This window comes from Rhinolophus hipposideros (genome assembly GCF_964194185.1).
Source record: "Rhinolophus hipposideros genome assembly, chromosome: 2".
NCBI lineage: Eukaryota > Metazoa > Chordata > Mammalia > Chiroptera > Rhinolophidae > Rhinolophus > Rhinolophus hipposideros.
In genome coordinates this window covers 1,610,902-2,063,297 of record NC_138048.1, presented here as the reverse complement: position 1 = coordinate 2,063,297, position 452,396 = coordinate 1,610,902, and the positions used below count along the sequence as shown (strand labels likewise).

Sequence of the window (452,396 nt, the reverse complement as noted above, 5' to 3'; positions counted from 1 at the left end):
CCAGGAGAGCTTGTTAAAACACAGATCCCACACGCAGAGTTTCAGATTCAGTAGGTCTAGAGCCAGGCCCAACAATTCACATTTCTAACATTTTCTCAGGGGAAACTACTGCTAACTAGTCCCAGGACAACCCTTTGCGAACCGCTGATCAAGAGAAAAGAGGCAAGTTTTCTCGCCCCTTCCTCCTTTGGGGATTTCACAAAATATTTCCTCTTCGTTTCACAGCCACACCTACTTTAAAAATAAGTAACTACAGCTCACACTCAAAGGTGGGATATTTCCTCCAGCATGTGAGTTAAATAAATGGAATGAAGCCCCAAGAGTTCTCACAGTTTGCAGTACCAAAATCTGTCATTGTGGTCATTCCAGCTCTGTCCAGGCAATAAGGAGGGGTCCCTATTTTGCTGTCCCTTTAACTCAAAGTTCTGTGTGTCCCCTCAGTCCCTAGCACAGTACTTGGTACAAAATAGATACCCAAGAAATACTGAGATGATATCAATATGGTAGGAGAGATGGAGAAGAAAGATGTCAAAATTATTTTAGGAACCCAAAGGAGTTTAATAAGCAATTAAATATGCAACTTAATAAGCAATTAAATATGGAAGTAGGTGGTGGAAAGTTGGGGAGGATAAGGCTTTCTCTCTCCCTTCCACCTAGAGAAATCAATGGATTTAGTATCCTTATCTGAGACCAGATACACAGAAGGGGGTGAATATATAAGTTCTCGCAAAATGTTTCTTAAAAAGTTAAACACACATCTGCAATACAAGCCAGCCATTCCATTTATGGATTAAAAAAGGGTTCTGTAAAAAAGACTAACAAGTCCAGGGACAGAAACTAACCTCACAGGGTGATCTGATCATAAATTCCTAACTGGGCAGGTCATGGTGGGTAGTCACGCCCCAGGCCTATCACTTCTTTAGTAAAAGGTTTATCTTCACCTTAGGCCAGCTCTGTTTTCTTAGGCATCTAGTTTAACACACTTTTGAAATGCCCGCAAAATCCTCTTTTTGAGACTCCTCAAGGGAGTAACCACCTTCATGGGAGCACAATCTTGTTAACCATTCTGTACCTTAATTTCTCCCACCTTCATGTCATCTTCCTTACATTCCCTCCTTAACTCTAAATGCATAAAAGAAATGGCAAAACTGTCACTCTGAAACATTTGAGATTTTGCTTATGGCAATTGTCCTCAGTTTGGCTCAAATAAACTCTTATAAAAAAAATTCTCTACAGGTTTGGATGTTTCTTACGTAAATATTACCCAAAAGACATTAAAACATGTAGTCAAAAACTTGAACACAAATGTTTATAGCAGCTTTTTTTCAGAATAGCCTCAAACCAGAAGGAACCCAATGTCCACTAACAGATTAATGGATAAACAAATTGTGGTACATCTATGCAATGGAATACTACTCAGCAAAAAAAAGAAAGAAAGAAAGAAAATAATTACTCATACAGGCTTCAACATGGATAAATCTCAAAATCATTATGCTGACTGGAAGATGGCAGAGACAAATGTATGATTCTATTTATATAAAGTCCAAAGTAACAGATAGTGACAAAAAGGAGATCAGTAATATTCTGGACAGAGGGATGGGCTGTAAAGTGGCAGTAAAAATATTTTGGGGATGATGGAAATCTTCTGTTGATTGTTGTAGAGATTTTATAGGAGTATACACTGTCAAAACTAAATTGTACACTTTAAATTTACTAAATTTATTTTACATAAATTATTCACCAATAAAATTGATTTTAAAAATTAATCAAATACTCCTATTAGCTATTGGGGAATACTGAACAAGATAAGTTCATGGGAAAGTGTAGACTCTAAATATGGTTTAACCTGATTTGGAGGGAAGGCAAAAAAACTTAAAAAACACCCTCTGTAGAGGAAGCTGAAAATAAACAGTACAAAAAGTCTGGAACAACCCACCTCTAAAAGTAACCATCTCCAAGATGTGATTTATAAATTGCTGATAAAACTAACATATTTCTCAAAAGTACCTCTCAAATATAAAACAGTAAGAGTATATCGTTAGAAATGCACAACCACTGCTTAATAATTATAAATAAAATTATCTGCTGTACTGAATATATCACTAACAACAAGAAATAAGACTTTCAAACTGTGTTTCCAGGAGCCTGGGGTGTCACGGAGATGATAAATGAGCAGGGCTCTGGGTCAAGGACCCCAATCCAGCCAGCATACTACTACTTCCATACTGCACATCCTCTGAGATTTTATCTGGTAAAAGGGTTCCACTGATAACTAAAAGAGCAATAGTTTAAAAGCAATGGCATCAGGTGGGAAGAATTCACAGAGAAAATTGCTGTATTTGGTGGGGCACCAGCATTTTTGTCATCAAAAGCATAGACTCTACTTATAAGGACCATATGTTCCAGTTTTTCCAGAATAGTCCCAATTTTAAATCTTTCTTTATCATATGAATTTATGTCCTATCATGCTCCAACTGTTGGTTGAAAAAAATAAAATCAACTTAAATTGAAATAGGGATAATTTTCTGGCTCTTCTATAGCTTATATAAAACATTAATATAATATTAATAATAATAAATAATAACAACTAAGAATTATTAAGCTCTTACTATGTACGAATAACTGTTTTAAGCACTTTAGAATGTTTTCTCATTAAGTATCCATGGCAACCCTATTAAGTTATCCTCATTATATAAGTAAAGTGAGGCACAAAATATTAATTATTTTTGTCATAATACAACTAAATGAAGACTAAAAACTAAATAGAAAACTGTAGTTTATATAAATACAATCTTTGCTGATTTCATACTTCCCAAGGAATAATCCTTCTGGATTACGAATGTATCTTCCCAGGCTCATTGAGAGTGGGAAGGGGACCATAAAGAGCAGAACTCCAGTGGTCACTACCATCACCATCTACACCATCATCTCTAATGTCTATTCCATATTCCCTGGGTGCTAGCTGCTGCGCCAAGGGCTTCATGTTCTTTATCTTATTGAATGCTTACAAGGACAAAAGTGGAGATTCAGAAATATTAAATAACAGAGAAAGTGAGTGAATGGTGGAGCCAGGATTCCAACTGAAGTCCAACTCCCAATTTGTGTCATTTATCACACGTAGCCCCTACAAAGTTATGTGCATCCCATACGCCTAACAAACAAATGAAAAAGCATTCTGGGTTATAAAGAACATCTCTATGAATGGTTCCCCAGAGGCTTAGTTTCTAAAATGCTTATACCACAACTCCCAACTGCCACCCAGCCCTCATCCTAATCCTAATTAGCTGCTACTCATGGGCAACAAATTTACCTCCCATTTCAGGAAAAGTGGGTAAATTTTGAATGACACTGGGTAACACCAGGAAGTTATGATGGGAATATATTTACTTTAGCCATTTTTCCAGAATATAGGGAATAGAGAAGGAAAATATAGGTGAAAAAGGCTAAGATTTAGTTCAACTCTGACTTTATTTTATTTACATCATTTGTAAGAGAAAATAATCTGAGAAATAAGAAAACAAAATAAGGCAAAATCTCCCTCTCTCTCTCTCTCTCTCGTTCTCTCTCTCTCTCTCTCTCTCTCTCACACACACACACACACACACACACACACACACACAGAATTTAATAGATATTGGATCAAAATAGCTAACCAAGCACATAAACCTATACCCTCTCTACCACATAAAATCACACGAAATGATAGAGAAGATAACTTTTAAAAGTAAAAAAATATCCTAGGAAAATAAGCATAAAAACCAACAACAAACCAGAAATATTGAGAAAAGACAGAATACAGGTAGGATCACATCTCAGAAAAACAAAATGGAAGGAAAGTTTAGCTCAGAAATCACAGTGGATTGTGACTAAGGCAAAGGAAGGAACATTTGGGGAAGGGTGTGCAAGCTCACAGTTAACAGACCGAGAAGTGGGCAGCGGGCACTGAGGTGCTGGTTAGAGTAATTGGGGAAAGAGCTTTAGCGTGGCTGGGCTAGCGGACAACTCTCTCCTCCCCAGCTGGTTCTAAACTGTGGCCCTTTCAAGAAGGGCACCTTGAGGATGAGCCTCTAACACACCCTAGACTGTTGGGTGCTGTTACTTACCCCAAAGTGGTAGAGGATGGCTACAGTTAAAAGGCAAAAGTGAATAGAGATTCTAAAATACAAAATTGAACAGGAAACTAAACATTATCACACATTTGGGGGGGAAAATCACCACAAGAGAGGCACCGTTTCTACAAGTAATGTTAGTAGAGAAAACAGCTAGAGAACAATTAAAAGAAGACATTTAAAAAGTATATGTAATTAATACCTTCAGAGAAACATGAGAAGACATATGTACAGAAAATTTAACTAGATATTTGGGAATTTAAAATTTTGATGACTGAGTGTCGTGCGGGGTCTCCTGCGGGGTCTCTGCTCCCGCTCCCCACATAAGAACGCAGGATACGGCTAGGCCAAAAAGGAACACCCACGGAGCCGTAGGTAGGGGAGTAATACCATGATGGTCTCACTGGAGGCTGGTTTACACGACCTGTGACCTGCTGTCCGCTTTGCTGCCAACCGACGAACTCTCCTCAACTCTCCACTCTCCTTTACTCTCCTCAGCTTGCCTCCGTAGCCGCGGCTGTTATATCAGTGGCCAATGGCTCAACGGTTTCAGCTGATGGCCAACTAGCCACAGCTAACGGCCATCTACTACCTGAGCCAGCACCCCTCCACATGAGGCCGAGAGCCTGGAAACTGCTCTCTGAGGCTCTGTCCCCACACTGAGATAAAAAACTAAATGTATGGTCTAGATTTATGTCTGTTCTTAGACAAAGATGGTGAGCAATTAGGAATTTGCTCACTATTAGGAACTTCATTCCCAGAATGAAGTCAGCCTAACAGGCATTGGGAAGAAAGTGGTCTATAGGGCATTGGAAGGATGATGTGGGGCAACTTACTACATCCTCCCCCCAACACACACACACCCTACCTATCCTTATTTTTAAAAAGTAAAATGTGCAACATTAACTGAAACCGATGGGAAGTGGGAAAAGAACTGTAGAGTGAGGCAGAAACTATTCATTGTCCCTGAATATCTTTTTGTCTATAGTATTACAGGTATCCCCCCTTTTGAAAAGCTCACATAATCCCACTTCGCGTTTATGGAAGACCTACATTAGTACCTGTTTTCACTAACTAAAAGAAACCCGAAGAAGATTTTTGCTTTTAGAAAAAAAGATGAAAAGCAAAAGTAGTGTCCAGCGTTTGTTTTGCAGCGAGCTGTTGTACAGGCAATGTACACGCTGAGCAATGAGTGGCCCTGCCACACTCCTTCCCCTGGAACCACACTCAGCATATCAGTATCAAGCCACTACAGCTCTGAACAATGTTGTCGTGCGGGGTGGCCTGCGGGGTCTCTGCTCCCGCTCCCCACATAAGAATGCAGGATATGGTGAGGCCAAAAAGGAACACCCACGGAGCCATAGATGGGGGAGTCATACTACTATATTCTCGCTGGCGGCACTATAGTCTCACTGGAGGCTGGATCCACACTGTCCACAACTCTCACTGCTCTGCTTGCAGGCTCAGCTATCATCATCTTGCTAGCCCCCATTTTCTGCTAGCATAGCCACAGCAGTTATAGCAGGGGGTGAGGGATGACCTTGACCTCACCCTCATCTCCCAAGGAGGACTCAGCAAGCCTTTCCTCCTGGGACTACAAGTCCTGCATCCGGGCTGCCTCAGCAAGCACTTCCCAGCCCACAGGGCTGCAAAGACCTTTGCTTTCTCCACCCTGTGCTGGTTGGGGAATCGTCCATGTCTTCCCACCCCTCCACAAGGGTCCAGCTTTCCGGCAGCTGCTCCTCCTGGTCTTCCTGAGACTGAGCTTTCATACGCACAAACTGCTCCACCATCCTTCGGATAGCTGTGACCGACACCGTACACTGCTCGCTGCACCATGTGTCATGCGGGGTCTCCTGTGGGGTCTCAGCTCCCGCTCCCCACATAACGCAGGATATGGTGAGGCCAGAAAGGAACACCCACGGAGCCATAGGTAGGGGAGTCATACCACTATAGTCTTTCTGGCAGTTGGGTTGGAAACACAGGAAGCAGGAGCCACACTGTCTGCAACCTGCTGTCCACTTCTCTGCAATCTGCAACCCGCACTCCGCTGTGCTAACTGCAATCCACGCTTACCAGCCCCCATTTTCTTGCTAGCCCCCATCTGCTGCTAGCGTAGCCACAGCAGTTATATTAGTGGCCAATGGCTCACTCGTTACAGCTGACGGCCAACTAGCCACAGCTGATGGCCATCCAATCACAGTTGATAGCCATTTACTACCTGAGCCAGCACCTTTCCACATGAGGCCGAGAGCCTGGAAACTGCACTCCTGGCTCTGTCCCCACAAATGTCCATGAGCATCTGTGCTTTATCTCAGTTTATTTTGTGCATGATTAGCAAAATTGTTCTAAGGTATCAGAAAAGCCTGAGAGTGTGTAAAGGTGTTACAGTTAGAGTAAAACTGGATGTAATTCAGCATATTTGGTATGATTTGTAAGGTTATTTTTGGTATCTGAGAATGCTCAAACATTTTTCCTTATAAACTAATGGTCTTTGCTTTATGCCATTTTGATTTATGAAAGGTTTCATGGGAAGCCTCTACTTTTGAATAGCAAGGGAAACCTGTATTTATGAAAAATGATGGCATATCCAAATAATGGGAAAATTATGGCCTAGTCAGTAGCAGATACTACCATGGATGGCCCCATCTCTCTCCTTGGATGCCTTCCTGGAAAGCCAAAAGCTGTATTCCTAGATTCACTTGCAGCCACGTTTCCAGATGTGATCTAGGTCCACCAAGTTAGTAAAACTTGGGTGAAAATTGAATTGCATGAGGAAAGAGGAAAGGCATGATCCTCTCTTGGCAGTTTTCTGATTCTTTCAGAGTTAACAATTGCCTTGAGAGGTAATTTGGGGAATTCTTGGATGATCATGATAAAGTCCATGTCTCCCAATGAGTCTGCATATTATCTGTACCTCTTAAACCTCTTTATTTTTAAACCAGCAAAAGGAACTTTAATCCTGACAAATGCACTATCCATCTGGGAAAGTAATCTCCTTACTCAAAACTAATCAGTAAATAAATAAGAAAATGAATAGTAGCAAACTGCAGTACAAAATTCTTAGTAAAAAGTACGGAAGAACACTTTATTTATTTCTGTTTGTTTTTAGTATGCAAGCAGGGTTTATTAGTGATACCCACAGGGAAGAGAATGGGCCTAACCAAGGTGAGGGAGAGAGAGTGAGAGAGAGACAGAAAGCAAGAGACAGAGAGGGAGACAGAGAAAGTGAGAGAGGGAGAGGGAGAGAGAGAGAGAGAGAGAGAAAGAGAGAGAGAAGATGGGGGGGCCCTTGCCCTGAAGACTTACAGTTTGCTGACTGGGGTGAGGAAGTTACACATTGATTTGGCAGGAAAAGTGGTGCATGCTCTTCCATGGGATGGTGTGACCTCCTAAAATGGGTGGGAGTCTCTTGACTCAGATCCTTATCTTGCTCCAGACAACCTCTGTCATTGGTTGTAAAAACAGATGCGTGGCTGGAGGCAGTTAATCAAAGCTAGTCATGAGATTTTTCTGTAGGCACTATGGGCCCCTTCCTGTCCCCCTCCCTCCTATATTTTCTAACTTTTACCTAACATTTTCCCCTCAAGCATTAGTGAAACCGGGGGCCAAACATGTCTGGGGCCTGTGCTTCCTGCGCAGCTCAGTAAATAGACTGACACAGGAGCTGGGTGGTAGATTAAGTGTTAATTATCAGAGCACCAGTGGTTTGAGAAGGCAGCAGGTTAACACCTCCTAAAACTGCCTTAACATTCTCAGACCAGCTTTTTGTTTTTGTTTTATTTTTTGAGGTTTCTTTCTTTCATTAGTTTCAGGTGTACAAAACAATGTAATAGTTAGTTAGACATTTCACCCCTCACAAAGTGATAATCCCTCTCCCCCAACCTATTGCCCCTCTGACATCGTATATATCTATTACAATTCCATTGACTCTATTCTCTATGCTATACTCCATATCCCACGACTACATATGTTAAATTATAGTTGACATACAATATTATTCAGCTTCAGGTGTACAGTGCAGAGGTCAGGCATCTACATCTTCCTTGAAGTGGTCTCCCTAATAAGGTAAGTGCCCATCTGACACCCTACAAAATCTTTACATTATTGATTGTATTCCCCAAACTGTCTTTCATATCCCCGTGACAATCTTGTGATTACCAATTTGTGCTTTCTAATCCCTTCCCCTTCTCCCTCATCCCCACTCACCTCCCATCTAGCAACATGAGTTTTTCCTCCATCTCCCGGAGACTATTTCTATTTACTTTGCTCATTTATTCAGTTTTTTATGTTCCACATATAAGTGAGATCACATGGTATTTGTCTTTCTCCAACTGAATTATTTCACTTAGCATAACGTTCTCTAGGTCCACCCATATCGTTGCAAATGGTAAGATTTCCTTCTTCTTTATGGCCGAGTAATACTCCATTGTATAAATGTACCACAGTTTCTTAATCCAGTCGTATACCCATGGGCATTTCAGTTGTTTCCAAGTCTTGGCTATTGTAAATAGTGCTGCAATAAACATAGGGGTGCATATATTTTTTGAAATTAGCGTCTTGGATTTCTCCGGATAGATACCTAAGAGTGGAATTGCTGGGTCATAATTTCCAGTTTTTTGAGATACCTCCACACTGCCTTCCATAACCGCTGCACCAATCTGCAATCCCACCAACAGTGCCCCAGGGATCCCTTTTCCCCACATCCTTGCCAGCACTTGTTGTTTGTTGATTTATTGATGATAGTGTTGTGCAGGGCTCAGCTCCCACTCCCCGCCCAAGAACGCAGGACACGGTAAGGCCAAACAGGAACACCCACGGAGCCATAGATAGGGGAGTCAAACCAATATATTCTCGCTGGTGGCTGGGCTGGAGACACAGGAAGCAGGATCTACATAATCTGCCTAACAGCAGTCCACGCTTGCCAGCCACCATCTTCTTGCTAGCCCCCATTTCTTCCTGCTAGCGTAGCCACAGCAGTTATATTAGTGGCCAATGGCCTATGGGTTACAGCTGACGGCCAACTAGCCACAGCTGCTGGCCATCTGATCACAGTTGATGGCCATTTACTACCCGAGCCAGCACCTTTCTATGTGAGGCCGAGAGCCTGGAAACTGTTTTTTGGGTGCTTTGTCCCCACAATAGCTATTCTGATTGGGGTGAGGTGGTATCTCCTTTTGGGTTTTATTTGCATTTCTCTCATGATTAGTGACAGCTTGGGGTTTTTAAGGGAAAATCTGGGTGTTCCTCCAGAGGCTACGTGAGGGTTGAAGGGGTCTTCATGGAGCCTTCTCTGATTGTATGGTAGATTCTATGCCACGTGATTCTATGGAGTCAGCCACCCGGAACAATGATGGGATTAGCCTGGTAGACCATTGAGAATATGTTCAATAAGCCTAAGGGCATTAGTCATAAATTTCAGGGTAATTTTATAAAACAGGGAACTGGATGGGACAGGGAACATTTCAAGCTCAAGCTGCAGGGGGATGTTCTATTGTTAAGCTGTAGGTAGGTAAAGAAAAGGTGAGGCCAGGGATGTGGAGAGGCCTCCACTATGGAAGTACAAACCAGGCCCTGTTTCATTAGGAACCCAAATCTTTAGGGATTTTGGGGTGATGACCGCTCTGGCTACTTCCTGCTGTAAAGGGACGTTGAGACATCTTTGGATTCCATCTGCTTGCTAACTATTGATTGGAGAAGGCAGAGGGAAGTGTCCATCCATTAGCCCATGATAAGTGTCTGGAGCTCAGGGTCCCAGGGGTCGATAGTCGTTCTTGACAATCTATTTGTAGCTTGGTAGCCTTGTGTTACAAATGGCTGGAGACAAAAAGGGTACAACCCGAGTCATGGCACCAAAATGTTATGGGAGTCTCCATTCTTCTTGCCTACATAGTGAAGAATCAAAGGTCAGCAAGCTCATAAATATGCAAGCAGGGTTTATTAGTGATACATTCTCAGGGAAGAGGTTGGGGAGAGAGAAAGAGAGAAAGAGAGAGAAGCCTAGGTCCCCAGTATTAGTGATACGTTCTCAGGGAAGAGAATGGGGACAGCTGAGGTGAGAGAGAGAGCCAGAAGAACACTTTATTTGATTTATTTATTATTAGTAAGCTGGATATTTTTCTTTTGTTTTCTGGGTGTTTTTTTTTTTTTTTTCTTAATTGGGGAACAGTGGTGTGTTTTTTCCCAGGACTCTCATCAGCTCCATCCAAGTCAAGTTGTTGTCCTTTCAATCTTAGCTGTGGAGAGTGCAGCTCAGCTCCAGGTCTAGTTGCCGTTGTTAGTTTCAGGAGGCACAGCCCACCATCCCTTGTGGGAGTCGAACCAGCAACCTTGTGGTTGAGAGTCCGTGCTCCAACCAACTGACCTGTCTGGCCACTTGGGAGCTCAACGGCAGCTCATTGACTTCATTCTAGTTGCGAAGGGCGCAGCTCACTGGCGCATGCGGGAATCATACCAGCAGCCCTGTTGCCCAGAGTCTGCGCTCTAACCAACTGAGCCACCAGTCAGCCCCAAAAGAACACTTTAGATCTTGGGGTTAACTTCCTAAGCAAGACTCAAAACCCAGAAGCCATAAGGAATAGATGGAGTTGATATAATAAAAATTAATATTTCAGTGGGACAAGAGCCAAGTGATAGACTAAGAGAAAATATTCTGAGTATAAATATTCAGAATATAAATTAGAAAATGGTTTCTATCCATAACATATTAAAATGTCCCTATATTTCAGTAAAAAGATACAACCAAATTAAAACTGATAAAGTGCTGAATAGGTAGTTTACAGAAAAAGAAATCCAAATGATTAATACACATATAAGTAGACACTTGAGCTTGTGGGTTAATAGAGAAATGCATATAGATATATATGTGCCTTACCCCCAAACCAATCAAATCAAAATCTGTGGGATTTAAAAGCTTCCCACCCACCTAATTTCAATGTGTAGCTAAGGTTAAGAACCGCTGTTCTAAAACATATTAACTCAAAGTGTGGTCCATGGACAAGTAACATCAGCATTACTTAGGAACTGGTAAAAATGCAAATTACTGAGTTCCCTTTCAGACCCATTAAGTCAAAATCTCTGGGACAAGAAGCTCAGGAATCTATTTTACTAAGCCCTCCAGGTGATTCTGACACGCGCTCAAATTTAAGAACTCAGAATTTCTCTTCCTGACCTTAATTTATATTACAGAGCTACTGGGAGGATAACAATAGATGAGACAGATAAAAATATTTTCAGGAAAGGAAAAATAATGATTGCTAATGCAAGTAATCATTACTATTCGAACAAATTTGATGTACTCCTTGGGCCATACTCAGACCTTAGCGACATAATTCATTACTGAGATAGATGACATTTCCTGAACATATGGGAAAGTAGTACATGTCCTTATTTCTGATTCCTCTCCAAATACAGTGCAGTCCTAGTTCTGTAACAGCCTCAGTAAATGTGAAACTGCCCCAAGGATAAGAGGACAAATAGCTTTACTTTTCATTTCCTTAAATATTATGAGAACTAGATGTTTTGCAATGGTGTCTTTTTTCAGTATTTCTACTAAATGGGACAAGTGCATTTGTGCAGTCTGGCTACACAGGACCACTGATTCTGCTTTAAGTTTCAGAATGCTGCCCTGTGGTTACATTTGTCTCTCATGAGGCTTTATTCAATTGAAACGAACAAAAGATGTGTGCTTTTTTTTACCCATTAATCTGTCTGACAATATTCAATACATAGTCAAGTTACTAAAGCAGGGGAATGGCATAATAATCATATTTGGGTTTTGAAAAGGTCCTGTCTGCTGTATAGAACAATTCCAAAGAACACCAGCATTGCCTAGGAGCAAACTTTTTAAAATTATTAAAAACGCAAAAAATATTAAATAATAATACTTTTAAAAGTTGTTAAAAATTAAAATTATTAAAAATCATTTAAAATGCAAATCATTGAGTGTACCAAGGAGGTGTATATTGAAGTCCATTCAAGTCTGGAAATGAACTTGTATGTAATATTGTATTTTTTATCTCATTTTTAAAATATATTTTAGTGTATACTTTATGATATGAATTATATAGTAAAATTTTGAAAGAATACCACAAATGGAGTAAGAAAAATCCAACGCATTATGAAGGAAGTTACACAATTAGACAGCCAAGAGTTTGGGCATCTGAGAACCAGGTGATCTTGGTCTCGTTTGAGTTGTAGTGCCACCTCGTGGTCATTCCAACCCTAGTTTAATCATCAGTGGGGACAATTCTATATACAGGCTATATGAAACTTCTAGGAGGACATAGGTTTATGCCCATTTGTCGACTTGCTATGGGACACTGGGCATAGGAAATACCAAGCACACTGGGACCCACTTCAGTCTCTCTGCTTCCTGCCTCACTCTCCCCCCACACTTCAATCCCTGCCCCCCAAAAGATGACAGGGGAGGTGAGAGGAAAACAGGAACAAATCAACAGTTGTGTTATGTCCAAATTTACATTATCATGACTTTTATGTTATTAGAATATAGTACTAAATATCTGTGGTTAATAAATAAATATGCACATATTAGGGTACATATTTTTAAGATTTCAATATTGTTGAACAATCAAAAAAGTTAGGGGGCTACCAGATGGCTCAGTTGGTCAGAGCACGAGCTCTGAACAACAGGGTTGCTGGTTCTATTCCCACATGGGCCACTGAGCTGTGCCCTCCACGACTAGATTGAAGACCAGCTACCGCTGAGCTTCCGGAGGGGCGGCCGGATGGCTCAGTTGGTTAGAGCGCGAGCTCTCAACAACAGGGTTGCCTGTTCAATTCCCGCATGGGATGGTGGCTGCGCCCCCTGCAACTAAAGATTGAAAAAGGTGACTGGACTTGGAGCTGAGCTGCGCCCTCTGCAACTAGATTGAAGGACAACGACTTGGAGCTGATGGGTCCTGGAGAAACACACTGTTCCCCAATATTCTCCAATAAAAGTTAAAAAAAAAAAAAAGTTGAGACTCCCAGTGTAGAGAATAAATTGGAGGGAAAACAAGCCTAAAGGAAGAAAGGCAAGTTAAAACACTACTGAAGTAATTTAGTCAAGAGACAGTGACGGTCTGAAACCAGAGTGATAGTAATGAGATTTGGAGGGAAGTGGATAGGTTTGATATTTAGAAGATAAAATTGAGTCCTTATCTTTAAGAGATACAAACTGAAATAAGTACAGATAAATTGATATGTCTGGGATTTTCTTTAAAACAATCCAATTAGGGAGAGGGGAAATGGGAGGGGGGGTTATAGATGAAACAAACACTGGCCATGTGCTGATAACTGCTGAAGCTGGGTGATGGGCATAAGGGGATTCTTTATTCTATTTTCTCTCACTTTTGCGTATATTTGAAACTTTCCATAAAAGTTAAACAAAATTAAAGTGCCTGGGAATAATTAAAGTGCCTGGCAAAAATTCAATAGTAAGGTAGACGTATGAAATATAAAGCTCATAGAGAAACCTCAGCAAAGAATTTGGGAGTGGTCAGCAGGCAGAGAGTTAACTGAAGCCTTAACGGTGAATGTGGTCACCTAGGAATAAAAAGAGAAAGAAAGCTAAATTACACGCTGAGGAATACCAACAGTTAATGGGATGGCAAAGGAAGTGTTGCTAATAAGAGAGTAAGTCATGGAAGCCAAAAGAAGAAAGTGTTACAAGAAGCAGGCATTAATCTATGTTGTCAAATGCTGCTGGGAGGTCAGGAAAAGAAGAGCTGACCAACAATTTTTTTTGGATTCAGCCATATGAAAACCATTGGTGTCATTGGTGAAATTGGTGAGAAGCATTTAAGAGGCGGCGGGCAGGACAAAGAACATTGTATGTAGAATTGAGACTGACTGGGAGATGAAGAAATAGAATCAGCTGTATGAAAAACTCAAAAAGTTTGGTGGAGTTGAGAAATATATAGGTACCTGGAGAAAGGATGTCTGCCTGGAATGACATCAACTGCTCATTTATTGATATATTGCTAACAAGTTTTCTTTCTTTAAATGACCTACTACCCCCCTTTGATTCTGTCCTGGACCCTCCTGCTAGATTTGAGTGTAGCTTTGACTGGGTCACTCTTTGTATGAGATCTCCCAGTACCTCTCCATTGCTTACTGAGCTCTGCACCAGTGTCTCAGGCTACTTTTCCCTGACATCAGCCAAAATGAACCACTCTTCTCTCCTTCAGTATGCGTTTTGTTCAGATATTTGCCTCTAGCTAGAATATATGCCTCTTCTCCAATCTTTGTCTCTTAAAATCTTGCTCATCTTTCCCATCTCGTCTAGCATATGGTGCCACATTCTCCTTGAGCCCTTTCCCGATAGACCTCCTCTCCACCGGAGTAGGTACGGTCTCTCCCTCCTCTATTTTTCCAATGCATGCTATTTATATCTCCTTATGGCATCCATCGGATTTTGCTTTGCATTTATTTTTCTGGGTTATTACATCCTTTTTATATCCACAGAGTGTACATACTTGAAACTGACTTTATCTTCCTCATCTTTATGTCACGGAGGTACCTAACACAGTATCTTGCACAAAATAACTTTTTGAATTAAATTGGATTCCCAAAGCTCTATTGTTTCTAATGCTTGGGGATTTACACTGCCTTTTAGAATTACAATGCTATTCAGTTACTGCCTTCCATGTAACGTTGTAATTTTTATAATCTTTCTTCATATGATCCAAAAATAATACCCAACATTTGTTACTTTTTACTTATAAACTGTTTTTCATATGGGTTATCTAATTTCTTCATACATTTTGAGATACAAATAGTTATATAACCTCCATCTAAATATAACAAATGTTTAATTTGTCATGATTAATCAGATCCTATTAAAAGAAAACCCTCACAGATATGCTGAAGCCTTATAATTTCATTTCCTTTTTACATTCTCCAGAGGTACAACTCTCCTGGAGTTGATGTACATCCTTCCCAACCATGTGTTTAATCTTTCATCATCTATGTATTTATACTTAACTCACACAAAGTCTTATTTTGTGGTTTAAAAATGGTATGTAAGTGATATATTATTATGTATTCCTTTGCGACTTGCTTTTATCTCTTGACATCATTTTCAGGGTTTATCTTTGTTAGCATGTGTTGCATACTTCATTTTGACTAAGAAATGGTATTCCAGTGTATGACTCTACCACCCCTTACTTAATCCTTACCTTAATTTTGTGAGGTAGCTATTATTAATCTCATTTTATAGATGAAAAAGTGAAGTACAGACAGGTTAAGTAACTTTAGGTAATACAGGTTCTAAAAGATGTAATGAGAACTTGTGCAGGGCCTCTAACTCCTAACCCCATCTTCTTTCCACTTTATCATTCAACTATTTAACAAATATTCACAGAATGCCTAGTGTGTGCCAGGCACTGTGTTAGGTCCTGGGCCTCTAAGCAGTGAATAAAACAGACAGGATTCTGCTCTCAAGGAGCCCATGTTCTAATTGGAGGAGATAGTCAATAAAATAGTATGCAATGTATCATTTGGTTTTAAGTGTTATGAAGAAAACTAAAGCAGGATGGAGGGAGAAAGAGTGTGAATTTAAGTGTGTGGTCTACATGATGCTCTCTGGTGACGTTTCAGCAAATACTTGCAGAGCGGTGATGAGAGAGGCGTGGTCAAGGTCACGGCTAAGGGTACAGCAAGTGCAAAATCCCCGAAGCAGGAGCATATGTGGCTGTCATTCCATCCCTTTGATTTTTTAAAAAATACTGTATCAGCCATCATCCTTAAGTGCTAAAGAACAAATGTAAGCACACCGCATGGCTTTGCCCGAATAAACACCTAATTTTGACACGTTAAGTCTCTTGCGATGGCCACCTTTCAAATAAACAAAGTAGGTCGAGCCAGAAAATGTCTACAACCAGAATCCATTGATTTAAACAGTAAATCGTATGTAGTAAATGCCCATAATAGCGACACACACAGGACTGCTGCTGCTTTGATGAGACACATATAAATACAATTCAGCCCCCTTTTTAAATACGAACGGTTGGGAGATTCCTCAAGGAACCCTAAGAAGACGTGAAGTTTAAAAACACTGCTGAAACAGAAAGGAGAGAGAGAAGCCCACCGCTTGCACCGTATTTCTCAGAAAGGATGTCAAGAGTGGTAGGAAAAAGAGGACGTGAGGTCGTTAGGCCGTGGGGAGCCTCGGGGAGGTCTAGCCTTTACTCGCCGAAGTGCCTCAGTTTTCACACGTGCGATACGAGGCAGCCTGGCCGGTGCCCTTCAGGCCCCTCCGCTCCGTGGATGCGGACGTTGTACTTTGCTGAGCCTCCCAGGCTGGGAGGAGCAACACGGCCGCCACGCCCCCAAAGTCGCCGCGAATCTCCCACGGGGTATTCCGGGCCAGCGAGACCCGCCTTGGCCCCGCCCACTCGGACCTCCCCCCTCCCCGCCTTGGCCCCGCCCACTCGGACCTCCCCCCTCCCCGCCTTGGCCCCGCCCACCCGGACCTCCCCCCTCCCCGCCTTGGCCCCGCCCACCCGGACCTCCCCCGCCTTGGCCCCGCCCACTCGGACCTCCCCCCGCCCCCGGCCCCTGCGCAGAACAGGAAGAGCCTAGCGCGCGGCGCCACCGCGGCTTCCGGGAGGAGTTTTGGGCGCCGTGAGGACCCGTCGGGCGCCGCGCGTTTCCAAAGCTGTGCAGACGCCGGGAGCCCGCCTCTGCGACGCCGACGAGCGCAGCGCATCCTCAGCATGGGCGAGCATGGTTTGGAGCTGGCGTCTATGATCCCCGCCCTGCGAGAGCTGGGCAGGTAGGGCCCGGCCCGGCCGTCAGGGGCCCGCGGCCTCCGCTGGGTCCGGCGGGCGTCTCACGTGCTCTCCCCGACCGCGCGCGCCCCGGCTCGTAGCCCCCGAATCCCGGCCGCGGCGCTTTTGTGGTGGTGCTCCGGGCTGACCCGCGCTTCTCCCTCGGAGGCGGCCAGGGCGTCGCTGCAGACCTGCGGGCACTGTCCGGGGGGGAAGTGGCTGCCGGCGCCGCTTTCCCTGCGCGGCCCCGGGAGCCCGGCCCCGCTCGGGTGCTCCCTGCAGCTGGAGGGAAGCGCCACTGGTCGTCACTTCCGTGCACTTTGCTTCCCGAAAACCTCTTGCCGTACGTGAGAGGCTTGACCCGGGGACTCCCCCAGGTCCAATGTATGATCGGTCGTGGACGAATTGGGTTTTTAGCTCCACCTTTTGATCCAGACCTGCACACGGCAGAAAAATCGCTGGTTCTGGTTTGGTGCAAGGAAGGCCAGTTACTACACAAGGCAGTTTCTGTCTTCGAAGGGAAACCATAGGCCTCTCTGAAGACAGGACCTCTTGCAATCTTCAATCCGTTATGTTAGTCAGAAATCCCAGGGATAGGCCACGACGTTCACAAAAGAATAAATGTGCACAGAATGTGGCCAAAACATGAAGATACTTCAATATTGTTTTATTTGCAAAAGCCTGTCTTCTGAAAACTCAGGAGTAAAACCTTGCAAACCAGTACCCTACCCTGTGAGAAGGGACAGATGTGGATGAGTGCCGCCTCCCTTCAGCACACACGCAGCCTTCCCGCCACCCGGCCTAAAGGCCAGCAGGCAGGGTTTACGTGTGTTTGCTTCCTTGGTTAAGAATTGTAGCCCTCTGCAAAGAAGTAAGTGGGCTTGTACCACTACTGCGGTTGGACTGCCAGTTGGAATAATTACCTCCCAATTTCTTACTGTTTGACAACTCAGCACACAAAGTTAAAACTAACATTAAGCCCACCAGATATTTAATTTCTTTTTCTTTTTTGCTGTGCAGTTGTGTTCATCTCCACTTGTTGGCCATACAAGGATGTTAGTCTTCCTTCATTACATAAAGAAGAGGATAAATGAAGGGACCATACTTGTCTTAATCCTACTTTTGTGTGCATTAATTGTTTTCACTTTGCATTAGGTGCAAACATTTTGTATTAATATTTTGTAAAGTAACATCTACATTTCTAAAAAGCTGAATACAGGTGCTCATTTCAGGAAGTTGATGCACAGATTTCATCTTTCAGGCTCAGTATGTTTCCCCCATCTTGCTTTAATGGAGAATTAGCTTATTAATACTTTTCTTCCCTCTGCTCTTCCTCTATGAGACTTGTTAATAAAAACAGTATCTTAGATTTATTTATAGTCTCTTTCATCAACAGAGCTTACCCCTGTGTTATCTTTCATTCGTTTGTAATTCTGACAATGAATTGAAAAACTGACCCACAGAGAATTGTATGATAGTTTTTAATTGTCATGACTTTTTCATTGCACCTGTTTCATTCAAGCTTATTCAGTCTTACAGTATCTCCATGATATAGAACATGACAAATATTATCACTATTAAGAAACTGAGTCACAGAAGTTGAAGCAAAGGCAAAGAGACAGCAGTTATCAGAGCTGTGTTTCAGATTGAAGACATCAAGGCATTTTCTCCCATATTTGTTTTTCTTTAATTGTGGCAATTAGATTTCTGAGAAAAAAATGAGATGTCACAGTTCTAATGTGTGGGCTCCTCTACCTCTGTCTCTCAGGGATAAATTTTGTTCTACTTTTTTGTTGTTGTTAGCATTCTTTACTTAGCATAGTCTTTCTGGATGATCTCATTTGCTCTCCTCCTTCAGTTACTGTCTGCTATTTGATGACTCCAGATGTGTTTCACCAAATCGTATCTGTCTCCAATAGAACTATATGTACTGCTGGATAACGGCAGTTTTACCTGGGTGTCCCATATGCAGTTAAGACTTAACATGTCCAATACAAATTCTCTGCATATTCCAACCTGCTCAAGATTTTTTTTTTAATTCCTCTCATTCACTGAGGTAGGGATATTTCAGTAAATGATGCCACGTTCACTCATTTTTCCAAACCAGAAATCTGGGAATCATTCCTAGCTCCCTATGTGTTTTTGGCTGTCCTTGGTTCTCTTGTCATCTTCACTCTCTTCCTAAGTTGCTTTATCTAGTCCCATGACTTTACATATTATCTATATGCTGATAACTCCCAAACTTATATCTCTAGTCCAGAGATATAAATTATGTTGCTTACTCAACATCTACACCCAGAAATGAAAATTAACATATCCAAAGCAAACCTTGTAATTTACTGTCCTTTAACCTGTTCCTTTTCCAGGTTATTATAAATGTACCAACCAAAAGCCAGGGAGTTATCCTTGATTTTTTCCCTTATCCCTTAATAATCCACCAGCAAATCCTGTCAATACTGCCTTTGAAATACACTTCTCACCATCTCCATGGCTACCATCATAATTTCTTATCTAGACTATTACAGTAAACTCTCAGTTTATCTCCATTTCCGTTTTTACTCATTTACAATGGATTTCCCACTCAGCAATCAAAGTGACTTTTATAACTACAAATCATGTTGTAGATTATATAGCATTATTTCCCTGCTTAAAATCTTCCTTTGGCTTTCTGGCACACTTAGAATAAAATCCAAACTTCTTGCCAAGGCCTCTAAATTCCTGCATAATCTGCTCACTGTATTCCAATAATATTGGTTTATTTTTCATATACACCAAGGTTTTTTCTGCCTTCAGTCCTTTGCGCTCTTCTCTCTGAACACTGGTTGGTTCCATTAAGATGTCATTTCAGAGGACCCTTCTCTGACCTTCCTGTTTAAAATTACTTTGTAATCACAAGATATTTTCAGATAGTGACAGTTATTAATTAAAATATTAAACGGGGAGGGAGATAAAGGGTTTGGGGAGCAGCAATAGTCGCCACTAGAGGAGATTTGGATGGTAAGAAGAAGCCAGTCATGTGAAAGTGGGAGAAGTGTCTTAGATGGAATAGGATGTACAAAGGCCCCTACGTAGGAGTGATTCTTGTTGTTCAAGAATAGGAAGAAGGCTGGAACATAAAGAGTAGAGGGGAGTGGTGTTAGTTAAGGATGGAAGAGCAGAAGGGCCAGATCCTTTAGAAACTGATAGGCCAGGATGAGGAGTTGGATTTTATTTTAATATCAGTGGGAAGCCATTGGAATGTTTTAAACAGAGAAATAACACAATTCATGTTTTAAAAACTTCAATGTCTCACTGCCTTCAATATAAAATCCAAACTCCTTATTTCGTCCTTTGACCTCATCTTCCCTCTTCAGCTTCACCTCCAATTACTGTCTCTCTCTTCTTTAGCCATATAGAACCTCTTAGAGTTTTTTGAGCAGCCTGTGTTCTTGTTCCTGAGCCTTTGTTTCCGCCACTTGGAATGCCCTCCTTCTTTCCCTTATTTTATCTGGCAAGCTCCTTAGGGCTCAGCTTTTTGTCTCACCTCCTCCAGGGACCCTTGACTCATAGGCCATTCTCAGGGCTGAGTTCTCTTGTTTTCGATCTTGGCTCTATTAATACTTAACCATGTGGTGTTAAAATGATTTGTCCTTTAATTTACAACTACTTTTCTGGCAGGTGCAGGGTATCTTGTTTGCTAAATGTATCAAAGTTTCATGTAATACTTAAATATCCACTCAGATATTACAGTATACTTTTCAAAAAGTACATCCTTTCAGTTCAGTTCCAAAACTCAGAGGTTGCAAAATAAGAAATGCTCATTATCCCATGAGTTTATTTTGATAGTACATTTAATGAATGATAATCAATTCACCTTTTTTAAAAACTGATTTTTAAAAATTACACAAATAACACATGAATGCATTATCTTTATACAAAAGTAAACTTTATGGGAAACTGACTACCACCCATAATCCTGGTTCCTCTCCCCACACACCTTCATTCACATTCTTACTGACACTTGCGAAATTACATTTGGCTTATGAAAAAAATCTCTTGACTTCGTGTAAAACAATTCATGTTACCTTGTAATTTTAGACTTAAAAAACTTGTTTCAAGTTTCAAGTGTGTAATATGTCATCTGTATATTGCATTGTGTGCTCATCAGCCAAAAGTTTAGTCAAATGAAATATGTGAAATTAATTTTTAATATTTTATTTAACTAAATAATATACCCAGGTAACATTTCAACATGTAATTAACATAAAGTAATGAGATACTTTTTGTACTGAATATTCAAAATCCAGTGTGTATTTTATATTTATAGTACTTTTCAATGTGGACTAACCACAGTTCAGGTGCTCAATACTTACTACATGTGGCTACTAGCTACCATATTGGTCGGGGCAGGTCTAGGTTTTGCAGATTGGATGACTAGTATCATGTAGCATGTTCTTTCTTTCCCTTGTAAATTGGTAACACTGGTATTTAGATTTTCTGTTCATTTTTATTTATTTATCTATTTCTTTACATTTATTTATTTATTTATTTATGGAGGGCGCAGCTCACGGTGGCCCATGCCCAGATCGAACCGGCGACCTTGGTGCCATCAACACCAAGTTCCAATCAATTTGAGCTAACCGGCCACCCCCTCTTTTCATGTTTAAGTAGAAAAATACTGTGAATGTTAAAACTAAAAACGTTTGATCATTCAACTTTAGCGAGTCTTTTTACAAATGAAATTGTGACTCCTTTTAAGGGTTAAAAATTTTTTATTTATATTTTAGTGCCAGTCCAGAGGAATATAATATAGTTGTACAGAAGCCAAGACAAATTCTATGTCAGTTTATTGACCGAATACTTACAGATGTAAATGTTGGTAAGAAATAATTACTTCTTATATAAGCTTTATTAATTAAATTGTTTTCTTTTTTGTATATATGACATTATGCAAGCATTTTTCTCCATGTAGTTTTTATAGAGTTAGTTTTTATGAAAGTTACGTTTTCAAGAAAGTTACTGAAAGTATTATTTGTTACACAATGTGCATTTGGGCTTTTAAAGTAATTCTGTTTTCGTGTTTGTTATGTAGATTTCTGCTGCTTACTATGAGTTCTTTGATATAAGGTATTATTATAGATAAAAAATATTTGGCTATTTCCAATGATGTAGACTCCATTTTAGCTAGGTCTTGTGTCAGTGGTTGAAAACAGGCAAATGCCATAAAAAACTCTTTAAATAAGAGTTGGTGACTTTGTGAGTTGTTGAATCAACTCCTGTTTGTGTTTCCTGTATGTAGCAATCTAAAAGAAATGACAAACTTGGCAAGATGGTGTCCCATCTGTCTGGCTACCATGTTGTTACCATACCTGTTAAAATTACATTGAAGGAGTAATACAGAGTGCCATGTGGCTCATGGTTTATAAATTTGATTCCAAATTTGGTACAGATTTTATGACTTATGATATTTATTTACCCTCTTTTATCAGCCAATAAAATTATAAGTTGCTGAAAAATAACAACTACTGAATACTTGAAGATGTGTTTTCATATGGTGCTCCTCCTGTTTAGACCGCTCGCCCTTTTTCTCACTGCTTTACCAACTCTTCATCATCTAGGAATCAACTCCTTCACATCTTCCCACACACTTGTTTCCTCTATTCTGGATTAGTGTAATTAACATATTACATTATAATTATTACTTTATTTGTCTGACTTTCTCACCTGTTTGTGAGTTTTTGTTGTTGTTTTTAATCCTCAGATTTAGCACAGTGCCAGGCATACTATAGGCCTATAGTACATGTTTGGTGAATGTATGCGTAATAGATGAATGAGCATGATTATTAAACATTTAAAATTAGAAAGGTAGGATTGTAGTGTTTAGTCCCATCAATTTAGCATAAGCTAGACATAATTATGGTCACCAAAGTCTAGTTTCTTAACAAAAGAACAGTCTAATTTGTCACAGCTCTTTAAAATGAATCTTTTATTTTTAAGTTGCTCTAGAACTTGTAAAGAAAACTGACTCGCAGCCAACCTCTGTGATGCTGCTTGATTTCATCCAGCATATCATGAAGTCCTCCCCACTTATGTTTGTAAATGTGAATGGAAGCCATGGGCAAAATGAGGCCAAAGGCAGCTGTATTGGTAAGTCGTGCTGTTTGTACATTCATTTGCAATCTGTCTAATGAAATCTACCTCTTCTGAAATATAACACGTACATTAATAGACATTTTGGTCAAATTTGTTATAAATTGAGGGAGCAAAATGGTAGTCGTAGTTTTATTTCATGTATCCTTATTGTTTTCTTGTGTCATGAGCTAGATACCCAGAATGGAACAGAAGTTAATCAGATTTGTTTATTTTCCATTGAATACTTGAGCAACTTTCTTTTTTCTGGTTTTGGTAATCTTTTCCTTCTAGATCAGACATCAGCAAATTATGGCCCACAGGATGGCTGCCTGTTTTTGTAAACAAAGTTTTATTGTAATATAGCCATGGTCATTCATTTACTTATTATTTGTAACCACTGCATAGGCAACATTGAGTAGTTGACGTGGAGACCGGATGGCCCTCAAACCTAAAATATATTACCTATCTGGTCTTTTAAGAATGAGTTCGCTGACTCCTGTTCTAGAGATTGACTTTTTTCTAGGCTTTATGCTTATTGTTCCCACTACTTTTGTCCCTTTTTTGGCCTCCTCCTAAAGAGATGTAAAGCAAATATCTTTTCCTTCTTTTTATGTACAATTCACAGAGTATTTTGAACTTTTTTGCTTGACTTTCAAGACTCATTTTTGATAGCATGTCCCCCAAAGTCTTATCACTACTCCTGACTACATGCCTTAGGACTGGCTTGATTGCTTCTTAATGTTCTGTTAGTACAGAGTGTTCTGCATTTCTTCTATCATAGTTTTTTTAAACTCTTATAAATACCTGTTTGTCTATATTCTTTAACACACTGTTTTTTAAACAATAAAATAGTCTAGAAAGTATCATAATACACTGCACATAAGAATAAATACTGTTTCATGAAACTTTTGTTTCATATATTTGAATAAATATGTATATGTATACTGGGTCATGTTATAAAATATATCCTTAGTTTCTGTCAACAAGTTTAAGAAACTTTAATATAAGATTTATGAGGACAGGACTATGATTTGTTCTTGTGCACTTGGGACAAAGTTGCCACTCAATAAAATACTTGTTGAATGGGTGGTGATAATAATAACTACTATTTATTGAGCGTTTATTTAACTTCAGGCAGTATGCTGACAATTTCACATATATTATCTTACTTGATCATCATGGTAACTAGTAAAGTAGATATCGTTATTCCCCTTTCATAGTTGAAGTTACAGAGGTTCAGAGAAACAAAAATTCACACAGCTAGTAAGCAGAAAGCTCGGACCTTGTCTGTTTAACTCCAAAATTGGTATTCTAAATTACTATATTTCCATTGTTGTAAGGAATGTTTTTAGACTATTTTGTTAGTGAAGTTTATACTTTAAAAATAGATCATCAAGCATTTAGCAAATTAATGAGTACTTTTTTGTTTGTTTATTTCAAAGATTTCAGTAATTGGATCATAAGAAGACTTCTGCGGATTGCAGCAACTCCATCCTGTCATGTGTTGCACAAGAAAATTTGTGAAGTCATCTGCTCATTATTATTTCTCTTTAAAAGCAAAAGTCCTGCTATTTTTGGAGTACTGACAAAGGAATTATTACATCTTTTTGAAGACTTGATTTCTTTCCACAGAAGAAATGCAGTGGGACATCTTGTGGAATGGCCCGTGGTAGTTAGCCGATTTTTAAGTCAATTAGATGAACATGTGGGGTATTTACAACCAGCTCCTTTGCAGTTCATGAACATGCAAAATTTAGAATATATTGAAGTCACTTTATTAACAGTTCTTATTCGTATTATTGCAGTTGTGTTTTTTAGAAGGCAAGAACTCGTACTTTGGCGAATAGGTTGTGTTTTGTTGGAATATGGTAGTCCAAAAATTAAATCCTTAGCAATTAGCCTTTTAACTGAACTCTTTGAACTCGGAGGACTACCAGCACAACCAGCCAGCACTTTCTTTAGGTCATTTTTGGAATTAATAGAACACCTTGTAGAAATGGATGCCGACGAACTGAAACTCTATGAAGAGCCATTGTCAAAGCTGATAAAGACACTCTTCCCCTTTGAGGCAGAAGCTTATAGAAATATTGAACCTGTCTATTTAAATATGCTGCTAGAAAAACTCTGTGTCATGTTTGAAGACAGTTTGCTCATGCGGCTTAAATCTGATTTGCTAAAAGCAGCTTTGTGCCACTTACTGCAGTATTTCCTTAAATACGTGCCAGCTGGGTATGAATCTGCTTTACAAGTCAGGAAGGTTTATGTGAGAAATATTTGTAGAGCTCTTGTGGATGTGCTTGGAGTTCAGGTAAATGCAGAGGTAAGTCATTTTTAAGGTTACTTGTTAAGTATGTAGATTTCCCCCTAATTTAATTGTATACAAGATGTAACAATGAGAAAGTAGAATATCTTTAATAATACTGTACATTTAGAACAGGATGATTTTCATCATCTACTTTGGCTCCCTATAATGGATTTTTACTTTGATTTCAGAAGGATTTGTTCACCAAGGTAATGAACTGCCAGTGGAGTAGAATGATTTACAGTAGAATTTGTGAAGTGTAAGCATGTTTGTTGCATTATTAAAAGGGGGCCAGTTATCAACTTAATTGCAAAAACTTTGAACACTCACGTAGATTTTATCTTTGACAGGTTATAATCAATGACTTTTAGAAAACTTATTGGTACATTGTACGAGTCATGCCAGTTATGCTTCTTTTCCTATTTGGACTGTGGGAGATGGGCAGTACAATGAAATAGTCAAATATGCAGTAACTTGATTAAATATTTCATTTTATCTATAAGACTTGCTAGATATGTAGTATGAAAGAAGTTAGTAATTCCCTTACAGAATTATTTTGTGGCATTTTGACAGAGGGAAAAACAGGTTGTAGGGAGAAGGATTTGTTATATCTTCTAAGACTATAGAACCATAGTTCTAGATATAGAACTACATATATGTCTATAGATAGACTGAAATAATATAACTTAACTTAGGTTTTTGTTTTGACTGATGAGACTCTGAAAATAGTTTACTTTATTAGAAAACTTATAACTAATACCTAATATATTTTTTCTGTCTATGAATAATAAACATTTTCTAGAGATAGTTTTTGAAATTATTTTTGCTTTCTCAGTATTTGTTGGGCCCACTTTATGCAGCCTTAAAAATGGAAAGTGTGGAAATTATTGAGGAGATTCAGTGCCAAATGAAACAGGAAAACCTCAGCAGTAATAGTGATGGAGTATCACCTAAAAGGCCTCGACTCACCTCATCACTAAACTCCTCCGGAAGAGCACCAAAACAGGCTGATGGGTATGACCTTCATTCAGTTTTTGTTTAGTCATTTAGGAAAAGTTTATTTACTTAAAAAAAACCCTCACCTTTAGTTTAGTGCTTTGACTTAAATACGCAAAGAACATTTGTTCTTTCTAAAAGTGGACAAATGAATGCTTAAAATATTTTAATAGTTCTTATGTGAAAGATTTCATGAGTAAATATGGTTACTTAAAAAACTTTTTAAGGTCTTTACTTGGCTGTCTAATTTAACTTTTTAATATATGAAACATCTCAGGCTGTATGTATCTATCAGCAATTTAAAAACGTGAGCAGGGTGGCAGGGTAGCTCAGTTGGTTAGAGTGTGATGGTAGTAACACCAACGCTGCCGGTTTGATCCCCGCACTGGCCACTGTGAGCTGCATCCTCCTTAAAAAAAAAAAAAAAGTGAACAAATAAATATTTTTTTGGCATGTGGCCAAAGAATTCCCGTATTTCAGTCATCCCTGAAAGTTGTTTTAAATCTTAAGATAAATTTCAGTAGTTGACATTACATGTTGTCTTTTGTTTTAAATACTTTAACATTTGAACCAAACTTATATTAAATATGAATATATTTATACTGTGATCATAATTAATTACAGAATTAAGCATGTGGATATGAACAAAAAGAGCATATTATGGAGTGCACTGAAACAGAAGGCTGAATCCCTTCAGATTTTCCTTGAATACAGTCCTCTGAAGAATACTGTTACTGAGACTTTAGAGGGAGTTGCTGCTGTCCTGCAACTGACTGCTCTGTGTACTGTTCATTGTTCTCACCAAAACATGGACTGGTAAAGCAACTTGTATTTTCTGGGTGGGTTTCTTGCAATAAATTTGGATTTGTTGTTTAGGAGACCTCATTTAATTCATTTGTGTGACCTTAGAACGCAAACTTTTTGGTGAAATAGAAATGTTTTTATTGAGCACCTGCTATGAAGGCTAGGAACTGTGATAAGTACTATCCATGACTTATTTTTTACAATAATTCTGTGAGATAAGTGTTATTATGTCCAGTTTACAAATTAGAAATCGAGGATCAGAGAAATTGAGGTTCTTTTTTGTCTGAAACCTAAACTAACTTTCCTGGGCATACGTTTTTAGAAATACCAGAACACAGCTTTATGCAACTCAAAAGCCAATGTTCTTTTAGTTAAACATTTAATTAAAAGAACATTTCCCTTTCATTACAAGAGTAGGAATTTATAGTTCTTACCAGAGGGAACCAGGAGTGGATAAGGGGGGATGGAGGTAGAAAAGGGTAAAGGGGGTCAAATATATTGTGATGGACGGAGAACGACTGTGGGTGGTGAACACATGTGATGTATAGATGGTGTATTACAGAATTGTACAGTTGAAACCTATGTAATCTTATTAACCAATGTCACCCCAATAAATTTAATAAAAAAGTAAAATAAAAAGCATTCTCTGATAAAAAAGATGGAGGAATTTAGTACTTGTTAGAGGTATATTTTTGGTTCAGCATTCTTAGTATAGGTTAAGTATTCTATCAGAAGACCCAAGTATTGTGAGAACTTTCTAAAGATTTTGTCTTATTTTTAGTGCCACATTATAGACCAACACTCCTTATTAATTTTTTATGTGATCATTTGGTCTGTATTTGCTGATTGACTCTTTAATTAGCTAAAACAAAGTTATGGAGGCGATTTTAAAGAAACTGTTAATTCACATTGCATTAAATTTGGAATTTGAGAAATTTGAAGGAATAACTAATTAGGCTGAGGTCTACCCATGTCCTATTAGTAAGAAAGCGTTTTCTAAGCCAGTTAATAATTATACAGGCATATCTTCTGACATTTTAAAGCCTGATAATGCCACACTTAAATATTCTAGCTGGAGCATGTGGCCAAATCCAACCTTTGATGCCTGGCTGCAGCCCCAATAAACCTGTTTGCCCTTTGGGGTGACACAAACAAACAAACAAAATGAGATTAATTTGAATTATCATATCCTAAGGGTGATTTAGATGACATAAAGAGATTTAAAATAATACTGACATAATGATTTGCATATTTACGTTGAATTGGTTTAAAGTTATACGTTAGTTTTGTACTCACAATTTCTTTTGCCTTACAATATTAAGTTTGACTAACAAAATTAATTTTAATTCTGTCTTTAAAAATATGTATTGACTGCAGCCATAACTTCAAGGACTGTCAACAGCCATGTAAGAAGAATCCTTCAATAATCATAACTTGGATGTCTTTGGATTTTTACACAAAAGTGCTCACGAGCTGTAGGAGTTTGTTAGAATCTGTTCAGAAACCTTACCTAGAGGCAATTATTGATAAAGTGATGAAAATATATGATGCTTTGATTTATACTCAAGGTGAGTATAAATAAGCAGTAGATCAAAATAACCTGTAAAGATAATCAGTATAGAAATAGGCTTTCTCTTTTTTGCCTAAGGCCTCAATGAACAAGTGTTTGGAATACACAGAAATTTTCTTGCTTTCAGTTCTCTTAAACGCTTGTCAGTAATTTCCAAGTTCCAAATTCATTTGTGTAATATTTTGATTTATTTTTTTTCAGTCAATATAAATTATTTATAACTTTAAAATTTTGTGAGTTGAGAATCTAAAGAATGCTATGATCCTTTTCCTTAAAAATGCATAGATGCATATTTTTATGAAGTAACATTTAAGTTTGGGGGGTTCACAGACCTCAGAACTTCATCTCTATGTTAAGAACACCTGTTTATTGAATCTTAGTTCTTTTCTTTTTTAAACTTCTTTTTTTTTTTTTTTTAAGATTTTATTGGGGAAGGGGAACAGGACTTTATTGGGGAACACTGTGTACTTCCAGGCCTTTTTTCCAAGTCCAGTTGTTGTCTTTTCAATCTTAGTTGTGGAGGGCTCAGCTCAGCTCCAAGTCCAGTTGCCATTACTAGCTGCAGGGGGTGCTGCCCACCATCCCTTGCAGGAGTCGAACCAGCAACCCTGTGGTTGAGAGGACGCCCTCCAACCAACTGAGCCATCCGGGAGCTCAGTGGCAGCTCAGCTCAAGGTGCCGTGTTCAATCTTAGTTGCGGGGAATGTTGTCCATCATCCCTTGCGGGACTCGAGGAATCGAACCAGCAACCTTGTGGTTGAGAGCCCACTGGCCCATGTGGGAATCGAACCGGTAACCTTTGGTGTTAGGAGCACGGAGGTCTAACCACCTGAGCCACCGAGTTGGCTCCTGAATCTTAGTTCTAATTCCAGTTGATGTTTAGAACATCTGTTTTTATTGAAGAAAAAAAAACAACAGGTAAATATGATTAAGGAAAAGAGAATTAATTACCTATTGCATGTTTCGGTAGTAAAAACATCATTTGAAGATCACATTCTGGAAGATTTATGTGGAATGCTTTCACTTCCATGGATTTATTCCCATTCTGATGATGACTCTTTAAAGTTGACGACATTTGCCACTAATCTTCTAACATTAAGCCAGAGGATTTCGGATAGCTTCTGTAAGTGGTCACAAAATTCTGTGTGTGTGGTTTGTTTTGTTTTAACTCATCTCTAGATGGGACTTTAACACTTATCATTTCTGTTTTTTCAATAATTAGAAGAGGAGGTACATTTCTAATAATTCAAAAAAGAGTTAGACATGTAAAAAAGTTAAAAATTGTAGGATTTGCACATCCTGAACTCTGTTCAGTCACATTATTCTCCAAAAATGTCATTCCAGTTTACATTCCTGTTAGCAGAATATGGGAGTTCCCATTGATTCACATCTTCACCAACACTTGGCATTGTCATAGTTTAAAAGTTTTGCTATCTAAAAAAAAAAAGAAATATCGAGGTAATTATCTAAAAACATTTTTTCTTGTTATCTGATGGATGTGATTTTCAATTTGCATTTTCCTGATTATGTAATAATGTGCACCGACCTTTTTAAGTGCATATGCTTTATTTTTGAAAAGAGAACTTAAATGAAATATATATACAGCCAAAAAAATTATGCAACCAAAAAAATGTATTATAAGAAAGGAAAACTGTATTAAAATTATAATATTCAATATATACCGATAACAAAAGATGAATACAAGTCACGTTTGACTTCTGCAATTACAGGAGGGGCTCAAAGTGGTTACCATCAGTGTCCAGACACTTCTGATTACTGCAAACTATTGCTTGAACAATGTTGACCAAAGTGTCCACTTGCAGGGTTTACAGGCAGGAAATCCCACTTGTTCTCAGGGAAATTTTTTCACTTTCCCCTTCCCGAATCCCAAGATATAAACTGTTTTCTGTCCTCCATGATGAATCGTTTTCACAAAGTGATGGCCGATACTACCAACCACCTGGGTTCAAGGAGCCCATTTTCCCGATTTCCCGACCAACTTTTCTTGGGATTCGGGAACAGGAAAACGAAAACAACTCCTGAGAATGGGCGGGAATTCCCGCCTGGAAACCCTATCCACTTGTATACATTTTTTTTGTCACCGTTGGTATATTTAGATGTTATTTGACTTTATAGCAAAGAATGAATGTGTACATAAAATTAACACTTAGAAACTTTATTTAATAGACTTACTTTTTCAGCACCACAGGCACAGTCACGATGTGTGTTTCTTCTGACTCTGTTGCCAAGAAGAATATTTCTTGAGTGGAGAACTGCAGTTTACAGCTGGGCCCTGCAGAGTTCCCATGAAGTAATCCGAGCTAGTTGTGTTAATGGATTTTTCATCTTATTGCAGAAGCAGAATTCTTGTCACAGAGTTCCCAAGATTCTTATGTATGTATGAATATTTTAATTTGAATATATAACCTGATTGGGAAGATCATATTTGTAAATTTATGTTAAATGCTGGGTATATAGAACAAATATTGCTTTTAGTTTTACAATTTAAATATTTTCCTCCTGGGTTTTGTCTTACCACTACTTTTGCCCCCAAAAACTGATACTATTAATATTTAGACCACAAAATTAAGCAAGTTTTATTACCTCTTTTCCCCCAGAGATAAAGTCAAAGATGATTCTGATATTGTCAAGAAAGAATTTGCCTCTATAATTGGTCAACTTGTCTGTACACTTCATGGCATGTTTTATTTGACAAGTTCTTTAACAGAACCTTTTTCTGAACATGGACATATGGACCTTTTCTGTAAGAGCCTAAAAGTCACTTCTCAATATGAATGTTCATCTTCTCGATTAAAAGCTTCTGTTTGCAAGCCGTTTCTTTTCCTACTGAAAAAAAAAATACCTAGTCCAGTGAAACTTGGTGAGTGATTTATCATTTAATATTTTAAAACCTTAAGCTCTGTTTTAAAAATCAGTGACAGAATTAGCCTGAAGCCTTAAAAAATTAGACTTGCTTGATAGATTCAGTGTTCATGTAATTATTGATAAAAGGGAAGTCTGGTATTAGACTGTATCCCAGAACTAATACGTGAAGTAATTTTTGGATTTTTAAAAGGCTCTTGTGGTTTGACAGCATAATGGGACACACCTGATTTTTGATTCAATATTCTGAGGTTCAGTCTCCTATCTGGTGAAACCAGGGCCTTCCTAATGTGTCCCCTGTCACTGCCTCAGACCTTCACAACGTCAAACGGTTAGATACTTGGCCCAGCTGAGGACTATGGATTGTATCTTCTTGACCACTTTCCAGTGGTTTGTTGGGACCATGACATTTTTACACATTTACAAGGTCGTTTGGGTTCTAAGTTGTAACTTGTTCTCAAGTTTTCAAAACAGTATGTGATAGGTAGTTTCTAGATCTTCCTAAGTCTTTTAATGTGAGATTAACAGTAAGGCTAAAATTGCCCTTAGTTCACAGTTCTTCAGATTAGTGAAATGTGCTTTTTAAGTCTATCTAGGTAACGTACAAAATCTAAATGACTAGTCATTTTATGACTTAAAAAATATCTATAATTTATTTTAGATTTAAATTACTTATTAAGTATAAAGTAAATTTAGAATTATAAGTGTTCATTTTAATCCTCCACAATTCTGTGTTCTCTACAAATACTAAATTTTGGAATTAAATACTAAATACTGCATTATAAGGAATCTTAGGATTCTATGTAGTACATTATTTATTTTTACAGTAAAACTTTGACATTATATGCTCTCTCCCTTTAGCTTTCATAGATAATCTATGTCATCTTTGTAAGCATCTTGATTTTAGAGAAGATGAAACAGATGTAAAAACGGTTCTTGGAACTTTATTGAATTTAATGGAAGATCCAGACAAGGATGTTAGAGTGGCTTTTAGTGGAAATATCAAGCATATATTGGAATCCTTGGACTCTGAAGATGGATTTATAAAAGAGGTTGAGTTTTCATTTTTAAATATTTGTGTTTTTATAAACCTGGCTCGAAAAATTGAACTAATTAATTAATTTTATTGTTGTAGCTTTTTGTCTTAAGAATGAAGGAGGCGTATACACATGCTCAAATCTCAAGAAATAATGAGTTGAAGGATACTTTGATTCTTACAACAGGGGATATTGGAAGGTATGTTTTGTAGCATTTATATACTTCCTTATTCGTTTTGGCCATTGTCCTTTTTATTTGCCTCGTGTTAGAAATAGTTATATGAGAGATGTGATATTATAGAAAGAAATGTGATATCAGCATGGATTTATTTGTGGATTTCCATTTATTTCTGAGACACTGATGATAACTTTTCTGTTTTAATTTTAGGGCCGCAAAAGGAGATTTAGTACCTTTTGCACTCTTGCACTTACTGCATTGTTTACTATCCAAGTCAGCATCTGTCTCTGGAGCAGCATACACAGAAATTAGGGCTCTGGTTGCAGCTAAAAGTGTTAAACTGCAAAACTTCTTCAGCCAGTATAAGAAGCCCATCTGTCAGGTGAGAGTCAGTATTACCCTCGACTGTGGAAAATAGCAGTACGTTGTAAGAGTTAAAAAAAGAACATATATGTGTTTTATTTTTCTTGCCTTAAAAGATAAGTTTTTAGAAATGATGTATTCAGTTTATTTAAGAGAACCTAAATCTTGCCAGTTTTATATTTTAGCATCTGGGACTAAAGATGTAGATTGTAAATGGGAGATGGGAAAATTATCTTATAATAATATATTGGATAGTCATGCTTTATTGTTAATCTAAAAAGAGATACTTTTCCTTTTTAGCCATTCTTTTAGTGATGATAAACTCCTTTACGCCTTGATATTATGGCTAAGGCACTTTGTTTTAAAATAGGTTGATTCAATTCATGGCTGAAAAGTTAGGATATACTAAAATACTGGCTTTGCCCTGTGTTGACATAATCCTAAACAAGATATTCAAGTTTCTTAAGTAAGCCTGGTTAGTTTATCTGTAAAAGGGAGATTATGCATAACCCATTTCATAAAGGTTGTTGTAAAAATTAAATGAATTGTAATTCAGGTAATGTGTTTATAATACTGTCTGATACTGTCGTTTATATTACCTTACAAAGTATTAGTTAAATTTTCTTCCTTGTGCGAAAAGTAACAAATCATTTTGCTCCAGTTTTTGGTGGAATCCCTCCACTCCAGTCAGATGACAGCACTTCCTAGTACTCCAAGCCACAGTGCGGAGATGCGAAAACAAGATGTGGCTCACCAGAGAGAAATGGCTTTAAATACCTTGTCTGAAATTGCCAATGTTTTTGACTTTCCTGATCTCAATCGTTTCCTTACTGTAAGTGGCATAGCATAGTCAACTTAATTGAGGTTTTTCAATTTAATATTCTGTGTGTGTTCTAGATTTTTTAAAAGAAAATGTGGCAGGTACATTGAGGAGTGTATAGACCCTAGATTTTCAAATTCATGTTTTCTTTTGACTGATATGATAATGTTACCTATGTTATAATATTTAATTCCTTGGTGATTTGAGTCATTGTTCTGTATGGTTAGCTATTTTGAAAGGTTAAGGCTAATTGATTAACTGATTTATTCAGTTGACTGGGCCCTTAAGTCTTTTTTTTTCACAGCTGACATTCAATATTATTTTATATTAGTTTCAGTTGCACAGCATAGTAGTTTGACATTTATGTAATTTGTGAAGTGATCCCCCCAATAAGTCTACCTACCTAGTACTATACATAGTTATTACAATATTATTGACTATATTCCCTATGCTGTAGTTTACATCCCATGACTGTTTCATAACTACCAATCTGTACTTCTTAATTCCTTCAACTTTTTCACCCAGCTCTCCCACTGGCAACCATCAAAATGTTCTCTGTATCTATGAGTTTGTTTGTTCAGTTATTTTTTTCTTTAGATGCCACATATAAATGTAATCATATGGTATTTGTCTTTGTGTGACTTTTTTGTTTAGTATGATACCTTCTTTGTCCATCCATGTTGCAAATGGTTAAGAGTTCATCATTTTTTATGGCCAAGTAATATTCCACCATAGGTATATGTACCACCCAGTCTTGTATTGATGGACGCTTGGGTTGCTTCCATGTCGTGGCTATTACACATAGTGCTGCAATGAACATAGGGCTGCATATATCTTTTCAAATTAGTATTTTGGATTTCTTAGCATAAATACCCAAAAGTGGAATAAGGTTGTTCTATTTTTAATTTTTTGAGGGCCCTCCATACTGTTTTCCATAGTGGTTGCACTAATTTGCAATCCCACCAATGGAGCACGAGGGATCCCTTTTCTCTACATACTTGCCAACACTTGTTTGTTGGTTTATTGATGACAGCCATTCTGACAGGAGTGAGGTGGTATCTCGTTGTGGTTTTTATTTGCATTTCTCTGATGATTAGTGATGTTGAGCATCTATTCATATGTCTATTTTCCATTTGTATGTCCTCTTTGGAGAAATGTCTATTCAGGCCCTTTGCCCATTTGTTAATTGGATTTTTTGGGGGGTGTTAAGTTGTATGAGTTCTTCATAAATTTTTCATATTAACCCCTTATCAGATGTATTATTGGTAAATATCTTCTCCCATTAAGTAGGTTATCTTTTTGTTTTGCTGATGGTTTCTTTCATTAGTTTGATGTAGTTCCATTTGTTTATTTATTTTTTTTTGTTTCCTTTGGGTGAGGAGAGATATCAGTAAAAATATTACTAAGAATGATGTCACAGAGTTTACTGCCTGTGTTTTCTTCTAGGAGTTTTTTGGTTTCAGGTCTTACACTTAAGTCTTTAATTCATTTTGAGTTTATTATTGTATGTGATATAAAAGGTAGTCTAGTTTCACATTTTTGCAAGTATCTGTCCAGGTTTCCCAACACCATTATTGAATAGACTGTCTTTACCCCATTGTAAATTCTTGCCTCCTTTGTCACAGATTAATTGACCATGTAGGGTTTATTTCTGGCCTCTCGATTCTATTCCATTGATCTAAGCATCTGTTTTCAGGCCAGTACTGTGCTATTTTGATTCCTATAGCCTTGTAGTATAGTTTGACATTAGGTACCTTGATACCTCCAACTTTGTTCTTCTTTTCTCAGGATTGTTGTAGCTATTTGGGATCTTCTGTGGTTCCATACAGATTTTAGGATTATTTATTCTAGTTCTGTGAAAAATGCCATTGGTATTAATATTTTCATAGGGATTGTATTGAATCTATAGATTGGGTAGTATGAATATTTTAACGGTGTTATTTCTTTCAAATAATGACAGTTTTACTTGCCCTTTCCAGTTCAGATTCCTTTTATTTCTTTTTCTTCCCTGATTGCTGTGGCATGGACTTCCAATACTATGTTGAATAAAAGTGAAAGTAAAAATCCTTGTCTTGTTCCTGATCTTAAAGAAAAAGCTTTCAAGTTTTTACTGTTGAGTGTGATGTTAGCTGTGGATTTGTCAGATATGGCCTTTATCATGTTGAAGTATGTTACCTCTATTTCCACTTTGCTGAGTTGGTTTTTTATTTTTATTTCACTTTTTTAAAATCATAGATGCTGGATTTTTTTGTCAGACTTGTTTTCTGCATCTATTAATATGATCAGATGGTTTTTATAATTCATTTTGTTTATGTGGTGTATCACATTAATTGACTTGCAGGTATGGAACCAGCCTTGCATCCCAGGAATAAATCCCACTGTATCATGGTGTATGACGTTTTTAATGTGTTTAATGTGAATTACTGTGTTTCCCCGAAAATAAAACCTAGCTGGACGATCAGCTCTAATGTGTCTTTTGGAGCAAAAATTGATATAAGACCCGGTCTTGTTTTACTATAAGACGAGGTTTTATATAATATAATATGAGACCTGGTCTTATAGTAATTTTTTCTCCAAAAGACGCATTAGAGCTGATTGTCCGGCTAGGTCTTGTTTTCGGGGAAACAGGGTAGGTTTGCTAAATATTTTATTTTATTTAATCCCCCCCTTCTTTCACCTCCTATCTTTCCCCGCCCTCCGGTTCAAGCTGTTGTTTCTCAGTCTAGTGTAGGACACAGCTCCCGGGCCCATGCTGGTGTTTTTGAGCCTTGCGCTCCCCTAGCTGAGGCAGTCGGTCACCAGTTATTGGGCCAATCACAGCAGCTCAGGGCAACTCTCCAGGATTGCTGGCCGCTCACGACAGCTGCCAGCCACTCACGCTGGGTGCCAGCCACTCAATGCTGGCTGCCTGCCACTCATACTGACCGTCGGCAGCTCATGACAGCGCACAGTAGCCCACAGAAGCCCACAGCAGCACACTGCAGCCCACGGCAGCTCACGCTGGCTGCTGGCCAGTCACGCTGGCTGCTCATGGCAGCACACAGCAGCACACAGTAGCCTGTGGCAGCACTCAGCAGCCCACGGCAGCTCACGCCAACCTCCGGCAGCTCACGCCAACCTCCGGCTGCTCACGCCAACCTCCGGTTGCTCACAGCAGCCCAGCTCCAGGGAGAGCTGTTGTTCACAATCTTAGCTGTAGAGGGCGCAGCTCACTGGCCCATGTGGGAATTGAACTGGTGACCTCCACATTAGCATGGCTCTCCAACCACCTGAGCTACCGTGCCGGCCCTTGTTGAGGATTTTAGCATCTTTGTTCACCTGGTTTTGGAATTGGTAATAGTGACCTCATAAAATGAGCTTGGGAGACTTCCCTCCTCTGGAATTTTTTGGAGTAGTTTGAGCAGTATGGGTGTAATTCTTCTTTGAATGTTTGGTAAAATTCATCTGTGAAGCCGTCCAGTCCAGGACTTTGGTTTTTGGGAGCTTGTTGATTACTGATTTGATTTTGTTAGTAGTAATCCATCTGTTCAGATTTTCTGTTTCTTCTTTTTTCTAATTTAGTCTTGGAAGATTGCATGTTTTTAGGATTTATCCATTCTTCCAGATTGTCCACTTTTTTGGCATATAATTGTTTGTAGTATTTTATTATAATATTTTGTATTTCTGTGGTGTCATTTGTTACTTCTCTTTCATTTCTGATTTTATTTATTTGGGTCCTCTTTCTTTTTTTCTTGATGAGTCTGATTAAAGGATTACCAATTTTGTTTATCTTTTCAAAGAACCAGCTCTTGTTTTCATTGATTGTTTGTATTGTTATTTTAGACTGTTTCATTTATTTCTGTTCCGATCTTTATTCTTTCCTTCCTTCTACTCACATTGGGCTTTGTTGTTCTTTTTCTAGTTCCTTTAGATGTAACATTAAAGTGTTTATTTGAGATTTTTCTTGTTTTTTGAGGTAGGCCTGTATTGCTATGAATTTCCCTCTTAGGACTGCTTTTGCTGTGTCCCATAGATTTTGGGCATTGTGTTTTCATTTTCATTTGTCTCAGGGTATCTTTTGATTTTTTCCTCGATCTTATTGTTAACTCATTCACTGTTTACTAACTTGTTATTTAGCCTTCATGTGTTTATGTGTTTTTCAGTTTTTTTCTTGTAATTGATTTCTAATTTTTTGCCATTGTGGTTAAAGAAGAATTGATATGATTTCAGTTTTCTTAAATTTATTGAGACTTAACATATGGTCTTGTGACCTAACATATGGTCTGTCTTGGAAAATGTTCCATGTGTACTTTAAAAGAGTGTATATTCTGCTGCTTTGGGATGAAATGCTCTAAAAATATCAATTAAATCAATCTGGTCTTAATGTGTAATTTAAGGCTGCTTTTTCTGTGTTGATTTTCTGTCTGGAAGATCTATCCATTAATGTCAATGAGGTGTAAAATTCCCCTATGACTGTTTCACTGTTGATCTCCCTTTATGTTTGTCAAAATCTGTTTTATATATTTAGGTGCTCCTATGTTGGGTGCATAAATGTTTATAAGGATTATACCCTCTTGTTGGATTGATCTCTTTATCATTATGAAATATCCTAATTGTCTCTTATTATAGCCTTTGTTTTAAAGTCTCCTTTGTCTGATATAAGTATTGCTACCACAACTTTGTTTCCATTTGCATGAAATATCTTTTTCCATCCCTTTACTTGTAGTCTGTGTAGACTTATAGTCTTTTGATCTGAAGTGGGTCTCTTGTAGGAGCACATGTATGGGTCTTGTTTTCTTATCCATTCAGCCACCCTAAGTCTTTAGATTGGGGCGTTTAATCTACGTACATTTAAAGTAGTTATTGGTAGGTGTGTAGTTATTATCATTTTATTGTTCATATTTTTTACCTTTGTTTTTTTTTTCTTTTTTTTCTTTTTAAACAAGTCCCTTTAACATTTCTTGTAATACTGGTTTGGTGGTGATTAACTCCTATAGCATGTTTTTTTCTTTTTGTCTGGGAAGCTCTTCATCTCTCCTTCATTTTTAAATGACAGCCTTGTTGGGTAGAGTACCCTCGGTTGTAGGTCCTAACTTTTCATCATGTTGAATATTTTGTGCCAATCCCTTCTGGTCTGCAAAGTTTCTGTTGAGAAATTAACTGACAATCTTATGGGAGCTCCCTTGTTGGTGACAAACTCCCTTTCTCTTGCTGCTTTTAAGATTCTTTGTATTTAACCTTTGCCATTATAATTATGATATGTCTTGATGTGGGCCCCTTTGTTTGTGATTCTCTGTGCTACTTGGGCTTGTATGTTTGTTTCCTTCGCTAGTTTAGGGAAGCTTTCAGTCCTTATTTCGTCAAATAGGTTTTCAATTCCTTGCTCTCTCCTCCTCCTAGTAACTCTGTGATGTGAATGTTGTTATGCTTGATGTTGTCTCAGAGGTCCTTTAAAGTATCCTTTTGTTTCTTTTTTTTATTCTTTTTTGTTTTTTGTTCTGATTGGGTGTTTTCTGCTACCTTGATTACTTCTAGTGTATTCCTCATTTCAGTTATTGTATTCTTTATTTCTGACTGTTTCTTTTTCATGGTTTCTTTGCCCCTTTTTATGCTTACTGTCTCTTTGTTGAAGTTCTCACTAAGTTTGTTGAGCATCCTTATAATCAGCGTTTTGAACTCTGTATCTGGTAGATTGCTTGCCTCCATTTTGTTTAGTGCTTTTCCCAGAATTTTCTCCTGTTCTTTTCACGTGGGACATGTTTCTTTGTCTCCTCATTTTGGCTGCCTCTCTGTGTTTATTTCTATGTATTAGGTAGATCTGATACATCTCCCTGCCTTGGTTGGGTGGCCTTATGTAGTGTGTGTCCTGTGTGGCCCAGTGGTGCAGTCTTCCTGATCACCTGAGCTGGGAGCTCCAGGAGTGTCTTTTGTGTGGACTGTATGTGCCCTCCTGTTGCAGATGGGCCTTGATTGCTTTGGTATGTCAGTGGGTGGGATTGACTATAGGCTGACTGGCTGTGAGGATTGGCCATGACACTGCATATGAGCTGCTGTGTGGGGGCTGACCCCACAGGGTAAGAAAAGCCCCAGAAGGCTCTGGTGCTTGCTGAGACCATCCTTTGGGTGTGCTGCTTGAAGGGCTAGTCGGGTCGTGCTCTTCTGTGTTCTGAAGCTGGCCAGTGGGTGTGTTGGTTCTGGGGATTCTTGTAGGGGGTGGTTCTGGTGCAGGCCAGCCGCTGCCTATATCCAGCCTGGGACTACCTGGTAGGAACTGAAAAGTGGTCTGTGTTTGGTAACTGCCTGTGCTGGAGCTGGAAGCATATGGGAAAGGCTACGCCATGAACCAAATCGGGATGCTACCAGTACCAGGCCTGTGGCAGTTCAGCAAAGGGCATAGGTCACCATGAGGCCTGCCAATGCTAGCTGCCCATAAGGCTCAACTGCTGAAAGAACCTTGGGTTGGGTGAGGCTTGGTCTGTCTCCAGGAATCACCAGGGTGGGGCGAGTGGTATTCATGAAGTTAATGCAGATTCAGATATGGCGCCAGTGCTGAGCTTGGTGCCACTCAGCAAAAGGCCCACGGCACACTGAGGACTGCCACCACCTGCCTGGGGCCTGAAGACCTCTGAGAGTTTTTTAAGAAAGACTACAGCACATGCTAAGGCCTGCTGCCTACTGCTGAAAGAGCCTGTGGCAGTGTTCAAGTTGGGTGGGGTGGGGTTCCAGGGAGCCACGAGGGTGGAGTGAGCGGATTTCACCAGGCCAGTGCAGATTCAGATTTAGTAATCTCGGGGGGAGAGCTCAACATAGTAAAGATGGCCCCTGCTTGCTGGCTGCGTGGGAGGAGGGCTCAACACAGAGACAATGGCTGCTGTCCCTTTAGCCCTTGTCTTGAAACCACACAACTCAGCCTTTTCCTTTCTGAACTGCTGTCCCTCTGCTGAAGCCCAGTGTGAGTGCCTGGGGGTGAGCGAGTCTGCTCGGGCAAGAGGATGCCTGGGCTTCTAGCAGCCTTCTATCTCACCCAGTCGGATGGTCTCCCTGCTCTTTTTGGCACTGATGGTCTGGGCTGGGGTGTCCCTTGTGGGACTCCTCTTGCTCCTCAGGGGGTCCTCTGCAGCTGAGATATCACTCCTAATTCTCAAACACTACATGCGCGTGTGGGGCCAGCCTGTTTCATATCTCCACTTCTCTTAACAGCCTCAACGTGGCTGCTTCTCTGTATCCCTAGTTATAAGACTTCTGTTCAGATAGTCTTCTGATGGTTCTCCAGGTTGATTGTTACACAGTTTAGTTGTAATTTTGATGTGGTCATAGGAGGAGGCGAGCACAGTGTTTACCTTACTTTGCCATCTTGACTCTGACAGTGCTCTTGTGTCTTCAGTGCTATGTGCACTGGTAATGCCAATTCTAATATAATTTCAATCCCTAAGGAGATGGGTTAATATAATACAAAAGTCGTCGTATAGATAATCTGTGAATTCAAAGGAAAAGTGGAAATATGGAGTTGTTGGGGAAGCCTGTGAAAAGTCATGAGGGCTGAGATTTGAAAGATGATGGAGTAAATTATCTTCTTGTTACTTCTTCCTAAAGCCAAAGTTTATCATTACTCTTAGCTAATAAATAACAATAATGATTCATACAGAATTTTTCTCTCCACTGTTACTATATTTTAACAAACTTAAACTGCCTGTATAGTAAATTGGTCAAACTCTGGAAGGAAATATGACAGTGTATAGTAAGGACAAAAAAGATATACTTAACCTTTACATTCAGTAATTCCACTCTGGGAACCAAAAAGCACAGTTGTTTACTGTAGTATTTTGCAAGTAGCGAAACTAAACAAAACTGCGGTGGCCGTTTAGCTCAGTTGGTTAGAACGTGGTGCTGATAACACCAAGGTTGCCGGTTCGATCCCCGCATGGGCCACTGTGAGCTGCACCCTCCTTAAAAAAAAAACCCCAAAACTAAACAAAACGTTGAGAAGAAACTAAATGTTTAGGTCATAGAATGTTATGTAAACATTCACATAGTAATTATGAATACTTTGTAGAAACTACTTTATGGTGTTGTAACAGTGTTACAGGATTAATATTAAGCTGAAAGGCATAACACAAGAAGTGTGTAAGTGTCTCTGAGGGCAGGGCCTGAGTATTGCTCACTGTTACATCTCACTGCCTAAGATAGCGACTGACATGTAGGAGGTGTTTATTAGATACATGTTGAATGAATACATGAAAGGCAAACCATTTTATGTTGGGAAGTTTGTATACATTATGTGAATATGATCTTAAGGGAAATAGACCAAAATCAAAATAGATTTATTAATAAGTCAAAATAGATTTATTGCCATGGTGGGTGTGTTGAAAAGATTTACTTTAATGCTCCAGCGTCAACTTTTTAATTTAAAATCTTAAACTATTGTATTTATGATTACTCTTTCTTATTGTCTAAATCCAAGTTGGCTCAAATAATAAATCAGGCTTGGAACTACTGCCTTAGAGAATGAATATATTTTAACAAATACTCATGAAAAATTATTTTCTTTACTTATACATTAGCTTATTTCTTGTCTGTCTCTTTCTCTACAATGTAAACTCGGTCACTAAGGACCTTGCCTTTTTTTCTGTACTGTATCTGTAGTGCCTGAATCATAGTAGATGCTCATTAAAAATCTGTTGAATGAATAAATGGTAAATCTGAATTCAAGTATGTCATATGTGGGCTTCAGATTTGTGTGGTATTTGAAAATATTTTTGTGCACAGTTTATTTTATCACTTGGACAAATGTACTTTTTGGTAATTGTAGTGTTTCTTTTTCAGAGGACGTTACAAGTTCTGCTACCTGACCTTGCTGCCAAAGCAAGCCCTGCAGCTTCTGCTCTCATACGGACTTTAGGAAAACAATTAAATGTCAATCGTAGAGAGATCTTAATAAATAACTTCAAATATATTTTTTCTCATTTGGTCTGTTCCTGTTCCAAGGATGAATTACAACGTGCCCTTCATTATCTGAAGGTAATTGAATATTTATATATATTTTTACTCTTGCTTAAATTAGCATTATTGGAAAGCTGTGGTAACATTCTTTAGGAAGGAGAATGGGTAATTTATAGCCTATTCTAGAGTAATATAAGTTCCAGTGGTACTATGTAAATAAGCTTTGCCCTGGGCCTAGAGGGATTTATTAAGTAGAATTGTTATTTTGTTATTTTCTTGGATCAGTTCACCGTAATGTCATGTGATAATCATCCATTCATGGATCAGGTTCTCAGCTAATTTCATTTTAGAATTTTTTAATTGATTGGAACTATAAGTTGACTAACGACATGTAAGTAATTATATCTATAGGGAGAGGCAATGTCCTTCAACTGTAGTACAATGTCAGTATTTAGTTTGGTTAATTAGTGCTCTGATTACAATTTGGCCTAGTTTCTCCCTATATATATATATATTTTCTTTCTTTTAAGGAGGGCGCAGCTCAACAGTGGCCCATGAGGGGATCAAACTGGCAACTTAGGTGTTAGCACCACGCTCTAACCAACTGAACTGTCCGGGCACCCCTCTCGCTAGTTTTTTAATTTTAAATTATAGCCTGCTTCTTCTTTGGTGTCATACTAGCAATATCTTTGAAGACTATGAGACTCTATGGAAAAAGGAGAACCTGAAAGATATGCATATGTGACTTTACTGTTAGTATTTTCTCTGACGTTAATTTATTTCATGTGTTTCATGATATGACAGCAATAGATCTCTTTCCATATGAGAGTTACTGAATATTGAACATATTTATTCATTTTGAGAAAGAAAATCTGTATTATAGAGGTGGACTGGTAATAATACCGTGTTTCCCCCAAAATAAGACCTAGCCGGACAGTCAGCTCTAATGCATCTTTTGGAGCAAAAATTAATATAAGACCCGGTCTTACTTTACTATAAGACCAGGTTTTATATAATAATAATAATAGTAATATAATAAGACTGGGTCTTATATAATACAATATAAAACCGGGTCTTACATAAGACCACGTATAATATAATACCGGGTAATGTAATATAAGACTGGGTCTTATATTAATTTTTGCTCCAAATGATGCATTAGAGCTGCTTGTCCGGCTGGATCTTACTTTCAGGGAAATACAGTAAGTATTTATAGAGTGCTTACTACATGTCAGAAACTTTATATGGATCATTTCACTCATACTATTATTTTTCCATTTTAGGATGAGAAAATTAAGGCAGCGAGAGGTCAGATTAGATAACTTGTCCACGTCACAACACAACTAATAAGTGACAAAGCTGGAATTGAAATCTCAGCAGTTTGACTAGGAAGACTGTGCTCTAAGCCACTGTACTATCTTTCTTCTCGGGTTATGGATATTTGAATAATGAGCTGTTGACATTTTAAGACCTTATAGAAAACTAGGACTTCCTTTTTAAATTTTTATTTCACAATAAAATCTAATCATTTCTCTTCATTAGCTGTAGCCCATGGGAGGCCTATCAGGAGAGAACAAGATTAGAATCATTTTCCAATGCCTTTAAAAAAATGTCATTAATAAATCTTGTCACCTGATCCAGAGCTTCTGATTTACTATTAGTGTGTGAAAGTAAATATACTTATTTCCAGGATGTTAGTATGGAGAAAAAACTAATTTTTAAAAAATGTGTCTTTGGTTAGAATGAAACAGAAATTGAACTGGGGAGCCTGTTGAGACAAGATTTCCAAGGACTGCATAATGAGTTATTGCTGCGGCTTGGAGAACACTATCAACAGGTTTTCAACGGCCTGTCGATCCTTGCCTCGTTTGCATCTAGTGATGATCCATATCAGGGCCCGAGGGATAGCATATCACCTGAACTAATGGTAACGAATATGTTATGTGAGGTTTTCTCCCTTCTTTTTGTAGCTTAATTATGAAATTGGGGAAACAAATGTTTCGTGTATTTTTCAAATGCTAGACATTAGTTTAAATTTTAAATTGAGATTTTTTTTGAAAGGTTGATTTAAATTGTGTGGTCACAGCAAGGCATTAACAACGTATTAGCACTGAAAAATAATGTTTTCAAATGATTTTAGATTTTATCTTCTCACTGGGTAAAAATGTTTATTTACTTTCCTTCACTACTTTTGAACTATAGATTGGAATACATTTGTAGGTTTTCGCTACTACCCCCCAACTACCCCTTTCTTGGCATAATATACTAACCGTATCAGTTCTAACTATATTTAAATCCATTGTTGGATTTAAGGGAAATTAGAAGATATATTATCCCTTTTGATATTTTCCTATCTTAAATTTGTAATTGAAATCACTTTACTATTTTATTTTTTATCTGAAAAAAATTATATAAATCCTCAGGCTTATTACTATTTTTCACTTTTGGTTGCCGTCATTCCTTCAAGAAACTCAAAGGACTATCAGTAAAATATCGCTAGATGTTTCTGTCTTTGCATTCCCATTTCCCATTCGTTCTTTAGCTCTTTGTACCCTGATTCTTTTCTCATTATTCTACTGAAATTCTTTTTGTCAAGGTCAAAAATAGTCTTCCTGCTGTAAATGCAGTGGTCACTCCTCTTTCCTGTATTATTCAACATTTCAGTAGCATTCAGTACCACTGACTATCCTGTCCTCTTGTGGCACCTGTGAGATACCACATTTTTCTCGATTTCCATTTTTGCTTAACTTTGCACTCATTTTAGTCTTTATTGACTCTTTCCCTCTACTTTATCCTCTAAATGTTAGATTGATTTAGGACTATGTAATTGGGTATTTTCCTCTATCATCATTGTCTCCCTAAATGAGAACAAATCTAGTCCTTTGCTTTAACATGATTTTATAATTTGACAATACACAGTTGAAATTCCAATCCAGACCTCTCCTGAGCTTTGGACTTGTGGCTTTATACAGGTAAGATCCTGGCAGGACCTAACACACAAATGCAGATGGCACACACACACAAATGTTTAACTAAAAATAATTTAATAAAGGGGCTATTTTCATTGTCATGAGCAAGGTTAAGAGAATGAGCATAGAATGTTAAGGAACCCAGTGACTAGGAACAGCAAAAAACGTATGCTCCTGTTAGTCCTGGGCAAGGAGGAAAAATGGTGTTACCAGAACCTGGCTGAGAGCTACAACCATGGTGAGGGGGAAGGACTCTCATTGTAAAGGAAAGTGGCCACTGTCAGAACCACCTCAAAACCCAGAGGGAGCAGGAAATGTTAATACCATGCTCTTTCCTACTGCCCTCTGTTCCCCATCAGTGCTCCATATGGGCTCAATTCAGTGGGAAGTAAGAGGGTAAGGGCTTTTGAGTGATCTCATCTGGTAAGTCCAGGCACAGAGCGGGTCAGAAAAGGGGAGAATGGATCTCAGAGTGAGAGTGTGGCAGACACAGATCATCCAACTTTCTCTTTGTCGTCTCTACTTGCCTGTATTACAAGCATCTCAAACAAGTCCAAATATAACATGTTCTTTAGAAATGTTGATTTTCCCTCCCCAACCTATTTACCTCCAACTCTTCCCTATCTCAGGAAATAGTACCACTACCTACCTAGTTGCACAAATCAAAACCTGGGAGGTATTCATTAGCCCTCCATTTCCTTCATTCTTTATAATTAAGTATCTGTAAATCCTATCAAATCTGTCTCCCAAATATATCTTTCCATCTCTGCTGCCGCTACCATCATACAAATGACCGTCATCTTTCTCCGAGACAACTGCAGAAACCTCCTAACTGTTCTTTCTGTTCACTTTTCCCTCCCTACATCTTTACTCAGTTATTTACACAGCATTCGAAGTGCTCTTACAACTTAAACTCAGGGCATCACTCTGCTGCAGTTCCTTCCATGGTTTTCATTGCTCTCATAATAAAACTTACAAGGCTACGTATAACCTGCACACCTTTCCACCCTCATATTGCACAACTCTTTTCTTCGTTTCTCCCTATGTTTTAGCATTGTATTATTTGTGTTTCTTAAACTTGTCAAGCTTTTTCCTGTTTCAAAGCCTTTGTACTAGATAGTCTAGTTGCAGGGGTGTCCAAACTTTTTTCAATGGTTTTCACCAAGGACCATATGTGGTAAAATACACAAACAGCCGGCCACTCACTCGAGGTGAAGTACGTATTGCCTCACGTGGTTTATTTAAGTAAACTAAATATAGTTTTGGAATTTGCTGCTGGCCAATTAACAATGGATCACAGGCTGCAGTTTGGACACCCCTGGTCTAGTAGAATAATAATGCTGGGAATGATCTCCTTGATCTTTCTTATTCTTTAGATCTCAAGAGTTTCTTGATTACTCTATGTAAACTCCCTCATTTGTTTTCCTCTATCATGTGATCATGTTTATTTCCTTATAACACTTATCGCAACCTTATTTGTATATTTATTAAATGTCTTCCACTCATATTAGTCTCCCATGGAAGCTCGTAGGGAGAAAGTGACTTTGCTCATCTTGTACACCTGTACCTGGCACAGTATTCTAGGCATAGATAATAAATACTTGGTCAGTGGCAGATGAATGAAATCTTTGTCTAAATGCAAGAGCTTTAAAATTAGGACGTTGACGTAAACTCTGTGAATTGCAGCTATATCTGCTTTTCATGTAAGAAGCATGGGCTTGAATCATGCAATTAATAAGTTCCAGATTATTAAGCCTAATGTGAAGTTCACAAATTAAATGTAATTTTGGGCTAAAAAAACACACGATTTTCTATGCTTGGCTAGGAAAAGTTTATATCAACATCTAATCTGGAGAGACGTGTGTATATATAATAACTTCCTCTGTACGGTGTATAGTACACACCTTCCTGCCCCACTCGGCCCCTGGCTGTGTGTGTAACCTGGAGATACCAGCATCAGGTGCCTCAGCATCAGCAATGCAACTTTCTTCCAGAGTTAGAAAATACTTTAAATTGTTACTCCCCCCAGCTCTTTTTCTTTCGCCTTTCCATGCCTGTACATAAAGATTTTGACAGGAATATTCTTCGTTGCAGATTACTCGTATTCCCAGTATGTAATGATATTAACATAAATTTATTTAACACTTTATTATATTCTAAGTGCTTGGTGCATCTTATTTAACCTGTACAACAACTCTAGGTAATAGGTGCTTTTGTTGTTCCCATTTTACAGATTTAGAGGAGTTAAGTAATTTATCCAGTATCACACACTAGGAAGTGTCGAAACTGGGGTTCAAACCCAGGTCTGGCTGACTTAAAGCCCATACCTTCTCCTCTAGGACCCTCTTTCAAGAAAGAATTAACCCAAAGTGCCAGTGGTACCTAGTCTGTGACTGTTGGTGTCTGGAGCCTTCCATCCCTCTATCACTGTTAACAAAGGATGTTGATCCCATGTCAGACCTTTGTTCTGAGGATGCCTTTTCTTTAATCAAGCCTGTTTTCCCAAGCTTAGCTCTGAATGCTCTAGAATGGCGGTCACTTGTCTTTTTCTATTCTTCTCCTTAAGATAAATCGCCTTTCCATGCTGGATCCTGACAAGAGTCAGATCCTGAGGACCCCATTGCTGCTCCTTCCATAATCCAAAGCTCATGTTTTCTTATTATCCAGGACTGTTTAATCGTAATTGTCATAGTGATTAGAAATCAGCTTCACTAGTTTTTTAAAATACTAGATGTGAAAATATATGCATTTGGAGAAATTTTAATTCGCCACCTGTTTATTTCTGTTATTCTGATAGAGTTAGGTAAAAATAAAAACATTGTTAGTTAAATAATTAAATTGTTGGTTTATGAAATTTGATCTGTGTAAAATTTACATAACATCTGTTTTAATGTGGTTTTGTTTTTCCTTAGGCTGATTATTTGCAACCTAAGTTGTTGGGCATTTTAGCCTTTTTTAATATGCAGTTACTGAGCTCCAGTGTTGGCATTGAAGATAAGAAAATGGTAGGTAGTGGTAGTTGAGTTGCAAAGCGCCGGAATAGAATTCGTATAGAATATGCAGATATGATTTCTGCTCCTACCTACAAACATTCAAAGATAAGAAATAATCAAACAGGATATTCTGCATTACTGAACAACTTGTATAAGCTTTTGGGGAGTCAAAAAAGAGGCATTATATCATTTTCAGTTCTTTTTTTAGTAAGAAACAGAAAAGCCAACCCAAACTGGTTGAAAGGAATTTGTTGGCTCTGTAACTAAAAGTATAACGATAACATAGTTTCGGGCGTTGCTTGATTTTGGACACAGTACTCTCCAAATCAATTTCTTAGCTCAGAGTCCCAGGTGATGGTGCTAACAGTTTCAGGCTCACGTCTACCTCAGTGGGGAAAAAAAGAGACCAGTAATGCCTGATCGCTCAAAAAAAAGTTGCATAGTGGAATTCATTGGTCTGATTTGGGTCATGGTCCATGGTGTTTTTGAATACAAGTTATACATAGTGAGTAAAGTAACTTCCGTTATTTGTCACTTTATGTTTAAATATATTTGGCACAATGAAGTTTCATTATGACTACTGTAGCAGTTGGTCACCCTGGAAATTTTTGTCCATAGATTGGGATAGAAGTTTAAATACTGATTTGCTTTCCACCTCTACAGTCAGTAAAATTATACTGAAAATGCATGAATGGAATTTTATTTCAGTCTGTACTACCCTTCTCTTAATAACCTTAAGGAGTTAAGAAAGACATGATACAATATTAAACTCTACAAACTCATCAACCAATGATGACTTTTGGTGTTGACTGTAAATTTAATCCCCCAAACAACTTTTGGTCCATCTACAGGGAATCTTTCTTATTGTTATCCCAAGTGAGAGAATGACTTCAGATCCAAGAAAACTGTAGAGTTTGTCTTAAGTCATAAAGAGCTTGCATGTTTTGGCCCATAGTTAAGGTTGACTAGAGAGTTTCTTTACCCCTTCATTAGATCTGGAGCTGTTGGTACAAGTCTGGTTGGGTGTTCCACACACAATAAAACGTGTGTATTATTTTCTGGATATGTCATCAGTTACTTGTTTGTTTTACTAAATTCAGAGTACCTTCAGTTTAGTACCATTGGGATGAAAATGCATAAACTGCATAGCAGTTTGGGTGGATATGAAGAAAAGTAAACAATAGATATTATATTCTTAATAAATTTGAAATTCACTGCCCAGAGAACCACCAGGACCAAAATAACAAATCACCTTCAAGGGGGGAAAAATACAGAACAGAACTTGTATTTTTCAAACTCATAATTCTTATGTAAGGTTGGACAAAATGAACTTGCCAGAGCATAGATACTGCTCTGAGGGTCGGGTGGAATGCACTTGTCTTTAGGGCTCACCTCTTGTCAGCTTGCTTATAGGCTTTATTTTAAATCCTGAATTACTTTTTAGGCCTTGAACAGTTTGATGTCCTTGATGAAACTGATGGGACCCAAACACGTCAGTTCTGTGAGGGTGAAGATGATGACCACACTGAGAACAGGCCTTCGATTCAAGGATGATTTTCCCGAATTGTGTTGCAGGTAAAAGACTGCCTGAGTTATTAGGTGTTGTGCATTTCCCAGGAGGACTAACTTGTGTTCTTATCTCTTTGAGGGAAATTGGGTTCTAATGGTAAATAAAATACAAAGGCTATTTGTATTGAAAAGGGATGTTTACTTCTTTCAAAATATTTTACTGTGAAATCTTTTAACAGAATCTTTAAACAGAAATCTTTTAATGGAATAATGTAGTGAACCCCTACATACCCATTTCCTAACCTCAGCAGTTGTCAACATTGCTAATCTTATTTAAATTGTTTGTCTCCACTTTATTTTTTTCCCCTTTTCTCCCCCACCGGTACAAGTACAAGCCATTGTTTCTCAGTCTAGTCCCCCCGGTTGGCCGCTCACAGCAGCTCATGGGAGCTCTCGGCTGCCGGCCACTCACACTGGCTGCTGGCCACCAACCACAGGCCACTCATGGCAGCGCACAGTAGCCCACAGCAGCACATAGCAGCCTGCAGCAGCTCACGCCAACCTCCGGCTGCTCTTAGCAGCCCAGCTTCAGGGAGAGCTGTTGTTCACAATCTTAGCTGTAGAGGGCGCAGCTCACTGGCCCATGTAGGAATCGAACCCGCGACCTCGGTGTTAGGAGCACGGCGCTCCAACCACCTGAGCCACTGGCCAATGGGCCGGCCCCACTGACCTTGCCTTTTTGACTTAATGTATTAAGTCTTTGAGTATACAGTACTGATCTTTATTCCATTTTTACAACTACCTTGTAATTTTATTGTTTGTATTATTGTTTGTTTAGCTAATAACTCATTGATGGGGCTTTACGAATAATAAAAATAATACGACTTTTAACTTTTATTTGTTTTTTTACATAGAGCTTGGGACTGCTTTGTTCGTTGCCTGGATCATGCTTATCTAGGCTCCCTTCTCAGTCACGTAATAGTAGCTTTGCTACCTCTCATACACATCCAACCTAAAGAAACTGCAGCTATATTTCACTACCTCATAATTGAAAACAGGTATTGTAACTGAAATTGAGAATAAAGATAGCAAGTTTTTATGACTGTACTTTTATGTCTCAAGATATTAGGCTTATATGGTATTAGTCTTATATTAGGCATATAGGTAACATGGAACTGTTCATGTTCTGTTTAATTTTGAGTCCATCAATAAACAAAAGTAATTGACATGCTTAAATCAATACATATTGAACTGATGCTGTTTTACTTATGACATGGTTTCCATTATAATTATATTTTAAATTAATTAGTAGGTCAGCAACTCAAAATTATTTTTCATCAGTTTTGAAAGGTTGAGGCTAAATTTGCCTTTCTTCTCAGTTAAAAGATGGATAGTTGGATAACATGAGAAGGGTTAGGAAGGATATTCACCTACTTTCTATAGCTTACCTTAGTTGAAACATTTATTACTTCATTAGATTAACCTTTAAACCAGTTTCCCTTTTTTAAAGATTTTATAACGTTTCTTCATACTGTTCATATTTAAAAGCATTTCTTTAATTTGTATCATTCCAGGATACAGATATTCTGTGGTTGCCTATTTCCTAACTGACCAATTCCAAATTTCTTATCTTGGCAAGCAGGGCTTTCGAAAATCTGGCCATATCTTAGTTCTTAAAATCCTTTCCTAAGATTTTCCAAAACAGACACCAGGCTGTAACCAATCCAGATTGCTATTGCAAGAACATATATTATTCTTTGCCATTTTTGGTTTTCACTCAGGCTGCTTTTTAGCCTGGACTATCTTGCTAGGCATTTTAAATTTTTTTCCATTTTTGCACTTACTGTTGTATTATCATAGTTCAACTTCTCAAAAGTTAGGATTTAAGTATTAATTTATTTCTTGCTCATAATGCTATTGCTGTTCCCATTAATTATTTTCAGTAACTTTCTAATCAGGGAGAAAGTATAGAAAAAAGGCTAATGTAGTTTTTTTTTCAATTAAAAAACTTTTACTTTTGATAATTTATACATGAGAGGACAACATAATCACTGATCTAGATCAATTCAAATACTTTTGGATTATCATACAAGTAGATATCTTTGCTGTTTATTATAGAGCAATCATTTCTCTACCTTTTTCATATCATTAAAAAATTCTTTTTCACTCTGCTTGAAAAAAGACCTTAAGCTCCCTCAGTGAAGGAATTATTTCAGGTTTCTTTATTGTTACATACTTATTGTCTAGCACGTAGTAGTTACTTAATGCATATTTTTTACATGAGTTAATGAAGACTAGAATTTAGAAGCACTTTATTTAGATCCAGAAATATTACAATATTATATTTGAAGCAAATTAAAAATGGTTGCCTCACTAGCAATTACTTGAGTATTTTTCTCGAAAATGCTTTTGAGAATTTGTGTTTTGAGGTTGGGTTGGCTATCTATTGTTGCATTACTTAACACTCCAAAACATAGTGTCTTGAAACAACAAGTATTTTTATTTACTCATAATTTTGCAATCTGGGCTGGGTTCACCTGGTTTATTCTTTGGCTGGTCTTGCTAATGGTCACTGGTATTTTTCTGTGTAGTCTCAGAGCCTCTCTTTCCATGTAGTCTGTCCTTGTTGGTGGCCAGACTTCTTATGTGGTGACTCAGGACTCTCATGAGCACAAATCCAGAAGCGGCCAGACCTTTTTAACACTTAGGCCCCAAACCAGCACAGCATCTCTTCTGCCATATTCTGTCTGTTAAAGCAGATCACACAAACTAGCCCAAATTGAAGTGGAAATGACTGTACGTGGGTGTGTATACCAAGAAGTATGTTTTATAAATGACCACCAGTATAACAGAGTGCCTCAGTGTGAGTTTCTTAGTTTTGACTATTTGCCATGTTAATTAGCTGAGCATCGTAGACAGGGGTAGGAAGAATACTTTGCATGGCAGTAATTACCTGGAACTTTCAGATGTGGATTTTAAGTCGGCTGTACTTTCAACCTCTGTTTTATATATTTTAAGTATTCGTACTCTTTGCAAATAATTGTTTTTTTCCATCTGACTATTAGGGATGCTGTACAAGATTTTCTTCATGAAATATATTTTTTACCTGATCATCTAGAATTAAAAAAGATAAAAGCAGTTCTACAGGAATACAGAAAGGTATTTAATTTTTTGTTTATGGTTTAGGAGATCACTGATACAAAATTGTTTCCAAGTTCCAATACATTCAAAGAGATTCTTATCTAGGGATAATATAGTCATATTCTCATGGCTAATTCCTGGTGACTAGATAATCTTCTCATGAATCCATGATTTTCAGAGGGAAGTTTTAGCATTTAGGCAAACTATACAATAACATTTAATAGAACAGAGCAAAAAATACATTTCTTGTCCCTTTACTACCCAGGTCAGTATGCCCTTCAGTATAGTCCCCCCAAAGAAGCTACTATCATAGCTGCATGCCCAGAGTAAAGAAAGAAAAGCTTTGGGAGGATCCTAGTTGTTTTGTGCTACAAACTATGGTATGAATATTCAGGTCTGACTGAGTCCTGAGCTTTAGAAGGGGAATACTCTGTAGTTCCATCATCTTGAAATCTAATGAACTCTCTGAAATTGTGAAAATATTAGTGGTGATTTCATAGAATTTTAGGGCAGAAGGTGGGGTACCCGACATTGGGTCAGAATAACAGAGATATTTATTACAGACCCCAAAATTGGTTCTGAAGACTTTATTTCTCCTTTATTGGGTAAATCATTCTAGTCATAAAAAGTAAGTAGTCAAAGTAAGGTGTGAATTATCTGCATAATCTATAGACCTGGTTCAGAGCTGTTATGTAACCCTTTGTAAGTGAAGGGAATCTTGTATTTCTTACCAAGAAGGATTCATTTTAGATAAACAAATTCTTATTTAGTTGGAAAAAAGTTTTCTCCAGGGGCTAAAGATTTTAGAATGAAGTCCCTTTCCCTGAGAATTACTAAAAATAACATGTGCTATGTAACAGAAGAAATGGAAATTATTTTTTTAAACTGCTTTTAATAGGGATCTAGTTTAATAACTCTACAAGGACTCCCAGACTTCCAAAGTGGGTCCTGAAATGGTTAACTGATAAGTGTCTCTCTGTGCTCTTCACATAGGAAACCTCTGAGAGTACTGACCTTCAGACAACTCTTCAGCTATCCATGAAAGCAGTTCAACATGAAAATGTAGATGTTCGCATTCATGCTCTTACGAGCTTGAAGGAAACCTTGTATAAAAATCAGGTATGCTAAGATATAATTAAAAAGCTATAGAAAAGAACGTTTGGTAGTTTAAAGAAAAGATGACAGATGACGTTGACATATTTGCTTGAGATTCAGTAGATTCAATGAAAGAAGGGATTTTTGTTTTATCTAGATTATCAGATCTGCCTCAGAGTTATTAATCCATGACATCCCGTTGAGGCTGAGTATCAGTGATGTGCAGTTTTTTGTTGTTGTCTTTGAAGTTATGATTTGACAGTGATATTTTAGTTTACTGCATCTTCCTGAGTAAGGGTGTATGTGTTTGTACAGTAGCAGTTTATGTGAGTCTTCTCATGTAATTTCTTATATATCCTTGTCATACAAAATTTTGGTAATTTTGTCATTTTACATTTTGACTGAATTTGTTAGTTATGATGAAGCTAAATTTTTAAGTTTACTTTTTCGTGGGGCCAGTGAACACTATTCTTTACTTTGTTAATATAATGTAGATTATCCCTAACCTTGATGACAATGCGAACTGATATTTAAAATACCAGATCAGGGGGCTGGTCCGGTGGCTCAGGTGGTTTGAGCGCCATGCTCCTAATGCTGAGGTCACTGGTTTGATTTCCACATGGGCCAATGAGCTGCACCCTCTACAGCTAAGATTGTGAACAACAGCTTTCCCTGGAGCTGGGTTGCCGTGTGCAGCTGGAGTTTGGCGCGTGCTGCCACGGGCTGCCATAGGCTATCGTGTGCTGCTGTGAGCGGCCAGTGGCCAGCGAGAGCTGCTGTGAGTGGCCGGCCAACTGGAGACCGACTGCCTCACGGGGAGGTGGAAGGGTGTGGAGGTGTTCCAGGGAGCTGCGTCCTACACAACTAGACTGAGAAACAATGGCTTGAACCGTAGTTGGTGGGGGAGGCGGAAGAAAGGGGGAAAAAAGTTTTAAGCCAAATAAAACAGACTAGAGGGGGAAAAACACAGTAATTATAATACATACATTGTTATAATTAAAAATCAGACAGAATTGAGGCCAGAGAAATCAGTCATATTAATAAATGTGAAAGACGTTAAAAGAAAAGATTTTACAAACTGGGGCTACAAAGCAAGAAACAACTCTATGCTGTATGTAATGCACACATCTAAAAAAAGTGGTATAGAAAGGTTAAAAATAAAGGGATGAGGGGCTGGCCCGGTGGCTCAGGCGGTTAGAGCTCCATGCTCCTAACTCCGAAGGCTGCCGGTTGGATTCCCACATGGGCCAGTGGGCTCTCAACCACAAGGTTTCCTGTTCAATTCCTGGAGTCCCGCAAGGGATTGGTGGGCTTGCCCCCTGCAACTAGCAACGGCAACTGGACCTGGAGCTGAGCTGCGCCCTCCACAACTAAGATTGAAAGGACAACAACTTGAAGTTGAACGGCACCCTCCACAACTAAGATTGAAAGGACAACTTGACTTGGAAAAAAAAAAAGTCCTGGAAGTACACACTGTTCCCCAATAAAGTCCTGTTCTCCTTCCCCAATAAAAAGAAACTTTAAAAATAAAGGGATGAGCAAATTTATAACAGATAAATTGAAATAATAAGAAAGCAGGAATTCTCATTCTGCCACTAGACAAAATAGAGTAGAAACCAAAAGCATTAATTATGACCAAAGGGGGCACTTTATAATTAATTCCAAAAGCTATAATTCACAAAGAAGATACATTATGAATATATGTGCTCCTGAATGAGCAAATCCATAGAGACAGAAGGTAGATTAGTGGTTGTATAGAGCTGGGAGGTTGGAGAAAAAGAGGGGTGACTGCTAATGTGGTATAGTTTCTTTTTTGCGGGGGGTGATAAAAGTGTTCTGGAGTTAAATAGTAGTGGTTGCACTTGTAAATGTAGTAAACCTTGCAAATATTCTAAAGATCATTGATTTGCATACTTCAAAAGAGTGAATTTCCAATATGTGAATTATAATTCAATAAAGCTGTTTAAGAAAAATGGCACAGGAAGAAAGTAATAAAAAAATAAAAGCAGAAAGTGATGTCGAAAACAGAAAAAGAGAACAGATTAATAAATAAAAATTCTGATTATCTGAAGAAAACTACCAAACTAGTAAATCTCAAGCCTGAAAAAGAACAAACAGCAGAGAGCACAAATATGCAAATAGAAAATGACAAGCCAGAAATAACCTTTGAAACAAAAGAAATATTTTTTTTGAAATAAGAAACTACTTTGTATTCTTTTGTGCAAACAAATATGTAAGACTGGAGGTTTTCTCTAGAAAATCAAAATTGACTCCAGTAGAAACAGAAAACTTAAAAGACTAATTTCTGTAAAGAAATAGAGAGTATTACAAAAGAACTGCCAGTAGAGAAAAGCACCAGGCCCAGTGGCTTGATAAAGATTTTTACCAAATCTTCAAAAACCAGATAGTCCCAATGTTGTGTAAATTGTTCTGGAGCATAGAAAATGAAGGAAATCTGCCAGTTTTTTAAAGGAGCAATATGTAACAGTGTTCACTAAACTCCATGAAGATAGTATAAAACGATAAAATTAAGATCATTATTACTTACAGACATCATAGCAAAATATTTAAGTGAAATATCATCAAACAATTCAGTCTCATTAAGAAATTAATACCCTACGAACTGTTGTGATTTATTCCAGAATTGCATGAATGGTTTATATTTGGCAATCAATTAATGTAATTCACTTATTAATAGATCTAAACATAAATATCATACTATTATTTCCATAAATGCTGGAACAACCTTTGACAAACTATAATATCTATTTCAGATAAAAACACTCAAGAAAGTAGGAATTGATGGACACTGCCTTAATATATTATAAATGTATGTACATACACACGTATATACACATGGACGTGTATATGTACATACATACACATACTTAATGGGGAAATACGTGTTTCCACTAAAAGCAAGCTTGCTCATTAACTCCACTACAATTTAACGTTCATTTGGAAGTATTGGCCAATAAATTTAGACGATGGGAAAAAGCAGTCATAAGCATAAGAATTGGAAAACATTTTAAACTATTTGCAGGTGATATATTAATACATTAAAACTGTAGACAATTATCAATAAAACTCACACAACAAACTAAATAACTAAGATAGGAGGATATAAAAATCAATAATCATAACAAGCAATTACCTGGTAGACTTGTTGGAAAAATCTAACGTACAATAATAACTGAGAAAGATAATATACTTAGGTTAATTTATAAATTTAATCCATCACAAAGAAATGCCAAAGAAATGCTTCTTTTTTAAACCTTTTTGAAAAGTTCATACTAATGTTCATATGGAAAAATAAATGTGAAAATAGCCAGGAAATCTCTGGGAAAAAAAAAGCAACTATGAGAGCTTAGTAACCCTTTCAAACATTAACATACTCTATAGCCCCGGTAATTATAACATTGTGATACTAATGTGTGAATAAACAAACAAGTGGGAAAGAATAAAAAGTCCAGAAATAAACCCAAGTGTATATGAACATTTAGGTATGATAAAAATAACATTTCCAATAATTGGATTTGTTTTAACAACTTGTTTGGCATTTGGAAAGTGATACAATGGGATCCATAAAAAACCAGTTTAAAAAGCCTATTTAAGTAGATGCATTGAACATATACTCACTTTAAAAAGTCTGTTGGAATTCAACATTGTTTGCTGAAAAATAAAACCCAGTTAACTAACACAGTAATGAAGTAAAATGAAAACTTTTTTTATTAGTTTCAGGTGCACAAAACAAAGTAATACTTAGACATTTATCATTTATATCCCTCACACTGTGTGGACACCCCTCCCCCATCCACTATCCCTCTGACATTGCACAGAGCCATTACATTTCCACTGTCTCTATTCCTAATGCTGTACTCCACTTCTTGTAAGTATATACATATACATATATGTGTGTGTGTGTATATATATATATATATATATATACACACACATATATATGTATACATATGTAAAAATTTGTAGTTGACATTCATTATTGTTCAGCTTCAGGAGTACAGTGCAGTGATCAGGCATCTACATCATCCCTGAGGTGGTCTCCCTAATGAGACAAGTGTCCATCAGATACCCTACAAAATCTCTAGAACGTTATTGATTACATTCCCCAAATTAACTTTCGTAACCCCGTGGCCATCTTGTGGTTACTGACAGTGCTTTCTAATCCCCTCACCCCCCTCCCATCTAGCAACCCTCAGTTTTTCTTCTTTGTCTCTGAAACTTTCTGATTAGTTCATTCACTTATTCTTTTCTTTAGATTCCACATATAAGTGAGATCGTATGGTATTTGTCTTTCTCTGTCTGACTTATTTCACTTAACATAATGTTCTATAGGTCCATCCATGTTGCAAATGGTAAGATTTCTTTCTTCTTTATGGCTGTGTAATACTCCATTGTATAAATGTACCACAGCTTCTTAATCCAGTCATCTACCGATGGGCATTTTGGTTGTTTCCATGTCTTGGCTATTGTGTCTAGTGCTGCAGTAAGCATAGGGGTGCATAAATTTTGAAAACATTTTTAAGCACTCAGGAGGTAAGTATATGTGTATATATATTTTCCTCCCCCTTTCTTCCACCTCCCCTCTCCCCCTGGGTTCAAGCCGTTGTTTCTGCCTAGTTGTGTAGGACACAGCTCCCTGGCCCATGCCGGTATTATGAGCCTTGCTTTCCCCCCGGCTTAGCCAATTGGTTGCCAGTCATGAGTTGGCCGGTCCTAGCAGCTTACGGCAGCTTTCGCTGGCTGCCTGCCACTCACACCAGCTGCCAGCCACTCATGCTGGCTGCCGACTGCTCATGATGGCACATGGTAGCCTGAGGCAGCACTCAGTGGCCGATGACAGCTCACGCCAACCTCCGGCTGCTCATAGCAGCCCAGCTCCAGGGAGAGCTATTGTTCACAATCTTAGCTGTAGAGGTCGCAGCTCACTGGCCCATGTGGGAATCGAACCTGTGACCTCGTTGTTGGGAGCATGGCCCTCCAACCACCTGAGCCACCAGTCCAGCCTGATAGTATATTTTTAACTTACCTTTCATTTAGTGTTTTATTATTTGTATTGCCTTGATTATGACCTACATTTATCTTTGCCAATTAAAGTGTCCTTTTCCTTACTGTTTTATAATTTTAGCAAGTGAATAAGTATGTAATATTTTATATTAGTTTTGCTATTTATTGGTTATTAGTTTATCCTTTTAGATACTTACGTCTGAATTAACCTGTAATTTTATTAAGTGATCGAATATCAAAGATTCTGAATGAGATAAAATGTCTTTATTTTTCTTTTGAAATGTATTACACTACATTTATGTAGTGTATGTACATGTAGTACATACACTACATAAATGAATTACTACATACAAAAAAAGAATCACAGTTTCTTTTTTTCGATAGAATTTTTCCTTTTTTATTATATTTTTATTTTTCAATTATAGTTGACATGCAGTTTTTTCTTATATTAGTTTCAGTGTACAGTGTGGTGGTTAGACATTCTTATACCTTACAATGTGATCACCCCAATAATTCTAGTAGTTATCTGTCACTGTAAACTTATCACAATATTATTGACTATATTCCCCTTCCCTTTTTTTAACCCGTCTTCCTACCTCCTCTTTTCAGGTAACCATTTCTTTGGTCTCTGTTTTCATAAGTCTGTTTTTGCTTTGTTTTGTTTTGTTTTTAGATTCCACATATACATGAAACCATTTGGTATTTGTCTTTCTCTGACTTATTTCACTTAACATAATACTCTATAAATCCATCCATGTTGTCGCAAATGGCAAGATTTCATTCTTTTTTATTGCTGCATAATATTCCATTGAATATACACCAGCCTTGATCCTTTCATCTATTGGTGGTCACCTCAGTAAGTTGCTTCCATATCTTGGCTATTGTAACTAATCCTGCAATGAATACGAGTGCGTATGTCTTTTCAAACTAGTGTTTTCATTTCTTTGCATAAATACCCAGAAGTGGACTTGTTGGCTCATATTGTATATCCATTTTGAGTTTTTTGAGGAACCTCCACGCTGTTTTACATAGTGGCTGCACCAATTTGCAATCCCAACAGGGTACAAGAGTTCCCTTTTCTCCAACTCCTCACCAAATTTGTTGTTTGTTGATTTATCGATGATAGCCATTCTGACAGGTGTGAAGTGGTATTTCATTGTGGTTTCAATTTGCAATTCTCTGATAACTAGTGATGTTGAGCATCTTTTCATATGTGTTTTGGCCATCTGTATGTCTTCTTTGGGTAAATGTCTTTTCATGTCCTCTGCCTGGTTTTCAATTGGATTGTTTATTTTTTTGTTACTGAGTTGTAGGAGTTTCTTAGTATTTTGGATATTAATCTCTGATTGCACATGTCATTTGCAGATATATTTTCCCATTCAGTAGGTTGTCTTTTTGTTTTGTTGAAGGTTTTCTTTGTTGTGCAGAAGCTTTTTCGTTTGATGAAGTCCCATTTGTTTATTTTTGCTTTTGTTTCCCTTGCTCGAGGGAATGGATCCAAAAAGATACTACTCAGACTGATGTCAAATAGTTTACTTCCTGGTTTCTTCTGCGAGTTTTATGGTTTATGGTCTAACATTTAAGTTTTTAAAAACCATTTTGAGTTTATTTTTGTATTTAGTGTAAGATGGTGGTCCAGTTTAATTTCTTGCATATATCTGTCCGGTTTTCCCAACACCACTTGTTGAAGAGACTGTTGTTGCCCCAGTGTATATTTTTACCTCCTTTATCATAGATTTGTTGACCATATAACTGAGGGTTTATTTCTGGGCTCTCTCTTCTGTTCCATTGATCTATGTGTCTGTTTTTGTGGGAGTACCATACTGATTTGATTATTATAACCTTGTAGTATAGTTCACGGAGCATGATACCTCCAAGTATGTTGTTCTTTGTCAAGATTGCTTTCGTTGTTCAGGGCCTTTGGTGTTCCATATAAATTTTAGTAATATTTGTCTGGTTCTGAGAAGAGTGACATTGGTATTTTGATAGGAATTGAATTGAATCTATAAATTGCTTTGGGCAGTATGGTCATTTTAACAATATTAATCCTTCCAATCCATGAGCATGGTATATCCTTCCATTTATTTCTGTCATCTTCAATTTCTTTATTCAATGTCTTAAGGTTTTCAGAGTACCTTCTTGGTTAAGTATATTCCTAGGTATTTTATTCTTTTTGATGCAGTTATAAATGTGATTGTTTTCATTTTTCCTCCCAGTTATTGGTGTAATGGAATGTGACAGATATTTGTATATTAATATTGTATCCTGCTACATTACTGAATTCTTTCATTAATTCTGTTAATTTTGGGGTGGATTCTTTAGGAGTTTCTATATATAATGTCATCTGCGAATAGTGATGGTTTTACTTCATTTCCAGTTTGGATGCCTTTTATTTCTTTTTCTTGTCTGTTTTCTGTGGCTAGGACTTCCAGTACTGTATTGAATACTTGATTGTTCCTTATCTTAGAGGAAAAGCTTTCAGCTTTTTACCATTGTGTAGCATGTAAGCTGTGGCCTTGTCATATATAGCCTCTATCAAGTTGAGGTAGGTTCCTTCTATACCCACTTTATTAGGAGTTTTTATCATATATTGATGTTGAATTTTCTCAAATGTTTTTTCTGCATCTGTTGAGATAATACGATTTTTACCCTTGGTTTCGTTGATGTGAATCACATTGTTTTGCAGATTTTGAACCATCCTTGGCTTGTATTCTTGGTATAAATTCCACTTGATCATGGTATGTAATCCTTTTAATGTACTGTTGAATTTGGTTTGTTAGTATTTCATTGAGAATTTTGGCATCTATTTTCATCAAGGATATTGGCCTGTAATTCTCTTTTTTTGGAGTGTCTGGTTTTGATATCAGGGTAATGCTAGCCTCATAGAATGAGTTTGGAAGTGTTTCTTATTCTTTTAATTATTTGGAAGAGTTAGAGAAGGATAGTTACTACCTGTGAAGCTGTCTGGTCCTAGGCTTTTGTTTGTTGGAGTCTTTGATTTCTGCTTCGATTTCATTGCTAGTAATGGTCTGTTCAGATTCTCTGTTTCTATCTGGTTTAGTTTTAGAAGGTTGTATGTTTCTAAAAATTTATCCATTTCTTCTTAGTTGTTGAATTTATTGGCATATAAATGTTGATAGTATTCTTTAATGATCTTTTGTATTCCTATGGTATGGGTTGTAATCTCTCATTTCTGATTTTATTTGTGTTCTCTTTTCTGCTTGTTAGAGGCTTGTCAATTTTATTTATCCTTTGAAAGAACCAGCTCTTAGTTTCATTAATCTTTTTTAACTTTTAAAAATTTATTTTCATTTACCATACAATATGGTAGTAGTTTCAGGTGGAAGCTTTACTAATCTTTTCTATTATTTTTCTATTTTCTATTTCACTTATTTCCTCTCTTTATTATTTCCTTTTTTCTACTTTGGGGTTTGTTTCTTTGTCTTTTTCTAGTTTGTTAGGTGTAAGTTTAGATTGTTTATTTGAGATTTTTCCTACTTCTTGAGATAGGCCTATATAGCTATAAACTTCACACTTAACAATTGTTTTTGCTACATCCCATAAATTTTGTAATTTTGGGTGTTTCAATTTTCATTTGTCTGAAGGTAGTTTTTAATTTCCTGTTTCATTTCCTCTATGATCCATTGGTTGTTTAGAAGCATGTTTTTTAATCTCCACAAATTTGTATTTTTTTCTAGTTGTTTTCCTATAGTTGATTTCTAATTTCATGTCGTTGTGGTCAGAAAATACGCTTGATATAATTTTAATCTTCTTGAATTTATTGAGGCTTTTTTTGTATGGTTTATCCAGGAAAATGTTCATGTGCGCTTGAGAAAAATGTGTAGCCTGCAGTTTTTGGATGCAATGCTCTTTGTCAAGTCAAACTGGTCAAATAATAGCATTTCAGGCCATTGATTTCCTTACTAAATTTCTGTGTGGGTGATCTATTCATTGAAGTAAGTGGCATATTAAAGTCCCCAATTATTGTAGTATTATTGTGAATTTCTGCCTTTATGTCCATTAATATTCATTGAAGTAAGTGGCATTAAAATCCCCAATTATTGTAGTATTATTGTGAATTTCTGCCTTTATGTCCATTAATATTTGCTTTATACACGTGAGAGCTCTTAATGTTTGGTACATAGATATTTACAATAGTTATATCCTCTTCTTGGATTGATCCCTTTAAAATTATATAATTTCCTTCTTTGTCTCTTTTTACATTCTTTGTTTTGAAGACTGTTTTGTCTGATGTGAGTATGCTATCTCAGCTTTCTTTTCATTTCTGTTTGCATGTAATATCTTTATCTAATCATTTTCAGTCTGGGTGTGTCTTTCAATCTGAAGTGGTCTCTTGTAAGCGGTTTATAGATGGCTTATGTTTTTCTTAATCGATTCTGCCACCGTGTGTCTTTTGATTGGAGCATTTAATGCATTTACATTTTGAGTAATTATTGGTAGGTATGTGCTCACTGGCATTTTGTTAATTGTTTTTGGTTGTTTTTGTTCTTCTCTGTTCCTTCTCTTGATCTCTTTCCTTTTGGTTGTTTGGTTTCCTTTACTGTTTTGACTGGATTCATTTCTTCATTTTTTTGTATATGTTTTGGTTTGTGGTTACTATGAGGTTCATATATCCATCTATATCTTTAGTACTATTTTAAGCTGATAGGCATTTAAGTTCAATTGCACTCTAAAAGCCCTACATTTTTACTCCTCTGTTTATGTGTTTTATGTCATGTTGTATACCTTTTTGTTTTGTGTATCTCCTGTTTTTTTCTCCCTGTCCCCCTACCTTTCCCTCCCTCCCACGCCCCCAGCTGAGGCAGCTGGTCACCAGTCTTTGGTTGGCCGCTCACAGCAGCTCAGGGCAGCTCTCAACTACAGGCTGCTCAATGGCTGCCAACGACTCATGGCTGCCAGCCAGCGTGGCCAATGGCTGCTAACGGCAGCATACATCAGCACACCGTGGCCCACCGCAGCACATAGCAGCCCATGGCAGCTCACTCCGAACTCCGGCTGCTCACTGCTCAGGGCAGCCCAGCTCCAGGGAGAGCCATTGTTCACAGTCTTCCCTGTAGAGGGCGCAGCTGGCTGGCCCATGTGGGAATTGAACCGGGGCTTTCGGCTGTGGGAGCATAGCGTTCCAACCGCCTGAGCCACCGGGCTGGCCCATCTCCTGATTATTTATTGTAGTTATGGATCATTTTGCTAATACTGTCTTTTAACCTTACTGTTGACCTTTTAATTAGTTGATTTACTGTGATTGTTGCATGTATGCTTTTATTAATGATCTTTTTTTTCCCCTTTGCTATTTCTGGTTATGGCCTTTACTGCATAAAGAAGACCCATTAATATTTCTTATTAGGCTGGTTTAGTGGTGGTTAAGTCCTTGAGTTTTGTTTTAATTTTTATTGGGGAATGTTGGGGAACAGTGTGTTTTTCCCAGGGCCCATCAACTCAAGTCAAGTCGTTGTCCTTCAATCTAGTTGTGGAGGGTGACGCTCAGCTCCAAGTCCAGTTGCTGGTTTCCAATCTTTAGTTGCAGGGGGCACAGCCCACCATCCCATGTGGGAGTCGAACTGGCAACCTTGTGAAGAGCTCACACTCTAACCAACCGAGCCACCCGGCAGCCCTCTTTCTAAAATTTAAAAAAATTTTTTTTTTATTTTTCCAAGGAGGGCGCAGCTCACAGTGGCCCATACGGGGATAGAACCAACAACCTTGTTGTTATCAACACCAGGTTCTAACCAACTGAGCTAACTGGCCACCCCTCTTATTGGTTCTTTATTCCATCTTCTGTCTCTTTGTTGAAGTGTTCTCTGAGTTCCTCTAAAGTTTGTTGAGCTTCCTTATGACTGTTTCTTTGAATTCTTTATCAGGCAAATTACTTATCTCAGTTTCATTAGGGTTTTTCTCTGGAGTTTTTTCTTATTTCATTTCAGGTATAGTCTCTGTCTCCCCACGTTGTTTGACTTTCTGTGTTTATTCCTACTGGTAGGACAGGATAGCTCTCTCCCCCAGTCTTGAAAGAGTGATTTCTGAGTAGGCTGTGTGTTGAATAGTTTTGGCAGGCTTCTTGTAGTGGGAGCTGTGCCTGGTGTGTCACCTGGCCAGAAGGCGTGGGTTCCATGGAGGGTGGCCTAGTGTGTGCGTGCTTCCTTGCACTTCTAGTTTAGGCTACTCTGTATGCTTTGGGCTTGCTCTGTTGCTTTAACGCCCTGTGGCCAGAGCTGGGGCTGGGTAGGGTTGCTTTGCATTCTCAGCACCCCACCTGCTCCTCTCCTTCTCAGTTTGGGGCGGGCCTGTGTGTGGCACCTCAGCACTTTGCTAGTTATGCTTGGCTTCCAGGCAGTACAGGTCCTTGGGCGCTCAGCCTGCCCCTCCCCACACGCTAGTGCCCTGCTGTGGAAATTATCCTGTCAGAGCAGGTTGGGGGCGGGGTCCTCCTCCTGCCTGGTCTCAACGTTCTATTCGCTGGGCTCTTTCTCTGGTTAGGGCAGCTTTGCGTGCACATGCACCTCTGTGCTCTGCTGTTTCTGCTCCTCTCTCAGTGGAATCGCCCCGCCCTCCCTCCTGCTCCGGTGCCCAATGGAACACCTCACCACTCCCCGGCAGCCCTTCCGGTGTGTCCTGCTTTGTCTGCAGTCTGGGTAGGCTCTGAGCGGAGCTTCTCTGTGTGTCTGTCCGTCTCCACCCTTTGTGAGGGTGGGCAGCCTCTTGTGCATGCACAGCTGTACTTGGGTAATTCTCAACTCTCCAGGTGGGGCACAGCAGCACCCCACTCACTCCGTACAGGGCAGCCTGGCATGTGGGTGCTGCAGTTTTTCTGACTCCGCATTGGCCTTGGGCTGGGCAGCCCCACCTGCGCATGCAGCAGTGCCCCACTATCTCCGCACTTCCTCTGGACCCGCCAGCCCTGTGTGTGGGTACCGCAGTGTTTTGTTAGCTCCCCACTCTTTCTAAGAGAGTCCCACATGAGCACACAGTAGCACCCCACTGTCTGCACTTCTCTGGACAGGATAGCCCTGCAGGCAGATACTGCAGTGTTTTGTTGGCTCCGCACTCTCTTCAGGTGGCGGAGCCCCATGTGTGCGCAGCCCAGTGGGAGCGGGAAGCAGCACCCTGCTGCACCTATGGGATCACTCTCCGGGTGGAGGGGCCCTGTGTGCACGCTCTCCTCTTTCTGCTGGGTCTGGCTCCAGTAGGGGCAGGTGGGGCAGGCTTCACGCCCTACAGGTGGACCAGAGAACCTGGATGGGGCTCCTGCTCCGTCCAGGGGCGGGCCAAGTGTAAACAATGGTGCTTACTCATTCCTTTCATCCTGGGTTGTTGCCTCTGCTCCCGGAGAGCTCTCCTGGTTCCCCCGCCTTCTCTATGTGGCCGTTGTCTTGCTTGCTGTGCAGAGGCTGACCAGTTGGCTCAGTTGTCTCTCAGAAGGATTTGCTTTAAGTATAGATGTAGAGTGGATGTATTCTGAGGTGCTAGCTCAACATCACCTGTGCTCCTACATGCTTTACTTTTACTAGGAAGGAAATTATGTAAATGAAGTAGTTCTAAAGTGGTCACACAAGTAACATCTGAATCTTAACTGATTTGAGAGTAGTCTCTCTCTCTCTTTTTTAAAGATTGTATTGGGGAAGGGGAACAGGACTTTATTGGGGAACATGTGTATTTCCAGGACTTTTCTCCAAGTCAAGTTGTTGTCCTTTCAATCTTAGTTGTGCAGGGTGCTGTTCAGCTTCAAGTTGTCGTCCTTTCAGTCTTAGTTGTGGAGGGCGCAGCTCAGCTCCAGGTCCAGTTGCCTAGTTGCAGGGGGCGCAGCCCACCATCCCTTGCGGGACTCGAGGAATTGAACAGGTAACCTTGTAGTTGAGAGCCCACTGGCTCATGTGGGAATTCAACCGGCAGCCTTCGGAGTTAGGAGCATGGAGCTCTAACCGCCTGAGCCACCGGTCCAGACCCAGTAGTCTCTTTCTTAACAGTTTTTCATTACAGCATCCTCAGGAGACAGATAAAAAAAGATTTGAACCATTGTATTTTTCATTAAGGCTACCTCTTTCTTCTTACCTCTTTTATTTTTAACTCATTTCCCTTTCTCCATATCTTTTTCTCCTTCTCTAGTAGTTTTTCATATACTTTTCAGTCTTGTTTTAAATAATAGCTGTTCCTCTTTGATATATTTACTAAAATATCTGTTGACTATCCTGAGTTCTTTTTCATCTTCATTGCTTCTTTACCTTGTAAATGTTTTTGTTATTGTACATATTATAATTATTTGTTTACATGTCTATTTTCCCATTAGAATGTGAACCTGTTGGGGCAAGAACTATGTCTTACTTATTTTTGTATGCTGAAGTAATAATACTCAGTACCTGTAGCTGATTGTTTAAAGAATTAATGATTAAAACTTTCAGACACACTTAAGGATTCTAAGACTATGGAACATATTGTGAACTCATCAAAAACTAGGTGAACAGACTGCAGATATGGGAATTTAATTTTGTCATTATTTATGTCAGATATTTCTTAACATTTCTGAGCTTTCTTATGTATAAACTTTTTCTCTTTTTATTTTAGGAAAAACTGATAAAATATGCAACAGATAGTGAAACAGTGGAACCCATTATCTCACAGTTGGTGACAGTGCTTTTGAAAGGTTGCCAAGATGCAAATTCTCAAGCTCGGCTGCTCTGTGGGGAATGCTTAGGGGAGCTGGGGGCAATAGATCCAGGTCGACTAGATTTCTCAACAACTGAAACCCAAGGAAAAGATTTTACATTTGTGGTAAGTAATGGCAATTTGGAATGACGAGGAGAGTTCTCTGCCCTGTTGGGGTTTCTGTTCCATTTATAAAGAGCTATTCAGCTTATCCTTAGTGGAACTTGATCTAAACTAGACAATAGACAATATAGGTAATTTCTGAGTTTATTTTTTAATCCTGTTGTAGATATCTTTAGCCAAAAACAGTGAAGTTTGAGCCCAGTCTAGTTTGCTGTGTTCTTTTAAATAAGCTTCCTAACCTAATTTTGACAAATATTTAAAACTTAATTGTTTAATATTACTATTTAAACACTATTGCTAAGTGTTTTCATGGGAAATTAATTTCCCAAGGTGTTTTAATAGTGTGTGTATAAAGTTTCTGTGATCAAATGAGTTTGGAAATCCTGTAAAACAAAATTAAACAGAACCTTTAATATACCGGAGGTGTATACAAAAAAATGTATACACATTTTAAGGGATGTTATTGTATTCATGCTCAAGTAGTAATCAGAAGTGTCTGGATGCTGATAGTAATCACTTTGAGCACCTCTTGTAACTGCAGAAGTCAAATGTGACTTATTCATCTTTTGTTACCGGTAAACATTGAGTATTACAATTAATACAGTTTTTTCCTTTCTTAAAATGTGTATACATTTTTTTTTGCATACTCTGTACTGGTGCACATTATGAATCTCCAAGAGAAGGTTATGTTAAAATTATTTCTCAGAGCTTCTCAAGTGACCAGTGTTCCACAGAATGCTATTTAGAAAATGAAAATTATTGGAGCTATACAAAAGTTGAATGATTCTAATATACTTTATAAATAGCCTTAAAAACCTTGGATTTGGCTTCTTAGCTACAGATTATATTTTAGCCTTGGTACCCAACTTAATTTGAACCTTACTGTCCTTTACTATTCTAAGTTAACTTCACTTAGGCAATTAAGTTAAATTCACAATGGAAGGCAGAGTTTGGTTTAGAAAAATGTATACATAGTATCCTTGAATTTTTTTCTTGTTTTTATCGAGACTGGAGTAGAAGATTCAAGCTTTGCCTATGGATTATTGATGGAACTAACAAGAGCTTACCTTGCATATGCAGATAATAGCCGAGCTCAAGACTCAGCTGCTTATGCCATTCAGGTAAGAGGTCACAGTCATTACTGGCTTTATGTTACCGGGTTCTAGTAAGAAAGCTGTAAATTCTATATTTTGGAAACTCTTAGTGTTTTAACTCCCACTTGCATTATCAGTGTAATACAAGTTCATGATAAAAATTTCAGAATTCTTACAGGTACAGGAAAATTATTTATGTATATTTAAATATGTATGTTTTCTCCACCAAACAAGGAGATTATATTACTTATGATGTTCTGTAGCTTGATTTTCTTTTGTGTTTCATAGTCTATCTCGGGGAATTTTCCATGTCAGTACAATTCATTTTTTTAAATAACTTCAATATAAATATACCTTTTATTTTAAGAAATTTATTTAACACTTTTAGGTTGTGTTTAATTTTTTTTGCTTTTATTAAAAATGATTTAGAGAACATATATCTATGAGCACTTGAGTAAATATCAATAATATAAATACTCAGAAATTAAAATATGTCTCAGAGCACATACAGAGCATACTTCTTTTTTTTTAATTAAAGTTTATTGGAGTGACGATTGTTAGCAAACTTACATAGATTTCAAGTGTATAATTCTGTATTACATCATCTATAAATCACATTGTGTGTTCACCACCCAGAGTCAGTTCTACTTCTCTCACCATATATTTGATCCCCTTTACCCTCATCTACCACCCCACACCCCTCTTACCCTCTGGTAACCACTAAACTATTGTCTGTATCTATGAGTTTTTGTTTCTCATTTGTGTGTCTTGTTCTTTTGTTGTTTTCGGTTTATATACCACATATCAGTGAAATCATATGATTCTCTACTTTTTCTGTCTGGCTTATTTTGCTAAGCATTATAATCTCAAGATCCATCCATGTTGTCACAACTGGTCCTATTTCATCTTTTCTTAAGGCCGAATAGTGTTTCATTGTGTATATATATACCACAACTTCTTTATCCATTCATCTGTCGAAAGACATTTTGGTTGTTTCCATGTCTTGGCCTCCGTAAACAAAGCTGCAATGAACATTGGAGCACACGTGTCTTTATGTATAAATGGTTCCAGATTTTTTTGGGTAGATACCCAGGAGAGGGATTGCTGGGTCATATGGTATTTATGTTCGTAATTTTTTGAGGAACCTCCACACTGCCTTCCATAATGGCTGCACCAGTCTGCATTCCCACCAACAGTATATGAGGGTTCCTTTTTTTCCACAGCCTCTCCAACACTTGTTACTATTTGTCTTGTTGATGATAGCCATTCTGACTGGGGTGAGGTGATATCTCATTGTGGTTTTCATTTGCATTTCTCTGATGATTAGTGATGTTGAGCATTTTTTCATATGTCTGTTTGCCATTTGTATGTCCTCTTTGGAGAAATGTCTCTGCAGGTCCTCTGCCCATTTTTCAATTGGGTTGTTTGTTTTTTTGTTGTTGAGTTTCATGAGTTCCTTATATATTTTGGATATTAGCCCCTTGGCGGAGGCACATTTTGCAACAATCTTCTCCCATTCAGTTGGTTGCCTCTTTATTTTGTCGATGGTTTCTTTTGCTGTGCAGAAGCTTTTAAGTTTCATATAGTCCCATTTGTTTATTTTAGCTTTTACTTCCATTGCCTTTGGAGTCAAATTCATAAAATGCTCTTTGAACCCAAGGTCCATAAGTTTAGTACCTATGTTTTCTTCTATGCAGATTATTGTGTCAGGTCTTATGCTTAAGTCTTTGATCCATTTTGAATTAATTTTGGTACATGGTGGCAGATAGCAGTCCAGTTTCATTCTTTTGCACGTGGCTATCCAATTCTCCCAGCAGCATTTATTGAAGAGGCTGTCTTTCCTCCATTGCATGTTTTTAGCTTCTATGTCAAAAATTATCTGTCCATCTTTATGTGGTTTTGTTTCTGGGTTCTCAATTCTATTCCTTTGGTCTATGTGTCTGTTTTTCTGCCAATATCATGCTGTTTTGATTATTGTAGCCCTGTAGTACAAGCTAAAGTAAGGCAGTGTGATACCTCCAGTATTGTTCTTTTTCCTTAAGATTACTTTGGCTATTTGGGGTCTTTTGTGGTTGCAAACAAATCTGATGATTTTTTGTTCTATTTCTTTAAAAAATGCCATTGGAATTTTGATGGGGATTGCATTAAATCTGTTTATTGCTTTGGGTAATATGACCATTTTAACTATGTTGATTCTTCCAATCCATTTTAACTATGTTGATTCTTCCAGTCCATTTCTTTGTGTCTTCTTCAGTTTCTTTCAAAAATGTCTTATGGTTTTCAGCATATAGGTCTTTTCACATTCTTGGTTAAGTTTATTCCTAGGAATTTTATTCTTTTTGTTGCAATTGCCAAAGGAATTAGTTTTTAAATTTTTTTTTCTGAGATTTCTTTGTTAGTAAATAGGAATGCCATGGACTTTTGTAAGTTGATTTTGTAGCCCGTAACTTCACTGTATTTGTTGATTGTTTCTAATAGCTTTTTGATGGAGTTTTTAGAGTTTTCTATATATAGCATCATGTCATCTGCAAAGAGTGACAGTTTAACTTCTTCATTCCCAATTGGGATGCCTTTTATTTCTTTCTCTTGCCTGATGGCTCTGGCAAGGACTTCCAACACTATGTTGAAAAGCAGAAGTGATAGGGGACAGACAACCATGTCGTGTTCCTGAACGTAGAGCAAAGGGCTTCAGTTTTTCACCATTAATTATGAGATTAGCTGAGGGTTTGTCATATGTGGCCTTTATTATGTTAAGGTATTTTCCTTCTATACCTATTTTGTTAAGTGTTTTAATCATAAATGGGTGTTGTATCTTGTCAAATGCTTTTTCTGCATCAATTGATATAATCCTATGATGTTTGTCCTTTATTTTGTTTATGTGATGTATCGCATTCATGGATTTGCGGATGTTGAACCATCCTTGTGCCCCGGGGATGAACCCCACTTGGTCGTGATAAATACTCTTTTTAATGCATTGTTGTATTTGATTTGCTAGAATTTTGTTTAGGATTTTTGCATCTGTATTATTAGAGATATTGGTCTGTAGTTTTTTTGTGTGTGTGTTGTCCTTACCAGGTTTTGGTATAAGGGTAATGTTGGCCTCATAAAATGAGTTAGAGAATATTGTCCCTTCTTCAATTTTTTGGAAGAGTTTGAGCAGGATTGGTATTAGATCCTCCTTGAAGGTTTGGTAGAATTCACCAGTGAAGCCATCTGGTCCCGGACTTTGGTTTTGGGAAGGTTTTGGATGACTGATTCAATTTCTTTACTGGTGATGGGTCTATTTAGATTTTCCAGTTCTTCATGATTCAGTCTAGGAAGGCTATTTGTTTCTAAGAACTTGTTCATTTCTTCTAGGTTATTGAATTCGGTGGCATGTAGTCCTTCATAGTATTCTTGAATGATCCTTTGTATTTCTGTGGTGTCTGTGATAACTTCCCCTCTTTCATTTCTGATTTTGTTTATTTGTGTCTTTTCTCTTCTTATCTTAGTGAATCCAGTCACGGTTGCCGATTTCATTAAACTTTTCAAAGAACCAGCTCTCTCTAGTATTAATGTTTTCTATTGTCTTTTTGTTTTCTATTTCATTTAGTGCTTCTCTCATTTTTATTATTTCCTTCTTTCTGCTCACTTTGGGTTTTATTTCTTATTTTTCTTGTTCTTTAAGGTATAGTGTGAGGTTATTTATCGGGGATTTTTCTGCTTTCTTGAGATAGGCTTGTCATGATTTAACCTTCCCTCTTTAAACTGCTTTCGCTGCATCCCCAAAATTTCGGTAGGATGTATTTTCATTGTCATTTCTTTCTATGTATTTTTTGATCTCTCCTTTTATTTTTTCTGTGACCGAGTCGTTCTTTCAAATTATGTTGTTTAATCTCAACGTATTTGTGGTTTTTCCTGCTTTCTTTTTTCAGTTGATATCCAATTTCAAAGCCTTGTGATAAGAGAATATGCTTAGTATGATTTCAATCTTCTTAAATTTGCTGAGGCTAGTTTTATTTCCCAATACATTGTCTCTCCTTGAGAATGTTCCATGTCCACCAGAAAAAAATGTATAGTCTGATGTTTTAGGATGAGGTGCTCTGTAAATGTCAGTTATGTCCATTTCATCTAATGTGTCATTTAGGGCTGCTCTTTCATTATTTATTTTCTATTTGGATGATCTGTCCATAGCTGTCAATGCTGTATTGAGGTCCCCTACTATAATTGCGTTTTGGTCAATTTCTCCCTTTAGTTCTGTTAGTAATTGCTTGGTGTTTTCTGGTGCTCCCTGATTGGGGGCATAAATATTGATGAGTGCTATTATTTTCTTATTGTATAGTCCCCTTTACCATTATGAAATGTCCATCTTTGTCACATTTTTTTTCTCCTTAAGTCTGTTTCATCTGATATCAGTATAGGTACACCTGATTTTCTCTGGATACCATTCGCTTGGAATGTCAATGTCCACTCATTCACTTTGAGTCTGTGCTTGTCCTTGTAGCTGTGATGTGTCTCTTGGGCACAGCATATGGTTGGGTTTAGTTTTTTTATCCAATCTGCTACTCTGTATCTTTTTATTGGTGAGTTCAATCCATTTACATGTAGGGTGATTATTAATATGTGAAGATTTCCTATCATTCTATCTTTAGTTTTATGGTAAGCCTGTTTCTCCATTGTTTCTTTGCCTTTCTGTTGTCTATTATTTTTGTGTGGTGGTACTTTATGATTTTCCCCTCTGTTTCTTTTATTACATTATGTATGTCAGTTCTGGATTTTTATTGAGTGGTTACCATTAAGTTTATGTAGAAGAAGGCGGGCCCTGTGGCTCAGTTGGTTGGAGCACGTCCTCTCAACCACAAGGTTGCTGGTTCAACTCCCGGAAGGGATTGTGGGCTGCACCCCCTGCAGCTAACAATGGCAATTGGACCTGGAGTTGAGCTGCGCCCTCCACAGCTAAGACTGAAAGGACAAGTTGACTTGGAAAAAGTTCTGGAAGTACACACTTTTCCTCAACAAAGCTTTATTCCCCTTCCCCAATAAAAAATAAAATAAAATAAATCTTTAAAAAACAGTTTATGTAAAAGAATGTTTGATGTTTAGAGTATTTTATTTTCTTCAGCATGCTTACTTTCTCCATTCCCATATTCCGGTTCAGGCCCTTTTTATGTTTTGATTGCCACAAACATTGCCTGTTGATGGTGGTTGAATTGCCTCCTTTAGTATTTCCTTTAGTGCAGGTCATGTATTAGAAAATTCCCTCAGCTTCTGTATGCCTGGAAAGGTCTTTATTCCTCCTTCATATCTAAAGGATACCTTTGCTGGATATGTTGTTCTTGGCTCATGATTTCTCTCTTTCAATAGTTTGAATATTTGGTTCCACTCCCTCCATGCTTGTAGAGTTTCTGCTGAAAAATCTGATGATATTCTAGTGGGCTTTCCTTTGTAAGTTACCGTCTTTTTTTTCCTGGCTGCCTTGAGGATTCTTTCTTTGTCGTTGATTTTAGACAGCTTCAATACAATGTGCCTTGGCGAAGGCCTGTTGGGGTTGAGATAATTAGGTGTTCTATTTGCTTCTGGATTCGAGGATCCAGTTCTTTCCACATGTTTGGGAGGTTTTTATCGACTATTTGAATATACTCTCTGTTCTCTTCTCTCTCTTCTTCAGGTTTCCCCATTATTATATTGCTCTTTCTGATGGAATCAGAATGTTCTTGTAGAGTCCTTTCATTTCTTTTAAGTCTCACGTCTCTTCTTCCATCCGTGTCATTTCCAGATTTCTATGTTGAATGTCACTGATTCTTTGCTCCATCTGGTCAGCTCTACTAACTAAACTGGCTATCATTCTTCATTTCTTTCATTGAGTTTGTAATCTCCAGAAATTCTATTAGGTTTCTTTTTAATTTCAGTGTCTTTGGTAAAATGTTCATTTTGTTCTTTGATTGTGTTTCTGAATTTATTGAAGTGCGTTTATTTGTTTTCTTGCATCTTGTTGAGTTTTTTCAGAACTGCAATCTTGAATTCTCTGTCATTTAAGTCACATATTTCCATATCTTTACGTTCATTTTGGAGACATTTCATTTTCTTTCTGAGCTGTCTTGTTGCCTTGGTTATTCATGGCAATTACTGATTTATTATTTCTCTTCCTAGACATCCACAGGAGTGGGTTCTGCAACAGGTTGATAGAAAGAGGTGTTTTCCAGTAAGTTTTTGTAGAAGTTTTATTTTCTCTCCGACTGCAGCCTGGTATTCTCTCTCATACTGCAGTGTTATGTTTTCTGTATACTATTCTGGCTTCTCACACAATGGGGGGATTTCCTGGAAGGCGGGTTTCTCTTCTGTGAACAGTTTGCCTGGGTCTTACAGTGCCGCCTCCATGTGGGGATGCGTAGAGCTTCTGAAGTTCTGAAGCGCTTCCTGCACCAGATTCAGAGCCCTTGTGTTTCAACAGTTCTGTTTAGTGTTGCAGGGATCTGCCCAAATAAGTGGCGACAGGGGCGGGGTGAGTTGTGAGTGGTGGCCCAGACCAGTGGCGGGGACCACCACCACAGCCAGTCCCACTTCCACAGTTCCCTCCCCTTTCCCAGAACTAGTTGGGTTGCGAATCTGTGTCTGTGGTCCACAGTTCTCAGAACAGCAAATATTCTGTTCTTTTGATCTGACACTGCTACTGTTCCTCTTCTAGCACCAGGCATGTGGGGGCGTGGCGAGCTCTGGGAGGGTAGGGAGGGGGCGGCTAGTCTCAGTGCCTAAGGCTTCCCTTTTCTGCTCCGCGGTGAGGGCTTAAACTACTGTTTTCAGCCTCTTCCCTCAATCTTTGCTCCGAGAGTGTTGGGTTTAGCCGAGTGTTGGGTTTAGCCGGGTTATATGCTGTCCCCTCAGTCCTGTGGGACATAGACGGAGCCCTAGCAGTCCGAGTCCTTCCCTCTCCCACAGCTGCAGTAGTTCTGGGATGCAGCGAGCTCGGGGCACTGAGCTAGGTTTGTGTCCTGTGCCTGCGCTGCCCTGTCTCTGCACTTCTCCCTTCCCTCCTCCCCTGCTTGCGGAATTTGTCCTCCTTTAGGTCATTTCAGTAGTGATCCTCTTTGTCTTGCTCGTCTCCTGCGCAGGGAGTCCTTGTAGAGTTATAGCTGTTTAATTTGTTGTAAATTCTAGGGTAGATTTCAAGAGGCTCACCTCACATCGCCATTGGTGACATCCCAGAGTATACATTTAATACAAACTAGTTCCACCAGTTTATATGCCCTTAGCAAATCTTTCTTTAATAAAAAATTTAAATCTTTGCCAATGTTACAGATAAAAATGGTATTTTATTTTAATTTGCATTTAATTATGAGAGGTGTAACATCTTTTACATGTTTATTGCTTTTTTGTGTGAATTTTCTCTAGATCTTTTCCCATTTTTATTTTGGTAATGGTCCGTTTTTTATTGCTATTTAAGGTATAATGGTATTATATATAGTGTTATACATAGCATTATAAGGTATAATGCTATTTAGGTATAATGGAAATTAACTCTGTCTATCATGCATGTAATAAATATTTTTCCAGTTTCGCTTTCATTGCCTTCCTTCATGTTGTGGTTTTTTTCTTTTTTTTTTCAATTAAAAGTTTCTTTGTTTTGTTAGTCATTCAGGTCTGGCATTCATGGTGATAGGTCTAGGTTACAGATAAATATTTGCAGATTTTTGTTTTTGAGATGGTGTTTAAAACTGAGTCTGGATGAGACAATCAAGAGAGTGAATATTGGTAAACAGGTTCTAGTAGTTAAGACCTGGACAATGAGAGGTCAATGGGAAGAGGGAACAAGTAGTAAGTATAATAAGTTAAGGGTTGAGAATTGACCATTGGCTGTGGTAACATAAAGGTCCTTGGTGACTTGGACAAGAGCGGTTACAATGGCGTATAGGAAGCCTATTAGAGTATTTGTAAGAACACATGGGAAGAGAGGAGTTAGAGAGATTACAAAAACTCTTGAGGCGTGTTGCTGAAGAATAGAAATAGTAACTATGGAATAAGGAATAAAGATGGGAAATAACATATTGCTTTGGAACAATTCAGCAGAAAGGAGTAAAGTGATGATGTAGGAGAGAAATGATGTAATACTATTTTAAGTTGTAAAGAGATGTGAAATATAGTGTAGAAGTGGAAGGGGTAACCTTAATTAATGGCAAAAAGAATTCATCTGTAGTAACAAGTGAGAAAGCAGAGCATGTGGCCCTGATACCGATATTGCTGAGCTGGGTAGATAGGAGAATGGAAGCAGTAGAGGTCTCTTCTGATTGCTTCTGTTTTCTCAATGAAATATGAGAAGCAAGGTCCACATTTGTGAATGTATTAGTGTTTTTAAGAGTTTAAATGGTCCCGAAACAAAAGTTAGGGAATTGCTTATCAACTGAGTCTGTCTGGAGGTTGATGAAGAGGGCTCCTGTCAGCGAGAGCAACTTTGCCAAACACCAGGCAAGGCTGGCTTCAAGTAACATTTTAATAACACTTCAAAGTTAATGAGGATGAGTTTGGGATACTTCTGTATTTGAACTTATTTTATGCTACCTTACTTTTATTTAAAAATACGAAATGCAAGTATGAAGTACGTCTTTTGCTAGACAGTGCTTGAATTTGTAAGTAGGTATCTATTGCATATGGTCATTTTCAGTGGAATTGGAAAGAACGATAAGTGATGGAATGTGTAACACCCTAACAGGTTATCTTGTTTTGAAGATTAATGTTAGAAACAAACATTTTTTTCTTCATTTATAAAATCCAATTTTTCTTATTTTCAGAAAAGTAAAATAATCATTTAATTCTTGGGCTTTAGTAGTAAATTGGTCTTTTAACATTTGTGTCTTATTTTCAAAATTTTAAGCTCAGTATTTTATATCTAGAATTGGAGATATCTTGAATTTTTGAGCTATTTTGGATTTGTAGTTGCTTTCATTAAAATTCAAAAAAGGTCACCTTTTAAGAATTGTGCTTCTGCAAATACAGAAAATTTCAATTTTTCTTCCAAATAGCTCTTAATCTTATATTTCGATACATATATACAGATCACAAACTGCGTGTTCAAGTACTAGTACAGCTTTGTGACCTTGTCACCTAAATGATTCTAAGCATTGAAATAAATGTCCTAAGCAAGTTCACAACCCCCAAAATTTAGAATTCTGTGTATTTTTCTATGTATTTTTATGACTATAATGTGTAGAATGTTGATGAATGTAAAGGTTTACCCGCTTCATTGTGGATTTACAAATGTGAAATAATGTGTTTGTAGGAATTACTTTCTATTTATGACTGTAGAGAGATGCAGACCGGCAGCCCAGGTCACCAGTTGTGGAGGAGATTCCCTGAGCATGTTCGGGAAATATTGGAACCTCATCTAAATACCAGGTTGGTAGACTTATTAAAACTATTTTCATAAAATTGTTTTAACTTTACAAAATTTATTTGATTAAACTTTTTAGCATTCAAAGTATTTTTAGTATGTTCTAATATGTATTTTCCCTGTGATTTATGCTTACAATTTTGTCAAAATTAGAAGTATAGTTTACTCATTGGTTAAATTCTGTAAGTATTTAGACAAATTTATTGATGCTAAAAGGATTGACTTTTTTAATTGAACTGTCAGTACTTTGAAAGAATCTCCTTTAAGTTGAGTATGAATTTAAGCTTTTGATAAATGTAATTAACATAGAAATTTAACAGTTTAAGGCTAGTTTCAAAGCCTTTAGTAACCCCAGTTGGAGATAAGAGATTTTCCACCTTAGCCAATTGCTCCTCCTGAAGAGATATTCTTCCTCTACTTCTAAAAACATATTTTGTAATATTTTTTCCATTTTGATAACTTAGAACTGATTGAAACACACTAATTATGAAGGATTTTTATTGAGAAACTGTAATTTTAGGTACTCTAGGTCACATGCTGATTAGATATGTGACCTTGGATAAATATACTTCTTTGAGCCTTAGTACCATGCCTAGACTTGTAGTAACATTCTTTATAAAAGCCCTTAAGTATGCATACTTATTTGTTATCTACCTTTTCATATTTAGAAACCTTTTAAACATCATTTTATTTCTTATGAACAGCATTATTTAAAGATATAATTTATTAATATAAAGTAAAACTAATTAAAATTTGGTTTTTCTTTTTTGAGGATCCCACTCTTCTTCATTTATTTATGTTTTATAGCACCTATGTTTTGATGATTAAGAGTTTCTGTGACCTCGTGGAAAGTTCATAGCCTTTGGAGTCACATAGACTTAAATTTGAATGTTGGCTCTGCATTTGCTTGCTCTAAAGACTTGGGCAAGTTACTTAACATTTCCAAGTCTCAAGTTTTTCATCTGGAAAATGTGGATAGCCTTACTTCCCTTGAATGATCATTGTTAAGAATAAAGAAGATAACATTAAAATGTACCTAGTAGAGTGCTCACCATTTAATTGATACTCAATAGTAAATAATTATTCTGTTTCAGCTGGTTGAATACATTCCTTGCTTTTTTTTTTTTCCTGAGGGGTAGAGTGGCTATTGCCTACTTCATATGAAGTAGAAGCACACATTTGGCCTACTTGCTATTCAGTTTAACTTTTCATAAGAAGCCAGCATTGTTTGCCTACTTGTTATTCTTTCATAAGAAGCAATATTTAAGTGGTGATTTATTAGAGTAATTTTAGCAAAGCAATGAGAATTCTTTTTTTGTGTGATTAAAGTTTATTGGGGTGACATTGGTTAGTAAAGTTACATGGGTTTCAGGTGTACAGTTCTGTAATACATAATCTATATGTCACATTGTGTGTTCACCACCCAAAGTCAGTTCTCTTTCCATCACCATATATTGAATCCCCTTTACCCTCATCTACCACCCTCCTCCCCCCTTACCCTCTGGTAATCACTGAATTGTTGTATATGTCTATATGAGTTTTTGTTTCTTCATTTTTAAATCTTCTTCTCTTGTTTTCAGTTTTATATACCACATATCAGTTAAATCATATGATTTCATAATGTCTACTTTTTCTATCTGACTTATTTCACTTAGCATTATAATCTCAAGATTCATCCATGTTGTCACAAATGGTACTATTTCATCTTTTCTTATGGCAGAATAGTGTTCCATTGTGTATATATCCCACAACTTCTTTATCCAGTCATCTATCGAAGGACACTTTGGTGGTTTCCATGTCTTGGCCACCGTAAATAAAGCTGCAGTGAACATTGGAGCACATACATCTTTATGGATAAATGTTTTCAGATTTTTTGGGTAGATACCCATAAGAGGGATTGCTGGGTCATAGGGTAATTCTATTCGTAATTTCTTGAGGAACCTCCACACTGCCTTCCATAGCGGCTGCACCAGTCTGCATTCCCACCAACAGTGTATGAGGGTTCCTTTTTCTCCAAAGCCTCTCCAACACTTGTTACTATTTGTCTTGTTGATGACAGCCATTCTGACTGGGGTGAGGTGATATCTCACAATGAGAATTCTTATGATTCTTCCGCTTTTATATTTGAGAACTTAAAGGAACCTCTCAGATGGTCCCTCAGTGGTGGAAGTTAGGAGTTTTATGTGGCTGGGATCTGCTCAGTGAAATTGTCACCTCTTAAAAATAAGAGGTTAGGGCCGGCCTGGTGGCTCAGGCGATTAGAGGTCCGTGCTCCTAACTCCGAAGGCCGCCGGTTCGATCCCCACATGGGCCAGTGGGCTCTCAACCACAAGGTTTCCTGTTCAATTCCTGGAGTCCCGCAAGGGATGGTGGGCAGCATCCCCTGCAACTAAGATTGAACACGGCACCTTGAGCTGAACTGCCGCTGAGCTCCCAGATGGCTCAGTTGGTTGGAGTGCGTCCTCTCAACCACAAGGTTGCCGGTTTGACTCCCGCAAGGGATGGTGGGCTGTGCTCCCTGCAACTGGCAAGGGCAACTGGACTAGGAGCTGAGCTGCATCCTCCACAACTAGGATTGAAAGGACAACAACTTGACTTAGAAAAAAAAACGTCCTGGAAGTACACACTGTCCCCCAATAAAGTCCTGTTCCCCTCTCCCAATAAAAAATAAAAAAAAATCTCAAAAAAAAAAAAAGTCAGTAGATGACAATATTAATGGAGTTGATGCACTTTTGTTTGAAAGCTTCTGTATGAAACACCAGGACAGCAGATTAGCCAATAGGTCAGTTTTATAGCTTGGACTGCTTGATAGTTGCTTCAGAGGTCCTGGGGGAAATAAAGAATTTTCTAAAAGTATATCTCTGTTTTTGCTGCCTTAAAAGTATGTTCCTATACTGACCTTTATTTATTTTTTTTCAAGTGGGCAGTTTATATACAATCACAAACTTAGATTAAAGGATGGCTATGTTTGGGAGATTTGATTTTTAGAACTAGATAAGTCAACTACAGTTCAAAGTTGCCATACAAATAATTTTAGGAAAAACATTAGGTTGCAGCTAGAACCTGGCTTGTACCCCAATATCAACAGTTTTTTAGGTAAGTTCACCATAACACTTGGTAAAATCATCTAGAGAATTATGTTTATAATGATTCAAAAGAGTGATGGTTAGTTGATAGATTATTGGGCTTTTCAATTTTTAGAAATTTAGAATGTGGTAAATACATAATGTTTGCTGAGGTCTCTACTCAGGGCATTTATTATATTTGTCATTTTCTAACCTTAATTGGTGATTGACAGGGGACCCACTACCCTCAAAAAAAACCACAAAAAACCGCTACAGACATGCAGTTGTAAAATGAGAGTGATTTGAACGTGTTTAAATGTTAGTGCTGAGGAGCAAATGGAAAGGATCATGTTGAAGTTAAGGAAGAGAGAAGTGGTAGGTGATGCAGTAGGACCCTGAGGAGCATCCCAAATGGTAGCCGTACCCCTGATGGGAGACACAGAGGGAGTACAGTTCTTTTCTTTGTAGTTGGGGAAGATAAAAGGATGGACGTAACTCAGCTAAGTTTACAGATGTGATTATGGCAATCAGTGCTTTTTGTTTTTTCCCAGAAAATGTGAGATATAGAAAATGAGATTATTGGTGGAAGTGGCAATGAAGTTGGGATAGGTGATAGGAGGAAAGTGATATTTTGAAATAGCTGCTGTGGAAACCTGAAGGGAGAACTAATAAGGAAAGGTCCATTGGGGTTAAAGACTAAGAATATGTAGTACTTATCTCATAAGCAATTAAGTGATTTTCTGTTGTCAGTACAGTGGCCTGGATATCATTTCAGTGAAGGCAAACTTTTTTATTTTTATTTTTACTTAAAATTTATTGGGGTGACAATTGTTAGTAAAGTTACATAGATTTCAGGTGTACAATTCTGTAATACATCATCTACATATCACACCGTGTGTTCACCAGCCAGAGTCAGTTCTCTTTCCATCACCATATATTTAGAAGGCAGACTTTTAAGATGAATCCAAAGTTGGGAGGTTGGCAGATTGGTACAGCTGGTAAAGACAGTGGCAGTGGAATGGGTAGAGGATATCACCAAGAGAGTGCTTGAAGTGAAGGACCATGGAGACCAAGCTGGTTAGGGAAAGAGGTAATGAAAGGAAGGTATTATAAATGGGGAGAGTTTAGCAGGGTCAAAAGATGAGAAAGAACAGATGCGTTAGAGTAACTGGGTGAAAGAGCTGTAAATTTGGGAAACTATGGATGGCCCTATACAGAGTAAGTTTTCTAAATAGTTCATTTTGGAAGTGACGAAGTTTCTTTGTATTGTCAAGGGAGTCCTGGTGAAGAAGTAGAAGAGAAAGTCATTGAGAAGTTTTGAATTAGATTAGATGGTCCAGCCAGACATTGAAGTCACTCAAGATGATAAGACTCAGGGAAGAAAGAAAACACTGGGTCATATACTAAAGTTATAAATGAGTTTGGTAATCAATGAGTTTGGTAGATGCCCATAATGAGGAGTAGAGAACACTATACGTGGGTGGCTTGAAGCACAAAGGAAAGTTCGAAGAAGGGAGTTTGAAGGATCTGAAAGGAGCATTGAGGAGGCAGATGCAGATCCTTGGAAGTACTTGGCACATGTAAGAATGACCTCTCACCCGCCATTATGAGGGATATAGGAAAAGTATCTTTAACCAGATTTTAGTAAAGGCAAACCAGTAGTGGGGTAGTCAGTGAAAGAGTTGATACTGTTTCTTAAATTTTCTTTGCTAAAGTTCTTAACAGATAGACATATTTTTATATACTTTTTAATACACAAATTTTCAAAATTACAGGTACAAGAGTTCTCAGAAGTCAACAGATTGGTCTGGAGTAAAGAAGCCAATTTATTTAAGTAAATTAGGTAATAACTTTGCAGAATGGTCAGCATCTTGGGCTGGTTATCTTATAACAAAGGTGAGAGAATTCTGTTGAGAATTTGCTAACTGAAAAGAAATTCTAAAGGAAATAAGAACATTTATCTGAATGCATAGCACGTTCAGCAGGCATTGAAATATTTGTGCTGATAATGATAGAAATTTTTGTAGAAAATGTTTACTAATAGAGAGTAACAATTTCTATTGATACTAGTATGTTTCTTAGTAAGAAGGTAATTGTTTTGTCAAGCAAATTACTATGGTCTTAATGTGTTTGTAAAATGTCTATTACGTTATTTCCGTTCGTTTTACATTTTTAAATAATACTATTGAAAAGGAAGTAAATGCTTTATCAGAGTTTATTACATAATAAAAAGATTTATTAAGTAATTAAAAGATACATTATGCTTTAGAAACTACTTGTAAAAAAGGATACATTATCTGAGCTTACTCTAGAATACAAACGTTTTTTTAAAATAAAATTTCATGGTAAAGTAGCAGTGTATTTCTGATATTTTTCTAATATGAAATTTTTATATGCCTGGCAGACAAAAAGATACTTTGTGTTCCAAGAAAATGTTTAAGGCATATTTAAAATTCACAACCTTTGCTTTTAACTCATATTTCTGTTAATTAGTATTTTAAAATAAAATAATTTATATCTGATAATTTTAAGAAAGTTTATCTCAATTTTTATAAATATATTAAAAATATATTATGTGAAATGTAGACTATGTTAATTACTTCCAGCTCTGGAATTTTTTGTTGTTTGTTTTCTTATTTTTTCAGTTAGTGTGATATAATTGACATATAACATTGTGCAAGTTTCAGTTGTCCAACATAGTGGTTTGACATATATATATATTGCAAAATGATTACCACAGTAAGTTTGGATAACATCGGTCACCTCACATAGATTTTTTCCCTTGTGATGAGAACTTTAAGAAGTAATCTTAGCCAGTTTCTTTTTGTATTTTGAATTTAAGTACACAGGTATAGGTGGTATACAGTCTTATACTGGTTATATTAGTGTCAGGTGTACACTACAGTGATTCAACATTCTCACTAATTCTAGGAATCATCTGTCACTGTAAACTTATCACAATATTATTGACTGTATTCGTCTTCCCCTTTTCTCCCATCCCTACCACCCCTCCCTTCTGGTAACTATCTCTTTGGTCTCTGTTTCTGAGTCTATTTTTGTTTTTTTTACTTTTAGATTCACATATAAGTGAAACCATTCTCTATTTCTCTTTCTCTGTCTGACTTATTTTACTTAGCATAGTACCATGTTGTCATAAATGGCAAAATTTCATTCTTTTTTATTGTTGTGTAATATTCCATTGTATGTACAAAGGTGAATGGATAGATCTTTATCCATTCATCTATTGATGGACACCTAGGTTGCTTCCATATCTTGGCTATTGTAACTAATCCTGCAATGAACAAGGGGATGCATATATCTTTTCGAACTAGTGTTTTCATTTTCTTGGATAAATACCCAGAAGTGGAATTGCTGGGTCATAATGTAGTTCCATTTTTAGTTTTTTGAGGGACCTCCATACTGTTTTCCATAGCGGCTGCACCAGTTTGCAGGCCCACCAACAGTGCACGAGGGTTACCTTTTCTCCACATTCTCACCAACACGTTTGTTGACTTTTTGATAATAACCATTCTGACTGGAGTGAGGTGGTATCTCATTGTGGTATTTATTTGCATTTCTCTGATGATTAGTGACACTGACCGTCTTTTCATATGTCTATTGGCCATCTTTATGTCCTCTTTGGAGAAATGTCTATTCATGTCCTCTGCCCATTTTTCAATTGGATTGTTTATTTTTTTTGGTATTGAGTTGTTAAAACACTAAATTTAATGTTAGCTAAGTAAAATATACTGTAATTAGGGAAATGAATCTGTAACAAAGCGTGACGCATTTAAAAATGAACGGCAAGAGAGGAAGAGAATTTATGCTGAGGTAGTTAGCAGCCCAGGTAACTTTTGCCTGTAGAGGTCTCAGCAGTTGAGGAAGCTTGGTGATACTGAGTTACCAAAGAGGCAGCGATCTGAAACCTTCCTGCTGTGTGCACATGCCTCTGTAACAGAGTGCCCACTGCAGCGGTAAATTAGCTCATGTGTTATTGTTTGGTATTAATCAGTAGAATAAAATGTATAAAACTGCTTACTCTCCCTAAACCACTTGAGTTTCCAGGTTCGGCATGATCTTGCCAGTAAAATCTTCACCTGCTGTAGCATTATGATGAAGCATGACTTCAAGGTGACCATCTATCTTCTTCCGCATATTCTAGTGTATGTCCTATTGGGTTGTAATCAGGAAGATCAGCAGGAGGTGAGAGATAGCATTTTACTTGATATTAGTGGGAAATGTGGACCAGTGTATGCTATGTATGTGCATGTCTAAGTGCTTACAATATCCTCTTTTACTTTTTATTTACCAAAAAATGATAGAATGCTTAGTGTAGAAAGTTAGAAAATATATATTATATATGCCCAAATATACACAGAACTTTTGAGAAAGACATATAAGTGTTGATAGGGGTTTTTCCTGGAGAATGGTACTGTGGATTAAGGTAGGAGAATATTTTATTATTCATTTTATAATATTTCGTAGGTTTAATTTTGTAACCACATACATATAACACTTTAAAATGATTATTTTAATAGCATAAGTAGCATATTGCTGTGTTCTTAATGTAAAAATGCAAATTATACAAGTAAATCAAAGTGTACCCTTTGACTTCCACTTGTAATCTCATATCTTCAGAAGTCATCACTGTTATTAATTTGATGTATATTTTTCCAGACCTCTTTTTAAAAGGTCTGGTTCTGTTTTATTCTTTGTGATGATACCTGTTGTAGGTATTGTTCTGCAACTTGCTTTCTTTAATTAATTAATTAATTAATTGAGAGAGGGAGAAAGAGAGAGAGAGACAGTGTACCACTGTTTTGTTAATGCAGCATAATATAATCCTTGCATTTTATAGTTGTACGATAATTTGTGTAACTATTGCCATAATAATGATTATTTCCAATGTTTTGCTTTTACAAAACCATGGTAAGCATCATGGCAGTTTTTACTTATGATATTGTGTATGTGTGTCTAGAGTAAATTCCAAAAAGCAAAACTGTTGGGTTATGTGGTATGTAATTTAAAATCAATGACTGCAAAATTGGCCATACTGATTTATAGTCCTACCAGCGGTTCACAAGTGTATCCATTTCCCATTTCCTTGCCAGCACTTGATATTTAAAAACATGTAAATTTTAGGCAACTTGGTGTATTAAGAAAAAAAAGGACATTTAATTTTTAATTTTTATCTTCATTATTACCAGTAGTTATGTTCATTGGCCATTTTGATTAGTTTTCTGTAAATCGTCTATTCACATCCTCTATTTATTTTGTGTGTGTGTGTGTGTGTGTGTGTGTGTGTGTGTTGTGTGTCCCTTTTAATTAATTGGTAGCATTTCTGCATGTATTCTGGATACCAATTTGTGCCAGTTATATCTTGCAAAAATCTTTTCCTAGTTAGTAGTTTTCTTTTTAACTTTTGTTTATGCCTTTTACCATGGAGAGATTCTAAATGTAAATTCTAAATTTATAAATCTTTTATAACTTGTGAATTTTAAGCATTTTTGTTTTGCCTTCTTTTAATCCTATGTCATGAACATACTTCCTACATTTTCTTTTAATCCTTTTGATTTTACATTTAACCCTTCAATTATTCTGAAATTGATTTCTTTGGATAGTATGAGATATTGTTTTAAGTTGTTTTACTAGTAGTTAATAACAGTTTCATTTTCATTTATTGAATAATCGAGAAGAATTTTAAAATATTTTTGTACTTTTATGCCTTTTTCTTTTTAGGGTAACCTTATATTGGCTTAATAAGAAAGATAATTTATTCTTAATCCATTGTGGGTTTTTTCTTTTTAAAGTTGTTGCCTAAGAATGATTCATCTTATATGTTAGATAGTAGTAAAATGACATTAGATAGACATATTACTAACCATAAAATGAATTCTTAGGTTTATGCAGAAATTATGGCAGTTTTAAAGCATGATGATCAACATACCATAAGTACCCAAGACAGTGCATCTGATCTCTGTCAACTCAGCACACAGACTGTGTTCTCCATGCTTGACCATCTCACACAGTGGGCGAGGCACAAATTTCAGGCACTGAATGCTGAGAAATTTCCACAGAGCAAATCAAACAGAGATAAGGTAGACTCAATGGGTGAGTCATAACTTCTCTTTGTTTTCTTAGTTATTAACCAATTAGCTCCTTTCTGTATCAGTTCTATAATTTGAGGTTTAGCTTTTAAAAGACCTGTTTTCTTGCATACCATTCTTTTTCTTAAGGTGGCCGTTTCACTGAGAAAAAGCAGTGATTTATAGTTAGAAAACCTCTCGAAATTCTCAGTCTTATTCATTGCTTTAGGCAAGACACAACCTAATTTTTCTTCTCTCTTAGAAGATTGAGTATTAAAGAAGATGATGAACATATGAATTGTAAAGTGTGAAATAAATGCCTTGTTACTATTGTTACTAACCTACCCCTAACTGTTAACATTTACTGCGTGTCACCTCAGTGTATTGTGTGCATTTACTCTATGTCCCCTCAGTATGTGTGTATACTTTTACATGCGCATACATATACATGTAGTGAACTGTTCCTTATCCTTTTTCACTTGTGAAATACTCTGCAATCTTTTTCACATTTAAGTGTTAAATTTCAAAGATTTTAATTTCATGGCCTCCTCCCCCTCCCGACTCCCCACATACATTTTTTATTCATTTCCTGACCTGTTTCAGATAGCTTTTTGTATCCAGCAGCTCTCCAGAAAATGCCTAATACATGTTACTACACTATGCCCTGCTGCACCTACTGTTGTGCTCTTTTTCCCTGTGATATCACAACTCCCACTAAGGTGATTAAAAGGGAAATCTTATTAGCGTTAAAAATGACATCTGCCCCTATGGTATAAGCATTTGGTGAGAAGAATAAAGATAGTAATGGATTCTCTTAACATTTTTGAACCTTTTTTTTCCCTTCATTCTTGCAGCAAGTAGATGAAGTATATTATCTGTCTGCTTCTGTATACCTCAGCCATTTTAATGGACATTGTATGTTTCCCCCCCAAGGCTTTGAGGTTAATTGAAAAAATTGACTAACAATTCTTAAAGAGGCCTCCACTTACACAGTTCTCAGTTTCATCTCTCTCTTGTTCTTATACCTGTGAAAGCACACACATTCCTCTTGTTAAGCACAATAGTTTATTTTTCTAAAAAATTTTGAGCTTGCACAAATTATTTGTTTGGGGGAATGTTTTTTTTCCCCTGGAATATGGCTAATATATTTTTCCATTAATTTAACATTTAAATGTTTGTTCCTGTTTCTGCAAGTGAAAATGTTACTATAAAACCAAGTATGAACTCTGTTATTACCATTTCTACTAACATTGCGATGAAAATTCTAGCATTTAAGAATGTTTGCTATGGTTCAAAAGTATGATACCTTTAACATTCCTCATAATTTGAAATGGTCTACAAATTTTGATGGAAGTAAGGGACTTATTTTAAATATAATTTATTTTAAATTTACTATCTTGATTGTTTAAATTTTGGAGAAATGTATATTTCTTGTTTTCTACATACTGTTATAAATCATTATTAAAATTAATATGCTTTAAATAAGAATTCACAAATTGGACTGTCCTCATTTAGAAGTTTCCAAATTACGTCTTTTCTTAAACTCTTGAAAAAAATTACCCTTTAAAAATATTTGTGATTTTACTTCAAAGATGCTTTTACTTTCAGTTTCCATTGTAATAGTTGATATTGTATATGTGGCAACCGCAGGAAAAACATAGGTTGTTAAAGAATTCTAAACTTTAAAATGAAAAAGAAGTCTATTTCCGTAATTCTGCTTTTTTCCTACCAATAGCTGTACTCTATAGATGTTTTTTATGGTTATCAATAAAATTAACTAATCTTTATTCTATCATGTTTCTATCTTTTCAACATTTGCTAAAATTTACATTTAATCCTCACTACAACATTGTAGGCAGGCCAGGCAGATACGAATACTTCCCTTTTATTTATGAGGAAACAGAAACTCAAATGAATGTTCGAGATAAGTAATAATGGTGAAGTTGGAGCAAGAATCCTCTGATCAAGCAGCTTGTTGATAGCTACATTCTAAATATGATACCCTAAAACGTTTAGATTAATTTAGCTAGTGAAATCAATTGCATTGAAAATAAATATGTTGAAATTAAAACTGACACTTCAAATTTCATCCTCTAAGTCTTTAATTACTGAATTATCTTTTTATAACTAGTGTCCAGTGTGGATTATGAAGACTATCAGAGTGTAAGCCGTTTTCTAGACCTCATACCTCAAGATACTCTGGCAGTGGCTTCCTTTCGCTCCAAAGCATACACACGAGCTGTCATGCACTTTGAATCATTTATTACAGAAAAGAGACAAGATATTCAAGAGCATCTCGGATTTTTACAGGTTTGAAATTAATACAGTGAACTTAATAATGGTATTTATCGCCAGTCTAGTACGTTTTTATTGTTCATTTTACCAAGTGTTTTAGATGCTGTGCTAGGCACTAGATATTTTTGTAATAGAAGCGTATAGATTGGTGGAGAGATAAGCATCAGTTGGGTGTAATGTCTTAAGTACAGGGACGTAGATATGCCTTGAGGAAGGACAGTTCACTCGTCTTCTGTGTGGGGTGTGGTGAGAGATGGGAGTGGGGAGCAGGGGTCAGTAAGGGCTTCTGGAAGATGCTGTCTGAGCTGGATCTTCAAAAAGGAATGAATGATAGACAGGTAAAAGGAGGACAAAAGGTATTCCAAGCAGAGGCATCCCTGTGGATTTGAGAGAGTGTGGAAATGTGCTAAGGAGGAAAGTGTTAGTTTTGGAGTGGCAGAGGAAAGACAGAGCTTTGGGCAGATGATAGGTAAATCACAGAGGACTTTTAAGTTGCCCAAGATTCTTAGAGGATTTGAACCAGGGAAGTGCTTTGGTCAGATGACACTTTAGCTGACTGCCTGTGGCAGTCATGGGGGAAGGGTTTGAAAGGGCTGTGCTTTAAGGCACGTAGGCCATTACTAGTGTCATGAGAAATGGGGGCCTGAATTTGGGGGTAGGTGGATAGAGGGATGGACTGGTTATAACAGGAGTCAACCATGACAACGCTGGTGAAGTCACGGTTTAGGTGATAATATTATGACTGTGGGTAAGACAGGAAACTAGGGTTAGGTGGGGCTAATACAGCGGGATTAAATAAGAGGTCAAAATTGGTGGGCTTTTTTCAGGTCAAAAAGCAAAGTGTAGTGGGAGAATGGAAAATGAGTACTTGTATTCTGCATAAATATTAGCCCTTTCCCATCTTTGCTTTCCTCCTTATCCAGCTGTGTCTGTTTGTTCATTGTTCAATCATTCCCTTTACAAGGACGTTCAAGTCCCTTGTCTTTCTCCCTCTGTTTTACTCACTTTGTAAAACTCGAGCCGTGGATACACTCACCCTCTTTCTTCCTAGTGTCTGCATGTAAGTAGCTGAACATTCTAGAGAAAAATCACACAGTCACAGATGGGGTTTTTAACTGCTTTTCAGTTCATAATCTCAGACATCAGCAGGACTCTAACATGCTTTCAGTCCTTGTAGGTTTCTCTAGTAAGCCCCTCGCCCACTCTTCAAGATGGCTCTTACCTTATCTTAGAACATTTCTCACCTCCACCTCACTGACTCTCAACTGATGGTCTTCCTCCATTGGTCATTAGGAAAATGGAAGCCAAATGTCTGCCAAATCTGAAAACACACTGGCTTCTGTGCCGTATTCTTTTTCTTCTCTTCTGTTGTTCCTAAGGAAGTATCCCTTCCTGTCAAAAAGTCCTACTTGTATTCTCAATTTCAAGGATTTAACTCCTTGAAATATTCCTGCTTTTTCCTGGCCATTAATTTCTCTTTCTTAAGCAGAGTATACAGAGTACACAGACATGCTCTGGTATCTCTTTTTTAAATTTTGTAAATTTCATCGATCTTAGGTTTTCCTTCAGATACTTCCTACCTCTCTGTTTCCCTTCACAGCAGTTTTTAAAAGAATTGTCTGTCTTCCCTATTTTCACTTCCCATTTACTCTTCCCATTCCAACAAGCCTTCTTTCTCCATTCCACTGACACTGCTCTTGCCAAAAAAGTCAGCTGCCTCATGTTGTCAGATCCACACAGTGTTTCCCAGTCCTCATTTTCTTAACCTCACAGCACCATCTGATCACTCCTTTCTTAGTAAGACATTTGCTTTTCTCCCACGGCTCCTGTGATACCACGTTCTCCAGGTTTCTTCAGACTAGTCTGGTTTCTCCTCTCACTCCTTTGTTAGTTCTTCCTTATCTATAATTACAGAATAGAAACACTCTGCTTTCCCTCCCTCTCTGGCATCTCTCTCTCTCTCTCTCTCTCTCTCTCTCTCTCTCTCTGTCTCTCCCTCCTTCCCTCCCCCTCCCCTCCGGTCCCTCTTCTCATTTCCTAAATCATGCCAGCCTTTTCCCTGTCATCTTTGAAGTTTTTGTCTTAAGCCTGAATATTTCCTTCAAACCCACATTTGATGTCTTGGGTTTCTTGAAGGCATGTAAATATCAATATATTAAAATGATTGTTTAATTTTTTTTTGTTTTAAAATTTAGTGAAACACTTATAAATTACACTCAACAGAGTTTATAATAAATTGGGTTTGAAGAAAGTTCAGAACCTTGAGGTTCTTTATAGCTCTTATTATCAATAACAGTTACTAATGTAGGTTTGTATTTAAGTGGAATAAGTGTTGTGGTAATAGAATGTCTGGGAATAAAGTTGTAATTTTATTGTGAGTCTGCCTTGAAAGAAAAACTTATTATTGCTTTGAGAAAAAAATTATCATGTGCCCTTTTCACATAAATTGGTGGTTTTATAGTTTTATTTTCAGTTGTATTTTTCCCTTCATGTGATTGTTTTTTAATGGTGAACAAAGAAATTATATGCTGCTATGCATGAACCCGATGGAGTGGCTGGAGTGAGTGCAATTCGAAAGTCAGAACCATCTCTGAAAGAACAGATCCTGGAACATGAAAGCATTGGCTTACTGAGGGATGCCACTGCTTGTTACGACAGGGCGATTCAGCTAGAACCAGACCAGGTAAGATAATAAATAAAGGCAATGTTATGACGAGCCCTAAACTAGGAACTCGGGAAAACTTCATTTCAATACCGTCTGTCCCAGTGTCCCAGTGTGTCTGGAAAAGATCTAACCATCTCTGAGCTGGAGTTTCCTGATTGATAAAATAAAAGACTTGTGCTAGATGACTTCAGAGATCCTTTCCACTGCCAAATTTCTGTGACCTTAGATCCCCCAAGTGAATGAGATTTATTGTGGAGTATGTTTGTATTAAACTGTGTGTCCAATTACTCTAAACTTCTTATAATTTTAGTTTGCTAGTAGAAGTATAAGACGTACATCAATTTTTAATAATAATAATGATTCTCTATAGTCTAAGAAACTTCTTCAGATTTCACATGCCTCCTACCAACATATGTGAATATCTGAAATAATCCCATAGAATCAGTGAGTTGTATGTTTATTGGGACAGGAAAGGGGCTTAGAATCGTTGATTTATAATTGTTGGTTTAGATTCTCTCTAATTTTGGGGTAGTGCTTTTTGTCATATTTGACATGTTCATTTCTCAAAAGCTCAGTGTCCAGGGCCTTTATTTTTCACAATCTTGTTTTCGATTTTAAAGGATATTGCTAAATAATCCTATTGAACTTTTTAGTTTCTAAGGCTCCAAATCCACACTAACATTGTAACCTTGAGTATTCCCTTTTAATGTGACAAATAATCTTTAAATAAAATATATTTGATCTGAACCAAAACTTAGACCAAATCTAGAAAAAAATACAATCAATCTGTGATTTTTAAGGTTGTCTGTATTTAAAAAAAAAAAAAGAAAATTCAGATGTGTGGTAGGGGTCTCTGTTATATAGCGAAGGAAATTGATTGGCCAAACTAAGAAGGTAGGCTCAATGAGGTAAATCGTTTTTGTTTTTTTTTTAAATAAATATTGGTTAAGCTGTTACTGGTTCCCAAGATATATTTGAAGTGACAATTGTTATTTTAAATATTTTTAAAATTTTAGATCATTCATTATCATGGTGTAGTGAAGTCCATGTTGGGTCTTGGTCAGCTGTCTACTGTAATCACCCAGGTTAATGGAGTTCATGCTAACAGGTAATATTTTTTAAAAGAACGATTTTCTTTTGTTATTGTATCTTAATGGGGAGTTTGTAAATTAATGAATTGAGTTGACATAATGTTTACTGAAATAAAGAAATTTTTTTATGTTTTCATGCATTGGAGATAAGCACCAAAAAATAGTTTTTCCTATTTTCTTGTAAGTTGATCTGACACTTAAAAGCTTAGATCATCTGTCCAAAGAGTCATGCTTGAATTAGATCAGCTTTATGACAGGAACCTTCCAAAGCTCACTTACTCCTGATGAGGCTCATAGAGGCACTTCCAAAGGGGATCTAAGCTCTAATGATGCCTAGGTTATCAGCATTAGTTATTTTCTGTGTTGGGGCGGGAGAAACTTTGTGACTCCCTATGGAATACCATCAGATTCTGTGTTTTAGATTTTCCCCTAGTGAAAGTAGCCTTCCTTTCATAAAGAAAATGGGTTTGTTATAGCAAACCAAATGATACCCCCACCTCTGCCCCCAAATAGCACTTACATGTGGCAAACATTAGGGCCACACAGTTCTAATTTGGAGACTGATTGTGGAGGTTGGTTCTGCTCTTGAACTGCCTTGCTCTGAGAACTGAAAGCCGTATTGCTTAATGTATTTACCAGACCCCAACTGACTTTTCTGGCCAGTGATCTGATCGAAAGGGATGGGATGTTAGTTAACCACAGAGCACACAGGCCACTGTTTTCAGTTAGATGATTCTGAGAAAGCTCTTTGAAGTATAGCTAGTTTCTATCAATTCCAAACTGTGATTTCTAAAGACCACCATTCTGGAATGTCTCAGAGCACAAGAGCTCACTGTTGGCTAGATGGTTTCGTAGTGGTGGAATTTACGAAACGATGGAGGAAACTTTGTAGAAGCAGGGAAAGAATGGTTATATGATTTAACTATGTTTCTCCAGAACATATTAGTTGAGAGGCCTTATGAATAAAGGGATTGCAGGGATTGGGACTGTTTCTCTTGGCTGAAGCCAAGGTGTCAAATTTCCTGATGATGCTCACTGGACAGTCAGACACCTCTTGTCTTCTTTGGATTTGGGATGCCTACAACCTCCTGATCTGTGTGAAAAGGCAAGTGTCAGTATTCAGGGAATGCTGCTGTACCATATGGGAGCAAATGGTCATTGAGGGTGCATGTTTTCCTTGGGTGGATGTTTGCATTTAAACAAATATTTTTCCAAAATTATTGACTGTGCTTGACCTAGACAGTCATTCTTTTTAATGCACCCATTTAGGGGGCCAAGTCCTCACAGCCTGGTCCCCTTTGCCATTTCGTACTTTTTGGTATAATGCTTGGTATGACACATTCCTCTGGATAGCAAATCCTGCTAATGCTACTCAGATTTTTATCCTAAAACCTTGATATTCTGGCATCTGGTGATAAACTTGTAAAGTTATTAAAAATTGTTCTTTTGAAAATTATATTTTTATTGAATTTCTTTTAGCCTTGTTCTAAATTGTTTTTGGTGGTATTTTATGTTTAGGAATTAAGTCATATTAAATATTTATGATATTTTAGATTTTTTAAAATAAAAATTGACTCATTTATTTTTTTTTGAGAGTTTGTCATGTATGGCCTTTATTATATTTAGATACTTACATTAAAAATTGACTCATTTATTACATTTTCTTCATGTGTTTTTACTACAGAAGAGCAAGGAGGGCATTTATCCCAGCCTGTCTGAGTCTGTTATTTATAATATGGGCATATTGTTATTAGTTAATTATATGGCAAAATGTGCCTAGCCCAGGGTCTAGCATATATAGCAGGTACTCACTGAAATGGTATGATTAATAAAGAGGAAATATGGGGAAAATGTAGCTGCTTTTATGCAGTCATGATCCAAAATGTCACTAGCCATCTTAGTGTCATAGAAGTAGAATACTTAGGAAAAATAATTACTTATATCATACTGGTTTTACAAACCCAAATTTTAAAGTAACTGAAGATGCTTTCAGACTCTATATTTTAGGTAGTTAATTTTGGTATATGTTTTAGGTAGCTAATTTTGTATCCTTTGTTATTCCATTGACACATCATTTGTTTTTCTTATGCCCTTATTATTGAGTGTTCTATGCACCCCCCAACTGTCTCTGACCACCCAAACAGCTCTTATATTTTTATCTTACATTTAATTCAAAATCGAAAGTTGCTGGAATTGCTTACTTCTGAATGCTTGTATGGTCAGTTCGCTATTTTCCTCCTTTCCCTTTGTTCAAGTTAAGCATAGCACTAATCTTACAACTACACTTCGTATTTATCCAGGTATTAGTTCTGCTCTAATATGTGGCACAATTTAATTTATCAAGGAATGGCATTTTTAAATGGCTCTATCAGAAGTAGTTATTGAAGAAATGCTTTCGGGGAATGCAAAGATTAAAATTTGAGAGGTTCTTTTGGATAGAGATAATTATTTTGTATCTGTGTACAAAATACAATACAATACAAATATAATAAATAGAGCAATAAATAAATGTATTAAATAGAGTATTTAAACCAATGAAAAAATCTTTAAATGCCACTTTAAATTAAAAGAAGATTGCTTGATGTGGGTTTCTTTTAATAGGTCTGAATGGACAGATGAATTAAACACGTACAGAGTGGAAGCAGCTTGGAAATTGTCACAGTGGGATTTGGTGGAAAACTATTTGGCAGCAGGTAAAATTACTAATTGAAATATAAGCAGTTTTGATATGCCATATATATTCAGACTTAAGTATCTAAGGAACAGTCATAAACTTAGCCTGTTTTATGATAGCCTTGTTTAGTTGTTCCAAGTAGAATGAAACCATCTGTTCACTATTTCTCCTGACCATTTAACCAAATGTAATAAAGCTTGTTCTTGGACCCAGCTACCATGGTCCTTGACTCTTCATTTGTTTTTCAGATGGGAAATCTACAACATGGAGTGTCAGACTGGGACAGCTATTGCTCTCAGCCAAAAAGAGAGATGTCATAGCTTTTTATGACACACTGAAACTAGTGAGAGCAGAACAAATTGTACCTCTTTCAGCTGCAAGCTTTGAAAGAGGCTCTTACCAACGAGGATATGAGTATATTGTGAGGTATTTTGAAGTTTCTATTTTTATATTTCTGGTCTATAAGTGTCATTTGACAGGCTTAGAATTTTTTGATTTGTGAATAACTGACAGCATGTTTGGTATCATGTATAGCTAGACAAAATGGCTCTCATTCTTTAACTCACAATCACCCTATAGTTTTTTAAAAAATGTTCTAACATATGTTCTGTTAATTAGAAAGGCAATTATGAGACTTCTAAAAAAAATAACAAAAAAAGATTTGTCCTGGTGTAATCCATAGTTTATTTTCTATACAACTAATCTAAATAATCTAGATATCTGTTGTACTCAGCACACTGGTTCTTGGTGGTGTTGGTTCCTTTTCCCTCTTCTCATTTAGAAATACATTACATTACTAGAAAGGAATATTAAATTTTAGAGGTAAGAAAGAACATGATGGAGAACATTTTAGATCTGTTAATTAAATGTTTTAATGAACTATAATAAATTAAAAAGATAAGTATCTAATATTTTTAGAAGAATTTACTGTATTTTGTATCAGCTCATTTGGAAACAGCTTAATGTAACCAGAGATTGAACGACAGAGATTAATTCTGTTCTGCATCTACTCAGCTGCATTCTTGAGCATTGAGTGATGTTGGTGACTATACATGGAAAAAGCTAGTATGAATGTATCACGAGTGTTTCCATTACTCTTAGGAAAAAAGCAATTAAAACTGCATTCATTTCACAATTTTTTACTGGCATCTACTATGCCAGGTCTTCTTACAGTAGCACCAGCAATATATGCAAATATTTATGTTGATTTATAATGGATCCATATTTTTTTATCTTCATATAGGTGGTAAAGTTTGATTTTCATACAATTGAATTTAGTTTTATATACCCTTCTCTAGTTTAATTAATACAATTTGGAGACCATAGCAAAGCACTAAATATTTAAATCAACATAAATTGGTATATATACCCAATTTGAAAAGATATAAATGTTACTGTTTATATATACCATGAATATATACTGGTTAAAGGTCTTCCAAAGAAAACTGCACATTTCAGATTGTTCATGGCTAATTTAAAGTGCATGCTGTATATGTGAGATTAACAAGGCTGAATATTATAATATTTTAACATAGTCTCTATCTATCTTCAGACTGCACATGTTATGTGAATTGGAGCATAGCATCAAACCACTTTTTCACCAGTCTCCAGATGACAGTTTTCAAGAAGATTCTCTAAACTGGGTGGCTCGACTAGAAATGACCCAGAATTCCTACAGAGCCAAGGAGCCCATTCTGGCTCTCAGGAGAGCTTTATTAAGCCTCAACAAAAGGTTATTCCACAAATTTTTAAAATGTCAATTTTCATGAATGTAGTATTATATTTACATATTATTTGGGAGCATTTATTTTTCCTGATTTTCTTTCTGAATCTGTATTTTCCTTTTTTTTTTTTTTTTTTTACACTGTATTACCATTTTCAGGATCCCACTGAGGGCTACCACAGTAACAGTAATCACAGTAATTATAGATGTGGACAGTAGCCTATTTTTAATTGTCAAGGCTACTTTATATAGTTGAAATGAACTTAGAACTTAAGAATCACGTGTATATGCAGTATATCTTTTCTAAATGTTAAAAAACTATCTGGGGGAGGTACAAATACAAGCAGTAATAAGGTCTTCATAGACTCATAATAAAAATGGAGCACTCGAAGAAAATTAAAATTAGTTTTGAACAAATTAATCTTTGATTCCTTTGAACTGGTATATTGAGAATGTTCCATGTTGGGAAGAGATATTTTAATTAATTAATTTTTTTGGAGATATTTTAATTGTTATTACATACACTTAAAATGCTTAGGGCAGCCGGTTAACCCAATTGGTTAGAGCGCTGTGCTCTTAACAAGGTTGCCGGTTCGATTCCCACATGGGTCAGTGTGAGCTGCACCCTCCACAACTAGAGTGAAATAATTGCTTGACTTGCAGCTGATAGGTCCTGGAAAAACACACTTAAAATAAATAAAAGTTTTTTAAAAAATGCTCTTTCCCCCCGTTTTGTCACATTTCTTCAGACCAGATTACAATGAAATGGTTGGAGAATGCTGGCTACAGAGTGCCAGAGTAGCTAGAAAGGCTGGTCACCACCAGACAGCCTACAATGCTCTTCTTAATGCTGGAGACTCACGTCTTGCTGAGCTGTGTGTGGAAAGGGCGAAGTGGCTGTGGTCCAAGGTAAGGGCCAAGGGGAGGTCTCACAGGTATGTACTGTGTTACGGGTGGTGTACTTCCTACAGAGGCCTGAGTGAGAGACCACTGCTAATCTAAATTCAGAATCTCCCTTTTTCTGTCACCTTTCTCCTTCATTTATCTACCATAACTGGGAAGAAACTGTTCCTTCTATCCTGAAGTTCCCACATATTTTTCCATTTCAAGGTTGAAAGTGTAGTTCATTCAATTTTCGTCTGTTTTTCATTTTTTTCCTTGAGGGAAGTGACCAATTTTGCTTTGTTTTTATCTTCTATACATATAAAGGGTTCATGTAGTAAGCAATCAAAAAATATCTGTTATTTTATGAACACAAAACTATCCTTACTTACATCCTTGGCAATAATTAGTTTTGTGTGAACTTGCCAGTAGTGCTATCAAGATTCACTTCCAATTAATCTAATCTGCTAGGAAGGGCTTAGTTTTGGAACACAAGTGCCCAGCAATCCTCAGATTAAAGCTACAGTGATGATAAAAGGGCTTTTAAAATATCTAAACTATTTGCAAACCGTATGCCTCAGATTTAAATGGCTGTTACTGTAATATCTCATGCTTGGCATCAGTCTAGAATTGGTAGGCATAGCGTGTTCTGAAATTGACCTTTACCAACTTTATAGGTGGCTGGAAAAGGCGATGTTTCCTGGAAGTGAAAGTAATAATTCAGCCTACCTGAGTCAGTACCTGCTCCTTTTTTGAGCTCGTACTAATCTATATATTGTAATACATACCTTAAACTCAATATGTTAAAAATGCAATTCATCATCTAATATTCAATACCTATTTTTCCTCCCATATTCTTCATTTTTCTAATTGCCTTCTCTCATCCAAAACAGAAATCTGGGCATCATCCTTAACTTCTTCCTCTCCCTAACTTTCTACATCCGGTTGGAGACTAACTATACCTTAGAAAAGTCTTTTGACTCTTCACCCTTTATTTATCTCTGCTGCTTTCATTCATGGCCTTAGAATTTACAGCCTATAATAATACTGACAGCCTTTTTGGGGGTCTCACCATTTTTCTGTATACATTACTGCAGTCTGTGGTCTTTCTGGAATGTACGTTAAATCATGTTGTTCCCCTTATTAAAATCCTTCAAAGTATTCTTTATGTGTTTCGGATTAAGTCTGAACTCTTGGAAGTACACAAGGCCCTTTGTGATTGAGTCCCAGTCTGCCTCTTTAGTTTCTTTTGTCACTATCTCACAAAACCTTAGGCTTCAACTAAAACTAGATTACTTTCTCCCAATTAAAATAACTTCTTCTACCAAGAATGTCTTTCACTGAATTCTCTGCCACTAAAATTTATACTCATTCTTTAAGACTTAAGTCAGATTTTTTTCATTTTGTGACTTTCCTGACTGCTGCTCTTCCATTTTCCCATTTTTTTCAGGTAGACATAGAGGACTCTCTTTTCTTTCCCCTTTATACCAATGTGTATTCCTCTATTACCAAGCTCTTAGCGCTTTGTGTTGTTAATTTATATAGTCTATTTTCTCAGTTGACTATGAGCTTTTTTAAGCCAGAGATTTTGATTTATTCATGTTTGTGTATCCCCAGTCATAACACATATCTTCAGTTCCCTGCACTTTCATTAACTATAAAATGAATAAGTGAATGAATAAATATAAGAGTTCTACAGGAAATGCAGCAATGCTTTCTTTTTAGGATTTTCCTTTCATAGGATTGAAATAAGAGTTGAACATGAAATTACTATTGGATTTATACATAAAATATCTAATGAACCTTAAATCCTAGCAATTTTATTTGTCTTTCAGAAAATGGTAATGCATTCTTAAATTAAAAGACTTGTTGTTCCTTTTTTTTTTTTTAGGGTGATGTTCACCAGGCACTAATTGTTCTTCAAAAGGGTGTTGAGTTATGTTTTCCTGAAAATAAAACCCCAGCTGAGAATAAGAACAAGTTAATCCATGGTCGAGCTATGCTACTAGTTGGCCGATTTATGGAAGAAACAGCTAACTTTGAAAGCAATGCCGTTATGAAAAAATATAAGGTGAGTGTATATGTGTAATGCAAATTTCAGTTAGAAAGTCCTTTGTTTTTTAAATGGATAAAGTGATTTTAAAGTCCATATGGAAGAATATATGTATAAAAATAGCCAGGAAACTTTTTTGACTTTTTAGTGAGTATATAGCATAAGTATATAGCTGAAGGAATTTTTTTTTTTAATTAATTTATTTATTTATTAGTTTCAGGTGTACAAAACAAGGTAATACTTAGACGTTCATCATTTAGCTGAAGGAATTTTTATAAAGTAAATACATTTCATGAAACCACCGCCCAGGTCAAGAAGTAGAATATTATTAGTACTTCACAACCCCCCCTTCACCCTCACTCCCCAAAGTTAACTGCACTCTAGCCTGAAATTTTTTATTAGCTTGAAAATTTTTGAACAAACACAATATGTATCTTCCTTACTAGTTATTAAGCTTTATGTAGATGGTATTATAAGACAGATACTTCTCAGTAACCTTGGGTCAAATTAAAAATTGCAGTGGGAATTTAAAAATACTTGGAACAGAATGATAATAAAAATATGACAAATCAAAACGTGGAATGCAGCTAAAGCCATTCTTTAAATGAATTTTATTTTATCTGCATATATTAGAAGAAAATAAAGGCTCCAAAGTTAATGAGCTAAGTATCCACCTCAAAAAGTTAGAAAAGGAACTGAAAAAAAAAAGAATGTAAAATATAAGAAATAATAAAGTAAGAGCTGGGGCTAGAATTTGTGAGGCAGATTGATTTAGAGAAATTAAACAGGCAAAAAGCTCTAGATCTGTGTAGGAACCCCCTGAGACTTTGACATGCTAACTCAGAACAGAGGCCCCACTGCAAACAATTGCTGAGGAAAGAACAGTATTCAGAGGGCAGAGAGGTCCATGGATGTGTCCATCAGTGTCAATCTTTTGGGAAAGAGCAGGATAGAAAAAAGTAAAATGTGACAAGTATAGCTGGAGTGGCAAACTGAAAATAACAAGCATACATATCAAGATTTATTGTAAAGGTACAGTAATTAAGATGATTTTGTATTCATGTAAGGTTAGACAAATACGCTAATCGAACAGAACAGAGAAACTGGAAACAGATTCCCGATAATACTGTAGAATAGCGAGGAACAGTCTTTTCAATAAATGGTGTTGTGTCATTTGGATATCTTATAGGGGGAAAAGATCAAACTTGATCCGTTCTTCACTTCATAAACAAAAATAAACTTAAGGTAGATTGTAGCTCTAATTGTGAAAAACAAAACTATTAAAGCTTCCAAAATATAAAAGAGTATCTTCAAACCTAGAGGTAAATAAGGACTTCTTCAACAGACCAAAAAGCAGTAACTGTAAAGGAAACAATTAGTAGATTTGACTAAATTAAAATTACAAATTTCTGCTTGTCACAAGATACTATTAAGAATGTAGAGGCAAGCCATCGATTACAAGATGTTTATAATACGTAAGTTATAGGGGGCTCATGTCCAGAATATAATAAGAACTCTTAAAAGTCAATAAGAAAAATAAAGATAACTCAGTTTTAAAGTAGGATAGAAGACTTCACAGAAGTAAATATATAAATGACCCCCCAAAAGAAATAAACATGTTGAATGTAGTAGACAGGAATAGATGCAAATGAACAGTTTTATGAGATAACACTACCTACCAAAATAGCTAAAATTTAAAAGATTGACAATTCCAAATGTTAGAAAGGCTATAGAGCATTTACAGTCTCATAAAATGCTGCTGGAAGTATAGATCGGTACAGTTATTTTGGAAAACAGTTTGGCATTTTATACTAAAGGTAATAATACTGTGATCCAGCCACTGTACCAGTACTCAACACGTCTCCATTGGACATGTACAAAAATGTTTTTACTAACATTATTTGTAGTTTTAAACTGGAAGTTACTCAAATGTCAACTGGTTATAGAAAGGCTAAATTAATTGTAGTACATTCTTACAATGTAGTAATATACATATATGGCAATGAAAATCGAGAAAACAAAGTTACATGTAACAACGTGGATTGATCTCACATACATAATGTCGAATGAAAAAAGCCAGATACAAAATACTACATATAGTATGATTCCATTTTTAAAGTTGGGCAAAACAAAATTATAGTATTAGAAATAGACACAGTGGTTGTCTTAGTCCATTTGGGCTGTTATAACAAACATACTGGGTGGCTTAAACAACAATTTATTTTTCACAGTTCTGGAGACCGGTAAGTCCAAGATCAAGGCGCTGGTCAGTTTGGTGCCTGGTGAGGGCCTGCTTCCTGAGTCATAGACTACCATCTTCTCATTGTAACCTAACATAGCGGAAGGGGCAAGGGAGCTCTCTGGGGCCTCTTTTCTAAGAGCACAGTGGGCCATCACCAGGCTCCAACCTCATGACCTAATTACCTCCCAAATGCCCCACCTCCTAAGACCATCACATTAGAGATTAAGCGTCAGCATATGAATTGGAACACAACATTGAAATAGTAGTGGTTATTTTTTTTGGGGGGGGGGCAGAAAGAGGAAGGGAATGGGGAGACTCATGTTTCTGGAGTTCTTGTATGGGTGTCATCAATTTGTAATGATTGATCAAGTTTACATATAAGATTTATGTGTTTTTCTGTATGTAAATTTTATTTTCCAAAATATAATAAATTTTGAAAACTTAAACCGAAAGAAAGGAGGGAAAGAAGAAGAGAGGAAGGAAAATGGAAAGATGATGAAACTAGATTGAAAAATACCTTTTTTGAAGAAATCTTTAGTATTTTCCTTCATTCCCTTTGCTACTCTGTGGCGAAATGGGAGAGACCCAGTGGCTGCCTTGTCTCTGTGGCTGGATGGGCACCTGAATCCAGCCTCTGTTCCATACATCTAGTCGTGCATTCCTCTCCACAGGCAGCTTTGCAAGTGTATGTTTTCATGATTAGAGTCAGGAAACTCAAGATCTCATTTAAGGTTCCTGGTCTAAACTATGTTCCCAAACTTGCTTGGATTAAGAGTGGAAATTGATTTTTAAAAAATTGTTTTTAGTCAGCCGTTCTATGTATTTTCCATCATATTTCACATATTATTAAAAAATTAATAAACCCCACAAACATTTAAAGGGCAAGGAAACAGACAGGAAATGACAAAGGAGACTGAGTAGGAGTGGCCAGTAAAGTAGGGGAAAATTTGGAAGGTTATGACCTCACGGAAGCCCAGGTAATAAAGTATTTCAACGACAAAATTGGGGGTGGGTGGGGGTGGGGGAGACAACAGAAACAGATGCCAAAGAGACTTCAAATGAGACCAGAATGGGAAAATATCTCTTGGAATTAAGGATCTGCTTTAGTGCAGTGGGAAAACTAAAGCCCAAAAGAAATAGTTTGAGGAATGAATGTAAGGTGGAGAATTCTTTTTAGAAGCCTGATTACAAAGGAGTTAAGAGAGGGCAATAGGTGAGAGATCTTGAAGAAAAGATATGTGATATTTTTAAAATGACATTTTAATGCTTTTAAAGTCCTATCCTTTTCAGAGATTTGATGTTACCTCTCCTTCCTTTGAGGATTTTTTTTTCTTAACTATAAATATATACATATACACACACATAAAATAGTCCACCTGGAAATTATTTTGATGTATCATATAAAGTGGCAATGTAAATAGAGTTTTCTTCTCCTATGTAGCAAATTATCACGAGATACTGCACAGTGAGCCATCACCAGAACCAACCAGCTATCCCGAGAAAACTTTGTAAGAAATTAGCTGTTCCTTCTCCACATCAGAGAGTCAGCCGGCTTTGACTTTGCTCTGCCGAGATGTGACCCCTAGTCATCTGTTCATATTTTCCTTCCCAGCATAGTGTGAGGTTTTCTTAAGTGAGCACCCTGTATTCTGTCTTACAGGACGTGACCTTGTTCTTGCCGGAGTGGGAAGATGGGCATTTCTACCTCGCCAAGTATTATGACAAATTGATGCCCATGGTCACAGACAACAAGATGGAAAAGCAAGGTGACCTCATTCGGTACATAGTCCTTCATTTCGGAAGGTGAGTGTGAATACTGCAGGTTTGCTGACTGAATGTGTCAGGTGACTTGATACGGCACTGTTATCACAGACCGTAGCATATTCAGTGTTCTCTGCTTTACCACTGATCCAACCTATCATCTTAGATGAGACGATTTTTTCTTTATACAGTTTTTTTCCCTTTTAAAAATAACTTCTAATGGAATAAGAAAGGTGTACATATTTTTTAAAAATTCAATAGTGTCCAGAATAGAAAATGAAAATTAAGTGTCCTTCCCATTTCAGACCCTCATTCCCTAGAATTCCAGAAGACTCTGAATTTAATATAATTAATGGTTGTACTTAATTTCTGGTGGAATCTTTCCTTCCAGCCCATTCTGCTAAGTAGTATATATGAAAATGACTTTAACATTAGACTTGTAGAAGGAACTTCTCTCTTAAACTAGATAACAGTTGAAATATAACTTAATTTCATTTGTAGGTGTATCATCATCAAATAATATATTGTCTATGCCCACTGTTAATATTGTCACAAATTAATTACTAAGAAATAGTAGTGACATTCCACTCATTCTTATCATACTCACATACTATTGCTTTACATTGAAAAGGAACTTACTTCAGAGCAATAAATCTATTTAAAGTTGCCTATTATCAGGTATTTTGACTTCTCATTTCAGCATTATCAGGAATCTAAGCAATGTTTTTTCATCAGTGATGGTAGGATTGCAAGATTTGGCCAAGCCTCTCTTCCTGCAATGGAATTCAAGTTTTATAAAATCCAAACGTAATTTTATTAATTAATGATTGTTAGTTGTTTATCGTTGAGGCAAAATTCCTAGCATATTGATGTTCTGAAATGGCAGCAGAAGCAGAGACCAGTTATTAAATGCATTTTCTTTTCTAAAAAAAGTGATAGCTTTCATTTGCTTTTCAGTATTAGCATATATCATGTGAGTTAGTATACAGGATTGATTTAATACATTTCTTCTAAAATGCAGTTACTTAAAGTCTTTAATGTACATAACACTGTTAGGTATAGTGTGAGATTTTTAAAAGTACAGCTTGAAGTAAGACTGTTTTAGATCATTTTATCCATAGTAGTTAATGAACAGCATTTGCATACTTAAAGGAGTAAACTCACCTGGCTAGTAAACTCACGAGACTTATCTCCTGCGTGATTGAATGACTGTGTTATTACTAATAAAGCATCAGTATTAGGCGTCAAAGACCTACAATCCAATTATTAGGTTGGTGCAAAAGTAACTTTGGTTTTTGCAATTATAGTTAACCTTTTAAACCACAATTACTTTTGCACCAACCTAATAGATAGAGAAGCGTTAAGCTCATAAAACATTTAAATAATGGTACATAACAGAATGTGTGATCAGATAGCGAAATAAATGGTATTACTATCAGAAGTATCTTTTTTATATTAGCAAGATACTAAAAGTGAGCTAAACAAGTCCAGAAGTCAGCGATTTTGGGCAAATCTGAACTCAAAACGCAAGCCACTGGCTTTATGATTTCCAAAGCATACCTCTTTGCACTGCATTGCTGCAGAAGTCCAGTAGGCCACATGAAGAAGGTAGGATTTAAAAGATAATTCAAGAAGGAGAGGATATTACACTAAGTTTTCACAGGTTTGGCAGAGAAACAGGGTTTGACTGGTTTGTTCAGAGGATGGTGAGGAAATTAGCCTTGATGGAGGATGTATACTGGTGAGTAGTGAGTGACTAAAATTGGAAAGTTATAAAGAAACAAGATTGTAAATATTTGAATCCCAGGCAGAGCCATTCATGTAGTCTTAATATATAGGTAGTTGATTCTTATTTTTGAACAGAGGGAGAGCATGATAAAACTAGAATTGAAGGAATGTTAGTCTGGAATTTATTGAAGGGAAGTAATGTAGAATTAGGGAGACTAAGTTATTGTAATTTCCCTGATATTGAGTGATTGGGCCTGACCTAGGCTTATAGTTATAGAACGTAAATGAAGGCACAGATCCTAAGGGTTATTTGAAAGAAGTATCGACAGGACTTTGACTAGGTCATAACTTGTATTAATTTTGGAGCAGGCAATATAGGGCTTAGTGAGGAATATATGTAGTAAGAAAAAAAGAAGAGAGGAGTCAAAGTTAACCTCTGCTAAGAAGAAATACTGATACCATAATTTTTGTCAGAGGGCTATATATTACTCAAGTAGCAGTTTAAATCTTAAAATTTTAATTTATATAACAAACAGAACACTATTAATAATATCTTTGTATAATTGCAGATCTCTACAGTATGGAAATCAATTCATATATCAGTCAATGCCACGGATGTTATCACTATGGCTTGATTTTGGTGCTAAGGCCTATGAATGGGAAAAAGGTATATTAATTTTGTATGTAAGAATTTAAGGAACTGAGAAGAATTATAATTTTGGTATGAAGTCAGATTTGGCTTGACAGTCTAACTTATTAAAAGCTAGGAATGAATTTGATAATTAAGATTTTATAAATTAAAAAAATCAGCTGTAATTGAAAAATAAATTTAAAAGATTTTATATAAGTGTGAGCAAGAAACTAAATATTAAAAAGGAGAAAGACTAAACAGACTTTTTAATTAAAACACAGTTAACGTATAGTAGTTTCAGGTGCACAGCATAGTTTTTCAACATTTACATACCTAACAAAGTGATCAACAGTAAGTCTAGTAACTGTCACGGTACAAAGTTATTACTATGTTATTGACTATATTCCCAATGCTGTACAGTACATCACCATGACTTATTTATTTTATAATTGGAAATTTGGACCTCTTATTATTCCCCTTCCCCCTTTTCACCCTTCTCCCACTTCCTTCCCTTCCTGTGGCCATCAGCTTGTTGTTTGTATCTGAGTCGGTTTCTGTGTGGTTTGTTGGTTTGTTTTGTTTTTTAGATACCAAACATAGACTTTTTAAGTAGTTGTAGTTCAGGGCCTGCAAATGAAAATCTGCTCATTCCTTGATGAACCTAACACATACTGACAAATATTAGTTTAAGCCAAATAATTTATTATAGAATTACAAGGGATTGTGGCTTGTTCTGTTTGTTTCTAGGGAAAATTAATGGCCCTTGAATTTTTCAATGGCCCTACATATTTTGTCTTAACTCGGACAGAAAAAACTATCTTTTCACAAATTGGCAAGTGATCTGGCTTTGTACACAGGAATACATACAGTAGTCCCCCCTTGTCCACAGGGGACACGTTCCAAGACCCCTAGTGGATGCCTGAATCCGTAGATAGTACCAGACCCTAATATGCTTCTTCAACTTTGATGGAAATGTGGCAGCAGGTTCTTCATCAGCAGGCGTAGCCTCTCCAGTAACATTTATATTTTTTAGTCCAAACCTATTCCTGAATCTGTGTAACTATTCCCTTACTTGAGTCAATGGCTTGGCGTCACTTGTTTCAAGGGACCCCTTGCTGAAGTCTTCCTATAAGCTCAATGCTTGCTGGCACGTTGCTGTCAGTCGGAACACGTTTTCTGTTTATGTCTGCCACCCACTAATGTAATGCCTTTTCCATCTTAACTAAGCATACTGTAGCCGTAACTTTTGCAGCTTGAGGTGCAACAGCAAAATTACCACAAATTTCTTTTTCCTTCTTCACAATTTCACGGATAGAAGAGTTGTTCTTTCTGTAGATCTTAGCAACCTCAGCATATGATTTGTTTTCTTTCCATATTGTTGAGAACTTGCACCTTTTCACTGAAAGGAAGCCCTTTATGGCTTCTCTTTGGCATATCTGAATTTCCAGCATCACTATTCTTGCATTTTGGGACCATTACTGAATAAAATAAAGGTTTCTTGAACACAAGCACTGTGATACCTCCAACAGTGGATCTAATAGACAAGGTGGCTACTAAATGACTAACAGGTGGGGAGCATGTACAGCGTGGAGACACTGGACAAAGGGATGATTCATGTCGCGAGCAGGACAGAGCAGGGCGAGGTTTCATCATGCTACTCAGAATGGCGCATAGTTGAAAACTTATGAATTGTTTATTTCTGGAATTTTTCATGTAATATTTTCAGACAACAGTTGACTGCAGGTAAGTGAAACTGGAAAGCAAAACTGGGGATGGGGAGGCTATCTATATGTTAAAGCTATTTTTAAAACAAAATTTTTCTCTGTGAAATGAACTGATACACTGTTTTATTCTTTACTATTTTTTTAACTTCGATTTTTCTTCCAGCTGCCCGCTGTGATCGTGTACAAATGAGAAATGATTTAGCTAAAATAAACAAAGTTATCACAGAGCACAAAAATCACTTAGCTCCATATCAGTTTTTGACTGCTTTTTCACAATTGATCTCCCGAATTTGTCATTCTCATGATGAAGTTTTTGTTGTCTTGATGGAAATTATAGCCAAAGTGTTTCTGGCTTATCCTCAGCAAGCAATGTGGATGATGACAGCTGTGTCAAAGGTAATATATTAGTCACAACTGTTTTTATCCATTTTATATGGCATTGATTATTTAATGCTAATATGATGATGAAAGTTTTAGGGTTTCTCTCTACAAATATCAAGTTTTAGGGTTTCTCTACAAATCACATTAGATTTGTAGCAAAACATAAATTTTAAATACTTTAAAAAGAGATATTATAGCATTATGTCTCATTTTAATATTTAGAAAATTTACCATATCAAATAAAGTGACTAGCATGCTTAAGATAAAAAAATTCAATATGCCTTTTCTTTATGAAGTCTATAAACTGTTAGTGTTTGCTATAAAATGGCAACCTATATTTTTTTCAAGTGTTTTAATCCAAAGTACTTGAACTATTAATACTAGAAAAGTTTTGTTGCATTATTAATGGGACTTTACAAGTTTGTAATACATATTTAATTAATAAATAGTTTTGAGAATTTCAAAAATACACAGATATAATAAAGAAAAAATTCACTCCTCTACTATTCATTAGTATTTTGGTGTATTTTTGTATGTTTATTTTCTATGTGTATTTTAGCCCTAATTGGATCACATAGATACATAATTTCATATTTTTTACTTTAGCTTGTTACTATAAGCATGTTCCCACGTTATTAAATATTCTTTGAAGATACAATTTTAATAACTATATAAAATTCTATAGTAGTTAGCCTTCTATAATTTATATAACTGTTGCTAATCATTAAGGATGTTTACAGTTTTTTGCTGTTGTAATACATGTAGACGCATCTATATTTATTCTCATTTCTAATTATTTCTTCCAGGTAGATCCTAAGAAGGGAATTCATCAGGTCATAAGATAGCAGCATTTTTATGGCTATTGATAGTATTGCCAAATTGATTTCTAGAAAATTTGTATCAGTATAAACTCTCATCATAAATACTTTATAAGTTGATTTTTGTTAAAAGTCCTGTTGTTACCTTTTTAAAATCTTGTATAAAGTTATGTTTAACTTTTTTTATGACAGTCTTCTTATCCCATGCGTGTGAACAGATGCAAGGAAATCCTAAATAAAGCTATTCATATGAAAAACTCATTAGAAAAGTTTGTTGGAGATGCGACTCGCCTAACAGATAAGCTTCTAGAATTGTGCAATAAACCGGTATTGTCATAAATCTTACTACTTATAAATCAATGTTGGATAATCTTGTACAAAACTTCTATATGATTTTAGCTGGTTTTCTTTTATTTAATTAAAATTCTAACATACATGGGTATATACATATATCAAAAGTTATCACATTGTATACTTTAAACATGTGCAGTTTAATTAAGCTCTTTTTAAAATTTCTAACATGCCCTCTCTCAGCTGTCCTCCAAATTTCTAAAAGTTCCTCTTAATGTAAATTTTTCAGAGAGTAAATTATATTTATTAAAAATAATTTTAAGTAGAGGATATGAACTAAGACATAAAAATATAAGTATGTAAAATACTCAGTTCAACTTGTCTCTGTGATTGTTTTCTGTCATATCTTTAAACTTTCAAAACTTATACACATTAACCTACATACATGAGAGGAAAGATGATTGGAGTTTTGGTTTTCATTCATTCAGTACACATTTCAGTATCTACCAGGAGACCAGCACTGTGCTAAGGGAAACACAGATGAATATGTTCTCCTGCCCTCAGTGCTCATAGTGTCGTAGGAAACTAAGCAGATGGTTATTATCTAGTATAATAACTACTTTTTTTCAGTAGACTTGTGACTAGAATATGGACATGCTTATAGGAGTGACCCCTATTCTACCTAAGGAATTAGAAGAGGAAAAAAAGCCCCCTGAAGAATGTCTAGGAAAGGTAAAGGTGGGGCTAGGGTATGTATAAGGAGGGAGAGACTCTTTATGAGATAAATAGCTAGATTTCACTTTGCAAATATTCATTCTATTAACTGTAGGTGAGAAAATACAGACCATCCTATTTCTCACTTTCCCTTCATCAATAAACATCTTGAAAGCGTGATCTGTTTTTGCTGTCTGCGTTACCGTATTTGCTGTGTATAATGCACACTTTTTTGCCCAAATTTGTGAGGGAAAAATAAAGATGCCTATTATACATGGGTAGTACTAATTTTGTATCTATATGCATGTTTTTAATTCTTTTATTTATGCTTATGAGTTAAAAGTGTAACTCTAGAAATCAATAACGGTATCCATATGCAAAGTAATATCCTGGAATGTGATGTGGTTTTGTTGAACTTACCACGAACTTGAAACAAGAGTTCTCGGCCTTCTGTGATGTGTAAATATGGTAAATTTGTTACCGGTACATAAACTTTCTTATACCTTATATCTGTTCTTGTGTTTTGTAATTACTTGTTACATAAAATTTCCTGTACCATAATATGTTAAAAATTAAAGCTAAAATTCCTTTATAATACAAAAAATAAGTACCTAAATGTAAACAAATAAAGATTTGAATTAAAAAAATAAAACGAAAGAGTTTTTTCCCCTGAAAGTTTGGGCCAAAAAACGTGGGTGTGCATTATACACGGGAGTACATTATACACAGCAAAATACGGTAATTCTATTTGACTTCTAATGCACTTAACATTGTCAGAAACAGTGTTATGATAATGGGCAACATTTATTAAACACTGGCACTTTTTAAAGTGCTTTAAATGACAAGTTTCCAATTCTTTATCTGCTTCCAAAGTTTCCAAAACTTTGTGGTCAGCTACATTTAGGAATTCAGAATTTTGCAGATTTTTAAAGGTAGTATAGTACATATACTTTATATTGAGTATTGTAATCAGATATCTAATTATTTCTGTAGTGAAACGTATTAATCTTTGCACTGAGACATTTAGATATCATTTTGCTGCCAAATGAGATGGGGTACCAAACAAAGTTTGATTTACAGAGCTCTTTGGGTTTTGTAATGTCTGATGGATTATAGGTTCTGTTATCTCCCTAGTCATTTAACAATACTATGGGATAGGTATTATTATTGATAAGGTGAAAGACTACCGAGAGGTTAAAATGAGATGGTGTGTAAAAATTACTTAAAAACCTAAGGGTTCTGTAATTCAACGTTTCGATGAAACTAAGGGTTCTATAACAGAAATTAAAATGTACTTTCCTCCCCCTCCTCCCCCAGGTGAATGGAAGTAGTTCTACATTAAGCATGAGCACTCATTTTAAAATGCTTAAAAAGCTGGTAGAAGAAGCAACATTTAGTGAAATCCTCATTCCGTTACAATCAGTCATGATACCTACTCTTCCATCAATTCCAGGTGCCCATGCTAACCATGATCCATTTCCTGGGCATTGGGCCTATATTTCAAGCTTTGATGATACGGTAAACTTCAGTTTTATGTAATCGTTGCTTTTTTAAAATTATTATTAAGTTAAAATTTTCAGCTTAAGTTTAAAAGTGTTTTTCTCAGAGACTAAATGAATTTTATTGCAAAGGAAAGAACGATTGTAAGTTCAGAAAAGTAAAACTGGTACTGGTGAAGCAAAATTAAGTGATTAAAAAATCCCATGTTGATTTTCATATGCTCATATTTGCTTTAGTCTTAAAAACTATTTTTTTCACAATTTTTTCATACTCTTCCTTTGTCTTAAATAGGGAGAACAGAAAGAGAACAAAATACAGTCTTTTGTTTGTATTTTGGAAGGAGGTGAAATTCATCTAGAAAAGAGCTTGATTCTGTTTTTGAAGTATGATATGTAACTATTTTAAAGAAATGGTACTAGAGCACTTCTAAGTAAACACTTTTAAAAACTGCATTCTAATACTTCTGTGACGCAAAGCATTTGTTTAACTGCTTCAGAGCCAGCTACTAAACCACATAATGAAATCAGTCTTACCACTTAGAGTCATGCTTTGTTTTTAATGTTATATTATTCAGCTTATTTACTCATCTCATTAGGTAGACTTGATTTTAGAGGAATTTCTTTTTTCAAAAATCAAGTTACTTTCAATTGATAAACATTTCTTACTATTAAAGACATTTAAAAATAGTGTCTCCGGCTCTGAAGAAAGGTCCTAAAAATACTTCAAAAATCTTTTTAACATTGTGACTGCTTTAAGAGGCTGCCTGAATTTGGATGTGTACGTACTTACAGTGCTGCTAAAATAATCCTTTTACTTCATAGCCATTCTTTGTGGGTGAAAATGTGTCTCTACTCATGGACAACTATTGTTTTCCTAGATCATAGATAATTAAAAGAAATTGTTAAAATAGTAAATTTACTGTATAACATAAGTTGTTATATTCTCCTTTTTATTATATTAGGTAACACAATATTTATAATACATACAGAAATTTAAACAAAGAATGTTGACCTTAATTTATGTATAACTCATCTTTTAGGTGGAAATTCTTGCTTCTCTTCAGAAACCAAAGAAGATCTCTTTAAAAGGATCAGATGGGAAGTTCTACATCATGATGTGTAAGCCAAAAGATGACCTGAGAAAGGATTGTAGACTAATGGAATTCAATTCCTTGATTAATAAGGTTTGAGATAGTTTGCTTTTTAGAATTACCATAATTACTACCAATGTGATACGGGCTTTTCAGTATGCAAATAGATCAATCTTAGAATGAAATGTACTGCCTTTCATTTTCGATTAATTTTTTTAATTGGGATAAAGTCCACATAACAAAATTTAACAACTTAACCATTTTTAACTGTCCAGTTCAGTTTAGTGGCATTAAGGACCTTCACATTGTTGTACAACAATCACCACCATCTCTCTCTAGAACTTTTTTCATCTTCTCAAACTGCAACTCTGTATCCATTAAACACTAACTCCCTATTCCTCTTCCCCCTAGGGTCTGGTAATCACCTTTCTACTTTCTGTCTCTATGAAGTTTATTACTCTAGATACCTCAGATTGGTGGAATCATACAGTATTTGTCCTTTTTTACTGGCTTATTTCACTTAGCATTATGTCTTCGAGGTTCATCCATGGTATAGTATCTGTCGGAATATCTTTCCTTTATAAAACTGAATAGTATACCATGGTATGTATAGACCACATTTTGTTTATCTGTTCACCCCAGTGGACACTTGGGTTGTTGGTTTGAGTCCCTGCTTTCAATCTTTTGAGTATGTACCCAGGAGTAGAATTGCTGGTTTTACTTAATTTTTTAAGAATAAGATACTATTATTATATTGAGAAAAACGTATAAGATACATTAATGAGGGAAAATATTTTCTATTTAATGTTTAAATGATCTATAATACATTTTTTCTATCAGATTTATTTATATTTTATGTTTCAGTGCTAGAAAGATAGTGCTAGGTTCTATTTTAATCAACACATTGTTTTAAGGTGATTATTAGTATTTTTGGGGGTTCTGTTGGTAAGTACTTGATTTCTATCTCGGAAATGATATAAGAAATCTCATTAAAGGATTATTATAAATGTGTGGTCTTAGATATTTTGAGTTATTCTGTAGCCAGGTATTTATAAATGCATAGCACCTGTTTTTCTATTTGTAAAAATAAATCATACTGTAAATCATACTGTAAAAAAACATTGTTTTTCTATTAGTTTTTTGTCCCTCCTTTCCATCCCTTCCCTCATTTTACCAGTACCTCATTTGTTAGCAGGAAAAGCTTTGGACCTTTAACAAAGAAAAGATATAGCAGCAAATGAGTTCATTTTTAAAAACAGACAATTGTGGTTTGTGCTTAGTTTAACCAAAAGTAATTAAAAATTAATAGCACATTAAAATCCATTTCAAAGGCATTATGAAGGGAAGGAATATTTTTTATTTAAGATGTTGTCTGGTAAGTTGGTAATTTACTTTACTGACTATTAAACTATTAGTATGTTGATCCCAAGCTCCCTGAGTGTTTTTCTGGTTGGAAGTATCAAGGGGCCTCATTTTAGTTTATAAATATATCTTAATTAGCTTTGTTACTGATTAAATTATTGTATTACTATTCCCCCACATTAGCATGGTCAAATTAAGTAGCCTGATTATGGAAAACCAGAGTCTCACTAGGAGGCCACATACTGATCTTTCCATGTGATTCTCATGCCATACTGTTTTGCTGACATTTATGTAGTCTACTTATTCCTAAAGTTTAAAGTGTGTTTTTGGATTGGACAGGATACAATTATAGATGTGTGCTTAGTATATTTCACGCAGTTAAAGAATTAAACAAAATACTGTTTATCCTTACCTAATGTGTTTCAGGATTAATCAGAAGAGATGTGAAAAGTTTTCTTATGCGAATTTTTCAAATGAAGCTGTAATATTAAACTGCATGAGTAAGAAATATATTTTGGGTATATCACAAAACTCATACTTTTTTGTTCATGCATTTTTGAGATAATCAAAATTAATCAGCAGTCTCTGTACTAAGTACCTAATGTTTCAGTAATATTTTCGAAGGAATAAAATATAAGAGTATTTTGTCATTGTTTAATGTACAGCTGTCATATTTTTAAACACAATATTGTTGTCACATTAATAGTTTATAATTAAAAAGGACTTACCCAAGGCATTTTTAATGATTTGGAAATAGATTAGGGATACTGTTCTTGGCCTTTCATTCTGAAGAATTATTCATCTACATTGCATAGTAAGCTTTCATTGACCTTTTTTTGTTATGAAATGAACAATCGTTAGATATATTTGGCATAACATTTAGAAAATTATAATTTTTAATTTTTTGTGTTTTTTTTCTTAATAGTGCTTAAGAAAAGATGCAGAATCTCGTAGAAGAGAACTTCATATCCGAACATATGCAGTTATTCCACTGAATGATGAATGTGGGATTATTGAATGGGTTAACAATACTGCTGGCTTGAGACCAATTCTGACCAAACTATATAAGGAAAAGGGTACCAAAATTAATTCTTACAATATAAATATAATATGGCAATAATAGCTGCTAACATATAATATGTATGTAATTCTTATTAAGATATGTCATTATACATTTTTTTGGTATAAGCCATGATGAAATATCCAGTCAAATGAGAACCAATACACAGAAGTACTGAAGTATTTTCTTTCCTTGTATCTTAATTCCTTCTCTATCTTCATCTCAAAAGGATTGAGGTAGTTTCCAAAAATGTATATGAAAATTTGTTTTTCACACACTTACTGGTTAGCCATCCTGAAACTACTTCATGTGCTTACCAGACTTTAGAAAGTAAGTAAACATATCATGGCTAAATGAGAGCTGGGTTTTCACTGTCCAAGGAAGAAACGGAAAGGAAAGACTAGAATGAAGGTGAAAGTATTAGATTAGAAGCGGAGCTGCCCACTGGCCAAACCTGGGATGATTTGAGCACCAGAATAAATAATGATAGTGTTGAATTATAACCCACGGAATAAAATAATAATAAATACACGAGTCCACACTGATGTAAACAAATATGTGAATAAATAAGTAAATAAGTAGGAGCAGTTCTTCCTTACAGTAAATTGAAATAAATAAATGTAGAAGAAATGATGGAAATAGAACATCAACAATTAACAAATACCATAGTAATAATTGTTGCAGGCAATGAATATCAGTGGATGCTTAAATTAGTAGGAAAAGTATGATGGGAAACAGGTTATTTACAGTCTCAAAGTATATCCTTACAGAATAACTTATTAATTACACAGAAAAAATAGTAACTTTACAATGGAGAAACAAAAACATAACTGCTCAGAACTCTTAAAAAATGTCAACATAATGAAAGACAAAGACAGAAATTTCCCAGATTTGAGGACATTATGGAGACATGACAGCTGCATGCAATATGGGATCCTGGATTGGATCCTCACCTAGAAAAAGGACAATAGTGTGGGACTTTTGGTGAAATTTGGATAAGATCTGAATGTTAGTTAATAATATAACAAAATTTCCTAGTTTAGATATATATGAAGTTATCTGAGTGAAGTAGAAAATAGTGTATTAATTTCCTAGGGCTGCTGTAACAAAATACCACGAACTGGTTACAAACAATGGAAATTTAATCTCTCACAGTTCTGGAGGCTAGGAGTCCAAAATCATGGTGTCAGTAAGGGCCACGGTATCTCTGAAGGCCCCAGGGGAGAATCAGTTCCAGTCTTTTCTTTTTTAAACTTTTTTTTAAAATTTATTTTATTTTAAATGTGTTTTTCCAGGACCCATCAGCGCCAAGTCAAGTAGTTGTTTCAATCTAGTTGTGGAGGGCGCAGCTCACAGTGACCCATGCGGGGATCCAACCGGCAACCTTGTTGTTAAGAGCATCGTGCTCTAACCAACTGAGCTAACCGCCGGCCGTCCCAGTTCCAGTCTTTTCTCTTAGCTCTGGGGTTGCCAGCCATCCTTGACATTTCTGGGCTTATAGATGCATCACTCCATTGTCTGTCTCAGTCGTCACACAGTATTCTCCCTAAGGCTGTGTCTCTGTTTTCTTAAAAGGACACCAGTCATATTATATGAAGGGCCCACCCTAATGACTTCATCTTAACCTGATTCCTATTTCCAAATAAGGTCACATTCATAGGTACCAGGGGATAGGACTTCAGCAAATTTTTTGCAGGATATAATTCAACCTATAAAACATTAAGTAATATTGATGAATTACTGTATTATGGGTATTTGTAGTATTTACATACTTTTTTTAATTTATTGTTAACAAGCCTATTTATCCCTATTTTATGAACAGTGCCAAGAGGTTCAGTAACTTATCCAAGTTCACATAGCTAATGTATTGCAGAGCTGAAACTCAGACCCGTTAGAATCTGACTGCAAGGAACTTGCTGTTGACTATTTTATTTAGAAAGATGAAATATTATATAAGTTTTAGTTACTGCTATTGGATTTTTAAAAATATATATTTTCTACCTTGTCATGAACACAGTTGAACTATACAACATTTGAGTCTAAAAATCTCAAATTGCAAACTCGTCCATAAAACTTGCAGCTTGCTTTTGGTCCAAAAAGCACCAAGGTGGGCCTAAAAGCCACTCTATAGACCAGTCATACCAACCATCTAATATGGGATCAGAAATATATCAGAAGGGAAAGTTCTGCTTCTCCAGATACTTGTGTTGTACAGGATTAGTTACAAATCAGATATACTATGAATCTTCCTGGCTGGCCTTCACACAGAGTAGATTATTTCAGAGTTCTATAGTAGGTTTCTTAGTAATGAATGGTTCAGTGTGGACCATTACTACATGTTGATTACGGAGAGATCACGGTAATTTCAGTGAGGGCTGCAGCAGTTTTACAATTTCAGCGGCACTATTCGTGTTCTGAGTGGTATCTTCTGGTATTATTTGATTCCACAACATTGGTTTTAGTTGACATTAATTATCATCAACAAGAAAATAAATTTACTTATGCATAGTTGAAAATTTTCCATTCATGCTTTTGAACAACAATTTGAATAAGGGTTGATGTTCCCTGTCCTATTTTAACAACAACAAAAATGCCCCTTTCCTCGTTTTGCTTACGTGTTAATGGAGATCACTCGACCTTGCAGGAGTTTATATGACGGGGAAGGAACTTCGCCAGTGTATGCTACCGAAGGCAGCAGCTCTGTCTGAGAAACTCAAAGTATTCCGAGAATTTCTCCTTCCCAGGCACCCTCCTGTTTTTCATGAGTGGTTTCTGAGAACATTCCCTGATCCTACATCATGGTAAGTTACCAAGAATATATATTATTATGGCTGGATTTTTAAAACTGTTTTAGATTTATGCTGCCTCACATTCCTGAGGAGATTTGGTAGGCATCTTTGTGTTTTCTGTAGGTACAGCAGCAGGTCGGCATATTGCCGCTCCACAGCAGTCATGTCAATGGTTGGGTATATCCTGGGCCTTGGAGACCGTCATGGTGAAAACATTCTCTTTGATTCTTTAACTGGTGAATGTGTCCATGTGGATTTCAACTGTCTCTTTAATAAGGTATGTGATGTGATTTACTCTAGTTAATTGTATGTTTTCTCGTAATTTTCTTTCCTCAACAACTGTTCTTCCTAGACATACCCTTTGGTAGCAATTATAATCACAGTTGAATCACATTGAGAGTTTGTTGACTCGTTTTGATCAGTGAGTCCTGTAGCCCTTAGTAAAGCAACTCAGAATGCAGAGAACTCAAAGCAGTGATGTAATAAAGCTAGCACTGAATCTGAAATCCAAAAGCATAGTTTCAAGTTCTGACTCAGTTCTTAGATATATGGACAAGTTCATTTTACTGAGACTCACTTTTTGGAGAAACAGAGTGATTTAATGTTTGGATGTTTCCAAACTTGTCAGCATATCAGAATCATCTAAGAATTTGGTTTGTTTGTTTTAATGTAGACACCTAGGAAATATCCCAGGAGGTTCAGATTCTGTAGGCCCAGAGTGGGGCCTGGGAGTAAATTAAGGTGTTAGACTCCCCCTGAGGCCTCCTCCAGTTTTCCAGTGTTATGATCCTGGAAGGCAGACTTATAGGTAGACCCACTTTTTCTTCATCCCCATTCTCTGTGGGTTGTCTTCTGCTGTCACAGGAAACCAAGAAAGATCACAGACCAAACTGAGAACAAATCAGAGATAAATTACTTGTATAAGTTCAATCATACCAGAGAGGAATTGAGGGAAGCTGATTGGAGGGATTAAAAAGCCCTAAGAAAGGCAGGTTAGAGAATGGCAAAAAACAAATGAATTTATTAGTAAGTAATTTATTAGTAAGTTTATTAAATGAATATATTAGTAGTTGGTGCAAAAGTAATTGCGGTTTGAAAGGTTAAAAACCGCAATTACTTTTGCACCAACCTAATACGTTACATTTCCTGTCTGAGGGATATGAGCATTTAACACTTGGCTATATCTTTTCCCCTCCTGTTTTAAAGTAAAAGCCTTAAAGAAAAGAAGAAAGATATAAAACTATTTGTACGTACTTTATATTATTCAAGAAGGACATTCAGGAAGTTAATATAAGACTAAATATTGAATGCATAAAAATTTCTGTATGCTATTTATCATAGTAATTCAGCAAAAGGTGAGTACATCATCCATCCTCTAGATTTTATCCATGGGGTAAAAGGCGTTCAAGTCCCAGAAGGTGAAGGTAGAGCCATATGGATGTTTTATGATATAGCTTCTAGTGGTTTTTACTTGTAGTTACAGATATAAGTATTTTGAGGGTATGTTTGCTCTTTGCCAAGAGAGCGTAGATATGAAGTTCTAAATTTTTTTGCATTAAGATTTTAAAATTCTAACATGTTTTTTGATAAAATGCATTGTTTTAAGGGAGAAACCTTTGAAGTTCCAGAAATTGTTCCATTTCGCCTGACTCATAATATGGTTAATGGAATGGGTCCTATGGGAACAGAAGGTCTTTTTCGAAGAGCTTGTGAAGTTACAATGAGGCTGATGCGAGATCAGAGAGAGCCTTTAATGAGGTAATCATCTATATTTTGTAAATAATTTAACAGTAACTTTGAATACAATTATTGGTTTCTGAGTATGTTTTCTTTATTATATAGAATCTACTTTGCATTGGTGGAAGTAGGTTTTTAAAAATAATAGCTTTATTAAGATATAATTTACATACCATAAAATTCACTCTTAAAGTGTACCCTATAGTGGTTTTTAGTATATTCACAAGATTGTGCAACCATCACTGTTGTCTAATTATAAAACATTTTCATCACCCCCAAAAGAATTAACAGCTACTCCCCATCCCTACTCCCCATCCTTACTCCCACACCATCCCTTAGCAACCGCTAATCTACTTGATGTCTATGGATTTGCCTATCCTGGACATTTCATGTATAGATGGGATCATACAACATGTGGCTGTTTGTGTCTGTCTTCTTTCACTTATTATAATGTTTTTGAGGTTTACCCAGGCTGTAGCATGTATCAATACTTTATTCTTTTTTATTGCCAAATAATATTCCATTGTATGGATACCAAATTTTATCAATTAATGGACATTTGGATTTTTTCCACCTTTTGGTTATTGTGACTAGTGTGGCTGTGAACTTTGCATATAAGTTTTATGTAGATACGTTTTCAGTTCTTTGGGGGTATACCTAGGAGGAGACTTGCTGGCTCATATCTTAACTCTAAGCTTAACATTTTGAGGAATTTTCAAGCTGTTTTCCAAAGCGGTTGTGATACTGTACAATCCCATTAGTAATGTGTAAGGGCTCCAATTCCTCCACATCTTTATCAACGTTTGTGATTGTATATCTTTGTAATTTTACCCATCCTAGTGAGTCTCAAGTGGTATCTCGTGGTTTTAATTTGCATTTCCTTAATGACCAACGATGTGAACATCTTTTCATGTGTTTATTGGTCAGTTGTATATCTTCTTTGAACAAATGTCTATTCAAATCCCATTTTTAAATTGGATTGTCTTTTTTTGTTGACTTGTAAGAATTCTTTACATAATCTGGATACTAGACCCTTATGAGATATGATTTTTTTCTCATATATGTAGGTTGTCTTTTCCCTTTCTTTTTTTTGTTGTTGTTGATGTTAGTTGTTTTTTTTTTTTTTTTGGTCAAACTTTTTTAAAAAATTTTTTAATTTTTTTAATTTTTATTTATTTTTTATTTTTTTAAAAATTTATTTATTTACTTTTTATTGGGGAAGGGGAATAGGACTTTATTAGGGCACCGTGTGTACTTCCAGGCCGTTTTTCCAAGTCAAGTTGTTGTCCTTTCAGTCTCAGTTGTGGAGGGCGCAGCTCAGCTCCAGGTCCAGTTGCTGTTTTCTAGTTGCAGGGGGCACAGCCCACCATCCCTTGCGGGAGTCAAACTGGCAACCTTGTGGTTGAGAGGACACGCTCCAACCAACTGAGCCCATCAGGGAGCTCAGTGGCAGCTCAGCTCAAGGTGCCACGTTCAATCTTAGTTGCGGGGGGCGCTGCCCACCATCCATCCCTTGCGGGACTCGAGGAATTAAACCGGCAACCTTGTGGTTGAGAGCCCACTGGCTCATGTGAGAATCGAACCAGCAGCCTTCGGCGTTAGGAGCATGGAGCTCTAACCGCCTGAGCCACTGAGCCGGCCGTATCTTCCCTTTCTTGATGATGCTCTTCGAAGCACAAAAGTTTTTACTTTTGATAAATTCCAGTTTATCTATTTTTGTTGTTATTTGTGCTTTTGGTGTCATTATTTAAAAACTATTGCATAATCCTAAGTCATGAATAGTTACACCTGTATTGTCTTCTTAGTGTTTTATAGTTTTAGCTCCCATATTTAGATCTTTGATCATTTTCAGTTATTTTTTGTATCTAGTGTGAGGTGTAGGGATCCATATTTATTCTTTTGAATATGCATATCCAAATGTCCCAGCACCATTTTTAAAAGGATTATTTTTCTCTATTTAATTGTCTTGGCACTTTTTTTTTAAACATTTTTTTTATTAGTTTCAGGTGCACCAAACAATGTAATAGTTAGACATTTATCATTTATATCCCTTACACAGTGACAACCCCCTTCTCCCATCCACTGCCCTTCTGACATTGCACACAGCCATTACATTTCCACTGTCGCTATTCCTAATGCTGTACTCCGCTTCTTTTAACTATGTATATATACATAAAATTATAGTTGACATTCATTATTGTTCAGCTTCAGGTGTACAGTGCAGTGATCAGGCATCTACATCATCCCTGAGGTGGTCTCCCTAATGAGACAAGTGTCCATTGGATACCCTACAAAATCTTTACAACATTATTGATTACATTCCCCAAATTGACTTTCATAACCCCATGGCAATCTTATGGTTACCGACTGTTCTTTCTAATCCCCTCATCTTCCCCCTTATCCCCACCCCCTCCCATCTAGCAACCCTCAGTTTTTCCTCTATATGTCTGATTAGTTTATTTGTCTTGGCACTTTTGTTGAAATCAATTAGACATATACATAAGGGTTTATTTCTGTGCTCTCTCAGTTTTATTCCATTGATCTTTATTTCAAACTTATGCCAAGAACACACACTGTCTGGATCACTGTAGCTTTGTAGTAAGTTTTGAAATCAGGAAGTGTGAGTGCTCAATGTTTTCATCTTTTTCAAGATTGTTTGGCTGTTATGGGTCCCTTGCATTTCCATCTGAATTTTAAGATCAACTTGTCAATTTCTGCAAAAAGACAGCCTGGATTTGATAGGAATGACATTGAATCTGTAAATCAATTTGAAAAGTATTGCCATCTTATCAGTATTTAGTCTTGTGATCTGTGCATGTGGGATTGCTTTCTATGTAAGTCTTCTTTAATTTCTTTCAACATTTTGTAGTTTTTGGTTTGCAAGTTTTTAAGTATTTTATTCCTTTTAATGCTATTCTAAGTGGAATTTTCTTAGTTTCATTTTTGAATTGTTGATAGCTAGTATATAGAAATATAACTGATATTTGTAGATTGATCTTGTATCCTGCAACCTCACTGAACTTGCTTATTACTTCTAATAGTTATTTTTGTAGATACCTTAAATTTTTCTCTCTACAACAGCACATCATCTGCAGATATAGTTTTACTTCTTCCTTTCCAATCTCAATGCCTTTTCTTTTTCTTGCCCAATTGCCCTAGCTAGATCAATGTTAAGTAGACATGGAGAGAGTCTACATTCTTGTCCTGATTTCAGTGGTAAAGAAGTCCATCTTTCACTATTAAATATGTTAGCTGTGGGAGGTACAGTTGACCCTTGAACAATATGGGGATTAGGGGCACCGACCCCCTGCACAGTTGAAAATCTGCATGTAACTCCCCAAAAACTTAACTACTAATAGCCTACAGTTGTCTGGAAGTCTTACTCGTAAACAGTTGATTAACACATATTTTGTATGTTATGTGTTTTTTATGTACTGTATTTTTACAATAAAAAAAAGTAAGCCAGAAGAAAGCTAATGTTATTAAGAAAATTGTAAGGAAGAGAAAAAACTAATTATAGTACGGTACATATTTATTGAAAAAATCTGCATGTAAGTGGACCTGCACAGTTCAAACCTGTATTGTTCAAGGCTCAACTGTAGTTTTTTTAAAGGACAGATGAGCAGAGCTAGATTCTGAAAAGTCCACATGAGGCCAGTTTACACATTTAAACTTTGCCTTGAGAACAACCAGAAGTCATTGGAGGATACTAAGAAGAAAATAAAAAAAGAAGAAGATAAAATGAAATCATCAGATTTGTACTGTAGAAAAATTATAGTTCCAGTTTGCGCTAGAGGCCAGAAACCTAGTTAAAGGACTGTTGCATTAACCCAAGAAAAAAATGATGGTGCACTGAATGAAGTAGTGACAGTAAAGACGGAGATAAGTAGAGAGACTCTAAAGAGATTTAGGAGGTAGAATTGAGGAAGACAGGATGATTCCTAGATTTTTGTTCAGGGCCAATGGGTGAATGATGTTGTTCTTTACTGAGTTGAGGAATACAGGAGATACAGTTTGGGAAAGAGTCATGAGTTTTGTTTTGAAAACATTGACTTTGCCGTGCCTACAAGATACCTAAGTGGTTTTCCCATAGGGAATTGGATTTGACTTTTAGAGCACAGTAGAAGAATCTGGGTTGGTCTATATCAAGGGTGTCCAAACTGTGGCCTGTGGGCCAACGGCGGCCCGCAATCCATTTTTAATTGGCCCGCAGCAAATTCCAAAAATATATTTAGTTTACTTAAATAAACCAGGTGAGGCAATACGTACTTCACCTCGAGTGAGTGGCTGGCTGTTTGTGTATTTTACTGCATATGGCCCTTGGTGAAAAACGTTGAAAAAAGTTTGGACACCCCTGGTCTATATGGAAAGCTATCGATGTTTTATGGTCATTGTGACATGGCAGGGGATAAAATTCACTCATTTAATAAATATTCATTAAATAGTTTACATGATGCGTTTAGAGACAACACACAGAACTCATCTTACTTTACTCTCTGAGAATACCTCTGACCCTCTGTCTTTTGTCTTTCCCTTCCCTCCTCACCCCAAAATAATTTCACCTATTTTACTGAAACAGTAATAATTGTGTGTTGTAAGAGCATTACCATTAGCTTTTCATCCATCACTTATTCTTCACCTAAGTATTGACTTTATCAAGATGTCTTTTTACAAAGATAACACTGTATTATTACCATAATAATCTTGTTTCCATTTTAGTGTCTTAAAGACTTTTCTACATGATCCTCTTGTGGAATGGAGTAAACCGGTGAAAGGCCATTCCAAAGCACCACCGAATGAAACTGGGGAAGTCGTCAATGAAAAGGTTAGTAGAAGGTGTAGCTTGATTTGATATAGTGTGTCTCTACAAACGTGAGCTGATTCTAAATACTGCCAGTGACTGACCATTGAGTATCTGAAATCCAGTTCTGTAGTATGTCAATACCCTAAGTTTTCTTTATTGTCATTACTAATGTTAACATTATCTTTGTATAATAAAAGCAGAGTTCAGGTCACACTTGTTGAGCTATAGACAATTCACAATTATGAGATAGAGTGGGAAGAACTTGAAGACAAATTGTGTAGACTTACACAGTAACAGGTCTCAGCTTTAATCTGTAGAATTCACTCCTTACTAATGTTAGTTCAAGCATCCAAGTTTGCAGATAGTTATTTTTAATAAGTTAGAATAGATTGAATATTGTTTTTCTATTATCATTCTCACTTTTGCATTCTGATATGCTTTTTCAATTGAGAGAAATGTGTAGAATTCCAACTAGCTCACTTATCACTTCTATTTGCATATACTAACATAATCTAAATATTAGGCATTAAAGTATTGTTGTTATTATTAGAATATTCATCCAAATGTTTAAGTCCTAAACAGATTCAGGGTAGATTTTTTAATGTTACTATTTTTCTAGAATTAGAATGTGGAAGAGAGATGCCTGGTTTTCACATACTACAGAAAAATGTCTAAGCAGTTGATGTTGGATCAACATTGCAAGCCTTAAAGTCAGTTATCGCAGGTTATCGTTCTTGTTTCATTTCTTCTCTCTTTTGTATTTGCTCTTAAAAAAGGGATAAAATGGCATTAACATTTGTTAAATAACAGAAAGGTAGTAATTCCAAAATCAACATGCACATGTCATTGAGTTTTTAGCCTTTATGATTTTTAATTTCTTCCTTTTAGGCCAAGACCCATGTTCTTGACATTGAGCAGAGACTGCAAGGTGTAATCAAGACCCGAAATAGAGTGACGGGGCTGCCATTATCTATTGAAGGACATGTGCATTACCTTATACAAGAAGCTACTGATGAAAACTTACTATGCCAAATGTACCTTGGTTGGACCCCATATATGTGAAATGAAATTACTTCAAAGAATATGTTAATATCCTAAAATTAACGCAGTTGGTATTAATTTGTGGTTGTATCTGTTCAATTCCAAAGTTCAACATAAGCTGCTTTGTTCTCAGAGCACCTGGTATTATTTCTCCTTGATTGATAATAATATTTAAAATAATATATGTTATTCAGAAATAAATTGCTTTCTTAATATATACTGTGTATAACCAGAGAAATGGAACATCCTATGTTCTTATGCTCTAAAAATACGTATTTGCAAGAAAAAATCCAGCCTAATTTCATTTTACAACTTTTAAGTACTCAATAGCATAAGTATTCATTTGAACACAAAAATATTATGTTGAATAAATTCTGTGGACAGAACACAGTGCCAGATTTGTGCTCAGAGCTTATGTACCTGCCCTCTAGAAACTGACAGTCTAGAAACTGCCCTCTAGAAACTGACAGAGGTAGAAACATAAATAGCATATCATATAAGTTCACTTAATAAACTCTTTTTTGTGTATGGCTGAAAATGTGATAGAGAAAAAAACAAGCCACGAAGCACGAATATGAAAACTATATAAACATTCTGTAATTTTGAAGATGCTGCCATACTGAAAGTGTACCCGAATGCAGAGGAAGGCAGCAATACTTGAAATTTCATGAGATTTTAAAACTACCAAAAAAATTTTAAATTTTTTCATGTTTTCCTGCAGAAGACTTAAAATAATTCATAATAATTACAAAGCAGTGAGGTTATTACATTAAAATGAATGGAAAACTTTATAACATGATTTCACTTGAGAGAATTCTGCATTTTTTTGCATGGTTGAAAGTGTGATGGGGAAGGCGCTATAAGCCAGGAGGTAGGAATGTGAAAACTAAACACGGAATTTCGTGTCTAAGGCCTAATATTAATAGGTAAGGAGGAAGCTGGGCGGGGGTAGGAGGTGGAGGGAGTTAGGACATTTCTTTCCAACAAATAACTTGTTAAAGAATGTTTTTAAAAGAAACTTTGCCGAAAAAACTCCCCCTCACCAAACAAAACTAAACCAAATAAATCAGCAGAGCTTTCCAAATCTGTGCTGAAAACAGCGAGATGAGCATCGCGGGCGACTCAGGTAGCAGGACAAAAGTCGGTGTCCGGTGCTCTCTCGGCGGCAATCACGTGAGTGTTTCGCAGCACTCGCAGGTCCCCGCGTGGCCCCAAGCAGGCGTTTTCAGCACCGAGCGGCGCCCACGCCGCCCACGCCGGGGCTCCCGGACGTGCGGGCGGCGAGCACGCGGGGCGCTGGGCCGGCCGGGAGCCCCGCCCGGGGAGGGCGCCTGGCAGCGGCCGCTCTAGGCCCGGCGGCGCTCTCTATGATCCGGCGGGCGGCGTGTTGTCATCGGCGGAGCGACGGCCGGCGGCGGCGGTGCAGGCCCGGCGGGGCGTTCGGTTTCGGTTTGTCCCTGGCCAGTCCGTGCTGACAGTCGACATGGGAGTCCCCAAGTTCTACCGATGGATCTCGGAGCGGTACCCCTGCCTCAGCGAGGTGGTGAAAGAGCATCAGGTGGGTGGGCGAGGGGCCGCGGCTCCGCAGGCCGCGCACCCGGGCCCCGCGGCCCGCTCCCGGGACGGCGCTCTGCGGCCCCTGCTGCCCGGCGCTGCGGCCGCCGGAGGACCCGGCCGGGGCGACGACGGGGCGCCGGCGCGCTGACAGCTCGGCCTCCGCGAGGCGAGCGGGCGCCGGGGCTGCGCACCCACGGACGGCGCTGCCGGCCGCCGCCGCGACGCGGGCCCTGCGCGCCCTGCTCCCGAGGCGGCCGCGGCCCGACCCCGGCCCCGGCCCCGGCCCCGGCGCCCGGCCGCCCCAAAACAGAACCCTCGCGCGGGGCGGGGCGTCCTGCGGGGCGCGTGTCCGGGAGGCGCGCGTGTCCGGGAGGCGCCGCTGACAGCGCGGTGGGCGTGCGACGGCCCGGCCCGAGCGAGGGGTCGCATGGCCCCGCGGCGAGGAGCGGCGGCCGCCGTCGGACTGCGAGGCGCGCGTCCCGTGCCGTGGCGTGCGGACCTCCCGTGGGCTTGACGGAAGGAGGCGGCGCGGCGACGTGTGCAGGCGGTTGGATGGACTGCGCCGGGCAGCGCCGGGTCGCTTGTGGGGGCGTCCGTCCGTGCAGCCCCAGCCGTCGTGCCGGCCCCTGCGTTACGCTGCAAGCTCCTTGCACACACGCCGTCGCGTGGAGGTGGGCCAGATCTCCAGGAAGGGTTGTTGTTGTTGGGTCAGCGTCAGCTGTGGTCAAGGAGGAAGAGCTTACAAAAAATCCCCAAATGGTCGTCTGCCTTTCATGTACTTGAAACGGGTTGAGTTAGATTAGGCAGACACTTCGTCCCAGAGAAGAGGGTAAGAAAGGTTACTAGTGCATTGCAGAAAGAGAGACGACGAACTGACTTTTCCTGGTCCTGCATCCAAAAAGCGTTTGAGTATCCGTAACACATCATTCATTTTCTCTCTCAAGTGGAAAAACATGTGATTGTCATTGAGCTGACCTGATGATACATAATTTGTTCAGTGATATTTTCACTCTGTACTCTTTGGCACAGAGTTTGGTTTGGAGGGAATAAGGGATACTTATTCTGAGGAGTTTGTTTCTGAAGAACAGAAACAGTCTCTACAGTGCAGTTTTATGACGTGAACACTAAGGGTACATTTAAACTGGGTTCATCAAAGTGATGTGGTTCAAAAATTTTTGATTCTGGTTGTTAACAACAACAACAAAAGCAAATGTTAGAAAGGGTTACCATGCTACTCACTCAAGCAGTGCATAAAAGATGTGAATGCCTGAATCACGATGGTTCAAAAGCTAGTTCTAGGGGGAGGAGGTTGCACAGCGGTTGGGAGGAGAGGTGGGTTCTGCAAAGAGGATGGCTGGTGGTGGTGATACCAGCATAGTTTTTGGTCTCTGAATCGTTACATAAAAACAGAAAGAGCAGTTAGATAGCAAAACTTAAAATCCATAGAACAGCTACAACAAAACCACGTAACGGTATCCCCACGAATATAAGGAGTTCAGGACAAATTACCAATAGCTTCTAGACCCAATCAGTATTGGCATTTCTGCAAGAGAAAGAAGGAAGCAATGGGGAAATAGCTATGGACCTGAGAACAAGAGAACTCCAGAATATTCCCTAAAAGACTCTGAGGGCCAGGTAGATAACCAGCTGTAAATGAGGCGTTTTAAAGGGCAGGAGCAGTCTACCTCCTGTGGACTCTCCAAACTGACTTACCAAGGCCCCATTCTAAGGCAGAGCCCACACTAAGGAGAAACTGCTGGGAGTAAAATGAAATTTTATCAGAAACGGGACAATAGAGAAAAGAGAAGAGGAAGGTCCAGATAAATGTGGGGGGAGGTTACAAAGTCAAGAAATCTTAGAAAACAACCACCAATCAAACCACCAATTTTTTTAACACTACCCCAAAACAGCAGAAGAGGGATCTTGTGAAGTTAAAGCTCTCCTGAACCCTTTCTCATTCTAAAAGTTCAGGAAAATTAAAGTTACATAAAAATGAGCAACAGAAAAGTATCAAGGTCAAATAACATGCAAAGTTATTACAGGGAAAAAAAGGGACAAAATAGTACTCCCCCAGACAATAAAAGCTTGCAATAAAAATATGCACACAAAACAGACCAAAACTATAACTTACAGAATGAGCTAAAAGACACTAAGAAAATGATATAAGACATGAAAGAACATTCATCAATTATGGAAATTCAGAAGTAAGGGACAGAACCTAGGGAAAATTAAACAAATGAAAAAATCATTTCAGAAATGGAGGCTCAAGTAGTAGCAAGGCAAAAGCAAATGATGCCACGAGAAACAAAAAAGGTGAGGGGGGGGAAAAAGGTAGAAAGAAGAGGAAATTTGAAAAGATAAAGGTTTAAGAGAAAGTAACTAATAAGAAAGATAGGCAAAGAAAACAAATAATGGGTTTCTGAAAAATGAAATCAAAGCAACTTATTAGAACAAATACTATAATTAAAGAAAATTTTTCTTAAAAAAAGATATATTTGAAATTGCACGTTGAAAGAATATACCGTGTACCTAAAAATATTGATTCAGATGACCAACACCAAGACCTAGTCTAGTAAACTTACCGGACTTCAAAGAAAAAGAAAAAGACAAAAAGCTTTGGTTATTTAGAAGAAAAGAACACATTACTTATAAGGAAAAGAAAATTAGGTTCCCATCACAGTTTTTGATACCAGTGCTTTATGTCAGAAAAAAATGGAGTAACATAAGATACTCAGCAAACTGACTTTTGAGTATAAAGGGTAAGCTGATAAACTACTATTAGTGTACAGGAATTCAGGAAATACTGTTCCTTTCAGCACTTCCTCGAGGAATCACTAGAGAATGAACTTCAGGCAATCGAAATGACTAGGGAGAGAACATTATATATAGTTACCTGTAGAATGAAAACAAAACAAGAGTTAAGAGAAAGATTAGTGTACAATGGCTAATCTGGCAATATATAGATAGCACAACTATAAAATAAATGGGGAGAATGGGGAAAGCTTATGCAAAAACCTTTTTATGTTACCAGTACTCTCAATATTGGTGATAATACTATTTTTCTGAAATCCATGGGTATGCTATGACAAATGCCTAATATAGGGTATTTTAATTCTATCATCTCTTGTATCCTTTAGTACCCAGATTCTTGGTGTGTAAGAAAGGAGTTACAGATGTAATAGAGAAAATGTTCAGTAAAAGCTCTATACTCTTGAAGTTGAATTGGAAGTATCAATACAAGCTTATGAGACACACACGTCCATAAATTTCCTAGTTACGAAAAAAAAAAGTTTCCTAGCTCTGTCCTTTTCTCCACGAAACAGGCCTAGAAACAATGATCAGTCCAGGAGCAAGATGTATCCTTATGGCCCAGGTTATGGTCTTACTCACCAAAAGAAGTCAGGATTTCTTGGAGAAATGACAAATACCAGGTTGGTCAGGCAGTATGTAGCCTGGAAACTTCAGTCGTAACACCATAAACCTTGTTTCCCTGAAAATAAGACCTAGCCAGACAATCAGCTCTGATGCATCTTTTGGAGCAAAAATTAATATAAGATCCAGTATTATATTATATTAAATAAGACCGGGTCTTATATTATTTTTTCCTCCAAAAAAATGCATTAGAGCTGATGGTCTGGCTAGGTCTTATTTTTGGGGAAACGTGGTAGCAAGGAAACTACTGAAGACTACTAGGGACATGTCAAAGGATTTGAAGAGACATCTGGAAAAGGCTTGCAGTAGCCCCAAATTGGACAGTTTGAGCCTCAGGAATAATATACAGTGGATTCAAACCCATCAAATATGCATAAGTCCTTGAGTTCATCATGGCACTTAAATAAAGGGTCCCCTTCCAAAGATGGTAGGGACGCTTCCTAATCTTGAAAACTGGTAAATAAAGGGAAAAAAAATTAAGCGTTTTGTTTTACTTTCTTGTTCCACTGGATAACTAAATGATAAAGTGGTCTCTTTATAAAAGCATTCCAACTGACAGAAAAGATAAAATATCACCATTTTGCAACCTTACATGAATTCCTAGAAATAGTCTTTGCTGTATGCAAAAGGTGATTGTATTGCTGCTGTGGACTTCCCCATCTGCCTTCCTCACTTTATTGTGCCTAAGAACAGGAACTGTCCATTTCTTATGTGTTTATTTCTTGCACAGTGTCTGGCACATAGCAATTGTTCAGTAAATGTTTGCTAACTTAATGAATAAGTAATATAAATAAATAAAAAGTAGAGATTAAATTTTAATGAGGACCATATATCTCTGATGTAAACTTAACCTTTACAAAACAAAGGTCGTATAAGTACGATTATAAACACTTAGAGTATATACTCAGTTCTTTTTGTGATTATAATCCAGGACAGTGCCATTGTAATAGCTAAGGTTTGTTAAGCACTTGCCATGTACTAAACACTGTTTTAAGTGTTTTATATGTATTCACTTATTTAATCATAGCAGCCCTAGAATTATTTATTATCTCTCTTTTGTGGCTGAGAAAACTGAGTCACGGAAAGACTGAGTTACTCACCCTAAGTAAAGTAAGTGTTGGAGCTGAATTTGAAACGAAACAGAATTGCTCTAAGTAGTGTTTCTTAACCTTTCTTTCTTCATTGCCCCTCCTCCAGGTGGCTCTTTAGACTTGCTTTTTGCCAGCACGCTGCTCATGGAAGTTTAATACCACAGCTATAGCTAGCTGTCTGTGTACCAGGCACTTCATTATGTACCCCACCCCGCAACAATTTCGGGCCATCAGGAGCCCTGTTGTCCCTGTTGATAAGGTATATTCTAGAGCCTGCACTTAAAAAATATTGTGGTAAAATATACATAACATTTGCCATTCCAGCCTTTTTAAGTGTACAGTTCAGTAGTGACCGGTGCATTCACATTCTGTGCTAGAGCCTGTACTTTTAAAACCAATCTTCTATGCTTTATGCTAAGAATTGCTCATTGAGTCTGCAAACCTAAATTTTCAAGTTATCGGGAACACAAGCTGCAATTTCTATTTTGAAGTGTTTGCTCTTGTGTAGGGAGTTATCTGTCTTACCCTTTACTGTATTCACTGTACTGCTGTATTGACTGTATTTTCCAGCTCCTAGCATAATGTGTGGCACATAGTAGGTCTTCAGTAAATATGTATTGAGTGAATTAATTTGTAAACCATAACATGTTACATAGTCTATAAAACATGCATAGTATATAAAAATGTATATCAAAATAGTTTATTAATATATGTATAGTATAGTGGTATGTTTGAAAACAGAATATTCAAAACTGAATTGGAACAATAAAACTGGGATTAAGATCTAGAAAAAATAATTGACAGCTCTCTTAAACAGTCAAATAGATACTGTCTTTATGTAAAAGGCATTTTGCAACAACACTGAGTCGGATACAAAGTCATACTAACAAAAAGAAACAAATGTTTTGAGAAAAATTAGATACTAGCGTGTCAATACTTAACCACATTTTAGAGCCGTATGAATGTGTATTCCACGTGAGTGGCATAGGCTACAGATGCCATTCAACAAAGGGCAAGCTTTATTTGTTTATTAATTTATTTATTAAATGTTTTTGATTTGCTCCTTCGTGTCAGGCAGTGTGCCAAGAGTTCTAAACGTGACCAAAGCAGAGACCTTGCTTTGAAGAGTTTGCAGTTCAGCAAGAAGGAACAGACATTACACTTAAGCATTCACCAAAAATTTATGGGGCACCTAATGTGTGCCTGGCATTCTTGTATTTATTGAGGATATAAAACCAAATAAGATATGCCATAAAAAAGGAGCTTCATTTCCTCTTGGTTGAGGAAGGGAAAGCTTCCAGACAAGATACCTGAGCTGGATTTTGAAAGCTTAGTCAGAATTTACAAGATCAGTGACGGGAGGAACAAGAAGGGAAAAAAAGCATTTCTGAAAGTAGGAACAAGATCTGTAAAGTACAGAGGTTTGAAATAGTCAAACACATGTAGGGCTCTGTGTGTAATTTACTGTAGTTAGCTTGTAGACATATGTGGCAACGAGAAGAAAATGGGATTGGTGGGAAAGATAGCAGCCAAATCATACAGTACCTTTTATGGTACTAAGGGCTTGTAATACCCTATGGGTTTAAATAAGGAAGCAACATGGTCACATTGTGTTTTAGAAAATTGCCTGATCTGTGGTGAGAAAGAAACCTGGAAGCAAGCAGTGTAGTCAGAAAACTAAGGTGGGCAAAAAGGATGGAGAAAAAAGATGAGATTGCCTAAAACAATGGGAATGGATGAGAGATTCTATAAACATGTTGGATGTTAAATTATAAAAAAAACAACAACACCTCAGTGACTAATTAGATAGAGAGAGGAGAAAATGTAAGCTAACCTTGAAATTTCTATTCTATTATAATTTGTAGTTGTTGCAGATGAAATAACTCAGTATTATTATACTTTTTTTTGAAAGAACATAATTCTACTGCATATTCTCATTCTCTCCTGCATTGGCTGTTGATTACTTAATCATTCTGTATCTTTCTTACTAATCTGAAATCTAAGAATTTAAAAACCTTCTAAAAGGAAAATTGTAGTTTTTCTTCAGGTTATAAAGGTTACACGTGCTCATGTATATGAAAATTCATATACAGAAAGATGTAAAAGCTGCTATATATATATAGTCTAGAGGAAAGTAAAAAGCAGCTGAAATTCTTTATTTAATTAAATTTATTGGGGTGACAATGGTTAGTAAAATTACATAGATTTCAGGTGTACAATTCTGTATTACATCATCTATAAATCCCATTGTGTGCTCACCACCCAGAATCAGTTCTCCTTCCATCACTGTATATTTGATCCCCCTTATCCTCATCCACCCCCCCCCCTTACCTTCTGGTAACCACTGAACTATTGTCCGTGTCTATGAGTTTTTGCTTGTTCCTTTATTGCTTTCAGTTTTATATCCCACATATGAGTGAAATCACATGGTTCTTGACTCTTTCTGTCTGACTTATTTCACTTAGCATAATAACCTTAGGATCCTTCCATGTTGTCGCAAATGGCAGTATTTCATCTTTTCTTATGGCCGAGTAGTATTCCATTGTATGTTATACAACTTCTTTATCCATTCATCTATCAAAGGACATTTGGTTGTTTCCATGTCTTGGCCACTGTAAATAATGCTGCAATGAACATCGAGGTACATACATCTTTACGGATAAACGTTTTCAGATTTTTTGGGTAGATACCCAGGAGAGGGATTGCTGGGTCATATGGTAATTCTGTTCTTAATTTTTTGAGGACCCTCCACACTGCCTTCCATAACGGCTGCACCAGTCTGCGTTCCCACCAACAATGTATGAGGGTTCCTTTTTCTCCACAGCCTCTCCAACATTTGTTATTAATTGTCTTGTTGATGACAGCCATTCTAACTGGGGTGAGGTGATATCTCATTGTGGTTTTGATTTGCATTTCCCTAATAGCTAGTGAAGCTTAGCATTTTTTCATATATCTGTTGGCCGTTTGTATGTCTTCTTAGGAGAAGTGTCTGTGTGTTCTTAGGAGAAGTGTCTGTGTTCTTTAGAGAAGTGTCCTCTGCCCATTTTTAATTGGATTATTTGTCTTTTTCTTGTTGAGTTATACAAGTTAAAAGCCACTGAAATTATATCATCCAGGTTTAACTACTTGTAACGTCTTGTTTCTGTATACTCCTGACTTCTCTGTGCAAATACTATGTAGATAAATATTTTCTATAAATGGGATAATACAGCTGCCATTTTATAACCTACTTTTGTCACTTTACCATATGTATTATACACATTATCCCATGCCACATATGAATGTATATTACAATTTGTAATTCTGGAGTATTCCATTGTATGGATGTACCATCATCAATTTTCTATTAGGCATTTCGATAGTTTTTTCATCTTTTCTGAATAATACTGCCATGAACATTCTTGTACTTATATCTTTGTGCACATTTATGGTTATTTCCCAGGATAAGTTTCCAACAGTAGAAATCCTGGGTCAAACATGTACACACTTCAAAATTTTATGTATAGTTTCATATTAGTTATACCAATTTATGATTCCCATTCTAGACTACTGGGTATAAATAAATCCCATCTCTTCTATTTCTGTGATTGTCCTCTTCTATAAAATGGGGACTCTAAATATTTCTCTTTTAATGTTGTTATAATTAAGTGAGAAAATGAATATAAATGTTTAGCCCAATGTTTGGCACCAATAAGTACTTAATAAGTGGCAGCTATTGCTTTTAATAGCATATGAAATATACATTTCCCTACATTTTGTCATATTCAATTGAACTTGTTTATAGTACTTTTTTTAACCCTATAGATTTAAAAAATACATTTCTGGTAGCCAACTCCACTATTTGTTTCATTTATGATTTATGGTTTTCCTCACCCTGATATTACCAAAATATTTGTATATAATTTTAAACTCTAATTTCTCACATTAAAATTTCTAATCCTTCTGGAATTTATTTTGTTATAACATAAGACAGCTTTGTTTTGTTTCCTAATAGTTAGCTAGGTGCCCTATTCCTTTCTTTCACTGATTTGAAATGCCCCTTATATACTAAATTTCTATATACACTTAGAGTACTTTTCGACTATTTGGATCAATCAGAGTATTTTCTAATTTTTAATATGATATAGGGCAGATTCTTCTTCTTTACTCTTTTTAATATTCTTTGTATGTTTATTCTCCTAGGGAAACTTTGTAATCATTTTGTAAAGTATCTCCACCTCCTCAAAAAATCACGTTTAGATTTTGATTGAAGTTTTCAGAATTCTTGAAACAGTAAATCTTGAATGTACTTTTAAAACCTCATGATCACGATTGTCATTTTAGTTGAGTTTATTATTCGATAACAGCATTTAAATGTGATACTTAGTACTTATGGGTATTTTATAAAAATGTTTTTATAGTGTTCATTGATTCAGAGGCCAAAACTTTTCACTCCCCAAACTCAAAGACATTCCATTTTCTTAATAATAGGAAAGTGTATTATTACCTGTACATTAGGAAGAACTTCAATAATTGTTTCAGAGATGGTTTTCATTAAGTTTATACAAGTATGTTTTTATGCTTAAAAATTCAGAATAATTAGTATATAAGGAAGACTACTCTAAAATTCTTTAATTCACTAGATATTACAGCTATTAAGTTGTGTCCATTTTAGTTCCTTGTTAATGTATATTTGTTTCAATATTGTTTTCCTTACTTGCTCACAGACATTTAAACAGAAGAAAAATAAATGAGACCCAGAGCCATGAAGGTCTTTTTATAAAAGTACACACCTATTATCCAAGTTTAGAAATTATTTAATTCACATGTCAAAAATAAGAAATCAGTTTTCAAAGTTTCCTATATTAGTTGGCATAATCTAAGCTTTTAAAATTAACATAACGAAATTAATGACTCTGTTCAGTGAAACCAAATATACAATAGGGCTTTAAATCATTTGTAAAACCTTTTAATGACTATGTAAAAACATCCTTTTAATATCAATGGACATTATGTTACCCATTATAGAGAAAATAGAAGCTTTGAGAGTTATTGTCAAATGGTGGGAAGAAAGGAAACTAATACTTTGAGTACCAAATGAACCAAGCACTTTATTTGATGTTTTCCTGGTTATTTTTGTTTTGTTTTGTTTTTAAATTTATTGGGGTGACAATTGTTAATGAAATTACGTAATTTCAGGTGTACAATTCTGTATCACATCATCTATAAATTCCATTGTGTCTTCACCACCCAGAGTCAGTTCTCCTTCCATCACCATATATTTGACCCCCTTACCCTCCTCTCCCTCCCCTCACCCCCCTAACCCTCTGGTAACCACTAAACTATTGTCTGTGTCTATGAGTTTTTGTTTCTCATTTGTTTGTCTTGTTCTTTTGTTGTTTTTGGTTTATGTACCATATATCAGTGAAATCATAGGGTTCTCTGCTTTTTCTGTCTGACTTATTTTGCTTAGCATTATACTCTCAAGATCCATCCATGTTGTCACAAATGTTCCTATATCATCTTACTGCCGAATAGTATTCCATTGTGTATATATACCACAATTTCTTTATCCATTCATCTATCAAAGGACATTTTGGTTGTTTCCATGTCTTGGCCACCGTAAACAAAGCTGCAATGAACATTGGAGCACACGTGTCTTTTTGTATAAATGATTTCAAATTCTTTGGGTAGATACCCAAGAGAGGGATTGCTGGGTCATATGGTAATTCTATTCGTAATTTCATGAGGAACCTCCACACTGCCTTCCATAACAGCTGCACCAGTCTGCATTCCCACCAACAGTGTATGAGGGTTCCTTTTTCTCCACAGCCTCTCCAACACTTGTTACTATTTGTCTTGTTGATGATAGCCATTCTGACTGGGGTGAGGTGATATCTCATTGTGGTTTTTATTTGCATTTCTCTGATGATTAGTGATGTTGAGCATTTTTTCATATGTCTGTTTGCCATTTGTATGTCCTCTTTGGAGAAATGTCTCTTCAGGTCCTCTGTCCATTTTTCAAGTGAGTTGTTTGCTTTTTTTGTTCGTGAGTTTCATGAGTTCCTTGTATATTTTGGATATTAGACCCTTATCGGAGGAACTGTTTGCAAAAATCTTCTCCCTTTCAGTCGGTTGCCTCTTTATTTTGTCGATGGTTTCTTTTGCTTTGCAGAAACTTTTAAGTTTCATATAGTCTTATTTGTTTATTTTAGCTTTTACTTCCATTGCCTTTGGAGTCAAATTCATAAAATGCTCTTTGAACCCAAGATCTATAAGTTTAGTGCCTATGTTTTCTTCTATGCAGTTTATTGTGTCAGGTCTTACGCTTAAGTCTTTGATCCATTTTGAATTAATTTTGATACATGGTGACAGCTAATAGTCCAGTTTCATTCTCTTGCACGTGGCTATCCAATTCTCCCAGCACCATTTATTGAAGAGGCTGTCTTTCCTCCATTACATGTTTTTAGCTTCTTTGTCAAAAATTATCTGTCCATATTTATGTGGTTTTATTTCTGGGTTCTCAATTCTATTCCATTGGTCTATGTGTCTGTTTTTCTGCCAAACCATGCTGTTTTGATTATTGTAGCCCTGTAGTACAAGCTAAAGTCAGGCAGTGTGATACCTCCAGCACTGTTCATTTTTCTTAAGATTGCTTTGGCTATTTGGGGTCTTTTGTGGTTGCAAACAAATATGATGTTTTTTTGTTCTATTTCTTTAAAAAATGCCATTGGGATTTTGATGGGGATCACATTAAACCTGAATATTGCTTTGGGTAATATGGCCATTTTAACTATGTTGATTCTTCGAATCCATGAGCATGGAATGTCTTTTTATTTCTTGTGTCATCTTCAGTTTCTTTCAAAAATGTCTTATAGTTTTCAGCATATAAATCCTTCACATCCTAGGTTAAGTTTATTCCTAGGTATTTTATTCTTTTTGCTGCTATTGCAAAGGGAATTGTTTTTTGTATTTCTTTTTCTGAGATTTCATTGTTAGTATACAGGAATGCAATGGACTTTTGTACGTTGATTTTGTAGCCAGCAACTTTACTATATTCATTGATTGTTTCTAACAGCTTTTTGGTGGAGTCTTTAGGGTTTTCTATATATAGCATCATGTCATCTGCAAAGAGTGATATATATTTTTTTTTAATTAATTTTATTGGGGTGACAATTGTTAGTAAATTTACATAGATTTCAGGTGTACAATTCTGTATTACATCGTCTATAAATCCCATTGGGTGTTCACCACCCAGAGTCAGTTCTCCTTCCATCACCATATATTTGATCCCCTTTACCCTCATCACCCACCCCCCACCCCCTTACCCTCTGGTAACCACTAAATTATTGTCTGTGTCTATGAGTTTTTGTTTCTCATTTGTTTGTCTTGTTCTTTTTGGTTTATATACCACATATCAGTGAAATCATAGGGTTCTCTGCTTTTTCTGTCTGACTTATTTCACTTAGCATTATTCTCCCGAGATCCATCCATGTTGTCACAAATGCTCCTATATCATCTTTCCTTAACGCCGAATAGTATTCCATTGTGTATATGTACCACAACTTCTTTATCCATTCATCTATCGAAGGACATTTTGGTTGTTTCCATGTCTTGGCCACCGTAAACAAAGCTGCAATGAACATTGGAGTACACGTGTCTCTATAGAGAAATGCTTTTATATTTTTGGGGTAGATACCCAGGAGAGCGATTGCTGGGTCATATGGTAATTCTATTCGTAATTTCTTGAGGAACCTCCACACTGCCTTCCATAGCGGCTGCACCAGTCTGCATTCCCACCAACAGTGTATGAGGGTTCCTTTTTCTCCACAGCCTCTCCAACACTTGTTACTATTTGTTTTGTTGATGAAAGCCATTCTGACTGGGGTGAGGTGATATCTCATTGTGGTTTGCATTTGCATTTCTCTGATGATTAGCGATGTTGATCATTTTTTCATATGTCTATTTGCCATTTGTATATCCTCTTTGGAGAAATGTCTCTGCAGGTCCTCTGTCCATTTTTCAATTGGGTTGTTTGTTTTTTTGTTGTTGAGTTTCATGAGTTCCTTGTATATTTTGGATATTAGCCCCTTATCAGAGGAACTGTTTGCGAAAATCTTCTCCCATTCAGTTGGTTGCCTCATTATTTTGTCAATAGTTTCTTTTGCTGTGCAGAAGCTTTTCAGTTTCATATAATCCCATTTGTTTATTTTAGTTTTTACTTCCATTGCCTTTGGAGTCAAATTCATAAAATGCTCTTTGAACCCAAGGTCCATAAGTTTAGTACCTATGTTTTCTTCAATGCAGTTTATTGTGTCAGGTCTTACGCTTAAGTCTTTGATCCATTTTGAATTAATTTTGGTACATGGTGACAGATAGCAGTCCAGTTTCATTCTTTTGCACGTAGCTATCCAATTCTGCCAGCACCATTTATTGAAGAGGCTGTCTTTCCTCCATTGTATGTTTTTAGCTTCTTTGTCAAAAATTATCTGTCCATATTTATGTGGTTTTATTTCTGGGTTCTCAATTCTATTCCATTGGTCTATGTGTCTGTTTTTCTGCCAATACCAAGCTGTTGTGATTATTGTAACCCTGTAGTACAAGCAAAAATCAGGGAGTGTGATACCTCCAGTATTGTTCTTTTTTTTAAATATTGCTTTGGCTATTCGGGGTCTTTTGTGGTTCCAAACAAATCTGATGATTTTTTGTTCTATTTCTTTAAAAAATGCCATTGGGATTTTAATGGGGATTGCATTAAATCTGTATATGGCTTTGGGTAATATGGCCATTTTAACTATGTTGATTCTTCCAATCCATGAGCACGGAATGTCTTTCCATTTCTTTGTGTCTTCTTCAATTTCTTTCAAAAATGTCTTATAGTTTTCAGCATATAAATCCTTCACATCCTTGGTTAAGTTTATTCCTAGGTATTTTATTCTTTTTGCTGCAATTGCAAAAGGAATTGTTTTTTCTATCTCTTTTTCTGAGATTTCATTATTGGTATATAAGAAAGCAATGGACTTTTGTACATTGATTTTGTAGCCAGCAACTTTATTGTATTCATTGATTGTTTCTAATAGCTTTTTGGTGGAGTCTTTAGGGTTTTCTATATATAGCATCATGTCATCTGCAAAGAGTGACAATTTAACTTCTTCATTCCCAATTTGGATGCCTTTTATTTCTTTCTCTTGCCTGATAGCTCTGGCGAGGACTTCCAACACTATGTTGAAAAGCAGAGGTGATAGGGGACAACCTTGTCGTGTTCCTGAACGTAGAGCAAAGGGCTTCAGCTTTTCACCATTAATTATGAGATTAGCTGAGGGCTTGTCATATATGGCCTTCATTATGTTGAGGTATTTTCCTTCTATACCAATTTTAGTAACTGTTTTAATCATAAATGGATGTTGTATCTTATCAAATGCTTTTTCTGCATCAATTGATAGAATCATATGATTTTTGTCCTTTATTTTGTTTATGTGATGTATCACATTGATGGATTTGCGAATGTTGAACCATCCTTGTGCCCCGGGGATGAACCCCACTTGGTCGTGATGAATAATCTTTTTAATGCATTGTTGTATTCGATTTGCTAGAATTTTGTTTAGGATTTTAGCATCTGTATTCATCAGAGATATAGGTCTGTAGTTTTCTTTTTTTGTGTTGTCCTTACCAGGTTTTGGTATCAGGGTAATGTTGGCCTCATAAAATGAGTTAGGGAGTACTGACTCTTCTTCAATTTTTTTGGAAGAGTTTGAGCAGGATTGGTATTAGATCCTCTTTGAAGGTTTGGTAGAATTCACTGGTGAAGTTATCTGGTCCAGGACTTTTGATTTTGGGAAGGTTTTTGATGACTGATTCAATTTCGTTACTGGTGATCGGCCTGTTAAGATTTTCCAGTTCTTCATGATTCAGCCTTGGAAGGCTATATGTTTCTAAGAACTTGTCCATTTCTTCTAAGTTATTAAATTTGGTGGCATATAGTCCTTCATAGTATTCTTGGATAATCCTTTGTATTTCTGTGGTGTCCGTGATAACTTCCCCTTTTTCATTTCTGATTTTGTTAATTAGTGTCTTCTCTCTTTTTATCTTAGTGAGTGTAGCCAAGGGTTTGTCGATTTTGTTAATCTTTTCAAAAAACCAGCTTTTTGTCACATTAATTTTTTCTATTGTCTTTTTGTTCTCTATTTCATTTAGTTCTGCTCTGATTTTTGTTATTTCCTTTCTTCTGCTGACCTTGGGTTTCGCTTGTTCTTCTTTTTCTAGTTTTTTAAGGTGTAACATGAGGTTATTTATTTGGGATTTTTCTTGTTTCTTGAGATAGGCCTGTAATGATATAAATTTCCCTCTTAAAACTGCTTTCGCGGCATCCCAAAAATTTTGGTAGGATGTATTTTCATTGTCATTTGTTTCTATGTATCTTTTGAGCTCTCCTCTAATTTCTTCTTTGACCCAGTCGTTCTTTAAAAGTATGTTGTTTAATCTTCATGTATTTGTGTTTTTTCCTGCTTTCTTTTTGCAGTTCATATCCAATTTCAAAGCTTTGTGATCAGAGAATATGCTTGGTATGATTTCAATCTTCTTAAATTTGCTGAGGCTGATTTTGTGTCCCAATATATGGTCTATCCTTCAGAATGTTCCATGTACACTTGAAAAGAATGTATAGTGTTTTGTTTTAGGATGAAGGTCTCTATATATGTCAATTATGTCCATTTCATCTAATGTGTCATTTAGGGCTGCTGTTTTGTTATTTATTTTCTCTTTGGATGATCTATCCATAGCTGTCAATGATGTATTTAAGTCCCCTAGTATGACTGTGTTTTGGTCAATTTCTCCCTTTAGTTCTGTTAGTAGTTGCTTGGTATATTTTGGTGCTCCCTGATTGGGGCATAAATATTGATGACTGTTATGTCTTCTGGTTATAGTCCCCTTTACCATTATGAAATGTCCATGTTTATCTCTTGTTATCTTTTCACCCTGAAGTCTGTTTCATCTGATATCATTATGGCTATACCTGATTTTCTCTGGGTACCATTTGCTTGGAGTGTCAATTTCCACCCTTTCACTTTGAGTCTATGCTTGTCCTTGTAGCTGAGATGTGTCTCTTGGAGACAACATATGGTTGGGTTTAGTTTTTTGATCCAATCTGCTACTCTGTGCCTTTTTATTGGTGAGTTCTGTCCATTTACATTTAGGGTGATTATTGATATGTGAGGGTTTCCTGTCATTCTATCTTTAGTTTTCTGGTAAGGCTGTGTCTCCATTGTTTCTTTGCCTTTTTGTTGTTGTCTTTCATTTCTGTGTGGTGGTATTCTATGATGTTTCCCTCTGTTTCTTCTTTTATTACAGTATATATTTCAGTTCTGGGTTTTTTTTGAGTGGTTACCCTTAAGATTATGTAAAAGAAAGTTTGATATTTAGAGTATTCTATTTTTTTCAGCACGCTTACTTTCTCCATTCCCATATTCTGGTTCAGGCCTTTACTCTCTTCCTTTTTATGTTTTGGTTGCCACATATTGTCCCTGTTGATGGCGGTCGATAGCTCCCTTTAGTATTTTTTGTAGTACAGGTCGTGTATTAGAAAATTCCCTCAGCTTCTGTATGACTGGAAAGGTCTTTATTCCTCCTTCATATCTGAAGGATATCTTTGCTGGATATATTATTCTTGGCTCATGATTTCTCTCTTTCAATAGTTTGAATATTTGGTTCCACTCCCTCCTGGTTTGTAGAGTTTCTGCTGAAAAATCTGATGATAATCTAATGGGCTTTCCTTTGTAGGTTACCGTCTTCTTTTCCCTGGCTGCCTTGAGGATTCTTTCTTTGGTGTTAATTTTAGACAGCTTCAATACAATGTGCCTTGGAGAAGGCCTGTTGGGATTGAGGTAATTAGGTGTTCTATTTGCTTCTTGGATTCGAGGATCCAGTTCTGTCCACAAGTTTGGGAAGTTCTCGTCAACAATTTGTTTGAATATATTCTCTGTTCCCTTCTCTCTTACTTCTCCTTGTGGTATGCCCATTATTCTTATATTGCTCTTTCTGATAGAGTCAGAAAGTTCTTGTAGAGTTCTTTCATTTCTTTTAAGTCTCAAGTCTCTTTCTTTTTCTATCTGTGTAATTTCCGGGTTTCTATCTTCGATATCACTGATTCTTTCCTCTATCTGGTCAACTCTAGTACCTAAGCTGGTTATTTCATTCTTAATTTCTTCTATTGAGTTCTTAATGTCCAGAAATTCCATTTGGTTCTTTTTTAAAATTTCAATCTCTTTCGTAAATTACTCATGTTGTTCTATGATTGCGTTTCTGAGTTCATCAAATTGCCTTTCTGTGTTTTCTTGCATCTCGTTGAGTATTTTCAGAACTGCAGTCTTGAATTCTCTGTCATTTAAGTCACGTATTTCCATATGTCTTTCTGAGCTGTCTTGTTGCCTTGGTTATTCATGGCAATTACTGATTTATTATTTCTCTTCCTAGACATCTACAGCAGTGGCTTCTGCAACAGGTTGATAGGAAGAGTTTTTTCTTTTGTTTTCCAATACTTGTTGGTAGAATGTTGTATTTTCTCTCCGACTGCAGCCTTTTTTTCTCTCTCTCACAGAGTAGTGCTATGTTTTCTCTGCACTATTCCAGCTTCTCACCCAATGGGTGGATTCCCTGGGAGTCCGGCCTCTCCTCTGTGAACAGTTCACCTGGGTCATAGGGCGCCCCGTCCCTGTCGGTGTGCAGAGAACTTTTGAAGTTCCAAAGCTCTTTCTGCACCAGATTCAGAGCCCGTTTGTTTCAGCAGTTCTGTTTACTCCTGCAGGGATCCGCCCAGATAGGTGTGGCCAGGCGTGGCGTGTGTTGTGAGAGGTGGCCCAGAGCAATGGCGGCGACCACCACCACAGCTGGTCCTGCTTCCACAGCTCCCTCCACTTTGCCGAAACTAGTTGGGCTGCGAATCTGTGTCTGCGGTCCACAGTTCTCAGGACAGCAAATATTCTGTTCTTTTGATCTGACACCGCTACTGTTCCGTTTCCAGCACCAGGCAGGTGGGGGCGGGGCGAGCTCTGGGAGGGTAGGGAGGGGGCAGCTAGTCTCCGTGCCTAAGGCTTCCGTTCTCTGCTCGGCAGTGAGGGCTTAAACCACCGTTTTCAGCCTTCTTCCCTCAATCTTTGCTCTGAGGTCTCTGCAGTGAGTGTTGGGTTCAGCCATGTTATATGCTGCCCCCTCAGCCCTGTGGGCCGCAAGCGGAGCCCTAGCAGTCCGAGTTCTTCCCTCTCCCGCAGCTGTGGCAGTTCCGGGATGCAGCGAGCTCGGAGCACTGAGCTAGGTCTGCGTCCTGTGCCAGTGGAGCTCTGTCTTTGTAATTCTCCCTTCCCTCCTCCCCCGCTTGCGCGATTCGCCCACCTGGAGGTGAATTCAGTAGTGGACCTTTTCGTCTTGCCTGTCTGCTGTGCAGGGAGTGCTTTGTGGAGTTGTTGTCCGATTAGTTTTAAATTCCAGGGGAGCTTTACAGAGGCTCATCTCACGTCGCTATTTTGATCCCTGGTTATTTTAAATAAGTAAATAATTTCCTGATTGTAAGTTTGATTAAGCTATTGATTGGTACCTCATGTAACCATGTAATACTCGTATGGTCCCATCTTACCAATTTTTCCTGGTTTTTTCCTTTAATTTCTTTATTCAACTGTGACTGTTCACTCAGTTTTTTATAAGAATGCCCTGATAACCTGCTTTTTATCAGCTGCTTTGCCCAGCTGCTTAGGTATCCATGGTTGATTATAATAATGACCTTGATCATTTCTGTTTGTTTCTTAGATTCCTGAATTTGACAACTTGTACCTGGATATGAATGGGATTATACATCAGTGTTCCCATCCTAATGATGATGATGTTCACTTCAGAATTTCAGATGATAAAATCTTTACTGATATTTTTCACTACTTGGAGGTGTTGTTTCGCATTATTAAACCTAGGAAAGTGTTCTTTATGGCTGTGGATGGTGTGGCTCCTCGAGCAAAGATGAACCAGCAGCGTGGAAGGCGGTTTAGGTAATAAAACATTTATGGTTTATTTTAGAATATTATTTAGATTAATAAAATACATTATTTTAACAATAGTTGACTTAATGCAATGCATCTTCTTTCTGTTCATGTTTCTTTTCTGCTTAAATACCCCCAGAATTAGAACTGTCTCATACTTAGAAAGTCACATTTTATCAATCAAGTAAACAAGTTAGTAATTCAAGTGACATTTCATTTCTCAAAGTATATGTTGGGCTGTGTAAACTTACTCTGTTGTTCTCCGTGACAAATTTTTCAGTCATCTCGTTGGTAATTCGGAAATGGCTCCCACAGTAGTCTGCGCTGGCTAAGAAACTGCAGAGTGAACTGAGAGATTGTTCTGATGAGAACATCATTGACTTAATTTAGTTCAACAAACATTTGTTGAGTGCTCAGACTCTGAGCTAGATACTGACTCTGGTTGAACATGGACACAGGACCAGTGAGACTAGGAGGCATCGGATTGAGGGAGTAGGAGAAGAGAGCTGAGTTAGGATCCTCGATGTGGTTATCAGCTGTATGAATTGGGTACTAGAAGTAAGAGGATGATAAAAGGTTGTACACGGAGAGAGGATTTTAAATCCAAATCCTGGGCATGTGGGGGTATTTCTGAGTAACTGAGTGTGCTGTGTCCTTGTTTATGGGTAGCAGAAATAAAGTTAGGAGGGTTGTTGAAGTTGAAGGAAAGAAACCCTGAGTCCAGCATGTTTGAAGGGTCTTTAACATAATAAATCCTTTCACCACAATGGCAGGAAAAGTAATGGAAAGTACACCAGTGAATCAAACGTGGAATCATCAAGGAAAGTGGGAGAGTGCCTTGGAGAAGGCTAGCAGTGAGACTGGGAAGAGGGCGGTCTAAAGTACTGATTTAAATATCAAAAGAGAAGAGAGTCTGAAGGTATTGGAACCTCTGTGAAATCCTTGAAGACACAGACCAATCGCTTCCTAAAATTTAGATTCTCAAGTACCACCCAAGACTTACTTAACTTGAATCACTAAAAATTGGGCCCTATTTTTACCAGACTCCCTTAGTATTTTATAAACTGGTTTTGGGGAGCTACTTAGCTAGAAAATCTAGTGTTGATTTTCTAGCAAAAGGATTATATAAGCCCACTGTGTCAGTATTCAGTTGTAGGTCATATAAGCCTAGCTATTTTAAGCAGAAAAGAATATAACAGAGAGAATAGGTGCATATAAAAATTGTTGTAAGAGCTGAAACAGTGGGAATCTAGGTGGGCCTTCAAAAATGACTTCCAGAACGTACCATTCAACCGATCCACCGGTAGACGGCGCTGTTACTACCACATTTAAGAAGTTGAGGGGTTCAGATGCCCCACCAGGACAGGTGGTTCCAGGAATTTACTCCTTTAGCTGTGGTGCAGGGATTAACAAACCACTTCCTGCACTATTGGCTCCCAGAATACATCCCTTTAGATAAAATTCAGTCATCAGGAAGCTACTACTGTGTCTGTCAGCTCTAGAGCTCCTGTGTGCCTGCTCCATCTGTACCGGCAAAAACGATGCCTTGCACCTCACTTCTCAGCATCTACAAAGCTGCTGAATATTGAGGTCTCCTCTGCACAAACCCCACAGCCCCAGTGCCTCTACTGTCATGAAGATTTTGCCACACTTCTACCTTCCAAACCTTTTATGGAGGCATCTAACTGACAAAATCTAAGTCATATCCAGAAACCTAGTTGCAGGAAATCTTGAGAGTTGAAGTGTTTTAGCTTTCCAACCTCTCCAGTATCAGAAGACAAACTAGGAATGGATATCAGGGCCAGTTCACCATAACCATCCCAAGGATTTACTGAGTATCGTGCTTGATCAAGTGCCAGTCAGCTCATTCTCCACAGCGACTGTTTTCTCCATTCAAATCTTTAATCACGATCTTTCCACATCTCTCACTCATCTTAAAATCTGCCATCTGGCTTTTATCTGCACCATTACACAGAAACTTCCTTACAAGATTACAAATAGACTCCTTAGGGCGAAATTTAAAGAATAATTCTGTCTTTATATTACTTAATTTTTCTGCGGTATTTTAACCATGTTGACCATTCTTTGTTTCTTGAACATACTTTCCTTGACCTTCATGCAACCACACTCTTACTGCACCTTCTTAGTCTCTTTGTTACCCTGTTTCCCCGAAAATAAGACCTAGCTGGACCATCAGCTCTATGCGTCTTTTGGAGCAAAAATTAATATAAGACCCAGTATTATATTACATTATATTATTATATTATATTATACCCGGTCTTATAGAAAAGTAAGACCAGGTCTTATATTAATTTTTGCTCCAAAAGACACATTAGAGCTGCTTGTTGGGTAGGTCTTATTTTCAGGGAAACACGATCTCTGCTTTTTCTTAAATATATTGATATTAAGTTTCTGTCCAGGGTCCTGAGTGATCTTATCCAATGACTTCAATTACTGTATCTTATCTTTCCGGTAGCTCTGTCTCTCTCTCCAGAGCTCCTGTATATTTAAATGCCTGCTAAACACCTCTGCTAAACACATTTCAGATTTAGCATGTTCAGAACTGAACTCATCTTTGCCTCAAAACTGCTTTCCTTCTGTTTCCTGTTTCAGTGAATTACAACACCGTGCAAATAGCTGCTCAACCAAAAGTCCAAGAATAATTTGAACTTCTTCCTCTTCCTCATTCCTCATATCTGTGTCCTAGTTGTCCAGTCTCTTAAATTTGTCCTATCTACTTCTTTTCATCTTTACTTCTAGTATCTCAGCCTAGGCCACCAGAATCTTTGACCTAGATTACTTTAATAGTCTTACCTTGTCCCTGTCCCAAATTTTTCAGCATTGTAGCCACAGTAAACACTATGGCTGTTTAATTTTCTGTCTCCCCATTAGAGTTTCTCTTTTGTTATATCCAAGAACTTGTCACATAGTAACATTAATCTTTTGTTCAACCAAAGAAATAGAGGAGAAAAGGAAAGAATGGCTTTCATTGGAGAGATTACAAATGAATTGATATCTTCAGAGTTTTTGTTATACTAAAGAGGTTGGTAAGAGAGAGGGGTTAAATTTGAAGAAAAGTTTGTTTATCACAGAAATAGAATTCCACAGGAAGCAGTGGATCGAGCTAGTGACAAGGCTGCAGAAAATGTTCCGAAAGCAGAGCTTCCTAACTTGTATGCCGTGTGGCATGCAGGTGTGCCAAAGTGATTTACAGGAGAAATCGGACAGTACTTAGGGTGCATGTTTTCCAACTTACGCCCATCTGACTCTGAAACTTGGGTTCTTCCTAGTAAATCCTATTGCTGCAAAAAAGATGGTTTTACCAGTTGATGCCATTAATGTCAATAAGCTTTCATTTTGCATTTTTCTGAGGAAACCCAGATATATGTTACAATTTTATAATTTAATATTCTTAGAAATCACTTTAATATACTTGTTTGACGTTATTAAGTGTATATATAATGAATGCTTAATGCTATACTTTTAGCTTGTTTCTAGAATCAATTTGCTGTATTCTTGTGATAAAGGAATTACTTTATAGTATATATTTGTAATGTTCTGTCAATTTTATGCTGTGATAATGTTCTATTTCTATAGTCCTTTTCTGAAAAAAAAAACTCAATTCTTTAAATAAATAAAAACAAACAATTCTGAGGCTCATTTTTACCAATGATAATTATTTGAAAACTTATATTATGTTTTGAACCTTTGCAACTTTTCTGGAAATTTAAAACTATCCTCAACAAAAATGTATTCAACTACCATTTACAGAATATCTCAAAATGTAAAAAAAAGAAAAAAATTGATGAATTAGTATTTTAGTTATAAAAACACGTAAATAACAGTTTACTTTATGTAAAGATCACTATTTTTTCCAGAAAGTTTAAGATATTCTTTCCCTTAACATTTAAGGTCAGCAAAAGAGGCAGAAGACAAAATAAAAAAGGCAATAGAAAAAGGAGAAATTCTTCCTTCAGAGGCCAGATTTGATTCCAACTGTATTACACCAGGTAAATTCTGAGAATTTTAAACTGTAAATATTTTTCTTTTTTAGCCGCTATTTATTTTGTCCCTAGGATTCCATTTGCTTTATTTTTCCAGTTGTGTCTCCTCATGAGATGGTTTGGTCATCTTGGTCATAAGTGCTCCTATGAAGACCTGCTCTAGGGATTTACAGATGTTGATAAGAGGAGCCATAGACAGAACTCTCCTACATGCACAGAATTCCAAACCTGAAATGAGCTTACAAGATCTGTTCTGCTCCTGTCACTATTTGTATGAAATCTGACTCAGGGAGCTTGTGGCTCACCCAAATGCATGTAGCTATTAGAACTTACTGTATTCTCCTAGTCCACAGTGCTTACTGCTCTGCGTCTCAAAGGCAGTTAAGATTCCTGTGACTTTATGGATAAATAGACTTATCAATATTATAAGTTTAATTTTTTTATGCAGCAACATACTTTGTATGTCCTAGAGCTTTAACATTATTATAACATTTGGAAAAAAAAAATGTTAAAATCTGACTTTTTGTTGTATTCCTTACTAACTTGGATAATTTTCTTTTAAAGTGCCCTGATCACACAATGCTTGGTTTAATAAGTAAGCATTGTTGTCACAATCAGTTTTAGCCTGATTGTGTTTTAAGACTGCATTGCCTTGACTGTTGACCATCTGGGCTTTTCATAAACATAATCAGTTTCTAGATTAATAATAATTTTTCCAGGTTAACAGTAATAATAATGATAGTTGCCTTTGTTGTTGTTGTTATGGGCAATCTGATTGAAATTACATGCCTGAAAAAAAACTTCAGACTCCAGCATAGAAAATAGAAAATTGAGGTTTATTAGATAGTTGTAACTCTGCCTTGTAGGAAAATATTTGAAGCAGGCGACTGGTTGGCTCAATTGGTTAGAGCGCAGTGCTCATAAAACCAAGGTTGCCGGTTCAATTCTCACATGGCGATGAATGCTGCGCCTTCCACAACTAGATTGAAAACAATGACGTGACTTGGAGCTAATGGGTCCTGGAAAAACACACTGTTCCCCAATAAAAAAAATTAAAAAAAAAAAAGAAAGGAAGAAAAAAGAAAATATTTGAAGCATAGTCCTGTGGCAATAGTAGTTTTCCCTGAATTTCCCTATGTGACATAAATTTCATTTTAGGGTAACCAGTGAAATTAGAAACAGTTGTGATGTGTGCTAGGGAAAGGCACAACATTTACATGCCTTTCTAGAGAAGCACGAGAGCTTTTGACTTGTGATCTCACACCCAGCTAACCCTGGGCACCCAGATCCAACTGCATGTTATCACTGGGAACTCACTACTTTTATATCGCTCACAGATTAACTGTGTCAAACTTTTTATTTATAGGGACTGAATTCATGGCCAGATTACATGAACATCTGAAGTATTTTGTAAATATGAAAATTTCTACAGACAAGTCGTGGCAAGGAGTTACCATCTACTTCTCAGGCCATGAGGTTATTATCTTTTTTTATTTAAAGAGGTTTTTTTAAATTTGGTATTCTGATACATATCATATTAACATATATATATGTATATGTATATGTACACACATATACATATATATATAATTTTTTATTGTTTTTAAATTGTATTTAGACTCCTGGAGAAGGAGAGCATAAAATCATGGAATTTATCAGATCTGAGAAAGCAAAACCAGATCATGATCCCAACACCAGACACTGTCTTTATGGTTTAGATGCTGATTTGGTAAGTGTAATATTTGTTGTTATTATAACCTTATGCTGTTGTAGTTAAATATTTAAGATAGTTAATTTTGTATAAGACGCTTTCTGGCTGTGGAAACAAATGTTGGAGACGTAATAATGATTGCACTTCTGCCATTTCGAAAACAATTGGAAAATGAGCTATTTTGCCATATGTTATGGTCACTAGGTTTCTGTGATTACTGTTCACACCTGACTGGCCCTAATACTATAAATAATCTGCCGAGGGTAAGGTAGAGGGCCCTTTTTACCCTCAAGTTTAATACATGACTTTGAATACCACCTGATTTGATAACTCCATGACCGAAATAACTTCACTAGATTTGGTTTAATTTTTTATTATGAAAAATTTCAAACATAAACAAAAGTAATGAACCAACTCATGTCCTTCATACACCTTAAATAATTTTCACCTCTATCCCTAACCATCTGTCTCCTTTCTCTTACTGCTCTGGATTCTTGAAACATATCCCAGACATTGTGTCATTTAAACTATAAATATTTTATGTTTCTCTAAAGGAGAGTGTTATTAAAAAGACAAACACACAACTCAGTTATTCCACATAAAACGAAAATTAACAGTCACTGTTTAATATATAACCATTTAGTATTCTCATTTCCCTGAATGCTTCATAAGTGTTTCAATTTGTTTTATTTGAATCGGTACTGAAATAAAATAAACAATATACATTGCAATTGGTTGATATATCTTACTAGATTAATTTACTTTGGGTATTAGAATACCAAGTGAGAAGATTAACTGAAAATGCTCTTTTCCAGCTTTTTCTGAGTTTTTACATATGAGAGATATCCTGGCCTCCAGAAGAGTCCTACTTTCTTCTACCGTGTTTCCCTGAAAATATGACCTAGCCGAACAATCAGCTCTAATGCATCTTTTGGAGCAAAAATTAATATAAGACCCAGTATTATATATTATGCATTATATTATATATTATATTATATTATATTATATTATATTATATTATATTATATTAATATTATATTATATTATACCTGATCTTATAGTAAAATAAGACCGGGTTTTGTATCCAAAAGACGCATTAGAGCCGCATGGTTGTCCGGCTAGGTCTTATTTTCGGGGAAACACGGTATTGGATAAGCTGCTGCTTCTAATTTCTTACCCATTCACCCATCGCAGGTAAAAAGAGACGGTTTTCTAGAATTTTTTGTTGTGGGGCAGAGTGATAGTTGTAAAAGTCATGTGAGTGTCTAAGGTAAACATTTTTTTTCTTAGCAAAGTGCATCCACTTAACCCCATTCATACTATAAATGGATCTTATTTTGATATCTGTATATTTACTGTGCCAATAAATTGCTGCCTTTCCTTTAAATAATCATATTCTTAATATAGAAATGATTTTTATTTGATTGCTTTTGAGAACCTGATACTATAAAATGAGAATAGAAACATTTCTTAATCATTTTTCAACAGATTATGCTTGGATTAACAAGTCACGAGGCACATTTCTCTCTTTTAAGAGAAGAGGTTCGGTTTGGTGGCAAAAAGACACAAAGGTAAATCATACTGCATATATGTTGAAGAAAAAAAGAAATTAAATTAAAAATAGTAATCCCTAAACAAATATATGATCTGTAAATATTCTCTTCCATTCTGTGGGTTGCTCTTTCACTGTTGATAATATTTCATGCACAAAATTTTTAATTGTGGTGAAGTCTGATCTATTTTTTCTTGTTTCCTGTAATTTAAGTGTAATGTTCATGAAATCATTGCCAAATCTAATGTCATAAAGCTTTTTCCCATTTTATTCTAACATTTATAGTTTTAGCTCTTGCATTTAGGTGTTTGATCCATGTTGAGTTAATTTTTGTATATAGTGTAAGGTAAGGGTCCAACTTCATTCTTTTGCACGTGGATATCCAGTATTCTCACCATTTGTTGAAAAGATTATCTTTTCTCTGTTGAGTGGTCTTGGCACTCTAGTTGAAAATTACTTGACCATATGTGCAAGGGTTTATTTCTGGGCTCTGTAGTCTATTCTGTTGGTCTGTATGTCTGTCATTATGTAAGTTCCACAGTATTTTCATTATTGTAGCTTTATAGTACAATGTGTGATCAAGCAATATGGTGAGTGTTTAAATTAAAAAAAATCATTGCAGTAAAAGACACATTGCCATTAACCCCCCTCAAAATATTCCCCCTTGCTTCAAATGCACTTATCCCATTGTTCTTCCTACTTTCTGAAGCAGTTCTGGAAATCCTCTTTCCTGAGTGTCTTTAGTTGCTCTGTCGTGTTTTCCTCGATTTCCTAAACCATTTTGACTTTGGGTAAAAGCCAGAAGTCGCACAGTGCCAGGTCCGGTGAATAAGGTGGATGAGGACACACCATAATGTTTTTATTTGACACAAATTGTTGTACCAGAAGCGATGTGTGACATGGAGCATTGTCATGATGGAGAATGATTTACAGCACACTTTAAAACACATCTTCTTGCTGCCATAGCTCACACCTGACTGACAGCACCAAACAAGTTGAAACTTGTCACATATTATTACTAAGTTTCGTCGTGCCACTTACTGTATTAAAGATCCCTGCCTTTCCATTGGATAGCACCTGGCAGCAGCATTCATCATATTTTTTGTGATCACAACAGAAAAGCTCCGTGTCACACATCGCTTCTGGTATGGCAATTTCTGTCAAATAAAAACATTATGGTGTGTCTTTATCTGTCTTACTCACTGCATCTGGCACTGTGCGACTTTTGGCTCTTCTCCAAAGTCAAAATGATTCAGAACATCAAGCAACCACAACAGCGCAACTAAAGATACTCATGAAAGAGGACTTCCAGAACTGCTTCAGAAAGTGGCAAGAACTTTCTGCCACTGGATAAGTGTACTCAAAGTGAGGAGGAGTATTTTGAAGGGGATTAATGGCAATGTGTCCTTTACTGTAATAATTTTTTTTGTGTGATTTTTGCAATTATTTTATTTTTAATTTACTGGGGTGACATTTGTTAGTAAAATTACATAGATTTCAGGTGTACAATAATTTTTTTAAATTTAAACATTCACCAGGTTATTTGATCGTATCTCGTAAGTTTTGAAATCAGGAAGGGCGGGACCTCCAACTTTGTTCTTCTTTTTCAGGATTATTTGGCTGTTAAGGGTCTCCTGAGATTAACTGTTTTTAGGATAGATTTTTTTTTTTTTGTAAAAAAAAATATCCTTGGGATTTTGATAGAGATAACAGATCCCTTTGTATAGTATTTACATTTTGAAATTAAGTCTTCCAATCCATTAACACAGGATGTCTTCTTTAATTCTTTCTGCAGTGTTTTATAATTTTAATGTACAAGTCTTTTGCCACCTTTTTTCCCCCCTTTCATTTAAAAACTAAAAAAGTTGTATAGTCACCATGATGTTCATTACATCCCCAGGACTTATGTAACTTACAACTGGAATTTGTACCTTTTGACCACCTTCACCCATTTTACCGACCCTCTTTCCCCACCCCTGGGAACCATCAATCTGTTCTATCTATATGTGAGTTTGGTTTCTTGCCTCTTTTTTATTTTCTTTTGCCTCTTTGGTCAAGTTTATTACTAAGTGTTTTATTCTTTTGGGTAGCATTATAAATATAATTGTTTCTTAATTTTATCTTTAGGTTCTTTGTTGCTAGTGTATAAAACACAATTGATTTTTGTGTGTTGATCTGTGGCTATGCTGAATTCATTTTTTTAGCTTTAGTAGCTTTCTTATAGATTCTGTGGAATTTTATATATACACATATGGAATCATGTCATCTGTAAATAGAGATACTTTTACTTCTTTTCCAATTTGGGTGCTTTTTCTTTAAAATAATTTTTTTTTATTTTTCAATGACAGTTGACATGCAATATTATATCAGTTTTAGGTATACAATATAATGATTAGACATTTATGTAACTAATGAAGTGATCCTCCCCATAAGTCTAGTACCCACCTGACACCATACGTATTACAATATTATTGACTGTATTCCTTATGCTATACTTTACATCCCTATGACTATTTTGTAACTACCAATTTGTACTTTTTAATCCCTTTCCCTTATTCAACCATCCCACCAACCCTCCTCCCATCTGGCAATATCAGTGTGTTCTCTGTATCTATGAGCTTGTTTCTGTTTATTTTGTTCTTTGGATTCCACAGATAAGTGAAATCACACGGCATTTGTCTTGCTCTGTCTGACTTACTCCAGTCAACACAGTACCTTATAGATCCATCCATGTTGTTGCAGAGGGCAAGACTTCATTCTTTTAATGACTGAGTAATGTTCCATTGTATACATATATATATATACCACCTCTTCCTGATCCATTCTTCCATTGATGGGCACCCAGGCTGCCTCCATACCTTGGTTTTTGTAAACAATGCTACCACGAACATATAGATGCACATGTCCCTCTAAAGTAGTGTATTGGGTTTCTTTGGATAAATACCCAGAAGTGGGATTATGGGGTCCTTCTTTGTTTCTTGTTATAGCCTTTGTTTTAAAGTCTGTTTTATCTCGTATAAGTATTGCTACCCCATGTGTTCTGTTGTTGTTTCCATTTTCCTGAAATATCTTTTTCCAGCCCTTTACTTTCAGTCTCTGTGTCTTTCGATCTGAAGTGAGTCTCTTGTAGGCAGCATGAATAAGGATTTTTGTTTTCTTATCTTTTATCCACCCTGTGTCTTTTGATTGGAGCATCGAATCCATTTACATTTAAAATAATTGTTGATAGATATGTAGTTATTGCCGTTTAGTTATTCATATTTTTTATTTTTTTTCTTCTTCTTCTTCTTAAAGAATTCCCTTTAACATTTCTTGTAATACTGGTTTGGTTCTTATCTGAGAAGCTCTTTATCTGTCTTTTAATTCTAAATGATAGCTTTGCTGGGTAGAGTAGTCTTGGTTGTAGGTCATCACTTATCCATCACTGAGTATCTCATGCCAATCTCTTCTGGCCTGCAAAGTTGCTGTTGAGAAATCAGCTGATAGTCTTATGGGAGCTCCCTTGTAGGTAATTAACTGCTTTTCTCTTGCTTTTTGTCTTTAAGCTTTGGTATTTTAAATATAATGTATCTTGGTGTGGGCCTCTTTGAGTTCATCTTGTTTGGACTCTCTTGCTTCCTGGACTTGTATGTCTATTTCCTTCACCAGGGTAGGGAAGTTTTCAGTCATTATTTCTTCAAATAGTTTCTCAATCTCTTGCTCTCTCTCTCTTCTCCTATTGGTACGCCTATTGTGTGAATGTTGGTAAACTTGATGTTGTCCCAGATGCCCCTTAAACTACCCTAATTTTTTTGGATTCTCTTTTCTTTTTGTTGTTCTGTTTGGGTGTTTACTACTTATCTCCTAAATCACTGATTCAATCCTCTGCATCTTCTGAACTACTGTTGATTCCCTCTAATGTATTCTTCATTTCAGTTATTCTAGTCTTTATTTCCGACTGATTCTTTTTTATGTTTTCTATCTCCATTTTTATGTTTTCTATCTCTTTGATGAAGTTCTCCCTGAGGTCATTGAGCATCCTTATAACCAGTATTTGGAACTCTGCCTCTAGGAGATTGCTTGTCTCCATTTTGTTTTTAGTTCATTTTCTGGAGCTTTGTTCTGTTCTTTCATTTGAGACATGTTTCTTTGTCTCCCCATTTTGACTGCCTCCCTGTATTTATTTCTATGTATTAAGTAGGGCTGCTAAGTCTTCCAGTCTTAGTAGAGTGACTTTATGTTGTTAGTGTCCTGGGGCCCAGTGGCACGGTCTCCCTCATCACCTGAGCCAGGTGCTCCAGGTTTGTCTGTTGTGTGGGTTATGTATGTCTTCCTGTTGTAATTGAGCCTTGGTTGCTGTTTGCACGTTAATGGGAGGGATTGACCCTCAGGCTGATTGGCTGTGAGGACTGACTTTGACTACAGTGGAGGAGCTGTTGTGCAGGGACTGACCCTAAAGATCTGGATTCACTTTAGCAGGGCTCTGGTGCCTGTTTTGTCTGCTTGTGGGTGTATTGTTTATAGAGGTGGTTAGGTGGTGCTCTGGTGTGGTCTGAAATTGGCCACTGGATGTGTTGGTTCTGGGGCCTTTTGGGAGGTACTCTGGTGTAGGCCAAGGTCAGCTACTGCCTGTGCCCTGCCCCAGGCCACTTGGTATGAGCTACAAAGTGATCTGCAGATGGTTGCCACTTGTGTTGGGCTTAGAGGTGCTTGGGAGAGGCTAAGCAGTGAAATTAGGGCAGTTGCTGCTAGTTCTAGGCTTGGAGCTGCTGAGCAAGAGGTAAGGGGCACACCAAAGGCCAGATGCTGCTTGTTTGGGTTTTGTGAATCTTCGAGAGATTTTAGGAAAGATCGCAGCATGACCCAAGACAGGCCGTTTGTATGGAACAGCCACGGGAAGTGGCTTGCAGGTGAGCCAGCAAGTTGGGTGGGTGGGGTGGGGTTTTGGAATCATTAGGGCAGGGTGAAGTGGGGGTAGTTAAGAAAATGGAGATTTAGACACAGTGCCCACCTGCACGTGCAGGCTGGGTGCTGGGAGGGCTCAAAGGAACAATGGCCTGTGCCAACATTTCTCTCTGGGAGAAAGCTGTCCCTCCAGCCCTCACTCTGAAGCCAGACTATTCATTTTCTCCCTGTATGACCCGGGTGCCTTTTGAGCTCTTTTTCCACTGCTGCAGCACAGAGTGAGTAAGTCCACCAGCAAGTAATTCCGTACATAGGTCCTTTAAGAGGACCACCTGAGGTTCCTGTAGCCCTCCGTCTCACTCAGCCACAATCTTCACTGGTTTTCACAGTCAGAAGTTCTAGGGACTTCTCTTCCTGGCACTGGCACCCTGGGCTGGGGAACCTGGTCTGGGGCTAGGACCCTTCACTTCTTAGACAGGACCTCTGCAGCCAAATTATCCCTCCCTATTCTCACTTGCCACATATTGGTGTGGGAGCAACCTATTCCGGTCTCGGCCCCTCTAACCAACCAGTCTCGAGGTGGCTTCTCCTTTATATCCTTAGGTGTAGGACTTCTGTTTAGCTGCACTTTAGGAGATTCTCGACAATGGTTGTTCTGTAGTTTAGTTGTAATTTTAATGCAGTTATTAGAGGAGGGAAGTACAGTGTTTACCTACTCCACCATCCTGGAAGCGCAATTTGGATGCTTTTTATTTGTTTTCTTGTTTAAGTGCCCTGGTTAGGACTTCCGGTATAATGTTGAATAGCTGAAGTGACAGTGGGCATCCTTGTCTTGTTCGCAATCTTAGAAAGCTTTCATTCTTTCACCATTGAGTATGATGTTTGCTCAGGGTGCTTGATAAATTTCCTTTCTCATATTAAGGAAGATCCTCTCTATTCCTACTTTGCTCAGTGTTTTTATCATGAAACGGTGTTGAATTTTGACATGCTTTTTCTGCTAAATAATTGTGTGACATTTTTTCCTTTGTTTACTAATTTGGTGCATTACACCAATTTTTTTTTCTTATGTTGAAACATCCTTGCATTCCTGGGATAAATCCCACTTGCTCGTGTTGTATAATCCTTTGAATATGCTATTGTTAGCTTACATTCTTACTTGTAGTTAAACTTAGAGTACAGGCTAACAGCCAGAAATATAGACCCCTCTAACATGCCAGGGAAAGATAAGAGGAATTAGTGATAGTACCTCACCACTGAAATCTTGGACTATACTGCAGTAGATATAAAAGTGTCGACTCAGTTATCTCTATGCTTTCTGCTGGTGGACAGCCTTAAATTGGGCCAGATCCCACCAGTTTCTTATATCTGTCATGTATTACTCAGACTTTTTTACTTCTGAGAATCCTTCCACAGAAAGCATGATGTAAACCAATTATTTTTAAATTTATGTTATATGAATTATAATTAGTTATATTTTTATTTTTACATTACCCTGCAGCTTTCACATAAATTACATGCCTTGATTACAAGAATTAATTATCTCCTAATGATAAGTTTTATTTTAAGCTTTGCTACAGTTTTAAACTTAAACCATAAAAGTATAATTAACTCTCTGTTGATCATCTGACTAATTACAGGGTATGTGCACCAGAAGAAACCACATTTCACCTTCTACACTTATCTTTAATGAGAGAATATATTGACTATGAGTTTTCAGTATTAAAAGTGAGTATTAATACGGCTGTGGACCAAAGATGTGTATGAAGAAATTTCCACAGGACTTGACTTTCTCCTCCATTTTACTGCAGGACAAGATAACATTTAAATATGACATTGAAAGAATAATAGATGATTGGATTTTGATGGGATTTCTTGTTGGCAATGATTTTATCCCTCATCTACCTCATTTACACATTAACCATGATGCACTGCCTCTTCTTTATGGAACATATATTACCATCCTGCCAGAACTTGGGGGTAAGAAGAGTTTAATATTCATTTGAGGCTACTTTAACTTAGCAGTCAACTAACTCTGAAAATGGCACTCAGTTTATTAGATTATTGCATGCACAACTAAAGTAGGAAAAAACTGGTGGTTTCTTTTGGACTAAGGCAGAAGCTCTGAGGTTATAGTTTTCAATAATTCACAAGCAAAGAAAATGACCAGAGTTATACAGTCACATTTACTGATAGCTAAATAATCTTTGCCTTTAATTGTTTAAAAAAGTCAGTAGAAGTTGTTAGTTTCATTTAGCTCCTTTCATATTTAAGCATAGAAATTTAATTTTTCTGAATGGGTAGTTATAGTATTTAATATGAAGGAAATTTTTTTCAATTAAAATAGGAAATTGACAAACAGTGGTGATTCTGAGTAACACAACAGAATAGGAGGATATTAGTCCTTTTCTTTTCAAGGTAACATATCGAAGGAATGATCCTAATAGATTCTAGAACATATTTAATTTAATTAATAGTTACCAGATATTGGAAATGTGGGAGGATTATTATTATGTGAACCTGGAGTTTCTTATATTTAGCTTCAGTTTTTACTTATTGTATGTTATAGTAACATCAAGTTCATAGAAACTAGGGCCAGTTATATAGTCCAACACTGAGTGTTTTCATTGATTAGTAGAATGTCAACATTCAACTTTTTTCCCCCCTTCTTCCGCCTCCCACCCCCCAAACCCCCAACTCCCGGTTCAAGCCGTTGTTTCTCAGTCTAGTTATGTAGGACACAGCTCCCTGGCCCATGCTGGTATTATGAGCCTTGCACTCCTGCCGGTTGTGGCAGTTGGTCACCGGTCGTCGGTCAGCTGCTCACTGCAGCTCACGGCAGCTCTTGCAGACTGCCGGCCACGCACTCTGGCCACCGGCTGCTCAGGCGTCACACGGTAGCCCATGGCAGCACACAGCAGCCCACAGCCGCTCATGCTGGCTGCCAGCCACTCACGCAGACCACCAGCTGCTCCTGGCAGCACATGGCAGCATAGCAGCTCACGCCGACCTCTGGCTGCTCTCAGCAGCCCAGCTCTAGGGAGAGCCGTTGTTCACAATCTTAGCTGTAGAGGACGCAGCTCACTGGCCCATGTGGGAATCGAACCAGCGACCTCGACGTTAGGAGCTCAGCGCTCCAACCATCTGAGCCACCGATCCGGCCTTCAACATTTTATAAAAAGAATTTTGTAGAATTGTTTAGAAAAGACAATGTCAGCTTTTAGTACAAATGGAGATTTTGTTCCTTTTAGGTTATATTAATGAAAGTGGGCATCTCAACTTACCTCGATTTGAGAAATACCTTGTGAAGTTATCAAATGTAAGTAACCAAAAGTTTGTGTTTTCCTGTCTCAGTAGCTATAAATGGTCAGTAACCAATTACATAATACCAGAAGAAAATTTTTTTGTAATTATAATCCTATTGGTCAATCTGTATAAATAATTTCACCTAAATTTTTATTTTTATTTGCTTTTTATTTTTAATTTTCAGAGTAGTAGATGAGGTCCCCATATGCCTAAAAAGAGTTACGTTCTCTGACTGACTTCCTGTGCCCCAGAATTAGTCCCTGTTAAAACTTTGGTTTGTATTCTTCTAGACATACTTAAATTATTTTTAAATGAATTTAAACTTTTCTGTACAGTTTGATCGGGAGCATTTCAGTGAAGTTTTTGTGGACCTAAAGTGGTTTGAAAGCAAAGTTGGTAACAAGTACCTCAATGAAGCAGCAGGTGTTGCAGCAGAAGAGGCCAAGAACTACAGGGAAAAGAAAAAATCAAAGGTGTCCATTTTTTTTGGCGTCCTTTCATTTTTTTAGCTGTAAAGACAAAACTGATATTCCTGTTTCTCATTTTCTTTCTTATGATTTTGGGGCTGCCTCATTTCATTTTCATTTCTTCTTCTTCTCTATGAACATTTAAAAAATTGTTTTGGTTTCTTTTTCTCTATTAGAGCCTATCATTTAAATCTAATCTTTAACAATCAATTTCTTATTTTTACCCTGAAGAAGAACATTGTGGTGTTTTTGCTCTTCCATTCTATTAATAACCATAGAAAACATTTCTAAATATGAGTCCAGGAAATTAGTTATCTTTTAAGAATATGGATATTTATAGCATTTAATGTTATGAGACATTAACTAGAAAAAGATCAGTGATTTTTCTCTAGAAATAATTTGTCTATAAAACCATATATATGTATGTTTATATATTTGTATGTAAAACCACATATGTATATATATATGGCAATGATAAACCAGGTTAAGAGTTGATTAATAGCATCATATCTAGTAAATGTTAAGAGCTCAATAAGTGAATGATGGAATCAGTTAGAATATGCTAGTACCCTGTAGAAACATCTCTAATAAACTATAAAGAATGTGTTATGTGTGTTACCTTGGAAAGTTAACCTCTTCTGTAATTTTCTTCAGCTTATCTGTAATTATTGGATTCTGATGAAATCCATGAGTTTCCTGTACTGATTCTATTTAGGACTCCTACTCCAGGAAGGGCGACTATCTTGATTTTCTCTAGTAAGCTCATTTTAATAGCTTATCTTTTTCTCAGTGGAACTTAGCCGCAGTCAGTGTGCATTCCACTCTTAAGAAAACAGCCTCTGCAACATTTTGGGAACCCATACTCACAAAACTTACATTTCAGTAATTCCTGGCACTGCCCACCTCAGCTCAGTATTTAAGCTTCACCAGCCTTCCAGGGATATGTGGTTACCATTAGAGACATTGGTAAATCAGAGGAGCTGGATGAATAGCCCAGACACAGGAAGTTGGCAGAGGACCTAGTTTGGATGATGAAAAGGAAGTGATGGGGATAAAGGAGTAGGAAGAACTAATGAGAGTCACTAGTCTGAAAACAGAGGAGAGAAAAGATGAAATCACAAGGGAGAAAATCATGGGCAGTAGGAAGGATGGATAAAATCGAAGACCTATAGAAGAGGAAATGAGTTACAAGGAAGAAAAATTTAGACACGGAGGGTAGATAGCAGAGTCGTAAGAATGATGGGGTCCAGAGTTACAGAAAATACGTAATATTTGTAATCATTGGATTCCATCATAAACAAATATGCTAACAGCATCCCAGAATTCAATACAGGTCATTACAAAAGGAATTCATATCGATTGTGTCCTTTTCTCTAAGTAAATGAAATATTCTTGAAGTGTTGTTTCTTGGAACATGTATATAATTAAATATAATTTAGTTTTATATTGATGACAATTACTTATTACCTGTTTTTGAGAGGCCTGAATATTAAGTTCTATATATAAAGATTTATAGCTTTAGAAAAACAAGTGATATAAAACCAAAGACGTTTACGCATATTTGAGGATTATTTTTAAAGTAAACTTTTACAGTGTGTCATTTAAGGATCATTCACTTATTTTTAATATTTTTAACATCTCCATTAAATGTCTTACTTTGAAATGTATCTTCCCATTAATTTTATATTGATTTGTAATTTTTATAGGGCCAGGAAAACTCCATATATTGGGCTGCATTAGATAAAAATGTACAAGTCGTAACTTCTAAGGGTGAGTACACACTATGTATTTTTTTTTTAATTACATTTTTTAAAATTTATTGGGGTGACATTTGTTAGTAAAATTACATAGATTTCAGGTGTACAATTCTGTATTACATCATCTATAAATCTCATTGTGTGTTCACCACCCAGAGTCAGTTCTCCTTCCATCACCATATATTTGATCCCGCTTACCCTCATCTCCCACCCACCACCCCCTTTACCCTCTGGTAACCACTAAACTATTGTCTGTGTCTATGAGTTTTTCTTTCTCATTTGTTTGTCTTGTTCTTTTGTTGTTTTGGTTTATAAACCACATCTCAGTGAAATCGTGAAATCTCTGCTTTTTCTGTATGACTTATTTCACTCAGCATTATACTCTCAAGATCCATCCATGTTGTCATCAATGCTCCTGTATCATTTTTTCTTACTGCCGAATAGTATTCCATTGTGTATATATACCACACTTCTTTATCCATTCATCTATTGAAGGACATTTTAGTTGTTTTCATGTCTTGGCCACCGTAAACAAAGCTGCAGTGAACATTGGAGCACACGTATCTTTATGTATAAACGTTTTTAGATTTTTTGGTTAGATACCCAAGAGAGGGATTGCTGGGTCATATGGTAATTCTATTCGTAATTTTTTGAGGAACCTCCACACTGCCTTCCATAACGGCTGCACCAGTCTGCATTTCCACCAACAGTGTATGAGGGTTCCTTTTTCTCCACAGCCTCTCCAACACTTGTTATTAATTGTCTTGTTGATGATAGCCATTCTGACTAGGGTGAGGTGATATCTCATTGTGGTTTTCATTTGCATTTCTCTGATGATTAGCGATGTTGAGCATTTTTTCATATGTCTATTTGCCATTTGTATGTCCTCTTTGGAGAAATGTCTCTTCAGGTTCTCTGCCCATTTTTCAATTGGGTTGTTTGTTTTTTTGTTGTTGAGTTTCATGAGTTCCTTATATATTTTGGATATTAGCCCCTTGGCGGAGGCACATTTTGGAACAATCTTCTCCCATTCAGTTGGTTGCCTCTTTATTTTGTCGATGGTTTCTTTTGCTGTGCAGAAGCTTTTAAGTTTCATATAGTCCCATTTGTTTATTTTAGCTTTTACTTCCATTGCCTTTGGAGTCAAATTCATAAAATGCTCTTTGAACCCAAGGTCCATAAGTTTAGTACCTATGTTTTCTTCTATGCAGATTATTGTGTCAGGTCTTATGCTTAAGTCTTTGATCCATTTTGAATTAATTTTGGTACATGGTGGCAGATAGCAGTCCAGTTTCATTCTCTTGCACGTGGCTATCCAATTCTCCCAGCACCATTTATTGAAGAGGCTGTCTTTCCTCCATTGCATGTTTTTAGCTTCTATGTCAAAAATTATCTGTCCATCTTTATGTGGTTTTGTTTCTGGGTTCTCAATTCTATTCCTTTGGTCTATGTGTCTGTTTTTCTGCCAATACCATGCTGTTTTGATTATTGTAGCCCTGTAGTACAAGCTAAAGTCAGGGAGTGTGATACCTCCAGTATTGTTCTTTTTCCTTAAGATTACTTTGGCTATTTGGGGTCTTTTGTGGTTGCAAACAAATCTGATGATTTTTTTGTTCTATTTCTTTAAAAAATGCCATTGGGATTTTGATGGGGATTGCATTAAATCTGTATATTGCTTTGGGTAATATGGCCATTTTAACTAGGTTGATTCTTCCAATCCATGAGCACGAAAAATCTTTTCATTTCTTTGTGTCATCTTCAGTTTCTTTCAAAAATGTCTTATAGTTTCAGCATATAGGTCCTTCACATCCTTGGTTAAGTTTATTTCTAGGTATTTTATTCTTTTTGCTGCAATGGCAAAACGAATTGTTTTTTGTATATCTTTTTCTAAGATTTCATTGTTAGTATATAGGAATGCAATGGACTTTTGTACGTTGATTTTTTAGCCAGCAACTTTACTATATTCCTTGATTGTTTCTAACAGCTTTTTGGTGGAGTCTTTAGGGTTTTCTACATATAGCATCATGTCATCTGCAAAAAGTGATAATTTAACTTCTTCATTCCGAATTTGGATGCCTTTTATTTCTTTCTCTTGCCTAACTGCTCTTGCAAGGACTTCCAATACTGTGATGAAAAGCAGAGGCGATAGGGCACAGCCCTGTCGTGTTCCTGAACGTAGAGCAAAGGGCTTCAGTTTTTCACCATTAATTATGAGATTAGCTGAGGGCTTGTCATATATGGCCTTTATTATGTTAAGGTACTTTTTTTCTATACCTATTTTATTAAGTGTTTTAATCATAAATGGATGTTGTATCTTGTCAAATGCTTTTTCTGCATCAATTGATATAATTTTTTTTTTTAAATTAAATTTATTGGGGTGACAATTGTTAGTAAATTTACGTAGATTTCAGGTGTACAATTCTGTATTACATCGTCTATAAATCCCATTGTGTGTTCACCACCCAGAGTCAGTTCTCCTTCCATCACCAATTTGATATAATTTTTGTCCTGTTTTTTGTTTATGTGATATATCACATTGATGGATTTGCAGATATTGAACCATCCGCAAATGTGCCCCTGGGATGAACCCCACTTGGTCATGGTGAATAATCTTTTTAATGCATTGTTGTATTCGATTTGCTAGAATTTTGTTTAGGATTTTGCATCTGTATTCATCAGAGGTATGGGTCTGTAGTTTTCTTTTTTTGTGTTGTCCTCACCAGGTTTAGGTATCAGGGCAATGTTTGCCTCATAAAATGAGTTAGGGAGTACTGTCTCTTCTTCAATTTTTTGGAAGAATTTGAGCAGGATTGGTATTAGATCCTGTTTGAAGGTTTGATAGAATTCACTAGTGAAGCCATCTGGTCCCGGACTTTTGCTTTTGGGAAGGTTTTGGATGACTGATTCAACTTCGTTACTGGTGATCGGTCTGTTTAGATTTTCCAGTTCTTCATGGTTCAGCCTTGGAAGGCTATATGTTGCTAAGAACTTGTCCATTTCTTCTAGGTTATTGAATTTGGTGGCATATAGTCCTTCATAGTATTCTTGCATGATCCTTTGTATTTTTGTCGTGTCTGTGATAACGTCCCCTTTTTCATTTCTGATTTTGTGAATTAGTGTCTTCTCTCTTCTTATCTTAGTGAGTCTAGCCAAGGGTTTGTCAATTTTGTTAATCTTTTCAAAGAACCAGCCTTTTTATTTATTTATTTATTTATTTATTTATTTATTTATTTATTTATTTTATTACCAGTTTCAGGTGCACAAGACAAAGTAATACTTAGATGTTCATCATTTGTATCCCTCACACTGTGAATCCCCCTCCCCCATCCCCCCTTCCACTATCCCTCCGACATCGGACCGAGCCATCACATTATATATATAAAATTGTAGTTGGCATTCATTATTGTTCAGCTTCAGGTGTACAGTACATTGATCAAGCATCTACATCTTCCCTGAGGTGGTCTCCCAAATGGGACACGTGTCCATCAGATACCCTACAAAACCTTTACAACGTTATTATATTCCCGAAATTATTTTTCAAAAACCCTGAGGCCATTTTGTGGTTACCGACTGTTTTCTAATCCCCTCACCTGTCCCCTTGTCCCCACATCCCCACCCGTCTAACAACCCTCAGTTTTTCCTCTTTGCAAAGAACCAGTTCTTTGTCACATTAATTTTTTCTATTGTCTTTTTGTTCTCTATTTCATTTAGTTCTGCTCTGATTTTTGTTATTTCCTTTCTTCTGCTGACGTTGCGTTTCACTTGTTCTTCTTTTCCTAGTTCTTTAAGGTGTAACATGAGGTTATTTATTTGGGATTTTTCTTGTTTTTTGAGATAGGCCTGTAATGATATAAATTTCCCTCTCAAAACTGCTTTCGCTGCATCCCAAAAATTTTGGTAGGATGTATTTTCATTGTCATTTGTTTCTCTGTATCTTTTGATCTCTCCTCTGATTTCTTCTTTGACCCAGTCGTTCTTTAAAAGTATGTTGTTTAATCTCCAGGTATTTGTGTTTTTTCCTGCTTTCTTTTTGCAGTTGATACCAATTTCAAAGCCTGGTGATCAGAGAAGATGCTTGGAATGATTTCAATCTTCTTAAATATGCTGAGGCTGATTTTATTTCCCAATATATGGTCTACCATTTAGAATGTTCCATGTATACTCAAAAAGAATATATAGTCTGATGTTTTAGGATGAAGTGCTCTATATATATATCAATTCTGTCCATTTCATGTAATGTGTCATTTAGGGCTGCTATTTCGTTATTTATTTTCTGTTTGGATGATCTTTCCATAGCTGTCAATGATGTATTTAAGTCCCCTAGTATAACTGTGTTTTGGTCAATTTCTCCCTTTAGTTCTGTTAGTAGTTGCTTGGTATATTTTGGTGCTCCCTGATTGGGGGCATAAATATTGATGACTGTTATGTCCTCTTGTTGTATAGTCCCTTTACCATTATGAAATGTCCATCTTTGTCTCTTGTTACCTTTTTCACCCTGAAGTTTGTTTCGTCTGATATCATTATGGCTACACCTGATTTTCTCTGGGTACCATTTGCTTGGAGTGTCAATTTCCACCCTTTCACTTTGAGTCTATGCTTGTCCTTGTAGCTGAGATGTGTCTCTTGGAGACAGCGTATGGTTGGGTTTAGTTTTTTGATCCAATCTGCTACTCTGTGCCTTTTTATTGGTGAGTTCAGTCCTTTTACATTTGGGGTGATTATTGATACGTGAGGGTTTCCTGTCATTCTATTTAGTTTTCTGGTAAGGCTGTGTCTCCATTGTTTCTTTGTCTTTTTGTTTTATGTTTGTTATTTCTGTGTAGTGATATTCTATGATGTATTCTCCGTTTATTCTTTTATTACAGTATATATCTCAGTTCTGGAATTTTTTTTGAGTGGTTACCCTTAGGTTTATGTAAAAGAAAATTAGATTTTCTTCATTTCTCCATTTTTTTCGGCATGCTTACTTTCTCCATTCCCATATTCCGGTTCAGGCCTTTACTCTCCCCCTTTTTATGTTGCCATAAATTGTCCCTGTTGATGGTGGTCGAATAGCCTCCTTTAGTATTTCTTGTAGTGTTAGAAAATTCCCTCAGCTTCTGTATGACTGGGAAAGTCTTTATTCCTCCTTCATATCTAAAGGGTATCTTTGCTGGATATATTATTCTTGGCTCATAATTTCTCTCTTTCAGTAGTTTGAATATTTGGTTCCACTCCCTCCTGGCTTGTAGAGTTTCTGCTGAAAAATCTGATGATAATCTAATGGGCTTTCCTTTGTAGGTTACCGTCTTCTTTTCCCTGGTTGCCATGGGGATTCTTTCTTTGTCATTGATTTTAGACAGCATCAATACAATGTGCTTTGGAGAAGGCCTTTTGGGATTGAGGTAATTAGGTGTTCTATTTGCTTCTTGGATTCGAGGATTCAGTTTTGTCCACAAGTTGGAGAAGTTCTTATCAACAATTTGTTTGAGTATATTCTCTGTTCCCTTCTCTCTTTCTTCTCCTTCTGGTATGTCCATTATTCTTAAATTTCTTTTTTTGATAGGGTCAGGAAGTTCCTACGGAGTTCTTTCATTTCTTTTAAGTCTCAAGTCTCTTTCTTCTTCCATCTCTGTAATTTCCAGGTTTCTATCTTCGATGTCACTGATTCTTGCCTCCATCTGGTCAACCCTACTACCTAAGCTGGTTATTTCATTTTTAATTTCTTCTGTTGAGTTCTTAGTCTCCAGAAATTCCATTTGGTTTTTTTTTTAAATTTCAATCTCTTTCGTAAAATGCTCATGTTGTTCTCTGATTGTGTTTCTGAGTTTATTAAATTGCCTTTCTGTGTTTTCTTGCATCTTGTTGAGCTTTTTCAGAAATGCAATCTTGAATTCTCTGTCATTTAAGTCACATATTTCCATATGTTTAAGTTTCTTTTTGAGCTGTCTTTTTGCCTTGGTTATTCATGGCAATTACTGATTTATTATTTTCTTCCTAGATATCTACAGGAGTGGCTTCTGCAAGAGGTTGATAGGAAGAGGTCTTTGGTTTTCCAGTACTTGTTGGGAGAATGTTTTATTTTCTCTCCCACTGCAGCCTTTTTTGTCCGTCTCTCACACAGTAGTGCTATGTTTCCTCTGCACTATTCCAGCATCTCACACAATGGGGCGATTCCCTGGGTAACAGGCTTATCCTCTGTTAACAGTTCTCCTGAGTCATGGGGCGCCATGTCCCTGTGAGGATGCGGAGAGCTTTTGAAGTGCCAAAGCTCTTCCTGCACCAGTTTCAGAGCCCGTATGTTTCAGCAGTTCTGTTTGCTCCTGCAGGGATCCTCCCAGATAGGTGGGGACAGGAGCAGGGTGAGTTGTGAGAGGTGGCCCAGAGCAATGGTGGCGACCACCACCATAGCCAGTCCCGCTTCCACAGCTCCCTCCCCTTTGTCGGAACTAGTTGGGCTGCGAATCTGTGTCTGCAGTCCACAGTTCTCAGAACAGCAAATATTCTGTCCTTTTGATCTGACACTGCTACTGTTCCGCTTCTAGCACCAGGCAGGTGGGGGCGGGGCAAGCCTTGGGAGGGTAGGGAGGGGGCGGCTAGTCTCAGTGCCTAAGGCTTCCGTTCTCTGCTTGGCAGTGAGGGCTTAAACCACTGTTTTCAGCCTTCTTCCCTCAGTCTTTTCTCCGAGGTCTCTGCTATGAGCGTTGGGTTCATCCGTGTTATGTCCTGTTCCTTCAGCCCTGTGGGCCATAAGCGGAACCCTAGCAGTCCGAGTTTTTCCCTCTCCTGCAGCTGCGGTATTTCCGGATGCAGCGAGATCGGAGCACTGATCTAGGTCTGCGTCCTGTGCCCGCCCGGCTCTGTCTCTGCACTGCACCCCCCTTCCCCGTGCGATTCTCCCACCTTTAGGTGATTTCAGTGGTGAGACTCTTCGTTTTGCCTGTCTGCTGTGTAGGAAGTCTTTTGTGGAGTTATTGTTCGATTAGTTGTAAATTCTAGGGGAGCTTTACAGAGGCTCACTCCACGCCGCCATTTTTGATGACGTCTCTCCTCCAAACTATGTATTTTAATATGGTGTTTTTGGATAGAATAGTTCTAATTTAATAACATTGAATGGAACATAGTTCTATGATAGCTTATAAGCATCTACTTTGATATGTATTTATTAAAGCTTTAGATGGAAAAACAGAATATTCATAATTGTCAGCCACTGTCTTTCTGATTTTTTTCCAGACAATTTAGAAGATGAAACTGAAGATGATGATCTATTTGAAACCGAGTTTAGACAATATAAAAGAACATATTACATGACGAAGATGGGAGTTGACGTAGTGTCTGAGTATGTTTTTGTCAGTGCTTATACTTTAAAGTAGAAAAAAATTCGATCTTGTAGTTTTCATAAAATAGCATAATTTTGATAGTTACGGTGGTGGGATAGAAGGATTTTTTTTTTTGGTTTCATAAATTATTTTAGATCTTTGAACTATCCTGATTTTAGACAAGGCAATATTACCTGACATATTTTCAATTCCTGTGATAAAAATTGCCAAATAAAACATAGTTCGCTTTTTTCAAATTAAGTTTATTGGAGTGCCATTGGTTAGTAACATTATTTAGGTTTCAAGTGTACATTCTACAATATATCAACTATATATCACATTGTCTGCTTACCACCCAGAGTCAGTTCTCCTTCCATTACCATGTATTTGATCCCCTTCCCTTCTTCTACTCTCCCCCATCCCCTTACTCTCTGATAGTCTCTGAACCGTTTAAACTGTTGTCTATGTCTATGCATTTTTGTTTCTTTGTTTGTCTTGTTCTTTTGTTGTTTTCGGTTTATATACCACATATCAGTGAAATCATATGGTTCTGTACTTTTTCTGTCTGACTTACTTTGCTTATCATGATAATCTCAAGATCTATCCATGTTGTTGCAAATGGCAATATTTCATCTTTTCTTGTGGCAGAATAGCATTTCATTGTGTATATATACCACATCTTCTTTATCCAGTTATCTATTGAAGGACACTTTGGTTGTTTCCATGTCTTGGTCACTGTGAATAATCCTGCAGTGAACACAGGGGTACACATATCTTTATAGATAAATGTTTTCAGATTTTTTGGGTAGATACTCAGAAGAGGGATTGCTGGGTCATATGGTAATTTTATTCGTAATTTTTTGTTGAGAAACCTTCATACTGTTTCTCCATAGCGGCTGTACCAGTTTACATTCCCTCCAGTAGTGTATAAAGGTTCCCTTTTCTCCACAACCTGTCCTATACTTGTGTTTACGTTTTTACTTGTCTTGTTGATGATAACCATTCTAACAGGTACGAGGTGGTATCTCATTGTGGTTTTGATTTGCATATCCCTACTAGCTAGTGAAGTTTAACATTTTTTCATATATCTGTTGGTCTTCTGTATGTTTTTTTGGGGGAAGTTTCTGTTCATGTTCTCTGCCTATTTTTTAATTGGATTTTTTGTTGTTGTTGAGTTGTATGAGTTCCTTATATATTTTGGATATTATTGGCCCCTTATCAGTGGCATTGTTTTCAAAAATCTCTCATTTGGTAGGTTGCTTCTTTGTTTTGATGATGGTTTCTTTTGCTGAGCCTTTTAGTTTGATATAGTTCCATTCATTTATTTTAGCTCTTACTTTCCTTGCCTTTGATGTCAAATTCATAAAATCCTCTTTGAACCCAAGGTCCATAAGTTTAGAACTTATATTTTCTTCTACTTCTATGCTGTTTATTGTTTCAGGTCTTATGTTTAGATCTTTAACACATTTTTAGTCAATTTTGGTACACATTGATAGCAGTCTAGTTTCATTCTTTTGCATGTGGCTTTTCAATTTTTCCAACATCCTTATTGAAGAGGCTCTTTTCTCTGTTGTATATTTTTGGCTCCGTTGTCAAAAATTTGATATATATATATATATATATATATTTTTTTTTTATGGAGGGCACAGCTCACAGTGGCCCATGCAGAGATCGAACTGACAACCTTGGTGTTACTAGCACCACCCTCTAAGCAACTGAGCTAACCGGCCACTCCCATCTGTCTGTATTTATATGGGTTTATGTCTGGGTTTTCAGTTCTACTCCTTTGGTCTGTATGTCTGTTTTTCTGCCCATACCATGCTGTTTTGATTATTGTCACTTTGTAGTATAAATTGAAGTCAGGGAGTGTGATACTTCCAGCCTTGTTCTTTTTTTCTTAGGATTGTTTTGGCTCTTCGGGATCTTTTGTGATTCCATATAAATCTGATGATTTTTTATTATTTTTCTTTAAAAAATGCTGTTGGTATTTTGATGTGAATTGCATTGAATCTGTATATTGGTTTGGGTAATATTGCCAAAAATGGTTAGTTTTTTGCTTCTTCTAAAGCTCATATCATACTTACCTCAAAAGCCACCTAGCTCAACCCCAGGCTAATAGCTAATCCAAAAATTTCTTAAGAACTGGATCTCTATAATGGTGGCTTTCACACTTTTAAATTGCATCCTACAGTATGAATTATATATGTTTGTATTCTATTTATTTTAATTAACAAACACAAAGTGCTTACCAAGTGCCAAGCACTATTCTAAGCACTTAAAACATATTTACTCATTTAATTCTCACAACAATTCTTTATGATAAGTACATTTGTTATTATTGTACAACAGAGGAAATGGAAGAATAGAGAGATTTGAGTGATTGGCTCATGGTGACATAGTGAGTGGCAGAGCCAGAGTTTGAACACAGGTATTCTGGCTCTAGATCTTATGCTCTTCACCAGTACATGAGGCTGCTGCTCTGTAAGTAAAATAAGCATTTCATGAAATTCTATGTACCCTGATTGTATGCAGCCTACTTAGCATTTTCTATGCTATTATTTTTACTTCTTTTTTAAAAATGTGATAAAACATGAAGTATTAGATCTTGTCTAGAGTCTGCCTAGGGATAGACCCAGGCTTTCAGATGTTGCTCTATATACTCTCAGAGTGTCTTTTAGTTTACATATAGTCTTTCTGAAGGATCTATATTGATATTGACCTCCAGTAACTAGAGGTATAGGCATTCTAGTACAGTTCACTAGCTCTTTTTAAGCTTTTTTCTGGTGGCATTAGCATGTAGGACTTTTGAGACTTGAGAAATAAAATATTTAAAACAGTTATGCTTTTGCTCCTTTATTCTTATATTTCATTGATTACGGTTATATAGAACTATAGTACCAGCAGTTGGCTCTAAATTCTTAATTTGACAGGCAACTGTCTTCTATTTCCCTTCCTTTCATATATTAAAATATAGCCGTATGAAAATAAGATACCATTTGTTTGCCTAAAAAATAAGCAAATCTTTTTCAATTGTTATTATATTCAGTGTTGGTCCGGGGTAGTGGTGAGTTCCTTCCTTAATTGCTGGTGGGAATGTAAATTGGTAAAATTATTTTGGAAAGCATATATGCAAAAGCCTTTAAAACATTTATCCCTTTGTCCCAATAATTCTAATTATTAATCTGTCTTAAAAATATAAACTCAAACACAGACGGTCCTTATACACAAGGATGTTTATTACAAAGTTTTTTATAATAGTAAAAACTGACAAATCAAATCGTCTCTGCTTCCTCCTCACGAAGTCACCATGTCTGCCGTGTGCACCAGAACCTGCAGAACTGCTGAATCTGTACTGACAGAAAGTCTATTACAACTTAGAAAGATACTTATATTATTAAGTACGAGTTTTAAAAGCATGAAACAAAATCATATTTATATATTTTGTGCTCTCATTTAAAAAAACCAACCTGGGCAAGTAAAAAAGACTGAAAAGAAACATACCAATATGTAACAGTGATTGCTATAAGGTAACAGAAATGCTTTTCTTCATTATCTAGATTTTCAATAATGAAGAGCTATTTCTTTTAAAATGAAAAAGTAAAACATTTAATTTTCAAAAGTGTGCCTTCCAGAAAGATGATGGTTTGGTCTGGAATATATAAGTGCATCTCTACCTGAATTTTGCTAATAGACACTAGGTTTATAGCCACGTTTGGCTTTAGCCTAGGGCTCTTTCCCTCCCCCTCCCCGTCAAGATGTAACAGTTTTTAACAGTTTTTGAGAAAGATTTTGTCAAGATTTAACAGTTTTTTAACAGTTTTTGAGAAAGAGGCAATTAGAAGGAAAATTGTTGGTGGATGTAGCACTTTTCAAAGTGTGTTCAAGCTGCTATAACCAGATTTTAAGATCATCCTGATTTCCTCCTGTGATTCTCTCAGTCATCCTCCCAGATAAAGAACATCCGGATGTCATCCCTCCCTGTCTCTCCAAGCACCCCGACTGTTTAGGCGAGTGGTAGTGCCATTTTACAGAAAGCTTCATTGGCCTGAACCTCAAGCCGAGTAGACTTACTGAATGAATATTCATAGCACATTGAAATATTCTGGTAGTTGGTTTAGGAAAACTATAAGGCAAGTCTTTAATCTGACAGGATAGAATTTTTTAAAATAATATTTGGGAGTTTTTCTGATTATAATTATTTAGCTTATTCATTGATTAAATAAAACAAATTGAGGCAGAGTGTGGCATCAGCAGATATCATGCTCTAAAGACAGTGGCTTTTCTTCAAAAAATAATCTTATAATGAAAGTATTCTTTTTTGTTTTCAGTGACTTTCTGGCTGATCAAGCTGCATGTTATGTTCAGGCGATACAGTGGATTTTGCACTATTACTATCATGGAGTTCAGTCCTGGAGCTGGTGAGGGAATAAACACAAAAATAAATGTTTTGTTTTTTATAATGGTTCATTCTACTGTAATCTCATTTGAGGATATCTTTTCCTTTTATTTCTACTTTTGGTGGTATTTTTAAAAAAGATACATACAGCCAAGTTTAAATGAAATAGAGGCCATCAGTTCTTATATGAAAAAAGAACTTTGCATAACAAAGACACTTCCAGCCCTAGAAAATGGCCCGTAATAAAAGCTGTTTGGTAATATACGGATTTAACATTTTCTATCATGATGAATCGAGTGGGGCAAAGTCTTTATAATAATTGGGTCAGAGTGATTGTTATATGGCGTTGTTCATTATATTCTTTTCTACATTTTGTGTGTTTGAAAAAATTTTTCTGTTAGGAGTAATTATTGAAGAATCGGTTATTTGAATGTTAGACTGGGAAGGGTAAAGAAGAAAATAGAAAAAACTTATTTGCTTTTCGTGGAAATAGTAATAACTTTCAGTTTCTCTCAGGTTTCCTATTCCAGCAAGTTTCATCTGCATTTCTAAACCATCCACCAAACTAGAAAAATAACAAACCAAAATACCTCTGCTAGTCTTTATTTTAAAGCATCACACAGCAAAACAAGCCAGTGCGAGATTATATGGCAGAATTGTGATTTCACTTACTAATAGCCTTTAAAAAAAATCTTTGCAATAACTAACCTGATTCTCAGGTCCTCTCTGAAGAGTGTTCTAATAATAAAAATCTTTGATTTGCCATTTTTTAAGAGGATGAGTATAAGTTATTCTTATTATACTATCAGACAGTAAGTCCAGGCACTTAAAAAATATGTTTTCATGTAACCCTCACAACTATTTAAAGTAGGTTTTCTCTGCCTTTTACATCTGCCTCTGAGCATTACTAATGCTCAGAGAGGTGAAGTAATCTTTCCAAGGTCATATATACCCAAGAGTCAAGTCCGAGTCTATCTGATTGCAGCGTCTCTACATTTTCCATTGTTCCACATGTCTTCTACCTCCTAAACTTTTCTATTTTTTTGAAATATGCCATAATTGTGAAATATGAAAATATTTCTTCATTTTTTTTGTCATCCTTAGTCAAACATTAAGAACATTGAAATTTTTAAAAAATTGTATGTATGAACCTTCATAAAAATAAGTAAAAATATTTATACCTGTAGTTAAAGATGGGAAGGTATTAAAAACAAAAATAGTGTGTATGATTGAAAAAATGGTTTAATCCTTATCACAAATATAATTTTATATATATATATTCAAATTCAAATATAAAAGTTATTAGAGCTGGCTAGTAAGAGCCATTTGAGTTCAGATTCTCTGTTCTCTCTGTCCTCATGGGAGAGGCCCAGGCCCACGTGAGCTTGTGAGAGTCTTCTGACTACCTCATTACTTCATCCTAAGAATCTATTGATTGGAAGATTCACACTCAACGTTTTGAGAACTTAAGAACCGTTATGTTATATACATCCTTAATTACATTACCTGTCCCAATTTTGTAAATGTGAAACTACTTTAAAAATTAAGGAAATATAACATTCGTTGCCATCACATGACTAAATTTTCCAACACTGCTGATTTCTTATATTCAAGTGATAGAAGTATGGGTGATTATTGTTATGTGTTATTAAAACAAAATATGGAAACATAAATACTAAATGTTGACCTGTTTCATGACATTGCCAATTGTTTAAAACTCAGTTTTGTTTTATAGGTATTATCCCTACCATTATGCACCTTTCCTATCTGATATCCGCAACATCAGTACACTCAGAATCCATTTTGAACTAGGAAAACCTTTTAAGCCATTTGAACAACTTCTTGCTGTACTTCCAGCAGCTAGCAAAAATTTACTGCCTACATGCTACCAGGTGGGTTTTAGAATTAAATATTTTTATGTTCTTTTTGATATTTGAGCGCTCCTCCTCCAAACCTAGAAACGTAGTACCTAAATTTCTTTAATAGCTGAATATATTTTTTATTTCAAATACAGTAGTTCTTAAACAAGTCCCTTGAAAAGTAATTCCTTGATTTAAATTACCTTTAAAAATACAAACACACTGGAAACATTCACAGCATGCTTCATTTTCAACACCTTTATGTACTTCTTCAGTTTGTCTCTATACTGATGAAAGTAAACAGAGACAGGCAAAATCTGAGGGCATCTACTCTGTCCAGACATTTACTGTTCTATTACCCCTACCTGTTAGAATAGGGATGGTTCTAATATGTCATTTATCTCAATAGAAGCACTACCTCGTTTATATTGGGATATTCAGCATTTCATTTATCAAATTGTAGAATGAAAGCCTTTTCTCTGGTTGACATATTTCACATAACAGGAGGAAAATATTTCAGGGGTAGTTGGGTCACTGAAATCACACTAAGCCTGCTAAGCTGATTCTGAGGGTAAAATTCATTTAGTTCTTCTAGAGTATCAATCTGTTCTTCTAATTCCATGATCTGGTGTGAGGAATAGGAGCACGCACGCATGCACGCACTCACCCCATCCCGCAAACCCCCTTTGCTGTTTGAACAGTGTCAGGCTCCCTTTGGCATCTTTCTGAAATTTAACCTGACTTCTGTGCTGGTCCCCCTGGATTCCCTTTCTTCTTAAGTTTCTTTGATGCCTTTTTTCCTACCTTCAGATATATTAAGGACTGATAATCACTCTGAAGTGGTACAACCATGCAGGTGTTTTACAGCCACATCTGTTTTGATTGTTCTGTGCCATACTGGTTATTAAATATTTTGAGTATTACCATGAGACACATGCTGTATTATTTCTTTAAAAATTTTTTATATTATAATCTTTCATATATATTCATTTCTTAGACAACATCCTTATACTTTCATTGTCTACCTCTGTTATAAAATTTCAAATAAAAGCATGTCTTATTGGACTTTTATCTTTGCTATTACTGGTGAAGAGATTCTTGGATGTTAGGTTTTATTTTTAAATATTCTTATATGACAGTTTTTATTATATCTCAATAAACTCAATTGATTGGGGTATGAAAGTAAATTGTTAAGGTTAAAAATGGAGGACTGTTAGAAGACTGTGAAATGATCTGAAGCCTGAATGGGAAAACTCAAAATTTAGGTGGGCCTTGTAGGCTGAAAAAAACAATAAAAGATAGAAAAGATGAAATTAAAGTTCAGAGTACAGGTGGTGTTGCTACATAACTAGGTCGGTGGAATGGGAAAGTGATGAGTAGCAGTGAAATTATAAGTATCATAGTTGAAAATCAACATATAGCATGTATGCTACAAGATACTTAAGATGTAAACATTTAGTTTTGCTTTGCTTAGAAATTTTAAACTGTAACATTTGAGGAAATATTATAAATATATTAGCAAAAAGCTATGTTAACATTACTCCTTATATTTTTATTATACTATTTTGTATTTTCATAGCATTTGATGACCAGTGAGGACTCACCAATTATAGAATATTATCCACCTGATTTTAAAACTGACCTAAATGGGAAACAACAGGAATGGGAAGCTGTGGTACTAATACCTTTTATTGATGAGGTGAGTGCATGAAATAGTCATATATACATACATATTCTTCATCATTGGTTATTTCACATAGGTTAATGAGCAATGGGTTTAAATCACCATTTATGTCTTGTTAATGAGATTTGACTACTCTCTTCATTGTATGCATTAAAACTTCTAAGTATGCTAGTTATAAGACAGCTGGAATGGCTTTACTAGTATTAGACAAAGCAGACTTCAGAACAGTTTTACCAGCGACCAAGAGGGATATTTCATACTGATCGAAAGTTAAGTTAGTTCATCACGAAGACATTAAACTCCTAAATGTATATACACCTAATAACAGAGCTTCAAATATACAAAGCAAAAACTGTCAGAAATGAAAGGACAGCTAGGCAAATCAACAATTATAGTTGAAATTTCAACACTTCTCTCTAAAGAATTGATAGGTCCAGAAGACAGAAATCAGGGAGGATAAGACATTAACACAGTAAATCAACTTAATCTTATTAATATTTATAGAACACTACACCCAATAACTGCAGAATACTTGTACACATTCTTTTTAAGTGAATAAGGAACATTCACCAAGATTATTTGCTGAGGTGTAAAACATGTCTCAATAATTTAAAAGGATGGAAATCATTGAGATAATGTTCTCTGACTACATGGAATTAAATTTAATGAATGAAAAAATGGGCAAAGGACCTGAACAGACACTTCTCCCAAGAAGACAAATGGACAACAGATATATGAAAAAATTCTCAACTTCATTAGCTATTAGGGAAATACAAATGAAAACCACAATGAGATACCACCTCACACCTGTTAGAATGGCTATCATCAACCAGACAAGTAAAAATGTAAAGACAAATGTTGGAGAGTCTGGAGAACAAGGAACCCTCATACACTGCTGGAGGGAATGTAAATTGGTACAGGTGCTATGGAAAACAGTGTGAAGATTCCTCAAAAAGTTAAAGAATAGAATTTCTATATGACCCAGCAATTCCTTTCCTGGGTATCTACCCCCCAAATCTGAAAACATTTATCCATAAAGATATATGTACCCCTGTGTTCATTGCAGCATTATTCACAGTGGCCAAGACATGGAAACAACCAAAGTGTCCTTCAATAGGTAATTGGATAAAAAAGATGTGGTATATATACACAATGGAATACTCTTCTGCCATAAGAAAAGATGAAATATTGTCATTTGCGACAACATGGATGGATCTTGAGATTATCATGCTAAGCAAAATAAGTCAGACACAAAAAGTTGAGAACCATATGACTACACTCATATATGGGATATAAAACTGAAAGCAACAAAGAAAGAAAGAAAAACTCATAGACACAGACAATAGTTTAGTGGTTGCCGGAGGGTGAGGGAAAAGGGGATCAAATATATGGTGATGGAAGGAGAACTGACTCTAGCTGGTGAACACACGATGCAATATATAGATGATGTATTATAGAATTGTACACTTGAAACCTATATAATTTTACTAATCAGTGTCACCCGTATAAAGTTAATAAATTTTTTTTAAATGAAATTTAAAAAATAACCCATGGTTGAAAGAAGAAATTGAAAGGGAAATTCGAAAATATTTTGATCTGAATGATAATGAAAACACACCATATCATAAACTATGTGATAAAACTAAAGGAAGACTTAAAGGGAAATTTAAGTTCCAAGTGCTTATCTAAACAATAAAAATGTTTAAAATAAATTATGTAAACTTCCTACCATAAGAAGCTAGAAGAACAAGAGTAAATTAATATCACACTAATCACAATGAAGGAAATAATAAAGATCAGAGCAGAAATCCATGGAAAATGAATGAACAATAGAGAAAAATTGAGACCGAAAGTTGGTTCTTTGAAAAGATTGATAAAATTGATAAATCCTAGCTATAGTGATCAAGAAAGGGGGCAGGGAGGAAAGAGAGGGAGAGAGAAAACACATAAATTGCCAATATTAGGAATGAAAGAGGAAACGTCCTATATATTCTTCTGATATTAAAAAGATAATTAAGGAATATTGTAAACAATTTTATGCCAACAAATTCAACAATGTAGATGAAATGAACACTTTTTGTAAAGACACAATTAAGCAAAACCAACAGGAAAATGTGTAAAAATGTTAATAGTCCTTTACTGTTTAAAGACATTTAATTCATACTTAAAAACCTTTGCACAGAGAAAATTCTAGGCTCAAGTGTCTTCACTTGTGAATTCTAGCAAACATTTAAGGAAGAAATAATATCAATTTTATACAGAAGAGGGAGAATAACTTCTCAACATATTTTATTAAACCAGCATAATCCAGATACTCAAATTAGAAAAGGAAGGCATTTCAGGAAGATTACCAATATCCCGCCTAAAAAAATAGATGCAAAATTTTTAACAAAATAAAACCAGATGGGATACAGTAACATATTAGAAGGATAATGCTCATGACCAAATGAGATTTATCTTAGAAATACAAAGTTGTTAACAATGTGATTTACCACATTATCAATATTTAACATCCAATTTTAATAGAACCGTTCAACAAACGGGGAATAAGAAAAAACTTCCCCAGCCAGATAAAGGGCATCTGAAAAAAAACCTGGTAACAACATACTTAATAAAAAACTTGAATGTTTTCTCTGTAAAGCTAAGGCTAGGACAAGGATGCGCTTTCTAAATATCTTTCCTGTTGTACTGGAAGTCCAGTGTATCAAGTCCAGGAAAAGAAAGAAAGGCATGCGGGTTGGAGAGGAAGAAGTAAAATTGTCTTTATTTGCATATAGCATTATCACATATGTAGAAAATCTTAAGGAGTCTTCAAAAAAGATACTGTAACCCACAAGTCAATTTAGCAAGGTCACAGGATATAAAACCTGTACAAAATTCTGTTGTATTTCTATATACTAGCAACAAACAATGGGAAAATACAAAATTTTTAAAATAAAAAAGTTTTAAATTCTTAACAGCATTAAAAAATATAAATACACAGCTGTAAATTTAACATGCAAGCCCTCTACACTGAAAATAGTGTTGACATGTAGAAACCTAAATAAATGGAAGGAGATATATATGTATATATCATGTTCAAGGAATAGGAGACTTAATATTGTTTAGATGTATCTGCTTCCCAGTTGATCTTTGGATTCAGCGTATCTCTGTGAATATTCCAGCAGATTTTTGTGTAGAAATTGGAAGCCTGATTCTAAATTTTTAATGAAATTGCAAAGGATCTGGAATAACCAAAGCAATCTGTAGGAAGAACAGTGTTAGAGGACTTTAATTATCTGATTTCATGACTTGCCATGAAGTAGTAATCAAGGTAGTATGTTACGTGGCATGGCAATAGACAAACAGATCAGTGGAACAGAACAGTGTCTAAACATACTTGCCCAGTTAATTCATTTTTAATTAAGTCACCAAAGGTATTCAATGGATTAAAAAAGAAAAAAAAGCTTTTCAACAGTTGGTGCTGGAATGCTCTCTATATATGTGAAAAAAAATAAATCTTGACCCATACCTCATACCATACACAAAACTTAATTCAAAATGTATCATAGCTCTAAATGTAGAAGCCACAACTGTAAAATTTCTTGAAGTGTATGTAGGAGAAAATTTTAGTCAAGACCCAGAACACACTAACCATAAAGAAGAGAAAATACATTTCATCAAAATATGAAATTTGCTTTTCAAAAGATACTATTAAAAAAATAAATACGTAAGCCACTCATTGGGAGAAAGTATTTACAAAACATGTTTGTGCATGGGACTGGTATCCAAAGTATATGAACAACTCTTCCAATTTGATAGTAAGAAGACAAGCCAATTTTTAAAGTGGGCAAAATATTTGAAGGGCCATTTCACAAGTCAAGATATACAAGTAGCCAATAAACACATGAAAAAGTGTTCAGCATCATTAGTAATCAGGGAAATATAAATTAAGGCCACAATGAGATAATACCACACTACACTTTCAATAGAATGGAGAAAAATTAAAAGATTGAAACACAATACCAAATACTGGCAAGAATAGGGAGCAACTGGAATTTTTATACATTGGTGATGGGAGTATAAAATAGTACAAGTAATTTGTATAACTGTCTGGCAGTTTCTCATAAAGTTAGGCATAAAGCTACCCTAGAACTCAGCATTTCCATTCTTAGGTTTTTAACAAGAGGGGAAATGAAAAAAAAAATGTTCACAAAGTCTTGTATAGAATATTCATAGTAACTGAAAACTGGAAAAAACCCAATACCCATTAACAGAACAATGGACAAATTATGGTGAATCCAAACAATAAAATGCTACTCAGCAGTAAAATAAGAATGGACTGCTGATACATATAAGACCCTGGAAGAACTCAGAAACATGCTGAGCGAAAGAAGTGGAGCTATAGGGAGGATGTCACCAGCCAGCCAAGGAACACCTGAGGGCACCAGAACCTGGGAGAGAAGCACGGAACTGATTCTCCCTCACAATCCTCAAAAGGAACCAACCCTGAGGGCACCTGGATTTCAAGACTCTAGGCTCTAGAACTGAGATAATACATTTCTGTTAAGCAAAAAAAAGAGGGGGGCAGAAGAAGAAGAATCCACCTCCAGACACAAAAGAGTACAAACTATCAAAGAAAGCACAATAATGGTTGCAGTGAGTTGGGGAGGGGGAAAGGATTAACGGGGAAGGGGCATGCTGGGTCTTTCTGAGATGACAAAAGTGTTCTATATCTTGACTCACTTGGGAGTATGCAGTTGTCAAAATTCACCAAACTGGGGGCTTTGGGTCTGTGTATTTCATTGAATGTAAATTATGCCTCAAAATAAGTGCTCTCAAAAAAAAATAAACATCAACAACAAAAAAGCCTTACATTGTTATGGAGTGGCGGATAAAAATATTTATTCACATCTTATTAATTGTAATCAAGGATGTTTGTTATATGTGAAAAGACACTTCCCAGCCACCAGACAGAGGATTAGGTTGTGAGATTGTCATTATATCCTACAAGGACGCAAATTTAGTGTCAGGTAGAAAGTTGCTACTGTTCATCCAGTTATCACTTTAGTTCATCGTGATTGAATTTTAACTTACCTTTGGTCATCTCAGTGAAATTTTAAATGTTTTCAACAAGGTTGCATAATGATGTACCACTGAAACAAGCCTTTGTAACCAGCAGAATTACCCCATTCATTCATATATATATACATATAGATATGGATGGATTGGATGGATTTTTTTTTTTTTTTTGGAAGCAAAAGCTCAAAACTTAACACAAGAAGATACCAAAAGTAAGCATGTAAAATGTGAAAAGAAAAATTCTTGTTACAGGATAATCAATGAAAATAATGGTGGTGGCAATTACCAAACTGGAAGGCATGATAGAATTTTCAGAACTGACTGAGAGGACCAATTTGTGCCTCAGGGAGGATTATTCCAGACTCTGGTGCTAGGAACAGGAAGTTTACCTGCAGGCTGGAGCTGCTTGTCTCACGTGTGAGCGTGTGTGCGTGTGCACGCACTCTGTCGCTGTCTGTCTCTCTCTCCCCTCACCCCTTTCACTTCTGTCCCTTTTTTCAGAATGTTCTAGCCGATTTGTGTATGTGTGCAGGGCTGGGGGGATTGGAAGGAGTGGGAGGTGGGTGTGGTTCAAAGCCATTTTATTTGCTCACAATTCTGAGTCAACACTCTGAGTTGGACTCAGCCAGGTATATCTCTTGCTGAGATCAGTTCAGCGTTTTCGTCCCCTTGTGGCTGAAGTGGAGCTTCTTGTCTGAGATAGCCTCTCTCCTAGCATTGGTGGTTGGTGTTAGTTGTGAGCTGAGGCCCTGTGTGATCCACCCTCAAGGATCACACAGGGCCTCAGCTCACAACCCAGGTTGATTCTCACAGTGGTCTTGGGCTCCAGAAAGGCAAGAACAGAAGATACAAGGCCTCTTGAGCTTTGGAATTTGTATGGTATCACTACATTGTTTTGAATAAAGCAAGTTATAAAACCACCTCAGATTTAAGGAGTGAGGAAATAGACTCCACCTTCTCACATTTAAAGGAGCTTACATATGGGGATACGAGGAATTACTGTGGCCATCTTTGCAAACCATCTCCTACACCTGCCCTTTGTCCGAAATAATTCATATCCCATTCAAAGACAAAACACACCGAACTCCCACAAAAATCTCGTGTCGTTACACATGAGGCTCAAAGTCCAGAATCTCATTTCTAAATCAGGTCCATAGGAAGCTCTTCAAATGCATCTCCTCAGGGACAGCTCCCTTGATTCAGAGACCTGTGTATTTAAACACGTGTTATTTACCCTCTCCAACATTCCTAGTTTTGTAATGGCGAGGTAAGGACAGGAAAACCACAATAAGGCATCACAAAGGGCAGGAAAAGGAGGCACATGACAGTCACTGGGGCCTAACAATTCTGAAATCCAGCTAAGGAGCAAACAGCCAACTTCCTGTTCTCTGGGACAGAGATTGCTCCTTGATGAAGGCCTAAATCTGGTCTCTGGGAGTGGCTCTGCTGTCTGTTCTAAGGGCTTCCCACTCGGGGTTCTTGTGGCTACCCTCTACAGTGCTGGGAAGAGAGAAACAGGATTAGTTAGAAGGACATGCTGGGCTACAGTCGTGTCTCAACAAAGCCTTCGTCTGACCCCACCTGTCCCTCTGAAGCTGGAACGGCCCCTAAGAGTTCTTCTAAGTTGCTGTAGGGCCTGAGACTTTACATTCTCATCTCTCAGTCTTGGATGCAGGCTTCATTTTGGACAGAATGTGTGACTTTGTGTGAGATGACTTTTCACATAAGGGTACTTTCCAGAGAAAGCTGACAGCTGAGGTTGCCAGCACCTGGGCACATGAGGCCTTCAGCACTCATGGGAGACCACAGCTGCCCATCACCACATCGTTACATCGCTCTACCTCAGTCTGATGCTGTCTGTTCTAACGATGCTCAAGTGTTCAAGGTTATAAGGCTGAGATGCTGTGCACACATTTACGGGCCAAACGTCCTAGAGACTCAAACTTTGAATGTGATATTGGAGAAGAAAATAGGATGTAAGTAAAAACTACTGTCATTAAAAACTCAATTTAGTGTTTATTTCCTGAAAGATTGTTACTAATTTTATGTATAACTTACAATTAATGGTATCTTAGAATCAAGAAATTATGATACACTATTATCTGTTTTACTCCATGATCTTTTCCAGATTTTGCTACGTTCTGCCTCTTTCTACAACTTTTTCTGTAAATGCTTTGAAAGTGGCATAGATGATTATTATAGTAAAAGTCTAGGACACCACTCTGAAAAACAGTTCAACAGTTCCTTATAAAGTTATAGATTTACTATCCAACCCAGTAATCACGCTCCTGCAGTGTAATTTTTAAAATTTATCCTAGAAAAATGAAAAAATGTGTCCACACAAAATCTGCATATGAATGTTCAGAGCCAGTTTGTAATAGCCCCAGACTGGAAAAAATTCAAGTGTCCTTCAGTGAGTAGGAGGACAAGCAAACTAGTACATCCATGTGAGGGAATGCTGCTCAGCAGTAACTATTGATATAAACAACTTGCATGAAAAAAGTTTACTCAGAAGGTATGTATTATGTGATTCCATTATGTAACATTCAAGAAATGACACAACTATTATAATATAAAACACATTAGTTGTTGTTAGGAGTTCGGGCTGGGGATAGGATGTGATTATAAAGGAATAACACAAGAGATTATAAAGGGATAACATGATGGTATAATACTTCTGTATTTTAATTTTAGTGGCGGTTCCGTGACTAAATATACGAGGCCTGACAATTAAGTTCACAAACTTGTTGCAGTGATGTTGCTAACCTTTTTTTGATATCAGAGGGATTATTCATTGTGAATTTGTACCAACTGGATAAACAGTTAACCAAGTTTACTATTTAGAAGTGTTGAAAAGTCTGCATTAAAAAGATGACCTGAACTTTTCGCCAACAATTCATGGCTCTCGCATCACGACAATGCACCAGCTCTCACAGCACTGTCTGTGAGGGAGTTTTTAGCCAGTAAACAAATAACTGTATTGGAACACCCTCCCTACTCACCTGATCTGGCCCCCAATGACTTCTTTCTTTACCAGAAGATAAAAGTAATATTGAAAGGGAGACATTTTGATGACATTCAGGACATCAAGGACATCAATAAATACTACAACAGCTCTGATGGCCATTCCAGAAAAAGAGTTCCAAAATTGCTTTGAAGGGTAAACTAGATGCTGGCATCAGTGCTTAGCTTCCCAAGGGGAGTACTTGAAAGGTGACCATAGTGATATTCAGCAGTGAGGTATTGTGAGGTATGTAGCACTTTGTCTAGGATGAGTTCACGAACTGAATTGACCTCGTATGATAATTCCACAGTACACACACAAAAAAAATCACATGTGAAAACTAGTGAAATATGAATGTAGCTTAGTTAATAGTGTCGTACCAGTGTTGAATCCCTGGTTTTGCTAATGTACTGTGGCCATGTGTAAGATTGAGTAGGCTTGTGTAAGATGTGTAAGCCCATATAAGACTGTGTAAGATGTATGAGATGTGTAAGATGTATAAGACTGTGTAAGATGTGTAAGTACATAAGACTGTGTAAGATGAGTAAGATGTTGTCATTGGGGAAAGCTGGGTGAGAGATTCATGGGAATGCGCTGTATGAATTTTGTAACTTGTGACTCTGTTTTTTACACTGTACACAATGCTGTGATAAAAGTACTGGTGTATTTAGGTATTCTGTTTGTTTATGCATTCTTACATGGTAAAATTTTTATTTTTATAATTAGGTTTCCAAAAGTGGATTGCCTGGTCAATGGGAATATTACAGATTCTTTCTCAAGAAGACTGGTCTAGTTCACACCAGCAATATTTAGCACCCACTTTGGCTTCTCTAGTCCTGGGATTATTGTTCCATTTAATTCTGGCCAATCTGTTGATGATGAGAATGCCATTTCATTATGATTATTCAAAATTTTTTCCCTGATCCCCAATTTGAGTATATTTTTATGTATGTGTGCCCTTTGCATGTTCTATGTTGCATTTTGTATGTTGCCTGTTTATTTCCTTTCCCTCATTTTCTGTTTTTGATTTTTAGCAACTCTTTGTATATTAGGAAAATTCTTTTCCAATGTGGCATTCGTCTCTTGTTTGTGACATCTCTGTCACATAAATTTTCTTTTACTTAAAAATGTCTTTTCCCTTAAGGCTGTTAGGTTTTTTCCTGTCTGTCTTAAATAAGAGTTTATCACTCCAAATTATGGACACTTTCCTAGATTTTCTTCTAATACTTTTATTGTTTTACCACCATGATATTTCTTTTTTTATATAGTATGAAGTTGGGAAGTATATATACCTTCCCCCCACCCAGCTGGATAGCTAGCTATGACAACACCATTATTTAAATACCTGAATATTATGTTTTTGACCCAGATTTGGATTTCTTTTTGAACTCTTTATTTTATCCAGTTCTTCTGGACTGTTGGTGTCTTGTGGTACCAATACTAAAATGTTGTGGTTACAGTAGCTTTATAAAAAAATGATAGGCTCTGCTAAGACAAGTCTCCATTTACTTTTGCAATTTATACCTTCTACCATATGAACACTCACATCATTTGGTCCTTTAAGAATATTTTAAACAATTGCAGTTGTGAATGGAATAATGTTGAAAGTAAGATAATTTGGAAAGATGAATATTTCTATACCATTGTAGAATTTGTAAAGAGATTAATGCTTGGTGAATTATGATACACTATAATAATTATGATAAATTCACATTTAAAATTCATAATTGCTGTTCTTATCCACACTTTAGTGACTACTGCTGGTATAATAGGTTCAGAGGAATTTGCAGTGGCAAGCAGTATTCTAGCAATATTCAAATCCTTTGAAACAATGAATAATAGTATATCAGTTTTTTATGTAATAAAGTGGAAAAGAGTTCCATTAGTTAAGATTTTTGTTTTTCAAGAACACAAATAGTTCTGTATACTAAGGGAAAAGATGTATTCTATATGTTGAAATTACAGAATTTTTATAATTTTAACCCCTCTCTTCAATCTTTACATTTAGAGGCGATTGTTGGAAGCTATGGAGGCATGTAACCATGCCCTTAGAAAAGAAGAAAGGAAAAGAAACCAACACAGTGAGTGCTTAATGTGCTGGTATGATAGAGACACAGAGTTCACCTACCCCTCTCCATGGCCAGAAAAGTTCCCTGCCATAGGACGGTGTTGCACAAGGTAATGTTATTTTGTCATTTTTCAATAACCACAAAGAGTACCCCCCCAATCAATCAATCAATCAATCAATCAATCAATAAATAAATCTTTTGAATATTTATTTGGAGAATTCACAAATAATTTATGACAGTTATAGTCAACTTATAATGAATTACACCCCACTTGCCAAAGACCACAACATCTCTCTTACAATTGTTTCTATAGTTTTCTGCTTTGGTCAGATTCTACCTCTCTCTTTCCATCTTCTGTTAATGTTTTCCTCTTTGATGCACGTCTATACCATCCCTTAAAAAGTTGTGTGCCTTTATTTCCATTGCCAGTGTCTGCTCCCAGCATTATTTGACATGCTATAACTTTGCCTATTATACTCCCCAGCCACCCAACTAGAAAGAAGAAAAAAATGAAAGAGTTCCTCTATTGTCTTGCCTTAAAACCATTTCTTCTTTATCTACCTCATTAAGATGTCTTCCATGTTTTTTCTCTTCTCTCGTCTTCCCTGCAAATAATATATTCAGATGGCAACATCAGATAATGACGTTTCAGATAAAGTGAACATTTCTCGGTTATTATTTTACCTTTTGTAAAGCAAAGTTAAAGATAAAATAAGACATTATATAATGTTTATTTTCCATTCTGGGTTTTGGAACATGGAAGATATGGTGATTTGTAATATACTTTATGCATTCCTTTATTTTTAAAATTAATTACGTATATGTTTGTCTGTTTTAAATAAATGAGGAAAACTTCCATTCATTAACCTACAAGCATGGTTGTGTCTGGAACAATAAAAACAGAGAATCTGGTTGTTTTGTTCTATATTTTCTTTGTCTTTAAGGATGAATTGTCACTGTCTTGTTTAGAAGCAAAGATGACTCTTGCAAATTATTCAAGAGAATGCTGAAAAATTGTGATTGCTTGTAATGTGTGAATTTAAAGTTAAATGTCTTGATTTATTTTTTAGGTATAAAATAATATCATTAGATGCTTGGCGTGTAGACATAAGCAAGAACAAGATAACCAGGGTTGATCAGAAGGCATTATATTTCTGTGGATTTCCTACTCTGAAACACATCAAGCACAAAGTCAGTGGCTATTTAGTTCAGAATTTTTTTACTTTATTGATTGTGAAGTGATTATGAAGAAAAAATTAACGCTAAATTCTCTGAATTCTTTTAAAGTTTTTTTTGAAGAAAAGTGGGGTTCAAGTATTCCAGCAAAGCAGTCGTGGAGAAAACATGATGTTGGAAATCTTAGTGAATACAGAATCAGATGAACTTGTAAGTATTTTCTTTATTATATATTTATTTGGTGCTTCTTATGCATAAAACTGTCCTAGTGCAACTGTCTACCAAAGAGGTATAACATAAGTCTAAAAGTTCACAGTATATAAGGATGAAGTAAAGAAACATTTACACAAATTAAAGGACATATATAATTACGACATAATGAGCAAAAAATTCTCCAGGAATTTTGAAAAGGAAATGAGCTATGTGAGCTAAGTACAGACCTATAGAAGAGAATAAGCTTGAGCTGGATGCCAAAAAAATAGATTGTCACAAAGAGGAGGAAAGGAGGGAAAGATATTCTAGTTGAAAGGAATAACATGAGCTGGCAATTGTGGTCAAAAATAAATGTTACTATCTTATTCTTTTTAACCTTTTTGTATGTCTGAGTTTTTTTTAATACCTTGTTGTTTTTTATTTTTTTAAATAATGTGTTGTATTTCAAAAGGAATAGACAAACCTGATTCAAGCAGAGGACTGGTGTTGGGAAATAGTGGGAGATAAGGTTGAAAAAAACAGAGGCCAGGTTATGGAGGATCTTCCGTACCAGGCTAAGGAATTTGGACTTTTCTTTTCCATGACTTATTCTGAAGCCTGTATTTTCATAAAGACTAATTTGGTAGCTGTAATAGATTAATAAAAGAAAAATGGAAGAAAATAGAAAAACCTGCAAGTCCAGAGGTTGTGGTTATAGAAGCCTTAGATAATAAGGACCTAAACGGGAAGTGGTAATAGAGCTAGATAAACAGATTAAATATAACTGACATTTCCTCAGTTGTTCAAATCTAGGCAATGAAAAGAAGAAGAAAGTATTAAATATGACTTTCAGGTGTCCAGGCTAATTAGCTAGAACATAATTGCTGTTTCCTGAAATAAAGAAATTAAAATGGGAGAGTCCCTGGCTTGAGGGGATTCATGATAAATAATGATGGAATTTTAAGTGTTGCTAGGACTTTCAACTGGTGCTGCCCTGCCAGCCTTTCTCAACAAAAGTTCCACAGAGAGTTGGGTCCTAGTGCCCTATGTCATCTATTTGTATATAATGGATTAACTTACCTTCTGTGCGTTTAAATGGTACTTCTTATGTATCAGCCTTGGGAGGATTGAGAAAGTAGTCAAATTGTTTTTAGTGTTCTGTGCTTTAGATGAAAAATCTCAATTGAGATACACTGCTTATATATAATTTAATATCTGGAGCTAGAGCTGAGAGGGAAATAGGTATATACAAGTCATCAGCAAGGAGGTGATAGCTGAGGTCTTGGGGGCTCATTTCCCTGAAGAAAAAGAACTCTGAGATTCAAGATCTTAGCATTAAGAAGTACCCACAGTTAGAAAGGGTGGGAAAGGAATAGTAAAGTAACATAGTGTTCAGAGAGGTGTGAGAGAATGATTCTCCCAAGTTCACTAGTATCACAGAAGCATGGAGTAGATGCTGCCTACAGTTCAAGAACAAAAACTGAAAGTCTGAGGATTTGTCCTTTAGGCTGCCATCAGTATTGGCCTTTGCCAGTGGGTTGGTGGAGTCTGAAGTCCAATTCCTAAGGATTAGTCTGGGACTATGTGGATGGAAAGTGGAGGTAGCAGGTATTAAGTCACTGGGTAAGAAGCTGATCATTTTAAAGAAGCCTGGTAACAAAACTGTAAGTAGAGAAGAAGCAGCTCATCAAACAAAATCCCTAACGAGGAAGAGAGGTAGGGCTACTGGAGAAAGGAGGTCTTAAAGGCACTACCAAGGAAAGGCAGGTTCATGATAACAAGACCCCATGTGACGTAATGAGGGATTCATCTAGGGCTTAAATTAAAGTATTAATCTGGAAAAAAGGACAACTTTTCCTTTAAAAACTAAAGAAAATATTGGGAGAATGAAATTAGAAATAGATGTATAGATAGAAGGGAAAAGGATAATTATTGAGGCTAGTTCTAATGTTGAAACTTGTTTTATCAGAATAGTCATTGTTTGGTTTTGTATGTTTGCATTAATAAATGTATAAATATAATAAATAAAATAAAAAATTATGCCCCCAAAGTCTAAAAACAATCATCTCTAATTGTTAAAAAAATATTTGCTAATAATAATTAAATATAATAAACAGAAAAAATGTGAGCGAAAATTTGTATTTAAACTTCAATTTCCCCCACAAAGTTGTCTAACTGATAGTAATAAGAATAATGTTTCCTTTTAAAAGTAGGGTTTTACTTAAATATTATTTCGTATGAATATTTCTACAGCATTTTATAGTTTACAAAAGCTTTTGTGTATGTTATTTTATTTTATTCTCAAACATTGTGACATGGATGTTATTCCTTCTTCTCATAAAAGAAAACTGACACTCAGTGGGATTAAAGGATTTGCCTAAGATTCTGTAGCTGGAAAGGTAGAACCCAAACTTGGACCCATGATTCTTGACTTAAAGGCTAGTGTTCCTACATGATTGTAGCAACCACAAAGTGAAAAGAAATCAGATTTCTTAGATTCTGTTTTATACTATCTGACTATTTGATATGAAAAGATGAATAATAGCCCTTTTCTAGTCATTTCTGCTGTTCTTTTTGCTCAATTTACGTAAGAAAAATAAGCAAGATAATCATGAGAATAATGAAATCATAGAATTTTACAACTGGACAGAATTCTGTAAAACAACGAATCCAACTCATTAATTTTACAAATTAAAAAACTAAATGGAGATTGAAAAAGGGACGTTTACTCAGCTAGTTAGCAGTAGAACTAAGAACTTAGGTTTCTTGCTAAACATTATTTCTGCTAATGTTGTCTATTGTGGATGGTAACACATTATAGGTCAGTGCTCTCTCTTCTGTTTGATTTTATGAAACTTATTTTCTTACCAAGTAATTTCATTCAGAATTAAAATCAATTATTAGTAAATCCTTTACTAATAACTGCCAGTGCTGTTGGAAAACAGGATGAGACAAGCCTCCTAGTGTCATGATGTTTATACCGCAAAAAAGCACTGTAAGTTGGTCATATTGCCTCTCTACTAAGAAGAGACCGGCAGAGAGGGAGGTAAACTTGGTTAACTTTCACAGATTTGTACTAAATTAAAGGGTGAAGAAAGGGTAAAGCAACTGAAAAATATTTTTTTTAAAAAAAGGAAAGGAAAATATTAAAACTCAAAAAGAAAAAAAGAAAGAAAATTCTAGAAAATGTACTAGAAAGAAAAAGAGTAGTTAGCAATTAGTGTACAAGTTAGAGAAGAGAAATTAAGACAACACACTAAACTTGGGTGGGTGGAATGATTAAATTGGAGTAAAGTTGAGAAGAACAGCAGAACTAAAAACTGTAGGGAATAAAGTATTATAGAGAATAATTGGCTCTAGTGAGCAAATGATATACCTGTTTTAATTACTAATGTGTCTTTTTTATACATTTTAAACACATAGTTATAAACACAAGCCAGTTTTTAATTATTTAATTTTGCCTCTAAAATTTTCTCTTGGGCCTACTTAAAACATGAATGAACTTGTCTGCTTTTACTTTAAGAGTATAGAACATGTAGCTTCATCAGTGCTTGGAAAGTCTGTCTTTGTTAATTGGCCTCATCTTGAAGAAGCTAGAGTTATTGGTGTATCGGATGGAGAAACCAAGTAAGGTTTGATTTATAATTTTTTAAAATTTATGTTGCTACTTGATGGCTTTTATTGATACCTTTTTAACTTATATAATTATTGTAAAAATATTTACACACGATAGTGAAAATGAAAGTCCTCCAATCATACCAGTTGAAGTTCAATCACTATTGACAGTTTACTGTATATATCCTTTGAGATATTGTAGATGCATATATCATTTTTTTCCCTTTTGCCTTCTTTTCATTTAAATAGCTTGGAAACTCTATATCCTAATTCTTTTGTACCAGTTATCATTATGTTATTTAGCAAGCATATTTCTCTTAATAATCAGAATAAATAGCATATATATATAACCTTACCTTTAGCATGCCTTTCCGAGACTTCGTTTGAATAATAAATTAATTTTTAAAACATCCATTTTAAAAATAATTTTTTAACATTTTATTCAAGTTCATAATCAGTGATTTATCAGTGATTATTTAGATAAGTTATTTGTCATAGTTTGTCTTTATTTCATGTAAACTTGGTCAGATTTCTTGTATTTTTATTTTCATGTGTCTAGAATTTTCTAAAGTAATTTTTTTCAGAGAAAATGAGGGGATGTTATATTTTCTGAGTTATTATACGTCCAAAAGATTTTTGTTTTGTTTTCCTCACACATGTATTTAGAATTTTAGAGGCCCAGTTATTTTTCCTCAGATCTCTGCAAACATATCTTTTAAAAAAATTATATAATATTTTGAAATATTTACTAAGTGACCAACAAATTGATGTTATTTTACTGGAGAATTTGTAAATTATTCTATTAAAAATTATTTTAAAAAGTAAAATTCTTTTTTTATTATGTTGACCAGCAATTTATTATATTGACCAGCACTTAAAGTAACATTCTTTTGCTCACTATTCATATTTCCAGTTTCCAAATGCACATAAGAAAGTCTTTAAGCATTTTTTTTTTCAGGTTACTTTAGATTTTATTTTTTTATTAACTGTATTGGGGTGACATTGGTTAGTAACATTACATAGGTTTCAAGTGTACAATTCTGTAATACGTCATCTATATATCACATTGTGTGCTCACTACCCAGAGTCAGTCCTCCTTCCGTCACCATATATTTTCAAGGGGTCAAATATCAGCAAATGTATCTTACTTGTGTTCTGTCATGTAATTCTCTTGATAAGAAGTCGATGCCAGCATGAAATTTTTTCCTTTTCACGTGGGTATCTGCTTTTCTGTATGAAATCGTGAGGATTCTTTTTTAATCATCAGAATTCAGTCCCTCTATTTTTTTGATGAATTCCATTTTATCAGTTTTTTCTTTCATGAATCATACTTTTGGTCTATGACCTCTTCACCTAGCCCAAGATTTTCTCCTATGTTCTCTTCAAAAAGTTTTATAGTTTTACCTCCTCCTTTTACATTTAAGGCCATGATCTATTGTGAATTAAATTTTGGATGAGTATGAAGTTTAGATGAAGGTTCATATATTTGCCTATGACTATTCAGTTGCTCCAGCACCATTTGTTGAAAAGGTGATCCTTTTTTCCTTAGCTTGCTTTTGCATCTTTGTCAGAAATCGGTTGAGCACATGTGTGTGGGTTTACTTCTGAGCTCTCCACTGTGTTCCTTTGATCTGTGTGTCTCTCTTTATGCCAGCACCACACTGTCTTGTTACTGTAGCGATGTGATAAGTCTGAAGGTTAGGCAGTGATTCCTTCCACCTTACTTTTATTTTTCAAAATTACTTTAGGTATTTTTGGTTCTTTGCCATTGTATATAAATGTTAGGATAAATAGTTCTGTATCTTCAAAAATCATGGACAGATTTTGATAGGAATTGTATTAAACCTGTAGAGTAATTTGCGGAGATTTGACATCTGTACTGTGCTGAATCTTATGTTTCAAACGGGTCTATTCATCATTGTTTTGTGTTTTTAGCATAGAGATCCTGTACATGTTTTGTTAGGTTTATACTTAAATATTTAAATTATTTTGGAGCAACTACAGATGGTATAATGTTTTAAATTTCAGTTTCCCCAGCTAGTATATAGAAATACAGTAAATTTCTGTGTGTAGATTTTATATCCTAGGTCCTGGTTGAACTTATTTCCCTGCCTTTTTTCTTGAAGAGTCCAAACCAGTTATTTTGTAGAATTCTGGATTTACCTGGTGTCATTTAAGCTCCTGTCAGTTTCCTCTTAGTATCATTTAAGTTGGTCCTCCATCCCACATATTTCCTGTAAACTGGGGTTAGGTATAGTGACTTGTAGAATCAAGTTAAACTTTTTTAGCAAAATACTTTATTGAATTTGAGAGTATTTTTTAATCTTTATAGTTATTGTTATGTATTTTGTTATGTGTTTAATTTCTTACGAGAAATTTGTTTTTTAAATTTTGATTGAAATATTTTATAAGATTTCGTTTTTAAATTTATATTAGTTTTTAAAAAGGAGGCTTTTTTTTTTTTTTTGCTATTATACCATGTAGAAACCTTTTCACTCTGAAGACTTACACTGCTAGAACTCTATATTAAACCACAAATTTGGGGGTAATATAATTTTTAAGGTTTTACTTGGAAGAACCTCCAGGAACACAGAAGCTTTATCTGGGAAGAACGGTTCCGCCAACTAAAGTGGTTCGTCTTGGAGACAAAGAACAATCTAACTGGACAAAAGAAGTACAAGGAATTTCAGAATAGTGAGTGTCATACAAAGTATTTAATATTATAGAACTGAAATGTGATTTAATGTACTTGTCCTCTCTTTTAACTTATTTTCCTCTTAATATAGTAATTTCTCTGAATACTGACTATATCTTCATTTTATGTTCTAAAGAAAGAAATGAGTTCTAGTTTAAAATAATATTCTGGTTAGCAGCAGTTACAGCCTTTCCCAATTCATCGCTAAACTATTAATACTTAATGATATACCAAAAAAAAAAGAAAGAGAAGAAACAACACGATCACTTAATACTGGGAGTAACAGTTAATAAGTTGTATCCTGAATTTGAGAGTTATTTTTACTAACCATAAAGCCATTGAATTTCTTGGCCACATGTAAGTAATGAAAATAGGAAGGAAGACTGTCCTCTGTTCTTCCCCCTTCTCTTTCCCTCTGTATATCCAAGCCCAAATGCCCCTGAATTAAGAAATGCAAGGTCTATCAACCAAATATAGAAGCTGACCCTCCTTGGAATACTGATTTTCAGGGTCACCAGAGTGCTTTGAGTCCCATGATCCCACCCTAACAGCACCTCTCTTTCTTCATCCAAACACTAGATTTCCTAAACTAAAACAGAATAATAGAGGTTGGCAGTGGCACATGATATGGTGTTATAAATGTATATCCATCAAACTTCCTGTTTAAACTGTAATAGCATCCATTGAGAAATGGGGAATTCAAGGAGACACCTCTTCTACAATTTTGAAGCTAATACCAGGCTATAATATCCTTACTCAAACATGAGTAAACAAGGAAAATCTAAAAAGACCATAAAAAACCATCTGCCATCACAGAAGGAGATGAATATACCTCTCAGTAGGTAAAGGCTACCATATTTTCCTCCCAACAGTGTACATCAGATGCCCCGTTATAGCTCAGATCATTCTGAACTTTCTTCTAAGCACGTTATTAAAACCATCATAATAAATTTATGTGTTTGATTACGTTAATAACTCTTTTCTTAGATAGTGAGCACATCCTTGAGGATAGGGAGCACATCTGTTTTTGTTACCACTCTCTTGTCATTTTTGTCTGGTGCCTCGGCACTGAGCAAATATTTGTTTGAATGAAATAGAAATTGTTTTAGTTAAGACTCTTAATTGAAAAAAAAACACGTTTGAAATACTATGAGTTTAGTCATTTGTACATATATTAAACAATTACTGATACCTGTTAGGTACAGTAGTTGGCACTTAGATACCATAATGAATAAAAACCCACAGTCCCTCCACTCATGAAACTTACAGCTGGTCGATGGGAGATGGACATTGATGTCTTGTGTGATCTTTTTTGGTCAAACTGCAACTACGATAATTGTTCTAAAGGAGTAGTGCTCTGAGATCATATAATAGAGAAGTTTAACCTAGCTGCAGAGGAATTTGCTTTAGTCAGAGAAAACTTGCCTGAGGAAATTTGACTAAGCTGGTACCTGAATGTGGAATAAAAGTTAGGCAAAGAGTAAAAAAGAGGCATGTTTCAGGATGAGGGGAAAGGAAGGTAGTTACGTGCAAAGTCCCTGGGGCACGAGTAAAATCAGTATATATGGTATTGATGCGTGGCCACTGTGGGTGGAGTGTTGGAATCAAGAAGAAACCCTATCGAGGAAGATGAGGCAACCAAGGAAAAAGAAAGAGGCAAGCTGAGAGGTAAAAGGAAAGCCCGGAGACTTACAGGTTACGTCATGTAAATAAAAAAAAAAGTATTTTGGGAATAAGGGAGTTAGTCATATAAAGTGTTATGAACCGGTTAAGTAAGAGCCATTTGAATTGAGCAAAGGGCCTGAAAGCCACCACAGTGTGGGCAGAACAGAAATGGAAACACAGTAGGAACAGACTTCTTGAGAAGCTTAGCTGTGAAGGAGGCTGAAAGCTCTTGATCCCATGTCCTGCATGTTCTTTCCCATCTGAATGCGCTTGGTCTGTGATGGCAGCAAAGTGCAGAGAGGATGGTCAAGGCAGCACCCTGCTGGAGCTGATAGCAATGTTTGCTTTTCTTACAGAAAATGGTTTCTGGCTCCTGCTGTTCAGGGTCCCTTGTTTAATCTTGTCAACCAAGAAGAGTAGACTCATGAGCACTCAGGTTTATTTATTCTATTCACCATTCTCTTTACCACCATATTCCTCCCTCATGCCATCTCACATTTTGTTCCCTCCTTCTCCTCCTCCCAAGCTCTTCTGAAATCTGTCTTCCAAGGTGAAATTCACAGGACCTCTGCTGCTCTGCCCCCGAAGGTTTACTCACCTGTCTGAGATTTTGCGCATTGTCAGTAGGATGAGGTGACAACCCCATGGCTCTAATGAGTAGGAGTAATGCTTGTGCAGACCATTCTCAGGGCTAAGACTTCTACAGCAAGAATATGGAATCGATTACTTACTTCATATCCCTGTATCTTATTAACCGGACATGTTCTAAATTCAGTATATGGTTTTGCTGTGAACATAACACATGAAATACGAGTATATGAGTACCAAAATCTCTTACCGTGCACATATGATATGCCTGATACATTTCTGTATCCCTGTGTAACACATTTCCTTTATGATGAAAACTCCCATTAAGAGATAGATGAATAAGGACGTAGAATTGAGTGGAGTTGATTTTTGGTGTATTCAGGGAGATTTAATCGTGTGTAAAAACAAATAAGAAAAGGTGCAATATTCAACAGAGAGAGAACAATACATTTTTAGATGGAACGAGATGGATTCTTAAAGAAGATTAAAGATGGCTCCCCTATTTTAACAGGATGGGTTGCAGCCCATGTTTGGCATGGGGAAGATGAGGAGTTCTCATCCAATGCCTTCTGTTTTCTTTCTAAAGTAGTTGTTGAGTTCAGCTATTGAGGATGGTGTGGGGGAAAGAGAAGTTGGTCTTAAATTTGAGTAGAGTGGAGGAGCTTTGAAAATAGTCCTTGGGGAAAATGGAAGAGTATTAATTTATCAGAAAAACATGATAGAATTATAGGCCGTATTGAAGACCCTTTTTCAAGTTGGGGGTCATGAATTTATAATGTAACAAGTGCTCTTTTTTTGACAGAGCTTAGCTGATCACTCACAGGCCTAGAAAAAAGCAAATAGTTAGACTTAACCAGCACTGGATTTTGCCAGATGGGTACAATGAAAAAAACAAAGAGGCAAAGAAGTTTAGGAATGTTATTGAAATGATGAACAATGGAATCTAAGTGAGATGGAAAGAGAAGTAATGAATGTAGAGGGTTAAGAGTTTGGGAGAATGTAGAAAGATCAGTGGACTGGAAATCCCAAATTAAGTTGAGTAAGTGTCATAAACAAAGTGATTGGACAAGCAAGTTGGATGGAGAAGTTTTTAGACAATAAGATGTTTGAGTTAGTGATGTTAGAAGTGAAACCATTATGGGTGGTGTTCTAGCTGAGGGAATAGGTGACTGAAGTGGAATGGAGAAAAAGGGTATTAGAGATTGGGAGGTTGTGCCTCTGACGTCATCGAAGAGCGTAGTTTACTATTAGTGGTTTGGATATCACACTGGGAGGTAAGGAGAACACCAACACCATCTCAGCCCCAAAGTACACAGTATGAAAACCAAAATGCTAGGTCTCCACAGGTAAGTGGTGGGACCTTCATTAAAGAAGGTGGACTTCGAGGGCACAGTAGGGTGAAAAGATTAGCAATTGAAGAACAGAAAACAGGAAGAAGGGAGCAAGGAAATACTTTATCAGATGTTATAGAAAAGATGACACACTTAAAGGATAATTTGGAGGAGAGTGCCAAACCTTGTATCTCAAACAAGAAAATGAAAAATAGGCTTATCAAAGGATTGGTGATAAACACTGAAACTATTAAAATATAGAATTAATTTTCAAATACTAATTCTCATTTTAGATATGATAAAGTTACAAGATTGTTTATAATTTAGAAATTCAGAGAAGTATGAGATGTTTTTAAAAATTTAATTCAAAAGTAATCATTGATAGAAATTGTAAAGGAATATTTCTAACTTACAAGTGAGTGGCAAGAAAAAATGAAATGAAAGAAAGAGGATAGAAGATAGAAAAGCTAAATAAAACATAGGAAGGAAGCCTTAAAAGATAAATAAGATGACAGAAACATGACCAAACTAAGAATTGTGTCATTAAATCTAAGTGGCTATAGCTCCTTAATTAAAATTATAGATTACTTAGTTTATATCACTAGCATCATTATCCAGCTGTAGACCAGCTACAAGAAGTACACCAAAAACCAAGGTTAGTGAGGTCTAAAGTACAGTAATCTCTCATCCTTTGTAGTTTTCAGAAAGTACAGTTTTATGTTTACATTCCAACCATTAAAAAAATACATGTTTGGTTCTGCTCATTCATTTTCACTAGTGATAGTATTACACTGTATGAATACAGCACAATGTATTCTATTGTAGATGGACATTTGCGTTGTCCCTCATTTGGGGTTTTTGGTGAATATATCCATTTCTGTTAGGTACACATCTAAGAATGGAATTACTGCTTCATAGTATATGCTTAAACTCAGCTTGAGTAGATACCACCAAAAAGATTTTAAAGTGATCACATCAGTTAACATTCTAACAGCAGTTTATAAGAATTATTGTTCTCCCTACTCTTACCAATACATATTATTATTGTCTCTTCCGTTTTAGCCATTCTGATATAGTGGTATCTCATTTTGGTTTAATTTGCATTTTCCTCCTGACTAATGAAGTTGAACATCCTTTCGTGTTTGTTGGACATTTGAATATGCTCTTTTGTGAAATGCCTGTTCAGTTGTTTTGCCCTTTTTGGTTGAGTTGATTGTCTTTTTCTTATCTGTAACTTTTCTTAGTGATTTGTGGTGTCATTCTCAATTTCAGGAAAAATCCTTGAATGATTCACCATTGAATATCATGATTGATGTTTTGTTTTGTTTTTGTTTTTGTTTTCTGGTGTTCTTTATTAGATTAAGGAATTTTCCTTCCATTCCTAGTTGGTTAAAAATTTTAAATCATTAATTGGTGCTAGTTTTATAAATTTGTTTTTCTGCATCTGTGAAAATGGTCGTATGATTTTCTTCCATTTTTTTCTGTTAATCTAGTGAATTACATTGATTGAATTTCAAATATTGATCAACCCCTGAATTCCTGGAATAAATCCCATTTGACTGTGATGTATTATCCGTTTTAGATATAGTTGGATTCAATTTATTAAATTTTATTTAGGATTTTTGCATTTATTTTCATGAGAGATATTAGCCTGTAATTTCCCTTTTTTGGAATGTCCTTGTCAGCTATTGATATCAAGATTACTGACTTAATAACTTTTGAGTGAAAGTAGTAGAATCAAATCCCATTGAATTTTTAGAAAATGTTACCAGAATGCTGCATTTCAAAAATTTGTGGGAAAACCTGTTTCTGGCTCAGATAACATGGCTTATTTCAGACCAACCCTATTATCAAGAACAATATCATATAAGTATAAGCTGTATGAAAAAAAATATATATGATATTATTTGATACATACAATATATAACTATAACACACACATATAAACACATATACACAAATTAAAATTACGATTGTTACTATGTGCTCAGTATATAGTCTGAATAATAATATGGGCGTACTATAAATTGAATCAGTGAGCTAAAAGATCAAGCTGAAGGATTCCTTCAGCACATAAAAGCACAGTGAGATGAAAAGAATACAGCCAGAATTTCTAATATCTATCTGATAAGAGTTCTAGGAAGAAAAAATGGAAAGGAGATAAGAAACTAGCCCTCAGATGAATAATGATTGTATCTTTATCTCAGGGATCAACAAACTTTTTCTGTAAAGGCCAGACAGTAAACATGTTAGGCATTGCAGACCTTACAGTGTTTGTCACAACTACTCAACTCAACTCCTTTGTTGTTACACAGAAGTACCCGTAGATAGTAAATAAATGAATGACTGTGTCCCAGTAAAATTTTATCTAAAAGAACAGGAGGCTGTCTGGATTTGGCCTAGGGACACAGTTTGCTGACCCCAACTTTAGATTGAAAGGACCCACTGATTGCCCTTTCAGTCTTTTTCTGTCTCTGTGGATTTACCTATCCTGGATGTTTCATGTAATATGTGACCTTTAGTGTCTGGCTTCTTTCACTTAGCATGTTTCTGAAGTTCATATACACTGTAGTGTGTATCAGTACTTATTTCTTTTTCTGTTGTTGTTTCATGTGCACAGAACAAAGTAATACTTAGACGTTTATCATTTATATCCCTCACACTGTGTCAACCCCGCTCCCCTCATCCACTATCCCTCTGACATCGCACAGAGCCATTACATTTCCATTGTCTCTATTCCTAATGCTGTACTCCGCTTCCTGTAAGTGTATACATATATATATATATATATATGTAAAATTATAGTTGGCATTCATTATTGTTCAGCTTCAGGTGTACAGTGCAGTGATCAGGCATCTACAGCATCCCTGAGGTGGTCTCCCTAATGAGACAAGTGTCCATCGGATACCTTGCAAAATCTTTACAACATTATTGATTACATTCCCCAAATTAACTTTCATAACCCTGTGGCCATCTTGTGGTTACTGACTGTTTTCTAATCCCCTCACCTTCCCCCCCCCCCCCCCCGCCCATCTAGCAACCCTCAGTTTTTCCTCTATGTCTCTGAGACTGTTTCTGATTAGTTCATTCACGTATTCTCTTCTTATTTCTTTTTATGGCTGAATATTCCATTGTATGGATAGACCATCTTTTGTTTATCCATTCGTCTGTTGGTGGACATTTGGATTGTTTCCACTTTTTTGCTATCTGAGTAGTGCTTCTATGACTGTTCATCTATAAATATTTGAGTACCTATTTCTAGTTCTTTGGGTACGTACCTAAAAAGGGAATTTCCGGACTATGTGGCAATTCTGTGTTTAACTTTTTGAGGAACTGTCAAACTGTTGCCACAATGACCGTACCATTATATGTTACCACCAGCAACGTACAAACTTTCCAGTTTCTCCACATCCTTTCCGACATTGTTATTTTTCCTTTTTTGTTATAGCCTTCCTGCTGAGTAAGAAACGAGTTTCTTACAGCTCTATGAGTTCTTGTTTAATCTCACGGACATTGGGAGAGGTATCCACAGAGTAAGAAAACCAATGCAAAAAGTCTTAAGTTAGATACTCAGAACTGTTAGCATGTTTACTTAAGGGTTATTTAAGCATTTGATTATGAGTTGGTAGTTTAGAGGGTGATAGTCATCCTAGAATATATCCACACTCATACGTATCTACATTTTTTTAAATTCTTTTAGCTACCTGAGAAGAAAAGGAATAATACTAAATGAAACATCTGTTATTGTATATGCTCAGTTACTCACAGGTCGTAAATATCAAATAAATCAAAACGGTGAAGTTCGTCTAGAGAAACAGTGGTCAAAACAAGTTCTTCCTTTTGTTTATCAAACTATTGTCAAGGTAAGTATCAGGTCTCCATTCTATCTTAATGAACACTTTTTAAAACTGTAAAGAAAAGACTATATATCATGTTAATATTTATTTATAAAGAGAAGACTAATTCAGCAATGTATAATGGAGATTATTATGTAATATATTTTGCAACACACTGTAGTCTTTAAAAGTAATATTACATGCTTAGACACTTATTCTGTGGTTACGAACTTGTCATTTTAATTTATTTTTTTCACCTAGTCTCTAAAAGAAAAATCCCACTATTAACTTACACCCTTGCGTTTTTAGATTTTATTGTCGAAAAATCTTTGCGTTAAATAAATTAGTGAATACAAAATGCTGTTGTGTTTTTAATCTTAGATGTGGTATGAGGACAAAATTTTTAAAGCATGCAGTGATCCTGTAACTTGGGGAAAACATTATAGTGCAGTGATTAAGAGCACAGATGCCTAAGTTGACTTCTTAGCTCTCTGACGTTGGGCAAGATTCTCCCCAATTCTGTGCCTTAGTTTCCTCATCTGGAAAGTGGGGCTAATAATGGTTTCTGCCACAGAGATTTGTCTTCAGGATTAAATGAACTCATAAATGTGTGAAGTACCTAGAAGAGTATCTGCCATATAAAAAGTCAATAAATTTTAGCTTGTAGTACTGTTATGTAGAAAATCTTTACATGTGACATTTGCAGACAGCATTCATAATTCCATAGGAAAAAACCTGATTGCAGTCTATAGAAGTTTTGACTATGATGATTGACTTTTATATTTCATTCTATATAGGACATTCGAGCTTTTGACTCCCGTTTCTCCAATATCAAAACATTGGATGACTTGTTTCCTCCTAGAAGTCTGGTCTTTATGCTGGGAACCCCCTATTATGGCTGTACTGGAGAAGTTAGTTCCTGTTACTGTTTCTAATTAAATTTCTATTTGGTTTGAAGTTATAATAATATAATTCTTTAACTCCTCTTCATATAGATGCAAAATAAAATGTAATACTAAAAGGGAAAAATAAGAAAGAATCCACTCATCTAACTAATGAATGTAGTATTTGGCTATATATCTTTAGTCTTGAGCAGGTTGGGGTCAGGAGGTGAGGGAAAAATAATTGAAATCCTGATTTGTTTTTTAGTAGTTTGTTTATTGTGGTGTGTGGATGAAGCAATTTTATAATTATTTTAAATGTATTATTGGGTTGATTAATTTGTAAATGTGTTGATGTTTTGGGGAACTCCAGTTCTTACATAGAAAAAGGTACATTGAAATATGGAATGGGAGAATGCAAGAAAGAACCTGTGGGTTCACATTAGAATTTGCAGGTATTAATGTGAACTCGTGATTTCTAAAATACCCATGTATGTGTATATATGTATGTATGGGGTGTGTATGTGTATATATATACGCACACACACATACATATATGCACAAACACATACACACCTGCACACACACACACACGAATGCATATATGTCGATACATACACGTATTTTTTAGCTGTATTTGTGAAAAGGATAAGAAGCAAAGATGCCCTGCTGGCAATGAACACATGTAGTGCTCAGATCTTGACCTCTAGTAGCATACCCCACTAAAGAGAACAGGGCTTCTCAGAGAAATGGCTTATTACAGGGCTGGGGCAGGGTAGGTACCAGATGAGCATGCAACCTCTTGTTATGCCAGAAAGTAAGGAAGTACTCAAAAGAATGATGGGAGCATTTTCCACAAACATAGGGACTGGGATGAAGGGGCTCCCACTGGTCAAATCTGGGACAATTTGAGTATGAAAATAAGTACAGTAATGAATTATAAACCATTGGGGGGGTGAGATAGGAATTTATGATTCTATAGTGATAATAAATAGACAAATAGGACAGGGGTGGGCTCTTACGGTATTTATGCCAAGGGTAAATGTGCAGAGCGCTGCAGGTGGAAAACCATCATTGTACAACTGTTATGATCAAGGATTGAATCAGGCTACAATCATCAGTGGAAACAAATCGAGGGGGAATTTTGGATTAGGAGCAGGATATTTTCATGGTCTTAGAAAATGTTTCCCACAAACTGTTTATTAGTTATAAGGGAAACAAATAACGGTAATTGTACAGTGAAGAAATTGAGCAGCATTTTGATGGTATGATCAAAATTAGTATTACAGTGAAGGACAAATGAACACCACACACCTACAGATGTGATGCCCTAAGAAGCACACATCACCTACGCGCTATTCTGGCTCAGAATATATAACCTTAACCTAATCACAAGCAAGCATCAGATAAATCCAAAATGAATAACTCTGTTTTTTAAGGCAGGGTGGAGAGGGAAGAATGAACTGTATTCTTAAAAATGTCAATGTTATGAAAGACAAAGAAAAGCTCTGGATAGACTCTAGGTGAAAGGAGGCTAAGGAGACATGACAACTAAATGCAGTGTCTGATCACAGCCTAGATCCCTTAGTAAAGGGACAGAAGAGTTGGCTATAATGGCACTTTTTAGGTCAACTGACAATATGGATAGTAGTTTAGATGTAAGTATTTTATCAATGTAAATTTCGTACTTTACTGTGGTTATATACTAAAATATCCTTCTTCTTAGGAAATACGCATTGAAATATTTAGGGGTAAGGGACATGATATATGTAATATACCCTCACAGAAAAATTATGTATATGTAAATACACATACAGAGCCCAAATGTTAAAGCAATGGAGTGAAATGTTAACAACATTTTTACGTGCAATTCTGGGTAAATGTTTTTCAAGTGTTCCTTGGCTTGTTTTTAGTTTTAAAACTTTTTTGGTAATTTAAAATTATTTGCAAATAATGGAAAGTTATTATTTTTTTTTAAAAGGCTGGTTAATAGCTATTAAAGCAAGGTACATTATCTCCAATTTATAATATAATCACATTAACTCACAAATTCCCAGAGAATTTCCACAATCCAACATTGTCTTACTGTATTTCAGAAATAATAAACACTATTCAAATAATTACAAAAATAAGTAAATAAATGTAGTGAAAGAGACTAACACATACTGTGATTTCTTTTTTCCCTCTAAGGTTCAGGATTCAGGGGACGTGATTGCAGAAGGTAGGATCCGTGTGGTTTTCAGCATTCCGTGTGAGCCTAATCTCGACGTTTTAATACAGAACCAACATGTGAGTACTACAGCCCGTAGTGTTTAACTTAGAATTGATGAATTAAGAATATTGGAAGGATATTTTTGCCACCTCCTTTGAATTTATTGCAAATACTTTATTTAATACTGATTACATTCACTCACAGTTGCATCAAATATTATTTAAAAATAAGTGGGGAATCTGCTCAAAACTTCATGCATATCTTTGGAGGGGAGAAATCACTGAAATCCCTTTATCAATAATGGCATTATGGGTTATTATGTACAAGCTTACAAGTGGCAGTTGATTAGCATACCCTCTGGGAATAGACTTAGATTTTTTTAACCTTTCATAATTAATCAAAGCCTGAATTTTTAGTTACAAGTGACAGATGACCTTCCTGCACAGGTTATATGTCTCTACCCAGCTAAAGATGAACAATCTCTAGGGAAAATAGGGAAACTGCATTTAAGGTCACAGCATTCTTTTTCGGGATGTTTTTCTCCAAGGATGTTCACTGGCCACCTTTTATTTTTCCCTGTTAAAATAGGGAGACGATCCTGATATCTGTTATTTGTTCTTATTGATGGATTGGATAATTAACTTGACTAAAATTAATTCACAAGCACCCAGCAATTGCTACTTAACACTTTTATTTTCTCTAATGATAAAATCAAAAGGTTTATATCCTGTGAAATGAATTTAAGGCGTCAGGCGTCAGCATACTCATGAGGAAACTTTCTGGAAGGCAGACCAGTCCCTAGAATCTAACCATCAGGTTTCTTTTGGAGGAAGAATTCAGAAAGCAGTTGGGAAACCAGGAGAGGGGCCCATTTGATAAAGAGGTTGGAGCTCTGTTCTGGGAGTCAGTGGAGGTAGAAGCACTTGGATTTTTTCTAAATCCCTGGCTTTTTCTAGATCTGAAAGAGCCTGTGTTCTAGTGGACAGTGTTGCTGGGAGTGCCTTCTCTGGGGTACTTATTTTCTCTTTACATACCTTCTTTAACTTTTTCTCAAGCCTTCTTTCTTTATCTCAACATTCTCAGCTGTTTATTTTACATTTTCTAGGGTATTTGTGTGATTTTAATTAACTTTTAATTATACGACAACCCAAGATTTCTCAAAAGGAGTACTCTATAATTTACATAAATATAGTATATTTATATATTCATTCATATGAAATAGTATATGAAATCCATATAAAATAAGTATGTGTTATTATTAGGTACATTATGTTAGAAGTATCTTGTAGCTTACCCTGGTTGGTACTGAATTTGTGAGTAATTTGCTTCCTGGTTAAAAATTGTATTTTTAAATTAAAAAAAAAATTGACAGTCTTCATAGTTTCTTCCCTTAAGTATGCAAATTAAGGTTACATTTCATTGACTGTATTAATTACAAGATTATATGTAGTTGTTACTTTCATGTGATAGTAAATATTAGGGGAAATGAGTATTACTTATATCATATATGAAGGATACTTTTAATTTTCCTCAATAGCAACTATTTTGATGATATACTCATGTTTTAATTCAATGTAATAATTATCAAGGCCTCCTTCTGTCCCAGGTACTTTACCCTACTTAAGAGTATGAAAATTAATTTAAAAAAATATAGTTGTTGCCTGCAGAGTTTGCCATTTAGTACTTACAATACAGTTTGTTTCTTAAGACAGTTTCACAAACTGTGTATTTCCTCCTCCCTTCACTCTTCCTTGGGAATTCTGTCTTTTAAGGAGGGAGAGGAACAGAAAAATTCTGCCTACAGAGCCTTTAAAAAAAAAGTAAGAATGGATTACTTACTTTTGAGAATTCTTATATTGCCACAATCCAATGGTTAATCATGTTGGTTATCTCCAGATTTTACAGGTAAAGAAATAACATTTAATGCTTCATATTTCCATAATTGACCTTTTTGTTTTTATATTTAAAGAAATATTCTATAAAGTACAACCCAGGATATGTGTTGGCCAGTCGCCTTGGAGTGAGTGGATACCTTGTTTCAAGGTTTACAGGAAGTATTTTTATTGGAAGAGGATCTAGGAGAAAGTAAGTTTATGTTAAAGAAATTTACTTAAAGTGTCAGAAAAAATTAAGTGATAAAGATAAAATGGTCAATATTTCAGTATTTATTTGCTCTTATTAATTGCTCTGACTTTTCCTTAAGTATTATGCATAAATTCCTCTCATGGTGATCTGTCATCTAAGTGGTATACGTTTCAGGTGGTTGAAAAGACAGTTCTTATTTTTAGCAGCTAACAAATTGAACCTTGAAAAAAGGTATCAAGGTGTGTGTGAATCTCAATAATATATTTCTCTGCATTTTCTTATTTCATTCTTCTGTCTCATTACATAACATTAACTCCGTTAAGCTTCATTATCTTGGGTTTTGACGCCTTTCCTCTAGTTTTTCAATTACGACTACTTTGGAAATAACCATGATAACTAAAATAGAACAATCAAAACTAAGCTTTCCTAAGAATTGAAAGCAAACCTTCTTATTCTTTGAACAAAATTTTAAAACTTTTGTGTGTGGTTTGAATTCAGCCCTCATGGAGACCATAAAGCAAATGTGGGTTTGAATCTCAAATTCAACAAAAAAAACGAGGAAGTACCTGGATACACTAAGAAGGTTGGAAGTGAGTGGATGTACTCATCTGCTGCGGAACAGCTTCTTGCAGAGTACCTAGAGAGGTGAGTGCCAAATAAGATCTTGCTGGGCGTCCCAAAACTTAGGAATATAACATTAATTCTGCCTTGCTGATCTCTGTGTTAGAGAAAAACAATGTTTCCTTTAGTAAAACGTGACCTGTGTTACATACAAACTTAATTTTATGTCATGGAGCCTCATAGCCATTAGCTCAAATAGAGTGGAAAAATACTGTCCTTATATTATTTAAAATGAAAAAGGATGATGAGAATAGGCCTCGTTTCAGTTAAAATTCTCCTAGGCTTGCTATCATAAATTATTCACTACTCTACATGTCTGTGTCAGCAGTAAGAGGATTGGTTTAGGTAAACAAAACAACTGTTGGCACGATGGGTTTTCCTGAGTCTTAAAATTCCAGCCAGATGGTAGATTACTATCCTAGAATTGAATTTTATTGCTGAAATGGTCTAAGTAATCACAAATCTCAACTCCTCATTATGAAAATAAGAAAACTGAGTCTTATTTACTCGGTTACCAAGATTTACTCGGTGTAACTGATTTACTCGGTGACCAAGATTTACAGGAAAGATCTTTACTTCTGATTCAGTTGTATGTTCTTTCCATTGTTCCACTGATTTCTAACCTTCTCATATTTGAGTATCCCTGTATTAGTTTATTAGGGCTGCCGTAACAGAGTACCACAAACTGCGGGCTTAAAAGACAGAAATTTGTTATCTCACAGTTCTGGAAACCAGAAGTCCAAAATCAAGGTGTTGGCAGGGCCCCGCTGCCAGTAAAGTTGCTAGGGAAGGAACTGTTACAGCTCTCGTTTGGTCCCCGCTTCATAGAGCCTCCTGCATTCATTCCTTTACTTGTAGATACACCACCCCAGTCCTCCATCTTCCCCTGGTGTGTGTCTTCACAGCATCTTTCCTCTGTGTGTCTGCCTCCAGGTCCAAGTTTCCCCTTTTTACAAGGACTCCAGTCATACTGGATTAGGGCTCACCCTGATGACCTCATTTTAATTTGATTACTTCTATAAAAACCCCTGTTTCTAAATAAAGTCACCTTCTGAGGTATTAGGAGTTAAGACTTCAATGTGTTTTTGGGAGAGGAACACAATTCAGTCCCATACTACTGTCTGAAAACTTAGATTATTTTTTCCATTCACTTCCGTATTTCTTTAAAATGCCATATTTAGACTCCTTTTCAACTTGACGTGTGTATTGATTTCCTACCATGAAAGATGAAGTTTTAGCTCCCTTCTATTACCCCCACTCCCTATTCCTTCACCTCCCTATACACATGTTTCCCCCTCACTGTAGTTTTATCACAATATGTAATTTTTAATTAAATATGTGTTTAAGGTTTACTTGATTAAGATAATGTAAATGGTCACAGGTGGACCTTGTAGGGTATTGTAATTCCATTTCCTTTCTTGTACACATTTTTGTTTTCCCTCTCTTGTTTATTCATTTTTCCACATAACTAACTCAGCTGTAAACTCTGCCATAGGTGGAAAACTTAATGTGGTCAAACAGATCAGGTGATCTCAGTTCCGTTTTCTTCTTGTAGACGTCCCGTGAAACTTCCTGTTTTCCTGCTTCAGTGTGAACTAATTGCTCTTTAGGGCTGTTGAACAACTCTCATTCTAGAGTTTTCCTTTATTACCATCCCAGGAATTCCCTTCACTATTCTCCTATGTGGGATCCCTTTACTTCCTGGCTTACATATGCCTTACTCTCTCTGTTTATGTCCCTATCTTGATGGAGTATTTAAACTCCAGTAGCTTCCTGAGAAAGTTTGCACGTCTGAAATATTCTTCCCTAATATTTGATTGATAGCTTGTATGGGTGTAGATTGGAGATTATTTTCCTTGCTCTAGTGTCTTGTTTCCTTTCCTGGTGAGAAGTTCTGTGCCATTCTGATTCTGAATTTTGAATGTGATTTACTTTCATTTTTTGAAGTGTTTCCAGAATTTTCCCTTTACCGTTGCTGTTTAATAATGTGTGCCTTTGTATGGGTCTTTTTCCTTCTGCTGTTCAGCCCTTTCAGACTTGAAACTGATACCCTTTCATTCTGAGAAACTTTCTTGTGTTCTTTCTTTGATAACTTCCTCCTCACCATTGTTTCTGTTTTCTTTTTCTGGGATTCTAGATGTTCGATGTTAGACCTTCTGGTTTTATCCTCTTAATTGTCTTACCTCTTCTCATCCACTTTCTATATTGTTATTCTTCTGTTCTCTGTGGGAGATTTCTTCAACTTCATCTTACCGTGTTTCGCCCAAAATAAGACATAGCCGGACCATCACCTCGAATGCTTCTTTCGGAGCAAAAATTAATATACGACCCGGTCTTATTTTACTGTAAGACCTGGTTTTAACTGGGTCTCATATCAATTTTTGCCCCAAAAGACACATGATAACTGATTGTCCAGCTAGGTCTTATTTTCAGGGAAACACGGTACATGACTTTTAAATTTCTATTTAATTTAATCATTATAATTTAAAAGTGTGTCTTTATTTTCTGGAATTCCTTATTTATAGCATCGTATTCTTTTAATGAGTGGAGTATCTTTTTATTTTTCTGAAGATAGTAATTCTAGATTTTTTTCTTTCTCTATATTTTCTGTTTTCTCCAAATTGCTCTTTTTTTATCTGTTTGATTTGCTCTCCCTTTTCATGTTAAATATTTTGTTTTTACCTATTTGGTGGTTCTTTTGTGTCCAATCATATTTAAGAGAGAGGCACTAAAAAGCTGATTAGAAATTTAGTGGGGTTTATCAAGTGGGACGTGGCTATTTCTGCAGAGAGCCTCCATATAGCACTACCTGTATGTATATCTTTCCCTTGAGGCTGGCTAATTTTCCAAGAGAGGTATCCTCCAGCTTTTTCTGTGGAGGACAGATGTGAAGAACAAAACTGACTTCCAATGTTCTGTAAATTAACCAGGAAAAAGGGGTCTCATTACGTGGTGGACACTGTGATGCCACCCCCAGATCTTCCTTCGGGCCTGAAGGGCCGTGTTCCCTTGGCAGCAGGAATGTTGTCAGGAGTTCAGCTGTGAACTCTCTTCAGGATTTATCTAGCAGAAGAGAACTGCCTCACTAAAGTTATAGCCCTTCCCACAACAGCCACAGGTCCAATACCTGATCAACAAAGAAGTGCAAAGGCCACCAGCCAACACTGCTCCAGTTCAGGACAAGCCTGAAGGGCCATCCCTGTTTGAGATCTCTATGGGACAGGCCAAGCCGTTCATTAAGAATAAATCACAGCTCAACTTCTCCCTGTGCCCATTTCTGCTTCCTTCCTTTTTCCCTTTCCTTCCACAGGTGTTGATTGCAAAGAACTCACTAACAGACTTCCTGTATGCTTATCTCCATCTCAGAGTCTGCTTCCTATACCTCCTAGCCTGCTTTCTAGTGGCACATTGTATAGTAGTTACAATAGTTACAATTTCCTTAATCCCCTTTTTTCAGTATGGCTCTCTCCTCCTCACATTCTACCCACAAACCCAACCAGCTGTGCCTGCTATACCCAAAGCTAGAGCATCCCTATTAACCTACCCAAAAAATGTAAACTAAAGCTCTTATGCTGGGGTGGAAGATGAGTATTCACATGACTGTCTAACTGCTTATGACACAGAATTTTCAACTGAAAAACCTATTAAACCTCGCCCCACGCTATAGCATTAAAATGACCTGGAGCCCGTAATTCCTGAGCTTTTGCAGACTTCCACAGTTCAAATCAACTTGCTTCTTGTTAACTTCCCACACTAGTGGCTTAGGGTGCAGCTTAGTTCTATCTGTCAAATAGTTAATACTTACCCATCCAGTTTCCAGTTTCTAAAATTTTGTTAACAACTCATATATGGTATCAGATTTTCTTTCCTCATCTGTCTTTCTAGGTCTATGCCCTGCTTTACTGTTCTTTTCGTGGGTTGAAAAGGGAACAAAAATAACAAATATATTCAATTTGCTATGTGTATGTGAAAGTCCTGCTCTATAAAGGAAGTAATGGAGTTTTGAAGAATATCAGAAGAAACTGTAATTTGCTTTATTGTGGAGTGCTCCAGCTTTGTTGTGAAAATTAGAAAATTAACCTGTAGATACTATTTTTGTCCATTTATCACCTGTCATTATGATCTAAGTAAGAGGGATAGAGTCAGTAATTGAAGTTTATAAGTAATTAAAGTTTATTATAGTTTATAAATGGAATCATTTCTCCCTCAGCTACTGAGAGTTTTTTGAGGGCCTTTGAATACTTCCAAATATTTTAGTCTCTATCCCTTATGAATATTCTGTGTATAATAATTAGTCCTCAATGTATTTTATGTTCCCTTAGGATACAAAATTATTTGATAGGAAGTTTATATGAAGTTAGCCATTTACAGTTTTTAAAGAAATATTTTTGTTTGTTTGTTTGTTTGGCTAGAGCTCCAGAACTATTTTGTTATATAGCCAAAAATAGCCAAGAGGATGTGTTCTATGAAGATGACATTTGGCCTGGAGAAAATGAGAATGGGTAAGCACAATCTGTGGTGTTGGTAGCCTCGTGGTAGCTCATCTAGTGGTTCCAGTGAAAGGTATAGTAGTTTGTCAAGAGCTTATTTTACTTTTGGGGGGAGGGTTTTATATTGTTTTGTTTTTGCTTTAAGACCTTAATACAATTTTTAAATTTCATTTATATTAGTAAAGCTCTTTTAAACTAATTTTTGTGATTTAAAAAAAATACTGAGAAGAAACATGTACATGTTTATATTAAATTTAGTATTAGCCCCAATGAAGTATAGTGATTGATTGTTAATTATATACTTAATGTCTTTTATGCTGTGCAGCCCTCAGAAAGTGTATATCAGGCCTTTTATATAAGCCCTCAGAAAGTTTTAATCGATGTTAAAAAATTATTGTTTTTAATGTAGTGCTGAGAAAGTTCAAGAAATTATTACTTGGCTAAAGGGACATCCTGTCAGTACTTTGTCTCGTTCTTCTTGTGATTTACAAATTCTGGATGCAGCTATTGTTGAGAAAATAGAGGAAGAAGTCGAAAAGTGCAAGGTACTAATTTTTAATAATCAAGATTATAGATGAGATTTAAGTTAAATGAACTGTATATTATTTTACAAATAATTTGTTTCAACCAAATAAAACATATACTCAATGATTTCTAATTTATGTAAAATTATTCTATAATTTAAAAAAATTTCAGCCATTTTCAGTGGCCATTAGTAAGTTTTTCTGAATAAATATAAATGCACTTCAGTGTACAAAAGCCATAGCATATAAGTTTTATGTCTTGTAGTGTATCTACTCTTAAGTCTCTTCTTCCATCTGCATCATTTCTGGATTTCTGTTTTCTATTCATTCATTTATTTATTTATTTATTTATTTATTTATTTATGTATTTTAAATTTATTGGGGTGACAATTGTTAGTAAAATTACATAGATTTCAGGTGTACAATTCTGTATTACATCATCTATAAATCCCATTGTGTCTTCACCACCCAGAGTCAGTTCTCCTTCCATCACCATATATTTGATCCCCCTTACCCTCATCTCCCTCCCCCCACCCCCTTACCCTCTGGTAACCACTAAACTATCGTCTGTGTCTATGAGTTTTTGTTTCTCATTTGTTTGTCTTGTTCTTTTGTTTTTTTTGGTTTATATACCACATGTCAGTGAAATCATATGGTTCTCTGCTTTTTCTGTCTGACTTATTTCACTTAGCATTATACTCAAGATTGGATTGGATTTCTATTTTCGATACCACTAATTCTTTTCTCCATCTGGTCAGCTCTATTTCCTAAGCTTGCTCATTCATTCATTTTTTTATTGAGTTCTTCAGCTCCAGAATTTCTCTTTGATTTTTATTTAAGTTTCAGTCTTTTTGGTAAAGTACTCCTTTGTTTGTTGCTTTTATTTTTGAGTTCATTAAACTGCCTGTCAGTCTTCTTGTTGAGCTTTTTGAGAACTGCAATCTTGAATTCTCTGTCATTTAAATCACATATTTCCATGTCTTTAAGTTTATTTTCTGGAGAGTTTTCATTTTTCTTCTGAGCTGCCTTGTTACCTTGGTTATTCATGATATTTGGTGGATTATTCCTTTGCCTAGGCATTTATGAGAATGAACTACACTTTTTTTTAGAATGATACTTCTCTTTTTAGTGATTTTAAAAAAGTCTTTCTTTTGTTTTCCAGTAGGTGTCACTAAAGCACAAGTTTTTTATTTTCTGTTGCACTGCTTTGGCTTCTCAGGTCCCTGCCTGGCAGTGAAAAACGCCCTGTATTCCTTGAAGAGATGGGCATCTCCTCTGTGACCAGGTCGCCTTGGTCTCAGGGCACGATCCCTGTGGGGGAATGTGGTAGATGATGGGGTTCTGAGCCTGTGAAATCCCAGAGATGCTGCCAGCAGCGCTACACTGCCACACTGAGATCAGCTGGGATGGGTGAGCTGGGTGGGATGCGAGCTGGCTTGTGTGTTTGTGGCTTTGTTCTCCTCCCAGTAATGGTGACTCCCAGACCTCAGCCGCCTCACCTCTGTATCTTCACCCCTCTCACTGGGATTAGTCACAGGGGAGAAATGCTACTGCCTCTACAGTTCGCAGAGCTGCAGATAGTGTGCTCTATAAACCCTGCACCCACTGCTGCAGCTTCTTCGGGGCCGCTGCTAGCTCTGGGAGAGTGAGGGAGGCAGCCAGGTGCTGTGGCTTTGTTCTTCTGCTGGCAGTGGTGGCCACCAGAACACAGCTGTCACACCTCTGTGCTCTGTCTCTGCCCAGGTCGCTGGGCTCAGCCGCAGTCTGCTGACCACTAAGGCAGAAACGCTCCTTCTCCATCTCTGCTCCTGGGGCTACAGAGAGCGCTCGTTGCAATGAGACCCTCCTCTCCCAAGTCCTCACTGAGCTCCAGGCTGTGTCTGCAGCCCCATCTCAGCACTCCCCGCTTCCCTACTCTCCCACCTTCACATGTTTCATTGTGCGGATCTCTCAGACGTGTTTGTGTGTTGAGCAGGGAGTCCTTCATTGAATTCTAGCCGTTCAACTTATTGTAACTTAAAGGGGAGAAAGCAAGGGACCTCTCACGCTTCCATGCTTCTGACTTCATTCCTTGTAGTGTTTCTAATTTTAGGAATTAATTTTTTTAATTCTACTCAAAATAGAAAGTTTTTGATTGAGAAGTACTGTTAATCCCTATTCTTTGCTATTTTAAGTTCTTCAGAGACACAGTTCATGTTTTTATAGAACATAAAAATTTTATTAACTTTTACAGAATTACTTCTAAAATGTACTTTCCCACTCAAAAACTCATTTAGCTACTAAATATTTTTGAAACCCCACTTAATCTTTCCTATTTTTTTATGTCTTGATTTTTAAAAGCACTAATTTTCTGTGTAGGCATAACTATTTTATCTATTTTTGATCTCCACCTTGATCTAATAGAAAATGGATTGACTGTAATTCTTTAACTCTTGATTTCATTTTCCACACATTTGCCTTCTTATCAAAATAATGTTGCTTTTTTAACACAGTGCTCTAATAGAGTAAGTTACGACTGGGCTCTAAAGCTGTCTTCCCCCCATCCCTCTATCACTACTTGTAACTTTAGGCAAGATAACTTAACCTCCATGACTTTGTTTCCTCATTGGTAAAACGATAATAAAATAGTACCTCCCTCAGAGTCATGAAAAGTATTAACTGAGCTGATAAATGTAAATTCCTTCTAATAATGCCTAGCTTTTATTAATGCCTAATGATACATGGCTATTATTATTATTATTTGAATTATCTTCTTATATACTCAAGAGCTGTGAATACAGTCTGGGAAATCACCAATAGCTCTTTAGGAAATAACATAAGGCTCACAGCCAAGAGTTTCATCTTTTGAAAGGTCACTGATACTCGGCTGAGGATAGAAAGCCTGCATTTATTTTTAATTGTCTTTCGGTCTAGAATAAAATCTTACGTTCAGCATTTGTTTTCGAACTGAGTTTTCTACTTACCAAAAGTTTATAACTTTAAGCCCCCCCACTTTTATTTTAATCCATTTGGATGCAGAGCTTTCTAAATTTTTTTTTTCCATTTTTTTTACTTTATATTTTCCCCTTTACAAACAGAAGATACATGTACAAAGTTGTAGTCTAATGATTTGATTACAGCATTTTAAAAATCTGTGTGCATATAAATAAGACAAATTTTTTAAAAACTTGTTAATGTGTCAAGGAGGTAGTTGTGACTAATTGTCTTACCTTTTAGTATTATAATGTTGTTAGGGTAATAAAGAAAAGGAGAAAAAAACTGAAAGCAAACAGCATTCTGAACATAATTTAAACTTTTCTTTATGATGCAGGGTCATCATTAAAAGTATCAGTAGTTTTATTAGAAAGTGATTCCCAAACTAAGCTACTAGAGGAGCTATGTAAAAAACAAACACAACATTCTGGATTTCATTCCTACACCATTACTTCTCAGACTTTAATGTGCAAACATATCACTGGAGGATCTTATTAAAATACAGATTCTGATGCAGTAGCTCTACGAGTAGGCTTGAGATTTTACATTTCTAACAAGCTTGCCGGTGATCATATTTCAAATAGCCGACCCCAGGATTTCTCATTTACTAATTGTGGGTTGGGTCTATTGTGAAAATTCCATGATGTGTTAACTTGCCTTATGAATCACGTTTAGGTGCCATGTCTTATGACCCATTCTATAATGCCTAGAAATATATTAGATCATATGAGTTTTTTTGTTTTTTAATTTTTTATTGGGGAACAGTGTGTTTTTCCAGGACCCGTCAGCTCCATGACAAGTCGTTGTCTTCAATCTACTTGTGGAGGGCACAACTCACCGGCCCATGTGGGAATTGAACCGACAACCTTGGTGTTAATGAGCACCATGCTCTAACCACTGAGCAAACCAGCCACCCACCAGCAGCTCAGCTCCAAACTTAAGCGATTGTTTCTCCCTGGTCCATGTGGGAATCGAACTGGTGACCTTGGTGTTATGTGCACCATGCTCTAACCACTGAGCAAACTGGCCGCCCCTGAGTAACTTTTTTTTTTTTTATATGGAATTCTTCAGGCAGTTCTTGGTTCTTGGGTCAGTTTTTTAAAAATTTTTAAAAATTTTCAACTGCACTTGACATTCAATATTACATTAGTTTCAGTTGTACAATACAGTGGTTAGACATTCATATAACTTACGAAGTGATTCCCCCCAAAAAGTCTAGTACCTACCTGGCACCATATATGATAATTATATTATTGGCTATATTCCCTATGCTCTACTTAGCATCCCCATGACTATTTTGTAATTGCCAATTTGTACTTCTAAATCCCTCTGCCCTTTCACACACACACCCCAACACCCCTCCCATCTGACAATTATCAGTTTGTTCTCTGTATCTACATGTTTTAATGTTTTCATTGTGCATTTATTTTGTTTTTTAGGTTCTCTTATAAATGACATCATATGGTATTTGTATTTCTGAGTCTGACTTATTTCACTAAACATAATGCCCTCTGGGTCCATACATGTTGTCACAACTGGCAAGATTTTATTCTATTTTATGGCAGAGTAATATTCCATTGCATATATATACCACATTTTCTTTATTCATTCGTCTATTGATGGGCACTGGAGTAGCTTCCATATCTTGGCTATTCTAGATGAAATGTCCTTCTTTGTCTCTTGTTATAACCTTTGTTTTAAAGTATATTTTGTCTGGTACAAGAGTCTCTACTCCAGTTTTGTAAAAATTTCTATTTGCAGAAAATTTCTTTTTACATCCCTTTGCTTTCAGTCTGCGTGTGTCTTTCAATCTGGATCCTTTGTATTTCCTGGCATCCATGAAAACTTCCCCTTTCATTTCTGATTTTATTTATTTGTGTCTTTTCTCTTTTTATCTTAGTGAGTCTAGCCAAAGGTTTGTCAATTTATTAATCTTTTTTTTTAATTTATTGGGGTGACAATTGTTAGTAAAATCACATAGATTTCAGGTGTGCAATTCTGTATTACATCATCTATAAATCCCATTGTGTGTTCACCACCCAGAGTCAGTTCTCCTTCCATCACCATATATTTGATCCCCCTTACCCTCATCTCCCACCTCCCACACCCCTTACCCTCTGGTAACCACTAAACTATTGTCTGTGTCTATGAGTTTTTGTTTCTGATTTGTTTGTCTTTTTCTTTTGTTGTTTTTGGTTTATATACCACATATCAGTGAAATCATAGGGTTCTCTGCTTTTTCTGTCTGACTTTTTTTGCTTAGAATTATACCCTCAAGATCCATCCATGTTGTCACAAATGTTCCTATATCATCTTTTATTACAACCGAATAGTATTCCATTGTGTATATATACCGCAACTTCTTTTCCATTCATCTATTGAAGGACATTTTGGTTGTTTCCATGTCTTGGCCACCGTAAACAAAGCTGCAATGAACATTGGAGCACACGTGTCTTTATGTATAAATGTTTTCAAATTTTTGGGTAGATAACCAGGAGAGGGACTGCTGAGTCATATGATAATTCTATTCGTAAATTTTTGAGGAACCTCCACACTGCCTTCCATAACGGCTGCACCAGTCTGCATTCCCACCAACAGTGTATGAGGGTTCCTTTTTCTCCACAGCCTCTCCAACACTTGTTGCTATTTGTCTTGTTGATGACAGCCATTCTGACTGGGGTGAGGTGATATCTCATTGTGGTTTTTATATGCATTTCTCTGATGATTAGTGATGTTGAGCATTTTTTCATATGTCTATTTGCCATTTGTATGTCCTCTTTGGAGAAATATCTCTTCAGGTCGTCTGCCCATTTTTCAGTTGGGTTGTTTGTTGTTTTGTTGTTGAGTTTCATGAGTTCCTTGTATATTTTGTATATTAGCCCCTTATCGGAGGCACTGTTTGCAAAAATCTTCTCCCATTCAGTTGGTTGCCTCTTTATTTTGTCGATGGTTTCTTTTACTGTGCAAAAGCTTTTAAGTTTCATATAGTCCCATTTGTTTATTTTAGCTTTTACTTCCATTGCCTTTGGAGTCAAATTCATAAAATGCTCTCTGAACCCAAGGTCCATAAGTTTAGTGCCTATGTTTTCTTCTATGCAGATTATTGTGTCAGGTCTTATGCTTAAGTCTTTGATCCATCTTGAATTAATTTTGGTACATGGTGACAGATAGCAGTCCAGTTTCATTCTTTTGCACATGGCTATCCAATTCTCCCAGCACCATTTATTGAAGAGGCTTTCTTTCCTCCATTGTATGTTTTTTAACTTCTTTGTCAAAAATATCTGTCCATATTTATATGGTTTTATTTCTAGTTCTCAATTCTATTTCATTGGTCTACGTGTCTGTTTTTCTGCCAATACCATGCTGTTTTGATTATTGTAGCCCTGTAGTACAAGCTAAAGTCAGGGAGTGCGATACCTCCAGTATTGTTCTTTTTCCTTAAGATTGCTTTGGCTATTCGGGGTCTTTTGTGGTTCCAAACAAATCTGATGATTTTTTTCCTTTCTTTAAAAAAATGCCATTGGGATTTTGATGGGGATTGCATTAAATCTGTATATTGCTTTGGATAATATGGCCATTTGAACTATGTTGATTGTTCCAATCCATGAGCACGGAATGTCTTTCCATTTCCTTGTGTCTTCTTCAATTTCTTTCAAAAACGTCTTATAGTTTTCAGTATATAGGTCCTTGGTTAAGTTTATTCCTAGGTGTTTTATACTTTTTGCTGCAATTCCAAAGGGAATTGTTTTCTGTATTTCTTTTTCTGAGATTTCTTTGTTAGTATATAGGAATGCAATGGACTTTTGTACGTTGATTTTTGTAGCCAGCAACTTTACTGTATTCGTTGATTGTTTCTAATAGCTTTTTGGTGGAGTCTTTAGGGTTTTCTATATATAGCATCATGTCATCTGCAAAGAGTGATAATTTAACTTCTTCATTCCAAATTTGAATGCCTTTTATTTCTTTCTCTTGCCTGATGGCTGTGACAAGGACTCCAATACTATGTTGAAAAGCAGAAGTGATAGGGGACAGCCCTGTCGTGTTCCTGAACGAGAAGCAAAGGGCTTCAGTTTTTCCCCATTAATTGTGAGATTAGCTGAGGGCTTGTCATAGATGGCCTTTATTATGTTAAGGTATTTTCCTTCTACACCTATTTTATTAAGTGTTTTAGTCATAAATGGATATTGTATCTTGTCAAATGCTTTTTCTGCATCAATTGATATAATCATGTGCTTTTTGTCCTTTATTTTGTTTATGTGATATATCACATTGATGGATTTGCGGATGTTGAACCATCCTTGTGCCCCGCGGATGAACCCGTCTTGTTCGAATGAATAATCTTTTTAATGCATTGTTTTATTCGATTTGCTAGAATTTTGTTTATGATTTTTGCATCAGTATTCATCAGAGACATTGGTCTGTAGTTTTCTTTTTTTGTGTTGTCCTTGCCAGGTTTTGGTATCAGGGTAATGTTGGCCTCACAAAATGAGTTAGGGAGTACTGTCTCTTCTTCAATTTTTTGGAAGAGTATGAGCAGGATTGGTATTAGATCCTCTTTGAAGGTTTGGTACAATTCACTAGTGAAGCCACCTCGTCACGGACTTATGGTTTTGGGAAGGTTTTGGATGGCTGATTCAATTTCGTTACTGGTGATCGGTCTGTTTAGATTTTCCAGTTCTTCATGGTTCAGCCTTGGAAGGCTATATGTTGCTAAGAACTTGTCCATTTCTTCTAGGTTATTGAATTTGGTGGCATATAGTTCTTCATGGTATTCTTGCATGATCCTTTGTATTTCTGTCGTGTCCGTGATATCTTCCCCTTTTTCATTCCTGATTTTGTTAATTAGTGTCTTCTCTCTTTCTGTCTTAGTGAGTCTAGCCAAGGTTTTGTCGATTTTGTTAATCTTTTCAAAGAACCAGCTCTTTGTGACATTAATTTTTTTCTATTGTCTTTTTGTTCTCTATTTCATTTAGTTCTGCTCTGATTTTTGTTATTTCCTTTCTTCTGCTGACGATGGGTTTCACTTGTTCTTCTTTTTCTAGTTCTTTAAGATGTAACATGAGGTTATTTATTTGGGATTTTTCTTGTTTATTGAGATAGGCTTGTAATGATATAAATTTCCCTCTTAAAACTGCTTTCGCTGCATCCCAAAAATTTTGGTAGGATGTATTTTCATTGTCATTTGTTTCTCTGTATCTTTTGATCTCTCCGCTGATTTCTTCTTTGACCCAGTCGTTCTTTAAAAGTAGGTTGTTTAATCTCCATGTATTTGTGTTTCTACCTGCTTTCTTTTCGCAGTTGATATCCAATTTCAAAGACTTGTGATCAGAGAATATGCTTGGTATGATTTCAATCTCCTTAAATTTGCTGAGGCTGATTTTACGTCCCAATATATGGTCTATCCTTGAGAATGTTCCATGTACACTCGAAAAGAATGTATAGTCTAATGTTTTAGGATGAAGTGCTCTATATATGTCAATTATGTCCATTTCAACTAATGTGTCATTTAGGACTGCTATTTCATTATTTATTTTCTGTTTGGATGATCTATCCATAGCTGTCAATGATGTATTTAAGTCCTCTAGTATAATTGTGTTTTGGTCAATTTCTTCCTTTAGCTCTGTTATAAGTTGCTTGGTATATTTCTTTGCTCCCTGATTGGGGGCATAAATCTTGATGACTGTTATCTCTTCTTGTTGTATAGTCCCCTTTACTATTATGAAATGTCCATCTTTGTCTCTTGTTATTTTTTTCACCCTGAAGTCTGTTTCATTGGAAATCATTATGGCTACACCTGATTTTCTCTGGGTAGCATTTGCTTGGAGTGTCAATTTCCACCCTTTCACTTTGAGTCTATCCTTGTCCTTGTAGCTGAGATGTGTCTCTTGGAGACAGCATATGGTTGGTTTTGTTTTCTGATCCAATCTGCTACTCTGCGTTTTTATTGGTCAGTTCAGTCCATTTCCATTTAGGGTGATTATTGATACGTGAGGATTTCCTCTTATTCTGTCTTTAGTTTTCTGCTAAGGCCGTGTCTCCGTTGTTTCTTTGCCTTTTGTTCTTGTCTATTATTTCTGTGTGGTGGTATATTATGAGGTTTCCTTCTGTTTCATTTCAGTATATATTTCAGTTCTGGAGTTTTTTTTTGAGTGTTTACCCTTAAATTATGTGAAAGAAAGTTTGATATTTAGAGTATTCCATTTTATTCAGCACGCTTACTTTCTCCATTCCCATATTCCAGTTCAGGCCTTTACTCTCCCCCTTTTTACGTTGCCACAAATTGTCCCTGTTGATGGTGGTTGAATAGCCTCCTGTAGTATTTCTTGTAGTCCAGGTCGTGTATTAGAAAATTCCCTCAGCTTCTGTATGTCTGCAAAGGTCTTTTTTCCTCCTTCATATCTAAAGGATATCTTTGCTGGATATATTATTCTTGGCTCATAATTTCTCTCTTTCAATAGTTTGAATATTCGGTTCCACGCCCTCCTGGCTTTTAGAGTTTCTGCAGAAAAATCTGATGGTAATCTAATGGGCTTTCCTTTGTAGGTTACCGTCCTCTTTTCCCTGGCTGCTTTTTTTTGTTTTTTTTGTTTTTTTTGTTTTGAGGATTCTTTCTTTGTCGTTGATTTTAGACAGCTTCAATACAATGTGACTTGGAGAAGGCCTGTTGGGATTGAGGTAATTAGGTGTTCTATTTGCTTCTTGGATTCGAGGATTCAGTTCTGTCCACAAGTTTGGGAAGTTCTCATCAACAATTAGTTTGAATATATTCTCTGTTCACTTCTCTCTTTCTTCTTCTTCTGGTATGCCCATTATTCTTATATTGCTTTTTCTGATAGAGTCAGAAAGTTCTTGCAGAGTTCTTTCATGTCTTTTAATTCTCAAGTTTTTTTTTCCTGCCATGTGTGTAATTTCCAGGTTTCTATCTTCGATGTCACCGATTCTTTCCTCTATCTGGTCAACTCTACTACCTAAGCTGTTTATTTCATTCTGAATTTCTTCTATTGAGTACTTAATCTCCAGAAATTCCATTTAGTTCTTTTTTAAAATTTCAGTCTCTTTCATAAAATGCTCATGTTTTTCTTTGATTGCGTTTCTGAGTTCATTAAATTGCCTTTCTGTGTTTTCTTGCGTCTCGTTGAATTTTCTCAGAACTGCAATCTTGAATTCTCTGTCATTTAAGTCACATATTTCCATATGTTTAAGTTCCTTTTCTGGAGACTTTTTACTTTCTTTCTGAGCTGTCTTGGTGCCTTGGTTATTCATGGCAATTACTGATTTATTATATCTCTTCCTAGACATCTACAGGAGTGGCTTGTGCAACAGGTTGATAGGAAGAGTTCTTTCTTTTGTTTTCCAATACTTGTTGGTGGAATGTTTTATTTTCTCTCCGACTGCAGCCTTTTTTTTTCTTCTCTAACACAGTAATGCTATGTTTTCTCTGTACTATTCCATCTTCACACACAATGGGGGGATTCCCTGGAAAACAGGCTTCTCCTCTGTTAACAGTTCGCCTGGGTCATAGGGTGCCATGTCCGTGTGGGGATGCAGAGAGCTTTTGAAGTTCCAAATCTCTTTCTGCATCAGATTCATAGCCTGGTATGTTTCAGCAGTTTTGTTTACTTTTGCAGGGAACTGCCCAAATAGGTTGGGTCAGGAGCAGGGTGAGTTGTGAGAGGTGGCCCAGAGCAATGGCGGCTACCACCACCACAGCCGGTCCCACTTTCACAGCTCCCTCCCTTTTGCCGGAGCTAGTTTGGCTGCAAATCTGTGTCTGCGGTCCACAGTTCTCAGAACAGCAAATATTCTGTTCTTTTGATCTGACACTGCTACTGTTCCACTTCTTGCACCAGGCAGGTGGGGGCGGGGCAAGCTCTGGGAGGGTAGGGAGGGGGTGGCTTGTCTTAGTACCTAAGGCTTCCGTTCTTTGCTGCGCAGTGAGGGCTTAAACCACCGTTTTCAGCCTTCTTCCCTCAGTCTTTTCTCCGAGGTCTCTGCCGTGAGCGTTGGGTTCAGCCCTGTTATATGCTGCCCCCTCAGCCCTGTGCGCCACAAGCGAGCGCTAGCCATCCGAGTTCTTCCCTCTCCCGCAGCTGCGGTAGTTCCGGGATGCAGCGAGCTCGGAGCACTGAGCTAGGTCTGCGTCCTGCGCCCGCATATCTCCGTCCCCATACTTCTCCCTTTCGTCCTCACCCACTTGCGCGATTCTCCCACCTTTAGGTGAATTCAGTAGTGGGCCTCTTAGTCTTGCCTGTCTGCTGTGCAGGGAGTCCTTTGTGGAGTTATTGTTGTTCGATTAGTTGTAAATTCCAGGGGAGCTGTACAGAGGCTCACCTCATGCTGCCATTTTGATGACGTCTCTATTAATGTTTTCAAAGACCAGCTCTCCGTCGCTTTAATTTTTTTCTGTTGTCTTTTGTTCTCTATTTCATTTAGTTGTGCTCTGATTTTATTATTTCCTTTCTTCTGCTGACTTTGGGTTTTATTTGTCCTTTTTCTAGTTCTTTAAGGTGTAACGTGAGGTTATTTATCTGGGATCTTTCTTGTTTCTTGACATAGGCCTGTAATGATATAAATTTCTCTCTTAAAACTGCTTTCACAGTATCCCCAAAATTTTGGTAGAATGTATTTTCATTCTCATTTGTTTCTATGTATCTTTTGATCTCTCCTCTTGATTTATTTTTTGTCCCAGTTCTTTAAAAATATGTTATTTAATCTCCACCTTTTTTGGGATTTTTGTGTTTTGTGTTGTTTTTTTTTTGCCATTGATATGCAATTTGAAAGCCTTGTGATCAGAGAATATCCTTGATATGATTTTAATCTTTCTAAATTTGCTGAGACTAGTGTTATGTCCCTATATATGGTCTGTCTTTGAGAATGTTTAATGTACACTAGAAAAAAACGTGTAGTCTCATATTTTAGGATGAAGTGCTCTATAAATGTCAATTATGTCCATATCATCTAATGTGTCATTTAGGGCTGCTATTTCATTATTTATTTTCTTCTTGGATGATCTATCGATATCTGTCAGTGATGTATTTTGGTTCCCTAGTATAATTGTGTTTTGGTCGATTTCTTCCTTTAGTTCTGTTAGTAGTTGCTTGGTATGTTTCGGTCCTCCCTGATTGGGGGCATAAATATTGATGACTGCTATGTCTTGTTGTATAGTCCCCGCACCATTATGAAATGTCCATCTTTGTCTCTTGTTACCTTTTTTATTCTGAAGTCTGTTTCATCTGATGTCAGTATGAATACACCTGATTTTCTCTGGGTACCATTTGCTTGGAGTGTCAATTTCCACCCTTCCACTTTGAGTCTATGCTTGTCCTTGTAGCTGAGATGTATCTCTTGGAGACAGTATGTGGTTGGGTTTAGTTTTTTGATGCAATCTGCTGCTCTGTTACTTTTTATTGGTGAGTTCAGTCCATTTACATTTAGGGTGATTATTGATACGTGAGGATTTCCTGTCATTCTGTCTTTAGTTTTCTGGTAAGGCTGTGTCTCCATTGTTTCTTTGCCTTTTTGTTGCTGTCCTTTATTTCAGTGGGGTGGTATTCTACGATTTTTCCCTCTGTTTCTTCTTTTATTATGTTACATATTTCAGATCTAGATTTTTTGTCTGGTTACCGTTAAGTTTTTGTACAAGAAAGTTTCATATTTAGACTATTTCATTTTCTTCAGCATGCTTCCTTTCTCCATTCCCTTATGCTGGTTCAGACCTTTACTCTCTCCCCTTTTGTTTTTGTTGTTACAAGTTTTCCCTACGTGTGCTGTGAATTGATTCCTGCGCTGCCGCCGTAGCAGACTGTCTTTTTCCTCTTTTTCTTTAAGTGTTTTTTTTCTTCTTTACCCTGTATGTTATGTTTAACTGTATAGTGTCTTATTTGGTGTAGGGGTTGCCATTTCCTACTTTTATATGTCTGTTCGTAATACTACTCTTGGTTTTATATTTTTTTCCTTTTTTGTTTCGTGTCGAATAGCCTCCTTCACTATTTCTTGTAGTGCAGGTCGTGTGTTAGAAAATTCCTTCAGGTTCTGTATGTCTGGAAAGGTCTTTATTCCTCCTTCATATCTAAAGGATGTCTTTGCTGGATATATTATTCTTGGCTCATAATTTCTCTCTTTCAATAGTTTTAACATTTGAGTCACTCCTCCTGGCATGTAGATTTTCCGCTGAAAAATTTGAGTATAACCTAATGGGTTTTCCTTTGTAGGTTACTATCTTCTTTTCCCTGGCTGCCTTGAGGATTCTTTGTCGTTGATTTTAGACAGCTTCGATACAGTGTTGTTTGGAGAAGGCCTGTTGGGGTTGAGGTAATTAGGTGTTCTATTTGCTTCTTGGATTTGAGGATCCAGTTCTCTCCACAAGTTTGGGAAGTTCTTATCAACTATTTGTTTGAACATATTCTCTGTTCCCTTCTCTCTTTCTTTTTCTTCTGTTATGCCCATTGTTCTTATATTGGTCTTTCTGATGGAGTCAGAAAGTTCTTTCATTTCTTTTAACTCTCAAGTCTCTCTCTTCTTCCATCTGTGTCATTTCTAGATTTCTATCTTCAATGTCACTGATTAGTTCTTCCATCTGGTCAGCTTTGTAATCGAAGTTGCCTATTTCATTCTTTATTTCTTTTTTTGAGTTCTTAATCTCCAGAAATTCTATTTGGTTCTTTTTTAAAGTTTCAGTCTCTTTGATGAAATACTCAGTTTGTTCGTTGATTGTGTTTCTGAGTTCATTAAAATGCCACCTGTGTTTTCTTGCATCTCGTTGAGTTTTTTCAGAACTGCAGTCTTGAATTCTCTGTCATTTAACTCTCATTTTTCCATGTCTTTAAGTTTATTTTTTGCAGACTTTTCGTTTTCTTTCTGAGCTGCCTTGTCATTTTGGTTATTCATGGCAATTAGTGAATTATTATTTTTCTTCCTAGGAATCTACAGGAGTGGGTTCTGCAACAGGTTGGTAAGAAGAGGTCTTTCCTTTGCTTTCCACTAGGTATTGGTAGAATGCTTCGTTTTCTTTTCACTTGCAGTGTTTAATTCTCTCTCACACTGTAATGTTATATTTTCTCTGCACTATTCCAGGTTCACACACAATGGGGGGATTTTCTGGAAAGTAGGCTTCTCCTCTGTGAACAGTTTGCCTGGGTCATAGGGCACTGCCTCTGTGGGGAGATGTGGAGCGCTTCCGATGTTCTGAAGCTCTTCCTACACCAGATTCAGGGTCTGCGTGTTTTAGCAGGTCTGTTTACCCCTGCAGGGATCTGCCGAGTTAGGTGAGGGTGAAGGCGGGGTGGGTTGTAAGTGGTGGCTGTGAGCTATGGCGGCGACTACCAGCACAGCCAGTGTTGCACCCAGGGCTCCCTCCTCTTCTCCAGAACTAGTTAGGCTGTGAGTCCATGGCTGTGAGCCACAGTTCTCAGAACTGCAAATATTCTGGTACTGCTACTGTTCCGCTTCTAGCACTCGGAAGATGGGAGTGTGGCGAGCTTTGGGAAGGTAGAAGGGGGTTGGGTAGGCTCAGTTCCTAATTCTTCCATCCGCTGCTTGGCAGTGAGGGCTTAAATTGCCATTTCACCCTTCTTCACTCAGTCTTTGCTTCGAGGTCTCTGTCCTGAGCGTTGGATTCAGCCGTATAATATGCTGATCCCTCAGGCGGGACCTTGGGCCACAAGGGGAGAGCTAGCAGTCCGAATTCTTTTCTCTTCCTCGGCTAAGGTAGGTCCAAAATTTAGGGAGCTCAGAGCTCTGAGCTCAGTCTGCTCCTGCACCTGTGCTGCTTGCGTCTCTGCACCCCTGCTTTCCTCCTCCCCCGCTCGCCCAATTTGCCCACCTTCAGATGACTTCAGTTGCACGTCTCTTAATCTTGCCTGTCTGCTGTGCAGGGATTCCTTTGTGGAGTTATAGTTGTTCAATTTGTTGTAAATTCCAGGGGAGATTTCAAGGCTCACTTCACGCCACCATTTCTATGACGTTGACAGTGTTTAAGTCCTTGCTTTCCATCATTTTGAATATTTCTTGCCAATCCCTTCTGGCTTGCAAAGGTTTTTGTTGAGAAATCAGGTGACAGTCTTATGAGTGTTCCCTTGTACATAACTGTTTTTGTCTTGCTGCTTTTAAGGTTCTCTCTTTGTCTTTAACCTTTGGCATTTTAATATGATGTGTTTTGGTGTGAGACTCTTTGTGTTCATCTTTTTTGGGACTCTGCACTATCTGGGCTTGTATGTCTATTTCCTACTCCAGTTGAAGGAATTTTCAGTCATGATTTCTTCAAATAAATTTTAAATCCTTTGCTCTCTGTTTTCTCCTTTTCATACCCCTACAATGTGAATGTTGTTTGGCTTGAAGTTGTCCCAGCTGTCCCTTAAACTTTTAAACTATTCTCTCTCTCTCTCTCTTTTTTTTTTCTGTTCTGTTTGGCTGTTTTCTGATACCATGTCTTCCAAATTTCTGATTGGATTCTCTGCTTTGTCTAGTCTGCTGTTCTTGATTTCAGATATTTTTTATTTCTGACTGATTCTTCTTTTGTGTGGTTTCTTTCTTTTTGTGTAAGTTCTCATTGATTTCATCTATTCCTCCTTTAAGTTCATTGAACATTTTTGTAACCAGTATTTTGAACTTTCTATCTTGTAGATTACTTGTCTTCATTTCATTTAATTCTTTTTCTGGAGTTTTGTCCTGTTGTTTTATTTGGGATATTTTTCTTTGTGTCCTCATTTTGACTGCCTCACTGTGTGTGTTTCTATATATGAGGTAGATATGCTACATCTTTCAGTCTGGGAAGCGTGACCTTAATTTGTAGGTGTCCTATGGGGTCTAGTGACACAGTCTCCCTGGTCACCTGAGCCAGGTGCTCCAAGTGTGTGTCCCTTGTGTGGGTTGTGTGTGCCCTCCTGCTGTAGTTGAGCCTTGATATCTGTTGGCATATCAGTGAGTGTGATTGACCTTCAAGCCAATTGCTGCGAACACTAACTGTAACGACACCAGACAAGCTGTAGTGTGGGGACTTACTCTACAGAGCAGGATTCACTGTAGCCCAGCTCTGGTGCCTGCTGAGTCAGCCTTTGGCTGTGTCAGTTGTGGAGCTAATTGGGTGGTGCTCTCTTGTGGTCTGGAGCCAGTCACCAGGTGTGCTGGGTCTGGGGCCTGTTGGGAGGGGCCCCAGTGCAGGCCCCTGCATGTGCAGCCCTGGGCTGCCTGATATGAGCTACAGAGTAATCTGTGGTTGGTAGCTGCCTATGCTGGAATTGAAGGCGCCTGGGAAAGGCTGTATTGTGAACCGAGGCCACCTGCTGCTAGTGCCAGGAGCTGCTGAGCAAGAGGTATGCTGTGGCCAGCCTTTGCTTATTTGGCGTTTGTGGACCTTTGAGAGATTTTAGGAAAGTCTGCAGTGTGGACTGAGGCCAGCAGCTTATGATGAACAGCCCCTGAAAGACATTAGTACTGGTGCTCAAGTTGGGTAGGGAAGGTTCTCAGGGAATCACCAGGGTGGGGTGAGTTTGGTGGCGACTCAGATTTGGTATCCACCTGCATTTGCAGGCTGGGTGGAAGAAGGGCTCAGGAAAAGAACAGTGGTGCCTGCCAGCAGTGTGTTCCCGGAGAGAGCTGCCCCTCTAGCCCTCACCCTGAAGCCAGATAATTTGGTTCCTCCTCGTATCTCCTTGGCACTGTTGGAGTTTCTGCCTCGCAGGTAGAGCTCAGAACAAGTGAGTCCTTGCTCAGGCCCTTAACGAGGAGTGCCTAGGACTCCAGCAGCCCTTCATCTCCCCATCGCAGAATCCCCACTGATTTTCACAGACAGATCCTGTGGGGCCTTCCCTTCCCAGTACTGGTATTCTGGGCTGGCAGTCACAGTATTGGGCTGGGACCCCTCACTCCTCCAGGGGTCCTCTAGCCAAAGTGTCCCTCCCAGTTTTTAACTGCCAAACGTGGGTGTGGGCCCAGCGCATTTCATATCTCCAGCTCTTCTACCAGTCTCGATGTGGCATCTTTTTTATATCCTTAGTTATAGGAGTTCTGTTCAGTTAGTCTTCATATGGCTCTCCAGGGTGGCTGTTCTGTAATTTAGCTGTAATTTTGATATGGTTGAGGGAGGAGGTGAGCACAGCATTTACCTACTCTGCCATCTTGACCAGAAGTCTTGGGTCTGCTTTTTAATATAGTTTAAATTTCTTTATTCTTTCTACTTTCTGCTGTTGTCAGTAGGGACCAATTGTACTCTGTTAGTTTTTGTAGTCTGGAAACATAAACAACTTGTCAGAAAGGCCTTCACTTTTCACCTTATTTATAATTGCAATCTCTCCCCACATTGTTGGTGTCCCTTACCTGCTTTATTTTTCACTATGCTTTTTACCTTCACACATGCTATATGTTTTTCTTATTTTGTTTCTATTATGTTTCCCTCAACTAGAATAAAAGAACAGGTCACTATTTTATCCCCAACAGAAAAATAGAATTCAGTAAATATTGTTGAAAGAATAAATGAAACATTTCTATAATGAAATAAAATAGACTCTATTTAGAGGCTTGAACATTTTACAGTGCATAAATGCATGAACTCTGTAGTAGTGGTCGCTTTAGTTTAGGGCTGTTTTATGTCCTTTGGTACTTATTTCCGTAAGCTATGTTCTAAAAATAGGTGGCTGCTATATAAATAAACTGTTTCCACTTTTGTCATTAAGAATTCAGTATTTTAGAAAATTTTATATCAATGGTAGTTATGGATTGCAATGGATAAAATTTTTCTCTCATTTTCATTAGATAGAACAGGTAATAATGCTTCCATCTTAAGATAGAAGGAAGTTGATGCTGAAGTTAAGTGTGAGTTCACAGAACTAACAAGTAGCAAAGATAGGACAAAGCTCTTCTTCCAGCATTTTTTAGATTATCAAAAAGTTCAAACATCAAGGCCAGTTTCACAGTAGATTACAAAAGCAAGGACTATTAAATGAATGCCACCTTAGTATTTATAAGTAGGCACAAAACCCCAGTATTGTCATACTTTATACCTTTTCTTAAAAAATGTAAGTCTTTCTTGACCATTGTATACAATTCTTTATAGAGGGAAAAGAGCATTTGAATCGCATAGCATTTACATAAAGTTTAAAACACATTAATCTTTTGTGTTAGAAGTAAGGTTACTTTTGGGAAGGGTAGTAACTAGGAGGAATACAGGGGTTTTTTTTGTTGTTGTTGTTGTTGTTGGAGAGCCCACTGGCCCATGTGGGAATCAAACCGGCAGCCTTCGGAGTTAAGAGCATGGAGCTCTAACCGCCTGAGCCACCAGGCCGGCCCAGGGGTTTTTTATGTTGTGCTTAGTAGTGTTCTGTCTCTCTTGAACTAGGTGTGGTGATGCTCATACTGTAAAAATTCATCAGTCTGTATTCTTATAATTTTGCACTTTTCTATGTCTTATACTTTAAATTTTTACTTTAAAGTACTTTAAGTAAGAATTTATTATTCCTCCGTGCTGCAACTGAAGAATTTCAGATATTTTTAAAATTGCTCATTTCATTTGCCTTTTTGATAATTAGACAAGTCCAAGTACTGAATTATAATTTTATAATTTAATTTTTTTAAATATTTAAATTTTTTTCTATTCTCAGCAAAGAAAGAGTAATAAGAAGGTGCGAGTGACAGTGAAGCCCCATTTACTGTACAGAGTAAGTTTCCTGTTAAAGAATTCAAAGTTGTTTTTACTTCAAAAATATAGAAGAGACAAAATGTTTTCAATTTATTATTTAAAAATTTTTAAAAATTAGAGTTCATGATAATAATTAAAGCTTTCTTCTGTTCAGCCTTTAGAACAGCAACATGGAGTCATTCCTGATCGGGATGCAGAATTTCGTCTCTTTGACCGTGTTGTAAATGTGAGAGAGAACTTTTCGGTTCCAGTTGGCCTTCGGGGCACCATCATAGGAATTAAAGGGGGTAATATCTCAGTACTTGACGTGTCTTCAGCTGCTTTTATATTGTAAAGAAAAACACAAATTTCTTTGTCCCATCTAAACAGAGAATGACTATAAGTCAGTACAAAACCTAAGTCCTCATGTTTTATTTAATTTTGGGGGGGAGAGTTTCCGTTTTCAGAGAAAATTCTCCTTTTCTATCTTGTGTAATCATCTAGGCAATGACTGAAAGAACAGGAAGCTAAGTAAGGGCTGCCCAGAATTTGGTAGCTTATATATATAGCACATTAAAATTACATAAGACTGTGGTGGGTAGACATGTATTTTCATGAAACCAAGAGAAAAGTTTCATACTTCTCCTTAGACTTTCATCTAATCTTGCTCAGAGCTTTACCTTAATTGTCATTGTAATCTCTCTATTTCTGTGGAGAAGTAAACATGAAGTATGAGCTTATTTACAGCCAAAAGATTTGAATTAAATGTGCATATAAATTTGAATTTTATGAATACAGCTAGATTATGTATACAAAACCGACCTATCAACCTGTTGCACAACAATGTGCATAGTTAACACTACTGTACTATAGACTTAAAAATGGTTAAGATAGTACATTTTTATGTCATGTTTTTTACAAAAAAAGAAAAATGAAAGAGTGGAGAGAAAAGGGAAGAAGCACTGAGGATCTGAATGTGCCTCAAAGGGAAGCCTAGAGTGGGCAGCTTTGCAGCATAGATTCCAAAGAAAGTCAGCCTGGTAATAAATGGGTGCCCAGGGCTCTGGTTGCTGGCAGCACTTCCCTACCCACCCCCTACCCCCTCGTCCTAGCTCAGCCTTGTTCTCACTGTCCGGGAAGGATGACGGTGTGAGGCCCTGAGCCTAAGAGAACTGCTTATTGAGTGCCAGCAGTGAGCTGGGCACCTTTTTGTTCTGTATTTAACCCGCACTACCCCCTGAGAAGCAGTTGTTATTTCCTCACCTGAAGGGCTAAGTAACTCACCCACCTTTACAGAGATAAGTGGCAGAGCTGGGTTTGAACTCTCACCTGATTCTTACCTAACGTTGAGCAATGGTTCTCCTCATTTTCCATCTGCACATCCTCTTGGGGTCTTCCCTGCTGACTTGACTCTAAAAGAGAATTGTCTTCTCTAATTTTTATTTTTAATTTTTTGGATATATTTCTGGCTGCTGGAAAGGGAGAAAAGAGGGTTTGGACCAGGTGTGATAAGGGTCCAACGTTGTATGAAGCATCTCACTTGCTGTTATAGCTCGACCCCCACATCCTCTGTTCAGATATTGAGTGTATTGCATTGTACAGGTTACGTTGGCCTGTAAGGCCTTAGGACTCTGGTAACAGAAGTTTCCTTTCTTCTGACAGCTCCTATCGTAATAGTGACCACTTGGCATTTTGTCATAAGGGTTTTAAAGCTACACCTATCCTGAGTGGAAAAGAGCTCTGTCCTTGATTAGCCCTGTCTGCCATGGCCATGGACTAGAAAAGGGAATATTTGTCAGTACCGCACCCAGCTAAGTCCTCATGTGCGCAGTGATCTCCACTAAAGGGTGAACAGATGTCCATGATCTTCTTAGGAAGTGGCCCCTCCCTCAGGCAGGAAATGGGAACTGAGGAGGTGAGCCTTATCGGTCTGTCAGAGGAGACACTCCTGTCTCTTTTGAGCCTCACTTTTTTGGGTTTAGGTTTTAGGTAAAAGTGTCAGATTGAAAGGTACAGCTGGATAGTGGAGAATGGGTGATTTCTACAGGCCTGGTTTCAGCGGGGCAATGAAACATCCGCCACCCATACTAGGAGCTAGCATAGTACCAGAAATTCTATTACGGTTCTCTTGAGAAACAGAACCAGTATAATGCAAAGGTGGCAGTGTGGGGAGTGGGGAGAGAAAGAGAGAAGTCAATTCTGAGGTTATGTGATAGACTGTATCATCAATTTGGGCTTAGAATTCAAAACGTTATAGCTAATTACCTCACTTTGTTGTAGCTAATTACAACAAAATGTTATAGCTAATTACTACACTTGGTGTTATGGGTAAATTTAATCTTTCCAGGTATATGAATGACATCATGCTCTCTGCCAAACTGATTCTTCTCTGCTCCTAAGTCTTGCACCACAGAGTTTCTCATGAGTTTTACATCAGTTACTACCGTCCGTAATCTACCATGTCGTCTCAGTGAGACTCTTGTAGTCATCCTTGGCGTGTCCACGTTTTTATCTGCACAGGTCATCAGCTCCTGCCATTTCTACCTAATAGTATATCCGTCTTTCCCTTCTGGTTCCCTCATTGCTGCCATGTTTTCAAATCTTCATTGTCTTCTGTCTTATTGGAAGACCTTCTAAACTGCAAACTCTAAAGTTATCTCTTATTAACGCTCTTATTATGAATAATTTCAAACATATACGAAACAGAAAAGTGTAATTAATCCCCCAGAGCATCCAATTTAAAATGTTATTTTACCTTAAATTAATACCAGTAAGACATTCTGTGAGCTTATTTACTTTTCATTTACTGTCTGTGTTCCCCCATACCATTTTTTTTCCTCCATACCATTTTTTGATAGTTGTAATGCTTCTTACATTCCCAAAACTCATGCTGATTTTTCATTATATGATTTTTTTAAATCTCTCTGTCTCTTAACAGCTAATAGAGAAGCTGATGTACTCTTTGAAGTATTATTTGATGAGGAATTTCCTGGAGGCTTAACAATCAGGTATGTACTTCCAGATGATAATTATACTTTGTATGTCCATGTGGCCAGTGCCTTTTCATTACTTGTTGATTTGTCCATGATTTGACTTCCAATTATACGCAAGATGTCATACTTCCTACTAGGGATGTAACAGTAAGGCAAACTGTTAAAACAAACATGTTTGTCTTAAGAGTAAGACAAACATGTTTTCTACTTTCATGGACTTTTCCTTTTAGTGTGGTAAATAATCAACTGATTACAGTATTAATTATTTCATTACATTGGGGCAAGTGCTGGGAAGGAGAAGTTCAGTTTTCTCTAGTAACCGGACCTTTCCTGACAGTTCCAGAAAGGCTTTCTTTTTAAATTTTATTTTTTTAATTTATTGGGGTGACAATTGTTAGTGAAATTACATAGGTTTCAGGTGTACAGTTCTGTATTACATCATCTATAAATCCCATTGTGTGCAGAAAGGCTTTCTTTAGGAAGTGATATTTAAGATGGTTCTTGAAAAATGAATATTACTTAAATGGAGAAAGAGGGAGGACGAGTGGCGAGTAGTCAAGAAGAAGGAAAAGCATATCATATGGAACAAAGAACATTTTTACTCAAAAAACTAAAAGAATGCAAGTGTTTCTGAACTTCAGTAAGAGAACTTCAGTAAGAGTAAGAGAAAAGCGAGTGCCATACTGTGCAGAATCTTGTAAGCCATCTTTCAGGACATGTTAAGATCTTGGTAGCTTGGTGTTCATCCTTGAAGCAATACGAAGCCATCAAAATCAGAGATGTGGCATTATTGCATCTTTAATGGTTAAATAACTTGAGGAATAGAAACATTCGTTGAATTTAGTGATATGTTAAGTCATCATCATCTGTTTTACTGGAGTGCTGGGTACTCAAACTAGGTTGTGGTGGTTTGTGTATGAATGACAGGTGTAACGATGGAGGCAAGAGATTGAGCCGAACCTTGAGAAGTTTGACTGTGAGGTTAGGAGATAGAGAGGAAGAGGATTGGAATGTTTTTTGTTTTTTATTTTACTTCTAAATTTTTCAAATTTTTATTTTTATTAAACTCATTGAGTAGCAGTGGGTAATACCATTGTTTCAGGTGCACAACTTTATAATACAATGTATATTCCACTCACTGTGTGCTAAGTCTAGTCTGCTTCTCTCACCATATATTTGACCCCCTTTAACCAATTTGTCTTCCGCCTACTCCCTTTCCCCTCTGTTAACCACCATTCTGTTGTCTGTATCTATGAATTTGTTTAGTTTGTTTTTTTGTTGCTTTTTCTTTTATATTCCACATGTGAGTGAAAAGAAATCATGTGGTTCTTCTGCTTTTCCGTCAAAATTATTTCACTTAGCATGCTACTCTCAAGATCCATCCATATTGTCACAAATGGCGGTATTTTATCTTTTCTTATGGCCTAATAGTATTACACTATATATATGTCCACATCTTCTTTATCCAATCATCCATTGAAGGACACTTGGGTTTTTTCCATGTCTTGGCTACTGTGTATTATGCTGCAATGAACATATGGGTACCTCATATATCTCTATGAATAAGTATTTTTAAATTTTCCAAGTATATATCCAGAAGAGGAACTGCTACCATGTTTCCCCGAAACTAAGACCTAACCAGACCATCAGCTCTAATGCGTCTTTTGGAGCAAAAATTAACATAAGACTTGGTCTTGTTTTAATATAAGACCAGGTCTATAATGTAATGTAATGTAATGTAATATAATATAATATAATATAGTATAATACTGGGTATATAATATAATATAAAATAATATAATACCGGGTCTTATATTAATTTTTGCTCCAAAAGACACATTAGAGCTGATGGTTCGGCTAGGTCTTATTTTCGGGGAAACACTAGGTCATATGATAGCTCTATTCTTAATTTTTTTGATGAACCTCCATACTGTTTTCCATAATGGCTGCACGAATTTACATCCCACCGGCAGTGCACAAGGGTTCCCTTTTCTCCACATCCACTTGTTATGTCTTATTGATAACAGCTATTGAGCAGGTGTGAGGTGTTATCTCATTGTGGTTTTGATGTCCATTTCCCTAATAACTAGTGATATTGAGTATCTTTTCCATGTCTGTTGGCTGTCTATTTGTCTTCCTTGGAAAAGTGACTATTCAGGGTCTCTGCCCATCTTTTAATAGAATTGTTTATTTTTTTGTTATTGTTGAGTTGTGTGAGTTCTTTATATATTTTGCATGTTAACCTCTTATCAGAAGCATCGTTTGCAGATATCCTCTCCCGTGCAGTTGGTTGCCTCTTTGTTTTGTTGATGGTTTCTTTTGCTATGCAGAAGCTTTTCTTTTTTCCTTTTATTCTTTTTCTTTTAATTAAAGTTTATTGCGGTGACAATGGTTACTAAAGTCACATAGGTTTCAACTGTACAGTGCTGTATTACATCATCTATATAGCACATGTGTGTTCATCACCCAGAATCAGTTCTCCTTCCATCACCATGTATATGATCCCCTTTACCCTCATCTACCACCCCCCTCCCAGTCCCATTTGTTTATTTTTGCTTTTACTTCCCTTGCCGTTGGGGTCAAGTTCACAAAAACCCCTCTAAGACCAACGTCCACAACTTTAATACCTATCTTTTCTTCTATGTATTTTATTGTTCCAGGTCTTATAATCACATCTTGCATCCATTTTGAGTTAATTTTTGTGTATGGTGTCATATAGCAGCCTAGTTACATTCTTTTGTATGTGGCTTTCCAGTTTTCCCAACAAAATTTATTGAAGAGGTCATCCTTTCAACATTGTATGATTTTGGCTCATTGTCAAAAATTAGTTGCCCATATATGTATATATATGTGGGTTTATTTCTGGGCTCTCAGTTCTGTTCCATTGACCTGTGTGTCTGTTTTTTCTGCCAGCAGCATACTGTTCTAATTATTGTAACTTTGCAGTATACTTTGAAGTCAGAGAGTGTGATGCCTCCAGCTTTATTGTTTTTTCTCAGAATTGCTTTGGTTATTTGGGGTCTTTTGTGGTTCCATTAAAATGTAAGGGTTTTTTCTTCTACTTTTGGGAAAAAGGCCGCTGGGATTTTGATGGGGATTACGTTAAATCTGTATGTTGCTTTAGGTAATACGACCATTTTAACAATGTTAATTCTTCCAACCTATGAACATCGAATACATTTCCATTTCTTTATGTCTTCAGTTTCTTTCAACCACGTCTTGAAGTTTTCAATGTACAGGTCCTTCACTTCCTTTGTTAAGTTTATTCCTAAGTGTTTTATCCTTTTTTGTTGCAGTTGTAACTGGGATGGTATTTTTCATTACTTTTTCTATTTCATTGCAACACATTTTTCTGTGTGGATTTTGTGTCCTGCAACTTTACTGTATTTGTTTATGGTTTCTAATAGTCTTTTGGTGGTCTTTAGAGTTTTCTGTACATAGAATCATGTTATCTGAAATAGTAACAGTTTTGCTTCTTCATTCCCAGTTTGGATGCCTTTTATTTCTTTCACTTGCCTGATTGCTTGGGCTAGGACTTCCAATACTGTGTTGAATAACAGGGGTGAGAATGGGCACTCTTGTCTTGTTTCTGCTTGTCATATATAGCCTTTATTATATTGAGGTATTTTTCTTCCACATCCAGTTTATTGAAAGTTTTTATCATAAATGGATGTTGGATTTTGTCAAATGCTTTTTCTGCACCTATTGATATGATCACGTGATTCTTATCTTTTGTTAATGTGGTATCTATTGGTTGGCATATGTTCAATCATCTTTGTATCACTGGAATGAACCCCACTGAATTGTAATATATAATCACTTTAATATATTGTATTCAATTTGCTAGCATTTTGTTTAGGAGTTTTGAATCTATGTTCATCAGAGATATTGACCTGTAATTTTCCTTTTTGTGTTTTGCTTGCCAGGTTTTGGTATCAGGGTAATGTTGGCCTTGTAAAATGAGTTAGGAAGTATTTCCTCTTCTTCAACATTTTGGAAGACTTTGAAAAGGATAGGTATTAAACCTTTGAATGTTTTGTAGAATCCACTAGTGAAGCCATCTATTCCTGGACTTTTATTTTTTGGAAGGTTTTTGATTACTGTTTCAATTTCCTTACTAGTTACTGGTCTGTTTTGTTTTTCCAGTTCTTAATGGTTCTGCCTAGGAAGGTTATATACTTCTAAGAATTTGTCCATTTCTTCTAGGTTATCAAATTTGGAGTTATATAGCCTTTCATATTATTCTTGTATAATTCTTTGTATTTCTTTGATGTGCATTATACCCTCTCCTCTTTTATTTCTGATTTTTAAATTTCCGTTCTTTCTCTTTTTTCTTTTTTTTCCCCTTCCATCACCATATATTTGACCCCTTTTCCCTCTTCTACCATCCCCCCTTCCCCACCGCTTACCCTCTGGTAACCACTAAACTATGGTCTGTGTCTATGAATTCTTGTTAGTCTTGTTCATTTATTGCTTTCAGTTTTGTATTCCACATATGAGTAAAGTTATATGATTCTCGATTTTTTCTGTCTGACTTATTTGACTTAGCATGATAATTTCATGATCCATCCATGTTGTCACGAATAGTAGTATTTCATCTTATGGCAGGATAGTATTCCATTGTATATATAAACCACATCTTTATCCAACCATCTGTCGAAGGACATTGGTTGTTTCTGTGTCTTGGCCACCATGTATAATGCTACAATAAACATAAAGGTGCATGTTTTTACAGATAAATATTTTCATATTTTTCAGGTAGATATGCAGAAGAGAGATTGCTGGGTCATATGGTAATTCTATTCTTAATTTTTTGAGGACCTCCGTACTGTTTCCATTGTGGCTATACCAATTTATATTCCCACCAACAGTGTATGAGGATTCCTTTTTCTCCATAGACTCTCCAACATTTGTTATTACTTGTCTAGTTGATAATAATCACTCTAACAGGTGAGAGGTGGTATCTCATTGTAGTTTTATTTTTGTTTTTGTTTTTTTGAAGGGGAATAGGACTTTATTGGGGAATAGTGTGTACTTCCGGGACTTTTTTCCAAGTCAAGTTGTAGTTCTTAGTTGTGGAGGGTGCAGTTCAGCTCCAGGTCCAGTTACTGTTAGTTGCAGGGGGCGCAGCCCACCTTCCCTTGCGGGAGTCGAACCAGCAACCTTGTGGTTGAGAGCCTGCACTCCAACCAACTAAGCCATCTGGCCAACCGGGAGCTGAGCGGCAGCTCATTGACCTCATTCTAGCTGCAGAGGGCACAGCTTGCTGGCCCATGTGGGAATTGAACCGGCAGCCCCGTTGCCCAGGCTCACGCTCTAACCAACTGAGCCACCTGTCCGCCCCTCTCATTGTGTTTTTGATTTGCATTTCTCTAATAGCCAGTGAAGTTGAGCATTTTTTCATATATCTGTTGTCTGTTTGTATGTCCTCTTGGGAGAAATGTCCGTTCAGGTCCTCTGCCCATTTTTCAATTGGATTGTTTGGTTTTTTGTTGTTGAGTTGTATGAGTTCCTTATACATGTGTGTTTTGGATATTAGCCCCTTATTGGAGGCGTTGTTTGCAAACATCTTCTCCCATTCAGTTGGTTATCTGTTTGTTTTGTGGATGGTTTTTTTTTGCTGTGCAGAGCTTTTTAGTTTGATATAGTCTCATTCATTTAGTTTAGCTTTTACTTCCCTTGCCTTTGAGGTCAAATTGATAAAATTCTCTTTGAACCCAAGGTGCATAAGTTTAGTACCTATGCTTTCTCCTATGCAGTTTATTGTTTCAGGTCTTATGTCTAGGTCTTTGATCTATTTTGAGTTAGTTTTAGTATATGGTGATAAACAGTAATAGATCTAGTAATAGTAATCGCGTTTCTTTTTTTCTTTTTCTTTTTTTTTGCACGTGGCTTTCCAAATTTCCCAACAACTGTTTATTGAAGAGGCTTTCTTTTTTCCATTGTACGTTTTGGGCTCCTTTGTGGAAAATTCTCTGTCCATATATGTGTGGGTTTATTTCTGGGATCTCAATTTTATTACGTTGGTCTCCATCTGTTTTTCTGTCAATAGCATGCTGTTTTGATTATCGTCATTTAGTAGTATAAACGGAGGTGAGGGAGTGTGGTACCTCTGACTTTAATCTTTTTTCTCAGGATTGATTTAGCTATTTGGGGTCTTTTGTGATTCCATACAAATCTGATGATTTTTTGTTCTATTTCTTTAAAGAATGCCATTGTGATTTTGAGGGGGATTACATTAAATCTGTATATTGCTTTGGTAATTTGGCCATTTTAACTATGTTAATTCTTCCAATCCATGAACACGGAACATCTTTCCATTTCTTGTGTCTTCTTCAATTTCTTTTAATGTCTTATAGTTTTCAGTGTATTTTTCACATCCTGTGTTGAGTTTATTCCTAAGATTTTATTCTTTTTGTTGCAATTGCAAAAGTAATTGTTTTTTTCATTTCTCTGAAATTTCATTGTTAGTCTATAGGAACATAATGGATTTTTGTACATTGATTTTGTGTCCTGCAACTTTACTATATTTGTTTATTGTGTCTAATAGTTTTTTGTTGGAGTCTTTAAGGTTTTCTATATAAAGAATCATGACATTTCCAAAAAGTGACAATTAGATATCTTGATTTCCAGTTTGGATGCCTTTTGTTTCGTTCTCTTGCTTGATTGTTCTGGCGAGCACTTCCAGTGCTCCTGTCTTGTTCCTGATCATAGAGGGAAAGCTTTCAGTTTTTTTACCATAGAGTATGATATTAGCTGAGGGTTGGTCGTATATGGCCTTTATTATATTGAGATACTTTCCTTCAGTACCCATTTTAAGTGTTTTAATCATAAATGGATGTTGTATCTTGTCAAAGATACATCCCTGTCTTGTTCCTGATCATAGAGGGAAAGCTTTCAGTTTTTTTACCATAGAGTATGATATTAGCTGAGGGTTGGTCGTATATGGCCTTTATTATATTGAGATACTTTCCTTCAGTACCCATTTTAAGTGTTTTAATCATAAATGGATGTTGTATCTTGTCAAATGCTTTTTCTGCATCTATTGTTATGATCATATGATTTTTATCTTTTATTTTGTTTGTATGGTATATCACATTGATTTACATGTGTTGAACCATCCTTATGCCCCTGGAATGAACCCCATTCAATTGTGTTGTATAATCTTTTTAATGTATTGTTGTATTGGATTTACTAGTATTTTGTTTAGGATTTTTGCATCTGTATTCATCAGAGATATTGTTCTGTAGTTTTCTTTGTTATCTTTATCAGGTTTGGTATCAGGGTGCTGTCTTCATACAATGAGTTAGGAAGTATTGCCTTGTCTTCAATTTTTTGGAGGAGTTTGAGGAGAACCGGTGTTAAATCATCTTTGAATGTTTAGTAAAATTCACTAGTGAAGCCGTCTATCTGATCCTGGACTTTTGCTTTTCAGGAGATTTTGGGTGACTGTTTCAATTTCCTTACTTGTTGATCAGTCTATTTAGATTTTACAGTTTTTTTGTGATTCACTCTAGGAAGGTTATATATTTCTAAGAACTTGTCAGTTTCTTCTAGGTTATTGACTTTGGTGACATATATCCTTTATAGTATTCTCATATGATCCTCTCTATTCTGTGGTATCCTTCGTAACTTCTCCTCTTTCATTTCTGATTTTATTTCTGTCATTTCTCTTTTTTCCTTAATGAGTCTAGCCCAGAGTTTGCCAATCTTATTAATCTTTTTAAGGAACCAGCTGTTTCTTGCATTTATTTTTCCTATTGTCTTTTTATTCTCTATTTCATTTAATTCTGCTCTAGTTTCTATTATTTCCTTTTTTCCGCTGACTGGGTTTCATTTGACCTTTTTTCGGTTATTTAAGATACAATGTTAAGTTTTTTATTTGGGATTTTTCTTATTTCTTGATATAGGCCTGTAATTATATAAATTTCTCCTTTATTACTGCTTTTGCAGTATTCCAATAATTTTGATATGTTGTATTTTCCCTCATTTGTTTCTATGTATCTTTTGATCTCTCCTTTTATTTCTTTGAGCCAATCTTTTTGTAGTAGCATGTTGTTTAATATCCACATATTTGTGGTTTTTCCAACTTTTATTTTGTAGTTCATCTCCAATTTCAAAGCATTGCAGTCAGAGAATATGGTTGGAATGATTTCAGTCTTCTTAAATTTGCTGAGGCTAGTTTTGTGTCCCAGCATGTGGTCTATCCTCGAGAATGTTCCATGTGCACTAAAGAAGAATGTATAATCTGGTCTTCTGGGATAAAAGATTCTGTAAATGTCAATGATGTCCATTTGGTCTAATGTGTCATTGAAGGCTGATATTTCCTTATTGATTATCTGTTTGGATGATCTGTCCATAGCTGTCAGTGTCATATATAGGATAGCCTACTATAATCATGTCTTGGTCAGTTTCTCCCTTTAGTTCCGTTAATAGTTGCTTTATATAGTTTGGTGCTCCCCAGTTGGAAGCATATATTTTGATAAGTGCTATGTCTTCTTGTTGTATTGTCCCCTTTACCATTATGAAATGTCTATCTTTGTTACCTTTGTATCTTGAAGTCACATATATTTTGTCAGATATAAGTATGGCCACTCCTGATTTTCTCTGGATGCAATTTGCTTAGAGTATCTATTTCCACCCTTTTACTTTGAGTCTATATTTGTTCTTGCTGCTGACATATGTCTCGAAGGCAGCATATGGTTGGGTTTTGTTTTTTGATTCAATGTGCCTTTTTATTGGTGAGTTCTGTGTATTTATTATTGATTTATGAGGATTTCCTATCATTCTATTGTGTTGGTGGCTCCATTGTTTCTTTGCCTTTGTGTTTCTGTCTGTTATTTGAGTTTAGTGGTATTCTATTTGTTTTTCTCTGTTTCCTTTTTTCTATGTTAGGTGTCTCAGTTCTGGATTTTTTTGAGTGGTTACCATTAAGTTTATATAAAACAAAATTAATATATACAGTAGTCTTTTTTCTCTTGCAACTTATCGCAGTTCCTCTTTGCAGTTTCAGACCTTTACTCCCGCCCCTTTTTTGTTTTCCCACAAATTATCCCTATTTATGTTGTGAGTTCATGTCTTAGTTGCCGTATCTCTTAATTGTGTACTTTCCTGTTTCTTTTTTGGTTATTTCCTTTACCTTTTATGTTATATTTAAGTTATAGTGCCCTATTCTAAGTAGGGGGGGGTTGCCATTTCCTGCTTCTTTCTGTCTGCTAGTCATCTTACTCATAGTTTTGTATCCTTCTGTCTTTTTGTTTCAGGTAGAATAACCCCCTTCAGTATTTCCCTTAATACAGGCCTACTGGTGAAAAATTCCCTCAGGTTTTGTATGTCTAAAAAAGTCTTTATAATTCCTTTATATCTAAAGGATAACTTTGCTGGATATATTATTCTTGGCTGGTAATTTCTCTCTTTCAATAGTTTGAATACTCTCTCCTAGCTTGTAGAGTTTCTACGGAGAAATCTAATGATAATCTAATGGGCTTTCCTTTGTAGGTTACCATCCCTGGCTGCCTTGAGAATTCTTTTTTGTCATTAATTTCTGACAGTTTTAATATAACGTGCCTTGGAGAAGGCCTTTTAGGATTGAGATAATTAGGTGTTCTGTTTGCTTCTTAGATTCGAGGATCCAGTTATTTCCATAGATTTGGGAAGTTTTCATTGACTTTGTTTGAATAGGCTTTCAATACCCTTCTCCCTCCCCTCTCTTTCTGGTATACCCATTATTCTTATATTGTTCTCTCTGATGGAGTCAGATAGTTCTTGTAGAGTTCTTTCATTTCTTTTGACTCTTAAGTCTCTCTTCTTACATCTGCTTCATTTCCAGGTTTCTATCTTCAATATCACTAATTCTTTCCTCCATCTGGTCAGCTCTATTAACTAAGCTGCTTATTTCATTCTTCATCTCTTATTGAGTTCTTCAGCTTTAGAATTTCTATTTGGTTCTTTTTTAAACTTTCAGTCTCTTTGATAAAGTATCCATTTTGTTCATTGATTTTATTTCTGAGATCATTAAACTGCCTATCTGAGTTTTCTTGCATCGCATTGATTTTTTTTTTCCAGAACTGCAACGTTGAATTCTCTGTCATTTAAGTCACATGTTTCCATGTCTTTATGTTTAGTTTTTGGAGATTTTTCATTTTCTTTCTGAGCTGCCTACCTTGTTACCTTGGTTATTCATGGTAATTAATGGATTATTCCCTTGCTAGGTGTCTATGGGAATAAATTCTGCAGCAGGTTGATTATGCAGTGGTTTTACTTTTGCTTTCCAGTAGGTGGTGTGGGAGCTTTTTATTTTCTCTTGCTCCATTCCAGCTTCTTGTGGTGGAAGATTCCCTGGGATTGTGGGCTTCTCCTCTGTGACCAGGTTGTGTCAATCTCAGGGCACCTCCCCTGTAGGAGAATGTTGTTGCGATGGGGTTCTGAGTCCCTGAAATCCCCATGCTGCCCCTGCAGCCAGTTGCAGAGCTGCAGTGCGCAGCCCTGGTTGCTCCAGCTGCAATTAGCCGCAAAAGGTGGGGACTGTGTGGGCTGGGAGAGGCACCTGGTATGTTTGTGGCTTTGGTCTCCTTCGAGTAATGACAACTGCAAGACCACAGCTGCCTCACCACTGTATCTCCGTGCTTGTCACAGGGATCGGCAGCAGTGTTTATTCTGCTGCTCAGGGACTGTCTCTCAAGTTCTGAGGGCAGTAGATGCTTTGCTCTTTAACCCATCACTGCTATAGTTTTTTCTGGGCCCTGCTGCTAGCTCTGGGAGGGTACAGGAGGGCAAGCTATGGGAGGCTGGAGGAGGCAGCCAGGCTCCATGGCTTTGTTTTCTGCCTGGCGGTGAGGGCTGCTAGACGATGGCTGTCACACTTACTTATACAGGCTCTGCCCCGAGGTCTCTGCGCAGATCCCTGGGATCAGCAGTTTTATATGCTGATTCCCTCAGGCAGGAATGCTCGGGCCCACAGAGAGTACTCCTGCACCTTGGGTGCTCCTCTCTCCCAGGACTGCAGTGAGCTCAGAGCTGCATCTGCAACAGTGAGTTCTGCCATTCAGGAAGTGTTTCTACAGTTATCAAGGCTGTAGATATTCTGCTCTTTAATCTGACACTACTACAGTGTTTTATGGGACCTGCTGCTAGCTCTGAGAGGATAGAGGAAGGTAGCCAGGCTCTGTGGCTTTGTTTTCTGCCTGGCGATGGTGGCTGTTAGACCACAGCTGTCGTACTTCTGTATTTGGTCTCTTCCCCAATCACTGGGTTCTGCTGTATTATATGCTGATCACTCAGGCAGGAATGCTCAGGGCCACAGAGAGTTCTCTTGCCACCAGGATCTTCGTCTCTTGTGAACTGCAGGCTGTGTCTGTGCTCCCAATCTCTGCTCTTCTCCCTTCCCTCTCTTGTTCACTCTGATTCACCCACCTTCAGATGTTTTGATTTGCAGATCTCAGACGTATTTGTTTGTTTCACAGGGAATCCTTTGTTGAATTATAGCCATTCAACTTGTTGTAACTTCAAGGGGAGAGATCAAGGGGGACCCCTCATGTTGCCGTGTTTCTGGTGTCACTCTTTTCTCCTTTTTTTTGTGAATCTAACCAGAGGTTTATCAATTTTATTTATCTTTCCGTGGAACCAGCTCTTTGTTTCATTAATTTTTTTCTATTCTCTTTTTGTTCTCTATTTAGTTTATTTCTACTCTCATTTTTTTTTCTTCTACTGAGTTTGGGCTTCATTTCTCCTTCTTCTCTAGTTCTTTGATGTGTAATGTTAGATTGTTTACTTAAGATTTTTCTTGTTTTTCTGAGGTAGGCTTGTAATGCTATAAACTTCTCGCTTAGTACTGCTTTTGCTTCATCCCCAAATTTTTGGTATGTCGTATTGTCATTTTCATTTGTCTCTGTGTGTCTTTTGATCTAGCCTTTTATTTCTTCTTTACCCAATAGTTGTTCAGTAGCATGTTGTTTTAAAATCTCCACTATTTGTGGTTTTTCTAGCTTGCTCCTTACGGTTGGGTTGTTTGTTTTTAACTTAAATGGGTGAGACTCATTCATATCCATTTTGGGGTGCACTAATACAAAGAAAGGTTAACATTTCAGGAAAAGAATCATGACAGAATGAGAAGCACAAGGGAATATTTGAAAGTGTAGGCTCTCTCACTTAACCTTTGTGTTACCTTGAGTATGTTAGTCAAAAGCAATAATTCTCAGTTTCCTCAACTATAAGGAAGATATATATTTCACTAGGTTTTTATGAAGACTAAGTGAAATCTTTTCCAGTTCTCCTTTCTTCCTTCTAAATACTGGCTAGACCTTCTGGTTAAGATAGCAGAGTAGGAAAACGCTGTGCTTGCTTCCTCCTATGACCACCTCAAAATTACAACTAAACTACAGAATAACCATCATAGAGAATAATCTAAAGTCTAGATGAACATAAGTCCTATAACTAAGAATATACAGAGGGGTTAATCGTGAGATAGGTGGAGGGGTGATGACTCAGAATGGGCTGGTACCACACCCATGTGTGGCAGTTAAAAATCAGGAGGAATATTTCATCTGTGAAAGTACCCACTGAGGAGTGAGGGGTACCAGCCTCACATCTGGCTCCCCAACCCAGGATGCCAGAGCCAGGAAGAGAAGTCCCACACTTCTGTGGCTATGAAAACCAGCGGAGATTGTGGCTGAATGAGATGGAGGGCTGCTGGTGTCCCAGGAGCTCCTATGAATGGACTCATGCATAGACTTACTCAGTGAAGGACTTAGTCACTCTGAACTCCACTCTGAGCTCCAGCAGCTTAAAAGGTGTCAGGGACATATGGGGAGAAAGAATTGTCTGGCTTCACAGAAAGGGCTGGAGAGGCAGCTTTCTTCCAGAAAGAAGTGCTGGCAGAAACCATTGTTCCTTTGTTGAGCCCCACCACCACCCAGCTTGCATGTGCAGACAGGCACCATAGTGCGGTCTCCACCAACCTGGCTAACACCATTTTCCCCATCCTGGTGGTTCCCTAATACCGTACCACACCCAACTTGCAGGCCGATCCAAGCAGCTTCCAGTGACTTTTCCATACAAATGGCCCATCTTGCTTGGCTCATGCTTCAGACTTTCCTAAAATCTCCCAAAGGTTCACAAACTCCAAACAAGCAGTATCTGGCCTCAGCATGCCCTGTATCTCTTGCAAAACAGCCCCAAACTCAGCACTAGCAGCAGCTGACCTCTCCCAAGCACCTCCAAGCCCAGCACAAGTGGCAACACACTGCAGATCACTTTGTAGCTCATACCATGTGGCACTTGGTTGGGTAGACAAAGGGACCTACACCAGAGCCCCTCCCAAGAAGCCCCAGTATGAACACACCCAGTGGCCAGCTTCAGACCACACCAGAGCACCACCCAACCAGCTCCACAAATAGCACACCCAAAGGGCAGACTTGCCAAGCACCAGAGCTGCGCTAAGGTGATTCTTGCTCCAGAGCGTCACCCCCTACAGCTCCACTATAATCATGGCCAGTCCTCATAACCAATCAGCCTGAGGACCAGTCCCTCCCATTGATGTGCCAACAGCAATCATGGCTCAACTACAACAGGAGGGCATATACAACTCACACAAGGGACACACATGGAGCACCTGGCTCAGGTGACCAAGGGACTGTGTCATTGATCTCCACATGACATCTACACAAGACCCCACTGCCAAAACTAAGAGACACAGCAGCTCTACTTGTTACATAGAAACAAAAACAGGGAGGCAGCCAAAATAAGGAGACAAAGAAACATGTACCAAATAAAGTTCAAAACAAAGCTCCAGAAAAAGAATTAAACAAAATGGAGACAAGTAATCCATGAGAGGCAGAGTTTAAAACACTAGTTATAAGGATGCTTAACGATCTCAGTGAGAACTTCAGCAAAGAGATAGGAAGTATAAAAATGGAAATAGGAAATAAAAAAAGATCCAGTCAGAAATAAAGAATACAGTAACTCAAATGAAGAATATATTAGAGGGAATCAGTAGATTAGATGAAGCAGAGGTTTGAATCAGTGATTTGGAAGATAACAGAGAACACACAATTAGAACAGCAAAAAGAAAAGAAAAACCAAAAGAATTGAAATAGTTTAAGGGGCGTCAGGGACAACATCAAGCACACCAACATTCGCATCATTGGGGTAGCAGAAGGAAAAGAGAGTAAGGAATTGAAAACCTATTTGAAGAAATAATGATGGAAAACTTCCCTAACCTGGTGAAGGAAATAGAACTACAAACCCAGGAAGCACAGAATCCCAAGCTAGATGAACCCGAATAGGCCCACACCAAGACACATCATAATTAAAATGCCAAAGGCTAAAGACAGAGAATCTTAAAAGCAGCAGGAAAAAAGCAGTTAGTTACCTACAAGGGAGCTCCCATAAGACTGTCAGTTGATTTCTCAACAAGCTTTGCAGGCCAGAAGGGATTTGCATGAACTGTTCAACGTGATAAAAAACAAGGACTACAACCAAGATTACACTACCCTACAAAGCTATCATTCAGAATCAAAGGATAGATAAAGAGCTTCCCAGACAAAAAGCTAAAGGAGTTCGTTATCACCAAAGCAGCATAACAAAAATGTGAAAGGGACTACTTTAAGAAAGGAAGAAATAAATAATAAAGATTAAAAAAAGTAAATAATAAAATGGCAATAACTACATTATCTATCAACCTAATCAAAAGACATAGTGTGATTGAATGGATAACAAAACAAACCCTTAAGTGTGCTGCCTGCAAGAGATTCACCTCAGATCGAAAGACACAGACTGAAACTAAATGGATGAGAAAAAGATATTTCATGGAAATGGAAATGAATAAAATAACGTTGGCGTAGTAATACTTGTATCAGACAAAATAAACTTTAAAACAAAGGTTATAACAAGAGACAAAGACCCAATATTTGCACTTCTGGGTATTTATCTGAAGAAACCTAAAACACCAATTTTAAAAGATAAATGCATCTATGTTTGTTGCAGCATTATTTATAATAGCCAAGATATAGAAGTGTCCATCAGTAGATGAATAGATAAAAAGATGATGTGGGGGCCGGCCCAGTGGCTCAGGCAGATGGAGCTCCATGCTTCTAACACCAAAGGCTGCCAGTTCGATTCCCACATGGGCCAGTGGGCTCTCAACCACAAGGTGGCCAGTTTGACTCCTCAACTCCTGCAAGGGATGGTGGGCTCCACCCCCTGCAACTAAGATTGACTGCAGCATCTTGAGCTGAGCTGCTGTCGAGCTCTGGTATGGCTCGGTTGGAGCGCGGACTCTCAACCACGAGGTTGCTGGTTCGACTCCTCGACTCCCGCAAGGGATGGTGGGCTGCATCCCCTGCAACTAACAACAGCAACTGGACCTGGAGCTGAGTTGCATCCTCCACAACTAAGATTGAAAGGACAACAACTTGACTTGGAAAAAGTCCTGGAAGTACACACTGTTCCCCAATAAAGTCCTATTTCCCTTCCCCAATAAAAAAACTCTAAAAAAAAAAAAAAAAAAAGATGATGTGGTACATATATACAGTGGTATATTACTAAACCATAAAATAGAGTGAGATCTTGTCATTTGCAACAACTTGAATGGTCCTAGAGGATATTATGCTGAGTGAAATAAGTCAGACAAGAAAAACAAATACCATATGATTTTACTTATTGTGGAATCTAAAAAATGAACAAATAAAACACAAACTAACTCATACAGAAAACATTTTGAGATTGCCAGATGGGAGGGGTTTGAGGGCATAGGTGAAAAAGGGGAAGGGATTAAGAAATACAATTTGGTAGCTACACAATAGTCCTGGGAATACGAAGTATATCACAGGGAATATAATCAATAATATTGTAATAACTTTATATAGTGTCAGATGGGTACTAGATTTATTGGGTCGATTGCTTCATAAGTTATATAAATATCTAATCACTATGCTGTACATCTGAAACTAATATAATATTGTAAGTCAACTGTAATTGAAAAATAAAAAATTAGCACAGCAGAAGTTTTTAAAAAAAATTTTAAATAGAAACTGGCTGGAAAACTTAACTAAATTTAGCCAAGTTTTTCTTTTGCTTCTCTGTTGTGATTAGTAGGTAATTAAAATAAACAATTGATTAGTCTCTTCTTTGCATAAAATCACAATTTTTAGTTCTTAATAGCAAGTGATCACCCTCAGAATGCTGTTATTGTGGTTTTGCAATTTGAATGTGCCTCTTACCCAAAGACTTTACTGTTTGTACTCTTCAAATGCAGCAGCAGAGTCCGGATCCCATATGTGTTTTTTTTTATTGCAGAAATGTTTGGTTACCAATAACCTTAACCCAATAACTGAAAATTTATTTTTGTGGTTGTTAGCTTTTTTCTCAGTGTCTTTTTTTCCCTTCTAGGTAGAAGCAGTGGATTTCTTGACTGATAGAGAGCTGTAAAACATTACTTGTCTATAGTACGTTCATTTCTATAATGCAGAATCTATAGTTATTGTTCTCACAAAAATATTTTCTGGAAATTTTACAAATATTTCTCATTAAATAATGCTACTTCTTCATGATCTTGCAACATAAGAAAATTATATTCTCAGAGAGAAAAAATGTAGCTGATAGCGTTCAAAACTTTTGACAAGAGAAGGCTTATTTTAATATCTAACACTTCTATCTGGGCCAGGAAGGAAGGAAATCACAAATATTTATATCTTAAGCCTTTCCACGTCCAGAACTTTAAGATGGGAAGATGAGGATTAAAAATAGGCTGAACTCAACAACGTACCTGGAGACAAATGTGATCAAAGCTAACATTTGCCCTGTCACAGAGATAGAGCCATAGTTAAAGCCATACTGAGAATGGCTCCACACTTGGATAGCTCCTGGGCTTTCATAACACAGACTACAAGCCATAGTCTTTTAATGAATTTGACATTTAATTCATAAACTTTCAGTCATTCTCAGCTATTAAGTTGCAGGCCGCCTGATGGCAAACTAACCCATATGCATACGAACACCTACACGTAGAACTACACCTCTAGAACAGTTTTTTCCCCATGTGGTAGCACTGACTAGTCTATTTAGAAACTCTTCTGAAATGCATCATCTTACGACCTGAGATTTTTTTATGATTTCAAGTTCCTCTACAGAATTTAAAAGTAATATTTATTAATGTGGATTATGGACTGTCCACCCCAAAATTATCTCATTCTTCTCCATAGCACATTTAATATTATTTCCCTCTGACCCTGATTTTGTTTTTAGATGCTCGCCTGGTAGGGGTTATCGGCTGCCAACGAGTGCCTTGGTGAACCTTTCTCATGGGAGTCGTGCTGAAACTGGAAACCAGAAGTTGACAGCCATTGTGAAACCACAGCCAGCTGTGAATCACTGCAGCTCAAATCCATCAGTTTCGTGTGGGCATTTGGGAGGCCTGAACCATTCCCCTCAATCACTTTTTGTTCCTACGCAAGTAAGACTCTTAGTCTTTAATTTCTCTCTACCCCCTTTAGAAATCACAGGCTGACTATAAATGGAAACCTGATTTGACTTAGTTTTTAGAAAAGTTTTGATTCGAATCAATTCCAAATTTGTGTTAAACTGATAGGCTAGTGAAGACTGCTGTTGATAAAATTCTGCGAGTACCTAGTTATAAAATTACAGTTATATTCAAGAAGAAAGATATTTATTTATATAATAATTAGCTTAAGAATGTCGTTTTTCTCTTTATACATTTGCTTTGAAATTAACATTTAAACTTTTTTTATATATAAGCCAAATGTCCTATGCTATCTGCTATAAAATAACATTAATTTGAAAGATAAAAGAGGACTATATCATGTTTATCAGAAGTAATTTTTAAGTTCCCACCATGCAACTCGTGGGTGATTTCCTTTATTTCATCTTCCCGGTGACAAAAATCAAATTGTTTTGTGTGAGACACTTAACTTTATTTAATTCCATGACCACAAATCTTAACCACACTTTTTAATCCAAATAATGTTTGGATTGTGACTAATTAGAAAACACAGATTAGTAGATAATAACAAACAAAACAGAAGCAAAAATCCTCTCAAGTCTCATAGGTAGCCACTGTTAAATTTTGGTGCATATTTTTTCTAGAGTTTTAAACTGCATGAAAACAATTCCCCATAAGTAATAGCTCATTTTTAATCTATTATATTGCTTTTGCGTAAGATGGAGATTTTTAAAATAAAATCATTAGATGTTAGTGTAAGTGGGATAATATATCAGCACATTGGAAGACAAAAAGAGTCTGTTGGTGGGGATATTGATTCAGTATAATCTTTTACAGCATTTGTTATGCTTTAAATGCTTTTCAATAAAACCAGTCAAAACCAATTACAGTTGGAGTGAAGGAAGCTATTTTCACTCCCATAGGGTATCTTTATTGTGACTATACTGAGCTCCAGAAAAAAAGAAATGAGATTTCATATAATGAAAATTAAACATCCTCTTTACTGCTAAATAATTTTGATGAATAAATTATTTGATTTTTCATAAAGAAGCTTTATTTTTTAATGCTTCTGTTCCTTAAGAAATTTATTTTGCTTTGCCAGCTACTTACTAAAGATGATGATGAATTTTGCAACATTTGGCAGTCCTTACAGGGATCTGGAAAGGTTCCACACTTTCAGCCAGCTCTACAAGAAAAGGTTAGTATGTCTTGTTTGATGGACATTTAATTTTATATTTCTTTTTCAGGTATAGAATGATTTTTTTTTTCTCCTGAAATCTCGCAGAGAAATAACAGTTTTGATCATGAATTTGCATAATTCTGTACAGCCATATATAAGTTTTTTGACCAGTGAGTGAAAATATAGACAATTTTTCTTTGAAGTCAGTTTTGGATTTTTTTAGTTGTTTACACAATCATAATTATATTTTATACTCAACAAAGGCCTAAATGGAGCTCATTAACTAATTCATTTCCACTTGAATGTATAGCTTTATGCTGGCAGTTGGTATTCTTAGAGATGAATGAGCAAATTTACATTCCCTGGTAGCGATCAAGAAGAGGAAAGAAATGCTGCGAAAAAGGTAGACTCAGACAAAGAAAACAAAAGAGAACAGGAATGAATTTCTACTACATTTTTTGCAGGTTACTGACCTTTCTTCTTAGTTTAGGTCAAGAGGGAATATTCTGTCAAGTTTATAAACAAGTAGCCTGCACCCTGAGGGACACCAGTGATGATGGTGTTGTCAGAGCTAGAAAGGGGAAAATAACAAAGAGAATGACTAAAATAAATATAAAAAGTGAGAGTGACAAAGTGCACAGGTCTCTCTGCCAATGTGCTATTATAAAGTTTCCTTATATCATCCATAAATCGTTTCTACCTAAATATAGTCCGTGTCCAGATTTTCAAACCCTCTTTTCCTCTTTAATTTATTTGGTACTGCTAACCACTCATTCTTCAGGTGGGCTTTATTATCATTCATCCAACACATATTTATTGAATGCACCAGGCATTGTTCTATGCAGTGAGAATATAGCTGTAAACAGAAATCTTGGCCTCATACAATTAATGTTCTTGGAGGAGAGGACATAAGTAAGATAAGTAAATTACATGCTATCTTAGACCAAAATATACACGTTTGAGAAAAATTGCAGGGAAGAAGACAGGCAATGTTGTGGGGATGAAGGGGAGGTTTTGCAGTTTTAAATGGAATTGTCAGGTGAAATTTGAGCAAAGATTTGAATGAAATGAAGAGAAAGGTATATAGATATCTGAGAGGAGAATGTTCCAGACAAATTCAATGGCCCTGTTAGAGGGACGATCCTGGCATACTCAAAGAAGAGAAAGACCATTATGGATGAATTAGTAGGGTGGGTTGTACGAAATGTAATAGAGAAGTGATATGTTGATATCAAGGCAGGACCTTCTGGGCCATTATAAAGACGTTGACTTTTACGCAGTGAGATGGGAAATGAGTGGAGGGTTTTGAGCAGCAGTATAAAATGATCTGACTTATATTTTAGTAGGATCACTCTGCCTGCTATTTTGAGAACAGAATGTAGAGGACCCAGGTAGGAAACAGATTAGTTAAGAGACTACTGAAATCAACCAGGTAGAGTCGATATGGACTTAGACCAGGGTAGTAGGAGCCTGTGAGAAGTAGTCAAATTCTAGACATATTTGGAAGGGATTGTCAATTGATGATGAATTCAATATGGGGGTAAAAGAGAAAGAATTAAAGGATGTGACTCTTAAGGTCTGAGTAGCTAATAGGATAGAATGGCTGTTAACTGAGATGGGGAGGATTGCAGGTCAAGCAGGTTTGTGGAGGAAGATCAAAAGTTCAGTTTTGAACATGGTAAGTTTGAGATGTATATTAAACGTTTAAGGGAAGATGTGGAGTTGGCCATTGAGTATGGAGCTCATGGAAGATGTCCAAACTGGACGTAGAATTTGAGAATATGTATATGTACGTGTATATATGGCCAAAAAAAGTATACTCGTGACTTGTATTCATCTTTTATTGTCAGTATATATTGAGTATTGCAATTTTAATACAGTTTTTTCCTTTCAAATGTGTATACATTTTTTTGGCACCCTCTGAGTTTTGTGTGTGTGTGTGTGTGTGTGTGTATTTTTACTCTTTCTCTGTAATATTTTTTTACAATGAGACCCCAAACCATTTACTCAGTTCCCACAAATGGACCTTAGATTGTCATCCCAGACCTAGATTAACCTCCTGTCTCTGTCTCCTGTTTCTTCTCTTTCTTTTCTAGTTCTTCTTACATAATATTGTCTGATAAATCTTTCCTAAAGACCCTTTAATTTGTCTTGGCCCTGTGGAATAATCAGATAAAGAATAATTAGTTAGAGCTCCTGAGTTTGAACTCAGTTTATGCCTTGAGGTAGTGTGGTTTGATAAATCTGCTATTGGACTCAGAATCAGGAAATCAGGTTTTGTGACTCAAATAGAGCAAATCTGATTTCCCTGGTCCTCTTTGGCTTATGTATAAAAGTAAGTCATTGGACTTAGACCATCTCAGAGGTCTTTTCTAGCCCTAAAATAGTATTATTCAAATGGGGCTCCCTGTTTAGTACTGCTGGAATTCAGCTTCAACTCAAACTAATATTTAGACCTTTTATAATTTAACCTTACCTAATTCTTATATAAAGTATGTCCAATTATTTGGTAAAATGGTCTATTCCAGTCAGATTGGTCTCTTTACTTTCCCTTTTCCACAGATAATTTTCATTTCACATTATCTGTTCTTGTTCCTTCCACTTAGGATGCCTTTCCTCTCTCGCTACCAAAATTTCCCCAAGGGTCAGTTAAAATCTACTAGTCATGTTACCACCTGTTTCCTTGAGATGGAACTCAACTTTTGATACTATATTTCCTAAGAATCTTCTGCATGCATCTCTTGTTATTGGTTGCTATGTCCTTATTTATATCAGTTGAATACTCCAGTGTTTCGTTTCCTATGTGTTGCAAGAATTACGAGCCATCACACATAACACTTATATCCATGAGACATTAAAAAGAAGCCTGATACTCATCTGATGAACAAATTCTAGAAAACTCAACATGATAAATAAAAAGAATTCAAACTTCTGGAAAAGGCAAAACTATGGAACCAGTAAAAAGGTCAGTGGTTCCCAGAGGTTAGGGAGAGAAGGAGGGATGAACTGGCAGAGCACAGAATACTTTTAGGATACTGAAAAATACTCTACATGATACTATTCTCAACATAAGAAATGTCCAAACCTGTGAAGAATTTTTATAAGAGTTTATTTGAGCCAAACTGACAAGATGCCAGGAAGCAAGATCCGAGATGCTCCCCTGAATGACAGTTTGAAATTTCTTTTATGCATTTGAAAGTAAGGAGGGAGTGTAAGGAAACTTACATGAAAGCGGGAGAAAGCAAGACTGGGAAATATTTATGGTTCATTACAGGATAAGATTATATGCTTTCTTGAGGGTGATTACTCTCCTGAGGGATCTGAAAAAGAGGCATTTCAAAAGTGTGTTAACCTAGATGCACAGAAACAATGGACAGGGCTTAGCTTAAGGCAAAAATAACCTTTTATTAGGAAAGTTCTAGGCCTGAAGCATATTACCCACCATAAGCTGCCCAGTTGGGAATTTATAATCAGATCACCCTGTGAGGTTACTTTCAGTTAGATTTATTACAAAGCCTCTTTTTCATCCTCGTTATAATGGTGGATGTACCTCATTTTACGTTTGTCCAAACCCATAGATAGTACAGCACCAAGAATGAACCCAGTGTAAACTGTGGACTTTGGGTGATAGTCGTGTGTCAGTGTAGGTTCATCAATTGTAAAACACATACCACTCTTGTGAGGGAGGCTGCGTGTGTGGGCACTGGGGGTACATGGGACATCTCTGGACTATCCTCTCAGTTTTGTTATGAACCTAAAATGGCTCTAAAAAAATCTTCAAAAAAAATTTAAGCCTTTATTGGCAAAATATGACACTGTGTCTGACACAATAGCTTTATTTAGATATCAAATAAAACAACCCAAAAAACTATACTCAAAACTAGAATATTTTCTTTCTAATTGAACTTACGGCACATGTTTTCTCTGGAATGATACTATAAACATGAGTTTTAGAATTAGAACTGAAATGCCAGCTCTCCTATTATTTAATGCTATAACCAAATTATCACTTTGAACCTTAGTTTACTCATCTACATAATGGAATAAAACTCTACCATAGCACTTTCATGATTGTAGCATTGCTATAATGAGATTAAGATGCTGGATGCAAAGTGCATATTACCATCCTGGCACATAATAGACACTTACACACAGTATTTGTTCATGCCAGTCTATTACTCCTCATGTTCTAATTCCCTTCCTTAGAGTCACAGTCCCCATAATGTACCTCTGTGGCCCAAACTCCACCAGCTATTGTGCTATGCAGACAGAAAGGTCTTCTTGACCCTTCAGGGTGGAAGAACCCTTGGTGTTCTGTGCATCTGTGCATCTGTGCATTCTGTGCATCTGTGCCACTTTGACGCGCCTTCCCACTGGGGTGTGTCACAGCTGTTTTCAAGCGTGCCCACTGTCAACAAGGACACGATGTGCCTTTGTACCCAGTGTTCATTTGTCTGTGCTCAGAAGAAAATAAATAGGGCCCACCAAAAGCAAGATCATGAAATAATACATTTGTATTGAACATCTACAGCCTCTGCTTTTGTTTCTTCTGCCTTAACTGTGGAAAGTTAGCTATATCTTTTTAACTTCAGGCCTCTGCTCTCTATCGGAAAACAATGGGATATGGTATGATCTTAGATGAAACTTACTCATATCGTTTTGCTAATTCTGTTCATTTCTGCACTGTCTCAATTACTGGAACTTTATAATCAGTCTTGCTCTCCACTAGCAGTCTTCCATCATCTGAAAACCTTGACAATCTAAATACTAGTTAATAAAAATCATGTATTGAGAGAAGGGATGAAGAAGGACTAATATCCTTAACTTTGATATCAGAGGCAGAAATGATGAATTTTCAGAAACTGTTTAGTGAAAATTTAAAAAATAATGATGTCAAGAAAATAGTATGAGTGAAATTTTAGTGAAATTTTAGTGAAATTTAGTGAAATTTTAGTAAATTTTAGTGAAAATTTAAAAAATAATGATGTCAAGAAAATGAGCCCATAGGCTCTCCTCCCTTACCTTGCACATATCTTCTGTAACACCTACTTGTTTCCCAGCCACATACACCAGCAGTAGGATTATTTTTAAGCAAATCTAGAGGAATCTTTAGAAGCTGGTATTTCTGTTATGAAGAAACATGTACCTAAAGTTTAATCTGTTCTTTAGTTTCTGTATTGACTTCAAGCAAAATTAGATTTAACTTTTTCTATTGAAAGTAACATTTTGTAAAATGATTAATTTTCTATGTATCTTGCTATCTAAGTGATGCAGAGAGAAATATCTAATAGATCATTTGGTTAATGATGGTTATTTCTGGGTGGTAGAATTTGAGTGTTTTTTTAAAATTCTCTACTTTTTTTCATTCCTTTTTTTTCTAATGAGTTACCTCCTTTTTAAAAAAATAATAAAATATTTATTAAACATTGAAGAAAAGGTCTAGTTACAATATTAAGAGTTTGTTTAAACCATTTGTAAAAATTTTAACTTTCAGGTTGCAGTTCTACCTCAAGAAATAAGTCAAGTAGCTCTACATCATAAATCTGACTTACATGATAATGATGTTAGATGTCAGCAAAGAAAACATGAGCCTCACAGAAAATGTAAGTTTTAGGTTAGAAAATTTTATTTATGGTTTTAACTGCTTTTTATTTGTATGAATTAACAACTTTACTGAGTTATAATTCACATAGCATAAAATTCATCCTTTTAAAGTATACATCCTTTTAAAGTGACGTTTTTCGTATTTTCACAAAGTTGTACAACTAATACCACTATGTAAATTGAGAACATTTTCATCACCCCAAAAAGAAAAATCATACCTATTAACGGTCATTCCTCCAGCCCCTGGCAACCACTAATTTACTTTCTGCCTCTATGGATTGGCTTGTTCTGGACATTTCATATAAATGGAATCATAAAATATTTGACCTTTTATGACTGAATTCTTTCACTAGGCATAATGTTTTCAAGGTTCATTCATGTGGCAGCATGTATCAATACTTCATTACTTTTTATAGCTGAATAACATTCCATTGAATGAATACTACATTATGTTCATCCATTCATCTATTGATGGACATTTGGGTTGTTCCACTTGGGGGCTGTAATGAATAATGTTGCTGTGAATATCTGTGTACAAGTTTTCGTGAACATATGTTTATAGGTAACCCCCGTATAACATGGTTGTTAGGTTACTTAAAAATGCCGTGTTATGCGAATCCGTGTTATACAAAACAAAGAACTAGTGCAAAAAAGGGTGTTAGGTTCTAAAAATTAAAAAAACATACTATTATATTTTTATAATTAAGAGAAATATCTTTATTAAAGCAGTTTTCACCAAAAGTATAGCATATTAATATGTATTAAATAATGTTTTCTTTTTCATCACTACTAAGCTTTTATTGCATTCTGTGTTGTTTGGGGATTTCCCTAATTTCGAATGCGATATCTTTTGCTCTTAAAAGCTCTTAGTAACCTCCGTGTTGTTTGGGGATTTCTCTAATTCTCAAACGTGTTAGAGTGAAACCGTGTTATAGAAGTGCCGTGTTATAAGGGGGGTTCCTGTATTGTTCTCTTGGATATATATGAATTAGTAGAATTACTGAGTCATATGTTAACTCTATGTTTAACTTTTTGTGGAATTATCAGACTGTTTTCCAAAATAGTTACACCATTTTATATTTCTACCAACAATGTATAAGCTTCTAATTTCTTCACATCCTCCATAACACTTGTTATTGTCTGTCTTTTAAGCTTTTTAATTTATTTAAAAAAAGATTTTTTTCAGTTACAGTTGACATTCAATATTATTTAATATTAGTTTCAGGTGTATAGCATAGTTGTTAGACATTTATAATTTATATAGTGATCCCCCTGATTAGTCCAGTACTCATGTGGTACTATACATAGTTGTTGGAACATTATTGACTATATTCTCTATGCTGTACTTTACATCCCCATGATGATTTTGTAACTGCCAATTTGTACTTCTTAATCCCTTTACCGTTGTTACCCAGATCCCCAAACCCCTCCCTTCTAGGAACCATCAGTTTGTTCCCTATATCTGTGAGTCTGTTTCTGTTTTGTTTATTTTATTCTTTAGATTCCACATATAAGTGAGATTCTGTGGTATTTGTTTTTCTCAGTCTGTCTTATTTCACTGACAGCAATACACTCTCAGCCCATCCATGTTGTCGCAAAACATAAAATTTCATTCTTTTTTATGGCTGAGTAATAGTCCATTGTATATACTATGTATCACTTCTTTATCTAATCGTCTGTTGATGGACACCCAGATTGCCTCCATATTTTGGGTATTGTAAATAGTTCTGCAGTGAACATAGGGGTGTGTATAACTTTCCGAATTAGTGTTTTGAATTTCTTCTAATAAATACCCAGAAGCAAAATTACTTGGTTAGTACAATTTTTTGTACTGCCTTTTATTTTTTGAGGAACCTCCAAACGTTTTCCATAGTGGCTGCACCAGTTTGCAGTCTCACTAACAGTGCACAAGGGCTCCCTTTTCTCCACATTTGCTTTCTGATATTAATGTTAATTTTGTTATCCTGCTACTTTACTGAATTCACTTACCAGGTCTAATAGTTTTTGTGTAGAATCTTTAGGGTTCTGTGTGTATAGTATCATGTCATCTGCAACTAATAGCAGTTTTATGTCTTCCATTTCCATTTGGATGCCTTTTATTTCTTTTTCTTGTCTGATTGCTGTGACTAGAGCTTTCAGTACTATACTGAATAAAAGTAGTAAAAGTGGGCAACCTTGTCTTGTTCCTGATCTTAAGGGGAATGCTTTTCTCTTTTCCCCATTGAATATGATGTTAGCAGTGATTTTGTCATATTTGGGCTTTATTATGTTGAGGTATGTTCCCTCTATTCTCACTTTACTGAGAGTATTTATTATAAATGGACGCTGGATTTTTTCAAACACTTTTGATGCATCTATTGATATGATCATATGATTTTTACCTTTCATTTTGTTTATGTGGTGTATCACATTAGTTCATTTGTGGATATTGAACTAAACTTGCGTCTTAAGACTAAATCCCACTTGATCATGGTGTATGATCTTTTAAATGTATTGCTGAATTCAGTTTGCTAATATTTTGTTCATGATTTTTACATCTACCTTCATGATGGATATCAACCTATAATTTTCTTTTTTTGTATTGTCTTTGGTTTTGGAATCAGGGTAATGGTAGCCTCATAAAGAGACCTTGGGAACTTTGCCTCCTCTTGCATTTTTTGGAATAATTCGAGAAAGGTAGATGCTAATTCTTCTTTGAATATTTGATAAAATTCAGCTGTGAAGACATCCAGTTCAGGACTTGTTTGTTAGGAGTTTTTTGATTACTGATTAGATTTCATTAGTAGTAATCAGTCTGTTCAGATTTTTGTTTCTTCTCTTTTTTTGTTTGAATAGTACTACTTTATTTAATCTTTATAAAACCTCCATGTAGGGCACGTTATGAGTATTGCCATTTTAGAAATGAATTTTCTGTGTATAGGAGTATGTAATAAATAACCTGACTGGCATTTTTTTCTTTTCTTTTCTTTTTTTAGTCTCCTGAGTTATTTTTTTGGTTTTTTTTTTATTTTTATTTATTTATTTATTATTAGTTTCAAGTGTACAAAGCAATGAAATAGACATTTCACCCCTCACAAAGTATGCACCCCTATGTTTATTGCAGCACTATTTACAATAACCAAAACTTGGAAGCAACCGAAATGCCCATTGGTAGACGACTGGATTAAGACTGTGGTACACTTATACAATGAAATATTAAGCAGCCATAAAGAAGAATGAAATCTTGCCATTTGTAATGATAAGGATGGGCCTAGAGGACATTATGTTAATGAAATCAGTCAGATAAAGACAAATACTACATGATCTCACTTATATGTGGAATCTAAACATCTGATAAATGAGCAAAGTAAACAGAAATAGTCTCAGAGATATAGAAGAAAAATTGATGGTTGCTAGAAGGGAGGGTGGTGGGGATGAGGAAGAAGGGGAAGGGATTAGACAGCATAAACTGGTATTACAATATTCTGTTTCTTCTTGATTCAGTCTATTTTATCTAATTTTTTATTAGTTTAAGGTGTACAAAACAATGTAATAGTTAGACATTTGTCATTTATATCCCTCACACAGTGATAACCTGCCTCCCCCGGTCTACTACCCTTTTGACATCACCTACAGCTGTTACATTTTCACTATCTCCATTCCCTAATGCTGTACTCCACTTCTTGTGACTGTGTATATATATATATGTGTATATATATACATATAATATATATGTATATAAAAATTATAGTTGACATTCATTATTGTTCAGCTTCAGCTTCGGGTGTACAGTGCAGTGATCAGGCATCTACACCATCCATGAAGTGGTCTCCCTAATAAGTGTCCATCTGACACTTACAAAATCTTTACAACATTATTGATTATATTCCCCAACTGTATTTCATATCCCTGTAGCAATATTGTACTTTCTATTCCCCTCACCATCTCACCCATCCTCACCCTCTTCCCATCTAGCAACCATCAGTTTCTTATCTATATCTCTGAGTCTATTTCTGTTTAGTTTGCTCATTTATTTTATTCTTTAGATTCCATATATAAGGGAGATCATATAGTACTTGTCTTTCTCTGCCTGCCTAATTTCAGTTAGCATAATGTTCTCTAGGTCCATCCACATCATTGCAAATGGTAAGGTTTCATTCTTCTTTATGGCTGCGTAATACTCCATTGTATAAATGTACCACAGTTTCTTAATCCAGTCATCTACTGATGGGCATTTCAGTTGTTTCCATGTCATGGCTATTGAGTATAGTGCTGCAATAAACATAGGAGTGCATAAATTTTTTCGAATTAAAGTTTTGGATTTCTCTGAATAGGTACCCAGGAGTGGAACTGCTGGGTGTAAGGTAGTTCTATTTTTAATTTTTTGAGGAGCCTCCATACTATTTTCCATAGGGGCTGCACCAATTTGCAATCCCACCAACAGTGCACAAGGGCTCCCTTTTCTCCATAGCCTTGCCAAATCTTGTTGTTGGTTGATTTATTGATGATAGCCATTTTGACTGGGGTGAGGTGGTATCTCATTGTGGTTTTTATTTGCATTTCTCTAATGATTAGTGAGGTTGAGCATTTTTTCATGTGTCTGTTTGCCATATGTATGTCCTCTTTAGAAAAGTGTCTCTTCATGTCCTCTGCCCATTTTTTAAAAGGGTCGTTTGTTATTTTGGAGTTGGGTTGAGTAAGTTTTTTATAAATTTTGGATATTAATGCCTTATCAGATAATATCATTGACAATATCTCCTTCCAATCAGTACGATCCTTTTTTCTTCTACTGATGGTTGCCTTTGCTGTGAAAAAACTTTTTAGTTTGACGTAATCCCACATGCTTATTTTTTCTCTTAGTTCCCTGCCCGAGGAGATATAGCAGTAAAAATCTTACTCTGGATAATTTCTGTAAACTTTCTTCCTATGTTTTCTTCTAGGAGTTTTATGGTTTCAGGTCTTACATTTAAGTCTTTAATCCATTTGAATTTGTTCTTGTATATGGTGTAAGGAGGTGTTCCAGTTTCATTTTTTATATGTATCTGTCCAGGTTTCCCAGCACCATTTATTGAATAGACTACCTTTACCCCACCATAAATTATTGCTTCCATTGTCGTAGATTAAATGACCATATAGGCTTTTTTTTTCATGGGCTCTCTATTCTGTTCCAATGATCTATGTGTCTTGTTTTTATGCTAGTACCATGCTGTTTTGATTACTGTAGCCTTGTTGTATAATTTGATGTCAGGTACCGTGATGCTCCCCACTTTGTTCTTATTTTTCAAGATTGCCCAGGCTATCCGGGGTCTAAGACTCCATTTAAATTTTAGAATTGTATGTTCTATTTCTGTGAAAAATGTCCTTGGTAGTTTGATAGGAATTGCTTTGAATCTGTATATTGCTTTAGACAGTATGGACATTTTAACAATATTAATTCTATGCATGAGCATGGTATGTATTTCCCTCTATTTTTATCTTCTTTAATTTCTCTCTTCAGTGTCTGATAGTTTTCTGAGTACAGATTTTTTACTTCTTTGGTTAAATTACTCCCAGGTATTTTATAGTTTTTGAAGCAATTGTAAATGGGACTGTTTTCTTAAATTTCTCCTGATATTTTATTATTGGTATATATAAATGCAACTGATTTCTGAATATTTATTTTGTATCCTGCTACTTTACTAAATTCATTTATCAGTTCTTATAATTTTTGGTGGAGTCTTTAGGGTTCTCTATATGTGATATCATGTTATCTGCATATGACAATTTTACTTCCTCTTTACCAATTTAGATGCCCTTTATTTCTTTTTCTTGTCTGATTGCTGTGGCTAGAACTTCCAGCACTATGTTGGATAGAAGTGGAGAAAGTGGGCAACCTTGCCTTGTTCCTAATCTTAAGGGGAATGGTTTTAGCTTTTCCCCATTGAGTATGATGTTAGATGTGGGTTTATCATATATGGCCTTTTTTTATGTTGAGATATGGTCCCTCTATTTCCACTTTCTTTTTTTTCTTTTTTTTCTTTTTTTTAGTTTTATTTTATTTTTACATCCCTCACACCGTGAACCCCCCTCCCCCCATCCACCACCACCCCGACCTCACACTGAGCCATCACATTATACACATAAAATTATAGTTGGCATTCATTAATGTCCAGCCTCTGGTGTACAATGCCATGACCAGGCATCCACAGCATCCCTGAGGTGGTCTCCCAAACAGGACACATGTCCATCAGACACCCAACAAAATCCCCAAACACTATTGAATAAGTTCCCCAAAGTAAGTCTCAAAAAACCCTGAGGCCATCCTGTGGTCACCAGCCGCCCCCCAATCCCTTCACCTTTCCCCCTATCCCCAACCCCCTCCCCCCGCCCATCTAACAACTCTCGGTTTTTTGTGTCCCCAAAACTGTTTCTGATTAGTTCATACACATATTCTTTTCTTTAGATTCCGCGTATAAGTGAGATCATATGGTACTTGTCTTCCTCTTTCTGACTTATTTCACTTAACATAATGTTTTCTAGATCCATCCATGTTGTTGCAAATGATAAGATTTCTTTTTTCTTTATGGCTGTGTAATACTCCATTGTATAAATGTACCACAGCTTCTTAATCCAGTCATCGACCGATGGGCATGTCGGTTGTTTCCATATCTTGGCTATTGTGTAAAGTGCTGCAATAAACATAGGAGTGCATACAGATTTTTGAATTGGAGTTTTGGATTTCTCCGGGTAGATGCCTAGGAGTGGAATTACTGGATCATAGGGTAGTTCTATCTTCAGATTCCTGAGATACCTCCATACTGTTTTCCATAGTGACTGCACTAATCTGCAATCCCACCAACAGTGCACTAGCATTCCCTTTTCTCCACATCCGCGCCAGCATTTGTTGTTTGTTGATTTATTGATGATAGCCATTTTGACTGGGGTGAGGTGGTATCTCATTGTGGTTTTTATTTGCATTTATCTGATGGTTAGTGAGGTTGAGCATTTCTTCATATGTCTTCTTGCCTTCTGTATGTCCTTTTTAGAAAAATGTCTCCTCAAGTCCTCTGCCCATTTTTTAATTGGGTTGTTTGTTTTTTTGGAGTTGAGTTGAGTAAGTTTTTTATAGATTTGTGATATTAATCCCTTATCAGATATATCATTGGCAAATATCTTTTCCCATTCAGTAGGATCCCTTTTTGTTCTATTGATGGTTTCCTTTGCTGTGAAAAAACTTTTTAGTTTGATGTAATCCCACATATTTATTTTTTCTCTTACTTCCCTCGCGCGAGGGGATATATCAGTGAAAATCTTACTCCGGGTAATGTCCATGAAGTTTCTTTCTATATTTTCTTCAAGATATTTTATGGTTTCAGATCTTACATTTAAGTCTTTAAGCCATTTTGAATTTATTTTTGTATATGGTGTGAGGAGGTGGTCCAGCTTCATTTTCTTGCATATGTCTCTCCAGGTTTCCCAACAGCACTTATTGAACAGACTGTCTTTACCCCATCGTACATTCTTGCTTCCATTGTCGTAGATTAGATGGGCATATAGGCATGGATTTACTTCTGGACTCTCTATTCTGTTCCATTGATCTATGTGTCTATTTTTATGCCAGTACCATGCTGTTTTGATTACTGTAGCCTTGTAGTATAGTTTGAAATCAGGTATCGTTATACCTCCCACTTTGTTCTTATTTCTCAAGATTGCTGAGGCTATCCGGGGTCTTTTATGGTCCCATATAACTTTCAGGATTATATGTTCTATTTCTGTGAAAAACGTCGTTGGTAGTTTGATAGGAATTGCATTGAATATGTATATTGCCTTAGGCAGTATGGACATTTTAACTATATTAATTCTTCCTATCCATGAACATGTAATGTGTTTCCATCTATTTATGTCTTCTTTCATTTCTTTCTTCAGTGTCGTATAATTTTCTGAGTACAGATCTTTTACATCTTTGGTTAGATTTATTCCCAGATATTTTATAGTCTTTGGAGCAATTGTCAATGGAATTGTTTTTTTAATTTCTCCTTCTGATATTTTATCATTGGTATATACAAATGCAACTGATTTCCGAATATTAATTTTATATCTTGCTACTTTACTAATTCATCTATCAGTTCTAATAGTTTCTTGGTGGAGTCTTTAGGGTTCTCTCTATATAGTATCATATCATCTGCATATAATGATAATTTTACTTCCTCCTTACCAATTTGGATGCCTTTTATTTCTTTCTCTTGTCTGATTGCTGTGGCTAGAACTTCCAGCACTATGTTGAATAGAAGTGGAGAAAGTGGGCAACCTTGTCTTGTTCCTGATCTTAGGTGGAATGGTTTTAGCTTTACCCCATTGAGTATGATGTTAGATGTGGGTTTATCATATATGGCCTTTATTATGTTAAGATATGATCTCTCTATTCCCACTTTCTTAAGAGTGTTTATTATAAATGGCCTCTGGATTTTGTCAAATGCTTTTTCTGCATCTATTGATGTGATCATATGATTTTTACTTTTCATTTTTTTAATGTGGTGTATCACATTAATTGATTTGTGGATGTTGAACCAACCTTGCATATCAGGAATGAATCCCACTTGATCATGGTGTATGATCTTTTTAATGTATTACTGAATTCTGTTCTCTAATATTTTGTTGAAGATTTTTGCATCTATGCTCGTTAGAAATATCGACCTGTAGTTTTCTTTTTTTGTAATGTCTTTGTCTGATTTTTGGATCAGGGTGATAGTGGCCTTGTAAAAAGTGTTTGGGAGCCTTCCCTCCTTCTGGATTTTTTTGGAATAGTCTGACGAGAATAGGTGATTTTTTTTTTTTTTAATGTTTTGTAAAATTCACTTGTAAAGCCATCTGGTAGTAATTCCCTGGTAGTAATCAGTCTATTCAGGTTTTCCATTTCTTCTTGAATTAGCTTTGGAAGGTTGTATGCTTCTGGAAAATTCACCATTTCTCCCAGATTGTCTAATTTGTTAGCATATAGTTGCTCATAGTAAGTTCTTAATTTTTTTTTTATTTCTGTGGTATCTGTTGTCATTTCTCTTTCATTTCTGATTTTATTAATTTGGGTCCTCTCCTTTTTTTTGATGAGTCTGGCTAAAGGTTTGTCAATTTTATCTTTTCTAAAAACCAGCTCTTGGATTTGGATTCTTTAACCTTTTGTATTATGTTTTTGGTCTCTATTTCATTTATTTCCACTCATCTTTATTATCTCCTTCCTTGTACTTTCTTTGGACTTATTTTGCTGTCTTTTTCCAGATCCCTTAAGTGTAAGGATAAACTGCTGATTTGTGATTTTTCTTATTTCTTTAGGTAGTCCTGCAGTGCTATGAATTTCCCTCTTAGGACTGCTTAGGACTTTTTACTGAGTCGTGTTTTCATTTGTCTCAAGATAATCTTTTTATGTTTTCCTGTATCTCGTTGAGCCATTCATTATTTAGTAGTGTGTTTTAGCCTCCGTGTGTTTCTGTGTTTTTCAGTTTTTTTTCTTATGAATGATTTCTAGTTTCATATCATTGTGGTCAGACAAGACACTTGATATGATTTCAGTCTTCTTAAATTTATTGAGACTTATTTTGTGGCCTAACATGGGGTCTATTTTGGTGTTCCATAGGCTCTTGAAAAGAATGTATATTCTGTTGCTTTGGGGTGAAATGCTCTCAAAATATCAATTAAATCCATCGGATATACTGTGTCATTTAAGGCCTATGTTTCCTTCGTGATTTTTCTGTGTGAAAGATCTACTCATTGGTGTCAGTGCGGTGTAAATGTCCCCTACTTTGATTATATTACTGTCAATCTCTTCCTTTATGTCTATAAATATTTCCTTTCTATATTTAGGTGCTCATGGTGAATACATAATTGTTTATAAATTCTCTTGTTCGATTGATCCCTTTATCATTATATAATGTTCCTCTTTCTCTCTTATTATAGCCTTTGTTTTGAACTCTATTTTGTTTGATAGAAATATTGCTGCCCCAACTTTTTCTCTAATAATTAGTGACATTGTTCATCTGCATATGTCTATTTGCCATCTGTATGTCTTCTTTGGAGAAATATCTATTTAGATCCTCTGCCCATTTTTTAATTGGATTGGTTGGATTTTTTTTGGTGTTGAGTTGTATGAGATTTTTATACATTTTGGATATTAACCCCTGATCACATGTACCATTGTTAAATATCTTTCCCATTCATTAGGATGTCTTTTTGTTTTGTTGATGGTTTCCTTTGCTGTGAAAAAACTTCTTAGTTTGATGTAATCCCTTTGTTTATTTTTTCTTTTGTTTCACTTGCCTGAGGAGATATATCAGTAAAAGTATCACTAAGAATAATGTCTGATAGTTTATTTCCCATATTTTCTTCTAGGACTTTTATCTTTTGGGGTCTTACATTTAGGTCTTTAATGTTGAGTTATTCTTCTATATTCTTCTATAAGGCAGAAGAAGGTGGTCCAATTTTATTTTATTTTTGCATGGATCTGTCCAGTTTTCCCCGCACCATTTATTTAAAAAGTGTCTTTACACCAGTGTAAATCTTTACTTCCTTTGTCATAGATTAAAAGACTATATAGGCACGGATGTATTTGTGGTCTCTATTATGTTCCTTTGATTTATGTGTCAGTTTCCATGCCAGTACCATGCTGTTTTTATTACTACAGCTTTGTAGAAAAATTTGTTATCAGCTAGTGTGATACCTCCAGCTTTCTTCTTTCCATTTCTTTGTGTCTTCAATTTTTTTCAAAAATGTCTTATAGTTTTCAGCATATAGGTCCTTCACATCCTTGGTTAAGTTTATTCCTAGGTATTTCATTCTTTTTGCTGCACTTTCAAAAGGAATTGTTTTGTGTATTTCTTTTTCTGAGATTTCATTGTTAGTATATAGGAATGCAATGGACTTTGTACATTGATGTTGTAGCCAGCAACTTTACTATTCATTGATGGTTTCTAATAGCGTTTTGGTGGAGTCTTTAGGGTTTTCTATATATAGCACCATGTCATCTGCAAAGAGTGATAATTTAACTTCTTCATTCCCAATTTGGATGCCTTTTATTTCTTTCTCGTGCCTGATGGCTCTGGCAAGGACTTCCAACACTATTTTTAAAAGCAGAGGTGATAGGGGACAGCCCTGTCCTGTTCCTGAACGTAGAGCAAAGGGCTTCAGCTTTTCACCGTTCATTATGAGATTAGCTGAGGGCTTGTCATATATGGCCTTTATTATGTTAAGGTATTTTCCTCCTATACCTGTTTTATTAAGTATTTTAATCATAAATGGATGTTGTATCTTGTCAAACGCTTTTTCTGCATCAATTGATAGAATCATATGATTTTTGTCCTTTATTTTGTTTATGTGATGTATCACATTGATGGATTTGTGAATGTTGAACCATCCTTGTGCCCCGGGAATGAACCCCACTTGGTCATGGTGAATAATCTTTTTAATGCATTGTTGTATTCGATTTGGTAGAATTTTGTTTAGGATTCTTGCATCAGTATTCATCAGAGATATTAGTCTGTAGTTTTCTTTTTTTGTGTTGTCCTTACCAGGTTTTGGTATCAGGGTAATGTTGGCCTCATAAAATGAGTTAGGGAGTACTGTCTCTTCTTCAGTTTTTTGGAAGAGTTTGAGCAGGATTGGTATTAGATCCTGTTTGAAGGCTTGGTACAATTCACTAGTGAAGCCATCTGATGCCGGACTTTTGCTTTTGGGAAGATTTTGGATGACTGATTCAATTTCATTACTGGTGAGCGGTCTGTTTAGATTTTCCAGTTCTTCATGGTTCAGCCTTGGAAGGCTATATGTTGCTAAGAACTTGTCCATTTCTTCTAGGTTATTGAATTTGGTGGCATATAGTCCTTCATAGTATTCTTGGATGATCCTTTGTATTTCTGTGGTGTGCGTGATAACTTCCCCTTTTTCATTCCTGATTTTGTTAATTAGTGTCTTCTCTCCTTTTATGTTAGTGAGTCTAGCCAAGGGTTTGTCAATTTTGTTAATCTTTTCAAAGAACCAGCTCTTTGTGACATTTAATTTTTTCTATTGTCTTTTTGTTCACTATTTCAGTTAGTTCTGCTTTGATTTTGTTATTTCCTTTCTTCTGATGACCTTGGGTTTCACTGGTTCTTCTTTTTGTAGTTCTTTAAGGTGTAACATGAGGTTATTTATTTGGGATTTTTCTTGTTTCTTGAGATAGGCCTGTAATGATATAAATTTCCCTCTTAAAACTGCTTTCACTGCATCCCAAAAATTTTGGTAGGATGTATTTTCATTGTCATTTGTTTCTATGTATCTTTTGATCTAATTTCTTCTTTGACCCAGTCATTCTTTAAAAGTATGTTATTTAATCTTCATGTATTTGTGTTTTTTCCTGCTTTCTTTTTGCAGTTGATATCCAATTTCAAAGCCTTGTGATCAGAGAATATGCTTGGTATGATTTCAATCTTCTTAAATTTGCTGAGGCTGATTTTACGTCCCAATATATGGTCTGTCCTTGAGAATGTTCCATGTACATTAGAAAAGCATGTATAGTCTGATGTTTTAGGATGAAGTGCTCTATATGTCAATTATGTGCATTTCGTCTAATGTGTCATTTAGGGCTGCTATTTTGTTATTTATATTCTGTTTGGATGATCTATCCATACCTGTCAATGATGTTTTAAGTACCCTAGTATAAGTGTGCTTTGGTCAATTTCTCCCTTTAGTTCAGTAGTAGTTGCTTGGTATACTTCGGTGCCACCTGATTGAGGGCCTAAATATTGATGACTGTTATGTCTTCTTGTTGTATAGTCCCCTTTACCATTATGAAATGTCCATCTTTGTCTCTTGTTATTTATTTCACCGTGAAGTCTGTTTCATCCGATATCATTATGGCTACACCTGATTTTCTCTGCGTAACATTTGCTTGGAGTGTCAATTTCCACCCTTTCACTTTGAGTCTATGTTTGTCCTTGTAACTGAGATGTGTCTTTTGGAGACAGCATATGGTTGGGTTTAGTTTTTTGATCCAATGTGCTACTCTGTGCGTTTTTATTAGTGAGTTCAGTCCATTTACGTTTAGGGTGATTATTGATATGTGAGGATTTCCTGTCATTCTATCTTTAGTTTTCTGGTAAGGCTGTGTCTCCATTGTTTCTTTGCCTTTTTGTTGTTGTCCATTATTTCTGTGTGTTGGTATTCTATGACGTTTCCCTCTATTTCTTCTTTCATTACAGTATATATTTCAGTTTTGGATTTTTTTTTTTTGAGTGGTTACCCTTAAATTATGTGAAAGAAAGTTTGATATTTAGAGTATTCCGTTTTCTTCAGTACGCTTACTTTCTCCATTTCCATATTCCAGTTCAGGCCTTTACTCTCCCCTTTTTTATGTTGCCACAAATTGTCCCTGTTGATGGTGGTCAAATAGCCTCCTTAGTATTTCTTTAGTGCAGGTCGTGTATTAGAAAATTCCCTCAGCTTCTGTATGTCTGGAAAGGTCTTCATTCCTCCTTCATATCTAAAGGATATCTTTGCTGGATATATTATTCTTGGCTTATAATTTCTCTCTTTCAATAGTTTGAATATTTGGTTCCACTCCCTCCTGGCTTGTAGAGTGTCTGCTGAAAAATCTGATGATAATCTAATGGCTTTCCTTTGTAGGTTACGGTCTTTTTTTCCCTGGTTGTCTTGAGGATTCTTTCTTTGTCGTTGATTTTAGACAGCTTCAATACAATGTGCCTTGGTGAAGGCCTGTTGGGTTGAGGTAATTAGGTGTTCTATTTGCTTCTTGGATTCGAGAATCCAGTTCTGTCCACAAGTTTGGGAAGTTCTCATCGACAATTTGTTTGAACATATTCTCTGTTCCCTTCTCTCTTTCTTCTCCTTCTGGTATGCCCATTATTCTTATATTGCTCTTTCTGATGGAGTCAGAAAGTTATTGCTGAGTTCTTTCAATTCTTTTAAGTCAAGTCTCTTTCTTCTTCCATCTCTGTCATTTCCAGGTTTCTATCTTCGATGTCACCGATTCTTTCCTCCCATCTGGTCAACTCTACTATCTAAGCTGGTTATTTCATTCTTAATTTCTTCTATTGAGTTCTTAATCTCCAGAAATTGGGATTCTCCTCTGTTAATAGTTCGCCTGGGTCACAGGGCGCAGTGTCCTTGTGGGTATGCAGAGAGCTTTTGAAATTCCAAAGCTCTTCCTGCACCAGATTCAGAGCCTGTATGTTTCAGCAGTTCTACTTTCTTCTGCAAGGATCCGCCCAGATAGGTGGGATCAGGGGCATGGTTGGTTGTGAGAGGTGGCCCAGAGCAATTGCTGCGACCACCACCACAGCCGGTCCTTCTTCCACAGCGCCCTCCCTCTTGCCAGAACTAGTTGGACTGCGAATCTGTGTCTGCAGTGCACAGTTCTCAGAACAGCAAATATTCTGTTCTTTTGATCTGACACTGCTACTATTCTGCTTCTAGCACCGGGCAGGTTGGGTCGGGGCGAGCTCTGGGATGGTAAGAAGGGGGCGGCTAGTCTCAGTGCCTAAGGCATCCTTGTCAAAAATCAATTGACAATACATGTATGGGTTTATTTCTGGCCTCTCAATTGTATTCCATTGCTCTGTATGCCATCTTCTTGGGAACAACACACCATCATAATTACTGTTCCTTTGTTGTAACTTTTGAAATTGGGAAGTTTGATTCCCTCGACTTTGTTTTCTTTTTCCAGATTGTTTTGTCTGTTCTGATCCCTTACATTTTCATATGAATTTATGATCAGTTTATCTATTTCTGCAAAAGTGGCAACTGGAATTTTTATAGGGATTGTTTTGAATCTGTAGATCACTTTGGGTGGTATTATCATTGTATCAATACTCAGTGTTTTTATCCATGAGTACATCTTTCCATTTATTTAGATCTTCTTTGATTTATTTCAGTGATGTCTTATACTTTTCAGTGTACAAGTCTTACACTTTTTTGTTAAGTTTATTTCTAAGTATTGTATTCTTTTTTATTTCTATTGTCAGTGGAACTGTTTTCTTAAAAAATATTTTTGATTATTCATGGCTATATATAGAAATAAAACTGAATTTTGTGTACTAATCTTATATCCTTCCATCTTGCCAAACTTGTTTATTAGCCCTACTTTTTGTGGCCACTGCAAATAGAGATAGTTTTACTTTTTATTGTAAAATCCAGATTTCTTTTATTTCTTTTTCTTGCCCAATTGCTGTGGCTGGAACAACTAATATGATGTTGAATATAAGTGGTGAAAGTGGACATCGTTATCTTGTCTTGATCTTAGGAATAAGCTTTCTTCATTTTTTTAAATTAAAGTTTATTGGGGTGACAATGGTTAGTAAAGTTACATAGGTTTCAAGTGTACAATTCTGTAATACATCATATCACATTGTGTGTTCACCACCCAGAGTCAGTTCTATTTCCATCACCATATATTTGATCCTCTTTACCCTCATCTACCACCCTCTCCCCCCTTAACCTCTGGTAACCACTAAACTATTATCTATGTCTATGAGTTTTTGTTTATTTGTTTTGCTGCTTTCAGTTTTATATCCCACATATCAGTGAAATCAGATGGTTCTCGACTTTTTCTGTCTGATTTAGCATAATAGTCTCAAGATCTATCCAGGTTGTCACAAATGGCACTGTTGCATTTTTTCTTATCACAGAGTAGTATTTCATTGTGTATACATACCACATCTTTTTTATCCAATCATCTATCGAAGGACACTTTGGTTGTTTTCATGTCTTAACCACCATAAAAAAAGCTGCAGTGAGCATCGGAGCACATATGTTTTTATGGATAAATGTCTTCAGATTGTATTGAGTAGATACCCAGGAGAGGGATTGCTGAGTCATATGGTAATTCTATTCGTAACTTTTTGAGGAACCTCCACACTGCCTTCCATAACGGCTGCACCAGTCTGCATTCCCACCAACAGTGTATAAGGGTTCCTTTTTCTCCACAGCCTCCACAACACTTGTTACTATTTGTCTTATTGATGATAGCCATTCTGACTGGTGTGAGGTGATATCTCATTGTGGTTTTCATTTGCATTTCTCTGATGATTAGTGATGTTGAGCATTTTTTCATATGTCTATTAGCCATTTGTATGTCCTCTTTGGAGAAATGTCTATTCAGGTCCTCTGCCCATATTTTAATTAGATTGTTTGTTTTGTTGTTGTTGAGTTGTATAAATCCCTTATATATTTTGGATATTCGCCCCTTATTGGAGGCATTCTTTGCAAATATCTTCTCCCATTCAGTTGGTTGCCTCTTTGTCGATGGTTTCTTTTGCTGTGCAGAAGCTTTTTAGTTTCACATAATCCCATTAACTTATTTTAGCTTTTACTTCCCTTGCCTTTGATATCAAATTCATAAAATGCTCTTTGAACCCAAGATCCATAAGTTTAGTACCTATGTTTTCTTCTAGAACAATAATAATCAAAACAGTATGGTGGGCTGGCCTGGTGGCTCCGGCGGTTGGAGCTCTGTGCTCCTAACACCAAAGGCTGCTGGTTCGATTCTCACATGGGCCAGTGGGCTCTCAACCACAAGGTTGCCGTCAATTCCCGCAAGGGATGGTAGGTTGATGCCCTGCAACTGACAACGGCTACTGGACCTGGAGCTGAGCTGCGCCCTCCACAACTAAGATTGAAAGGACGGCTTGACTTGGAAAAAGTCCTGGAAGTACACATTGTTCCTAATAAAGTCCTGTTCCCCTTCCCCAATAAAATCTTTAAAAAAAAACAAAAACAGTATGGTATTGGCAGAAAAATAGACACACAAACCAGTGGAATAGAATTGAAAACCCAGAAATTAACCCACATAAATATAGACAGATATTTTCAACAAAGGAGCCAAAAACATACAATGGAGAAAAGACAGCCTCTTCAATAAATGGTGCTGGGAGAATTGGAAAACCACATGCAAAAGAATTAAACTAGACTGTTATCTGTCACCATGTACCAAAATTAATTGAAAACGGATCAAAGACCTAAACAGATGACCTGAAATAATAAGCTGTCAATCTTTCAACGTTAAGTGTAATATTAGCTGTGGGGTTTGGGTGGATGCTCTGTATTAAGTGAGAACATTCCCTTCTACTCCTAGGTATTTTGTTTTGTTATTTTATAAGGATGTTAGATTTTGTCAAATTCTATTTCTGTGTCTATTGAGATGATCATTGGTTCATGTCCTTTATTCATTATTATGGTACATTCCATTGATTGGTTTTCATATGTTGAAATAATTTGTCATTCCTGGGATTAACTCCACTAGATCAATGGAGTATAATCTTTTCCATATGCTACAAGATTTACTAATATTTTTTTGAGGATTTTTGCAGCTATATTCATAAGGGATATTTTTAAGTTTCTTGTCTCATGATGTCTTTGATTTTGATATCATGGTAATACTGACCTCATAGAATGTTGGAAATAACACTTTGAAAGAGTTACCACCTTATTCTTATCTCTCTGGTTATTGGTTTTCACCAAAAATTCTTGCTGTTATTTTTCAAGGCTACTGGTGCTGGAGACTGAAAATGAGACTAGGGCAAGTTAAAATGCCAGAAAACTCGCTGTTCTTACTGAGATTTATTCTTTTTTTCTTGAATAAACATTTCCCAGATTGTGGCAAGCCTTTGATTAACTTCCATAGTTCTGAAAATTTGGATTCTAGTAATTTATGTCTATTTTCTTTTTGCTTTTATGGAGGAGAGAATTTTTAGATATCCTTACTCTGACATTTGTGCTGTCTCCTCACTGACTACTTTTTGAGATAAATTTTATTTACAGTAATCTAATTACTTTTTGTGCATAAACACTTACTAATTAAATTACTCCAAACTGTATTACAGATTTTTGTTAAAAATAGGTACAAATATTTTGTTGTTAATATTTTCTTACTTAGCTTGTATATTTGTACTCTTTTCCTTCCTGTAGTAGTACCATGTTTCCCCCCAAATAAGACCAGGTCTTACGCCATTTTTCCCTGAAAATAAGACTGGGTGTTATATATAATTTTTGCTCCAAAAGACACAGTAGGGCATATTTTCAGAGGATGTCTTATTTTTTTCATGTACAACAATCTGCATTTATTCAAATAGTCATGTCATCTTCTTTTGGAACATTGTCATAATGTACTAAATGTGTCCGTCTGGCTGACAATCTTAACGGGCTTATTTTTGGGGTAGATCTTATTTTCGGGAAACATGGTATCTACTATGTTCCAAGCACAGTAAGGACTGAGAATCTTCACCTTGTACTTACTTTTTCTCTTTTCTTAATTGAAGTATCCCCAAATTGCAGTAAATTACTCTTTATGTTCAAAATATGACTCATTTGTTATTCATTCATTTATTCAACTGCTATTTATTGAGTTATTATGTGCCTGGTACTATTCTAGATGCTGGAAATACATGAGTGAATAAGACAGACAAGTTTTTCTGCCTAATGAACTTCACATTCTAAAGTGGAATCTGATAATAGGCAAATAAACAGTAAATTTCATAATCTGTAGTAATGTAAGTGCTCTGATTAAAAATAAAGCAGATTATGAGAACAGAGTGGTAGGGGTCCTATTTTAAATAGGATGCTCAAGGAATACCTGTTTGAGGACATAACATTTGAATAGAGACCCAAATAAAAGGAGAGTGGAACGGGATAAGCTATGCAGAAAGCTTGCTAAAGAGCTTTCCAGCAGAAGAAACATCAAGTGCATAGTCCTAATTCTATTTCATTATATATTATATATGCATTGGTATTTTATGTATTTATCTAGTACATGTAGTATTGAAATCGTTTTTTAAAATGTTTTTATAAAAAGCTATTTTTTAAAACATTTTGGTGGTTTTATAACTTCAGTTTGGTTGGTAAGTGCTAAACTGTTTTTTTGCACCAATATCTACTGTATTTTGCTTTGTATAATGTGCTTCTATGTACAATGCGCACCCACATTTTTGGCCCAAACTTTCAGGGGAAAAAATCTTTTGTTTTTATTTTTTAATTGAAATTTTTATTTCTTTACTTTTAGGTACTTGCTTTTTGTATTATAAAGGAATTTTAGCACTTTTTTTTAACATATTGTACAAGATATTTTATTTAACACATAATTACAAAACACAGACATAAAGTACAAGAAATTTTATGTACCAGTAACAAATTTAGGATATTTACACATCACAAAAGGTTAAGAGCTCTCTGTAGTTACAAGTTCATTGTAAGTTCAACAAAACCAATTATTGTATTCCAGGGTATTATTTTGCATATGGATATCATTATTGATTTCTAGAGTTACACTTTTAACTCATAAGCAAAAATTAAAGAATTAAAAACATTTATGTAGATATGGAATTAGCACTACACATGTATAATGAACATCATTATTTTTCCTCATAAATTTGGGCAAAAAAGTGTCCATTGTACATGGCAAAATGTTATATTTTCTTTTATATTTTAAGTTAAATATAGACTAATATCCCTATACATCTGATATAGCTTAAAGATTTTATATTTAATTTCTGTAAATGGTGATTTCTCTTCAAATTCTTGTTTACATAAATATATGTAAACTATTTGCATTATATGGAATTCCAATTAGTTTTCTTGTGTGTATGTCTCCATGCAGGTTTAAGGTCAATATCCATCAACTCACTTTTTCTTCGTTCCCTTTTTGTAAGATTACTCCTTCCCTTCCTCTCTTCCTCCCCTCCCACTTTCTTTCCCCTCTGTTCCTACTCTTCCCTTTCTTTTCCAGCTTTGTCCCTTTCTTCCCTCCTTTTTCATCCCACCCCTTACCTCCCTCCTATTCTCTTCTCTCAGTTCTTCCTTACCTTCTCCTTTTTCCTTTGTCCCTTCCTTCCTTCCTTCCTTTTTTCCTTCTTTCCTTCCTTTTTTCCTTCCTTCCTGCCTTCCCTCCTTCCTTCCTTCTCTTTTCTTCTCTCTTCCATCCTCTTCTAAGTTATCCTTTTCATTTCCTCTACCGTTCTCCTAATTTCTCCTTAACATTCATACTAAAATAGCTTCCTAATTGGTCTCTTAATCTCCTATTTATTCAATAAGCCACTGTGGTATTTCAGTCTTCCTAAGGCATGGTTGTGATCAGATCACCACGTTCTCAAAACCTTTCTGTGATTGATGGCCACTGCCTACCCCTTTCATTCCATAGTCTTCAGTACTTCATAGATTACGGCTCCCACCTGCTTGTGCAGTTCAGTTAAGCTCCATTGTACTCCTTAACCTCCAGTGGGACGGGTCTGTTTAGAGTTTTATAAACACATTCCTTGCTCTCTGTTTCCATGTCTTTTCTCCTATTATTTCCTTTGCCTGGAATACATAGCCTCCTACTCTGCCCTTTGGAAACCTGTTATCCTTCAAGGCTCAATTAGATGCCACCTTTACTTTCCCGTATTGTTATCTGTGGGTACCTCTTCTCCCCCTCGTCCAGATTATAAGCTCCTCAAGATCAGGGCCTTTGTCTTCTTGGAATTCTGAGAATTTTTAACACAGTCCCTTGCAGTAGTAAATACTTAGTAAATTTAATTGGTGTGCAAAATTTACCAAAATTTCTATTTTCTTGCCCCTAGTTAAAGAAGAGTATAAGAGTAAAACTGAGAGTGGGACACAAAAAATGTCAAATAAGCAGGTAAGCTTTTGTTTTTTAAAATCTTTTTTTAAATATTATGGTAAGCTTTCTTAAAAATTAAATTTTTACTAGCCAACTTTTTATTGTAATTCATGGCTCTGACTGAATATTGCAGCCTTTTAATCAGATCCTTAGGTGTGTGGCAAGAGGGCGCTAAAGTGTAGCCTAACAGTCACGTGGCTGGGAAGGTGCATAGCTAGAGTCTAGGATCTGGAACTGGAAGTAGCTGAATCCCTGGTTCTGCTGTTTAATAGTTGGGTGGCCTTGAGCAGTTCATTCATCTGTCAGCCTCAATTTCTTCATCTTTAAAATGGAGATAAAAATAGATCACTTGTTTCTCTCAATATACAGTCTATACATACAAACATACAAACATACCTATGTACATAAATGTATATATGTATACATATATGAAATATATGGAAATATGTTTATATATACAATCAAAGTATACGGATTGACATAGCAAAGTTAACAGTTAATTCTGTGGAGTTAGGTTGGTAGGGGAAGCTGAGATTTATGTTTTATATAGTCTCTGCTATTTGATATGAAATATGTATACATTTTATAATCAAAATATAGCAAATTTTAATCTAAAATATTCAACGTGTACGCTTATGATGTGTGCATTTTCTGTATGTATATTATATTTTAATATAGAATTTGAAAAAATTACTTCTTATAAGCTAGTAATATGTTAAATTTATAAAAAGAGATCTTGGCTGAATATTTGGCACATAGCAGGCTCTCAGTAAATGGAACCCATTAATATTTAGATATCAGTAAAATGGTTGAATTGCATGACTTTTAACGCTCTCTCCCTCTGAAACTTTTATGCTGTAATGTCCTTTCTTCTAGAAAAAGGGTTTATACACTTTTCATGCCATGGATCTCTTTGGTGAAGCCTATGCACTCTTTCCCAGAATAATGTTTTGATGCTAAAATAAAATACATAAGATTTGAGAGAAAATAAATTGGGTTGAAATAGAATTAGAATCATCCCTATTATAGTTTATTGCCTACATTCATAATTAAAGGAAATGCTAAATCTTATTTAAATGTTAATGAAGGTAAAGATGTAATTTTTTTTGTCATCCAAGCTTACAGGCTCCCCCCCTACATTTTTTTTCTTATGATACAAATAGGAGACTATCACATTAAAAAGTTTACAGCAATTTATTTAGAACACTATTAAGTAGTAACTATAAGTTTTATTTGCACTAAAAGCTCATTCCTACTCTTTTATAGACATTTGGAGGGGCTGCCAAATGTAATATTAAGCTATTGAAGAGACATGAAAGTGCAGAAGTTTCAGAAAACCAAAAGGTTGTGACTAGTTATCCAAATGCTATTAATAAGGTAAAAGCCCATTTATTCAATTTATCTTCCCAAACTTTAACACCTGGGAAGATAATTGGGTGAAAGTTTAATAGTCATTTTGTACATAAAACTTAGTTTTTTCTGTGTTCTTGTACTTTTGTCTTCATGCACAAATGTTCATTTTTTTTAGCCTAACACTGGAATTGAGAACTTTTTAGCGTCCTTGAATATCTCCAAAGAAAATGAAGTACAGTCATCTCGTAATGAAGAGGCCCCAAGTGAAGCACATTTGTCTCCACAGTCATTTGCTATGGTTTGTATTCTGTGGGAGCTTTTGTGCTGCTGCAATTTCACACTCGTTGGCCCTGCATCCGTACCCCATGCAACCTTAAAACACTTTGTCTCATGTAGACCGGTGTGTCGCATCGCTGCTGTCGTCCTGTGAGCAAAACCAGGCTGCCCTGGGCAACTAAGCCATTGTTTTCTTTTATTCCCTTTAAATTAAACATAGCTCCCTGGCTTTTCAAACATTGCTAATAGGCAATTTGATCAAAAGTTAAGCAGAAGGATAAGTATTATTTCTATGCCAGGAAATGAGAGTTGTTTTTGTTTTAACTCGAAGCTATTGATTTTCCTTATTCTCAGTCTAAATGTAGTTATTGTTTTAATTTTTAACAAAGTAACTCCATTTAAAGAAGGAACATTAAGCTCTGTAACTGTTGCTTTTTCTCCCCTTACTCCCACCATCTACATACCAATCTTTTTCAAAACAGAAGGGCACGAGGATGCTTAAAGAAATTTTAAAAATCGATGGCTCTGACACTGGGGATCATACGAACGAAAAGACACAGTTTGGTAATGAAAGTGCTGTTTCCTCTAACAGAAGAGATGAGTGTGGACCTTCCTCACAGCCTAAACAGAATAAGAAATTAAGTAAGTGAGCTAAATTTAATTACTAATAACCAATATCATTTCAAAAATTCAGTTTATTTTTTATCATATACTTTTAAAGATAAAAGTACTTTTTTTAAAAAGCAATATAATGAAAAGTAACAAATAAGTGTAATTGTGCTTGTATCATTTATACAATAATATAACTTATGTAACCCATTGCTATATAGTTCCTAAATGTCATCTTGTACTATACAGGTACTCATTCTGCAGATCTCAAACCTGGAAAGGTTTTCACATTCTAGCTCTTTTTCCTCAGTAATTTAAAAATTATTATGTAACTTAAATACATCACTTTTCTAAAATTCTCTTTTCCTATTTATAAAATGAGAATAACGTTGTGATAATTATATGACCTGTATAAGGCAGTTAGCACTGTGTCTGGTACATCATCGGTGCCAATAATTGATAATAGCATTATGTTAAAATAATTTGACCAACATATAAATGGAAGAAGCTATAAAATAAATGTAAAATAATTAATGGAGAGACATTGGAGACTGGGCACTGGCCCTAAATCTGTGAAGCCTATAGCATAACAGCTGGCACAGAGCTGGATTTCGTCGAACGTCCATCGTTGCCCCGACCCTCAATGCCCCCTATACTTTAGAATTTTGTCTATGTAATATCTGCAAAAGGCTACCAAGAAGAATCACTAATGCAAAAGTAGGTGGGGACAGAAGTTTCTCAGAGAGGTAAAAAACATTTTGAAATAAGCAGATCTGAGTTTATTAAATATCAAAATCTGGAACAAAATCAGGGCCTAGCTCCATTTATACTCCAGTGAATATTGGGATAAATACTTAATTAAAAATTCCAATAACTATTAGGAAACTAGTTATTTATCGTAGTAACAGTTCTTGAAATAGAGCAAAATAAAATTTTAAAACTCAGAATTGGATAACAATGGTCTCATGATCAGAAACAAGTAACTTTTACTTTATTTCAGTATAGTGAAAAAAGCATACACTTGAGAGTCAAGAGCTCAGAATCCAGCCCATGTTACAGAACTGAGATCTGTGACTTTGGGCAACCCACTTAACCTTTTTAAAATCTATGCTAGTAAGAGGTTTAGATTTATCCTTCACAGGAGTATGCTCTTGTTCTATTAGTGAGTTTGTTGATCATAAAAAATTTGAACTTTCAGAATTTTTAAATCATTTTCTGTATAAAAGCACTTAAAACACTTAATTTCAGGAAAAATTTTAGAAGCATCATTTGGAGCACAGAAGCACTCACCTATGTGTCTCAGAATATAAAATGGATTATGAGAAGTAAGACTAAAGCCAAGGCCTCAAAACTTACCAGTTAATTATAAATCAGTTCAAGAAAGCCATTTGCTTGTTTAAATTTTACCTGTAAAATAACTGTGTAGTCATTAATCTCTCAAGATGTTCATTTTTGGCAGTCAGCAACTTATCATATCTTAAAATCTTTTCTAAATCATGTATCATTAATCAATCACAACACCTAAAAATCTGTGTTGAATTCTTAGTAATTTTAGGCAGTGCCAAATAGATCTTATATTTGCTTCCTGGGAGAATCCTCTTTTTACCTTTTAACAATTTCCTTCGTGTATTCTATGAAACCCTGCGGTACTGCATAGTTTCAGATATCATTTAATATAGCTGTGTCCTTTTCCCCTTTTTGGTAGCATCTTATGTGAACCGGCCTCACAGCGCTGGTGAGTACCACAGTGCCCAGCCTCTGGACAGCGTGTGCTGGCCTGCTCCCAGCCACGCCCCTCCCATGTCCACACCAGTGACCGAACTTTCTCGAATTTGTTCCCTTGTTGGAATGCCACAGCCAGATTTCTCCTTTCTTAGAACCCCACAGGTATAGTATACTACTATTCCATTTATAGAAGTTGTTTAATACTGAGCTTCAATAATTGACTGAAAATCTTTGGCTAAAAAAAAAAAATCTAATAGTGCTGACTTTTTTGAGCATCATCAACTCATACTTTTCACTCTGGCTGTTCCATTTATGTGGAGCCAGAGCCCTCAAAGAGGCTGACAGAGGAACCTCGGCAGCAGGGAGCCTAACTGCATTCTTTAGACGGATAGCATCTCAGTTTAAAGGAGCAGTTTTCAAATGTTTTGGTCTCAGTAGCTCCCACTTTTTTTTGAGGACCCCAAAGAATTTTGTTTACTTGTGTTATATCCATAGTTCCCGTATTACAGATTAAAATGGAAAATTATTTTAAATATTTATTGTTTATTTTAAATAAGTTTTCCAAAATATTTGGTGAGAAGAGTGGCATTGCTTTACAGTTTTGCAAATCTTTTCCATGTCTAGCTTAATAGAAGAAGCTAGATTCTCGTATTTGCTTCTTACTCTCAGTCTCTTGTGATATGTTGTTTTGGTTGAAATATATGAAGAAAATTCAGCCACAGATAAATAGTTGGAAAAAGGGAGAGAATTTTAATAGTGGATATAATTGTGGATATTTTTTGATACTACATTAAAATGTGGTATTTTCTTAAAAGTTAGTTGCAATGTAGAATCTGAAACTACTCCAATGAACTTTTTGTCCTCTGTATATTTATGGGAAAATGAGCAAAAAGGCAAATAGCATCTTAATACTGTTATTGAAATAGTTTGATCTCAGGGACCCCTGGAAAGGGTCACAGGGACCCCCGGGTACCTAGACTGCACCTTGAGAACCACTGGCTACAAGGAAGGTTGATTTTTTCTTTTTGCATTCGAGTTCTTGATACAGTCTCACCCAAAACAGAAAGCAGAATTAAATTCTGGCTACCTTTTGGAAAAGTAGATTTTTTTTTTAAAATATCACTTCTGCAAAAGAAAGAAATATATAATGTAAAGAGTTATAATTTAAATGTGAATATAGAATCAGTCAACACCTCTGAGTCGTTTAGATTTTGGCAGTTAATTCATATAATAAAATAGCTGCTGTTTGGAGGATGGTATAATGTAAGGGTCAGCAAATTGTTTCTGTAAATGTCCAGATAATAAATGTTTTAGACTTTGCAGGCTGTGTTGTCTCTGTCACAACTACTCAGCTCTGCAAACAGCCACAGACAATACATAAAAGAATGAACTCAGGCTGTGTTCCAATAAAACCTTATTTACAAAAACAAGTGGAAGGTCTCATTTCCCAACCCTTGATGTAAAGAAAAGTTTTGCTGGCCCTCATGTGCATTAGGGTGCTTGACCCTACAGCTAAATTTAAAAGCATTTTATTTTGTAAACACTGAACATTGAGGCAACAATTCTAAACTTTTTGCATGGCAACCCTAAGCTTAAACTTTATTGAACTCTTGATTTCTTTCTCTCTCTCTCTCTCTCTCTCTCTCTCTCTCTCTCTCTCTCTCTCTCTCTCTCTCTTTTTTTTACAAAATGTCAGATGAAATTATTCTACTTGTTTAAAAACTAAGTTCTAAGTTTTGGGGGAGGAGGTCGATCTCCTAGACAGATCACTCCACAGACATTCACATACTCTTTTTCAGACAATGACTGTTTGCCAGGTAAAATTATCTAACTGCTTGCTGGTCCACGGGCCACACTGCCATTCCGAAAATGAAGCCAAGGAAAAAGCCTCACTTTTTGCTCTACAACAATTAGTGAGAACTGCTCATGACTCCTCTACTACGTCTTAATCAATCTCTATAGATGTGTTTGTTACACTGTCTTATAACTTTTGAATTCTTCCATAGGGCTCCTTAGGAGTGAATTTCCCTTTGCCTCCACCAATATTTCCAAATTATCCTCCTACTATACCACCTGGAACCATTCCTCCGGTTTTTCCCCAACCTACTGGTAAGATATTTTGGTCTTCTAAATACTTTATTGAGTTATTATTTTTAGAAAGTTCTTTTAAGATGCATCATTTTGAAGAAACCAAGAAACTTGTCCAACTTGTCCAAGTGTCTAGGGACTATAGGAAAGAACTGTGAGAAGTAAGCCTGAAACCAGAGCCTGCAGAATCATCTACAAATGCCACTCCCCTCCTACAGCCTCTAGTGTGCCAGAGTAGGATGGTTTTTTGTTCTTGGCAGCACCTCTGCCCCAGGAGCTGCCAACAGATGAATCTGGGTGTGAGGTAGACATTAAAACTTAGTGAGGGGGCTGGCCCGGTCGCTCAGGTGGTTGGAGCTCCGTGCTCCTAACTCCGAAGGCTGCCGGTTCAATTCCCACATGGGCCAGTGGGCTCTCAGCCACAAGGTTGCTGGTTCAACTCCTTGAGTCCCGCAAGGGATGGTGGGCAGCGCCCCCTGCAACTAAGATTGAACAGGGCACCTTGAGCTGAGCTGCCACTGAGCTCACGGATGGCTCAGTTGGTTGGAGCACAGGCTCTCAACCACAAGGTTGCCGGTTCGACCCCCGCAAGGGATGGTGGGCTGTGCCCCCTGCAACTAGCAATGGCAACTGGACCTAGGGCTGAGCTGCGCCCTCCACAGCTAAGACTGAAAGGACGCTTGAAGCTGAATGACACTCTCCACAACTAAGATTGAAGGGACAACAACTTGACTTGGAAAAACATCCTGGAAGTACACACTGTTCCCCAATAAAAGTCCTGTTCCCCCTCCCCAATAAAATCTTAAAAAAAAAAAAAAAACAGGAAAAAATAGAAATAAAGGGAATAAAAAACAGGTAAGGTTTTGGAGCTGTGGATGTGAAAGAAACTGTCCATGATGATGAGGGAAATGAAGAGGGAAGAGGTTGTTTAAGCTTACTGTGTGTTTCCTAATATTCTCTCATAATTGCCTTCCTCCATCAAACATAGTGCCTGAGTTAGTCAGCAGGTTGCTCGTGCTTCCTGCAGCCAGTTGGTGACATCCCAAAGTGCTGGGAGGTTGGACAGGTCACTGTTGAGTCAGGGCTCCTTTTGTGTGGTTGGCTGGCGTTGAAAAAATCATCAACCTCTTTAAGACTCCATTTTCTTATTTATGTTAGATGTGTCCAGGATCTCTTTGAGACTAACATTTTGTAATTTTCTGATCCTAAATCTTAAGTTCATTAAACATTTCCTTTATTACCCCCTTTTCCTGATGATAGTTGGCTTCTTCATATCCTAATCATTATCATTTTAAAACCAATAAATTTTTTATTTCAAATTTAATAAATTACCTTTCTGAGTCTACTATATGCCAGGTATTTTTCTAAGAGCTCTACATATCTAATCCTCTCTATAAACATTAGAGACATTAATAATGCTGATTACATAAGTTATCCTTTCTCTTTGCCTAAACTCCATTAAACTGAGAATAAGTTATTTTAAAAGCATAAATTTATAAAGACAAAGAGATGAGAAGAAATATCAGCAAATTAAGGATTTGAAAAAATTTTGTGATGAGAAAAGCAGTTGAAAAAATGATAACCAATTTAGCAGAGCAGTGTTAGGCTACAAACTAAAGTGTCTATAGAAGACACTGATGAGCAGATTGTCCCTCACAGTTCCCAAGAGACTCAGAACTGGAAAGTGTCAGAAGCTACCAGACCTTCAGAGGAGGCATGGGTGGAGGAGACGGGGATTGGTTCAAGTGCATGTGGAATGGTGGGACCTCTCCCCATATTCTTCCCTACACAGCCAGGCAGCTGCCTCTTCACCTCTTCAGGCAAAAGACTGAAGGTGTGCTCTCCAGAGGGCTGCCTGATCCGAGGACACCAGGCTCAGAGTGGGGAATGAGGTATCATGCTGGAAACTGACATGAAGATGAATTTTGTTTTCCCCGTCCTATTCCCCGATTATTAGCAGCCAAAGCCCAGAAAGGAAGTTGGTGGATGATTCTTTTGAGAAATTCACTGAACTCCACAGAAGACCTACTGACTTTTGGAGGGTGTCTCAACCAAAACGCTGTCTCACTACCCAGTCATCCTTGACAGAAGCCCTCAGCCATCCAGCCCTGCCCCCTCCACACACACACGCACTTCTTCTAATCACTGTTTCAGTGTCTTGCTCTTTAATATGAATAGGTACTAGACTGTGAGAGATCCTGAACATTTAAGGAAAAGAAGATCTCTAAAATTAAAAGAGTCCAAAGCAGAGAGAAATGAAAGGGACCTGGAAACGATAATATAGGAAATAAGACTTCAAAAATAGCCATCGTTAATATTATTAGTGAAATAAAACAGTATGGCACCAAAAAATAAGAACAAGAATGTATGGAAAAAAAAGAATAATTGGAGAACAAGAATTAAATGTTGAGTCCAATTTTTAAAACTCCATAGATAAAGCCCTAGCCAAGCCATGGAAATCTCAGAAAGAAGAACAAGACAAAAGGTGGAAAATAAGAAAGAAGGGAGATTTAGAGGAACAGTGCACAGATCCAACACCCATCTCATTGGAGTTCCAGAAAAAAGAGACCAGAGATAGTGGAAAGGAGGAAAAGTATCAAAGAAATAGATAAGAAAGTTTCTTGGACTAAAGGATATGCATCTCTAAATGGAAAGGACCACTAACTGCTTACCACAGTGAAGAAAAAGAGACACAATTGTCTTGAAATTCAGAAGACGAGTCATGGTCTGAAGAGGTCAGAGAGGAGGCGAAAATACATTTGAAAGATAAGAGTCAGAATGGTATTTTACTATTTAACGGTAGAAGCTAGAAAGCAGCTGAGCATTGAACACCACAGAATCCTAAGGCAGAATTAGTTTCATCTTAGGTTTCTCTGTATAGCCAAACTGAGAATCTAGTTCAAGGGTAGAATACAGATATTTTCAGACATGTAAATCGACTTCTTATACACCCTTTCAAGATGCTACTGGATTATAAACTCCAGCAAAATAAAGTATTTTTTAAAAAAAAGGGAAAAGGAAGAAATCCATGAGACTGAACCACAAGAGATCCAGTATACTTACGCAATAAATGGAAATCCCAAGATGCCAGCTGCTCTGCAGGTCTAGAAAGTAACTCATCCTAATTGGAAAAGCAGGGGGAGGTCTTGCCAGGTAGATAGTTATCTGATAGATGGGAAGAATTTGGGAAAGCATTAAGGATAAGTACACAGAAGACTAAGGAGTTTTTAAAAGACAATTACTTTTAAAAGGGTTAAAAAAAAGTTTTATAAGAAAAAAACAATCAGAGTACCCTACTTGGCTCTGCAGTGACAGTTTTACATAATCACATATCATAAACACTGCTTATATACTTAAACAAATACTGTGATACACTTACATTGGGAGGACAGGACAAGTAGTAATGGGTGTAAAATATCTGAATTTTGATCGATCTTAATAAGAAGTCAATAGATCTAAAAATGCCTAAAATTGAAAAATCACTAGTAGTATAAGCAAATTATTGAAGAGTGTGGAAATAAACAGCTAAAACAGTTAAATCTGGGATGAAACAGGTGACTACTGTATTATGTTGAAAATCTTTTTTTATTACAATGTGTATGTAGTACCTTTATTTTTTTGAAAAACGTAATTTGTCTAAGTAGCAGAACTGGCATTCAAACCTGTGTCTGACTAGACTGGCATTCCTTTGCCTGGATAAGCAATGTTTTAGTCATAAAATTTTTATGACATAAGGGATCTGATATTTTCATATAACTCAGGGTAGTACGTTCACTCTAAATTGCAAAATCTAATTTGATTGCTTCTTCACTTTCAAAAATGAATCCAGTAACTATATATAAATTAATTTTAAGTAATAAGTATGTGTAGGCTACCTAAAGGTGTACCTACAGGCTTCTCTACAAAAAGAATTAGTGTTATGAGACTGTATGAGTGTTATGAGACTGAAAGGAATGTTTTCCCCATTGATATTTTACAGCTTGATATTTTACCTTTCTCATCCTGATTATTATATTTATGCTCATTACTCTATCGTGTTTATGTCGTGTGCTCATACCTAGCAAGACCTGTGAGGTTGGAATTGGGATTCCTTCAGTCTTGTAACAGGTGCTCTTCAATGTTCCAGTTGAAATCTGTGATATACATAAAAGCAAAGAGGTGTGAATGTTAATCAGGAGAAAAACTTAATCATCAGATTAACATTTTAAAGTTATTTTGTAGACGTCTGTGGTGTGAAACAGTCCCAAAGGAAAAAGTGGAGGAAAACGTATTTTATGTTGAGAACAGTGATTTATCGGGGAAATTGTGGGGCTGACCTATGTGTATATAAGGTTAACATAGCATCTTTTAAATAGATCTGCTTAACATTATGACTGCCACCAAAGTTGCTTATAGGTATTATCAAGAATAGTTTTCTAAGTCCTAGTAGTGTTTTTCTACTAGTTTTCTTCATCCTGGAATTTGTGCATGTATAAGTCATAACACTAAGCTATATTATGATCCTTTCTCCTAAAGTTTCTTAAGTGTCTGGATTTTAGTTAAGCTATACTATATGACAGTTCAGGCTGCCTTTATATCTCTCTGAAAAGAAAGTTTGAACACAGCATGTATTCTTTAGTCGAAATGTGCGGGTGTCTCAGTTGTCACTGGTTAATGCACTTGCCCCAGATGCCACACTGATATGACAGCATACAAGTCACCGACGAGCTTGTTCACAACACAGATGCCCGCGCCCCTCCGCCACAGATTTATTGAGTCTGAGGCATTGCCCATGAATCTGTATTTCACAAGCTCTCCAGGTGATTCAGGTACACAAATCAGGTTTGGGAACTGCTGGTTCAGTGTACTTTTAATAAGGAAGAGAATGTAAATTTTAAAAAGTCCTGGAATTACAAATATTAGACTAGGGAAAAGAAAGATTATGCACGTCATGAATGTGATCAGATTTGAAGACTTGAGCTTTTGGGGTTTTTTGTAGGCTGGGATCACTGTGGGAGCAACTTAGCATTGCGGGCTGATGAGATCCTTAAGATTTCTCTCTTTGTGCTCTGGATATTCTCCCCCCAAAGGATGGTTTCATGACCCTTTTGTTACTTTTTAAAACAGTATCACAAATATTCCTACAGCTCCTTTCAGTGTGTGTTACTCTTGGCCTCCGTAGGCCAGACAGCATAATGATAAGCTGACGTCTGTGGATTGTTCGCAGTCCTAGGCTTCTGAGGATGAATGTTGTAAGCAAGGTTAATCCTAAGTTACGTGTATGACTCTCTGCCAAAGCAAACAAAGCCAAGAAGGGCAATACAAGGGGGTCTTAAATTTCAGGGCTTCGATGGTACCATTTTACTAAAAAGTGTTCCGTGATTTTTAACAGCTAATATAATGCCTCCATCATCTCATCTCTTTGGCTCAATGCCATGGGGACCATCAGTGCCAGTTTCTGGAAAGCCCTTCCATCACAATTCGTATTCCGGGACTGTGCCTGTGGCTGGAGGGATGGCAGCTGGTGTGCACAACCAGTTCATACCTCTACAGGTGAGATCTGGAAATAGAATTCTTAGTTTTGTAAGAGAATTAATTGTTTAATGTTCAAAGACTGTTGATAAAACTGTGTTTATTCAATAATTACTTATTCAGTGCCAACCAGAAGCCCAGTATTGGTCTGGGTGCTGAGATTATATATTATGACCAGTGGTGACCAGTGTGACCTGGTCCCTGCTGTCTGAGTTTGTGTTCTAATAGATAATAATAATTGGAGCAAGCAATAATACCCTTTACTAGCACAAAGCGATTTAAAAACAGGAATGTACATTTTCTTTATATTTAAGTTGTGGGGAATTTTTAAATATTTTATTTTTAACTAAATTCCTTTCATTTCTAAAGTCTGGTTTGGAGATTATAAGTGGAAGTCATAAGTCAGTAGTTATTGGCAAATATATACAATGTGGTTTATGATATTTAATGGCACTAGTTGTGTTTTTTTTTTGTCTACACTGTTAATTAATGATTCTCTTATTCCGTAAAGGTTACTAAAAAAAGGGTTGCAAACAAAAAGAACTTGGAGAATAAGGAGGCCCTGAGTTCTCGAGCCACCCCTCTTCAGACTAGCCAGCCAGGGTCTTCTGATGTCACCAAAGGGACTCCGCAGGAGTGTTCATCAGCTTCCTTGAAGTCCTCTCAGATGACGCAGCCTGTGTCTTCTTCTCAAGTTGAAGCTGCCTCCCAGGCTCATAGTACACCTCATCAGAAGTCAACACCAAGCTCTTCTTCAAGAAGAAAATCAAGAAAACTGGCTGTCAATTTTGGCATTTCTAAACCTTCTGAATAAATTTGGTACTTGGAATTAATTTCTTTCCACCCACCTTTTTATCAATCCATATCTGTGCCATTAATTAGAATGTGCTGTTTTAAAATAATGTGTTCCAATTGAAAATTTTTAATTTTTAAGTTGTCAGGCACTTTTCATGCTGTTAAATAACTATCTATCAAATTGTGCATCTCAAATATGTACAGTTTGTTTCATGTCAATTATCCCTCAATAAAGCTGTTTTAAAAAGACCAAATTAAACCTTCTGTTAAAATAATGCCAGTAAACCGAGCATTGAAATGTAGCACTCTCACCACTGGCCTCACCTTTAGAAGCGTCCTGAACTATGAATTAGACATCAGATTATAATAATAAACATTTTTTACACTGTCATTGGGGGATAATTAAATGGAGCATGAAAATTGGGCCTCAAGTATAATTGACTGAATATGGATTTTATTTTTCTCTTTAATTATGTCACAGAATTGTCAGGATAATGCCTCTTATTTATAGCAGTTCTCTTCGGTTCCATTGTTGGCGAGGGTCCTTTAGACCTGCTCTGAAATGACCACACCTGTCGTGGTGCTGCCGGTTTTGCTTTATTCTAAATTTTGTACCAAAGCAACTTTAGAAAACTCATCAGAATATTTCATTTAACCACTTAGAATTATAAATAGCATTCTAGTTTTGAGTAATTAATTACAATTTTTTAGATTATTCAAGAACCAGCATTGGTAATTTCTAATGAAATTAAGTTTCAAAATCTACAGGGTACAATGATTACAAATTAATCTCTTAAGAGAGTAAAGTACAAAATAGTAATCATGCTGTTAATTAAAATAAATTGCGTTATTTTTCTGTACAGCTTTTTACCTGCTTACTTAAACATATATGAGAGCTCCGTTGTTGGTCCATGTGTAGTGCTTCCTGGAATTGATGAAATTCTGATTTTTATAAAATTCCAAAGTGTGCTATATTATGGGCACAATCACTTTCTGATATACATTATTTACATGACAAAGCCTCTCATTCTATTTCCATATTTTGAGCTTTATACTGAACTCTTCAGTGACTGGCATTCTGTGTTTTCATGTCATGTGTGGGTGTGTATTGTACAAGCTGTGGCTGTTGAAATTATTTTAGAATTTATGAAAATTTATCAGTGATACCAGGTGTGAGTATATATATATATATATATATATATATACACACACATGTATATATATATATATAGTATATACACTTTATATAGTGTATATATATACATATATATATACACTAAAGTTTATACACTTTAGTTTTTGTGATATGCTTATATTTTTAAGGAAATAAGTTATACTTTTTAAAACCACAATTTTTATATGGAGCTGCTTATATCTAATTTCATTTAGTTCATTGAAAACTCTGCCATGAGTCTTAGTCTCTGTGTTTTTTTAAATGCTGGTATTGAACTGAATGGATTCCTTTAACTGCTAATGTGAGAATGTTGATGGGATATTTGTATATTAGTGGTTCCTTTAGTGTCAGAGATAAATGTTCATTATCTGTCATTTATTATAGTCATGTGAATTTCTGTGATTTTATTTTTTGTTGATTTCCTAGATTCAGATGTTCATTGGTTTCCAGCATTTCCTTATTTATCTGTAGTGGGATCTTGAGTAATGAGGCTCAGGTAATTCTCAGTGTTTGTCCTTACAGCCTCACAAACTACTTGTTTTAAAAGGAAATATCTATTATGGGAAGACAATACAAAAAAGTTAAATTGTGACAGTAATACGCTGTTAACCTCTAACTCCTTTAAAGCATGTAATCTTTTTCACCTTACATAACTGTCCAAACTCGGGCATTCAAGAATTGCCTCACTCATCACTCCTGTGTGACTCCTCGGTAAAGAGTGTACAGCCCACATCTCTTTTAGGTCGCAGAGGAAGGAACACATGCAATCTTCTGAAAACTCCAAGAGAAATGTCAGTAAGCTGAGTGCCACTGAACCCATAGGGTATGTCACCAGTATTTGAGCAAAGCAAGGTGACAGTTTGACATGGATAGGCAGTAAAAGTGTTTTCTTTTCATTCCTTCTTCTCTTTTCTTAAAACCTATTATTCTAAAGGTCAAGCTTGAAGAGAGATGAAAGCAGGAGACAGCTCTATAATGACTAGCTAGTGGTCAGGCGTCCCTGTAGACTCTTCTTGTGGACCTAGGCCACACGTGAGTGTGTGGTCAGTAGGAGGCAGAGGCTATTTCCATCTCGTGGCACCGTGATCTCCAGGAGGCTAGACAGCGATATTGGGGGAACTCACTATAGTTCCTTTCCGGATGGGGCAGACTCAACCACCCCAAAGTTTAGAAACATGTCTATCCAACTGTGGAGTCTGCTGTGGGCTGTTTGTGAAAACGGTGCATGTGTAGGCACGGAAAAGCAGTTCCCCAAACTGCTGCTTGTTTCCACCTGACCAGCTGTTCAGTCCTTGTTCTGTCAATTTTTTTCTTTTTTTTTGAGCACATTAATGAGTTTTAAAGATTGATCCTTCTAGTTTCATTGTTTCATTTCACAATTTCCTACATTATCTGAGTTTTATAATGTGATAGATAGAACATAGTAATTGATTTAAACATCGGGCAGACCAAAGTCTTAAACATCTGAGACTCAATGACATGAAAAATTAATTTCACCTCTCTGTGTACCTTGGTTTCAATTTAAGGCTTTTCTTGTTTTTCAGAGGGAAAAGTAGTTCTTTGAGAACTAACAAAATAAAGAGGTTTTTTTTTCCTCTATTGGTGGAAGGGATGAAAAATTCATGATGGAGGTTTTTTGTTGTTTATTTCCTTTTCTCTGATCAGGTATTTGGTTTTAGACTGATGTTTTCAAACTAATCTAGATTCTTGGTTTTAAGGGGAGGGGGCAGAAGAAGGTAGTTGGAAGAAAGAAACCAGTTAAATACCAATCACTGCATTTCAGACTACAACATATTTTTCTAGCTTAAGGAAATAGATTAAGCTTCAGGGTCTAATTTATTCACTCACTTTTTAATCATCTTTTCTATTGTATTAATAAACCATCCATTTTCATAGTGATTGTCTAATTTTTACCTTAAGATAGCTAGAACTGTCCAGCTCTTCATTGAAGGTTGTGCTAACATGGTTCATCTCATTGTTCAGAGCAATTTTTTGAAACAACTGTGTACAATATCGTAGCTTTTTGAGCTTGCTGTATTAGTACCATCTTGCTTCCAAATTTTGTTTTTATTGTGGAAGAGAATTTATTTGAGAGAAAGGACTGTGACACGTATTCTCTGCCTTTAAAATAAATGAATCAGTGAAGTTCCCTTATCATTTTTCTAGATATAGTAATAGTACTGAAATGGGCAATGTTCTTTATGTACATTTTGTAAGCTTTGCCAATGAAACAGTCTTTTTTGCAAGAACTTCTTTTCTAAGTCAGTATAAAGCTTAAAATTCTGGAAATGAATGTCTTTCAGACTCATTTGGTTCATATTTCTGTCAGACCTCATGTTGTTGAAACAGACAACCCACAGGATGAAGCGACGGGCAGGTGGAAATTTCACTGTTCATACTGAGTTAACAGCTCGGACATCATAGACCCTCCTTTTGGAGAGAGAGAGAAAAAATATATGAAATAGTTTTAGTAGTTAAGAACATCAGCAATCCAGAGCTGCGTGTGTGTGTGTGTGTGTGTGTGTGTGTGTGTGTGTGTGTGTGTGTGTGTGTGAGAGAGAGAGAGAGAGAGAGAGAGAGAGAGAGAGAGAGACCCAGTACTAACTGCCTTGCTCAGTCAGTGCGTTCGGCCATCTCAAGTGCAATTCGTGATGGAGACTCTGTTTCCAGCAGATAAAGTTTTACACAGTTCAGACTGTAAAAATTAATTTTTTCCACAGTACATTCATTGCTATTGATTATTTCAGCAATTGGTGTACTATTAAATTGCCCCGGCCAAATGATTAAGTTTGTAGATATTTTAGTAATTCAAAGCCAAATTCTTCTGCCGTTTCTAATGAAATCACAGGAGTAGGAATTTGGTCCACAGTTTGCTTTAAGTTCTTTTAATCCTTTTTTAAGGGGCTTCTTTTGTTTGGTTTGGGCCTTTCTTTTTTCTTTTTTTGCTTCAAGTCTCTTACTTTTTTTTTTTTTTTGCTTCTTTGAGTGTTTTCCTATTATTTTGATGCATGAGTAATAGATAGTGTGCTGTATCATTAAAATGTTCAACATTTTGTTCATTTAGACAATACAATTAAGTATAATTCATACATATATATCTTAATTCATTTCTTTTCTCACATAACTATTTTATAAGTAACTAGAATTTTTCATTAGATCTTATACAGAACAGTATTTTATTAAAAATTCAAAAGGGAAGACTTTTTGTGCTCATTTTGTAGTTTTTGTTTTTTAAATATCTTTACATTAACTGCAATTAAAGTGTTTTAAACTTGCATTGGAATGGAATTCGAATGTATTTTTGTGTTGTTAAGTTGTTCATTTGTAGATTTCTAGCATGAAGTTAGCCACAAAATGTTGTGCAAAAGGGTTTTAAAATATAAGTCACTGAAAGAGTTTAAACATTGTACATGTTAAATGCTATATGGATTTTAATTAAACACTTGAGAATGATTTCATAAGCTGTTTGTTCTTGTATGTTTGCATTAATATCAAAAGTGGAAACATTACGATATTCACTTAAATTGCATATTGTTTTATGTCTGTATTTTCAATCATTGTCATTTAGCATAAACTAGACAGCATGGTTGGTAGAAACAGTGTGAATTGTAGATTCAGATGGCTGCTGTTCTGATCTTAGCCCTACTGCTTGCTGGTTGTAAATAGGTCATTGTCATATTAACATTGGCAGGTTATGTAAGAATCTAAGTCCCAGTTTCTTCATCTCCTAAAGAACAAAACAACACCCCTTGTCTTGATAGTATGTATAAAACACTAGGTGCGTAGGTGTATTGCAAATGTTAGTAAATGAGCGTTTGTCACGTGTATATGCACATCTGTTACGTGGGTCCCAAACACGGACGACTCTGGATGGTGGCAAATACCTCCTCCATGCTTTTCCACTGAGTCGCTCTCCAGCAACCAGTTTGTAGGGGTCCCATGTTTCCCTTGTGCATGTGGGAGTCTCTTCTGTTTCTGTTCTTCCTTTTCCATGCCATGATCCCCTCTATCTTTTCTGCTATGCAGGGAAAGGTTCTTACAGAGCCACATAAGAAGACGCTTTAATGCCTACTTATAAGACTGGGGAATCTACAAGACTGACGTCTGGCTAATATTGGCCATGTCTCACAATATAACTGTGATGCATAATTTTACCAAAATCTCTATGGTAGGAGTGGGAAGGAGTTGGAAAGGAGGGATTAAGGTGGTAAGAAAATCTGCTTCCAGCTCTGCCCCATAAACCTGAGACTGTCTCTACTATTGTATTGTATTGACTCAAAACCCCAAGGAGTCACAGTCCCTGTGCTATTTGGCCTCCTTGATCCAGCACGAGGCGTGCGGTCCAGGTACCAGTGGAGTCTTAGCTGCTTTCCTGCTTTATTCCCCAGACGGCATGCTCCCCACACGGAGATCCTCCGTAACTACTCTCCACCCTAACTCTGGCATCAGTGGGCTCCCCCAATCTTGGTGCCAGTATTTTTTTCACTTGAGAATCAAAATTAAAACCTAAACCCACTCAAGTTAACTTAAGAAAAGGAAATTTGTTGTAAGAATATGGGGCAATCTCAGAGAATCCAATCTAGGAAGTACAATCAGTCTTCTAAGAAACAGAACTGTAGGGTGTTACCTTCCAGTTCCCTCTCTGTCTCCCCCAATGGGGCCCTGGGGTCTATGGTGTCTGTGAGTCTCTAGATCAGATCTCTGCTCACTTATGTGTAGTATGGGCAGGCGGGCAAGTCCGCTTGAGGCGCTGCCCCTACTGGGCTATGGGTGGATAAGGAAATGCTGACCTGTTAAAGGCAGACTCTTAAGCAGCTACCACATCCTGGGCCAGCAGCCGGTCCTTACAGTTTTACGTAAATGAAGGCCTGAGAAACAGTTTTGCCCTAACGGTAACCAGAGCTCACTGTCTGTGATGAGCCTGCAAACAGCTCTCATAAAAGAATAACCCCGGTTATTCCACCTTGGAAAATGGTTGTCTTCAGAATTTTCTAGTGCTGTACGGAGTCACTGACTCCCACAGTGGTAGGAGTCTTACCCATGTCTCACCGAGTTTCTAAATACAAGACCAATAGATAAGTCCACCTACGATTATGAAGTGCTTATTGTTGAGTATCCCAGGCCAATGTTCTAGATGGTTGGCAGAGATTATCTCCTTCAGTCCTCATAACCCTATCGTGTACTCAGGTTTCAGCTATGCACTCATCTGACTCTAAATCCTACACTCTTAACTACTGTGCTATACTATACGGTTTAGGTTTTATAATCTAGTTTTTACATTAGCCCTGTGCAGTTAGTTTTATTATGAATATATTCTTTCATTCAATTTGCTATTTATTCCTTCCTTTTAAGGCCATAACACAAGCATAGAGGTTACAAATATGAGTAAGACCTAGTTTTGACATGCATAAAGTCTAGTAGAGGAGGGATGAGTGAACCACGAGGCACAGCGCCAGTAAAACATGCCCACAGGAAAGGGGTACCTCACATGCTGGGAAGGTATCAGGGTCTCTTTTCTGGAGGAGCTGAAACTTCAAAGGACCCAAGTGAGGGAACTTATGGTGCAGATTAAGAGAGGTCAGAGGTATAATGGAGGTGACGGTAGGCTCCAGGTCATAAAGAACATTTATCTACCTAAAAAATTTGAAAACACGTATTCATAAAGATATATGTACCACTGTGTTCATTGCAGCATTATTTATGGTGGCCAAGATATGGAAACAACTGAACTGTCCTTTGATGAATGATTAGATAAAGAAGATGTGGTCCATATATACAATGGAATACTATTCTGCCATAAGAAAAGATGAAATAGTGTCATTCGCGACAACCTGGATGGATCCTGAAATTATCATGCTAAGCAAAATAAGTGAGACAGAAAAGGGCAAGAACCATATGAATTCACTCATGTGGGATATAAAAACAACAAACCAACCAACCAAAAAGAACTCACACACAGACTACAGTTTAGTGGTTACCAGAGGAAAGGAGGATGAGGGGGGAGATTGAAGAGGGTAAAGGAGGTCAAATATCTGGTGGCAAAAGGAGACGACATTGGCTGGTGAGCACACAATGCAGTATACAGGACTGTACACTGGAAACCTATATAATCTTATTAACAAATGATGCCAATAAATTTAACAGAATAAAAGAACATTACGAACCATTCAAAAGTTTGAATTTCATGATTTCATCTTAAAGGCTGTCTTCCTCAAAGCTTTTATTTTTTTTTGATGTCACAAAATCCAACTTAAATTAGCTCAAGAAAAAATAAAATGAGAGTGGGGGAGGGTAGAAGATGTATCGTATAGATACAGGAAAATTGCCTAGAATCCAAGAGCAGGAACACAGCTAGCCCTCAAAGGGGCCTGGACCAAGAACAAGAAAGCTATTGGAAACACAGATATCTCCTTCTCGGGTCTCACCTCTGCCTTTCTACTTAACACGCATGATTTCCATATTCCAGTTGTACATTGCTTCAGTTCTGCAGCCAGCCTAGCACTGGCATTTGTCCGTCTCAACTCCAAATGGGTTAAGTTTGTGTCAGATGTCCAGCTCTGCTAAGCAAGTAAGGTCAGCTGATACAAATATGACTGCTGTGGCCCGTTCATGTGGAGTGGTGTTTAGAGCAAGGAGGCCAGGATGTGAAGACATCCTCAAAATGCTCCTCTACTAGGAACTAGTGCATGATTTTAAGAAGGGAGTTATTTGCTTTCACAATGAAAACTGGTGGCATTGCTGAGAAGAGATTAGAGAAAGTGGAAATCAGAGACAAACAGAAAGCTGTCTTAGTAATCCAAGTCAGAATCATGCAGCTGCACTAAGTCTCAGAAGCTCGAATATTGTTCACTATGCTGGATATCAAAGTGAAACAGAAAACGCAATCAGGGTTTCCAGGATCACCTCCTCAGGCTGACCCATTAACATTTTATCAGAGATCCTCTCTGCTTATTGTGCTTCATGGTGTGTTTGATCTGGAAACAGCACAAGAATTCCAATCCTTCCTGAGAAGAATCATTTTCCCCACATTCTCCCATATATGACAATTAAGTTCGCGAACTCGCCACTGCACGCTTACATGGGCAGCACTGTGCAAACAGCTCAGTAAGGTCTCATAACCTTGGTACATCAGTGTCTCACAGCTGTGTTCGTGTCGCCATATGGTGGTGTCTTGTTTAGTGGAGGTCATTATTGTTGCATGGTTTTGCATGCAGTCGACTGTCAGCTTAAATTAGATCAATGAACAAACATTAAATTTCTTGTTAAACTTGGCAAGAATGGGAATGAAATCAGTGACATCTTAGTCCAAGTTTATGGGGATAATGCCATGAAGAAAACAGCAGTGTACAGATGGATTAAAATTTTTTCTGAGGGGAGAGAGCACCCACTGATGAAGAGAGGTCAGGGCAGCCAGTAATGAGTAGAACTGACAATAGCATTATAAAAATTCATGGAATTGTGTGTCAAAATCATCGGCTGACTGTGAGAAGCATAGCGGACCAAGTAGACATCCATAGAGAAACAGGAAAATCTGAACTGAAAATATTGGCACGAGAAAGGTGTGTGCAAAAATGGTCCTGAAGAAGCTCACCAATGAACAAAAACAAAGGAGAGTCGAAATTTGCCAAGACCTTTTGGAGAGGCAAGACGATGTTTTGGACTGTGTTATCACTGCTGATGAAATATGCGTGTACCAATACGACCTTGAAACAAAGCGCACAATGGAAGTCACCCAATTCTCCATGACCAAAAAAGTTCCATCAGTCCAAATCAAGAGTCAAAATGATGTTGCTAAACTTTTTTGCTGTCAGGGATTATTCATTATGAATTTACTACCATGTTTCCCCCAAAATAAGACCTAGCCGGACCATCAGCTCTAATGGTGTCTTTTGGAGCAAAAATTAATATAAGACCTGGTAGTATACTATATTACATTACATATATTATATTATATTAAAGACCTGGTCTTACATTATATTAAAATAAGACCACATCTCATATTAATTTTTGCTCCAAAGGATACATTAGAGCTGATGGTCCAGCTAGGTCTTATTTTTGGGGAAATACGGTATTTAGAAATGATGAAAAGGCTGCGTGAAAAAGTTAGACGACCTGAACTTTTCGCCAACAATTCATGGCTCTTGCATCATGACAATGCTCTCACAGCAGCTCACCCGGCACTGTCTGTGAGGGAGTTTTTAGTCAGTAAACAAATAACTGTATTGAAACACCCTCCCTACTCACCTGACCTGGCCCCGAGTGACTTCTTTACTTGAAGATAAAGGCAATATTGAAAGGAAGACATTTTGATGACATTCAGGACATCAAAGGTAATATGACAACAGCTCTGATGGCCATTCCAGAAAAAGAGTTCCAAAATTGCTTTGAAGGGTGGACTAGGCACTGGCATCGGTGCACAGCTTCCCAAGGGGAGTGCTTTGAAGGTGACCTTGGTGATACTCAGCAATGAGGGATGAGTTCGCAAAGTTGCTTGTCAGAACTACTTTGTCTCTTTATTGTCTAAGAAATATGAGTTCTTTTCAAAAAGTCTTTTCAGACAGGTGACACTTTCTAGAATGTCAAACACATACTGACTCTGCAACTGTATTGATGGATTGTCAGGAGCATAAACTCCTATTTCTTACCAAGAATGTGTCACCTAATGGAATCAGAGCTATTCTCAAACCACAAAATCCTGGATGGCATTGGTGCTCTTTGATTAGGACAGCACCACACCATGTTCTCCAAAAGACAACTGGACACAGACTGATAGAGAAATCCCTCATGTGCTGGCCAGGACTCGCTGTTTCTGCTCTGTGTCAGCTGCAGGGCTTGACAACATGATGGCTCCCAGGCAAAAGTCACATCGTTAACCATGTCTCCAGGAACCCAGCCCTGAAGTTTTGTGCTCAAGGCCCAGTGATAGGCCCAGTGATAGTTGCTACTTAACGAGCTGTCCACCAGATACCAGTCACTTTTCATATATAACACCTTCAATCCTCAGAACATTAATAATAATATAAAAATATTATTAACTCACTTCACAAATGTGGAAATTAAAACACAAAGCTGTTAACTTGCCCGAAGATATAGCATGTGGCTGACCCATAGTAATTTGAAAAAGGTCTGTTGGACCCCCAAACCCATGATCTAGCTTAATTTCTCTTTCTGAATTAATTTTAATTATGTAACTAATACATGGCTATATGTTAATTTTAATTATGTAAGTAATACGTGGCTATATGTTCCACAATTCTTAAAGCAGGGAAGACTACAATTCCTTGACCGCTTTCTTGAGGTCATCGCATGAGCTGTTTTGTCCGTCCAGCCTTTTGTTGACTCTGCACACACTGCCTGCAGATGTAATTACTTGCAATTCTTTTTGTTGTTTTTTTACATAAATGACATCATGTTTTCCACATCATTCTGAAACATGCCTTTCCCCCCCCCACAGTGTCTGAGGTGGGCCATGCTCCACCACTTGCTTCTCTGCCCCTTTCATGGTCCGCTGGCTTCTCTAAACTCCTGGTAGAACAAGAGCTAAAACTGAAGGTCTCAGCTGATACTGATGGCACTAGACACCCTTAAGAGATTTGTTTTCTTTCCTTTTACAGTTCATTATGAAAATTTTCTAATAGATACACTTTAAAATATTACACAGTGAACATCCATATACTCCCCACCTAGATGCTACCATTAACATTTTACTATACTTGCTTTATTGCATGTCTATCCCTCTATCCATCCACAGGGATTTTAATGTCAGAAGAGTTCCCTAAAGCACCTCGTTCATCACAGTAGAGTCATCACCTCTACTTAGGTTGTCAAATGACCAACTTATGCACAGTTGGATGAGTGGGAAGCAGGAGTAAAACTATCTGCAGAATCCAGTTTGTCAGGATCAGCAAAGGTCTCTGTCCTGGGAAGGATGCCTGTTATGGAAAGGCTATCACCATGTAGGTCATCCTGGACCATGTGACTGAAGCAATTACTGACAATGGCCAAGAATCATACCCAAGATTGAAAAAAAATCATAAGAAAATGGAATACATGTCAAGCTGACAAAGCCAACTTCCGAGTCCTTGCTTTTCTAGAGGGAAGCACCAAGAGAGCTCCATCAAGAATCCAGATTTATTCCAAAGAAGAAAACTTCAAAGAAGACATCATGGCAGATAGCTTCCTGAAATAGATCAATGTCTTTTTTTAAAGATTATTGTTAAAATATAGCTAACATACAATATTATATTATTCTACATTTATATACCTGAAGAAGTGATCACCATGATAATTCCAGCAACCACCTGACACCGTACCACGCTATCACAGTATTATTGACAATATTCCCCGTGCTGTACGTTACATCCCCGTGACTTATTTGTTTTATACCTGGAAATTTGGACCTCATATTCCCCTTTACCTTTTCCCTCCTTTTTAAATTTTTCCATTACAATTGACATTTAATATTATTTTATATTAATTTCAGGTGTACAGTATATGGTTAGACATTTATATAATTTAAGAAGTGATCCCCCTGACTAGTCTAGTACCCACCTGGCACTATGCATAGTTATTACCATATTATTGACCATATTCCCTGTGCTTTACTTTACATCCCCATGACTAATTTTGTAACTACAGCCGTACTTCTTAATCCCTTCCCCTACTTTCACCATACACCCCCACACTCCTCCCATCTGGCAAGCATCAAAATGTTTATTGTATCTATAAGTGTGTTTGTTTTGTTTGTTTATTTTGTTCTTTAGGTTCCACATATAAGCCAAATCACATTGTATCTGTCTTTGTCAGACATACTCACTCAGCACAGTACCCTCCAGGTCCATCCATGCTGCCACAGATGGCGAGAACCCATTCCCTTCCATGGCTGAACAATATTCCATTGCATATATGTACCACCTCCTCTTTATCCATTCATCCATAGACAGACACCCAGGCTGCCTCCACATCTTGACCATTGTCAACAATGCTGCAATGAACATATGGGTGCACACGTCCCCTCTAAGTAGCGTTTGGGGTTTCTTTGGATAAATACCCAGAAGTGGGATTACTGGGTCCTCCTTTGTCTCTTGTTACAGCTTTTGTTTTAAAGTCTATTTTGCCTGGCATAAGTATTGCTATCCCAGCTTTTGTTTGTTTGTTTGTTTGTTTGTTTCCATTTTCATGAAATATCTTTTTCCATCTATTTACTTTCCCACTGTGTGTGTCTTTCAATCTGAAGTGAGTGTCTTCAGATTGAAAGAAGTGAGGCAGCATATATAAGGATATTGTTTTCTTATTCATTCAGCCACCATATGTTATTTGAGTGGAGCATCTAATCCAGTTACATTGAAAGTAATTGTTGATAGATAATGTATGTAGCTATTGCCATTTTATTATTCATAATTTTGGTCTGTTTTTTTTTCTGTCTTAAAGAGTCCCTCTAACGTTCTTTGTAATACTGGTTTGGTGGTGATGAACTCCTTTAGCTTTTTCTTGTCTGGGAAGCTCTTTATCTATCCTTCAATTCTAAATGACAGCCTTGCTGAGTAGAGCAATCTTGGTTGTAGGTCTTTGCTTTTCACCATGGTGAATATTTTGTGCCAACCCTTCTGGCCTGCAAAGTTTCTGTTGAGAAATCAGCTAACAACTTTATGGGAGCTCCCTCATAATTACTGGTTGCCTTTCTCTTGCTGCTTTTAGGATTCTCTCTTGGTCTTTGACCTTTGCTATTTTAATTATAATATGTCTTAGTGTGGGCCTGTTTGGGTTCATCCTGTTTGGGACTCTCTGCACTTCCTGGCCTTGTATGTCTATTTCCTTTGCCAAGGTAGGAAAGTTTTCAGTCATTATTTCTTCAAATAGGTTCTCAATCCGTTTTTTCCTTTCTTTTCCTTTTGGTATCCCTGTGATGTGAATGTTGTTATGCTTGATGTTTTCCCAGAGGTCTCTTAAACTATCCTCACTTTTTTTGGATTCTCTTTTCTTTTTGCTGTTCTGTTTGGGTGTTTTCTTCTATGTTGTCTTCCAAATCGTTGATTCGATCCTCTGCTTCATCTAGTCTGCAGGTTATTTGTTATGGTTTCATTTCAGTTATTTGTTATGGTTTCATTTCAGTTATTTGTTATGGTTTCTATGTCCTTTTTTATGCTTGCTATCTCTTGTTTGAAGTTCCTTGAGCATCCCTGTGACAAGCGTTTTGAACTCTGCTTGCCTCCATTTTGTTTAGTTCTTTTTCTGGCGTTTCCTCTTGTTCTTTCATTTGGGATGCATTTCTTTGTCTCCTCCTTCCCGCAGCCTCTGTGTTTGTTTTTATGTTTTAGGTAGAGCTGCTATGTCCCCCATTCTTGGCTGGCGGCCTTATGGGGTAGGTGCCCTGTGGGGCCCAGTGACACCGTCTCCCTGGTCACCTGTGCTCCAGGGGTGTCCCTGTGTGGGGTGTATGTGCCTCCTGTTGTAGTTGAGCCTTGGTTGCTATTGGCGTATCAGTGGGTGGGACTGACCCTCAGGCTGCTGGCTGTGGACTTTAACCACATCCACAGCTATAGGCTGCTGTGTGGGCACTCACCCCACTGAGTGGGATTTGCCCCAGTGGGCTCTGGTGCCTGTGGAGACCACTCTTACAGTGTGCCACCTGTGGGGCTAAGAGGATAGTGCTCTGCTGTGGTCTGAAGTCTACCTCCAAGTATATTGGTTCTGGGGCCTCTTGGGAGGGGCTGTGGTGCAGGCCCAGGTCACCCACTGCCTGTGACCGACCAGGGACTACCTGGTAAGAGCTACAAAATGATCTGCACTTGTTCGCTGCCTGTGCTAAACCTGGAAGCATGTGGGAGAGGCCACCCTGTGAACCAAAGACGTTTGCCAACAGTACCAGGCCTGGGGTAACTCCACAAAATTCCAGGACACCCTGATTCCTGCTGTCACCTGCCAGCTCCCTTAAGGTGCAGCCACTGATAAAGCCTCGTGCAGTATGCAAGTTGCGTGAGCCAGGGGGTCAGGGGGTCACTAGAGTGGGTAAGTTGTGGTCACCAGGTTAATATAGACTCTGGTTTGGTGCCAGTGCTGAGCCTGAAGCTACTCAGCAAAAGTCTCAGAGCACACTGAGGCCAGTTATTGCCCACCTGGGGTTTTTGGACCCTGATAGTTTTCCAAGAAAGAGCGCAATTCTGGCAAAGCTGACTGCTCGGGAGAAAGTGCCTCCAGTGTTGGGCGAGTTGGATAGGGCGCGGTCTCAGTGAGTCAGCAGGGTGGAGCTGTGGAGCTCACCAAACCAATCAGATTCAGATTTGGCCATAAGTGTAGGGGGAGGGCTCAATCCAAAAACGATGGTGTCCACCTGCTGGTTGCACGGGAGAAGGACCCCACACAGGGAAAATGCTGACTGTTTTCCAGTCCTGGTCCTAAAGCTACACAACTCAGTCTGCCTCCCGTATGTCTCTGACACCTCTCCCCCAAGTTACTGTCCCTTTGCTGGAGCACAAGGTAAGTGCCAAGGAGTGAAACAATCTGAGTGTGGGCTCTTTAAGAGGACGTCTGGGTTTCCCACTTCCTTCTATCCCACCTGTATGGTCAAAATTCCCACTGTGTTCCACAGCCAGATACTGTGGGGGCTCCTCTTCCTGGCAACATCTGGGCTGGAGAGGTCAGTGTGGGACTGGGGCACCTGGATTTTTTGGGGGAACTCTGCAGCCGATATCCCTCCCAGTTCTCAACCACCACATGGAGGTTTGGCATTAGCCAGTTCCACATCTCTGCCCCTCCTACCAGTCTTGACCTGGCTTCTTCTTTATATTCTTCTTTATAAAAATTCTGTTCAGCCAGACTTCAGATGGTTCACCAGGTTGATTTTTGTATCATTTAGCTGTAATTGTAATTTGTTCATGGAAGGAAGGTACAGTGTTTATCGACTCTGCCCTCTTGGATTTGATCCTAGATCAATGTCTTTCCCTATCCAACTCACACCTTGGGAGCAACAGCCCTGAGACGGTTGTTTGCAGCACCAGGATGACAAGTACCATCATTTATGACAATTAGTCTATTTTTATTTCATTTGAAATGGAGGAATTTTGGGGCAAGAGCTTTATTATGCCCAAACCTACAGCTAAACAGGCTGAAAAGATAGTTCCTATCTCTAGGTACAAACTTGTCAGGTTTTGTATCCTTTCATGTTTGACATTTTTAAAAGGACTGTGTCCGAGAGTAAATGAATGAATCAATGTTTTTAAAAACAGTGCATTATCTCAAAACTGGCTTTGACTACTTACAACAAGACGTAACGGGTATACAGCATTCTGGTTGTAGTTTTGTCTGTAAGGATTCTTCAGTTAGATTTATTCCAGGGGTATGTGTCCACCTGTATGACTCAGGTAATTGGGCCTGTGACATGTAAGAGCAGACAGGCCAATGTGACATCTCTTTCTTTGCTGCAAAATAATATATTTTCTCTTCTGGAGGATGAGTATACAGACACTTGCTTAAAAACATTAGACATTAGTCACTGCAAATTGATTTCATCTATTCCTCTCTGGAAAGAAAAAAATCATTACTAGGTAATATCAAAGTGTCCTCGTAAGGAGACTTAACTGAGAATAGGCTGCAGAGCCCAAATTTCCAGTACTAGACAATGGTGGAGCCCATAGCAAGGATCCCAGGAGCTTAAACCCTAGAATATGCACACATTGTAGCATAAGCTGTGAGACAAATAACAATTTTTGTGATATTTGCATTTTTGTTGTTGTTGTTGTCAGGCTTTGTTACCATTTGGTACCATTTTGTTATCATTGTGAGATAAATCTTTCCTGAATTGAACATGCACAAACCACTTCCAACCACCTCAATAGCTGAATCAAATACTAGGAGAGTCTGAACCAGTATATCTGGGGTTATCAGGTGATGGTTTCCTAATTGTACTTTTCTAGAGCCAATAAGTGAAGGAAGTCATAATTTTTGGCTAAAAAGTTATCATGTGGTATTTCTACAGTTATCACTAGGAAATAATACGGGCCACTATCACATGAGTCATCTTTGATTCCTTCTTTCCCTCACCCCACCTGCGGCTGGTTCGCAAGTCCTGGTGCATTGTCATTTCTTGTCACTGCCCTCATTTCTCCATCCTCATGGTCATTGCCTTTATACAGGTCCTCTTCGTCTCATACTTGGCCCATTGCTATGGTCTTCAGTCTTCCCTGCTTCCAGTCTTGGTCCACTCCAGTCCATAAAAATAACAGTAGTAAATGCTGTACAGACCAAGTGCTTCAGAGCAGTCTTTTATTTAGCTCTTCATCCCACTATGGTGAAACAGGCATTTAAATTTTTTCAAATTTTATTATAGTAAGAACACAACATGAGATGTACACCCTTCACACGTTTTTAAGCGTACAACACAGTATTGTTGACTCTACGTACAATATTGTACAGCAGATCTCTAGAACTTATTCATGTTACTTAAATGAAACTTTAGGCTCATTGATTAGCAACTCCCTATTTCCCCCTCTTTCCAACCCTGGGCAAACATCTCAGATTGGAGTTTTATCCCAGATTTCCTCAGACTGAAGTTTACCTCAAGTAACCAGCAATGAACAAAAATGTGCTGGGGTCCAGCATTGTGATATTTTAGAATACTGAGCCCAAGAAGCTATTGAACATTTCTAAAAAGAAAAATCACATACAAAGGATCAAGAATAATAATGACTTAGCCAGTCATACTAATGACTTCTCAAAGGTAGTACCAGAAGATAGAGAATAATGGAGCCATGCCTTCAAAACAGTAAAAGGAAATAATTTCTAACATAAAATTCCATACCCAGTCAAAGAACGAATAAAATGTTAGGATAAAATAAAAGCATTTAGTAACATAAAAAAATTATCTTCTAAGAATCCTTTCTCAGGAAACTACTAGAAGATATGACTAGCAAAGTTAGAACGTAAGCCAAGTAAGAAGATTTAAACCCAATGGAAGGAAAGATTCCAGTTCACAAGAGAAAATAATTTCCACATTGATAATAAAGGGAGAGCCCCATATGAAAGCTGTCCCTCAGGCCTAGAGGCTGACCAGCATAAACTGGAAAAAGTTAGAGAACTCCAGAAGAAAATGAAAATTTCAAGAAAATGAAATTGAGGGGGTGGCCGAGTGGCTCAGCTGGTTAGAGCACGAGCTCTCAACCACAAGGTTGCCAATTCAATTCCCACATGGGATGGTGGGCTGTGCCCCTCACAACTAAAAATTGAAAACGGCGACTGGACTTGGAGCTGAGCTGTGCCCTCCACAACTAGATTGAAGGACAACGACTTGGAGCTGATGGGCCCTGGAGAAACATACTGTTCCCCAATGTTCCCCAATAAAATTTATGAAAAAAGAAAAAGAAAATGAAATTGAGAAAATTCTAAATGTTTATGAACATCTTAAAGGGTAATTTAGAAAACCATAAAAGGTATTTCGGTTAAATCAATAATAAGTTCATAAAAAAACAGAAAAAAAAATCAAATGTTAACTCAAAAAAATAAAAAAGTTTTGCAGAGAAAGAAATTAATCATAATGTATGTCCAGCAGAAGATAGATCGGGAGAGTTTAATAAAAAGACTAATAATTTTACTAACCACTGTCACCTCAATAAATTTAATTTTTAAAAAGGTAAATAATTTTTAAATGTTTAAGCAGATTAAGAAAATTAAAAAGACTAATAACAGCATAATGACTGTTACCACTGCAGGCCTGATGGGGCACAAAGAGACTATCACATAGAGAGTGTTGCCTGACAAAAGCTGTGGCCTTTTGTGGAACTAAGCAATTAAACTGTGGCAACCTAGTAGGGAGAGAGCTGGAAAAAATACTATGACCTCAATTTTTCTTCCCTTCAATATCCTGCTGGTGCCGTCTATTGGTCAAACCCCCAGTAATCATAGGGCAAAAGAGCCCCTTGATGGAATCCACGCAGATTAGCCTCCTGAGACACAGAGCAGACTGGAGAAGGATGGAGAGTGAATCAGAAAGTATAAACAGAAGATATACAGCAAAGTGTTGATATATTGGGTAAATTGTGGATTTTTACATGGCCACAATAATGGAAACACCAAATAGTGGTTTAAACAAAATAATGTTATAACTGTATTAGGAAGATGGAAAGGTGGTGGCTAATTGTGTACTTTTCCATGGTGAAAATCAATAGATCATGTCCAAAACTGAAAAAACAAAATATGTTATTTATGAAAGGAAATGCAAAAAGATTTAATGTGACTGCCTGAAATAAAAAGAAACAAAACAATAAAGAAATTGACCAAAAAGATCTCTCAGTTCTAACACCCTGTTATCTCATGGTCCATAGATGGAAAATGGTACACTTGACTAGTGAAACCTTTATCTCAAGAAGAATTTAGAGTTAAAACTCTATAAATTAGATATTCTCACATTCTCAAAATATCATTCCATGGTTACTTATTAAGCACAGAAGGGAGAATGTACCTTCATAGTGTGAAGGTTTGGTGCTCACTGTCTTAAGCAAATGGTCAAACTTGACAATAATTGCAAAGAGTAGTAGAGAAAGACTGACATTATATGCCTCTTCATGTGATGCAGGGGAAAGAAAACAATGTCTCCAATATGTTATTCTTGCTAAAAATACTTGTCCTGACTCTGATCAAGGAAAATAGTTTGATAAATATGAGATTTGTGGCTTGAACCCAGACTGGACAACTGGCCTGGAATCTTCAAAAGAGGGTTGGAGGTCAGAGGAACTGGGGGAGATTCAAGAAACCAAACACTCAAATACAATGTGTGAACTTTGATGGGATCTGTGTTATGAAAAAAAAATTATAAGACATTTTATGGAACAATAGGCATCTTTGTGTATGGATGATGTTATTGAATTCGTGTCAGTTTTCTCAGGTGTGGCAATGATGTTGTAGTTATGTAGTAGTTGTTCTTATTCTTGGAAGATGCATGTGAAGTATTTAGGACTGAAATGTCATGTATCTTCTGCCCATTTTTAGATGGTCTGGCGTAAAGGAAGTATAGAGAAAAATGGAGCTTGTATGGTAAGATGTCAACAATAGCCTTTCAGATAAGGACTATTTGTATATGAGTACCTGATACTGTTCTTTCAAATTTTCTGCAGGTTCAAAAACAAATTTTTGTAAGTGCGTCTGAGGAGGGACAAATGTGGGGCTGGGTGGGCTGATAATAAGCCTGGGTGAGTATAAACTATAAACTACAAATATGTTAGGAACGGAAATTGCCACAATAAAGTCATTTATGTCAAGGGAACTGAAATGGAGCCCAGAGGTCACAGAGAGGTTGCCTTGTATCCGTCCTACCTATAAACTTTTTATTAAAATTAAATTTTTTAAAATTTTCAGTTACAGTTGACATTCAATATTATATTAGTTTCAGGGGATTTTCCCAATCGACATGGTGGAGTAGGTAAATGCAGTGCTCCTCTCATGACCACATCAAAATTACAACTAAACTACAGAACAACCATCATTGAGAATTGCCTGAAGTCCAGCTGAACTGAAACCCTACAACAAAGGACATACAGAAGAAGTCACCTTGAGACTGGTAGGAGGGGCAGAGAGGCAGAACTGGCTGGTCCCACACCCACATGTGACCATTAAAAATAGGGAAAGGTAATTTGGCTGCGGAGGTCCCTCCAGAGGAGTGAGGGGTCCCAGCCCCAAACCAGGCTCCCCAGCCCGGGATTCCAGTGACAGGGAGAGAAGTACCATAACTTCTGGCTGTGAAAACCAGCGGAGATTGTGGCTGAGTGAGATGAGGGCAACCGGAGTCCCACGTGCTCCTCTTAAAAGGACCGTGCACAGACTTACTCACTGATGGCCTCACTGGCTCTGAGCTTCAGCACTGGGGCAGCTGCTCGAAAGATGCCAGGGGCACACAGGGAGAAACTGAGTTGTCTGGCGGTAGGATGAGGGTTGGAGGGGCAGCGTTCTCCCAGATAGAGGAGCCATTTTTACTATGTTGAACCCTCTCAGCATGCAGACACAGGTGACTGCATATCTGAGAGCCAACAAACTGGCTATCACCTATCATTCGCCATGTCCTGGTGATTTTAGACCCTGCCCCACCCAATTTTGCAAGGACCTACAGCCAAAATTACTCTACCTAGCAAAGCTATCATTTAGAATCAAAGGACAAATAAAGAGCTTCCAGAACAAGAAAAAACTAAAGGAGTTCATCACCACCGAACCAAAATTAGATGGAGTCTTAGAGGGCCTTCTTTGAGACAAAGGAAAACAAAAGATGAAAAATATGAATGATAAAATGGCAATAGCTACATATCTATCAACAATTACTTTAAATGTAAATAGATTAAATGCTACAATCAAAAGATAAGGTGGCTGAGTGGATAAGAAAACCAGACCCTTAGGTATGCTGCCTACAAGAGACTCACTTCAGATCAAAAGATACACACAGGCTGAAAGTAAAGGGATGGAAAAAGACATTTCATGAAAATGGGAGGGAAGCTGGAGTATCAATACATATACCAGAAAAAATAGACTTTAAAACAAAGGCTATAACAAGAGACAAAGGAGGACCCAGTAATCCTGCTTCTGGGTATTTACCTGAAGAAAACTAAAACGCTACTTTGAGGGGACATGTGTATCCATATGTTCATTGCAGCATTGTTGACAATGGCCAAGATGTGGAGGCAGCCTGGGTGTCTGTTGATGGATGAATGGATAAAGAGGAGGTGGTACATAGATACAATGGAATATTGCTCAGCCAGGGAAGGGAATGGGTTCTTGCCATCCGCAGTGGCATGGATGGGCTAAGTGAGTATGTCAGACAAAGACAGATGCAATGTGATTTCAGTTATATGTGGAATGTAAAGAACAAAACAAACAAACAAAACAGAAGTATACTTACAGATACAGAAAACATTATGATGGTTGCCAGATAGGAAGGGATTAGGGGCAGGGTAAAAAGAGGGAAGGGATTAAGTACAAATTGGTTGTTACAAAGTAATCATAGGGATGTAAAATAAAGCACAGGAAATATGGTCAATGATATGGTAATAACTATGCATAGTGCCAGGTGGGTACTAGACTAATCACTTCTTAAATTGTACAAATGTCTAACCCCAAAGCTGTCCACCTAACTTAATATAAAATAATACTGAATGTCAACTGTAATTGAAAAATAAAAAAGGGGGGTAAAAGGTGAAGAGGAATAAGAGGTCCAACTTTCCAGGTATAAACCCAATAAGTCATGGGGATGTAATGCACAGCACGGGGAATATAGTCAATAATATTGTGATAGCGTGGTAAGGTGTCAGATGGTGACTGCACTTATCATGGTGATCACTTCTTTAGGTGTATAAATGTGAATAACTATGGTGTACACCTGAAACTAATATAATATTGTATGTTAGCTATATTTTAATAAAAATATCTTTTTTTGAAAAAGGAAGAAAAGCAGGCTACTGTTAGAAGGGCCCAGAAACAATGTGTATGTTTTAACATATTTCTACGCCAGAGAAATTTTGAGCTGGTAGCCACATCATCTAACCTGTTATTTTATGTGTAGAAAAGGAAATTAAAGGATTGATTTACTTTCTCCAAGATCAGATAGTTAGATCTGGAATAGAGTCAGGACTGAAATCCAGATCTTTTGTTTAGTAGTCAAGTCATCTTTGCAGTAAATTTCTATCTTTCAAATACTCCTTACTCTCTTGCCTAACTTTTAAAGGTTTGCTACTAAATATCGAGTAACTTACTGTTTGAACCCCAGTTATGTACAATATATGCGATATTAACCACCTATCTGGTTATGGGTTAGAACCACACACAATAATCTTTCCACAAAAATTCCCAGTGGTGTTCCAGGCACGCCCCAGCATTCCCCTCCACCTTCTATAGCCCCCGGACAGGAACGTATCTAAGCAAATAGCCAGGACTCCGTGTATGTTTTGTCATTTAAAATAAGTCTTGAAAAACCACCATTTTAAATGTGTTATTTCTAATATTATGTTACACATTAAGTTTTTCAATGTAGAAAATTAAAAATAGAAACGTGACCCATTATCTCACTGCTCAGCTAACTTTGTTGACTTGTTTTTAAATGACATACAAATACATCATAAGACAATTCAAATAGCGTGGAAAGATGAACAGTATAAATAATAAGTAGGAATTCTCTTTCCTTTGCTGCCAGGTCTTTCCCCAAATGTATGCATCACCAGCAAATTCTTGGCTGTCTTTCCAGAAAAGTAAAAATTGTGTATAATTGTAAAAAAAATTATATTATATTTCAGGTGAACAGCATAGAGGTTAGACATTTATGTAACCTGCGTAGTTTTGAACCAGTTGTGAGACCACAAGCTGAACTTTGCTTTCTCCTCACCATGGCAACCCAAACCATCTATATTCTTTAGCTTGAAAGGAGCCAGTCCAGTTCACCAGCCAGTGTCCTTTATTTGCATAAAAACCTAGATGAGTTTTGAACTTTTGGACTTTGGTCCTCGCCCAGGAGGCACGTCCCGGGACGGCTACCCCAAGGTCTCGCCAGCCGAACCTTGACCAGTCCTTGAACTGCTTGCTCATCACCCAATGTTAGACAGCCAACGGGAGTTTCTTTTGTTACAAACTATGGTTTTTGCCTTTATAAACCCTGCCTTTCTTTGTTCTCTCCAGAGCATAGTTTGGGCTGCCACCTGATTCTGCGTCTCTCAGATTCCAATCTTTTAAGACCCACTTTAATCTTCTAATTTGTGTTACAGCTTCAAATCTTTATTGGTTGACAATGTTTAACTTTGATAAGAATAAAAACAATTAAAATAAAATAAGTAAAGGTTAATAGCAGAAACTACAATTTTGAGAAAGGTATGATAATAAAATCAGTTATTTGGAAATTAGTACCTTTTTAATTTGGCAGTTGGGTCTTAGCGCTGGAATTTCTGGAGAACCTCTCAGCCTGCTTCGTTCACTGTAGAGATGAATAAAACGAGGTTCAGGGCAGTTAAGTGACTTGCCCAAGGTCACACACTTATGTAGCAGCAGAGCCAGGGCTAGAAGCACGTCTCTGCACTTCTGTTCCAATAATATTTCTTTTATGTGCTATGGATTGTACATCTTTTAGTGTATAACCTATTGCACAGTGAGTGAATAACTGCGCAGTGATCTGAGCTCTTTCTTAAGAAAGATAACAGTCGGTGAAAGGGTAGGAAGAAAGAAAAACAAAGCTAAAAAGATCATGGTTAGATTTTGGCTGGGAAGGGAAATTGAGACTGACATTGCAGAGTGATCACACTCAGGCAATAAGGAATTTGGAATCACCAAATTAGAGAGTTTCGTCTGTTCACACTGTAATCACTGCTAAAGCTTAGTAATTCATACTAAGAAGCTGTGAGCCTTTGGCTCCAACATTTGGCCCACCTGTCAAAAACTCATCACAGTCAGGACCAACAAAGAAGTTTTGTTACTTCTTGTGGTGATCATTGAGATTTTTAGACGAAGAAAAGCAGTTCTCAGAACTGGGGGAACTTGGCTTGTTTTTAAAAAAAATGTCTGTCCAATTTCCCTGCCAAGTTTTAAGACTCCAAACAATAAGAAGGGTGGGTCTGATAATGTGTATTTTTTAATTAATTAATTAATTCATTATTTTCCCTATATTTTATTATAAAAAATTTTCAGGGGTGGCCAAATGGCTGAGTTGGTTAGAGTGCAAGCTCTGAACAGGGTCGCCGGTTCTATTCCCACATGGGCCACTGAGCTGTGCCCTCCACAATTAGATTGAAGACAACAAGCTGCCGCTGAGCTTCTGGAGGGGCGGCCGGATGGCTTAGCTGGTTAGAGCGTGAGCTCTTAGCAACAAGGTTGCTGGTTCGATTCCCACATGGGATGGTGGGCTGCGGCCCCTGCAACTAAAGATTGAAAACGGCGACTGGACTTGGAGCTGAGCTGCGCCCTCCACAACTAGATTGAAGGACAACGACTTGGAGCTGATGGGCCCTGGAGAAACATACTGTTCCCCAATAAAATTGTTTAAAAGAATTTTTAAACACACAGAAAAGGTAAAATAAATTTCAGTGAACATCCATATACACACCACCTAAATTCAACCCTCAATATTTTACTATTCTTACTTTATCATATACTTATCCCTCTATCCATTTCCCTTTCTATTTAATAATCCAACTTATTTTTGTGTGCATTTCAAAGTCAGTTGCAGACATCAGTGTACCCAAATACTTCAGCATGCATATCATTAAATAGAATTCAATATTTTTATAGCTCTTTTTTGTTTCTTTAGAGGTAAAATTTACATAAGGTGAAATGCACAGATCTTAAGTATACCATTCCATGAGGTCTGGCAAATATATACACATATGCCACCTCAATCATTACAAAGACCCAGAATATGAACATCATATGCAGAAAATTCCCTCTGACCTTCTCCCAATAACTCCCTACCCCCAACCACACAGAGACAATCATTATTCTAAAACTTTTCCACCAAAAATTAATTTGCCACTTCTAGAACTTCATGTGAATGGAAAAATACAGTATGTACTCCTTAAGCAAGGTGTTTTTTTTGCCCTCAGTATAATGTTTTGGGACTTGTCCATGTTCTTGTGTGTCTCTCTATTTCTGAATAGTGGCCCATTGTGTGAGGAACATAGCTTGTGTATTATTCTCCAAATGATGGACAGCAAGACTCTGTCCTGTTTGGCGCTTTCAGGAATAATGTTGCTATGAATGCTCTTGTGCAAATATTTCGGTGGGCATCTGTTTTCATTTATCTTGGGTAAATACCTAGGATTGGAATTTGAGGGTCACAGTACATGCGGGTATTTAGTTTCATAAGAAATTGACTGACATTTTTTTCTTTTTTCTTTTATTTTAATTTGTTTTAATTTTTATTGGGGAATATTGGGGAAACGTGTTTTTCCAGGATCCATCAGCTCCAAGTCAAATCATTGTTTTCAGTCTAGTTGTGGAGGGCGCAGCTCACTGGCCCATGTGGGAATCGAACTGGCGACCTTGGTTTTATGAGCACTGTGCTCTAACCAGCTGATCCAACCGGCTGCCCCCTGACTGTCCTTTTGCAAATGGCTGTGCCGTCTCCCACTCCCATCAAGTCCAGTGTGAGCACTCAGGTTACTCCCCATGTCCACTTGTCTCATTAGACTTTAATGGTAGCCCTCCTGCGGATGTGTAGAGTCTCATGTATTTTTTGATAAATGCATTTAATGCCATCAAAGGCAATCTATGTTTAGAAAATACAGGGCACACATACTTAGAACAGATGTTTTATTGGCACAGAAAATTAGGATATTTTCAAACACATACATGCAGTTTCTTTTTTTTAGGGCCTGCCTTATTTTATTTTTTGCTTTGTATTTTTGTTTTGTGGTAAATTACACATAACAATGTGTACCATTTTAATAACTTTAAAGTGTACAATCCAATTATGTTAAGTACATTCCTGAGGTTGTGCAGTCATTAACTTCTCTCTAGTTGCAGAACATTATTACCCTAAACAGAAACCCCACTTGTCAGTCCCTCCCCCCCCTCCTCCCAGCTGCCGGCAACCTCAAATTTGATTTGTTTCTCTATGGATTTTGTTATCCTGGATAATTTATGTAAAAGGAATAATATAATATATGGCTAGTTTATGATTCTGTGACATTAATTATTATCATAGATGCTTTGGATGACAGGACACTGCAGAAAGACAGTCTGGATGAATGAAAAGCAGATCTTTTGTTACTTGTAGCTTCAAATGACAGAGGTCACCTTGCAGGGCCACAGCGGGACAGGGAAACAACTAGCAGTCGGGGAACTGGAGGAGACAGCAAACGTCTGACAGGCCGGGTGGGATTAAGCTAGATTTTGTAGGCTTCCTGGGCGTTAGGTATTTAGGTATTTTGAATAATTCTGTGGGTCCAGGGAAGAAGAGGCCACCCTTGGATGTTAGGTATCCTGGGGCTTCTGGCAGTTAGGAGTGTGTTTGTTATAACCCAGGATTGCCAGAGCCTGAAAGGCAAGCAGTTGGGGTGGAGGCCTAGCAAACTGCCCAAAAGGGGCAAGGAGACATGAGAATTTAACCATGACTTCAAAACTGGGTCAGGAGAGCACTTGTGACATGTTATACAATAGCAGTGTTTTGTGTCAGATTTCTCCATTTAGTATAGTGTTTTCAGGTTTCATCCATGTTGCAGCATGTATCAGTGTTTTATTCTTTGTCATTGCTGAATAATATTCCCTTGTGTGGATAGACCACTTTTTGTTTATTCATCCATCCATTTATTGGACATTTGGGTTGTTTCCATCTTTTGGCTACCACGAGTAGCGTTATTATGACCATTCATGTGCAAGTTTCATTTGAACACCTGTTTTCAATTCTGTAGAGTCTATACTTAGAAATGGAATTGCTGGGTGATATGGTTTTGCTTACTGAGGAGTCGCCAAACTTTTCCACAGTGGCCATACCGATATGTTTCCACCAGCACAATGGGTAAAGTTTCTAATTTATCTGCATACTAACCAACATTTGCTATTTTCCGTTTTTTTAAATTACAACCATATTAGTGTATATAAGTAGTTCACTGTGGTTTTGATTTGCATTTCCCTAATTACTAATGACATTGAACCTTTTCATATGCTTATTAGCCATTTGTATATCTTCTTTTGAGATGTGTCTATTCAAGTTCTTTGTCCATTCTTAAATCGAGTTGTCTTTTTGCATGAAGTCTATCTTGACTCCAAAAAGCAAACTTCTTTTTCCAAATTATTTTCCTTTACTTTCAATATTTGTAATTTTAATAGGAGATTAAATTTTGCTTATTACAACGTGATATTTTTAAAAACATGGTTAAACAAAATGTGCATTGTTTACATGAAAGGATCAACTTTTCAGATGACACTATTCCAGTTTTCAGAAAAGAACTGAATATTCTGATTAGGAAGCATTAAATTAAGCTGAAATTCAAGTCTTAAAATCCTATTATCAGAACAGGTGGCAAAACATTATTTTTGTAACCAGATATGCTAAATACAATGGAGAATAATGAGTCTTCAATTAAACCTCCAAAATATTATTACAAATGTGGGCAAAATTCATAAAACTATAGTAAGAAATACTAAATTTTACTGTTAAAAATTAATCAAAATGAGACCTTGGCCACTATAATTCTAGGCAGCATTTTTTTTCCTTTTTGCCTACATCAGGCAAAGCAGGAAAAGCATACCAATTGAAGGGTTTAACTTTTCTCATATACACCAAATTGTAAACACCCAAGAATCAGGTAACACACAAAATATAACTCTTAGTAATACTAATTACCTTTGACCCAGTTAGGAAATACAGTTTATCTAAGTGGAAAAACAGGTCAAAGCAGTCCAATGAACTTTTGTCAAGTGCTAAATAAATGAACAGAAAACACATAAACAAGGATGAAATTTACTTACTCTAAAAAAATGGGTATGACAAGGCTTTACACCAAAATCTCTTTTAAAAAAAAAAATAGGTGCCTTGGTCTTCAGAAAAATTTATGTGAAGAACACCTTAGAAATAAGAAACAGGGCAAGCATCAGTGGACCCCTCTCACCCTTAAGACTGCCATCTCAGGACTCAGGGCGCACAGTTCTTTCATTTAACATTTTGGTAATCAACATGAGAGAGAAATTTAGGTTGTGACATAATTAGGTTGTCTGATGAACCCAAACTGTTGAGTTATAAAAATGTCAACTCTGCTAACAGCTCATGATAGGAGGTCCACTCTGAGAGATTGCTGTCTAGGACCAAAAATGTGAATGGGTTAGCTAATCTCAGATATTTGTTGCTTCCTCCTTTGGCCTATTCAACACTGATTTCACTGCTGCTATGTGGTTGGGGTGGTAATATGAAGATAAAATAGACTAAATCCCTGCCCTAAGGAAGGCCTCTATCCAGGGGGGAAAAGTGGGTACATAGGTTAATTAAATACATACCACTATGGAAGCGTCTATAGGGCCCTGTGGGGCACAGCAAAGAAAGTGTTCCAGTCTCTCAGAAAAGACTTCATAACAAATGTGCCAATGTGTTGTGCATTTTCAGCCCCCAGCTCCTCATTTAAAAAATTTCCAAACCTAGGTAAAGCAAGAAAAAGAAACTGTAAGGCAAGAATAATGTATAGTAATAATAATAAATAATAATAATAATAATAATAATAATAATAATAATAATGGGACTGCCGGTCAAGATGGTAGAGTAGGTGAACTCTGTGCTCACCTGCTCCCAAAACCACATCAAAATTACAACTAAATGATAGAACAACCATCTGTGAGAACCACCGGAAGACTCGATGAACAGAATTCCTATAACTGAGGATATGAAAAGAAGGCACTATGAGACTGGTAGGGGAATGGAGAGGCAGAACAGACTGGTCCCACACCCACAGTGTGGGGGTTAAGAAGTAGGGGGGATATGTTAGCCACAGAGGTACCCTTGCTGTGGAGCAAGGGGTCTCAGCCTCACGCCAGGCACCCCAGCCTGGGGGACCAGTGCTGGGAAGAGGAGTCCTCACGACATCTGGCTGTGACAAACAGTTGGGATTATGTGCCAGAAAAACATAGGGCTGCTACAGATTGAGGCACTGCTCTTGAAGGTACTGCAGAGAGGTTCACTTACTCACAAATTCTATCACTCTGCGTTCCAGCACAGGGACAGCAGCTTGAAAAGAGCCAGGAACATATGGGGAGGAATTAATTTGACTAGTTTCAGGGTGAAGGATGCAGGGGCAAGGGTCTGGGCAACTCTCTCCAAGGACAGAAGCATTGTCAGGTGCCACTGTTCCTTTGTTGAACTCTCCTCCCACCCAGCTGTCTGGCACAGGCAGGTCTCCGTTAAACTAGCTAACACCGTTCACACCGATCTGGTGATTCCCTGAGATCCCACCACACCCAACTCATTCACTCGGCCAGAGTCTGTTCCAGTGACTCCTCCACAGGAGCAGCCTACTTTGGCTCATTTTGCAGAATTTCCCAAAATCTTTTAAAGATGCACAAACTCCAAACAAGCTCACGAATGAACAAAAGCAGAGTTGAAATTTGTCAAGGTCTTTTGGAGAGGCAAGCCGCAGTTTTGGGTCATATTGTCACTGCTGATGAAACATAGGTGTACCAATACGACCCTGAAACAAAACATCTAAGTGGCCAATTCTCCATGACCATAAAATTCTGACAGTCCAAATCAAGAATCAAAACGATGTTGCTAACCTTTTTGATATCAGAGGGATTAATCTTTATGAAGTTGTACCAACTGGACAAACAGTTAACCAAGTTTACTATTTGGAAGTGGAAAGTGCTGGAAAAGGCTGTGTGAAAAAGTTAGATAAAAACGATCTGAACTTTTTGCCAACAATTTATGGCTCTTGTATCACGACAACACACCAGCTCACACGGCACTGTCTGTGAGGGAGTTTTTAGCCAGTAAACAAATACCTGTATTGGAACACTCTCCCTACTCACCTGATCTGGCCCCCAATGACTTCTTTCTTTACCCGAAGATAAAGGAGATATTGAAAGGATATTGAAAGGAAGACATTTTGATGACATTCAGGACTTCAAGGGTAATATAATGACAGCTCTGATGGACATTCCAGAAAAAGAGTTCCAAAATTGCTTTGAAGGGTGGACTAGGCATTAGTGTCTGTGCATAGCTTCCCAAGGGGAGTACTTTGAAGGTGACCATAGTGATATTCAGCAATTAGATATGTAGCACTTTTTCTAGGATCAGTTCACGAACTTAATTGTCAGACCTTTGTATGTTGCCCATCAGAGACCCAATTCAGATCAAAATTCAAACATTAACTAAAACTTAAGAGTTGGAAAAATTTAAGAAAAAAGTTGTCATGCAAATGAAAATGGAAATGGAAATGGAAAAAAAAAGCTGGGGTAGCAATACTTATGTGAGACAAAATAGACATTAAGACAAAGGCTGTAACAAGGGACAAAGAAGGGCATTTCATTGATAAAGGGACTATCCTACAAGAGTACATAACTTTGGAAACATTTATGCACCCAACATAGGAGCATCTAAATATATAAAGAAAATATTGATGGACATAAAGGGAGAGATCAACAGTCATACAGTCATAATAGGGAACTTGAACACCCTACTGATATCAATGATATCGTTGATAATCATCCAGACAAAAAATCAAGTAAACAGTGCCCTTAAATGAAACATTAGATCATATAGATCTAATCTATATTTTTAGAATATTTCACCCAAAGCAGTAGAATATATATTCTTTTCAAGTGCACATGGAATGTGTTCCAGGATACACCATATGGTAGGCCACAAAACAGGTCTCAATAAATTTAAGAAGATTGAAATTATACCAAGCATCTTCTCTGATCATAATGGTATGAAATTAGAAATCAATTACAAGAAGAAAACTGAAAAACACAGAATCATATGAAGGCTAAATAACATGTTATGAAACAATGAATGAGTTAACAATGAGATCAAGGAAGAAGTCAAAAGATACCTTAAGAGAAATGAAAATGAAAACACAATGACCCCAAAATCTATGGGTCACAGCCAAAGCTGTTCTAAAAGGGAAATTGTTAGCAATATAGGGCTGCCTCAAGAAATAAGAAAAATCTCAAATAAATACTCTAACCTTACATGTAAAGGAATTCAGAAAAGGGCAAACACAGCTCAAAGTGAGTAGAAGGAAGGAAATAATATAGATCAGAGTGGAAATAAATGAAATAGAGATCTCCCCCACCCATTTTTTAAAAAAAATTACTGAAACCAAAACCTCATTCTTTGAAAAGAGAAACAAAATTGATAAACCTTTAGCCAGCCTCATCAAGATAAACTGAGAGTGGCCTCAAATCAGTAAAATTACAAATGAAAGAGGAGAAATGACAGCAAACACTACAAAACTGTAAAGAATTATAAGGTAATATAATGAACAATTACATGCCAATAAATTGGACAACCTGGAAGAAATGGATAAATTTCTAGGAACATAAAATCTTTCAAGACTGAAACAGGAAGAAAAACATATGTGAAACAGACCAGTAATTACTAACAAAATCAAATCAGTGATCAAAAGACTTCTGGATCAGATAGCTTCACAGAGAGCTACCAAATATTCAAAAAAGAATTAACATCTATCTTTGTCAAACTATTCAAAAAAAAATGAGGAGTAGGGAAGGCTCTCAAACTTATTTTACAAGGCCAGCATTACCCTGACAACAAACCCAGACAAATACACTACAAAGAAATAAAATTATAGGCCAATGTCCCTGATGAACATACGAGATCAGACAATTAAGCTCGCGAATTCATCCTAGAAAAAGCGCTACATACTTCATTGCTGAATATCACTACGGTCACCTTTAAAGTACTGCCTTTGGGAAGTTATGCACAGCTGCCATTGCCTAGTCCACCCTTCAAAACAATTTGGGGACTCTTTTTCTGGCATGTCCTTCAGAGCTGTCATCATATTATCCTTGATGTCCTGAATGTCATCAAAATGTCTTCCTTTCAATGTTTCCTTCATCTTTGGGTAAAGAAAGAAGTCATTGGAGGCCAGATCTGGTGAGTAGGGAGGGTGTTCCAATACAGTTATTCGTTTATTGGCTAAAAGCTCCCTCACAGATAGTGATGCAAGAGCCATGAATTATTGGTGAAAAGTTTAGGTTGTCTTTGTCTAACTTTTTCATGCAGCCTTTTTCACCATTTCCAAATAGTAAACTTGGTTAATTGTTTGTCCAGTTGGTACAAATTCACAATGAAGAATCCCTCAGATATCAAAAAAAGTTTAGCAACACTGTTGCAACAAGTTCACATACTTTGTTGTCAGACCTCATAGATACAAAAATCCTCAACAAAATATTCGCGAACCAAATCCAGCAATACATTAAAAACTTCATACACCATGATCAAGTGGAATTTATTCCTGGGATGCAAAGCTGGTCCAATATCTGCAAATCAATTAACGTGCTACACCACATAAACAAAATAGTGAATAAAAATCATATGATCCTATCAATAAATGCAAAAAAGCATTTGACGAAATCCAGCATCCATTTATGATTAAAAACTCTCAGCAGGGTGGGGATAGAGTGAACATATCTCAACATACTAAGGACCACATATGACAAATCCACAGCTAACATCATACTCAACTGTGAAAAGCTAAAAGCGTTTTCCTTAAGATCAGGACTAAAATAAGGATGTGTGCTTTCACTACTTCTACGCAACATAGTATTGGAAGTATTTGCCACAGTAATCTGTAAAGAAAATGAAATAAAAAGCATCCAAATTGGAAAGGAAGAAGTAAAACTGTCATTTGCAGATGACACAATACTATATGTAAAGAACAATAAATAATCTCCTCCCAAATTATATGAACTAACAAATGAATTCAGTAAAATAGCAGGATACAAAATTAATATTCAGAAATTGGTTGCATTTTTATACATCAATAGCAAATTATCAGAAAGAGAAATTTTTTAAAAATCCCAGTTACAATTGTATCAAAAAGAATAAAATACCTAGGATTAAATTTAACCAAGGAAGTAAAAGAATTGTACTTGGAAAACTATGAGACACTGTAGAAAGAAAATGAAAAAGACACAATAAATGAAAATATTATTTGTGATCATAGGTAGGAAAAATTAACATTGTCAAAACGTTCATACTACCCAAAGCAATCTACAGATTCAATGCAATCTGTATCAAAATACTGATCATATTTTTCACAGAATTAGAACAAATAAGCCTCAAATTTATATGAAACCACAGAAGACCTCGAATAGCCAAAGCAATCTTGAGAAAGAAGTATAAAGTTGGAGATAACATGCTACCTGATATCAAGCTATACTACAAGGCTGTGGTAATCAAAACATGATACTGGCATAAAAACGGACACATAGGTCCATGGAACCAAATAGACAATCCAAAAATAAACCCACATATACATGGTCAATTAATCTATGACAAAGGAGGCAAGAATATAACAGTGGAGGTAAAGACAGTCTCTTCAATAAATGGTGTTGGGAAAACTAGACAGATACATGCAAAATAATGAAACTAGACCTCTTTTTACACCATATACAAAAAATAAACTCAAAATGGATTAGACTTAAATGTAAGACCTGAAACCATAAAACTCTTTGACATCACTCTTAATAATGTTTTTTTGGCTATGTCTCCTTTGACAAGGAAAACAAAAGAAAAAATAAACAGAGGACTACATGAAAGCAAAAAAAATTTGCACAGCAAAGAAAACCATCAAGGAAACAAAAAGACAACCTACTGAATGGCAAAGATATTCACCAATGATACATCTGATAAGGTATTATATCCAAAAAATATACGGAATTCATACAACTTAACACCAACAAAACCAAACAGTCTCATTAAAAAATGGGTAGAGGACCTAAATAAACATTTCTCCAAAGAGGACATACAGATGGCCAATAGACATATGAAATGATACTCAATATCACTTATTATCAAGGAAATGCAAATAAAAACCACAATGAGATATCACCTCACACCTGTCAGAATGGTTATCATCAATGAATCAACAAACAAGTGTTGGCAAAGATGTAGAGAAAAATGCTTGTGCACTGTTGGTGGGATTGCAGATTGGTGTAACCACTATGGAAAACAGCATGGAGGTTCCTCAAAAAATTAAAAATAGAAGTACCTTATGAGCCAGCAATCACACTTCTGGGTATTTAACTGAAGAAATCCAAAATACTAATTTGAAAAGATATATACAACCCTATGTTCATTGAAGCATTATTTACAATAACCAAGATATAGAGGCAACCTAAGTCTATCAATAGACAAACGGATAAAGAAGAAATGATAAATGTATAGAACCAAATATTACTCTGCCATAAAAAAAAAAGAATGAAATCTTACCATTTGTGACAACATGGATGGAACTAGAGAGTATTATGCTAAGTGAAGTAAGTCAGAGAAAAGACAACTATTAGGTTGGTGCAAAATTGGGGTTTCTGAAATAAATTATTTTTAATCTTTTAAACCTCAATTACCTTGGCACCAACCTACTACCACATGAATTCACTGATGCATGGAATCTAAAAAACAAACAAATAAATGAAACAGAAACAAACTCATCGATATAGATGTCGGAAAAAAAATCTGGCTTATCAGGGAAAGTTTATAAGAGTTTGAGCCAAACTGACGACAATTGCCAGTAAGCAAAATCTCAATGGATTGAGAACATGCTTCGGAAAATGGTGGTTTTGCAAATTATTTTATACATTAGAATCAAAGGAGGAGGGTTACATGACATCTATTGTTGTAGATTAAGGGGGTGGGAGAAAGCAAAGCGGGGAATTCTATGGGATTGGATAAAAAGTAAAATGGAGAGACAGGTACTTCTTTTACATAGGTATGTGCAGGATAGTTAATAGTTCACTTTTTATAGCACATAGAGATTGAGGGATAACAATGAGGGATTCTATAGTTTCCTGCTCTGGTGCGGTGGGTTGTGCCTCCTGGGGGTTCTGGAAAAAGGGATTACTCTGATATTCCAAGGGTATGTTATCTAAGATGCAAAAAAGACAATGGGCAGGCCTCACTTAAGGTAAAGACTGATCTTTGTCAAGGAAGTTACAGACTAAAGGTGTGACTTCCCACCATGGCCCACCTTAGTTAGGAATTTTTATGTTCATGCCATCATATGTGGTTATTTTCAGACTCTTAAGCTTGTCAGGTTTAAACTGTGGCAACCTTTCTGTCCTCACAGAGGACAAACTGATGGTTGCTAAATGGGAGTGGGGTTGGGGAGCTGGGTGAAAAAAGTGAAGGGATTAAGAAGTACAAATTGGCAGTTAAAAAATAGTTACAGGGATGTAAAGTACAGTATAAGGCCTATAGTCAATAATATTGTAATAACTATGTATGGCATCAGATGGATACTAAACTTATAGGGGTGATCACATCATAAGGTATATAAATGTCTAATCACTATATTACTATGTTGTACACCTGAAACTAATATGTTGTATGTTAGCTATAATGAAAAATAAGTTTTTAAAAAACACCTCCAAAAATCATCATCATCATCAACAACAGATAGGTTAAAAATCAAATAGAAATTCTAGAAAATGAAAAAACACAATCAATTAAAAAATTAATGGTTAGACCAAAGAGACATAACTCAAGAGAGAATATTAGATTTGAAAACAGCTGAGAAAGTTACCCATAATATATCACAAAGTGATAAAGGGAAAGTATAAAAAAAGAGCTGTTAAGAGATAAGAATAGAATGAAAAAATAAAACATACCTAAAAGGTAAGAAAAGATACATTGGTTCAGTTACTTATGCAAAAAGAAAAAGGATAAACCAGAGATTAATGAGATGGTTTACCTGCAGGGGTGAATGGTACTGTTACAGAAAAAGTAGGAGTGGGACAGGGAGAATGACACTCTCTCAATATACCTTTTCATTTTGGAAACATGTCAATGTTTTACATCTCAAAAAAAAAAGAAAGCAAGAAAGCAAGAAAGAAAGGAAGGAAAGAAAGAAGGAGGGAGGGAGGGAGGGAGGGAGGGAGGGAGGGAGGGAAGAAAGGAAGGAAGGAAGGAAGGAAGGAAGGAAGGAAGGAAGGAAGGAAGGAAGGAAGGAAGGAAGGAAGAGAGAGAAAAAGAAAGAGCGAAAGAAAATCAATAAGCCTGGGGTAAAAACCAAAAATGAGATGCAAGCAGAAAAAAATAGAATCTTATTTCAAATGAATAATGCAACCACACTTAAAAAGGAAATAAAAATAATTAATTCAAGAAATATTTTACTATCTGCTCTCAGTCTAAGCAAATATTGACCTCCAGATAGTAGACTTCTTTTTCATACAAGCATGGGTTAACAATTCTAAAACTAATTTATTTATATTCTAGGATCGATTGAATTAGTAAATATATATGATAATGGGAACAAGGTTTCTCACTGGCAGACAAGAAGGGAGTTACAAATACAGAAAGGGAAAATACTCAATGAATCCTGTGCTGTTGGAATTAATTGGAGGCACAGGTATAAACTTGTGGTTTTATAGATAGGCAGATGGACGGAAATATAGGGAGATGTAAAAATATATACATATCTGAGTATGATAGGACTTGAGCAATGATACTCCAGGAGCAATGATACTCCAGGAGCAATGACACTCCAGGAGCAATGATACTCCAGGAGCAATGATACTCTAGCACACAGATATTGGTTTATAAATTTCCCCTCTTAAAGGAACCAGAGCCTCGTGGAGAAATAGCTGATTCCAGAACTGGGGTAGGGTAGATATAAGATGGGCCTAGAACATCTGCTGTGTCTGAAAGTAAGAAAGACTACATATAATAACAGGGGCAAACAGAAAGGACACAAGCGCCAGATTGAAGAGGCTCTTACCAGCTAAATCTAGGACAAATCTGATCATCAAAACAATGAAGATAATGAATTATATATAACCATTAACTATAATAAGAATCCATGGGTCTACATTTATATAAATCAACAAATGAGAATAAGAGAAATTTTTCCTTACCATAGAAAAAGCAACTAATAAATGTAGAAAGAATGACGGAATGAAAGAAAAAAATCACATTTGGGCAACCACCTTAATAATTGATTAAGACAAGAACTATAACCATCACATTGTTTTGTACACCTGAAACTAATAAAAAAATATGGATGCTAAAATTATCGGGTAAAAGTTTGAAGTGTAATACGATTATTTACATAGTTCCAATATAGATGTGTCCTTATAAGGAGTTATTAATTATAAAAGGGATTATAGCAAATGTACAATGAAGAAATCTGGCTGGCATACCTTGACATCACCTTGACCAATTGACATCACGTATGTGACAAATAGATACCACACACCTCCTAATATGATGTACTGAGGAGAAAGGCTGGGACTAGTGTGAAGCAAGCTAGGCACCTACGGTTAACTTTGTATTCTCATTAAGCTGAGAATGAATATCTTCTTAAAATAAATGTCTTCTGAATAACTTCCTAAAATAACTCTTCTTAAAGGGTTAAGTTTGTATTTTCATTAAGCTGAGAATGAATATCTTCTTAAAGAAGAATGAATATCTTCTTATGGCCAAAATGCATAACCTGAATCTAATCATGAGGAGACATCAGACAAACACAAAATAGAGGACATTGTACAAAATAAATTGTCTGTACTCCTCAAAAATGTCAATGTCACTAAAGAGAAAGACTGAGCAATGGCCTCAAATACAAAGGAGACTTTAAAGAAAAACATGACAACTGAATGCAACACATGACCCAGGATTTTCTGTAAGGGACACTATTATGACAATTGGTGAAATCTGAATAAGATCCCTAGATTCGCTAATAATATTGTGTATGATGATTTTGTAAAAGAATATACTTGCTTTTAGGAAATTCTGACTTAAGTGTTTAGGAACAAATGGGCATGATGCCTGAGACTTTCAAATAGTTCAGAAAACAGTATGGTAAATAGATAAATAGGAAAAGATAAACTACAAATGTGCTAAATGTTAATGTTTGGAAAATCTGGGTAGAGGGGATATAGGAATTCTTTGTGCTATCTTTCAACTCTTCTGTAAGTCTGAAGTTGAATCAAAATATTTTTTTAAATTAAATATTGACCAAGAGTTCCCTAAGGAGAGAATATGAATGATGGGAAGAGGCAACGTCTACAAAGAACATTTTCCAGAGTTGAAGACCCAGGTCCTCACACTAAAGAATCACAGTGGGATGTCCCCAGTAGGATAAATTAAAATAAGACCACACCTAGGAAGACCAGAACACTGAATGTGAACAGAAACTTAAAGTTACAGGGAGACAAGATGGAGTACCACAAATTAATGAGAACTTGACTGGCAGCAGACTTCTCATTAGAAATAACAGCTAGAAGCCAATGTAACAATATTTTCAAAGTGCAGAGAGAAAACAATTGTCAAACATCTAAAAAACAAGAATTCTGTGGTATTTGGGAAGAAAAGAATGCCAACAGAAGCTAAGCAATATGTGGGGAGGGATTTCTTTTTTTAATGGGGTTTATTCTTAGCCAAAGGGCTGAAATCTTTATTATTGAAAACTCAGTAGTGGTAATGGCCAATTTCCTTCTGAAGTGCCATTGTTTACCTTGGATTTTTAATTGCCTTATACAATAATTCTAAATTTTCCTCTAAAAACAAAGTTTTATTTGTATCCACAAATTAAAAAATGTTTTTCAGCCAATCTTTAATGTTGTTTAAGTCTTAACTCACAAAACTCATTCATTTGAGATTTTACAGCATATAACATCCCTAGTTGAACAAAAAAGGCTTCTGATCCTGAGTGAAATAGGATGACTGAGATGAGAAAGGGAAGTAGAATGCTCTTCTTAAACAATGGCCTCTCTTTAGAACATCCCCGCCTCTGGGTGTTCATAAACAGAAAAGCCAGGTTAACAAACCTGTGCATTCTGTGGGTCCTTCCCCTCCCACATTTACAGATAAGTGAGTGAATGAAAAGATTTCCTGTCACTTAATACACTTCAGGAGGAGAGAATTAAGAGGTGGAGAACTGAGCCTGCTCAAGTTTCTGACGCTGGATGCCTCTTAAGGGCGTGGAGATGGGGCAGGTACCTGGGCTGGTGTGGCAGGCGACTCTGGTTTCCCTTAGATTAGACAGTAACTCTTTCTAAGACTGCCAGCAGCTCCCCTGGAAGAGGCCGCTATTCCTACGGGGGGGGGGGGCTCAGGGGTTAGAGGGGCCTTGTACCTATTCAGCACCCTCCTTGCTAAGGCTGGAAGAAGCCTTCCACACATGGGGCAACAATGCTGTGGGGTTTGTGAAGAGTAATCAGTGGCAGGATAAGTTCTTGTTTACCTCTGGACAAAGTTGATGTTTCAGGCACTCTAAAGAACCACTGCCTAGAGGAAGACTCGTGCTTTCATCATGTGCCAGCCATACAACCTTCAGAGAGCTGTTATTCCCTCCTGTGAAAACATTTTCTTTGGGTTCTGGAGATAATTAAGTGAGAGGACATATAGGATTGTACATGTAAGTACAATTGCCGTGACTGGCATAGCATTTATTTATGTGACTTTCTTCTTTCTGACAGATATAAATTTCATATTTCCCTTTATGTTTTATTTGCTAGGAAGCATGTAAGAAGTTTTTGTTTATTTGTTTTGAGTTATGAAGTAAGTACTCTAGTTTGGGTTTTCTAGTATAGTTATTCTACCTTTCAATTTCCAGTTTTCCCCTTGATTTTGGTCTGACCCAAAGTCCTCTTTTATTTTCAAATCTGGGGTATCAGGCCTGAGAATTTGAAGTTCTTGGTTTTCATTCCTTCTGGTTTGACGGCTTCAGGGAGTGAATGGCCAAAATAGCAAACCTAGGCAAAGACCTCAATAGAACATTGGTGAAGAATAAGCAGGGGCTGGATCTTAAGTTGGCTCAGATGAGAGAAGCCAGTGCTTAAAACCATTACTACTACTGTGTGGGGAGGACTGACATGATTCCAGCTGATGTCAGTATTCAGGGGGTTCAGAGGAGTGAGTTGGGGTGTATAGAACTCAGAGTGGGTGCAAGGCAGCATTTCAGAGTACCACTGGGGGGCGGCGGGGAGCGCAGAAGAGGGAGTCCAGGCCTTAAGAAAGAAGGAGTTTCTGAGGACTATATAAGGGTGGGAAGGATTATGGTTTTATGAGACCTGAAGCTTATATAATATTGGGGCCCACTTTCAGGAAAAAAATACAAAATCATTTTTGCAAATACTATAAAGCACAGCACTCTGAACAGTTTGCCAAGGTTCTTCTCAGGGCCTTGGCAGGGGCCCAGCAAGTGAGGGACAGGAAGTGGAAGCTTCATTAAGTTCTTGGTATGTCCATCTCAGTCCCATTGTGGTATTCAGGCTAGAGCTCCAGGCACAGTCAGGAGTGGAGGTACAGATCAGGAAACTGAGGCAGGAGCCCAGTCCAAGTCAGGCTAGGCTCATAACCAAGGGTGAAGCGAAAGGTAGCTCGACGTGCATGTGGATATCCAGGGCTCCGGTGTGGAATTCCAGATACCAGACGTAGTGCCGCCAGCTCAACCGCACAGCTCCCTTCCGCATTGGAAGGTCTGCCTTGGTGGTCACAGGACCACATGCGCAAACTGACTGCGGAGGTTACGAAGGGCTCATTACCCTCCGTGTCCTGTGGCCAAGGCAGGCAGAGAGGCGTCTGATAGACTTGCACACGTTAATCTGCGTATTGAGCAGGTGCTTTGTGCCTTGGAGGAAAGAGGACCAAGGTCCCATCTCTGTCCTCAAGGAGCTCACTGTCTAGAAGACGGCTGACATCTAAACGGGCTACAGCAGTGTCCCAACGGAGGTCACCGTGCACACCAAGAGCCTCTGAGCACCGGGGGACCGTCCTGGCTTCAGCATAGAAAATCCCGCGTGTCCCAAAAGCTCCTCATTGCAGACCGGGACAGCTGGTTCCTGCGGGGGGCGAGGCAGTGCCTCGTTTTCCTAGCGGTGGAGGGCTGCCCTCCTCATTGCGCCCGCTCAGTTAGCAGGTATTTACTGGTGTATGTTAGACGTGCCAATTTGACCAAGTTTTCTGGGGAGAGCAGTCTTGCGGGGAAACTCAGCTTATTAATAAATACTCTGCCGAATTTTCAATTTTTCAGGTCACTTTACTTTTCTTAATAGATTCATAAAATGTAAGGAGGGTTAAAAGAAACGCACGCACTGTTTCAGGGAGCCGATGAGGGAAATAACTAAAACTACGGGTTAGGACAACGCTAACGCGGCGGCCTTCGGAGAAGCAGGCCGCTCGCTCCGCGGGGAGCCCCGGGCCCGACCTCCCAGCGCCCCGCGCCGCCGCCGCGCGCGCCTCGGAAAGCCCGGTGCGCAGCCGTGACGTCACGGCGCCGGGGCGGGGCCCGGGCAGGGGCGGGGCCCGGGCAGGGGCGGGGCCGCCTCCCGGATCTGGCGGAGGGGGCGGGCCGGGCGGCGGCCCGGCGGGGCGCGCTTGGCCGCGGCGGGGCTGGGGCGTGCGACGCGCCGGCCGGAGAGGCGGCTGCGGGGCGAGGCTTGCGGGCGGCATGCCTGGGCTGCCCACCGTCCCGGAACGGGGGCCCGCGGAGCAGTGCGCGCCGGAGACCGCGCGCCCGGGCTTCGTGCTGGGGCTGGACGTGGGCAGCTCAGTGATCCGCTGCCACGTCTACGACCGCGCGGGGCGGGTCCGTGGCTCCAGCGCCCAGAAGGTGACGGGGAGCGGGCGTCGGGGCCGTGGGCCGGGGTCGCGGAAGGGGAGCGGGCGGCGCGTCCCAGCCGGCCTGGCCGCGGCCACCTGCAGCCGCCGGGCCCGAGCGGCGCGCCGGCGCGGGCCAGACCCCCTTCGCGCCCCGGGCAGGGCTGGAGCCCGCGCGCCCGGCCTGCCAGGCTGAGGGCGCAGGGGCGCTGTGAGCCGGGGCGCGTCCGTCGTCCCGTCCCCCGGACACTGGCCTCCGGTCTTGGGTGCGAGCGACCGCGGCGACTCGCCGAGCAGAGCGGGCTGCAGGTGTCCAGCCACGGGGAGCGTTGTCACTTGCTTGGTGTCTCCTGCACTTCCTTCACAGACAGCCAACCTGGCTTCACTTACGTTTTAATTTTTCACATCTTGGTGGAATGTCCCTTTATTGTCCATTCTTCGCTTATTAATGTTATAAATTACTTCTCCAACCGCTGGTTTCTCACACGAGCAACTGATTTCCATGGACAGTGCAGGCATTGGACAAATTTCGAAGGCGGTAGTGCCACTACTCTGCTCCTTTCCGTTTTTGAGAATTCCTAAAAATCTTTTTCTGATTTGGGGAACCTAGCAAGTCATAGACTGTTGTTATTAGTAAATTCATGTTAACGGTACAGCAGCCAACCAACTGGTTTTATCCTGTTCCCATTAATGAAGTGCAGATTTCTACACAATTTCCTGAGTACCAGAAATGCTAATTGGATATGGTGTTCGCATTTACTCTTCTTTCCAATACCAGCATCTTTTCATGTTCGCAGGCTCAGGACAGTAGACCATTCCCGCAGTGCTGGACTCCCCCGTTTGCTCCATTTCCACCCTTCTTCCAGTCTGCCTAGAAGTGTGTTTCAACCACGGAGGTTGCCCAGGATCAGGTCTACCCACATGACTGCTTTGAGCATTTGTTCTTGAGGAAATACCAGATTTCCATTCTGCTTTGGGGACTAGGACAGCGAGCCGGGACTACAGCCCCTCCCTGGTCCCTGGTCTGGCTCCCCGTGCAGGAGCACTGCCCACACACCCGCACCTCCCCTGTCTACACCAACTGGAAGGGACAAACGGAAGGCCCACACTGTCCCTCAGCTTCTATCTGTGTGCTTCTTATCTTTTCATGAGTCTATCACAACACAATGATACTTTTCACAGTTTCCCTTATCATTCTAAACACAAAGTACTTCTGTTTTAAGCAGTGATTTTTTTAAAAAGGAATTGAAGTATTTGGAACCAAAGGGAGACAAATTGTTAGAAGACACAAGGTTTCATAGTTGCTATATTATCTGAGGCGAATCGTTAGTTTTTCAGAAATGAAGAATCTTAAAAATGAATCAAGATTTCTGTAGCAGGAAACTAGGATGGTTTGTTTGCTCAGACTTTTAAACTGTGGGGAAGGTATCTGGAAAGATAAGTGAGTAAAATACAAAAGTATTTTATAAAAAATCAAAATACAAATACAAATAAATAAAATGTTTACATGAAAATACAAAAAGTCCCTGCTCTCAAAGGAGGAAGCACTGTCTTAGGTTAAGGAGTTTATTCCAATGCCTCTCAAACTAGTAGGAATTTTACAGCAACGCTTCTTAAAGTGTAGTTCCTGGACTGCCGAGGTTGAGATGAGGAATATGTGAAATAGAAACTAGTGTAGCAATTTGGCAGAGTAATTTTATGTTTATTGACCTTAATAATAAAATATTTTGGATTTTATTTTGTATATCATTTTTTTCTTAGAAGGTTGTTTTAATTGTCTTACATTTTTTCAACTGCAATTGACATTTAATATTCGTTTCAGGTGTACAGCATAGTAGTTAGACATTTATAAAACTTATGAAGTGATCCCCCATAAGCCTAGTATACATTTGGCACTATATATAGTTATTACAATATTATGACTATATTCCCTGTGCTCTACTTTACATCCCCGTGACTATTTTGTAACTGCCAATTTGTATTTCTGAATCCCTTCACCTTTTTCACCCAGCCACCCAACCTCTCTCCCTTCTGGCAACCATCAGTTTGTCCTCTGCATCTATGAGTTTGTTCATTTGTTTTGTTTTTCAGAATCCACATATAAATAAAATCATATTTTCACCATTGAGTATGATGTTAGCTGGGGCTTTGTCATGTATGACCTTTATTATGTTGAAATATATTCCCTCTATTCCCACTTTGCTGAGAGTTTTTACCATAAATTGGTGCTGGATTTTGTCAAATGCTTTTTTGTGTCTATTGATATGATCATATGATTTTTATCCTCAATTTTGTTTATGTGGTGTATCACATGAATTGATTTGTGGATATTGAACCAAACTTGCATCCAAGGAATAAATCCCACTTGTTCATGGTATATGATTTTTTTAAATATATTGCTGAATTTGGTTTGCTAATATTTAGTTCAGGATTTTTGCAGCTATGTTCATCAGGGATATTGGCATATAATTTTCTTTTTTGTAATGTTTTGGTTTAGTTTTGGAATCAGAGTAATGTTGGCCTTGTAAAATGAACTTGGGAGCCTTCCCTTCTCTTGAATTTTTTGGAATAGTTTGCAAAGGATAAATGTTAATTCTTTGAATGTTTGGTACAATTCACATGTGAAGCCATCTGCTCCAGGACTTTTGTTGTTGGGAGTTTTTTGATTACTAATTCAATTTCATTAGTGGTTATTGGTCTGTTCAGATTCTGTTTCTTCTTGATTCAGTCTTGAAAGATTGTATTTTTCTAAGAATTTATCCATTTCTTCCAGGTTGTCCAATTTGTTGGCATATAATTGTTCATAGTATTTTCTTATTATCCTTTATATTTAGTGGTGTTAGTTTTCACTGCTGTTTCATTTCTGATTTTACTTATTACAGTTCTCTCTCTCTCTCTGGCTCTCTCTTTGTTCTTGTTGTTGAGTCTGGTTAAAGATTTATCAATTTTGTTTATCTTTTCAAAGAACCAGCTCTTGGTCATTAATCTTTTGTAATTTATTTTTTACTTTATTTTGTTTATTTCTGTTTTGATCTTTATTATTTCCTTCCTTTTACTCACTTGGGCTTTGTTTTCTGTTCTTTTTCTAGTTCCTTTAGGTGTAAGTTTAAATTGTTTATTTGAAAAAAAATAAATAACTTGTTTATTTGAGATTTTTCTTATTTCTTGAAGTAGGTGTATTTTGCTATGAATTTCCCTCTTAAAACTGCATTGGTTGTGTTCCATAGATTTTTGCGTCGTTTTCATTTTCATTTGTCTGAATTTATCTTTTTATTTCTTCTTTGATCTTATTATTAACCCATGCACTGCTTAGTAGCATGTTACTTAGCCTCCATGTGTTTGTGTGTTTTTCAGTTTTCTTCTTGTTGTTGATTTCTAGTTTTATACCATTGTGCTGTCCCTTCACTGGAGCTTAGGGCAGTTGTTTGAGAGTAAGTCTGTGCTTGGGCCCTTTAAGAGGACACCTGAGTCTACAGCAGTCTTCCGTCTCAGCTGGACGGAATACCTGCTGATTTTCACAGCCAGATGTCATAGGGATTCCTCAGGTGCCTTGGGCTGGGGAGCCTGGTGTGAGGTTGTGGTCTATCGCTCCTCAGGGGGTACTTCTGTATATTGAATGGCCACACATGTATGTGGGACCACCTTCTTTTGAATCTCTGTCCCTCCTACCAGTCTTGACGTAGCTTCTTCTTTGTATCCTTAGTTAATAGGAGTTCTGTTCAGCTAGTCTTCAGGTGATACTCAAGAGTGGTTGTTCTATAATTTAGTTGCAACTTTTTTTGTGGTTGTAGGAGGAGGTGAGTACAGTGTTTACCTACTCTGTCATCTTGACTAGCTGCCCATTTAAATTCTGTCTTAAGAACTGTTGGTCCACAATTAATTAGAAATTAGGGAAAAAAGGCAGAGACTACCTAGTCCTGGGCCTTGCAGTTTTGTTTTTCTGTGCTAATGGATTTGAGCCCACTGCTGCAACCATGCTGCACAAAATCCTCAGGCAAGAGAAGAAGCATCCAGGCTTGACCCACCCCCCCCCCACCCCCCCCACCCCACCCCCGCTTCCTTGTATTTATTGCAGCTGGAGGTACTGGAGCAGTGCTGTATGTCTTGCCCCTGGCATTGTTCAACCCAGATGTCTGTTGGGACAGAAAGAATAACCCAGAATTCTGGAACAAACTGGGTCTCAGTGATCAATACAAATTCTATTCAATGAATGTAGATTACAGCAAACCGAAGATAGAAGGTCCAGATTTCCAAAGAAAATGTTTCACTATAAAGCTGCTTAAAATGAAGGTCTTTCAGAAGCCATTCACACAGTTTTCCACTTAACCAGGAAATATTTTCCCTCCAAATGCACGATATCATGTTGGTGTATTATGTTGGGGTTTACACTGATTAATAAATATCTGAAATTTGAAAAAAAAAGAAATTAGAAAAAACAAACAACGGGTCCTTTCCTTCAGATAGTTTGTGTTCTTTGGGAAATAACTCAAAGAACGTAAATTTCTACTTAGTATCTGGTTTATTACATCAAGGGTATAAAATAAATAATTGGGTTGTATTTAATTAAAGTACAAGAAATTCAGTTTGCTTCATGGGATTTTATGAATTAGACACAACTTGTAGTTTTGTCAGTCAAAAATTATACCTCTTCTAATATTTTGATGGAGAGACTTTATAATAGAAACCTCAAACCTTTTAGTATAGAATTTGATTGATATTGCTAAATAAATAGCTTAAAAAAGAAAGAGAAAGAACAACTGAAAAGATTACCCTTTAGAAACAAGAACAAAATAGGCTGTATTAGTCTTTTAGTTAAAATTGAAATCTTAAACTTGAACCCTTAATCAGCAGGCTAGTACTAGGCCTCTCAGAAAACTTCAATTTTATTTCTGTGGCATTCATTTTTTAATAGCAGAGATACTCTTTTAGCCTTTTCCTATTATTTATATTTAAAAAAATCTTTCCATGGACTTTTAAATATTGGTTTTATATATTAAAATATTTAGAGTTGAAAATGCTACATGTGAATATTTGATAATTTTAGTTTTAAAATTGGAAAAAGTTTATCATGTTCCCTATTGTGAAGAACATCATGCCATTTTGAAGAAATCATGGAAGATAATACCTTGGTTGAAAGAATAGGACAAAAAGGCCACTCCAAAGAAAACAGTGGATTCGCTAATTCTACATATCTTCTGTAAAAATACTTTTTTTTAAAAATACTTTTTTATTTAAATTTATTTTTTATTTAAAAATACTTCTGTAAAAATAGTTTTTGTAAAAAAAAACTCTTGAAAAAATTTGGTTGTTGTCTTTGGTTTTTAATCAACAAAACAATTTTTCTTCTTAGCTTTGAGTATATTCTTGACCTAATTTTGGTATGGTTTTCCTTCGGTAGGGAAGCAGATTTGATTTCACTACTGTGACATGTTTGGGGACAGTGAGCTGTCCAGGTTGGTTGAGTTGAGGGAAGTGACCCTGGAGTGCTACCATCAAGTCTGGAGTTTGTCAACTTGAAACAATGATATTGATACTGAGTTTTTTGGAGTGAGGAAGTGTTTATCGCATTTCAGTCATTACAGGCTGTGGTCGTGAAAGTCTTACATAGAATAGAGACATTTGCTAGACGGGGAATGCATTTTGTTACATCTATTTATTTCTGATGAGCTCTGTGGATTCTTCAGGTATCACCGTCATGCTCCCCACATAATCACTGTTTCTGCAGTTTCTTTTTACTCTTGTTTTGAACTCTTCTTATTTGTTAGAGATTTTCCTTAAATGGTGATCTATGGTTGCTTATCTGTTCATATTTTCAGTAGCATGTCTTGCCCTACTCGGCTATCTCTGAGCAGTATTTGCAAGAAAAGAACTTCTCTGGTTCAATCCCCACAGAGAGTAAACTTCTTACCTTCTGCCTGGTTCAGGAGGGACAGTAATCTGTCTGGAGGAGGAGAATTGGGTATGTTTATAAAGACTTTAAACCAGTCCTTTGTTCAGCCCCATCTCGCATTCCAGCCGGTGGAGGTACCTGTGATTTTCAGGGTTCTACCCTAGAATCTCTGCCAGAGGTTGAGCAGAGATGTAGTGTAATCTGAGCAGGGAGTGAGGTATCAGTTTTCTCCTCTGTGCTTGGCCATGTACCACCCACCTATTCACTGTTGATATTAAAAACATTTGTTAAAACCTGGTCTGACCCTGTTTTCTCTCTTCTCATTGTCCTTCTGTGTAAGTCTTCTTAATGGTTCTATTTTAATTGAGTCTTGAGGGGAATTGGAGATAAAACGTATATTCAAGCCTTCATTTTAGCCTGAAGCCATAGGTTCTTTTTATTTTTAAAATTAATATACAGTAAAATTGACTTTGGTGACTACGTTCTGTGAGTTTTAGCACGTGTATAGGAATAACCTAAAACACTCCCTTGTGCTAGCCCTTTGTAGTTATACCCTCCTCCTATATCTAACCTCCGATAATAACCACTGATGTATTTTCCATGACTATAGTTTTCTTTCTTTTTGAGAATGTCATCTAAGTGAAACAATACAGTAAATAGCCTTTGCATACTGTTGTTCTTTTTCAGCATAATTCCTTTGAGATTTGTCCATATTTTTGTGTGTATCAGTAGTTCGTTTGTTTTACTTCTGAGTAGTAACCCATTATAGATGTACCACATTCATTCACCCATTGGAGTACATGTGGGTTAGTTCTAGTTTCTGGTGATTTTTAATAGAGCTTCTATTAACATTTTTGTAGATTTTTAATGTGTATGTAAGTTTTTATTTCTTTGGGATAAATACATAGGAGTGAGATTGTTGGATTATATGGGGAGTAAATGTTTAACCTAACAAGGAATTGCCAAACTTTTCCGGAGTCGTTGTACCATTTTGCGTTCCCACCAGCAATGTGTAAGAGTTCCATTTGTTCTTCACCAACACTTGATATTATTGGTGGTTTTTTATTTCATGCATTGCAATAGATGTACTGGTGTCTCATTTGGTTTTGACTTGCATTTCCCTAATGGCTGTGATGTTGAATATTTCCATGTGCGTATTTGTTGTCCATATATCTTTGTTGAAGTGCCTCTTCAAGTTTTCTGCCCATTTTTAATTAGGTTCATTTTCTTATTGTTGACTTTTGAGATTTCTTTATATATTCTGGATATAATTCCTGTATTGGATGTGTGATTTACAGATATTTTCAAGCAGTCTGTACTCTGTCTTTTCATTTTCTTAACAGTATCTTTTGCAGAGCGGGTGTTTTTAATTTTGATGAAGTCCAGTTTATCATTTTTTGTTTTATGAATCATACTTTTGGTGTCATGTCTAAGAACTCTTCACCTAGCTCCAAGTCACACTTTACATTTAGAGCTATGATCCCTTTTGAGTTAATGTTTGTATAAATTATGAGGTTTAGGTTAAAGTTAGTTTTTTTTTGCATATGAATATGTAAATTTTTCCAACTCTGTTGAAAAGCTATCTTTTCTCCATGAATTGCCTTGTACGTTTGTCAAAAATCAATTAGTCATATTTGTGTAGGTCTATTTCCGCATTCTGTTTTGTTCCATTGACCTTTTTGTCTATTTTTATGCTAGTATCATACCTTTTTGATTACTATAGCTTTATAGTAAGTATTGAAATTAGGTGTGATTCCTCCAATTTTATTCTTTTCAGCATTTGTTTGGCTATTTCAGTTCTTTTGACTTTCCATGTAAATTTTAGAATCCTCATGTCTATATCTACAAAAAGTCCTACTGGGACTTTGATAAGAAATTGTGGATGACAGTTCTTTTAAAATGTCACTTTAAAACTGTTGAGCTACTTTCTCCTAGCCTTCGTGGTTCTGATGACAAATCTAGTCATTCAGATCATTGTTTGTATAAGTAATGAGTCTGGCTGCTTTCAAATTTTTTTCTTTGTTTTTGGTTTTCATCATTTTAACCATGCTGAATCTGGATGTGTAAGGCTTTGGACTTTTCCTGTTAGGTGTTTTCTAACTTTCTAGAATATATGCATTTTAAATCTTTCACTGAACTTGGGAAATTTTTAGCACTATTACTACTGTGAAGTAATTTTTGTCTGCATAGGATTATTTCTTTTCTTCTTTGCGGACTCTGATGACATAAATATTAGATCTTTTGCTCTTTTCCCACAGATCCCTCGGGCTTTATTCATTTTCTCCAACATTTTTTCTCTCTGTTGTTCAGATTAGATAATCCCCATTGATCTGTCTTCAGGTTTATTGACATTCTCCTGCAGTCTCCACTCTATTGAGCCCATGCAGTATGTTATTTATTTATTTATTTTTATTTTATTTATTTTATATTTTTTAAAGATTTTATTGGGGAAAGGGAAAGGGACTTTATTGGGAAACAGTGTATACTTCCAGGACTTTTTTCCAAGTCAAGTTGTTGTCCTTTCAATCTTAGTTGTGGAGGGTGCCCTTCAGCTTCAAGTTGTTGTCCTTTCAGTCTTAGTTGTGGAGGGTGCCGTTCAGCTTCAAGTTGCTGTCCTTTCAGTCTTAGTTGTGGAGGGCGCAGCTCAGCTCCAGGTCCAGTTGCCATTGCTGGTTGCAGGGGGCGCTGTCCACCATCCCTTGCAGGAGTCGAACTGACAACCTTGTGGTTGAGAGCCTGCTCTCCAACCAACTGAGCTATCCGGGAGCTCAGCGGCAGCTCAGCTCAAGGTGCCCTGTTCAATCTTAGTTGCAGGGAGCAGAGCCCACCATCTCTTACTGGACTCGAGGAATTGAACTGGCAACCTTGTGGTTGAGAGCCCACTGGCCCATGTGGGAAATGAACCTGCAGCCTTCGGAGTTAGGAGCACGGAGCTCCAACTGCCTGAGCCACCGGGCCGGCCCCTGGTTTTTATTTTAATGGTTATATATTTTTTAGTTGATTGACCAGTAAAAGTTGTATATATTTAAGCTGTACTACGTGATTTAGTTTAGTATACGTATACATTGTGAAATGATTACTACAGTCAAGCTGATTAACATACCTATCACCTCACAAGATTACTCTGTCTGTGTGTGTGTGTGTGTGTGTGTTCGTGTTCAGAACACTGGAGAATTACTCTCTTAGCAAATTTCAAGTGTACAGTACATTGTTAACTACTGTATTTACCATGCTGTACATTAGGTCTTCAACATTTATTCATCTTATAACTGAAAGTTTGTACCCTTTGACCAGCATCTCTCTCCATTTCTCCCACTCTCCTAATTTTTGTATTTTTTTTTTTTTTTTTTTGGTTGTTGAGAGCCCACTGGCCCATGTGGGAATCGAACCGGCAGCCTTCGGAGTTAGGAGCATGGCGCTCTAACCGCCTGAGCCACCGGGCCGGCCTAATTTTTGTATTTTTTAATTCTAAAAATTTCATTTTGTTTTTCTTCATGCTTTTTGTATTTTTGCTGAGACTTCCTATCTTTCCATTTGTTTCAAAAGAATTCGCCCTACTTAAAGCACTTTCATAATAGCTGCTCTAAAACCTTTGTCAGGTATCTGTGTCATCTTGGCATTGGTGTCTATTGATTATCTTCTCCCATATGAGTTGAGACTTTTCTGGGTCTTCATATACTTTGTAATTTTGGATATTGTCCTGGACACTTTGAATATCATGGTACAAGACTCTGGGTCTTGTGTAAATCCTATGATGAATGGTGATATTTTTCTTTTAGCAGGCAACTAATGCAGTTGGGTTCAGGCTACACATTCTGACCAGCCTTCTGTGGACTTGGGTTTCAATGTCAGTTCTGTTTTCAAGACCTTGGCAGTACTATTTGAATATGCCCTGTGTATGTGCTACCAAGTGGTCAGTCTGGGACCTGGGCTATGATCTCTCTCATAGTTCTGTTCTTTACATCTGTGTTCTGCTATTTAGGTTACACTGACACATGTGCACCTCCAAGGTGAGTCTAGGGATTCATATACAACCTTCTAGTGTAGCTTTCTCAAGCCCCTCCCTCTCTGAGATCTTCCTACTACTCCTTGGGTCCTCTTGCCAGAAAGCTGGAGCTTTCATTACCTGTTCTGCTGGGCACTTTGTACGCCCACACTGGGCTAGGTATCAGGAGCACAGAGAGAGGAAAAAGTGATGGGGGTTCACCTTATCCTCTTGGACCCATAGCTCTTCTGATTGGAGAGGAAGTTTTGCCTCCCTCAGTATTTTAGGTGCTGTGCTTACTGCTGCAGCCACCACTACCGGATAGCCTGGGAACAAAAGTATCGAAGCAAGGGAGAAAAAAGAAAAGAAAAGTGGAAGATTTCTCCCATTCCCTCTGAGTGTTAGCCAGAAGAAGAGAGCTTCTCCTGGGGTTTCCACTGCAGCCTGCTACCCACTGCTGGTTTTCAGGCTTCCTTGAGTCCAGGCCAGGGGATACCAGAAGAAAAGTGGGAATCTTACTACCAGCTCAGTGGTACTTGAATTCTTCTAACCCATTCTGCATGCCTTTATATACCTTTTTGAGTCCACAAATAGCTGACCCATGCCTTCTGTCCGGGTTTTGTATCTGCATTCAGTGAGGGAGACAGGGTGGCCTGAACCAGAACTTGCTGTCTTATTTGTTAATGTTTGTATTTTAAAAGTCTATGACTTTTTTCTTATTACAAAAATAACACATCTTCATTGTAGAAAACTTGGAAAATAAAGATAAACTTGGGAAATAAAGATAAAGATTAAATAAAGAAAGTTAAAATCGTCTGTGTAAACGCATGAACTGAAGAAAACTGGTATTTTGGTATATCCTTTTTTTATTTCATATATATTTTTTTCCATTTTAACAATAAAAACGAATTAGATAATAGAATCATGTTGTTAATGATTTTAATGAGTAATCTTAAGATCCACATACCATTAATTTGATCTAATGTTATTTTTACTAAATCTTCTGTTTTCCATAGGTACAAAGTCTTTATCCTCAAATTGGCTGGGTTGAAATTGATCCTGATATTCTCTGGCTTCAATTTGTTTCTGTAATAAAAGAATCTGTCAAAGGTAATTGGATTTACAAAAATAAAAATAGTAAAGTATATTTTGTTTGTAATAAGAGTTTTCCTCAGGCATTGGTAGAATTTGGTGGGTTTCCTAAGTTATAATTATACATATTGTATTTGTATTGGGGTCACAGTGTCAATCCGTTTTGATCAAGAATGGCAGGGCAAACAAAAGCTTTATTTGGGGGTCTTTTAAGAATTGCAATTCAAAAATATAGGTTTGGTTAGAAACCCCAACTGTATTCTGAGTGGGAAAGGGACAGAGTTTATACAAACAGAAAAGGGGTCCTTCCAAAGGGGTTACACAAGTTGCTTTGAAAGAACTGAGATGAGTGCTGTCAGGCACTGTGCTAGATACATGACTAATTGCTTATGTCTATTGCTAGGTGGACTTTTTTAAAAAATTTTTTATTGGGTCATATTGGGGAACAGTGTGTTCTTCCGGTACCCATAAGTTCCATGTCAAGTCATTGTTTTCAATCTAGTTGTGCATGGCTCAGCTCCCTGGCCCCTGCTGGTATTATGAGCCTTGTGCTCCCCCCAGCTGATGCAGTCGGTCGCCATTGTTGGTCGCTTACACAGCCCAGCTCCAGGGAGAGCCGTTGTTCACAATATTAGCTTAGAGGGTGCAGGTCACTGGCCCATGTGGGAAGCAGAACCAGTGATCTCGGCTTTAGGAGCACAGCGCTCCAACTACCTGAGTTACCGGCCTGGCCCAACATTTTATTTTTTAATAGAGAGTTCAGTGATGCAGAGCCAGTTCCAGGAAGTAAGCGTATATCAGGATGTAGCCATTTGGTTTAGGCCAGTTCAAAAGTTCAGTTTTACTTGAAAGGAGTGAGTTAGCTCAGCTTCCTGGAGGCCTTCCGGCTCCATTTCAGATTGCCCTCTTGACAATATCAACTCCATTTTGCTGTTTTTCTTTCACAATAGTGTCCCAGTATTTTTTAGGGGACATTTGCCGTTTACAATGAACCACTTTGTCCAGGAGAGGTAACAGCAATTCTGTCCTCTGGTTTAAGTTTTTTTCAGCCACGGTATAAAGGCTCACCTTCCTCCTTTATTCTAGGTTGTAGCTAGTGACTATTTGATTTCCTGTTGTGTACAAAATACTAGCGGGTTATAAACAAAGTTACAACACACAGTTCCTGTTGGCAGAAATTACAATTGAGTAACCTTTATTGTAAAATAAATTTTTGTTTTGTGTTTTTCTGTGTGGTGGGTCTCTTGATGCAAAGTGCTTCCCTGGCTGTAGCTGTGGTCTGAAATCTTAGCTCTTTGAGAACATTTTCAATGCAACCTTCTTTAAGAATACAATGAAAGGTGACTTGTGGATGTAAATTCTAAATGGTCTTTACTTCATTTTTCTGGCTGAATTGCTTCTCCTTCTCACCTTTTTGGTTTGAAATATTTGAAAACCTATACAAAAATTTGTAAGAATTGTACATTGAACACTTGTATACCTTTCTCTGAGATTCAGACATGTTTTACAATGTTTACTGTACCATCCTCTATAAACTTCTTTTGGCTGATCCATTTGACGATTGGTTGTGATGCAATAACCTGTTATCCCTAGATACTTCAGCATTATTTCCAAAGAAAAAGAGTATTCTCCTATATTACCACAATGCAATTATCGCACAGGAAATTTAACATTAATATGGTAATATTTTCTAATACTTAGTCTTCGATATCCCCTACTGTCTTAGCCATGAATAACTGTTTATTCAATCCAGAATCTAACCAAAGGTGAGGGATTGCATTTAGCGGTGTCTGCAGAGTCTTTTAACAACAGCATGTTCTTCATGACATTGACAGCTTTCAAAATTGCAGACCAATTTAGTAGACTTTCCTGCATTCTGAGGTAGTCTGATTATTTCTACATGATTAGATTCAAGTGAAGTATTTTTGGAAGGAGTGCAGAATAGGGGTGATTTGTCTTCCTCAGTGCTCATATTTAAAATTGTCCCTAATTTGCCCAGAGGGATAAAGTGCTTTTTAAAAATAATATCACAAAAATCACTCAGTTGCTATAATTTAAGAAATTTGGATTTAAAAAAAACTATGTTTTTATTTGCCTCCTAGCATCTGCTTGTGTGGAAAATAGATCTGAGCTTCAATAATTATGTTACTTTCCCTAGGGAGTTTTCTGTATTACCATCTACTGGCTTCTATTATGGTTGATCATTGCTTAAATTAAGATCCTATCTTGTAGTATAATATTTTCAAAAAGAAAATACAATCTGACTGACTTTAAGTAGTGTTTTTTATAACATTTAAAGCAAAAAACCCATTTTTTGAATTATGAGAATATGACGTTTTATCCCTGTATGTAAAAAAAATACTACAAAATCATCTTAATAATGTTTTTTTATTAGCTCAACTTGTGTTATAAAAATGCTAAACCCAGAATTTTTCCTAAAGATTATACTCAGTGATTTCTTTTCCGTACTATAAAATTATAAAGAAAAACTTCACTGGCTTTTAAACATGTGTTTTGTCTATCTTTATTTTTAGCTGCAGGAATAGAGATGAATCAAATCATTGGTCTTGGGATTTCAACACAGAGAGCAACTTTTATTACGTGGAACAAGTGAGTACATTGTGTAATAAGCACTCTATTGCAGGGTTCATATCACAGTGAGTATACTGCTGTGAAATCTGTTTGGGGAATTTTAAATTTGTGAATTAAGAACAGTTTTGCTTTGTTAAGAGGGATGAAAGTAGACCTACCTTTTGGCTTATTAAAATATGTTCCGTGCATGTTATCTAGGCTTGACTTACATAAAATAATAGCAAAAAGACTGTTGCTGTTATTAAAATCCTCCATTTCTTTCTTTTCCATTTTATTTTCTTCATGTCACTTATCATCATTTAAAATTTTTATGTACTTATTTGCATATTTATTTATAAAACCTCTCCCATAGAAGTAAGAAGTTCCATGAGTGTTGGGATTTTTGTCTGCCATGTTCACACTGGGTCCCTTAAACCTATAACAATACCTGGCACATAGTAGGCACTGAAATCTTTGCGTGATTGAGATGAACCTGGAGAGGAAGGCGGGGTCCTAGACTGGGAAAGGTTATTTGTTGTTGTAAGGAGTTTGCCTCTCATAAGCAGTGGGAAACTATCAAAATCTGTTAAGCAGAAGAGTAATGTGACCAAATTTAAATTTTACAAAGAATATTCTTGAAGCAGGATTTCTAGATAGTGGATTTGAGGGAATGAGACTAAGACTGGGAAGTCTCTTTGAAGGTTATTGCTTATTCAGGTCTCTCATCTTATGTCTAAAAAGACACCCCATCTCCAGCTACTCTATTCCTTTTCACAGCATAATCGTTGTATGAAATGATGTATTTTTTTGCTCATTTTGTTTCTCAATCCCCATAAGCTCCAGGGATGTTAGTCACCCCCAACTCCCAAGTTTTTGGCCAAAGCAGCTGAAGGATATTATTAACTCAGCTGTGGCACACTAGAAGAAGAGGAGCTACAGGTTTTGGGTGAACATGTTGCATTTTGAGATGATGTGGGGCAGTCTGTTTATGAGGGGATGGAAGTTAAGTGAGAGACTGGTCCTAGAGATGTAGATTGGTCAGTGGTTCCGTGATGATTACGTTCATGAGTATGGGTTAGATTTTTCAGAGAGAGCAGCTAGTTAACAAGAGATGGTGACCAAGGATGCCAACCCTGGCAAACATCGTCATTTAACTGGCAGTCAAAGGAGGAAAAATCTGCAAAGGAAACTAAGAAGATGTACTTAGGTAGGAGGAGAAACAGTACAGTGACATCATGGCAGCTTCGGAAAGTGACAGTTTAAGGGCAAAGGAAGTGACTGTTTGGAGCCACTATTGTAGAAAGGTCAAGTCAAATTGAAAAGGATCCTATAAATCTGGGAACTTTGATGACCATAGTGAATATAATTTTCATGAATGATTGGGAATCTAAATTGCATTTGAATTGTATTTGGTTGAGGTCCTGGGGGGTGATGAGGAAACATTGAGGGAGCTTGGCTAGGTGAGGGGCATCAAGAGAGATGTTTTTGGTTCTGCTTCAAAGATGGGGAGATTAAGTGTGTTTAGAGAAGGGATATTTGATTAAATGAAATGATGAAAGAGATAGGGAGTCATTGATATAGAGAGTACTGGTAGAGATGCCAATCTTAGACTTGGATAGGGAAAGCTTTTCCTCTGAACCAAGACAGAGATGCATGATGGCTGTAGGTGTAGCTGGTGGAGGAGTGGGAAGTTGAGAAAGGTCATTCATTGCATTCTTATTTCCTTTGAGAAATAGGAGGCCAGTGGTGCCATAGAGTTTGAGAAATGTGGTGAAAATTTGGATGTGCCATTTGTGGGGAATGGAGAGGAAACTAATGAAGGACACTTATCATTGTAAGTGACTTTGAGAGCATGGACATGACTGTGTTTCATAGATACAGATTCGTACAAATGCACAAGGCTACGTGACTTTTCCCCAACCTTTCTCAAGGGTTCTGGCTTTGAAAGTGGAGACAGAGAAAGTTAGATTGATCCCAGGTTGAAAAGTTAGATAGTTAACTCAAAAGTCAAGGGGTAGAGAGTAACATCATGCAAAATAGTGGAGTAGGAAGCTGTAGGTTTGGTCCCTCCACAAAAACAACCATTGAGTTGGAAAGAGAGAATGGAATAAACTATTTAAGCACTCTAGAAACTAATTAGCCCTTATAACAAGCAGGAAAGTGCTGGATGAAGATAGAGGCTTCTATTCTTAATTAAGAGAGGGCATGTTGCAAACCAGCCACGATCCTCCATTCCCAGGCACTGCTGTGGATGTGGGGAAAGCAGCCCACATTCCTGGAGCAAGTGGCTGGTGTCAGGGAAGGCAGTGAGGACCTTGTCCTACAAAATTTTGACTTATATACTTTGGTGGATTTGACAGTACCCTGCAGGACTGGTACAGATACTTACCTAAGGTCCGGTTCTTTGGGCATTCTTAGCTGCAGTGCCTTCCTAGACAGCATCTGTTGGAAGATTTAAAGAGCCATTACCTTTCTGGGTTGTTTTGGAGCCAGACATTTAACAAAATCTTTGTCAGGAGAGGCCCATACAAGAAACGTCATAATCAAAATGCCAAAGCTTAAAGACAAAGAGAGAATCTTAAAAGCAGCAATAGAAAAGCAGTTAGTTATCTACAAAGGAGCTTTCATAAGATTATCAGCTGATTTCTCAACAGAAACTGCAGGCCAGAGGGAGTGGCAGGAAATACTCAAAGTGATGAAAAGCAAAGACTACAACCAAGATTACTCTACCCAGCAAAACTATCATTTAGAATCGAAGGACAAATAAAGAGTTTCCCAGATAAGAAATATATAAAGCAAATATTGATGGACATAAAGGGAGAGATGTATAGTAACACAGTCATAGTAGGAGACTTTAACACCTCATTGACATCAGTGGATAGATCATCCAGATAGAAAATCAATAAGGAAAAAGTGGCCTTAAATGGCACATTAAACCAGATGGATTTAATTGATATTTTTAGGGCATTCCACCCCAAAGTAGCAGAATATACACTCTTTTCAAGCACCATTCAAAAAATTTTCAGGGTAGACCACATGTTAGGCCACAAAACAAGCCTTGATAAATTTAAGAAGATTGAAATAATACCAAGCATCTTCTCCAATCTTAATGGTATGAAACTAGAAATCAACCACAAGAAGAAAACTGAAAAACACACAAACACATGGAGGCCAAATAAAATGCTACTAAACAGTGAATGGGTTAATAATGAGATCAAGGAAGAAAAATCAAAGATAACTTCAGATAAATGAAAATGAAAACACAACAATGCAAAAATCTATGGAAGATGCTCAATGTAGTTTTAAGAGGAAAACACATAGCAATATACAACTACCTCAAGAAATAAGAAAAATCTGAAATAAATACTCTAAACTTACATCTAAGGAATGTAGGAAAAGAAGAACAAACACAGCTCAAAGTGAGTAGCAGGAATGAAATAATAAAGATTCGAGTGGAAATAAATGAAAGAGTCTAAAAAAAAAAAAAGAATACATAGCCAAGAGCTGGTTCTTTGAAAAGATAAACAAATTTGATAAGCCTTTAACCGGACTCATCAAGAAAATAAAAGAGAGGACCCAAATGAATAAAATCAGAAATAAAAGAGGAATACTAAGGATTATAAGACAATATTACAAATAATTATGTGCCTGTTGCGACCTGCACAACACAAGCCGTGGGAAGGCGAGGGAGGCGGCGAGGGTTAAACTATAATAAAGAGACAGAGACTCGAATACAGTTAAATCACAGAGGACCAAGGGACTTGCAGCCTCAAGAGACTGGAGCCCCGAATCAGGTCACCGTGGGTATTTATTGATTTTTTACAATAGGAATCACATGATTAGGGGTAGGGTCTGCGAAACTCTTACACCACTTGATAAACATTTTTTCCAATTCCCATAATTGTCCCATAGCAACCAGTGCATGCCATCCCCAAATGACCAAGGTGCGGTACATACAATCCCTGGGGGAGCAAGTCTCACAAGGTGAAACTATCCCATGAGCCAAGCAGGAAGAGTGAGATATTATCGCTCTAATGGGTCCTTTACACTTGAGGGCGCAGGACAATAGTTGAGGCATGCGGCAGCAGCTTCTCAGAAGAGGAGGGGCACAGCCACCCCTTAACTTTATTACTTTAACTCATGGGGGTTCTAAGGGGGTCCCGTCTGGCTTAAGTCGTCCCTCCCATGAGGAAACTTACTGGTCTTTGACTGCAGACCCTGCTTACAAGGACCAAACATGGAGACTTAGGGTAACATAAACTCAACCCCAATAAGGGACAATCCCGCAGGGTCACCTTTCCCTAAGGAAAGATTGGAGGGGACAGACTGTTAGGCTGCTATGTGACTACATGTGCCAACAAATTGGACAATGTGGAAGAAATGGATAAATTCCTAGAAACATATACAGTCTTTCAAGACTGAATCAAGAAGAAACAGAAAATTTGAACCGACTGATTACTACAAATGAAATCAAGTCTGTAATTAAAGAACTCCCAACAAACAAAAGCCTGGACCAGGTGGCTTCACAGGTGAATTTTACCAAACATTCAAAGAAGAATTCACACCTATCCTTTGCAGACTATTCCAAAAAAATTCAAGAGGAAGAAAGGCTTCCAAACTCATTTTATAGGATGATCATTACTTAAAAAAAAAAAAAAAAAAAAAAGGAAGAAAGGAAAATATAGGCTGATATCCTTGATGAACATAGATGCAAAAATCCTGAACAAAATATTAGCAAACTGAATTCAGTAATACATTAAAAAGATCGTACACCACGATCAAATGGGTTTTATTCCTTGGATGCAAGTTTGGTTCAATATTTGCAAATCAAGTCACGTGATAAACAAAATGGATGATAAAAGTTGTGTCATATCAATAGATGCAGAAAAAACATTTCATAAAACCCAGCACCATTCATGATTAACAACTCTCCCCAAAATGGGAATAGAGTGAACATACCTCAACATAATGAAGGCCACATATGGCAAACACATTATATTCAACAGTGACAATCTGAAAGCATTTTCCTTAAAATCAGGAACAAGACCACTTCTATTCAACATAGTATTGGAAGTCCTCTCCACAGCAATGACAAGAAAAATAAATAAAAGGCATCCAAATTGGAAAGGAAGAAGTAAAACTGCCATTATTATTTTTCATTTTTTTAATTAGTTTCAGGTGTACAAAACAATGTAATAGACATTTATCATTTATATCCCTCACACATTGATAACCCCCTTCCTCCCTCTGACATCGCAAACAGCCATTACATTTCCACTGTCTCTATTCCTAATGCTAAACTCCACTTCTTGTAAATATAAATATAAATATATATAAAATTGTAGTTGACATTCATTATTGTTCAGCTTCAGCTTCAGGTGTACAATGCAGTGATCAGGCATCTACATCATCCCTGAGGTAGCCTCTCTAATGGGACAAGCGTCCATCGGATACCCTACAAAATCTTTACAACATTATTGATTACATTTCCCAAACTGACTTTCATATCCCCATCGCAATCTTGTGGTTACTGACTGTTCTTTCTAATCCCCTCACCTTTCCCCTTATCCCCACCGTCCCTCCCATCTAGCAACCCTCAGTTTTTCCTCTATGTCTCTGAGACTGTTTCTGATTAGTTCATTCATTTATTCTTTTCTTTAGATTCCAAATATAAGTGAGATCATATGATGTTTGTTTTTCTCTGTCTGACTTATTTCACTTAGCATAATGTTCTCTAGGTCCATCCATATTGTTGTAAATGGTAAGATTTCATTCTTCTTTATGGCTGCATAATACTCCACTGTATGTGAAAATATAGGAAGAAACTTTACAGACATTACACAGGGTAAGATTTTTACTGATGTATCCCCTTGGGCAAGGGAAGTAAGAGAAAAAATAAACATGTAGGATTACATCAAACTAAAAAGTTTTTTCACAGCAAAGAAAGCCATGAATAAAACTCCTACTGAATGGGAGAAGATATTTGCCAATGATATATCCAATAAGGGGTTAATATCCAAAATTTATAAAAAACTCACTCAACTCCAAAAAAACAAACAACCCAGTTTAAAAATGGGCAGAGGACATGAAGAGACATTTTTCTAAAGAGGACATACAGATGGCAAACAGACATATGAAAAAATGCTCTATCTCACTAATCATTAGAGAAATACCAATAAAAACCACAATGAGATACCACCTCACCCCAGTCAAAATGTCTATCATCAGTAAATCAACAAACAAATGCTGGCGAGATGGTGGAGAAAAGGGAACCATCGTGCACTGTTGGTGGGATTGCAGATTGGTGCAGCCACTATGGAAAACAGTATGGAGGTATCTCAAAAAACTGAAAATCGAACTACCTTATGACCCAGCAATTCCACTCTTAGGTGTCTATCCAGAGAAATCCAAAACTCTAATTCAAAAAATTTGTGCACCCCTATGTTTGTTGCAGCACTATACACAAAAGTGCCATTATTAAGGGATGACATGATGCTGTATGTACAGAACCCTGAGTCCACCAAAAAACTATAAGAACTGATAAATGAATTCAGTAAAGTAGCTGGATACAAAATTAATATTCAGAAATCGGTTGCATTTTTGTACATCAATAATGAACTATCATCAGAAAGAGAAATTAAGAAAAAAATTCCCATTTTCAATTGCATCAAAATAAGTAACTAAGAATCAATTTAGCCAACAAGGTAAAAGTCCTTTACTTGGAAAATTATAAGATGTTGAAAGAAACTGAAGGAGAAACAAATAAATGGGTAGGGAAAATCAACATTGCTAACATGTTCACACTACCCAAAGCAATCTACAGATTCGGTGCAATCCCTATCAAAATACCCATGGCATTTTTCACAGAACTAGAACAAATAAAATTTATATAGAACTATAAAAGACCTTGAATAGCCATGGCAATCTTGAAAAAGAAGAACAAAGCTGGAGGTTATCACGCTACCTGATATGAAATTATACACTTTGTGAGGGGTGTAAATGTCTAACTATTATATGTTGCTCTGTACACCTGAAACTAATTTTAAAAATTACACTACAAGGCTATGTAGTAATCAAAATAGCAGAGTATTGGCATAAAAACGGACACATAGTTCAATGGAATAGAATAGAGAGAAATAAACCCACAGCTATATGGTCAATTAGTGTATGACAAAGGAGGCAAGAATATACAATGGGGTAAAGACAGTCTCTTCAATAAATGGTGTTGGGAAAACTGAACAGATACATGCAAAATAATTAGACCACTGTATAAGACCCAAAACCATAAATCTTTTTTTTTTTTTTTTAAAGATTTTATTGGGGAAGGGGAACAGGACTTTATTGGGGAACAGTGTGTACTTCCAGGGCTTTTTTCCAAGTTAAGCTGTTGTCCTTTCAATCTTAGTTGTGGAGGGTGCTGTTCAGCTTCAAGTTGTTGTCCTTTCAGTCTTAGTTGTGGAGGGCGCAGCTCAGCTCCAGGTCCAGTTGCCGTTTTTCTAGTTGCAGGGGGTGCAGCCCACCATCCCTTGCCGGAGTCAAGGAATCAAACTGGCAACCTTGTGGTTGAGAGCCCGCTGGCCCATGTGGGAATCGAACCGGCAGCCTTCGGAGTTAGGAGCACGGAGCTCTAACCACCTGAGCCACCGGGCCAGCCCCAAAACCATAAATCTTGTAGAAGAAAACATTGGCAGTAAGCTCTCTGACATTGCTCATATTTATATATATTCCAATTTGTTTATTTTTTCATTTGTTTCCCTCCCCTGAGGCAAAGGAAACAAATGAAAAATAAACAAATGGGACTACATCAAACTAAAAAGAGCAGGAAACCATCAACAAAACAAAAATACAACCTACTGATTGGGAGAAGATATCACCAATGACACATCCAATAATGAATTAATATCTAAAATATATAAAAAAGTCATACAACTCAACACCAAACAATAAACAACATGATTAAAAACTGGCAGAAGACCTGAATAGACATTTCTACAAAGAGGACATACAGATGGCCAATAGACATATGAAATGATGCTCAATGTCCCTAATTGTCAGAGAAATTCACATAAAAACCACAATGAGATATCACCTCACACCTGTGAGAATGGCCATCATCAATAAATCAACAAAACAACAAGTGTTGGCAAAGATGTAGAGAAAACCCTTGTGCACCAATTCTTGTGCACTGTTGGTGAGATTGCAAATTGGTGCAGCCACTATGGAAAAAAATATGGAGTTTCCTCAAAAAATTAAAAATAGAGCTACCTTATGACCCAGCAGTTCCACTTCTGGATATTTATCTGAAGAAATCCAAAACGCTGATTAGAAGTATTCAAATAAGCAATATGCAGTATTGATAGTAACATCGAATACTGCAGGTTCGCCAGTTGAGGAGCTGGGAAATAGTCTTTGACTCAATTTCAAATTTAGGAGTAAGGGAGATTTAAGGGAATTAACCCAATAGAAAAAAGCAGTACCTCAAAACATGACCTTTGGAAATAGGGTCATTGCAGATGTAATTAGTTACGGTGACTCATAATGCTGTAGGGTGGCTTCCTAATCCAGTATGATTGGTGTTCTCATGCAAGGACAGCCATGTGAATACAGATGCAAAAAGAATGCCATGTGACGAAGTATTGGAGTGACGCATCTATAAGCCAAGGAATGCCAAAGTTTGCTGCAAACCACTGGAAGTTAGGCAGAGGCAAGGAAGGATTCCTTTACAGGCTTCAGAGGGAGTATGGTCTTGTCAACACCTTGACTTTTAGCCTCCAGAACTGGGTGAGACAAATTGCTATTGCTGTAAGCCACTCAATTTGTGATACTTTGTTATGGTCACCCAAGCAAACTAATACAATGGTCAATTAATTTTAGGTAAGGGTGCCAGGACCGGGAATTAGGGAAAGAACAGTTTTTTCAACAAATGATGCGAGAAAACTGGATATCCACATGCAAAGAAATGAAGTTGGACCCTTACTTTACACAATATACAAAAATTACCTCACATAATGAGTCAGACTAAATTTAAAAGGCAAAACTATTAAACACTTAAAAGAAAACAGAAGAAAGTCTTCATGACCATGGATTTAGCAGTGATTTTTAAAATGGCTCGAAAGCACAGCTTACAAAAGAAAAAATAGATAAATTGGATTTCATCAAAATTAAAAACTTTTGAGCATTAAAGAATACTATTAAGATAGTTTCACGTATTAATGATGACTAATTTTTCTCTAATTTTCTTAATCATTAGAACTTTCCATGGTAGAAAAATTGCCCTAAATTTAATCATAAATAATAAGAAATAAAACCATGTTGGAATTATTTTGAAATAATGTGCAATTTGCATATTAAAAATGTCTGAGAAAATTTACAGTCATTGATATCTCACATGTGCAGTTAGATTTCTAAAAACTAACTGCAATATGTATTATGGAAGGTGTTTGTCTTAGAATGTTTGGTTTGTAATTGCATCTAAAATTGAGGACTAAAACAATAGGAAATTCACTTCTCTGATTTGTATTAATCACAGTGGTGACTGGATCACTAAAGCAAAAGGAAGTGACATGTTTATGATGTAGGTGAATGATGTGATTCCCATTAATAAAGATGAAAAACAAAAAAGACACAATTAAGAGAGTAAAAAGAAAACTCATAAAATGGGAAGAAATATTTGCAAATCATGTATTCAACAAAGAGTTAATATCCACAATATACAAAGAACTACAACTCAACAAAAAGCCCAAATAACCCAATTCATACATGGACAAAGGACTTGATAATATACAAACAATTTATAAACATATGAAAAATGCTCACTATCATTAGTCTTTGGGGAATAACAAATCAAAACCACAATGAGGTAAAAACCACTTCACACCCACTAGGATTGCTATAACTTAAAAATGGAAATTAATATTGGTGAGGGTGTGGAAAAATTAGAACTTTCATATTTTGTTTGTGGGAATGTAAAATGGTCTAGCTGCTATGAAAAACAGTTTGGCAGTTCCACAAAAACTAAACATAGAATTACCATATAACCGAGAAATTCTAACCGTGTTCATACCCAAAGGAACTGGGAACAGGTACTGTACAGCAATGTTTACAGTGTCATTGTTCACCACGAGAAGGTGGAAACAACCCAAGTGTCTGGAAATAGCAGTAATAGTTACACAGCATTGTGAAATGTACTGCATGCCATTGAATTGTGTACTACTTACAAATGGCTATAATGGTACATTTCATGTTATGTATATTTTACCACAATTACAAAAACAGAGAGAGAGAGAGAAGGCAAATTCTTTTTTTTTAATTTAAATTTATTTATTGGGGTGACAATTGTTAATGAAATTACATAATTTCAGGTGTACAATTCTGTATTACATGAACTATAAATCCCATTGTGTGTTCACCACCCAGAGTCAGTTCTCCTTCCATCACCATATATTTGATCTCCCGAGAAGGCAAATTCTTAATAAAAATGATAGACCATGGGAAATTGAGTAAGCCTGGAAGGGGTTGGTAAACAGAAAAGTGTATGTTTGAGGGATTAAAAGTTGCGGTGTCTTTGAAGGGAAGATATTTAGGGAGTAAAATCGAGAGAACTGAAATAGAGTCATGCGCCACGTAGTGACATTTTGGTCAACAATGGACTGCATATACGATGGTAGTCCTATGAGATTATAATAAAGCTGAAAAATTCCTATCTCCTGGTGACGTCGTCGCCATCATTAACATCTTAGCAAAACATGGTACTTTGGAGTTTGTGGTGATGCTGGTGTAAACCTACTGTGCTCCCAGTTGTATAAAAGTCTAGTGCACACAATTAGGTACAGTACATAATACTTGATAATGGTAATAAACGACTGGTACTGGTTTATATACTTACTATACTTTTCATCATTTTTTAGAGTGTACTCTTTCTGCTTGTAAAAAACAGTTCACTGTGAAACAGCACGCTGTGTCAGCCTGCAGCGGCCTCATACACCTCCTGTTTACCGCATCTCTTGATTGCATCATTTCTTATCTCTTGTGCTTGCTTTAATCTCATATTGTTTTGTACAGTACCATGCTGTACAGTCTTGTAGCCCAGGAGCAGTAGTCTATACCATATGCCTGGGTGTGCAGTGGGCTGTACCATCTAGGTGTGTGCAATGCTCTTTGCGATGTCCACACAATGATGAAACCTTATGACACATTTCCCAGAACAAATCCCTGTTGTCAAGCAACCCATGACTGTAATTGCTGGATGGGTTGACTGATACATTGGACTGTTAGAATTTCAGTGGTAGAATGTTTCCAGTTAATAAAGTGAAGGATGTGACCATGGGTGTGAACTGCTTAATAAGAGTGGGAAGTGACAGTCTTGGGAATTGAACATGGTTAAATTCACACACAAGATGGGGTAGAAAGCAAGCCTCAGTTGGATGTTGAAAATTAATAGATTATTATTAGTGGTTGATTTGTGGGACCCTCAAAGGAAAAAAATCATTTATTTCTACTGTATTTCTTAGTTCTGTACTTTTATTGTAGTATTGGCCTAGAGTTTGTTGAATTTATTTTTATTGGACCAATTTTGGTAAGCCTGGTAGGTTGCCAATGGCTGAGAAATGTAGAAATGGCAATACTTCAGCTCTCCTGTAGGCACAGAGGCTCTCATCTGATTGTGTACATCAAGGTAAATACAACTAAGGGGGAAAGCACTGGCCTCTTTATCTTGCTTTAAAAGTGTATAGGCACTTTTATAGGCACATTAAAGGTCTTTTCATTAGTTTTTGGTTTTATTAGTTTCAGGTGTATAAAACAATGTAATAGTTAGACATTTACCCCCCTCACAAAGTGATGACCCCCCTCCCCCAATCTACTACCCCTCTGACTTTGTATGTAGCTGTTACAATTCCATTGACTCTATTCCCTATGCTGTACTCCACATCCCGTGACTATTTATATTTATAGTTAACATTCACTATTATTCATCTTCAGCTTCAGGTGTACAGCGCAGTGGTCAGGTATCTACACCATCCCTGAAGTGATCTCCCCAATAAGACGTGTGCCCATCTGACACCTACAAAATCTTTACAACATTATTGATTATATTCCCCAAACTGTATTTCATATCCCTGTAGCAATATTGTACTTTCTATTCCCCTCACCATCTCACCCATCCTCACCCTCTTCCCATCTAGCAACCATCAGTTTCTTGTCTATATCTCTGAGTCTATTTCTGTTTAATTTGCTCATTTATTTTATTCTTTAGATTCCATATATAAGGGAGATCATATAGTACTTGTCTTTCTCTGCCTGACTAATTTCAGTTAGCATAATGTTCTCTAGGTCCATCCACATCATTGCAAATGGTAAGGTTTCATTCTTCTTTATGGCCGAGTAATACTCCATTGTATAAATGTACCACAGTTTCTTAATCCAGTCATCGACCGATGGGCATTTTGGTTGTTTCTATGTCTTGGCTATTGTATATAGTGCTGCAATAAACATAGGGGTGCATACATTTTTTTGAATTAGCTATTTGGATTTCTCTGGATAGTTACCCAAGAGTGGAATTGCTGGTTTATAAGGTAGTTCCATTTTCAGATTCCTGAGATACCTCCATACTGATTTCCATAGTGGCTGCACTAATCTGCAGTCCCACCAACAGTGCACGAGGGTTCCCCTTTCTTCACATCCTTGCCAGCACTGTTGTTTGTTGATTTGTAGATGATAGCCATTTTGACTGGGGTGAGGTGGTATCTCATTGTGTTTTGTATTTGCATTTTTCTAATGATTAGTGAGGTTGAGCATTTTTTCATATGACTGCTGGCCATCTGTAAGTCCTCTTTAGAGCAATGTCTCTTCATGTCCTCTGCCCATTTTTTAATTGGGTTGTTTGCTTTTTGTTGTTGAGTTGTATTAGTTTTTATAAATTTTGGATATTAACTCCTTGTCAGATGTGTCATTGGCAAATATCTTCTCCCATTCAGTAAGATGCCTTTTTGTTTTATTGATGGTTTTCTTTGCTGTGAAAAAACTTTTTAGTTTGATGTAATCCCATATGTTTATTTTTTCTTTTACTTCTCTTGTCTGAGAGGATGTTTCAGTAAAAATACAACTAAGAGTAATGTCTGCAAATTTACTTCCTACATTTTCTTCTAGGAGTTTTATGGTTTCAGATCTTACATTTAAGTCTTTAATCCATTTTGAATTTATTCTTGTTTATGGTGTAAGGAGGTGGTCCAGCTTCATTTTTTTGCATGTGTCTGTCCAGGTTTCCCAGCACCATTTGTTGAATAAACTGTCTTTACCCCAATGTAAATTCTTGTTTCTATCATCGTAGGTTAGATGACCATGTAGGCATGGATTTATTTCTGGGCTCTCTATTCTATTCCATTGATCTCTGTGTCTGTTTTCATGTCAGTACCATGCTGTTTTGATTACTATGGCCTTGTAGTGTGTTTTGGTGTCATGTAGCATGATACCTCCCACTTTGTTCTTATTTTTCAAGATTGCCATCGCTGTTCAGGGTCTTTTCTGGTTCCATATAAATTTTAGGATTATATGTTCTAGTTCTTTGAAAAATGCCACTGGTAATTTAATAGGGATTGTGTTGAATCTATATATTGCCTTAGGTAGTATGGACATTTTAACTATATTCTTCCTATCCATGAGCACGGTATGTGTTTCCATCTATTTGTATCTTCTTTAATTTCTCTCTTCAGTACTAATTTTTCTGAGTAGAGGTGTTTTACTTCTCTTGTTAAATTTATTTCTAGTATTTTATTGTTTTTGAAGCAGTTGTAAAAGGGACTGTTTTCTTAATTTCTTCTGAGATTTGTTACTGGTGTATACAAATGTAACTGATTTCTGAATATTACTTTTGTATCCTGCTACTTTACTAAATTCATCCATCAGCTCTACGAGTTTGTTGGTGGAGTCTTTGGCGTTCTCTATATAGTATCATGTCATCTGCATATAATGACAGTTTTACTTCCTCCTTTCCAATTTGGATGCCTTTTCTTTCTGTCCGTCTTTTTTTTTATTGTGGAATATTGGGGGACAGTGTGTGTTTCCAGGACCCATCAGCTCCATGTCAAGTCGTTGTTTTCAATCTAGTTGTGGGGGGGGTCGCAGCTTCGCGCCAGGTCAAGTCATTGTCTTCATTGCGCGCTCACTGGCTGCGCCCTCCGCAGCTAGAATCGAACCGGCAACCTTGGTGTTACGAGCACTGCGCTCTAACCACTGAACAAACGGGCTTCCTACTGGCGGCTCAGCTCCAAGTTCAAGCCGTTGTCTCTCCCTGGTCCATGTGGGAATCGAACCAGCAATTTGGAGTTATGAGCACCGCGCTCCAACCACTGAGCCAACCAGCCGCCCTGCCTTTTATTTCTTTTTCTGATTGCTGTGGCGAGACCGTCCATAACTATGTTGAATAAAAGTTATGGTGAAAGGGGGCAACCTTGTCTTTTTCCTGATCTTAGGGGGAATGGTTTCAGCTTTTCCCCATTGAGTATGATGTTAGCTGTGGGTTTGTCATATATGGCCTTTATTATGTTGAGATATGTTACCTCTATTCCTACTTTGCTGAGAGTGTTTATCATAAATTGCTGCTGGATTTTGTGCTTTTTCTGCATCTCTTGATATGATCCTATGATTTTTATCCTCCATTTTGTTAATGTTGTGTATCACGTTAATTGATTTGTGGATAGTGAACCAACCTTGCATACCAGGGATGAATCCCAGTTGATCGTGGCTATGATCTTTTTAATGTATTGCCAAATTTGGCTTGCTGATATTTTGTTGAGGATTTTTACATCTATGTTCATTAGGGATATCGGCCTATAGTTTTCTTTTTTTTGTGATAGTGGCCTCATATAAAGAGTTTAGGAGCCTTCCCTCCTTCTGGATTTTTTGGAATAGTTCGAGAATATTTGATAATTCTTTTTTGAATGTTTGGTAAAATTCACCATTTGGTAAAGCCGTCTGTAGGGACGGAGTCCCAGAGGGCACTTTCCAGGCTCTCGGCCCCATGTGGAAAGGTGCTGACTCAGTTATTATATGGCCATCAGATGTAATTAGATGGTCATCCGCTGTGGCTGGCTGGCCATCAGCTGTTAACGGTTAGCCATTAGCTACTAATATAACTGCTGTGGCTACGCCCTCAAGGGGGTTAGTTGATTGGCAGAGAAGCAGAAGGCGGATCGCAGATCGTGTGGATCCTGCTTCCTACAACTCCAACCCAGCCGCCAGCGAGAATATAGTGGTATGAACCCTCTATCCATGGCTCCGTGGGTGTTCCTTTTTGGCCTCACCATATCCTGTGTTCTAGTGCGGGGAGCGGGAGCTGAGTCCCTGCATGACACCTTCTGGTCCAAGGCTTTTGTTTGTTGGGAGCTTGTTGATTATCGATTCAATTTCCGTGGTAGTAATCAGTCTATTCAGATTTTCTATTTCTTCTTGATTCAGCCTTGGAAGTCTGTATGCTTCCAGAAAATTATCCATTTCTTCCAAATTGTCTAATTTGTTGGTGTATAGCTGGTCGTAGTATTTCTTAAAACTTTTTGTATTTCTGTGGTGTGTGTTATTACTTCTCTTTTATTTCTTTCTTTTCAAGTTTCTTTTTCTTTTTTAATTAAAGTGTATTGGGGTGACAATGGTTAGTAAAGTTACATAGGTTTCAGGTGTAAAATTCTGTAATACATTATCTATATATCACATTGTGTGTTCACCACCCAGAGTTAGTTCTCCTTCCATCTGATTTTATTAATTTGAGTTCTCTCTCTTTTTTTCTTGATGAGTCTGCCTGTCGATTATGTTTATCTTTTCAGAAAAACAGCTCTTGGTTTCATTGATCTTTTGTATTGTTTTTTTGTTCTCTATTTCATTAGCTTTATTTAAAATTTTATTTTAAGAATACACATTGTAGTGCTTCAAAAAGAGTATCTTTTTGGATAAAATCTGATCTAAAATTTCATACTCAATATCACATAATAATCGTTATAAAGTGTGTTCAATTTATAAAATCAAAGAGAAGGAAGGCATTTGGAAAGCCCCATAAAATTAAACCATACTTTGAAGTTATAGTTTGCTCTCTAATATTGTTTTGTAACAGATATTTTATATATTATAGACTTTGATTATTGCATTTCAAAATGTTTTCATCTTTCTTAGGAAAACAGGCAAGCATTTTCACAACTTCATTACTTGGCAAGACCTAAGAGCTATTGAACTTGTAAAATCATGGAATACTTCTCTTCTAATGAAGGTAATCTTTTTCTTCTCTGCAATTTGAATAGTACTGTTTTTCCTATAAATGTCCCTTAACTATATACTTAATTGTATAATCACCTACTTATGATGCTTTTGGACATTAAGAAGAGAATACATACATGAACACTCCCACATGAGTGAGATCTAGTAGTAGGTACCCAAAAGCATATGTGATAGACCGAAGTACTTCACCACTACACTTCAGGAAGTCCTGAGGTTTGGGTTAGACCAGAGATTCACGTGTTAGTGAGAATTCATATTTCCATTCATGGGGAAATGGAAAAAATACAGACTATGCCCAGAAAAGGTACAGTATCCGCATTCCATCAATTTTGTTATAAAAGTGGAGAATATATATTGACATAAATAACTAGCTCACCTCCACATGCTCTTACCTTAATGTGATGCTTGCCAACGGTGATGATGATGACAGTGACAATGGCTGCTTCATCTCGCTGCTAAGTGGGAGATTATTGAGTCAAAGACAATTTCCCAGCTCCTCAACTGGCGAACCTGCAGCATTCGATGTTACTGTCAATACTGCATATTGCTTATTTGAATACTTCTAATGTCACACATTTGAATGCCTTCTCAGCTCGGGCACAAGTACAGTCGGTGAATGGGGCAGTGTCGGGGGCATCAGTTTTACTTGATAAGTATTTGGAGATAGTAATTGTATGTAAAAACAAACATGAACGTATTACAGAATATGACAGCAGTGCATGAGTGAAACACTTTTGCCATAATCTCACACACACTGATTTTCTTTTTGCTAGTTTAGTATGTAAAAATGCACCTTGCTTTAATAATGTGTGAGGCTGAATGCTGAGAGGTGCTGTTTCCCGGAAAGACACAGCAGTTAAGGGAGTGGAAAGTGGTTGTAAGGAAAAGTCATGAATCCTGAATGGGACAATTTTAAATTATGCTGTTCATAATGTGTAATTTTTTTACCTTAATGTCTACTTTTAGTTTGTAATAGGTCAATATATCAAATGTTCCTTAAGTCACGACTAGTTCCTTAAGTCAGCCAATGAGATATTTTATTCCTTTGAAAATAAATTGTGACCATGAAAATACCTCTGTAGTACAAGCCCCAAATCTCAAGTCATGACACAAAACTGTGACTTCAAGCATAATGTTGAGCGTTTCAAGCACTTTGTTTCAAGCACTTGGGTGTGACGTGTGTTTTGGCTTCTCTTAGCATAAAATGCGCACAGACTTGGAGTTGAGCACACAGTCCCGGGGCCCATCCTGCCAGTGAAGGAAGCCTACCCTGCAGTCCTCCCTGCCCAGGTGCTTACACCGCGTCTCCCCGAAAGTAAGACCCAGGTGGACAATCAGCTCTAAGGCGTCTTTTGGAGCAAAACTTAATATAAGACCCGGCATTATATTATATTATATTATATTATATTATATTATATTATATTATATTATATTATAAACCCGGTGTTATAATAAAATAAGACCAGGTCTTATATTAATTTTTGCTCCAAAAGACTCATTAGACTAACTGTTCAGCTATGTCTTATTTTGGGGAAACATGGTAGTTTATTTATTGAGGCTCTCGGAAATGTTTAGGGTGTGTGTTCCTGAGCTGTCACTAAGGTCATTAGTTTAGCCAAGACTGGCCACAAGCAGAATGGTGAAATAATCGGCCACCATTGTTCTCCTCCTATCCCCAGGCACCCATGCTTCCTTTCCCTGTGGTTCTGCTTCTTGTCTACTGGTTGCTAAGTCTTCTTTTTGCTTTTAGCATAAAAACCTCTACTCGTGACCACGGTTTGGCTCTGTCTGCAGCTCTGACCACTTCCCAGACGCCTTCTCTCTGAAGCTGCTAAGGCTTAAGCTCCAGCTCAGCCAGCCTACTCTTATTCTTGTAACACCCAAGACCTTTGCCACCTTAGGCCCTCATACCTGTAAGAGGCTCCCTCTGCTATCATGGATGGATCTTTGTCATTTTTCACGTCACCTCCTCTGGGAGCCCTTACCTGCCATCCTATTTAAAGTAGACCTCCAACCCCCATCCAGTCTCTTGTCTCACTGCCCTTTATTTCTATCAAATGTCAAAGATTCTGAAACATATCTTTTAAATTGAAATTTTAATCAATGTAATTGTAGAGTCACCTGCAGTTCCAAGAAAGAATACTGAGCTTCCTTATACACTTTGTAGTTTCTCTCAGTTGTAATGTTTTATAACACTACAGTGTAATGTTACAGCCAACATACTCTCATGAACACATTCATAGATCTTACCCAGATTTTTACTTGTGTGCATGTGTGTATTCATTTCTATACAGCTTTTCGTGTGTTCCTGTAGCCAGCACCATAGGCGAGACACTCAGCAGTCCATCACTCAAGGACCCCTCGTGCTGCTCTTTATAACCAAGCCCATGTCCTCCTGTGCATCTCCCCACCTGCCTCCATCCCCAGCTCCTTGCAACCACTAATCTGTCCTTCATTTAAAAGATGTGATATACATAGAAGCATACAGTATAAGATCTTTGGGGATTTGCTTCCTTCACTTAGTGTAGTTTTCTGGAGGATCGAAGTTGTTTCATGTGTCAATAGCGTGTTTCTTTTTATTGCTGAGTTGTTCAGTGGTATAGATATCCTACCTGTTGGAGGACATCTGTGCTGACTCCAGTTTTTGGCTGTCACAGATAAAGTTGTTTTGAACAGAATTTTGTGTGAACATAAAATTTCATTTATCTGGGGTAAATACCCCAAGAGTATAATTGCTAGGTCTTATGGTAATTGCATGGCTTGTAAGAAATTGCCAAACTGTTTTCCAGAATGGCTGTACCATATACATTCTAGCCAGCAATGTATGAGTTATAAGACAAACATTTTTCTCATTTTAACATTTTTGAAATCAGGATGCATTTGAACCATTAATTATATCTTAGCATTATATCATAATTTAACTGGCAGGATGTTTTTCTTTTTATTAAATAACGATTCCTTTTACAATTACTGTCTTCTTAGATGATCTTATCTGTTGATTTGATTACTTATTTGTCTGTCTCTTTCCACTAGGATGTAAATTTAGGGAAGGCAGGATTCTGCCTGTAGTATTCACTGTTTTCTCAAGGGCTAGGACAGTCCTTGGTACATAGAAGGAACTCAATAAATATGTTAAATTGGTGAACAACAGGGCGAACTGTGTGTATGTTGACTAAAAATGCCAGTGTTAGAAGGCTTAATTCTTTTTATGTAACCAATGCCCCACCACCCAAGGTGTATACATTTTAACAGAAGATCCTTGAAGGAGCCTCATTCTAATTTTCACAGAGAAAAGTATGGTGTGTTTAGGGAGGAAGAACGCATTTCAGTTTGAGGCATTTGTTAACATATAATCAGAAGGATTATGGGTGGCCACTTTAAATACTTTTAAAAAGTCTTATGTTTTAATAAATAATGTAAAATATAAAGAAATTCAGAAGGTTTGAGCTCTGAACAAGTGAAATGAAGTTAAAAGGGTACAAACTTCCAGTTATAGAATGAATAAGGTCAGAGGATCTCATGTATAACACAATGGCTATAGTTGATAACACTGTATTGTATAATTGAAATTTGCTAATAGAGTGGAACTTTAAATGTTCTCACCACAAAAAGGTTAAAAAATTAAAATGAGGCTCATTGTTCAAAAGAAATGACTGAACTATAAAGAGAACTAAGTCTGCACATTTTCTTGATTAACATGTTATGCTAAAAATGAAAGTAAAGTAAATTCATATTACTGTTTTTAATAAATCAACCAAAATCTTTACATTTCTTCTTGGGAGCAGGATGGGGAAGAATAGAAAAATGCAAGAAATGGGTAAATTCTCCATAAGTGAATATTTTGTAAAACATCAGTTTCAGAAGTCGTATTGTCCCTCTGAATCCTTGTAATAGATAGCAGGATAAGGTTTTTTTTTGTTGTTTGTTTTTTCAAGTATATCTTACAAACTTTAAAATTCAAAGCTGGTTTTCTGTGTAAGCCTTTTTTAAATTAAAGATATTGCTTATTAAGAAGTAAATTTTAAATTGTGTATGGCTCATCTTTGATCATTAGATAGTATAAATAGTATTAAAATCATACATCCAAAATTTTAAGTACTTAAAATGTAGGGGAAATTTTTTCCTAGATTAATACTAACTTATTAAAAATATGTTTCTAATAGAAATATAGCCTTTTCCCTTGACTCTCTCCCTTCATTTCCATAGTTAAAAATAGGTAAAGAGATAGAAAATATTTAAAAAAGACTTTTATAAATACTTGAGCCTGCTTTATTTTCTTAAGTCTTGAGAACACTTTATAAGTAGTTAAATAACTTGTTTGTCATTGGGTTTGCTTGCATGTGTATAGAATTAATATAGGAACATCAAACACCATTAAATGCATTTTCCTTAAATATTTTTTTAAATAGCTAATACACAGTTCCTGCCGAATGCTTCACTTTTTCACTAGAAGTAAACGATTTTTAGCAGCCAGTTTGTTCACTTTCACAACCCAGCATGTTTCTTTGAGATTGACCTGGATTTTACAGAACCTGGTTGAGGTAAGAAAAGACTGTGTGTGTACGTGTGTTTGCGCGCGCGTGTGCATGCATGCACACAGAAAAACTATGGGGAAGATCCCAGTAATAAGGATAGTAATTCGATTATTTGAAGGAAAATTAAGTACCACCACATACTGGGCTGGAAGACAAGGAATTCTTCCCTAGTTTATTATTTTAAACCTTTTTATTGTGAATCAGGGCACATACAGAAAAATGAACAGTAAAAATGTACCACTCAGCAATATATTGTGGAGCAATCATCTGTGTAAGTCTACTTGAATGAAGAACTAGAACACTGATACTGTATATCACATTTTTTTTCTACTTTTACAATTTATATATTTCTTCTTCAGCACTATACTTTAGTTTTGCCTGGATGTTTTTGAACTTTGTATAAACGGAATCATACAGTGTTTATTCTTTTATATTTGACTCTTCTTGCTTAACATTATATGTGTGAAATATACGTATCTTGTGTATAAAAATGTCCTCAGATTTTCATTGCTATTTAGTGTGCAATATATGATTTTACCATAGTTTATTTATCCATTCTGTTCATCTACATTTGAGTTACTTCTAGTTTGGGCCTACGTATTCTTCTAAAGTACATTGGAACATTCTCTAAGATAAATTATATGCTACACCGTAATACAAGCCTCAATAAATTTAAAAGGACTAAAATCATACAAAGTATTTCTCTGACCGCAAAAGAATGAAATTAGAAATAAGTAACAGAAAGAAGTTTGGGAAGTTCAAAACTATGTGGAAATTTAAAAATGCATTTTTAAATCACCAATGGGTAAAAGAAGAAATCCCAAGAGAAATTAAAAAATACTTTGAGTTGAGTTAAAGTGAAAACAAAACGTACCAAAGTGTGTATTGCATATAGAGACTATATTTTTTTAAAAATATAAAATTCTACCTTAAGACACTAGGAAAAGATGGGCAAACTAAAACCAAAGCAAGTACAGGAAAGAAATATAACGAGTAGAGTGAAAATTAATGAAATAAAGAATAGGAAAACAATTGAAAAAATTAACACAACCAAAAATTGGTTTAGAAAGATTAGCTATACTGACAAAGATAAAATAGAAAGACCCAAATAACTAAAAATGAATGAAAGAGAGAACATTAATTCCAACATCACAAATAAAAGGCATAATGAGGAAATAATATGAACAAGTATATGCCAACAAATTACATAACTTAGATAAAATGGAAATTTCCCTAGAAATACAGAAACTACTGTATACTGTGTCAAGATCTAGACAACATGTATAAATCTTTTGTCCAGTAAAAAATTAGATTTTAATCTTTAGAGCTAAAAGTACATACAGTTCCCATCTACCAACCTCCAGCAGTTTCTCCTATTATTAACATCTTGCACAGATGTGGCACAGTTGTTGCAATTGTTGAACCAAGATTAGCACATTATTGTTAAGTATTACTAATGTAGTGTATTTACCATCGCAGTATCGCATACAATAGTTTCACTGCCCTAAAAATCCTCTGTGCTTCACTTACTCATCTCTCTCCCCTTACTCTTTAACCCCTGGCAACAGTTGATGTTTTTCTGTCTCTCTAGTTTTACCTTTTCCAGAATATCATATTTTGGAATCATACAGTATATACCTTTTTAGACTGGCTTCTTTCACTTAGCTATATGCATTAAAGACTTCTCTGTGTCTAATTGTGGCTTGATAGCTCATTTCTTTTTATCACTGATTAGTGTTTCATTGTCTGGATGTGTCACAGGTTGTTTATACAGTTGCCTATTGAAGGGTAGGGTAACTTGTTGCTTCCTATTTTTGGCAATTATGAATAAAGCTGCTATAAACATTTGTGTACAGATTTTGTTTGTATGGACATAAATTTTCAACTCCTTTAGGTAAATACCTAGGTGTGTAATTGCTAGATCATATGGTAATAGTATGGTTAGTTTTGTAAGAAACTGCAAAACTAGCTTCCAAAGTGGCTGTACCATTTTGCATTCCTACTAACAATGAATGAGAGAGTTCCTGTTGCTAACATGTGATGTCAGTGTTTTGGATTTTAGCCATTCTAATAGGTGTGAAGTAGTATCTCATTGATTTAATTTGTAATTCGTAATCACATGATGTGGAAATATGACTTTACTTTTATTTCTCTTCTTTGCATTGACAAGGACCTCTAGGATATATTGACTAGAAGGGATGAACACAAACATCCTTTTCTCATTCCTTATCTTGGAAAAAAGCTTTCTGCATTTCACAAGTTAGTATGGCTTTATAGTCAGTTTTCCTTAGATCTCCTTCATCAAGTTACGGAAATTCTCCACTTTTCCTTGTTTGCTAAGGCTTTTTATTATGAATGGGTGCTGAACTTATCAAACACATTTTCTACACTTGTTGTCTAGGTGTGGCCACTACTTGGGGTTTGTAGGGCATCTTGAATTAATTTGTTGATATCTTTTGTTGATTTTGAAAATTTCTCAGCCATTATCTTCAAATGTAATTCCTGCTCCATTTTCCTTATCTTCTTTCCTTCTGAAAATCTAATTACATGTGTATTAGACTTTCTTGCTAAATTTTCTTTAATCTCTCACTCCATTTTACATATTTTCCATTCTTTTGTCTGTATGTACTTTATTCTGGATATTTTCTTCTAACCTGTCTTCCAAATCTATTATTCTCTCTTCAGTTGTTTCTAATGCCTTGTTAAAACCCAGCCATTAAGTTTTTAATTTTTTAGTTCTAGAATTTTTTTCATGTAATAATCATGGTATTTTAAAGCCCATGAATATTAATCCCAATATCTGTAATCTCCACAGACTTTCTCCCGTTTTTTTCCTTGTTCTCTTGTTTCCTCGTATGCCTGATGACTTAATTGGTTTTTAAAAATTTTAAACCAATTTATTGAGGTATGATTGACATACAAAAAGCTATACATATTTAATGTATGCAACTTGATAAGTTTGGTTCGCCTGGTTACTTATTTATATGTATGTATGTATGTATATATGAACTAGACATTGTATTTGTAAAATGGTCTATAGAAATTATGAGTGCCTTAACATAATACTGTGTTGCTCTGGATAGGATTTATGTTTCTTCTGTTCTTTTAGGTTTCAGGATTAGCTCAATCCAATTTAATGATTGAGATGATTCAAAGCTGAGTTGCATTTCCTGTGAGAGCCTGCTTTCTAGTTTACCCTTACTGCTAGGGTAGAGCCATTTGGAGTCTTAACCCAATGCAAGAAGGATTGACCTTGGTGCTCCTACTTTAGGAAGCTCTGATATCTACTGTATGTCTTCCTAGTCTTACAGGGGCCTACTACTTATCAGAGGGCCTGACTCTGAAATATCTTTTGTGAACAAATGAACTTACTACCAGGCAGGCATTGTGCTACTCACTGAAATACAGATTAAACTTTGTCTAATGTGGAACAAATTTTAGAATCATAATTTCTAAATTTAAGAAGAGTTTGAATATAATAACATGACTTTAAGCGCTCCATTATTTAAGTGGTATAACACTTAAAGGGAGTCTTCAAAATACTTGTTATAAATAATCTGCAAATGACTTCTTTTTTTTTTAACCCATGTCATGCGTTTTCATTTTATTGATGCTTTCTACTGTTAAAATATAATGATTCCTTAAATGTCTTCATTTGCTGTTTTTTTTATCTCAGTTATCTATTTATCAAGCATTTTTATTAACATTTACTATAAGCCAGGAATCCTCCTCGGTGTTGGGTTATAAAAATGAATGCCCTTAAAGAGCTTAGGGTCTAGTAGGGAAGTAATGATGCTGTAAGATAATGGCTTTGTGGAAGATATACACAGAGTGCTGGGTTGGACAAAACCAGGAAATGGTACTGTTGAAGGACAAATAAGAGTTGGAGAGGTGATAAAGTATGACTTAAAGAATTATTTTCCAGTATGTTAATAATATCCTAACAAGCATTTCAGTTTCTCTATTAGCTAATTTAAAGAGGTTTTGATACTTTTGATGCTTTACACTAAGGATTGGTAAATTTTCTTCTGTAGATTTTAGGCTTTGAAAGCCATAAGGTTTCTATCACAACTACTCTGCCATTGTAGTGTGAAAGCAGGTATAAATAATACATAAACAAAGAAGCATGGCTGTGTTCCAGTAAAACTTTATTTACGGACACTGAAATTTGAATTTCATATACTTTTCACATGTCACAAAGTATTCTTGTTCTTCTTGTTTTTAATCAATAAAAAATTTAAAAACCATTCTTAACTTGCTGTACAGAGACAATGGGCTAGATTTGACTTATGGGCCATTGTGTGTCATCTCCTGTTTTAGGCTATTTATATTTAGACATATTTGTAACTGAACTAAAAAAATGTATATACTTTGTTTTTCATCACAAAAGTAACACATGTTTGGTTTAAACAGAAGCATTTCATATCCTATAGTAATTGCTTAGACCCATTTGGGATATATTCTACACATTGTTACTTTATGTACATACATATTAATTTTATCCTACATGGGATTATATTGTATTTACTGATCAGCACTTAATAGTGCACTTAATAATTTAGCCTTTTTGAACTTATTCTGTGCTGTTGTGTTTTCAAGGTGCAAAAAGCAATTGAAGAAGAAAATTGCTGCTTTGGGACTGTTGATACGTGGTTGCTACATAAGCTCACAAAAGGTAAACAAGATCTGATACGTCTGTCTCAAGTAACTGAAATTTTTATTTTATTTATTTATTTTTTATTATTATTAGTTTCAGGTGCACAAGACAAAGTAATACTTAGATGTTCATCATTTGTATCCCTCACACTGTGAATCCCCCTCCCCCATCCCCCATCCACTATCCCTCCGACATCGCACCGAGCCATCACATTATATATATAAAATTATAGTTGGCATTCATTATTGTTCAGCTTCAGGTGTACAGTACATTGATCAAGCATCTACATCTTCCCTGAAGTGGTCTCCCAAATGGGACACATGTCCATCAGATACCCTACAAAATCTTTACAACATTATTGATTACGTTCCCCAAATTATTTTTCAAAAACCCTGAGGCCATTTTGTGGTTACCGACTGTTTTCTAATCCCCTCACCTTTCCCCTTATCCCCACCCCACCCCCTGCCCATCTAACAACCCTCAGTTTTTCCTCTTTGTCCCCAGAAGTGTTTCTGATTAGTTCATTCACTTATTCTTTTCTTTAGATTCCGCATATAAGTGACATCATATGGTACTTGTCTTTCTCTTTCTGGCTTATTTCGCTTAACATAATGTTCTCTAGGTCCATCAATGTTGTTGCAAATGGTAAGATTTCTTTCTTCTTTATGGCTGCGTAATACTCCATTGTATAAATGTACCACAGCTTCTTAATCCAGTCATCGACCGATGGGCATTTCGGTTGTTTCCATGTCTTGGCTATTGTGTAAAGTGCTGCAATAAACATAGGAGTGCATACAGATTTTTGAATTGGACGGGTAGATGCCTAGGAGTGGAATTACTGGATCATAGGGTAGTTCCATTTTCAGATTCCTGAGATACCTCCATACTGTTTTCCATAGTGGCTGCACTAATCTGCAATCCCACCAACAGTGCACTAGCGTTCCCTTTTCTCCACATCCGCGCCAGCATTTGTTGTTTGTTGATTTATTGATGATAGCCATTTTGACTGGAGTGAGGTGGTATCTCATTGTGGTTTTATTTGCATTTCTCTGATGGTTAGTGAGGTTGAGCATCTCTTCATATGTCTTCTTGCCTTCTGTATGTCCTTTTTAGAAAAATGTCTCCTCAAGTCCTCTGCCCATTTTTTAATTGGGTTGTTTGTTTTTTTGGAGTTAAGTTGAGCGAGTTTTTTATAGATTTGTGATATTAACCCCTTATCAGATATATCGTTGGCAAATATCTTTTCCCATTCTCAAGTAACTGAAATTTGACTGATAGAAATGATTTACCTAAAAATAGTAGAAGTTAATTTTTAATTCCTTCCCATATTCCAGACATACTGCCATTTGTTACCCAAGGAATTACACATTATACTATATTTCCCCGAAAATAAGACCTAGCCCCGGACCATCAGCTCTAATGCGTCTTTTGGAGGAAAAATTAATATAAGAACCAGTATTATGTTAGACTGAGTCTTATAGTAAAATAAGACCGGGTCTTATATTAATTTTTGCTCTAAAAGACGCATTAAAACTGATGGTCCGGTTAGGTCTTATTTCAGGGGAAACACGGTAGTAAACCTAGATTAATTTCAGTTTTTCTGGACGGGAGGGTAATTTTTAAATTGTGATGAAACCTCAAATATAAGACAGAGAAACTGGCTTAATTTCAAGACTACTGAAATTTGAGTTCAATACCAAATCTTTCACTTGTCTGCTGGGTATAACATTGCATCTCTGGGAAGGAAGAGAGTCAAGGTGGTGGAATAGGTAAACACTGTCTGCTGCCTCCCATGACCACATTAAAATTACAACTAAATTATAGAACAGTGAACCTCAAGAACTGTCTGAAGACGATCTGAACAGAACCCCTATAACTAAGGATACAAAGAAGAGGCCAAAGGGGTGGCTGGTTAGCTCAGTTGGTTAGAGCGTGATGCTAATAACACCAAAGTTGCTGGTTCGAGCCCCACATGGGCCACTGTGAGCTGCGCCCTTCTTAAAAAAAAAAAAAAAGGCCACGGTGAGACTGGTAGGAAGGGTGGAGACTTGAAATGGGCTGACCCCGAGCTTATAGGTAGTGGTTGAGCACCAAGATAGACACCTCGGCAGCAGAGGTCTCTCCTGAAGAGTGAAGTGTCCCAAGCCCACACCCGGCTTCCCAGCTCAGGAGTCCGTGAGAGGAGTCTGCATAACACCAGGCAGTGGGGATTCTATCCTTGGTGAGATGGAAAGTGGCTGGAAACCCAGACATCCTCTTAAAGGGCCTGTGCACGGACTCACTATTTTGCAAGCACTTACCCTGGGCTCTGGCGGAGAGACGGCAACTTGATAGGTGGCAGAGACATACAGGGAAAGACAATTGTGTGGTTTCATGGTGAGGGCTAGAGGGACAGCTGCCATTATTCCTGTGTGGAGCTTGTCTCACATGTAGCCTACAGGTGGGCACCATCATTGCTGTGTTGAACCCTCCTTCACAGGGCGAAATCTGAGACCAATTGGCCTGGTGAACTTCGTGTGTGTTCCACCCTGGTGACTCCTTGGGATCCCACGCACCTGGTACAGCATAGCTAGGGAAACTGTCAGCTCCTGGGTGGCCAGCCTTGCCTCAAAAGGTACAGGACACTTTTACAGCAGTGGATGGCCACAGTGACCTGGGAAACTTTCACTGGCGGGCACTCAGCCCCAGCTTATTCTTCAGCCTTTCTTGGGTGGCTCTTGGGGATCTGTGGGCCCAAAAGCTTCACGAACAAGAAAAAGCTAAAGGAATTCAGTACCAACAGGCCATTATTACAAGAAATATTAAAGGGAGTTCTTTAAGAAGAAGGGGGAAAACAAACAAAAAAAGACAAAAAATACAAATAATAAAATGGCAATAGCTAAGTTCCGATAAATAATCACTTTCAATGTAAATGCATTAAATACTCCAATCAGAAGACATAGGGTAGCTGGATGATTAAAAAACAAGAACCATACATATGCTGCCTACAAAAGGCCCACCTCAGATTGCAAGACACACATGGCCTGAAAGTAAAGGGATGAAAAAAGGTGTTTTATGCAAATGGAATGAAAAAAATCTGGAGTAGCAATACTTATATCAGACAAAACAGACTAAAACAAAGACTATAATAAGAGACACAGAAGGACGTTACATAATGATAAAGAGATCAATCCAACAAGATGAGATAACCCTAGCAAATACCTATCCATCCAACATAGGAGCACTGAAATATATAAAGCAAATATTGACTGTCGTAAGGGAGAGTTCAACAGTAATACAATAATAGGGGACTTTAACACCCAATTGACATCAATGAATACATCAGTCAGACAAAAAAATCAAAAAGAAACGTAGTTACCCCAGGGGAGGGGATGGTAGATGAGGATAAATGGGATGAACTATATGGTGATGGAAGGAGAACTGATTCTGGGTGGTAAACACACAATGGGATATATAGATGATGTATTACAGAATTGTACACTTGAAACCGATATAATTATTGTCACCCCAATAAATTTTAGTTTAAAAAAATTTAATCTAAAATAAGCAATCTAACTTGACACTTAAGTGAACTGGAAAAGAACAGCAAACAAAGCCCCAAGTGAGTAGAAAGAAGGAAATAATAATCTAAAATAAGTAATCTAACTTTACCCTTAAGGGAACTGGAAAAAGAACAGCAAACAAAGCCAAAAGTGAGTAGAAAGAAGGAAATAATAAAGACCAGAGTGGAAATAAAATAGATGTTAAAAAACAATACAAAAGATCAAGGAGATCAAAATGGCGGCATGAGGTGAGACTCTGTAAAGCTCCCCTGGAATTTACAACTAATCGAAAAACAATAACTCCACAAGGACTCCCTGCACAGCAGACAGGCAAGGCGAAGAGGCCCACTACTAAATTCACCTAAAGGTGGGAGAATTGCGTGAGCCAGGGAGGAGGGAAGGGAGAAGTGCAGACACGGAGCCACGTGGGCGCAGGATGCAGACCTAACTCAGTGCTCTGAGCTCGCTCCATCCCGGAACTACTGCAGCTGCAGCAGAGGGAAGAGCTCAGACTGTTAGGGCTCCGCTTATGGCCCACAGGGCTGAGGGGGCAGCATATAACACTGCTGAACCCAACGCTCACGGCAGAGACCTCGGAGAAAAGACTGAGGGAAGAGGGCTGAAAAGGGTGGTTTAAGCCCTCACTGCCAAGCAGAGAACGGAAGCCTTGGGCACTGAGACTAGCCGCCCCCGAGAGCTCGCCCCACCCCGACCAGGCCTGTGCTGGAAGCGGAACAGTAGCAGTGTCAGATCAAAAGAACAGAATATTTGCTGTTCTGAGAACTGTGGACCGCAGACACAGATTCGCAGCCCAACTAGTTCCGGCAAAGGGGAGGGAGCTGTGGAAGTGGGACTGGCTATGGTGGTGGTCGCGGCCATTGCTCTGCCACCTCGGACAACTCACCCCGCCCCTGGCCTCACCTATCTAGGCGGATCCCTGCAGGAGTAAACAGAACTGCTGAAACATACGGGCTCTGAATCTGGTGCAGGAAGAGCTTTGGAACTTCAGAAGCTCTCCGCATCCCCACGGGGACGTGGCGCCTTATAACCCAGGTGAACTGTTAACAGAGGAGAAGCCCGTTTCCCAGGGAATCCCCCCGTTGTGTTAGAAGCTGGAATAGTGCAGAGAAAACCTAGCACTACTGTGTGAGAGACCAAAAAAAGGCTGCAGTCAAAGAGAAAATACAACATTCTACCAACAAGTACTGGAAAACAAAAGAAAGACCTCTTCCTATCAACCTGTTGCAGAAGCCATTCCTGTAGATGTCTAGGAAGAGAAACAATAAATCAGTAATTGCCACGAATAACCAAGGCAATGAGACAGCTCAGAAAGAAAGTGAAAAGTCTCCAGAAGAGGAAGTTAAAGATATGGAAATATGTGACTTAAATAACAGAGAATTCAAGATTGCAGTTCTGAAAAAACTCAACGAGATGCAAGAAAACACAGAAAGACAATTTAATGTACTCAGAAACGCAATCAAAGAACAACATGAGCATTTTATGAAAGAAATTGAAATTTTAAAAAAGAACCAAATGGAATTTCTGGTTATTAAGAATTCAATAGAAGAAATTAAGAGTGAAATAACCAGCTTAGGTAGTAGAGTTGACCAGATGGAGGAAAGAATCAGTGACATTGAAGATAGAAACGTGGAAATTACACAAATGGAAGAAGAATAAGACTTGAGACTTAAAAGAAATGAAAGAACTCTATAAGAATTTTTTGACACTATCAGAAAGAGCAACATAAGAATAATGGGCATACCAGAAGGAGAAGATAGAGAAAGGAATAGAGAATGTATTCAAACAAATAGTTGATGAGAACTTCCCAAACTTGTGGACAGAACTGGATCCTTGAATCCAAGAAGCAAATAGAACACCTAATTACCTAAATCCCAACAGGCCTTCTCCAAGGCACATTGTATTGAAGCTGTCTAAAATTAACACCAAAGAAAGAATCCGCAAGGCAGCCAGGGAAAAGAAGACGGTAACCTACAAAGGAAAGCCCATTAGATTATCATCATATTTTTTCACCAGAAACTCTACAAGCCAGGAGGGAGTGGAACCAAATATTCAAACTATCGAAAGAGAGAAATTATGAGCCAAGAATAATGTATCCAACAAAGATATCCTTTAGATATGAAGGAGGAATAAAGACCTTTCCAGACATACAGAAGGTGAGGGAATTTTCTAATACACGAGCTGCACTACAAGAAATACTAAAGGAGGCTATTCAACCACCATCAACAGGGACAATTTGTGGCAACCGAAACATAAAAAGGGGGAGAGTAAAGGCCTGAACCGGAATATGGGAATGGAGAAAGTAAGCATGCTGAAGAAAATGGAATACTCTGAATATCAAACTTTATTTTACATAATCTTAAGGTAACCACTCACAAAAAATCCAGAACTGAAATATATACTGTAATAAAGGAAGAAACAGAGGGAAACATCATATAATACCACCACACTGAAGTAATAGACAATAACAAAAAGGCAAAGAAACATTGGAGACACAGGCTTACCAGAAAACTAAAGACAGAATGACAGGAAATCCTCATGTATCAATAATCACCCTAAATATAAATGGACTGAACTCACCAATAAAAAGGCACAGAGTAGCACATTGGATCAATAAACTAAACCCAACCATACGCTGTCTCCAAGAGACACATCTCAGCTACAAGGAAAAGCATAGACTCAAAGTGAAAGGGTGGAAATTGACACTCCAAGCAAATGGTACCCAGAGAAAATCAGGTGTAGCCATAATGATATCAGATGAAACAGACTTCAGGGTGAAAAAGGTAACAAGAGACAAAGATGGACATTTCATAATGGTAAAAGGGACTACAAAGCAAGAACACATAACAGTCATCAATATTTATGCCCCCAATCAGGGAGCACCAAAATATACCAAGCAACTACTAACAGAGCTAAAGGGAGATATTGACCAAAAGACAGTTATACTAGGGGACTTAAATACATCATTGTCAGCTATGGATAGATCATCCAAACAGAAAATAAATAACGAAATAGCAGCCCTAAATAACACATTAGATGAAATGGACATAATTGACATATATAGAGCACTTCATCCTAAAACATCGGAGTATGTATTCTTTCTAATGTACATGGAACATTCTCGAGGATAGACCATATATTGGGACATAAAATCAGCCTCAGCAAATTTAAGAAGATTGAAATCATACCAAGCATATTCTCTGATCACAAGGCTTTGAAATTGGATATCAACTGCAAAAAGAAAGCAGGACAAAACAGAAATACATGGAGATTGAGTCATGGAAGAATCAACGTAGTTAAAATGGCCATATTACCCAAAGCAATATACAGATTTAATGCAATTCTCATCAAAATCCCAATGGCATTTTTTAAAGAAATAGAACAAAAAATCATCAGATTTGTTTGGAATCACAAAAGACCCCGAATAGCCAAAGCAATATTAAGAAAAAGAACAATACTGGAGGTATCACACTCCTTGACTTTTGCTTGTATTACAGGGCTACAATAATCAAAACAGCATGGTATTGGCAGAAAAACAGACACATAGACCGATGGAATAGAATTGAGAACCCAGAAATAAAACCACATAAATATGGACAGATAATTTTCGACAGAGAAGCTAAAAACATACAATGGAGGAAAGATAGCCTCTTTAATAAATGGTGCTGGGAGAATTGGATAGCGGTGTACAAAAGAATGAAACTGGACTGCTATCTGTCACTATGTACCAAAAATAATTCAAAATGGATCAAAGACTTAAACATAAGGTGTGACACAATAAACTGCATAGAAGAAAACATAGGTAGTATACTTATGGACCTTGGGTTCAAAGAGCATTTTATGAATATGACTCCAAAGGCAATGGAAGTAAAAGCTAAAATAAACGAATGGGACTATATGAAACTTAAAAGCTTCTGCACAGCAAAGAAACCATTGACAAAATAAAGAGGCAACCAACTGAATGGGAGAAGATTTTTGGAAACAGTGCCTCCGATAAGGGGATAATATCCAAAATATACAAGGAACTCATGAAGGTCAATGACAAGAAAACAAACAACCCAATTGGAAAATGGGCAGAGGACCTAAAGAGACATTTCTCCAAAGAGGACATGTAAATGGCAAATAGACATATGAAAAAGTGCTCAACATCACTAATCATCAGAGAAATGCAAATAAAAATCACAATGAGATGTCACCTCACTCCAGTCAGAATGGCTATCATCAACAAGACAAATAATAAGTGTTGGAGAGGCTGTGGAGAAAAAGGAACCCTCATACACTCTTGGTGGGAATGCGGATTGGTGTAGCCGTTATGGAAGGCAGTGTGGAGGTTTTTCAAAAAATTACGAATAGAATTACCATATGACCCATCATTCCCTCTCCTGGGTATCTACGCAAAAAATCTGAAAACATTTATGTACAAAGACACGTGTGCTCCAGTGTTCATTGCAGCTTTGTTTACGGTGGCCAAGACATGGAAACAACCAAACTGTCCTTCAATAGATGAATGGATAAAGAAGTTGTGGTATATATACACAATGCAATACTATTCGGCTGTAAGAAAGATGATATAGGAACATTTGTGACACCATGAATGGATATTGAGAGTGTAATGCTAAGCGAAATAAGTCAGACAGAAAAAGCAGAGAACCCTATGATTTCATGAAATGTGGTATATAAACCAAAAACAACAAAAGAACAAGACAAACAAATGAGAAACCAAAACTCATAGACACAGACAATAGTTTAGTGGTTACCAGAGGATAAGGGGGGTGGGGGGAGGGTGATGACGGTAAGGGGGATCAAATATATGGTGATGGAAGGAGAACTGACTCTGGGTGGTGAACACACAATGGGATTTATAGATGATGTGATACAGAGTTGTACACCTGAAATCTGTGTAATTTCACTAATAATTGTCACCCCAATAAATTTTTTTTAAAAAAAGATGAAACCAAGAGCTGTTTCTTTGAAGAGATGAAATTGATAAACCTTTAAACGGACTCATCAAGAGAAGAGGACCCAAATAAAATCAGAAATGAAAGAGAAATAATGACAGTGCACACCATCGAAATACAAGCAATTTTAAGAAAATACTATGAGCAATTTATGGCAACAAATTGGATAATATGGAAGAAATGGAAAAATTCCTAGAAACATAGATCTTCCAAGGCTGAATCAAGAAGAAAATCTGAACAGACCAATTACAACTAATGAAATCCAATCAGTAATCAACAGGCTTGTGACAAACAAAAGTCCTGTACCCGATGGCTTCACAGGCGAGTTTTGCCAAACATTCAAAGAAGAATTAACAAATATGCCTCTCAAACTACTCATAGTCCAAAAAATTCAAGAGGAAGGAAGCCTTCCAAGGTGAGTGTATGAAGCCACCATTACCCTGATTCTAAAAAAAAGCACAAAACTATATGCGATATCCGTGATGAACATAGATGCAAAAATCCTGAACAAAACATTAGCAAACTGAATTCAGCAATACATTAAAATGATTACACACCACAATCAAGTGTGATTTATTCCTGGTATGCAAGGTTGGTTCAGTCCCTGCAAATCAATTCACGTGTTGCATCACATAAACAAAATTGAGGATAAAATTCATATCATATCAATAGATGCAGAAAAAGACTTTGACAAAATCTAGCATCCAGTTATGATAAAAACCCTCAGCAAAGTGGGAATAGAGGGAACATTGCTGAACATAATAAAAGCCATATATGGCAAACTCACAGCTAACATAATGCTAAGTGGAGAAATGCTAAAAGCATTCTCCTTATGATTAGGAATAAAACAAGGATGTCCACCTTTATCATAGTACTTTATGCAATACAGTACTGGAATAGCCACAGCAATCAGACACAAAAAATAATTGAAAGGCATCCAGATGGGAAATAAAGAAGTAAAACTGTCATTATTTACAGACGACATGATACAGATATAGAGAACCCCAAAGATCCCACCAAAATACAATTAGAGCCGATAAATGAATTTAGTAAAGTAGCTGGATACAAAATTAATGTTCAGAAATTGGTTACATTTTTAAACATCAATAACGAAGCTATTAAGGAAAAAAATCCATTTTACAATTGGATTTTAAAAATGCCTAGTAATAATTTTAAGCAAGGAAGCAAAAGACCTGTTGTCGCAAAATATAAGACACTGCAGAAAGAAATTGAAGAAGATACAAAAAAATAGAAGCCAATACTATGCTCTTGAATAGGAAGAATTAATATAATTAAAATGTCCATATTACCTATAGCAATCTATAGATTCAGTGCAATCCTGATGAAAATACCCATGGTGTTTTTCACAGAATTAGAACAAATAATCCTAAAATTTATGTGGAACCGTAAGAGACCCTGAATAGCCATGGCAATGTTGAAAAAGAAGAACAAATTTGGAGGTATCTGATATCAAACTATACTACAAGGCCATAGAAATTAAAACATCATGGTACTGGCATAAAAACAGACACATAGGTCAATGGAAAAGAATACAGACCCCAGAAATAAATCCACATCTATTTGGTCATTTAATCTATGACAAAGGAGGCAAGAATATACGTTGGTGTAAAGACAGTCTATTCAATAAATGGGGCTGGGCAAACTGGACAGATACATGAAAAAAATGAAACTGAACCACCTTCTTACTCATTTGAGAATAAACTCAAAATGAATTAAAGACTGAAACGTAAGACCTGAAACCATGAAACTCCTTTAAGGAAACATAGGCAGTAAACTCTCAGACTGATATATCTCCTTAAACAAGGGAAACAAAGAAACAAAAATAATCAGATGGGATTACATCAAACTAAACAGTTTGCACAGCAAAGGAAACAATCAACAAAACAGAAAGAAAACCTACTGAATGGGAGAAGATATTTGCCAGTGATGTATCTGATAAGGGGTTAATACCCAAAATCTGTAAAAAACACATACAACTCAACAGCAGAAAAACAAACAATTAACAAATGGGCAGAGGACCTGAATAGACATTTCTCCAAAGAGGACATATAGATGGCCAACAGACATATGAAAAGATACTCAACATCACTAATAACCAGAAACATGCAAATTAAAACCACAACGAGATATCAGGAGAGAGTGGCTCACCTGTCAATAAACCAACAAACACGTGCTGACAAGGATGTGGAGAAAAGCAAACACTGTGCGCCGTTGGTGGGATTGTAAATTGGTGCAGCCACCATGGAAAACAGTATGGAGTTTCCTCAAAAATTACAAATAGCACTACCTTATGCCCCAGCAATTGAACTTCTGGGTATTTATTCAAAGAAATCCAGAATGCTAATTTGAAAAGAAATCCAGAACACTAATTCAAAAAAGATCTGACAATTAAGTTCACAAACTCGTCTTAGAAAAAGTGCTCCTTACCTCACTGCTGAATATCACTATGGTCACCTACGAAATACTCCCCTTGGGAAGCTATGCACCGATGCCAGTGCCAGCCCACCCTTCAAATTAATTTCAGAACTTCTTTTCTGGAATGGCCATCAGAGCTGTTGTCGTATTACCCTTGATTGAATGTCATCAAAATGTCTTCCTTTCAATATTTCCTTTATCTTCAGGTAAAGAAAGAAGTCATTGGGGGCCAGATCAGGTGAGTTGGGAGGGTGTTCCAATACAGTTATTTGTCTACTGGCTAAAAACTCCCTCACAGACAGTGCCGTGTGAGCTGGTGCATTGTCGTGATGCAAGAGCCATGAATTAATTGTTGGTGAAAAGTTTAGGTCGTCTAACTTTTTCATGCAGCCTTTTCAAAACTTCCAAATAGTAAACTTGGTTAACTGTTTGTCAAGTGATACAAGTTAATAATGAATAATCCCTCTAATATCAAAAAAAGTTAGCAACATCATTGCAACAAAGTTCACAAACTTAATTTTAAGACCTATATTCATTGCAGCGCTATTTACAATAGCCAATATATGGAAGCAAAGGAAATGCTCATCAATAGACAATTGCATAAATAAATTTTGGTACATATATGCAATGCAGTGTTACTTTGCCATAAAAAGAATGAAATCTTAACCATTTGTAATAACCTGAATGGACCTAGATAGTATTATGCTAAGTGAAATAAGTCAGACTCCGAAAGACAAATACCATATGATCTCATTTATATGTGGAATATAAAGAACAAAATAAACAAAAACAGAAACAGACTCATAGATACAGAGAACAAACTGATGGTTGCTAGATAGGAGGGGAGTTGGGTGGCCTCGTGAGAAAGATGAAGTGATTCATAAGCACAAATTAGTAGTTATAAAATAGTAAATTACAGTATGGGGAGTATAGTCAATGATATGATAACAAGTATATACAGTGTTAGATGGGTACTAGATTTTTCAGGGGATCACATAAATTACATAAATGTGTAACCACCCTGCTGTACACCAGAAAAGTATGTAAAATAATATTGAATGCCAACTATAATTGAAAAAAATAGTCGTGGAGATGTAAAGTACAGCACAGGGAATATAGTCAATAGTATTGTGATAACTATGTACAATGTCAGATGTTTAATAGACTTATTGATATTATCACCTTGTGAGGTAGATAAATGTCTAATCACTATGTTGTTTTGTATACCTGAAACTAATATATTCTATGTCAATGTTAATTGAAAATAAATTTTTTAAAAATTAACTGGTTCTTATCTTCATGCATAGCTCATTTTTACTGTTGTAATCAAAGCATATATTTAAATTAATATTTCTGTGCTGTGAGTTATATATAAATCTTTAATATCTCCATTGAAAAATTGCATCACTGAACCCCTTTCCTCATCTTTAAACTGGCAAGCATGATGTGACAATGTATATGAAAGTGCTTTTGTAGATTATAACATTCATAAAGATTAAGTGGGAAGTTGCTTTGGAGACTTTGCACTGGGAATATACATTTTGGAATGAATTTGCAGGCCAGAAGAGTTCTGGATTATAAACTAGGGATACGTCTTTATTTATACTATCTAATAATAAATACATAATTTCCAATGTAAATTTAGGTTCTGAATTTGCCACGGACTTTTCAAATGCCAGTACAACTGGACTTTTTGACCCATATGAGGTAAAATTTTTTTCCTCCATTTTGAATCATCAATTTTTGTGTAATTTAATTGGGATTCTAATGACATATTTCTATGCTCAGATGTGTTGGAGCGCGCTCGTTACCTCTCTGCTTTCGATACCACTCTCTCTCCTGCCTCCTGTGAGGGATACCAGGTAATAACAAACACTGGACGTGAAACGAGCAAAAGTGCCCCTGAATTCCTTTACTTTGGTGGGGAAAAAGCATTTTTTTACATGTTGAGGTAACTTTATGAACCTATGTCATGTAACTTTTTGGTCTATGCTGTAAACAATTTGCTGCATTTTAGAATTAAGATTTCTAGAGCTATAACTTACTTTTAAATCAATTTTATTTGAAGCTACAATTTTGGATCAGTGGATGAGGAGATATTTGGTACACCTATACCAATAATGGCCTTGGTAAGTAGAAAATTTGAGAGTTTTTCCTTGTATAGTATAAAGTAAATGAGTATATATAAATATTTGGAGTTCGACGTAAGAAACACAAAATGTCCTTGTAGAATAAAATTAAAGTATCTTTCTTTCTTTTTAAGTTAAAGCACCCTGGATATAATTAGAAGCATTCTCTATATTCTGGAAAGGGTATCTTCTGGGCCTGTCTTCCATCATGGAAGCACTTTATAACCTTTTCTGACTTCTCTATGTATTTTTTCAGAAAACTGTTAACTTTTTAAAAAAATGTTGTATTCTGAGTAATGTTTTTTTATATTTGATAGTCTGAGATAAAAACTCCGTGTAATAGGGCCAATGTTTAGTTTAAATTTGATAAAATGTAACCACAAACAATGATAGGGCAAATAAAGAAGCAAGTTGTATTTACATTTTATAAATCCTTAGCCAGCATCTACCAGTAGAGAGGCTCGTGGAAGAGTGAAAAATTAGCTGTTTCTGGTTTATGAGGGTTCTTTGATGACACTTTTTCACTTTGGCTGGATGAGACAGTCAGAACTTGGAGAATCCCAAAGATTTACCACCTGATTGAGAGGATGTGTAGACCTTGCCTTCAACTTCCTGTAACAGCCTAATTAGGAGATATCGACCAATCTGTCCCTAGATGGAACGTTGCCACAGTAGGTAGAGGAACAAGGTCAGGGAAGGGGAATTTAATTCCCAAGTTAACGAATTCCTGGTCATTTAGAGAGGGCCAGTTTTATTCAATCTAGGGGTAGGCTCAGGTTTAGATTAAAGCATGGCTGGAAGAATTATAGATTACTGAGAAAAGTTTCTTCAGATGAGTTTTGGTCCTTAAAATCTTGCTGAATGTGTATGTACACTTAAATATATTAACAAAGTGTTACTATTTTTCTTTTAACAGAAATGTATAGTTGGGAGATGTATATAGTTTTGAATTACATCTATTTATAATTAAGCATACACCTGTCACTCTTATTAAGAGAAATTTGTGAGGTCAGTTATTTTGACTACTGAATGAACACACTTGTAAGATGTAAACAAAAAATCTTGGTTTATTTTCTGCATAATTTCTATTCTGACCTTTATTTCTAAGATTAATTCTATGATACTTAATACTCATGAAGTAGGTTAGTCTTAGAGAGACTCTTATCCTATAGTTGTTGTTCCCTGTTCTCTCCCAAGATTCTTTTTACGGAAAATGAAAAAGGAAAGAAAATGTTGAACCATGAGAATTAAGTGAGACAGTGGGATACAGTGAAATGGGCCACTCACTGCTCAGGGCCCAAAGATCTTACCTGTGAACGTGATTGGCAGGTCGCGGACCAGCAGTCAGCCATGTTTGGAGAGTGCTGCTTCCAGACAGGAGATGTGAAATTAACCATGGGGACTGGGACATTTTTGGACATTAATACTGGAAATAACCCTCAACAGAGTGTTGGAGGTAAATAGTTAGAATTTATCTTGTGTATTAATAACATACTACTTTTTGCATGTTTAACTTTCATGACACTATTTTCCCATTTTACATTAAGGATATTCTCTGACATATTTTTCATTATTCTTAGAGACAATCCCTGTTTCCCTTTTATCTTTACATTAAAACCATAAACAATGAGAGATGTTAATGGAAAAATTCAGAAGGATTAGGGTATATTGGTTAGCTTTTCAAAAATGTACCTATAATACATATTATATGTGTTTAAAATATCTTTCTAGACCTCTAAAATTTCTTTTATGTGTTAGAAATTTTTCCTCTTTTTGTGAATTATTTTGAGGTGGTAGTTATCAACTAGTGATGCATGTGTATTTAGGGTTTAATGACAGTTGCTAAAAATTTGTTCTCCCTAGGGGGAGAAATCCTGGGATGTACAAACCAAGAAATCCAGATGATGTAACTACGCCCAGGATGGCTGGGGCCTCTTAGTCTGGTCCCCTAACATGGTTTCTAAGAGGTGGATTTGAAAATCTTTTTCCTACCTACCATCACTGCTAAAGCTTTTTCTTTTCCCCTAACTGGGAAAATGGAAGCTAGAAAATGTTGATCATTGCATCAGGTTGCTTCTGCATAGGAGCCTTTTTGAGAAATCACAGATAAATGTAATATGTAAGACAGTCCTCAAGCAAAAACAATCTCATGATAACCTCTTATTTCTTAATTAAAATATTGTTTTTTTGTTTCTAGAGACATAGATATGCCTATGGCTAATAAAAGCTAATGTTCAAGTTCATATTATATGCCAGGCACTGTGCTAGATTCTTTTTATGTATTAACTCAGTTTGTTCTCACAAGCTCTGAGGTAGACCATTTTACAGTTGAGGAAACTGAGGCTAAGAGGTTAGAAACTTGTAAGACCACAGCTACTAAATGAGAGAAGACTGGGATTTGACCCCAGGCATTCTGACTTCAGAGCCACTTCGTTCATTTTTTAATCAGATTGTTTCATTGTAGACGCCTTTGCAATGAATTATGTTATATGACTTACGTTTTTTTTAAAGGCTTTTATCCATTAATTGGGTGGAAGATTGGGCAAGAGGTTGTATGCTTAGCTGAAGGCAATGCAGGAGACACCGGCACTGCCATAAAATGGGCCCAACAGTTAGGTAAGTCATCTTTGACCAGATTTCAAAGGCCAGACTTAAAGAATTCAAGAATGCCACAGGGTTGCAGATCAGTTGGGAATGAATGGATTGTTCAAATGAAACATAAAATGACATGTGCTAGAAGAAAATGTAGAATGTTATTTTTATAATATTGGGAGGTTGTAAAAGGCTAGGTGTTAAGGCCAGATACCATAAAGAATAATAGACTTAAGTATATAAACTATTAGAATGACTAGGAAGAGAGATGCTATAAGGAAAGTTAAAAGACAAACTGGTAAGAACCATTTGTAGCATATGTCAGAAAAATTAATAAAGATGACAAAAAATGGACAAAGGTAGAGGTATAGGTATTTCATAAGTCAAATGACTTTAAAAATGCTGTTCAAATTTAAAAATCAAAGAAATACACGTATAAAATTTATGTCACCTATCATTGTCAGAGCTTAATTAGTTCGATATGCTCAACATTGGTGAGAATGTAGAGAAAAAAACATTATGTTTTCCAGGAGGATTAATGTTAATTAGTATGGCCTTTCTGGAGGAAGACCAGGCAATATGTGTGATTTTATAGAGTGTGGACTCTTTGCCCACAGTTCTATTTTTTGTTTCCTAAGAAAGCAATCAGGCAGGTGTGCAAAGATGTGTATACATAGGGTTATTTAATACAGCAATTGGAAATAAGGTCCTACCTAATAATAAAGCATTAAATTAGTGACTGTCCGTGTATCTATGGAGTGGAACATTGTACAGCCACAAATAACACTGTAGTTGCAGATCTTATTGACATGAAATACTGTCTATTATACATTAAGGAGGGGATGAAGCATTTGCCTGTGTAAATATTTTGTGCTCTTTAAAAACCTAGCTTTATTGAGATACAATTTACATACCGTATGATTCATCTATTTGAAGTGTATAATCAATTTTTTTAAAGTATTTTCACGGGATTGTACAACCATCACCACAGTCTCATTTGAGAACATTTTTGTTCCCCCAAAAGAAACACACATACCTATTGTTAGTGACTCCCTGTTCCACCCACCAGCCTTAAGCTACCATTAATCTACTTTCTGTTTTTGTGGATTTGCCTGTTCCGGACATTTCATATGGTTGGAATCATATAATATGTAGTGTTTTGTAACTGGCTTCTTTCATTCAGCATAATCTTTTCAAAATTCATCCGTGTTGTAGCAGGAGTCAGTATTTCATTTCTTTTTAGGGCTGAGTAATATCCCATTGTATGGACAGACCACAATTTCTTTACCCATTCATCACTTGATGGACATTTGGGTTGTTTCCTCCTTTTGGCTACTGTAAATAATGCCCAGCCTGTATATTATATACCTGTGTTTTATGCATAAAATGTGAAAGGTTGCATACCAATGTATTAACAGTAGTTATCTCTGGCCAGTTCATCGTGGAGCAAGCTCTGACTTCCTACTTTGCTGATTTGAACTAAGCTAGTATGTTTAAAGACAAAGCTAGTTCTATTGGCAGAAAACATACACTCTCGGAGGAATATGTCAATTCATTTCTTTCTTCCTTTCACTCTCTTTGTCTACAAGCCTTCATCTGCATGATAAGCATAAGATTACTTATTAACAAAAAAATGTTTATCTCAAAGCTTTTTATCACTTAAAAGATTTCTCCTTAAATGTACTTCTTTTAATTTTTTGGACATGTATCTTTAGATGACTCCTGATTATCAGAAATAGAAACTTATAGGTTATATACGAGTATTTCTTCTCTTTTAGTTATACCTTTCATTAATTTTGCACCTTCCCAGAAGATGCAAAGAAAGAGTGGAATAATTTCACATTCATCATTAAGAAAAAAGTCATCCCCGAGTTGCATGTGCATATGTCAGTGAGAATCATTTTCACTGTCCAGCTGGGTTGAGGCTCATCCATTGTGGTTGTTAAGTGATGAAAATTCTTTCCTGGGAGATGGAGCTAAGGGACCCTGACCTAAAAAGGTGGTGTGATTTCCGGGAGAAGAGGCACAAGCCCCTCCTGAAGGTCTGCCCCATCTCTGGCAGGAAAACAGGACTGTTGGTCCAACTGGAGGGACCAACTTTGAAATTTCAATGATCGGCTTAGCTAAACATTACTGGTATGTGTCTGTCTGAAATTCATACAGAAAGTTGACATTTACTTGAATGTGTCTCTTTCTATTCTGAGAATTCAGTTTAATGGGTGTGTTGGAAAAATAACTACATCATTCAGGAGACACACAGCACGGAAGAGCCTGAGTAATCCTGTCATTTCCTTGAAGGTGTGCAATCTGAGCCTTTATACCTTTGTCTGACCTGTTGGACTCGCTCCATTCTGAATGGTGGTTTCCTTCCGTGTCGCTACTGAGTTGTACAACTCAGGCTCAGGCGTAAAAGCTGTTTTAAACCAGTTTCATCCTGATGTTTAGATTTATTTTCTTAATCTTTTTCACACAGGCTAGTTCTCTCTCACTTTTTTTTTTAGCCTCCTATGTTAACGGCCACATTTGGGTCCCTACATAATCATCTCTTTTCTTTTTAATTTGGTCCATTTCTGCTTCCCTTCACTTCTTTGTTCTAGTTTGCTAGCTCAATCTTACAACTATTTTTATGTCTTCCAGCTTGTATTCAGTTAACAAGTAATTGTGTGCTTAGTATGTACCTGGAACTGTACGTGCTAGGAGGACACCATGAATAAGACAGATACTCCCTGCCCTCCTGGAGGGCACAGTCTAGCAGGAAAGACATATATTAAATGAACAATTGAAAATAATTACTGTTATGTACGAGGAAGGACAAGTAGTTGTGGGATCAATGATCTCTTTAAAGGGAGAGCTTTGTCTGACTGGAGAACCTGAATGTTTCTTTAAAGAAGTAATGTTTCAGCTAAGCCCAAGAGGAAGAATAAGAGCCCAGGAGGAAGAATAAGAGTGGTGGGGCAGGTGGGAGAGACAGCTGGTCATGGAACAGTCCACACAGAGAGGACCAGAGAGGAAGACCGCAGTGTGACCTGTGTAAGGCACTGAAAGAATGCCCCATTTCTTCTCTATAACTGAGGGAGTTCCCATCACTGCCATCCTCCAGTAACATGAGTCAAGGGACATCTTTTCCTTAGTAGTGCCACTTTTAATTGCTACATGTCACATCTGCCTACTCCAGGCAATCCCCATAAGACACATTTAAAATAGCCCAGGACGCTTGTTTACTAGAAATAAAGGAAACTGGTTCCTTCTCTCTGGGTATTTTCCCAAGAGAGATATAGCATCCCTCATTAAAGGAGAGGAGATAAACATTTTCTCGAATATGAACTAATTCTAGGTGGTGGTGAATAGTGCGTTACTGCTAGTGAGTAGGGCTTAGTTTATGGCCCTGCCTCCCTCTTGCTTCCTGCTGGGATGACAAATAGCAAGATGAGTAAGGTTCTCTGCTGAAGCTGGAGTGGAGCCCAAACAGGAGTTAAGCCTTGAGTTCTGGGATACACTGTGCAGATCTGGGGTCTGTAGATGGCACCACCTAGTGTTAGTGATGGAAATACTTGAGTTTGTAAGGCCCCTCAGGATGTGCTCCGAGCCTCTACGTAGGCTCCCGAACCGAGAGAAAAACCCCTCAACATGTGAAGAGGAAGGAGCTGGCCTGGCCCATCCCTGGGAGAGCCGCTAACAGCCGGCCTCACTACTGTTCCGTCTAAACTACGCCTCTTCCAGGCTGAGGGGTGAGGTCTGATCTTTCTCATACTTCGAGAAACACCAGGGCGTTCACCGCCTTACCTCTCACCGCCTGCCAACCCCATAAGACTGACCTGAAAGAGAACACAGAGTATTTAAGAGCATAGAGCACCCTGAAGGCGTGGGACCAGGTTCAGTGAAACACAGCAGGTGGCTCCTGCAGAGGCAGATGTAATGGAACAAACGGAAGATTAAAATAACACCAACTAAACCGAAACATAAAGGAACAAAAGAAAATGCTGCAAAGAAATGTTTGGGAAACATAAGAATTTCAAAGAACAAAAACTATGATATATGAAATGTAAAAAAATTAATAAAAACATAAAATTGACAGTGCTGAAAACCCAAATAGGAATCAGGGAGAATTTCAAAAGGAAAAAAAACCCCTGAAAGGTAAGGGATATAGAGGAAAGATCAAAGAGAAAACTGTGCATAATAGTCTCTTTACTGGAATATGAAAATATAATCATGGAACTGGAATTATGAGAATGTGAAAATTAAGAAATAATTGAAAATAAACTTCCCTAACCTGAAGAAAGACCTGAATTTTCAGACTGAAATGGCTTACCAAGTTAAAAAAAAAAAAACAGAGACAAACTAAGGCAGTGATATGTAGATGAATTGTCAGAATCCCCAAAATAAAGAAAAGCTTCAAGACAAGAAGAACGATTTATTTGTAAACACTCAGACTGGCATGGAAGTTAGTTGTAAACTTTGGAAAGTGGAGCAACATCTCCACATTACAGAAAAAAAACAATGAGCCAATGTCCCAGCACCTTTCTAAGATATCTTTGTTTATTATATTAGTTTCAGGTGAATACCACAGTTATTCACCATTTATATACCTAAAGAAGTGATCACCATGATATACCAGCAACCATCTGACACTGTACCACGCTATCACAATATTACTGACTATATTCCCCATGCTGTACGTTACATCCCTTATTTGTTTTATACCTGGAAATTTGGACCTCTTATTCCCCTTCACATTTTCCCCCCCTTTTAAAATTTTTCAATTACAGTTGACATTCAATATTATTAGGTTGCTGCAAAAGTAATTGCGTTTTTTGCAATTATTTTTAACCTTTTAAACAGCAATTACTTTTGCACCAACCTAAGATTTTTATATTAATTTCAGGTGTACAGCATAGTGGTTAGACATGTAATTTAAGAAGTGATCTTGAAACCTATGTAAACTTTACTAACCATTGTCACCCGAATAAACTTTAATTAAAAAAAAAAAGAAAAAGTGATCCCCCTGCCTAATCTAGTATCCACCTGGCACTGTACTTAGTTATTACCATATTATTGATTATATTTCTTATACTTTACATCCCCATGACTATTTTGTAACTACCAATTTATACTTCTAAATCTCTTTCCCTTTTTTCACTCACCACCACCTGACCCTCTTCCCATCTGGCAACCATCAAAATGTTTTCTGTATCTATTAATTTGTTATTTTTTTCCTTTAGATTCCACATATAAGCCAAATCACATTGCATCTGTCTTTCTCTGTCTGACACTCCGGAGACTCAGTACAATACCCTCCAGGTCCATCTATGCTGCCTCAGGTGGCAAGAACCCATTCCCTTCCATGGACAAACAATATTCCATTGTATATATGTACCATCTCCTCTTTATCCATTCTTCCATCATCGCCAGGCTGCCCCCATAAGACTCTCAGCTGATTTCTCAACAGAAACTTTGCAGGACAGGAGAGATTGGCACAAAATATTCAATGTGATGAAAAGCAAGGACCTACAACCATGGGTACTCTGCCCAGCAAGGCTATTATTTAAAATCGAAGGATAGATAGTGCTTCCCAGACAAGAAAAAGTTAAAGGAGTTCATCACCACCAAACCAGTATTACAAGGAATGTTAGAGGGACTTCTTTAATGGAGGGGAAAAAATATGAATAATAAAATGGCAATAGCTACATATCTATCAACAATTACTTTCAATGTAAATGGATTCAATCAAGAGACAAATGACATAGGGTAGCTGAATAGATAAGAAAACAAGGCACTTACATATGCTGCCTACAAGACACTCCTTTCAGATTGAAAGACCCACACAGACAGAAAGTAAAGGGATGGGAAAAGATATTCAAATGGAAACAAACAAAAACCGATGGGGTAAGATATCAATCTTATTAAGTACAAAACAGACATTTTCTGGACAGGCAGTGTATACTTTCTGAGGAAATTACCTGAGGAACTACTCCAGCCAAATGGAAATAGAACAAAGATCTCAACAAGGAGAAAGTACACAAATAGGGTATTTTTCAAAGAAAACGTTGGCCTGTATATATGTATATATGCAGGCCACTTCTCGTTCTATTTTACTTGAACTGCTCATATATCAACCTAATTTAAGTTTTCTTTTTTTTCCTTTTAAATGACAATTATTTTTTATTTCTTGCTTCTTTAATTTGAACTTTCTGCTCTCACCTTAAACAGAGCCATATACCAGGGAGTAAATTATTTCACTGTTTAAGAGTGTTTATTGCAATTTTCCCTCTGGGCCACTTTAAAAAAAAATTCTGAATTGTAGTAATAGTTCATGATTTAAAGACTATTATATCCGGAAGCATTGTACTAGAAACATTTTAATCTCTACTAATACATATCTAAAAACAGAATGTTATTTCAATTCCATAAAAATACACCGAGTCTAAATTATCAATACTGATGAAGTAAAAAAAGAAGCTGTGTTACATGTTTTAATAAAAGTTAGCATAAAATGAGAAAACTGGCATTTATTAATATAATTTCTCTCTATAATCTGCTTGCACAATTGTTATTATCTCTATTGTGAGTGCCTCTCATTTTCTTTTTTAAGAGTAAGGGGACAACATGATACATAAACGTTAGTAGTTGGTACTGGGTCTTAATTATTTTCATCAAATCATACCATGTAATTTTTCACTGTTTCCTCATTTCTACATCTTTACAATGAAGATACATCCACCTTCATTAACTAAAAGGAATATTTTTCAAATCTGCTACTTAAAAATAAATCACTGATTACTAAGATCATATGGGATGAAAACTTAGATAAAATACAGGTAAAAATTAACTATTGGGGCTCATAAAAAGTCCAGACACCAATGAAAATGTGTTATTTCTGAGATTCCAATGCCTATCTGTTAGTAGGTGCTAAATTTTGGCTATAATTGGTTATATTGGGTCATTTTTACATGATTTAATAAAAGAAGGCATGAAATTTTCTTAGAACTACACTCACATAAAAGAAAAAAAAAACTGTCAGAAGTAATGACCCATGCTAGGAATTTTAGGAAGACTATCTAAATAAACAACTGCCTATCCAGAAACAATAAGGCTGAATAATTCTCAGCCCCATTTTCCTTTATATGGCTTTTCACAAGAACATAATAAACATGGGATATGAAGTAAAACATGTTTTGAGTTCACCTCTTGAACAGGAGGTCCAAAAAATAATAGATAGAATATAATGATTTTGAATTTTTGTTTCTATTTTAGATGGCAAATGATTGCTTCTGAAAAGTTTTAGAGTATTTAACCTAAATATTTCATCTTAAATGTGTAAGATGTTTATTTTAATGTAAAAAAGATGTTTATTTATTTATTTATTTATTTTTTAAAAATTATAGTTGGCATTCATTAATGTTTAGCCTCTGGTGCACAACGCCACGATCAGGCATCCACACCATCCCTGAGGTGGTCTCCCAAATAGGACGCATGCCCTTCGGATACCCAACAAAATCTTTACAACATTATTGAATAAGTTCCCCAAATTAATTTCCAGAAAACCCTGAGGCCATCTTGCGGCCACCAGCCGCCTCCCAATCCCTTCACCTTTCCCCTTATCCCCAACCCCCCCCCCCCCCCCGTCCCCGCCCATCTAACAACTCTCGTTTTTTTTCTTTGTGTCCTCAAAACTGTCTCTGATCAGTTCATTCACATGTTCTTTTCTTTAGATTCCGCATATAAGTGAGATCATATGGTACTTGTCTTTCTCTTTCTGACTTATTTCACTAAACATAATGTTCTCTAGATCCATCCATGTTGTTGCAAATGATAAGATTTCTTTCTTCTTTATGGCTGCGTAATACTCCATTGTATAAATGTACCACAGCTTCTTAATCCAGTCATCTACCGATGGGCATTTCGGTTGTTTCCATGTCTTGGCTATTGTGTAAAGTGCTGCAATAAACATAGGAGTGCATACAGATTTTTGAATTGGAGTTTTGGATTTCTCCGGGTAGATGCCTACGAGTGGAATTACTGGATCATAGGGTAGTTCCATTTTCAGATTCCTGAGATACCTCCATACTGTTTTCCATAGTGGCTGCACTAATCTGCAATCCCACCAACAGTGCACTAGCGTTCCCTTTTCTCCACATCCGCGCCAGCATTTGTTGTTTGTTGATTTATTGATGATAGCCATTTTGACTGGGGTGAGGTGGTATCTCATTGTGGTTTTTATTTGCATTTCTCTGATGGTTAGTGAGGTTGAGCATTTTCTTCATATGTCTTCTTGCCTTCTGTATGTCCTTTTTAGAAAAACGTCTCCTCAAGTCCTCTGCCCATTTTTTAATTGGGTTGTTTGTTTTTTTGGAGTTGAGTTGAGTAAGTTTTTTATAGATTTGTGATATTAATCCCTTATCAGATATATCATTGGCAAATATCTTTTCCCATTCAGTAGGATCCCTTTTTGTTTTATTGATGGTTTCCTTTGCTGTGAAAAAGCTTTTTAGTTTGATGTAATCCCACATGTTTATTTTTTCTCTTACTTCCCTCTCGCGAGGGGATATATCAGTGAAAATCTTACTCCGGGTTATGTCCATGAAGTTTCTTCCTATATTTTCTTCTAGATATTTTATGGTTTCAGATCTTACATTTAAGTCGTTAAGCCATTTTGAATTTATTTTTGTATATGGTGTAAGGAGGTGGTCCAGCTTCATTTTCTTGCATGTGTCTGTCCAGGTTTCCCAACACCACTTACTGAACAGACTGTCTTTACCCCATCGTACATTCTTGCTTCCATTGTCGTAGATTAGATGGGCATATAGGCATGGATTTCTTTCTGGACTCTCTATTCTGTTCCATTGATCTATGTGTCTATTTTTATGCCAGTACCATGCTGTTTTGATTACTGTAGCCTTGTAGTATAGTTTGAAATCAGGTATTGTTATACCTCCCACTTTGTTCTTATTTCTCAAGATTGCTGAGGCTATCCGGGGTCTTTTATGGTCCCGTATAAATTTTAGGATTATGTGTTCTGTTTCTGTGAAAAACTTCGTTGGTAGTTTGATAGGAATTGCGTTGAATATGTATATTGCTTTAGGCAGTATGGACATTTTAACTGTATTAATTCTTCCTATCCATGAACATGGAATGTGTTTCCATCTATTTATGTCTTCTTTCATTTCTTTCTTCAGTGTCGTATAATTTTCTGAGTACTACAGATCTTTTACATCTTTGGTTAGATTTATTCCCAGATATTTTATAGGAGCAATTGTCAATGGAATTGTTTTTTTAATTTCTCCTTCTGATATTTTATCATTGGTATATACAAATGCAACTGATTTCCAAATATTAATTTTATATCCTGCTACTTTACTAAATTCATCTATCAGTTCTAGTAGTTTCTTACCACAACTTCTTTATCCATTCATCTATCGAAGGACATTTTGGTTGTTTCCATGTCTTGGCCACCGTAAATAAAGCTGCAATGAACATTGGAGCACACTTGTCTTTATGTATAAATGTTTTCAGATTTTTTTGGTAGATACCCAGGAGAGGGATTTCTGGGTCATACGGTAATTCTATTTGTAATTTTTTGAGGAACCTCCACATTGCCTTCCATAAAGGCTGCACCAGTCTGCATTCCCACCAACCGTGTATGAGGGTTCCTTTTTCTCCAAAACTTCTCCAACACTGGTTACTATTTGTCTTGTTGATGCCAGCCATTCTGACTGGGGTGAGGTGATATCTCATTGTGGTTTTTATTTGCATTTCTCTGATGATTAGTCATGTTGAGCATTTTTTCATATGTTTATTTGCCATTTGTATATCCTCTTTGGAGAAATGTCTCATCAGGTTTTGTGCCCATTTTTCAATTGGGTTGTTTGTTTTTTTATTGTTGAATTGAATGAGTTCCTTGTATATTTTGGATATTAGCCCCTTATCAGAGGCACTGTTTGCAAAAATCTTCTCCCATTCAGTTGGTTGCCTCTTTATTTTGTCGAAGGTTTCTTTTGCTGTGCAGAAGCTTTTAATTTTGATGTAGTCCATTCATTTATCTTAGCTTTTACTTCCCTTGCCTTTGGAGTCAAATTCATAAAATGCTCCTTGAACCCAAGATCCATAAGTTTAGTACCTGTATTTTCTTCTATGCAGTTTATTGTTTCAGGTCTTATCCTTAAGTCTTTGATCCATTTTGAATTAATTTTGGTACATGGTGACAGATAGCAGTCCAGTTTCATTCTTTTGCACGTGGCTTTCCAACTCTGCCAGCACCATTTATTGAAGAAGCTGTCTTTTCTCCATTGTATGTTTTTAGCTTCTTTGTCAAAAATTATCTGTCCATATTTATGTGGTTTTATTTCTGAGTTCTCAATTCTATTCCATTGGTCTATTTGTCTGTTTTTCTGCCAATACCATGCTGTTTTGATTATTGTAGTCCTGAAGTACAAGCTAAAGTCAGGCAGTGTGATACCTCCAGCATTGTTCTTTCTTCTTAAGATTGCTTTGGCTATTTGAGGTCTTTTGTGGTTCCAAAAAAATCTGATGATTTTTTGTTCTATTTCTTTAAAAAATGCCATTGGGATTTTGATGAGAATTGCATTAAATCTGTATATTGCTTTGGGTAATATGGCCATTTTAACTATGTTGATTCTTCCAATCCATGAGCACGGAATGTCTTTCCATTTCTTTGTCTCTTCTTCAATTTCTTTCAAAAATGTCATAGTTTTCGGCATATAGGTCTTTCATATTCTTCACTAAATTTTTCCTAGGTATTTTATTCTTTTTACTGTAATTGCAGAAGGAATTGGTTTTTTTTTTTATTTCCTTTTTTGAGATTTCATTGTTAGTATATAGGAATGCAATGCACTTTTGTACGTTGATTTTGTAGCCAGCAACTTTACTGTATTCGTTGATTGTTTCTAATAGCTTTTTGGTGGAGTCTTTAGGGTTTCCTATATATAGCATCATGTCATCTGCAAAGAGTGACAGTTTAACTTCTTCATTCCCAATTTGGATGCCTTTTATTTCTTTCTCTTGCTTGATTGCTCTGGCAAGGACTTCCAACACTATGTTGAAAAGCAGAGGTGATAGCGGACAGCCCTGTCGTGTTCCTGAACGTAGGCAAAGGGCTTCAGCTTTTCACCATTAATTATGAGATTAGGTGAGGGCTTGTCTTATATGGCCTTTATTATGTTAAGGTATTTTCCTTCTATACCTATTTTATTAAGTGTTTTAATCATAAATGGATGTTGTATCTTGTCAAATGCTTTTTCTGCATCAATTGATGTAATCATATGATTTTTGTCCTTTATTTTGTTTATGTGATGTATCACATTGATGGATTGCTTTTATTGAACCATCTTTGTGCCCCAGGGATGAATCCTACTTGGTCGTGATGAATAATCTTTTTAATGCATTGTTGTATTCGATTTGCTAGAATTTTGTTTAGGATTTTTGCATCTGTATTCATCAGAGATATTGGTCTGCAGTTCTCTTTTTTTGTGTTATCCTTACCAGATTTTGGTATCAGGGTATGTTGGCCTCATAAAATGAGTTAGGGTGTACTGACTCTTCTTCCTTTTTTTGGAAGAGTTTGAGCAGGACTAGTATTAGATCCTCTCTGAAGGTTTTGAAATGTTCTTAATATGTAGTAAAATGACCCCCTAATTAAATTAGGCTTAAAGATTCTATGCATATGGTTGTTATATAAAAGAAAGTATGTTACTGTGAAATGTTTGTAAATAGTGTTTCTTTTTTTTTTCTTTCCATAGTGCTTTTAATTCCAGGATGTGTAACGGGCAAATTGCTGGTCAAGAATAGACTAGAAAATGTACATTTCTTCTGTTCTTCATTCTTTCTGTTAATTTATGGACATTCATTTCATTCATTTCAAGGTCATATAAATCCCTTTTTAAACAACACACACGCACACACACGCACACACACGCACACATCCTCCTCAGTGCCATACTTAGAAAAGCAAGAGTGGAACATCTCAGCCTGTTCTGTAATAATATAGTTAGAGATGAATGGTAAAAACAGTATTTTAATGGTACTTATCTGCATGGAAATTTGAAATGTCTTTTCTTATGTAGCACAGGGCCAAGGAAAATATTTGAAACACAATTTAATAGTGTCCAAAAAATAAGGAAAATGACCATAATCTTGTAAAAACAGCACTTAGGGGAAATGATGAACGCTTACGAATAAGGAAAAACAGAGAGAAACATAATAAAATTCCAAGCCAAGATATATAAAGATATACAAATCAAAAAATTGAGAAATAATAAGTAACATTGGCAAGCTAAATCTCTTTTTAAAATTCCGAAGAATTAGTACCCGATATATGTTGTGGTGGGTATGCGTATATTTAGATATATCGGGAAGCAAAAATGAGAACGGTTTTATCTTTTTATTTTGAAATAATTTCAAACTTGAATTTGTAAAAATAGAACAGAACTCTTGTATATACTTTACCTCAGATTTGCCAATTTTTAACATTTTGCCTTATGCTCTCTCTATGTACTTACCTGTCATCCATCCATCCATCTATCCTATATGTTATAGGATGAATATATAATTTTCTGAGCTCCTTGAGACTAGAGTGCATATATCATGCTCCTTTTTCTGTGTATTTCCTAAGAACAAGAATATTCTCTTACATATCTAAAGTATGGTTATTAACTTCAGAAAGTTTAACATTGGATATAATACCTTTATCAAGTCTATATAGTCCATATTCCAGTTTTGTCAGATGTCCCAGTAATGTCCCTCATGACACTTTTTTTCAATACAAGGTCCAGTCCAGGATTGCTTATTGTATAATTTCCTTTAACCTGGAGTAGTTTCCTCAGCTTTTGTTTTGTTTTTCATGCCTTTGATACTTTTGAAGAATATAGACTAGTTATTTTATAAAATGTCTTTCAATTTGAGTTTCTCATGATTAAATCCAGGATACGTGGTTTTGGCTGAAACCCTACCTAAGTGATACTGTGTCCTTCTCAACATATGTGCATGGAGATGCAAGGTGTCCATTAGCTTTGGTTCTGTTACGTTTTGTTCATGGGTACAAGATGTTTTCTGAATTCTCCACTGTATAATTACTGTTTTTCCTTTTGTGGTAAATAATATGTGAGGAGATACTTTGAGACTAGCTAGATATCCCATTTCTCATCAAACTTCGCCGGTCTCCTAAATTTAGCCTTCATTGATGATTCTTGGCTTGGGTCAGTCTTCACCCTGTTGGTTACAAAATGACATTTTGTAACTTCATTATTGCCTCTAAATTTATTAGTTAGCATTCTAGTGTATAAGGAAGGAGAGCTTTCCCTTCTCCCCTGTTTATATGTTATTAGTATAAAATCATAGTTATTTCATTGAACAGGTTATAATTTGTATAATTCTTATTTATTTTCATGCTCAAATTGTCCCAGATTTGGCCGGTGAGAATCCTCTCATATTGGCTTCTGTCTTTTAAATGTCTATGTCTATTATTTTTTGAGCACTTTCGTAGTTTGGGGCACAGACGTTTTAAGATTATGTTGCATTTTTCCTACCTTTGCCCTACAATTAGTCACTTTTCCGATGAGTCCTTTCTCCTTTTTTTTTTTAATTAAAATTTAGAAAATGGTATTTTAAAACAATGACTGTGGTGTCATTGGTTCTAGGCTCTTGCGGCAGAGCTGGGGTGGGGGAGAGGAAGAGAGAGAGGGAGAGGGAGGCACACTCTTGCGCTTAAGAGTGCACATGTGTGAAAAACTCTTGAGTTTATATTGTACCTCCACTTCCCCTAGGGGTCTTTGCTCACCTTTTCTTTTTCAATGTTTATGTCTCCCTTTTTCTACATCGAGGACCTGGGCTCCCAACAACATTAATATTACATACTCATTTGCTGAATTTTGAAGTATAGACAGAAGAGTTTCAGAATTACTAGACCATTCCAGTACAACAAGCAACATTAGTTCACGATTGTTTGCAGGGATTGTTTTCTTTATCTCAAGAATGTATAGTCAAAGCCTGCTATTCATTGTGTATATATCACATCTTCTGTATCCAGTCATCTATCGAAGGACACTTTGGTTGTTTCTATGTCTTGACCACCATAAATAAAGCTGCAATGAACATTGGAGCACATACATCTTTACGGATGATAAATGTTTTCAAATACTATTCTGCCATAAAAGAAGAAATAGTGCCATTTGCGACAACATGGATGGATCTTGAGATTATTATGCTAAGCGAAATAAGTCAGACAAAAAAAGTCGAGAACCATATGATTTCACTGATATGTGGGATATAAAACTAAAAGCAACAGAGAAACAAAAACTCATAGACATAGACAATAGTTTAGTGGTTATCAGAGGGTAAGAAAAGAGGAGGGTTGTAGATGAGGGTAAATGGCATCAAATACATGGTGATGGAAGGAGAACTGACTCTGGGTGGTGAACGCACAATGTGATATGTAGATGATGTTCTACAGAATTGAAACCTATGTAACTTTACTAACCATTGTCACCCCGATAAACTTCAATTTAAAAAAACAGCAAAAAACATGCTATTCAAAAGTTACTTGATTAGTTCTTTTTCTTCTCCTGTCAGTGATTTTATTAATTTGAAATAAAATTAGGTTCATTTGTTTCTGTTATCTTTCGATCTTAATTTCCCCTTCTCTGCATCCTTTCTAAAACTGTCATTTACCTTTTTAAATGTGGAATTTTAACACCCCCAAAGTCAAAACTGTAAAAGAAGGCATGCTCAGAGAAGTTGGCTCTCTCCCATGTCTCTTCATCCCGTCTCCCTTCCTCTTTAGATAACTAACCTCTTCTCCATCCTTACACTTCTAGTTTTGCCATTTTATATATATGTGTATATATATATATAGTAAATGGAATCACAGAGTATATAATCGGTCAAGATTGTTTCTTTTACTCAGCTTAATGCCTTTGAGATTCATCCATGTTTTTGTATGTATCAATAGTTCATTCATTTTGCAGTGATTTTCTACTGTCTATGTAAATCATCCCTTCTCCCACTGATGGACATGTGGGCTGTTAGTTCCAGTTTTGGATGATTATTAATAAAGCCACTATGAACATTAATGTACATTTGTGTGAGCATAAGATTTAATTTTCTAGGGGAAATATCTAAGAGTGGGGTTGCTGGCTCATGTAAACACAGTATTATATGTGTCATATAAACACATACACACAAATAAGTATGGGTTTATCTTTGTTAAAAAAAAACCACAAACCTTGCCAAACTGTTTTGCAGAATGACCATACCATTTTATGTTCTCACCAGCAAAGTGTATGTTCATGTTACTCCAGTGCTTCGTATTGTTTTTTGTTGTTGTTTTTGAAATTTTAGCCATTCTAATGGGTGTGTAATGTTATTTTATTGTGTCTTTAGTTTGCATTTCCCTAATGGCTAATGATGTCAAACACCTTTTCATGAGTTTATTTGCCATCTATATATCTTCTTTGGTGAAGTATCTGTTCAAATCTTTTGTGTATTTTTTATTGGATTGTTTTCTTACTGTTGAGTTTGAAGAGTTCTTTTTTGATTCTGAGCACAAGTCCTCTTTGGAATATGTGATTTGCAGGTATTTCCCCTTGATTGTACCTTACCTTTTCATTTTAACAGTGTCCCTTGCAGAACAAAAGTTGGTGAGGTTTAATTTATCGATTTTTTTTGTTTTATGGATTTGCTTTGGGTGTCAAATCTAAGAAGTATTTGCCAAAACAAAGTCACACAGATTTTTCTCCTATGTTTTCTGATAAGTTTTAGAGTTTATGTTCTACATTTAGATGTAGAACACATTTTGAGTTAATTTTTGTGTAAAGTGTGAGGTTTAGGTTGTGGTTCTTTTTTACTTCTTTATTTTTTTGCATATAGCTATCCTTTAGCATTTCTGTTATAGAATGTCTGTTGGCAAGAAATTATCTTAATTTTCCATTATCGAATACTGTCTTATTCCTGAAGGACATATTTGTTGGCTGTAGGAACAATCCAGAATTCTTTTCCTTTAGTACTTAAAAGATGTTGTTTAGATCTTCGTAGTTTTCAGGAGAAACATAGTCATTGGAATGTTTGCTCCCCAAGATGTAATCTGGCCGCTTTCAGAACTTTTTCTTTGACTTTAATTTTTAGTTTTCAGTTTTATTATGGTGTGTCTGGGAATGAATTTCTTTGTGTTTAACCTATTTGGAATTTGCTGAGCTTCTTGAATATATAGATTTATATATTTCATGCCCTGTGGAAAGTTTACAGACTTTTTTTCTTCAAATAGTTTCTCTGCAGTGCATTCTTTGTCCTCTCCTTCTGGAATTTAAATGACAGAAGTGTTAGGCTTTTTCTTTTCTTTGGTTTATTTTTTATTTTTTATTGTCCCGCAGATCCCTAAAGATCCCTGAAGCTCTGTTCTCATTTTCGCCCTCCCTCCCTCCCTCCTTCCCTCCCTCTTCCCTTCCCTCCTCCCTCTCTCCTCTCTTGTTCGGGTAGAATGAAAAAAAATTCAAAAAGCATGCAACAGGGTAATTTCCCCATTCTCTGTTCCACAGAGACCCGACTCCTGCTCCTCAGACCAGAAAGCAGAGGCTTCTTTAGAAGCTCTTCATATTTGCACCCAGTGTACAGACCCAAGTTTCCAGTTTCAGGCTGTCCCTGAGTCTAGGCCAGAAGATATCAGAGAAAATAAAAACAAAACAAAATACAAAACAAAACAGGAAACTCGCTGCCAGTGTGGTGATCCTTACAGTTCTCCTGTCCACCTGCTGGCTTTTTCTTCTGGTTCCTCAAATAGCTTATCCATGCATTCCATCCAGGCTTCTTAGTTGCATTCAGTGGGAGAGCCAGACTGAAGTTTACTTACTCCAAAAGACTCTATCATTAAGGTCATTTGAGAACAGTTTAAGTGGAAGATCAGAGAAATTCTTCAAACAAGAATGGGACAACCAGTGAAGAATGTGAATAAACTAGATTTCTTCCCCCCTCCCCCATTTCTTCATGTGTTTACCAAAAATGTTCCTCAAACCAACCCTCTAAAATCCACATCTGATTTTAAAATGTTGACATTTGGACATGATTTTTAGTTGGTATAGATTTCAAAACCAATATTTTCTTTTTAATATTAGTTTTTGAAGTGCTAGAGACATCTTGATATATTATCTAGACACTGACGTAATGAATGTGCCTTATGGATGTGATTACTCATTTTGAGTAAAATTTACAGTTATTATTGAATTATCATTAACTTGAGTTTTAGTATAGGTATTTCTTAAAGTCCTTGTCTTTAATCAATTCTTTATTATAATAACAAGACCAACTTAATTAAGGCTGTATAAATCCAGCAATATTTATTATGACCAATTCCTGCACTTTTGTCTCTGATCTGTGCTGTCAGTACCCCATGCACATTCAGTCCCACTTCACAAACAAGGATATCGAAGTGGCCAGTGAAAAAGACTGAAGGTTCATTAGTCAACAGAGAAATACAAAATCAAACCATCATGCAATAGCACCAAAATAGCTAAAATGGAAAACACTGGCAGTATCAATTATTGGCAAGAATATGAGGTATCTGGAACTTTCATACTGCTGACAGGAGCGTTAAATTGGTAGAACCACTTTGGAAAATGATTTGGCAGTATCTGCTAAAACTAGTCCTAAAACTAGTCCTGAATGTGAAGAGCCTAGGACTAGCAGTTTAATCCCTTGGTATACAACTAACATAAATGTATACATGTAGTCACCAAAAAGAAGGTACCGAGTGTTGAAAGTGGCATGTTTATATTATCCAAAACCTGGAAACTACCCGTATGCATATCAGCTGTAGAACAGTTTAATAAATCGTGTATAGTCACACAATGGCATATGACGCAGGGGTGAGAATGAAATAAGTACAACTACTTGTAACAAAATGAATGCATCTCACAAGCATGATGCTGAACAAAGAAGATCTGGGTGCTGTTATCTGGATGTATTCACACTGAAAATTCACCCACTTAGTACTGGTGCATTTTCCTGTATGCGTATTATATGCTTAAATGAAGAAAGCATATTAAATGAATTGGATTTTGACTTGTTTGTTTTTTAAAGATTGACCTTCAATGTACCTGTTTGTTATTGCCCCTCATTGGACCCATTAGATGGAGTAGTATTTCAGTTGATTCTCTTCGTTACTAGGTAGATGATCTTTTTATCACAAATCTGGAATGGGTGTTATCTTTAGGAGAATACAGTTTTTAATACCAAAAAACACACAGAATTGATTTTTTAAACAGCTCGAATATCTTTAAAGGAAAAAGTGAGGCTTGCTTCATCCCCAGCCTATGTAAGAGAGCTGTCTGTGTCCCTTGCCCCTTCCATGGGCTTGGAAACCTGTGCAGTGTGAGAGCCCAGATAGCATGAGAGCCAACTGAGCTTTGTGTTGACGTTTTTAAGTAAGTGAGCTTCATATTATATTCATAATAAATGTGGATGTAGATAAATACTAGTCGTTTGACATAATTCTGTTTGTCCCTCCCCAACCCTTCATTTTGTTTTAGAGTTTTTTGTTGTTTGTTTGTTTGTTTTTGTGTTTGCAGATCTTTTCACAGATGCTGCTGAGACTGAAACAATGGCCAAAAGTTTGGAAGATTCTGAAGGAGTTTATTTTGTTCCATCTTTTAATGGATTGCAGGTATTTTTTTTTTTAAGTTAATGGTAATTAAACATTTCTCTCATCATACCCACACCCAAAATTATGTATTTGCCACCCTCTTACCTGAAAATTTGGGCATTGAACACAACTAAGGTGAAAGGTACATTCTAGGGCTGAGAAACTGCTTTGACATATATGGTTTTTATGAGAAAGCAGAACAGATTCAACCGGCTTCTGCTTAGAACTCCATCCCTGTGGAAACCAAAAGTTTGGCAGGCTTATCAGAGAACTTTTACATAAGACCAAGGATTACTTTATTAAGACCCAAATAGCCATTTCCCAGTGGAGGGAAAATATATCATTACTTAGAGGAAGCATACTGTTGAGAATTAGAAAAACACACACACACACACAAGCACACGTGCACACACACTTTGCAGTTCTTCATAAATTACATTAACTTTTAAAAAAAATTTAAATTTCTTATTGTGGTAGATTATTGGTAACTTTGCTTAATCAAAAAGTAAATCCAGTAAAAGCTTTGATTTTATAATATTTAACTTTGTTTTTAATTAAAAGGTCTGTGCTATTGACTTTAACAGTAGCATATTGTAAAAAAGACTTTTTAAAAAACTCTTTACAGGCATATTATTATGAACAAATTTCCTTATTATTATTATTATTATTTTAGAAAGCTTATACCCATCCTTTTAATCCTCCTCTAAATACTTTTTCCTTTCAAAAAATAAAAATTTCCTTCTAGTCTATTCCATACGCTGGCAATCAGTTACAAAAAGTGCAAAATTTGAAAGTTTGGGTAATAGAATTTAGAAGCTAGTGAAAAAGAATTAGATCACGATACTTTAAGTGTATAAAAATACCATATTTCCAGACTAGATTTTTCAGTGAGCATTATTTTAATATCTGTAGTAATTTTCTTCTACATTCTGTATCCTGAAGTTTGTAAACTACATATAGAGATGGCATTGTGTCCTCTTCAGGATGCTGTGAGGTAACTGAATAGCATCCCTAATGGACAGGGAGAGAACATTTTTGTGACAGAGGCTTAAGGAGGAAGGTCAGATGAACAGCTGTTTAGCTGGGAACACGATTTAGCGGGGTCATGACGGTTTCTTCCTGTTTCAAAAACTGCTGGTGACTGTAACTGGGCAACTCTGTGTGTCACTCCCCATCTTCATCAATTCATATACCTGTAAAAATAATATAAAATTTATAATAAAAAAACAAAGTATTGCTGAATCCCAAAAGATTAGAGAAAACCATCACAGATGTGGCTTTAAGTTTCATGTGGGTAAGAAAATTTCCCTGTCCCACCATCCTCACAGCCTGGAAGTATGTTGGGGTCAGGAGGGGTGAGGGAGGCCTGCTGACGAAATATTTCCCGATGTAAAATGAAAGTGGAAACCAAAAGTTAATTCAGAGGGCTATCGTGTGTTGATGCTAAGCTGTTTGGAGAATAGTGGGAAGATCACCTGTAAGTTGCCTATGTGACAACTAGAGAAAATGAAAACTAGGGGAATGGAAGGAGAGAAGGAACAGGTATCTGCAATACCATCTTTAATGTTAGGATATTGGGACAGCTATAGACAAAGGGGGCCGGGATAGGAAAGGCTCCTGATAGCCTCCGTTTCTCAAGGGCGTCTGCTGAGACGGGCCATTGGAGAAACTAGAGGCGAGTGAGGACATCTCAGGCGGCCCCTTCAGGAAATGGCAGAAGGGGTGGATGGAGGCATCGGGCAGTTCACGAGGCAGCATCCATTGATGCAGCGGGACCTGTGGTATGGGAGGGGGGCGAGCACTAAGGTGTCTGTGACAGCTGTCGGAGGCAAGAATCAGTGGTTGTCTGCTGATGCTCACGTCACTGATGGTGGCAATAATGGGGCGGGCAGGACCATGCACCACGTGCCCATCATCAGAGAGTGAGGGCCATGACCCGTGTAAGAAAACAGCTTGCCAAGCTGCCCGAGGGGCACTGCGTGTTCACGGACACGGGCGGACTAGGACGGGAATGAGAGGACCCCACGCGTTTTTGGTGAGCTTTGTGGCTCTGCCTTCCCCTTGTCATCCCCAGTTTGCTCTGTGTTCTTCCTCATAACCTCCACTTACTGTTTGTCGTGTTTCCCTTACACTTTCTGCTTCTTCACAATTCAGACGTACACACAACCTTCTTTATACATCCCTTTACTTTCATCCTTTTGTTCCTGTTTGTCGTTTTTTCCTCAGTGCTTCCTAGTTCAGATTTACCGGGGAGGGAATTTGACTGGACCGCCTTGTTTTCTGAAGCTTTGGATAGACTTCGAGCCAGTTGTGCTCACTCCTCACAGTTGTGGCGGTGGCCGTGGCACTAGGACACGAGATGCTTTAGAAGCTTTAGAAGCAGGGCCCATGGACTCAAGCAGTTTCCTTAGAAGGGGATGTGGCTGGCAAGCACTGCATGCCATCTGTGGTGCTGTGCGTGGCTGCGATGTCTGAGCACTGGGTCAGGGAGGGGACAGCAGCATGATGCAGGTGTGAGGGAGGGAGGTGTCTGCCAGCAGGAGCTGCACAGGGGCTTAGAGGCTCCTACAAGGTCCTCTGGCCCCTGTAGTCAGGAAGCCTCAGGAACCTCCACTGACCAGCTACAGCTGAAGCCGTTCTCCCAGCACAGAGCCAGCTTTCTTCTAACAACTATAAATAAGTGGAGGGAACTTCTCGGAATTGGTTAAGGGTCAGATGAATTTATTTACTATAGAAGGAAGCATTCAGAAGGCGCAGTGAAAGGGTTATGAAAAAGTCAGTAGCAGTGGGAAGGGTTTTGGTAAGAAATGATAACAAAATAAAAACTATGGTGGTCGCTAACCTGTGAGTTCTTACTGTTTGTCAAGCACTGTCCTAGATTCTTCACATTCATTACCACATTTACTCCTCAGTGACTCGCTAAGATAGAAGATACTCTTACCCATTCCGCAGGTGAGGAAACATGAGACTTAGAGCTGTAAATCCCTTGCCCACCTCACACAGCCAGTGGCAACTGACTTTAGGACCCAGGCGTCCCGACTCCAGAGTCCGACTTATAATTACCCTGCCATATTATTTCATGGAGAAGTGTAAAATAGTATGACAACAGAAATGGGCAGTAGGTGCCCGAGGAATGTGCTTCTAGGGTCTAGACAAGAGGCACGTTCACAGTAACCATCCTGCAAGTTCCCATCCAGTTAGACTGAGATCCCAGTGGTGACAGAGGCCGGCTGGGGCACATAGAGTAGTCTGCGCATGGGCAAGAGTCTGCTAGTTCTGCTCAGGACGCCAAACAGCTTTGCTGGGGCTGGCTGTTCCAGGTGGTTGGTGGTCTGGGAGGCTCCCTGATGGGATTGGCAGTGACAGACTGGAAGTGTGGCTGGGGGCTGTCTTCCCTGGCAAGTTGTGACCAGGCACTGAAAGGGACCTTCCCAGAGCTTTTCCCAGCACATCACCCCAAAGAGGGACTCACTTGGACTACTAATGCAGGGATGTTATAACCTATCGATACTTTCAGGTTTCTATGGAATTTATTACCCCTCCAATTGGCCTATTACTAATAGTAAATTGTGTTCATAGCTATTTGTACAAAAGTGATTTCAGGTCATTCATATTAGGATTTTATGTGGTATATTAGAAGAAGTAATTTTTACGCAAAAAAAAAAAAATTGCATACTAGGGACTAAATGAGCTGTCAGAATCTGACCAATCTTTGTTTTATAGTATTGTACCACCTGATATAGACCAGCTTTACTATATAAATCAGCTTTTACTGAGTAAATCACCAAAAGATATTAATGAATTTGAAAATTATCAGGATAAATTCAGAATAGGAGGAAAATCATAGCTATAGTAAAGATGAGATGCAATGTAGAATTTCTTCTGTTAAGTAATTAGGAAAAGTATTGTTTGTTCATTGATTCAATAAATGTGTATTGATTAATAAATGTGTATTGATTGATCCCTTGTGAGGGGCCATGTACAGTGCCAAGTGGAATTTCAGCAATCACACAAATGGACACGATTTTGAACTGTGGCACATGATATGATGGGAAGTTTGAGGGCTCCCTAAAAACAGAGAATGGGGAACCTGATCTACCGTGTTTTCCCGAAAATAAGACCTAACTGGAAAAGAAGCCCTAGCATGATTTTTCAGGATGACATCTCCTGAACATAAGCCCTAATGCGTCTTTTGGAGCAGCCCTTAATATAAGACCCGGTCTTATTTTTGGGGAAACACAGTAGTCTCTGGGGTCAGAAGCTTTCCTAAAACTGAGCCAAGATTAGAAGGGGGAATAGGATTAACTAGAAAAACAGGTGGTAGAAAGTTTTCCAGGTAAAGAGATGATGTATCCAGGCCCCAAAGCTAGAAGGTGCTTTTCTTGAGGACCATCGTTTCCTGACAGCACTGGCATGTCCCTCTGTCACAATCCTAGGTGTGTTGGAACTGTTCTGTCTGCTTCTCCATGAGACTGCAGGCTCTGGCAGGAATCTTTGTTTTCTCATCTTTGTGTCCCAGAATTGTCTTGCATTTCTGAGGATGCAGAGATGAATACAGATTTCATCCAATGAATACATACCTCCAGCTCAAGATTTTGGCTCTTTTGAAAAAACAGGTGTTAGGTTGGGTCATTTCTCATATTGGGCAATAAGACTATTAAGTTAAGAAATAGAAGAGCTTGGTACTCTGTCCCTCACTCTCCGCTGACGGCTTGCCTTGCTGCTCGCACAGCCTGCTGCTGCCCCACAGAAATGCTTCAATTACACGAAGTCCTTTGCCAGATTAGGCCAGCGTCCAGGGCACTGGTTCCTCATCTCACTCGGGCGTATGCCAAAGATGTAAAGTTTGCTGCAGGTCCCCGAGCCTTAATGCTTTAAGGTGTGGACCTTTTAGCTGATGCTGTAGCCGTTACTATGGGGTCAAAGGGAAGAACAGTGATGATTGAACAGAGTTGGGGGAATCCCAAAGTTACAAAAGATGGTGTGACCATTGCAAAGTCAATTGACTTAGAAGATAAATATAAAAATGGCGCTAAACTGGTTCAGGATGTTGCCAATAATACAGATGAGGAGGCTGGGGATGGCACCATAGCTGCTCCTTTATTGGCACGCTCTCTTGCCAAGGAAGGCTTTGAGAAGGTTAGTAAAGGTGCTAATCCAGTGGAAATCAGGAGAGGTGTGATGTTAGCTGTTGATGCTGTAATTGCTGAACTTAAGAAGCAGTCTAAACCGGTGACAACCCCTGAAGAAACTGCTCAGGTTACTACGATTTCTGCAAATGGAGACAAAGAAATTGGCAATATCAATGAAAAAGTTTGGAAGAAAGGTGTCATCACAGTAAAGGATGGAAAAACACTGAATGATGAATTAGAAATTATCGAAGGCATGGAGTTTTATTGAGGTTATATTTCTCCATACTTTATTAACACAATGAGAGGTCAGCAGTGTATATCCCAAGATGCCTATGTTCTATTGAGTGAAAAGAACATTTCTAGTGTCCAGTCCCGTTGTACCTGCTCCTGAAATTGCCAATGCTCACCGTAAGCGCTTGGTCATAACTGGGGGAGATGTTAATGGCAGGTGGCTAGTACACTCATTTTGAACAGGCTACAAGTTGGTCTTCAGGTTGTAGCAGTCCAAGCTCCAGGTTTGGGTGACAATAGAAAGAACCAGCATAAGACATGGCTATCGCTGCTGGTGGTGCAATATTTGGAGAAGAAGGATTGACTCTAAATCTTGAAGATGTTCAGCCTCATGACTTAAGAGAAGTTGGAGAGGTCATTGTGACCAAAGATGATGCCATACTCTTGAAGGGAAAAGGTGACAAGGCTCAGATTGAAAAACATATTCAAGAAATCCTTGAGCAGTCAGATATCACAACTAGTGAATATGAAAAGGAAAAACTAAGTGAACGTCTGGCTAAACTCTCAGGTGGAGTAGCTGTGCTGCAGGTTGGTGGGACTAGTGATGCTGAAGTGAATGAACAGAAAGACAGAGTTACAGATGCCCTCAGTGCCACACGAGCTGCTGCTGAGGAAGGTGTCATTCTCGGAGGGGGTCATGCCCTGCTTCGGTGCATTCCAGCCTCGGGCTCGTTAACTTCAGCTAATGAAGATCAAAAAATTGGTATAGAAATTATTTTAAAAGACACTCAAAATTCCTGCAATGACCATTGCTAAGAATGCAGGCGTTGAGGGATGATTGATTGTTGAGAAAATTATGCTAAGTTCCTCAGAAGTTGGTTATGACGCTATGCTTGGAGATTTTGTGAATATGGGGGGAAAGGAATCATTGATCCAACTAAGGTCGTGAGAACTGCTTTTTTGAATGCTGCTTGGAGTGGCCTCTCTGTTAACTACAGCAGAAGTTGTAGTCACAGAAATTCCTAAAGAAGAGAAAGACTCTGGAATGGGCAGAATGGGAGGAATGGGAGACTGTACGGGAGGTGGCCTGTTCTAATTCCTAGAGCAGTGCTTTACCACTACTAATGGGAACTGTGAGTGGAAGCTTCAAGGCAGTGCTCCTCATCTATAACTTCAGAGGAGTCAGCTGAAGGGAAATGACGGGAGGAAAGGCTGGCTGGTGTTTAAGAAAATCACCATAACCATCAGTTATTGGTTTCAGTTGACAACATGTAAGGGTTTATTGCTGTCATTGTCCATGCCTACAGATAGTTTATTTTGTATTTTTGAATAAAAAGACATTTGTACATTCCTGATGACTTAAGTGCAAGAGCCGTGTACCATAACTTAAATCACTGAGGCATTTTTACTACTATTCTGTTAAAATCAGGATTTAGTGCTTGCCATCACCCAATGAGGAATTAAGAAGCAGCCTTTCTGTGGAGAGTAAGAATAATTGTGTACAAAGCAGAAAAATACCCAATTATGTGAAAACCTTTGTATAATAAAAATTTCTTTTATAGTTAAAAAAAAAGAAATAGAAGAACTTAGCTTAAATGTCTGACAGTGTATTGGGTGTAAGTTATGACACTGAAAAAACACATTTTTTGCATTATTGTTCATCTTAAGTCTAACTTGGTCGTATATCCTTAAAAAGCCACTCTACTTAGTAAACAACTTTAGTGTAAAAACTATTAAACTATTTAGTGTAAGTCCTATTAAAAAGTCATTGTAATAGTTAACATAATTTGGGGGCTATCATTTATTTTAAAACTACTTAACTCTACTAGGCATTTTTTCTAACATGGTCATGTTTTTTGTACAACATGACTTCAAGTCTGTAGGTATAATTTATAACAATAACACTATGTTCTGACTTTTTCCTACTTTAGGCTCCACTAAATGACCCCTACGCATGTGCCTCTTTTATGGGTTTGAAGCCTTCCACCAGTAAACACCACCTTGTACGAGCAATTTTGGAGGCAATAGCTTTCAGGTACCAAAGTATGCCCTAAAACCCTCCCTCCCTATACAGTTTTGCTGTTTCCTTTTATTAATTTGTACTAAACTGGAAATTTCTTAATTTAAACCGAGGGTTTATACCTTTGGTTTAGTTCATATTGTATATGACATAATCTGTTATTGCTAATTTTTTTAGCATTTCTTTTTTGATATCTGAAAATTGAATGACTTTTTTAAATATCCAATTTCCTAAGCATAAAAAATTCAAAATTTGGACTTTCAAGGGTTTTTGTACCCTTATTCATGAAGGAGAAACCTAACTAGTAATGCTTTTATTTTATTTTATTTTATTTTATTTTATTTTATTTATTTTATTTTATTTTATTTTATTTTATTTTATTTTCTTAAACCTAACTAGTAATAAAAGATTGAATCATCAAAATCATTTTTACGCATATTTTCCTGTGTTTCTTGTTATGGTGCATGCATATCTTATTAAAATTAAGAATGTGGCTCTCATGAATATGGAACAGTTTATGATTAAAGTTTTCTGTTTGTTTCAAGGTGGAAATCACAAGGCCCTGAGCCTCTTGTTATTTGAGTATCTATTATCAACTTCCAGTTAGCATAACAAATGTTTTTAATATTGTTTGCATAGTTTATAAATATGTAAATAAATTCTTGTAGGTAGGGAAAAATAGAGAATTACTATGATTTCAATTTCCTTTAAAAACTTTTCTTCTTTAAACTAGAAACAAACAGTTATATGAGGTGATGCAGAAGGAAATCCATATTCCTATAACAAAAATCCGGTATGTAAACTTTGTTTCTAATGGATTTAATAAGAAATTAGAAGTAAGTAGTAGCTGCTATTAGGATTTTCTTTTTTTTTTCTCTCTCTCTTTGAATTAAAGTTTGTTGGGGCGACAATTGTTAGTAAAGTTACATAGATTTCAGGTGTACAATTCTGTAATACATTATCTATATTTCACATTGTGTGTTCACCATCCAGAGTCAGTTCTCCTTCCATCACTATATATTTGACCCCGTTCACCCTTCACTAGAACCCCGATCCCTCATCCCCCTTACCCTCTGGTAACCCCTAAACTATTGTAGATGTCTATGAGTTTTTGTTCTTTCAGTTGTTTGTCTTGTTCTTTTGTTGTTTTCGGGTTATACACCACATATCAGTGAAATCATAGGGTTCTCTACTTTTTCAGTCTGACTTATTTCGCTTAACATCATAATCTCAAGATCCATCCATGTTGTCACAAATGTTCCTATATCATCTTTCCTTAACGCCGAATAATATTCCATCGTGTATATATACCACAACTTCTTTACCCATTCATCTATCGAAGGACACTTCGGTTGTTTCCATGTCTTGGCCACCGTAAACAAAGCTGCAATGAACATTGGAGCACACGTGTCTTTATGTATAACTGTTTTCATATTTTTTGGGTAGATACCCAGGAAAGGGATTGCTGGGTCATATGGTAATTCTATTCTTAATTTCTTGAGGAACCTCCACACTGCCTTCCATAGTGGCTGCACCAGTCTGCATTCCCACCAACACTGTATGAGGGTTCCTTTTTCTCCACAGCCTTTCCAACACTTGTTGCTATTTGTCTTGTTGATGATAGCCATTCTGACTGGGGTGAGGTGAGATCTCATTGTGGTTTTTATTTGCATTTCTCTGATGATTAGTGATGTTGAGCATTTTTTCATATGTCTATTTGCCATTTGTATGTCCTCTTTGGAGAAATGTCTCTTCAGGTCCTCTGCCCATTTTTCAATTGGGTTGTTTGTTTTTTTGTTGTTGAGCTTCATGAGTTCCTTGTATATTTTGGATATTAGCCCCTTATCGGAGGCACTGTTTGCAAAAATTCTTCTCCCATTCAGTTGGTTGCCTCTGATGGTTTCTTTTGCTGTGCAGAAGCTTTTAAGTTTGATATAGACCCATTCGTTTATTTTAGCTTTTATTTCCCTTGCCTTTGGAGTTAAATTCATAAAATGCTCTTTGAACCTAAGGTCCATAAGTGTAGTACCTGTGTTTTCTTTTACGCAGTTTATTGTTTCAGGTCTTATGCTTAAATCTTTGATCGTTTTGAATTAATTTTGGTACATGGTGACAGATAGCAGTGCAGTTTTATTCTTTTGCATGTGGCTTTCCAACTCTGCCATCACCATTGATTGAAGAGGCTGTCTTTTCTCCATTGTATGTTTTTTGCTTCTTTGTAAAAAATTATCTGTCCATATTTATGTGGTTTTATTTCTGGGTTACAAATTCTATGCCACCGGTCTGTGTTCTTCTGCCAATACCGTGCTGTTTTGATTATTGTAGCCCTGTAGTACAAGCTAAAGTCAGGGAGTGTGATACCTCCAGTATTGTTCTTTTTTCTTACGATTGCTTTAGCTATTCGGGGTCTTTTGTGGTTCCAAATAATTTTGATGATTTTTTGTTCTATTTCTTTAAAAAATGCCATTGGGATTTTGATGGGGATTGCGTTAAATCTGTATATTACTTTGGGTATTAGGGCCATTTTAACTATATTGATTCTTCCAATGCATGAGCACAGAATGTCTTTCCATTTCTTTGTCTTTTCTTCAATTTCTTTTAGAAATGTCATAGTTTTCAGCATATAGGTCTGTCACATCCTTGGTTAAGTTTATTCCTAGGTATTTTATTCTTTTTGCTGCAATTGCAGAAGGAATTTTTTTTTTAATTTCCGTTTCTGAGATTTTGTTGTTAGTATATATGAACACAATGGACTTTTGTATGTTGATTTTGTAGCCAGCAACTTTACTGTATTCGTTGATTGTTTCTAATAGTTTTTTGGTGGAGTCTTTAGATTTTCTATACATAGCATCATGTCATCTGCAAAGAGTGACAATTTAACTTCTTCATTCCCAATTTGGATGTCTTTTATTTCTTTCTCTTGCCTGATTTCTCTGGTGAGGACTTCTAACACTATGTTGAAAAGTAGAGGTGATAGGGGACAGCCCAAAGGGCTTCAGTTTTTCACCGTTAATTATGAGATTAGCTGAGGGTTTGTCATATATGGCCTGTATTATGTTAAGGTATTTTCCTTCCATACCTATTTTATTAAGTGTTTTAATCATAAATGGATGTTGTATCTTGTCAAACGCTTTTTCTGCATTAGTTGATATAATCATTGATTTTTGTTCTTTGCTTTGTTTGTGTGATATATCACAATGATGGATTTGTGTACGTTGACCCATCCTTGTGCCCCTGGGATAAACCTACTTGGTTGTGATGAATAATCTTTTTAATGTATTGTTGAATTTGGTTTGTTAGAATTTTGTTTAGGATTTTTGCACTGTATTCATTAGAGATATATATATATATATATTTTTATTTTATTGGGGAAGGGGTACAGGACTTTATTGGGGAACAGTGTGTACTTCCAGGACTGTTTTCCAAGTCAAGTTGTTGTCCTTTCAATCTTAGTTGTGGAGGGCGCAGCTTAGCTCCAGATCCAGTTGCCGTTGTTAGTTGCAGGGGGCACAGCCCACCATCCCTTGCTGGATTCGAACCAGCAACCTTGTGGTTGAGAGGATGCGCTCCAACCAACTGAGCCATCCAGGAGCTCAGCGGCAGCTCAGCTCAAGGTGCCGTGTTCAATCTTAGTTGCAGGGGACGCTGCCCACCATCCCTTGCAGGACTTGAGGAGTTGAACTGGCAACCTTGTGGTTGAGAGCCCAGTGGCCCATGTGGGAATTGAACCGGCAGCCTTTGGAGTTAGTAGCATGGAGCTCTAACCGCCTGAGCCACCAGGCTGGCCCCCTCATCAGAGATATTGATCTGTAGTTTTCTTTTTTTGTGTTGTCCCTACCAGGTTTTGGTATCATGGTAATGTTGGCGTCATAAAATGAGTTAGGGAGTACTGTCTCTTCTTGAATTTTTTTGGAAAAGTTTGAGCAGGATTGGTATTAGATCCTCTTTGAAGGTTTGGTAGATTTCACTAGTGAAGCCATCTGGTTCTGGACTTTTGCTTTTGGGAAGGTTTTGGATGACTGATTCCATTTTCTTACTGGTGATCGGTCTATTTAGATTTTCCAGTTCTTCATGGTTCAGCCTAGGAATGCCATATGTTTCTAAGAACTTGTCCATTTCTTCAAGGTTATTGAATTTGTTGCCATATAGTCCTACATAGTATTCTTGGATGATCCTTTGTATTTCGGTGGTGTCCGTGATAACTTCCCCTCTTTCATTTCTGATTTTGTTTATTAGTGTCTTTTCTCTGTTTATCTTAGTGAGTCTAGGCAAGGGTTGTCAATTTTATTAGTATTTTCAAAGAACCAGTTCTTTGTCACTTTTATTTTGTTCTGTTGTGTTTTTGTTCTCTATTTCATTTAGTTCTGCTCTGATTTTTGTTATTTCCTTTCTTCTGCTGACCCAGGGTTTCACTTGTTCTTCTTTTTCTAGTTCTTTAAGGTGTTACGTGAGGTTATTTATTTGGGATTTTTCTTGTTTCTTGAAATAGGCCTGTAATGATATAAATTTCCCTCTTAAAACTGCTTTTGCTGCATCCCAAAAATTTTGGTAGGGTGTATTTTCATTGTCATTTGTTTTTATGTATCTCTTGATCTCTCCTCTTATTTCTTTTTGACCCAGTTGTTCTTTAAAAGTATGTTATTTACTCTCCACATATTTGTGTTTTTCCTGGTTTATTTTGTAGTTGATATCCAATTTCAAAGCCTTGTGATCAGAGTATATGTTTGGTATGATTTCAATTTCCTTAAATTTGTTGAGACTAGTTTTATGTCTCAGTATATGGTCTATTCTTGAGAATGTTCCATGTACATTAGAAAAAAAACTCTATAGTCTGAGGTTTTAGATGAAGTGCTCTATAAATGCCAATTATGTCCATTTCATCTAATGTGTCAGCTCCTATTTCTTTATTTTCTGTTTGTATGATCTATCCATAACTGTCAATGATGTATTTATGTCCCCTAGTATGATTGTGTTTTGGTCAATTTCTCCCTTTAGTTCTGTTAGTAGTTGCTTGGTATATTTCAGAGCTCCCTGATTGGGGGCATAAATATTGATGACTGTTATGTCTTCTTGTTGTATAGTTCCCTTTATCATTATGAAATGTCCATCTTTGTCTCTTGTTACCTGTTTTATCCTGAAGTCTGTTTCATCTGATATCATGTGGTTACACCTGATTTTCTCTGGGTACCATTTCTTGAAGTGGCAATTTCCACCGTTTCACTTTGAGTCTATGCTTGTCCTTGTAGCTGAGATGTATCTCTTGGAGGCAGCATATGGTTGATTCAATCTGCTACTCTGTGGCTTTTTATTGGTGAGTTCAATCCATTTACATTTAGAGTGATCATTGATATGTAAGAATTTCCTATCATTCTATGTTTAGTTTTCTGGTAAGCCTGTATCTCTATTGTTTCTTTGCCTTTTTTGTTGTCTGTTATTTCTGTGTTGTGGTATTATATGATTTTTCTTTCTGTTTCTTCTTTTTTACGTTATGTATTTCAGTTCTGGGTTTTTTGTTTGTTTTTTTTGAGTAGTTACCATTAAGTTTATGTACAAGAAAGTTTGATATTTAGAGTATTCCATTTTCTTCAGCACGCTTACTTTCTATTCCCAAATTCCTGTTCAGTCCTGTACTCTTCCCCCTTTTTATGTTTTGGTTGCCACAAATTATCCCTATTGATGCTGATCGGATAGCCTCCTTCAGTATTTCTTGTAGTTCAGGTTGTATATTAGGAAATTCCATCTGCTTCTGTATATCCTTCATATCTAAAGGATATCTTTACTGGAGATATTATTCTTGGCTCATAATTTCCCTCTTTTCAATAGTTTGAATATTTGGTTCCACTCCCTCGTGTACAGTTTCTGCTGAAAAATCTGATGATATTCTAATAGGTTTTCTTTTTTGTTTGTTTGTTTTTTTGTTTTTTTGCTCTCTTAGCAACTTTATTTAAAGATCTACTCTTTTAGCAACTTTAAAGTTGCTAAAGTATGCAACATAGTATTATAGACTATAGCTTTCATGCTGTGCATTACAATATCCTCATGACTTATTTTATTTTATTATTTTTGGAATAAAATATAATATTGGTACTTTATTTGTTTTTTTATTGAAGCACTAAAAAAATAAATAAATAAAAAATAAAAGTTCTGATAGGTTTTCCATTGTAGGTTACCATCTTCTTTTCCCTGGGTGCCTTGAGGATTTTTTTTTTATTGTTGATTTTTGAGAGCTTCAATACAATGTGCCTTAGAGAAGGCCGGTTGGGGTTGAGGTAATTTGGTGTTCTATTTGCTTTCGATTCGAGGATCCAGTTCTTTCCACAAGTTTGGGAAGTTCTCATTGACTGTTTGTTTGAATATACTCTCTGTTTCCTTCTCTCTTTCTTCTCCTTCTAGTATGCCCATTATTCTTATATTGCTGTTTCTGATGGAGTCAGAAAGTTCTTGTAGAGTTCTTTCATTTAAGTCTCAAGTCTCTTTCTTCTTCCATCCGTGTCATTTTCAGATTTCTATCTTTGATGTCACTGATTCTTTCCTCCACTTGGTCAATTCTACTATCTAAGCTGTGTCTCATTGATTCTTCATTCTTCATTTTTTTTATTGAGTTCTTAATCTCCAGAAATTCTATTTGGTTCTTTTTAAAATTTCAGTCTCTTTTGTTAAATGTTCATTTTGTTCTTTGATTGTTTTCTGAGTTCAGTAAACCTCCTTTCTGTGTTTTCTCGCAATATATTTTATTGAGTTTTTTAAAAACTGCAATCTTGAATTCTGTCATTTAATTCACATATTTCCATATCGTTTAAGTTCATTTTCTGGAGACTTTTCTTTCTGAGCTGTCTTGTTGCCTTGGTTATTCATGGCAATTAATGATTTATTATTTGTCTTCCTAGACCCTACAGGAGTGGGTTCTGCAACAGGTTGATAGAAAAAGGTCTTTCTTCTGTTTTCCAGTAGATGTTGGTAGAATGTTTTATTTTCTTTCCAACTGCAGCCTTTTATTCTCTCTCACACTGCACTATTCAGTCTTCTCACACAATGGGGCAATTCCCTGGAATGCAGGCTTCTCCTCTGTTAACAGTTCTTCTGGGTCATATGGCGCCACCTCTGTGTTGGGATGTGAAGAGCTTCTGAAGTTCCAAAGCTCTTTCTGCACCTGACTCAGAGCCTGTGTGTTTCAGCAGCTCTGTTTCCTCCTGCAGGGATCCGCCCAGATAGGTGGGGCCAGGGGTGGGGTGAGTTGTGAGAGGTGGCCCAGAGCAATGGCGGCGACCACCACCACAGCTGGTCCCACTTCCACAGCTCCCTCCCCTTTGCCGGAACTAGTTGGGCTGCGAATCTGTGTCTGCTGACCACAGTTCTCAGAACAGCAAATGTTCTGTTCTTTTGATCTGACACTGCTACTTTATCGCTTCTAGCACTGGGCAGGTGGGGGCGGGGCGAGCTCTGGGAGGGTAGGGAGGGGGCCGCTAGTCTCAGTGCCTAAGGCTTCCGTTCTCCGCTCTGAGTGAGGGCTTAAACCACCGATTTCAGCCCTCTTCCCTCAGTCTTTTCTCCGAGGTCTCTGACGTGAACGTTGGGTTCAGCCCTGTTATATGCTGTCCCCTCAGCCCTGTGGGCCATAAACGGAGCCCTAGCAGTCCAAGCTCTTCCCTCTCCCGTAGGTGTGGTAGTTCCGGGATGCAGCGAGCTCGGAGCACTGAGCTAGGTCTACGTCCTGCGCCTGGGCGCCTCTGTCCCCGCACTTCTCCTTTCCCTCCTCCCCCGCTCGCGCGATTCGCCCACCTGGAGGTGAATTCAGTAGTGGGCCTCTTCGTCTTGCCTGTCTGCTGTGCAGGGAGTCCTTTATGGAGTTACAGTTGTTCAATTTTTTGTAAATTCCAGGGTAGATTTCTAGATGCTCATCTCATGCCGCCATTTTGTGATGTCCAGGATTTTCATCATTATGGTTCTTTAGGATTTCAAAAGGAACTTAAACTTAGCTGCTTTGTAGCAAAATTCTCGGTCATAGGAATTTTGAGTGCAAAGAAAAGCCGATTTTAGACTTATGGAGAATAGAATAGAGAATTTGGGAGGATCGTAGAACCCATGTGTATACTAAGATTTAAAATCTCGTGTTTGGCTGTGTGGCTTTCTATCCTCTTGGCACAAGAGCATGCAATTTTCTTTGCGAGAAAGTGCAAATGAATTTCTGTTTTGGCTTAGCTCTCTTGGCCTATTTTGAACTAGTCCCAGGACAAACTGGGCAGGTGGGAAATCTGATGGCAAATCAGGAAAAATATTTCAAGATTATCTAGTAAGATCCTCTATCTTCAGATAAAGGCTAAGTGATAGAATCTTGGAGTTAAAAAATTAAACTTAAAAAATGAAATCAAGGATCTGAAAAATATGTGTCTATTTTAAAAAGAATTATTAATATTTTTATGCTTTTGTTGCAGTACTTTATCTCTAATATCTTGCTCCTCCTCACAGGGCAGATGGAGGAGTTTGTAAGAACAGTTTTGTCATGCAGATGACTTCAGACCTGATTAATGAGACTATAGACAGACCCGTCCACCTTGATATGTCATGCCTAGGTGCAGCTTCTCTAGCTGGTCTTGCTGTTGGTATGTATGGATTTGATAAAAATGAGCTGTCTGTCTTGCAAACTATTTCTTTTTTCTTTTTGTTTTTTTTCAAAAAGATTTTATTGGGGAAGGGGGACAGGACTTTATTGGGGAACAGTGTGTATTTCCGGGACTTTTCCAAGTCAAGTTGTTGTCCTTCCAATCTTAATTGTGGAAGGCACGCAGCTCAGCTCCAGGTCCAGTTGCTGTTGTTAGTTGCAGGGGATGGAGCCCCACATTCCTTGCGGGAGTCGTACCTGCAACCTGTGGTTGAGAGCCCATGCTCCAACCAAATGAGCCATCCGGGAGCTCAGCGGCAGCTCAGCTCAAGGTGCCGTGTTCAATCTTAGTTGCAGGGGGTGCAGCCCACCATCCCTTGAGGGAGTTGAGGAATCAAACCAGCAACCTTGTGGCTGAGAGCCTGTGCTCCAATCAACTGAGCCATCTGGCCACCCAGGAGCTGCACTTCATTCTAGTTGCAGAGGGTGTGGCTCGCTGGCCCATGTAGGAATCGAACTGGCAGCCCCGTTGCCCAGAGCTCGTGCTCTAACCAACTGAGCCACCCGTCCGCACCGCAAACTGTTTGTTACAGATAGCATTTCTCCTCCCAAATTGCAAAACCCTAGAGAGGGTTTGGAAAGCCTTGGTGTCTGTTAAGCTCCATACATATATGCACATTATTCACAAAATAACGCCTGGGAGTGCCTTCGTGGATGGGTCTTACTGCTCCTCTCCCATCCTTACTTCACTCCTACAGTCAAAAGTATTAGGTGAGGACAGTTAATTCTCAACTGCTTTGGTCTTTAGCAAGGCGATGAGTCTGGATAAAGTTTCTGAGTAGATAGGCTTATCTTTGGCATTAGCAACAATTCCGTTCTTTTATTTATTGAACATTTGTGGAGCACACTGCTACATGATGGTCACAGCTGGGAATAAAGAGTTTAAAAGATAGTCTCTGCTCTGGGAGTCTCTGATGGGAGCCATTAGACAAGTCAACCAATTATTAAACTTGGTGTGAAAACCCAGGAAACAGCTATAGTATTATGCTAATGGTGTAGGCTTCCCAGAGGAGACAAAGTAAAGGTCAGTTCTGAAGGGGTTAGCAGACAGCTAGATAAGGAGAGGATAATAGGTGAGTTGTCCAACCGAGAAAGCAGCTCCTGCAAAGGTTCTGGCCCATTATGGTGAGAGCTGATGCCATGAGAGCAAGAGGGGAGGCTGGACAGGTACACAGACGTCCAGGTGTGGTGCATTCCTCACACCCGGGAGTTTGGACTTGATTGTCAAGACTTTGGAGAGCCACTGAAGAATTTTAAGCAGGGGAGGTACATGGACACATCTACATTTGGACAGATCACTTTGGCAATTAGTGAAAGGATAATTGGGAGGGGTAAAGAATGGCTGTGTGGAGGCCACTTTGGGCCTCCCTAAGAAGCGGGTGGCACCTTGGACACTGAGTATTTTAATGTGCTCCTTTATGGAACGGAGGAGTGTTTGTGCAAAACAAGATATTTTATAATGAAGTTACAAATCCGAAAACCATGAAATCTTGGTAAGTTCAACTTTATTCTAAAAATATGTTAATTTTGAATAAAATTAATACAGTCACTTTCATTTGTTCATTGATTGATGTTTGAATAATTCAAGTTGAAGAAAATAACTTTCCCTTAAATAATCATTCCTTTTTACAAATTTAAATTCTTTACGTATTTCAACCCTTTTAAAAATTTAATGTGGAACTCCCAGATGGCTGGGTTGGTTGGAGTGCGTCCTCTCAACCAACAAGTTGCCACAATATTGCCACAAGGTTGCTGGTTCGACTCCCACAAGGTATGGGAGTAACTAGCAACAGCAACTGGACCTGGAGCCCTCCGCAACTGGGATTGAAAGGACAACAACGTGACTTTGACAAAAAATACTGGAAGTACACACTGTTCCCCAATAAAGTCCTGTTCCCTTTACCCAATAAAATCTTTTTTTTAAAAAAAATTAAATATGATTGATTTTTAAAAATAGTTTCACATGCCTGACTGAGTAAACTTAGACCTGTAACAAGGAAAATCTTCTCAAGTACTTAAACAACTCTTGCAAATTGAATAAATTATGCTTATAATTATGGTAAATCAAATTCTCATAAAAGTCTAATATTATTTATAAGGTTAATCAAATTCTTCTTCACTTTTTACCTCATAAGACTAAAATGTCAGATTCCTTTGAACATTGAAAATATTTTAAATAACAAACACATGCAGATTATTCACACATAACATAGTGGCTAGAGTTTTATCTACTTCATTATATCTATGTTTAATTTCAAATCTTTTTAATACAGAGATACTTTACCAACTACAAGGCACTAGTTTTACCTTCTCAGGAAAGCTGAGATTTCTGGTTGGACCCCTTCTCTTTAAAAAATTTGGGGCCTGAAGTCTATGCATAGTCTCTGTATTTTCAAAATTCACTCAGAAACTGTCTATTCAATGTATATTTAATAAAATGACTTTTAAAAATATGTATGCCTTATTGTAAATAATAAATTCTGGAAATAAGGATTTTAAGACCGTGTTTAAATTTATGACTAGATTTATCTAACTATAGTATACTAATTAAAACTATTTTTAGTCTCTTTAAAACTTCTATAAATTATCTTTAAATATAGAAAGTCTAAAATGTGACTTTGTAAATAGAAAGAATGTGACCCGACAGAAAATTTCAGAAGAGAGAATTTTATGTGTCAGCTTTATTGGTAAGAGAAAATGTACTTCATGAAGGTTTGTCAACTGTGTTAACACTTCAGAGTCGGTGAGGTGTACCAAGTTTGTTAACAAGACACCTCTACCATTTCAGGCTGCTTGTGATCATAGTCATGCATGTGTTTTCTTGCTGCTTATTATTAGAAATCACATGATCCTCTTTGTAAAGAACAATCAATATGTGCCAGAACTCTAATATTGCCTTGAACAGGAATTTAACTTGTAGGACATGGAATAGTTCGAAAAAGAAAATAGGTAATACATTAATTCGCTACTTTGAATTTTAGGCGTATCCTAGGTAGTTGCCTCTTACGTCAAGATACATGACAAAAATCTTAATTTATCTGTGTTTTTTTAATTGTAGAAAAGCAAATAATTCTATTTCTTACTTTTTTTCCTTAATAGCAAGTCATGAAATTAGATGATGACACAGTGTAGTTGTTCTAGAAATGATTTGGTGCCCTGCTTCACATAAGTAAAGCTGGTCGTTAGAAACCAAAAGATTTAAAAATCCTGGAGTATTTCTTCCTAGGGATAGTCAATCTAACAAAACTGAAAAGCAACAAAATATTTTGGATTGTGTTTTAAAATAATAATTGTTTACCTTTGTACCAATTCACATAGGTTTGTAGATAAACTTTATGGATTCATTTGCCTTAAAATTTGAGAGTAATGTTTTCATCTCTAGGGTTTTGGACTGACAAAGAGGAACTAAAGAAACTGAGACAAAGTGAAACAGTTTTCAAGCCACAGAAGAAATGGCACGAGTATGAAATGAGTATGGAAAACTGGGTCAAAGCAGTGAAACGCTCCATGAATTGGTACAAGACGTAGCACTGAATGGAATGACCGAGACCACAGATGGCTGGCTGATGTGACGGGCAGATGGGACAAAGCTCAGGGATACTGATATGACGACCACTGAGAGAAGAAGATTTAAAGTGAGCTTTGCAACCTGAGAGGAAAAGCATTCCTTTTTTGAAAAAACAAACAATTTTTAAACCCTCATTTATGTTTACCCAAACCTTGGTAAGGTTGTCAGGCAGCAACACCTCAAAACTTTATATCTTTTGTAGCAAATTCCAAAGGGCGTTAGCAACCATATTTTGACAGCCATGGGTCTTCCTTTTTTTAAATCCCTGATCAATTGTATATGTGAACATAATTGTTTACTCTCCAAATCGACAGTTCTGGGCCTAGCACCCTCACATGCTGTTGCAAAATAATGTGAAATTATTCGTTTAATTATTTAAAATTAAGTGGACTATTCAGAGTCCATACAGCTAAAAAGGAAGAATAACTGAGGAAATGTGCAATTGTGAAACATTAGTATTTTATATTTAAAGCCATAATTATTCAATGTTACATCCACGTATGAGTTCCATGTCCCTCTCAGATAGGCTAGTTAGTCAGTTCTTTCCTTTATTGGGCTTAAAGACACTGCCTTAATTTTTCTTCACCCAAATCTAAGCATTACTTATGTACTGAAAAATACTGAAAAAAATAATTTTAGTTAATGAAACTAAAAAGGGTATTGATTTATAAGGAACAAGAAAATATTGTGTTTTTTTCTCAAATACTATTTCTTTAAAAAACCTTTGGTTAAAGTATAACATCCCATTTTTTACAAAATGTAGGTAGTAAATATAAATCTTGCCTTTCTTCTGTTCTTATCTTTCTAAGTTGTTGAGGTGCTTGCATAAATGTCATTTGTTTTTATTAAGTGCCTAATTGACAGAGCTTAATTTGAAGAAAGTTCCCTAATTTACCAGTGACTTAAGAATTGTCTTCATTGGTGTATTTTAACTTGTCCAGGTATCTTTTTAATTTTCATCCAATCTATTCTTCCATATGAGATATGTGCAGTGGGTACCTGACAGAGCTGAGGGGAGCGTATCCATGTTATTGATTGCCAGAGGGCTGCTGAGCCATAGAGCCACAGACTGGGGTAGGGACAGTCTCCCTTCTCAAACTTGCTCCATAGAAACAGTGTAGAGGAGTAAGAGTTGTGAGTAGCTTTAGGCCACTTAAATCTAGGTGTAAAATTGCCATCTTCCAACCTGTTCTCAGGTTATTTGCCCCTTCTCACATTTGGGCTAGATTCCTTTTACATTTGCAGCAATAATGAATTTACTTCCCTCTTGGTCAGGTTTTATCACATAAAGTCCTATTACAGAGGTAGCTGTTAAATAATATAATGAAAGAAATGACTGTTACAGGGAATTTTGTTGTCGCTGTCATATATGTCTATTTCAGAGACAGTCAGATTTGATAGAATTAGGGGTCAAATTGCATTTCTACTAATTCCATCTCTTTGAACTTTGTCTTCTTAAAATGATTAAATTTTTTGATGGAGTCATCATAGCAAACGTATATAGTATCATTAATTTCATTAATTTTTTTAATTTTAATTTTTCAGTTACAGCTGCCATTCGATAGTATATTAGTTTCAGCTGTACAGCATATGGTTAGACATTTACATAACTTACAAAGTGATCCCCTGATAAGTCTAGTACCCACCTGACACCATACACATATTAACTCCATTAACTAAGATTGGGAAATATTTTTGTTACGTCTAAGTGTTTTGTTTACTGTAATAAGTCAAATCGCATTATGTAGATAATATCTTATTCTTCTTTTCATTCTCTGTGTGTTTTATGTCCTTTGACAAAGCTTAGTGGCCAGTTAAAAACTCTGTTACCAAAATCATTTGAAAGCTGCTCTTTCATTTTTCTGTTTCTTATAGGATCTGTTTCTCAGTGGCTGTGTGTCATAGGAAATAATTTTGTCTTTTTGTATTAGGGTATACTGAATTATAATATTATTAATACCTAAAAGTTGATTAGTTCATCTCTTTTCACATGTTTCTTTCTTATCATAAAACCACAAAATAAAGGTTTTCAGAACTTTTAGATAATGTGGGAAAGTAACGTTGAATACCTCTTATTGGAATTGAGCATCTCAAAAATCAGTGGCTAGCTAATTTTTTTGTTAGTCTAGAAGTTACTCTTTTATTTTCAATATTTCAGACTGTTTTTATTGACATAGTTTAGTAAATCTTTTGTCAGATTGAACCTAAATCAGAAAGGTGACCACATTTGCTTTTGTGGTTGTAGAAACAATTGATATAGAAACAGTTGATAATCAAAATCAGTTGAGCAAAAATATTGTCCATCTGTCAAGTTCATTTTTCGTTTGTATGCTAACATTTAAAGTGGTTTTTTAAAATTCCGTGCTAATCTTTCTCATCACGTCTTATTTTTTCCATTATGGATCTACCTTACATTTTTAGGACGTCTGTAGCTGTCTTACCAAGGAGGAGAATGCTCCTCCACAGTCCTGGAGTGGCACTAAGTGCTTTTATGCTATAGACTTGTGCAGTTCTTTTTTCCAGATCCAACCAAGACGTGGTTTCTCAGTCTCAGCTTTATTGACATTTGGGGACAGATAATTCTTTGTTTTAGGGTGCTATTCTGTGCATTATAGGATACTTAGCAATCCCTACCTCTGCCTGTAGCTGCCGTAAGCATCCCCTGAGTTGTGATAGTCAAAAATGTCTCCAAACATTGCCACATGTCCCCTGGGAGGCAAAATCACCCCCACGTGAGCACTCCTGATACAGACTGTTAGGAGAAGACTGAAGACTCAGTGAATCATACTCACTTTCTTTCTGGCTCATTTTACCTTACGAAATGGTTGCTAGCAAAAGGAGGTGGTTGTATATTAAAATAAATAGGGTTTTACTTTGTTGGTTAATGAGGTAAAAAAAAAAAAAAGTCACGTTATAATTGTCTTCTGCTGTTTTTATCTACCCACCACCATTCCTACACCTGCCTCCCATGTGGTGTTACTGAGTAGACTCATGACTTCAGTACAGGGTTAATGTAGTCTGCAGACCATCTTTGATTTTATTTGCCTTTTGCTTCCTTTTCATCTCTGAATGGAAAGGATCCCTCTCTTACATGCCTCTGTTCAAGCCTCCACCAAACTGGAAGCTCCCTGAAAGGAGAAACCATGTCTACTTCCACAGAACTTAACTCTGTGCCTTCATTTGTGGGATGAATTCTTACTTTATGTTTACAATGGTAACTTTTTGCACATTTTTTCCTTGTTGATGGGAGCAGCTTATATTTGTTGCAAGTAAAATATGTTTTGTTGAATTAAGAAGGACCACTTAGTTATGATAGCTAGAATCTGTTTATTTAAAATTTCTAAATATGACATATGTATATGTGTAGAGATACACAACCATAAATATACATAGTTTTAACTTTCTAAGCTAAAATTGAAGTCTTTTCACAAGTTTTGTGTATTTGAATGCAGATGACTAACAGATTAAATTTTCAGAACGTCAGACACTCTGGTGTTAGAGGAAAGAAACTTAAGAAACAGCTCCTTCTTCAAGGCACTTTTATACTGGAGACAAGTCTTTAATTAAAAATAATCTAGCTCACAAGTTTGGCAAGAACTTCAAAATTTTTTAAGGGGAGACATAGCTGGACCCTCAGGTTCTTTGACTTGAAGTAGTTCTAGAGTCACAACAGAGATAGCCTAGAAGGCTAGAATCTACCCCCAAGGGGTTCTGAATCCCTTGGGGAAATATAAATCATGGTTTTGAATTAGAATTAACCCCAGATACACCCTAGACCGATCTAGTAATAGTCTCAGAAGCATCTTTCATATACAAAGCCAGGTCATCTGATTCAAATCAATCAAAATGGATAACCCCAAAGTGGTCAGATAGGTGATCCAGAATTACATTGTTTTATATATAAGTTTTGGACGCTCATAGCCATAAGTATTTGGGCTCCTGCATCTAATATAAGTCACTATCTTGTCACTATTCCCATGGGACCCTTGCACCTAGAGGAATGATCTTGGACGTGGGAACAATAGAAGCAGGAACCTATAGAATCAGATATTTCTGAAATTCTCTGTTACTTTATTTCTGCTATCTTTCCCCCCTTTACTATAAATTTGGCTTATTAAAATAAAAATGGCTATGTCTGTACAGATATCTATACTATTTGCAAAATAAATCATATGAAAATTCCAATTTAAATGAACCATATTGTTATAAGAAATTGCCAAAATTTTCCAGAGCAGCTATACCACTTCACATTCCCACCAGCAATGTATGAGTGATCCAGTTTCTCTACATCCTAACCAGTATCTGACATGTAAATATAACCCTAAAAGTAACCCTAACACTAACTCAAACCTTAAACCTATCTGTAACCTTAAATTTAACACAGCTGTAATCCTAACTCTAACCCTTACCCTAATTAACCCTAAATTTAACCCTTACCCATACCCTAATTCTAAACCTAATCTTAACATTAACCATAAACAAAACTTGAAACATAACCCTAACCTTATGTTTAATACTACCCCTAACACAATTCCCAACCCTAAATTCTAACCATAACTTTAAACTTAAACCTAAAACTAATCAAAACATTTAACCTAATCCAAAACTAACCCTGAACTTAAACCCTAACTGTTAACACTAAACCTAATCCTAAAACTAAACTTGTCCCTAAACCTCACTAAACTTTTACCTAACCCTAACTCTAAATTTAAGCTTAAGCCAACCTCCTAATCCTAATTCTTACCCTCATCCTAAACTGAGCTGTAACCCTGACCTAACTATAAAAAAATCCTAAAACTAAATAAAAACTTAACCATAATCCTAAATTTACCCCTAAAACTAATCCTAACTGTAACCATAACCTATCCTACCGTAAATCCTAACCATAACCCTAATTCCAAGCCTATACTAACACTAACCCTAATCTCAACATAAAAATCTAACCCCAATTCTAAACCAAATCACAATACTAACCATAACCCTATTATGAACTCTAACCTAACCCTACGGTGTTTCTCTGAAAATAAGACTGGGGCTTATATTAATTTTTGCTCCAAAAGATGCATTAAGGCTTATGTTCAGGGGATGTCATCCTGAAAAATCATGCTAGGGCTTATTTTCAGGTTGTCGCCTCCCGCATGAGGAGGGTTGTGGAGAGCGAGGAGGGCGGCGTAGGATTAAGAAAGACAGTAGCCATGAATAGAGTGTAAGCGAGGCCAAAGGACCTGCAACCTCAAGGACTGGGCGCCTAATCGGGCGTATGCATTAGCTTTTATTAGGTGCGGAAGTAAAGGAGATAAAGCTTGTCAATCTCAAGGTCTGTGAATCCCATACATTATAATAGGAAACTGATTCAAGCCAATCATCCTTCCCTGCAGGCAGCTGAACCATAAGTCTCAGGATGTATGTATGTCCCAAGGGACAAAACCTATATGCATATGAATAGATGGAGAGCACATCATTGAATCACTTCCTTTGCAGGTTTTGGGAAGGAATGCAGCCACAGAGGCAGAGGCTTTCCTTAGGTGGGGGGGCTGTCCCCACCTCTGTGAACTCCATGGGTTCTCCTGTTGGTCCCCACTCCACTGCACCTGGCTTGAGTTTCCCCCCTGTGGGGAATCTTACTCGTCATTGGCTGACCAGCCATCTTTCTGGGGCCACATGGAGACATAAGGTGCACTCACAAAGGTGTAGCAAAGTCCCTGAAAGAATCCGTCTCACAGACTCTCCTTTCTTTGGGGGCAGGTACAAGGAGACAGATGGGTAGGCTGCTGCGTGGCAACACCAGCTAAGTCTTATTTTCGGGGAAACACGGTAATACTAAACCTAAACTCTAATTGTAATGTTAACCCTGATACTAACCCTACTTCAAAATCAACACTAAAGCATAATCGTAAATCGTAACCCTAATACAAAATCTAAACCTAACACTCAAACTTACACTAAGTCTAATCCTACCACTAACACTAAACCAAACACAAAATCTAGCCCTAACCCTAAACCTAATCGTAAATCTGAACACAGCCTAAACTATAAACCTAATCCTTACACTAACACTTACCTAAAACTTAACCTTAGCCCTAAACCCTAAACATAACCTTAATCCTAACCCTAACCCTAACTGTAAACCTAACACTAAAACTTAACCCTAACCCTAACATTACCCCTAAGACCCCTAAATCTGGGGTTACATAGGCATCATGATGGAGTGAGAAGGCCCCTTGGTGCCTCCCCTTGAAGTTACAACAAGTTTAACAATTATAATTCAACAAAGGACTCCCTGCTTGACACAAACACATCTGAGAGATTTACGCGTCAAGGTGGGCATATCAGAAGGAGCAGGAGAGGCAGGGGTGAAGGACAAAAACGGGACCCACAGACACAGTCCAGGGCTCACTGCAGTCCCAGCAGACATGATAGCAGGGAAGGAGTTGAATTGCAGCTCTCACGTGGCACACTGGAGGGCCAGAGGGGCAGAAGCAACATTCCAGCCTGAGTAGCCAGCACCAGTTGCTGCTGAACTAGGTGGTGAAGTGGCTCAGCAGGGTGTTAGCAGTGGACTAGCACCATTACTAGCAAGAAGGCAAATCAGCAGACCATGAACCCACCTCCCGGCCTCCCTCACCCATGATGTGTACTGATAGAGGCAGTGGAGATGCCTCACATAGCACAGTGTGGCTGACAGCCTCTGGTCACAGGGAGGCAGTGCAGGGAACTCAGGCCTAGAGCTGCATCACCTGTTACATTCCACATTGGGGGTGGTACCTTGAAAGGGAAGTGACCTGGAAACAGGATGCCCACCTATTCAGGAATATGGGGCATTTCCCACTACCGAGGTGATACTGCCCCACCAAGATCCCAGAGGTGCTAGTAGTGCAACTAAGAGAAAACCAAAACTTCCATGATAGCACCGTCTACTGGAAAACAAAAGAAATAATTCTACTTATCAACTTACTGAACTGTTAAGAACAAAACAGTACCGAAAAATAAGAGTTCACTACCTCAACAGCCCAGGCAAAGAAACGATCCATCAAGTATCAAGGTAACAAGGTAGCTCAGAAAGAAAATGAAAACTCTCCAGAAACAGAAGACTGTAATATAAATGACAGAGAATTCAAGATTGTAATTATGAGGGAAAAAAAGAAAGAAAAGAAATGACATACAGGGGAACTCAGAAAGGCATTTTGATGAACTCAGGAATAAAGTCAATGAATGAAAGGAGTACTTTACCAAAGAGATTGAAGCTATAAAAAAGAACCAAACAGGAATTCTGGGGCTAAACAACTCAATAAATGAAATGAAGAAAGCATTCGAGAGCATTGGAAACAGAACAGACCAGATGGAAGAGAATTAGCAAGCTCGAAGACAGAAATCTAGAAATGACTCAGGTGACAGAAGAGAGAACTGAGTTAAAAAAAGAGAAAAAAAAGGAAGAACTCTATGAGAACTATCTGACTCCACTAGAAAGAGCAATATAAGAATAATGGGTATATCAGAAGGAGAGGAGGAGAAGGAAACAGAGAAGCCTCTGAAACAAACAATTGACGAGAATTTTCCAAACCTATGGAAAGAGCTGGACCATTGAAATCAAGACACTAACAGAACACCTAATCATCTCAATGCAAAAAAGACTTTTCCAAAGCACATTTAACTGCAATTGTCAAAGTCAATGACAAAGAAAGAATTCTCAAGGCAGCCAGGAAAAAAAGACTGTAACTTACAAAGGAAACCCCATTTGGTTATCATCAGATTTTTCAGCAGAAACCTTACCAGCCAGGAGAGAGTGAAATGAAAAATTCAAAATATTGAAAGAGAGAAATCACCAGTCAAGAATAATATATCCAACAATGGTATCCTTTGGATATACAGGAGAAATAAAGGCTTTTCCATAGAAACAAAAGCTGAGGCAATTTACCGCCATAAGACATGCCTCACAAGAGATGTTGAAAGTAGCTTTTCAACCTGAAACAAAAAGGTAAAAGTATACAAAACTTTGAGTAAGATGGCAAAAATACAGACAGAAACAAGAAATTACAACCTTATTTCAGAATAGGACATTAAACAATTATAATGGTTAAAAAGTGAAAAAAGCATTTTAAAGACTATAACTTCTGCAATTTAGAAACAATGCACAGGATAAAAAGGGATAATTTGTGACAACAAGAACATAAAAGGGAAGGGGGTAAAGAACTGAACTTGCACAGATGAGTGAAGCTAAGATGCAATCAAAAGAAAAAGAACTATTGTATATATGAGATATTTTATACAAACATAAAGGTAACCACCAAATAAAAACCCAAAGCTAAGAAAAAAGGAAATGGACAAAAAAAATCATAGAAAACCACACACACACACAAGCTCACTGAAACACAAGGAAAAAGAAATAATGGAGATCCAGAGTAACCAAAAAGCAAAAGATAAAATGGCTGTAGTATGTCCTTTTATCAATTATCACCCTAAATGTAAGTGGATTGAATTTACTATCCGAGAGGCAGAGAATAGCGGGATGGATTAAAACACAAGACCCAATTATATGTTTCCTTCAGGAATCTCATCTCAGCTCCAAGGAGAAACATAGGCTCAAAGTGAAGGGGTGGAGGATGATACTCCAAAAAATGGCATCCAGAGAAATGTGGGTATAGCTGTACTTATATCTGACAAAATAGATTTCAAGACAAAAAAAGTTAACATGAGAAAAAGACAGACTTTTTATAATGATAAAGTGGACAATTAATCAAGAAGACATAACAATTATCTTTATATATTTACTCAACTTGGGAGCACCAAACTATATAAAACAATTGCTAAAGACTTAAAGGGACAAAATTATAATTATATTAGGGGGCCTGAATACCCCATTGAGAGAAGTGGATTATCCAAACAGAAAGTCAATAAGGAAATATCGGCCTTAAATGACACATTAGGCCAAATGGACATAACCAATATTAATAGTACTTTCCATCCCCAAACAACAGAATATACATTCTTCTTAAGTGCACATGGAACATTCTCAAGGGTAGACCATATATTGGTGCACGAAACTAGTCTCAATTACTTTAAGAATATTGATGTCATACCAAGCATGTTTTCTGACCACTGTGGTATGATATTGAAAATTAACTCTGAAAAGAAAGCTGGAAAAAAACACAAATAATGTGAATATTAAACAGCCTGCTACTGAACAACTATTGGGTCAAAGATGAAATAAGAGATCAAAATATACATAGAGACAAATGAAAATGACAACATAACATACCAAAAATTTGGGGATCCAGCAAAAGCAGTAGTAAAAGGGAGGTTTATAGCATTATAGGCCTACCTTAGAAACAAGAAAAATCTCAAATTTAAAAAAATCTAACATTAAACCTCAAAGAACTAGTAAAATAAGAACAAACAAGTCCCAAAGTCAATAGAAGAAAGGAAATCATAATCAGAGCAGAAATAGAGGACAAAAGTCAATAGAAAAAAATTAATGTAACAAAGAACTGGTTCTTTGAAAATACAAATAAAACTAACAACCTCTGGCTAAGGAAAAGAAAGAGAATACTCAAATAAAATCAGAAATGAAAGAAGAGATGTTACAATGGACACCACAGAAATACTAAGGATTATACAAGAATACTATGAAAGATTATACAACACCAAATTTGATAACTTGGAAGAAATTGACAAATTCTTAGAAATATATTCCCAGACTGAACTATGGAGAACTGGAAAACATAAGTAGACCAATCACTAATAAGGAAATTGAAATAATAATCAAAAACCTCCCAAAAAGGAAAATCCAGGACCAGATGCTTCACTGGTGAATTTTACCAAACATTGAAAGAAGTTTTACTACCAACCCTCAAACTCTTCAAAAATATTGAAGAAGGAATAATACTTCGTAACTCATTTTATGAGGCCAATATTACCCTGATACCAAAACCAGGCAAGGACAACACAGAAAAAGAAAATTGCATTATCTGTGATGAACATAGATGCAAAAATTCTAAACAAAATACTAACAAAATGAATACAACAATATATTAAAAGCATAATACATCACGATCAAGTGGGGTTTATTACAGGGATGCAAGGATGGTTTAACATACACAAATCAATCAATGTCATACACATTAATAAAATAAAAGATAAAAATCATATGATCATATTAATAGATGCAGGTAAAGCATTTGACAAGATACTTTCATGACTAAAACTCTCAACAAAATGGGTATAGAAGGAAGTACTTCAACATAATCAAGGCCATGTATGACAAACCTTCAGCTAATACTATACTCAATGGTCAAAAACTAAAGGCATTTACTCAAAGATCACATTCAACATAGTGTTGGAAGTCCTCGCCAGAGCAATCAGGCAAGAGAAAGAAATAAAAGGTATCCAAATTGGGAATGAAGAAGTAACTCTGTCACTATTTATAGATGACATGATTCTATATACATATAGAAAGCCATATAGACTACATTAAAAGATTATTAAAAACCATAAACAAATATAGCAAAGTTTCAGGATACAAAATCAATATAGAAAAATCCATTGCATTCCTATATACTAACAATTAAATATTGGAAAACGAAATGAAGAAAACAATCCCATTTACAATTGCTACAAAAAAATATGCAATAGCCAGAAATAAACTAACAAAGGAAGTGAAGCACCTACACACTGAAAACTACAAGACATTGTTGAAAGAAATTGAAGACACAAAGAAATTCAAAGATATTCCGTGTTCACAGATTGAATTTTAAACTTGTTAAAATGGCCATACTACCTAAAGCAATATACAAATTTAATGCAATCTCTATTGAAATCCCAATAGTATTTTTCACAGAAATAGAACAAGAAACCCAAATTTGTCTGGAACAACAAAAGACTCCAAATAGCCAAAGCATCATGAGAAAAAAGAACAAACCTGGAAGAATCACAATCCCTGACTTCAAATTATACAACAAAGGTATGGTAATCAAAACAGCATAGTAATGCAGAAAAAAATGACACACAGAACAATGGTGGAGAATTAAGATCCCAGAAATAAACCCACACATATATGGGCAACTAATATTCAACAAACAAACTGAAAATATACAATGCAGAAAGGAAATTTTCTTCAATAAATGTTGGAAAAACTGGAAAGCCACATGCAAAAAAAAGAAACTAGACAGTTATCTGACACCACACACAAAAATTAATTCAAAATGGATTAAAGTCTTGATTATAAGACCTGAAACAATAAATTACATAGAAGAAAACATAGGCACTAAATTTTGGACCTTGGTCTCAGAGGGATTTTGTGAACTTGACCCCAAAGCAAGAGAAGTGAAAGCAAAAATAAATGAATGGGACTACATCAAACTTAAAAGCTTCTGAACAGCAAAATAAACCATTAACAAAAACAAAAATGCAATCAGATGAATGGGAGAAGATATTTGCAAACAATACCTCTGATAAATGACTGATAAATGGCTAATATTAAAACTATATAAAGTTCTTATACATTTCCAAAAGATTTTTATTAAAAATATAGCTAACAGACATTATGTTAGTTTCAGAGGTATACCATATATTCAACATTTATATACATAAAGGAGTGATCACCATGATAAGTCTAGCAACAATCTGACATTGTACCACGCTATCACAATATTATTGACTATATTCCCCATGCTGTACGTTACATCCCTGTGACTTATTTGTTTTGGAAATTTGGAAATTTGGACCTCTTATTCCCCTTCATCTTCCCCCCACCCCCACTTTTTAAATTAATCAATCACATTTGACATTCAATATTATTTTATATTAATTTCTGGTGTACAACATAGTGGTTAGACATTTCTATAATTCAAAAGTGATCCCCCTGACTAGTCTAGTACCCACCTGGCACTATACATAGTTATTACCTTATTATTGACTATAATCCTTATGCTTTAATTTACATCCCCAAGACTATTTTCTAACTATCAGTTTGCACCTCTTAATCCCTTCACCTTTTTACCCTGTGCCCCAAACCCCTCCTGTCTAGCACCACAACAAATCTAGTACCCATCTGACACCACACATATTTATTACAATACTATTGACTATGTTCCTTATGCTGTACCCTACATTCCCATAGCTACTGTGTAACAATCAATTTGTACTTTTTAATCTCTTTCCCTTTCTTTCACCCACACCCACAAACCCCTTCCCATCTGGCAATCATCAAAACGTTTTCTGTATCTATGAGTTTGTTTCTGTTTCATTTATTTTGTTCTTTAGATTCCACATATAAGTGAAATTACATTGCATCTGTCTTTGTCTGACGTACTTCACTCAGCACAACACTCTCCAGGTCCATCCCTGCTGCCACAGATAGCAAGAACCCATGCCCTTTCATTGCCAAGTAATAGTCCACTGCATATATGCACCACCTCCTCTTTATCCATTCATCCATCTACAGATACCCAGCCTGCCTCCACATCTTGGCCATTGTAAACAATGCTGCAATGAACATATAGATGCATATGTCCCTTGAAGTAGCATTTTGGGTTTCTTCGGATAAATACCCTAAAGTGTGATTAGTAGTGGGATTCTTCTTTGTCTCTTCTCATAGTCTTTGTCTTAAAGTTTATTTTGTCTAAGTATTGCTACTCCAGATTTTCTTGTTATTTTTTTTTCATGGTCGTGAAATGCTTTTTATTGTAGTAAATGTTAAAAAAAAAAGGAAGAAAACCATTTCTATGTATACACATCCCCAACCCCTAAATAAACAAAAAAACCCAGAATGATCCTTAGGCATATATGAGTTAAACACAAATTCTGACTGAGTAATGACAGTGGAGATTTCCCCCAACATTTAGAAAAGCTGTTATTTATTTATTTTTTTCATTTTAACAGTTTTTAATGAAAGCTGTATATCAGATTACTTTATTCCTGCATCTTCTCAATTGTTTCTTCCTTATATTTGCCCTTTTCCTTTCCTACTTGGCGAGATTTGGCTTTCCGTTCAAGAATCTTTTTGCGGTCTTTGTCCAGCTTTAGTCTAGTGATAACCACCTTGCTGGGGCGAATGCCCACATGAACGGTCGTGCCATTAGCCTTCTCCCGCTGCCCTCGTTCAGTGTAGATGACATATTTCTTCCTGTAAACCTGGACTACTTTGCCAATTTGCTGCCCTTTGTAGTGTCCTCGGACAACCTGAACTTCATCATCCTTTCGGATGGGCATGGATCGAATGTTGTACTTCTGTCTGAGCTCTTTGGAAAGAGGAGAAGACATAATCTTCCTGCGAACGTGGGAAGGTGCATTGAAATGTCTTTTACGGTTCTTGCTTCGGACAGAAGTCACAAAGGGGTTGAACTTCATTTTGGCCGCTGGCGCTTCAGCGATGGCCGCAGAAGGGAAGAGATCCACACGCTCTTTCCGGTTCTGAGAAAAGCTGTTATTTAACGCAGAAGAAAAAATATACCATGGCATCAAATATTCCTTTCTGATAAAGGAAGCAACTACAGAAAGCGTCTGTTCAAAGTAACCAGTGCTATATAGATGCAAAACGACCCCCCCACGAGTCCCCCAATACTACTTCAAAACAAACATATCAAACTTGATTTTCGTTAGAATGTTATTTCTTCACGCTAATAAATCAAAAAAACCAAGACCGAGATTTTATATATATATATATATATATATATATATATATATATATATATATATATATATATATATAGCAATGCAAATAATTATTGGGCTTCGTCTTCTGGACAAGAATGCCAAGTTAGTCTCTCTTCATAAAAAGCAATTACAATTTGAGGACACTTCATATTTGCCTCTTTTGCCAGCACCAAATCTGCCTCATCTGAATCTTTCCATTTCATGAGAAACATTAATTCTCCACTGCTATCTGTGGCATCAATTATTCGTTCAGGATCAAGACCTCTGGCAAAGCCTCTTGGTTTATCAGCAGCATCTCTTTTCTTCTTTGATTTGCTGTCTTCAGACTCACTGTCAGATAAAGACTTTCTTTTTGTACCATCTTTTTCTTTACCAGCTTTTTGAGAATTAACAAACGCTTCAATTAGCTCTGGACAATCTAAATTTTCTTCAGGTTCCCAAGTATTATCAGCATCTGTGAATCCCTTCCACTTCAGGAAATACTCCACCTTCCCGTTCACCACGCGTCGGTCCAGTACTTTTTCCACCACAAATTCTTCAGGCTTTGCCTTTTCAACTTTTTTACTTTTCCCATTCTGTTTCTTCCCCATCTTTTGCAATGTAGTTTTATTGGAGGCCATTTTTTATTGCAGACTTGAAGAGCTATTCACCGCCTCGGAGGTGCTCTGAGTCTCGCGTCTGCAGCCTCTCCGGCCCTGCGTGCCTTCAGCTCCTCTTGTTATTTTTATTTTCATTTTCATGAAATATCTTTTTTCCATCTATTTACTTTTCGTCTGTGTGTTTCTTGCAATCTGATGTGAGTCTCTTGTAAGCAGCATATGTAAGGGTTTACTTTTTTGTCCATTCATTCCTCCTATGTGTTATGATTGGAGCATTTAATCCAATTACATTGAAAGTAATTGTTGATAGATATGTAGCTATTGGCATTTTATAATTCATAATTTTGATTTTTTGTTTATCTTCTCTAAAAACCAACTCTTGGGTTCATTGATCTTTTGTATTGTTTTTCTGGTTTCTATTTCATTTATTTCTGCTCTGATCTTTCTTATCTCCTTCCTTGTACTCCCTTTGGGCTTTTTTTTGTTGTTGTTCTTTTTCCAGATGCCTTATGTGTGAAGATAAACGTTTGATTAGTGATTTTTCTTGTTTCTTTAGGTGGCCCTGCAATGCTATGAATTTCCCTCTTAGGACCGCTTTCGCTGCATCCCATAGATTTTGGGTCTTCATTTTCGTTTATCTCGAGATATGTTTTGATTTCTTCTTTGATCTCATGGGTGACCCATTCATTATTTAGTACCATGTTATTCAGCATCCATGAATTTGTGTGTCTTCCCGTTTTCTTCCTGTAGTTGATTTCTAATTTCATAGCACTGTGGTCAGTGAAGACAATTGGTATGATTTCAATTTTCTTAAATTTATCAAGACATGTTTTGTGGCCTAACGTGTGGTCTATCTTGAAAAATGTTCCATGTGCACTAGAGAAGAACATGTATTCTGCAGCTTTGGGATGAAATGCTCTGAAAATATCGATTAAATCCAACTGGTCCAATGTGTCATTTAAGGCCATTGTTTCCATATTGATTTTCTGTCTGGAAGACCTGTCCCTTGTCAGAGTTGTGTTGAAGTACCCTACAATGACAGTGTTACTGTTGATCTCTCTCTTTATGTCAGTCAACATCTGTTTTATATATTTAGGTGCTCCTATGTTGGGTGCATAGATATTTACTAGGGTTATGTCCTCTTATTGGATCGATCCCTTTATTATGTAGTGCCCATCTTTGTCTTTTAATATATTCTTCATTTTAAAGTCTATTTTGTCAGATATAAATATTGCAACTCCAGCTTTTTTTCTCATTTGCATTTGCATGAAATATCTTACTCCTCACTTCTAGCCTGTGTGTCTTTTGATCTGAGGTGAGTCTCTTATATACAGCATATACAAGGGTCTTGCTTCCTTATCCACTCAGCCACTGTATGTCTCTTGAGTGGAGCATTTAACCCATTTACATTTAAAGTGATTATTGATAGGTACATAGTTATTGCCATTTTTTGAATTTGTAGTTAGATTATTTTCATCTTTCTTCTGTTTACAGAAGCCCTTTTAATACTTCCTGCAATGCTAGCTTGGTGGTAATAAATTTCTTTAGCTTGTTCTTTTCTGGGAAGCTCTTTACCTTTCCTTCAAATTTAAATGATAGCCTTGCTGGATTAAGCAATCTAGGTTGTAGGTCTTTGTTTTTCATCACTTGGAATACCTCCTGCCACTCCCTCCTGGCCTGCAATGTTTCTGTAGAAAAGTAATTTGATAGTCTTATAGGAGTTTCCTATATGTAACCCGCTGTCTTTCTCCTGCTGTTTTTAGGATTCTCTCTTTGTCTTTAACCTTCGCCATTTTAACTATAATGTGTCTTGGTGTGGACCTGTTTGGGTTTATCCTGGTTGGAACTCTCTGCACTTCCTGGGCTTGTATGTTGGTTTCCTTCACCAGGTTAGGGAAGTTTTCAGACATTATTATTTCAAATATGTTCTCGATCCCTTGCTTCCTCTCTTCACCTTCTGGTATTCCTATGATGTGCATGTTGTTGCGCTTGATGTTATCCCAGAGGTCTCTTAAACCATCTTCATTGTTTTTTATTCTTTTTTTCTTTTTCTTGTTCTGCTTGGGTGATCTCTGCTAACTTGTCTTCTAAGTCGCTGATTCGATCATCTGCTTCATCTAACCTGCTGGTAATTCCTTCAAGTGTGTTCTTTATTTCAGTTATTGTATTCTTTAGTTCTAACTGGTTGTTCATTATGAATTCTCTATCCTTCTTTATGTCGTCACTAAGCTCCTTAAATATTCTCATCATCAGTTTTCTGAACTCTGTCTCTGATAGATTGGTTACTTCTATTTCATTTGGTTCCAATTCTGGAGGTTTCTTCTGTTCTTTTATTTGGGACATGTTTTTTTGTTTCCCCTTTCTGGCTGACTCTCTGTGTTTGCTTCGATGTACTAGGTAGATCTCCTGGAGTTCTTGGTTTTTGCTGGGTTATCTGATGTAGTATGTGTCTTTCATATTTGACTTGCACCATTTCCTTCTTCTCCTGTGCGTGTGCTCCAAACGTGACTCGTGTTGTGTATATTGTCCTGTTAAAGTTGATTTTTAATTGCTTTTGGTTTGTCAGTAGGTGGCATTGACTCCTAGACTGACTAGTTGTGAGACTTGGCTCTGCCCACAGTGGATGTTCTGCTGTGTGAGGGTTGACCACTTAAATGAGGCTTGGCCTCTATGGGCTCTTGTGCCTGTAGAGAATTCCCTCTGGGTGTGTCACTTGTAGGTCAAACCCGGTAATACTCTGGTTTGGTCTGGAGTTGGCCTCTGGGTGTATTAAATCTTGTGCCTCTCGATCTGGGCCTTGGTGTAGGGCAATTTCAGAACAAAGCAAATCACCAAGCACAACAACAAAACAACACAGAAAAAAGCAAATACACTCACATGTAAAAACAACCGATAAACCACACTCAACACAGGCAAAAATATCAAAAATACAAAAACAAAACAAAATGGAAAAAGCACCGCCAGTCTTGGCTTAAGCCCACCAAGTAATCTCCACGTTGTCCTCTACTGTACCAAAGAGTCCTCTGTGTATTGTGCAGGCAGAACTGGTCACCTGGTGCCCAGAGTGACCCTGGGACTGCAGTTTTAGATGAGTGGGTCTATGGGGTCTGGATGGTAGTTTTTACAAGGTCAGTGCAGTTTCTGCTCTTGCTTGCACATATGCGCACTGAGAGTAACGCAGCCAGCGCTGTGTCCAGGTCTCCTGAGTTTTAGGGCAATTCTTCTGTGTGTGTGTGTGTGTGTGTGTGTGTGTGTGTGTGTGTGTGTGTGTAGGATGGGAGATTTCTGAGCTGCTGAAAGCCCAGAGCTGGGTCTGCCGCCTACTGCTGACCTCTGGGAGTGCCTCTGCAGCTGTAATTACCCTGCCCCAGAAAAGGTGGGGGCTGGGGATGGAGGAGTCTTCTCTCTCCCAGCCCAGCAGTGTCACACTCTTCCCAGCCTCTTTCCTGGATCAGAACTGCAAGCCGGGTCTTCCTAGATCCTGATCTCTACAGCTCCTCTGTAATCTGACACTACTCTTCAGTTCAGGAGCCAGCTTGAGTCTCTGGAAGGGCAGGAGTAGGATTGGGAGAGTGGGGGGAGGGGCACAGGTATGGAGTCTCATGGGCCCAGCTGGAGGTCTCAGCTGAGGTAACTGACTCAAATGCTGGATATGCTGCCCCTTGGCAGGAGAGATCAGCTGTGGGATGCAGGGAAAGAACCCACCTTCTGGCTCTTGTGGTCTCTGTTCTGTCCTGGGACTCCCTCCGTCTCTGTAGCCACGGATGAGGGCCAGGTGTCCACTCCACTCCCTTCCCTCTTCCCCTGCTTGCCCAATTTGCCCACCTTCAAGTAATCATCATATGAGTCTCTTAGCTGTTCTGTGCGATGAGCAGAATCCTTTGATGAGTTATAGGTGTTCAATTTGATGTAAGTTCCGGAGGAGAACTCAAGAAGACCACCTCAATGCCGCCATTCCTATGACATCACCTCCAGGTTGTTTATTTTGGATTTTTCTTATTTCTTTAGATAAGCCTGTAATGATATAAATTTCTCTTAATATTGCTTTCACAGTATCCCAATAATTTTGATATATTGTATTTTCCTTCTCATTTACTTCTATGTCTTTTGATCTCTCCTTCTATTTCTTTGACCCAGTCATTTTTTAGTATCATGTTATTTAATACCCACATTTTCTGGTTTTCCCACTTTCTTTTTGTAGTTTATCTCCAATTTCAAAACATTGTGGTCAGAGAATATGGCTGGAATGATTTCAATCTTCCTAAATTTGCTGACGCTAATTTTGTGTCCCAATGTATGGTCTATCCCTGAGAATGTTCCATGTGCACTAGAGAAGAATGTATAATCTGGTCTTCTGGGATGGAAGCTCTGTAAATGTCAACTATGTTTTTTTGGCCAAATGTGTCACTTAGAGCTGATATATATATATTTTTAATTAAAGTTTATTGGGGTGACAAATGTTAGCAAAGTTACACAGATTTCAGGTGCACAACTCTACAACACATCATAAATCCCATTGTGTATTCACCACCCAGAGTCAGCCCTCCCTCCATCACCATATATTTGATCCTCTTTACCCTCATCTACCAAGCTCTTTCCCCCTTACTCTCTGGTAACCACCAAACTATTGTCTATGTCTATGAGTTTTTGTTTCTCATTTGGTTTTTTTTGTTGGTTTGTTTTTTGCTTTTTTAATTTATTGGGGTGACATTTGTTAGTAAAATTACATAGATTTCAGGTGTACAATTCTGTATTACATTATCTATGAATCCCATTGTGTGTTCCCCACCCAGAATCAGTTCTCCTTCCATCACCATATATTTCATCCCCCTGACCCTCATCTTCCACCCATCACTCCCCCTTACCCTCTGGTAACCACTAAACTATTGTCTGTGTCTATGACTAAACTATTGTCTGTGTTTTTCTTTCTCATTTGTTTGTCTTGTTTTTTTGTTGTTTTTGGTTCATATACCACATATCAGTGAAATCATATGGTTCTCTGCTTTTCAGTCTGACTTATTTCGCTTAGCATTATAATCTCAAAATCCATCTATGTTATCACAAATTGTCCTATTTCATCTTTTCTTACTGCCAAATAGTATTCCATTGTGTATATATACCACACCTTCTTTATCCATTCATCTATCGAAGGACATTTTGGTTGTTTCCATGTCATGGCCACCGTAAATAAAGCTGCAATGAACATTGGAGCACAGGTCTCTTTATGTATAAATGTTTTCAGATTTTTTTGGTAGATACATAGGAGTGGGATTGCTGGGTCATACAGTAATATTATTTTTAATTTTCTGAGGAACCTCCACACTGCCTTCCATAGTGGTTGCACCAGTCTGCATTCCCACCAACAGTCTATGAGGGTTCCTTTTTCTCCACAGCCTCTCCAACACTTGTTACTATTTGTCTTGTTGATGATAGCCATTCTGACTGGGGTGAGGTGACATCTCATTGTGGTTTTTATTTGCATTTCTCTGATGATTAGTCATGTTGAGCATTTTTTCATATGTCTATTTGCCATTTGTATATCCTCTTTGGAGAAATGTCTCTTTAGGTCCTCTGCCCATTTTTAAATTGGGTTGTTTGTTTTTTTTCTTGTTGAGTTGCATGAGTTCATTGTATATTTTGGATATTGGTCCCTTATCAGAGGCACTGTTTCCAAAAATCTTCTCCCATTCAGTTGGTTGCCTCTTTATTTTGTCGATGGTTTCTTTTGCTCTGCAGAAGCTTTTAAGTTTGATATAGTCCCATTCATTTATTTTAGCTATCACTTCCCTTGCCTTTGGGGTCAAATTCATAAAATGTTCTTTGAACCCAAGGTCCATAGGTTTAGGACCTATGTTTTCTTCTATGCAGTTTATTGTGTCAGGTCTTATGCTTAAGTCTTTGATCCATTTTGAATTATTTTTGGTACATGGTGACAGATAGCAGTCTAGTTTTATTCTTTTGCACGTGGCTATCCAATTCTCCCAGCACCATTTATTGAAAAGGCTGTCTTTTCTCCATTGTATGTTTTTTGGCTTCTTTGTCAAAAATTGTCTGTCCGTATTTAAGTGGTTTTATTTCTGGGTTCTCAATTCTATTCCATTGGTCTATGTGTCTGTTTTTCTGCCAATACCATGCTGTTTTGATTACTGTAGCCCTGTAGTACAAGCTAAAGTCAGGCAGTGTGATACCTCCAGCATTGTTCTTTTTTCTTAAGATTGCTTTGGCTATTCGGGGTCTTTTGTGGTTCCAAACAAATCTGATGATTTTATTGTTCTATTTCTCTAAAGAATGCCATTGGGATTTTAATGGGGATTGCATTAAATCTGTATATTGCTTTGGGTAATATGGCCATTTTAACTAGGTTGATTCTTCCAATCCATGAGCACGGAATGTCTTTCCATTTCTTTGTGTCGTCTTCAATTTCTTTAAAAAATATCTTATAGTTTTCAGCATACAGGTGCTTCAAATTTTTGGTTAAGTTTATTCCTAGGTATTTTATTCTTTTTTCTTCAATTGCAAACGGAATTTTTTTTTCTTTTTCTAAGATTTCATTGTTAGTATATAGGAAAACAATGGACTTTTGTACGTTGATTTTGTAGCCGGCAACTTGACTGTATTCGTTGATTGTTTCTAACAGCTTTTTCGTGGAGTCTTTAGGGTTTTCTATATATAGCATCAAGTCATCTGCAAAGAGTGATAATTTAACTTTTTCATTCCCGATTTGGATGCCTTATATTTCTTTCTCTTGCCTGATTGCTCTGGCAAGGACTTCCAACACTATGTTGAAAAGCAGAGGTGATAGGGGACAGCCCTGTCGTGTCCCTGAACATAGAGCAAAGGGCTTCAGTTTTTCACCATTAATTATGAGATTAGCTGAGGGCTTATCATATATGGCCTTTATTATGTTAAGGTATTTTCCTTCTATACCTATTTTATTAAGTGTTTTAATCATAAATGGATGTTGTATCTTGTCAAATTCTTTTTCTGCATCAATTGATATAATCCTATGATTTTTGTCTTTTATTTTGTTTATGTGATGTATCACATTGATGGATTTGTGGATTTTGAACCATCCTTGTGCCCCGGGGATGAACCCCACTTGGTCGTGATGAATAATCTTTTTAATGCATTGTTGTATTAGATTTGCTAGAATTTTGTTTAGGATTTTAGCATCTTTATTCCTCAGAGATATTGGTCTGTAGTTTTCTTTTTTTGTGTTGTCCTTACCAGGTTTTCGAATCAGGGTAATGTTGGCCTCATAAAATGAGTTAGGGAGTACTGTCTCTTCTTCAATTTTTTGGAAGAATTTGAGCAGGATTGGTATTAGATCCTCTTTGAAGGTTTGGTAGAATTCACTAGTGAAGTGCTTTGGTCCCGGACTTTTGCTGTGGGGAAGGTTTTGGATGACTGATTCAATTTCGTTACTGGTGATCGGTCTGTTTAGATTTTCCAGTTCTTTGTGGTTCAGCCTAGGAAGGCTGTATGTTTCTAAGAAGTTGTACATTTCTTCTAAGTTATTGAATTTGGTGGCCCATAGTCCTTCATAGTATTCTTGGATGATTCTTTGTATTTCTGTGGTGTTCGTGATAACTTCCCCTCTTTCATTTCTGATTTTGTTTCTTAGTGTCTTCTCTCTTTTAATCTTAGTGAGCCTAGTGAAGGGTTTGTCAATTTTGTTAATCTTTTCAAAGAACCAGTTCTTTGTCACATGAATTTTTTCTATTGTCTTTTTGTTCTCTGTTTCATTTAGTTCTGCTCTGATTTTTATTGCCTTTTTTCTGCTGACCTTGGGTTTCATTTGTTCTTCTTTTTCAAGGTCTTTAAGGTGTAATGTGAGGTTATTTATCTGGGATTTTTCCTGTTTCTTGAGATAGGCCTGTAATGGTATAAATTTTCTTCTTAAAACTGCATTCGCTGCATCCCCAAAATTTTGGTAGATGTATTTTCATTCTCATTTGTTTTTATGTATCTTTGGATCTCTCCTCTAATTTTTTCTTTGACCAGGTCATTCTTTAAAAGGATGGTGTATAATCTCCATGTGTTTGTGGGTTTTCCTGCTTTCTTTTTGTAGTTGATATCCAATTTCAAAGCCTTGTGATCAGAGAATATGCTTGGTATAATTTCAATCTTCTTAAATTTGCTGAGGTTAGTTTTATGTCCCAATGTATGGTCTATCTTTGAGAATGTTCTATGTACACTAGAAAAAAAATGTATAGTCTGATGTTTTAGGATGAAGAGCTCTATAAATGTCAGTTATGTCCATTTCATCTAATGTGTCATTTAGGGCTGCTATTTCGTTATTTATTTTCTGTTTGGATGATCTATCCATAGCTGGTCAATGATGTATTTATGTCCCCTAGTATAATTGTGTTTTGGTCAATTTCTCCCTTTAGTTCTGTTAGTAGTTGTTTGGTATATTTCGGTGCCACCTGATTGGGGGCATAAATCTTGATGACTGTTATGTCTTCTTGTTGTATAGTCCCCTTTACCATTATGAAATGTCCATCTCTGTCTCTTGTTATCTTTTTCAACCTGAAGTCTGTTTCATCTGATATCAGTATAGCTACACCTGACATTCTCTGGATGCCATTTGCTTGGAGTGTCAATTTCCACCCTTTCACTTTGAGTCTATGCTTGTCCTTGTAGCTGAGATGTGTCTCTTGGAGACAGCATATGGTTAGGTTTAGTTTTTTGATCCAATCTGCTACTCTGTGCCTTTTTATTGGTGAGTTCAGTCCTTGAAGGAGATTGTTGATATGTGTGGATTTCCGATCATTCTATGTTTAGTTTTCTGGTAAGCCTGTGTCTCCATTTTTTCTTTGCCTTTCTGTTGTTGTCTATTATTTATGTGTGGTAGTATTTTATGATGTTTCCCTCTGTTTCTTCTTTTATTACAGTATATATTTCAGTTCTGGATTTTTTGAATGGTTACTCTTAAGTTTATGTAAAAGAAAGTTTGATATTTAGAGTGTACCATTTTCTTCTGTATGCTTACTTTCTCCATTCCCATAT

The 452,396-nt window shown here is 36.9% G+C and overlaps 5 protein-coding genes and 1 pseudogene across 16 annotated transcripts; 4 read left to right on the top strand and 2 right to left on the bottom strand.

Moving 5' to 3' along the window:
- The first annotated feature begins 16,678 nt into the window (after nucleotides 1-16,678).
- On the top strand, nucleotides 16,679-127,433 carry ATR (ATR checkpoint kinase). 5 transcript variants are annotated; one of them, XR_013995208.1, is made up of 47 exons: nucleotides 16,679-16,887; nucleotides 21,649-21,740; nucleotides 22,859-23,008; nucleotides 24,436-25,313; nucleotides 26,131-26,309; nucleotides 26,916-27,107; nucleotides 28,473-28,663; nucleotides 29,636-29,788; nucleotides 30,867-31,059; nucleotides 31,284-31,546; nucleotides 32,410-32,600; nucleotides 32,684-32,784; nucleotides 32,974-33,145; nucleotides 33,788-33,958; nucleotides 42,749-42,943; nucleotides 44,607-44,792; nucleotides 48,747-48,839; nucleotides 50,272-50,402; nucleotides 51,251-51,394; nucleotides 53,402-53,495; nucleotides 54,471-54,596; nucleotides 68,175-68,381; nucleotides 69,386-69,499; nucleotides 78,723-78,838; nucleotides 83,674-83,794; nucleotides 85,964-86,101; nucleotides 87,799-88,009; nucleotides 90,116-90,294; nucleotides 92,798-92,962; nucleotides 93,961-94,052; nucleotides 96,637-96,728; nucleotides 96,958-97,135; nucleotides 98,262-98,441; nucleotides 99,182-99,341; nucleotides 101,206-101,385; nucleotides 105,270-105,412; nucleotides 107,668-107,765; nucleotides 109,617-109,849; nucleotides 110,871-110,979; nucleotides 112,975-113,175; nucleotides 114,197-114,340; nucleotides 116,535-116,685; nucleotides 119,314-119,470; nucleotides 119,582-119,735; nucleotides 121,065-121,216; nucleotides 125,915-126,020; nucleotides 126,888-127,433. XR_013995208.1 is itself a non-coding variant. In XM_081077678.1 (47 exons), the coding sequence occupies exons 1-47, from the start codon at nucleotides 16,829-16,831 to the stop codon at nucleotides 127,059-127,061; spliced, it is 7,935 nt and encodes a 2,644-aa protein (XP_080933804.1). In that variant the 5' UTR covers nucleotides 16,679-16,828; the 3' UTR covers nucleotides 127,062-127,433. The 5 variants fall into 5 exon arrangements, 3 of the variants coding, with proteins under 3 accessions (XP_080933804.1, XP_080933805.1, XP_080933806.1); XR_013995209.1 differs by having other exon boundaries at nucleotides 110,845-110,979; nucleotides 113,111-113,175; XM_081077678.1 differs by having other exon boundaries at nucleotides 110,845-110,979.
- An 884-nt stretch (nucleotides 127,434-128,317) lies between these two features.
- On the top strand, nucleotides 128,318-295,694 carry XRN1 (5'-3' exoribonuclease 1). 4 transcript variants are annotated; one of them, XM_081077719.1, is made up of 42 exons: nucleotides 128,318-128,598; nucleotides 146,894-147,126; nucleotides 151,030-151,127; nucleotides 152,488-152,597; nucleotides 152,740-152,850; nucleotides 154,321-154,403; nucleotides 160,906-160,993; nucleotides 161,077-161,245; nucleotides 162,517-162,584; nucleotides 162,907-163,044; nucleotides 164,745-164,808; nucleotides 172,008-172,113; nucleotides 176,422-176,511; nucleotides 178,225-178,381; nucleotides 179,928-180,047; nucleotides 190,106-190,275; nucleotides 191,237-191,357; nucleotides 191,454-191,552; nucleotides 195,058-195,161; nucleotides 197,712-197,843; nucleotides 205,129-205,291; nucleotides 206,062-206,175; nucleotides 208,336-208,434; nucleotides 210,327-210,442; nucleotides 210,941-211,087; nucleotides 215,476-215,565; nucleotides 215,963-216,098; nucleotides 234,644-234,700; nucleotides 234,836-234,968; nucleotides 237,599-237,668; nucleotides 254,895-255,102; nucleotides 256,211-256,306; nucleotides 261,783-261,891; nucleotides 282,439-282,497; nucleotides 283,746-283,856; nucleotides 284,008-284,130; nucleotides 284,591-284,750; nucleotides 286,423-286,604; nucleotides 288,242-288,355; nucleotides 288,449-288,551; nucleotides 293,902-294,062; nucleotides 294,553-295,694. In XM_081077719.1, exons 1-42 carry the CDS (start codon nucleotides 128,524-128,526, stop codon nucleotides 294,853-294,855), a joined length of 5,190 nt encoding a protein of 1,729 aa, XP_080933845.1. In that variant the 5' UTR covers nucleotides 128,318-128,523; the 3' UTR covers nucleotides 294,856-295,694. The 4 variants fall into 4 exon arrangements, 3 of the variants coding, with proteins under 3 accessions (XP_080933845.1, XP_080933846.1, XP_080933844.1); XM_081077720.1 differs by lacking the exon at nucleotides 283,746-283,856; XM_081077718.1 differs by lacking the exons at nucleotides 283,746-283,856; nucleotides 288,242-288,355.
- Nucleotides 295,695-335,987: 40,293 nt separating this feature from the next.
- On the top strand, nucleotides 335,988-430,973 carry GK5 (glycerol kinase 5). 4 transcript variants are annotated; one of them, XM_081070483.1, is made up of 16 exons: nucleotides 335,988-336,233; nucleotides 347,112-347,205; nucleotides 349,722-349,797; nucleotides 365,917-366,010; nucleotides 370,428-370,559; nucleotides 375,153-375,228; nucleotides 387,810-387,871; nucleotides 387,953-388,026; nucleotides 388,233-388,293; nucleotides 389,623-389,749; nucleotides 390,805-390,909; nucleotides 409,452-409,546; nucleotides 416,820-416,923; nucleotides 417,642-417,701; nucleotides 425,375-425,508; nucleotides 428,950-430,973. In XM_081070483.1, the coding sequence occupies exons 1-16, from the start codon at nucleotides 336,072-336,074 to the stop codon at nucleotides 429,093-429,095; spliced, it is 1,602 nt and encodes a 533-aa protein (XP_080926609.1). In that variant the 5' UTR covers nucleotides 335,988-336,071; the 3' UTR covers nucleotides 429,096-430,973. The 4 variants fall into 4 exon arrangements, with proteins under 4 accessions (XP_080926609.1, XP_080926608.1, XP_080926611.1 ...); XM_081070482.1 differs by having other exon boundaries at nucleotides 409,413-409,546; XM_081070485.1 differs by lacking the exon at nucleotides 370,428-370,559 and having other exon boundaries at nucleotides 336,013-336,233.
- On the top strand, nucleotides 414,278-415,984 carry LOC308509308 (60 kDa heat shock protein, mitochondrial-like; annotated as a pseudogene). The gene has a single exon. The product of its transcript is annotated as a 60 kDa heat shock protein, mitochondrial-like (transcript).
- An 11,068-nt stretch (nucleotides 430,974-442,041) lies between the features above and the next one.
- LOC308508446 (large ribosomal subunit protein uL24-like) lies at nucleotides 442,042-442,515 on the bottom strand (the record flags this gene model as incomplete). The annotated part of the gene is made up of 1 exon (XM_081075101.1): nucleotides 442,042-442,515. Exon 1 carries the CDS (start codon nucleotides 442,477-442,479, stop codon nucleotides 442,042-442,044), a length of 438 nt encoding a protein of 145 aa, XP_080931227.1. The 5' UTR covers nucleotides 442,480-442,515.
- Nucleotides 442,516-442,850: 335 nt separating this feature from the next.
- LOC308506611 (chromobox protein homolog 3-like) lies at nucleotides 442,851-443,405 on the bottom strand (the record flags this gene model as incomplete). The annotated part of the gene is made up of 1 exon (XM_081070304.1): nucleotides 442,851-443,405. One exon carries the CDS (start codon nucleotides 443,403-443,405, stop codon nucleotides 442,854-442,856), a length of 552 nt encoding a protein of 183 aa, XP_080926430.1. The 3' UTR covers nucleotides 442,851-442,853.
- Nucleotides 443,406-452,396: the final 8,991 nt, after the last annotated feature.

Bases quoted from the DNA above. Each gene is read 5' to 3' on its own strand.
- XRN1 (XM_081077719.1), top strand. From the start codon at position 128,524: ATGGGAGTCCCCAAGTTCTACCGATGGATCTCGGAGCGGTACCCCTGC. The intron at 164,809-172,007 runs GTGAGTACACAC...ATTTTTTTCCAG, and splicing joins ACAAGTCGTAACTTCTAAGG to ACAATTTAGAAGATGAAACT. The intron at 208,435-210,326 runs GTGAGTACTACA...TTATATTTAAAG, and splicing joins TTTTAATACAGAACCAACAT to AAATATTCTATAAAGTACAA.
- GK5 (XM_081070482.1), top strand. From the start codon at position 336,072: ATGCCTGGGCTGCCCACCGTCCCGGAACGGGGGCCCGCGGAGCAGTGC. The intron at 347,206-349,721 runs GTAATTGGATTT...CTTTATTTTTAG, and splicing joins AATAAAAGAATCTGTCAAAG to CTGCAGGAATAGAGATGAAT. The intron at 417,702-425,374 runs GTATGTAAACTT...TCCTCCTCACAG, and splicing joins ATTCCTATAACAAAAATCCG to GGCAGATGGAGGAGTTTGTA.
- ATR (XM_081077678.1), top strand. From the start codon at position 16,829: ATGGGCGAGCATGGTTTGGAGCTGGCGTCTATGATCCCCGCCCTGCGA. The intron at 23,009-24,435 runs GTAAGTCGTGCT...TTTATTTCAAAG, and splicing joins GGCCAAAGGCAGCTGTATTG to ATTTCAGTAATTGGATCATA. The intron at 83,795-85,963 runs GTGAGAGAATTC...TTGAGTTTCCAG, and splicing joins CTGGTTATCTTATAACAAAG to GTTCGGCATGATCTTGCCAG.